This window comes from Strix uralensis, chromosome 4 (assembly GCF_047716275.1).
Source record: "Strix uralensis isolate ZFMK-TIS-50842 chromosome 4, bStrUra1, whole genome shotgun sequence".
NCBI classification, from domain to species: domain Eukaryota; kingdom Metazoa; phylum Chordata; class Aves; order Strigiformes; family Strigidae; genus Strix; species Strix uralensis.
Window position 1 is genome coordinate 64048348 of NC_133975.1, and position 576716 is coordinate 64625063.

The 576716-nt window shown below is 43.0% G+C and overlaps 5 protein-coding genes and 1 long non-coding RNA gene across 7 annotated transcripts; 2 read left to right on the forward strand and 4 right to left on the reverse strand.

Annotated features, from left to right (window-relative positions):
• The first annotated feature begins 46886 nt into the window (after window positions 1-46886).
• On the forward strand, window positions 46887-54521 carry LOC141942175 (uncharacterized). The gene is made up of 3 exons (XR_012628554.1): window positions 46887-47039; window positions 51054-51204; window positions 54275-54521. It is a non-coding gene; the product is annotated as an uncharacterized LOC141942175 (long non-coding RNA).
• Window positions 54522-80664: 26143 nt separating this feature from the next.
• On the reverse strand, window positions 80665-100204 carry BMP3 (bone morphogenetic protein 3). Of its 2 annotated transcripts, XM_074865120.1 has the most exons (4): window positions 100082-100204; window positions 99835-100021; window positions 87666-88576; window positions 80665-80875 (listed from the first exon to the last, which is right to left on the reverse strand). In XM_074865120.1, exons 1-4 carry the CDS (start codon window positions 100202-100204, stop codon window positions 80684-80686), a joined length of 1413 nt encoding a protein of 470 aa, XP_074721221.1. In that variant the 3' UTR covers window positions 80665-80683. The 2 variants fall into 2 exon arrangements, with proteins under 2 accessions (XP_074721221.1, XP_074721219.1); XM_074865118.1 differs by having other exon boundaries at window positions 99835-100204.
• Window positions 100205-113276: 13072 nt separating this feature from the next.
• On the reverse strand, window positions 113277-335260 carry CFAP299 (cilia and flagella associated protein 299). Its single transcript, XM_074865121.1, has 6 exons — window positions 335165-335260; window positions 333207-333334; window positions 258723-258813; window positions 143735-143877; window positions 117001-117130; window positions 113277-114639 (listed from the first exon to the last, which is right to left on the reverse strand). Exons 1-6 carry the CDS (start codon window positions 335258-335260, stop codon window positions 114544-114546), a joined length of 684 nt encoding a protein of 227 aa, XP_074721222.1. The 3' UTR covers window positions 113277-114543.
• Window positions 335261-340713: 5453 nt separating this feature from the next.
• On the reverse strand, window positions 340714-348293 carry FGF5 (fibroblast growth factor 5). The gene is made up of 3 exons (XM_074865122.1): window positions 347987-348293; window positions 345310-345413; window positions 340714-341058 (listed from the first exon to the last, which is right to left on the reverse strand). The coding sequence occupies exons 1-3, from the start codon at window positions 348291-348293 to the stop codon at window positions 340714-340716; spliced, it is 756 nt and encodes a 251-aa protein (XP_074721223.1).
• A 9627-nt stretch (window positions 348294-357920) lies between these two features.
• PRDM8 (PR/SET domain 8) lies at window positions 357921-362388 on the reverse strand. The gene is made up of 4 exons (XM_074866989.1): window positions 362128-362388; window positions 360312-360532; window positions 359719-359950; window positions 357921-359459 (listed from the first exon to the last, which is right to left on the reverse strand). The coding sequence occupies exons 2-4, from the start codon at window positions 360528-360530 to the stop codon at window positions 358039-358041; spliced, it is 1872 nt and encodes a 623-aa protein (XP_074723090.1). The 5' UTR covers window positions 360531-360532; window positions 362128-362388; the 3' UTR covers window positions 357921-358038.
• A 30924-nt stretch (window positions 362389-393312) lies between these two features.
• ANTXR2 (ANTXR cell adhesion molecule 2) lies at window positions 393313-514787 on the forward strand. The gene is made up of 17 exons (XM_074866991.1): window positions 393313-393581; window positions 394461-394532; window positions 397218-397289; window positions 404296-404377; window positions 405397-405504; window positions 405601-405669; window positions 406503-406583; window positions 425200-425260; window positions 426372-426467; window positions 431033-431102; window positions 450343-450421; window positions 454039-454134; window positions 460379-460420; window positions 461462-461557; window positions 465596-465763; window positions 466966-467046; window positions 512899-514787. The coding sequence occupies exons 1-17, from the start codon at window positions 393424-393426 to the stop codon at window positions 512935-512937; spliced, it is 1470 nt and encodes a 489-aa protein (XP_074723092.1). The 5' UTR covers window positions 393313-393423; the 3' UTR covers window positions 512938-514787.
• Window positions 514788-576716: the final 61929 nt, after the last annotated feature.

A 576716-nucleotide genomic window follows, 5' to 3' on the forward strand; every position in this document is an offset into this window, starting at 1 on the left:
ACGGGCTACTATGGCTCTGAGCATCAGAAGGGGCCGGTTCAAGCGTGGGACTGCTCTTCTGACCCCTCTGTGACCTATCAGAGCCAACTTGTGGGGATGTGATGGCATCTGCTGCAGCTGGCCTTGGCACTGCTCAGCATCCCTGCCTCTCCACATGGTTATGACTTCTGTGGCAGGAGCTGTCATTGTTTCAGGGAGGACTGAAACCATCTTTGGTTTCAATGGACTGTGTGACATATCCTGGAGGGAAGGCAGACAGCACCATTCCCTCAGGTCCAGGAGGCTGGACTAGGCAAGATGAAAAATGGGCTGTCAAGACCAGAGACAATTATGTTGGAGAGGATCAGCTGGAAGACCAAGTGGCAGGACTTTTACACAGTCTCCACAGAGAGAATAATATGGACCATAACTTCATCATAGACATATGTGGTGATTCAGGCTTAATATGAGCACCTGCGCCTGTGAAAGACAAGAAACCAGGCCTGTGAGAAACTAAGAAAAGCAGCCTGAGAAAGCAAAAGTTGAGGCTGATCGAAGAAATGCTTCAAACACTCGCAAGACAAAACTGTGAGTCACAGGGTGCATTCTGTGGAGGTCGAAGCTGATAAGGCTGCCCGAATAACACAAGATGCAGCTGGAGGGGGGAGCCCTGTGGAGACAGGACAGCTCTGCTCTGGTGTACCTGGACAAATTTCAAGGGCCATCTGTCCGGTGAATGACCTTTGCTTCATTATCCACAAAATGCATATTAAAGTTAACACCCCTCAATATGCTAACGAAGGCTAACATGATCATGCTAATTGCATCATCCCATGAAACACCTTATCCTTCCCCGTACATGGGATACTTAGGTATGTGGGTCGACCTAGGGGACGGACCCAAGGAAAGTGTGTATAAATCAAGGAGGGGGGAAGAAAGGGGGGGGCCCTGGAGAGTGCAGTGAAGTGAAGAAGACAGATGCAAGCAAAAAAGATGGATGCCTCCTGGAACCCTCGCTGGCGGGATCGGCACAGAAACCCAGACCGGTGATCTGTATTTCCCATTCCCTCTATCTCCCTCTTTTCCCTTTCCCATTAAGAAATGCAAGGCATATTGTACTGCTTGCCACAACTTGCTATATACTTAGCCAATTATCGTGTGTTCAATTAGTATATTGTGGGTAGTTAATAAATGTTTGGACTTGGAGACTTGTTGTCCACTCCATTGGGGATTTGCGAATCTGAGTCACTTGTCTCCCTTGTCTGAGCAGGACGTGACAACGCCAAATCCAAGAGAAGATGGGATCAGCTGTCCCATCAGTTCCAAAAGCTAATCACAGTCTCCTAATGGCACAGCCCTGCAATGCCATGGAAGATGACTAGGGTCATATTCACACCTTTTCTTCCTCTCTGGAAGATGCAAGAGCAGCGACAGCAAAGAAAGTCTCAAATGGTTACCCCTGTGGTACCAATCCAGCTTGAAAGAAGGAAAACAATGGGAGATCATGCCAGAGAAAACAAGTCTCTATGAATGTGCATGAATGCCCTATACAAGCTAAGCCTGCACCTTATGCCAACCTCCGCAGCCTAAGAGGGCATGAGAGAGTGCACCCCAAGGCAGGACTTTTCTGACTGATTCTTCATCTGTACCTATCAAGGGAAGAGCAGTTATCCCCCACATTCAACCCAGTATCACAATCTTGGACAGGTGTCTAGCCATGGAGGGTGCAATGGTGGGGCACCAGATGGCTCTGCACTGGTAGGATGTCCCTTTGCATTACTAGAGCAGTGTGCAGAGGGACATGGCTAATCAGACAGCTGTCCATCTCTCCCCAAGCACAGAGAAGGGCCATGCTCATATCCACAGAAGCAATCAGTAGGCTGGGGGAAGAGAGAAGGGGGCAGGGAGAACAGGCACAAACTCTTCCCCCAGAAGTGGCGGGAGCATGGTGGTTGTGTCAGGCAGGTTACAGAAATGACAGTCTGAACTTTTCCCCAAAGCTCCATCCAAAAAAACCCCTTTTTGTTTAGCACTGTACCTCTGAAACAGGCCAACCACAGCAAAATGAACACAGAGGAGGCAGTGAGCTGTGCTATAAACACTGGATAATGAAGCTAATCTAGAAAACTTAAGACACTCTTCCAGCCAAAGATTGCTTCGACTAGTGGGCAGGAAGTCAAATTAGTCACCTAATCATTTTTGGCTGCCCCTTGTCACTTCTGTGGCTTGTCAAAGGTACTTTACAGTGTACCAAGCCCCAGCACCATATCATGTAAGCAAGCTGTGGCTAGGCAGACAAGCCAACAGTAGCTTCTGCTAATGCACAGTGCCAGCTGCCAGACTTGCGCCTAGCTGACATCTCAAATAAAACCTGGATTACTCCTCAGTGAGGACCGAGCTTCTGCCATTCTTGGCCTCCTCAAGCACAGGATCTCCTCTGAATTTGCACTGAGCTAACGTGAATTGGGGGCCACTGGAGCCAGATACCAACTGTAGGCTTATCACTGTGGTTTAAAATCACAATTAACAGAGCAGAATGACTCCAGCTGTCAGTCCAAGCACTCCCATGACTACCAGTCTTGGCTGGTGGCCTTCCATCCAGATGGTTTTGTTGAGGAACTCACCAGGAGGAGTTGATGTTGGCACTTGGCACTGGTACAACATTCAGAGTTGGTGGGCTTCCCATCCTACCTTGGAAAGTGTGACATGCTCATTCATCAGGACCGTTGCTCCTTGCAGTGCTGACATGAAGGGTCACACCACACTCCCCTGTCACACACCTTCCCAGGAGCCAGGGAGTGAGTGAGAGAACCAGGCTTCTGCCCTCTCCTGGCTAGTAGAAACTGTGCTGTCAAAAGTAGCAGAGCCACAATCTGACTTAAATTTCAGCTTGGTTTTCCACTGTGCCTGTCTGTCTATCTGTCCTTTCATCCATCAGACTCTCAGTCCTTTATGTCCTTGATTTTTCAGCATTGTCAGAGGCTCAACAATAACAAAGACTCTACAGGTGGTGTGAAAATCAACAGCTGCATGACAGAGAGAGGTTAAAATCCACTGAGGGAAAAGCAGACGGGATTCAACCTTTTCTCCATTCAGAGCAGCAGCAGACAGATGGCTGGTCAGCAGGTAATTGCCACTCAGTTTATCAGTGCACTCACTTCCCTGCTATTCATATATCGTGCTGCTGATCCCCATCCTGAAAAGTAGGGGACACAATGCCATGTGAGAGGTGAGGGAAGCAAGGGAATAAGCAACAGGGGAAGTCTGGGGAGAAGAAATTCAAATTGGATATAAGAAGAAAGCTTTACACACTGAGAGTGGTGCAGTCCTGGGTCAAGGACCCAGAGATGTGGTGGTATCTCCACTCTCAGGAGTTCTTCAACACCTAACTGGAAAGGACTCTGGTGATCTTTGAACGTGGTTGTATGTTTTGAGCAGAGGGCTTGGACTAGAAACCTCCCACCTGTATTACTAAGAAATTTGTAAGTAGTGTGTGTGTGTGTGTGTGTGTGTGTGTGCGCTTCTTTTTTTTCTTCTCATCCTAATTTCTGGAGCAGATTCTGTGTTGAAGCAGTCTGCTTGGCACTCCAGCTTTCATGTATACTCTTAAAGCAAATTTAGCAGAAGAGTTGAAGTTCCAGGAAATGGAGTTCCTTTAAAATCATGTTGATAGCTGAATGAAGAGAGAAAAATCTGAATGAGTGCTCTAGCACTCAGGAAAGGCAGCCACATGAGTTCAACATTAATAGCAGACACAAAAGAAGGCACAGAAGAGAAATGTTATAAATACCCCAACTTAAGGAAAAACCTTACCTAGAGCTTGCACCTCCTCAGACATGGACCAGTGCATCCAGCAGACACACAGCCATATGAGATCACTCTCCATAAACCCCGTTGCACACACTACCTTCAATCGGGTGGACATAGCTCCTGCAATTCAGCTCTGCACAGCACAATACCAAGGGTTAGATCCTTTCAGCTAAGTCAAGACACCATGGTGTGAGCTGCTTCATCGCCTTAGCAGAAGTATTATTTCTAACTACAATTATTCATTTATACCTTGTGCTCAGTGGTGCCAACTGGTGACTTTTCAACAATAAAGTATTGATGGAGAAGAAAGTAAGTAAAGGCAGAGATTTCAGCTCCTAATCCCCACAGGTTTATCCAGTGGAAAAATGTTGTTTTCAATACCAGCTCAACAGCATCCTTTTAAATTAAAAAGAGACAGTACAAATAATGCTAATCAAATAGTCCTGAGTGTCTAGCTTCACTTTTTCTGGTAGATTCACATTTGCTTGCAGACCTCGAGCTTTTATTACCCAGAGATTGCAAACTGTGCTTGTCACATGAATACTAACTCTGTGGTCTAAATGTCAACCAGTGTCTGACGTCTCCTTTGTTGTTTATGCACAGAGGAATTTTAGCAATCAACAGGGAAAGGGGTGTAGATCAATATATTATCAAAGTCTGAAAGTAGTGAAATATGTTTTTTGGGTAGAGGGAAAAGGAGAAGCGGAAAAGGGAAAAGAGAAAAGGGAAAAGAAAAAAGGAAAGGAGGAATCCTATCTCTGTTTCTGATGATCATGTTATTGTTTGAAACTCATTGCAAGAATATATAAATTTGAGCTGAAATATATGTAGCAATGCTTGAACAGGATGTAGCCCACAAGATACCTCACTCTGTTCTCCATTACAGATCTTTGTCTTCCTTGAAACTCTCGCCAGAGCTATACAAGAGTCCAGCCAGCCTACACAAGAGTCCAGTCAGCCCCAGAACTGCAAGAGGTATCCAGTTTTGCACCTCTGCATCAACATTTCCAAACCTGAGTGCAGGTCCTCTGGGAATATCAAAAACCTGGTAATTGGTGTCATGCTGGTGTACATGCAAGATGTGGTAAGGCCCACACTCAGAGCAGAAATGTCTCTTGATCCCTTTTCATTGGCTAGTAAAGCAGGTTGGTGCCAGCAGAATACCTACTCCCGTGCACCCAGGACAGAGCAAAAGCAGGTGGAGTCAGCTGCCAGACAGCACAATTATATTTTTGAAGCAAAAGTGCTGACTCTGGGTTTTTTCTTTCAGTCCGTCTCCTGAGAAGTAATGCAACCTCCTTCATCTTCCCACAGCAGTAAACCTAAAACCAGGGCACATTTGGTAGAGAACAGCCAGCTACGGTAGGAGGCCAAACTAGGCAGGTTAGCTTCTGTGACTGTAATCATGTCCCCTCTTTATGGTTGCCAGTATGCATCTTGAGTGTGAACCAGAGATGCAGTGAAGGAAAAGGCCTTTCTCTGAGCACTCAAGTGGGCCAAGTCCTTGTGTATCTATCTAGTGAACATGCCACTGAAGTTTGCTTATCCTTAGGTGTTGGTGGTCTCTAGTGATGGTCTAGTCTTGGTCCCTAGCTAGGAGGCAGAGTGTAGTAGGTGGTTTCTTTGCCCTCCCAAGCATGGACTGAGAGCAGTGGATGCTAAGCTGTGGGCTGAAAAGTTTCCCTGAAGTTCCGTTTTCTATGCAGCTTGTAAGACCTGGATTCCTAGTCTTTGTTCGAGAGCCAGTGCCAGTAGTCATTACAAGCTGCCATGAAAGGGCACTGCCCTCAGCTGTGGAGGCTGGTGAGGCCATCAGTTCTCAAAAGTAGAAAACCCCCACCATGACTGCAGTTCTGGCAGTGAAGAAATGCTCCACTTGACTTTTTAATGGTGTCCATCTGTGGTAACCTTATCCAGACTGATGGCTTTGTGTGACTTGTTTGCTCAGCCATTTGGGACTGCAAGTGCTGGCAAGCACTCTGCCAGTGAGAACCATATGTTGCAAATATACTTTTCTACACCACCTGAGACCTGCTTTCCTATTGGTGTGGTGAACCAGGCCGCATTCAAGGCTTTGAAAAACCTGTGTGCAGTAAAGGCACACAGGAGAACAAGATTATAGTTATGCTTCCTGGCATCTGCATGGATCATTTCTCATTGCTGCAATAATCATTCTAATTATAACGGATTGCCAGTGCACAATTTTAGTTTCAAATGACAATCATTGCGTCAAAGTTGAATCATATTCTTGCATTTGCTTTTGTTTGCTCAGCCCCAATCCAGCCACAGTCATTTTCGAAGACACCCTTCTAACCTTTGTAATTACAGAGGAGATCATAGAAAGGCAGATGTGCATCTTGATGTCTCAGTTTCAGGAATCAGAGGAGTCCACAAGAAACTCAGCTTTTGGTTTTCATTAAAAAGGGAGACTTCAGGCTTCAGGCCATAGAGTAAAGCTTGAAAATGTGAAACAACTATTCCTTAAAGCCTGAAGAAACAAAAAAGAGATCAATCTGATGCAGATGCAGTTTGCAGATGGAGGTAAACATCAGTGTGTTAGGCCTGGACTTCTGGATGTACCAACCAAGGTGGTTAAACTCGTATTCTTTGTCTGTTTGCCCTTTTCAGGAGGAGGTCATGAACAAAGTAACGCTCCAATCACTGTGCAAGGCCATCAGAGTCCTTCATAACAATTGCAAGAACAATTTTGCAAGAGTCAGGGTTAGGATCAGAGGGCATGTCTGACCACCACAAGGAATGAAAACTGTGACTGAGCAGCAGGTCCCATACCAAGGTGTTGCAGGAAGCGTAATAGGTGCCTAATTTTGGTATATGATGACAAAGTGATGAAAAAATATATGGAGGATAAAGGAAAGGACAGGACATAGACAGGGCATTATTGGAAACATTGCCATAATGTGGCCAACAGTGTAAGTGAAAGAATAATGAAGAGAAAATAGAAGGCAAACACAAAATAACACATGTTGTCAGACAGTCTCTAGAGATATCATATCTTCCTGGAAATCACAGCAAAATAGAATTACAGATCAGTCATTGTGGTGTCTATGAAATTATAATGGCACTTTGTAGAGGAGTAATCTGGTAAAATGAGGAAGTTTTGGGATCTCATAGATAAGGGGGAAACCTGGAAAATTAAGATGTTGGATGTGTCAGAGTTTGAGAAACACTGGAAAAAAATTTTCAGTGGAAAAAAGAGGCAGAGAAAAGGACTTGAGATTACAGGATATAGACAGCAAAAGGTGTTACTCTTTAAAGTCACTACTGAAGGAGCTTTGAAAAGGAGCATCTTCAAAGTAGAAAAGTTGTAGTTTGGCTTTGAGCTTTGAACACCCCTCTTCCCAAACAAATCCTGCATTTCAACAAGTCAGGAAAGTAAAAATAAACCTATTAGAACAATCTGCTAGAGAAACAGTTACTGCTTCATTCAGTGAGCTCCAAGGCAGTTGAAGATGAAAAGTAGTGAAGAAAACCAGATTTTTTCATTTGACAAGAGAAATAATTATCACTGTACATGACAGGAAGGATTCATTAACCAGCAAGCATGTTGCAGGAAATGATGAAGCAACAGATGTCATAGGCCCCTGGTCAAGCCATTCACATTGCTTTTCTTTTGAATGACAAATACCTAAAGATAATCCAATTATCCTATTCTCTTATTATAATCCAATTATCCTATCATTTCTTTCAAGTAAGCACTATTTCTCTAAGGGATTCTGAGCACAATTACTTTGTCTCCAGCAGTATCTAACATCTTAAGAGTCACATCTCAGGGAATTTATGCATCTAGAGAACACATTTTCAGGACTAATATATGAGTGGATTCATATTCAAACACCTAATAATGCTGGAAGTCACCAGTTAGACTCATCAGTTCAGTAAATAGGTGGTGAATGTGTCAGGAATAAACAGCTGAACTGCCTTTGTCTCCAGTTCAGGGATGGACTGGATGACCCTTCAAGATTCCTTACAGCCCTGTTTTCTCTTGAGCATCTTGGTGTCAGAAGCAAAGCTAAAAAAAAAAAAAAAAACAAAACAAAACCAAAAACCCACAAAACCAAAAAACACAAAAGGAAGCTACAATGGAACAGCAATGGAAAGGGAAGGAAACAGGTAGCACTGAGAGGACTAGCTCATTCCACTCATAGAAAACCCATGCTTTTCTTCTCAGAATCATCTGCAAAAACTCCAGCTAAGACCCAGCAGAGTCACAGTTTAAGTCAAAGTCTGCCTCATGTCTGACTGAATCCAAGTCCTGAGGAGTTTCTAAGAAAAAATGCTGAGTCAGGGTCACTGTGGAAAAGGATGATTTTAGGAAATGGTAATATTTTTTTAATGAAAAAGTTTTGGTGAATTTCTGATGAAACATAGGCTTGGCTTAACCATATCCACCTAGTTTCTTATCTAACTACAATAGGCTTGTGAGCCCAGGTGCATGCTCTGAACTTTGTGCCAAAGTTTGGGCTGTAGAAGTCCTGTTTCCTCAACAAAAGTCTAGCTCACATCCCTGCTACTAGAGCTTCCCTCTTCCTTTCTACAAAGATCATGATCTCCCAGGGCTCCCACTGCTTCTTCAGCCTGTGAGGGCTGGCAAATACATGATACTGTGCTCCCAAGCTCAGTTTCACTTACAAACTAACCAAAATGTTCCCACTTCTCTGAATGTTGCCCCCTCCCAACCACCATTCTCTCCTGCTAAAAATCCATAAAACAAAGCAAAACAAACAAAAAAAAATCTAAAGTTTGTTCTGAAAGGGAACAGAGTTTGTCAGGATTTCAGAATTTCTTGCACAAGAATTTTAGTTTTCAGCGAGTGCTATTTTTTCTGCTCTTTCCCTTCTCCAGCAGCAGCTGTGAAATCTCAGCCTGCAGAAGTGGTCCGTGTGTTGGAGAGCCATAAAACATGTCTGCTTTTACAGTGATCAGAATTGAGCATTTATTCTTGAAACTAGCCATCCCATATTTTGTATGCACTGGCTGCACATGCAGCAAGATGTACTCGTGGGATAAATACCAACCCAGTACTGCCTGACATCCACCTGGTGTCACCCATGGTAACAGATCTGTGCCTGATTATTTGATTCCAATTGTTCTTTCTGTTTCGGTTGGCTCTTACAGCCTTCAGTAATCCCTACCTCCTCTACCTTAACTAGTAATTTCTCCATGGCACCATGTTTAATGCTTTACCAAAGTGCCAGTCTACCTCAGTTCTCATGTCATAAACATCAGTGACTTCATCAAAGAAAATTACCAGCTCAGTCTGAGCCATCTGCTCCAGTACAAGCATGTTCTGTCACATGCTATTAGACTTGCACTTCTAGGTCTCTGGTTACATGTTCCTTCAAAAGTTGTTCTAAAGCCTTAAATACCATAAAGGTCATACTTCAAGGTCTGCAGCTCTCAAGGGTGTTCTTCTCCCTCCTTCTTTTTAAAATTAAGTAGCACTTCTGCTATTCTCCAGGTCAAGTTGAGAAACCTCTGCTTCTGAGTTGGCAGTTTCATGCACCAGATGTTCAGTATTTGCAGAGTTTATCCACTCACCCTTCACCTTCAGTTAGTGCACATCAAACTCCCAAAGTTGAATTCCCTTCTCCAAGAGGAGCATTTCATTTCTGTCCATTCATTGCCATTTAAAATCTTTGCCTTAGTTCAACGTCATCATTAAAAAAAGTGAGACAAAATACCAGTCCATCCCAAATTTACATCCTACCTGTATTCAGAATCACTCTGTTTTCCGTTGTTCTCTTTTTATTTCAAAAGACAAAGTTTTGACTACTGGCATCAATCTTTTCTCAAGGTCTAACCCAGCATGACTCTTGGCAATCCTCATTTTACCCCTGTACTTCCTGATGTTTCAGCCATGACCTTGCCAATCAGTTTTCTTTTTCTTGTAGTCTCTGTGCTTATTCCTAGTATCTATCTCAAGACAGCCAGTGACGTTCATCCATACACTGCTTTCCGTTTGCCTGGGGCATGAATTTCTGCTCACAAACTTTGGCCTCCTTGAGCTTGTTCTTCCTTTTAAATTAAACCACATTAGCCCAAGTTTATATGTTTCAGGGTTATTTATTTCTTCTGATCAATATAATTTTTTTTTAAAACATATTCGCTCCCTCCACATACAACAATGAAATGGCTTCAGTTCTCATTCTTTCATTGTGGAATTGACAAAGGAATTGATAAGCTGTCACATCCAAGATTATTTGTGTTCTTCCACTGTTGGTAGCAGTTGTTCTCCAGACTATTGCCAACCTCTTAAAATTTCTTCTCCTGACACAATTCCCCAGGAGAATTTTTGTGCCTTGCTAGTGCTAACAAAAAGTCTGCTGCTAATGTAAAACCTTACTCAACCACCTTTCCCTGACAGTGCATGCCACTAAGAACTGAGTTTTCTCCTTGGCTTGTCCCAGTAGGTTTTGGATTTGCATCCAGCATCAGTTACTCTAGTTCATCTTTTTAGCTGCCTGTATGTGGTCAGACAAGAAAGAGCAGGTCTGTGCAAGGACGGTGGTGTTCAAGACCAGCACTTGGCTGTAATTAAGTTCCTATTCAGGACCAAGAAAATGCAGAAGAAATGGTGTGATATCCAGGACAATGTTGTCACCTGCTACCCACCATGGCTCATCTCACCATGACACTAGTTGCCTTAGTGCCCTGCCAGCTTATGATACAGTGATTTTACAACCTTAGACAACACTCTGCCCTCTAGGGCACTGTAGCAATTTTGCAGTTGGGCAGGGTTCATATTGCCACTGTATTACAGGGCTAGGATTAGGGCAGAGCCAGGTAGTTATTATCCTGACTTTCCAGACAGTCCTGATGACACATCTGATGTGTTTTGCAGAACCACTCTGAAGGGTCTGTCCAGATCCCTCAGCACTGTTCTAAACTGCAGGGGTACATATTTCACTTTAATTCTAAAAGTTACTACATAGTGCTTAGTTTCAGTCTCCTGATTACATCGTAGTATGCAAAGCAATAATCAATTAAGCAATAAAGACTTATGAAAGGACACATTAACAATTTTCCACTCAATTCTATCCCACTAATTAAAGATTTTTCACTATTAAGCTCTGTCCCTTAACATCCAATATAAGGTAATATTTTTGCTTTAATTTTTACATTCACTTAAATATCAATTTTCATTTCTTTTCAGTTGAAAATATTTTTTTTTGGTCTTTCCTTTTAAACTAGAAACACCCTAAGAACACTTGTTTATTTTTTCTCTAAAAATATCACTCATGTTAATTTGATAAACGTTTTTAAATATGTTGAGTTGCAGAATAATTACAAGAATGGTAAGTTAATTACTTCAAAATTCTAAGGGACATTTCTTTCAAAATTCCTAATTGAATACACTGCCCTGAATAGCAGTTTTATTTATTTTCAGCACAAGAATAATTTTCTTTTAATTTCCCAGATCATATACATTATAGTTTGCAAGAACTTCCACATAAACTAACAGTTACCAAAGAGGGAAACTTCAGTGTTTCAGCATGAATATTCCTGTACCATCAGAAATAATAGTAAATCGTAATGTCAGTTTGCACCTCTTAGAAGTGATGTGATTTAGAAGTGATGAGGCTTCAGTGATGTGATTTTTGGCAAACAGAAGTTGATGCTGAAACAGGAATTCAAGCATGCTTTTCAGAGAACCACCTTAAAATGTACAGGGTCTCCCTTCTCCTAACAGGTCTGGCCCAGAGAGATGAATGTAACCTCAAGAGGAACTTCACATTCACATCTTCTTTCTTGAGCTGGTCACACCTGGGGTAGATGTACCTACCTGAAAGTGCCTGCTAATTTCGGGCCAATGTAAAATGTCTAGGAACAAAGTAACTTTTTTCTCTGCCTTTTTTCTGGTTTTTCTTGAGAAACAGAAAACAATAAAAATCCTCAACATTAAAACAATTAGCATAACAAAATCAGAGCTCTGTTAATAAGCTAAGCACAATTTGGCTGCTATGTTAGATGCATGCTATCATCATAACCTTATTAAAGCTGTCTTCATAATCTCACTAATGTTGCTAGCAGCACCTTGCAACTCTAACTGAAATTTCAGTAAGCCCACTAAATTTGAAAGTTTTCCTTGCCATACATAGTTTTATAAGGCTGACGTTGCTTGTCATTATTACAAAAATAAACACCAGATTCAGCGTGAGAAAAGTCTTAAACAAGAGACTCACTGGTGAATGGAGCTTCAGAATGTAAACACAACATGGGTATTTTTCCAGACCATGGGTTTACCCAGGAACAGTGGTGAGACAGTGTGAGCCAACACAGGCAGGATGCAGGAACAACCATAAAACCATGGATGAAATGCAAAGAGTAAATTTATTCGCATTACCTCATGACACAGGGGAGCTCCACAGCAGCACCTGGGCAGAGGCACGCAAGCAGAGATGCAGGCACTCTGCAGAGCTTGGTCCTTGCTAGCCAGAAAGTGGTGAAGAAAGAAAAGATCTGGAACCTGCTGTTTTCACCTGTATATATATCAGGGATTTTCACAGGCTTAGTTTTCCACTGTGCTTTGATCTTCCCCTAGCAGGGCAGGAATCTCAAGGATGTTCAATAAAGTGCCTCTGAGTCTATCACAGGCCTATGTTATGTAAATGCAGACGTTCTACCCGTCAAGCACACAAAACTAAACAACAATTAGTATGATATATGTGGTTTTTGACACCCCAGCTGCAAGGCACTTGAGCATGTTTACAATCCTCCTCACCAATCTTCAGTTGTATTCCCACAAGCTTTTTAGCTTAGAAGTATAAGTGGATTCTGCATCATGCAAGTCAGTGCCCCATAATTTATTTCGCCATAAGCCAAACATGACTTAGGGTTACAATTTAGCAAAGTACCTACACATTTATGTTTAAACACATGGACAAAGTCAACAGTATTAGCACTACTATATATTTCCACATAACAGCACAGCCATAGTCTCATTTATGTCAAACACATCACAACTCTGGAATAGGAAACTGCATGGCTGTCTCACACTCTCACTAACTTCTAGTCAAAGCAATCAGAGTGATCCCAAACCTGACATTTTCCCTTCCTCCTCACTTTTCATTGACCTAATAATTCAAGCTAAAGCACAGGTTAGACAGAAGATAGTAGTCTTCTCAAGGGAAATGTTGAATGAGAAAAAATAGACTGACAGAACAAATAATATATTTTTTTAATGAATTCCCATAAAGGAGGACGTATCAAATGTTCGTCACAGATACTCGCATCCAGTGCCAAACCTCCCTAATGTGAGTGCAGGAGAATGGAGTCCATGTTGAGTTTGCACCTTCCCAGAGCACCAAGTACTAAGTCCCTCTACCCTCATTCCTATCCAAACTACCTTTGTCTTCAACTGTCCTTCAGCCTGACATGAGGAAAAACCTACACTCAGACTGAGCAGTCAGGGAAGCCTTGTGGACAGGAGGAAGCTCTTGGCATGCAGGCACCCTCATTCAAACCTCAGCTTCAACGTTCTGCTAGTCAGCTAGGACAAAATGCTGCCACAAACTTACACCCACTCTCTGTAAAGCAGCAATAATGGCACATGCCAAACCACCAAATTGGCTGGAGATAAGGGCCTGAGAGCACTGCAGAACAGGAGACTGCATCTTCTGAGTTAGCCATTGTGGCTAAGGGCACTGTAGAAAGGAATGAAGAAGGGTCAGTATGTACTTCTCTGTGGTGTTAAGAAGTTCTAAGTCCCTATTGAAACAGTTAAAGCTATTTAGTGGCTGAAATTACTTTCTGGGTTCTCCTTGAATGTTTGAAGATTTGCTTAACAGACCCTTTATGGTTTTGATGTGATGCAGGTGTCAAGTAATGAGGCTTCTTCTCTCCATTCCTCCTTTTTTTTTTTTAAAACACTTTCATTGATTTACAGCATCAGTGTAGAAATCAATGTAGACCCACTGTTTGACCTAAGAATTAGGGAAAGCTGAAAGGAAAGATTTATGTTTCCTTCTCATGGAAATTTAAAACTCATTTTAAAAGTTATGATGGTACATAATTCCCCAGATAAACTGAAGCATTATAAAATATTTTTTCCAGTTAAAACAGATTTCCAGAGTGTAAAAAGTATGATTTCTGGTTAGGTTTCAATTTAATTTTATCTAGCTGCAGGGCCTCAATGTAAAGGCTATGGCAATTCTCCATGTTTAGGACAGCATAATTAAAAGTGTAATAAATCAAAAAGAGTACATTATTTCAAGACAGTTATGTTCTCCAGAAATTCTGTAGTACTGTCAATGAACCAGTACTATAACTCTGCCCCAATCATCTGCTCTGTTATCCATTGTTATCATTATTTGCTCTAACATGCCCTCCCCTAAGGACAGAGCAGTAACCCTGTGTCACAGATAGAGTGACACACTTCACTCATAAGAGAGTAGTAGTAATATGCTTACTGATATAAAACAGCAATTTAACAAAGTTTGATAATAAATGCTACAGTGCTTTAACAAGATTCAATGACAAGGAACACTTGAATATTTACTGAATAAGGGACAGGGTCAGACAAAACTGTCAGGGAGACCCTCCCATTGTGTCACGAGCTTCAGAAAGGAGCCTCTTGCTTTCTAAACTCATTCTCAGAGAGGAGTCTAGGTGCAGCTGGATCCAATCCTAGTCCCAGACTTGGTCAATGGTTTATGTCTAAAGGATTATATGTGCACAATCAATCCTTCATATCTCTTAATTATGATTTCAAAGTTTAGCATGCTATTAATCACCTACCAAGAATTTGTTGCCACAAGGATTCCCTCAATCTCGAGGAGTAACTTTGAGAGGCATCCCTAATCAAGGGGAGATCCTGGTGTGCAACCCACTGCCATGCAGGAGAGCTCGATGGGCCCTGGGCTGTCCACTATTTATGGACTTACAGTCATATTTGCATACCGACTACAGGTGTTAGCTCCAAATTTGGCTTGTGTCAGACATTGACCAGCACTGTGGTTAGGTGGGCGCATTGCTCAGATTAGCCCTTGTCTATTGTGTTGTTATCTGTCTCTCCTGAATCCACTTTGAGCCACGTGCAGCCATCATGATCAGACACATCCATTACACAGGTAGGTTGCAGGGGACAGGGGGGAACACACTGGCCACCCTGCCCAAGGGGTTGAGAAGCTGCAGCGGGGGGTCCCACTCAGGGTTCCAGATGCATATCTATCAAGAAGCCAAGCAAGGCGTGAAGGTGTCAGAGAAAACCCTACAGCAGGGTGCCTAGAGGTGCCCAGCTGCCCCATGTGGCTTGCGTGAGTTTCCTTGCTCACCATTGTGCTGCTGACTGGAGGTGCTCTATGTGCAAGTCGTCTTCAAACAGTCCTGCCCCAAGCTGTCACACATGCCATTCTGCAACACAAAGATGGGCAATAAAAGCTAAAAGCAGATGGCAAAGTTTGGGAGTGTTCCTGAAATAAGAGGATGGGGCAAATAACTTAAGAGTAAGCACAGCATTTGTCCCAAATGGAAACCATCTAGCCATGAAGAGTATGCACACCCATAGACTTTTGGCTGTATTTTTGGTACATTCCTTCACCTTGAAAAAAGGTAAGACCCAAGCCGAAATAACTTCTGAAAACTGTTTCCTGCTTCAGCTTTCACAGAAAGGCCAAGAGACTTAAGAGTACATTTTTGGGTATTTCCAAGATTTCCAGGTCAAGAGGGTTATTACAGTCACCTAACCTGATGTTGTGGGCTGGATAGATTTGCCCTGCAATTTCTGCCACAAACCCTTACTGTCTGTCTTTGCAATGTGTGTCTTACAAGGTCATCAGACACTTAAAACCAGGGAAGGAGTACTCTCAGCACAAGTATGACCAACTTCTATTCTACCAAATTTTCCCTCTTAGAATTACAGTTCCTGTTTAACACTAGATTTTCTCTTGTTCAATGTTTTCTTTATCCATCACCTCTCTTTTCCATTCAGTTTTTCTCATGCTCCATTCCATTTGGGGGTTTCCATGGAAACAAAAGATGCTTTCTTCACAAATGCCCAATACTGAAAATTGCCTGTATGCATTAATTAGCCAGTTGTAATTAAAATTAGGGCAACAATGGATTAGTTGCTCTGCACTTTCCCTACTGCATCCCGTCTCTATAGCAACCATGCTGGCCTTCCTGCAATGTTCTCACAGTGCTCCCTTCTATGTTCAGCAACCTCAGATGCATGTTTGCTCCATGTAGAGGGACTGCGAGACAGTGGTGGATATTATACCATATTTTACCTCTTTCCCCTTTTCTCTTTGTTTCCAATTTCTTTTGTGCTCTGGTATGGAGTGGGGACTACTTTTTTATCTCTATGTCATGGACTCATGGGGCCTTGTCATAATAAAATATTGCTAGTGCTATATACTCATCAAGCCTGAATGTCCCTTTCCCACACAGGACCATACAGACAGACGTCTCTAGTAGCAGAATTGCCCATGAGCTCCAGCAATCTTTGGGATCTCAAGAAGAGTAATTTCTATGCTGAAGAAATCTCAGCAAGATTTTGACCCTTCCTCAGCCCTCTTCCATTCACTTGCTTACCTCACACCTCTTCAGGCACAGCTGGACACAGCTAACACAGCCTGACTTGCTCCGCAATAGTACATAAAAGCAAATATTCTCCAGGGCCCTGTGTGACTGTTCACTCAACTCCTGCTTAGATTACGGTTAACCCAGCTCACGCTAAGGCCTGATATATGCTGGGAGAAGCACCATTAGGTCAAAGCAAGAGCACCACTAGGCAAGACAGGTGGCCAGGAAGAGCTGAAGGGACGTTATGGAGCCATGATTACCAGCAAATTGCTGTCTCTAGCAGCCATTATCTTTTGTCTGGCAGTTTCCTCAGAAACCACTTGTCCCTGATGAAAACATTAACACGGTAATGATTTAGCAGCAAATCAAGATTTATTAATGACTAGCAACACTTAGTCATTAGTCATTAATTTAAAGATACACAAAATAATTCCGTAAAATATGTTATAATTAAAATAGCAATTTAACTACAGATTCAAAGATGACAAGATTCACACTAACTTACTATACAGTATCTTAAATCAATACATATATACATGCACATTTACAAACACAGGACATACAAACACACAGACAAAAGTATTTGGATCCAGTGGAATAAATATGTACCCACACTCATGAAAACAACTGTGTATACCCAAACACAGTGGTAAGCAGAGAGAGAGTGGGTGAAAGAGAAGCTACCTCAAAGTTAAAATTTCCCTCTTCTAGAGTTTAGGGTAAATACTCACAATGCATCGACATTCCTCAACAGGTGATAATTGAGACTCAAGCGGGTGGACTTTGCCCTGGCTTCCTGTTGGCTCTATGGACAGATGGTACCTCAAGGAGTTGATAGCGGAGAAACATCCCAACTCAGGGGAGATGCTGGTCACAGGCCCACTGTGATCCAGGAGAGTTCAAAGGGTCTCACTTGGGGTCACTGTTTATAGGGTCCAAGATAATTGACTTTTGTCAGGTACTTTTCACTCCAGCCCAGCTCAAACAATGAAGTATTCTGGTGTCTTCAACCACTTTCACAAGAACCTGATGGATATGCAATTCTGCTATTATTCTCAACTGATAGGGAGAGTGGGAGTCAGTCTCGTCAAAGGGGCACCTTCACACTCTTGTTTACTGCCATTAGCAGTCCTTAACTCCCCAGGTTGTATGTGGCCCAGGAGCAGGTTAGAATCACACCAAGCACTGAAAGGCCCAGCAAGGAGGGGGAGGGAGGGAATTGCACCACCACACCACTAACTTATGGAAATGTTATAGATCAAACCTCCAAGCTGAAGGGTATAAAACAACAGTTTACCTAAAAAGCTTTTGAAGCAGATCCAACAGCAGCCGGACTTTTGAGGTTGCGTGATACAGGGGACACCTGAACCATGACGGAGAAAGAAAGATGAGCACTCTCACCATCAGCTAGATAACTAATTATTTTCTTTTGCTCATAGGTCCATGATATTAAAAGTTTTGGGTTATAAATTATGAAATCTTATTTGAATAGTGAATAAATGAATTAATGTGATAGACTAGTCTGGGCAAGATGGGATGGAGCCCCAGTTTGTCATATTTGTTTATTATATATCTTAATGAGCTCATGAAATAAAGTTCAAATCACAGAGTACATTGTCCTGTAAATCTGAGAGATCCAAATGGACCTTGACACCCTGTCCTGAGGAAACCAGGGAAATTTGCCATTGGCTTCAGCAGGAACAAGACTGGCTCATCCTGCTGTTGTTGTCCCTCAAACAGGGTTCATTACCAGAAATCCACTCTTCCTTTGGAGCTTCCTTCACTCAGGTGTAATGTATCCAAGAGTCTATCCCTTTTACTTTAACAGCGGTATAGGTAACCACCAGTACCAGATAAGGCCCTTTCCACCATTCCTTTAAGGGCTCATCCTTCCAGGTCCAGATAAAGACTCTATTGCCTGTCTGGAAGTCATGTACTGGAGTATCTAAAGGTATAGGTGATCTCTGGTTTAGGTACCTGTGAAGGGAGGAGAGAATATGCCCCAAAGATAACATATATTCATCTAGTGAATGATCTCCTGCTATGTGCATTTGACTACCTTTGCCAGTTAAGTCATTTACGGGGTATGATTTACCATACAGTGTTTCAAAAGGACTTACACCTTGTCTGACCCTGGGGGTAATCCGAATTCTCATCAATGTTATTGGCAGCACATCTATCCATTTCATCTGAGTTTCCTGACACAATTTTGAAATTTGTATTTTTAATATCTGATTCATTCTTTCTACTTTTCCACTTGACTGAGGCTGCCAGGGAGCATGCAAATCCCGTTTAATTTGTAGGAATTTAGCAACTCCTGGTACTATTTCAGCTATAAAATGAGGCCTGTTATCTGATGATATCCCTTCCAGGACACCAAATCTAGGAATTGCTTCTTCTAATAGTGTTCTAATTACCTCTCTGGCTTTGTTGGTGTGACACGGAAAAGCTTCTGGTCATCCCGAAAAGGTATCTACAAGTACTAAGAGATACTTAAATTGATTACATTTTGGTAACTCAGAAAAACCTATTTGCCAGTATTCCCCAGGGGTTCCACTTCGTTTAACTACTCCCAGTGGAGGTCTCTTTTGGATCTTTGGATTATTTTTACAGCATTGCTGACACTGCCACACAATTATATTATCTATTTTTTGTAATTTTGGTCCTATAGCATATTGTTTGACACTTGCAACTAATTCATCTGATCCCATGTGAGATTCACTGTGAGTTTTCTTCAATACTTCTCTAACCATAGGGGTTATGATTAACACTTGCCCATCTTTGATTATCCACCACCCTTCTTCTGATTTGGTACACTTGAGGCCAGTTCTCCTTTTCAGAATAAGTCAGGGGTTCCCAAATGGACCTTTCCTGTTGGTACCAATGTCCCAACCAATGATTCCTCCTTTACAACTCTTTTAGCTGTTTAATCTGCTTTTTGATTTCATCGGATTATTTCAGTGTGTCCTTTCTGATGCACTTTGCAGTGTACAATTGCAACTTCATTTGGCTCTAAAACAGCTTATAGAAGCTTTAGAATCTCTGATCCATATTTAATAGGAGCTCCTTGGGAAGACAATAGTCTACACTCCTTCCAGATGGCTCCATGTGCGTGGACCACTCCAAATGCATACTTGGAGTCTGTATAGATGTTTACTCTTTTACCTTTAGAGAGCTCCAAAGCTTGGGTTAGCGCTATAATTTCTGCCTGTTAAGCAGAAGTGTTGGGCAGCAATGCTTCAACTTCCTCTTGTAGGGTTATGACGACATATCCAGCCTTCCATTCTCCTTTCATCATGAAGCTACTTCCATCTGTAAAAAGTTCAACTTCAGGATCAGTTAGTGGTTCAAGTCATGTTGGCTAGACTATACTTGCTCCATGACATGCAGACAGTCATGTTCCAGCTCTTCCTTCTCATATACTGGCATTAAAGTGGCAGGATTCAAAGTCGAAGACATCCTTAAAGTGACATCATCTTGTTCAGTCAGCGTTGCCTGATATTGAGCTAGTCTGCTAGGAGAGATTCAGTGACACCCATTTTGTTCAAACATGACTATCAGTGCATGTATTACAAAAACTGTAATAGGTTGTTCCAAAGTTAGTTTTTGGGCTTCTTTAATTAACACCACCACTGCAGCTACTGCCCTCAAACATGCAGGCCATCCTTTACTTACTTCATCCAGTTGCTTAGAGAAGTAAGGTACCGGCCTTTTCCAGTCTCCTAGTCTGGGTCAGGACCCCCAGTGCTACATGTTGCCTCTCATGGACATATAACATAAAGGGTTTACTCAAATCTGGCAGACCCAAAACAGGATCTCTCATTAATTCAGTCTTAATGGAATCAAATCTTTTCCGACACTCTGGTGTCCATTCCAAAGTTTCTCCAGGCCCTTTGATATCTGCATATAATATTCTAAAATTTGGTATCCAGAGTCTGCACCATCTAGCCATCCCCAAGAACCCTCGCAGTTCTTTCTTAGATCAGGGAGGAACTATTCAACAAAGAGCTTCTTTATGTTCTGCACTCAATTCTCTTTTTCCTTGAGATATTTCAAATTCCAGGTAAGTCATTATAGTCTGAGATATCTGGGCCTTTTTCTGAGAGACACAATATCCAGCTAGCCCCCAGAAATTGAGTAAGTCAACTGTGGCAATTTTACATTCCTGTTCAGTTCTAGTTCCCAGAAGTTGTACTTTCCTACCAGTAGTGAGACTCTCCCATTCAAAGGCAAAGATCTTCTGGCTTTCTTCCTCCAGAGGGATGCAAAAGAAAGCATCTTTTAAGTCTAGCACTGTAAAATACACACTATTTTCAGATATCATAGACAGTAGGGTGTAGGGGTTAGACACTACAGGATGGACACCTACAGTGATTTTGTTAATTTTCCTTAAATCTTGCCACCAGTCTATATTCTTGAGTTCAAGGTTTCCTCACTGGTAGAATAGGGGTGTTATATTCAGACTGACATTCCCATAATAAGCCATACTCCACAAAGGTATTAATTAGTGGTTCCAACCCCACTCTAGCTTCTAATTTCATTGGGTAACTGCTTTTTCCTTACCTGTTGTGAACCCGATTTTAATTCTACCTTTACCGGAGTAGTGTTCTTTGCTTGTTCAGGTTTCTCAGAGGCCCATACCAGGGGTATTACAGCATCCAGAATTTCTTCCGAGATCCTGGTCTCCTCCTGTTTCTTTTCAGTCAATAGGCACAATTGAGCTTTCCACACTGGAAATGTGGAAAGGCACGTGTAGGTTTTAAAAATGGCCTTAAAGCTTGCTTTCCTATGACCCCAACAACTGGCATATGTATTTTACTTAAAGGTCCCTTACAACTAGTTACTACTGAATGGGTTGTCCCACTATCTACTAGAAAATCAATAGTTTCATTCCCCAGCTTGACTGGAACTGGGGGTCAGCTGAGGAAACATTAATATTTTCCCCCAGTCCCTGTCAATCTGAATCTGGGGCTCTTAGCATGAACAGATCTGCCTCAGGTGCCAGCCCCACTTGGACCATTGTCCTTTTTTGCAAAGTTTACCTCTTTGAACACTCTTTTTTCCAGTGCCCTTCTTCTTTACAGTAAGCACACTGATTTTTCGCTAACAGTTTGCAGATGACAGGATTATTCACATGGCGTCCTCCCCTTCCATTACTGCCACCCCTTCTGAACCCTCTACCCCTTCCTCTTCCTCTCATTGAACTCTCAGTAATTGCTGCTGCCAACAAGTTAGCCTGTAATTTTCTATCCTTCTGCTTCTCCTTTTTCCTTTCCCTTTTCTCGACTTCATCTCGAGTATTATAAACCTTATAAGCTATTTCAATTAGTTGTGAAATCGACATTCCTCCAGCGCCATCTACCTTCTGTAGTTTTCGCCTAATATCTGGAGTAGATCATCCAGTGAATAACATATTAAATATTCTCCTATTCACCTCATCTTCTGTATTCAAATCTGTCCACTGCCTAGCAACATTACACAACCTTTCATAAAATTCTGATGCATATTCTTCCCTTCCTTGCCTTACTTCATATAACTTTCACACATTTTTCAGTTTCAGAACTCCATGTTGGATCCCATACAAAATTAATTGCTGATATTGTTTAAGCACCTTTATTTGGATCTCACTCCGGATTGATCTTAGGCATGTGTCTGGCAGGGTCACCATCAGCATTATGGTGTTCATTTTCCTCCCTAGTCTTTCCTAACACCAAACGCTTCTCTTCCATCATAAAGAAAGTATTAAACATTGCCTGAAGATCTCCTCAATTAGAGTTATGAGTTAATATTATAGTCTCTAGCAACTGATACATTTTTGATGGATTTTCATGGTATGGTCCTATTGAATGTTTCCAGTTAAACAAATCTGAGGTAGTAAAAGGTACATGTACAAACAAAAGTACCCCTTCTACCTTGATAGCTTGTTGGAGGGGTGCTTGTATAACTGGAAGCTGTCCTCTAGTTCTTGTGGAGACTGAACTAAAAGTCTCTTTCTCTTCTTTCTGGGGAGATCCCTTTTCATCACTGCTGCTTTCACTCACTGGTTTCTCTTTTCTCATTCCTAATCCCGACACCAACAATTGCATGTTCTCTGGCTCCTCTGGTCCTTTAAATCCTTTGACACACCCTTTCCCTATATCACATGCCAAACAACACTGCTGCTTTTTCTTTCCTTGCCCACTTTCAGTTAACACATATATTACCACTAGGATCATTATCTAGCAATTTACTTTTTTTCCTTATTTCATGATTATTCTGCAACATGAAAAAAAAATCAACATATGGTACTTCATCCCACTTATCCAGCCTTCTACAGAACAACATCAATAGTAAAATAGTATTATAATTCAAGGTCCCATATTTCAGACACCTTTCATCATCATCAAGCTCATACATCGGCCACCATTGTCCACAGTATCTTAATAATTTTTCTTTTGTCAGATGATCCCCTCCAAATTTATTCCAATATTTAAGGATGCATACTGAAGCGGTACAAGGGGGTGTCTCAGTGGAGGAAGTTGAACCCATACTGAAATTATTTCCTAGGAAAAAATTTTTTAACACAGCTTCATACATTCCGCTTTGTGGGAAACGAGCCCCCTGCTGCTCATACCCCTCTTCTATGTGTAGAAGAAAATTAAGTTCCTGCTGTGGTACTTTAATGGAACGACTTATGCAGAGCAACCAGAGCCTGAAATAAAACTCCTACATGCCGATCCTCCCTTGTGTCCCTTTACTGATATCTCATAGAGTCGTTGCACCATTGTGTAACTTACTGCCTGACTGTGGGAGCGGAGCCAGTGGAGGCCCCAGTCAACAGGTCAGTGCTCACTGGAGTCCAGGTGGACCGGTGCTCTGTGTCAGATACAGCAAGACAATTGGGGCAAGGCTGTCAGCGCTGTTCCTTCATGGTCACCAGAAACTGTTGTCCCTCAAACAGGGTTCGTAACCCAGTGTGCAAAAGCCAGTCTCACACACAGAGCCAAGATATAGCCATTTATTCCACAGTTGCGCAAAGATGGGTGCTAGGTGGTAATTCCAGAAAGCCAGCATGCTACACAAAGGAACTACAGCCTATTTATCCTATTACATGATTAGTAAAAACCCATCTAAGTTTACACTCATTGGTCTGTAATTACAATTCCATCTGCTATTGGTTAAATTAGCATCACTTGCTGTGTAGATTAGCACGCATGCTCCTTACAGATGGGAGGACAAGATTCTTCGGTCTTGAATTGAGTCAGTGGTTGCAATCTCCCCCTGCCGCCTTTACCTCTCCCCCAGTCACCACATGTTTTTGCTGACTTCATGCTTCTTGGGCAATCATGCGCCCTCTGGCACCTTCAGGATGTTCCTCTCTTATCAATTTCTTAGCTTCTTTTTAATGGTAAAGTTGTTAGCAAGGCCCGGATGATATCAGGCTTACACAATAGAGCTAGTGATTAGTGGTAAACATTTGTACGGGCTACGCTGTGACTCCCATTCACTGTCATGTGGGCTGAGACTTCCTGCAGAATAAAATCCCAGCTCCTCTCAGTGCTCACACAACACTAGACATCTTTTCAAAGCATATCTCTTCCTTCACTCACAGCTAGTATTTCCAAGTGGCAGGTGAGAAGCATACACAAGCATACACAAAGGCCAACAGACCCGGGAGAATTGTCTTTAGGAGCCCTGGTCCACCAGGCTTTGGTTGTGCTCTTGCTACTGGTTATTGTGAGCTGTTGTTGGCACAGAAATTCCCAACATCATGGTTATGTTTGTCAGAGCAGTATTTTGGGGTTCTTCTCACGACATGATCCTGATGCGTCAAGTGCTGTACGTAACAAAGACCAGTGAGACTAGCAAAGGGAGCAGAGTGTTCCACTTACGGAATTTTCTCAGATAGAACCTTCTTTTTGATCAAAATGCATATGCAGATTGTGGTGAGATATGCAATAGTTCGTACCTGAAGTGTGCAAGCTTCAGACCAAATCCTGCCCTGAATGCATAGTGGGATTCTTACATCTTCTGGGGTAAATGGTGGGAGTAAGGGCCCTTCCTAGACATAGCAACTTTGTTTTGGCATAAACAGAGTTAATGTTCATCAGACAGGAATGATACAGCACCTTGAGAATGATTTTAATATCAATAGTTCATGTCATGTCCTGCATAACAATGTATGCAAATGAACGCTACTAGAGAGGATAAGAGACAAGGCAAACTAATTCCCAGAAAATGTCAACACTTCACGTGATGAGGTTTGGTAGCCGTTGCCATGTTGACAGTACATCTGAGGAGCTCAGTACGTAAATCAGTCTGGCTGTTTTTACCAGAGCTGGGAGCTCTCAGTGGTCCTTTCTGAGTCATATGTCCATAGCATCAAGGCACGTTTACAGGAATGGTGTCAGCTGCAACTATCTCGGCCATCTCAGAAAACTCCTGTCAAATGCCATCCAGAAATTTCAGTAATTGGTTGCTAACTATGATCAGCAGATGCTGGGAGGGCAGGAAAAGTGCTCCACTGCCTGTTATGAACATGGTGGTGACAGTGTTTCTGTTAGGATATTAAGCAGTTTGTTCCCATTGCAAAAGTTTACTTATGCTACAGATGGCTTGAGTATTTTTGCCTGATTCAGGCAAATTGCTAAAAGCTTCTTGTTACCTCTGGATTACCAGAATAAAGGTGGAAGTCAAGATTTTAAAAATGTTTCACCAGGTTGCACCCCCCAGAAAAAAATCCTTCTGCACGTTCCAAAAAACCATGAAATTGGTGTTCTGGTTGCGTACAGAGCTGGGCAAACACGTGATACCCACCTTCACTTTCCCTCCCACTTGTCTGAGATCAGGGACTTTATGAAACAGATGTGGGTGTTATGTCTTCAGTAACTCAAGTCTCACACGTACACACAAGCATCTGGTGTGGAGCTGAGGTCTTCTGAAAGCCAACCTCTATTTAGTCAAAAAGGAAATTGCACTTTGAATTCTGTGTTCCTAACTTGATAGCCAGTAGATATACACAAACACAATTTCAAATGATGACACCAGTGTGCTTAAAAACTATTAGCATAAGCAAGTGGCAACACCCAAGAGTGGGCATTGCTTATTGTCATGACTCCCAACCATTTCCTCTGCCATAATCCAAAAAGGGATTTTTGGCATATTGAAATCAGCATCAAAGGATCCTGTCTCCCTGTCCAATCAATCCCTTGGCACCAGATGGTGCTTCCTGCTTCGAATAAGTGTTTTTTCTTTATGTATTTGACCTGCATTCCTATACAAGGAGTAAACAGCTCCTGTGCTGTAGCCCTGTGTAAACCAGGTGGCTGTAAAAGTTTCTACATGTTAACCCAACCTGCACAGAAGTTCCTCTGTCTGTGCTCATCACTTTCTGAGCAACACAGAGGCAATTTGGCTTCTTGCTGCTTCAGTATAGGATCAACAGTTCTTCAACAAGTGTAAGTACTATGTAACAAGATGTTGAACCTGTAAAACTTTGCTCACCTGAAGAATTGCATTGAAGAGCACTCCTCGCCCTGCCTGTATTTGTGCTGGGATTGCCTCGACCCATGTGCAGGACCTTGCACTTGGCCTTGTTGAACTTCATGAGGTTCACACAGGCCCACCTCTCAAGTGTGTCAAGGTCCCTCTGGATGGCACATCCCTTCCCTTCAGCGTATCAATGTCATCTTCACATCATGCTTCTGTGTGGAAAGAAAGTTTTGCTGGAGAAGCCGTTAGTAGTCACACTGATCCTGAATAAAGCATTTTCTCACCAGGTATTAAAATTACTCACTAAAATCCCTATTTTACATCTATCTGTGACCCTGGGAGGCTGATTTTGTCCAGAGTCCTCAACTTGAAGAGCTTTTAATGCTACCTGGGGTCTACATTCATTAAACTTCAGCACTGAAATTACTCTGAAAATAATTTCTAGGCAAAGTGGGAAAATGCAGGTTTTGTGCTAGAAATGACAGCAGTCCAAATGCCACCACCAGTTGGCAAGAATTGGCAAGAATTACAGCACTATTTTGGGGCTGTCATAGAATCATAGAATGGTTTGAGTTGGAAGGGACCTTAAAGATCCAGTTCCAACCCCCCTGCCATGGGCAGGGACACCTTCCACTAGACCAGGTTGCTCAAAGCCCCGTCCAACCTGGCCTTGAACACTTCCAGGGAGGGGGCAGCCACAGCTTCTCTGGGCAACCTGTGCCAGTGCCTTACCACCCTCACAGTGAAAAATTTCTTCCTTATATCTAATCTAATCTAATAATACCCTCTTTCAGTTTAAAACCATTACTCCTCATCCTATCACTACACGCCCTGATAAGGAGTCCCTCCCCATCTTTCCTGCAGGCCCCCTTTAAGTACTGAAAGGCTGCTATGAGGTCTCCCTGGAGCCTTCTCTTCTCCAGGCTCCTTCTTCAGGGAGGTGCTCCAGCCCCCTGATCATCTTCGCAGCTTCCTCTGGACCTGCTCAAGCAGGTCCATGTGTTTCTTATGTTGGGGACCCCAGAGCCGGACATAGTACAGCAGGTGGGGTCTCACCAGAGCAGAGTAGATGGGGAGAATCACCTCCCTCAACCTGCTGGTCATGCTTCTTTTGATGCAGCCCAGGATATGGTTGGCTTTCTGGACTGCAAGCGCACATTGCTGGCTCATAGTCAGTTTTTCATACAACACCCCCAAGTCCTTCTCTGCAGGGCTGCTCTCAATCCACTCCTCGCCCAGCCTATATTTGTGCTGGGATTGGCTCGACCCATGTGCAGGACCTTGCACGTGGCCTTGTTGAACTTCATGAGGTTCACACAGGCCCACCTCTCAAGTGTGTCAAGGTCCCTCTGGATGGCACATCCCTTCCCTTCAGCGTATCAACCGCACCACACAGCTTGGCGTCATCAGCAAACTTGCTGAGGGTTCAGTCAATCCCACTGTCAGCGTCACCATCAAAGATGTTAAACAGCGCTGGCCCCAACACTGACCCCTGAGGAACACCACTCATCACTGCTTTCCACTTGGACATCGAGCTGTTCACCACAACTCTTTGAGTGCGACCATACAGCCAATTCCTTATCCACTTAGTCGTCCATCCATGAAATCCATGTCTCTCCATTTTAGAGACAAGGATGTCATGCGGGACACTGTCAAATGCTTTGCACAAGTCCAGGTAGGTGACCTCAGTTGCTCTTCCTTTATCCACCAACACTGTAACCCCATTGTAGAAGGCCACCAAATTTGTCAGGCATGATTTGCCCTTAGTGAAGCCATGTTGGCTGGCACCAATCACCTCCTTCTTTTCCATGTGCCCTAGCATGGTTTCCAGGAGGATCTGCTCCATGATCTTGCCAGGCACAGGGGCAAGACTGACCAGCCTGTAGTTCCCTGGGTCTTACCTCTCAGAAGTGAGTCACCTACTACTATCACATGTTGCCTTTTCTTAGTTGTGCTGGTTGTTACATGAGGAGCAGACCGGGCTGCCTTACTCAGCTCCAGCATCTCTCCTGATGTGATGGGTCTTTCCTCTTCAGTCTGCAGAGCAGTGAAGCAGTTCTGCAAGGGCACCCTAGGCTTCAGGCGAAGCCTCTTCTTCCTGTATGTCCTCGCCATTGCAATCTCCCATTCCTGTGCATTATCGGTCCCCCTCTCTTCTGTGTGTGCTGGTGGGGGAGTTTTTGGCTGTTTGGCCATGGGCAGTGGGTCCACTGCAAACTGCACTTGGAACCAGCTATCTAACTTCTTCTCAGACTCTCTGATGCTATGCAGCCTTCTCACCACCTTCTGCAGTTCAGCCACCTGCTGTAGGAGGTCCTCCACCTCGGCACACCTTCTGCAGGCAGGTCTGCCACCTGTCCCTGCCCCAAGAGAAAGGTCTAGGCACTTCCTGCAGCCTAAGGTCTGCACTGCAGCCTCTCCCTTCAGCAGCTCCATCTGGGTGAAATCTAGGACTGCTTGTGATCATCCATTCTCCCATTTGCTCCAAAGAGCTCAGCTCAGTGTTTTGATGGGGGCGACTGTACCCTATCAGTAGATCTACACTAAGCAATACAGACAAGCTCTAAATCCCTTTGGTCAAGACTAGGCAATTCAGGAGAGCAAGCCTTGCTAACAGATGCATATCTTGCTTCAGGCAGCCTTACTGCTCATTCACACATTGCAAGAGGAGGGTTTTCTGAATCATCCTAGTGGTACAAGTCCTCAAATCCCAGTGTTAGAGAGGAAAGCAGCTTCTAAACAAATTCATTCCTTTCCTGTGAGGGTGAAAGGACCCTCCTTATTGCTTTAAACTTTTACTGAATTAAGGTCTTGTGTAATACATAAACCAAGTATTGCAGCATGAAACAGATGAATATTGTTTTCCCTTCTCAAGCCTCTTACATAAGTTGTTCCTTATTTTTAGACAACTGAAGTTAGCAGAGATCATTTCCAGAGGTAACCACACACTCTGGCTTTCTGCAAAAACCCAGTGCATCATCTTCTTTGAAAGCCCAATCCATTATCATCCTTTCAAAACTGTGGCAAGAGAAAGCTCTTTCAAAAAACACTTCCAACCCAGCCAAGTCAATGTATTTTGTCTCCTGGAGATCATCAGAATAACAGCCAATAAATAAGTATATCTAAATTTTACCAGTTCTTTGTAAATGGGGAATTTCAAAGGTGAAGAAGGGGACCTATTCAGACTGGTGTACCCCAAATCCTATCTCTAAATGGGTTCTTCTTGGAGTTATTGAAGGGAGGGGAGGGAACTGCAGGTCTCAAATTCAGCAGATGTTTTATCAAGTAAACTGTGAAATACAAACCACTTGAAATTTCTCAGACAAAACTTCATTATGATAATTTAAGACAGTATAGGCCCTTACTGCCTTTCAGATACATCCATGCAACCCCTTTTGAAGGTAACACGATCTCAGTATTCATATCGGTGGCAGAAATCTGCCCTCAGAACTACTATTCAGATGTAGCTAGAAGTATAGCTAACAGATGGAAGTTCATATTGAACAAGGCACTTTCAGTCCTCACAGCCTTACCTGTCCTCCCCAAGCACCATGAACTCCTTGGGAGATGCTTTCCCTTCATCACAGAGCTGCAAGTGCTGAAGGTACAAGTCAAGTAGGCTCTTTATAAGTTGGTATAAAATGAGGCAGCAGCCCTTAAGTTCAGCAGAGCTCTGCCAACAAACACCAGCTCGGAAGAGCACAGTTGTGTAATGTTAAGACAACAGATAGAATGCACAGAAACTTTATTAAAATGCCACTGAAAATAAGATCTCTAGAATATTAATAGATATAAACAAAGGAGTGCTTTTGCATTTAACTTGAAAGCAGATCAAAAGCATTTTTTCATCCTATTCTCTCCCAGTTAGATAAACCAACTTTTCAAACTTCCCTCATTCTCTCCTGTAGGAAATCTGGGACAAAGACTTTGCTTTGTTTTACTGTGGGACATTATAAGATGTTATTTCACTTTGGCTCTACAGTCCCCAGAAAAAGAGAACAAACAATCAAACCAACTGACAAAACCCCAGATGCTTGAAGTCAAAAGGAAACCTGTAATTTCTTGTGGAAAGTTAATATAAAATGACACTTTCTTTCAGGTTTTGAAATCTAAAAATCTGAAGTGGAGTGATATTTAAAGTTTAGTTATGACAGAATGAAAGTACCCATGAAACACCAGTCTATCTTGGGGGCTAAGAACTGATGCTTTCCTGTGGGACAGCAGAAGCACAGTTTGATGAAATCCTCATTCCAGTTCAGGACAGCTCAGTATAGCCTTCCCTGCGAAGTTTCTGATGCAGGGCTTGTATCAGCTACAGCAGTGCTCAACAAAGAACTCTCTCTCAACACAGAAACATTGCTGTGGTAACAGTGCTCAGGATCTTTTTTCAGAGAGCTTACATGGCTTTTAAGTTTGACAGAGCTGAGAAATGTTTCTCTAAATATTTCATATTTGTAGTATAATGCCAGGGTAAAGGAAGAGCAAAGGATGCATGCAACATGCTCTTCTTCAATCACCTCTTAGTCACAGCTCCTGAAATGCAAATCTCATATGATGTTCCCATTACGTGCTGTGTCCCATTCAGAACCAGAAGTGAGGGTAAAAACTCCTCTCAGCCCAGCTCCCAAGTGCCTGCTGAAGGCAGGGCTAGCTGTCATGTAATAAGAGCAACAAATTATTTTCTATTCTCTAACCTCATTTGTGAGTACTTTGTTTTATCTCTCCTGCTTTTCATTCTCCCTCACAAAGACAACAAAATTTACCAGTAGTATTTTCTCACTTACAAAATTGTTTCTCTCTTGCTTGATGCTGCAGAACTCTCATACCCTAATGAGAGGAAAATGCCCTCAGAACATGGGAGAAACAGTAATATTAGCAACATGCAAGTAAACAATTTTATCCAGAAATTCAGACATGCCTACTCACAGGCAATCTCCTAGTGGGATTTTTCAAATCTTCACAGATGCCTTCTGATGTATTTAAACATCTAAAGGCCTTTGGAAATTCAGGCTGTGTTTCCTTTAGTGCCAGTGTGAGTACAAACGTGAAATAACAGAACAGTTTTAAATCTAGTTTCACTTTTCAAATCTAATTTCCCTTATATGTGGAACAGGTAGTTGGAGGACTGTCACTTAAAGTTGACCATGGTCCTTTAATGGATTGGGCAAACTCTAAGCGTTTGCTGTGTTGTTTAGAAAAAGCCAGTGCATTTCCTATTACCCCTCTCTCTCTCCAGTGGTTAATGTATTTTCTGCATAGTCCTTCAAACCGGAAGCACATTAATATTATGCTCTCTGATTCACATGGCTGGTGTGTTTTGTTATATTGCTTCTCTGTACTAGAGCCTAGTGACCTATTACACTGTGTATCAGACAGATAGGTAGAGACAGCCCTTTCTCAAAAATTGTATGACCTCAGCAAGAAAGAAAGAAGGAAAGGAACATTACAAGAGTCCTATTAATTTTCCTAATAGGCCAGTAAATGGTAAATAGATGCTTAATCTATGATTACTCAACATATAGGATAGCTATAGGGATTAAAAGAGCAAAGACTTGATCAATGGTTTATCTTCTGTAAGACACCCTCTACTATATTTACGGTATTTGTTCAGCATTTATTACATACAAGGCTCATAGACATTTTATGTCTGCAGACTACCAATTGTATACTGAAGCACAGGGGAATTACGTACGGATCCAGAAAGATGCTTAAACTCCCTGTCTCTGTTAAAGTGAATGGCAACATGACGTTGAATAGTGTCACCATGGCAGATCTAAATGATCTTATTTAGTTATGAGGAGCAACACAGCTAGTGCCCCACTTCTCAGTCAGAGCTTGAATAATTAAAGACTGGTGCCTGAAACAATGCCATGCCAACATACCTACTAGAAGCCTATAAAAGAACAAGGAGTCCTCATCTTGTGTTTTAGGGCATCCTTGTTCTGCAGTTTGACCATCCTGCATGTGTTGATGTGTAAGAGCAGAGGTGCAGACTATTGGCACTAGGATGTTTCATGCAGAATGCAAAATTTTCCAAATGCAACAGCTGAACAGGACTGCTGAGCTCCTGCTACCCCAGGGGATGGTAAGGTGAGAAGCACTCAGCACCACAAAGGGTTTAGCCCAGACTCTCAGATGTTTTCAGCTTTAGAGTAAAGTAGTCCATGATGGAAGTCTGAGATTTATTTTCAGCTCTTCACCTTTCCCTTGACATAACTGGGATTGGAGGTTTCACACTGCAGCTTTCATGCTCATCGGGCCAATCCATCTCAACAGTAATGACATTGCTAAGAATTGGAAACGCATCGTCTGGGTGTCTTACATGCTGATCATACCCAAGTCACTGCAGTGAAAGAAAGTACAACATACTGAGATCACCTTAGCAAAGAGGAAGAACAGTCATTTGAGACAGTCATTTGACATTTCAGTCTCTCACACCACGCTGTAGCTCAAAGATTGCTTCAGGACCCATGGTGGCTTTAAGAAAGGATAGTTATTTAGAAAAGGCCAGAAAAGAGCATTTTATAATCCATCCAATGAAATAGTAATCAATTGTATAAAATATGAAACAATATATGGCAAAAAGAAGAAGCATTAACATGACAAAATCACATAGCAAAATAAAACAGGGAAAAAACATCTGTCCATACAACTTTCACAACTGAAGGTTTTGGCTGATACACCGCATGGACATATTTAATAGCCACCGCATCACCAGACGATATGAATTGCATATTGGTCACAATGCGTTGAATTAATTGAATAAAGCAGAGAATAATACATGGCAAAACCAATAATAAGGCCAAACCATGCAACAAATAAAACAATATTCTCACCAAACATATAATAAAGGTAACAATAACAATATTAATTAACAATATTTTAACCAAACAGTTTAACCAAAATGTGTCCCAGGCTGATCCTAAGAACGTGCTCCTGGCCCTTGGGGACTGGGGGAAGAAGGTGGTTGTCTACATAAACAAGTACAACTATGAAATGGTTTACATGGACACTTACAAGACCAACACATACATATCACAAGGGAAAGCATAACAAGAGCTAACAGAGTAACCACGACAGAATTAAGTATCAAAAAGGTATACATTCTGGTTGTTGTTGTCGACTGTGGAGCTGAAGATGGTGGTCTGACTCGCTGGAGTTGGGGTCTGTCTACGCAGCAGGAAAATGTATTTCCACACCCCCAGCCCAGAACACATGTGTGGTTTAGGCCTAGGTACTTCCATTTCACCTTCATGGGTAGCTCACTGTTATGCTTATTCCCAATAAGGCAGTGGGCTGTTATACCACCCTGTGACTAAAAGGGTGGCCATTTATTAGTAAAAGAGGTCAAAGGTAAGTGAGAAAAGAACACATGCATTTATACAACCTGTGTGATAGATGGTGCCTTTTTACGTATGGCACAAATTTGTTTGACACCATTGGGTGAAGCGGTAGAGACAAATTGCATGTTTGACACAACACTTTGAATCAATTTTATAAAACATGGAATCAAACAAGGTAAAAACACTACCATAGCCAAGCCACATAACATATAAAACGAGATACGCTTAACCCATGGAGCACCCGGAAGCCATGAGAAGGGTTCAAATTCCCAACCTTTCCAGGTTTGAACAGGGACATGGGCTAGCTTCCTAATCCCAGAAGTTATTTGTTTGATGACCTGACCATTGTCATCAATTTTTAAACAAGAGTTTGAATCATTTAATTTACCACAAACATGCCCTTCTTCGGCTAACAGGTAATCAAGAACCATATGATGTTGGAATATTGCAGTAAATAGGTTCTCGAGCATATCTAATCACTAATCTCTATCTAATTCTCGAGCATATCTAATCACTCACTAATCACTTCATTGGGGTTCCAGGTGGCAGGCCCACTAATACACCCACACTATATCATTTTTATCTGTACTATTGGCTTGTAGACAATTTCCAAACAGCTCGTCAAAGAACCAGTCTCACATTACCACTTTACAACCTTCCCCTGTAGGTTCTTGGCATGAACATTTTACCCAACTATTGTTAGTGAGTTTTACATGTGTTCAGTTCCATCTCCCTTGGTATTTAGAAGCAAGCTTTGAGGCAGTCATTTGACATTTCTCACAGGAGGCTCTATGGCAGCCCCGGAAAAAGTGTCAAATATAATAGGCCATTACAAGAAGTTACTATCAAAACTGAGATGGTGGATGCACAAGACAACTGGTTTCAATACCTAAGAACACAAGGATGCAGGGAAGAAGTCCCAGTCCATGAAAATGGATGCCTAGAGAGCAGAGCTGATGACACAGCCTGGAATGATGCTGCAAAAGCAGGCTGACCAGAAGCTTCTGAGAACTATCCACGCTTTAGGCTTGTAAACAAGAGAAAAAGTACCCAACTGGCACTATGCTGATGAGTACAGGCATTTGAGACCCTAGGGATGGCACCCAAGGCACATGCCATGCTTCTTGAGCACAAAGAGCAATGAGGACATTGAGACACGAGCAAGGTCTAAGACACAAAAGACAGATTACACAAATTACACAATGACACACACAGAGGCTGGAACTGCCCTGCCTGGCACATGCCAGTGTTGGGCTGATAAGTAACTCACTCCCTTTACCAGCCCAGAGGGGACTGTTCCTGAACAGCCCTCTCACGTACACCAACTTTTAAAACACCCTCTGCAATTCCCAACCTTGTCACCTCCCCCCAGAGCCCTCTCCCAAACACTAGTCCCTCAGTGTAGCTTTCAGGGGTCTGAATCCATCCTCAACAAAAAACAAAACAGCTAACTAGGATACTCCTGCAGACACCAGGTTCCTCTTCATTATCTGCACAAAAGCAGTGCAAGCAGTAAAAAACACGTTGGTCGACACAGACCTCTTCCACAACAACCTCCTCAAAAAAAACATGGTTTTCCACTCGCTTGTTCCCCACCAATTCTAGTGTGGCACCTAAGATATCAATAGACAGAAAGTTATGGTTGCACTTGTGAGAAATCACCAGTCCCATGCTCCTCCTCTGCTACCCCATCTCACCTCAAATGCTCATCCAATTTCAAAGGCTGCCTGCATGGCACCTGCAAAACCAATGAGAAATGCTTAACCAAGCTGCCACATGATTCTCTGCACTTAGATCTCAACCCAGCCGACAGCTACATCACCTTCTCAGACCACTCATTGGCATGTGGCTTCACCCCTCCGAGCCCGCTTGCGGTACCTGCAAAAACCAAAGCAAAAGACACATGCTGAGATACTGCCCAAAACTGCAGCCTGCCCACACCAATTGTTACACAGCTCATCCCTCTGCATCTGCAAAAACGGTATCAAACAAGTCATCTGGATGCTGATCAATAGTTTAACAATTCTAGAGGTCTTGATTCCAGTTAGGAATACCACCTAGATTCCAACTACAGCCTGTCATTAAAAAAAAACCAAAACAACATTAAGCCATACACATATAGGCCCTAATACCTTTGAGATTCAATCTGTTCAACTACCACTCAAGCACCCTCTCCTAGATAGTTCCAGTCATCTCCTTCACTGCTCCTGAGGGCTACTTGCTTTGAGGTGGACTGTAGTCTGTAATTAAATAGTCTAGGCATATCAACATTAACCATAAACTCTTATTGTTATTCTTCCCATGATTAACATTGCTATGCCCCTAGGCAGAGCAGCTCTAACCCAGACACATACGTGGACTGACACTGCACACAAACAAGACAAATGACTTGACCCAAAGCCATAAAAAGACTACAACAAGAATTACTCCCAGAGGGAAGATGCCTTGAGGTGAAAAGACCTAGGGGGCCACGAGGAGCAATCTACAGCTGTCCCAGAAGTCAAAAGCCAAAGCCTGTGGCAAAAAGATATGTGGCCACAACTGCAACGACAGATGTGCAAGAATCCAGGATCTAAGACCCAAGACAGACAGAAGTCATCCCAGAAAAGGGCTCCATGAAAACAGACCACTCAACAGCAGATATGCTGATGCATCCTGGATCACTGCTGTGAGAGATGACCATCCGTAAACTTCTCAGATGTGACCCACACAAGACAGATCTGTGCACTGAGCTTCTAACGCAAGAATGGAAGCGCTTAGTAAGCATTATGCTGATGAGTTGAGGCACACAAGACCCTCGGTATGGTTACCAATATACCTGCCTAGCACAAAAACCCAATGGGAACATCAACACCTGAGTACATATGGTAGAATACACAGAAGCGACACCAACTACCTCCCTACCTATGAAGCCCCTTAGGGAATTACAGTGGCAGTTGGCCGATGGAAAAACCACGATGGTGTGACATGGTGACTCAAAGATCTAAAATGCAAACCTTATGACTACAGAAACTCATGTTAAAAACAATAGATAAACAAGAACAAGAGAGCATAACTACCATGACTGATACTAGAGCAAACCTCATTGGACACTTAAGGAAAAAGGCAAATCTGGAATAATAGAAAAAGCTTGCGTGCCCAGGACTGTGACAAAAGAAAGCCCCCCTGGCTGCAGATTGGTGATTGCAACAATAATACACATCCTTTTCTCCAAGAAATTCCAGGGAAGACAGTGATACAAGCCTGCACTGGAAATAAGTGCCTAGTTAATGCCTCTAAGTAACAGTGACTGTGCTATCCAGATAGACAGTGAAGGGATGGATACAAAAATTAAGTCAGGGAATGCAATAAGGAAAAGGCACAGAGAAGCAGAGACCTCAGGGTTCCAGAGGGTATATTTTAATGTACCTAATGCTTTACAAGATGAGACTCGTCTGACTTTCAGCCCTGCATATTGAGATGTGGAGGCCCAGATGGTTTATGCTGTGGCTCTTGTGACTTTGTCATACTTCCCAACAGCTGCAGAGAGCCTTAAAATAACCAGACCTCATTGACACACAAATCCAACTGCAAAACTGATCCGAGAAAGGGTGATGAACCCTTCCTCCATTTCCCGACCATCACCTATTCTCAAAACTTTAGAAACCCCTTCTCTTTTCCTGAACTGTCAGGGAAGGAACCCCACTGCTTCCTGACAGCTTCTGCCCCTGAACCCCCTACATTGGTCGATCCTCAGCAGCTGTTCTTCTGTTCTAAGCCACACCCAGCATTCTGCAGGCACCTCCTATCTTACACCTTCTCACAGACTCTGGGCTCTGCTACTGGCCCATAAAATAAGTGAAGTCCTGACACTTACAATCTATGAGGAGCCTGCCCCAAGCTGCAAAGGTTCTAGGGACAACATGGTACTCTGCAGGCAATGTGGAAAGGCAGTGAGCCGTTCCATACCCTGAAAGACACTATGCATTATGTCCCTGCTGCTTTCTTGAGAAATGCTAAAACTCCATATACTGATACATACAAGATGCTCACAGTAACCCCTGCCAGATAATCTCACTATGAATCCTATTAAGAGATATTATATCTGAAATTTACGCAGTGTATGGCAAAACTGGTTTAAAAGACAAGATTCCATCTTCAATAAAGTCCAGAACTCCAGGAAAATGCAATGCACCTAGAATAAAAAACCCACATCTATTCAAACCATGCTGCCACCAGTGAACACTCAATAAAAAATTACTGACCTGAAAAAAGAGCTGCATATAAGTGCAGTTTTTGCTATATGTACTGCTGAATTTTGCTCCTAAATTTCTTTCCTCAGACACATCTGCTTCTCTAAATATCAAAACACATCTACCCAAAGAGCTTGAACAGCTCAAAAGCTGCCAACACATGAAGAAACAGAAAACCACTGACACCAGAAAAGCCCAAGAGCAGAATGAGTTTCCTATGGAGAGGTTGGGGCTCATATACCCTGGGCCCTGCCCACTACCCTGCCCACAGTCCCCTGTGAAAGGGGAGGGATGAACCACCAGAAGGCATAAAGGTGACCAGAAGAGCACTGGGGAGTTTTATCATCTGCCTTAAGTTTTCGGCATGCAAAGCGCTGAACAGAGAAAGTGACTGTTACTGGAAATGACAATACCTGTTTTTTTGCTACAACTACATCTATTGCATCAGCAATGTGACCAGGTAGGTAATTAAACTTAATTTTTCTGGGACATTGATAGAAAAATTGAGATGTACTGCTAAGCTATGTAAGAAAATAATTCATTAAATGCAATAACAATATTATTATCAATGATTACATGCTTTAGTTCCCTATACAAAAAAAATGCTATGGGGTTACATTTCTTTTCTAGCAAGACTACGCATACTACCTATCTTCTACCAAAACTATCTTCTGGGTAGGATTGAATGACAAAGAACTAGATCCCATAAGAATCCCTTCTCAAAAATATCTCCAGTTGCAAAGTAAATTATTTACTGTAAATCACCAGCAATACAGAGTCACCTTGACAGTATCTCAAACTGACTCCCTAAGAGAACTAGGTGAGTCCCAAAGAACAGAGAACACCAAAAAAAACCCCATGGAAATATAAGGAATATATCAGAAACTGTATGAAGCAGCCTAACTAACACCTAAGTAGCTAGAACAAAAATTAATTTCAAAACACAACAAAAATACCATGGGAGATGTGTTAATAAAAAATAGATGAAGGCTATCACCTTCTCTGAAACACTCAAGAGGAGATTTGAGCTGACGATAGACATCTTTGGGGTACCAGATTCCAAATAGAAACATACTATACGACAGAAAACAAAAAGACTTCTCTGGAGCACAAAAATCGCTTCTGAAAAGTTTCTGATAGAACAAGACACATTGCCACAGGAATTAGAGAAATCCTGAAGAAGCCAGAGAGACCAAAGAAATATTGGGGATACAATGAGCTCAGAAGGGAATTAAACAAAGTACAGATGTCCTCAGGAGAGGCACACCAAACAGATGAGAGGACAGAAAGGCCAACCATAGTAACAGATGCAAACTCGGGAAGAGTTCTGAGGGGAAATGAGGGTGCAAATTGCCCTGCTAAGCTAAAATGAGGCTCTAGGGCATAGGGCATGTCTTGCAGGGGCTCGGCAAAGGGAGTGGAGGAGTCGTGAGGGTGTCTAACAGACCAAAGAAGTCTCAGAGATAACAATGAGGAACTGTGAAGGGGATTTCAACAAAGTACAGATATCATCAGGGGTCCAGGGGCTGAACAAAGGCATCCTGAATGGCAAAGAGTAAGATAAGAATGCTCTGAAGAACACCAAAAAAAAAAAAAAAAAAAAAATCGAAAGGGACCTAAAGTGTTACAGGAGTACTGCAGAGTACAAGAAAGGACTCAGAAGATGTTGTTATACAGAGTAGAAGAAGTGGGAGGGGCAGTGTAAGAAAAGACTTGGAGACACAGTGAGGGTCTTGGAGTCTCAGGAGGCCATCTAGGCAAACTAGCAATGACTGAGAGAGGAACTGAATGGAGACACACTCAGTGGCAAAGATAAAGGAGCACTGCATCGCAAAGAAAGAAGGGAGGCTCTGCCAGAACAAGAGAGAGAGAAAGGGAGATGAAGTGCTACAAGGTGCCACAGAGATTGAGGAAGGTCTCAGGAGTCATCGTGATTGTGAGGGGTATTGAGGGGGACTGACAGACAAAAGAAGGCTTAGGGGCAACAAAGAGGAAACTTGGGTGATCATCTGAGCAGAGTACAGATGGTCTCAGGCAGCCTGGGACTGAACATGGGAATCCTAGATAGTGTAGACAAACAAATGAGTGTTACAAGATGGATGTGGAGGACAAGGAAGGTCTCGGGAGGCATTGTGACTGGGGGGAGAAGAAATGTCCTGAGGGAGCCAGAGAGACAGAAAAAGGACTGGGGACATGACAATTAAATCCAGAGGGGATCTGAACCATGTAAACATGTCGTCAGAGGGCAGGAAAGGAATAGAGGCACAGCTAGAGAGAAGAGAGGACAGAATGACTGGGCTGGGTCACAGATACGGACTCAGGGAATCTTCTGAGGGAACGAGAGGGATCTGAGGTCCACTACAATGGTGAAAGTGTGCTAAGGGCAACCTCAAAGGCATCGATAAGCATCATGACACTGTTAGAGGGGTTCCGATGGGACCAAAGACACCAAATAAGTCTCAGGGATGCAAGGAGAAAGTCTGGGGGGATTTGAACAGAATACAGATGTCCTTGGGAGGCCAGGGATGAAATGGAGGCACCCTAGATGGCAGAGAGGATGATAAGAGCACTCTGAGGTGCAAATAAACCTGAGGGCAGGTTTCCGAGGGAACAAGAGGATGAAAGTCCATTACAGAGCTAAAACAGGGCTCTGGTACACAAAGAAGGTCTCAGGAGGCATGGTGACTGGGAGTAGAGGGATCATGAAAGGCTCAGAGGGATTAAAGAGATTGCAGCTGAGGCAAACTGCTACCAAAATGCTGTGGAGCACAAGGAAGATCTTGGGAGGCATCTTAGAACTAAAAGAATGCTCTTTGTGGGAACAAAGATCTTAGGAGTGGTGTGATTGTGACAAAACAAATCCAGAGGGGCCTTCCAGAGCTAAAAGCGTGCTGCAGGGAACATCCAAGACCTCAGGAGGCATTGTGACAGTAGCAGAGAGGTTCTGAGGAGGAGGACAGCTAAAAGAACGCTTGAGGACATGATGAAGTCCAGAGGGGATTTGAACAGACATCCTCAGTTGGACCAGGGACTGAACAGAGGTATCCTAGCTAGCACAGAGGACAACCTGAGTGTTCTGAAGATGAAAGATAGCATCAGAAAATGTTCTCTGGAAGTGAAAAGTGTGCAAAGTGTGCTACAGAGCCAAATGAGGGCTGCTAGATGCAAGGATGGCCTCAGGAGGCATGATGACAGCAGAAGGGTGCTCATAGTGAAAGAGAGACAGAAGGCAGCTCTGGGACACAATGCAAAACTCAAGCATGTATCCCAGCAATATACAGATGTCCTCAAGGGATGAGTGACTGAATGGAGACATCTGAGATGGCAGTGAATACAGAAAGAGACCTCTGGGGCACAGAGAAAGCCTGAGGTAGGATTCTGTCTGAGAGATACATAGAGGGCTGCAGAGCTCAAAGGGTGCTGTGGGGCATGAGGAGGGTCTCGGGAGGTGTCATGACAGAACAAGAAGGGCTCCAGGGTGTGGGGGGAACATGGACATAGAGACTAAGAAAGGATTGCTGACACAATGAGGTACTTGGAAGGGGATCTGAACAGAGTACAGATGTCCTCAGGGGACCAGGGACTGACTGCAGGGAAGGTAAGAGTGCTCTGGGGCTCAACGAAAGCCTGAGGAAGAGTTGTCTCTGAATAAGATAGATACAACGCCTGCTGCAAAACTAAAGGATGGCCATGGAACACAAAGATGCTTGCAGTAAGCATCGTGACAGAAATAGAGGGGTTCTGATGGGGGCAGACACACAGAAGGCAGTTCAAGGACACAGAGGTACTCAGGAGGGGATTTGAACAGAGTACAGATGTTGTGAGGGAGACACTGACCCACAGGAGGAAAGTGAGATTGACAAGAGGACAAAAAGACTGCTCTGAGGAAGAGGAGATGTTCTGACAAACCAGGAAAGGTACAAATTACATTCCAGTGATAGAAGCGTGTTGAGGAGACCCTCTAAAGCCTCAGGATGAACTGAGAGAAAAGAACAAAAAAAACCAACCAAACAAACAAAAAGACACAAAACTAAAAAAACAAGAGGGTATGTGACAAACAAGAAAGAATGAAGAAATAGGGATAAACAGCTTGAGAAAAGTGACATAGAAAGAAAATTTATTAACCAAAGGGTACAAGACAGGGGAGAAAAAAGTAAAAAATAGGCACAAAAAGCTAGATAAAAGTAGACATAGGAAAAAAACATGGAAAAATGAAGGCATTAAAGGTGAAAAAAAAAATAGGGACAACAAACTAAATAAATGGAGACAAAGAAAGAAAATTGAAAAGTTGGGAGAGCACCCACCGGACAATAAAGAATTAAAAAATAGGGACAGGAACTAGATAAAAGTAGTCATAGAAAAAAACTTTAAAAAACAACAAGATTAAGGAAATAAAGTAAGAAATTAAAGAACAGGAACATCAACTCAATAAACAAAGACATAGAAACAAAATTTTAAAAGTGACAGGGTACAGCACAGACTAGAATGAAATAAAGACCGCAAACTGGATAAAAGTAGATATAGAAAAAAATATTAAAAGCAACATGACACAGGACAGACAGGAAATAAAAAAATAGGTATCTTGACAAAAGTAGACATGGAAATAAAATTTTAAAAGTGACAATAGGAAAAAAGTAAATAATAAAGACACAAAAATACACAAAAAGGAACACAAACAAATTCAAAAGTGAAGACATTAAGAGAGGCAAAAAATTTAAAACAGAAAAAAATAGAGACATAGAAAGAAAATTTTTAAAGTGACTGGGTACAGGACAGACTAAATTGAATTAAAAAATGAAGATGGCAACCTGGGTAAAAATAGACATGGAAATAAAATTTAAAAGCTATGGGGTACAGGACAGACAGGAAACAATTAAAATACAGGGAAAGACATCTTGATAAAAGTAGGCATAGAACAGAAATTTTAAATGTGACAGGATACAGGAAACAGGGAAAAAATAACAAATAGGGACAGAAAATGACATAAAAGTACACCTAGAAAGAAAATTTTGAAACACAAAGAATTACGAGAGTAAGAAATTGAAAAAGAGGGACAGGTAACTAGATAAAAGTAGACATAGAAAGAAAAATTTAAAAGCTATGTGGTTCATGACAGACACGAAAGAATTAGAAAATAGGAACAGGAACTGCATAAAAGTAGACACAGAACACTTCAGCAACAGCATTAAAGAAATAAAGGAAAAAATTTAAAAATAGGAACAGCAAACTAAACCGGAGAAAGATAAAGCAAATTTAAAAACCAATAGGGTACCCAACAGACAAGAAAATTAAAATATAGGGATGGGAGCTTGATAAAAGTAGACAGAAAATTTTAAAAGCAACAGCACTAAGGAAAGACAAGAAACAATTAAAAAATAAAGTGAACAGGGTAAAAGTAGACATAGAAAGGGCATTTTTAAAAAAAGATAAAGAAAATAAAGGAAAAATTGAAAAATAAGGACAGTGAAGTAAAACAGAAACATAGAAAGTAAATTTTAAAAAGCGATGGGGATTAAGAAAGGCGAAGAATAAAAAACAGAGACAGAAAACTAAATAACACCAAACATTAAAAAAAATTAAAAGCCATGAGGTTGAGAGGAAAAAAATTAAAAATATGAGCATCATACTAAATGCAGACATAGCAAGTACATTTTTAAAAGCAATGGGGTACATGACAGACAGAAAGGAAATAAAACATAGAAATAGGGAGCTTGATAAAGTAGGCAAAATCTGAAAATCCAAGGGATTTAGAGACAAAAGCATATAAAAATAGAGAGAGCAAGCTAAATAAACAAAGATATAAAGATAAAATTTAATAAGTGAGGACACTAATGCAATAAAGACATTGGGGCATTAAGAGAACTAATTAAAAATAAAGACATTGAAGGGAAATAGATAGGCATAGAAGGAACATTTTCAAAGTGTAGGCATTGGGGAAAAAAGGGTAAAATTATGACAGAGCCAGGGAACTAGAACAGAGATGTAGAAAGAAAATTTAAAAAGCAAGGGCACTTAGGAAAGACAAGAAATTTTTTAAAACTGCAAAGGGAATAAAAGCAGCATGGAAAGAAACTTTGACAAGCAAGGGGGATTAGGGAAATAAAGGGGGAAATTAAAACACAGAGACAGCAACTAAAACAGACGTAGAAAGAAAATCTAAAAAGCAAGGGCACTAAGGAAAAACAAGAAATCATTAAAAAATAAAGACATCGAAGGGAAAAAAGTAGGCATAGAAGGAACTAAAAAGCAAGTGCTCTTAGGAAAATAAAGGGAGAAACTAAAAAATAGACACAGCAAACTAGAAGAGATGTAGGAAGAAAATTTAAAAAGTGAGGGCACTAAGGAAAGAAATAATAAACTGCAAAGGGAATAAAAGTATTCATAGGAAGAATATTTTAAAAGCAATAGGCATTAGGGAAATAAAGGGAAAAATTATAAAACACAGACAGCCAACTAGAATAGAGATGTAGACAGAAAATTTAAAATGTGATGCCATTGAGGAAGAACTAGAAATTAAAAGGAAAGGACAGCAAAATAAATATGGTGAATGGGATAAAAGTAGACAGAAAATCTTAGTAACAATAGCAAATAAGGAAATAAGGAAAAAATTAAATACCAACAGCTAACTAAAAAGGAGACATAAAAAGAAAATCTAAAAAGTGAGGGCAAAGAAGCAAGACAAGGAATAATATTTTTAAAGCCAGCAAAGGGAAAAAAAGTAGGCATAGAAAGAACTTTTTAGAAGTGAGGGTGATTAAGGAAATAAAGGGCAGTAATAAAAAATAGGGTCAGTGAACTAAAACTGAGACATAGAAAAAATAACTAGCAAGAGAGGGCACTAAGGAAAGACAAGAAATAATTAAAAAATAAAGGCAGACATATACAGACCACAAACAGGATAAAAGTAGACAGAACATTTTAAAAGCAATGGTGATTAAGGAGATAAAGAAATTAAAAATAGCAATGGCAAACTAAAATGAAAACATAGAAAGAAAAGTTAAGTGATGCTACTAAAATAAGAACAAAAAAAATTAATTTAAAAATAAAGACAGTGAACAAGATAAAAGTAGAAAATATCAAGTGCCAAGTGATTAAGGCAGGAAAGAACTGAAAAACAGAGCCAGCAAAATAAAAGACAAAATAGAAAATTTTAAAAGGGCACTAACGAAAAACAGAAAAAATAATGAAAATATAAAGACAGCAAAGGGAATAAAAGTAGGCATAGAAAGAACATTTAAAAAGCAAGAGCAATTAGGAAAATAAAGGGGAAAATTAAAATATAGAGACAGCAAACTGAAAGAGACATAGAAAGAAAATATAAAAAGTGAGTGTGCTAAGGAAAGACAGGAATCAAACAGGATAAAAGTAGAAAATCTTGAAAGCAATGGGGATTAAGGAAATAAGGCAAAAATTTAAAAATAGCAACTGTCAACTAAAATGGAGACATAGGAAGAAAATTTAAAAAGCGAGGGCACTAAGGAAAGACAATAATAAATCTAAAAACCAGCAAAAAAAAATAGGGACAGTGAACTAAAAAGACATAGAAAAAACATTTAAAAAGTGACAGCACTATGGAAAGACAACAAATAAAAGACAGTGAAATAAAACCTGCGAATGGGATCGAGGTAGAAAATTTTTAAAACGATGGGGATTAGGGAAATAAAGGAAAGAATAAAAATACAGGGATGGACAACTAAAATGCAGATGTAGGTAGAAAATCTAAAAAACTGGCAACTAAACAAGAAAATAAATCATTTTTAAAAGCCAGCGAAGGGGAAAAAAGTAGGCATAGAAAGAACTTTTTAAAAGCAAAGGGGATTAAGGAAATAAAGGACAGAAATAAAGAACAAGGACAGCGAACCAAAACGGAGACATAGAAAGAAAATCTAAAAAGCAAGGGTGCTAAGAAAAGAGAAGAAATAATCTAAAAATAATCACAGCCAATGGAATAAAAGTAGACAGGAAATTTTAGAATAAAATAGGACCAAGGAAATAAGGAAAAAATTAAATCATAGCAACACTGAACTAAGAGAAGTAGAAAAAAATTTAAAAAGCAATAGCACTAAGGAAAACCCAAGATTTTAAGAGACAGCAAAGAGTAAAAGTAGACAGAAAACTTTAAAAGCAGTGGCAATTAAGGAAAGAAATGACAAAATAGCAATGGCAAACTAAAATGGAGACAGAAAATTTTAAAAGTGATGGCACTGAAGAAAAAACAAGACAAAACTATTAAAAAACCTGAAGACAGTGCATAAGATAAAAGTAGACAATTTTAAAAGCCAAGGGATTAAGAGAGGAAAGAACTAAAAAATAGCAGCAGTGAACTAAAATGCAGACATAGCCAGATTAAAAAGTGATGTCACTAAGGAAAGAGAATAAATTAAAAAATACAGACAGTGAACAGGAAAGAGGTACACCAAAAGAGGATTTTAAAAGCGACAGGGATTAGGGAAATAAAGGAGAAAAAAAAAAAAATAAAAATAGGGACTGTGAACTAGAACAAAGACCTTGAAATAAAATTTTAAAAGTGACAGCAGTAATGAAAGAAGAAACAATTAACAAATAAACACAGCAACTGGGATAAAAATAGACGGAAAGAACATTTTAAAAGCAACAGCGATTAGGGAAATAAAGGGAAAATAAATAGGGGCAGGGAATTAGTAAAAATTCTAAAAGCAAGGGGGACATGACTGACAAAGAACAACTAAATGTAAGGGTTGGCAGCTTCATAAAAGTAGACACAGAATTTTAAAATCAACGGGGTAAGGGAGAGGCAGGAAAAAAACTCAAAAACAGGGACAGCGAACTCGATAAAAGTTGACACAGTAAGAAAAATGTAAAAACCGACGGGATTAAAAACAAGGAGAAAAAAAAATAGGCTCCGCAAACTAAATAAATGAAAACATTCAAAGAAAATTTAAAAAGCGATGAGGTAGAGGACCAGCAGGAAGTAAAAAAACCACAGACTGCGACCTGGGTAAATACGGACACAGAAACTTTAGCAAGCAGCGGGGCACCGGCCGTGGGGGTAAGAAGTGCAGCGCTGGGCGAGCGGCCGGCAGGCGGCGCCCGGGCGGGCGGCGGGCGCAGGGCAGAGGGTGTCACCGGGCACAGCCCGCGCCGGGCAGCGGGAGGCCTGGACATGCCATTGCCACAGCAACGGAGAAGAGGCCAGCGTGCGAAGGATGAAAGAGTGGCGGGTGGGGGGACAGAGTGGGAGAGGCATAGAGAAGTAACGCAGAAGGCGGCCGGCTCAGGGCAGCGCTAGCAGAAGGGCAGAAAGGCCAAACTGGCGGCTCCAGGGGGCGGCGCAGGGAGGAGGCGGGCGGGGAGCGGCGGAGCGCTGCCCGGGGCGGCCCGCGCGGTCGCAAGGGGACGCCCCACTGCCCGCGCCTTCTGCGCCGCCGCCCGGGCAGGGGCGGGGCCGCTGCTGGGGCGGGCGGGGAGCCGCCGCGCATGCGCGCTGGGGGCACGGTCGCGGCGCTTCTCCGGGAAGGGGCTGGAAGCCCGCAGGAAGCCTCCTAAAACCGGCCACGGAACGACCCCTCGGGGCGCCCGCGGGGCCGCCGCGGTAGCGAAGCCGTTGCCGCGCCGCAGGCTCCCGAAAGCAATGCGGTGTCCGGCAGCCAGGGCGCGCAACTACATGTCCCGGCACGCACTGGTAAGCGCAGCATGGCCGCCCGGAAGCTGAGTGCAGGAAGACTACATCTCCCGGCATGCCCCGGGGATGAAACATGGCCGCCCGCAGGCTCCCTGCAGGGGGGCTACAGCTCCCTCCTTGCTGACCCTGCGGGGACACAGGGGCCGCCCTTTATAGGGCAGGGCCGCTGCCATCAGCCCCCCTGCCCGCCCTGGGGCTCCTCTAGCCCCGGCCCGCAGGTGGAGCCCAGCAGGAACAGGGTGCCACCACCCGACCTGCACAGTGTGTCACCTCCCCCCCGGGGTCCTTCCAGCCCCCGCCCAGTGCAAAGGAAGCACAAAACACAGCAAAAGAGAGGGCAAGTGTTTATTCAGTCGCGTACATAAGTCCCAGAAGCAAGTCTGCTCCAGGGCTCAGGGGCACCCAACACTCCCCCTGCCCCTCATGTTACCGTAAATCCGGTCTCAAAAGAACCCTCGTAAGACTTAGTTTGTAGTTTTAGAGGACAGACATTCTTTATTGCAGCACTGGATGCAGGAGACATCATTCCACCTAACGTGCATGCCAAAAGACAAAGGCACGCATATTACATACAATCAAAGAGGTGAATATTCATGTAATTTCTGGGAAGTACGCACCTATTTCCAGGTGCATATGTCAATACATTGCACAAGCATACTAAAATTTGGGGAAGGGTCTTTGAGGGGCTTCCATGGGGGTTTTTGGTGGTCTGTGGTGGTCCCTAGTGGTTGCTGGAGAGGTGTCTCTTAGTGTCCTTTCCTTGAACTCTTGAGTCTTTTTTCATATAAGGTCTTGGCTTGGCTTATGGCTCTGTCTGTAAAGTTTCGCAGCTTTCTTATTTTTGGCTTCCACAGGTGTCTGGTCAGTTATCTGCCCTCCGCAGGATGCACCCATCACAGTTGCAAAAATTATGTCTTTGGATGCATTCTTGTCTGAGGTCCCTTACGGCAATTAGCATCAACTGCTTACAAGCACCAGCTAGCAGGCATCACTCCACACCTCGGCCATGTTCCTGGAGCCACACTCATTGGTCCAGTGAAGAATAGTCAGTCAGCTCCTGGAGTGATGGGCTGCTGGGCAAAGGGTGGAGGCCACCAAAAACAGGTAGGGTGCAGGACACTAGAAGAAAGCAGAAAAGTGTCAGCTGGCTGGACAGCCGGGGTGTAGCAAGAAAGCATGATGCAGGTAACAGGATGGCAAGAGAAAGATAAGAACAGGGAGCCCAATGGAGATGGAGAAAGAAGCAGCAGGGAGAGAGGAAGAGAGGCAGCAGAAAGAGGGAGGGGGAACAGGACAGAGACCAATAAAGGAGGACAGGGAGCAGCATGGAGATGCAGAAAAAACCTGGGACAGGCAGCACAACAAAGAGGCAGGAAAAAAGAATGGGGGCCAAGAGCTGGAGCAAGAGAAAGATAAAAAGGCTACAAAGAACGGAGCAGTGAGAGAGGATGGGTGAGGGTGGATGAAACAACGGGGAGCCAGGATAGCGAACGATGGAGGGAAGGAGTGGGACAGGAAACAACACAAAACAAACCACATAGCTACATGCTACAGGGCAGAGGGAAGAATTAAGAAATAGAGACAGGGAACTGGAAAAAAAGAGAGCTGGAGAGCAAAAAGAATAGCAATGCATTCAGAAAGAAAGTGGGAATTCTAAAATAGGGTCATTTGGGAGCCAGAGACAGTGAGATGGAAAAAGGACAAAAGCAACAGGCTACAGGGTGGAGAGGGAGGAGTTCATGAATAGGGACAGACAGCCGGCCAGACAGACATAGACAAAGGCAAAAGATTGCATGGACTACAAGGCAGAGAAGGAAGAATTCAAAAACTAGGGACAGGGAACTATACAGAGAGAGGCAGAAATAAAATCCAAAAAAGTGACGAGCCACAGGGCAGAGAAGGAGGAATTGATAAATAAGGACAGGGGACCAGACAGAGCATGATGGAGAATGGAAAAAAATATAGCAGCAGGCTACAGGGAAGAGGGAGGAATTGAAGAACAGGGAGTGGGAGCCGGACAGAGACATGAAAAAATATAATTTTAAAAAAGTGATAGGCTACAAGACACATAGGAAGGAAATAAAAAATAGCAGCAGGGAGCTGGACAGAGACACATGGAGACAGACAGACAAATAGCATGGGACTATGGGACTGAAAATGTGGAATTAAAACACAGAGAGAGGGAGCTGGCCAGAGAGAGTGAGGTGGGGGACAGACAGGCTACAGGGCGCAAAGGGAGGATTTAAGAACTGAGGACAGGGAGCTGGACAGAGAGAGATGGAGATTGCAGGAAGAAGAGGGAGGAATAAATAGGGACAGGGATCTGGACAGAGAGGGACAGAGAAGGGCAAAAATAGCGACAGAGTACAGGGCAGAGAGGAAGACTTTAAAAATGGGGGCAGTGACACATAGAGAGATGGAGCAAAGAAAGAAAGAAACGGGCCAATTTCTGCCAAGGGAGGCAGCGAGCTCCTAGCACCACTCTGTCAGGGACGGCTTTGAGGGATCCTTCCTCACTGCGGGCTCTGAGTGCAAAGGAGACAGAAAATGTTCATTCATTAATGTGTGTCAGTCCCAGGAGTGAGCCTGCTATGGAGCTCGGTGCCTGTACATTCACCCTTCCCCTGGAACAAGTTGGCAGTTATTACTGGAGCAGCAAATATAGGGAACAAAAATACAGTGGTGGGGAGCAGGACAGAGGAACAGAAGGGGAAAAATAAGATGAGGGAGAAGAACTGAGGAGCAGAGAAAGAAAGGTACATGGAAAAGGACAGTGAGATGGAGAAATCAATAAAAAAGGGATGAGGAGCCCTGCGGGGACATGGCAGAAGAAAAACAGGGTCAGGGACCAGGATGGAGTGGCAGATAACAAAGCCTAAGAGAGAACAGGACAGAGAGTTGGGGAAAAGACAAGGAGAGAGAAACAGAGTGAGCACAAGAGGGATAGGGAGCAGGACAGGGAGATGGAGCAAGAAAGGAAAAAGACAGGAGGAAGAACAAAGGGAAAGAGAGACAAGGGCAGGGAGCAGGACAAAGGGATGGAAGAGGAAAAAAATAATGATGGGCTGAAGGACAGAGATGGAGAAATTAAAAAATAGACACAGGGAGCATGACAATGACAGAGAGAGAAAAATGGGACAGAGCGCGGGACAGAGAGCAGCACCGGCTAGAAAAAAACAACTGACGGACGATCTATGGTAGCAACAGGCGCCCGAGGTGCAGTACCGGCGCTGGGTCGCCGGGCGGCAGCAACACCTTAACGATCCTTCTGTGAGCATGGGGTAGGATGAGAAATGAATGACAGCTCAGACCAGTTTATAGCAGCCAAAGACGGCAACTACTTACTGGGAGTACAGGGCTCACATTTCTTTGCCCTGGGAGTAGCAGCAGCGAGTCAACAGATACTAGAGAGAAATTTTTAAAAAACACGACAACACAGTCCCCACCCTGAAGGCAGGAGGGAACAGAGACTTAAAGCTGCTTTTCCAAGAGGGGCAACTATGTTTAGAAGGAAACAGCATGTCCGAGGAGACCAGATGCAAACGGCTGATCTGGAAATGGGCAATATGCTGCAGACCCTTGGGCTTTGTTGTGCCATCTGCACCTTTCCTCACCTCTGTGCTATCAGTACTCTGCTCCCCTCATCCTACATCCACACAAGGGTTCCTGTGCAGTGCTTGTCACGTCAGTAAGAGACACCGCACCCTGCCCTCCAGAGTGCAAAGTAATAAGACATAAAGCAGGGAAGGCAGAGGCATGTCGGTATATTAGATGTCCTCAGCAGATGACGACAGAGCCCTGGAGGTTCCATCTTGGCTCTGTACACAATGATCTCGGCAGTTCGTACACAGGGCGAAGTTAACCTGAGAATGAGTGACAGGGTGTAGCAGTTTCTGCAACAATCATACTGTCCACACAGAGTAAGAGGTGAGAGAAGGGGGCCTGCTGGGTCCCTTGAAAGGCAGAATTGCTGTAGATTCCACCAGAGCTGTTTCACTCTTCTGTCTTTGGCAGTTACTTCCCAGAAGTTGGGAGACGGGTATATTTTCAAGGCCCATACTGCTGCTTACAGGACAAAAGGCGCTATGAAGCAGTAATGAAGAACAAGGATGGCCTGTCGAGATGGCAGCAATAACATGGGAGCCTAAAGCATTAGCCAGGCAAGGTTTGCAACTGAGCTTGTTTGTGGTTTAACCCCAACAGACAACGAAGCCCACAACTGCTCACTCACACCCCCCGCCCCCATGAGGATGAGGGAGAGAATCAGAAGGGTAAAAGCGAGGAAACCCATGGGTTGAAATAAAAACAGTTCAACAACCAGAACCTCTTCTAAGGAAAAGAGGAGAAAAAAAATACCAAAGAGGAAAACAAAACCCAGAAAAGTGATACAAACGAAGACAACTGCTCACCACCCCCTGCCCAGGCAGTCCCCGAGCAGCAGCCGCCCCACCAACCTCCCCCCTAGTTTTATTACTGAACATGACATCACAGAGTCTGGAATACCCTTTGATCAGTTGAGGTCGGCCGTCCCAACTGTCTGTGCACCCCCAGCCTGCTCACTGGCAGGGCCGGGCGAGGAGAACAGCCCCGGACACTGTGCGAGCACTGCTCAGCGGTAACTGAAACACCCCTTTGTCATCAGCACTTTCCAGCACAAATCTGCAAGGTAGCAGGAGGGAGAGTGCGATTTGAGCGGGGTGCAGGGAAGTGGGAAGGTGGGTGTGTCAGAGCTGGGGGCGGGGGTGAAGAATGGGCAGATGAGGGCCTGCAGGCAGCACCTTGGGTGTTCAGAAGGGTTATGCAGGGGACAGGGCCAAATATGGGGAGGGGAACAGGGGTGGAGGGGGGATGTGAGATTGGAGGGCATGGGATGTGGGGGAAAACCTCACGCAGCGGAGCTTTTGGTGTAAAGCATTTGGGAGGGTGGAGAGACACACAGAGAGGGACAGAGGGGAGGAGAGGGACATGAATAAGGGGGAGATGGACACGGATTTTGGGTAGGTGTGGGTAAAAAGGTGCTTGGGGGGACATGCATGGGGATGACCTACACCAGGGGGTCCACCTGGGATAACCTACAGCAGATAACTCACCTGGCATAACCAGCAAGAGAGAATCCACTCCAGTAACTGACCCACACCAGCTAACCAATCCACACTGGGTAACCCGCAGCAATGCCCCTCAAACAGCCAGTGTTTCACCCCTAACGGATTTGGTGGGCTCCTTTTGGCTTTTCCATAACATAAAAATTGGGTATTTTTGCTTTTCCAAAATAATCAATTTTGGTTTTTTCAGCTTTTTTCCACAACATAAAAATTAGTGATTTTTGCTTTTGTGCATGAAAATGGGGTGGGTTTTTGGGTTTGGTTTTTTTTTTGCTTTCCAGACACACAAATCCAGGCACATTTGCCTTTCCTAGCAGTCCCAGAACCAGCTTTTGGGAATATTTTTGGGCTGTGGCAGTGGCTCCACTCTGCATGTGCCACCCTGCAGGCAAAGTCCCTGTTTGGGGGAATCTTCCCCAAAGCGGGATGGAAAAAGGGGGAAATGGAACAGGGGCAGCTTTTGAAAGCACCTTTATATCTTCACTAGAGAGGTATTTATAGGATGGGTCAAGTTTTTAAAACCTTTCTATAAAAAGGGTTTTCTGGCACTGTAAAGTATAAAGGTCTGCTATATAAGGCTTTAGGTATCTATTTACACACATATATAAATATATATGGTTTATATATATTATCTATTTATACTTATCTATATGTTTAGATTTATATAGTTTTACATATTTACACTTACATAGATTATTTCTTCACATTTGTGTGAAAATATCTACACATATTTACTTACATATTAACACTTACATAGAACATCTATTTAGACTTACAAATTTTTACAGTTCAATATCTATTTAGACCTATATATCTACTTACAATTTTATTTACTTTGACTATTTACACTTAGTATAATCACTACTTAGATTACATATAATATCTATTTAGACTTACTAAGTGTAGACAGACTTACACAGGAAGTGTAGACTGCTGTATTCAGCCTTTTTTCTACTTCAGATTTCTTCATGTATATAACTTTTTTTGCATTTTGAAGTCATTTATGTTTTAATTTATATATAGATGAGTTATTTCTGTATTTTAAAACCCTATATATCTCTCTAGAATTTGTTTATATTCTAAAATCCTTTATATAATATAGTAGATATAGGGGTTTAAATCCTTTTTTATATATAAAAGACTATTATTTTTCTATATATATAAAAATGAGTTTTTTCTCTATTTCAATGTCTCACACCTATATTCACAGTTTTTATTATTTATTAATCCTTCTCTCTTCATTTTCAGGCATTTTGGGGCTATGACCCTCCTTTTTGAGGGGGACCCCCTCATGATCCCCCATCCCCCGTTCACCTGCCCCTCCACCACATCATCACCCCCACTTGGTGAGATTGTGGTGCCCCAAATGACATCATCACCTCCCAGACCCCTCTTTATATTCACCCCCAAAAAAGGCACAAAACAAGGGAAACAGCCCCGACCTGCAGCTCATTAGTTTAATAATGCCATTTACGTATGTACACACACACACAGAAAAAGGGGAGCTCCATTAGAAAAATAAGGGGGCAGCCCCCCAAACAGTTGCAGCCCCCACAGTCCCTGTCCTGCAGGCTGGTGGCTGCCCCACAGAGTGCAAGTGTGCCAGAGGACGGTGCCACGTCTCTTGCTCAGGCTCTGCTCCGCCAGGTTCCCCCTCGATTCCCACGCTGGGACGGGCTCCTCAGGGCAACAAACGTCCCCGGTCCCTGTTGGCCCTGGCCTCTCCCCACCAGACAGCCCTCACTGACGCTCCTGCGGGGCTCCTGCGGGAAACAGAGCCGGGAGCCTCCCGACATAGGGCTGGAGGCAAACCCAGCCTAGGGGGTATCTATCAACGCCTACAACAACACATCTGAAAAACAAAAATCCCAAATTACCTTTCAGCATATTAAAAAAATAACACAGAAGAAAGGAGAGGAATTCAGTCAGAATTGGGGATAGGGTAGCAGTTGAGCTAGAGGAGGATTCTAGGTAAACAGATCAGCTCGAAATACAACACATCCTTTAAAAGCTACAGTGGTTTGAACACTGAGAATCAGTATTAAGACTAATTGATATGATTTTGAACACATTCTTAGCATAAAAGTAAACACTCTTGGTGGAGCTGGAAAACATCTCATCCCTTCCTTACAGCACTGCTGCAGGGAGCGTGAGGTTGCAGAATAAGGTCGCACCATAATCAGAATGTACAGCTTATGGATCTACCACGACAGCTACAGCCCTTGCACTGCTGCTGCACATCTTGCTTGGTCAATAAAATCAGAAGTGAAGTGTGAAACTTTAAAGAGTAAAATAAAAAATAAAGAATAAATCTCAGTAATTCACTTTATACTAAGATGTGCATATGTTTAGACACATCCAATAAAAATACTTATACAGGTATTTGATTTTCCTTTCGCATTATTTTAACTTGCATAGCTGTGAATTGATACCATTCAATTATCTCCAAAATACACAGTTATAAATTGACTAAGGCTTTTTTGTGTGTTACATAATTAGGAGGGACATCTGGCCAGCTGTACTGCTCAAGAGTGATGCTACTGAGCTGCCAGGGAAACACGCCATTGCAAGCAAGACAGAAATAAAGTACTTCAAAGCGCTCCATCAAAATACCAGGAAAACCCACCTGTAACATTCAGTTGCCTCTCTTTTTAGACATTTAGAACAAATACCTAACTGCTTAAATACACCTAACACATTTTATGCTACAGCTGTTTGGCAGTTACAGTTTAAACAATGCAAGTCAGTTTGTAAATTATACAATTTTAACTTCTTTTTAAAGTTTCATTTATTATAGAAAAAATCAGTGAGATAAGAGATCCCCCATACGTTTTTAGTTTTGAAAAGAAAAATACATTCAAACCCCCAATGCCACAATAAGGCTACCTAGAAGGACTGACAGATTTGCTAATGCTTCTGGCCATAGTGAAGCATGCAGAAGAACATGTTTTTATGATATCTCAACTGTTACAACGGAGTACCCAAAGACCAGCGATGACATTAACTTTTGGAAGATATGCTGTGCTTGGGTCTTGGAAAGGAAATCGACTTTTTCTTATTTTTATAGAGAGTGAAAACTCTTGTTGATGACTTCTATTGCCACGTACATAATCTCTGAAGATCCTCTCTGATGGGAAGATCTTTGAATGTGAACGATTTGCATTCTGGAAAATCTTTTTCAACTGAAGTCAAAATTACACACTGTAGGTTAAGGAAAAAGGACATGATTGAAGCCATAACTCACCATAAACATATCGGGACTCACCGCTGCTAGCTACAAGGCTGCAAATGCTTCTTGGTAAAGCCTGGAAAACATATGGAATCGTCACCAATTTGTCCCAATTTGTCCATGTCTCTTCTTTGACCTTGATTGCTTTTAGTACACATGCTAGTAGCTCAGTAAGGTTTTTAAGTACTACTCTAAGATACTTTAAAAACTTACTGACTGCAAAAGCATTCATGTTTTATCATGAAAACAAAGTCTGTTTCTTCTGAATATCCAAACTCTTACGAACAGTTTCCTTCCTCTTTTAGTACAAAATTATTTTCACAGTATCATTTAATAGTAAGCACACAAACCAGAATATTATGCTTTCAGGAAGAAAAAAATAACAAGAGGGAAGTATGTTTTGCATAGGTGTAACATGCTCCAGAACAGACCTTATTTCATTTTTACTATTTGTGTTAAAATATTTCATAGAAAAACTACAGAGAGTTGGCACATTCTTAAAGACCCTCCTACAACTACCTTAGGAAAAATACAGACACACATCATAGATGTACCTTGTACTTGCAGAACATTATGGATTCTTTCCATCAGTCTTGTACTTTCACAGCAGAACAAAGGGCAACAACGGTGACATGGTAGCAGTTGACAATCTGCTGAGAGGAAGGAAAAAACCCTTTAGCATAAAGCTACGTAGAAATCTAAAGCTTCCCTTTTTTGTGAAGGTTTGTGAAGACTACAACCAAGTGGAGGAAAAAGTATTTTACATCACCTTTGGTACAGCTGTTGATGCAGGCCACTAGAGCTTTTGAGTTTTTTACACCATCGTGCTTTTTTTTTACTCATTGGCAGCTTTAGTTTCAGTACAACCACTTTCATAGACACACGCTGGTAAGGGACACAGATACCTACACATATTTTCTCAAGCCTGTGTATAGCCAAGATTTCCTTACCCTCTATGTCCCAAGTTGAATATTTTTCTTAAAGAGTACAGCAACCCATCTGTCCTTGTTAAGTACCTCCTTGCAAAAAAGGAGTGATTTTTTTCAGGCTGTTTCTCCAAACCATCAAGATCTTTTAAAAACTGCAGTTGTGCCACCAAATCTGCTTAGGGTCCCTCACAGCTTTAGCATGTCATTAGATTTAACAGGCATACGCTCTATTACATCTTCCAACAGCAAATATACCCAATGCTCTCAGACCAGAGCACCACCCCAGATGTCTGCACACACCTTGCTGTTTTGATGAGGAGCCACAGAACATCCCTGTGAGCACAGCTGCACGTGCCAGATCAGTTTCACCTACACTGATTTCAGTGAATGTAGTTTCTGAAGCTTTGAACTGAAAAACGTCTCTTGACACTTTGCCACAGTAGAAGTGATCCATAACGAGGACTCTACAAGAACCTAGTAACAAATTGCAAACCCACATCAGGAACAGCTTCAGAACTATTTAGACCAGAAACAAAGGATAAAAAAAACCAATCAGCTTCATCACATGCACAGGAAAGCAGCAGACATAGAAAAGGGTCAGCATTCCTAGCCCTTACAGAAAACAGGCATTCTCCTTCCATTCCTAAACTAATCTGTTAGGGCTAAATATCACCACACTACTGTGGCAATATCGAGAGTAGGGAACAACAGCCCTGCCACTGGACGTGTTATTAACTGATGCCATTTATGTAGCAGGACACACAAACAGAGGGACATGTTTTGTCACAGACAACCCTGAATTTCTGAAAATCTCTGTTTACCAAAAATAGCCATTTGGAACATAGTGCCAAACAACATTTGGCAATAAAACCTCAATGTGTTTGACACACACAACTTTTTGCTTCCTGTTATTGTTCTTCCTTCAGTAATTCTACTTATAGCCAAGTTATTCACTACTGGTTCAAGCATTTACCTTCTTGGTATTACCAGCACATTTACACAGGCAAGTAACTAAACTGGTCTTCTAAAATTGTCCAGATGACAATCACAGCCATGAAAGAGTGAAAGAAAAGGAACGGGCAGGCAGCAAGAGTTCTTTAGGCTTGCACCATTCAACACAAAGTTTTTTCTTTTTTTTTTTTTTTTCCTTTTTTTTTTTTTAGAAAACACCCACCCACACCCACCATACCACCACCCCCCATCAAAAGAAAAAAAAACAAACACACCACACCAAAAAAACGCATGACCTTGTATCTTTTTTTTCCTTTTGGAGGTCATCCCCATTTCAGCATATTGTCTTGTCAGAGCATCAAGTGCAGTTGATCGGTATCCCAATGGCATTTGCATGTGACAAATACATGTTCAGAAATAGTCCAGATCTGTAAGACTGGTGTAATTTTTTGTGTTTTAATAATCATAACTCAATTTTATTGACTGACACATCTGTGAGGAAACTAATTAACTCTGAAATGTAGCATCTCTTGGGGGGAAAAAAGGTGTTAGAGACTGGAAAAAAGTGATTCAGAGCTCCCAACCATGATGGAGCAGTGGGGAAATTAATTAATGAGAAGAAAAACAGCAGTGACATTAAGTGAAATTTGGCTGTAATGCTGACCATGTACTTAAAAGACTCTCCAAGTCTATACCTCAATCCTATGAATGACTAGTCTTTTTTTGGAAGGACAAACTTTTTTATCTAAAAGTCCCAGATTGAAGGCTCCACCGAACAGAATGTGGATTGAGCCACAGAACAACATGGCATCAACACTCTTACAAAATTCGAATATAAATCAACTTTGAACATCACTTTCCATCATGTTTCATTCATTACATTTCTACTGGTGTCTAGGTGTGCAAAAATTAACTCTACTGACACCACATACTACTAAAAATTTAGTTATGCTTATGAAAATAAAAGGCTAATTCCAATTTGCTCATAAAATTAGTATGAACAAACAGAAGAAAAACGACCTTAAAGAAGGTAACAGGCAGGTCTTAATTTATCACAGATGAAAGTTTATTCTTTTACGTGAAAGAAAAATGTTCATAACTAGCAAGGGACCAATTTAGGATAACAGCAATTTTTCATCAGCTTTTCTGCACTGGCAGCAAATTTGCCTATTCTGTGGGTTCGATGTGGAGTATCGGTAGTGCCCTTGAACTTGGAAATGTTTCTCCCTGCTCCCCAAGCCCCATAAATATGATTACCTGAGCAGCAAGTGAAATAATCCATGCAGGATTTCCTTCACATGAAGCAGAAGATGACACTGGGAAAAGGCAAAAAATGAACCTGTTTTTCATACCCAGCCAATGGTGAAAAGCCAGGGGATGATTCTGCCAGAAGGGCCGCGTGAGGCCAGGCCGGGCACCCCCGGGAGCTCTGATCGGCCGGTTTCTCACCCCTTTGCCAGGTACCAAGGAGATGATGACACCTTGCCCACACCCCCTTGCAGCAGGGCTGCCCCAGGAGAGCCAGGAGACCCCCACCTCTCATGCCCTTGGACGCAGGGTGGGGAAGGACCCTCCACGAGACATGTGGCATGGATTTAACCCCCGAGGCCAGGCTCCCAGCTGTCTGAAAGATGACTTGCCTCCCTGCTGCTGGGAGCTTCTGGCTGGTGCCAGCCCTGCCTGCGCCTGGCCGCTCTTCAGCCACACCGGGGGTACACTCCCGCCGATGGATGTCCAGCAGACACCCCAGCTAAATTCAGCTCCTGCTCATTACAGCTGCAGGTAATTTGGGTCTGGCTAATGCATGCTCCAGACAAGGGATACCCCCTCTCGTTCCAGCTCCTGCTTGCTACAGCTCTGGCTAATTGAAATCCCAGCTCTGCACTGAAGCTCCAGTGTTTTTCAGCTCCTTCTTCCAAGCCTCATCTATTTGCAAGAGTCTGGGCTTTTGCAAAGTTGTAAATCAATTACTGTCATAACAAGTATTACTATTAAACGTCATAGATGCACACTGTATTAATTAGCTTGTTATGATTAATTACTTAATAACTATGCTAAGCAGTGTACAAAGAAGAGCTGGACTGAAAAGCAGAAGGGTCTGAAAAGCACCCTTCCCCCCAGAGAGCACCTCAGATGTGGAGTTCAGCTTGGTGCATGCCGGCCTCCCGAACTTTGGGGTCCCACACAACCAGACCCCCACTTCCAGGGAGGCTCCACACACCCTGCTTAGCCCCTGCTTTCCCCTGCAGCCCCCAACGCCCCCTGTACAAACAGCCAAACTGGCTTCTGCTTTTGGCCCCCAAGCCAGCTCCCTTAGTGCCCATTTCCAAGCCCAAAAACCCAGCTGCTGAGCCTGCTCTCAAGTCCCAAAAATGCAGCGCTTGAAATCTGTTCCCAAGACCAAAACCACATGACTTAGTCCCATCTGTCGGGTCCTGAAAACGCACCAGTCCAGGTGTTTCTGAGCCACAAAATCAGCCCCATGAGCCTGTTCTCGAGCCCCAGGAACAGAGGACCCGGTCTCCATTCTGGGCCCCAAACCAGCTCACCCTGTATACTTCGTGACCCCCTCTGCAGTCCCTATGTGCAATGTGGAGGGGTGGGGGGACTGTAGCCACCCCACAGCCCTGCACCCCCAGGGCCCCACATACAGTTTTGGGGAGAGCTTGGGAACTGCACAGGGCCTGGCCCCACACCTCTGCAAGGCAGCACCAGACTGGCAAGGCATCACTTTATGATTGCTGTTTCAGGCTTTATTTCTCCGGCATCAGCAGCACCGCCAGGCCCACACCCCAAACCCCCAGGCCGAAGCACCGCCACGAGGAGCAGGGCCCAGCCTGCCCCCAGGAACCCCCGGGCGGCAGCAGCCGGGGCCCTTCCCCGCCCGTGCGGGCACCGGGACCCGTCCGGCCGCGCAGGAGCCCCGCGGGCGGCCGCTGCCCGACCCGCGTCGGGAGCGGCAGAGGCTGCCCGGCCCCAGCGAGGAGCAGCCGGCGGCGGGATGGGGCTGCCCCTGCTCCCCGCGGCCGGACACGGGCTCGGTCCCACACCCACCCCCGACGAACCCCCGGACGGCGTTCGGCCCGGGGCCGCCCCAGGAGAGCAGAGCCGGGACCTGCTCACGGAGGCTCCCACCGGGGGGTCCCACAACCCAAGACCTGCCGAGCCCGCAGCCCCTCACCCGCCCCGGCGCAGCTCCCCCGCCAACGGCCCGGAGCCGAACGGGACTCGGCGACCCGGCCCGGCCACTACCGCCCAGGGTCGCAGCTGCTTCCAGCCCCCTGGAGCCAGAGGGCTTTCCCAGCTCAGGTCAGGTTCACTCTTCTCCAGGCACAGCACATCACCGTGAGACCAGAGCCACCAGGGAGCATCTCAGCATTGCTCCTGGAACCTGTAGTGCTGGGGACTGAATAATAGGCCCTGTAACAAAGCTGACCTCTAGATGAACCTCACAGCCAACTGTTACCCATTATTAGTATCTGCTAATTAGTAAAATCCATATTACCATTAGCATCTATTAATTAGTATCTGATCATTCATGTAATACTTATGCTCACTAGTGAAAGCTGTAGCTTAGACAAAATGTAATCAGTAGTGAGGATGAAACAGCGTGAGAATGTATCCAACTTCCCTTGTTTAGCCTTGTTCAAGGCTAGAACCCACGTATTTGGCCTTGTTAGAAACTCCCTTGGTTCTCCCCGCCGAGCCCTGGCCAGGCTTTGGATGAAACCAGATGTTTCTGCTCAAAGAAAAGTGCACGTCATTCTGACTTGCTGATTTTTGGTGTATAAGGCTGGACCCTCTTGCCGCGCTTTGGATGCCTCACCTACGGATGGACGCACCGCGTAGGATTTCCCACTTGCTGGGACAGGCTCTCCAAATCCTCGCTGCAACCGGGGCTCCCCAGCAACTGCAGATCTGGACGTTGGTAACGTATCCAAGCGGTGATGTATCTTTCTTAATCACTATTCTCTCTCTCAAGTAGTAATAATTAGGTGCATTACCTTGTTTATTCTTTTTTTCTATAATTAACTGTATGTAGTAATAATTAAGGGTACTGTTCTGTATTTTCCTTATTGCTGATTTTCTATATTACTTGGTTATATCCTTTAATTATTAACAGTAAATTAAGCCTACCCTTCTCACTCTGGTGTCTGCATTTAATTGGCATTCTCGATCAGCAAAACAGCACCCCAACACAGAAATCGTCCCAGTGATTGACCCCATTAATTCTTTATATTGTCTAATATAGCAGTAGTACATCATGCTCACTGCTTTCACGAGGAGTGTCTGTAAGAACAGGCACCACCTTCTCTGCCAGAGGAAAAGGCAAATGGCACTTCTCTCATGAGGCAGAAATACCTCAGATCTTGTGTTCATCACCTTGGTTGATCAACATTTTCTTTTGTCTTTAAGATGGGCTCACAGCTGTGGCACCTCATTTGTAAAAAAAAAAAAAAAAAAAGTGTTACACTTCTCCCTTTTCATGTTTCAGATCCCATTCATTCCCTTCCCTGTTTTACACAGCATGAGACAACCAGAGTGGCTGAAGCGAAGCTGAGCATCACAGGCTCTGCAGGGCTAGCACAGACAACGACCTCTGTGTGACAGAAGGCAGATGGGAGCAGCTAAGGCAGTGACTGACAGTGATTTACGTTACCTCTCTGCAGATGTCCTGGGTTGCGATGGGGCCTATGAATGGCATCTTCATTCCTGTACTTCAGTCTGCTGCCTAGCTCATATTTTTCAACAAGTTTTCTCCAGTCCCCTGTCCTGGATCTTATCCACATTGTTCTGTTTCTTTTGAAACACATAAACCTGATACTTTAACTGAAGTTAGCAGTTCTTGTATTTATCCAACATTTCTCAACATTCTCTTATTTTTCATAGAATCATAGGACCATTTGGGTTGGAAGGGACCTTAAAGATCACCTAGTTCCAACCCCCCTGCCATGGGCAGGGACACCTTCCACTAGACCAGGTTTCTCAAAGCCTCGTCCAACCTGGCCTTGAACACTTCCAGGGAGGGGGCAGCCACAGCTTCTCTGGGCAACCTGTGCCAGTGCTTCACCACCCTCACAGTGAAAAATTTCTTTCTTATATCTAATATAAATGTACACTATTTTAGTTTAAAGCCATTACCCCTCATCCTATCACTACACGCCCTTGTAAAAAGCCCCTCCCCATCTTTCCTGTAGCCCCCTTTAGGTAATGGAAGGCTGTTATAAGGTGTCCCTGGAGCCTTCTCCTCTCCAGGCTGAACAACCCCAACTCTCTCAGCCTGTCTTCATAAGGGAGGTGCTCCAGCCCCCTGATCATCTTCGTGGCCTCCTCTGGACCCACTCAAGCAGGTCCATGTCCTTCTGTTGGGGGCCCCAGAGCTGGACACAGTACTCCAGGTAGGGTCTCATGAGAGCAGAGGGGGACAACCACCTCCCTTGACCCGATGGTCATGCTTCTTTTGATGCAGCCCAGGATATGGTTGGCTTTCTGGGCTGAAAATGCACATTGCTGGGTAGTGTTGACCTTATCAACCACCACCCCCAAGTCTTTCTCCACAGGGCTGCTCTCAATCCACTCATGGCCCAGCCTGTATTTGCATTTGGGATTGCCTCAATCCATGTGCAGGACCTTGCACTTAGCCTCATTGAACTTCATGGGGTTCACACAGGCCCACCTCTCAAGCCTGCCCAGGTCCCTCTGAATGTCATCCCTTCCCTCCAACGTGTCGACCGCAGCACACAGCTTGGTGTTGTTGGCAAACTTGCTGAGGGTGCACTCAATCCCACTGTCCATGTCTCCAACAAAGATGTTAAACAGCACTGGCCCCAACACTGACCCCTGAGGAACACCACTCGTCACTGCTCTCCCCTTGGACATCAAGCTGTTATCTGCAACTCTTGAGTGCGACCATCCAGCCAATTCCTTATCCATGTAAGGAAATGTCTGGTGAGTGCTCTGAAGCAGGGGGGCGGACATGTTGTGCTCTGGGGGCATCTGGAGCTGCTCTATCATCTTTCTAAATCCTCCTGCCAGCCCAGGACCACTGAGAATGGAAGAAAGCACCTCCTGTCTGTCAGTGCTCAAACAAGGGAAAGAATTTAATTTTCCAGTTTCCCTCTGCACATCTGCTCCCTCACAGCAGTATCAAATAAAGCACAGGAAAAAAACTAACCATCTTGCCAAAGTACAGAAATGCACACCTGACAAGCACAGATTTAGAAGCATCACCTTGGGAAATCAAGATGAAAGAACTTGGTCCTTTCCTTTCAACCCGTGTTTCTGCAGCTGGCTGCCACCCCCACCAACCCAGCTTGCCTTTGCTCAGTGGCATTTCCCCCGCCTCATCTTATGCCAGGCATGGCATCTCCTTATTATATATTCTTATGGCATCCCCTGCTGACCCTTGCTCAGGCTTGTGACAAAGTCTGTTCCACTCCTCCCTGCTCCTCCTGCAGGTGCAGAACGCCACAGCACAGGACGTACCTGCCCTTTCTGTTACATCTGTTAAGGAATCCCCTGGAGTCTGCTTTTTGCCTTATCCATGTCCTATTTTAAGGCACGTTATGAAGATACTGATACCTGAGGCAGTTGGGCTGCTAGAGCTACCCCACAGCAGCGTCAGTCTGCTTCATAAATGGAGGAAAATATGTTCTAGTTGAACCTCAAGTGACATGGCTTAAACTAATCCCTTTTACCGTGCCACTGGAAGTTGCCTCAATCACGTACAATGATCTGACAATAGTAAACAAAGGAGGAAGCTTTAGTACTTTGCTGTCATTGGCCAGTATACCTCCTTCTAATAAAGCCACAATTCTGTTCCAGTTTGCTGCCTTCAACAGTTAAAAATGGAAATGCTGGACAACATAGTCCAGATCGCAAATCTAGCCTTCTCTTCTCTGAACTTTTTCTTCCTCGCTTTACCTCTTTATAACGTTTGTCTTTTGCTTCAACTTCCTGGATGCATCTTGGCATTTGGTAGCTAGAGCACAGGGCAGTGTGCTCTTAATGAAGTTCATCGCAGATACATCTGTACGGCAAAGGACAACTTAACCCACACATCAATGTGCCAAATGCATTTAATTCACACAAAAGAGGGACTACTGTGTCACTGTGTACAGCTCTACCAAAGGCCTATGATGACATCTGAAATTCAGAGATCAGGTAGACAGCATGTATGTTACCTGGCCAAGTCCAAAGAACATGAAATAAGCCAGAATTGTGTCTCAAACTTGGGCATCTCAGAATCACAGAATCGTCTAGGTTGGAAAGGACCTTGAAGATCATCTAGTCCAACCATTAACCTAGCATTGGCAGTTTCCAACTACACCATATCGCTCAGCTCTATGTTGACCTGACTCTTAAACACCTCCAGGGATGGGGACTCCACCACCTCCCTGGGCAGCCCATTCCAACACCTAACAACCCATTCTGTAAAGAAATGCTTCCTAATATCTAGTCTAAACCTTCCCTGGCGCAACTTGAGGCCATTCCCTCTTGTCTTATCACTTGTTACTTGGTTAAAGAGACTCATCCCCAGCTCTCTGCAACCTCCTTTCAGGTAGTTGTAGAGGGCGATGAGGTCTCCCCTCAGCCTCCTCTTCTCCAGACTCAACAACCCCAGTTCCCTCAGCCGCTCCTCGTACGACATGTGCTCCAGACCCTTCACCAGCTTCGTTGCTCTTCTCTGGACACGCTCGAGTAATTCAATGTCCTTTTTGTAGTGAGGGGCCCAAAACTGAACACAGGAATCAAGGTGCGGCCTCACCAGTGCTGAGTACAGGGGTAAGATCCCTTCCCTGTCCCTGCTGGCCACGCTATTTCTGATACAGGCCTGGATGCCATTGGCCTTCTTGGCCACCTGGGCACACTGCTGGCTCATGTTCAGCCGGCTGTTAATCAACACCCCCAGGTCCCTCTCTGACTGGCAGCTCTCCAGCCACTCCTCCCCAAGCCTGTAGCGCTGCTGGGGGTTGTTGTGACCCAAGTGCAGCACCTGGCATTTGGCCTTATTGAAACTCCTACAGTTGGCCTTAGCCCATCGCTCCAGCCTGTCCAGATCTCTCTGCAGAGCCTCCCTACCCTCGAGCAGATCAACACTCCCACCCAGATTGGTGTCATCTGCAAACTTACTGAGTGTGCACTCGATCCCCTCATCTAGATCATCAATAAAGATGTTAAACAAGAGTGGCCCCAAAACCGAGCCCTGGGGGACACCATTTGTGACCGGCTTCCAACTGGATTTAACTCCGTTCACCACAACTCTTTGGGCCCGGCCATCCAGCCAGTTTTTTACCCAGCAAAGCGTGCGATCATCCAAGCCTCAAGCAGCCAGTTTCGCCAGGAGAATGCTGTGGGAAACGGTGTCAAAGGCCTTGCTAAAGTCAAGGTAGACAACATCCACAGCTTTTCCCTCATCCAATAAGCAGGTCACTCTGTCGTAGAAGGAGATCAGGTTTGTCAAGCAGGACCTGCCTTTCATAAACCCATGCTGACTGGGCCTGATCCCCTGGTTGTCCTGCATGTGTTGTAAGATGGTACTCTGGATGAGCTGCTCCATCAGCTTCCTGGGTACCGAAGTCAAGCTGACAGGCCTGTAATTTCCTGGATCATCCTTCTTATAGATGGGCGTCACATTGGCCAATTTCCAATCTGTCGGGACCTCCCTGGTCAGCCAGGACTGCTGGTAAATGATGGAAAGCGGCTTGGTGAGCACCCCAGCCAGCTCCTTCAGCACCCTCGGGTGTATCCCATCCGGTCCCATAGACTTGTGTGTGTCTATGTGATGTAGCAGGTCACTGACTCTCTCCTGGATTGGGGGGGGATCGTTCTCCTAGTCTCTGTCATCTGACTGAGGGGGCTGGATTCCCTCAATACAACTAGTCTTGTTATTAAAGACTGAGGCAAAGAAGGCATTAAGTACCTCAGCCTTCCCCTCATCACTTGCTACCAAGCTTCCTTCAGTATCTAGCAGGGGATGGAGACTCTCCCTGGTCTTTCTTTTGCTATTGACATACTTATAGAAACATTTCTTGTTATTTTTGATTGCTGAAGCCAGATTAATTTCCAGCTGGGCTTTGGACCTCCTGATTTCTGCCCTGCATAGCCTCACAGCCTCTTTGTAATCACTGTGAGTGGCTAGCCCCTTCCTCCAAAGGCTGTAAACTCTCCTTTTCTCCTTGAGTTGCAGCCAAAGCTCCCTGTTCAGCCAGGGTGGTCTTCTCTGCCACCTGCTCCTCTTAGAGCACCTGGGGACTGCCTGCTCCTGAGCCATTAAGACTTCCTTCTTAAAGAGCGCCCAGCCTTCCTGGACCCCTATACCCTTCAGGACCATCTCCCAAGGGATCCTGTCAAGCTGGTGCCTAAACAAGACAAAGTCAGCCCTTTGGAAGTCCAGAATGTCAGTCCTGCTTAGCCCTTTCCTGGCCTCTCCAAGAATAGAGAACTCTATTATTTCATGATGGCTGTGCCCTAGTCGGCCTCCAACTGCCACATCATCCACCAGTCCTTCTCTGTTCACAAAGAGGAGATCCAGCAGGGCACCTTCTCTGGTTGGTTCTCTCACCAGCTGCGTTAGGAAGTTGTCCCCCACACATTCCAGGAATCTTCGGGACTGGTCACGCTCTGCTGTGTTGTATTTCCAGCAGATGTCTGGGAAGTTGAAGTCCTCCACAAGAACAAGGGCAAGTGATCGTGAGATTTCTCCTAAGTGCCTATAGAATATTTCATCCACCTCTCTGTCCTGGGTGGGTGGCCTATAGTAGACTCCTACTACAACATCTGCCCTGTTGGCCTTCCCCCTGATTCTAACACAAAGACACTCCACCGTGTCTTCACTGCACTTGTATTCAAGGCAATCATAACACTCCCTAACATACAGTGCTACCCCACCGCCTCTCCTACCTTGTCTATCCCTTCTAAAGAGCTTGTAGCCATCAACTGGCGCACTCCAGTCATGGGAGGCATCCCACCATGTTTCTGTGATAGCCACAACATCATAATTTTCCTGTTTCATCATGGCTTCAAGCTCCTCCTCTTTGTCACCCATGCTGTGTGCATTGGTATACATGCACTTCAGATGGGCTGGTGTTTTGCCCCCTTCCCCCTTCAAATTTAGTTTACAGCTCTGTCAATGAGCCCAGCTAACTCCTGCCCCAAGATCCTCTTCCCCTTCTGGGACAAGTGCATCCCATCTAACGCCCAGAGGTCTGGTGCCTTGTATACCAACCCATGATCAAAAAAACCAAAGCCCTGACGGTGACACCAGTCTTGAAGCCACGAATTCATCTGCTGTGTTCTTCGGTGTTCATCCTCATCCATCCCCCCAACTGGAGGGATGGAGGAGAACACAACCTCTGCCCCCGACCCCTTGATCAGTTTCCCCAAGGCCCTGAAATCTCTCTTCATTGATTTAGTACTTCTCCTGCTAATGTCGTCGCTACCTACCTGAAAAACCAGAAGAGGGTAATAGTCCTTGGGTTTGACTAGAGAGGGGAGTCTTCTTGTGAGGTCCTTGACGCAGGCCCCAGGGAGGCAGCACTCATCTCACTCCTGTCTCCACACCTCAGCACCAGGCATGGCTCTCAGGAGCACTGGCACTTGTCAAAGCCTGTGACTGGCAGTTCCAGAAGAATTTGATTCATTTCTCAGTACTGCAAATACCAAAATATATTCTGAAGTGTCCCAGCCTAAGGACAGAAGGCCTACCTCACATTGCCAAGTCTCAGGCAAAGAAGTTTCCATTTATAAAGAGCTATTTTCATTACACACACTTGTTAGGTACCATTTCTGCCACCCTGCCCTTGTTCCTACAAGGCCATTAACTCTCTCCTGGCTCCCTGACAGCTGCCTGCCTGTGCACATGTTCAACCAAAGGGCTGGGCAGGTCCTGCCTTGCCAACTGCTGGCGCACATGCTTTTAACTCAGCACTGCCATCCCTTCCTACCCCCTACTAGCTCTCAGTAGGTGCACGCAGCAGAACTATCGTGCAATTACAATACCCTCATATGTTTACAACTCCCTGAGCCTGTAATACCTCCTCTGTCTGGTACAAGACAGGGCTGTGAACAGCCAACAAACCTCTCGTGTTGGGCAGTTTCCCTGCAGCTGGGCTGGGAATTCACACACTGCAAACTCTGTGGTGGAGCTGGGCAGGTCTGTTCAGCCTGCTCTGCAGGCACTGCTGCCTTCATTCACCTCCAGAAGCCACCTGGTACTTCCTCCTCTCACAGGAGGTCCCTTTTGCCTCTTCCTTGTTATTACCCCTCATCTCTCTAGCCAGGTGCCTGTCCAACTAGCCAAGGCCTTCACCTCAGTTACCATCTCCTTCAGGTCCTTCCCACAGCCCTTGCACAGTGGTTCACTGTGTAGGCTATTTCCAACACCAATTTTTGGCAGTGGCTGCTGAACTGAATGAAGGCATTTTAACTCCCGGAATGGATCAGAGATATCCTAACCAGCAATGCCTTCAGCACTTCAAAATGTTCACATGAAAAGTGCTCCAGGATTCCAAGTTTTTATCACTATTGTCATCACATAGTTACAGTCCACCTGAGACAGAGCAGACATCTTCCTGTGTCAGTCCCTGGACATGGCATACATGGGTGCCATGACTGCTTGAAAAAACAGCCTTTCTCCAGGGTTGCACTGGCTGTCAGGCTGTTTACTCCAGTCTGAGCTGTACAGGACTTGTCTGCAGATCCACACTGTACCTACAACAGGGTGCACAGGCTGCTGCCATGCTTTCCTTGTGCTCTTGGCCACAACCCTCTCTGTAGAGTCACTCAAGAGCAAATTGCAAGCAGCTAACAAGTGCTGGGGCAGTTAACAGCTCTCTGCCAAGGAGACACAGTCTTTGCTAACAAAGTCACACCAACATTTACACCAACGGGGCACAGTTCTGCACAGGCGAGGCAAGTGGTCCAAGGAAATGAACGGGTTTGATGTTCATCATATTGACTAAGTACAGGGTCTTAACCCGGGCCAGGATCTGTGAAAACTGAAGAAGAGTTGTGTCACTTAGATGGCTACTGGCACAAACACTCATTGAAACCAGCTGTATTTGAGCCCGTGTGCTTTCAGCAGGAGCCAGGCATTCACTTCATGCTAGGCTAACTCTTGCCCTGCCTGAAGGCTTCCTGCCCTACCTGCTCCCAGAGGGGAGCTGGCCTGGGACCCCGCAGGCTGGTCCTTAACAGACAGAAAGGCCCCACCAACTTGCTACCAAGGCATAAGCCTGGGGAGACACACACTGCTCTGCCACTGTCTCAGCAGTGGAGAAACTCTGCCAGCTCCTGAGCATCCACCCACATCCCTGGAGCCGAGAGACCACCCATAACCCCATGGGACAAGCTACCTCAGCTGCTTGACTGCAGAGAGTGGCTTCCTCCCATGCCAGGGAGCACATACCCCTCTTTCCTCATGCCTGTAATTCCCACAGGCGAAGCAGCTCCTTCCAGGCCACCTGCTTCAGCCCCTGTGCTCTTCTAGCAGACCCCTCCTCTGCCTCCCCACCCAGCTGCCTGAAAACACCCTGTTCCCAGTCCCCTTTGAAACACAACACATGGGGCTTGAGGAACCACAACTCTTTCTGAGAGCAAAGATTAACAGCTTTTCAGTAAGACAGGAGTGAGTGATACCCTCTAACACACCTTGATTGAGAGAAACCAGGCTAAAGGGTTTCTGAGGGCAGCCTAAGAAACTCAGCACACAAAGCAGTAAGATGTACTGTCCAAGGAGAGAATTTATTCCCATAACCCTTTGAGAAATACACTACACCACTGACCCCCAGGCACACACTATGTAACAATGAAAACAGAGATCACTTGTTTCCAAGGAGCTGCAACAGGTAGATCACCTTTCTTTATTGTTTTCTTTCTTGTTCAAGCTGTTCAGCTTCACCACTGTGCAGAAAGTATCTGCCTAGATTTACATGGACAACCAGAAACAGTCATACCACCTAGCGAGAAGTTCACAGTACACATATATCACATTAGGAGCTAAAGCATTTGTTACATAGTCACAACCACACACTAAACAAGGGCTTTCCAACACAAAAGGCCTAGAACATTTATACGTTAACACAAAAGCACAAGGGTCTCTGTAACCCTGCACAAACCTCCCCATACCAACATACACACACTTTCAGAAATTATCTGCCAAAAAATGCTGAAGTGAGCCGTTTGCCAGAGTCACGAGAGACACACCACATAACACAACAAGGCACATGAGGTGTGCTGAGCGTCCTAAAGCAGAGAACACCTTCCCTCTCCTCCGCCAAGATTTTTCAGATTATATATCTGCCATCTCTCCACACAAAATCTACCTGCCCAAAAGGTTTTCAAATGGCCTGAAGCACCGCACACCAAAGCGATCAGGGAGAGACCCGGATTTGTCAGGTGCTTAGGTCGAAACCAGCCTATTCTCCCAACCGTGGCACAGGAACAAACCGGCGCCCTCGCACTCGCTGCTACCCTTTAAGCAAAGTAAGGTCAGCTCCTGCCAGCGGATGCCGAAACTGCGCCTGGGACCCGTCGCCCCAGGGCCCGGGCTCACTGTAGGCAGCCTCCGGCCCGTGGCCACAGCGGCGCTGCTCCCCAGGGAGGCTGCCACAGGCGAGGGTCGGGCACCGCGAGCCCTCCAGGCGTCCCCAGGGGCTGACGCCCAGCGCCGCCCTAGCTGCTGAGGGGGCGGCCGCCTCCCGCCGCCGCCGCCTCGGCGCTTCCAGCCCAGCCCTGAGGAAGCTCCGTCAGCCACAGCAGCGAGGGGCGGACACCCGAGACGGGACCGCAGAGACGGGACCGCAGAGACGCCTCACGACCAGGCGCCCTCACGCAGCGGCGCTTCAAGCGGCGCCGGCGCCCCCCACGCGCGGGGCGGCAGTTAAACGGCGGCGCGAAGGCCGCCCCCGCCCCCAGCCGCGCGGGAACGCCCGCGCCAGCCGCGGAACGGCGGCGCCCCCTGCTGGCCCCTTCTGGACACGGGGCTCGCGCGCCCCCTGCTGGCCCAGACCGACGCGTTTTCCACCTCCAAGTACCAGCGGAGTTTTTTAAACCGCAGGAATGAGATGGATTCCCCACAGCCAGCGATTAGACGTGTGCATCTTTTAGAGCACTGGCTGTTTGCGAAGCAACTGTACGTCTTCTTTAGCTCACATTTTAGACAAATAAACTTCCAGTGCATCACAGGCGCTTTGTACTGTCACGTTCCCTACAGCAGTCCAGATTCTTCGCCCTGCACTGTATTTGTTGTCCCCATGATGCCGATGTGACTGAGACAGAAGAAGTCATCGTGAGGACAGAGCCACTGTCTTGCAGGTGAGTTGCTTCCCTGGATGCTCCACTGACAAATGATGCTTTCCCCACTGAATATTTTCTCAAATATTTTCCTGTTTCTGCAGGCCCCACACACTTTGGTTCATTTCATTTCCAGGCTGTATGCACAGGACTGAAAATAGAAATAGAAAGATTTTCCAGAAATAGAAGCAGAAGCAGATTCAGTCCAGTCTAAACATTCTCTGAACTAAAGCAAACTGTCTTGAATAGATAGCTGTACTTTAAACAGCACCTCAGAAACAGAAGTTCCCTTAAAAAAAGGGAAAACAAGGCATTCGGGCTAAGGGGGTGAAGTGTGCTGGAGGTGGTGGGAGGTTGCAAAGAAACAGGTAAGATGATTAGACTGTGCTCAGTATTGTAAAGCATGCTATTATTTTTAATTTTGAGGTCAGTAGAAAATAGATTCTGACATTAATTTCTTGTGTGCTGTGTGAGTTCTCAGCATTCCTATGCAACATCTTACCTTTGTGTCATGTCGGCTTTGCTTTTCTTTCGTAGCTGAGAAATCCCGTTCTAACTGCACTCCCCCCAACGTCATTGCTCTCTAGCAAACCCAGTTCTAATAGTGCCTTTTTTTTTTTTTTCCCTTTTCTTTTTCTCTTTTTTTTCTTTTTGGTGTGTGCATGTGCAGGGGAAAGCCGGTACATCTGCCACTAGAGAACACACCTCGGGAGGAAAGAGAGATGGCGAAGGTTCCTGAGAGAGGACTGAGCTGAGTAGCCATCCGCCTGGGCTGCATAGACCACAGTGCCTTTCCTCAACTCCCACATCAGAGCAGAGATGCGGGTGAGGGCAAGAGCAGCAGCAGAGTGAGAGAGAAAATTCCCAGGTACATGCTTCTTACATCTAGTTTTTAGTGCAAGAGATGAATTTTCACCACATCCTTGCAGCTGTCCCTTTGGGACTCATGGAAAAGCAGGAGGTTGGCCACCCAGTGCAGCCTGCCTCTGGTCCCCTAAATTGTACTGGCCAGTTGCTGCCCTGATCTGGCTGGTATCCCTGCAAAGAGCTCGGGATTTCTGTTGTCTCTCCCTGCCAGCCATAGACCCTGACTGCATTCATCAGAGCAGTTCTTGAATAACATCCCACATCCTTCCCCGCAGAACTGATGACCCTTTTTCAGACTGCACCCTCATTTCTCAGCTTGTTGGCCATTCATTTATCAGTGCCAGCACTGATCCTGACTCCACCTCACCTCCTCTCCCCCTGTGAGCACCCAACAGTAGCTAAATGTCTCCTCAAGTATGTCTGGAAGAAACACACAAGTAACCCAGCACAGGCTCTCTGGAAGCATCTTATTTCCATTGTTTTCCTTTCCTGACATGAATAGATGGCTTAGGAAAAAGCTTCTCTTCCTACGGCCCCTCTGTATTTGATATGAAGCTTATCATTCTTTAGGAATTGCTGACTATGGAAACACCTGGACTGTCTTTGAAAGAGGTAAGGGTATCTTTGCACAGCAAGTTTCTCTTCTATGGGGCTCGCTGAGGACTGAGTAATCAGAAAGAAAGTAGCTGAATTGTTTCAGCTAATAATATTTATTTGAAAAATTGCATGCAAACTAGTGACAATCAGCATGGTATAAAGTTGCCTGAATCACCTGTTAATCAGAATCATCTGCCAATAAAAAGGGGAAGTAGTATCCTCAGTGCCCCAAAGGTTTGAATTCCTACATAAAGGGGTATGGGTGTTATAACACATAAGCCTGTAAGTTTTTTCTATTGAATGAGAGGAAACAGCTGCCCTGACACATAAAGACACTCTGTGATTGCAGGCAGGTTGGATTCAGTCAGATGCAGATGGTGTGTTTCTCTGTGCAACAGGGTCAGTCTCTCCTCCCAGGCTAATAGCTGCTCTCCCACTGGAGAGGCCAGCAGGGTCCTGGCAATTTGCTCTTGACTGGGGGAAGCAGCACCAAGCAGATGGGCAGCTGTGCTCGGCAGCAGCTGAAATGGGGATGGGTTGGGTTTCAGGTACACCTCTCCTCCATGATTTTTGCCTAGATTTTGGGGTACTATGAGGAAATCTTGCCTCCCTTATTCCCAGATTAGTCCCCGGCTTTCAAGACTAAGGTCAGGTCTTCATCCTGGAAAGGAAATGGACGGGCTTCTCTGTTCATAAACTGCCAACAACATCTAAAGGTAGCTCAGGATTTGACAGGTCTCATTTGCAATGAAAAGCAGCTGAGGTCCCCTTCTCCTTCCACTACACAACAACCTCTCTCCAAACAGACACAGCTTTCCCCTGCTGTGGTCCTCAAGGACCTTGCAGTGGAGTGAAGAATTTTTCTTGTTATGTGACAAAGTGGGAGCTGAGGTCCAAGAGATTTAAGCTTCTTAGTACTTTTTGAAGGCCCTCTGGAAAGCTGTGCATAGCTTTGGGTTTAGACATCTCTGACAGTTCGACAATTTGACTTCCTCAAGATTATGCAGAAAGTGTGGGAAAGAAGAGACAATTAAAGGCAGCCTTCTCAGCTGTAGCGTAGCGTGCTGCCCTAAATTCACCCTCCCTTCCCCTTTTTTGCAAGGCAGTACAAGACTGGTGGTGTGTATCTCGAGTTCCCTGTGCTTGAATGTTGTAGCACAGTTATTTTGCTTCCTGGCATGGGTTTGAGCATTTCTGATGGACTTCTTTACTTCTTGATCTAGGGCTGAAAAAGCAGGAGTAAATCGAGAGATGCAGACAGACGCTCACACCTCAATATGCCCATTACCAAACACTGTTTCCCAGTTCCATTTCTCACTGCTGAAGCGTATGCACGTCTGTGCTCAGATTGATGGTTCCTATCAATGTGGTGTTCCTTAAGTGTGTGAGATCTGTTGAAGTGAAAGACCAAGGAAAATAGATTTGCACCACATTAGGATTAACATAATTTGCATGTGGTGCAGTTTCAGGGAGAGAGGGGAGGCAGTGCTAAAGAGGTACAATGCAGCGTGCGTAAAACGAGGTAATTCCTCCCAAAGGCGGAAAGCAAGAAGGTTGTGCAGAGAGCAGATGTGAAAATGTGAAATTAATGACAGAAATTCGACATTGTGGAAAGCTTAAAAAAAAAAATTCTAAATTAGATCCAGCGCTCTGCTTACTATGATGTTTCAAAATCCCTTGGAAATCAGGATAACCTGGGGCTTGCTAAAAAGGCTCATTTATGAGAACGGGATTCTCTGGTCTGTGTTGCAGAAAGGGAACCTCAAAGTGAAATAAGCTGAAAAGAAGGAAGCATCTTTCCATAAAGAACTCAATGAAAATTCCATGTGGCAAGGAAATATGTGGAGTTTTTTTGTGTGTGCAAGCTTTGTACATCAAAGTCCTATTTCTCCGCATCCTTTAAAACACATGTGACCTCCTCACATGAGGTAAGATCTAAATTCAAGCTTTCTGGGAAAAGATTGTTTCTCTTGAAAATGAGCATATAAAATCCTGAGCTTTGCCCAAAAGGAGGGAGTTAGTGGTTTTGTATGGAAAGTTTGATTTGTGAATGATTAGCAGTAAGCAACCCCTACTCGGGTGCTCTCACATGCAACTGTGTTTTGTTGTTCTGTGTAGCAGTGGAGTTCAGGTTTACCAGGGGCTGTAAGCCTCTCTTTGTTAATAGCTAACTAACATCCCTCTAAGAGGCAGTGATCAAAACACAGGGTAAGCCTGGAACAGCTCCCCGAGCTGCAGAAGAGCAAAGTGCATGTGTAAAGCTCAGGCAAGTGCTAATCCTCAAGGCCCTGAGCACCTCTTTAAGTGCAGCTCAGAGGTTGGGAAAGCGAGGAAAGATGTGCAGGACCGCCGTGCCCAAGACAGGCTCTCCTCTGGGCTGATGTTGCAAGCCCCTGTATCCGTAATTGTGCACAGCCACGACCTGCCTTCCTCGATTTGTTATGTCCCTGTGGCTTGGGAACCTGGGTCACCTCCAGGCGAGAGGGCAGGGTGTTACTCCAAGACCCAATGCAAAGTTACTCGCTGGGTTGGGCCGGCAGGGAACGATCAAGCAGTCAAAAGCATCCAAAAAGCCCTCCGGAGTCAGAATCCACTCTTGTAATCAAGAGGCAAGAGATTATTTCAAGCAGGAGTGCTCCTGCTGTGGTAAGTAATGCCATACCTGGAGGGCAGATACCTGCCCACTGGTACGTCTGGGCCTCGCATCAGGTCCAGTAACCTTGGTAGCTTCTTACTGTCATATTAGCTAACCTTTAACTGACTCCATAGCACCCACTCCCCAGCCACTCTGTACTTTGCTCTATGAAGACAATCTCTGTTTGAATGGCCTTTGCAAACAAGCACTTGAGATGGATGCATTTCCAGAGTGCTGACCACAGAAAGCAGTGAAAAGTTTAATGTTCTGGGAAAGACCTGAATACCCCACAGAAAAAGCGGATTTTCATGTAAAAAGTTATTTTATTTTATATTTTTTCCAGAGTTCCTAGTGAAATTCTCCCATTATTGTAGGGAAAAAAATACAAATCAGGCAAGCTTATACATCAGTAGTGAAACATGCCCTTCACAGTGTGGCTGCGACCTGTCCTCATGAACTTGACTACAGTCCTAGCATTTCATCTTTGCAACAACAGAGAAAATTGTATTGTTTAAAGAGCACTGTGATAAAGAAGAAAACATTAAGAGGACAAGATGGCCACAGATATTAAATAAATTAAAAGCATCTGTTAAAGTTTCTTTCCATATACAAAATATCTTTTCTTTTTTTGGGGTGATTTTAATTTTTTTAAATTGACATCATCTGTACAAAGTTTAACCTTTCAACAGAAATCATCTAAAAAGGCTGTTTTCACAAGAATTGGGTTGCTAAAGAAAACATCCTGCAAACTGCTGAGCCTCTCCTCAGAGATGAGCATGCAAAGCTTTTGGGCCAGCCCTGCAGTGGAGCACAGTGATTTGCAATGCCAGGGCTGCTCGGCACCTTATGAAAGGCGCCCGCCCTGCTCCTTGCAAGTTCAGGGCCCCCAGACAAAGCAAAAAACCAGCTTGCCTTGTGACCCTGTTCAGGGAACAGCACCATTGGTTCTAGCAGGCAATTCTCCTGGGTCAAGGTACGGCACTGCAGGATAAGCAAGTTTTATTTTGTACTCTGTATTTTGCACACTTACCGTGAGATTCCCTATTCAGTCTCCAAGAGTGAGATTTTCAAGAGCTTTCTGCAGCAGCCTCCTCACAGTCTGCTCCTCACTGGGGACTTTGCTCCCAGAAGAGCCTACCTGAAGAGAGAGCTTGCGTAGCTCGAGGCATTCTCCTGCCCATCTTTTGAGCCAGCCATAAAATAATGCACGGGCATCAGATACCACATAATTAGATGGAAAGCAGAGCCACTTATCAATTAATAGTATTACAAAAACCAGAACAGGTAGGTAAAGCTCCCTGTGCTGATCTGAGATTAAAATGGTGATTAATAATGAGTTGGAAATTATTTTGAGGTCCCTACTAATACAAAGTTATATACAGAAATCATTGCCTTGGTGATTAATACATTACTGATGCCAGACATGGCTTTATACAGAAAGTTTTGCTTACAGATTCAAATGTAAAACAAGTCGTGGGCATAAAATGTCTCACTTCTATACAGTTAACTGAAAAGAACACTCTCAGCACAGAGTTGGAAGAGCCAGATCACATTTTGCCTGGAAGACTGCACCTATTCTACATGATACGGTTCATAACAATGTCCGGTTGTAGCCCACTGAAAACCAAGCTTAACATATTCACGTTCATTTTCAGGTGATGGTTTTAAGGTCATTTCCAGGCTGTCTCATCACAGCACTGGAAAGCATTGCCTATAGCCTTGAACTCGGCTTCAGTCCCAAAGAGTGACTCAGAGCACGGCTGCCCCAGATGGCTGTACTGGGAAAACACCTATATTTTGTTAGTGCCTCTGCTCTGCAGCGCAAAAGTTGGGAAGCTTGGCTGCCAACACCCTATTCTGATCTCACTAACTCTCCTACCACCCAAGGAGAGGGCCAGGGCACATCTGACATCTGCATTTTCCTCTGAGGAGCCCTGTTCCCGGTACTGCCTGTGCCAGACACCAGTCACACACTGAGCTGGGCTCAGCTCAGTCCTGACCTTCTGCTCAAGAACCAGCTGCTCCAATTCATCCCGAGCAAGCAGGGGGCTGGGGTTCAGCAACTCCTCACCTTGTGGGGTCCCCATTCCCCCAGCATTTTCCTGGGGGACTGACTGCCCTTCTCCAAGGCGGCAGTCTCATTTGCAGTAGGGGGGAGTTAGAAAGCTGTAAGGTACTTTCTCCTCCGTGCTGTTTGAGGTGGTGTAGTCTGGTGCTATTCTAAGGGAGGTACATGCTGTAATCCTAGCACAGGGCGATGCGGTGAGAAATCCAGCCCTCAGGGGCTACTGAGCAGCTCCCACCTTTCTACTCAGGACAAGAGATGTGCACCTCGAGTCCCAAAAACACTGTGAAGGAAATTATTTTGGCGGTAAGAGTGGTACTCATCACCAGCCAGTTCACCTTGAACAAAGAAATGGGACGTACTGGCACAAAGCCGTGGTTGCCTTGCCAAGCTCTATGAAATCTATTTTGCCACAAGTTCTCTACAAATTGGAGATTAGATTTAGCTAGGTTTATTGTTTGAGGTTCTGTGTTTTTTAATAGTAGCCATTGTCACACTGAATTGTATAAATGATGGACTTACCTGTGCAGCTCTTACAAAAGACAACTATCGGAAACCACTGCATCTGTTTTTGCTTGTAGGGCCTGATGTCTACTGAAAATCCGAGCCAGCTCCCAGTTTAGCCAGTGGCATCCCCCATGTGTCCTAATGACACCAGGCCCTGTAGCGGACCAGGGGATGAAAAGCTGAGCCCTACAGTACGGGTAGCCTGTGCACATCACTACTTCTGCCTGTCCTTAAAGTCAAGCTGGGAGCCCACACAGCTCTGCACCAGAAAGACAGGCTCTTTTTTGTTACCAAGACACATCTGTGAAAAAAGCTCTTGGTTGTCTTGGCTTGTCTTTTCAGCCAAGAGAAAAGCACAGCCTTTTTTCTCCTGTTTTTAAGTCCATCCGATTTGCACTCAGAATGTCTGACTTTTCTTCTGCATACGGAAGTGGATCAGATGAACCGTGATCTAAATGTACACAGCTTCACACTTGGTTCTGTGCTTGGGTTTGATGGAGTTCTGCTCCTATATGCTGAAGATGGCACTTGTTCTCTAGAAATGGAGACTTTTCTCTTCCAGTTCCAGGGAACAGATCCTTCAAGGCAATAGGCTGCTACAGAGCTCTTGGAATCCTAACGTACAGCAATCAGGTTGGATAGCTATGCTAATCAGCATTGCTTAATTGGAGCCAATAAACATGTATCCAGTGGCACTCCAGGAATCTGACAGCAGGAGTATGCTGTTCAAGCAGGGTAAGGGAAGGGCCGCAAGCATAACTTGCATCTGGGACTAATCGGTGTTCTTTTTTCCTTTTTTTTTTTTTTTTATTTAAAGTTAAACTCCTGTCAGCTTCCACTGGGACTTTGTGAAGGTAAAGAGTGATTGCTGAAAGGATCCCTAGGCTACCTATTGTACCTCCACACCTCTCACACCCTCGCACATGCACGTTTCTCAGGTTGGTAAACACAACGGCACCAGTGACCAAATACAAAGATCAATGATCAAGTGTTTAAACCAGCCTCAAATAGCTATGAAGCAGCCAAAAGGCATGTACATAGGAAAACTGTTTTCACCTTCAACATGCTGCAGAACTGCTGACTCCATAGTAGAGAACTTTCATGATGGTGGGGAATTAATTTATTCCCTATGAATATCTACCCTATTTCAGAGAGTCAGTTATGGAGGTAACTCACAGAAAAGGTTGTTTGATGTTTACTCTTAGCGCAAACTAAAACATCCCTCCCACTATTCAGAAGTGCTTTAAAAAGCATCATCCTCTACAGATCCTGCTGCTGGAAATGGAACCAGGGTTCTGTCTAAAGTACTTCTGCGAACATTTACTCTGTAACAGAACAAACTTTTTGGCAGCTCTGCCTGAGATTCATTAGATGTTTTCTTTCCTGCTTGTAGTTCTCAAATGAATTTTTAAAAGAAATCTTAAATTGACAGCATAGGTACCACAAATTTCATTTTCAGAGTAGAAGTGAACTTGAGATAGGAAAAAAAAAATCTACTATCTGATTAATGTAACAATCAAAACTCACCAACCAGAGGCAGTTTTGATCAAATAATCGTAGTGAAGGCCTACAGATAAGAATTGTGCACCAAAGAATTTCACTTCAGGAATCAACTACCATGATTTAATCATAGATTATTTGCAACTATGTTCTAGAATATGTGTTGTGAACAAGTCACTCAGACACTTCACTGAGCGTGATACCTTCATACCCTTGGCCTGCTGAGTTTCCATAGTGGCATGAAAGAAAAGTCTTTGCTTTTGAGATACCACAATTATGCACACAGCAGTAGTGTGTTTTGTGTTCTTCCGACCGAAGGCACTGACATCTAAATAAGCTGAATTACGAAGAGTATGTCAATGAAAATGAATACACACATGCAGTTGGTGACATGTCATACCAAGGAGATATATGTCTAAATTGGATTATTTAAGGCTCTTAGGATGTCGGATTTGTTCTTCTTCCTTGCTGCACTACTCAACAATCTAAGGCAGAAAGCTTACCTTTAAAATGGAGAACAGTATATTTCTAATCTCCCTACCCATTAGTCACCCTAAGAACGGAGACGAAAATTAATAGCTACTGCTGCTTCCAAAATCTGGTACAAAAATAGATCAGTATGTCCTTCTGGCAGTCTCAACAACCTTGAAGAGTCTTCTGCAGATTCCTCTTTCACCTCTTGATTTCAACAGAAACAGTCAGTCCCCATTGCCAAGACTTGTCTCTGGGTCAAATTCAGAGATGAATGAAGTTTGTATTCTCTTTACTTGGAACTGCTATTTGGAATCCATTCCATTTCCATCCTCACTGTTTGGATTTGTTTATGTTTTTTCTTTTTTTGTCCAAAGGAAATGCGTTGGCAGTGCAAACAAAAAGTAAGTATCATGAAACACCCCTCTGCCCTGCCCCCCTCCCCCCAAAATAGCAAGTGATCACCTCAGCATTTCAAAAGGGGTCTCCCAAGTTGTTATCTGCATGCACAGGATTCCACTGTCATGTTGGGGTACACCTTAAGAACCACATTTTTGTTTTCGTCGAAGAATAAGATACTAAGAGAAGACATTTTGTCAGGAACACAGCAAGGCTCGGGAATGCCCGGGACGACCCCAACAGCTCTCACTATGCTCTGGATGGTGGCATGGTTGGATGGCTTCAGGGCCTGCAAGAGAAAGATACAGCAGAAGATATAACTGCACCAATGTTACAATAGACCCACATACTCTAGAACAAAACTGGTTTCTTGACAAAGGGCCCTGTAGAGACTCCACAGCTGGCTAGCTCTAAAACCTGTCTTCTAGTCGACCATTTCCAGTTGTCACTGTAGCTGCCCTGAGCCAGCAGCAAGGAACGGGAATCCAATCTGGTTCTTTGGGCCACTGGCTGTGAGTGTCGCTCCACCGCTTTCAGCTCGAGCATCCTGCTGGAGACAGGGCCTCGGGCTCTCTGTGGGACGTGCCTTCCCAGGAAAATACCCAGGCAGCAGACCTTGCAGCAAGGTGTACCTATAGGTCAAAGTAGTCTCTTCTGAGTGAATTAAGTCACATGTGGGGTACAATTTAGTCATAAAACTTGTTCAGCTGGGAGGGAGGCAGTCAATGTGTTAGCAAGCTAAGTCATTAGGAGAACAAAAGAAACATAATTTGTAGGTTGGGAAGTTTGACTGGTGGCATGCAAGAGCGTCAGGAAAAACAGAAGTGGATAAAATGCATCTAGATGAGAGAACGGAAGTACTTTACACCACGATGCTAATTGTTCCACTTTACTCTCATGCAAGATTAGGTTGTTTTGTTCATTCTTCCATGCCAAATCACTTCTCATCTGTAGTATACATCATCAGTGACACTGCTGAGTAATTGAGCCCCCCAATCCCATGTCAGTTATACCTCATATTAAGGTGACATTTTTCTCCAAAGGACAAATTTTTCTGGATTTATACTCGTGTAAAGAGGAATACACTTTGTTTTGATATGAACAAAAAGCAAATCTGACCAGTGAGATAACTGTATTTGTTCACAAAACCAGAATACATTACTACACTCATAAAAGTAAAAATGAACATATTCATAGAAATGAAAAAGACTAAGTTTTACCTCTGAACCCCCAAACCCTTCCCAATCCAAGTATCTGTATGAAAGATAGGTGAGCATGAAAAATGCGCAAGATGCAGTTTTTAGCCCAAGACTTGTTTTTTCAAGAGTAAAATGTTAACAATGCTTATTAGAGCTCTTCTTACACGTAGAACCTGTGAATCACACAGTTCAATATGCTCAGTCAGATGCCACTGAGAAATATATGGAACTAGATCATTCAGGCCAAATGTGCAATTGGCAGTTTTGCTGCGACGACAGATGATTTGCTTTCAGAAAAATCAGTCTTAAGGGTTAGATATCTACCTACCTGAGGTGCAAGTCTTAATGATCTTGCATGCAAAAAGCACAGGAGTAACTGTGAGATTCTGGCTCATTGTATTATTCATGTAGCATGTTAGTACATTAGTAAATGCTTCCAATTCTGCTGGCAATACACACGGATGTTTAACCTGTCCCTACTTAACAGCAACATTGCTTACAACTAATGCCAGCTGCATTTTCTTTCTTTCTCATGGAGACAGTTGTCCCTTGAATTCCAACAGAAATGGATCAGAATGGACATTTTCCATATCATGTTGTTAAAACTAGTCTCAAGAGAGAACTGGAACCATTTGACACAGAATTGAAAATGATTCACTGGGGAGCATTCAGCTATTCTTAATGTACGTTACACATAATTTGAATGTTTTTTTCTGCTTCTTCTCATGAGGAACCTATTTCGCCTGCAGGAAGGCTGAGCAACAAACAGTGCCAATCCTGCACATCCCTTGCTTCTGTTTATCCTCTGAGATACAGAATTTCCTCAAGTATACTTAGGATTCAAGTCCCTTTTAAACACAGACACTATACAGAGCCTGGTCTTTTTCCCCTGTTGCTGTTTAAGTTTACTGTCATAGCTTATCAGATGAATAAGATGCAGGGGTGTGGTGATATTCTGTTTAAAATACAAATGCAAAGCTTGTTGCACTATCCTCATAATGGGTGTAGGTTTCCCAGCATGGTTACAAAGACATTACTCTTCATCTAGGTAGCTGATCTCTAGAAAGACATTTCTGCTTGTTTGTTTGTTTTGAATTCAAGAGTACCTATGCTCCTCAGCAGTAGCTGATAGGGATTTCAAAAATGTCTTAGATTAGTATATAATTTGGATTTCTGTATCAGTTCTGCCTGCAAAAGGAAGTGAAAGCTCTGGTAGCATCCAGGCTTGTTTCCTTACTCAGCTGCAGTGCAGCATTCTCTACAAAAATTACTGGGAGCAAACAGATCTCCTGAGTCTGCTGATCAGACATCAAAAGGTAAAACATCTATAGAGACCCTATTTCCCATTGCCAGTAGTACTGGAATTAAAAACAGGTCTCCAAATATGTCATGTTAAGGTCTCATCAGAAACCCTTCCCTTCAGATATAGAATCCATACCACTAAAATGCTGAATTGTACAGAACTGATTTTAAGTATTGCTTCAGCTATTAGTGGGAATAGCCTGGATACATTCTGTCATTGTATGATAAAAGAAGTATCTCTATTTGATATGGGTATCGTACAACACAGAACGTCCTCCATACTGACTTGCAGTCCATCTTGAATACACGGCCCCTGGAAGGTGCACTCTTGAGGTTAATCAGCTTCAGCATAACTCTGCTTCTGCCAGTGAGAATTTAACTGCGACTGGAGTAAAATCCAAAGGCGTGTGCTTCTCAGAAAACCAAAATCCCCCTCAGAGTACTGAACTGGCATAATGCCCTGCACAAGGGGGGTGAGTTAGGCCATTGCCTGCAGGCTGCCTACACTCTGTCCACACATGGTCATGAAAAGCAGGCAGAGATTTTATGTTAGGAGGGGAGAAGCAGGGGAGGCTGAGAAGAGCAGCGGGAGGAAAAAATGCCGAGCTGACTCCAAACTGCCAGATCTGTGAATGAGTCCAGCTGTGGCTCAGGCTGCACCTGCTAAACTGCACGCATCCTTGGGAGACTTGCTGCCCTGTTGAATTTCATTAGAGATGTATTATGAGCAGGGCAAATGATGTCAGTTACGAGCTTTCATTCCTGACCTGGGAGAGGGTCCTCCTGGCCTGTATGCTCTGCGGCATTACACAAGCCCAACACATGTGGGTTTGACAGCAGTCAAACCAGCTAATTGAAATCAGGGAAAGGTTAAGGCCAGAAAATTTGGAGGTGGGAAGGGGTGGAGGGGCCGGGGGCGGGGAGAGGCACATCTGTTCTTAATTACCCAACAGGTTGTCAACTTTAGGAGCTCGCCCTCAGCAAAGGAACAGTATATACTCATAGGCACAGATTAGTTTGTTATTGCCTGATGGTTATAGTATCATTTTGCAAACACAGTCTTATTAGTAGCACCAGATACTATGCATGGCTCAAGAATAACACATGGCTCTACAGGACGCTCGCTTCACCTCTTCATATAATTTGGCTTTTCATTCTCTTTGAAAAACAAGGTAGTTTTGGTTTTTGTGATTAACAAAGCACACAAAAGGAACAATTTGAATTCCAACATGGACAGAAATCTACCAATTGCTTTCAGGGAACCAGACTCACAATGGATTTCAGTAACCTGCTCTCTTAATGAACTAGTTCTCTCTGCAGTACATGGCAGCAAATATTCAGCTGCACAGTGTCTAAATAACTATAATGCTCTGCTGCTATAACTCTTCACCCAGCTGCGTCTAGAGAGTTTCACACACAAAGGCTGGATTAGGCCTTTTAGTAGGAATTTGTAGAAGAAAACTAGTGTCCTGCTTATGGCCCTGCAGGCCTGCGCTACACGCTTAGTTCACGGCAATCAGACTTCCTGCTTCATGACAGCAAAGTCATTTAAACTCTGTGCGTTGCCTACCCATTTCTCCTGTTTATTTCTCACCTTTTTTCTATTATAAGCTTTTTCCAGGTGAGAGACCACTTCTGATAGTGTGTCCGTGACTACCCCAGGCAGATCAGAGGGGTGAAGAGGAGGAGGAAGAACACTCCTTTGAGTCTGCTAGACTTAGTTACCATGATAATAGTAGCCAATACCACAAGTCTACTTATTTGAGAAGATGGAGCTAAACTATGACATCTCAGAGGCGGATGCTAGTATCTCCAGGAAAGCAAAACCTGAATTTGGCAGAAAAAAATTTGGCTCTGTATGTTAGAAAATCTTTTGATGCTCAGTGTAATACTTCAGTGGAATTACCCAAAGACGGACAACTTGCAGACAAAGCTGGAACTCCTCTTTCACCCAAGCAATACCTGTTAACTACCCTTCAGCTGTGTGCACTGTTTGTACCTCCCTCTCATGCCTCAGTGTCAAACATAAGCTTAAATAAACATCAATTAAACTTCATTTTGCCTCTTCAGAACCACCAGTACTAAACTCATCTTGGGATGTTTTACTTGCAGGAGCATTTGTATGGCTCATTGTGTTTCTTTCCAGAGGTTTGAAGTTGCTCTGGGAATTAAGCCCTGAGGTTATGGCACGCATTAAGGATTTTCCGGTTGTAGGTGCTAACAAAGGCTTTGTGTAAGGAATAGGAACTTTTTTATTACAGTGCTTCTTTACCACTACTCGACTTTTGGTATCTCAGAATTTCTTTATCTCCATGAAGATACATTATGCTTTTTGCTGCTGGAGAATCTGTTCTCAAAGTCTCACCTTGACTCTCAAAGAGAGACTTGCTTTCTGACTTAGATCTGTTATTCCCATCAGCTCTCGGCAGGAATAGATTTCAGTTGGAGCAAGGAGAGACCAGTAACAAGGGCTTCTAAAACCACTACATCCAAAACTGGTTTTGAGAAAGCCTTGTTTGCTCTTGAGCGTGCACATTATTGAGCAATCTGAGGTTTGATCCAAGCTCTCCTACAGGCAAAGTGGGGTTCTTCCCAGTCTCTGCATGAGGCATCAGCTAACCCAGAAATAAATGCTATGTACTGACTATTAAGAGAGAGCTCTGCTGTGTCAGAAGGTGGAAACCTATTTTGCATGTCTGACTAACGTTTAAAAAAAAAAAAAAGATTTCTAGTGACAGGGTTGAAATGGTTATTCTCTAGCAAGTGCTAGATCTTGGGAGTTCATCAGCACCTCAACTATCATTTACTTCTTTGACAGTTGAAAGATCCAGACCTGCTAACCTTAGGAAATCGGAACTTAAACACTTTTGGACTTTATGATGAGACAGCTTCAAGCCTTTCTAAGAAGTTGCTATACAAGTTATGTTTCCTATCATCAGAAATACAGAGTAACTTGACTGAAATTGTCCTCCAGTAAAAACACTGATGTTTCGATGCGTGGTTGAGTATTTGCTTTGTTTCTTTTGCAATACTGATGGTAGCCCATAGCAGGCATCTCATTTTAAGTGAAGAATATTTTAGGGGTCAGGATTAGCTGAACTGGAGACACTTTTTTTTTTTTAAATTCCTTTGAACTGAAGTACTCTAACTCTTCTGGTTTAAGTATCACGTACCATTTTCTCCTAAACTAAAATCAGAGCAACACTTTTTTATGTCTGGGATGGAGTATTCATAACTAAAGCTGCAACTGGAAATGCTAACCCAGTCTTAAGCAGAGGGACACAGAAGGCATTTTTATAATTTATGTGTCCTTGAAATTAGAATGGAAGAAGTCCAGGTCTGGCATTTTTAGAATTTCTAACCTGTACACTGAGTTACTCGTTTGACAGAGCGCAGTTCCCATCAACAATAAAGTAAAAGGCCCGATGCAATGTATTAAAAGGTCCTTACCTTTTATCTTATCTCTTCTTGTTCCCTTTCATTTTTTTGTTTGACCTGAAACCTGAAAGCCTACCATTGCAGTTGGAAGTAGTCAGGTAAGTAATCTCCTCCTTCAAAGAGAGACTCCTGCTTTCCTCAGCTTGCTTTCTCTGGGCTCCATCCCCTTTGGTACATTTCTCCACCTGTCATTTTCAAAGGGTGACTCCCTTTGGTCCTTAAGCCACTGAAATGCCACATAAATTTCAGAACTAATTGCTAAGGCTTCATGGTGGCAGGAATAAAGACTCCTGAAGGTGAGGTTACAGTGAGACCAAAAACCCTACCTTTACTGACATTTCCCGTAGGCATTATTTGTGCGTACCCCTCATTTTAGGCCAGCCTCAAATACCGCATCCTACTTTTAGGTTTTGGTACTCTTGGGAGGGTCCATGCTGCTAATAATGACATTAGGCATTTGATTTTAAGGAGCTGAATTCATCCACCTAAGTCACAGGGCTAGGAGCATATCACCCTTTCTTGCTACTCACATGCAATAATCTCATAAAAACCAGAGGATATTTCAAGAGTCAGTTGGCCAGGATCCATTGCTTTGGGTCCCCTCGGTCTGTCATAGAAGTGATTCATTTGACTCTTTCACTTACACTTAAGGGTGTCCCAACTGCTCCTATAGCCACAGAGCCTCTCTGTCACTGTGACAGTCATGCCTCACGAGGCACACATATTTCCTAGAGCGTGCTATGCTGACTGACCGCAGTGTGGCTCTGGCAGCAGGGACTCCTTCGAGGCATAACGACTACTGTCTAATAAGCAATTTTCTGGATCTGGCTTGTATTATGTTTATTAAACAGGTTAATAACAAGTTCACACATCATAAGCACTATTCAGGAAATGTTTTATGACAATTTGGGTTCTGGACAAAAAACTAATACCATGAAATATTTTTTTAATTACCTTTACAAGCCTGTCATTTTACTAGCTGTTCTAACCATTACTCCTTGCAGCACAAGACAAAGATATCACTTATTTATTAGATCCGAACACGTAACAGGTGACCAGCTGCCTTCTTTCACTGACGCGGGAACGAAAATGCAAAGTTCACAGTAACAGACAGTGCAAAAGAATCAATAAAGACTGTACCTTTGGAATTGGGAATTGGCACTCCCCTGAGCAGTAATAGGCGTCGAAGGATTTAGGGGAAATAATCCACTCACTCCAGCCAATGTCTGCAAAATCCACCTTGAGATAGCGCCGGGTGCAATACCTTGGCTCATTCCACTGCTTCCTCCTCGCCTTCTTCAGCGTTTGCTCATCGAACTGGAGGGTCTGGCTCTTCTGGTGATGATTCTTCCTCTGCTTTTTCTTACTCTTTGCCCGCTCTGCTAACCGTGGCTGCAAGGTTTTGTAGGGTTTTCTGTCTTCCCATCTCTCATCCTCATTGTACTGGTACTCAGCTCCTGGAAGCTCATTATTCTGTAATGGCAACAGAATGTTTGCGGAGCGTTTTCGCCGACGCTTCCCAAGGCTGCTCCTCACATGGTTTTCTGGCCTGGGAAAGACCCTTGTCAGAGGACGACGGTGTCCTTGCAAACTAGAGACAACGCTCTCTGGCTCTGAAATAGCAGAATCATTGGCATAAATCAGAATGTAGGGTTCATAGCGAGAAGGTGCCCTTTTCCAGGGGTGATGGCTGGTCAGATCCATTTTGACACTGATCAGGAGATCATTGTTTTGTTTCGCTTCATGCAGGAGCTCAGTGATATCCTTCCACTGCCAGGAAAGGACATCCTGGTAAGCAGTGGAGACATTTATTAGGAAATGTCCCAGGCTCCGAGTCTGGTTCCCAGCAGAAGGAAAGGTCCAAACCGAAAGATGTATCTGAATTTCAGGTTTCCTGTGCCCATGACGAGAACAGCCTCTGGATTGGGAGCAGTTCGGCCTAGCATGCAGCAGATCACCAATATAATAATACACCAAAGCTGACAAGACGTTTTCAGACTCGGTGAGTGACGTTAGGTTAAAAACATACATCTCCTGGCTTTCAGGGCTCCCTAGAAGAAGAAATACTTAGATAAGAATATGGGCATTTCAAAATGTTATAGAGAAAGGACCGAGCACATTGCTTTCTACATTATACATTAAGTTCACAGAAAATTTTCAAGAAGTGCTATGGGAACAGGTTTAGGCCACTGTTCAGAAAAATAACCAAGCTGGTAAACTGGTGATCGTAAATCACACACTTTCAATCTGGTTTCCTTGTAATACCTATCTCCATCCAGAAATACTCACACATTTCCTACTGCTCCTCTGACTTCAGGAAGCAAACTAGGTCACAGGAACACAAATTGATAACTAAAGACTTTATCTATCACCCAGTAATTTGAATGTCGCCGAAGTAACGTTTTGCTCTTTTGTTTTCCTCTTTCTGTAACATTTCCAACCCCCTCCCCCTCAAAATGCACTTAGGTGACTACGGCTGCCCTGTCATGACTAAAGAATTGTCGTCTTTCTGTGTCCAAGAAAACTGAGACACTAATGGGACAATAGCACTGAACCATGCCTTGGCCCAGACCTAGCTGAAGCTGGAGAAAGGCTCCCACTGGCTTCACTAGGCACTGGATTGTCTGTAAACATCCATTATCCTGTTGAGCCACAGCCTCAGTTGGAAAGAAAATATTTGCTTCCCTACTAGTAGAGGCTCAATGTGGCAGAGGCGAAGAGGAAAAGCCTGGATGCAAACGGGGCATGATTTTTAGTGTTGCCAGAGGCTTTCAAGTGTACTGCCAGGTAAGTCACTTAAACTCCGATTGCCAAGATGTTCAATGCAAAAAAAGCCTAGCTGGTTCCTTTAAACCCTCCAACTTCTGCTGTAATCCAGGCCTCACCTACAAGACAGGGACCTTTGGGGCCTGGGTGACATTTACTCTTAGCCTCTAAAGATGTCAAAGAGACTATTAGGGACCCAAAACCACGTAACATTTGGTACAGCTACGTATGTATGTCAGGATGCAAAACAGGTAAACGAATATAGAAAGTACTACATATTTCAAAAGCTAAACGGAAAGACAAATTGAAATCCTGTGTTACAAAGGATGTTTCCTCTCAGTATTAACCACTTCTCCATTACAATAAGACCAATTTATTGGTCCCTCAAGCAGTCAGTGACCCCTCCATGCACAACTGGGGCTTCATGACCCAGAGCCATTCACAAGAGCAAGGTTAGAGTTGGGTACAGAAGGAAGTATATAAAGTTATTGACAACAACCTTGCACACAAAGAAGCAATGTGGCTCACCTCTAAAGATGTGGAGAGAAGAAATACCAGCATAGAATCACTGTTTAATCATTTTTAAGGCTTGGATGTCAGCTCTGGAGAAAAGAGACAACTCACCATTTATAATGAGCTAAAGACACACAGGCTGGTCCAACAGCCTTTTGGCTAAGTCAGACACTCATCACAACCAAAGTTTCCCTGTAGAATAACCAGGCCCAGGACTGCTTCAATTACACTGGGTAAATTTAGTCATTCCACTGAGGACATTTCATGCCAGTCAGGGTTAGAAAGTATTTATTAGTATAGCTGAAGGTAGGTGGACAGTACTGGAGCAACCCCAATAACCAAAAGAAAGCCAATCCAAAATGTCTCGGTTTTGGGCAGGGGGGCAGGGGGTGGGGGTGTTGGTGACAAAATGCACCCACTTGCATCTGTGCAGAGGGAAACAAGCCAAGGACAATCCTTCTTCATGGTTGGGATGTTACTGTATTGATTAGGAGGGATGCAGGGGACAGTGGGGTTTCCACAGCTGTGAAATTAAAGAAGTCAACCTAACCACAGGTATCTTGCACAAACCCAAAGATAAACTCCTAACACAGGCTGATCTGCAAAAACAGATGGCTGACTACTTTAATCCCCTGTAGGGTGCAATAGAAAGGCTTGGGGGTAAGATTTAATTTTTAGTTTAAAATTTCCTGCTTGGACTGCAGTTATGTCTGTCCTTCAGAGTGAGAGAAATATAGATCCAAATGTTAAGGTGCTATTGAGAGCTATAAAACCAGGCTGTATGGAAAAGTCAAATATAGTAAAGCAAAGGTATGGTCTGCAGCCCCCCAAAGGGCTGGAAACAACCCAACACATTAGGAAAACAAGGGAACATGGAATTAAATGCTTCTTTGACATCATGGCATGTCAAAACCCTCTCCAGAGGCTGAAGAGAAGTAATAGTTTACAGAATTTTGCAAGAGTTTTGCTCTTTTTAAAAATTTTATGCCAAGCAATGACAAGCATAGAGATGACGTGGACTAGGGAAGAACAGCCTCCCCACTTCCACCCTCAAAACACTGTAATAAGTCCCCTGCCCAATACAGTGAAAACATCATTTCCAGTACTGATCTTTCAAAGATACTGACAGCTTTATGTTCTGGGTGACATTCTGTGCCTCCAGCCTGCCATATCCCAACTGCTAACACCATTCAGATTAAGTCCAGCAAAAGACTGTATTGTCCCTCTGCCTCCCGATCCCCAGCCCAACAATCTAAGTGGTCGCCTTTTCTAAACACTTTTTTCTCATCAATATTCTAAATGATACATTAAAAAAGCAGGAATCGATCTCTCTTCTTCTCCCCAATATATCATTGCTTCATGAAATTAGGGAAAAAACAACATACACTTTTCTCAGTGAAATGGGGAAAAAAAGGCCAAATCATTTATGGAAGATACCCCTGTTTAGACATTCAGCCCAGCCCGATGGTGGATCACACATAGGTAAGTTCCTATATATATATATATATACACATAAAATAGGTGAAAACCAACATACCAAATCCATCCAATGTCTAGCTATTACTTATGCCTGGGGAACTAGATTTTCTTTGAATTTGACCCTACCTTTAGTTCCTCAAGCCCAAACCAGCTGTCTATTACATCTGTACTAAGCACACATGAGGACCTGACCTCTGCTTGGTTTGTAATCTCTAATATAATAAGGTTAATATGTAATTTGGCAGAGCACTACGAACATCAGTTTTAGGAACCAGAATTTACAACATCTCACGAGCGCCTGTTAAAGAAGTTATTGAATCACTGTTGTATGTTGAATGACAAGTTTTGATTTTAATTTTAATAAGAATTCCACTTAACAAATACTGCCTGTTCTAAATTGGCATATTGTAGTGGAACACAAAACAAGCTGCTTTTGTTTATAAAGAAACCCTAGATGGTGTGAAACAGACACAGGAGGAATATATAGTTTTGATTAAAAGCAAAACTCAAAACCCACTCTTAGTATTTAGCTCTACACCCAAGACTAAGTACTTGCAGTAGGTGGTGCTGTTTTCTTACTTAATGACCTCCAAGCTCAAACGGCTCTGAAGGGTTTTCAGCTCATTCAGTCTACAGAATCATTTTGAAATCGGTTACTAGTGGCCAACACAGATGTCTATGGATTTTCTGTCTTCTGGCTCAGAAAAACCCAGCTGTGTGACCTGGGTGTCTGTCACAATGAACACTGTGTCAAATACATCCGTTTTGCGACAGCAATACCTGACTGAGATGTCAGCAATGCACTGAAATAAGCATTCCCCCCAAGCTAGTCATTACACTTAAAAATTACAGACAAATCAAGGAAGATTCAGCTTTAAAATATCTACAAAATGCACCTTTTCCTCAGGAAAATTTCATTTCACTTAAATGAAACTTCATCCTTAAACCCAGAGGACAGAAACTGCTGAAAATGTGTCCCCACAGTGACATAGTTTAAACGATTAGTCAAGGTCAGGAGCATAGTTTAAACTTTTCACCAATGTCAGGCGGTATCAAGTAGCATCTAACCAAATTTTATTGTGATGTGGGAAGCTTTCCATGAGCCTCATCCAGCTTACTCTACTGACACCAGTGAGGTTTTACAGCCTGATGTAAGCTGAGGCTTTAGTCTTTACAATGACTTAACAACTGATAACTCCTCTCATAAGAACACTTTGATTGACTGATTTCTGCCCTCGCTAATCCCAAAGAACCCCAAACAAAACCCAAAGCCAAATCTAAGTAGGCCTTTAATTCTAATACCTTGTCAGTGTTCAGTAAATGGTATTTCCTAGGGTGCTGCCATCAATAGCTCCATGTTAAATGGAGAGGAGGAAGAGGCCAGACTGCTGCAGGGTGAAGTCCATCAAAAATTGCTCAGCAGCCAGTGGAAAGAGGCAGACTGACTAAGCCCAGCTAAGTCCTCTGGCCTGTTTGCCCTCTATAACAAGGCCTTTAAGGTCTCAAAGACAACAAGATCTCCTTGCAACAAAGCCCTCTATTGGTCTAGAAGGATAAAGTCAGCTTTGTAGGTGAAATAAAGTAAACCACAGGCCCAAAAATCTATGCCCTATAAGATCATGGCATCACAATAGCTTTTTCTTATGTTTTCAATACCAAACAAAACCAGTGAAAACAGCAGCCTTGCAGCAGCTTTCTTTGTGCTAGTTGCCCAGACAAGAAGTGGTCTGATGCAGAGATAGACAAGAATCTGATGCTGAAACATGATCCTTCAGAGGGATGCTGGGCAGAAGGTCCCACTCTGCCTAGGCTGGCTCTTAGGATACAGCAGCGGTGGGAAGACCTGACGGACCCCGAGTGTCCCTGCACTGCAGGCAGCTGCTGGAGCAAATTTGCAGTTGGGTCCAGCACCTTACTGCCTGGTAAGATAGCAGAGTCTGCTATCTCTGAGCAGCTGTGTCTCACACTCATTTACAGCAGTATACAATGCAATTCAGTGGCAACTCTATTATTTGAGCAGCAGTAAACTTCCCTGGCTCACTTGAGACACTTCCCAACAAGCATCAGATTTCTATCTGAGCACCACTACTTGAGCTAAGTCTTCTAAGTTCTTTCTTACTCAAAGTGAGCTCTGCTAACTCAGCTTTGCTCTTTTGTAGTACAAAATTGGAAGTGCAGACTTTTCAGCAACAAAGCATGTAAGGAGGAGAAGGTTTAAGAGGAAACAAGCAAAGGAAAAACACGTGCAACAGAGCTGTATGCAAGGAATACACTGCTACCTTCCAGATACTCTGAGGCTAGATTTTAATGGCAATCTCTGCTGGCCTTCAAGGGATCACCATATGTTGCTGCCAGCCCAATGAGGAATTTTCAAGACCAAGCCCTGCATGACAGAGCTCTTTTGAATTGCAGTAGGTAAGACACAGCATCACTTCACTGTTAGTATTGCTTGCTTCTACAGTGTAGAGCTTAGGAGCGGCAGCCACAAGTTGGGCAGACAGTTACTTCACAAGGAGAACATCTCATTGTTTGCATTCATGGAGAATATAATTTGGATGGTATATGCAGTTAAATGGATAGGCTACAGATTTATTGGCCTCCCCAGCCCATATGCAAGTTATTATTCACCTCTGCACTCTCTCCTTGCTCGAGTGAAACTCAGACCCCTGTAGCAGCATGGCAAAGCTTGTACTGGGACAGTGTCACTTCCCCAGTCTCCTGCACAAGTGACAACAGAGCTCTCCGGGGGGGGGAGGGGGGAGGGAGAGGGGAGGTACAGTCTCTCTGGGCCTTGGCTGTCACCCAGATGTCAAGTCAGGGTGTGCCGTGCCTCACCGTTTGGGGTATCAGAGATGCCAGCTTATTTACTGATAGCTCAGACCTGAAGGCAACCCAGCACTACAGCTGAAGTACCTGTATCCACCAAATCTTCAGAGGCATGGCCCGTGCTTCCTCACCTTCCTGCAACAACCCACAGCTGTATGGATTGCCTGTTTCTAACATTAAAAAGGTATTTTAAGAAAAAGCAGTAGGTCTGTGGAGACTGACATCACCAGCATGAACATATTCATGTTACAAGGGGCACTTCCAGGCATCAATAAAGCTGGAATGAGTCCGCTAACATGTGGTGTGTTTACCTTTATAGAGGATGCACTGACACTTTTATGGACTGCCAAATCTATCCCACGGGTGAAAAAGGATGCAATAACGAGGACTATTTAGTTATACAGTCATCATTAGCCATCATTTAAATGAGATATTAAAGTGGTGCCCTTGTGCCAGTGCACAGTTAAGAATGCATCAGTATTTCCATTGTAAAACTTTGTTTCCATGGGTTCACAGCCCAGCTACAAAAGTTCACTCAGAGCTGGAAATGGGAACAAGTTCCAGAACAGGAACACAGATTTGGAAGCCAGATTTCTTCTTTTCTCCCACCTTTGCTCTTACTTGATTGCTGCTTCCCCCTTACCAATTTGAGTATTTTGCAAAAGAAAAAACATAGGATCCAGTTCTCTGTTTTTAAAGAGCATGGGAATTGGTGCCAAACTGGTTTTGTTAATTCTTTTAGCAAAGCAGATAAGGTCATAGCATCTAGTAATGATATAAAAAAAGTAAAAAGTCCACCACTCTGATTAAAGCTATCAGCTACTTAAATAAGGAACTTCAAGAAGCAGCCACAGTGCATGCTCAGGATCTAACTTACATGTGGACTTTATGATATGAAAACCACAAATATGCACATTGCACATCATAAATGAGCTGCACAGCAGGCAAATGATCTCTCTTCTATATATATTAAGCAGAAAGACCACAGCAGGTCTGAAAACAAAACACAATATTGAACTCAAAGCTAGCATAAGCTAATCATGTAAGGAGGTTGCATCAATAAAGTACACAAATCTGGGAAGGGGAACACGAATAGCTGATTCTACTCCTTCTCACAGTCATGATCAATTCCACTTCAGCTAGGGGCAGTGAGTTGGCTGTAATGAAAACCAAATTGTGCACAGTCTGTCCCCTTGAGGCCAGAACTCTTCAATGTGGAGTGACATGCTCTAGAAACTGATCATCTGGGGACTGTGAGCACAGGTCATCCATGTGCACAGCGTGAGACAGGTGGTAACAGAAGCCAGAAAACTCAAATTCTAGGTCTGGTCCTGAGAGGCCACACCTACAGATCCTGCCCATTTGCCTTGGAGAAGGTTTGCAGATTTGGGCCCAGCCTGCCCAAATCCTAGCTTAATGGTTTTGAAATTCATTCTGCCTAAAAACTACCAGGATGCTGCTGCTTGCATTTTATTTATAGGGGTACAGCAAAAAAATGCCCCCCAAAAAACCCCCAAACCCCACACTCTCACCATCTCCTGCCTGAATGTTTTTAAAGCTCTTGTTACAAAATAGCCTTAATGTTACCAGAGCTCAAAGAGGCTAGAACTTGGCCCCTACTGTTTTTTTGCAGGCTGATGGTGGCCAGTGAGCGAGTAGCTGGTTTCCCTGTGCAGTACTTGGTTTCCCCTGTTTGCGTGGGCATTTCAGACCACAACAAAGGAAAGAAAGGCGTTCTGAAAAGGAGGAGAACATAGTTCTTAAACCACAAGAATTGGCCTGAGGGCAAGTGTAATACCTAAAATTACTTGAAATTCAGTCAATAAAAAAGAGTTTAAAGTAATTTCTGACTGTATAGCTTTACTATAACATTATTAGAGGGACCCTCCAATTAAAGTCGAGTTTTTTAAATGACTCATTTGCAAGACATGTTCCTTTAGCGATGCTATGATTAAAAGTGCTTTCAAAAGCAAACTGAAAGTCTTGCATTTGAGGCTTTTATCTTTCCGCTCTCTTTTATTTATTCTGTGCTCTATCTTTCCTCCAGATTCTGAGCCTCAGAAGTTGCAGATCAGCACACCTCTACGGGAAGCACTGAAGGCAAGCAGATTTATATCAGCTGGAGGTCTGGTCATTCAGCGGTTTCGCTGTCAGGAGAAAAGAACGGTCGTGTGCAGAAACTGATGCACAGACTCATCCATAGTTTAAGAGTACGCTTGCCAGATCTGCCAAAGTGTTCGGCTCTAACTCACATATCATCTGACCTTCTTCCTAGCTGTCTTTTTAGAGTCACAGTGGATGGAAAACCACTCGCTGTTGTGGTACCCACAGGTAAAGAACCGGAAAAGGCTCTGTCTTAGGATTTTTACTGAAGCAGAGCTCTCTGTGAGGCCTGACCTAAGCAAGACAAGGGCTGCTAGTGTCATCCCAGAAACAACCCACAACAATGACACAACTGCCACAGAAGTCACGGGCTGAACATCCTTTGACTTGAATACATAGAAATAAATTAGAGCAATTAAGTCAATGAGAGAGAACAGTGCTGGCACATAACTAGATATACTGTGAATGATGTACATCCTTACTTTACTTGTAGTGGATCTGGGGCCTGGGGTTTCTTTTAGCTTTGTCACGGGCATCAAAGGTTCCTTGTTTTGAGTGACTCAAACCAAACAATTATGTTTTGAGATAATTTAGCAAGATTAACAGAAAACAAATTTGCCTGAATAGAAGATCACATGAACATTCATCAAAATCAAAGGCCAAAACCCCCATCCCAAACAACAAACCACTAACAATCCAGTCTAGTCATGAAATCTGGTGCGCAAGAGATTTCATGGCAGAAAGAGAAACTTGCGTTTAACAGTTGTTAGGATGCTTCTTTTGATTATCATGTCTTAGTTTTTTTCTCGTTAGCTGTCCATTGCAAGACCACAGCTGCCATATACAATACCACTTTTCTTGGACTAGAAGCAGGAGATGACCTTCAACAAATCATACCAGTTCTTGGTCTCATCACACAACACTCTGTCTTACAGGGTCTCAAAAATTTGTCTGGTGGGTTACCTGGGAGACCTGGGAAAGGCCTTTGTCATGTGCTGATGAAGAGCCAGAAGCCCTCCAGGGGAAAAGCGAGGACAGAAAAGTTTCACAGCCACATCTGAGAGTTGTGTTTCAGAAAATAAACAGTTTCTCTCCTGAAAATACATGACTAAATTTGCAAAATGTATGGTTAAACTGCAAATGAATTCACTAAAGATTGCCTTCAAGGCTTCTTGCTGTAGATACAGGAGAAATGGGCAGATTCCTAGGGAAGTTCTGCACATCACAGACAAAAAGCTGTCTTCTGTAGAGACTGGTAGTGGGGATGGTAAAATGTGCTGAAGGAGTAACGGCAACATAATTTATTAATTTAACTGATGCAGCCACATTAAAAACAAGGGGAAGACTGTGGGAGACTGAAATCTGCAGCCGAGAACTGCAACACTCAGAGCAGGGGATCTGGAAACAAACTACCTAGAAAGGGAAATACTGTGGATGTGCCATTTCTATTGCAGGGTTGGCCAGGCAGTTGGACACAAGAAAGAAGTCAGAAACCAGAAAAGGCCTTTCCAGTCCCCTCACCACCCTGAAGAACATTTGATCTAAGGGTTTTCTGGAAATGCACTTTTCTGCCACCAATAACCATAGGAAATAGTGCCTATAGCAAGAGAAAGACAACAGTTAACTGGTTAAATATTTTGCATAAATACTTATAAAAGTGTCAAAAAAACTTATAACCACTTCCAATTTATTGCTTTGGCACTTGAACTGCGAAAGTATTGGAGGAGGAGGAGGAAAGGGATTAGTGAATAGTGTGTTTATAGGACTGCTGCCACCCAATGTCAAGCGAGAGTATAAATATAATCAGAAAGACCACAGAGATGGGACTTCAACCAAAGGCCTTCTAGGTTTAGAACAATAAATATCTTTAATCGGATATGTTTAAAGGAGCAAATATCTCTCTGCTGGGATTATACTCTCCCCCCTCCTTTTTTTTTTTTTTTTTTTTTTTTTTTAATTATACCTGACCTTCTTTGTGGTGAGGAAACTGCTTTTTTCAGAACAAAGCAATTTACATTAGCCTTTGTATCACAAAAAATGGTCATGTTAGAAAAATAAGAGTAGGAGCAGCAACTGTCCAGCTCACCATCCTCCAAAACCAGGGTATTTACATCTCTAGCCTCTGAAGCCTCTCTTGTGGACAGAAATACTTGCAGTAACATATGATGGAGAGCATTTGTAAGGTTGAATCCTAAAACACCAAAGTCATTCAATTATTCATGGTATTTGATCTCTGCGCAGGGCTATCCTATAATAGACATTGTTGCCTTTGAAGAATCAAAAGTAATGACTTGCAAAGAAACCTAAGGAAAGTCTGGCGCCCAGCTCTCAGTTTTCTGGGGGAGGAAGGAATCAGTGCAGGTCACTGAAACTCCCATGTGACATTCAGTTTTACCGATAGATCCATGTCTGTGAAAAAGCTGCTGGGTCAATCCACTAGTGTGATGAAAAATAAGAGACTGACAAATCGGGCTGCTCTGTATGGCATGCAAGTATGACTAGCAAGTTTCTGGGATGCAGTGGATTTGGGAAGCATATCTCAGCAAAGGACATGTTTGGGTTCTGGCAATTCCATTTAGCCCTTGCAGAGGTTGGATGCACAAAAAGCAGAACGGTGGAGTCAGGGGATGCAGCACCAAGACAGTGCCATCTTCCCTTTCTACTCGGACACAGTTCTTTTGGGATGTTGAAGTGTTAAATATGCGTGTCCCCCCCCTTATGAAAAATGACTTTACTTTTTTGTAAATCTACCTGTGCATGCCAGTCTGTCATCACAGAGAGATCTAAGTGCTACTGACAAAGATGCTGAGATGCAGTATTTACCATGCACAGCTTATGCACCAACTAAAATCATTTGCCACTGCCTCTAATTGCCAGTACCGTCACCAACGGTCTCAAAAGGAGTACTCGGTAGATAATCTAAAGGATCGCCAAGCCATGTCATTGCTCTGTCAGGTGCAAATCAGCCTTTGGTTTCAACAGAAGCTACATATGCAAAACACCGATAAAAGGAGACTCCAGAGAGGATGTGTTAATTACCCCACTTCCCTCATATAGCCCTCAGATACCGTACGGCAGAGATACTGCGTAGGGAGTTGAAGAGGTAAACCGGTAATGAAAAAATGGGAGACAATGTAAACACGATATCCCAAAAGACAGGACTGTTGCTGCAGGAAGCATTACTTTTCTAGTCCTTTTCTCCTCTTCTTCCCTACATCAAGTTCCCTGGGCACTAAACCCGATCTACTACGGGACGGCTTGCCGCGCAGCACTAGCACCATCCACAGCGGCACGAAGGGCCCGTTACCTTCATCTGTGCAGAACCGAAGCCGATTTGCCCGCACAGCCTCTCCCTCCAGCGAGCTGCCTCGGCAGCCAGGTGAGTCCGCGCAGCGGCCGGGCTCTCCCAGCCGAGAGCCCTTTTCCCTCCCCTCCCCTTGGCGGCTGCTGGCCCGCAGCCGGCTCCGCGCCCCCCGAGCCGCCTCGGCCCCGCCGCGCCTCCCTCGCCTCGGGCGGGCTCGCACGGCCCCGGCGAGGCGGGCGGTTCCGCGGGCTCCCCGAGGGACCGGGGGCCCGCGGCCAGCCCCTGGCAGCCCGGCCCCGCCGCGCCCCCGGGACTCACCTGCTGCCAGCGGGCGGAACCCGCGCACCGTGTTGCCCTGGCGGAGGGGCAGCCCGGGCAGCCCCGGCGGGGCCGGCAGCCGCTGCGCCGCCGCCCGCCCCCCGCTGTACTGGTCGTAGAGCCGCAGCATGTGCTCCGAGACCTTGTCCCCCGGGCGCGGCGGCTCCGGCCGCCGCCGCTCCTCCGGCTCCTGCCGCTGCCCCGGGCCGTAGTCACCTGCCGCGGCCCCGGCCCGGCCGCCCCGCACTCCTCCCGGGGCAGCTCGCCGCCGCAGCCCGACCCAGCGAGCCTTCGGCACGTCTGCCGGCGCCAGGCACAGGCAGCCCCAGCCCAGGCACAGGCACAGCACCCAGCGGGTCGACGTCGCCATCCTGCCCCTCCGACTCGGCTGGGCGGGCTCCGGCGTCCCCCTCGGCCGGACCGCCCCGGCCGCAGCCCCCCGGGCGAAGTTTGTTTCAGCCAGATGCCACCCCCGGCGGCGACGGGTGCGGATGGGGCTGCGCTACAAATCGCAGACGGGGTTTCCTCTTTTTGGAAGCAAACAAAAAGAAAACAAGAAAAAAGAAGAAAAGGGGGGAAAAAGCGCCACGGTGTAAACCGCCCGTCCTCCCCAGCGCTGGCAGCGAAGGTGTCTATTCCCCTTGCTGTGCAGGTTGTTTTTTGGCGAGAGGTGGAGGTGTTGCTCTCCGCGCAGCTGGATGCTCGCTCCCTTCTTTGCCTGGTGCCGGCGCAGCCCGGGTGAGCTTTTGTGGGGTGTGTGCGCGTATGTGCGTGTGCGAGGGAGCGGGAGTGGGAGCCCCGGCGCTCGGGGCCGATCCGTGTAATCAGCAGCCAATGGCACCGCCTTCTCCTTCGGCTCCGGCTGCGAGCGAGAGGCAAAGCGAAGGGGAAACCACCCCCCGAAGGAAAGCGCGCCCACACGAGCCGAGACAGAGGGAGACTTGGCTCTGGAAATTCAATCACCGGCAATACTGCGGCCCTGAGGGCAGCCGGGACACGGCGTGGTGGGATGGTCCCCTTCCCACCTCCACCCAGCCTCTTCCAGAGGCAGGAAAGTAACATGACTGCAATAAACCAAAAGTCAAACTGCACTCAGCCTTCTCCCCTTGGAGATCTCAAGGCCTGGCTGGACTCAGAGCGCAGCCCGTGGCAGGCAGGTGGAAGAAGGGCTGCTGCCGGCTGTGCTGGGGTTCAGCCCACCCCTCCCGAGGGCCAGCCACGCTCAGAGGTGCTCTGCTTCCTCCCGTCACCCTCCAACCCGGCCGGGCAGTGCTGGCAGAGGGGTCCCCTCCTGCAGCCCATGGGAAGGGACACACACCATGCCCAGGTGAAAGAAGGACAAGCCCTTTCGGGCCCATAACCCTGCTGTGAGGTGCATGGGATCAGAGAGGGAAATCCTGCACGTCAGGGCTCCGCCACTATAGCAGGGCACAGCAAGGCGTTCCTTGCTCGGCTGAGAGGATTTCACGTGCCTCCTGCCTTTGCTGCCTTTCACCACCAAAGAACAGAAATGTCTCACTCCCCTTGCCCGTGCCACATCAGACAACACCTGATCGGATATGTAACATCGTCCCTTCCAAAATATGCTCTGCACCACAAAGGGTGCCTCTTAGCTCGTACATCTGGTGGGGGAAAACACAGGAGGTGGAAGAGAAGCCTCGTTGCATTTTCACAGTTTATAAATATGTTGGTACACAAGAATGACTTTGTTTCTAAACTGAAGAAGGGAAACAAGGAAACTGTCTTGCAGATCAGAATATGGAGCTTAGCACACATTATTTCCAGCGCAGGGCGTTCGCATTTTCAGCGGGCTACAGAAAGCGTGTCATTATCAAGCACAAGATACAACACTGAAATACATCATGTATTGGAGGGTGAACTTGCCTTTCAAATTCCACTGAATTTTGAATCAGTAACCAATATTGCTATGCAGTTTTAATAAGCCCACCCGTAGCTATGAGAGGCAAGTGCCTCTGGCAGGTAGGAAGGAAAGAGAAGGTTTTCAAAAGCAGAGTAATGATTTTCATAAGCTTCTGTATTTGAGTGCTCAAATACAACCCATAGCAGTGTCTCATTTTCAGTTTTGAGGCATCAAATTTGCCATATGCATCTAAAAATATTATCCATATATGTACAAACACATACAATTTCAATATTAAGTTTGACTATACTTTTCACTTCTCCATATAAGAAACTTACATTAGTGCAACATAAAAACTGGACAAGTGAAATGTATATAATTAAAATATTAAGGTGTGATCAAGTTTTGGGACACAAATAATAAAACCAATGCAGATCTCTGCAGGGAGAAAACAAAACTATTTGAACCGATAGCTAAAAAATTCAGCACAGGCAGCAATCTCTGGCTTATATCTATGGCAGAACTGTCAATCCCAAAGAAGAATCTTTAGGCAACTGAAATAGTGGAATTGCTATTTCAACTTCAGTCATGTTATTTTCTACTGGTGAGAGATGCGATTAAAAAAAAAAAAACAAAAAACCAAACAACAAACAACACCACACCTCACAACTCTTTAAATAAAACAAGCATAACCAAGTCCTCTTTTAAACTTAACAGTGCCAAATAACTGGCCATAAGAAAGGGATGTTTTGCATATCCAACACATCTTCCAAACTGCGGCCTGACTCTTGAGATGGGACCACTGTAAATCAAGACCAACTTCAGTAAAAAAAAAACCCACAAACTCAGAGACCGCATATATCTAACACCATACTCAAGCAAAGGAGGATTAGACAAGAACTGACTTAAGTTCGCCATAGAAGCTCAAGCACCCTATTGCTGAGCTTTTATTTAAAAATCTTTTAAGTGTTAGCAGAAAGCCGTGTTTATGCAAAATTAATTCACAATTTGGCTCCCAGAGCCTTTCCCTACCACTTGACTGCAGTTGTTTAAGTTAAATCTCTAAAATAGAAAGCTAGCCCTATACAATCCTATTACAGCCAGTAAAAAGAGAAAAAGAGGACACTTGGTGTGAGGCAGAAAGGAAAAAGTGACTTCTCAGGGGATTAGGTGCCTTCTCTGAATCCCCTTTTTAGATGGCTATTGCAGTTTTTTAAGCGTGCTGCAGAAGAACGTGTTGGGTTTCAAGTACCCCTTCCTTTATGGATTGTCCCTGTGACATGGTGGGACACTCCTTACATGCAGTTCTGTGGCTCCCAAAGTTAAAAAACATTCCTAGCTCAAACTGGACATGAGATTTTTAAACACCAGAGCACTGTGACTGCACAAACCAAACCAGTACATCTAAGGAGTTACTCCACATTAGTAAATAATGGCTGGCAAACGCTCAGAGCTGACTTCTGAGATAGTGCTTTTGCACTTTTCTATTATTTATCTTACATTTCTTCCATGGAAGTGCTGCAAATCACTAGCATGCTTAGCATTGTTCAGAGACCCAAACTGGCCGTGTCCCAGAGAGCTTATAGTTTAACCCCAAATGTTGTGCTGATTTCTAAGAGAAGAGTGAGCCCCCCTGAAGCTGCCCATGTAAATACATTGGTACCACGTGCAGTGGCGAAGCTGCATTCCTAGACTTGACAGAGGGGCATGATGCTTCTGTTATAAATATCATGGAGGTTGAGGCACCCACAGGCTCACCCTCAAAACAACCGTTCTGACAGTGAACCTTTTTAACTGTAAGCATCAGTGAATGCCACTGAAACCACCCCTTACACATGCATTATTTCCAACCAGGAGGCACACTCTGATTTTTGGCTTTGGTAAAAGAATCTGAAATATCAAATTCAATGGGTTATTTAGATAATGGTCAGGTTCCAGCTGCTTCTGCAACCCTATAATAATGTGTTTGCATATAGCATTTATGGGACAGGACGGGAAGTGGAAAGAAGTAATTCGCAAGTGGACTGGGACAGCGATGTAACAGGAAAAGGACATGCTGTGATGAATGTCCAGGCTGCCTAGCTCACCCGCACACTTCCACTGAACACCCAGGTGAAAAGACTGTGCAACCACTATTGGCAAACATGAGTGCGTTACACTGTTGCCTTATCCAACCTCAGTAAGAAAGAGAGGGAAGAGAACTCAGAACCAGTTAAAATAGATCAAGAATATTAAGCATGAGACACTGGCTTCCATTTAATCTTTCTCTAAATTCTCCATTAATGAGTAATAGCTCAATGACTTGTTATGTCTGCACTTTTTTGGGCAGGGATACTAATACACGTGACCTCACTTCGCATCTTTCAGTGATGTACCACTCCTAACTTGCAGCGACAGAGGCCCTGAGTCAGTGCTAGCTTGCGGGGGGCTCTAGTGGGAGGGAAGGGGGCTATAAGCTTTACAGCTTCCCACAGCCATCCCAGAGCACAATGCAGACAGCAAGGAAGCTCCTTTAGGTACCCTGCCAAACAGGAGGAACTGCTCCCCGAAGCTTTGCAGCAGAGAGCTCCCCTCCTTGCAGTTAATCCCCCATTTTTACGTTGCTCTCGCGGGGCACTGAGAGGCAGATGACACTGAAGAATCTGCCCTTGTTCCAGTCTTCAGTGACGGTTTTCACAGCAGATGAGATATTCCCTTATGCAATATTCCTGTCCCCACGAAACCCAGCACGATGGTTTAACACTCATATCAGTATAAGCAGAATCCAAGCTTGTAATTCCATCCTGCTCCCTCATGCATGCTAAAATGACTCCATAATTCTACTAATAATAAATATCAGGCTTACCATGCAGCACTTCAGCAATGCACTACACAAAACCAGAGCTTACCCTGAATTGAAAGGACTATCTATCTTTTTGGGATGGTTTAATCTTCATGACCCCTCTTTTCTGTAAGCTTTCTGTGGTGGCTGACCAACAAGAAACCAGCTAATCTCAGCTGTCATGGTCATTTTCCTGGTATGACTGCCTCAGAACTGGGAACTGTCCCAATATTACTGAGACAGCATTATTGTTTCTGTCAGGACAACACGCACCCAGCAAGTGTGCTACAGATGTAGGCTTGGACAGCAACGCTGCACTGAAATGACCCAGTCTACTTCAACACCTTCAGCTCTCACCATTCTGTGTAAGAGACTGCGAAACACGCAGTCTACCAGTCCTGATCTAGCAAGCGAACCAAGTTTTGGCAGGAAAAAGCTGTGCTTAATTGAAACTAATCAGCTCAAAATCCAGGAGGGTGATTTTCCATCCACCTTCTTATTGCACATATTAAATGTGCACTCAGCACTGTGCAGCAAATATTCCTGGCTACAGGCTTGCATTGCAGCTCTTAGTTCACATAGCCAGTGCATGGCAAATACGCAGGGAAGCACCAGTTTTCAGCGCAAGTCAAGGCATTATTAAAGTGGAGTAAGATTTTTTTCCAAAGCTCCTCTGAACTACTACAGCAGAAACGCAGGGCAACATGCCAAAATGGGAGTCAGTGGACCTGCTATTCCCAAACACTTCGGGTACTTCTGGAATTCTAACAGAGGACCACCACAAGCACTCACTATTATGAATGGTGCATATTTGTGGAGATTAAGACACCTACCTTTAGATGCCTGTTTTCTAGCTGGGTGTCCATGACGCCCTTCATGTCAATGAAGGGAGAAGGATCTGAAGAGCTATTCACCTCACTCGACAGTAGGCTTTTAGTCAGTCAGCTTGCTGTCCATGCAACTGCAAAGACACTCGAGTTGTACCGCTGTGACTTTCAACTTCAAAGGTTGGAACAATATTCCTGAGTTAGATCACAAGCACCCAAGATGATTCCACAGCCTTCCTCTTCAGGGGCAGCCAGGTGAATATGTGGAAAAGCACCTCTCCAGACTAGTGCCCACTTTTGAAAATACACATCTTGGCACGCAAACAGCAGTCTCTGCATCTGAAAGCAGTATCTGAATTTGATGATTGTGAGGAGAAAAATCTTCTTTCACCAATTGATGAATATTCATCACTACTGGTTTGCACACTTAATGGCCTTTGATGAGTTGGCAGAAGCAACTCTGCTATCCTTGTCAGCCATGGTTTGTTTTCTTTCTGTCAATGTTTATTGCTAAGATATGGATGCATTAAAACATTGAGAGGTAGGCAAGGGGATCTGGCAAAGTAAGAAAATAGTTTCATTTAAAATGAAATATTTTGGTTGAAATAAATTGTGGTTGGTTAGTTTGGATTCTGACTATGCCCCCATCTGAAATTCTCCATGGGCATCTTTTCAGCTCAGTTTCTTAAATAACATTTTACAAACAGCAATGAGGGCTATGGAAAGAACCTGTGGTTTGGTTTTCAGTAGATATTTTGACACTGGCGCTACTTCCAGAATGGAAATGTAGTTCTGCAGTTTTTCTTAATATATTTTGTGGCCTGAGTCCTGCTCCAAGTGAAGCAGATGGGTGCTCTAGCCTGGTTGCACTAATTGGCCAAGTTTCATAGGGCAAATATACTTAATAACACAATGAAGTCAGCATTTACTGATACATTTTACTACTGCACTTCATTCTCTGACAAAATCAATATTACTTTTAATTGAGGCAACAATTTCATGTGCTTCCAGTTTAGTTCTCAGTTAAAAAAGGAACAAGTTAAGCATCTATCTTTCAAAAAGCAAATGGCGAGCTCCTTGAAAGAGACTCTACTAGCTCTGTTTTGGAAAAGGAAGATATAGGATGGCCATGGTGCTGCTCTGACATTTTGATCTTTCCTACCAAAATGTCCAAATGAAAAGGTCAGATTTGAATCTCTTCCCAGAATAACAGCAAGTCCAGACTCAGTTTCACCCAATGTGACTTCAGTCTATGCAACAGATCACCAAGTATCAGAAACTAATCGCCATCGCTTATCAGCATAAAGCAGCTCCCTAACAGCTGAAGTGTGCCCTTATAGAGGAAAGACAAGGGATTGTGGGGACACAGAAGAAAAGAAGTCTCCTCCAGATCTGTCAGAGTTACACAGTCAAGAAGAGGCATACCAATGTTAAGCATCAGACAGTCCCCCTTCAGTGTCTGGAAAAATCATGGAGCGTGTCCTCTCAGGACACATTTCTGGGCATGTGAGGGAGAAGAAAGTGCCTGGGAACAATCCACATGGATTTCCCAAGGGCAAATCATGGCTGACCCACCTGATTGCTTTTTGTGATAAATTGATTGGACTTGCAAATGAGGGAGACCAGTGGATGACATTTACAACTTTAGCCAGGGTTTTGCCACCATCTCTAACAAAATCACCATATCCAAGTTAGGACATTACCATCTGGATGGCTGAAAAACTATTTAAATGATCAGGCTCAGAGGGTCGACGTTAATAGGAGATATTCCACTTGGAGGCCAGTAGTAAGTGGACAGCTGCAGGAGTCTGACATACCTCTCGGCCACTGACCAATATGAGCCAAAAGCTTGCGTTTGTGCTTTGTATCAATATGCAGTCAAATCCTGAGGTTTTTCTTTAGGTCAAATTCTTGGCAGATGCAAACTACAGGGCTTGACCTATTTCAGTGTTACATGCATAGCTGAGATTCACCATATCACAGTAGTCATGCTTAAAAGATTGGCAGTGTTTTTTTCTGAGACTCTTAAGAAGATACTTACTCACTAAGTAAACTAGTATTATTTCACTGATTTAAGCTGTAATGATTTTCCTCATGTAAGCTCTTGGCCTAGGAAGTGCAAAAATTGTTAATAACAGTTCTTAAATTTTACATCTCAGCTTTTCAGCCATCAGCAGAACTGATCCCAAGTATGTCTGAAGAAAAACTCAGGGGAATGAAACACCTTAACTCTCCCCTGAACGTGGGTCCATCTGATGAAAGCTGATGTGCACCCTGATGGGCTTTTTGAGTCTTCTATTGATAAAGGCAAAACAAGTCATTTAGAAGGCTAAGAACAGTTAAAGAATATGTTGAGCCCTAATGTTGATGCAACAGCAATAAAAATGATTTGTGCAGAAGGAGATCTAGTCTGAACTTGGTGCAGAGACACTCTACATATTTTGCATTTTTAACGGAGATGACCAAATGTGATGTTAATTTCTTATTTTTCTCCCTCCCCCTTTTTTCTGTCTTGGTTTGCCAAACGTAGCAGCTCAATGGCATAATCATCAAAGCAAACGTGGAATAAAAGCTTACCTACCTCTCCTGTGTTTATAAAAACAAGGCAAACATTTCAGTATGATATACTGACAGACCCTACATCTCAAAACACTGTCAACTTCCTAAGTCACTTCTTCGGAATATCCATACAAACTCTTCTGCCTTTCTGCACAGCACACAAATCATTTTGGTATAAATGTACAAATCAGGTTTTAGTCAGTCTGGAGGACAGGTCTCTACACAAAACAGCTGCAGGGGCACAAAAAGCTACAAAACATGCAGACAAAAAGAATAACCATCACCACATGGGACAAATTCTGCATACACACCGGTGTGATTACAGAGTGACTCCATCCTATCCAGTACACTCACTCTAGATTTCCATCTGTAGAGCTGAGATAACGATTTGGACTGTTACAGATAATCTGTATTTTTTTTTTTTTTCCTTCCTGGCTCCCCCCTTCTATGAAGAAACAGGAAAAGTGCAGACATCAAATAACACTGCACTAGAAGTAGGTATCAAACTCCAGCAGGTGCATGCATGTGCACGTGTGTGTCTACAGATCCACTTGCAGGCAGATATTTGAGGAAAAATCAAACTGAAATGATCTGAAATTCTGGCTATGTGTAAGCCCAACTGTCTTTCTCACCTTTAGTAATACAAAAGTTAATTGCCTTACAATTGGGCGGGACTGAATTTTCCAAGCTATCACCCACCTATAGTTACTCTACCATGGTACTACAGAAAGAGAGGGTCACAGTGGATACTTCTCATTTGTTTTCGCCTGCATCAGTGAGGATACGTTATCTACAAACATCACCCTTCCAAGCTACAGCCAGTGCAGCTCCAGTCAGGTCTGTAGATCCTGGTCCCTCCCTGCTGGGTCCTAGCGGCTCCTTGCTAGCACAGCTCCATCCAGATCTACCACAGAGTCTCTGGTTTGTCAGGCAACCTAGCCTTTTTATTCCTTAGCCCCAGGCACACAGTAGGCTTCAATCTTAATTAAGTTTATTTAAATGATGAGCAAGTCCTGTGCCATTGTCAGGGGCAGCCTCACCACCCTCCATCAGCCCCTTTCAAAAGTGCTATTTAAAACCTCCACCAAAAACTTCCAGATTTCCACTTTTTCAGGGCTTGCCATGTAATGCACATACCTGGTAACTTCACAGTTATTTGTTCCCTGCACACAAGCATTCGGAAGTCCCGGGGAAGAGGAAACCACAAATACTCCCTCTGGGGGAAATGAAATAATTACATATTTGCATAACAAAGTGATATTAGCAAAATCTGTTCAGCATGTGAAGGCCAATCCCACACTTGCGCTTATTAGTTGCCTGGCTTTCAGGCTTTCCAGAATTACAAAAGCAATCTCTGCTGCTGCGGCTCCTACATCCAGCTCTCCTCGCTGTCATCTGGTGAATAACCCCCTGCAGCTTCACCTCGGCTGGCTTGCACCAGCCCTCTGCACCATCTGTTTGCCTGTCTCAGATGGGCTTCTGTGTATTCTGCTCTGGCAGGTCTCCTGCCACAAAGTTTTTGGGTCAATGACACCAGCTTTGCTCCCAGCAGCATGTCACCAACCCCACAAAATCACCCCCACTCTTACTAGACCCATAATCTCTGGCTAAAGTGTGTTGTTCTGTGCCTCAAGAAGCCATCACTCCAGGGAAACCTTGTCTCTTCTCACTGGATTCAGTCTTGTGACCCAGTCAGCAGAATCCTCCTCAGTCAGGATCCTCAGCTGTATCATTTCCCTACATTCCTTATAAACACACATTCCCGTGTACAACACCGTGAAGTTCATAACCGGCACAGGAGAACACTAAACAGCACATCAGCCAGCAGTGCTTAGAATTGCACTACACAAACTGCAACGTGCAGAGCCGGCTCTCCCCTTTTATTGGGGAACAAAGTGGCGCTCACTCTCTTTGAATCTCCTTGCTCTTCGTCTTAGAGATGTGTACAGAAAAATAGCCTTCCCACTAAGCAGGGTCATGGTGAGAAACTTGTACCAAACCGCTCCTGTGTACAGCCATTACATATATCCATTATGCTTGCTTTTTTACGCTCCTTAGACTGGGTGTTTGCTCAGGTGGCCAGCATCAGCCTTCCTGCTGGAGGTGCCTTCCCAGCATAATTTCTTCTCTAGGGCCCGGAGATCACATGTTTCTCTCATCACAGAGAACTTCTGCTGTGGGATCTGTAATAACTCTGCTTAGAGTTGAGCTGAAATAAAACATGCCTCAAGCGAACAATAGCCAAGTAACAAGAGTGATGTTTTTTCTTCTTGTAAAGAGCGTGTACTGCACACAGGGCTAATCTGCATGGCTTCAGTACATTCAGCACCTGTGTTTTTGTTTTCTTTGCAGTGGGAACAGTGGCTTGGCCTGCACTGCTTGTCCCTGCCTGCCTTGCAGAGAATCGCCCAAAGGTTTTAGTCATTTTTAATCTGATTTCTTTTCTGTATGTGGGGAGTTGGAGTTAATGGAGGATTTTCCCCTGCAACCTCTTTTGCTGATGGCCAAAACAAGAACCAACTAATGACCAAGTTGTACGCTGCTTGGAGATCTTCTTGTTTGTTACATGAGATAGGGGTCAGCTATTAAGGTGGCGCTGCTGTGCCCCTTTTCCTTCTTTCGGCTTTGAAGATGCAGCTAGATTGACAAGGCTGCTGCTGGAATCATGAACTTAGAGTTCATGAAGTGCTGTTGTACCTTACTGTACAGCTAACAAATTCAAAAGTGGGACTAAATTACTGCCTCTGCTTGGGTTCCTCAGACAGCTGGCCTTCCACAAAACTACTGTTGGTCAGAGAATGCAAAGCTGCTGATGCCTCTCCATAAAATCACACAGAATTCACCAGAATTTCATTTCACATAATATGAAAAGTTTCCAACTATATCAAAGTGTCCTGTTGTGACAGTTAAAGAACAAAGAACTTCATATTTTGGTGTAAAATGACTTTTCTTTTCAAAGCATTGTATTTTGTACTAAATAATAACTCTTCCTGTGATTCTGCTTGTGGCTCAGGATGGAGCTGTTCACCACCAATCTCATGCTACTTTTCAGCTTCACTCTATTAGCCAAAATAACAAGAACAGTTCCAAACATTGTTGCAAGACCAAAGATCCAGACCTCATATAAAAAGAACAAAACTATGATTTTTGGTGGGAAGGTGAAGAAATATAAAAGAATCCAAAATATATACAGGCTAATAAAATCTGTAGACCCTAACTCATGTACTCAGTTTAGACATGGTTGAAAAAAAAACACACAACCCTCCCCCCACCAGTACAAAATCTAGAGTTCTGGGCATCCTTTGCAAGGATGCACCTTCCCATCAATGCCTAAAATCAGTTATCTTACAGCAGCACGGAAACTCTGTACCTGCAGTAAATGTCATGACCAGTGACGACACCAGAGTTTCTTTTCAGAACAGAATGGAGAAATTCCTATTCACCTTACATTTATAGCAGGCAATAATTTCAGGCTGGACAGTTTGCATTTGTTTCTGGTAAAAAGTCACAGAGCATAAGAACATATACAGGAAGCTTTCATGTGGTTATCAGTCCTTGGAAAGCTTCTCTCTTGATTACCATATGTTTTGCATGTCCACTTCACTGTGTGTCTATCCAGGGCTTAACAGTGACAAGATGTTGGGAAAAACCACCATTGACATTTTAGGGAAATGGAGTGTAACAGCACTTAGCTGCTTTTAGGCACTATCCTGTTTGTCTAAGAAAATAAATGTTTTCTTTAAAATGCAAGCCAGATAGAAGTGTTTGGGGTACAGATTTTCACTTACAGCAGAGACTAAAGTTTCTTCCAGTTCAGATTGGCAAAAGACTGTAACATCAAACTCAGGAGCTTTCATTTATGGTAACACTCCGGGATCCTAGGTTTTGAACGTCAGAAGAGACAAAACACCAGGAGATTAGCTCATAGGCAAGGATGGGTGGGAAGGAATCAAATGAGTTTACTGAGCAGCCATTAATTCTGTGAATTACTCAGTGAATAGCATTTCTTCATTACAGTTATTACAGTTCACTTTTTCTCTCAAATGAGGTTTATCACCCAGGTCAGAAATAGTATGAAATTACAATTCCATAGGAGGTCAGCAAGAGCTGCAAAAGATGAGGCTTCCTACATCTTTACGGCCTTTCAGTTACCTGCCTTTAGAGATAGACAGTGCACTGGTGCACTCGCTGACCTGAAAACACGTAAAGCCCACTTAAATCCAAACTTCCTTCCATTTTCCTGCAGATGTAGACATCGGATTCTGCTAGACTTCCTGCTGTTCTTTTGAATCAAGAGCGTTGATTAGTAAGATGAGAACAAAGGGAGCTGAATTTGTGGAAACAACCTCTAAAGTTGAAAATCTACTTCTGTTAAGTTCTATTTCATGTTATTTATTATGATTCTGAGAAAGTGTTCTCCAAACTCCAGGGACCACTTTCCAACTTCGTTTTTTAACATTACTTTAAAATCCAATTAAATTGAGAAAGAAAAATGACAATTCATTTGTCGAGAGGAATGAAAAATATAATTCATACCCTTTCCACCAATTGTCCCTTCTACCAGCCTTCATAATGAGGACTTCTCCCTCTCCAGTGTTCAAGAGAGGCAAAACCTAGTGTCTTCCAAATGGCTCGGGAGTTCTGATTTCTTTCTTGAAAAAAATATATCCCAAATGCTAAGTTGTACTATAAAGGCAATTCTGCTTTAATGGTACAAAAGTATTTGAGTCAGTATCTAGCCATTCCCTTGAGCTGCCTCCAAGACACAGGGGCAGTAAAGCAAAGCTGAGCCAACAACAGAAGCCTAGTTTTCAGGTGAGATCGAAGGAACGATGGAAGTCTTTCTGTCTGGTACTGCTAAATGACAGAAACACCTAGAATTCTGCACCAAGGTCAGGAGAAGCCTGCCCTAACAGTGCGAGGTCTTTGCCCTGGAGACGTACGTTTCCAGCGCAGGGCCCTCTACAAAATCAAGGAGTTATCGCAGTCTTGGGCTCTTTTGTTCTTTCCGTTAATATCCCTGCGAAGAGGCATCATTTGCCTTTGCCTGTTTGTTCTCGGGCCTTTAGCTCGGTATTTCCACTCGCTTTGATGCGCGGGGTTGCCGGGAAGCTGCTCCGGCCGGCATTTGCTCGGCCTGCACTAGGGGGCTCTGCTGGCCCGGCGATGGAGGCACCGGCGGGGGCTCGGCGGGGAGACGAGGCCTGAAACCCCGAGCGGCCTTGCCAGGCCCCGGGGGCTTCCTCCGCGGCCTGCCTGCCCTTCAGGGACCAGGGATCTAACCTCCAAGTCTGCCTATCTGCTGCAAAAATTTTAGGGTGCTATGGGATGAAGTGCTCTATATAAAAGCAAGATGTTGCAGTGAAAGATTTTATTATATTTTGGAAATGGTAGACCTTCATAACATTGAAAATTTTATGGGAAAGAAAAGAAGGCTTGTAAGTCTCTCCCAAATTACTGCAGCTTTGAAGTAACAACTTTCACTTTGTAATTGTTGGAACACTCCCTCTCCTTGCAGTAAAGGGATCTTTAATGCGCCAACTGCTAAGACCGAGGCTCTCAGCCTTTTCCAAAGTGAACATGCTTGTGATGAGGCTGGCAGATAAACCCCACCCTATGGTAAGCCTAGCAGCGCTGCTACCATCTTTTTTCTTGTCCGAGTTGCCTCACTTGTCCTTTTTACAAATTCACAGTACCAAAGCCAGAAAGGATCATTAAAATCATCCAGTCCCCAAAAGAATAAGGTCCAGGGAATTTTACCCAGCCACTTTCTACCTTTGTTTCCTTTGCTTTCACCTCCACATCCTTTTACTTTTCTTTGTAATTATTGCTCTTGTTCCTGCTAGTTCTTTCTTTCTGCTGCTTAGCTTTGTGCCGTTTTCCAGTTCTCCAGCAAGCAGACAGCTACGTTGGTGGTTATACCAGCTGGGTCATGTAAGTACGGGCAACTTCCCCAAGTGCCCCGGGATTGGAATAGAGTTCCTTGGGCCATTGCGTTGCTGCCTGAACTTCTGGCAAGTTGGTACTAGAACAGCAACAAGAGCTGGAATGGATGAAAAGTGGCCTTCAAGGAACCACTAATACCATGAAAATGCTGCAGATTTCTTTACATTTACCAGTCTATTTGGTACAACTTCCCCCTGCTACCCTGTGAATGGCTCGGTCCACACTACATGGTGCTAGCTGCTCAACAGAGGTCCAGGCCTACCTGAAAAAGAGTCTCCCAGGAAGAATTTAAAACATCCTGTTGCTGCGGAACTGTGGGACAGTAGTTTCTTCTCTTAACTCCAAGAAAGAATACAGCACCTCTGACCCAGCTGCCCTACTACCTTAGGAGAAGTGGGAAAAGCTGGGTCCAAACCTTCTGTCTTCCTTTTAGGTGCTTTTGCAATTCATATACCCCATGGACTTCACAAAGGTCAAACAAGGGGCCCAGATACATGGACTCTACAGCCAGTATGGGGTCTCACTTCCACTTTACTTCCCTCAAGGAGTGAGGCACAAACGCTAAACCAGTATAAAAATCCCCCCTTTCCTACTCCTGAACACAAGGTAAAGGTCTTCCAACTGTTCATTGTTCTTCCAGATGACTTTAAAAGAGCTAAACAAATCATTGGGAGAAGAGTCACACAGATGGACCTTTATGTCCCTCTTCTGATGATATGGTCATAGATAACAACATGGAGATAGAGATCTGTTTCAACAGGCGTCCGTGTTGTGCCGTCTCCTGGGTAGGCCTGAAACACAGAATATTACAGATACCCAGTCAGGAGAGAGAAAAGACATGGTTTTTAATGTCACAAATTCTCTTCTTCTTCCCTTGGAACATAAAGTTTGATAAATGCAACTAGCTCTGAGGGTGGGGATTTCTCAGTGAAGACTAATGGCCTGGCACAGGGCAGTTTGTTTCTCCTGCAATGCTTTTAGTAGATGCAAAGACAGTGATAGAGTTCTTTTAGCTAAATATAACTAGGAACAAGTGGACCATAGACTGGTCAAAGAGGAGGCCTGCTTGCAAAGATCAGGCAGCTGGTACTAAGTCTGTTCAAGCTGAACCCCATGAGAGAGAACTTGTGCTGATTTCAGTTTGGTCCATAGCAAGCACTTCTCAAAAGCTAGTTCCCCATCAGTCAGCATTACAGAAAAGCCAAAGCCAGATGGATCTCACAGTGACTCACAAGCTGGTGCCCTGAAACCTGTGTGGGGACACAATGTACACGTACAAATGCCTCTTAGTGTGGCTCTTGGCATGCAAGGATCTTTCACATAGACACTAAAGAGCTGGTTATTTGTTACAGATGTTCTGCAGCTGCAGGAAGTTGGATTGGTGGCCCACTTTCAATGCAACCAAACACATTTTTAGGTATGCATTTTTGAATTTCTAACAAACCAATACACTTATTTTGAAATGCATATAATTTGATATTTTGTACTGTTACTATTCATATGTGACCATCTTTCATGGGAAGCACATCAAAGAAACCATCATCCTAGATCAGTTCTGTAGAAACCCAAACAAATTATTGCCCAGCTTAGTTCATGTTGGTTTTGAGAGTAACCAAAGCCTGGGTGTGTTTGTCACATCCAATCTATAGTCCAAGGACTTCAGCTGTAAAGTTTAAAAAAGTGCAGCTGGCACCAGAGGAACATGGTTTCTTACAGGGGGAAGCTGTCTATAATATTATTACCAATTCAGCTCCCAATATGAAAGATAAAATACCCGTGGCAATTTAATCAGCTTTTAACTATGTCGAAAATGGCATGTCCGGGTATGACTTGAGTATCTGCATTGTTCAGATTCAACTGCTATGTAAATAAATGGTAAAGACCAATCAACGTCAACAATAATAGGATCAGATCCATTTTTATGAAAGCAAAGCATATGTTTGTGCTGTCAGTCATATCTAAGAGACACAGAGTCCACAATGTTCCTCCAGTTTATAGCACTAGTGAGGCACAAGTATTTTCCTTTCTTTTATTAATTTGTAAATCTTTCTGAACCATTTACTGTGTGCTGGAGAAACACAGCTCTCCACAGAAGATGCATCTAGTGTCAAATTTCTCTTTTATGAGGGACAGGGTTTAAAATACAGGTTTGACCCTTATGCCAGTGACAATCTGCTACAAGAACTGAATGACCTTAATGGGGCTGCTTTCCTTAGGATTTCTTAAATCTTTTGTATTAATGAGGAAGAATAAGGATTGTACGCGGTTGGGAAAGGAATTCTGCCAGTTTCAGTTCACCACGGTGAAAGTGCTGGGGTAGAAGATGGCCCATGCTTCGAATGCAGGAACCAATTCTGCTTTCTGGATTTGCTGGTGTTTAGCAGACCCTGCCAGGATTTGGGATATTATGGTTCCTACAAGTTGCAGCTTTTGTTTCAAAGTAGCCTAATATTTACTTATTTTTATCCACCTGCAGGCATGTTTCATAATAGAGATTTGATTTTTCAGAGGAGATGAATACAGGGACCACCAGCTCCAGGATGTGTCACCAACATTTTAGCAATTTTTCCTTTTAGCTAGAGGAACATGTGTCATTCTCTGAGCAAAACACAGCATCTTTCCACACCAGATGTACCTGCTTATACACTCCCATGCTTCAGTTCTCACATCTTCCAGTCAGTCCTGCTTTCCTCCTCACCCTGTTCCCTGTCCCATACTTCCCCTTCCTTAGCACTTCTTGGCATTTCCATTAATAGGACATAGTGACAGCATGCAGCCTATCCTGGCAGTAATGGCAACAATTTCTCATCTGGTTGGAAGGAAAAAGGGCAGAGAAAGGGACAGGGTATAAGAGAAACCCTGCTCCTGAAAGATTTCAGTTTTATCGGTCAGTTCAACTTCTCATTTTTGTCATCACAAGGGAAAGGCCTAGACGCGCTCAATCATAAACAAGGTAGGCTAAGTTTATCCTGATGGGGACCACAGCAGCTATGTTAACATGGGGAACAGCATGTCTGAGTAAGCCTGAAATATTAGGTGTGTATTGATAAAAGACACTATTTGCAATCAGACTCAACAGTTTAGCAGTCAAGCTCCATTGCATAAAGGCAAATTAGAATATTGGGGAAAAAAAAAAAAAAAAAGACATTTACCTTGGGATCCACATTTATTAGTTTCCTATCACTTTTGTTCTTGAAGAGTAGTCCACAGGCATTTTCTGCAATCACTTGGTAATTTGGGCTGGAATTTGAAGTGCTGACATTTCTATCCCAGTTGTAAAAGCTGTGAAAATGTGAAACAGAAATGCTGTTCTTTTAATGGATGTCATTCTTCCAGCTTAAAGGGCAGATTCTGACCTCCTTATTCATGCTGAGTAGTTCCTGATTCCACAGCAGCCCCTCTGAAAGCCAGACAGATTCACTGAGGAGCAGAAGTCTACTAAATATTAGAAAACCTGTCCAAATGTGGTCCTACATATCTGATCTCTAGCAAACCAAAACTGAGGCCCCTAGCTGTCTCCTCATTCATTCTGTACTAGTGTTACTAAAAGACTCAGAGCCCGGGTTATAACCAGCAGGAAGTGGTAGTGCTTGAGAACTACTACTGTGACGGAAACAGCTCTGGAGACCACCTGAAAGTGCTTCCCGGACCACCACAGATCTGCAAACCAGATGTGGGAGCCAACATTTCCCCTTAGGATCTCACTGGAACTCTCTTGCTGCCTTACTGTTTTCCTTTTTCTTGTTTTTAATAGAATTCTGGTAGTAAGGACATTTTGGAAGCCTCCTCGTGGGCCAGATACAGCAGGAGGGGCTGAACTCCAGCTCCCAGAGGAAAATCCCAGCTCCCTGGAGAGCTGTAGGTGTCAGCCTGGGATTAATTCTGGAACAAGCCCTTCGATCAGGCTGACTGTGCTTGCTAGTTTTCAAAATGTCCGGCGCTAAACAAAAGTCAGAAAGAATAAGCCTGCTATGTCAAATACCGAGTGGACACAGGAGGGTTTCAGCAGTTTATCAGCCTTTCTCTTAGGTCAGAGGTGCTGGAATTCTCAGAGCCTTCTCACACTTTTGTTTCTTGACTTCTCAAACCTTTTATCACCTGACCTCAGCCTTTGTGGGCTTTGTACTTGCCACATAGCCAACTAATAGGCTGTCATTTGCATGCTCATTGTTGGTATGTGCTTAGAAAACTTTTCAGGTCAGACGTACCTACAAATTGCACAATGTGATGGTACTGTTAGGCCTACCTCACTCATTTGATCAAGTAGCACACTGCATTTCTGTTGCTGATTGAGGGTATCTTTTGCAAAAGACAGAGGAGATGGGAGGAAGTCAAGAGGAAATCGTTCTGCTTGTAAGGAGGATTCAAGATATGTAGAAAATACTTTTTAATTTTCCTGCCTTCAGCAAGGATACTTCATTCCAACTAGATACATGGTTCTGTTTTTTTAAGCACCTTGATTTCTTCCTGACTTTGAAAGAGTGCAAAACAGTAGGCCTCACTGTTAGGTATGCTAAACCTTTTCGCATCCTTAACACCTCTGGTAGGAATGCAGCAACATATGATGACTTGGACATAAATTTACAACGCCCTTACTGAAGTCAGTAGGTGATTTGCCACTGAAGTCGATAGCCTTGAATTACAGTCAGGTGATGTAAAATGGTGTGCTCAGCACAAAGTTATGTCCTTAAGCAAGCGAGTTAGCACAAGTAGAAGCTACCCTCTGGAACTCTGTGCAGCCTAACGCTTAGATGCCTGCAGAAAATGAGTGAAAGGTGGGTGGACACTATCATTCAGCTTAGTAGTAATAATTGCTTTGCTTTGATATGCTAATTGGTCACATTGATTTGTCATCTATGGAATTGTTTAATGCTCTTGAGTACTCGCTTTCAGTGGTAGACAGAAGATTTTTTCATTCACTCCTTACATCTAAGAATAAGACTATGCACTAACTTATATACAAATTGAATACACAGATTCTTTTAACTTTCTACTCAGTTACCTTATTTCATCCCTACAGCTTTTCCCTGTCCCCCAGGACACAACTTGGTTAACAAGTCCAGTTCCACAGAGATTGTTTCTGCTGGAAAACCACTACCAGATTAGGAAGGAATTGCTCTACATTATCGAGGGGTGGGGGAAATGCCTCTCTGCAAAGACTTCCCCACATTCATTAAAAATAAATTAGACATCTGAAGGTGGAAATAGTCCATTAGCTGTCAGATAATAGCTTCCTGCATTTTGACAAGCCTGCAACCCCACTCCTACCGTACTTCCCCGGATCAGAGCTCAGATAGCCTTCCTGCTGGGAAATCAATGTCTAGTGCAAACAGTTTTGTTATGGACTCTCACTTTCCATGACCAATTAGCTTCCATCATGTGCTTAGATGTGAGACATAAACCCCAAGTCCACCAGCAAAACAAAGTAAATCTCTCTGTACCCTGTTACTGAGGGCTAAGAGAAGTGGGCAGTGCCCCATGCAACTCTCTCTCTGCCTTTCCCACATATAAGCCCTGAGCTTCTGAACATTCCCATGTCCTCTAAAACAAACACCAGCAGACAGCGAGATGGTGGCTGCTTTGAGGGAGCCTAGATGTCTGGCCACAGAAGGAAATTTCCCCTGCATACCTTTATTCATGTTCTTCACTGAAAACTGATGACATCAAGAGATTCAAGTAAGTCTCACATCCACCTTCAGCAAGTAGGATGAGAAAGGCTGCTTCAGCTAGAGAACAGTGTTACTGGGAGCACAAAGTAATACATGCTAGCAGGAAATAGTCCTAATACTGCCTAAATAGGCAGGAGGTAAGAACATTTTGACCAGAGGAGCAAGGGGTTGAAGAAGGCTTCTCTGGAGCAGCCTCTCCCCTGCCAGTTACTGTTAAGGTGAAACTTGCTCACTGTAATCAATGCATTCTACCACGAGGCTGCTGTAAGAAGGTGGGGCTGGAAATCAGGACCTAGGGAATCCCATCTCATATGTGTTTCTTTCTCTAGAATAAATAATAAACTAAATTTCAGCAGTAAGTGCTATTTAGGAGTTACTATAATCCCAATGTAATCAAACTAATTTTTGTTAGCAGAATTCCATGTGCCTTCAAATACTTAAATTATCCTGAGATGAAAACATGCAGTCAGATGAACATGATCAAATGCCAGAAAGAAAAAAAAAAAATCAATGTACATTTTTTCTATTATTATTTTGTTTGATTACCCTGTGTTTTGGAACAAATGTAACATTTTTTAGCACAGCACTTAAGTATGTGGAGTATGAAAGACTTATCAGTGCCCATAGTCCAGCTGCAAGAAGAATGCATCTTGTGGCTGGGTTTTTTTAAAATTTTGGGGGGCTTTTTGTTTTGTTTTTTTAAACAATGACTTGTTGGTGCAGTGGTATATAACAAGTAGCACACTGTGTTTGGGAATACAGACTAAAATATGTGAGGCGGGTTTTTTCATTCATCAGCTAACTCTGGTCTGAGCAGATTTTCATTCTGCAGGCAGACAGATGCCCTCCCAGAATACAAGGAGTCTGAATACAGGTTTTTGTATCCTTAAAAGTTATCCTTTGGGTACCAAGATGGCAGCACATCAAACCACATGGTGCTTATAGAATGTCTTTCATCCAAAAATCTCTGGGTCCTTTTGTAAACATGCATTAAACCACTTGACATTCTTGTGAGATGTAAGGCAGGCTTTATTACAGCTCATCAGTGGCTGGGGGAGCCAGGGCACAAAAAACGGGGGGAGATTTTTCATAGGATATGGCAGAGCAGCGAAGAGTCCTAATTGCCAGCTCCAGCCAAGAGATGGGGGGCTTTGGTTGGAGTCCTGTGGCTGCTCACACTCAGGAAACTGGACAACAGTTATCCTAGAGGCAAATCCTTGGCAAGGTTACAGACTGGATTTTGATGCTTCAGTGTGTGATTGTCCCCTTTTTTTCCCTTACTCTGCAGTGGGAAATGAGCTGTGATGAAAGAACTTCTTACACAGCTTATTCAAGGGGTTAAAATGCCACAATGCATCAGGCCTGGACAGACTGGAGAGCGCTTCAGACACTGAACAAATTGAGGGTTGCCAATCACCATCCAACCAAAAGAAAAGAAGGTGTGCATCTGCAGGGTAAGAGCTTTGTTGTCCCAACTTACTATTTACTATTTAAATCAGCAAAATCAGGGAGAGAGAACATAGTGTAAAGGTGTTTATGTCTGTGTTGGCCCCACCTTTGATCCCATGGGGTTAGATTATACTACCCTATTCTTTCTTCGCCTCAGGATAAGGATTGGTTCCTTGATTCAGTTTTCTACTTTTCTCTTCCCACCCACACATACACAAAGATAAAACCATTCCCTATAGCAGACTGGGACTTCAGTCAAAAACTAATTATAAACAATGATGGCTCAACAGCTTTTTTCAGTTTGTGGTTCTATGAATTTGCGATGCAAACTATCTGGCTTCAGACCCCCTCCTGGTAATTTGCAGACCAGCTTGCTTTAGTTGGGCAGCAGCAGAAGGGTGCAGACTAGGGAGGCAGGGGCATGAAGGACAACAAAGGAGACTAGAACCAGGAATAAAAAGCAGCAGCTCCTTTATCCTGGCGTTCTCCTTCTTTCTACCCTCCGGTAGGAGTGCACCGGTAAATCATTCTAATGGGGGGAAACTGGCATTCTGCATGTGCTTGCCAAATATGACAGAGTAGCAACATACTTGGATGGGATTTGGCCTCTCAGTCCTTCCACAGCTTTCTGGTGCAAACAAGGTCAATGCCTTGGTGGGACATGACACGATGTAATACAGCACATACGCCTGACTCCACGCCAACCGCTGTTTCATAATAAGATGCATGTCACAGACCTCTGGTTAAACAAGAACAAGCTACTTTTCCACCTAAGAAATTTAAAGATGCTGAGTTTTGCTTTTCTTTTTCATCTTGAAGCAGCTTTGACCGAAATAATTGTATTTATCAAATGATTGCCAGGGTAGGGTGAAGTATGTTACAGTACTTCGGAAAACCGAGGCAGTTTGATATGTCCACAGCTACTGTGCACAGTAGCTATTTTGGTGATTTTTTTCCTGCTTACCTGTGCTATATTGTCACTACTGAATTAAAACCCTGTGGCATTTAGCTAAACTCACATGGCTGATTATCTTGCAAACTGGTTGTAAATCAGGAGTTACTCCAATGAATTCTCGTGTAAAATTGGTAGAAATGAGCATCTGACCCACAGGAACAATTCATGCCTTAGTTTCCTAGAGGGAGTGAAAGAGCACAGCACTGCCTGCTGCCTATGCCGTTACAAAGCAGGAGTCACCACAGCAGATAGTGAGTGTCTGACACGTCCTCTTTATACTACTGGCGCTGGGAGTAATGGGGATCTCTGCCTTTAATCTGTGGCCAAGCTTCCCTGCTCAGAACTGGCATGGTGAGAGGATGTTTAGCACTACAGCCAGAAATAATCTTTAAGACTGTTTTGGCCTTGCCTTTGACATTTAGCTAGTGTGTAGTTCACTGCATCTCATTACTGAACTTGGGAAACAGCCCCATGAGCACCGGGGTCAGCAATGCCATTTCATCACTGCAAGGCAGTTTTATGGATGAACACTGCACCAGCTAGCACTGGATGCCTCTCAACCTGGCAGAGATGCAGCTTCTCCCTCTTGCTCGAACCTGGACAGCTCCTGCAGCAAGTGCTCTGCAGCCACCACCCTCTCTCTGCAGTTCCTGAGCACAGACTTTACTTTGCATCTCTCCCAAGCAATAGTAGAAACCCTGAAATTCGGCTCAACAGAGAACAGCAGCAAAGCTGCCACTGGTTGCAGGAGGGCTGATGCTCGCGCAGTACGTTTAACAAGCACAGGACAAGAACTGACACATCACTTCTAGTCATTGGGACTACAAGCACTCCATAGCAGTGAAGCTTATGAATAGCAAGAGTTTGAAAATACCTCCCAGACCTGTTGACTCCCCACTTCTTGTATTGCTTTAAAAACAAGTAATTTTTTCCTTCTCCCTTAACTTTACTTTTTTTTTTTTTTTAAACATAGGTGACACTAGGCATGAAGAGCTCCGAAAGGAGCACATCCATGCTGATGCCTGTTTGCTTGTAATTCCATAGCAAAAGGGTGATGAACTCAACACTCCATGGGAGGGCAGAGATTCTGGCCCAACACCACAAAACCAGTGCTGTGAGGCTGTGCAGACAGCCAAACCCTCTACACAGGAGACCCTGCCACAAAGAACGATGAATCCTATGCACACTGAATGCAGGGAAGTGTCCAGTGCGGCACGGAGATTGGCTTTAGGCTTGCTTTCATTTAAAATATTCAGTGGTGTGCTGGATCAACTCTGAGATCAAAGGGCTTGCAGAGCTTCTCTTGGCACTGTAACCCTTTGATCTTATCCTCTCCTCCTGATAACCACCCAAGCCACATGGCTGCTCCACCTCCTGCCTGGGATCTGCCTCTAAGATTGCCCATTTTTCCTTTCATTAAGGAGGAAAAAAGTGTGATATGCAAAAGTGATGAGCACCTGCAGCTTCCATTGACCTGATGTGAAACTGTATGCCTGCTCAGCAAGCCTCTAAGTCAGCTCTCACGCGTTTGCAGGCATACCACGAAGAGCAATGCACTGAAAGGAGGTGAAGATAAATGCAAGGTGGCTAATGGAAGCGGTACACTAGCAACAAGCTTCACTGAACTATAAACCCACATAGCCTGGGAAATGTACATTTAGACAGGACAAGAGCATAACACAAGTCTCAGTCCTATGATGTAGGCTAGCAGTGCCTCAAGGATGCTGTATGTCTGAAGCTTTCCTACTGTACGCGGCTCTTATCAAAGCATTAACTAAATGGTGCATTTCGAGTTTATCGTGGCTTGGCATATTTCTCAGTCAGAACAGCAGCAACACAAAGAGGACTTGGAAAGCAATTCTTTTACACAAGAGAGTTGGAATTCCCACAGCCAAAAGATGCTATCATCCTGTGATTCTGTTTTTCAGCCTTTTTCTTGACAGAATAAGAAGAACCTCTAATCTTAATACAAAATAGTCATTTTTATATTTATATTTATATTGAAATATAGTAATTTTATATTTATATTTTATATTGAAAATATTTTATATTGAAAAACACGTGTTCTCAGCTACTGCCAATGCACACCTCTCCTGCCTGTTCCCATTAACAGTTGCTGTTCATCTTCTTGATCTGTCTACCAGATTCTAAAACGGTTAGATTTTTCTCTGTTTCCCACACACATACAGCTGTTGAACAATTTGTTGCACAGAGCTTACTCATATGATAAGTTTTCTTCTGGTCATGAATTATCTATGAATCAAAGATTTCAAATATGCATAACACAACAAGCACATGATACAGCCATTCTATCTACATACACACTCCCACATGGGTATTTCTACATGCAGCAATGGGATCCAGATGATCATCCTATGCATCTCTCTGCTGTCTCACCAACTGCCAACTCTTCTGTTTCATCATCCTGTTATGGCACAAGCCATTGCACTTCCATCAAAGCCCAAGGACTTCAATTGAGCAGGCTGCATATTTCAGTCCTCATAATCTAGGTGTGCACCTCAAGTTTGCTGCCTCAGAAGGATGTCATTAAAATCACCAAACCCTTAACTGCTACATTAAATTTTCCTTTTTATTTCCAAAGTTTAGGATTCTTCTTCCCAAACTCTCTGCACCTCAGGGCAGAACAGTTCTCTATGGGACCCTAACAAGTGCAAATAAATGTTTCAAAAATCAGCAGGGAAAGAAAGGACACCATTGCTTCCAGGACAGGAAGGTACAGATTTTAACAACGTGTCCTCACTGATAGGACATCGCATAGCATTGACTGAATGTACCTTTGAGTGCAAAACGTTTCCTTTCCTTTACTGAGTTTGGACTGAGAACTACAAATGGGAAATTAAACAAGAGAATTGCTACCTGTTTTTTTAAAAATACTTAAAAGAACCCACAAAATCCTTCTGCAAAATACCATCATGGAGAGATCATGTTACTGCCTGTCTGGGATGACCCATGTAATTCAGATGGTTTCAGAATTCGGAAACTGTGCAGTTTCCTCAAACTCTGGCAGAATTTTCTATAACTGTTGCTGCATGTATTTATACTCTATCTCCAGACACTGGACTGCTGCCATACACTGGAGTCTACAGTACTGATTTGACCCTGCTGTATACTGCTATGTGTTTCTGTGCAAATAGATATGCAACAAAATGAGTCTTTTATCAGACAGAAAACACGAGGAAAAAGTGAAACCATTAGCTGTGCCACTCCATCTCTTAAACTCACTCCCTCTTCTGAGAGTTGTGTATCATGGAAGTCCAGGCACTGGACACCAGAGGATTGCAACTGGTGTCACATGAACTGACTGACATCCTTTTCTTAACCGCTGACAAGGGGGCTTTTAGGCACTCCGTATCGCCGTGTGTAACACCCCATCTCTACCCAGCAGCCTGTGGGCTGTGCCCAGGACACGCTGTGGGCTGCAGTGCCAGCAGGAAGGTACAGGTGGCTGCAAGGCTGGGCAGCAGAATTGTCACAACCGAACCCCCTCTGCCACCCGAGCTGAGCTCAGGCTACCCTTTCTGCAATTCACCCTGGCTCTCCACTGTTGGCAGAGCAGGCCATAGCCTAAGAGTTCCAACTTGCAGGTCCATCTGCATTTGCTTTCAGTGGGTGTTAGCAGACACCCTCAGCATTGGAGCGCTTAGAAATGTTTCTTGTAGCCAAGGTGTTTTTTGTGTAATATGCTCAGTATTCTCAGCATTGTTTCAACTTCGGCTGGGTACACCTTTTGCATTTCAGGATGAAGGCTAAGATTAATAAGAAAAATAGAAGAAATAAAAGCAATAAAAGGAAAATAAATTAAAGTCCTCAGGGTTATAGGCCCGATCCCAAGAAATTATGAAACTACTGTCAGGCTCCAGAAGTTGTGCAGTAATCACTCAGAATGTATTATCTTATTAGTTCTCTCCATCTTTAAAGAATAAAACCACCCAACACATTAGGATTTATGGCCAACGAAAAGAAAGTTTTATCTTGAAGCTACAACAAAGAAGATAAAAGAGAGGCATGTAATTGTTGAAGGAACAACAGGATGAATAGCTTATACATATTGTGCAATTAATAATCACTGAAGGCCTGTTGGAAGTTGCATATAGCTGATAGATCAACGTACAAAACCAGAGCCCCTGTTCTTTTGTATACTGGCACATGGTGATTGCAATAGCAGTCACCTGAGTAATTTCTTTTTTTTCCCTAATGTGCCTTTTCAAAGTGTCTTCAGATGGGAGCCAAAAAAACCCACCCTATAAAAATAGAAATCTCAGTCATAAAAGTTTCCCTCCTAGCCAGGCCTTGGGTATTAAAACCAAACCAAACAAAGTAAGCATCATTTACAAGACCATGTATGCAGTGGTCACTCTGTCCCTGTTCCACACCAAGTGGTGGCCAGCTAAGGTCCTGAACAACGGTCTGTGGAGAACCGGGGACCTCAAGTTCATTCACTACAGATTTACTGAAACTAGTTCCTCACCACGGCAGACAAAGGAGTATATCATGATCAACAGAGAGACGGGAGAAGAGATCACTGAATCTTCCTCAGAAGAAAATGAAGTCTTAGGGAAAGATTTATTATCTGATTATCTGAGAGGAATTTCTAGCAAAGGCCAACCTAGAAATGAAGAAAGGCATCACAGTAGAGCATTTGTCTGTGTGTCACATAGGTTCACTTACTGGTTTTACTCTTCCATTAACAAAAAGCCAGAGTATCATGAACAACTGCAGCCCTGCGCTATCGTTCAACTAATTGCTTCAGGTGCCAAAGATGCAGGTAAGTGCCAAGACAGATTTCCAAAGCCTGATGGTTTCTTGTAGTAGGCGGGGTGCATTGCTGGGAGCTTCCACAGGTTTTTCAACATCCCCCTGGGCACCTGCCTACACCTTTAACATTTTTAAAAACATGACCTTCAGATGTGTGCTGAAGTTGCACTGAAAACAATGCTTAGGTGCTTTGCTGGATAAGAGTCATAGTAAGACATGATGAGCAGGAAGACCTGGAGGAACTAAATGGCAACTAGACAATTAGGTGAACTAGTAAAGGAAATGTCAAAGTATTGTTGCATATTGATTTGGATATGCATATTTATGGAGCTGGGCCAGCTTCTCCAACGTCTTTCCTTCTGAAGGAAGTGGGGTTAACATCCATGAATAAATCAGCCTCTTGATCAAAGTTTGATTAAGCATCTGAGATGAAATGATGGATTTTTCTGAAGGCATGTATTCAAAGCATGCTTAATGTATGCATGTGTATCTCTGTCTTTCTTCCTGTGGTTTCTTTCAAAGGGTCCTCTTCCTTTCCAACTGTAATCTCCTTAGGCAAAGAGTTGAGTCCAGAAAGAATTCATCTATAAAACCATCTGCTAAAACTTCTAATTATCAGCTGAACTGATGAAAAATAATACTTTTATGAAAAATGAACACTTCTTTTTCCTAGTATTTTACTTCAGTTGTGTGAGGTAAAGCAAGGGGAGACAGCCAACCTTCAAGGCTTGGAAAGGAGTCTTTTCTTCTTCCCAGACCTCAAACCTCACTAATGCAACCTTTGAAATCCTGATGGCTTGGGCACTGAGGGAACACCCAGAGCAACCAGGTTGCTGAATGATTAATGCTGCAATTTCCAAGCAACCTGGGGACATTTAGATTCATCTTTCCCACCAGAAGTGAAAAATGGCACATGGAAAATCTCAGCCCCTGAGAAGAGCTCAGTTCTCCTCGCACCTTAGTCTAGAAGACTGTGAAATTGCTGGGCGCTACCTCAGACACCGTGGAGGTGGGGCACTGGCCCCACATTGCTGTTTTCTGCAAGCTATTGCATAACAAGTCTCATATCCTCCAAACTTTGCCAACTATACAAACATTTAGAAGACAAATCTTAAATATTTAGGCACATTTTCAAAATATTGCTGTACAACTCCCTTCTTCCCCCCCCCGCTCCCCCCCCCCCCCCTTCTGCAACACGCTCAGAATTTTATCTATATGACAGTGACCTCAAGCTTGTAAATACACTGCAATAGGAGAGATGAGAATCAGGAGTTTCCATTCTGAGCAACTTAATTCCCCTTCAAGTGTCAAAAATGCCAGGTTTTCAGGAAAGTACTATCCTGTCTTAAGGAAAAAGGTCTTTAGCAGAGTCACTCCTAAGCTTATTAGATTCAAAGGGCCCTTGTAAAACACATCCTCAGAAAACCTCTAGATTACAAACTGGCTTCAGGACATAAAAACTGCTGCAAACTGGGCTGTGCAGTTTCCAGCTTGCCAATACTAGTTAAGAAAAAGATGTGTTTTGCTAGGATTTGGTGGGACCAGAGCACCCAGGAGACTGCTAAGTCTGGGGAGAATTACTAACAACTATTAGTGTAAAAACAAAGTCTTAAAAAGTAACTCAGTTACTTCAAAAATAGTAGGTTTAACTTCATAACCACATCTTGCAAACACCAGCTTTGGCATGATCCATTAGTTTCTTACGGTTGAATGTTTGGTCCAGGAAAAGGCAGTGACTATTGTCTTTGTTGCTAAAAAACTTATCACTACACACATTTCAACTACTGGTTTGATGCACAGTGACATATAGCTTGAATGGCTCAAATCAGCAGAACTATTGAAAATAGATTGATTTTTAATGTTTTCAAATGACAAACATACTATCGATCTGGGAGGCTGACATAGCTAATTTAAATGTACGTTTAGCAACAGAGCAAAGAGATGACAGGGCATCAGGCATGCAACTTTTCCATTTCAATGCAAACAAGCTGGCGGAGCTGTGATATTAATGAAGCACAATGTTATACAGAGTATTCACATCCCTTACCTTCTCTACAATACATTCACAGCTTGTAATTTGACTGCAAAGCTTACACACATGAGACACACACATTACAACTAGATAGTCAAACTCTAGTTGCACATTAAAATGAGAAACAGTCTATAACCAGAACCTCTTTGAAATCTGGGGGGATAAAAAGGATGGAGGCCCCAGTTCCTCAAACTACATGAAACACACTGAATACAACAGGACCTACGCAGTGCACTGAAAGCTCTGCACATGCTTGGGTCAGAAAAAACATGCCAGGAAGAGGCTGCATGAACACAAAGAGGTTGTACGTGTTAACAGCAGACAGTAGGAAATGTAGGAAAAAGAGACTGAAGTTGAAGGAGAACTTCATGTGGTTGAAGGGGCGCTGCGTATGTCAGGACACAGGGCAAGTGGTTTGAAAGCATTTGCTGGGTGTTGCAGGCGAAGACACAGATCATGGATCTGATGTGACGGAGACAGTATGCTGATAAAGTGTCGTGAAGCGAGTGAGTTGGCCATGGTAACTGTTACATAACCTGCAAACCACCTGAGGTTATTTGAATCACAGGAAGCAAATGAAGAAAGTACGTGTCCTTATGCAGAATGGCAGAATCTGTTCAAAGCAGCATAAACTGATATGTAGGACTACTGGGGCTATAGTTACTACAACTGTTCCAAAAAAGACTGTTTAGATAATGTGACAGTGTGAACGCTACACCTTTCTGTAAGGTTTGAAGAATCAGACATCCGGAAGGTGTACACTTAAATGGCAGTTTCAATGACTGCATAATCTGTAGCCCTATGAAGAACAAACCTATTGAACAAACCAAATCAGCAATAGTTTTTAAGAAAATCACTCTCCCTGTTTGTCTTCAATATGCAGATGTAAAGAGGATATTACTGCATACTAAAGATAAAGAACAACTGCAACAGCCTCCTCAGCAAGCTACAACTTAGAGCCAATTTTTTGCTTTTTACAGGGAAAGATTTAAATTGATCAACCTTTTCTGCTTACTACTTGCAGACCGCAACAGGGGTGTGCCTTACTCTTTCTGCATGTATCCCTACCAAAATGTATGAATATGTAGTGTCAAGGGTATCATGACACTGAAAATGCGAACCTACTTAAAACATCCCATCCAAAAAAAGGAACAGTGGCACTATGGCTGAGATAACCCAGTCCTGCAGTTTAAATTGGACTTTGTGATGTTGCTGACTATCAGAATTTTACACTGCCTAATTTCACTAACTTTCTGATGGAGTATCAGTTTGGAAGCTTGAAAATTCCCATCTTTTCCATGAGATATTCACCGTAGGACATGAGAAGATTATCACAAAAATTAGATTTTGTGATCTGCTTCAAAACCTGCCAAGTCTGATACCACCAGTGTGGCTACTATTGAAGCTGTAAATTTAGTCCCACTGGAATCAAGGGGGAGATCTCCCAAGGCTGCTGCGCTCTTCATTAAGGTCTGACATGGTTTCAAAAGATGATGAAAAGTTCTTTTCCTATAGTCTTTCACATACTGCTGGGATGTCTACAGCTACTTGAAACAGAAAAGTTTAATAGTGTTTGTTAAAAAATAAATTGGCAATCATTGGCATAGATGGTAACGAATGCTCAGGAAAATAGCCAAAGCAGTTAAACTGGTGGGTATGGAAAATAAAACCCAAGAATTTCATTAACGCTATGATGATGGCAAACTGGGTCTGAGGCATCTGGCTGAGACACTGCTCAGTGTCAAACATCAGTGCTGTTAGGAAAATGTATTTGACAGAATTTAGATGCAAGTGCAATGATCAAAAGCCAGAGATGGAAAAAAATACACAAATAATAATTCCAGTTCTTCACTAACATATAGATGACTTTCAGGGTCAAAAGATCATTTTTAGCATTAGTTCCAAATGAAAGCATTTTAAGTGAGGAGTTACCAGGGCAATGATTTGAACTTGTCCAAATCACAGCAAGAAAAAAAAAAACAAAACCAGAATAATTATTAGGGAAAACATTAGCACAGTAATAAGGAGAAGTAAATGTCCTGTAAAGCCTGAAGTGTAGATGAAGGCTTCCTGGAAACTGGTTCAGTGCCCTCATCAGTTTCATAGTAGGAAAAAAAACTGTTTTGTCCCACATTTATCGCTTGTACATGTTTTAAGAAATATTCTAAAGAACAAAGCGGATTTTGCAGTATTCAGAGAATGGGAGTGGATCCCACCTCCTGTGCATCCTCCAAGACCAAGATTCTCTGGTGTCTGAAAAAGACTGATTCTAAGAGAAAGAAAAGAAACAAACAAATAGCCTTGATCTCAGTCACGTCCAGGACAAAGCTCCAGTGAGAGCAGCCTCACATGCCTTTTACGTATCTGCAACTACACATGAATAAAACCTGCTCCAGAGAGATGATTGCAAAAACTCCCTTTTAGGCCAAAGCTGCTGCTTCTTTTTGAAAGAATGATATTCAGAGTCATCATTTGCAAATCCTGGAAAGTTATCTCTCATTTAGGAGCAATGTAAGAACAACCCTCATTTAAGTATGTGTTTCATAGTATAAAAACAGAGACAGCAAAGTCTTTTACATACCTTGCAAAAGAACATATACATAAAGTTCCTTGACAGCTACGGTAAGGTTATTCTGATTTTAACAGGTAGGTAACAACAGTCCTAAGCCTGCAAGAAAACGCGACAATTGTCATCTAACATACAAAGGGATCAGGTGACAGGGGGAAAAGCAAAAATGTGACGGTGATGGGGAACATCCGTTTACCGGGCAGCATGGACAGCAACGTCACAAACTGCGATGGACAAAAGATACACACCAGAACTTAGCAAAACAACTACAAAAAAAGTTTTCAAGAAAGATCTTTCTCTGAAGACAGTGTATGTGGGGCGTACATGAGAAAAAATGATTAATTGCTTCTCAAAACACTGGAACAGCACAATGGTTTAACAGAGGGAAAATCTGACTTACAGCAGATTAATAACTTTTTAGCAATTTTACATTAAAAATCATACATAAGTTGTTACCCTCCCTAATGTTTTGAGCTGGATTCTCAAATATTATGATTTATAACTGATGTAATCATTGTTGGTTTTCCACATCTGCTTAATGTAGTTGAATGGCTTAGAGTACTGAAAATATGATGTATGTGTCATATGTAGAACAGAATACTGCCATGTCCAACAGTAAGAAAAGGGATATTCTTAAACAAAAATTGAGAAAATTTACCAGTTCTTGTGCATCCAACCAGAGCTATACGGTACCACAACTCCTGCCTGCTAGACATTTAACATCTGTCATCTGTCTTCTTCAGGACAGAATTTCACAAGTACAGAACACAACATAATTCATGTTATACTTCAGTGTTTTATGTAAAGTTATAATCTTACAAGAAACCCATACATCAAAAGGTATTTGCAGGCATGTATCAGCATTTCAGTGGAAACAGCAAACATAGTGGAAAATTATCGCAGAATTAAAGAAAGCAGCCTATCAACACCCATCTATTAAACACATGCAAATATGCTCTGGGAAGACTGCAGACACCCTGGCAAATCATGGCCCGTAACAGCTACAAGCTTTTACTGTGCCCCTGCTGCCGGCACGCTTGGAAGCCAAGGGCTGTCACTGTTCCTCTGCCCCACAGGCAAGGAAAGGGGCTTCCCCAGCAAACAGCCTCCAGCAAAATGACTTTTCCATCCTTCCCTGTCCATGCATGCAGGTTCATCCGATGCAATGCCAGCAAGACAAATATCACCCTCTCACATGGAGACTGTGTCTCTTCCTCTCAGGTCTGAAGCCACACAGGAATTTATAGATCAGAACTAGCACTCCCATTCGTTATCCCTGCTTTGGTGTCCAGTGTAGCACTATTCAAATAAATAACAGGGCTTCCATTATCAAAACATTTTTTATTTCCTTGTTTATTTTAGTAAATGTGAAAGGTCTGATTAATCAGTTGTGGGGTTTTTAGTAAAAGTGGCAAATGTTGTGAAAATTCTGACTTCTGTATCAGTTTTGGGCTGAAAAGTTCAGGATTATATGCTGTAACATTATATATGTGGGATTATATGATGTTAGAAATAATTTGAATGTTCCATTTCAAAAAAAAAAAAAAAGCATCTCTCTTTACCTCACTAATTCTAGTAAGTGCTTTAAAATGGTACCATTAGCTCCAAAGAGCATTAAGAACAGAAGAATTACCTTTCCTTCCCCACCTTAAATGCTAGCCCATGCCTCTCCCACCCCTCCTCCTGCTGTTCCTCAGGAAATATTTTCAGTGTGGTTACAACATGTGTGATCTGCCTGTGCATAGGCGGCCATAAATCCATATTACCAAATGTTTATCTGAGCTTTTGAACATCTTGGAGAGCGTGGTATCAGTATCCCACAAACCTCAGGGTATACCAGTGCAGGAGAGGGAGCTAGCCAGATACCATGTTGTTACAAAGAACATTTTGATCTGGGAATGTAATGAGAAGCAGGATTGCAGGAAGGTTTCCTCGGTGGCAGCTCCAGCGCGTAGGTGCAGGTGCACTGCCCAGACAGAGTGCTGAAACAACGCATTTCTGGCATAGCGAGGACTCCAGCTTGGCTCAACACGCGCAGCTTTCACATCCAAACCTTGTTACTAGATCAGCCTGGAATGTCATTCTAAATCCATAGTCTCCAGGCATTAATCAAGAAAGGGGGCCGGCAGGAGGGGGGATAGCCTATTTAAAACTCATAGCAGAGTTAAAACATACCCTCCAAAAGTGCCCTATCAGTGAAAGGAATTAAGTCACTTTCCTAGCTTGTGGTCATTTTCAGAGACATAATAAAAATAACCTGTGGGACCCATACAGTACCTGCAGTTAAGTTGTCATCACATGCAGATGTATGGTATCTTTACTATTGCAGTGCATTACATTATTTCCTTAAATTGGTCTCATACTTCAGCCCCTGGAAAAGCACCAGAAGAATTTACTGGGGCTGCGAGACTCGGATTGCACGGAACAAGCCCCACTGGGCTCACTTGGAAAAGCATGGGAACTCCCTGCCACTCAACCACTAAGCCTGGGATAAAAGGGAAAATGAAAAGCTCCAAGAGTCACGCTGAGCAGTCACCACAACCCAAGCTACAAGCTCTGCAAGCAGGGAGGGCTGCTCCTACACTGCCAAAATGACACCGTGGCACCTCTGGGCGAGAGCTGTGTCACTGCCACTGTCACAGCACAGCCCGGCATCAGAGAGCATGCAATGGGGCTTTGACCACGAGACATTCTTGTTTCCATGAAAAACACAGACACAAAGAACTGTTATGAGGCTTCCCAGAGGAATGTCCAATTTGTGAGCTCTCCATAAGCATCTGTGAGCAAGAGGGGAAAAGGAGGCAGGGGGAATTAAGGAAATTCAGAGACCAAGAAAACAGAAAAGATTTAAAACAAAACTAAGGACAGGGAAAACAAAGTCATACTTATTTCATGGAGGAAGAGAAGGGAGGTGTATGTTGGATGACAGAAAAAAAAGATGTCAAAAAGGACACGACACACTTTCTAACATTTACAGTATTTTACATCTGAGACACATTACTCCTACTTGGCATACCCCCTGTTGGCATTAAGCAAGCTGCCCTGTCTTGAAGTAGATGAGGCTGAAACACAACCCTCAGGGCTTTCTCCTGCAGGCTTACTGACTCACGAACCAGACCTCCATCTGCTCTCCATAAGCATGGGTGCCTTCAGGATATTTTGAAAATAAAATAACTATTGTGTATCATATAAAGATTTTCACAAACATAAATATGAACTCTCTAGTGCAAACAAAAAAAGATTGTCTCACAGCCCGCCTTTTTTAAGTAATCAAGAGAAGTACAGAGAAATATATTCTTTATCCACACAGATCTCTGCTAGAGGACAGGACTTTGTTTTTTTTTACCTTCCTAATACCCCCTAAGCAATGCAGATTTAAAGCTTGTAAGTACTGCGATACAATGGCATGAAGAGGTGATACAGTCAGTGTACACTGCTTATAAAGCATGTGTTCCTTTTCAAGAATACTTGTAGAAGCAAACTGAAAATTACTGCAATTACACTAACTTGGTTTTGATGAAGTATCTTTGACATGACCATTGCCGCCAGAAAAGAAGATCCTAGTAAGATGCTGTTTAGATTTTTATGTACTTACTTCTCACCGATGCGATTTAAGGATAAGCAGTGAAATGATTAGAAGCAGAAGACATTTCCATACAAAGAAAGTTTAACTGGCATCACACAGGAGAAAAGACAAGTACCTGGCATTACAATAATCCAAAAATGAGGGAAAACAAAGTGATACTGAACAAGAACTTTTAACTGGAAATACTTCTTTGTACACAATCAAATTACTTGCAGACCTCTGCTGCAGCACAGGAGATAAGTAGATTCAGTTTGGGGTACTGAGGAATTTTTCAACCAAATGTTTATTTCAAGACCCTGATTGCTCAGACCTCACCGAGGATGTGGGAAATCCAGTTGCATATCCATCCTTCATTGGATCTTTAATTATTGACATAGTTCAGACAGGAAAGCTTGAAAAATGCAGCCACAAAAGCCAGCAATTGCTGAGTTATTCTGAGCTCATTAGGGGTTGTTCCTCTGTCTCTCCCTGCTCCTTTCCCTCTCTCTTCTCCCACCGCCCCCTGAACATTTTAAAGATACTAGGTCTTTTCCATATAATAGCTTTAGAAGTTTTAGGGACAGTTTTTCTAAGGAGTTAAAACAGATCCCTCAACAGGTCCCTCCCTCAGCATTAATTCTGGTTCCTGGAAGTTAATCGCCAAGAAACCACCTCTGGTCTCTTAGGCCAGGCACAGATAGGGGCTATCTATCACCCTGCAAAGCATTAGGGAGAAATTCTGTTTATGGCAAGACGTAGTGATTCTCCAGTTAAACCTTAACATTGTCTGCCACAAATGCACAGCTTTACCTACAGCAGCTGGCAACCAAAGCAATACCATTACTTATCAATGCAGTGAAGGAGAATTTTGTCATCATTTTCACTAGGATATAGCTGGCAAGTAAAGAAAGTGCTAGTTATTCCATACAACCATCCATTAAAAAATCTGGACATACCGACTTCAGCCACAGTTATTTCCTGGTCTAACTAGAAGGAAAAAGCGGTTTCTCAGACACCCATGTGTGGCAGAAATCACATGCTGCCTCAGGATCACCACACAGTGCTCTGGCTGATGTTTACATGTCCGGACAACAAACCAAAAGCACAAAGTTTCCAGAAAAGTACTCACAAAACTATGGGACACTGAGCTTTGTTATAAACATCCCTTTGATGTCCATTACTAATGGACAACACTGAGATCAGCCACCACAACACAAACCAAAGCTACGCTTGCAGAGTCAGGGCAGATGCATTCAGGCTATACTGTGCTGACCAGGCCTGCTGCCCCAGATGGGTGACATAACGCGCTTGGCTCTGTAGTGCCTTAACAACTCTACCTCCACACTTGACACGCTCATTCTTTCTGACACAGACTTTAAGTAAACAGTGCAACTAATCATGGTGCACTGCATTTTAACTTATGTGCTTCTTAACATTTGAAGTGCAAACACGTTCAGTAATTAAAGCCCCGATCTGGGGTCCTTATTGAGTTTTCTTGCTTAGAGAGGTATGTAAATACATGCTTTAAGGGTTTCTCTAAATACAAAAGCAGTTAAGTGAATGTCTACTTAGGTCTCTTGTTTGGGACCTCACTCATTAGCTGTTTCTGTTTCTAATATCATTAGTTACACTGCAGCCACACCAGGAAGCCCATTCTGGTGGGCACCTTAAAGGGGCCTTTAAAATTGCTGCTTGAGAGGGTTAGGCACATTTTCCACACATGAGACATGACTGGGTTTGTGGCACACTGACTGGCAGATCTTATGCAAACAATAGGATGATTTAGAGGAGCTTGATAAAAAACAGCCTGACAGCAGCAGCACATATCTATTGTCAGCACTGCAAAGATTAATTCAGTATCATTTCTGGTCCACATTAAGAGAGAACTGGGGCTGGTGGGAAGATATGCAGCTATCTGGTGAGGCAAGATATATAAGATTTGAAGTACTGCAAAATCATTCCCTTTACTTTCAGTGAATTGGTAAGAGGAGAAACAGCTATCATGTTTAGGTCCGATTGCCTTATGCATCTGTCTGTGCATCATAACGCTGTCTTCACGTGTAAACAGCCATGAATCAATTCTGATTCTCAAATTGCACACAGAAGCTTCAACCCAAATGACATTCCAGAGAAGCGCTTGGCCAATTTCTATTTTCTGAGAGGTTTTTCCTACTGTTCTGTTCTTTCTGGTGATTGTACAACTGCACTGACAAGGAGAGTAAGATAGCCTTGCCCCTACGTTACAATTTTTTCTCTCCTAAGATTTTAGCGATTTGTAGTTTCCATTTCCCTATTTCAAATGTATACAGTAAGTTTGTTCAAAGCTGTAAAAAGCCAATCCTTCCTCTTAAAGAGACTTTCTCTTTCTTACGAGATTGAAGTTTGAATTGAAAAAAGGAGAGAAATTGAAAGTGAAAAGTAGTATTTGCTGTATTTAAATATGAGCCAGATGTGGAAGCATACCATCTCCAAATTAAACATTTACTGAGTTGGCAGCAATGGAATTTTCTTCTCACACATGCAAACACCAAGTCTGAATGTACTCTCCTTTCCCCTACACGTCTATCTGCCACTTGCTCTCAATTGCCATGCATACCTAAGCGTGGTTAAGAACTACCCCCCTGGACTTCTGCACTGCCACTCCTCCGGTCAGCACAATGGCATCACTTCACCTCCAAAAGATTTGAAGACTATGATGAAAAATCTTGGATGCCGAACGTGACACAGAAACATGCATAAATAGGAACCTAATGGATGACAGACTAAGCCGTTACTACTGCATATGCTACTATATAATACTACTGAAAGCAACAATAGTGTAGGTACTGAAAATCTTCAAAAATCAGGCCATGCTATCTGTGAGTTAGGACACTAATGATGAATACCATTATACAAGGAAAGGACTCCGGAGTCACAGTTAAACAGTAAGAACAACATTTTTTCCCCCATTATGGCTAGAGAGGGCTCCAGCCAAAATGCCTGGAGTGACACCGGCCTTCACTGGCTTCGTTCTCATCCAGGCTCCCTAGTTTCACATCCTTTGCCACCCATTTCCCCAAAGTCTCAAAAGCAACTGGCTTATTATTATTGGGATATTGGTCAACAAACACTGAACACAGTTGTAACCAAAGACCAAGATGGTTTTGTAAACATTAAGTATGATGACAACCAACTCAAAAAACACGTATCTACTTTTTGTGAACTATAAACCAAAGTATTGCCCATGTCAAACTGTTTGAAACCAGTATCTCTTTTCAAAAGATACAATGAAATTTACCTTTCATGGCAAAGTCCTTACAAAATTGGGATGTTGAAGGGATGTTTTTTTTTTCTCAACCCTAAATTCTTTGAACTGTAATATTACTAGCAGTATGGTAATTAGGGGGTGGAGTCTGTCCAATCCTCTCCAAGATTGGAGATTGCACATTTTGGAAACTCAGGATGTTTCTACCTTTTTCCTGAAATTAAGTTTGGACTTAACTCATGGTCTATATCCGTAGCATCCGATCGTTCAGATCAGCTTCTGATTTGTAGGCATTCAACGCTACTGAGAAGCTGACTTGCCTTGTGTCAGCTGGGGTAGCTGGAGGCTGACATGCAAAACAGATGATGAATAGGGTCCGCAGATGTACACCAAGAGTGAGTTTCCAAAGGGTTTCCCTTTCAGAGCCAACTGAAGTAAACACACCGCCAGGGCAGCTGGAGAAATGGCTAACTGTGGATCTTTCGACACAAGGACAACCTCCTGTTATATATGCAAAAAGACCCCTCCTGATCAACAAAACAGAACACCAAAACAAACACAGCCTGTTTTCCTCTAACTCTCATTCAACATCCTGCTCTCTGAAGGCTGGAAGGAAATCCACAGTAACACACATCACCAAGTACACGCTCATGCTGCCTGTTATAGGTGACTTGCTCCTACCTCTAGCTGCTGTAATCAATTTACAGGCAGCCACAGAGCATGCCCTGGCTGGGGAGAAATGATTTCCAGAGGCTTCAGACTGCATTCTGGGATTACCACAACCCCTGCATGTGGGTCACTGCTGCCTCACAGCTCCCAGGGCGCAGCTGGGGCGCAGCTGGAGTTTGGTTCAGCTCCCACTGCCTGCTCCTTGAGGGAGGAGGAGTTCTCTGCACATCTTCTGCCTGGCACAGTGGGACTGCCTGTGCCACAGAGCATGAAAATGCAACCGCTTCTTTCTCAGCTCTCCGGTGGATAAATGGGGTAGAGAAGCTCTCTTCTGTAAATTGCTCTCAAATCTGCAGGGTACAGGGTACAGCAGGGAAGGGAGAAGTTGCCTCATGCCCCACACTTAGGAACATATTGCTGGCCATGATTTGGCCTACAGGTCTTTACAGATTAACAGATGGTATCTTCGAATATACCTGACAATAAAACGGCAGGGAATTCCAACCCCAGTTAATGAATGACTGCCAAATGCTGCGCCCACTTGCAGCCAAAACAGATCACAGCTGAACTATAAGAGGAGAAGGGCAGAAGCTGATAGGATTGTTCTTGCCAACAGCAAAGAACAACATGCCATATCTGAAAGTACCCATGTGTCATGATGCACTTCTATCACAGATGAGGTGCATCACCACAAAGCCCTGAATGCTGGACCTCCCATGCTCAAACTGACACGTGCGGGGGCCAAAACCAAACGAGTTTCACTGCTGATGAGATAAGTAAATGATTTCAGACCATTAGTTCAGGGGAAAATCTGGGACCTGTGTTCTACAGTAAATGTCTCCTTTTCCTTAGAAAAGAATGCACACACTAGTAAGCAGAAATGAAAACACTGCAACCACAAGCCAAGCGTGAGGATAAAACACTACAGTGTACAGTATCAAAAATACCATATCTAGCAGGCTGCCGCAGAAAACTAATGAAAAATCAGGGCAGGAATTCACACAAAATTGAAACAGTACAATTATACTGCAAAACGTTCACTTCATCTTCCTTCGCTAGGAGGTGAGGAGCTCAAAGTATGGCTGATCAGACAGAAGGCAGCTCAAACTTTGTCTTTTGCTATGCAGAGAACTTTTTTGGTATGGTTCCATAGAGTGAACATTCTCCATTTTCTTTGAACAAATTGTATTACACTTGTTTCTCATCAGATTACATAAATTAGCTGAGAGGGAATGGATTCAATTACAGTCCAGATTCCAGACCTCTTTAAGAACTGACTGCCTAACACATTCCTTTCATTTAATAAACTGGAACCAAATGAGGATTATATCATATAAATAATACTCCCTCGATAGGGCAATGCAATAAAATGGCAAAAATACTCAGAGGAACCACGTAGATCAAATACAAGAGCCTCTGATACTACCCACCGGATTTAAAGTATGAATATCACATAAACTTCATTGTTCAATATTTTTACTTTGTATTGTGAACAAGAATCTGATTCAGAGAGTACTTCAGACCAAAATTAATATCTTCTGACAGCCTCAGACAGCTAAGGAAAAAATGTGTTGCAGTAAAGTATGGATTTCCATATTTAAAAGATAATTTCATAGCTCTGCACAAGATACTAACCTCTCCTACAAAATCCAAGATTTACAATCTCCCAAGTGACTAAGAGTATGACCAAGAGCAAGGGCTTCGCAAAGCTCTGAGTGAAGCAGTTTCCCAAACTGACTTGCTCATTAAGGTAGGAGCATTTTGGAACAATTTAGACTGAAACAATGACTTCTAGGAACAACCACTTTTGACAGAAATACTCACCCAGTCTTTCAGCCTGAAAAGTAGACATGCTGTCTATAGTTGGACATTTTTATACCTGCTTAAATGCATCAGTATCCAGGGAAGAAAAAAGTGTTGAAAAGACTTAGGTTCAGAGCTTGACAAGGGATTCAAAGCTGAAGTCACAAAATTATCCATACAGTTAAATTATCCCCATTCACAAACAGCATTCTTAACACATTTTGAAGAAGCTGCACAGAAAGCAAAGAGGCAGAGGAGTAAGACTACCAAGATGAGAGATAACTATTAAATGCACACTTACCTGTAAGATAATTCTTTTTAAATTACTGAAGAATGGATGAAGACAGTTTTGATGACAGACTATGTAATTACAACTTGTCTAATCCTAAAGCTGTATTTAACCTGGCATGCAACTACAGATACAGGATACACCAGGTGAAGTTCAAATTTAAAACTCAACAGGATGTTTTTAACTACTCAATAAAAAAGTTTTCAGGGGACATGGGAAGCTCTCTGCCAACAAGAACCTTTAGATCAGTACAGTACTAGCCAAGTCTTTCTTCCGAGGCTTCTTCATACCTGTCCTCCATCTGTCCAATAACATTCACTATGTTAACCATGAGAGGCATAGTGGGAATGAAACGTGCTGCTCTGAAGACACCTGATACAAAATGGGGCACTCGACAACTCCAGTGGACCACGTGCCATGGTTCCAGGCAGCAACTAAGCCCCACACAGCCACTTGCTCATTCCCCGCACTGCGGTGGGATGGGGGAGAGAATCAGAAGAGTAAAAGTAAGAAAACTCATCCATTGACATAAAGACAGTTTAACAGGTAAAGCAAAAGCCATGCACCCAAGTGAAGCAAAACAAGGAATCCATTCACCACTTCCCATGGGCAGGCAGGTGTTCAGCCATCTCCAGGAAAGCAGGGCTCCATCATGCGTAACAGTTACTTGGGAAGACAAACGCCATCACTCCTAACGTCCCCCCCTTCCTCCTCCTTCCCCCAGCTTTATATGCTGACCGTGATGTCGTATAGTATGGGATATCCCTTGGGTCAGTTGGGGTCAGCTGTCCCAGCTGTGTGTCCCCTCCCAACTTCCTGTGCACCCCCAACCTACTTGCTGGTGGGGCGGGGTGAGGAGCAGAAAAGGCCTTGACGCTGTGCAAGCACTCTTCAGTGATAACAATAGCATCTCTCCATTATCAGCACTGTTTTCAGCACAAAATCCAACACACTGCACCATATTAGCTACTATGAAGAAAATTAACTCTATCCCAGACAAAACCAGCACACCACGGGATACATAAATGTGGCTAGAGATTTTCTGTGGCATGATGGGGCTTTTACAAACAGCCAGTTTGTACAAGTGATGCATCAAGAACCACATCATTAAACCATAAAATGAAGGTTTTTTTCTTTAGCCAGTGTAGAATGTACTAAGACTTCATTATATGTAGGTATAGTTATATATATTTATATGTCTGTATATGAACCTCATTAACTACAGCACACACATTCATACCTATATTATAAATAAAACAAACTAGCCTTCCTGGCATTGCATATGCTTTATCTTAACTCCCCTTTATGTTCAGCTGGAAAGTTCAAATGCACTTCTGCATATTTTACATTCTAGTTATAAAAACCCATATATATGCTCTATCCCCACCACAATTTTTCTTTTTTTTTTTTTTAACAAAGAGGTTAAATGAAATATCACCTGAAGCTATATTCAACCACTAGAAGGAATGAACACACTGAGCTATCCATGAAGTTTGCAGTGTACCCTGGTTTTGACACAAGGGAAGGATAAAGAGGTTGAAGTATACATTAAATGAGACTTTTTCAACTCAGAATAACCAGGACTAAGCATACCTACTGGATACATCAGTGACACTTCTTACTGAATATGACAACAATTATTTAAAAAGACTTATTTATGAGTTACTAATAAATCCTAATTGTAGCAAGGACATCATATGCAAAGCAGACACAATTTTATATTCACTCTTGTTCTTAATTCAGTCATAAACAGCAACTGCCTGTTCATCCCTGTGATTTAAAAGCATAAAATCAAGATTTTTGCTTCGTATCACAGGTAGAGCTAAGAGATTTCAGTATCTCTGCCTCATTACTGACATCTGCTGTCCTGTGAACGAAGAACACAAAACCTTCACTAGCCCACTTGTCGCCTCCAACACTCATTCCTGCTTTCTCCCTCTGTAACACATACCAGAGTTTGAACTGTATTTGCAGCGATTTGCATTACAGAAAACCACTCTCAGAGAATGGAGAAAATGCATTAACTCATTTGTACTGGACACCTTTTCACCAGGACACAGTAACTGCGCGCATGACATTGCAGCTAGTTGTTAACAGTTCTTACCTTCTAACATGTGGGAAGAGAAGACTTCCATAACGATTCACAACACCAGCCCACTGACATTTTTACCATCTCTTCCCCTGTATCCAACAGCACCTGCCTGTCATATCACACACTGTTTCAGTTCTAGGCACAGTCCCAGGCCCCAGCCCCAGGTCCCAAGCTTTGCTGCACCAAGTCTCTTCAACTTGGCTGTCACCAAGAGAAGTGCACAAACATCTCTCACACGTATATCTCCGGGCTCTCAGGCACAGGACGTATTTTAAGGAAAACACATTCTTCGGTGAAAAAGCTCACTGATGATACTGCTTGTTAGCCACAGATAACATACCATCTTACTTGCCACCAGAAGACCTCTGCAGGCAGCCCACTTTCAAAGCAAAACATCCTCCAATGGACTCTGTGGAGAGCGGACAAAGCTAGAGATGTTCTGGCAATTGCTGACTGCAGCTACGTGGCCTGTGGCATCTCCAGAAGTGTGCTCTTACTGATCAAAGCATGTTGCTCTTTACAGACTCCTCATGGTAATGAGCAATGCAGAGACAGGTGAAGGTTGTAACATTCTGGTTAAGTTTTATGCTCTGGACTAAATAAATCTGACAGAGACCCTTCTTAAAGCTGTTCTCCACAACTAATTCTGATCCATGATGTTTGCCTTTCAGTGAAAAACACTGTCTTAAGCTATCTTTCTGATCAAAAACATTAAAATCTTTCTCTATATATTGCCTAAATGCAAATAAATGAAAACAAAGTCAAGATAAATACCTCAGATCAGTGTTCCGAGGGAGAAGTCTTTTCTTCCCACTGAAGTAGACTTCAAAATCATCTGTTGTCAGTCTGTGTGCATAGTCGATATATGCAGATACCTCCTGGTGATGAGAATTTAGGTCACGAATGAAGATTATGGACTGGAAAACAAAAAGGCAGCCACAAATGAAGAATAGAAGCATATATATGTGCACAGATTTCCATTTAAAGACATATTTAGAGACTGTATAAACATTTTCAACTTCACCTGGGCCAGGCTTCTGTTAGGAGTTAAGACACTGAGGGATAGAAGTTTAGCACTGAGGGATATGGTGTAGTTGGAAACTGCCAATGCTAGGTTAAATGTTGGACTAGATGATCTTCAAGGTCCTTTCCAACCTAGATGATTCTGTGACACTTAAAGTACTTCATATTATAGCATATTCTTAACACAAGCATGGCAGCAGTGCAGTTAAGTATAAATGCAGTGTCATGCAACATGACCTCATGTATTCCCCATGTCTCCTGCTGACACTTCGGAAGGGTTTTCCCACAGCTCCTGGGCCATATCTGCCAGCCTCATACACATAATCCTGAAGTAGTTTAATGCCATTGGACACCTATTTTTAAGCAAGGGTGGTTTTGTTTGGCAATTCTACATTGCTACTGTCCATGTACTAATTACCGGACCAAAGTAAGAAGGGTGAGAATGTTATTTTATTTGGGATGCACCTCTACAACCAAAGTAAAACTTGTTCAACTTAATATTCACAGACTTTTAGCTTTTCAGAAAGATGACAGACTGGAAACTGGTTGCCACACACCTCTCTATTCTGTGCTATGACCAGAGAACAGAGCAGACTTCACCAGCCCTCTCTCTTTCAAGACAAGACAACCCCTGTACTGTTTCATTCCTAACAGCTAATGAGTTCCAGAGCAAAAAATCTGAAATTTAAATACAAGCAAACAAACAGCAAAACAAAATCTGTGCCTAGAAATAAAGTTGACTAAAGCAGGGTGGCTACAAGTAGGAGAACAAATCACCCATTTAGCTGTCACACCTCCACGCATCAGACCTGAATTGAAGGTGGCATCAAGGCATCTGGAGGACAGTGACACATTCAGCATCAGTTCCGGCTGCAAGAGATTACTTTCTGCCTTAGGGTTGTAACACTTGAAAGAACATCTCTTCTGCTGCCAAGATGCACGTCACAAAGGCACTGATGGGATAGCTTTCTACATCACTTGTTGCTGGGAAACCCTGTTTCCCATTTACTCTCTAGTCCTTCTCTGTTCCTTTACCTTTTATTTTCTAACTGAACAGAGAATAGGTTGGTCGAAGGCAATTCTTTTTCACACACTACCACAAGACAAAAAGTAAAAAGAACTAGTAGGATGAGTGTGGACTTGCAAGACAGAAGGGTTTTTGCATCCTGGGATCCACATAAGAAAAACTAAATGCTGAGTGTAGAGATTATTAGGTAGGTGAGGTATAACAGTATTGTTAGCTGTACACATGTTTGTTTTTACTCAACAGAAATCAAGTGATATTTCTTTTTTGAATGTGGGGAAATGGAAACAATACTACATGGAACTCTTTCAAAAAACATTTCTTATTTTAACAGCAGCAGATTTCTAGAGGGTAATAGTTTATCTGGCAAGCCTTTGTTATACTTGAAATACATTACCTCTTCCAATTTCACATTTAATTCCATCAAAACATGTGTTACTCATTTTGCAATTTTGTACCATCAACATCATTGATAGGATGAGCCAGAAGAATCTCCTGCAATACATCTGACTATCTTGAAATAAGTCTTCTCCGTATCCCCAGCACCCTGCCGTTTTGAACAACTGATTTATGTGTCTGGAGAGCCAGGTAAGGGCAGATACAAGGCAATGAGAAAAATAAGACTGTCCCCAGCACAAAGGAAGGCAACTGTATGCTGCATCCACACTTAGATACAAGACCAGGTGTATGTCATGCATCTGAAAAAGGGATTCATCGTCCTTCAGAAAAGCTAGTTTTAAATTAACGCCTTGCACAGTATGATCTGATCGTTCAAAAAAACCTGGCAGATACTACAGTATTATCCATGATTCATTTCTAACCACCTATAAGCATTCATTCATTAAACTATCAATCAGCTTGAATTTTCTTAAGTTATTCTAAACTTCTTGTGTCACACCTTTTTGCCCCTCAGAAGCCCTGCACAAATCTGCACTCTTTCCTCCCAAAACGATAAAGCTCTTGACTGAGAAGTAACTGAGAGAATAAAAATACCATAAAACCCATGAACAGGAAAATCTTCTCCTAAAAGCCTCTTTATTACTCTTCTGATTTGTCTCCAACACAACAAATTCTATTAAGCATGGAGTTTGTGCTTTACATCCACCTGTGAGTTTACAGGAACTTACATGGCAAAAGCTGAAAAAAACTTTAAGATGGGGTTTGAAAGGTATGCTTACATATAGCTTTTGGGCCTAACAACTGAACCTATTTAGAACTGGGGTAAATTGACTTATAGTTACTACAATTTAGAGCAAAATAGAATAGAACAGAACAGTTGGAAGGGACCTACAATGACCATCTAGCAACATGGAGTTCCTTTTCTTGCTTTTCTGGTCAGACACTAGAGGCACGCAGAATTGGGGTTTTCATGAAGGACCAAGGAGTTCTTGTAGTTTCAATGCAGTAAACACAAGAAGCAATGCCACCTTCAGCACTAGCACACAGAAGTATGAGTTTGCTAAAAGCCATGGAGTTGTGCCTAATTGCTTCAGCCATAAATTTGGCTCATAAAAGCCTGCAGATCCCCACAGCAAACAACCAGTGGTACTGATGCTTTTGAGAGTCCCACAGGAAACTCATCTCTCTTGCTGGAGATGAACCTCATATTTTGCCAGTCAGGAAACGCATACAAGGACATGTTCCCTAGCTATGTGCAACAGGGACACAAACCAATGGATTCAGAAAGCCTTGGCTGTATACAAGGCCTGGGACTCACCCAAGAGAACAAGCAATACATATTGTCTTCTGAAGTTTAGATACATTTCAAAAACGCGGCCAGTGCGCTTGGAGTGAGGTCAGATGTCATGCTCCTTCCAGTACTGATGTTAGAGGAGGCAGCAGGAGAGGCTTGTCTAAGGCCAGTGGTCTGAGGAGTGTTAGCAGGTAAGAAGACAGCTACTGAAAATGGTTTGAGAGCTGCCTCTTACCAGCTAGGGTTTTACCCAATTCACGTCCAAGTTTAAGGAAGTTCTATGTAAAAAGCTCTAACTCTTCATTGGTGGCACAAAGGGAGGTTTAAACCCACAGAGAAAGGAGATGTAGAATCTATAGGGGATAAAAATAAATATATATATATACACAATTATTTATTTATTATATATTTATATAAATATAAATCTCTCCATGGGGCAGAGGCTGAGACAGTGGATAAAACCATCATTTGGAACAGAATAGGATTCTACATTGCCCTGCCTATCTTTCTCACTTTCATCTCCAATTATATGTTTTTAGAGTAGACAAATATTGTGGGATGTCAATGCTCTGATTATTCCAAAACTATTTGCATCTGCTGCTTCCTATAGACAAAAGCAGAACATTTATAAGGAGCTGCACTTGGCTACGCTAAATACAGGGACACTTTCTTCAGGACTGTATGTATGCCATCCTTGGAAAAAGCTAATACCAACCTGTCATACTTCAAAGCAGATTAAAGAAACCCAAAAACCACTGTGAATAACCAATTCATCCAGACATTTATTGATTTTCTTTACTGCATGGAATATTTGTACAATTCTATTGCCATCATTGTTTGCCTTTTAATGAGCAGCCCTACCAGAGCATTCCAGCAAGTCTGTTTCTCTCACCCAGCGATCATAAAAATCAACTGAAAATTGTCACTGGCTTCACCTAGCCCAAAATCAGGTCCTATGCTATCAGTTAGAAACATTGGAAGTAGCACAGTTAGATACGGACAAACACAGAAAGAAAATCAACTTCTGAGTACTTCCAGCACAGGTAGAAACTTGAAGCACCGAGGCATTTGATTCTGAGTTCAATGCTTGCATTTTACTTTTTTTCCCCAAACACTAGCAGTTCAGCTAATTTGGATAATATTTGGGGAATTTTTCTGTGCCAAACCTAAACTACAAAACTTTTGCAAGTTGTACACCATGGTACACACTGCTTCCTATAAATCCATATATTGACAAATATTCTACGTACTATGTGGGCATTTTTGTTCATGGCACACACGCAATCAATCATGAAGATCCACTCCAGCCTCCTGCACACAATTCTAATTTGAATAGCAACCTTAGGGCTGTTTCATCGAACTCATTCAAAAGAATGAAACAAAAGTGTGTGACCTTTGTGTCATGCTCCAAATCCACGAAAGAAAAAAAGCAAAACCAGAAAAGCTGTTCAGGCAGGAAAATTACAAACACAGCTTTCCTTTGGCCATCATTTGCAAATACTGCGGATTCGATTTGCACACATATTAATGCTATTATAGACAGTTGAAGGAGTATAAAAGGATTTTAGAAGAGACACAAATTACATTTACCTGCTGCTTACAGTTTGCTTATACATCACTAGTGTTAGGTGGAGTAACAGTCCGACCCACAACCGGACTGCTTTGGGTATTGGGTTTTCCCGGGTTTTGAAGCATATTCTTCAAGCTGTGCTTCAAAAGCTGCTAAAATAATCTCCTTAAAAGCTGGGATTGTGAAACCACAAAGACCTTCCACATTTATCTTTAAAGGAAACAAACTATTCTGTGCACAATTTCCACACGATATCTGAGAAAACATTGTCTATGTTGGAGTCTAGTTCCATTTGTGAACTTTTAAGTTGCAAGAAAAAAAACCAAATACCACCTGCCCATGATTCACTCCTGCATATGTTACCTCATGCATGGAAACATGTTTCCTAAAATTGGTTTTGATTCCCAACAAGCCTTACCACAGACAGAAATGCCAGGACTTGCCCATCATTTGGGGTATATTTGTATGCATCATGAGACAGGTTCAGCATTTATCAAAGACAGAAGACCTGCTTCCACTGACACTGGCAAGTGCTGATCAGACTTGCTGGGTTGGAGAAAAATTTGTTTGCATTTTTTCTTATTTTGTTAACATTACCAGAAAGAATCCCATTCCTCACATTAAGCTAAATCTGGCTCTTTGAAATATTCGGCACCTGAAGGATCATTTCTCTCTGGTTTGAGCACTAGGGTGGAACCAAGGGACCTGCCAAACCTCCTCTGTGACCCACTCTTCTGGAGGAATTGGTACAAGTACCTGACCTGCATTGCTGTAGGGTGGGGTTAGTCCAACCTGTGGTCCTAGTCTGCTGCTGAGTAATGCTGCTTATGAAAGAAAAGCTACTGATACAGATAAGCCTTCCAAGAAAGACATCAAATTTGTGATAACTCCCATGTACCAGAAGGCTGTGTTGTTTTTTTCATAAAGGGATGCTGCAGACAAGTTCTCCACAACTCAGACCTTTCTTCTATGCTAGCAAAGTGTACAGCAAGGGCTAGCATTGTTTGTAAGACCAATTAATATCCCTAGGAGGGGGAAAAAGGGCAGGCATTTTTTAGAGATTAAAAGGTATGGGTGTCAGTTATCTTACAAAAACTTCTAGCTCTCCTGAAACTCTTGCCTCTCCTCTATCTTTAGAGCTGAACATTCCTACTCTGAAAGAAAACATTTTAATACGGGCTTTACTTTCAGCACCTCCTGAGCACAGTTTGTGGGCACATCCTACACACTAATTATAGCTGGTTTTTAACTGCATCCAAGAGCTTTGCTGGACTAGGAGCCACGAAATGGCAAATAAACTGGAGTGTGCCATGATTCAGCTTTCTTTGAAATTATACAATACAGACGTGTTCAAGCGCGGTGTAGCTGAGGAGAGAGAATATATGGGAGTATAAAGAGACCAGTCCTGCTGCCTGGTGAGACAGTCTTGTAATGCGAGTCCTTTACTAGCATGCCAAACTGCAGGGAGATGACAGGAAAGTAAAGACAGACAATATTTAGGAGTCCATTACTAATTCACTAAGTTCTTTTCATGTGGACAATATCACAGGTGGGGACCCAGGGGAACACACACAATTAGGCTGTAAGGGACAGGCGTAAAATACATTAGCAGTTGAAATATATTTTTAATGAGTAGCAATTTATTTTTGTTGTGCAGTGTTTGGCCTTATTTGCCACCTGCAGATCATGTTACATCTAATAGAAATACCAGTGGGCAACAGTAGTCAGAGAAAGGACCTCACCTCTCTATCCTTAAACCAGATGCTATTACCATTTCTGCTTTACAAGTAGGAATAAATTGCTGACCTGTTCTTTTGGCTAGCTGGGAGTAAAAATAGCATAAAATATAGGCTTACAGGTTGCGATTTACCTTCTGAACAATTTGATTTTGGGTGAAGGGGATGGGGTACAGCAGAAATATGTTGTCCTTTTAGCAGAGAGATTGAACCACCAGTAAAGCAAGCCTAGAATCCTGTATTTTCATCTGGAAATACCATTCTCTTACTTATGCTAACTTTGAAATGAAACTTGTAAAAAGTCTGAAATTACTACAGTTTCCTTCTCCTATGCTCAAAAATGCCAAGCGGGCTTTTGGAAAACACACATCTTTTACCTGTCCATTACTGTACAAAAGAACCACCACCAAGGACTTTGAGAGTAAGCACAGGATCACACCAGTCTTTAGTCTGCTTTCTTCTCATCTATCCAAAATAAGTAGGATGTGGTCTAAAGGTCAATGCAAATTAAAAAAAAAAAAAAAAAAAAAAAAGGAAAAAAGAAAAGAAAATAAGAGATCCTTACACACGCTCACACAAATATAAAATACATTTGCCTTGGGTTTTTTCTGTTATTTAAAGTATCTTCAGGCTCTGACCATAGGAGTTAGATAGCCTCTCTATACCCTTTCCCTCTTCAGCACCTAAATGCTGGATTCCAGCCCCAGAGAACACCGCCTAGTGCTAACCTGGGACACCAGAGCACGCAGAAGTACTCTCAGATATTTTATTTGGTTAGCAGAAACACAGAGACAAAAAACCTGTGCCGTAATATAAAGCAATATGTGCTGTACCTTGTACCAAACGTTCAGAGGTTCACAGAGACCTAGCTCATGCTGGTGTTGGAGGAATAACACTGAGAGCAGACCACACAGCTGCTAAAATTATTACTCAAGGCCCAACACCTCAGCTGTCAGATAAGGTGTAACTTTCACTGGGATAAGCAGATGACTGCTGTGCTGAAGGACTTAAGGCTTTTGTTAGCAACTGTCTGTATTCTGTGCATTTACATGCCAGGCAAAGGGCATCATATGCAGCATTCAGGGAATGTTTTCAAGGCAGAGGCACCTCAGAAAGATCCTGAAAGCAGGGCTGCTCTCACCTGCCAGATACTCAAGTCTAGATTCAATCCTAGCCCTGCTGCGCGCAGCCTCTACCTTTATTTTTTTTTTGTTTTCCCGAAGACCTCTACAATTTGAGAATTTCAGAAAAGCATCCCGCTTATTACGGTAATTGAAATAAGCAATTACGCTATGCAAAATGTGTTTGTTTGGGGCCAAATTCTTCAAGAAGTCAACTGCGAATGCCCACTATTTTCATCTGTCCATCCAGGCACCTTCACATTTATGCCCTGAGAGCAGCCCTTGACTATTCAAACTGCAGGACCCTTGCACAAATGGGTAGGTACCCTGTCTCACTGAACGCCAGCCTCTGGCCAGCACAGCAGCACCGCAGAACGGGCAGAGGAAGCGCAGCCCAACTTCTGCACTGCCAGCAGCGATGGTCCTTGGGGATGGCCACGCGGTGCCATCCCGCAGCAGCGGCTGGGGTGTGAGTCACAGCTCCACAACAGAGTTTGCCTTGTGTAACACTTCCCTGTGTTCCCCTGTTGTGGTTCTGGGCATATTTCAGAAACACAGGCATAGAGACGCATATACACAGAGTAACCTAACCAAGCTTTTTTGAACCTGGGAACCAGCATTTGTGGGAAAGAATGGATGGCCAAGAAGCAGATGTTCTAGCTTTCAACTCTTCAGGAAAAAAAAAAAAAAAAAGAAAAATCTGGTTACCCTTCAGAGGAAGAAATGTTTGCTATGTATGTGAAACATGCGCTTCCCAGTCCCTTACTGTTAAGTGTGCGGCAGCTGCTCCAACTGGAAGAAGCTCTGTGGACTGTGAATTTGCTTATCTATGTAAACAGGGTGTTGCCCCAGTTTGAAAACAATATTCTGGCTGAGAACAGCATGCTGAGAGTGTGAGTTTAGATTAATTCTCTTAGCATTAAAATAAAGGAGCTTATTAAAACCAGAAAAGCACACAGAACCTCAAATTTGCTCAGACATAAAACATCAGTGTTCGCAGCAAGAAGGTAGTCACAACCCTTGAGTTGAGCTAACATGGAACAAGGCATGTTTTCCTGGCAGAGGAGCATTCACTCTCCAGGTCAGTGAGGGATAGTTACTGCGGATAATGCTTTGAGCAGAATTAAGAGACCTAAGGAGGAAAGAAGCAGAAGTATAAAGTCAATTGCCTGTATGTAGGGGGTGGGGAGAAGAAAAAGCAAACAACAACAAGACAGAAAAGAAAAACAAAACCAAAAGCCAGTGCAGGACCCCCCACCCCACCTGAATTTAAGTGTAGGATTGGGGAGAGGGGGTTTGCTTCTTAACTGAGACCTATCAAAAAAGACAACTGCAGATACTTCCCTGAAACCTTTTTGGGAAGCAAGTTTTTGTTTAAAGCTAGTGAAGAACTACAAGCTTTTAGTAAATTCAGAAACACAAAACCAAAAACCAACTCAGTACATGAAGAGAGAAAGCTGAGGGAAGAACACCCAAGAACGCCCAGAAGAGCTGCCATCTCAGCCTTTTAACGCTCTCTCAAATGAGTAAAATCTTTTTTGAACCACAATCCCCACTAAGGTACTGGCTGAGAGAATGACTTCGCCACGCCTTGCTGTACACCACAGTAGGACATCACCACATCACGACTACCATGATGCCATAATAGGCAAAATGAAAAACAGAGATTTTCTAGCTGCTCAGGATGACACTGTAGGCCTGCTACAGAAACTGAGTTACCCTGTGCTTCTTCCAAATCCCTCTGCCAGGCCCCAGCATACAATTTTTCCATGGCATCCAACCGAGAGGCAGGATGAAGGATTTAGGGGATGTATGGCCACTACAGCTCCGTGTTGTTGGGAGACTAGGGAAAAAGCACAGGCTGAGCACCTGCTCCAATGCTACAGCCACGGATGGCCTTGCATGAAAAAAGTCTGGAAAAAGAGACTTTAAAGAATGGAAGAACTTCACAAAAAGGGTCCTTTGTTGATCAAAACCTTCAATGACATTTCATTCTTTTAAAATAGCATCCTTGAAAGTTTTGGTAAAATAAAGTGCCTTGCAGGTAAGTCTGTAGTAAAATCTACCAAAATTCCTGGATGGTTTTACCATTTTGTCAGTATTTGCTCCATTGCTGAGCTCTGCTTTAGCTCTACTTTCACCAGTGCCTTTTTTTTTCTTCACATTTCAGTGCCAATGTTAGTTTAGCACTGAAAGAAACCAGAAGGAAAAAAGCACCACTAGCTTCTCCTCTCATTTTACTTCAAATACATCAGCTCAGAGTGTGTTTGATAGCCACATATTTTATTGTCAGTAGCGCGTCAGTGGTTCTTACACATCAACAAATATATATGTACATATATTCCAAATCATTACAGATGATGCTCTATCATAATAATAACTTTGATATGAAACCTCAAGCATCCCCAACAGAAAGAGTCTCAACTCAAGAATCACTGGAAGGAAAGCTGACTTATATCTCCCAACTTTTCTTGAAGACATCTGAGAAAAACTGTCTTTATTCCTGGTGCCTGAAAGAAGCCCAGACAGAAATCTTCCTGAGCACAGAGTGACAGCAGCCAGTAAAACCAACTAGCCTGGACTGCTCCAGCCCTGACTGTGATGCAGGGGCCCCAGAGGCAAGAAGAGATGTTATTATGACACAAGGCTGTGCAGGAGCCCATCAAAAGCCACAACAAGGGCTAGAGAGGCTGAGATAACCCCATTATACACAAGCAACAGGTTTGGCAAAGGCCTCCGGGCTAGTTGCTTTTAACACCAACACCAATTTCTGTAGCTTCTAAGTGAACAGCAATAGCCCAGTCTGGCTGAATGAGGCAGGAAAGACATCTTCCCTGGATCAAGACTACCGTGGCTACACGACATGTCCATTACACCAAAGAAATTATCTTATTCTGTACCCTGTCTATATAAAAACCCAGAGAACTGTACACTAAATGCACCCTACCAAGTCTTTACAAGCTCCACTTCTACAATCCATCCATAACAAGGACACACGAAGGCTTCCCACTTGTTAAAGGGGATTTGCTGGCTGATGGTAAAGGCAGTGGTCTGATCCTGGGAAAGCTCTGTCCTTGGGTCACAAAAACAGAAAACCACCAGACTAAAGTCCACCAAAATCTGTTCTTGTCCCTGAAGTGACTAGCAATATGTGTCTGGGAAAATACAGAACAGGGCAGGTGTGTAATGCTGCTTGCTCAACGCAGAATCCTGAACCCCATCAACCTGCAGGTCAAGCATTTTCTAAACCAGACGTTTTTTAAACTAGGGTGTTGGTTTTTTTGATTAACTCTTCCCTGTGAGCTAAAGGTGTTGTGGGTCAGACAGCAGAAGCTGTTGCAAGTGTAGCTGAACATACAGTCAGTTCCAAGTTTGCAAAAGTAATCATGGGTTTGCCACTCACCCATGGTACCATAGGAAATGAATGTTCAGAAATAAATGTAGAAATTCAAGGCATTTTCCTATCCAATTCCCTGAAAACATAAATTTCTATTTATCCTGCTAAAACGTATAAAAGCTGTGTAATTATTAAGACAGGTAAACCGTTAGATAAACTAGCAAAAAGATTTCAGCCTGGAAAGTATGTGAGAAGAAATACAGGCTTTTTTTCCAAAAATCTCAATGTTCAAACGTCCATAAATATTGCTTAAGGGTTTTGGGGTGGGGGTTTTTTTTCAGCTTGCTCTCTTGTACCTGCACCATCAGAAGGGCATCAAAGTATTTTCCCTGGCAAACACCTAATTTATGAATAAGTAAGTAGGTAGGCATGAGAAACTACAATAATAAGGGTATGCCTTAAAGTCAGTGAAAGAAACTGCTCAAAGCCTGCCCAAATATTGTACCAACTGGATTTCCATGGACGAGACTGCCCCCGAGACAACAGCAACGCCGCACAGAGAGCTCCTGTATTCACATCTTCGTCATCCTTGTTCTTCCTCTGATGGAAAGAAAAAAAAAATCATGTATTTTCTACTAATTGGCCAAGAAACCTTTCGGGGCCCCAGACCTGTCCTGCTTGACTTTCTCTCTGACCGCATGTGTCTGGACGGACACCCAGCCAGAAGAAGCCTCCCCACGGCACCCAGCCCCGCGAGTCCTGCGGGATGAACAATCCCGCAGTGTTCGTCATGCCGCAGGTGTCTCGGGGTGTCAGCTGCCTGCTATTTATTATTGGTTTGCTGCATACAGGGAGGCAGGCCAGGCCATCACTAACAACTCTGTGCAAATGGGTCAGGGAAAGGAAAATAAAGCCTGTGCAGCGGGAACCTTTAGGGGCTGGCGTTTTGCTGGCAAGGCCTGGCCTTGTTCCTCTTTAGGTGCTACTTAAAAATTGCTACTTGTTTGATTTGGAAGTGACTTCACATAGCTGGGGCTGTGTGAGACATGCATCGCAGGGAAACCAGCTGGAGGCAGGTGTGCTGCTTTTTTATTTCAAGTCGTACTGGAGGAACACTTCCTCTGCCCAGTTCTGAGGGGTTTTCTTTTTAGAAGTCTGTTTAAATAATCTGTTTTCCAGTAGAGAAAAATTACTGTAAAAATAGTAAAGGATTCATTTACATGTCTTTGAACTTGGGGGGTTTGTTTTGGTTTGGTTTTTTTTGTTTTCGTTTTCTTTTAACAGGAAAAAACAAAGTACCTCTTACAATTACATGGAAAAACATAAGCAAATAATTTTCCAAATTCCAAATATTTTCCTATTTTTCACTGACCTAAGAGTAAAACGCAATCCATGCCGCCCGTTTGGTGCTGATAACGGTTGCAGAACTTCTTGCGGTTACATTTTTTTCTTGGGGGGATTATAAAACGGGGCTCACATGTAGCTTTGGGATTAGATGAATAGCTCAGCTTCAGCAAACCAGATGTCTCCAAAGGCTCTGTTTAAGACATGGCCGAGGGAGCGTGCTGGCAGTGCGAACAGAGTGCAGGCATCTGGTCGCAGGCCTGGGGACTGCAGCTGAGGGAAGGTCACATAGACAGGCTGTCAAAAACATCCTGGGAAATTAAATGAGGAAAGCAGATCTCCCTGCTTGCACCACTGGATAAGCAGAGGCAGCCTGGCCTGGGCACCACACAGGGCTCTGGCTGTGTGTGCACAACCAGTGGAGTGACCTGAGCATCCTCCCCTGGATTAGGGCTTTGTCTCACAAGATGTGGAGTCCGTCTTGGCCAGCAAATCTACAAAACTCAGCATTATTTTGTTCTCAACAGACGCAACCTGTGTTCACCCCAGGATGTCCCACTGCCTTGGCAAACACGATGTTTTGACAACCTACAGCTCCAGTCACTGAGGCGAACCACAAGGCCAGGACTACGCTGGACTATTCTGCTCTTGGGCTCAACCCCCCAGAGTGATTTATATTAAGAGACACTGTTATTTAGATAAGTCCTCCCCTAAGAAGATACATATACACATTCACTATGATACCAGAATGTCCTTGTTCTGTATCAGGCTACCTAGCTGCATGGGAATCAACAAACACCTTAAATTCTATGCAACTTGTTGCTTTTTTAACAGCTTTGCTCTTGAATAGCAAGGACTGAAATGAATATATCAGCCCCTGTGCTCTGGGGTCATCTTCACTTCCATAATAACAACTTCAAGGCAGTGAGGCTGCTGACACAAGCAAGCATTAGCTTTTCTGAAGCCTCCCCTTACTACTCCTTGGCCTTTTGGACAGCTGGAAAACAAGCTGTGTTTGGCAGGTGCAGAGGGGCTGACTGGTGCTAACATCTACAGACACTTTCTTCTCCAAAAGGAGCAGAATGAGCTCTTTCCTGAATCTATTCACACCAAGGTGCAAGTGGTCATGGTTTACTAAAATTGATAAAATGTCACTTCTCTTGATGCCAGTTCTGATGAAACCTAAGAGAGACGAGAAAGGCAAAGGAGAGAGCAAGCAGAAATCAAAAACTACAGGAGGAACATACTCTAATACAAAACCCAAGAGGGCTGAACTCCAGGTATGATGACAGCAGATTCTAGTAGCTGCTGTGGGGTTCACGAACATTTGCGATGCAATCACATACATGCTTCAATTCTCCTTAAGTTATGAGACCTGAAGGACCACTGCAAAAATTCCTGCCAGATAGAATAAGCATTCACTGATGGCTCAAGGTTTATATAACATGGTTAAAAAACAGCTTTACTGAGGTCAGTTAAAACAAAACTAAGATCCCTGGCCCTAGAGAACTGCACAAAACTTGAAAAGCAGCTCAAACGTCCACCAAAGTCCTCAAGCCTCCACAAAGGGAAAAAACCCAACAAAATGAACTAAAAGGAGAAAGACAGGAAAGGAAGTAAAATCAAAACAAAGTGAAAGTGTCTTGCTTTTAATGTATGAAAGTTTAGATGCTTTTGATCATATAAAAGCCTACTCATTTTTTCCTGTCACCAGGCACAGAAGTCAATTGGGCTGTTGATTTTGAAATCCTGATTAAAAATAGGATTTGATGTACATCTGCCTAACTACATGATCTGCTCAGGGTATAAGACTTCTCAAAAGGCACCACTCTGACTCCACAGAGTTTTCTCCAACTCGAGGACAGATCAAGCCCAACCTGTGCTGCTGGGTCCCAATCCTCTGTCCTGCACACCCACCTGCAGTGCCTTCCTTCTAACTAGGCTTCTCCGAGAGAAGGATTTGCAATCCTAACAGCTTTTTTTTTTTTTTTTGGTAAGGAGTGACCTTTTTAAAAAACCCACCCGTCTAAAGAACACTTTTTCCTGGTATTTGTCAAGGGTATTTGAACAGATTTGACTGTAATGCATGTCATGCCTCCAACCATTGAACTGAACTAGTCATTTCAGACTCCCTATTTTTTTTCTTTTTTAAAATGCCATTTACTGAAACATTCATAAAATCCTCTTGGCAGCCTCAGGACTTAAACTTCAGCTGTATACCCTGTGTGTACTTAACACTGGCACTGCTGGAAGAGACCAAGGAGAATTTTTCAGTTTTGCATTAGATCGGTTATAAATTCATTACTCAACTTCAAGGGAGGGGGACAGGCAAAGGGTTCATGAGCTTGTGGTTCTGCACAGGTGTGGGGCAGTGATAAGCTCTGAAAGGACTCAGAAGTTTGCAAACTCTTCAGGGTAGGAAGCGTTTACTAACATGTATTGGTAAGTTGCAGAAGTTGCTCATGGATTTTTATTAATAAATACAGAATCTAATGCCCATAGAAATGGTATACTGAGCATCTGACACATTTTTCCTGACACTTCCCCTGGGTAGAGCACCCCAATTCACCTCTGCTCTCAGCAATTGCTGACATATTCTGAGGAAGGCATCTGCAAGCAAAACTGGCTTTCAGCAAAGCTAATTTCTCTCTTAGCATTTCTGCTAATAAGATTTTTAGTTATATAAAGCCTATATTTAAAAAATATATACTTCAGTTACTTTCAACACCACTGAAATTCACCTGCTTCTGTCACAGGGGAGAGAAACCAACCTATCAGTCCAAACAAGCACTGGGTGCGATCACAGTATGAATAATCAACAAAAAGAGAAGACAGAACTGCGATTGAAAACAAAGCAGCCTAAACTGACCAAACACCCCAAGAGCTCATGTTTAAAACAAAAACCAAGGAAAAAAACTGAACAGAACCTGATTACTGACTTTCAAAGATGATGGCCTGACTTCTTAATTGAGCCTGCCTGAGTTGAACTCGGTGGATGACCTTTACCACATAGATAGGACAGCACATGGCACTAACTACTTCAGAACTGGCATTAAAACTGCACCACACAAGTAAAAGTCTCTCAGCATGCTTAGCACTTAGGTTAAGTCATCATTTTGAGGTTGAACTGTTCCTTATCCACTCACCTGTAGTATCTGTAAATACTACATACCATGAAAAATACATCACAAGCAAAACTTCATACCCCAATCATCTCTGGGTTTGACCTGAGGCTTGTGAAAATCACCAGAAAGATTCCTCTCTGCTGCAGAAGTCAGGCCAAACTCACATCTTTCTAGTCAAGTGCAGAAATGGCACCTCAGGAACTTCATTTTACCCACACTTGTGTTTTACACTTGTGGGTTTTTTGACAGAGGACTTAATTACTCTAGGAACAACTCCTCATATGGTGAAAGCAAACCAGGCTTCTTCACTGAGTACTTTCTGACTGGCACAGGGCAATTACTCCCAGTTTGAACACACATTTTACTCCAGCCAGCGCGATGCCAGTGTAGCAAATCCATGTGCCCATTTAACAACGCAAGCTGAGACATGGCACAGTCCTGCAAAGCAGACAGGGTCCATAAAGGTGATAAATCCTTGGGAAGTGTAAAGCATCAAATAGCAGCAGAGACTGGATCAATACCTACCCACCAAAAACATGTTGCCAAGAGCTAGGTTAATTTAGGGCAAGAGTGAAGTGGGTGCCATTTGTAACAGCAATGGTTAATTTAAAAAATGTCTCTGTGGCAAAAAATCTGAAGGGGCTGGCTAGCATAGCCTAACTTACAGAGACTTCAGGGGCCAGGGAAAGTTCTCATTTGAGAGCCTTTCCCCATACCGCTGCAGCAAGCATCCTCCCATTTCTCAGTTTGAAGGTTTGTTTCACTAAACTCCCACTCCAGCCTGGGCTGGCGCAAATGCCGCGTCCCTCCCGCCACGCTCAGAAGAACTCCCAGCAAGTACATCTACCAGCAAAATCACAAGACAGAGATTCCTTCCCATGTAATTACAGGGTGGTGCCACCATGCAGATAGCTTCATGCAAAGCTTCAGCAGCCCACAATTAACCAGAAGAATCCTGCAGCAAATGCGGTTGGAAGGGAAAAAAAAAAAAAAGACAATTTTACTCTAAATTTGACAGAACTGCCTATAAATAGCTATAGGGCCTTGTCAAGCACATCTTTGCTGTAATTTCTCCTAAAATATCATGTCAGTGGGATTTAGTCCCATGTGTACATTTTCTATTGGAGAATAGCTTTGCTAATACATCTTAAAGATGTCTCATTGCTCTCTGCCTAGCATCTGGAAGGTATGCACGTGGATTTATAAGGCTTATGTGAAGCATAAGTCAGCGGTTAATCCATTTGATTGTAAATCATGTGACTATGTACTGTGACCACATAAAAACTCTGCCATCAATAAAAAAAGGGAAAACTACAGCTAACCTATAATTCTGGTTGACTGAATCAAGCCTATTCCATGGACTCACACGCATTTGGTCCCAGATCTGTCATACAAAGGAGATGCTTGACAGTAACATCTTTAATGACTTACATATGCAGCTCATAGGGCTGACAGGATGGAGGCTTTTCTCCCCTCAATAGCTAGTTACTTGACAAAAGAAAAATAGAGAAACCTGAACACTGGCATAATGAAGGGTACCAAAGTTGGAGAGGTGACTTTTAACAGAGTTGCAGCTTTAGACTAAAGAGGGAGCATTGTAAATAAGGGGTAGACTTAAACATCTTCGGCAAGACTTACAGTGACTTCATGCCCTGAAGGAGGACCAGTGTTATACTGAAGGCAAATCTGAAACAAGCACTTTGGCCCACTACTACTGTATGCCAATACCTTCTTGCCTGTCAAACCTGAAGACCTAAAAGACGATCTGCATTCCATTTTTTCTAGCATTACAAGCATCTATTCAGTCAATCTGCCAACTGACCAAGTGGTGCAAGGTCTCCCTTTAAACACAGCCCTCATGTGCATGATTGCAGCTCCCTGACAACCCACGGGAGAAGAGTGCTGCTGGGATTATTTCCCACGCACCAGTCAGTAAGCCTGACAGGCATAACCCACAGCTGGCATGCTGCGGCCTGTGCGATACACTACTGGCTTTCCAGACACCACAGATCATCTGGGACTTGTGCGGGGCTCTGGAGATCAAAGTCCGGGCTTTCCATCCAAAGGCCCCAGCTGGACTTCCTCTCCTGTGGCAGACCAGCTCCTTCCCAAGCCCTGCTGCCTGACCCTTCCTGCCACTGGGCCGGGAATGCCTGGGGAGGCAACGCAGAGCCAAAACTGCTGACAGCAGAATCGCACCTTGCTGCCCTTGGAAAGGAAAATTAGTTTTTCCTAGAAAACACGTGCACCACAACTTGCCCCTGGCTTCATGCTACGGCTCAGCTAAGGCTGTGTGACTGGCACTGCTGAATTGTCCCCTTGCTCATTCCGACTGAGTAGCCTGAACTGAAGCGTGCCAGAAACAAAAACTGTCGTATCTATCTCACAGTGTCGTAAGTTACTTACTTTCAGCTATCTTCGACAAATATTTCCTGCCCCTGTCCAAATTTCAGTGCTCCACCTCCCCAGAACATGTACTTCTAGGCAACCTACTATCAAAAACTGCAGTGTGTGTTGTGCTGCCAACTGGTTTCACTGAAGAAATGGAAAGCGAATTCCTCTCTGGAAGGGGAGTGGGGAAAGCAGTGGGAAGTCCTCTCTGGAGGACTTGGTTCTGAGGGTTTCCCTTTCACATCTTGATGATTTCCTCAGAGATTCTTCCAAAGACGGCAGTACTCCAACATCAAAGCTGGAGGAAACTGCACTGCTGTGCTTCTGTTTGGCTCCCTTATCAGAGCAGCAGAGTGCCACAGAATACTCAAAGCCTCACATTAATTAAACATCAGTGTCACTAAGACAGCAATCATTATGTAAGACTCTATTTATGGAAACATTGTTGCTTTTCCGTGGAAAAGACAGATGACTGGAGAGGGAAGAAAGAAGGGAAGGAGAAGAGATAGACATTACCCTATATCAGTCCCTTAAATACATGGAAACAAATCTTAAACTGATTAAGTCTCCCCATCAAGCCTCTATTTGCTGGGAAGCATCAGGTTTCTTAGGGGGAAACAGGCTTTCAAACACACAAAGAAACAGACCTACACCCCCCCTTCTCACAAATTACACCACAGCCTTCCTTTCTAATCACTTTTATGATTCAGTCAAATATGGCCTGATTTTTCAGACTTGGTTAATAGTCATCATACATACGGTTGCACTGCCTCGGTGAAAACCAAGGATGGGTCTGTGTATGTATGTGCACAGTAGCAGAGAAGCGTTGCCCTCCTGTGATTTCTTTCGAGCTAATTCACAGATCTGGCCCTCTCTTCCATGTCTTTGCCTCATTTGAAAATCCCTTGCTCTCCCCTTGCTTCTCTGTTGCGCTGTGGTTCCCTTTCTCTGTTGGTAGCTTTTATTTGCATTTCCTAGTTATCCACTTAATCTAAAGTACAGGAAATTTGGATCCTGGCCCAGTAGTTGTATTTGCATAACACTGTTTCCATTTTCTGACTTCTTTAATTTTATTAATTTTCCAGGCCCTTTTGACAGTCCAGTGGAGACCTGGAAGGAGTTACCATGACGCCAGATTTCACAGTTTTGTGGTGAGGTCTGTGGTACTTTGGTTGCTCCAGCACCTACAACACTGATTAATAAAACTCTCACATTTCATACAAAGAAGACAATAACCTTCAGCCTTGGAAAGGACAGCTTGGAAACTTGAACTAATGTTAGGGGTTCAGCAGTCAACAGCTAAATTATGATTACAAACCTGTCCTGATCATCAACGTGCCTCATCCCTGTACTGTTCGCACATATTCAGCCTGCATGAACACCACACATTTGACATCTTCCTAGGTTGTCTTGTGTGGTCTATCCCTTATATGGAAAAAAAAAGCATAAGTAGACCAGAAATCTTCTTGATAAAATAATATATCTACATGTCTAATGAAATCCAACTGGTAACTCCACTTAAGTATCCCTGTCAGCAGGATTGCCAAGGCACACCCTGCTTGCTTATATTGGTAAAACTCCTCAGTCAATCACTTCAGCATGAAATACAGCTTAAAATAAAAACTATACATTTGAAAAGACAAGCAGACAAAAGATATCCTAAGCAACCTAAGGTCCAGTTTAAAAAGTAGCTGATTTAATCAGGAATGTTTCCAAATGTTCAATAGCTTATAGAAACACATCTGAAACCATATAGTTCACTTTGCATGTGTCCCTTTGCCCTTATGTCACTAACACCATTTGTTCCTGATGGATTATTTTGAATTTGCTTTTATTTCTCATCTGAAATCATAATCCACTTGTTGATTGGTGCAGGCTATTATTTCATGTGAGAAACAGAGTGTTTGAAGTCTCATCTGAAGAATCACAGCAGTAGCATACAAAACACTGAAAATTTTAGGAGTTGCTTTTTATGTCAGGAGCCCCAGAGAGCAAGCTAAGAGACGTGAGAGATTATAAATTAATAAAGTAGAACAAAGAGGAAATTGGGCATATATTGCCTGATATTTTTCAGAAGGGCAGTTATTCTGTTAAAAAATAATAAGACTTTTTTTGTGGTCTGACTTGCCTGATACTTAAGTATAAATATTCACAAGAAATGCTGAAATAGCCAGATGGGTCAGAAATCTGTTTGGTTTGAATGGGTTGGCGCCACTCTGCTGCAGGTGCCCCACCAGTCCCCCAAACACTGCTGGCTGCTGCGGAAGGCACTGGTGTTTCGTGGGGTTGTGTTTCCTGAGGGAAGCTGGGCAGCATGGCGAATCCCTCCAACAGTCCTCTAAGCCCTGGGAGGACATGTCTGTGCACAGATAGGACACAGACAAATTCCCACTCCTCACATAACTACCTTGCACTGAAAGCTTGATGGAGGCAGATGCAGTAATGGGGACGATAAGATATCTCTGGAGGCTAAATGAGCAAGGGAGGCAGGGTGTGAGTGTCCAGGGTGGGAACTGCAGTGAATGGGAGGTACCTCGATCTTCATGGAAGCGGAGCGAGTTTCTCAGATTTCAATAAAGGAGAAGAGTCCACCCGGATAGCTGCTGCAGAGTTGTAATTCGACTACAAACACCCAAGTAAGCTTCCTTTCTGATGTTTTTTTCATGCACTCATAACTGTACTTTTAGACCTTTAGGGTGCTTCATGCCAGGCATGAGCACACATTCAAGTACTGAAGCAGCTTGGTTCCAGTGTAAAGGGCAGTTTTTGAAAACTGAGCAGTCATCACAACACAAGTACTGTAAGGAGGGCAGGAAGCATCAAAATAAATGGCTGGACTGAAATTGAATATATCAAAACAGTGCTATCAGATCCTGAGCACTTCTCAAAAACTGTCTTATTTAGGGAAAAGTTAAATTTTCTTAGGCACCACTTCTAACTGAAAATTTGCCCCACGTTGATCCTAACAGAGCTAGCTCAGAACAACTTACCTGATCCTAGTTTCCTTCCTTGTAAGAACCTCTTTAGCTCTTTGAAAAGTTCATTAATGGCTGTACCTCGACAGGCATTCCCAGTAGTACAACAGACAAGGTGGTAATCTCATAGAGTAACAGCAGGAAATACCTACTGTGGAATTACACATCAGGATGTTCTTGATGATGTTCTCTGATAGTTGTTCCCTGGCACCTTCTGAATAGATTTTCACATCAAAGAATCACTAATATAAACATACTTTGTTTACACTGCTCCTCAAAAATCATTGTTCAACATCTTCTAAACATCTATAAATCACTGATCAGGCCAACTTCTAACCCATCCAGATTCCAAGTTCAGAGTTCAAAGCACATTCTCTGATTCTAGTTAAATCGCTAACTCTTAAATCAATGTAGTGCTCCACCTGACACACTGTTGAAGTTTTTTAAAAATATGATAGTTTTAAAAGGATTTCAGTGAGGAAAATGCCCAGCAGTTCACTGGTCCTAGAAGTCCTGTAGAGTAGAACTACATTAAACAGCCCTTCAACTTGGAACAAGAGCCTCAATCTAGTGCATTTGATTTAAAAATACTGATGTTTAATTAAATCACATATAAATAAGAAAAAAGCATTACAATGCAGCTAGGGTAGGAAAACAAAACTTTCTGAAACACAACCACAAAAACAAGGAAATCAAGTTAATACTTGTGCTTCCACCTCTTGTGACAACTACTACACATTATAGCCCAAATATTTTGACCCAACATTGCCTTTTACTTATAGCTCTTGAAGACATGATTTTCCTTCTCAACTATTATTCTGATAGCTTTTGATGTTGCAGTTGTTTGCATTGACAGAAGGTAGTTTGCTGGGAGGTTGTGAGCAGAGTAGTAACTGTAGGGGACAGAAGAACATCACCTCTGGAAGAAGAACTGAATGTATCAGAGTCATGATATAGTCTGGGTCACAACCACTTAATAGATGGTCAGCAACATGTAGTACATATAGTACAGACACACACATGAAGAAGATGGGGGAACAGAAGGCCTACCACCATTAAACGATATACTCAGTGACTGCTTTTGTGCATGAGTGCTCCTCATTGCTTCAGAGCAATGTATTAATATCGCATACTTTTAAATAGTTAGTTGACTGAAGCGAGGGTGTACCAGAGCAAAAGCACATTTGTTGATGGAAAGCATTATATCTCAATATATTGCTGTCCCTGACGATGTTGCTGTAGTAAGGTACAGCATGGCTACAGAGAGAGAAGCCACTACATACACTTCTTCCTTAGTCAGGTATCTCAGTATGGTGTGCCCAGCCCGTCATATAAATGTGTGCACCCTCAGCCTGTTTTGCACCCTCAGTGTTCTGATTCTGGAAATCAGGCTATTATCTATAGAAGTTACAATTAGAACATGAACTGTGGTTAAAAAGGGCTCCTTGTCCAAAAGCAAGAGCCCATCACATACTGGAAGAGTTCTTGTTAAACTCCCCCTTCAGACAAGGCAAACACACACAGAAGATAAAGAAAAAGCAAAAAGGCCTCACCAGCAGGTCAGTTGCCCTCTTGCTTTCTTACCTACCAGCCACCTGGTTTTAAACAAATATACAAATGAATTTTGAACTCATTCTTAATCCAAATCTAAATATGGCATCTTCATCAGACCCATCCATAGTATAAATTCCATATTCCTGCTGTAACAAATCATGTATTATTTTTCATATAAGTAGCATAATAGGTAAGCAAAATACTATATATAATTGAGTTATTGCCCTCAAATTTATAAAAGTATAAACACTGACAGATTACTTTTTTCCTCTCATCATTTCACTTTAAAGTGAAGTCAAGTGTGGCTCTTGATCGAGAAGGCACCTGTATACCTGAGCATACATGTGCACAGGCCCACAGGAAATGTTAAACACAGTTCAAATAGAAGCATGGGGGTTTCCTCTCAGCTATTAGCCATGCTCACTTTTTTCAAGATTAATTTTCCAGAGGAACCAAAATGATTAGGTTGTCACTGAGCATCAAAGCCACTGGTCATGCAGCAAATACAAAGCAACCCTGTCTACAAAAAATTATACTTCAAATTACAGCCAAAGCACATCTTAAAAATAAACGCAAAGTAAAAAAGAGACAGAATAAGCAAAGAGAACTGTAGAAATGTCTGATGGTGCCGACATGCTTTCTGAGCACTGCTCACACAGTAAACCTACAGGAAAATCTGTTGGAAAAAGAAGGGTCATTTCTGCTGTCTTTCCCTACATGGAACTGACAGAGGAGGGCAGACTGACTACTCATGAACGTCAGGTGCAGTATGCAGAGAAAACTATTTTGTTGGGTAGAAAAAGATCTGCAAAACATTTCCTGCAGCTACAGTGACAAAGCTAAGGCCATAATGCAGGCAAGTGCCATGCCTCAGACTGATCCACAGGAGTTGCATGAAGTGAAAGGCAAACACTGGTCAAAAGAAAAAGACAAGTTGTACCATTAAAGTGGAGTTTTCTTGCATATTGACAGAGTCCATAAACTACAGGTAAGGACATTCCCTAAACTCTGACACAAGAATCATCAGTTTGAACTGAAAGTTTTCCAATTAAAAAACCAGAGCTGGTGTTTGCTGGTTTTGTTTATTTTGTGTTAGTTTTTTCCAGCAAAAAGACTGATCATGGATATCAATGGCATGACATAAAAGAAGTGATCTGTTATTTTCACTAGCATGGATATTATCTGATTTCTTTCTTTGCACTTGCCGCAGCAGTATTAGGAAACCTGCTAGAAGCAGATGCATACCCACCCACTGGCTCACAGTCCAGCTCTGAGGGTCCTTCACTCTATGCTGACAGCATCCTGGCCACATCATGTTGAAGTTCTCATCTCATTCATGTCCCGCAGGAGCCTTCCAGTAACCCCTGTGCTTGTCTAAGACTCTAGCAGTGAGCAATGCACAGCCCAAATAATAGAGCTATGGGCCATCTCAATGGAAATTTCGACATTTTCCACTTCTTTACCTGACTGCTCTTAGCTGAACCATCCCATGCTTCTTAAGGTCAAAATAGAAATAAATGCATCATTTCTATATGAAGCCGGCAAAGGGGAATCAAACCGAAGTGCGCACAGGCTAAATTGAGAGCACATGTCTAAGTATCTGATGACTAACTGAAGCCTGGTTTCTAATAGACCAAAACAAAACTGTAAAACCAGTGCTGAAATACTTCTCTTCAAATTTCATTTCATCTCTGAGATTGATTTCAATCAGCTGAAATCAAACTGGTAACCTAAGCGAGCAACTGTATGTGCTATTTATATGTTCATTATTTGAATACAAAGCGAAGCTTTAAATATAACCTGAGCTGGCTCATTCTTCTAAGTACTGGTTAGATGTTTCACACGCAAGTCTGTCAAAAAAAAATCTGTAAGAATTTTCTGTAACGTACAAAAGACTTTGAAATGTCAGTTAAAGGTCCTTTCGTAAAATGGATTTCTTCCATGAAACCCACAAATATTAATGCACAGTCACCAAAAATTCTGTCAAACATCCATCCTCAAACAATTAAGGAGTGAAAAAAAAAAACCAAAACCCCCTAAACCAGCATGATCTCTGGTTCTGGCAGTAGTTTCTGTGCTGACCATGCTTTGCACAGTTACGCTGCTCAGGGAGGGGAACACATGCAGCTCCTTTCCCCCTCCACGCTCCTGCTCACATCGTGCCCAATTAATCATGGTTTCCACAACACCCAAGGGAATTAAGGAGCCTCATGGATGGCTATGTGGAAAAAAGACGGCGAATGCATTTCCCACCCCTAGGCACGCAAGCTGCTTCTTTGGGTGGACTTTGCTGGCATGAAGTCCATTTTCACAGTGCAGTCCTACCCTCCAGGTATTGCTACTGCCTTTACCAGGAACAGTTTGGAAGGTCAGTGCAGATACACAAGTGTCATCTACATTCATAGGTTTGTTCAGCATCAACTGAAACTTTCCTTAGCTCTTTTAAAGTTCATTAGCTGCTCTACTCACTAATTCACACCAATATGACAGAGAGGTGTAATCTCTTAAAATACCATCAGGAAGTGCCTATTGTCAAATTAGACACGATTATTTACTTTGATGATACCCTGCCATGGGATAGAATGCATTTTCACATCAAAGACTTCACACTCATTTCTCACATACTAACTCCTCCAGCAAACAAGCCCTAAGCCCCATTTGCAAAACACAAATCTCGACCTTGAAACCAAGGACTCATTGTAAGGATGGACATGACCAAACTACTTCTTCAAAACAAGAAGTGGGTTCATCAGTCCCTAAACAATGTGGTAATCCTTATTAGCAGTATTTTCCAAGTAATTATACTCTTGGAATAATTATGTTAATAAAAATTTTAAAATAGGAGGGCACCTGGGATAGTTCTATTGTGTCTGTTGAAATTCTAGTAAAAGCTTCTGGAATTCATACCAGGTCACTGTTTTTAAAAAAAAAAAAAAAAAGTTATCTTGAACATACTTCACAATTCAGCCAAATCAAAGCAAATCTTATTCCCCTGAAGTCTGATTCAATGTCAGTTGATGCAAATGAGCATTAGTTGAATGAGTGAATACCTAAGTGCATTCAGCCTTGGTGCCAAAATCACATGTGGTATAACTTGTTGATGAATTTGCCTATATGGGTCATCAAGAAAATATTTTCTGCTTCTTTATAAGAATAACATAGGTTGTTAATCTCCAAGGAAAAGTTATCTATTAAAAAACAATAGTTACTATACAGAATTTAATTGATTCCAATTTTCCTTACCCAGACACATGCCACCGTTAGACAAAAGATCTGGCACCAAAGATTTTCTGGGAAAGGCTGCACCTTATTAAGGGGAAAATCATATCCACCATTCACAGTTGCATCATCAGGAACATCTTTCACTCCTTTTGAAATGAAGTCCTCAGCTGGCTCAACCTTTTGTTTTAGCAGCCCTCTAAAGAAAGGTGATTTAACCCATACTTCAGGGAAGTTTGTTTCTTTTCAGTATTCTCTCAAACTGTTGAATAAGCAAATGTTCCAATATGCCCCAAGTATGGACTGCCATCTCCCATGTGATGAACAGAACTTGCAATTTCTTTCTTTTCCTTTCCCTTCCTTTCTGTTTTATTTTTTTCTTCAAAAACATGCCTCTCCAGTGTGGACATCAAGCACTATTTGCCCCGTGATTCCCCACAAAGCCAAAGCCACGTGCTTTTTTCCTCACTGGGAACAATTACAGAGCTTCATTCACCAAATGTATACAGGGTTCTTTAATACTCCAGAAATTCACCTTATCTTTTGACTAGTCTAAAACCACACCTAGGATTATAACAAGATGCCTTGATAAGAATCTTTAAAGCTGGTGCTGCCTGTGTACACGTAATCCTGCACAAAGGCACTTGTGTGCACAGGGGGAAGGCAACTGAAGGGCCCAGCAACCAGATGCTCGTTCTCTCTTCCCCCCCAGAGGCAGCTGTGTGCACACTGTTCCTCAGGTCGTTCACTCCAGAGATAAAGCGATAGTGGTCCTGACAGTTTCTGCTGCCTCGACAGCGCCGTGATTCATCGGCTGACCCAGCTGCAGATGCGCTACCTGCCACAGCCCTCCATTCCCACCACTTACCCAAAGAAAACATACAAGAACTGGCAAGTCAGAGGCCTCCATCATGCGGTGCCCTACCCAAAAGATAAGGCGAGGAGACTGAGGCATCCCTTTGGTATGCTTTGACTTGGTATGCTGCTGCTGGAGAAGGAGGGAGCCCGTGCCCAGCTTTGCTTGGAGCCAGCCAGCTTCCCTCAGGGTCCACAGCCAGAACAGCCCTCTTAGGTGAGGAGCAGCAGCGTGGCTGTTCCCGGCTATGTGGCTGATGGAGTGAGAGGCAGCAGCTATTGGACACCACGTCAGTATTGGATGAGAGCAAAGAAGGGAGAACTGGTGCAAAATGGCAGGGCTGAGGGAGAGATGGACTAGATTTTCCTCCACATGCACAGCATCTACACAGACAACCAGTTACTGCAGAGCCAAAACAGTCAGCATTTACATCTAGCTGCAGCAACCACCTGTGCCCGTTTTTGACTTTATGCCTAAAAATCCAGTGCAGAGAGATCTCTCCCTCTTGTCCCTCCCGTCCTTTTGTTCTTTCACATGTCCTCTCAGCTTAGCATGTTTTTGTATTTAGGGTGGTCATTCAGCCCACATACCTAGAACTTCATTCCTTAGCCTCTTCAGTAAAGTTTGGGGATTATGCATATACATGGCAATAGGTATGGAAGGAAGGATGGGGTTAAGGTTTGATTTTGTTCACAGTTCTAATTGCCCCATCTGCCATTGGCCTATTGACCATAAGTATAACAATGAATAACCATGCCAAATCTTTAAAACTAGAAACATCTGAAATGCCTCTCACCCACTGAATGTTTTTTGGAGAGTTTTTCTATGTGCCAAATAATGGTGCAGTTTCATCCTTTACAACTCCAGCAAAGCTTCTGAGAATAGCTTAGAAGCCCAGCTAAGATGAGAATATGCTATTAACCATTGCTATAACCCTGACCCAACCAAATGCACAAGTCCTTTTGTCTTTGCCAGCTACAGGACCGCTACTGATTTTGTATTCATCCATTTTAAGCACTTGAAAACATTTTTATGAGGGTCTTGACATTCTTCCAGTAAAATGCAGCTGTCAAAATGTATCGTACAATATACTAGCAGACCTCCTCCACGCTGCTGCTATAATTAGGTGGAGTTTTTTTTTATTTTGGCTTTAAAGCAGCTTGCCGAGAATATAATTTTCAGTTTGACTAAATAAAATGTTCAGAACATATCAGGTCCATAATTATATTTCAATTTGAGAAGAATGTGTTCAGCTTAAAGGAAAGCAAGTAGCAGAGTTGGTGGTAATTTATTTTACCTTTCACAGCTTCTGAAAGCCAAACCCTCAGAGTAACTACAGTTCATGAAGTATGCAGGGATTTGGGACATCCTTCCCAAGCGAGCTCAGCATCCACATGTCTCTTTCAGGGCAGCACTTTATAGGCAGAAGCTCTGAAGCTTTTACCATCCAACTCTCTTCTGACATTGTCTTGACTTCAGTGAAAAACAGAATTCTACTCCCCACCTCAACGGCCACGACAGATTACAGAGAACAGGGCACATGTCTTATTAGGGTCTGGCTGTTTGTAGAGCTCTCGTAGCACATAATACTAACCTCTGTGTCGATGCAACTATGCGAAAGAGCCAGAGGTTACTGAGGAGCCTGGCTCCAAAAACACAAGAGCACATTTCTAACAGCTCTATTTAATAGGGCTTCTTTTTCAGAAGCCTTGGCCAAATGTGCCCCTGCACAAGCACACTGAAGCCAAGGGTCATACAAGAGCGACTCTTAGGCCAAACTTAGGCCCACTAGTATCCCATGAAGTTTTACCTAAGGCACAAAAAGAGTTTCAAAATGCAATTGGTTTTTCAGTAATTCTTTAGGTGCAATGTACAACTGAGCCTTGTCAGGATCAGGACAAGAATTATGCTCTGACTCTGAGTTATAATTTCTCCCACCTTGCCTCAGAAGAAAAAGCTGTGGGTTTTTGTTACTCATGTTTTTCTTAATATTTCACCTGTTTCTCAATAATTTCCCCAGTCTCCAACCCTGAAGGGTCCCTGCTTTTACTTCCTCCAGCCCTATACCACCTCCTCATCTCCCACTCTCTCTTTTCTCCTGCTGTGTTCTCTCATGTTTCTCTCATCTTCAGCCTGTTGCTATCTTTACATTGCTGAAAACACACTAGGTTCCTTTCTACTTTCTGTTCACATTTTCATGCTTTGAAAAATAAAGTGAAAATCATTCATTTTTTAAAATTCCAAAATTATCTTCCCCCCACTCCCCATGGGGGATTTTTGGTTGCTTGGTTGGTTTGCTTTTTTTTAATCCCTCTGCTTTCCTTTTTGGTGCTTTTCAGCCCAAGCCTCTGAAGCACTGTATTTGCAAAGTGAAGGAGACACTATTTTGCACTCATTTATCAGACACAGGAGTAGTATGATGAACCATAAGGACCAGCAACACTACCTTTTTCTCCATACAGGTTCTCCTTTTTGTTGTCTCTTCCTCCAGTTCAGTCCACCAGATCATTGTTTCTTGAACGCCAACTTTTATACCCTTATGGTCTGTTTTTTGCTAGGTTTATTTCTCCAACATTATTGCTGTTCAAGTCATCAGTTTGTTCCTCAGTACCAAGTCCCTGTGCAACTTCAACTGGCTCCTCCACCCATTGATTCCTCCTCATGTGGGGAATAGCAAAGTTTGTGTGAAAGTTCAACCCCAAACAGCAACACTCATCCCACAGCATCAGTGTAGGTCTTCACTTACTTTGGACAGAGCCTGCTATTTGCTGAAGGATCCCAGCCACCACTGCAGCCATCCCAGAATATTTACTTTGATTACTCAGACTTCTAAACAAAGAGTTCATGATTTACATTTGCTTAACAGCATTTATCTTATGTGCTCAGTGGGACCCCCATACACTTTGAGTGTACATTTCCAGACCAGAGGGAGGGAAGAAAACCTTATACTGTAGAAAAGCACAAGAAAGGCCAGGTGCCAGGTCATGAAGACTGTGAAGACAGCACTGAACAGTTTTACCAAAACTTCAGAATAGCAAAAGCAGAGAGAGATTTGAATATGTAATTGCAGTACCTCCGATAACCGACCTCTTATTTCATTGCTATAGGGAACATGCAGATGTTAAATTCTGCAGAAAGCCTTGAACTGGGTGTGGCAACAGGCTCTGTGATCAACTACCTTCCTCCCTCTTTTTTACAAGCTAAGAATGGTCAACCTCAATGGCAGCACTTATGCAGAGACTGATTATATCTGTTTTTTCTGTTAAAAGAAGACAAGCAGATGAACAATGCTTCCACCCTCCCACTTTTCAAGAACACATTCTCTTAGGGAGCTGCACCAAAGCAGTGATGTCTGCTGTCTGCATTAGTTCTTCTAGCAACAAAAGAGCGCAAGACAAAGGAGTCAGAAACAAGAAGGAAACCTGGTCCTTGACAGGGAGTGCTGGGTAATGTTACTGTTGTAGGTGTTGGCTTTTTATCCAGAAAAGTATGGCTGTTTGGTTAGGATAGAAGAAACAGGGCAAAAATAAATGGTTCTTGTAATAGAGGAAAGTTTGGGAGTTTTGCAGGGCTCGTGCTAGGATCTTTGGGGGTAAGTAAACAAGCACATAGATGCCCTGGAAGAAGGGGTAATATGAAGCAGTGATAAAGCCTCCTGACGAGACCAAATTGTTGAGGTTAATAGGGGCCCTGGTAATAGTCACTCCACCTCTCCCCAGCCAATCATCAGGAGATAAATCACAGATACGAAATGGCTTCTGTACAAGGAATATATGAGTAGACTTAAGATGATGTGGAACATTACGATAGAATGACCTAGAAAGGGATTTACATTTCACTACTCCAAGGAAGAACTAGTGACCACGAAACGAGACTAAGGAGTTCAGAGCTAGAAAATGGAAAGACTCCTCATGCAAGGGATAATGAATCTGTAGCACTCCCTGTCACCACACATGGACAGCAGAAGTTTACATATGTTCAAGAGCTGTCTGGACAAAGACAGGGAATAAAGTCACAGTAAGTTACTGACTCCCCTCTGTCTCCCATAAGCCTCTACTTTACCATTCAGATAAAACAATAATAAAGAATTTAATTCCCTGCATATCATCTCCTAACTGTTTTAGCTGGGCAAGAAGCTAAACGCAGAAAGAAAAAGAAGTGGTCAGTGAACATCCATCTACAACTTAAAGCCAGCACCAAGTGACTTGTACTGCTTAACTTCTTTTCCTAGCTAATTTATTTAAACAAGTTGTCTGAAACAATGAGTAACCTTGAAAATATACACAAGAATCTACCCCAAATGGGCTATATAAACATCTTAAAGCAGCCCACAGTCACCCTGAACCTCAGCCTGATCCTACATAATACATCAGCACTGTATATTGCACAACTCACCAATCTCACCAGTTCCAGGGTTGTATTTTTATGTTGACAAATTGCCCTCTAATAATCATTCCTTCATATTTAAAAGAGATCATTTTCTCCTCCATTTCTTCAGTTTATTTTTTATTTTGTATTAAAAAATCCCCTATATTCATGCTTCAGCTCCTCTGAACTATTCTTACTCTTTCACTAGGCAAACCAGAAAATCAGTAACGCATCAAGTAAAAGCTTGTTACACACCACTGCTTTTTTCTTGAGAGTGAGCGCGAATCCCTCCTAAGCCAAGATTCCTAATACCTCTGCTACCTGCTCAAAAATGCAGGCCTATTTATCAAGGCTATATTGTGAAATAAACATGGCTTTGACCTTTATTTGGGTTCATCACATGCTCAGTAATTTCTTTCTGTCAATAGTATTCCATGTCCTCAATATCTTTATTTAGAAATCTGATAGTTTTCAGTTAGATGGCTTCAAAAGTAATGCAAAAGTCCTCAACAATAAGGAGACTCAGGAACCTACAAAATAAATATAATAAAGTATTTCAGTAGAAAGATAGGGAATTTTCAGGTGATTACAAAAGGCAGACAGCCTGTCACTTCAGGGGGAATGTGGGGACCTTAAGTCTTTTTTGGTGGGGTTATTTTGGGTTTGGGATTTTTTCTGTTTGCTTTTTAAATGAGAGCCTAAGTCTCTAGGTTGTATATCTTGAGAGATGGTCTTGTGGCAAAAAGTCACAGAAACACAGTAAATAGACCCCTGCATTCCAAACCCATCTAAAACATGCCCAGGCTTATCTCATAAGATACAATTCAACTCTCCTTTTTCATAGCAGATACATGCCAGCAATAGTAGATTCCTTACAGAAGGCCTTGTACTTCTCTGATGTGCTGTCTCATTACTTGGATAGTTTGTAGAAGCTTAAGACTGTAACATTATGAGCTGCTCTGAGGCTTTAGGAAGACCACATACACCTGCAGCCAGAGGCATCCTGCTCATTGCTGCCAGAAGGTGTTCTAGTTCAAAATTGCCATGATTATTTCCTGTGCATGAAGTTGCAGGCAAACACAATCACATCAACTCTGAGCCACCACTGATCATTCTGACGCTGCTGCTGCCTCAAAGGCAACGCACAACTTTTTACCAGTTGAGTTACTTCTGCACCTCTTCTCCAAGTTACCATTCACATTGGGTAATTCTGGAAATCCAAAATCAAGATAAAATTGACAGGATGTATTCAGTCTAGTAAGGATCTGCATAGCGTACAACAGTGCAGAACCATCAGACTCGCTAATAAAATGTGTAAGGTACAAACTGCTATACTTGGGATAAAATACATGCCTGTGCCTGTTAGTCATGTATACTGTTAATCATCTGTATTGCTGCATGTCACTCACCCACCACCCTTCGACACACAAGCCCATCCCCATGGTTGGTGTACACTGACACAATGCTGTCCAGATCAGTGGAGATTGGCCAGGGGACAGCAACCGTGCCTGGTCTGCGCCTGCTCAGCTGCAGCAGCAGGGTACCAGCACAGTCAATGCTGTTTGTCACCAGGCTGAAAAAGCCCTTCCAGGTTCCCAAACGCTTCTACGGCATACGCCTTTTGGAATAGGATCTATTTACCATCATGTACCGGTGGACACGCTGGGCATTTCTGACATTTGAATTCCACACAGAATGTGTTCAGACAACTCACTGTGGCTAGTAACTTTCTTGTCTTTACTTTTAAAATATAGATATACACATTACTGCAGAACACTCAAAATGACAAAATACAGTTTCACAGCTTTCCCATGAACTGGCTTAATTCAACCATTTATCCATAAGAACCAGAAACAGCAAGAAATTACATCATTTTTATAATGGAGACTTTTAACTAGAGCCCTGTAATCAACTAGTCTGTGTTCTGTCTGTAGCCTGATAATTATGCTACATTTCTATTACTGCTTACGTATTTTTCTTTTCAATTAGAAGCTTTCTTTTGGGGGTGAGAAGACAAGAAATACTAGAAAAATGGTGCTGGCTTCCCATTTATTATTAACCCAAAACAATATTGAGTGGACTGTCAAACAGTAATTGAGCTGGATTTATACCTCTCATATGCTCCTGAAAGGTATGATAAACAGAGCGGGGGGCCTTGCAGCACAGTAGCACTAACAGAAACATCCACTTGATAATTAACTGCTGTTTTACTAGACCAGTTCAAACATTTAACATGTTTTTCTTCAGCTCCCTCAATTAGTCCTCTCCAAAATCCCAGCCAGGTGGCCCCACAACAGCGAGGGAAACCAGAGTGGTGTTTGGTTGTGGATCCATCGTGGTGTCTGCAGTCCTGGCACTCAGGTGCCCTGCAGGGAGGGAGGGAGGGGAGAAGGCAGAAGGCACCCATTTCCCAGGATCAGCCCTGGAGCTCTCTGTACATCAGGTAAGGGGAAATTCCTGGGGTCTCTGAATGAGGAAGATACGAATACAAAATCTTGGGTTTTTACTAGCATAGCTCTAAACCTACAGGCATTTTATGCCTATGGAAACCGAACCACACACAAAGTCTACAGCACTCGATGGATTTTGACCTTTTCTGGGAACGCTACTGAGAAACCAGCACCTGATCCAAGCCAAGACCTCAGGACTCTTTCCACAGGGGAATATGGCAGATGAGAAGAGCATTAAAATAAAAGGATTCACATCATTCAGTACCCCATCCCTACAACTGACGGTATGAAGGCTGCATCCCCTGGGGAAACAGAGCATCCGCAGCACAGCCAGGATGTCCCAAATCAGAGAAATAGAGCACTGTACTGTAGAATCCAGTCAGACATTTCCTATCCTGTTTTCAGGGTGAACAGAATCAGGAACCCTTGTCCACATTTTTCACTGGACTGAACCCTGCTTTCTTTTCTGCCACTAAAAAATATTCATTAACTTCAGTAATTTGAAGCTGGTTTTTATATATGTCTGTAAATATTCCTGCTACAGATTAGTTTGCAAAATAATTAAGGATTGAGTACTAAAGTTTTAATCAAGGTCCACTGAACCTAATGAGAAATTTACTCAAATAAGAACGAAACCCAATTGATTTAATGTGTGGATTTCACCATGAAAAGCTCAAACTGATGTCCCCCACCTCACTGTACATATGTATTGTGGCCAGTCCTTTGTCTTCATGGCCTGACTCAGCACAATGCCCAACACGGGTGCACCGTACAGAACAGGCGTCTGGAGGAGCAGACGCGAGTCTCCTTGGGGTTAGGAGAGCCCTGTCACACCAGGATCAGCTGTTGTTTTCAAAGATGCTTACGATTTAAATGACTTGAGAATTTGCAATTACTAAGCATGAAATCGCATCTTCACACTTGGGCTATTACAAGGATTCCAGTCAGGTTCCAGGAAGCAAATGCTGGAAAGGCAGGAGCAGTTATGATGAGCTTCACATGCCATTTGCAGGGCCAAATTCACCCTTGTTATCATTCCGGTGACTTTACTGTAGCTACACCACAGATGACTTATCTTCAATGAATTTCACAAATGCATGAAATAAAAAGGGGTTTTATGCAAATGACGGCAATTGTGCCCTGTGTCTACCTATGAGCATTTTCCAAGACCAGGAGGTCAGGAAGACATAGCAAATACCGCAAGGAGCGTTGCTAATCACGCAAGTGGCAGAGAACACCTCGCCAGCTCTCATCTGCTCAGAGCGAGAGCAGAAAATGGAGCCTGGGAAGCTGAAAACAGGGAGGCAACAGAGGCTACTGGGCTGATGGTTTCCCTGCTGGCTGCCATTTCAGCTTGTTAAACGGGAGATGAGGTGTCATCTATAGCAACACCACCTCGTCATTTCAGCTCCCCTGCCAACTCACTTGTTGTACCACAAGCAGGGGCAGAGAGATCCATCTACCCTGTCAATTCCCCTCCAGGGAGCATGGAGAGCTGCTGCCCCTTCTGCACCCACCCACCCTTCCGACAGATATGGTGACCAACTAGGTCCCTACCACTGCAACGTAAATAGGACGTGTGCCTTGTGGGGAGGAAACAAGGTAGCTGTCGGTAACTCACTTGGCATCATCCTAAATGCAGATGAATGCAAATCTCTGACTTGTAAGCGACGCGCAAAGATGGGAAAAGGCAGATTGCATGGATAGAGCTCTTTGGCGCAGAAGTCACGGTGCTGTGTAGCACACCAGAAGGCTTTAATTATGCAGATCTCTTTCAAGGTCTGGTTTGAAAGCGGACAAAAGCTTATAGGCAGTTGGGAGATATTCTCTTTCTGCAAAATATCTTGATAGTATCTGAAGCAAGAAAAACATTTGAAATATAAATTAAACCAAAACTGCTAGCCCCACAAGTCGAATCTTTTCTTGCCTATTTGTTTTTTAACCCCTTTTTTCCTCTTTCGCATTTGCCTCTGACTCACCATTACCCCTTTGCTTCCCTAACACTTTCTTGGTTTTTGCTGGAGCTTCTTTCTCCACTGTTTTGTTTGATCTATTTTATTCCCTTTTGTTCCTTGAAAAACAGCATCTCTTTACCCTGAACTATTTGTTCTCATTAATGTAACTCAATGTCTTTCCAGATCTGCAGATCTCTGAGTTCTCTCTCCTGCTTTCCTAAGCACGTGCTCATCCAAGCTTCCTCTACTCTGCACCCTAATGAGGAGACAGGCCCAGCAGAGCACACAGGAGCTAGCAGGCAGCTCAGCAAATGCCATGGAAAAGGCACGCTCATTCTATGGAGGAAACACCTTCGCCAACTTGCAGAAGACCCTCAACATCACCTCTGTCCAGCTGAGAAGCACTAGTACAGCTCAGCTTGGGTGGCTACAGGGAATAAGTGCAACGTGTTGTCAGAGCAGAAAGAGAAGAAAAGTACACTGTCTTTCTCTCCTCTGCAATATACCTGTCCTTACCGTTGCTGTGACAGTGCCTGCCAAGGCATCGTGGTGGGAGTTTTTGACACAATGACTACAGGATAAAAACTGCCCTTTCTCCATTAGTCTCAATAACAGGAATAAAACGAACTCTCTCCATAACATCCTACAAATGCACACATCAGAGGATTTTCTTATTTGAACCCAAGCCATGCAACACCTGATGAGTTATAGATGTACAACACTATGGCAGTCTTTTATTTACATTAACTCTACAAGTTGAACACACCCTTCTCATTTTAAAGAACTTTCAGTAAGATTTGGAAATGCTCAGGCCTCAGCTCCAGCTATGTTGCAGCACGTCTTGTTAATTTGAATTTCTAATATATTGTCATGGAGTATTATGGTTGGCAAAAGTAACTTGGGGCTGGCAGAAATGGTTTCGACTACAACACTAAAAAATAAAGAAAAGCATCCCCAGCCAGAACCATCATGCACGTCTACAAGACACAAATTCTTTCATTGAGGGCCAATGTGCTCAAATAGCATAAATTGTAGTATTTATTCTGTTGAGTCAGGGTGTTCGTAAACTCCCAGGCAACTCACTCACTAGAATATTTTGGTGTGTTCCAATAATAAAACTGCACATTCAAACCTCCTCTCGCTCTCCCACATTTATTTATAAAGAAGTTACTCACACAAGTGTGCTTAATTATTAGGAGCAGATACTAGAATTTGCCATAGCTTCTATCCCTGCTTATGGGCAAGCCAAAAATCTCTCTTGCAGAATGCAGTGCCAAAGCATTAAGTGGCTGGAGAAAAAGGGGAAACAAGGCAGAGTCTTTCCCCACTAGCCAGCTGAGCAGAGCTCTTGAGTCCTGATCCAGAACAACTTGCTTACAAGTTTCACACTGATTTCAAAAGTCTTCTTAACCTGAATGGAGTGCAGCTACTTAACCTTACAGGAACTGCTTCTCCACTCTCCAGCCTGTATAAATACAGATATATTATCATGGCACATCTGTTCTCAGAGACCAGAAAGCTGTATTCAAAATGTCATCAGACTTGGTGGTAACCTTTTTCAATGAGTTGTGTGAAAACATACAAGATAACTTTTAAACTCAAGTCCATCCTGGAGGAGATAGCATGGGCAGCAGCTGCTTTGAAATGTCTTGAGAGAGAGAGAGACAAATGAGCAGTGATTTCCTCCAGGCAGAAGAGGAAAACTCACAGCTTACTAATGTGATTCTGTCCTGATGATCATGACCAGCATCAAGTTTTCAAGAGAACAGTCTAAATAAATACTTAGTTTAGATCTGGTTTCAAAATACCCTGATACTGAGACCCTAAGGAATATCATAGACCAGGAATAAAATGCAGGTGCTTGTTGGGCTTGCAGACTGGCATGTACACTTGAAAGATAGGGATGGCAAGAATGGAAATGGCAGAAGGCTGGATGCTCTTTATGGAAGGAGTACCTCTTATCTGGCTGCATGGAAACAGAATAGGAAAAAGATGGCTTGAATAGTATGTTCTTGGCTGCCCTCTTTACCAGCAAAACAAAAATGGTCCATCTCAAACCTTCTCTGTTCAAAATTTCTGGATCTCATGTACTTTTCAAATAGGTTGGTACTCCAGGTTTGTTTCAAAAACCAGACTCCTAACACTCAAGAAAATCAAACATGTTGTAAAAAGACTGGTTAGTGGGTAGCCTGTCTCCAAAAATCACAAAGCTAACTAAACTTACAAGCTACAAAATAAAAGTATCAGTGTGTGAATGACACTCAGTTTTCCACCCATACAGAAGAAACAGAAGATGGATTTAATGTTTCAGGGTGCAGTTTTGTTCATTTTCTCCCAGAACAGATCACTACCGGTATGTCAGATAATACCATCTTTCAGTTGTACTACAGTATCACCAGGAATGAACTTCACAAATTTAATTCATTGCTATTCATCATAAGCGTAAAGAATGGGTGAATAAGCAAAAGTGCTCTATTGTTCTTTTTTAAAAAACCACATAGATCAAGTCTTAGTGTAAATCAGATTGCCAAAGTCAATGGAAAATCACCTTACACAAGCTGAGCCTGTGAAACTGTTCTCAAAAAGAAGGAAAGAACCATACCTGTTATTACTACAAAAGTGCTTGTTTTGAAAGGCATTAAACTTGCTTACAAACAGACAGTTGGTTCTCCCTGCTCCCGCTAGAAACAATCACATAAACACACGAAAAGGCACAAGTACCAGACTTCAAAAAGGAAATCCCACAGGAGGTTATTCCTTTCTGTCATGGAAGAGGGCAATGGAGATGAACACAGTTGTCCCTTCTTGACTCACAAAAAAGCTCCTGTTTTCTCATAAAAACTCTCCTTTTTCCACCACATTCACATTGTGCATATTCAAGGTAAAGCAGAGGTAAAAAGTCATGCCTAAACCACACCAATCCATCCTGAATGAAGTTGACTTGCATGAGTTAGGCAGAAATAGGTCCACACAGCTGGGCTAAAAGCAAGCAAGATGTCTAACTTTATTGCTATATGCAGAATTTAAATCAAATCTTGAGATAGACATCCTTCTGCATTAGGGCAGACTTGCCTTTCAAGGTATTATATGTTTATTCACAAAATCACCCATTACCAAACATATCCTTTATATTCTTCAAAGTTATAAAAACTACCTATCTGAAACTGAATCTCACTTCCTTTTTTTTTTAATAAGCCACCATTTTCCCATGAAGCTAGGACATTTTTCTCCGAAAACACCTTCCCACTTTCACTTACTATGTATAATCAGCTTCCCACTTTTTTTAATTACTGAACAAGTAATTTTTCTACAGAGTGGCATCACATAGCAGGCATGAAGACAGGATATGCAACTCAATGGCAAAACTCCTGAATGATGTGCAAATCACAGAAGTGTCTCCAAAGTATATAATGAGACAACTGTACTGACCTCGGTGCTGGGCCTTATACTGGTCCATCCCTCCCCAGCATTCATTTGTCACTTCAGTCCATTTCTGATTCAAACGTAGGCTGCACACAAGCAGAGCAAAACTACCTTGCTTTTAAACTTTTTCAAGTAGACGTGGTATTTACTGCATGTCTTTTGATTAATCTTAAGAGAAGTTAACAAGTCCACAGGTTTAAGTTAGCGTTTGTGCCAACCTCTGAGATGCTATACCTACAGCTCATAGCACAGCTGCTCAGCAGGAGCAGCTGCCATGAGGAACTGTGAAACACCTTCTATTACTGGTGAGAGGGTTGGTGTTCAACATATGAGTAGCGACGCTCCATAGTAATTTAATGTTTCTAAATGCTTAACTATATGGCATACAGTTAAATATTGTGAACGCCTGTACTTACTGTATGTGCACAGGACATTACAGTCATCTACTTTGGAGGAGATGAATAACTGTTGAAAGATCACATCAAAAGAAAACAATTTTCAACCTTCCCAACAAGAGCAGATGGAGTGAAGTGCTTCAGCAGATCTTTTTCATAAGCAACTTGGTGCTGAGCAAGAGCTCAGATCACGAACACACATCAAAAGTGGTAACGCACATCCTCTGTCAAGGACAGAGGTTTAATCCTAACCCATTGTTTTCTCAACTTCCCCAGCCTGAACTCATTCAGGATGGAGTGTTATGTCAGCTGCAGTCCAGTCTTCATTCCTCACAGACTTTGCGTCATTCAGTCTATGGCAGCAGCAGAGATAAAGAAATGTGGTATAAAAATAGAGTTGGTTAATATCTGCAATTAGTTAAAGCCTTAACCTTTGAAGACATGAAAGAAATCAACTAAAATTGTGCCCTGAAATTAGATGATCGTAACTTATTAGCTATATTGCATGCTACAAACTAGGCGTAAGACCAAACTGATCTCAATCTCTCAAACCCAGAAGTTTGCAACACCAATATCCCCCACAACCATCCCTCTATCCCAGTACGTTACCAGGACCAACAGCATCTCAAAGCAGAGTAGCATCTCCAAAAATGGATTTGATCTTGCCGGGTCCAGCTCTGAGATTCAGAACACCTAAATCAAAATGGGGACAAGGAGGGTTCACGCTATGGCACTCATGGAGGCTAGTAAGAGCAGATCTGGAAGGACTCATCAACGCTTCTGCTATTTCAAACCCAAACAGTAAATGCCATTATGCAACGTGGTTTGGCAAACTTCAAGTACCAATATTTAGGCAGGTTGGGTTTTTATTAGAACCATTCACATGGCACTGACCCAAACCAGTGTCTGAGTTTGGGGGCACTGTCACAGTAGATTCCCTCTTAAAAAGGCCAAGATTTTTTTAAGAACTACCTCCAAAGAAGCAGCCGGTACCTGTCCGTCAACTTCCACCTGTTTTGAACGCAACAGTTTTCTTCACATTAAAATTTGTACTGCAGCATCTCTCCATTCATGGGGATGCTTGAGGTGGAGCAAGCACAGAGGGATGTGGCAGCAGCATCCCTGCTGACAGGACAAGGAACAGCCTTGGCTGTTTTACCCTGAAACAAAGTTCAACTCTGCCTATCTTGACAGAAATAAAGTAAGATGGGTAGAGACTGATAAGAAGTAAAAGGCATAATGCCGTTTTTTTATGGATTTCACAGAATCACAGATTTCCTTTCAGTATTAAAGGATTTAATAGATCGTATTTGCCATCCGTGCTCAAACTCAGAGTCCTTAGCCCTCACAAGATGAATGTTTCCCCCCTTCCTCAAAGTAAATTTTTTTTTGCTCTTTTGAAACATATTCCAAATTGTCACTGTAATAACAGACCAACTTTCTTGTGCTGACCACAGGAAGAGACGGACAACTGCAGTAAGACAGTTAAAATGTCTTAATTGTAAACAGGATTCCCCTGTATTCTCATTTATATAAGACAGCTCCCACTATATACCCCACTGTATAAAAACACCCAATAAGCATAGTGACCACCCAGAAGTGAAGGACTGAATTCCAAGAGGTTGCGGGGAGGAACACTGCTTAGTTACACACGTGTTCTTGTTTATATCATTCTTTAGCAAAATTAAATTGAGCTTTAAGAAAATAAAATTAAATATTGATGTCAACAAAATGCAAATTTCTAGAACATCTGTGTTAGAGAAATATAATCATGCTAATCAGAACACTGGATAAAGCTACAATTAGTCAGATTTAAACAGAAAGGAAAATATTTCTTGGGCTTTTTTTTTTTTTTCCAAGGGGGAAAGTCCTATAAGATATGTTACAGAAGTAAAAAGTACAGCTTTTAAGTGAACCAAAACTACAGATTAGCTTAGTCTGATATTACACCAATCTGCATGTGCATTACTGTTACTCCATTAAAGACAATAGATTTCCTCTTGTCTGAGTGGGGAACAGTTATTCTCTATTTGTAATATGTTGGTGTATTGAAAAGACCTCTTACACACAAATGTTTTTAAAATCTCATAGGCACAACTGGAAAGACAACATATAGGTCACCCGATTTCAGATAAAATCAGCTATACATTAATATCTATTAAATTGTAAAAGCTATAAACTGATAGAAATCCACTGGCTTAAGTGCAGTGCTTTCAAATCACATCACCTGAGAAAATCACCTTCATCAACCAGCCATGAGAGCAGTAGAAAACTGGGATCTGCTGTTAGGAACTAACGGATGAACCCAGCTATCCTGTAGTGAGAGGATTGAAGCAGACGTCAAACCCATACTTTTGTTTCTGATTTGATCCAGTATGTGTTCCAATTGCATAAAATAAGAAGATGCCCACGCTTTTATCTATCAATCAGTCAGTCAAACAACAAAAGAAAAAAACCCCGTATCTGAATTTCATCTGTCCTTGAACTCCTTGAACTTGTCTAGAAATAAGCTATCACAGATACCTTTGTTTATCCTGTCATCAGAGAAGCTGAGAACTTCTTATTCGTTAACTGCTTTATTGTCAAAATTGCCCTGGTAAAAAGTCACTTAAGGCAGAGACAGGTTATTAATGTCTCATTTTACAGATTGGGAGAAGAGAATATAGCCCAGATTAACACTCCTAATCCTTTTACCCAGTTTGTCATTATCTGACACAAAATACTGAAGAGCGAGCTCAGTGCTTTTACAAACTAGGAGATTAAGAAAAAAATGACCTGACAACATACTGCTATGTTCAGAAGGAACATACGCAAGTCTTCATGAAATGTTCCTTTGGTAAATGCTACATTCTCTTTTCAGTACTACCCAAGATTACGGTGATGGAGTCATCAACAGCATAGTGGGTCAGCAGTTCCCAGAGCACCAGAAGACTGGTAATGAAAGCAGGTTTCATTCACTCTTCAGGTGTTTATCTGGAATTACCTGTGGATGCTCACCTTGGCCTCAGCATCCTTCCTCTTCCACTCAGCTCCTCTCCCCTCATCAACCCCTCAGATATTTCTATCCTGCTTGTCTTAAAAAAGTAAGCCTATCAACTACTCAATCCAGCCTACTGTGTTAACAGCTCTGTTCCGTTTCAGCATGCTTTCTTCCTGTTGGTCACACAAACCCGTGTTTCTACAATATACAGCTCTTAAGAGCCCCGGCCCTTGACGGGGTGCCACAGTAATACAAACAAGAAATAAGACACCAGCATTACTGACCCTAAACAGAAACCCAACCCGTGACGCGGTCCTAACCTTCATGCACTTGTCCCATGTCAGCAACAATGGCCTTTACCTTAAAAATGGCACTGTCATGACAGCACATGGGAAGCACTTTGTTTTGCAGCAGAGTTTATCAAATGTTGCTCTAATGGCAATACTGCAGCCATGGCATCAGGCCTGCGTGAGACCACAGAGGTTCGACGGGTGTGTACACAACTTCTACTGACGCTCGGAGCAGAAAACAGCACGGTGGTTCTAATCCCACATTCAGGCAACATTCCCATTGACGTCAAACATAAATATTGGAGAGTTCAGCTGTGTAAGCCTTCTGCAGCGTTGAAAACAAGTATATTTTCAGTACTTAAATGCTTGGCATGTTCTTAAAGAGAGTTCAGATGAAGCCTGAAAGGCAGGGCCTTCCAAACAAGAACTCACTGCTGTACCAACCTTTCAGCTGAACAATGCTCCTGCCTATATCAAGACACCGGAGCATCGGGCCAAGGCACAGTACAACAAGCTTCTCACCAGTCGTGTAATCCTCCCTAGTCAGCTGTGCTATCTCAGCTGTTAGCTCTGGGGCACGCAGAGCAGTAACAACTACATGCGAAGGCACTGCAGGGATGGTATCAGAAGACTTTGGGCACTACCTAATGGGTTATCCCTATGTGCTCTACAGAAGGCATGACCACCTGCTTCTCTTCTGTTGATTGCATTAGCTGTTACATATTCTTACATGTCAGAGAATAGAACAGAATCATAAACAAAATACACTTCTGTCATGTTTCTGCTTAAGTCACAGAACATGGCAGAATTTTAACCCAGGGCAAATGCATTCTGCATGAGCCTGCACCTCTGCTACGTCCCAAGCTCTTCATGTGTGTGGACATGCCTGTAACAGCAGCCAGCTAGAAAAAAATACTTCCAGGCTCCTTTAGGAGAAGTTGGTATAGACTGTCAACAGTGTCCAATTATGAGAGCTCATTTTTTATTTTTTTCCCTCTGCTTATTTCTATTTTCATGGGCTAAAATCAATAGCAGAGAAGGAACTCTTCCAGTACAGCAGGAATCACCACTGCTGAGCATATGCGCTGATCCGGGCAGCAGTGTAGCTCAACTTCTGTCTCTGGTGCAATGTAAGTGGTGGTAGGCCTGCACATGTCTGTTCCAGCCAGGGTAGTTTATATTTATTACTGCAGAAGTGTAAAAATATTTGGTGGTAAAATGAACCCAGCGGATGTTTTTGCTGGCAGGAGACTGGGAGTGACAACTGTACTACTCATTGTGAAAGAGTAACAGCTGAGCATGTGTTGGAGTTGCTTTCACACTGACAAAGAGGCATCCAGTACCCTGTGATTAATTGGATTATAGTGGCTTTCCACTTCCCACCCAGATCAATTGGCATTTTAAGTTATTCACTTATCACCCTGGAGGGTGAAAGGTTGAAATGAATAACTTCAGTAACGGGCCTTCTGAAAGAGTTTAAAAGACTTCTCTGCCTCCAGCTCATTTCTTTGCTGCTTTGCTACATTGCTTAACTACAGCATTTTCCTTCTTTAGTGAAACAATCAATTAACATGACACAAAATAAAACATTAGGACATTAATATAATTCCCCCCTCCCCAAAGATAAAGCAAAGAAAACATTTTAAACTTTGTTTCATGTGAAATTAGAAGGAACATGCCCATGAAACCAATTTCCATTCTAACTTGAAGTAGGATTTCAACTTTAGCGTGAAAAGTAAGTCCATCCTACAAGATATGTCTAAAAAGCAGCTTTCCTTGAGGGATGTTATTCTGCCACTGCAGAGGTGTTTCTTATACAGTTTGAAATCAATAGTCAGTAAATGCTTTGATATTTCTTTTTACTTTTTGTAAGAACTGTGTGATGATTTTTCAATAAATTCATTTCCTTGTAACTCCCTGGTCTCGAACATTACAGTTTGGTACATTTGTTAGCATTTGAGAGGGCATAGCCATAAAGGGAGAGATCACAGACAGATATTCCTAGAGTCGAGACAATTTTTCAAAGGGCACATAAGAGGTACAGGGCAAGAATATACAACCTGCTCTCACATTTCCCTATGAAGAAAATCAGAACTTGGCCTGCAGCATATGCAGACTTCTGATGTAAAGACAGTGCAGGTTCAGCATTTCTTAGAAGCACGGAGCTGATTTGCCACACAGAATCACAAGTCGTTTGCAAGCCAGAAGGGGAATGGGCACTTCCTTGAATGGGTTGATAAAACAGATATTGGCTCTTCAGCACGAGGAAACATGACTGAAGTAAATAAGAAGTTAGCACATTTTTTCTTTTAAATACAAAGGAAGTATAAAAATAACACAAAGTCACTTTTTTTTTTTTTTTTCCACCCCTTGTAAAGAGGAAGGTAACAGAAAAGTAAGTGAAAATAAAGTAGCAGTAGATCATCCCAGGAAATGAAGTGCCTAGTACCAAGATCTTCATCAAGAAAGCAAATTATATTCTGTATATTTTACAGCACAAAGCTTTCTACCTCAGAAAACACATGGAGTCACCAAGGCACCAATGATAAAAACTGCAATGAAACTAGGCTAAGTGCATATTAGTTGCTTTGTGGAGATGTCATGAAACTTCATAGGTTAATTGTGCGCGTTCTCTGTAGGTATAGAGTGCTAATGACCGTTTTCACAAAACGTGATGTTTAGGATAAGCCAATCTTGACAAACACTGTCATTCTGGCATGGCTAAGTCTTTGTTTTTCAAATGGTGGTGTTGACAGTCTTCTATGTCTTTTATACTGCCAGCATGATCAAAGCCGCATTTTATTAGCTTGATCAATGTTTAGCATTTCTTACATAGCTGATGCACAACCCTGTGCTGTCAGCACACCAAAGGCAGCTATCGTCAGGCTATCTGAAGAATTAGCCTTAGCAGAGCTATTGTTTAGACATCCTCTGGTGTTTTCTCTAACCCACTGGTAACCGTGCTAGCACCACTTGGCTCCAGTGAGTGATGAAACCGCAACCTCTTGCCAATGTCATTCACAGAGGAGCCTCAGCTATTTAACATGACCAAACAAATCACAGGCAAAGAAGCAAGTCAGCTGTATTAGGCTTAACAGTTCCAAACCCACAGAAGGCAGAAAACAAAGGATATAATTAATGTTTACTAGGATTTTTTTTTAGTCTTACAAGACAGGTGCTCCCTTTCTAACTCCTACTAATTGTGGCTGGATGCCAAATGCACAAAGCCACAGGTGGAATCCAACTAATTCACAATTTTAATGCAATTGCACTGGCAATGCCAATAATTATCAGTCTGCAGCTGAATATGGTACCAGTAACTAAACGAAGCTAAATGATACAAAGGGCAAGTTCAGAGGGTAGGCACCCAAGCTCTGAGTGAGCTGGGTACATCTATTCCCATGTACAGTTTAACTCAGAGACAGCACCTTAAACCAGCCAGGGCCCAAGAGGACATCAGTGGAAATTCAGAATATGGCTACCCGTCCTCAACAAAAAATAATGCCTGGCTCTTCAGACAGCTATCTCCACAAAAGAACCTATCATAGAGTTAATGAAAAAGCAAGAGATTTTGTTACCTCCACAAACTGTAATTAATTTGTTCTGTTTTGATGCTCAGACGAACTCTGTCTTGCATCCTGGTTTGATTGCCCACCACGTGACAAAGTTCTCTAGCAAGGTATTTTTTTTCCCCAGGAATTAAGTCCTTACACCAGATGCTGAATGAGCAATTTCATGTTTATTCTTCTCTCTGCAGCAAGCAGATTTCTGCCCAAGAAAAAGCAACGTACCTTCACTTTCACAGCTCAAGAAACCCCAAGCAATGTACTCCCCAATAAATTACTCTGACTCTTACTGCCAGAGGCTGCCAAAGTTTAAGGAATCTCAAACGCACCTCTAAGAAACAAGACAATCCATGCCTGTTCATTGCTTTGTGAAACACCTGCTTCACAAAAATCAAGTAATTGCTTCGAAATCCTGAGATGCTACGCAGAAAACATTGAACTATTTCAGTACTCTTCCATACAAAAAAAGACAGCCCACAAAGTTGAAGAACAAAAGAAATAGTCAAGAATTAATTCCTCATTTGAAAGGCTGGGATTGACTGACTTCCCCTCAGCTCCCCTCAGCTCAGTTGCAAGGAGATGAAGAAGACTTCGAAGGCCATACTGCTTCTCCCCATTCCAGCACAGCACATGGCTACCCACTCTCAAGTTACTGATTAACCTCTCAATTACTTTGGTATCATTCAGGAGAAATGTCTGGCAGACTAACTCCCTCCTTTTCACAACCTCAGAGAACACAGGGAGGTTTCTAAGTGCAGCACCATCCATGGTTCCTTGAAAAACACCAAACACACAGACTTGAAGTCTTGTTCTCATTTCAGTGCAAGTGAACCTAAGAAAAAGGAGCAAAGAGCACTACTGATGTTTGACATCGAGTTGGCTCATCCTCTTATGGACAACAGCTCTGAAAAATCAACCTTCTTCCTAAGAGGAATAATCAGTTCTCTGGATTTGAAAATGTCATGCTACAGTTCATGTGACTCCCATAAGGATCGCATGCCCTTCTCCTTGCTCTGTAACCAGCTGTACACTTGCTTCATTTTTAATAAAAATTCTTGGCTTCTGATCATATGCCTATTTTCTGAAAAAAAGTTCTGAAAAATCAAAATAAATTACTCATTCTGAGTCAACTTTATCTACAGTTCTATTAACTGAAAGGTTTATGAGGCATGATTTTCCCTAGGAGAAGCCATCCGAGTCTGATCCACCTGGAAATACTTAAACAAATGTTATTCTACACTATTCTACACTTGGTTAGAATTTTGTTTATTTCTTCCATGCAGCTGAATGGTGTGTAACTCCCAGAATTTTTCTGTCTCACAGTTCAAATAAGCCTTGAATAAGCCTTGGAGTGAATGTATGCAAGTTTCTTCATCACTTGTTTTTCTGTTTATGGACTTTCTAACACTCTTGTATTTGAATTGATCTACATGATCCTGAAATAGTTCTACCTTCCAGCATTGTATTTAAAAAAAAAAAAAAAAAATTGATTAATTGTAAAGAAACATGATAGTTCTAGTACAGGACTGATTGCAACTGTTTAATCAGGCAAATTCCCATTGACTTACTGGAAGCTTTAGTTTCATATGAGGATAGGTGCATTATTTCATTTACTGAACTGGCTGACATCCTTGAATCATAATTGAGCAAGGTAGGACTTTAATTAACTGAAGCTTTTCTCCACTGCAAGTTTATACAGGTTGTGAGTGAGCTGCCAAGCACTGGAAGTCTAATTCTGGAAATCTGTTCTAGCTTCTTGAGCACCCCAATATCCTTGAATGTTCCCAAATGACCATTACATCAGCCAGGAACCATGACATACAACTCAGAAATGCCAAACATGCACAATATTATGGAAAGATTCATCATGCCATGTCACACATTAGTATTTCAAATCCACCCTCTCAGAAACACGGGTGATAGCTCCTTGATATGGTATTGTTATTTTACGCTGCAAGATGGTATTTAATTGAAAAGAAGTTATCTACCCGGTGCAAAAGCAAACAACAGAGTAAATTAATTATGACAGCATGCGTATTATGATCATTCAGATTTTTTCCATGGAAGAAAAGCAATACAGTTTAGGCATGCCTTCAGCATTTGCCATCACCGCAAAGTAAGCTCATTAATGTTATATAAACTTTTTTTTGCCTTAGGGATTTCAAACACAAATCCCAACCTTATAAATATTTATTTATTTAGAAATTATTTTTTGAGTTAACTTTAAGTTTTAATTGGTTTTAATTTTTTTTAAAATCATTATTATTGGCTTCTTTATTTATTCATTACATCAAGTGAAATAATTAAACTTAATTTTCTGGTATAAATTATACACATGGAACATATGCAATACCTGTATTAAAAGCTGTAATTATTAATAGGTTTTCTATGTATATAAACACATATTACACATTCACCATTTGTTAGAGATGTATTTCTGTAATGCTTCCAATAATGAAAACCTGGCCTCTAGGTTTCAGTGTAATTGCACCTAACAATACACAGGCTGCCATACCAGACTAGCCTGCAATTTTTCTAACAGAGTGTTGGTTTTTTTTCTGAAGACACTGATTCATAACCTTTGACCTGTAAATTAACATCTCAAAATACTGATTGCTTTTCCTTCACAAATATGAAATCTTGCTGCACCTATGGTGCATATTTGCCTCTTAACACACATGCAGAGAGGCAGCAGTAAGATCTGAATGCTTAAATGCAAAATAACTATACCACAGAGTAAGAAAAAATTAAGGATGTGTCAGTAAATTATTCCATCAGCGCTTTCCAGACAAAGTAGCTGCTGCTAAAGGAGAAAAGGACAGGACTATGCAGAAGGGAGAACATTACAGATGCAACTGCTGAATGGGAACCTGACAGAAAACATGTTTTCTGCATCTAAAGCTGCTTTGAAAAGCACAAAAGCACTTTCTGAAGGCAGACACGTGAAAGCCCAGCCCCATGGTGAGTTAGAGCAGGCAGCTCCTGGTTCCCCTCAAGTCCATTCCCTTCATGTATATAGTCAACAAGATTGTGAACGAAGCAGTCTCCTTCTAAAAGGTGTTCTGAGCTTCCCCGGTTGTTTCTTCTACGGCACTGCAAGGTGATGGAGAGACCTTTGGACACTTTGAAAGTGCCACTACATGACAGTAACGACAGTACATGGGACAGGGGGAAGACTGCAAACAGACAGGTCGGAGTTGATTGTCCCTTAGTTTATAACTCCAAATCTGAAATGCAAGGAAGTCCCGAGGCTACGGCAGCTCTGGTTACCACCAGGGCTGGACTGGTAGAAAACTTTGACTCTGCTGGTGATCCTACCTGGGGCTGAGGGGCTCTGCCATCTTCCTGGTTTGAGTATCTTGCAGCAAAACTGATGTGCTTCTGTAAAACAGTTTGGCTCCAACAAATAGCATTTATTCACGGAAAAAAGTGTTGTCAAAACTTTTTTAAGAGCCTGTAGTGATCAAGGAGACTGTGGTCTTTCATGGACAAAGAGATCTATATCAAGAAAGCAGTTGTGATGATGTTTTCAAGAAACCATAGTCTCAGAGCTTTGTTTTGCAGAAGTTGATCCCAATTATGGCAACCTTCTGCAGATATATTTGAAAAGGTGTTTAATACAGCCGAGGTTGCCTCTCATTCTCAAAGCAAATCACTGTGAAAACATGCCATATCATGCCACAGATGGAGTTCAGCCTTCTGAGACGAGCTGTACTCTGAGATGGCATTTAAAATAATCATTCAAGTAGCAATGCTTCTGTCACTCAAAGTAATGGTAAAAGCAAGGTTAAATGCTTTTCTTTGTGTGATACAAAGAACAACTTGCTTACTGTCCTATTATGCTATTACAAGCTATTATCTGCTACACTGTTCAAGACAAGCAATAATCTTGTATAGGAAGGACCTGATAATTTACAGGGAAGTCCACAGCTTGCAGCTAAGTAAATATTTCACCACTTCACTCAGTAGCTCTATCATTTATACAAAATACTCCTTCGTTATATCATCAAAAGCCATCAGACAGCCATAAAACAGACCCTGCAGGTCATTACCTATCCTTGTACCTTATCCATTGGTAAGAAATGACTGAGGTTATGGTAGCACATGGTCTGGCACTTCTCTTCCATGGTTTCACTGTATCCTGCTCAGCTGCATTCAATGAGCAGCCTCCATTCTCTGGTGTAATTGTTGAGAATTTAATTAAACATCCATGAGAGTCAAGGAAGTCAAGTTTTGTGCTGAGTCCTTCATGAGATCCTGGTACTGGTGAAGAAGGAAACTTTCCTCCTGACACTTTCCCCACATCGACAAGGGTCCTCACTTTGGGAAACATTGCCATCATCAGATTTTCATGAGGATACAACTTCCAGTTAAAGCAATTTCTTTACAAAGAAAAACCTTGGCAACCTCCATCCAAAAATACCAAGACTGTTCTGGAAAAGAAATTAGACAAACTCTCCCAGAAACACTTTTCAATGATTTTGAAGTGCAGTATCTAATACAAACATTCATATCAAACCATAAACTTTATGGGACGCAAAGTCCTTCTTAGTATCATTACAGTAGGCAAATCAGTTGCTACAATACAACACATAAGATGATAAACACTTTTCTCCAAGCACTTTCTTGTTTGCTATTACAGAATTTAATATAGTACTGATAATATGTAATAATATGTCTGTATCGACACAGACGATAAAAACTTGATTACAAAGTGTCTGCTTTGCTACCTTTCCAACAGGAAGGCTTATGTCCTATTCCCACTCGGCAAGCTTGTGTCACGAGTGGTAGTCCAGAGTCAGATCCCACCCGAGCATACACCCTGGGCAGCAAGGACCACTCCCTGGGTGGATGGAGACTGGAAGTCAGAGGAAGTTATCTTCCTCACACTGATTGTGTGGGGACCATCACCTTTCACTGGCTGAAGCAGTCAGCTCAGGCAGAGATACTGACCAGGCAAGGACAGGAAGATGAGCAGCCCAAAGCTGGGCCAGGCCTTGGCTGGTAAAGCCCCTGCCTTGCTTGCCACTGCATCCCCCCCTTGCTGCCTGCCTCCCCAGCCATCAGTGAGTATCAGCCCTTACTTGTGCCCTGACAAGTGCTGTCTGTGAAGATGTACGGTATCATCCAACAGCTGATAAATGAAAGCAAAAAAAAGAGGGAAATGCCAAGAAGAGCCACTCAGACACTGAATAACAATAATTGTAATCACCTTTTTTCCCTCCTGATCGCCTGCAGAGAATTCAAGAGTCTCAAAGTCTCTTTCACATGTGGTCCTGTCTATTTACCCAAGACAGACTGATAGACGTTATCTCACCTTTCTATTATCTGAGTGTGTCATAATCTTCCTTTTATATGATGTTTGTGAGACAAGGGTGTGAGGCTGGTGATATTTTACAGGAAGCTCATGGATGCTTAGAGCCATGGAAGACTCTACCTAGGCACTGCTGAAGGTCTACAGAAACAGAGAATTTGCCTTTCAAGTCTCACCACTGACACACCTCCCTTCCTGTCTTCCCTTCTGACATCTTTATAGTTGTGTATTTCCCAGCAAGGATTTGAACTTTAAAAATCATAAAAACAAGTCAACAAAAAATGCCACAAAAGAAACCAAAACCAAAACTTTCCTTATCAAGAATTAGAACACAGCTACACAAATAAAGCTGCTCATGACAACTGCAATACTAAGTCCTTTTAAAACATCAACAAAACATACCAGGGACCAAGTGGTCAACCATTTCAGCTCTGGACACTGCCATTTAAGTGCTAACCATTTAACTGCCAGCAAAAGGCCTGACAATCATCATCTACTTGAATTTCTGAAGAAGAACTGCTTGGTTTGTGGCTCCAAGGGAATAAATGGCAGGAGACACCCTGCATCTCTTAAAGGGCATATATAACGGTACAGCTGATGTGTCTTGTTCTTTAACCAAGTGCTCTGAGTGTCTATGGCAGATCTCCAAATCAGCATGAAGATTTATAAGGAAAAATCCTGAAACTGAATAATTTCCTTAAAGTCTTCTGCCTTTTTTGGCCCTTTTCCAATCAGATGAGCCTCCTTCACGACTTCCTGCTCTGGGTGTCTGTGCACCACGCACATGGCGCTCTAACGGGCTGACACACGGACATTCCTGGATAATCAAAGCATTTTTAATGAGTATGTTACAAGAAGGAAACACAATGTGGAGACTCTTTATGATAAATATAGCAAGATGTTTGTAAATGGGAGATTTAGAAGTATAATAATCAAGTTAAATCAATCAGATGTTATCAATTGCACTAGCACACACGTCACCCAAAAGGATGTTGGCTCACATACAAAAATATGGTTGACAGCACTAAAAAAACCCAACAAACCAAACAAAAAAAACCCAAACCAGAAATGCTACATGGAGAATATAAAAACTTACGCTTAGTAGTGTCTTTTGAATCACCAGGCACAGGAACCTAAAAATATAGTGTAACAACCTATTACTGTTTCCTTATTGCGGATCCACTGACTATCACAGCAGCTATAAAAAGAATGGGAAGATGAGGTAGAGCAGATGAAGGGCACTGGCATCTGAAAAAGCCAGTACTGAATGTTTTGAGTCAGATAAAAAAACCACTAGTCAGAAAAAAACCTAAGCCTAAAGGCCTTCATGTTTAGGGATGGTACATGGGTTCCTGAACTGGGATCACTGGAGTTTGAAAACCATTTTTTATAAGCCACCACTGTGTAAGTCTTATACACACGTCTTTATGCCCCAGGACATATTCAAGTGCCAGTGAACATTCAGTTTATGTTTACCTTTTTCTTGTTTACATTTTAAAGAATTTATATTAGTCATGTTCATTTAATCAGTTGCCTTAACTGCATTTCACTGTGTGACATGGGTTTTAACAACCAGAGCTATTAAATATTACTCAAAGTACTGAACAGTAAACAGAGTTTAATTATTAAACCCAGAGCGACAACAAACATTGATTTTCATGAGGAAAGTAATTCAGGTATTTTTCCACACATATAAAAATGGGTGCATCTCTTTAAAGAGCAAACAGTTGTGAGGAAAGGCTGGCAGATTGTAAAGTCAAAATTAGACCCAAACTAAGATAAAAAGAGAAAGAAATTGCGAAACCGAAAAACTGTTCTGCAGGCTGCAATGAATATTTTACAGTTAACCTCACACAGGTTACTTTATGTAAGGGAATGCATTTTTCATGTTGAGAATGATTAATCATATTATTACTGCCAATGTTGTAAAACACATTACCTATAACATGGCCTGGCTTTATACAGAAAACCATAACGTGTAGTTTCCAGGGAACTGACTATCTGTCAGTGATCACCAGTACAAGCTCCACAGGCAAAGGCCAAAGAGGACCTAGCCAAAGCACTGGGTCAGGATCATGTTTCCAAAAGTTCTCAGCACCGACTCGCTCTGTTCTTGCTGGAGTTAACAGGACCTTGGTGGCAAGGTCTGCAGGCTGATCAGTGTTGCACAGGCCTTTGGTGTTGGTAACACCCCAGCAGTGAAAAGACAAATAAATAAAGTATGACTTAAATGCTGAGAGTAAATATTCAAAGACAGAGAGGGGAAGGAACCCTCAAAAAGATGATAGAAAATTAATCTCCAGAGACTCCTCAAAACAATGCCAATATTGTTACTTCATGGACATCCACACAATCTTCAAGGAGAATGAAAGCTTGAGGAAAGCTCTGAAAGAGTCACAGATAAAGGTAGCAAGTGCAGTACATCTTTGCAATTGAAGACCATGGCAAGGCACTGACTTAACAACAGTCTCAAAAGCATGTATATCAGATCCTATAGTATTCTCAAGTAGCAAGTAAACACAGAAGAAGCAAGGTTATTATCCAAGTGAGCTGGGTGACCCTTACTGGAGCTTTAAAAAAGTTCTTTTGACCTCCACAAGGGAAAAATTCTCATCACCATAAAGCTAAAACCAGAGATGACTAAAAGCAGAGGTAAACAATACTCCATTATGTTCAGTTTCCAGCAGCAATGCACAGATTTCTCTGAAGAGAAAGGCTGATTTTTTTTTTTTTTCCTTAATAGTCAGCATTGAAGCAAAGTTGTTCATTAACAGGCAATAATTTGTGCTTCCTTGTACTGGACTGTCTAACCAGTTAACATAGTCAAGTTTCAAGGATGCCATATCTATACAATAAAGTTTAAAATGCTCATGTGTCCTAATCTCAGCTGATCAGGACATCTTCAAAACATCTGCAAATTTTGGTGCAGTGCCCAGGAATCATAATTATTTCTGAGGAGGAGAAATTGAGATTTATTGAGTAAGACAGGGCTATACCTGGAAAATTATGAATCTTAGGAAAGATATGCTATTGCTAATAGCATTTCAAAACTTGATGAGAGTCAGCACTGTGGAATGGTGAACTCCAGGCATATTTTTAATGATGTTTTTGATTACACTCTATTTAAAAGAATCAGCTGTCAACACTGATCATTTCCTTTTGTATAATTCATAAAGTGGTTAATTTCAGAAGCAAAAATATTATGGGTTTGAGTAATTGGCTGCTGAAGCACAGTAGGTACTAGATCTCCACATCTGGTGACTGGGAGCACGTGCTTAGCCTGCTACATACTCACTCAAAAACGTACTGTGTGAAGGAATGTGCTTCTACACGCAGGCTTTCTGCCTGAAGCAGGGGGAAAGAAAACCTCCCCAGTGAGCACAGAGGCCTCGCAATAAATATATTGCTCCATGTGATGGCTCTGTCCTTCTCCACAGGCAACATCTCTCTTGCGGCTTGGAGCAGAGCATGCAAGGAGGTCGTGTTACAGTGAACAAAACTGTACCTGTTGATGGGTTGCATTGCTCAGGGTTGTTATTTACAGTGGTCCTGCACCATGCCACCCAAATGCAATAATGCTCCGTCAAGAGTGTCAATCAGCCCTATATTATCACAATTTTATGCCGTTACACAATTCAGAAACTTAGTCCCATAGTCTCCAAGGTACTAAGTTTCAACTTTTTCTGTTTCTGAGCGAAAGCTGAAGACCATGGTGACTGATGTGATCAGTATTGTACCAGCATGAGACCTCACATCTGAAGGCTATTATCCCCGGTGTCATTGCGGGCGCAGAGCCATGACAAACATGCATCCCAAAGATGAGCTGAGAGCAGTTGGCAACCAGTCTCTCAACCTGCTCGCCTTAGAGCCAGGGCCTTATTTTTGCCAATGACATGTAGGGGTACCGTAACAATGAACCTCCTATTAACTATGTCCCATTTATGCTATTATTACTTAAATACTGATTCTTTGTATTTAAAAAATGTTTGATAAAAGCTTTGACTGCTATGGTGGTGGCACTTATTATTCCATGTGCAACATGCAGTTAAGTATTTAAGAGTCATTTTCAAATACACTTCATGATCATGTGCTTGGAAACTGCTTTTTGTAATCACAGTAATTTGATAAAGTTTTAATGTGATTATTTGTGCATTTTCTTTGTGTTTGTTTCTATTTATTCCACCATAAAGAGAAACACATGACTGAATTCTAAACACAAAGAATCACTAGAGTTTACTAAGGATAACATCCCCTATATATATAAATAAAATCAAGAATGCAATCTTTCAAATAGCTATCTGTTTATATAAGTATTACAGAAAGGATCGTATTGGTCTTCTGATAAATCGTTATCTGCTAATAATTTATTCAAGGAAAAAACTTAATAATAAAAGCACATCTTTTCTCGTGCAGCAATGGATCTTGCAACTTTGAAATGAATTCTTCCTCTCCCATCCAATGTTTTCCATTTTTTGGCGGGCACTTGTAAAACAAACACATTTCCTAATTGCCAACCCTGTGTGTGTCAGGTAGGATCTGAAAAATCTAACTGGGCTCATTTCATTGATCAACAGTAGTAAAAATAAAGAAACCAAACTTTGCTCTGTGCAATTTCAACTGTTTTGAATGAATGGCTCAGATTAAGAGCAGAAGTTTGCCTTCCAAATGTAATGTAGTTAACAGTTCAGCTGGAGATCCAAGATACAGAATATTTTCCAAATCATTTTCTTCACAGAATGCCTTTGGAGGATTACAAATAAAAGCTATTTAAAACTTACTTTAGTTATGACATGAAACAGATGGAACCCGAGTTTCTTCTTCTGAACTATAAAAAGATGTTTTGCTCTTTTTAGAGTGCTTCAGGAACTCAAGCTTCATATTTGACTTGACTCAGGCTCCTTGCACACCTTACTTTCCATGGTAGCACTTCCACACTGCCCTTAAGTTCCTACCTGAAGCCTAGTTTTTGAACTCCCCAAATATAAATGCAGCTAGGAAACCTGCAGTAACTCTTCATGGGTGGGAGGTAGTCACTTCTGTCACATGACTTAATGTCAATACATATACATCTTTTTCAACTTAAAACGGTGTCATATAAACTCAGTGGGGAAACTATCTCAAATTTTCAGTGAGAGAGATTATGTTTTAAAACTCATCTGCTTTCAGGCAATTTTCTAACACGTACCTATTTCAGTCTCTTTATGCATCACACTGTAACCTTTATACTTAAAGGTACAGGCGGCAGTGTACGCTTTTTAGTAGATAAAAGTCGCAGTGATATTATTTGGAAGTCACTGCATTTCCTAGTGCTGCTGCTCTATAACCACAGCATTACACTGTCACTGTGCAGGGAGTCGTACTTCACTTCGTGCCCTAAAGGGAGCAATTCTACTCATTTTAATGGAGCACAACATCAAATTGTATGTATTTTAACCAACAGGACCCTCTAATCATCCATTCCTTCCTTCGTTTTTTGTTACTGAGTAGGTCAAAATTGATCCCAATTACGCACAAATATCTCAACAGTCCCTATACCTGTCTACCCAGTTTTTGGTGCCTCTCAGCCAGGGTGTGTCAACTACCACTCTCACAGGCCAGTCCTTTTCCAATCTGTCACAACTGAAATTCTTCCTTTCCTATTGTCACAAAAATAAGCAGATTTACTGATGCCAAGTGACAAAGTGGGATGCCAAGATGTGGAATTTTCTCCACAGAAACACTTTTTTTTAAAGATTGGTCCTCCCACTGGAAGGAGATTCAAGACAATTTGGCTACATACTCATCTCTTCATATACCACCATTTTGTGTCACCTGTTTCCTAAAAATACAACCTCTGACTCCAAGGCTGCCTCATAAAAACTGCATCCACCACTAGCATTTTCCCTGTTATTTCCTACACAAAGTACTCTTCCCAGAATGCCATCCATTATCAGAGTGAAGCAGACAATGCCGCAGGACCTCCACCTGCCATGTTCATGGAGTGACAGAGAGAGTGGAGCGCTGAGCAGAGAAGAGCAAAGCAACATGTCCAAGAGCTGAAAGGAACCACACAGTTTAATCTACAATGCTTTTCCTAGAACTGGAAAAAGAGATAGCGTTACTACCCTCCTAATACTGAATGTAAAATGCTGTCCTATTGAGATTGCTCATAAAGCCAGTCAGGATCTAATATTTTCCTGTTCTCAGTCTCTGAACTTAAGCAATTAGAAAATGGTAATTAGTTAATTATATAGAGAAGTCTAACATTTACTGCCTGCAAGTAGCTGTCACCACTGGTTAGTGCAAAGCAATTATTCTGAAGAGAAAATCATCAACCACGATTTCCACGGGTATATGACAGCAAACATCATCATAACAGCATTAGCCAAGTTAAGCTGAAGTCTCCAGCAAGGTTCAGTGCCTTTGGAAAATACTGCATAAAATACCAAGAGTTAGCAATCCACTATAATGTTTTAGTAACCGACAATTATTTTTCCCTGATAATTAGAGGCTTGGGAAGAAGCATGCTGCTTTCACCATTTCAGGAATGTTTGATCCATATCCAGCCATAGCACTGAGTTACATAACTCTTCTCATTAGCAGCTACATCAGTCCTGAATGCCATTGTACATGGGAGGCGAGACAACTCTTTAGAAATAAACAATTAGAAGGAAATAAGTTACAGACAGGACTGGAGAGAGGTACAGATGCTGCCCCCAAATCATGCTTTTCTTGTGAAGTTTGAAAATTCTTTCACAAACATTAATGCTGTCATCCAACAATGCTCTCCTGGCGGGGGGGGGGGGGGGCGGGAAACAACATAAACCAAAACCTCGAAGCTCTTTCAGAGAAGGAGCAACTTCTGGAGAACCAAGAATATCCTTTTGGAAGCATTGCCTATTTGGAACACAGTTTGACTGACTTTCAAGTGCCAAGAACACACACGGCTGCTCTGAGTCAGAGCGAGCTGCAGAAACAGGCACTGCTGAGCTGCAAACTCTGAAGGGGCCACCTCAAAACAAGGCATCCCTAAAGAGCTGGCACTGCTTAAAATGCAGCTCTAAGTACCTCCCCAAAGCAATACAGATCCCCAGTTCTTTGCTCTGATAACACACTGGTGAGGGAGGGACTGTTGTTGCTCAATTCAAACTGGTGCCAAAAATTGTGTGACAGCCCAAAGTCTGGAAACACATGAGACAGGGACACAGTAGGAGCAAGTCCCAGAGCACCCTTCTGAGATGATCCCCTCCCCTCAGGTAGCTTTCTAAGTGCTATTTCTGTTGAAGAGCCTTTGCTCTCCTTCGGCACCTTTGCGGAGCAGGAATCAACGTCATCTCCCAAGCCAAGGGGACATTTCCAAAAGGAACAGCAGAGAAGCAAATGTGCATTTTTGGAAATCATTTTGAAACTGCATGTTTCCAAGTGATGGAAGCCTGCATGAAAATATTAAGTGAAAAAATCTTTGAGCATTTCATTTCTCTAAGTGAACAGAGTGATTCACAGGAAATTTTTGGGGTGGGAGGTGAGGATGCAAAGAAAATCTGAGATTTTTAGCCATACAAATCAGCAAACAAACAGGATGAAACTGGAGGAAGAGCAAGCAAAAGTTAGGGCCCACACTGCCTCAGCCATAAATTATACTATATCAGCTGCCAGGAAAACTTTTTAAGTTGTCAGCCAGAGTGAGAGCAGAGGAAACCACCCCCCAAAAAATGTATCACAGCACAAACAACATTTACTCCACAATACCTCTCAGTGGAGAGGGGAGGTAAAAAATTTAAGAGCTCTGAATGAGTACTGTTTCCACAATAGAGCCCCCGCAACTTTTCAAAGACCTGTCACTCATTTTGTTAAACTCCTAAAGCTGGCAGCACAGTGGGTCAGGGGAGAACTGGATTCCCCTTCTGCAGGTGCAATTTTGCATATAGAAAATTAATTCCAGATGCAAAACAGAGTACTTGTCCATCTCTATAATATAAACCTGTAGTTTGACTGACATTTGCTTGCTGAAATTCCCACCTGCAGTTCAACTGTGAGTTAAAAATGGGGGAGCCCTCTCTTGAAAATCTGTGCCAATCTATCTTTGTTCTGTCCCATTGCCACATATACAGTGATACACTGGGGTGTGAAGAAATAAACCTACATCTTGATCTTACGCAGAGCATTTTAGGCATAGAATTCACGTATGCCAATTATTTGTGGTAGATGAAAATATTTTTTCAATTACAAATTAAACTTAAAGGGAAGAAAAACATCTGGAAAGGTCTTTTGTCTACTTGCAAATATGGAATTTTTAAAAAGTATGAAGTCTTAGGGGAAGTCAGACTGTTTTAAATTCTTGATAAATCACATTTCCAACTGCATTTTTTTTTCCTGCGGTATGCACAGCATTGGAATCTGAGGAAAGCTCAAGACACAAAACTTCCGTAGAAGTAATCAAATGTCACAGTTGGCTCTAAAATGGTGTAGCAAGCTATTGAGGTTTTCTGCCTGGGATCACTTCAATCAGTTTACATTGTTACTAAACATCTAACAGTTTCTGAATTGACACCTGGCATGAGGAGCAGGATCCCAACACAGTGACACACCAAACACGCTGTCTTGGGCATGTATATCACCTAAGGCTGGATTTTTCAAGGAGCCACAAGTGCCCTGATCCCAGCGGTCACAGCCCTGGGCAGGTTCCTGGAAAAGCTCCACTCTCAGCCACAGAAGCTTGGACATTCTAACAGGCTAAACTTTTCTATTTAATTTTTCCCAAGATGAAGCTGAAAGAAGTGGTAAGAAAAAGTCGTTACTAGCACTTGTAACTGCAACAGAGTAAATACAACCGATCTTTTATGTATGGAACACTACCAGAAAGACAGGTAAATCACTATAAAAAGGGTTTTCATTTGCCGCTATCTGAAAATGAATGTCACTTGGCAGCAGTAACAACTCCCTGCAGTTTCTTAAGCCTCACTGGCCGTACTCTCTGGTGCTTCAGTCCAGTTGTTCTGATGAGCAAGGGGATGCTCCACAGGGAGTCACGGGCATCTGTTCTGCAAAGAAGGAACACTTCAGTCTCAGTCACCAAACCTCCACTTCACATTTGCTATGTAAACATGCCAAGAACCATAGCAAGTCAAAAGAGCAGCTAAAGCAACTCCAGCTCTGCTGCACTGCTCAGGCTGTGCTCTACTGCAGGCTCTCAGCTTCCACAGACTCACTGCTGGTGGTCAGTAACACATCCAAACCCCAAATGAACTCAGGGCTACCTTGCAGGGGCTATGTGAAGCAACTAAGGAGATGGCAGTCAATACAGGAAAAAAGGATTTCTGATGTTGGAGGGAGGATTCGTGATTGCAGACGCTTGAGACAAGCCCAAGGAAGCACAATTTCCCCTTGTGAAAAGGGTCGACTCTGACTGGCAACCCAGAGCACTTTAGTGAAGAGGACAAGGACTGCTGTTCAGAAAGCCTCTCTAGAAGAGTGATAAGAGAATTGATTTCTTAGACTGAAAAAGCTAAAAAAGATTAAAAGGGCTAGCAAGCTAGAATAAGACTCAGGCTAAGAAAATGATAGATGTAATACAAAGAAACAGATCATGAGTTACCCACGATAGTGCTTCTCCTGCAGGCAAGCTCTGTTTGTTCTGAGCATGATAAGGGGTAAGGAAGACAGTCAGACAACCATTTGTCTGTATCTCCTTTTCCCACCTGTTTAGATGTGCTTCTGTCACAGCACATCTCACTCCAGCTATGTCTGACTATGTTCCAGCTGCAGAACAGTACATCTTTAGGGAAACAGTCTGGTTATACACAAAGAAGGGTTTTCTTCCCCACAGCAGCAGGTATCAAGCACACTAACTGACAGTCTGGTTTAAACACACTGATTAGAGAAGTATCGTACAGACGAGTACACTGTTTATTGTCATTATATATCAGGGACTTGAAAAAGCTGCAGCCCAGGCTTGGTGCACTGGGAACTCAGCAGGATTTAATGTGTACTTCCCACCAAAACACAGCCTAGCCAAAAAGAAGGTGGGAGAGAGGAGGCGTATATTGGAATTACAGAGGCTTTTGAGCCCACCAACATGGCTACAAGTAAGAGGTTTCTGCTAACAATTATTCACTCCATTAACCATATTGTTTTTTGTGGACAAAAGGAAGCCGTATCAGCAAATCTCATGTTTCCTGGCTTAACTCTGTGCTGATCAAACAGGCCCACAAGTAATAGCATCCCACTTGGCATTTTATGAGCAGCAGCAACGTTCCTTCTCCTGAAGCTGACAAAAGACCCAGTTAGCTCACACAGCTTCAAGACTTAAGTACCTCTTTTTATTCCTCTGAATGAATTAGAAATCCCCCAGTGCAGTGACAGGGAGTACATTTAAATGACAGCTTCAAGGTTGGCTGCAGCAGTGATGTGATGCTGGAGGGAATGCGGAGAGAGGGAGGAGGAGATGGCCGCACTCATCGGTAGATGCTCTCCCACATGAACAGGTAAATCACTACTGAGCAATGTTAATGGGTGTAATGGGGAGCTACAGTGTGCATCCCCACACTCCCAGTGAAGCTGCTCAGGGGTCCAGGGCTTTTAGGAGTACAGTTTAAATAAAAGAGATTAATTCCAAAATTAAAATTTTCTACAGCCATTGTGGTTATTAGGCAAGAATATCCACAAGCTATCCTGGGAGTCATTGTGCAATAGCTTTTGGCAAGTGGCAACTTTTTAAAAACAAAACTATTCTAAATAGAGGGTATTGAAAGCAGCATCCATATTATTTGAGGCATATTGTGTGAGGGGAATGTATAAATACATCACAAGAGATGTTTTTTACTCAAGTGAGCTTGCTGTCTTGATAAGACAGGCAAAGGGTGGAGGGGGAGCAGAAGCACAAACCTGTGAAGTGACTTCCCCAAAAATCACAGAGCAGCTCAGCAAAGAAGTCAATAATAAAAGCTTGGTCTCCCGATTCCTTGCCAAATACCCTATCTGCTAGACCATACTGCTTCCACTTGTTTGGAAACACTATTTGCATCCATGGACCAATGAGCTTATTTACCATTAGAAATGTTCACAAGGTCTGACAGGCTGTATAATTTTTATGTTTAATAAAAAGAGAAAAAGCATTTTTTTAGAGGACTGACTTTGAAACTACTTTTCCACTGAACAGTACTCCTGTTGAACTACACTGTTATCTAACAGGCAGCAGACTGTTTATATTCTCATCTTTTTCATCAACTTCAGGCTGTGAAATCACTTGAGCTCTCTGTGCATCACTGTGCCCAGGGATGATAAAACCAGGAGAATAGTATTTGCCTGTCAATTTTAAGCAGCGGTATGCCCATAAATCCAAAGCTATTTTTATGTCCTTTGAAATTCTTAAGCATTAAGATTCTTCTTGAGCCTGAGAATGACTGAAAAACTGAGAAAAGAACTAGCGGGAGTCACCTTGGCCACCAGGTCCAGCCCCTGGGGATCAGAAACAAACACTTGGTGGGTGGATAAGACAGGTTGACCCATGGCTGAGTCAAACTCAGTCCAGGAGGACTTCCAGGGCAGCTGCCTTGCTGAAGCTGGGACACATGGCTGCCCACTAAATCTCTTGGCTTCTGCAGGGAAATTTCCATCTCCAGCTGGAATTAGGCCGGCAAAAGCTGCCGAGTTTGACCTCCCAGGCTGCCTGGGGATTGAGCTCCATGACCGCCTTTCCTCTGTGGAGTCGTGTCCTTGCCAGCAAAACCATCACATACTCGCTCTTCCACCAGCTCTGAGCAGTGCTGAGGTTCATGACTCCAGACTCTGTAAAGACCTTGTCCTGCACCTGGCAGATGCAGGAGGGCTAACAACTCCTGCAACATGTGTGCACAAATGCACTGAGAACTATAGTCCTGTTCCCTATGCTGCTGCCACCACCTCCTGCACCACCTCACCAACTCCAGCCACATCCAGCCTGACTGACAGAGCAGAGGGGCTGATGCTGGGAATCTTACTGTTGTGTCCCCAAACACTGCAGCTCAGGGCCCGGGGCTGAGCGCAGTGTGCCTGCTCTCCAACCCACACAACCACTGCTGCCTCCCCATAACACAGGGTGGAGATGGGCTGGGGAATGCTGCGGTCACACCCCAGAGCTGAGGCTACGCATACCTGGGAACTGACCCAGATTGGGACTTCAGATGCAACCCTGGGTCTTCCCGTTTTGATGCAGCCATTAAAATGCCTAGTTCAAAAGATCGGTGCCTCATAATACCCACAGCGTACCACCCAAGGAGACCAGGGGAGACCAAGGGTATTTCCAGCGTGTTCAGAGCATGTGCTGGCTGCACAGAGACTTGTAAAGACCAGGTAGCGTTTCCTCCACAGTATGCGATCATCAACCGAGAAGCCACAATCATAACACAATGCATATTTATACACAGGAGACTAATGCTGAAATCTCCCTGACCCAAACACTCGGGTCTGTAATGACTAAGGCTAAAGGGAAAGCTCTGCTTCTCCAAAGCGCAGCTACGTTCTTTCCAAAGCACATCCAGCCAATTAAAAGCAATTTTCAAAAATTTCCTAGCCCTATTTCTGGTTAAAAAGGAAAAGATCAACATGGAAACCCAATCTTCAATTGACATTAATAGGATCAAGATGGATCCCTGAATTTTTGGTAATCAGTGACAGAAGAGGTGAAGCCCACATATACACAAGAAGTAAATCAGCAACTCTCACCAATTACAGTAAGTTCTTCTTAAAACATACAGCAGATTTGCAAGCTTTTAAGCATGTGAATTCAGAATAACAAGCCCTTGTCTTTAGATAAGGCAAGACAAAGTAGCATTATATCAAAGCCAGTGTTTGAAGGTTGGGTGATTAGTTTTAATAATCTGTAACTCTAAAACAACACGAGCATTTTAAGACACATAATTCCCTTTAAGTGTAGCAATTTTCAAGCCAAATCAATTTTCAAGCAGAAGTTCTAGAAATGTTGATCAGGGCACACCTTCAGTCTGAAGAAACTAGTGCTTTTCATGATATGCACATCTGATTTCAGTGACAGCAGTCACTTTTTGCTCGTGGTCTTTGGTTCCAAAAGAGAACGTGACACAGCTGTCCCTATTTTCTGTTCAACTGCCCTTGCTGCTTTTGGAAAGTGCACATTTTCTGGCAATGCTTGACATGCATTTAAATCAACACTGGCAGATGTCTCAAACAAAATCTGCTAACAAAACATCTCCCATATAGTGGATTTTAACAGGATACTCTCTTCACTCAGTAGCGTTGATACTAAAACTGATTTTCAAAGCATGTCATGTCACTGACTGTCAGACCTGGCCTCTCATTCCCTCTCTGCCCTCAGCTCAGGACATCTCCTTGAAGGTCAGAGTTTTGCAGCCTTTTTGTCCACTGGCAGTTCAGAGATAAAAATACAGCTACACCAGGACTCACTCAAAATAAAAGCACATTTTTTATAAAGACAGTTTAGTGGTATCAATTGCTTTCATATTAATTCAAATGAAAACAAGGTATCTCAGCAGGAGAAAAGAGTATCTGCTGTGCCAGGGAAGCTTCTCAGCAGGGATGCTTCTCAGCAGTAGGTCAATTAACATTATTGCCTTTTATTCTAAGTGAGTTTAGATTAATAAAGATGCAAAACAGAAATTCACACAGCTGTCAGCTGGGAATGGCAATGCCAGACATACTCTGAGGGCATCTCAAGGGGGAGTTCAACATGGCCTGCTGGATCACAGAAAGGCTTTCTGCGAAAAGCGAGAGCAACTCGGGAGCTGCAGCTCCTTCAGCAAGTACCTGTGTACTTTAAACCATCTTCTCTGTGGGCTGCAATATTTACATTGATCTTTCTAGTCAGAGACTGGGCATTTCTGCTGGCTCAAGAGACAGGTTGCTTTTCATATTCATATGGAGTGGGGATCAAAAGCCAATGTTAAAGCCTAGAAAACACATGGGTAAGGTGCACATTTAGGTTACTACAGAAGCCACTGATGGTCAGTCAAAGAAATGCAGACTAGTTGCTCGTGAGTACAGGCAATGTTCATGTGGAAACATAGCATGTTTGTGTGTATTTGCCCCATTTTAGGGCCAATGTTTTAAGTTTTTATACATCTGTTATTAAATACATCGGAAAATAAAAATTTGCCAGGTCAAAGCTTCCCACTATGGGTTTGTGTTGTGATAGCGTCTATGGAGAGATCCTAACCAACAGAAGCCATTGCACTTCATAAGGAGCAAAGAGATATCAGAAAGGTGGTGCCTGTCAGAAAACTGACAAAGTTAATTTGACACGACTGGGGGTGTGATGATCCTGAAAGTCAAAATAATTATTACCAGTATCAACTACCAGAGGAAGGCAGGATATAGGGGCACATGCAAGCTGACAGGCTCTCGCATACATCTTTCTCTGAACACAGGTGCAGGGGAAAGGATGCTGGAGTGACCAAAGTATGATACATGAGTCAGAGGGAGAATTTTACCTCTGTGGATGCACAGGGAAAGCCACAGCTCAAGGATCTCAGGTGAAAAGAATCTGTAGAGCATGCTGACTGCCAAGACATGAAAACAGGGCCAGAGTCCAAGACAAAGCCTAGGCCACCTATGTACACAGGCCACTGTATATAAACGTGCTTCCATTGTAACCAAGGGGAAGGAGAATTTATCTTGGCAAACCTCTGGGGGATTTTTATGTACAGGACAGACACATACATGCACACAGAAATAGGTAATAAATCACATATCTAGTAACAGTTCTAAATATTGGTTCCCTCTCAAGAACAGGGGTAAAATACCAATTTTTCCTATAAGTATGCCATTGTCTGAAGTCACCTAAACAACTGGCCAATTGTTCCCTGACTTGCTGTAGCTCTTATGAATCAGGAGCACTTGCCCTGGGCACAGGAATACAGCTGGCATTCAGTCTGCACCAGCTCCAGCGCAGCTTTCCCAGCACATGCTGCCAGCAGAAACCAGCATGCAGAACCTGAGGTCTTGTGCTGCCTTGATCAAAAGGTGAATTTTACATTTATGCCTACAAAAGTCACCTCCTTTGGTAAGGATGGAATATTGTCGAGTTTCACAGCTCCGTGATACAGAGTTAAGTGCTTGAACATGCTCAGCAGGTACCAGTGGCCCATCTCAGCACGGCATCTCTCTCCTGCCTACACAGCCCTGGCAGTGTGTTCCTCCTTTGGAAGCCCCCTTCTTTGCACCCCTCCCTGAGAACCCAAATGATGAGGAATTGTTTTTCCTTGTTATTTCACTCATGTTGCTGAACCTACTCACCTGCTGGGAGACTAAGCACCAATAGAGTTCAAAATAAATAATTCTACACCGATCTCTGACCAAAAAAATTTTAGTAAAAACAAAAAAAACACTAAAATAGATAATCCCTAGAACACAGCCATCTTTGTGAGCCAAGAGCCCGGTGTCAGGATACCCACAGACCCTCATCACCCTGAACAGAGATACCTGGCCCTCCTCCATGCACCCTCTGCCTAAAGGCCCCAGAAGCTCAGCCCATGCCCTGGCCCAGGCTATGTTGTATTTGCATGGTGCTTGCCCTCATCTCGTACCCTACTGACCTTCTGACATGAACCTCTGACCTGCCTCATCCCTGCGAGCTGCTCTGGTGACCACAGGGTTGTGCCTGAACGCAGTCATTGTCACCAGATCTGCTCTGTTGGTTTTGCTTGGTTATTGTGGGAGTGCCCAGACAGTAAGGTCCCTGTCCTGCCTGTCCTGCTGCCACTCTCACCTCTGGGCTCCCTGCCTTGGCAGAGATCCTCCCAGCTCCTAGTGCTCCCTGACACCTATGGGAAATCATAAAGAGGAATTTACTAAGCTTGGAAGTAACCCAATTTTAAAGATTCCTTAACATCTTTAAGTGATTCACCCAAGAGAACAAGTGATACCTGTGGCCAAACAAGAAAACCAAATCTGAGCTTTTACATCTTGAGCTCTAACACATCCCTGCTGTCCTCCCAGCCTCACCTCCCTGCATTGCAACTCTCTGCTCTCCCTGCTGTCACCCCGAAGCCTGCAGAACTGCCAGATGTTCAAAACCACAGCAGGCTTCACCGCTGCAAACTTGCTAAGGATAATTACTCAATTACAAAACAGAGTTTCATTTGATTTGAAATTGTGGATTGGAACATGATCTGTGTATTTTATTGTGCTTTTTTTCTTTTTTTGGTATGAGTTCTCTATGCACAATGTGTAAACACAGTATAGTTTGCAAATTCCTTAAACAATTGTGTAAATTGCATTTTTCCAACAGTAAACATCATTCAGTCTCATCCCACCTGTTTCTCTCAGCAACAGTTTATATACTACTTTGAGAAAAAGAGATTTCAACACAAAACTTTTCAGTAATTGAAGGTAACTATAAGCTTCTACCTGCACCTATGAATCCCGCCACTTAAACCTCTCAAAACTAAATAAAGCTTTAAAATAGGCAGCCAGCAGAAGCACACTGCATATTTAGATGAGCGTGCTAAAAGCAACAAGTCTAGTTCTCAATCCGCACCCAAATTCACACCAAGAAAAGTTTCCTCCAAGTATACAGACCTGTTATCCACTATACAGCAAATTTTCTCCATTCCCCTCTGGGTTGTAATGAGAAAAATCTGCAAGAACTCTTCGGAGATGATGCAAAGTGTGACACATCATCCCTTTGAGTAAACTTCACATTATCTGACATAAGGCTGCTTACTATAAAACCCTGATTGCTCTTGCTGAGGTGAGCCAACAATACAGTGCATGTGTGTCCAGTATTGTCAAAAGGGGGTGGACAGAGGAAAGGGGAGCTCAGCAAAACACCACATAATACTCAGGGCTCTAGATTCCATGCTCCTTTTGCTTCCAGGGCAACTTAGTGTTGCTAGTGCTAGATGAGCCTTTTCTCCTTTCCCTTCACACCAGACATGACATGAAGCGATAACCTGATGGATGAGAAATCCCAAAGGCTACAAAAGAGGGATACAGAATGGACAATGGAGTGCTGGACCTCACGCAGCTCACAGCATGGTGTCCCCTCAGCAAGGCTGCAAACCAGCCCTGCCTTGCAGATGGAGAGCATGTGAGACTTGAGAAGAACTCACTGCCTCACTGGGTTCCTAAGCGAGTGACGAGACCACACAGTCCAAACCCTTCTTAATTTACAGCTGATGGCAGCCATCTTGCTGGAAATTCAGTTTTTACTTATTTAATTTTAAAGAATTTAGCATTTGATGAAATACTATGCTATGTAAACTAAAGAATTATCCCTAGCTATTAAACGTAAAGTCCCTTGTTTTGTTAAAGAAACACCAAAGCCAAGTACAAAGTCCCTAGATATGCCTGCAGGATATTCAAAGCAATTAACCCCTTTGTCAGACTTCCCTGACCTCCAAGATGGATCAGCCGTGCTTTCTGCAAGCATTTCTTCAGATGTTCTGACAATACTAATGGTCTGTTCTCACCTGCAGAAGTGGAGCTATGTGTCTGTTCTGGGACATGCACAGATTAGAAGTCAGAATTATAAAATGCCATTTAGCCTTAGAAAAGTCATATCACTCAATGCTACCCACCTGCTGGAGACCACATCTATTTTACAAGCATCTTTTTAAGACCATTTAGAAGCAAACCCTGGCTGCAGTTCCCAGTCTCGCTCCCAACACAGTTGTTCTGAAATGTTGCATACAAAAGGGATTATTCAGGAAACTTGAAAGGTCCCTCAGAAACTGAGCATAAAGACCCCAAATCCTTCCCCAAATACAAACACTGCAGAGCATGTAAGAGAGAAATCCTGGACTGTCCCTCCGGAGAAAGAATTGCTGAAAACTGTGTAAACTGCATTTTTGATCAAGGAAACGCTTATGTTGATACTGCTCCAAAGCATAAGACAGCAGCGCGTTCAGGCTAAAAAAATGGAATCTAAAACGTGAACCTTGGCAGATAGCCGGATTAGGGGACCACACTCTCGGACAATATAAATCAGCATAGCTTCTGGGCAACAGCTCCCAGTTTTAAATACATCTGCAGATTTTAAACCAATTTCCTGATATGTGGCCGAGAGAAATGTGTGCAAAACCTGAACTCCAAAACTGCGCATGCAGTAATCCTGCCTGGAAATTGTTCTTAGAAGCCATCGATAACATCCAGCTGGACAGCAGCACTGCCCAACGGCTACATCCATCACCAACAGTGAATGGCACAGATCAGATGGTCAGCTACACTTGTGCCAAGGGGTTTAACCTGTGCTAATAGTCAGGTAACATGTAACTTTCATCTAGACTATGCGGCAGCTTAAGAGAGCTGCTGATTAAAAGGGATTGCGAAGATCAATTCTACTTCTGGCGTGTAGCAAAAGGAGATGACCTAAAGCATTCCAGAAAGAAACAGGCTTCAAAGATAATTCTCAGAAAGAAACACAGGACCAAAATGAATTCTTCCATCCAGCAAAAGCTGCAGTAACTTCAGTCAGAGCTCAGCCTGGGCTTAGGAATTCAGAATCTGTCTCACAGGGTGGAAACAGTCTCCCGTACCTTGCAGTATAACAACTTCATCTGGTACTATAAAAGGTCTTCATTGTGTATCAGTCATGATTGCTAGTCCAGATTTGGAGGCTACGTTGCTCTCCTTAAGAGGTTCCACATCAGTGAGATCATCACTGAAAACAACGCGGCTGCACGTACCAAGTCTTGCCATTGACAATCAATGTGGGAAGATAAATCATTCTGCTGCTGGGCTGCAGAAATCTGTTTGCCAGAATTCTGAGCTCTGCTGAACAAATTTTTTCATGTTAACGAGCTCTCTGCTTTTTACTTGGCTACCATGAAACCCTCTGGGACTTTGCTTATGCCCGTGAAACTTGTGATATTCAAGTCTTAAATCAATAAATAAACCCAACTTGTGATATTCAACAAGTCTTACATAATTAATTAATTAATTAAATAGAACCAAAACCTACATCACAAGAGTGAGGCAGAACCAGGAAGACATGAAGACGGTAAGGGAAAGTACTAACACATAAGCCCTGTGATCACTCTGTAAGAAGTGGTCAGAGTTTGAGTTTATGTTCTCTGGGGCTGGACTTCATGCAGTCATTTAAAAGGTCAAAACAAACTGATATAGTCACTTAGTTACGGGCTTGTTAACATGCAGGAGGCCATTTCCAGCCCTTGGCAGTGTGCAGCAGGTGCCTAAGGAAACTCATACTGTTCCTTTGAAGGAACGTTACCAAGAATGTTTTTATCCCACAGAGACATTGAAAGAAATTTGTTTGTCTCCAAGGAACTAAGATAGACCTGAGGTGAGGGATGACACCTCCCCTTCTCCTTCTGCTTGTAATTATTGTATCCTCTTCTGCTAGACTGAACCTATAGACAATAACGTATAGCTCTGAGAACATGTTTACAATACTGTCTTGCTGTCTATGCACAAGCATTTGACCTGGCTGAAGACAGTAATTTTAAGATTTCTTCCATAATACTAGCGTGCAGGAGGTGCAATTTCATATTTTGGCAATACATCCTGCCTAGTACAAATGTCTGGTCTCCATGAGAACAATGTCGGAAAAAAAAGTTTGGCTCCTAAATCAGACTTCAGCTCAGCAGTAGTCAAATCATGTAAGCCCCAAAAGGCTCTGCAGCCAAGACCATGGAAATCTGGCTTTTGTGTCTGCTCAGACTTCTAAATTAAAGAATGTATTTGCACAGCAGCCATGCTGGAACTACACAAGGAGTGTTTTTTCACCCAAATAGTAACAGTTACTCAAGAAGAGAGAAAAAAACCTTTTAAAAAATAAAAGGGAGAGACTTGTAGACAAGATACTAGGAATAATATGGAAAACCTATTTCTGAAATAACACTTTTCTTGTCATTCTAGGTAGCTGAGAATAACTTCTAAGGAAGGCATTTTCCTCTATCTAGCGGCCACACAGAAAGGACAGCAACCAAACTATAACTGTTAAGAGCTGAAGCTTGTGCATTTGCTATTAGCCATTTTCTATCTTAAAATATCAATTAAATACCATTCTCATTTTGCAAAGAATAACTTACTCTCCCAGCCAGCAAGCAGAAACTGGCAACTACACTGTACACCTGTTATTATGCATTACAATGAAATTAAAATATTTAGAGAATTTGGCAAGTCTATGCTGCTAAAACTATGCTGGTAGTTGTAACTGTGAACTGCGTAGATGAATGCTGTTCCTGCTTGCTAGAAAAATATTGCTGCATAAAAAACTACTGGTGGCCAGCAGCTGGCCTTTCAAGATAAGTATCAAAAACATGCACTTTGTGACATTTGGTCAGATGGCACGGGTGCTGAGGCTCTTGTTATTCAGCAGGAGCAGCAGGGAAAGAGCCGAAGAATGCCCCCCTTGCAAGCCACGTGCACTGACCTCAATGGGTGAAGTGCAGAGCACTATTTATTCAGGTGCAATAATACAAATCTTTGTGGGTTGTTCTGCAATGATAAAACAAAGAGGATTCCAAAGAATGCACTCCATGTGCGACTTCCCGAGCTCCACTGTAAGCACACCGTATTTGCAATATCAAGTGACAGCCAGAAGCAAAATTATGGTCGTTTGGGGCCGCTGAGTGCAGAACTTGAGCAGTTTTTCAAAATGGAAAAGTTTTATAGTGCTGCAGAGTATAACTGGGATGTGGGGAATAATGCAGGGACCCGATGGAGATAGGCTTTTTCTCCCCCAAGCACTTACTTCAGCTGTCCTAACCTTTTCATGTGAAAATAAACAGGACAAGCTGGTAATAAAAGGCAATTTACGTGTACTACTTCTGTCTCCATGAGCTAGCTGCCCTATTAGAGTACAGGCAACTGCGTGCATCCAAGCACAGTCAGTGACCACAGCCTGTGTCATTAATTACTATTTTTGTTTAAAATCAGAGAATTTATGCTCAATATGAAACACCATGGTGGGAGTTAGAATTCCAGTAATTTACAGAAATGTATTTCTCATCATGAGCAACAGAAACCAGTGCAGACACCTAAGCATCAATAACACCTTGCATCTGAAAATTAGTCTAAACATAAACTTAGTGCACAGAGGCTTCACCACATACACATACCTGATGCTGCCTTTATGTAATGGATCATTCTTGCATTTCTGACATGACCAAATGACTGCAGTTTACAGAGTTACTCGGTTATTTTAACCTCATCCACATGTTGAATAACATCCTTGTCCCAAGGTTTTGAAAAGAAAACACCTAAAGGACCCGTGGTTTCCAAACAACACAGTGGCTGAATCAGCACTGCTAATTTTCAGAGAAAATTATATTCAGTAATCTTAGACAGTTTTTCTATAAGTAGATCAGCTATATATACTGGATGCAGGTAAGCTGTTGCACTCCACCTGGCCTGTTTCAAGAGCACAGAGAGGGATGAGGTGAACTCAAGCCAACTCCAGGTATCCTCCCCCATGCCCACCCAGGGGGTGGGAGAGGGCGACTCTCTGGGTGTTTTCACTTTGATTGCCAGTCTTGGAAACCGACCGTCACCAAGTTTCCACATGGGTGGCATTTCTGTTCTTTTTGCCTATGTCATGACCTTCACGTACCCCTTGCACCAGACCCATCACAGAATCAAGGAGGTAACAGATCGCTCAGAGAAACAGCCCAAGCCAGGTATTGAACAGAACCTGTGTAACTCACAGAAAAAGGAGGTATGAACTGAATAAACAAGGTATGTTAAAGGTATACAGTAAAGGACCCCTAATCAGAGCACACCAGCATTTCTACAATGCCTGGATTCTTCTACTTTCACAGCTATGCATTTAAAACGATCCAAGATTGATACTGACAGTAAATACTATCACTGCTCTTTCCCAACCCTGATAGTTCTGGATGCCATCTGATAGATTAGGACTTTTCTTAAGCATTCAGTTAATCATAACTCTGATACGCTGCTGGCAACACCTGGCTCCTTCAGGACACAGCTTTTCCCACAGGAGCCAGGTACTTCTGTATACATTCTACTCTCCTTCTGACTCTTTCTCTGCAGGACACTTGTCCCCCACCAACACTGGCACATCTCTGCCTCAGTGCATATCTTGGACTTCCTCATCAATACTTGTCACCTGCTTTTAACATCTCAACACACAAGACCCTACAAAAGATTCTCAGCCCTAGTAAAAAGACTCATTATCAACCCAAGACATTCATTACTTGCGGAGACACTCACTATCTACAGAGAGAAAAGGGGGAATTGCATGTTTCATGCTCCATTTGTCTTCTGGGCACGCACACACGTCCTAACCTCTAGTTACTTCTTCAGTCCAACCACACAAAGCAAAAGAAATATCTAAATCTCAACTATGAGTATCCAATTCCTTCCAATCCTGCTAAGAATAGGATGGAGAGACATCCTCAGGTGAAGAAAAGATCAGAAGAGCATTTCTTCCAAGTCAAAAGGGAAAGTTGAACTGGGAGTCTTTTTTGGTTCATTTAAAGTGTTAGAAGCAAATGCCTGTGATCCTCAAAAATCTGAGGATCAAAGGAGGAACAACAGATGAACTATTTACTGCCATCAACTTCTCTCTCAGCAGAAGGAGAAATTCAGGCCAAAAGCACCCCAAGCTAGCTTTTAGTCAGAGCAGATTCCTTAAGACTACACAAGTAAGTATCTACCCATTTTCAACTGTAATGAATACCAGTTAACTATCCACCCTCGTTCTGCCCTCCAAGAACAGAAAACAGTCTCATCCTTAATACCATATCTTTGCCAGCTGTGTGCCTGAAGTATGGTGGAGAAAGACCCAGCTCAAAGAGGCATCTCCTTTTTCTTCTCTTCAGGAAAAGAAGTCTTTCCACATCTGACTTTACTTCCTACAACTGAAGGCACACAGGAAGCAAAAGAAGAGCTGATCCTGCAATTCCCTGTGTATCCTCCTCAACTAAGCACTGTGTCAAACTCAGCTCTTGAGCGAGTAAGCACACTTCCTCGGAAAGCAACGTGAAGGCAAGGAAGGATGCTATCACTATTTGGATAATGGAACAGTATTTTGGAAGTGAACAAGTAGTTCTGAAGAGGAAAAAAAAGGACATTTTTAAAGTTTTTTTTGTTGTGGTTTTATAGGAATCACATTTTTAAACACGCAGGAAATCTGCAAAATGGAGAACTGCTTCTCAAGACTGTAGAGTCATTTTGCCCATTTGAGTTTAACAATAACGCCAGTAGGCAGCTGAAAGCACAGATACACCAACCAGCTCTGGTGGAATGCAGAAGCAAAGCATCAACACCCTGACCTGAGATCTTTTAGACAAAGTGCTGCTTGGGCAACATCTGTTTTTCTAGAAACGCTACAGAGTAAGCTACTAAGTTATGCATACCTTCGTTCTGCTATATATTTACCCCAGACATTTCAACTCACTTTTGCAGATCTCCTTTTTTTTAAAAGAGGTCCGTTTTTTTAGTTTTTCCTTTCCAAACTCTGGTTGAGTTGCCTCCACAGAAAGCACAACAGAAAGCAATTTTGGTTTAAGTTTGAGCTGTGAGGACATAAATAGATACAATCCCTTAATGCTGTTTTTTTCATTAGCCCTTTGGCATAAGCTTCAGAAAAAATAAAAATTAACGTCAATTGAAGTATGGTAGGGTTTAGGGGTTTTTTTCTCCTCAAAAATTGCCAAGGACATGACAGAGACAGCAATTACTGTAAACTCTCAGAGTCGAATGCTTTTTCTTGGGTAACTTGTCAACTAGGCATCAGATAGATCACTATATTTAATTTGAAAATGACGACTGCATCAGACATATAATTTTATTAAAATTGTAATTCTTTTGAGTAGCTATCTGAAGAGATAGCTATAAGCCCACCATATATACATGCTTGCAAATTTGAATGGCTTTTGATGTCAGTACCTGGAAAGATGGGATTGGTGTCATTTATGTGTGGAGACAAACTGCTGATCTACCAGTTAATGAAGCTATCCGAGTAACTCAGGTGGAAAAGGACTGGGTTGCTTCATATTGCTGTACTCATTGCACTTAATTGTGGAGAGCTGTAAAAGATTTTTGCATAATGGGGCTGCCCTTTCCTTAGATTTAAAAACAAATGCCAGACACAAAATATGTGCCATGTTTTCATAACATGTACTCATATTTTGACAATAGTTTGGAATTCTCTTATAAACAATTTGCACATATTAAGGCATCTTGGTAAACTGTACATTTGAGGATAGCTGTTGTTAGAGAAGAGCAAGTGTTGGTCCCTGGCTCTCCCAGTCTCCTGCTGCTAGGGAGAGGGGTTTGCAGTCAGAGGGTATGACTGCCACACTCCCCAAAGGTCAGGCAGGGACTCCAGGAGCTTTCTTAGGACTAAGGTAAAGCCCAACAGATTTCAAGGTAAGGTTAGACTACCTTAACTAAAAGCAGCACAACTAGCTACAGGATTTTTGAACACAGCTATTTCTTGAACAGGGTCCTGAACATACAGTCCTAAACTACAGTGAAATCAAGTCAACTTGCCATCCTGAAGAAAAAAAAGAAACACTAGTATAAAATCTATGTAAAAATACCCATTAAAAACATTTTCCTGTTTGTCTGTGTGAATCTGTCTTTTGCCTCTCAGCAACAGAGAGTAACAGTGGAGTTCAGGTCCATCCATCTAGGCTAATGAGAAAGAAAACTGCAGAGACATCAAACACAGCAGGACACTGTGATCCTGTTTTTGAGATGGAGTTTGTAGAAAAGCTGTCAGATGAACTGGGTGTTCCTTTGTCAAAGCCAAGAGGCCTCAGTACTAGGAACAGATGTTCCCAGCTGGAAGCTTTTAAGAAAACTTAAGCCTTCTCCTGCCTCATCTTCTTGATGGCTGTCAGAAGGGCATTTGAAGAAAAGCCCAGAGGATCTCTCTGCTCATATACAGTATAAGGAATTTGTCAAGGAATCAATGTCTCTCTTCCATCAGGAAGTTTTCTAATTTTACTTACTGCACTATCAGTCTAGATCATGAACATCAGCATGCATAGGTAACATCAGCATGGGTCTTGAGAGGTAGCATTCTGTGACAAATGTTCCTGAGGTGTTCCTCAGACACAATGAAGGTTTGGAAAATTTTATCTGTGCTGTTCCTGCTGGAGTCTGAATTAAGTCATCAAATTAATATGTCCTTGTCCAAAAGATTAAAATAAAAAACCAGAGGTAACAGGAAACTGATACAGGAAGTTTCAAAATACACTTGCATTTTAACTGATTTCAATTAATTCCTTCTAATAAAACAAGATGTTTCCTGAAAAACAAATCACTGTTTTTCATTGCTTTTTTTCATTGGGAAAGAAGAAAGAGAGGCCCAAACTCCAATTCTACAGTGGTCAAAAATCCAAGAGAAACAAGACAAACATAACCCTCTCTTTCATTTAGACTGACTGGTCAACGGAATGTGAAATATGTTCATTATCAAATCACTGTTCAGACACCAAATGTGTAAACACACCTGAGAGCATTCATCAAGATAAACTCTGCTAAATAAGGCCACAACAAAGTAGGTTTTGAAAGAGAAGAAACTGTGACCATCTCCCTGTGTAAATCATATTGACACTGGGAAAAGATGTCTAGAATTATTTGATACGAATCCAAGATACAGACATTTTAGTAATGCTGTTTGGTAAAAGTTTACCTGACCCCACTACATAGGTACTTAGACTTTCTTTCAACTCTAGTATGTTTAGGAGGATAATTATATAGATCAAGAAAGCAATAGAGCTGGCAGAATTCAAAGACTGGATGTTACAGCTTCACAGCACTATTAGCCCACGTGGAAGGTGCTTTCTCTACATCTGGATACACGAGGAGAGGTAAATCACAAAGCTAAAATACCTTCCCATTGATGGTTTGAATAAGTGCAACTGATGTCGAGCTGAACACATATTCTATCTTCATTAAGTTCATTGGTCTATGTATAAGTTACCAATTACAGTAAATTAAAAGCACTTGCATTGCCAGGTCTCACCTCATCATTCAGCTCTTAGTTCTTTCAATAATCACACTGAGCACGTATGACGGAAACAAAACTAGAGATTCCACCCTATTAAAAATAATTCCTTTTGCCTATGGTACTGACAGCTTCTACAAAGTGGATCTTCTTCACTGGAAGAAAGCAGAAAGAGCAAACTATTCTTAGCAGAATAATCTTTACTACTGTCCTTAGCCTCCTCGTTGCAATTTTAGGTAACTTGGCATAAAGTCTGATTCCAAGGAACCACAGAAGAATACAACTTACATTTCAAGCTCATTGTTTCACACTTACCTGCTGGTGACTGACAGTCCTGTGAAGTGATTATAAACCACCTCTTGGATAATATATTAACTGGGATTTCAATGCCGGTTTTACTCATTCTTATGCAAAATAATATACTCAGCACCAATTCTGCAGGAATGAGAGTTTCTGGTCCTGACAAATCACCAAACTGAGCCTCTGCAGAGAAACTGGAGTACAACCTGGTGCCCACTGAGACGGCAATTTTGTAGTTATTAGGGGAGAGCTGGTAGAAGTGTAGCCAGCAAGGCAAGCAAAGAACTAACAGGCAGGAAAACAGAATGGTTTCTCACTCAATAGATAGCTACAATATCACCAGAACCACAGCAGCTGCTTCTGCCTTTAATATATTTATTAAAAAGAGGAGATCACTGTGGGACACGACACATCCAGCTCACAGCCTAAGTGGGACAACCAGGAAATTAAAGGCTTGAACACAGGTGTGCTGTTGGATCAGCCACAAATTATCGTCTGTGATCCCAACCTCAGAAAGGAGGCTGAAACACTGACGAGTGACTCAGAGCTCAAACAGACAATAAAACAACCTCTAGAAGGTAAAAAGGAGCTTGAACCAGAGACAGGTAAAGTGCATTCAGGCAAGTGAAACTCATGTCAAAAAATGGCATATGAATACAGTAGCAACTTAATTTTTAAAAAAGAAATGCAGAAAGGTTTTCCCATCCTCACAACCAATGTGGTAATTCATACTGCTGCATTAAGTTTATATTAGAAGTAACTATTTAAGACAAAATACCAATGTGGCTCTTTTTTTTTTTTCCAACTACTAGGTTCATTAATTTTGGATATAATCACAGAATGGTTTGGGTTGGAAGAGACCTTAAAGATCATTTAGTTCCAACCTGCCTGCACAGGCAGGGTCACTTTTCACTAGACCAGTGTCTTCAGTAATACAGTGCCTTCAGATCGGCTCACATACATTTTATTTTAAATTCCCCCAGTGCAAATTTTTAAGGATATAATTTAATCTGGCTACCCATTTCTGCAAGCCTATTTTACATCTCAACATTTTAGCTTTAAGTTGATGATTTTTATATTATCACAGCAAGGCTACTGCTATCTCCTGGTGAAACCAATTTTCATACCACACAGTAAAATCGCAACTATTTTAAACAAGTCCTTTACGTATGTCTATGATTTTTCTAAATGCACTAACAACAGCTCAGTTCCAAACTTTATTAAGTGTTGTAACTCTGCTGATTTGGTCAATTCGGACCCATTTTGGAAAGCAAGCTTGCTATTTCTAATGATTCCAAGCCCCATAACAGACTCCCAAATAAGCACTGAAAAGCATTAGTGTAGTTCTTGCTATTATGCTACACAGCAAAAGCAAAAGAACATCCCTAGAATGCACAAATACTATGAAGTAGGAGAAGAAGAAAATATGAGCAGAAACCCAAGAGAAGCAAAGCACACTATTGATTTTGAAAGGTTAACATTCATTAAGAGCACAAAAACCTCTTAATGAGGTTCAAATTCATGAGTATGAAAAACCTCTTAACCTGTCATTAAGCCAAACCATAGCACTGTTCACCCAGACTCCACGTGTGAAATCACTGTTCAGAACAGTCATGTTGAAGTCTTGCTCCAGAATTTCTGTCAATAAGCAATCTGCAGGTTGAACATTTTAATTCTCCCACTGCACCAAGGAAGGATGGAATTGGTCAATCACAACAAACAGTAAACTTGATTCAAAACAAAAATGCCAATCTGCATAAGGCCTCACAGGCCACCAAGAAGCATTTTCATTGCGAAGCCTCCAACCTCTTCTGCTCCTCTGGCACAATTGTTATCTTGATGCCAGGCCTCACACCTTTAAAGCTCTGATGTCTACGTTGCCCAAGTTCACCAGAGGTAACGGATCACTCAATGTCATCTTATGTCACAGCACTGATAGATCCAATTACGATACAGAAAATATAACCGTGAGCATGGCAGAGCCTGAATGTGTCAAAGTTGGTCCTCTCCCTTCTCCCCATTATCTCAGTGAACCTGGAATACACTCCTGGACTGGCCACACTTGCACGCCAAAAGCAGTGTGCCGTTTTCTGATGCAGCCTTCTGTCTCTTGCATGCATTACCTTGAAATACAGCAAATCATGCAAATAGTCAAGATTTATTTCCTGCTCTATGAAAAAAAGAATAAGGGAGGCAAGAGAAAACTCTTGATATATATAAATTCTCTAATCAGGCACTATGATAGTGCTATTTATAAAGCAGCTACATTTCAGATGGGGTAGCGCTCTCCACATAAAATTAAGTTAAAAGTACACAAAAGGTATGCAGCACCACCTACTTTGCACTGGCTTCCCAGCTCATGCCTGTACCACATCACAGTTCAGCACTTCGTGGAGCTGCTCCTCTGTCACAGGAGGGACAAAGAGCAGCAGAGCCAGGACTATTTCAGTCCACACGTGGGCACTCTATGCGAGAGCCTCTTTACATCATAAACCCCGCTTCAGTGAAGAGACACATGAGGCAAATGCCATTGACTCGAGGGGGAGCAGGGTCTGGTTCAGCCAAACAACTTGCTGCTGCCTCAGTACCAATTCAAGCTCTCCAGAAATTTTTTCTCAAAGTCTTATCTAAAGAGCTTCTGATTGATGGAGGAAATAGACAAAGATAATTTTCTTGAGCATAACAGAAATAAAGAATTCAAGCAATATAATTCATGACTGCCTAAAAATATTTCAGTAAATGAAGATTAATCTAAAACTAGCCTCCTTCCAGCCCCCCAGAAATGCAAGACCATCATTTCACTGTGGTGTAACAAACTTTGGCTTTGGCCTTACGTACATATGGTTCAAATTAGCACCTGCATACCTCTGTTATTAAATAAAAAACAGCTCTCTCTACATGACCTGTAGAGTTCTTGTATACAAGAACTTATCCAACAGCATTATGTCTTCCCTTATCAGATGTGTGTGGTATGACATAATGAATGTAGCGCTGCAGCGCAACTGGCACTAGTTCAATTCCCAAGCATTGGGTCACATTTCCCATCACATTGTTTTAAAGCAGATGATATGGGCTTGGTGGCTAATGGATGGAGCCCTGGAATTTTACCTCAGATCCTTCAAATTTTAACCTAAGTCTGATGAACTAAATTCAATCTCTAGGGAAAAATGCATCTGTCAAAACCACTGCTTACAGCATATGGCTGAATCAAGAAGTATGCACCAGCAATTTTTATCTTGATTTGTTGCACATAAGTTAAGGTGTCTGCTATGCAAGCAGGATTTCAAATGAAAAGTTGCTGTTCTAGATATTTTTCCAAAAGAGCACTTGGGGACTCAGATGGTGGAAAACAAATTGTTTTATTGTTAAAGCACATATCTTGGTCTTACGGAGACCTAGTTTCTATATCTGACTCTCCTAAGCATACCACATGAGCCAACACAATTGCTTTACTGCTGCCTCTGGATATCATCCTTAACCTAGAGTACCAGTGCTCATGAACAGTGGACTTGCACCAACTGAGGATAAAACTGTTGATTTCTCATTGCTCTTGTATACAAACAAGACTTGTCTCAATAACATGCTACCATATTCACTCACAACTGCCAGCAGATTAAAGAACTTGGGAACTTCTTCAGGTGATGCACCTGTCACCAGTGTCCTGAGACTCCCAGTGCTGCCTCTGGGCACTGCACAGGTCAAGCCTTCTGCAGTCCTCTAAATATCAGTCAAAACCTAACTGCCCCACAGGAAAAAGACCTTCACTGAAAACAGGCTTTATGAAAGGAGAAAAAAAAAAAGGGGGGGGGGGGGGGGGCGCAGGGGGAAGGAAATTATATGTATCTGGCTGGTTTTTGTTCAGTCTCACAGAAACCGTTGGGGCAATAATGTACAGGATCACAGCATAATGTATATTTATGCATTTAGTTGCCTACTGAAGCATTCTTACTTAGTCCTGTCAATAATTTCTCCAATCTTTCAACGGGCTGCTGTAGGTTACTGCCTGACAGATTTCCCTAAAGACCAACTCTGTTTCTCAAAAAGAGAGCTGGGAATCTACTTTTCTAGCACAGACCTCCTCGCATTCTGAAGACCTTGCAGTGAGTGCCCCAAGCAGAAAGTAATTGAGCAGATTAAAAGGAACTATGTCATAACAACTTTCAGGAACCCAAAGGATTATCTGTTGGTTGGGTCATGCCTCAAAGCTGACACAAGCTAGACTTGGGCCCCCATGCTGAGTTGTGAACTCACTTCCACTCAGATCTGAACATCCTTCATGCCTCAAATGCAGGCTTGAGTTATCAAAATTGACCTAACAAAAACTTTGGATCTAGTTTTCATGTATTTCATGAGGCTGATGCTCTGGTCTAAACCACTGTTTAGCAACAAGTTCAAGCAGCTCAGCACTTAATTCACAGGGGTGAATTTCCTCAGCTACTGCTCAGATTGATACTTAAATGCAATTCTGAATAATGATACATTTTGTTCTACTTACTGCAGTCTACGGCAAACAGCTCTTTATGTCTCAAGAGTTCGCTAGCAGTAATCATTCTCAAAAGGTCAGTCAGTGTCAAACTGTAACACTGATTTGTTCTGCACTTGCTCAAAGACTGCATAAAAGAAAACTTTCAAGTGCAAACACCGAGACATCCAAGAAGATTAGATTAAGTGTCTCCCTTTTCATCTCAGCTGAACGCTGGCCAGTAAATAATCTAAATGGTGTTGGACAACTTTGTGCAGCTGTTCGTTAGAGCGGACGAGAGGAAATCATTAAAGATAGAAACTTCCAGCCACTTGACTTCCACACCAAAATAGAAGAAGCAAGTGGACATGTCCATGACCCAATCTGCACGCTCACAAGCAAATTGCCAAGCATGGCCTTGCCTTATAACACAAATGAGTATTTTTCTCCAATGTAATTGAGCGCTTTCCAGTTCTGTTCTCCAGGGCTCCCATGCTTACAAATCCAGTAGCTGAAATTTACATAATTGCAATTTCACTTTGCAAATATTGTTGGGTTCTTTTTATGCCTGATTTTCTCAACAGCTGCTTCTTGGCACCAAAGTCTTTACTAATTATTTCAAACATCTAACAGAAAAATGCAAACCACACTTGATACAATTATTACACAAAAAAGAGGAAAAATTCTCATGGTTTGGAAGATGAGGGGACTAAATGATTTTGTGTTGGGTTTTTTCCCCCTTTCGTTCTCCTTTGCTCTTTAAGAACAGCACATGCAAAACATTTGTGAAGCCAACACAGCTGCAGGGCCCACTCACCAGACCAGTACTGTCTACTCAGTATCCTTTCTAGCTTTTTATAGATACAACTTAAAAACACCATGAAATTTATTTCCTGTAATAATGATCCCCAAATATTTTCTTTAAAAGTCAGTGTTTCAGCAAAACTCTCCCAAGAATGTGGAGTTATGCATTTACATTGTGCTAATGTAGTCCTTCCCTCCTTGCTTCCTTCATTGTTCCCTCTTCAGACACTCTTCAGTGCTTTATTTTACCTGCCTGTCTTCACTGTCTACGAGTCCAGGCTGGCATGAACACCTCTCACATAACTTACCAAGAACTGGCACGCCCCACGCTGGAGAGAGGGCACAATCCAATATATAGAACACACATATGGGCCCAGAGGCTCTTTTCCTAAATTTCTCTCTCTCCTACCATAAATTCCTGGGCAGATAACTTTATAGATCATTTTCCTCTTCTTTATTTGCTTCAGGCTACTCCTGGTCTCCATCTCTGCATTTTCAGTGCCTAGTCTAGCCTCGGGAAGGACCTCTAGAAGCTGTTGTAAAGTAAATATTATTATTTTAAGCTAATAAATATAAGATCTCCTGGCCTGCATACACAATCCACTGCAACACACTGATATCATTTCCTCTATACAGCACTTGTTCTTTTAACAATTATACAGACTTCCTTCCATAACAGCAACACTCCTCACAGTGGAAAAGATACAAGTAATATATGCCTATACACACACCAGACTCTAGACTCTGCCATTCACGAGACCCTCTGATGTTACTTGCAGCCACTGGAAGGCTGACCTGGAGAAACAGCCTAGCATGTTGCTCAGAGTATGTCAGTGTTTGGTTCCAGAGGCTGGAGGACGCTTGGGAGCACTGCTGTGTGCTGCTCAGCCAGCGTCAAACAGCATGGACTGCTCCTATCCCACCTTCACTTGGTCATACCAGCAAAGCAGCTTTGGAATTTGTTTCAGGGCAAACTGGATAATGAATATCCCACAAAACAGTAGAAGGAAAAAGAACAGTCTGCATGCCTGAAAGCTTACTTATGCTAAATACATCATTCACTTTAATAAATGACACTGCATCTCACCACATTTAGATCCTTACCCCACTGTGGTTTAACAACATGAGAAAACAATATAAAAATACGCCCAATTAATAATGGTTGATCCTGGACTCTTCTTTACAACCTCAGAGTTAGACAGTGAAAGCACTGAAAGCACATGCAAGAACCCAACATGGATGGAAAGGAGCTCCAAATCCTGAGACTGGAGTGCATGTCCAGGTAAGGATATAAGGAAGAAAGAGATGATGGAATGTCATAACTAGAAGCTTAAGAAATGCATAAACTAATGTTAATTCTGGCATTTTGTCCTCCTTGGAGGACTTTGCTTTACAATATTAGAAGTACCCTTCTAAAATAAAGTTTCTCTATTGCTTTTATAAATAGAGAAATCTATGGTTCAATAGCTGTTGTATAATATGGTTCTACATAGAAAAAATGCCCAAGTCCTTGGGGCTGCATCCTACAGGAACCTACACAAGCAACTGGCACATCAGGCCTAAGAAACACAGATTTTGAGCTGTTCAGAGGGTTTTGGTTTTGCATCAGAGGCAGATCATTACTTGTATTTCGCTGATACCCAAGGGCACCCAGTTGGCTACTATACGAATAGAAAGAAAAAAACATGAAATCACAAAGCATTCATAGCATATCCTTAACAACACAGAAGTAAGGAAACCCAACCTCAAAATAACAGCTAGGCATTATTCCGAGAACTGATGCAGGTTCGGTTGCAAGACAAAGTCTGTCTTCTTTATTCTGTGCCCAAGAAACAATTCAGACAATTGAGACTGATCTAGATCATTTAATTGCTTTAGTTTTATATAGTCACAGCGTTACTCTAAAATCTTTCCCTACAAAAGACACTTTGTGGCTTTACAGCATTGCTCATATATCTTTGCAATCCCAGGTAAGCCTAGGCCAGGGTTTGGGGTCTACTTAATAAAAAAATGAAAGGGTGTCTAAGGTTTCGTGTTACTTTCTCTTCACGTTTGACCAAAATACTTGGATTTGTTTTCCTAAAAAAGCAAGTGGTCATCATTTGCCCACATACTCGCCACTGAAGTTTGAGGCTATAGACCCTTCCAGGGAGAGACTATGATGTCAGGGCAGCGCAGCGTCCTGGTGTAGCACACTATCTGCCTTCTCAAATTAATTCTCAACTGTGGCCATTTGGGATCTCTGCTGTGAAGGAGGAGGAGGTCATCATCTTCAACTATGATTTACTTTACCCGCTGATTTTTAGGATCTGCAGTGAAAGGCAATTTGTCATTTTGCTGCCTGCTTTTCTATTCTTACCCCATTTAGTTCCCACCTTAGACAATGGTTGCTATAAATTTAACTCTGTAAGTTTTGGTGTGACAGTAATGCCTATGCCTGTGATATGTGAAAAAAAAATCTGCCAATTTGTACAAACTATTTCAGAACTGGAATTTCAAAGCATTTGTCTAAGTATGTCAGCTTATTCTTCCCCCTTCTATTGGCAGCTTCCAAGGAAACTCCTGGGAAAAGCCAGTCACTAAGCCTAATATGTCATAAATATTTGCTAAATGGAACAAGCAAATCTTAGCACCCAAGACCACATTTTGATCCCTAATGTTTATGCTCCTGGCCTGTGTTTTGATCCATGTGACATCCAGCTCTGACTTGCTTTTCTTGTGCAACAGAAGGGGCTGATCTGCCTGGAACCTCAGGTTGTGTTTATAGTTGCTGTTAACTGAGGTACTGAGCTATTGAGATGAATGGTCTTCAATGTTCTGTAACATGGGAGACCTGAACTAGGTGGTAATTCCCATGGGCAATACTCCTGAAGTATGTTCACCTGACAGAAGCGCTAATTATTTGACCCAGCAGTGTTTCAGTGAATTACCTGACTTCAGTCTGTGCTGGATGCTAGATTTATACACACTGGATAGAAAAGAAGGGAACAGAGCAACAAGGTCAAGGAATAAGCATAATCTAATTCAAGGGACACAGCTTGATAGCCTTTGCTTAACACCCAAGTCAATAGAATTTACAATTTACTTTGGCAATATCTACTATTCATATTCATAACGGATAGGTTTCAGCTATGTTCAGAGCCAAGAGAAAGGGAATCAGCCATTATGATGAAAAATGAGTGACCCAAGAAATATTATAAACAGATCTAACTAATTTCATGTGTCAAGTAAAAGATAAAATTAGGTTTATTTTATCCCACCTTATTTTGACAGCTCTATTTGTCAACACTAGTTTAGAGTCATATGATAAACAATATTCTTATATTGATTGCCTGCAAGTGCCAGTTGAAGAAAAAAAAACATCCTACAACTGCTAACAGTTCTGCATGGAAAACAGAAGTTGCTTTGTTTGCAGTCATATCATTTCACTACTGCTGACTGCTAAAAGCAAGAGTCAGTTCCCAACATATTTACAATGTTTAGTGATTTCTGTTGTTAAACAAAAAGGGACTAGTTACCAGGAAGCACAGAATATGTTATGGAAATCCCCTTTGAGCAAACTCAAGAGGAAAGCACTCAGAGGGAGGCACCTGAAGGCATGAACTGATTATGAATGTCAGTCCTGTGACTGGACTAAGTGCAGTGCTTTTCAAAGTAAAGGATAAAAGGCTGCAAGGTTAGTTCTATTATGTTTTCTAATACCTTCTCCCTCCATCTTGTTCTCCACAGTACACCTAGAGTAATTAACTGATGTGAGAGTAGAATAAGTCACAACAAGTTATCAATTTAAATTGAACACAGGTGGTCAGGAATAGTTACTGAGCACTGCAACCATGGTGGAAAGCATTTCCAAGCTGACTAAATACCCCATCTGTATGAAGCATATCCAATCCTCTCTTTTTTCTTTTATTTCACAAATATTGCATGGGATGAAGGAATGTCAGGGCTGAACTCTCCAGTACAGATGTAGAACACATGTATTTGCATCAGTTTAAAGCAAGATTACAGACACTAGAAAGCAGTTGTGGTTTGGCACTAGAAATCTTCCATTTTAATTAACTTAACAGTCCAAATGATTTCTAGAAAGCCTTCCTCACATTGCAGGAGTAGGATTACTTCTATCAGGACAGGTTTACCAAACAGATTTTCACGGGGGAAAACTATGAGAAATAATTACTTCAACTCAACAAACTCAGTATAAGACAATTAATCAACTTGTACATAAGCAAGTTCAGCAAGTTCCACAAGTTATGCCAGCAATAATCTCAAAACTATGTGTGACTGAAGCCCACAGAATATTACCCACCACATGCAGACCACCATCAGGTGTGCTTCGAGGGGATCTTTCCATACCTTCCATTTTTCCTGATTTGTCTCTTATTTATCCTGTGCATTTCTCCCTAGCTCAGCTCAAAAGGAATTGAGGCAAGGTGGGATCAACTCAGTTAATGAGCAATGGTTCCATTAAACCTCTCATCAGGATAATCAGCATCAATAGGAATGGATTTTACTCCCATACTTGGACATTGAACACAGCTACTTAAGCACTGAAAGGAGAATTCCACTAACTTAATTTTTAAGAGTCTTGAGGTTGAATCCTTAAAGACTGTAGATGATTCATGCTTAAGATCAAATCCATGGCTATGCTGCTGGAACTGAGACCACACAAAGTCCAGTTTATGTTTCCTTACTAACAGGAACAGACTGTTGGTTGCATTAAAATTAAAACTGGGTTAAGTCTGAGCCTGAAATTTGTATTGATTAAGTTTTGAGTATTAAGAATGCAGAATAATTTCCATCTCCTAAATATTGTATTTTTAGTAAATCCCTATTCCAAAAAAATTTTCCTGCATATTAACACTCCCACAGCACAATGATTAAACACAGGGTTAACAAGCTGAGTTTCTAGATAGGTGATATTTCACTCCATCTTGAATTAGAACAGGAGTGGGAAGACTCAAGTAAGAAATACAGAACTACCCAAAACATTAAAGCTAATTGTCCTGGTTTGAGTGAGTGGCAGGGGTGTTTTGGTATCAGGGGAGGAGGCTACAGGGATAACCTCCCGTGAGAAGCTTCTCAAAGCTCCCCTGGCTCCAAGTCGGACCCACTTTCGCACCAAGGCCAGGCCAATTAGCAGTGATGGTGGCTGCACCTCTGCGATTAACATATTTAAGAAGGGGAACCTGGGAGGAGAGGTGGGAGCTGTGAGAACATCTGTGCAAACACCTAAGTCAGTGGAAGAACGGAGGAGAAGTGGGGGAGGTGTGCTGGAGCAGAGACTCCCCTGTATCCCATGGTCAGATGGCAGGGCCACTCCCCGCTGCCACCCATGGGGGTCTTCGGTGGAGCAGATACCGATTTGTGGCCTGTGGGGGGCCCCATGCCGGGACAGGTGACTGCACCTGAAGGAGTCCAGGATCCTCTGGGAAGAAGGCCCTGCTGTTGTAGTTCAGTGCTGGGAGGATTGCAACATGCAGGGGTGACCCACATGCCCGTGGGAGTTGGTTTGTGGAGGACTGTCTCCTGTGAGAGGGGGACTGTGCTGGGACAGGGGAGGAATGTCAGAAGTTGCCCCACCCAAGGTGGAAGAAGCAGAGAACTGACGGCACCCCCCGTTCCCTTACCCCTGCGTCGCTAGGGGAAAGGAGGTAGAGATATTGGGAGCAAAGCTGAGCCCAGGAAGAAAGGAGGGGTGGGGGAAGGTGTTTTCAGGATGTGGTAATGCTTCTCACAGTCCTACTCTGTCTGTTAAGTGGTGGTGGTGTTAATGTCTGTATTCAGTTTTATGTTTTTTCTTTTTCTTCCCCTAAAAAGCCTGCCTCTTGCCTATGCCAACGATGGATGAGATTATCTCTCTCTACCTTTATCTCAATTTCCTGGGCCTCTTCCTTTTCTCCTTCCCAGCGCTGTGGGGGAAGGCAGGAGTGACCAGCTTCTTTGCTTATCTTCCCCTTCTCAGAACTAGGGGGGAAGGGGGTGTGAGCGGCTGTGTGGTACTCAGTTGCCCTCTGAGCTCAAACCATGACACTATTGTATTGTACTTAAAACACTGTTTCTCTTGTTGATGGTAAAACTCGTGCTAATTTACTGCTAAAATGTGATTTGATTGATGGATTTTAGAATCAGTCATTTCAGGGTTGTTTGAGGTTTTTTTGCAAACAACAAACCTAAGAATGGAAAGAAAACAAAGTGCTTTATTCAATGTTATGCTGTGATTTTAGTTTTGAGAAAATCACCTTTAGCTTTGAAACTTTTTAAGAAAACATTAACTTTTGTCATGATAACACAGAGAAGTAACCACTTGAGATTTCAAAGTCTAACATGCCCACTCAGATTTCATGTTTCAGCATAAACAAGTAACTGTTTTAAAAATATTATATACTTAAAATACTGGTATCTTTTTTCCTAAGTGTATTTATACATTCTGTGCTATATCAGAATTTTCTTTATTGCAGCTACAGCTAATACATTTCTTTCTTCAAAGCACATGGAACTCTTCATAACTTAATGTATTAGGATGAGCAATACATGCAAGAAACATACTGATGGGGAAGAAGGCTAAAAAAAGACCACTAAAGCCACTGAGAATTAAAGGCCTGGGTTTGGAAACACAAGATACTGCTTACAGACAAGCTTTGGAAAGCCATCAGAAATGCAACTTCCTCTGGAACTATGCATGATGTGTTTAAGCCAGTGGGGTTAAGTTACCTGCCCCTTTTTCAGTAATGGAATGAGAAAAGAAGCAAAGACTGAAGATGATCTCATAATTACCATGGCCAGATTATAGGTATGCAAGCAATTACTGTCTGAAACAAAGTAAATGTACCTGAGTGAAAAGTACCCCTAAGAAAGTCAAAGCAATTGTTGCAGCCATGGTGAACCCTATATGCATGGCAGTGCAACTGCTCACCTGTAAGCTAACAGGACTCTACAGGAGTTACACCAACTAAGGGTCTTATTTTCTTCACGTTATTCAAAACATTAATAAGGTCAGTTTTATCTGATAGGAAGTACTGCTTCATCTGCTCCTCTTTAAAATTATTTCTTCATGAAATTTAAAGACAGCAAGTCTTTCACTGGGAAGGTATGAATGAATCTTGAGGCCAGGGTTAGCTCAGGACAAGATACCTTGTCCAAACAATTCATGTGAAACACTGATGACATTTACAAGTGCCTGAAACCATCCTCAGGCTCTGCACAGACACATTGCAGGAACAACCCCAGCTACACGCTGGAGCAAGCCTACAAAGCTACCATGCCAACAGACACCCAAGAGAAGCTGTCCGTGGCACCCTGAAGGTTGGTGTAGTAGCCCACAAACGCACCAGAAAGCACTCCTCCAGAATAACCCAGACATGGGCAGTGAGTTCACAAGGCTGGGATGAGTATAGCTCTTGAAAAGACATAAACAGAACAGGAGTAAGAAAAAAAAGAAGAGTTTTGTATGCATTTTAATTGCACATAAACAATCACTGTTAAGCATTCCTAAAAGCTTCAGTGAGAATACTGCACTCCCAATACCTGTTAGGTCACACTCAATACAATGAAACATACATAAAATGCAGGCTAAAATAATACTGTGGCCTGCTATTTTGCTACTATGACATTTTCCATTCCATTAATTCCACTCAGTTATGCAAACTTCATATGAATAAACTCTCAAAGCCTGGCAAAATCTGTACTATGAATCTCTAGAAAAAATTATCTTAATGCAGACACATTCAATGACACATAACAGTGGGCTAAATAATAGTGTCATCACTTTTAAAATTCTATATTCCCCTCCCTTTTTTTAATAAGTAGACTAAGCTACAAGGTCACTCTGACAGGGTACAGTAATATTCAAAATACAACATGCAGTGCTGTCAGAGGATGCCTGACAACCTTTGAAAAAAAAAAAAAAAAAAAAAAACCACCACATTTTTTTAAACATCAGCTGCTACTGATGTTAGCAGCTCTTCCATAATCCACAGAAGAGCAGAGAATACACTGAAAATATACAGTTCTGAACTTCTGAAAAATTTGTCTCCAGCCACAGAAAGATGCAGTTGCAAGAGGCAAGGATACTTAGGGCTGTTACAAACCTGATGGAAAGAATGTAACGCATTTAAAAATCACATTCACTATACAAATATCCCAAGGTAATGTCAGCGCAAGTCTTGTAACTGTTTTTCATGCACTGAACTGTCTCCTCTTCTCTCTGGCTGATGGTTTTACCACTCCCCTGCATTAAGTGAACCTCAGTGCAACCTTCAACACTGTGGAGTGTTCCTGCCCCCTCTTGTCACAGCACCATTACTACTACCACACTACGTTTCTATTTCCAAAGGTAATTTTACCTCTGATAGCCTGTCTGGTTTCACCCTAGAAATTTTTAATGCTTGGCCCTCTCATCTTTCTTAGGGATTCTTCACTTCCTAGACATCCTGTTTTTAATGTAGATTTGCCTCCTTTAGTTTTCAACTCATAATATTTCATGCAGCCCTTCCATCCGCTGTTGCTGTGTTCTCTCAATCAATGCATAATTCCCAAGACAGAGAAGATGACATTTTTATAATCACTGTTTATACCATTGATAATTCAGGTATCTTTTCTCCTTCTAATAGCAGGAACTTCTCAAACTTGCATGACAACTCAGCAAACCTGTATCCTTCAGTTCAAAGCCATTCAAACACTCCCCAGTTAGTATGACCTTCTAACTGGGTTCCTCACCCCAGCGGGGCATCGGCACTGTGATGTGCTCTGTTCCCAGCACCAGCGCTTGCAGCTCTGCCTGATGCAGCAGCACACCAAGCTGCTCCAGGCATGCCATGCCACCTTGCTCAGAGACAGCCCAGTGTGCTACGTGGCGCTGCCCAGAGCCAACTGTGGGGAAAGAGAGAAGGTGACAGAAGGGATTCAGCTCTGATAACATATGTGAACATGTCTAAACCTCAGCAGGCTCCGCTGGAAATAAACTGTCCAAAAAGAGCACAAACTTGGCAGGGAAAAAGGCTTACATAGAGGAAGGTGGCTGTAACTATCCAAGCCAAGGCAGAATAAGAAGTGAGAAGTGTGAAAGGCTTCTGTTTCCCAGAGACAAGTATGGGCTGCACATTCCCTTTTGTTTAGAAATTTTTTATTAGAATTAACATCATTACAACTCAGAAGAAAGACCTGGATACAATAACTTTATTTCTACCCAGTGCACATACTTTTCATGTTTCCACTGCGTTGTACCTGTTACACTTTGCATGTGAAGACTTAACAATTTTTAGTACATTTCCCTTTGCAATGGGAAGTTCCCTATCTCTATCTTATCAACAGGAAAACAGACGATGTGATTTTTCACAAGCATCTGATTGCAACACTGCTTGCCAAAAAGATGTAAGACAAGGCTGTGGCAGAGGAACTCGGACCACCTAAGATCAGAAGACAATAATCACTTTTCAGTGCCCTTCCCCTTCTGTGCCTCTCCTGCGCATCAGTCTCTCCATCCCTTCTCAGGCCCACCCCTCCGTGCACAACTCTGCTGAAAGGCTTCTTTGCCTCCCTCTCTGTTTTTCACATGCATAAGGTCCAGCGAGTGTGCAGGCTACTAACTTTCAAGTGCAACCTAGTCAACCAAGGCTCCAAAATTCCTGGTGGCTTCCCATACCCTTCAGGAATAACGAAATATATGGACATCTTCCCAAACCATATCTTTCCTGCTGTTGCCTATGCCAGTTTTCTCATTTTGTTTCAGGTTCTTTTCCCTCTTTTTTTTTTTTTTTTTTTTTGACAGTTTCTTTACTTTCTAGTTCAAAAAGCTTTTCTGTGCAGGTCTTTGGGGTTGGAAAAATTTCTTGTCACTACCCATAAAACACTATCTTCCTTTAAACCTCAAGTCTACTCCCTGCTCTGATGCCACCTTTTCAAGGAATGTTACTCAGAAAAGTTCTTCTGAAAAAGATGTCTGCTCAGAATCTAGCTATTTCTGCACAAGAACTTTACTGATAGCAGGGCAATTCCCAGACACAAAGATGCTTGCATTTCTCCTCCCAACACACTATATGTGTTCTAAAGCCCAGGGCACCTCTAGTGTAATTTAGCTAATCCCAGCTTCACCTCAAAACCAGAACCCCAAGACCTTGATTTCAACATGATGGTTCAAATACATTCTAAGGATCCATTAAAATAAAGAAAAATATTCCAATTGACTTACTGACTTTAAAGGCCCCTGATTCAAGACGCAAAAGCTGCTACATCCCCTTGTTTCACCCGAGACATTATAACAAAATCCACTATCCTGGCAGTGGACCAAGAAAAGCCTTCACACTCAGCCAGCAACAAAACCAGGAACATTCCCAAGGTTCCATGAGGAGTCACCAGGCAGGTGTCACTGCAGGCTCCCAGCATGGTGTTGTGTGGGAAGTCCCTGCCCTCCAGCCTCTGTCTGCCTGGTGCAGCCACGTCTACTGGGTGGCACAGCTCCGAAAGCCCGTCTGTCAAGGCAGACAAGGCTCCACTGCAATGCAAATACTCAGGGCAACAAAGATATTACGTGCATTGCATTTAGGTCTAGCACTGTAAAGCTTCCTTTGCAGAGGGACTTCACTCTCAGAAGTCAGTTACAAAACTCCCGTCTCCCAAAATAATAGTGGGTCTGACCTAAAGTGAGGCTTTTCTTCATACTTTTAAGAATAAAAACGCAAATTTTGGAAAGCGATAAGGTGAAAAATGTATCTCAAGAAAAAACAGCAGTGCCCAAGATGCTTTATTGAATCTATTTTCCAAGGACATCATTGCAGTTTGTAGCAATGAGAACTGAAGATAAATCGCAAGTTCACAACAGACCTCAGATTTAGGATTAACCTTTGAAAAGGAAAAGGGGGTGATGAAATTAAGTTCATTAATTATGTGATATTTGGTTTTAGGTCACCTGAAAGGCGAATCTGCACTCTCTGTCTTCAAAGCTACCTTACAAGATGTAAGAAATGCACATCAACCTCCCCTCCTGCCTTTGTCAAGGGCAAAGAGCTCATGTCAAGGGCAAATGGTTGGGCAGTGGAAGTCTTCACATGAGACTGAAATACAATAGCACTGGGAATTCTTCTTAATTTTTACTTTAAACTTGATCTCTCAGCTGCATGACTGACCAGGTTATTACCTCTGCTGAGCAAGGTCTGTTCAGTGCTGAACCTTCTGGGTCTATAAAACCAGAAACAAACACAGCCATTGTGTGGTGCGTCAAGAAAATGGAGAGGCATTGACAACCATTGCTTTCCAAAGCTGAGGAAAGAAAATACTTGTCTATCAATTCCACTTGTTACTGTATATTACACTGTATCTATTACCAACTGCTGACAATAACTTTTTAACATTTCCAGTTTGATTAGATGAAATAAAAAGCAGGTAAGAGTCCATTTCTATTCTCCTGATGTCTACTGTGGTATTTCTATCTTGGAGAGCATGATACCACTTTCATCCATCATTATTTATGTAAGACTATGGGTTTTTTCACTCTTACAATCCATCTACTTTGACATCTCCTAACGCTATACAGAACCTGTGGCACCACAACTAACAATATCAAAACCATCACTTTCAACTCAGAACAGCAGCTTCATCACAGAAGCAACCTAGAAGAGAAGCCAAACTCCCCTACCAGAAATTACCTGCAAATCTTCAAACAGGCATTTTACCTTTCTGCTGCATGTCTCACGCAAACATAGCTTCATTCCGCTACATCTACCTGCCTTCTCCCTCAACTACAGTCCAATCTGATTTCTCTCAGCTGACTTCTGCTAACATTCAACTATCCTGCAGAAACTCTGTCCTCTTTATCCATACCGCTGACCAACCTAGTACGTCCTTTCCACTGCAACTGCCGTTCCCATGCAGCATGTGCTGCTGTGCCAGCTCAGAAGCCCAGGCAAGAGTCAGCCCTCTTCTAGCCCTCTGGAAGAGACAGGAGAAGTAGCACGAAGCCACATCCTACACTCTTATTCCACATGCTACATTTAATCTGAGTAACCCACACAAGTTATGTTCCCCCTTTACTCCTCCGGGCAAGTTCGTGAGCTAGGCCAAAACCCCAGCCTACACTTCTGTAACTGATGGATATACAATTTCCTATTTACTAAGGAAAGTATTAACATCATCCAAAATAAAATCTTTGTTCCCTGTTACAATTAATTCCCTCTTTAGTTTACTTAGCATTCAGGTTTTGAATAAGTGATTGTTCTAAGGAACACACGGAATTATTCCACACGCAGAAACTTGCTCTTAATTACAGAGAAAGGAAATACAGGAAGGAAAGAATGGATATGCCTGATTATATCTCCTCATATATTAAACTCAAAAGCCTGTGATATTGTTCAGCTGTTATGTCCTCAGCATCAATCTTCAGGAGTAGCAAATTAGTCAGAATAAGCATCAATCAATGACATCTCCACAAAAAAAGCAAAAAAGGGAGATAAACCTAATCTTTTAAAGGGAGGATAAGACACAACTAGTGACACAGAAAGATGAAATGTTTCCATTTCTTTTAAGACTGTACTTAAGACTATAGAAGAAAAGGGAGAAATTACATGAAATGAAGTTGGATCAACTCAAGTGCCCATGGAAACAGCAGTTAATACGTTACAGAAGTTACTCATACTCCATAATCCTCACTAAAAAACATGCTTACTCTAATTCTCAATTGCAATCCCACCAAATGGGGAGGAACCCACCCTGGACTTGACTTCGTCCAACTAGGACAAATCCTTTCCTTTCCCAATTAAGTAACTATCAGTAAACGTAGCAGAGCACTTTTTATACTCCATTCCCTTTCTTATTCACGATGTTTCAGCTGTTGGGTACTAGAAGGCAGTGAGTTACTGTACCACTTTCTGGGTCCTCTTTGTTCAAAGGGATAGCAGGAATTTTCCTGAAGATAAGGACTACTGGCAGCCAGAGAACAGGACAGAATAACTTTCATAATATGCATCACCTGTCTACAGATCAGCACGATGCTTATGCACATGCTTATCTTCAAGCACACATATAGAGCTGGCTGCATACAAAGATCTGTGTGTGCTTATAATCAGGCATGCTTCTAGGTGCTCTGTCGAATTTGTGCTTAAAGTTAAATATGCCAAAACTTTGCTCAAATGAAACCAGAGACATTCAGCATGCATTGATAAATATTATTATTTATAGAATTTTCAGTATTCTTTTGGTGTTCTCTTGTGTTAATCGATATTTTCCATAAAAAGCAAACTTCACTGCTCTGAAATTAATGGATAGATTCTGAGGGGGAAAATGTAAGAAAAAACTAATATCTTTCAGAGTTAAATCAAAGGAAGGGGAAGTTTTTTCTTACTGTGTTCTGTTCAATGGAAGACAGGCCATCATTCTGAAGAAGTCAGAAAATGTCTTTTACATACATGAGAAGCCTCAGTAAACCTACCCCTAACTCTGAGCTGCAAGGCTTATTTTATAAAAGTTTAAATCTTACCTTATATTTCATCATCTTCTGCTAATAACAAAAGCTTACACAACAGCTACTGGTTAAAAAGCAACAAGAAGTTCATTGGTTTTTGCCTAAGCATGATGTGCAGTCATAAAAACAAAGCAGACCTGATGTTTTTTAGTAGTAGTAGTAAGTAATACTAAGTTTGAAAACTATCACTCAAAGTGACCAGTGTTCTTTAAGGGCAACTCTCGTAAGAAAACAAGAAGGGATTGTAGAACATTTTCTTAATGTAAATTTCACCCGTTTCATTCTGACACCTTAGCTAATGTAGCAAATCAAATACTGTAAATGCATCCCAGGGATCAGTTTCTTGCATTTGAGACAAAAAAACAGAAGACAAAAACACAGGGTAAGAACTTGCAACTGATATAAAGCAGCTGAATATAGTGCTGCTCTTTGCTGGAAAGACTTTAAGAAATGTGGTTTACCCTACAGTGATCTGAAATTTTGCATGCTCTGCTTGAACTGCATTTGCCCCTACCTGCCAATGTATTCTGCACATTGTGCAGGAGATGTTTGGACAGCTCTTGAAAAATCTCCCTCTACTACACATAATTCTTAGGTACTTCAGAGTCATCACTTTATGAGCTCTTGCTGACAACAGCTATCTAATACTCAATCAATGATTTTAAACAGGAGTGGAGTCCCACAGACTAGGGAACAGAAAGCCTGAGCATTTTCTTGAGCTTACTTTTGGCAGACAACCTGAAATTAGTGGATCTAATGGTTATATAAGTTCACAGGAGGCACTCATGCTCATTTTCCTCTACTTACAGAACCCATTTCTGTGCAATCAGTGCATTTTAAGACAACTCTTCAGTAACATAAAAACACAGCCAAAAGCAAGCCGACATAAGGCAGGTCAGGACTGGTATGTTCTTATTCCTCTAAGTCACACCTCCCAAGGCTGCCGATGCAGTGTTTAACCTCCTACTGAGGATTCAAGAGAACTAGTCCTTGTTTTTTAACTCTGTAATTGCTGCATCTGCAGCTGATGCACCGTCAGGAGCTCTAAGCCTGCCAGAAACAGCATCCTCAGTTGAGCCTGCTTGGATTGGAGATGCCTTAGGGTGTGCTGACTCAGCACAAGCTCACTGGCAAAGCAACAGCAGCCATGATGGATGCTCTTGGCTTCAGCAATTTAAAAAAAAAAAAAAAAACAAACCTTAAATATTTACAAAAGGGACAAAGAAGATTGGAGAAAAAGCAGGCAGTAAAAAAATGAGAGAGATAAGATTTCTAAACAATGGAAATCTTCAGAAAAACTTCAGTTCAGCCAAACCTTTATTCAGCTCATTCTTTCTACCAGCATCACCACTGAAAAAGTGTCTTGGGTAAATATCAACCACATAAAAGGCTGTCTATCCAAAGAAATCTCTTCAGTGACCTGAATTTCACTTGCTCTGTTACCAACAGCATGATGGTTCTCCTTTCAGCTGCAGCAGAGAGAAGCATGACAAAGACCATTTTGATCTCAATTTCCTTTTTCACCTTTTTTGTAATTAGTCTGAACAATAATTCACATTACTGAAATTTAGCCAAGACATGCACAAGCTACTTAAGTTCTTCTGGCAAACTTCAAAATCCCCTTCACTAACCTAATTACAGAAAGATTCAACAGCTTTTTTCCTGCACAAAATTAAGGAGAAGCTATGGGTTAAAATCCTAACATCAATAAAAGCCAAGTGTTCTAACACACTATTTGAGAACAGGTGTTATGCACAGTACTACTAATACTTTAAAAATTCTTTGAAAGAAAATAGATGAGCTTTCAGAAAGAGAATCAGCCTCTTGAAGCACACTGAAATGCTATGGATATGGCTGAGAGATAAATGAAGAAAGTGAAATGCAAAAAATAAAGTAGGTATCAGCCTGTAAACCACAAGACTGGCGATTGCTGAGGCAAGTCAGAGCCATCACGGAGAAATGTAACACAGGAGGAATTGAGAACCATTAAAATAACATGGCGAGAGGTAAGACTTCTGAAAGTTTCCAAGCCCATCAGTGAATTTAAAATTTGGCTCACTGTTTCTCCGCCACTGTCCTTTTATAAGGAATCATGCTGACAACAGTAAAATGTAGCTAAATACAAACTATTTGTGGAGCATCCCCAGCCTTCTATGAGAAACTGTTTTGTGCATGTACAAGCAGAGCAAGAGACACTCCTTGTCCCAAACAACTTTCACACTCTGCAGGTAAATAAAGAGAGGGTAAAATAAGACACATGGAAGAAAGCGTCCCTGAGGTGCTTGCTCAGGACGCGACTGTCTCCACCAGAAATAATTTTTAACACAGCTTTATGTCCACTCATGAGGAGACTAAGGCCTGAGCCCTATACAGATGTAACATGAAAAGGGCAGAGGAAAATCAAGGGCAGGGGACAAGAAGAAAGAGATTCTCCTGATCAAGAAGCAGGGGCCTTCTATCTTTCAGTATGTTTCTTTCCTGGACCCCAACAGAAAGGGCATCAAGACTATGCCTTGCTCTGGCTGAAAGGATGACAAACAATGGTTTACTCTGGATGATAACACTGCCCAACTCCCAGACCTGCACAAGGTCACAAACAGAGTTTGTCTGTGTAAATGTTACAATAAGTTTTTTACAAGTTCCCCAGCACCTATGGGTTAGCAATGTCTATTCTTTACTTAACACTTCTTTCCCAGCCTTTCCGTTTTTTCTCATTAGATCCCTGCTTCACTGAATACTTCCTTCAGTGTGTGGTGTATCAACACTTTATCACAGACTAACATATATACATGTACATACTCCATTAACTGTTTTCTCTATTCTGTCACCCTCTTCCCTATGAAAATCAGTGTATGTCACATGGACTACACATTATCCCAACACAGACTTCACAAACAGAAAAACAGGAGTCCTCTGCAGTCCTTGCAAGTCAGCTACTATGAGCACTCAACTAGAAAAAAAGAAGTGAAATGAACCCACAAAATTATAGTTATGCACGCATGAAAAAAATCTGTCAGCCAGTCCTTCAGGTGAGCATGACTGCAGACCCAACTGACACCAGCACAGACCTTAAGTTAAAAAGCAATGTGTCTATTTATGTGTACTTCGCTAGGTTTGAAGTGCAGCTTCTCTGCAGGTTTCAGAGGGAAATGAGTATTTTCACAAGGTATTTTCTTCTGCTTTATTTTGCTAATAAATTGAAAAGAGTATTGAAAAAACTCTGCTAATGTTGCTCTCTTTTGGTCAACCACATACAAAAATGTTTATTAAAAGAGCAAAATAACGTAAATTATCAGTACTAATTTATGGAGAATGGAACAAATACATTCCCACATGATAACTGAAGTGGTGATTATCAACCCAGGCATTTAGGCTACTTCAGAGCTACTGGATATGTGTCTCCTTTTTAATTAGGAGTGTCAGTGATCAATCTCCCACCTGGTTTGCTTTCCATGTACAACAACCACATAGCAGTTGACATTTACTTCTATTCTAAGTACAGATGCTACATATTCTTTCAGAAAACACCTTGCAAGTACATGTTTCCAGGAACTTCTCAAAATGGTGATTAGAAAATACATTTGCCAGGTCTGCAGATTTAGTGAAATTCTCCTCATGCATGCCTGGTTTGTAAACCAACCTAAAAGCAATATAGCATGACTCTGTTAAACAATGATACACTTGGATATCTGATAGGTAAGTCTATAAACACCTGTAAATTTAGATCAGGTTTCCTGTGTTCTCCTTTCTCCCTTGGCAGCTCAGTTTATTAAAGCAAACATTTCACAACAGGACAAATACTCTGGATGCATCAGTGCCAACTGAGACATTTTGCACCTTTCCAGCAACACGGGCTTGACTTGATCAGTCCTTGTACAGCTGAGTGGTATATTTCAGACTTACAGTGGGGCTACACAAGACCCTGAATTCTCCAGACACCTGTGCTCCCACAGGCTGGCAGGTGACAGAGAGGGGAGACAAGGAGATGGCCCAAAGCCAGCCCTGCAGGGCTTCTGGCCAGAGCCTGGCACTCAGGCTTCTGCCCTCCCACTGCTCTCTTCTGAACCTTGACCATCTTCCTGACTCCCAGCACAGGTGTGAACTGCACCTGGTAAAGCATTAACTTTGTTCTCTGTGTTAACAAAACAGGAGCTGCTCAGGTGCACCTGTTTGTGCAAGGTTACCAGCACCACAAGGCTATTGGAGTATACCTAAGACAACAACCAACTATGCTAAGGGGCAAATTCTCAGCTGGTATTGCAGTTGAGTGAAATAATACAGAGTCGAATGGTCTCATGTCAATTAGCCTTTGTTGTGGTAGATTTCTCCTTGCAACACCTGAGATCTCTTGCTCAGTTCAATTGGCAGTCTCTGATGTAATATGTTATCTAGTAGACTTGTAAAATTAATTTTTCTAATGCTTTAGAAGCTTAAATTTTTCTGGGTCTTGTCTTAGGTCCTCTTAAACACAAACTGTGGCCCCATCTTCCACGCATTCTCAAGTCCTCAGAAATCAATCTGTTTCAGTGCACTACCTAAGAAATCAGCGTAATATCTGCTGACTCCTCTTGGAAAGCTAGGACTCACTTTATGGCTACCTGCACGTTCTTTGTGAAGCAAAACCTGCATATATTTCGGCTCAAGTTGAAACAAATCTGAACAAACACTGTAACAAGAGACCTCAGTCAAAAAAAGGTGATTGTTCCTCCTGGTGCTTCCTATGGCCTCTGCATTGTGACCTGTGGGTGGGATTCTGACCCAACTAGCACACGGCTGAACAGCACAATGCAACACGTAGGTATTGCCAACCCATGTAGTTCTGCTACATAACCACACAGACAACATACACATCCAGTTCAGAAGCACATTGAGTACTGCAAAGAGTTAAACAAATTAAATATTCTTGCAAACCCAATCTGAAAGAGGAATTAACAACCCCCATCTCAAGCACTGGGATTTATGTATCTTGTTAACATGCACAGGAAGAAATAGTTCAGAAAGACTGTAGGAAGTGCTATAGGAGATGTTCCTGCTCATTGCAGGGGGTCTGGACTAGATAACCTTTAAAGGTCCCCTCCAACCAAAACTATTCTGTGATTCTATTCTATGATTCCATAGACTTAACTTGTATTTCCCAGATTAAAAATAATTCCATTACTGAAAATACATATTTTAATAGACCGAACTATGAATCTTCAACTAAAATGTTGTTTACACCTTAAATGATAGAGAGGTACAACACAGAAATCTGTCAAAAGATGCAAATGCTTCCAAAAAATCTAACTTTTTCTATTAAACAGATGCATGTTAAAAATTCAATAGAGTACAACAGCTACTGTCTCTCAAGTCATCCAAGAAAAAAGCTGTAAATATTCCCAGCCTGCATTAAGAACAAAGCCAAATCCTAGGCAGGAATGCTCCTAGGCAATCAGTGCAATATATGAAAAAGAAAGACTAAACATCTAAGTGTCTCCATCACACACTCTTCTACAGGAGAACACTTAAAGAGTTTTACAGATGCAAAGAACAGTCTGGGACTCACAGGAATAGTGTAGCCTTGTTTGTGCCTAAAATCACATCTGATAGCATGGGAGAGATTCAGATGCAAAATTTAGTCTTTATGTTCAAGCACTGGCAGAGGGATTAGATATTACTGTACAGCTGATTACACAGGATGCATGCATCACTGCTACCTGGTCTTTCAATATGGGTGACATGTCTCCTGTTTACCACAGATAACAAAAAAGAAGATATTGAACTTACCTCAAATGAAAGTGAGAGTGTTGGCTGGTTTGTATGGCAGGGCATTCCACCATGTAATTCTTTTTGTAGAAATGACAGAATGATGGACTAACAAGAACACGCATTACTGACATATGTAATTTCACCCCTGCTTGAAAGGCCATTGCTTAAAACGGAGATGAAAGCCTCAAACTGCTGAATGAGGATGGAAAAAAATTGGACAAAAATAACATCCATGGTCTCAGGGATGCTGTCATGTGGTTCATGCGGTTTTCCATTTGGCTAAGGAGTCATACTGATTTATAACATACTCTGAAAGGATCTGATCGAAATCCTTTTCATCTGCCTTTGTATGGCTCCTAGAACACATTGGGGCATTTATAAACACTACGAGGTGCATGTCCACAGGACTCCACAGCAACAGCATGCCCCCCTCACAGCAGCAGCAATAACTACTATTAAACAATTCTTTTTAACTCATCTGATGCTAACAAGCATAACCCAGCTCCCACTGTGGTCAGCAACAGTTTCCAACCAACTTCTATAGCACCAAAATTAAACTGTCCACGAATACAGACTTTTAAATGTTATTAACTATTGTTAGTATAGTAATGACAGTCACCTCCTGCCAAGGTTCTGCCACGCTAGATATTATACAGCTACCTCACAGCAAAGTCAATGCCCAATTTGAAGGGAAGGGCAGAAATCAAGGGTAGGTGGGCAGGTTTCCACTCTGGAACTGAAGGCAGCCTGGGTCAGCAGAAGGACAGGAGAAAAGGACCTGGAGGGAGGAAGAAACAGTGTATCGGGTAATAGTAAGGTGTGAGAGCAGGAGAGGGAAAGCAGAAAGGCTACCCAATACAGACCATGTGTTCGTCCTTCCCTATCAGACAAAGCACAGGAGCTGGAGCATCTCATGATCATCATTGAGAGCACCCAGGACTGATCAGGAAAAAAAAAAAAAGGCAGGGGGAAGGCAGTTTTCTAGAGGAAAGGCAAAAGGCTCACAGCATCAGGCTCATACTCCCTGGACATGGGATATAAGCAAGAAGTACTCCTTAGAGCTCTACTTACTGTTAAACAACAAAACCACTGTGACCTATGGAACATAAATGACTATTTTTTTCTATTCCTGAATAACAGAACAATTACCTCCATTAGTTTAGATTATATTCTTTCATTGGAGTTGTTTATTTGATCATCCACTGCTGTAAGCTTACATCGCAGATAGCACCTCACTGCTGTAGGTTACCACAGCAAGAAGCTTTGCTGGAGACATTTGCGCATATCAGCTTCTAGGTTGTTTTTTCAATCTTCTGGAGAAAGCCCATTAGACATGAGACTCATCAGAACATGAGTTAACAGCATTTGCACAGTGCAAATTGTGACCATTCCGGTTGCAGCGATATGAAAAATAGGTAACTTAAACATCAAGGAATGTACAAACACTATGCAAGAAAAACAGCCAACTCTGATATCTGGTTCTCTCTGTCTTATTTTCAAGCCAAAGAGGAGGGATAAGGACTGTTTTACCTTTAGTATTTTAGTGTATTCTAGGTTAACAATCTAATTTCGCTTGTATTGTTTTATTTGGCATTTATGGGATACCTACATGGTTGTTAGGAGTACATATGTCAACACATATGCTTAGAAGAATTTCAGTAAGGCAGATCTGACTCTCAAGCGTTTGTTTTTGTACACTGCAGTTTATGATCCAGGATGGCCAAACTGAAAAAGGTTATTAGAACAACAATGCTGACTGAACATCATAAAAATAGACAATAATAAAGCAGTTAAGCATGAGAGGGCTACATCTATTGAAGAAATAGCCTACAGGGTCTGTGAAAGCAAAGTAGGGTAGAGTTTCTTGTATGCTGTCAAGAGCCATTAGTCGAGCACTGCAGAAACATAGTGATCCCATGATCAACATGTCTGAAGAGAAGTTCATTCCCAGCACTGCTCCAAAGTGTTTTTGGCATGATGTGAAATAATTTTCTCTGTCTCTTAAAGGGAAAAATGCATCCTTTCGCCTTACTTGCAGGATGCTGGTCAAAAGTCATTATGATCTCTAACTGTGCAATACCTAGTAAAAAGGGCTTTCTGTTTGGGTTCTGCAATGCTGTTTTAAGTACAAATAGACAGATATTTACAAGTGCTATCTGTTGAAATTTAGATCAGCTTCCCTTAGAAGTTGATCTGTAAATGATTACGTTTCTCATCGTTCTCTCCCAGATAGCTCATTACATTATGTAGTTCTATGATTCTGCTGTTCACAGTGAAAATTGTTTCTCAGATAAAGACACCAGATTGGAGACGAGAAAAGTATACTCTTCTCCCTCTGCCCTTTTTTCCCTCCAGGGGAGCTGTTCAAAACTTACATAGTGGTGAACAGGCTCTGCTGTCTAGCAAGAACTGCACTTTAAGTAAGTTTCAAACAGTTGGAATGAAACTTATTACTTAACCACTTTTAAGATGCTTACATCTAACACACCAGTATAGCACTATTTATCTACAAGCAACACAAATTTTGCTTCAAAACAAACATGGATTAAAATAAACTTCTGAAATATCCACAAATGCTGATCTCCCTCTCACCCTTGCTTTTTCACTCTTATTGAAATACATACTTGGTACTCTCCCAAATTATTGATGGGAAAGCATTTCATTTGCACACAATAGCATCTGCATGCTGGAGAGAATTTTCTGGACTGCCCGCCTTAATATGAGTTTTCAGTTTCAAGAAAAACACACAGAGAATGTAGACTTCACAGAACAGCTATCTACACTTTCCCACCCTCATCAAAGACAGCACATGCCGTGGCCCCACTCTGACTGGCTTTTGTCCTAATGAACGTTCCATGATCTTGTGAGTCGACCCTCAGAACAGCGCCGGGGCAAGAGCCTCCTTTAAAGAAAAGAGCAGTGGAACCAAACAGGCACAATGACAGGCCAAAGCTCTTTGAAGATAGCCAGCTAGCTAGAAAACGCTCCTTACAAATTATTCAGGGGTTGCAAAACCTTCAGAGTTAGCAAATCAGCTAGAAAAGCATCTCTGCCACACTGGAATACCCTCTGCCAGGAATCTTCTCTGTACTGAGATTTTGGCTAAGTGGGAAAGTCGGCTACTGTGTAACAGAGTGCTCTCATATTCCAATTGAGTTCTCAAATAAGTGCAGCATATTATTTATAATGCATTCTACTTCAACTTCATCAGTGTGATTTCCATGTGAAATGGAACATCTCCCACATATTGCAGTGTTACCACATTTCAAGTTCCTGTGAGATAAAACCAATGTAGGTTGTCTTTATCATTCATTGAGGGTTTCAACTGATGCACGTGGTTGACCTCAATTGTTTTCTAGATCTACAAGACATTACCTATAGGCATACTTTATGCATGTGATAGGGTCATTTATTACACTACAATTCAAAAAGTATATATCATAATGAAAGCATATGCTGTACTGACTAGTTCTGTAATGGTTTGAATTAGGAGGTCACTGGGTACTTGGCAAGAATCTGTATGATAATCTGATGACTTGTCGATTCAATGTCGTGGTACCAGGTGGCGCTCTCAGTAAACATTCAATCACAGTGAATCGCTTCCTCGAAAAGCAGTAATTTCCCCTCGTAACAAACTCTGCTGTCAGTGATGTCCAACAGTCCACAAGCATGTACAAAGCACAGCTATAAAGTTGTTCACATTAACAGGCAAGGTGGCCTAGAACATCACTCAAACTCTAAGAAGAGAAATATTTAGGAATATTGCACATAACATACAGAACCCCCTTAAAGCCCGTTAGTTCTCATTCCAGCTGTCTTATTATGCTTCTTTCAGTAACGCTTTGAATGTCATGTCTTACAGCTGGTTTTCACCAAGTGTCACTTATCAGACCATTAGTTGATTTGAGCAAATTAAATGATCTGTTGACAGAATAGCTGTTTATTTCATTCATTTCCACTAAAAGCTTTCATGCAACAGCTCTTTCCGCCTTTCTCCATTGCTTCCTTTAGAGGTAGTAATTTATAACGTGAAAGTCATTGTGTTCGGTAACATTAGGCAGCCAGATGGTTGGGTTTTTGTTTTCTATAGCTAGGAAAAGAGAAATGCTACTATTATAAAGGTTCAAGAACTGAAAATACTAATAAACACATGTGGGCAAATGATTTTTAAAAGTCAGTGACCAAAAAAAAAAGAAAAAATAAATTGTTTTTGAAAATACTACCATTTTTCTATCAGTACCATCATATTTCACTGAGCTTACCCAGATATCTTTTTACCACACTGCTTACTTGGTTTTAAACTAATGCATAAACTAAACACATAAAACCTGAAATATGATCACAGAATCACAGCATGGTTTGGGTTGGAAGGGACCTTAAAGATCATTGAGTTCCAACCCCCACAATGCCTAAGAACAAACACTGAAAGGCTCTTAAAATGTGCACACTACTTAAGAAAATTCCAGTTAAATCTTACTTACATTATTACTTTTTTACTGAGAACTGACAACATGTTTCACAAAGGCATTCACAAAGATTCATTTCATGCATGCCCAGGAGTGATAAAGAAGTATCTCTGGAATTATATGTACCAACTTTCAGTTGGGATCTTGTGTGTAACTGGTTTTAACTTCTGTTGTAACACCCACTGGGCTTACATTTACACCTGTAAAAAGCTACTGCTGAGAACATGAAGCAAACTGAAGATCAAATTCAGCTTCCAGTTCAGTACAGGAGGAACCCAGCTGACAGCAGTAGAGAAATACCAAAATCAATACGGAACCCAAGGTCCTTACGCACACTGAAGAATTTTTTTCTTTTTTTTGATAAAATAGCGCTGTGTCAAGGAAGGCTATAACTTAATACTACACGTGCAAGGAGATGAGGTTCTGGCTGCATTTAGCTCAATGGTGTCAAAACAGTCACTGACTTCTGCAGAGGCATGACTTCAACCTCCATTTCCAAGTAGACAAAACACTATATCAACAGATATGATGAGCAGCCAGCTAGCACATGTTCTCTGCTTTGTACAATGATCCTACAGAAAAATATCGCAGAAAACAAACACAAATCTTTAACGTAAACTTGCCATTTTACGATCTGAATTAAAAGTTTTCAAACTGATATTTTCTGACTTTAAATGTAGCATTTTTCTCAGAATACTTAAGCAAAGTGCCTCTGCAGAGAGCAAATTCAGCTTGCAGAAACAAATTTGTGAGCAAGTCAGAGACCAAGAAATTTAGCTTTAAAAACAACATAGACTAGCCACTTAAAGAACATTTAAGTATAGGAGACAGAAAACTGCAGTGGTTCATCCTGTGGCAGCCATGCTGCCATTCCTCACTGTGGGAAGAAGTTAGAGTTGTCCTGCTGTCAAATCAGGGTTTTCACTCCACAGTTATCACATGCTCGCCAAAATCCCTCCAACCCCCAAGTACGGGTAAACCCTGGGATCAATATGGAGTGCGAATCACGCGTTTGAACCACTAAACAGCCACTTGAGCTTTCAGTAGACAAAATAAACTCCAGGGAATAAAATGAGAAAGTCAAGACACCCAGTCAGTTGGAGGAGGGAGACCCTAAAGGCATCCCTCAGGAAGGTGCTACCTCCAAGCTCTGCTGCTTTTCCTAGAAAGAGTAAGACAGCAGCTCAACTGCCTTTCCCATGGAAAGAGGAATTTATGGACAGCCACTCCCCATCTGGAGACAGCCAACACAATACATGACACACTTGGGCTTATTTTCTACATGCCTAGAGAACATCTAACAACAAACTCCAGTAACACTACTTGAACCCTCCAATTCTTGATGTTTTTGCTAGAGGGAAGGCCCTGTCCTGAAATTCATCAATACCTCTTTTCAATCACTTAAAAAAGTTCGAGTCCCACAAGAGTCTGCTTCAAGACCAAAAAACAAACAGAGTGCTTCTGTTAGGTAGGAAAGACATTTAGCTCTTTTCTTCTTCCCCCACGTGTATTTTAGTCAGTGATTTAACCCGAGTATGTGGAGTCTAAAAACATGTATTTTCTAGCTAAAGCATTTATATAGTCACTTATATTTACATTCTTATCCCTCTTTTTTTTTAACTCACAATTTAAGAATGTGAATGAAAGCATGACAAATTCCTCCCCACCAACAACTTATGCACACAACTCCGACATTCCTGGAAAACCAAAGAAAGTCTTTAGAAATATTTCTTATATGAGTTGTTAAATTACATGCATGCAAGTACCCTGACGTTGAGAATCAATCTTCTGAATTGGCTAAATATGGGTACTTTAGGAAAACAAAATAGTAGGTTTGGTTTTATTTATAGTCTGTAATAGCCCTTTTGTCTGTGTTTTAGTGATGTTCTTTGGTGATTCAGCAAAGCATTATGCACGTCGAGGTGAGAATTTTACTTCTTCAAGCTGACAAGCTACAATGGACGTTCTCCATTGCATGTGCTAGCGTTTAACACATCCTACTGTCGCAAATACAGTAAGCTGAACTGCAACGTATATTTGCTCTATATATCTATAATTGCACTTGTAACACCACCTATTTCCCCACGAAGATTAGTATTCTTTACTGGGTTGGCTGTATTTAAGAGATCTACTAAAAAGCAAAAATTTGACACTCATCTAGGTACTATTCAGGAAAGACCTCAGGCTACATTTGCACTGGACAATCATGCAACATGAAGAGCAGGACTTCAGGAATGAAACATTTAGAGCCAGAGACCCTGTGTCCCCACAATGTACACATTTTGGGATCTTTACGTCACAGTAGCACTAGTCCGATCCCAAGAACTGGCTATCTGTAAGAAGATACTGCCCCTGGAGCTGAGCTTCTCATTTAACGTCTCTTTTTTTTTTTTTTTTTTTTTTTTTTTTCCAATTTAAGCCAATAAGTGGATTCCAAGATTGCTCTGTGATGCAAGACCAATGTGTGGTAAGTGGGGCCCACTGAGAGAATTGTTTCAAAAATCACTCTCCTCCTCCCAACGCAAATACTAATGTAGACACAGTGTCTACCGATGACAGCCAAAACTATCCAAATAATATGCCCCCACCTTGCTGTCAGCTGATCTGAAACGTGACCATTTACCACAGCACAAGTAGTTTGTAGTTACTCACAGCTGTTATGTCACTAAAATGATACAATTTATGTATTCTATAAAATGCACTCAACCCTCCTGACTTTTGCTTCACTTTCAGTAAATTACAGAAAAGAATGAAGAAATAAAAGATGCTCTATATTTCTCCTCTTTTTCCACGTGCTGTTCTACATGAAGTATTAGTTTTTCTGACAGAAAACGCACACTGTATCTAATCATGCAATTTTTAGGCACTTGAAATAATCTACATCTTACACATTACAATTAAACTAGAATGATTTTTCCATGATACTTCCAGAACAGATTTGATAAACACTCAAAAAACATCATACTGAACTTAAGAGTTGCCTTAACGTGCTGTATAACATTTTAAGTAACATTCTTTGCTTGCTTTATCTCCTTTCTATTGCCAGTACTTCATGATCCTACAAGGGAAATAATAGAAATAAAACTGTACGTTTTACACTCTAACATTTACACTGTAAACATACAGTCATCTGTTTTTGAGGTTCAGAGGACTCTGGATCTGACGGCCCCATTTCCAAGCATTCCAAGGGCTTTTATACTCAATTACACCTGTTGCCAAACATGCATCAACGTATAGTACAGGAACAGTAGCAATCATTCTGGAGATAAAATATAAGGAAAAAAGGTTCTGCTTGTCATCTACACAAGAAGTCTCAACAAGTAACATGATTTCCACATATCCCTACCCCTTTAACTGGAAAGAAATGCATACTAAGCCCTCAAGAGATGAAATAAAAAGATTACATCTACATTCAGGAAACATGGTTTCATTTCTTTCATACTACACTCTATCCAATGACATCAAGTCTGATGTATATTTTGTATTTCAACATCAGAAGTGATTTGTTTGAAATTAAGTTATGATTACCTGCATGACTCATGCAATTTCCATAGTGATTTATTGAACAGACAAACAGGTTCGATTGAAAGAGGAATAAACATTTCTAGAATACCCTCTTTTTCTTGAGAGGGAACCCATCATAGATGTTGGGAAACAGTAAAGGGGAAAAAAAGATCATGTCAGCACAATATTGTTGGTCATATACAACACAATCTCATGCTTCTGTGAGTTTTCAACACAGGAAAGAGGGATATTATAAAGCGCCTAATTCACAAGTTTTTCAAGTCAGCTACAGTGGTTACTTTGAATGTCTCTAAAGGAACAACTGTAACCAGTGCTTTTATACGGCTTCAATAATACACATTTCAAAGCCAAAAAGGCCCAGCCATCTAACTGCTATATACAGCCAATACTAAGTGCAGAAAAATCTAAACAAGTTCCGTTCTACTAGGCATGAATTTCATCTGATGTGCTGGTTGTAGCTCTCACACAACTGAGAACAGGAACATCAGCTGTTTTGTTCTTTTTGTGTTGTGTTTGTGGAAGCCCTTTTTTTCCCCCCTCAATCAGTGGAGCAATGATGAATCCTTAGCTTATTCATGTCCCTAATTTCCATCAAAGAATTAGGTGGAATCTGTTGAAGTGTCTAAACACTTTTGATGCTGGCACTGGTGCCCACAAGAACATAACTATAACTTGTTCCATTCATCACAAAATCCAAACCCAAGCTTACAGGGTACCTATGTCTTCAGATACATCAGTGCAGCTGTAACCTTCTCTGCCCCATCACCCCAAGCCTCTCCCAAAAGATCAGCCTCAAGGTATTCACACAGTAACCGAGACTTGCTCTGGGACACAAAAAGGAGTTCCCGAGTATGGCATAATTTCCTAAGGCTTTTGTAAATACAAATTATTATATCCACAGAGCCCTTTATCACCTTGAATAAACAAGTAATATTTAATGCATACCAGAGTATAGGTGAAGGCTAGATAGGGTAAACATACACCTGTGTAAAGAAGTTGAGACCTGTCTGCCCGCTGAGTTCATCTGATCATAAGACTTGCATTGGATTACAGGTGAATTCTTATTTATGAGAGCATAAAAAACTCACCAGTACTGCCAAAATCCATCAGTAGCCTGCTGTTACCTTACCCTAAAGCCCCCGCTTATTTTTTAAGACTATCTTACACCTCAAACACCTTATTTCTCACATAAATGTTTCTGGATCAAGTTTTTGAATGGAACTGGTTAATAAGCAAATATATGCAACACTTCTGTCATGACAGGCTCATTTTAGAAAACTAACCTCCCAGATCAACTTGACATATGGATGACCTGCAAAAGCCTATATGAAACGGAGAGAAAATAGCAATCGCAGCTAATAAAGCCACACAGAGTGACCAAGCACAGCTGAGACAGATTTATTTTTTTCTCCAGGTATAGTAAAGTGCAGGTTCTGAGACTGGATGTTTTTTAATCCTCCTCGTCCCACTCTACATGACAAAAGGAGGAGACATTTTACCTTGCTTTTTTGCGGCTTTTCTTGTTGGTTTTGTTGGGTTAGGTTTTTTTGTTGTTTTTTATTTGATTGGTTTTGCTCTGGTTTTCTGGTTTTTGGTGTTGGGTGGTGGTTTTTTGTTTGGCATTTTTCAGGTTTTTAGTTCTTGTTGTTGGGGTTTTTTTGTACAAATAGGATAGGCTGGCTGTATATCCAGAAAGGACAAACAGAAAATCATCTTTGTGGCAGAAGTTGATTTCTAAGGGTCCAGACATACCAGCAGAGCTTCCACTGGCAACATCAGGTGAGAGCACTGACACTGTTCACTACATCTCCTAGATGTAATATCCCTGTCACTGTGACATGCAGAAGTGCTACTAACTCTTAAATAAAGGGCCAAGCCTTGCTGTGAATGATGCTAGAGCAAAGTAAGCATTACAAAAAGCATTGTCAAGATCACACTCATTCAGCTTCTGTAAAGTTTTTTAGATCCTTTTCTTTTTCATCTCCCATTTCTGCAATAACCCTGAAGACTAGTTCTAAAACAGGCAACCCCATCAAGTAGCATTAATTCCTGATGCGCTGAGGATCACCATGGCAGATAATCTCATCCTGACAGTGATGTCACATGTGTGCAGTGATTTTTGAGGTGGACCACAAAGCCTTATATAGCCTTATCTGGATGGACTGAGAGAAGTTAGCCTTCCTTTTGTAAGGAATCCCAAGGACTTAATTAAATTGCTTATTGGCTCAGAGAGACCTAAGTTGCTATTGTCACGTGGTGCCATTCCAGGGAGGATGGGAAGTCATATGATGACTCCCTGCTGCATCTCTCATTAGTCCAACTTGTGTGACTTGGAAGCAAGTCCACAGCTTGCACTGCCTTCATCAGAAAAGGAGGATCAGGTTCTAGATATCACAGACTGAACAGAGAAGCACAGAAACCATGCAAGTGTCTCTCTCACTAAGCACAGACAGGATCCTGCAATGTAAGCATTGTTTGGCAGCAGTTCCAGCTTTCCAGAGAGGCAGTGTTTTCTTTGGGTAGGCTGCTCTTCTCAGCAACCAGCATACATGGTCTCAGAGCCCAAGTGCAACCCCTAAAAACATACAGAATTTTCTACAGCCCTACTAATAATACAGGTGGCACTGTCAAGATTTAAAAAAAAAAAAAAAAAAAAAAAAAAAAAGGCAAACGTGATTTCATAAGGGAATACTTTCTCTCTGTTGGTTCATTAGGTACACAATAGTAAAAAACAAAAATGTCTTTTGTGTGCATTTATGATTGCAGCCAACAGGTTTATGTTCTGAATCACTATTTGAAATGCATTCCCACATTGAAGTGTATTAAGAAAACATTATGGGGTCTCCTGTAAACCAAACTGCAGAGTTGAGGCTGAAATTGCACACTTGATATACTTCATTATATCTAGGTATGTACTGAATAGCTTGTAATAATACTCACTGTTCCAAAAACTTTTGATACATAACCAGAGGCTGTTTTGGGGGCCTAGAAAATGTGTCACTGCAGGAGGCATGGGAACTTGGAAACTGAGACCAGCTGTCTTCATTTGGACGGGATGCTTACTATTTATTTTTCATTTTAATTTTAAAGGCTAGCCCATAATTTATCTGCCTTGATTTTTCAGAACCCCACATGTAACCTGCTAAGCAGAGCGCTAAAACCTTACTAGTGCTTTCTGAATCCAAGCTCTGTTTAACACAGCTGTGGTGGCTCCTGCCTGTTGTTTCAACATCCCCTGTGACAGCAGAATAAGAATACACAGCACAAGAGCAAAGAGGGGGATCAAACTAGTTCCAGCATAGAAAGACACGCCTCAGAGCATCAGAAAAAGGAAACAACAAAAAAAAATCACCCCCAAAACTCTTTTGGTTTAGTAAACCCAAGGAGTTGGAAAAAAAAAAAAATCATTTTAAGCCTATGAACATATTCTACCTTTTTCTGTCCAGGTTTCTCAGGGTTGAGTTTCACCCAAGGAGGGGAATCCCTAGCAGAAGCTTCCAGGAGTTCCCCAGACTGCACTGGATCCAATTTCAGGTGCTCAATGAATGCTACTGCACTGTGTTCACAAGACTGAGAAGCCTACTACTGACCTCAACTCTATCCAGTGCCCTCCTTAGGCCCTCAATGGTAACAGAGAAGCACATTTCATTTCCCACCCACAGATCTACACAGCACCAGTCAGCACCGTGAGGGGACTGGAATCAATCCACAGAGAGGTCTCAGCCAGTCCAAAGTGCTGGGCTCAGCCCTGCTGCCTTTACATAAAGCCAGAAATATCTGTCAGTGTAAACTGACAGCCCTTTTCTGCGCTGAAAGGGTTCTGTGTAACTCAGTAGTGCCCCCATCTAAAATGAAGACATTACATTTCCTTTACAGAATGCTCTGAAAACTAAAGCCAGAAAGAGAACTACAATAAGAAGTTACAATTAGGAACTGCGCCTTTTTTTTTTTTTTTTTAACATTATGGTAAATATATGGAATCAATTGCAGAGTGCTTCCGTTTTCAAGGCTAAACCACCACAGCACTGGTTCCACCCTATCTCATTTCTGCCATACATTTAACCCTTTGTGTGCTATATCTCCCGTAGAAATCCCTAAATATCCCAGGAAGCACAGTTCCCAGGATATTTGTCAGGCAGCTGAAACCACAAGGTGTTTGAAGCTTCATGAGGAGGCTTGCTCACATATGTTGGGGAACCACATTTCAGGCAGCATTTCCTCTGCAAAGTCTAGAGATTAATTAGCTGGCCATAAAAGAATAAATATCGACCCTAGAATTATGGGAGGGAGGGGAGTTATGCTTCTACTTCAATTAGGAGAGTTGAAGGAAAGCAAAAAAATCACTACTGTATGCCTGATGAACTTCCTAAGCAAGCAGAACCAGGAAATAAGATCACTATCACTTTTGACTTCCAGAATGCCCATGAACTGCCTTTGCAGTCACTTTTATTATTTTTCTTTAACATGAGAGGCAATCTAACAGACAGAAATCCAGGCTCCTGCTGCCCCATAAAGAAGTCAAGAAACAGCACTATTCTATCTAAACACAGCACTAAGACCAGGGTGACCATTCTGGGCGCATTTTCAGTAGTGTTACAAAGTTTAAATGGAAGCAGATTGAACTTAAATCATAAAACACAAAGTCTCCCTCCTTGGACAGCATGTGGGCACAAACTCTTCTTTCTGCAAAACTAAAGCTATTAAAAAGCCAAGGACATATTACCATTCTCCCTTTAAACTGAAGGATATTAATCTAGCTATATTTACAAGTGACAAATTAAACTTCCACAACACTATCCCCTGAGCATACCTACATGAGTGTGGGGGACTAACAAAGCAGGAGAGATTCCCAAGTAGCCTCTGCCATCATCATTCTAGTCAAGTAAAGCACCCAGACAGCTTTGCTACCATGTATGAGCCGGCGGACTCAGGAGGCATGTGGCCATATTCATAACACTATGTTAGACCCAACATAAGAAGCAACCCACCAAAACTCAGCAGGAAAACTCCAATAGTGCCAATGTTCATGAGCAGCAAATATATTCTCCCAACAATCAGGCTGCATCTTCCTGTACTTAAAGCACGCATGGGAATGCATTTTGCAAGGCAGGAATCTCCAACTTCTTATGAAATCAAAATACACTTCACTAAATGTTTTTCCTCTTGTATCCTTCAGCTCATCACTTGCCTTTGTAGAATTCTGGGCAGAGTTTTCATATGCTTTACTTATTTAAAAAAAGAAAAAAAAAAATCAACAAATTTCTGGGTTTCAAGAAATCTCTCCTAAATCAAATACTCTTTTTCAAATGTTCCACCTGAAGTTTTCCTGTAAAATACCTCATTTTCCTATTCAGACTAATTTTTAAGCTGATAAAATGATTGTGATCTCACGGGTACTCACAGAAATTTTTCCAGTACGATTGGCTTCCTCTCTTTCTGCCAGGGCCTGCAAAAAGTTATTTTTCAGTTCTTTTCCTACACTTGCTAGTGACCTAGGAAAAAAAAAAAAAGAGGTATACTTATTACTATTAATTATTGCCACAGACTTTGGATTCACTGTTGGATTAAGTTTTCTGTAAATATAAGGAGACAGTCCTCACCCTATTGTAGCTAATTTGTCTACTGCCTGTTCTGCTTTTGCAAACCCTTAAACCAGTCTTCAAAATTGATCACTAATGCAGACGTACAATATAATAGTAGTTTATCAAAAGCTGACTTCTACTAACACACATTTTCAATTATATATCCAGAGTAATCTAAGCGCTTATTTTATATCTCCAGAATTATGGCCAAAGTCATGTTTACATAAGAACACCAAATTTTCACAGTGTACCAATATAAACTTACACAGATTTAATACCTTATTCTTCAGCCAACAACTAATCAAATGAACTACTACACAGACTGCTTGGTGTGGTAGGGTCAATGTAGCTTCTCTATCCTTAAGTACAAAGCATGAAAAGAAGAACCAATTTTGCTCCACAAAAACTTGCAAAAAAAAAAAAAACCAAACAAAAAAAAACCCACAAGAAAGGATACCATACACAAAAAATTACTTCTTAGCCTTTGAATATAGTGCGCTGGAACTCAAACAGTCATTAAAAACAGAAAACACACATCAGATGGACAAAAGCACTGAATATGGGACAAACCCTTCAACAAAAACGTGATTCTTCAAAACGGTTTCTACAAGCCTCTTAGCCTAATCTAAAGCCCTTCTCCATCTGCAGGGGTCATTGCACTCACTCCAGTGTACATTGCAAGCACAAAAAGGAATCACAGAGACTTCCTAAATCCTGCACTGAAGTGGCTTCACAGGGAACTTTTCATCTTTTAATGTCTAAAGTAACAAATGGTGACTGGAAAGAGCTCTCTCGGGCAACCCAAGGCAAACGGGTGCCTCTGAGTGGAGCACAGATCTACGCAAAAGGGGAAGGATTATTATGTCCCCCCCCCATCTCAGTGGGATTATTTCAATAAAAAGCAGTAGCATTTGTCCATCTAAGTAGACAGAATACAGCATCAATAAAAATCTTTCTATCAAGTGTATAATGTATCAAGTCTCAAATAAAAGAGTGCCACAAAACCTGAAAAAATCCTTTGGGTAAGTTTTTAAATATAAACATGCATGGCAATGTCCTGAAACTGAGTGAAAAGCCTGCATCTGAGCTTCAAAACTCTGCTGTAGACCTATCAGGTCAATCTCTGGCCACTTTACCAGCTGTTATCCAGAAGTACATTAGTTTGATGCTGTTTCAGAAGTGCATCTGCTGCACTGTAAAAATAAAAAAATGAAAGACTAACATATGGATTAAAAAACACCTCAATTATTTAGATGTAAAAGACAGATAAGAAATGGAGTATCAAATTTTCCTTTTCCTGTCCAGTTAAGAATTCTAGATTCTGAAAGTCTTCCTTTCTCTGACAGAGGTTAATACTAAATCAACAGAAAATCCATGTTTAACAACTATTCTATCCAACCTCACTTGAAGTTTGTGGCTCCTATTTTGAACCAGATGAAGGGTGTGGGTGTCTGAAAGATGATGTGTTTTTATCCACTTAAATCTCATGTTCCAGTAAGAGACTTCACCTTTCCTTAAAAACACTTGTCTTCCTCCCATCCTTCAATCACCAGCAAAATAATCACTGACCCACTTGCAGAATGCTAAGATGTATAAAACTTCTTTTTTAGTGAATTTCATTACTTCTGCATTAGAACATGCTAAGCCATGTCTGAAATGAAGCTGCACTGTTTCTGAAAAATATGAAGTATCACTGGGTGGCCCTGTCTAGAACAAAAGGGTCACACAGTGTTAAAACACAAAGCTAAAATATCACAGGTACATCACAGGTGTAAGGCAGCAGCTTTTTACAATCCTCAAGATAATTCCAAATGGGATTATTGTGTCTTACTTGATGTGTTGACTACTTGGGGTCTACTTCAGCAAGTCTAACTTCTGAAAGATGCAAAATAAGAAAAGACATCATCTGATATGTATGTATTATCTATACACCATTCTCAGTAACAAAGGCCCCCTTGCTCTGTAGGAAGATGCTTAAACATCTACAAAATGAAAAAAAAAAGTTGGGATTTGACTAAAATAAATTCATTCTCCTATGGCCTGCACAAAAAGCCATCAACAACAACATTACGGCTGAATTAGGAATGCAACACATCACTGTTGAAGTGACACAAAAGCAAGATCACTTGGAGCAGAGCTTAGCATTAACTGGCTGCTTTTTTGTAATAAAGAGGGGGGTGGGACAGAAGACCCCTAAAAAACAATCACACAAAATTATTATTGAGTCATATCTGAGAAATGTATGAAACATTTCTTCTTTTAGAGAAACATTTTTAGAAATACAGCAACATCATTTTACCCTCACAGCAATGTCCCTAATGGCCTAAAAGTATTAAAAAAAGTTCATGGGACCAGTGAGAGCAGAAAAAAACAAAGAAAAAGAGATGTGTCCTCTGTGTCAGACTCTTAACATCTTTGAAATCCCCTGTTTTAAATATATACTATTACTGGATAAAGAATAACACACAGAAGGTATCTCTGTTAAATTTGAATCACAAAGGAAACGGAAATAGGCTCAAGCTATTCTGAGGTAAACCTTTGTAAACTTAGAAAACAAGAGTGTTACAGAAAGAACAAGGAGCTTAACACTTAAAGCCTGAATTCTAAAACTCCAGGATCTGGAAGCATACCCCAGCATCTAAGCAAGTATTTCCTGAGGCAGGGACAAAGAGCTACTTGGTAGACCTTCCACTTTTTTTAACTGGAAAGGATTTACTCCTTTATTTCCTGCATGAACGTGTATGTTATTTGACTCCTGGTCTTTTTCACTTCTTTGCCCCTTGGGATGTGCATTCTCCACCTCACTATCCCAGCTCAGAAATACGTCTTTCCTCTCAGGCCTTGCCCACACCGGAAAAGTGCGCCCGTTTACCTTAAGGGAGATTTTCAACTAATGTAGTTAAAATCGTACAAAAGGTCACACTAATATTCTTAAGATTGGCTTAAACCAGGCTCATTTCAGTATCAAACATAATCAATTACTAATTGACCTGACTTAAACTGTACATAAAGAATTTCAAGCTTCTGCAGACATAAGTGTGCACCGAACTGTTTTTTAAAAGTTCCAGTTATACATGGTTCTCATCTGAATAAGGCCACATATTCACTAGAAAGATGCAGCATTTACAGGAACATTGTATGAGCATTTGTTACTAGCCAGTCTTTGAGAAAGAAATGAGATTTTTCTCTCCCTGCCACAGCAGCACGTACATTCTCCACACTCTAGTTCACCATCGCAGCAGAAGACTGAGAAGAAAAGATCAAGGCATTCCACTCTGCAGAAGTTCCACCCGACATAAACAGGCTGAAATTTTGGGGTGTGACTAGTTAGGAATTCATGAAGGCCATGTAAATGTTTGTTTCAGCTTCCTGCCAGGTGAGATGAGGGAGTTCTTTGACCAGGGAGGAACAGCAAGGAATTCTCTAGCACCCACTGAACACTACTGCTGTCTAACAAGGGTTACGTAACTTGCCATGACCTAAAAATTGCTGTTTAAATTAATTTTTAAAAAAAAAGTTACTTCCTAAAAATCTGTATTAGGTCTTGCACAAAGCTAGAGGATTACAAATTATATGCTAGTATAGAAAACATGCTTGCAGGTTACAACAGTCCTTGAAAGGGAGAGCACTGAATATTTCATTATTAGCATAAATTTATGCATCTCCAGCATCACACATGCAACCATAACATTCATGCACTGCCCAGAATTACTCCTAGCATTCAGTTCATGCCTCAGCATACTTTCTGATGGATGCTTTACAGTGAAAACCCAATTTACAAGGCAGCATTATCTCTTTACAAGGCACTCTGATGCTAACTGTAGTCACTTTTAATCATCACTGTACATTTCTGAGTGATATTTTTTCCTACACTACACTACAGAAGAGAAAGCGTTAACAGTGAGTAACACCCCTCACTACAGCATCCTTCAACAGAAGCAATACTGAAAAGAAGTATTACAGTTTAGCAAAAAATAGAAGGGATACTTTTCTAAAGGAACTTGTCCCAGTACAGAAACTCCTAGTGATGTTAACAATATTAACTGTTGTTTGCTTGTTTTAACTCCATAAATACAATTCTTACTTTATGATGCTCAAAGTTTCACTTACGAAACTGTACATTTCCACACTATCTTGTTCCTTCTAAGCTGCTCTCCTCCTTCCAAGAGCTCCTAGTATCTTCCACCATCCCACACACCCTTCTCACATTCCCAGTTCAGACACCTTTTGCTTGCAGCATGCTTTTTTAGTCTTCACTGATAGGTGTTAGTGAAGTAGAAAGAAGGAAAGCTCGTTTTGAACTTCAGTTAAGGCTCCTTGATTCTTATTTTGACAGGCTACAGTGCTTTATTTTCCATTTTGTTATGGCTCCCTAGGGCTTCGTTTACTTTATTTTCCTACATCTTCTACCATATGGGCTTTTCCCAGGAGCACTGGAGTCACAGTTGGAAACAGAACAATGTAACTTTTAGAGAGCCCTGTTGACCTGAAGAATGCTTTTTATCAAAGTGAGATAATGGGAAGAACATCTAACAGTGACACTGTTATTCTTTCAAAAGTACGCTCCATGTTCCAGTTGAGCAAAAAGCCAGACTGGAATGCACATTCTCATCTAACTTCTGCAAAGCAGCTGTGTTTTGCAAACACCTGCCCCAGGATTAGTGGGGAGACAGGCATAAGAACTCAGTCCCAAGGTTTCTCCCTCATCTTGAGACACGTAATTTTTATTTGAAAACATTTGAAGTTTCAACCTCCCAGTGCAGTGCACTTACAGCATTGTGTCCTGAGGCAGGACTATTACTTGAGCACTGTTCTAAGACATCAGATGTGTATTTGTTTTCTCTACGCAAGGTATGCACGCTTTAAAAGGAAGGGAGAGACCACGGTACAAGATTATACCTTAGAGACCAGGGTGTAAGGCTGGGACTGGAAGGATCCAAGTTCATCAAATCACTCTGTCACAAACATGCACCGCAAGCTTGGCAATTTGCTCAGTTTTCTTGCACCTTAGTTTCCAGTCTGAAAAGCTGAGCTGACTCTACTACTCCAAACACACTAAGGCTGCCTGTGACTCTGCAAGAGGCACAGCACTTAAAAAGGCATTGGGAGGCATTCAGATGCTGTAGTGATGTGGACAAATACTTGCTCGTTTATGTTCAGTCATGTGAACTGGAAGCTTGGTCAACACACTTTTCATTAGCAAGTCTTCTCTGAAAGGATGAGAAAACACACTGCCTCCACAGTAAAATACTACTTTCATCAAACGTCAGTGTGGTTCTGCAGGCTGCCTTGTGGGAGTATCAGACTGGCTCAAGACCTATTTGTTCACATCCTCAGGCCTTCCTCCCTTCCCTACAGACCTAACACTGCAAGCGTACTTGCCCCTTTCGGCTAACTCACCTCAAACAAGATGCGATGTTAAAAAAAAAAAAAAAACCACAACCTCAAGCAAGGGTAGCCAACATCCATCAAAATCCTAGTAAAGATTAGCAAGGCAAGAAAGCTGTCTTCGGATGACCTACCACATGCAGCCAGGGTAAGATAAAGGAATAATGAAGGCAGTATATCAGCATTGCCAAGACCATATGTAAGGCTGATTTTTACTGCATGGTGCCATCTTTTCTTACTTTTAATGAAACAATACACAGAGTGTCTTCAAACTGCAATGACACCAGATAGTGAGGACCATAATCCTTTAAACCATGATTACCTGAATACATCTACAAGTTTACCTCCATTTTAAAAAGGAAAAATGAAACAGGAAAAAAAGCCAAAAAAAAAAATCATCACCGATGTACAATGAGCTGTCCAAGTCTGACCCTCAGGGTCCAGTCCTCTACTCTCTAGCAGTGCTTCCACTGTATTCAAGTGATAAGGGAAAAACAGGCACCCAAACCAACAACTCAAACCACAAGATGGATTTGAACTACAACACACAAAGATGTCTCTACCAAGAGATAAAGGGAAAGCACTTTATTTCTAAACAAACATTGTAAGGGGCTGCTTAAAGGGTAGGTCTAGTATTTTGAAAAAAACACTTCTTTTGGTTCAGCTTTGTAAAACAAATCCTTATGATCCTACTATCCAATCTGACATATTGTGTTAACTTGCACTTCCCTGGAGCTGCTATAAGCAACACCAAAAGACAAAACCATCACGTGATCTTTCTTATATTTTACAAAGGCAACAATGCAAGAAGACAATTATTTAACTTTCTTTGAACCTAAAATAATGGCTTCAAAAGGCACTAAGCAACAGCAACTGTATAAAGAGCCTCTGTCTGTCAGTTTGCAATTTTATTACATAAGGTGTGTAGCATCACAGAGGACCTAAGGAGGAAGGCATGGCTAAGAGTAAAATACAAATGAACTTAAAATCTGTTATATCTCTGTTCATGACCTTGTATACTGTAAAAGTGTCACATCTCTAAAACAGTGTCAAAACTTCTCAATTACAGCGTGAGCAAGCTCTGGCTGTAAGGGCCCAGGAAGCGAGAAGCTTAATGCTGACCTCAAGAAAAGGGAGTGTATACTTGGGCAGAACTGGGTCCAGTGTAACAGTACCCCATTTCACAAAGTCCTTTTTACAGTTTTGGAGGTCTCTGCAGCCTAAATGTACTCCCATAAAAGCTCTCACTGAGCTTCCTAACCCCAAGATCTTGATATGAACAGTTTAGGGCATATTAACATTCAAGTGCACAGTATGTACTTGTTTTGTTATTTAGTTATATATTTTGTTACTTGTGCAACTTAATTTTAAAAATATTTTTATTGCATGTGTTTCTGCATTAAAAAAGAACCATTCCTGACATCAAGGAATTACATTAGGAATTATGTAGAAAGGGAAGATTAAACTTTCAGCTATTTGAACATTTTGAAACATATAAACATTTGTAAAATCTGCTATAAAATTTTTGATTGCTGGTTACATAATTGAACATACAGGAAATACCTTTCTAAGGACCTTAATACCATACATTTCATTGTTTAATAAAGTGAACAAGGAACTGTAACAACTATACTTACTATATGATATTTGAAACTCCACGGAATAAATGATTTTTCTTTTTTTTTTTTTTTAAATATTTGAGTTGCTTATGTACTTCTCTGGAACACTTTTCAGAGCTATTGCAGATATGGCCTGTGTTGAGGAGCCCACACCTGACAAAACACTGGCACCAATATTTCAAATGGTCCAAGCTGCAAGTTACATGGTCCTGTTACTTATCCAACATTCACAAACTTTTTTCTTCTAAAAAAAAAAAAAAACCAAACAGTTCCTTTAGCAGCTCTGGTTAAGGCCCTAGAATACATACGTGCTGCCTGTTTAAAACAGGGAAGGGAAAAAATTCAGAGATTTTTCCTAGTGCCACTGTCATAGCTCACCATCTATAAGAAAAGATAACTGTATGTCCTGTATGCTGTGCATTTTGCATGAAAGAATTGGACTTGCAGTATTTAACTCGAGACAAAAGCTCAGCTGACTTTGGTAGGCATACTGAATGCAGGGGCCACAGCTCATGACATGGAGATGTATTTCAGTTGGGCTGTGGGATACCTTTTTGCTCATTCAAAGCTGGACCAGCAGCAGGCCAAGCCCATCTCCTCATGCAGATCAGAGCAGCCGTGAGGCCTTGATTCATATTTCAGCAACTGCAAGGCCATGCGAAAGAGCCATCTGGAGAAATATGATCACTTATTCAGGTATCATGTGGTGAGCAATCAAGCCCATATTATTGTCAGTTTGTATTACACAAAGGCATCAAAAAGCTAGGAAAGAAACACAGCCCCTCCTGTTTTCAGCAGCAAGAAGAAAAACTAGCATCTAGAAAACTTCTTAATATCACACCTCAATCATGAGTGTGTTGAGGAATGAAACTATTTCCCCCCCCCCCCCCCCCTTACAGGCTCAGTTATCTCCGTGACCAATAGCTCCTCCAAAACTCACATCAAACGGTTAGGCTCACAAGACAGAATAAGATACAACACCCAGATGTAAAAATGGGAGAAAAAAAATACCTCTAAAAGTCTTTGTGAAAATGACAAGACCTTCAGGAACTATGTCAGAGACACAACAAAAGTAATCTTGCTCTCCTCTAATTGTTACTTTTACTTACTACTGAGAAACTGACCTGAAAATATAGAATTTACAAGTAACACAGGAACAGGGTAACATTTTCTAAGGAGCAAAATGGGAATTTGCTCAGCATCTTACAGATGTCAAACATCCTGTCAAGCAGGAAAATTATACTTGTAGGTAAGAAAAAGAATCTCTTTTTTCCAAAGAAACCCAAAATTTACACAGCATTGCAGGGCTGCAGAACTTTTCAACAACACCTACATCAAAAGCAGACTCAGACTGCAGATGCTACTGTACAGCTGTTACACCCTATCCTTGTACTGTACAGATGCTACAGCTGCTACTACAGGAAAAAGTAGTGCTTAAGGATCCAAGTCCTCTGCTTATTAAAGTTACAAGGAAGAGACTCAGCTTCTTCAAAAATGCACAGAAATAATTACATTCCCCATAAGAAAAATGTTTCTTTCTGATTTTGTGTTTAATGAGTAAGATAAAAGTGAGGGAGATTGTCCACATACACTATTACATCACACGTACAAAACACCAGAAAAATGGTTTTGCTTAAGATATGCCTGATTTGGGGTTTGTGTTTGTGGGTTTTTTTAATAGAGTCAAGATCATGACAGCAAGGATTCTGCAATACATAGATAAGCCTCCAGACCAAGTAAAGACCTTCAAAGGATATAAATTTCTAATTTACACTATAAAGATAAAAGCAGCTGATGATTTCTCAGCAAAAAATCTCACACCTAAGCTTCGAGCCCCATCTGTAGCAAACTAGTACTTGTATACCCATATAAGTTTTCACTACCTTTTCCATCTGAAGGACCCTCCAAGCACCAAGTGAGCCCAGAGGGTGCACAGATTAGCTGGGCAATGGCTCCAGCCATGACAGGAGATGCCCAAGGGCTTCTCAGGAGCTGGGGACAGTTGGGGCACACTGACGTGCCATTTGTACACCGTTCTACTGAGATGTTTCCAGTGCTCCCAGCATTGCTGCATGTGAAGTTCCCTTTCCTGTGCTACAGGGAAGACTGGGAACAGAACAGTATAACACCTAGCTCAGAGATGCCCAACACTCAATGATTCCCCCTATGCCATGAGAATTTTTCAGAAGCCAACAAAAGTACCAAAGTCATGGCACTGTTGGGAGTGTCCTGGCTAACAATTAATTGCCTAAATGGCAGAATGACCTCTCCAAGCCATCGGTGACCCCTGGAAGCACCTTCTAAAGACATGGGGCTAAGGGAATCACCTACCAAATTTATGCCTGTAGTTTTGGAGTCACATGCAGAATTAAAGATTTCCTGTTTAATAAAAACATGTCTGGAGGTGGTTGTGAGATTCCTAATCTCACAAAAATTTTTTTTTTCACAAGAAAAGGAATTGAGATGCAGAACTAAGCAATTACAGTACCAGATGTACAAATGTACAGCAGAAACAACTGACCAGCTGTGTAAGACATATATTACAATATTTACCTTTTCTGGTCACAAAATAACTTTATAAAGTATAAAGAAAATAAAGCAGCTGTAATTGTTAAGCATTTTATTGTATGCAACTACATTTCTGGAAAATGGCAGAACTTGGAATTGGGATGTTATTAGTGATGGAGAAACTCATAAACAACAATAAAGATACTTATCAAGAGTCCATTCACTGGACAGGCCAAGAAAGGAGATTTAACAAGATACCCCAATGCATTTACAACCTTTCTCCTAAGAAGCCAAATGATTTAACTATCTTAAACTAGGAAAACTGTGCCCCAAAGTTGCAGTTCTTAGACAAAATGATTACTTCCAACTCTGAGGAACAACATTCACCTCTTAATCCTTTTTAAGCTCTTTGTATCACAGTCCAATCCTTCATTTCTAACTGGGGAAAGTGAACTATAAAGAGTTACTGCCACTTAGCAGGAGCCACACAGCATCAAAGTGACAGTCACTGAATCCCTTGCCTCCTGGCTCATGCATACTGCTTTCCTTATTTGACAGCAATGCCTTCCATGGAGAAGGGGAGCTCCCAGGACACTTCCAGGCATTGAAAAAATGGTTACTTAAGTGCACAGATGGATCAGGGTCATAGCAGCCAAGATTTGCTAGCCATTTGCCAAGAAAAGATGGCTTTTAAAATGGATTTCATGAGAATATATTAACATTTTACTAACACGTGCAACAGCACAGGCAAAAGTCAGATAATCTCTGTTTCCAGTACAACACAGAATTTGCTATAACAACTAAATGAAAAATCTGCTTTTGGAAGAAGCAACAACAGAGAAATAATCTTTAAAGAAACTGCTTCCACTCCACACCTGGCCCCACAGCCTGTCCAACTTTTGCTGCTGACTACCATCACATTACAATTATCCAGACATTAGGCACAACTCTCACTGATTTACGCTCTTTCACCGGACCCATTCTCCATGCCTACTCTAGTAACTGAGAACAAAAGTATCAGTACCTATCTCCTGTAGACTAAAATATGGTCCTCCATATTTGCCACTTTTAAATAAATGTTAATGGCCTTGCAGGTTGAATTGGTTCCCATCAGACCCAGCCAGAGGTTTAATATAATACAAGCTGAAGACTCCTTGTTGCTCCCCTTCTTCCTTCACTTTCTTACCAAAAAATAGCTGCTTTAGATAAAGAGATGTCACACTGGGGAGGAGAATGCAGGAGGGAGAAGGGACTGAGAAACATGAGCAACAGCCAGAGGCTGCTCCCAATTTCCTCAAAATAACTGACAAAAACAGAGTCTACTGCTGGGAATAAGGCTGGAGCAACGGCTGATGGACACAAATACTTGGCAAATGCAGGTTCAAGTGGAACAGGGAGAGCCAGCACACACCTGCTCGCTTCACCTCACAAGTGCTCCATTTTCAATGTCCAATTTTTCTGAGGGGAAAAAAAATACACTTCCAAAGCAAAAAGATTTAAGGCAGCACACTTAAATGAGGTGCTCTTATCTATTTTGTGCTTGGCTGCCTGACCATTCTCCACTTCAATTACTTGGCTGCTATTATGCAAATGAGAAGGAAGCCAGAAGTTATGCACCTGTGTTTGTCCCTGTATTCAATATTCCTATTAAGTCCTAAAGCCCTATTATGTGGTAGACAGGCCTGCGGGATTGCTCAACTCAGGTTACAGTAGGGCAGGTGAAGGGCTTTTCAAGCTCAAACAATGGTTACAAAGAATTCAAGACAACACAGTGGTTGGACTTGGTTTTACAGCTGAGAAGAAAAACATTGAATATTACTGAAAACATAGCATTTATTACAGCTGCTACTATGCACCCAGATACTTTGTGTGAGAAAGGAATAAGCAAGGTCTGAACTCAGCAGGCCTACTGTCAAACACAACAAACAAGTCCAACTCAGACATTAAACTAATGTACAGTATGGTTTGCAGTATCAAGGCTTTACACATTTTCTAGTATGGTTCATAGCACCAAGAGGAACTTTCTTCTTGCATTTTGGGAGATCTGCTTCACTGTAAAAGTTGTCACAAGGCTTGGTCTTAGCTGTAGTGATATACTAATATATATTAAAAAAAGCAGCTGCCACTGCATCAGAACCTGTCTTTTCAACAAGTTTGTGATAAACAGTGATTTTACCCTGTGCATACAAGTTATTCTGTATAGAGCTGAAAGTCTGCAGTAATAACTTCCCAGACTGGAGGAAACAGTGAGTTACACATATTTGAAAGTTTAGTTTCTGAAGCAGTGATTAACAGCTGTATGTCTACAGATTAACCTTAAAAGTTAACATCTTAAATAAAAGCAAAAAAAAAAAAAAATAGAGCTGGAGTTCTAAAGGAACCTGACCCTCCAATTTGGTGAAAACAAAAACTTTGCAAGAAACACCTTACAGATTATCTGTGTCAAGACACCAATAGAAAGGCTTTTGGGAAAGACAGAAGTCAGAAACCCCTGAGATAATATAATGTGTTATCAAACAGCACTTTAACCGTAAATAAGGGAGTATAAAACAGTTCACTGAAGACTGGAATTGAACAAGCAGGAAAATAAACAAAACATCAGGCACACCAGAGCTGTAACATATAATATATATCAAGGAGAAATTGAGACAGTATCAGAGAAATTTAAAAAAAAAAAAGTGGCTATGCTGCTGGAAGGCTAGTGAGTATGGACAGAAAGTCATGGGGAGTGCAGCAATGCCCTAGCAACCAAGGAAAATCGCAGGCTCAGATCTTACAAGAGGCTCACAGCCCACAAGGAAAGAGCCTAAATGGTAGATGCAACTGGCAGGCACTTCTATTGGGTCCGAGTGGTATATGCCCAGCAAATGCATACCCCATCAGCTGTTTCTCTAGGCTACTCTCAGGATTGGGGTTTCTGGGGACAGGAGAGGGGACAGTCTGGTTTGCCTGGATCCACCTGAAAACTTCCTAGCAAAAAAAAAAACCCAGAAGCATGACCACCAACACGCAGCATCTCAGCTTTTCCAGGCACTCAAGAGGTTAGGCAGTTCTGCTTGGCTACAGAGCTGTAGAGTGTTTTCCTGAGCGCTGGTACCAGGGCAGAGTTTAGATGGACATGTATTCCTTTTTCTACTAGCTGACATTCCTTTAGCTGCTGGTTTTCCTCTGAGCTTTATTAAATAAACATTTTGTTTCTGGAGGAATTCTTACCTCTAAATTACTAATACGCTGCCTCAACTTTCACCTATGTGCAACTGTTTGGCTGTGAATCTGATGATTAGGAGATTTCTTGAAGTCTAGTGATGGAGAAGCAGATGAAGAGATCTCCAGAGGGAGCAAAAAATGGGCTTTAGCCCAAACTCAGGTAAACTTTCATTAACATCGGCAAGCATCTCCTAAGCAAGATGAGGCTGATTATCAACCAGTGTGAACATTTCACAGGATCTTATTTACTTGCAGATTTCAACTTCCATTGCTCTGAACAAGTTTATTTCTCAGGAGCTCACTGATGCTTGTTATCAAGATGACCTACTTTCATAACCATTTCAGTGGAGAAAATTTAAGCTGTCGATGCTAACTAATATACATACCATTGTACTGATTTACTGGTGAGTTGATATTTTGTTATTGGTACTATTAAGAAAAAAAAAAAACTAACGTGGGATAAAAAAATAAACACAGTAGTGAAACATGGCTGTGTACTGAAAAAAACAAAAAACCTGACCTTTTAAAGAAAGTTCCCCCCTCCTCCTTACTTCCAATTTGCCAAGAAAAGCAAACAGCTCCTAGATTCAGGAAAGTCACTGGTTGAAGTCCAACTAAGGTCCTTGATGCACAGAAACTACCTCACCAGCACCTAGGGATTTATAAATTTGGTATTAAATGTAACCAGCAAAGTTGTTATGAAGTTTATTCTCCGGAGGGCTGGAAGCCCTTCCTTTCTCTAGTCTTCTGTTCTTTTTCATATAATAGAACAGAATTTTTCAATGTTTCTGACAAAAAAATACTCGACGAAACTGCAATTACTATATATTTTAGGTGTGGGAATTGGGAGGGAATATTACATCATCCTGTTTACAGCAGGAAAAACGAAATGAAAAATTCTAATTGGTAACAATAACAGATCTTGATTCCCTCCTTTTCCTCCTCACTTCCGACAGGAATACTTTTAGAGCTATTTTAACTCTCAACATGAGGAACTAATGGAGCTGGCTTAAGCCAAATCCTTTGTAGACAGGTGCTACACAAAATTTCCTGGTGACCTCTGTTCCATACTTCATAGGTAATACCCAAACACCTTTGCTGTCTCACTCTTTGGCCTTTCTTACAGAAACAATTGCCAATACTGGCAAAACAGGTAAAGCTGAAGGATATCACCATGCTGAGGGGTTTGCAATCACAGCTTCCTTGCAATACTTTTCAAAAAACGGTTGCACATTAGCTGCAACAACATGCCCGTTGCCCTCTCCTCTGGGACATCAAGGCTCTGTGACCTCCGCTGCAGGCAGGCTGGTGGCTGGTGCCAGGGCTGCAGTGTGTGGCTATGGTAGTGATGATCAGGATGCTGGCCCGGCCACAGCTGCCCACATGTGCTCACAGCCTCCAGCCAGCCACCTGCCCTCAGCACCCCACAACCCCCATGGTGGGGTGCCCGGCTGCTCCACAGCAGGCAGTGGGTCACAGCCTGGGCATGGCCAGCAAAGCCTGGGTGGCTCCAACTAATGAGCTGGTCTCCGCTGTCGTATAACCTTGGCATACTCTCTATGCTGCAAATTGCATATACCACTGGTTATTCCTGTGTTCTACAGGCCACACAATCAGCAGGAAATGACAGGAAATTTCTTGGAATCCACCATGGTAAGCCAAAATGAGGTTACCAGACAATAGCAAAGCCTCTCTTGTCCTAACATATCCATAGGATCACAGCCCAAGCATGAGGATGGGAGTGTGACTAACACCAAGTGACAGCAAGGTACAGAACATACAGCGGTATTTAACCACAGATTTTTAACATGCAAAGAAATTATCACTAATGGAACTCATGTTAGCAGTGGGATAAATGCAAGTGCCTAAGTACCAAGTCAAGCCCAGACCACAGTGATGCTGAGGTAAGAAAGTAACTGTTCCCTAAAGAACTGTGTGTTTGTTTGCAAGCATTCATCTAGTTGTTCATCTGAAAAATACCCAATGGGCTGACTTGAAGCTGAGTAGAGAAAGGCACAGGTGTGTTTCTTGACAGATAAACAAATTTCATTATGAGTAGTGTAGAACAAAATAATTTTTAAAGGACTTACTAGATTATGAAAAAGACAGACCTTCCTAAGGCTATAAAAAAATCCCACGGGAACTGCTCAGGAGAGGAGAAAATAGACAAGGATGAAATCATTCAGACTTTGACTCCTGACTTTAAGCAATGCAGTCACCTGCACTGCAAGTGTCATAGATTTGAGGCCAGACAGGACCAGCAATATCTGCGCTGCGCCTAACATTCCTTCTGTGTAACACAGATTACTCACCGATTCCTGCATTTCTCATAGCGCCTCACTCAACCTTAAGTAGATAGAAACGCTCTTCCTTTAGAAAGCATTCTCTATTTCTTGTATGGATCACAATGAATGAACAAGGGCAATGCTGGAACCAGCTGACTGAAGGCTCTCTCTGCTATTGCAACACCAAGTTTTCAAGTGACAGTCTTGTGGAAAAAAATGCTTTTAAGGTAGTGTTATGCTTACATTTTTATTAGCACTCTTACACCAGTAATGGAGAAAACCAAACATCTTCTGCATGTGTCTGACTAAAATTAATGCAGTTTGGGGATCTCCCCTAGCTATAACTCACCCCTCTGAGTGCCCCCAAGAGCTTGCCTCCAACCTGACCCCAAAGCCACCACCCTGTCCTTTCATGGCTGCTGCAAGATCTCAAACTGAGATGCCTGAAGCAGTAACAAACCTTGACAGAATTTGTTTTCAGCTGTCTGCAAACTCTGATAGAGCTCTGTTATAACCATTGAAACCATAAGCACTTAGAAAGGACAACTGGGATGTTTATCTAGAACCCTAAAAGAAAATGTAGGGAAGCCACCCATGCCTCAAGCATGCCTGGTCCTTATCCAACTCCCGAGTTCTGAGGCACCCCTCTGCATTAGCACAGAGACACAGCAAAGCACTCTGGAAAGGCAGGTCAGCGGGCACCTTGTCTGCAGCAGCGTGGCCCCTTCCCCATGAGCACTGGCAGCACTCGCTAACCCTCTGGTGGAGGAGGATACTGCCCCTATGGTGAACTTCACATGCTTGGACCTTGCACAGGAATTCATAGTTTGAAACTGTGTTCTGCAGCGCTTGATGTATGTACACATACATGCTCTTCCCCTCCCCAAACCACATCCCCAGGATAATGGACAAAAGTGGAAATAATAATCAATCAAATAAATTTCCCCTATGTTACAGACTTACATCATGTTTTGCTCAGGATTTTCAAATATTATGTGTTTATATGAATTGGCCTGTGTTTTTCTTGGGAGTAAAATCATCTTGACAGAGATAAAGGGGGGGGTGTCCATTTTGGAGTGGAGTTAGCAGCCGGGTTAGAATTTACCCTTGAGTAAAACAAAGATAGAGTTTCATTTTGAAATGCTGATACTGATGTTAATTAAACAAAAAGAAGTTCTATAAAAATATTCATACTTAGTACCTCACTGCAGGTATCCCCCCCTCTAGCAAATAGAATTTACAGAATCAAAAATAAACAGTAACAGTGATACCACCTTTATATGGACGTGGAGAAAGTGAGGTAAGTAAACACAAGCAAACCACAAACATTCTGGGGACAGAAGGCGCTATAGCATACTTTTATTGGATTACACTGACATAGTCAATTATTCATAAAGTCTTAGCAAGTATACAATTAAAAAGAGATTGAAATAAAAATCTAAAAGCAAGATACTCCATGCATGTAATTTTCTAAAACGATAACTGATACAACTATGCCTCACTTGGGCTAAAGTTCCATTTATTTAAATCCAGTAGGATTTGCAATGAGACTACAGGTTCTTATCTAATTGATAATACTTTTGCTATTTTTACTACGTTGCTTCATAACCATTAGCAGATGCCATTTTTTTCCAGTATTACATTGTACTATTATTTTTATTATGACATATCTCAGTAATCTTTTCATGCAGCTCTAAATTGGATTTTGTGATACTTTCAGAGACTTACTGCCTCCAAGAAAAATGACCACAGAAACTGTCACAATTAATAAGCCTATTTTGCACATTGTCTCCAAACCTCCAAGCTATTCCTTAAACAAAGGTTAAAAATAAACACTCTCAGAGGCTACAGGAAGGAGGCAGCACTTTTAGCAGCCTTCATTTCTGACATACTAATAGGAAATAAGACAAAAGCGAAAGGAGAAATCTCACTTTAAGACACCGGCCATCAGCAGCCTACATGCCTGAAGCAAAGCACATTATTTCGCTTTGGATAATCTAACCTTCGTTTCAGCCCCATGCAACTCACCTATGACTGAAAGACCCAACTACAGGAAGTCCCTCTGGACCAGCACAGAGACATTTCTGATAGCACTTGAGAAAACAGAAAGCACTATGCAGAAGAAGATATGTTCATATAACTAGCCAGTTACACAGCAGGCTTGTGAGCTGTGAACAAATGTTACTGGTAACGTTACATAAGCTGACTTCAAAAACCTAAATAACATTACACTTAAAAACAACAAATCCAGTTATCTTTTGGCAACATGCTTGGATTTAAAGCTACAACAGACAACACAGCAGCATGTATTTCTTGAAGTGACTACAGGTTGTTAACTCAAGTTGTTTCTTTTCAAGCAACCCTGATTTTCAACAAGTGCTGAGCATCCACCGTGCAAAAATCAAAACCCATGGCCCAAGCTCTAAAAAGTTTTTGGTCATTTTTAGAAGAATTCAGGTTGCCAAGCCTGTTCACAAAATTGCATTCAACACATCCATCTCCACAGCTTCTCAAGGCCAAGTTCCACTCAAACTAGCTAGCATAGCCAAAAAGATACAGCTGCTAATTTTTTCCAACCAGCACCAGGCATGTCAATCCACATTATTTCACAAAATGGGCATTTAGGATGGGGTTTGTGCAAATTACTAAGTTATCTCTGGACTTGAGCACTGAAACCCTGTGCTTCTGCTGTCTTCTTTCTCTAATCCATCGACACTGCAAGAAATCTGTGTTACATACTGCAAATGGTCAGAAGACATCAAATCTCCTTTGTACCACATGGAAATAATTTGCTATTTGGAAACTGGTTCTCCACCAAAGTGACAGAAAAAAATCTCATCTTTTATTATTTGGATCAGTAACTAACATATTTGCTAACAGCTTAGCAATAAAATACAGCTCTAGGGACTGCCTCTTCCACCTACAATGGAGAAGTGTTCAGTGAGTCTGCTTCCTGATATCAGTAGTCTCATCCATATAAGGAAAATACGAGACAGTTGACAATATACAAAAGGGCTGGAGCCACTCTTATCTTCTCCCCCTTCCTCCCAGCATGTGGGTTTTTTTTTTCCCCTCTTGGAAAAGACAAGCTTTCAGATTCAAAAAGAAGTCACGTTTTCATTCCAAGCCCCTACAGCAGATGGAAAGTGCAATGGCCTAGTCACCAAGAGGCTTAAATACAAAAGCTGAGACCCAAGAAGACACAGAGTTGAAATAGGCTTGAGCACTGCAACAAGCTATGAAGCAAGCTGCTCAGAGCAGCGAGCCAAAAATGCAACATGAAGAGCTGGATAGCAGCGTGCTGAGGCACCCGCAGGAAACAGCCCCCAGGACCTTGTCCAGAGTTCTCACCAGGGGCAGGAGGGGGAAGATCAAAAGGTGGTATCTGTAGTCAACTGGATCAACTTAACTCCAGAACTGCAACTGATAGGCCAAGGACCAAAGTACCAGTACCAAGGACCAGTCTCATATTTTCACTATAGGATGACCAAATTTCTCTGCCAGCATGCAGGCTTAGGCACTGTTTGATTGATTAGCACAGAGATAACCAGAGACCGGGCCAAATATAATAGCACAAGGATGCTAACACAAGTTTGGGCTGCCAAAATGCAGCAGAGCTAGACCAAAGGAGAAGGATCCATTCCCCTTGCCAAGAGGTCCCAGGTCCCCAAAACACACTGTATGTAACCCATCTAATGAGCTAGCATCATCTCAAAATGCCAAGGCTGCTTGGAGAGTCACAAAGCTGCCCGACAGCCTTGGCTCCCTGTTTGGATACTTTGAAGGACAACAGTTTATTTGATGAATTCTGACCTACCCAAACTTCTTCTAAGGCCAGTGGACACACTGACATATATAAGTTATGGCAGTCAGGTAGTAGCAAGTAGAAGCATCTGGAGCTTGTCTAGAAATGCTCAGGACCACTATGAAGGGTGGGATACGTGCCTGAGACTTTTGTGAGAAAACGCTGTATCTATTTGCAATCTGCCAAGTTGGAAAAGCACAGATACCCTCAGCACATGGACTTAAATAATCTATTTTGCTAGTATGGTGTTATTTCAGATAGTGGGCTGAATCCTGACTCCAAGTGATTCCACAAAAAATTCACATTTTAGGGCTATGAGCAACAAGAGAATTTTTTCAAGTAGTGCATCAATTAACAGCTAAAGAATAAAAAAAAGGAAAGGAAAAAAAGAGAGAAGAAACAGTTGAGACCTTTTCTGCTAGAAGAGTGGACTGAGAAGGAATTGAAAATTGCGAGCTACAACTTGATATAATTACCACTGCTACTCGAGGCTCACAGCTGCTGCCCAAAATGTTCCAGAAATTTCTGAAAGCTTTGAGACTGCTGCCAAAGCAAATGCCATACACTGCAAGGCTCGAGAGCGGATTTCTAGGCAGGATACCTATCATTACAAGGGAATTCAGAGCAGCTTGAGGTTTTTTTGTTAATCTCTTTGTTTAGATCTGAATTCCAAGGTACAAAAGAAAAAGCTTTTGGCACAATTTGACTGAAGAAAATATTTCTGTGCATGTATTTGAGAAAGTTTTTGCCCAGTTATAGTTACTTAGCTATTGCAGAAAAAGTTTTCTTCTGATTGCCAGAGGATGCTTTGCTTACAGTAAAATAAGCCTTTTTTTCTCTTCTGCTGAGCTATCAAATCACCTCTTTCAGTTGATTCCCCTATGTTCCCAAGAGATAAAAATCTCATTACCTGAAAAGCATACTGAAGTTAGACCAAGTCAGAATCATTGCACTAAAGTTTTGTACAACCAGCTGACTTGTCAAAGCTAATGAATGAGTGGGTATCTTACCCAAATGAGAGCCTATGGAAGTTATCTTTCTTGAGATACAAAAGCCACGGAATTCTTTTTTGAATTCAAGTTTTCAGGGTGAAGAAAGACTGATTTTTTTTTTTTTTTTTTTTTTTACTCCATGGAAATATGGATTTAAAGCTAAGAAAATAAATATATATTAGCTGAACTGACAAAGTATGAAGACAAGGTAAACATTGCTATGGCTGTGTTTGAGGAAATACAGATGAACAGTTTTTGAAAACATGTCCACACATACTGAAGATGATTTTTTAGTAGGTAACAGAGGAAAATCAAGAGCATGAGCATAATCTTTTAAATAAACTACCAGTGTTCTCTTAAATATGTTAATCTCTTTATCCTGGGATGATCAACTCCTTAACCTTTAGCACTTGAGTTTATTTAACTCAAGATACAATAATTATTTCATTAACAGAAAACACTCATGTTGCAACTTACAATTATTAAAATGCTTTTAGTCCTAAGCACACACACAAGGAAGAATGTGAGCTGCAGTCATGGGAGGGGGAGGGAGAAGAAAAAAGTGAACCACATTTCCAGCTCTCACACACACATCCATAGAGATGTCATGCATCTCAATAAAGCTTCATTAACTTCAGTAGAGCTACACAGATGACAACAGTTGTGGGTCTGGCCCAACATCTTAAATATATAACAATAAAAAAAGAAGACATTAAACTAAAATTCTATTATTAGGAGTTTACATGCTGCTACATGCATGCTTGCAAGTATAAAATAGTAGTTTTATTACATTTGATGAAAGGTAGCACAGTACTCGGCTTCCATACATATCCCCAAACAAGTTCACTGGCAATTGGCTAATCTAAGGAACTGAAATTTTGCCAAGAAGTAAATTTTGCCCTAATACAATACCTCATACCTCATCCATCTTACTATGACCATAGTTCTGAATTGCTAAATAGTAGTGAGAAGTGCTCTCTAATTTAGAAAACCTGCAGCATTTTTAAAAAGGAAAATAAAAGTTTTAAGTTAAGCTTTTGTAGCATATGGTTCCTGTTTACAGTTCTTCAGCCTTCCTGGACCCATTTACAAGAACCATAATGAGGTTAAAATGTTTAAGCAGAAAACAAACAAATAAGCATTGCCCAGACAGGCACTGTTCTGCTTTGTTTTACTCTTAGGTTACTCCTTCATTCGAAACCTAACCTGATATTGGGAACTGCACAATTTTATGATGAAATTAGGGAAATGCATGCTCTGGGAGCCATACAAATCCAAACATAGCCACTGTCTGTTAGTTCATGTAATTTCTATGAGCTTCTCAAAGGGTTGATTGAAAAGGAAAGACAGGTTTCCACTGTGACAGAACTAAAGGAGGAACCAAGGAGACAGTTTTACTTCTACAGCCTTGCTGATTGCTGCGAAGGACAAGAGAAGTTCTCCTAGCACAATGCAACTCCTGCGCTCATGGGAGTTCTGCAGCGCGAGTTGTACACCAACATGTCCTCGTGGTATGCGGGCACTACGCAGGGATTTTTAAAAAGAGAGTTTTAAATGTCTTAGCCCAAAAAACAGTAGCTGGAAATAAGACTCAGGGTAAGGAACTGCAGCTTTACCTGGGTGTGTGAGAGGAGAGGTTGAACAACTAATTTATGCCTTCATATGTTTGTCTTTAAGAGTTAGCTAAAAAATAAGTTATATATGCCAGATACTCATAACAGTCTGTTTAATTAGACCTTCAAAGCAGGTTACTGATGTGTGCATTGGAGCTTGATTATTGACAAATAAATAATTACTGGATTACCTGTTGAAAACAGGTTGGAATCCTGCCCATTACTTTATCAAATACCTGAAAACTGACAGTCCTATACACTGTTACACCTGAAGCAGGAAACAATGTCTGCCCTGCAACTTCCAGAGATGAGAACAGCATTAGATTATTTTTTTCTCTAAGAAAAATAAAGTGAAAATATAGACACAAGCTTCTTATTTCACAGGTGGTTTGAGCTAGAAAGTTTCACACTAGGTCTCAATGTATCTTAGAAACTCTCATTCCCTTTTAAGTTGAAACTATCCATAAAAACCACCTAAATAAAAAATGTAATTTGAAGACAAAAGAGTAATTTCTTACATCTTGCTGATATAAGTGAGTGCAGTTTGTACTTCCTAAACTACTTTTGAAAATTACTTCAAAATCAATTCAATTATTTTACTTTCATTATGTCATTAATTATGAGAAAAAGATTAACGATTTTTGAAGCTTCCAAGTAATTCAGTTAAGATTTTCCTTTGAAGAGCTATTGAAATAAGCCTCTTATTTGCTTTTCACAAGTGCTTAAGTGTTTTTGTAATGTGCTGCTTTTTTTCTGTGCATTTTAAAGTAAGTTTGAGTTTAAAGTGAGAAGTAAATATGAAGACATTGAAAAATCTGGAAAATATAGAGAGAAGAGAGAAAAGATTTATTTGATGGTGAAATAATTTTTTTAAACAAGCAATACCACAACTGATATCGCAAAGTCATATCCATAAATGCATTTAGTTACATGAGAGTTAAGGGTACAGAGATTTGCAAGCATTTTATTTATAAAACGTGCTATGCAGCTACAAGTGCATGACTACAAAGAGTATGCATTGCAATTGGAGTTGCTAACATAATTCACGTTGTGAACCTTGACCCTTGAGTGTGAGTATTGGTTCAGAAAACAGTTCATCAGGTCATAAATAATTGGAGGGACATTTAATTCTATGTGGAATAATATTAATTACATTCCTTAGAGAAGTACTGTTGCAGATGTTAATATCAGCAAATCAGCTACAGAGCACTCTAAATATTTTGAAGGAAATGAAAAAAAAATCTGCCAGTTCTAGCATGTACAGTTTGTTTATTTTATGACAGAAGATGGCTTTAAATCAGAACTAGAATGAAACCCCCCACAAATTCCAGAACCTTCCAAAGTTTTGCTAATTTGCCTAAGAAATCATGAGCTAAGTGTAAATTTGGATTTTAATACTGCCTTGATGCCGAATGTCAAGGAGTTAGAATATTCGAGTTTATGTTTCTGTAGCCCATCTCTAGCTTTCACACTCAGTCCTGTAAGTGCTTACACTGCAGAAAGGACTGGTTCAAAAAATTAGTTTTAACAGTTTCGTGTTTCAGTACAAGGCTTTTTGTGCATGTAATTCCCCCTCCCCTTTTTTTTAAATCATGTGGGTTATACCTTCCACAATTAAAAAAGCATTATAGAGTAAGATCTCTCAAACTATACAGCATCATTAGATCCATAAATCAAATTTCACAAATCTAAATAAACAAAAAAAATAACAATATTTCCAATCACTCCTAATAATTTTATACATCCAGATATTTACTTCTTAGAGTATTTAGTTAGGCATAACATTTTCTAATGTGTGCCTTCTTTTCAGCAGCATGTTTCATAAACATTGATAGCTGTATATGTTTTCTCTCTCAAGATTAATTTTTGAGCATGTCTGATTTGGAGAGATACAGTTGTTTTCAAAAGAGCAGGTAGTGAAAAAGACAAAAGCTCCTCTTGGTTGGGGTTTTGCTTATTTAGAACAAACAAAAGCAAAGGGGGTTCCAGGGAGGGGGAAATGCTGTTAGAATAATTGCTTTGTACAGTATTCGGTATTCAGACAATTATTAGTTTGAGATATATTGCACTTACAAAAGTATGAGATGTCCTACAGTAAGCTTCTGAATGAGAATTTCAGGCCTAAACCCTTTAAACGCTGCCATTTAAGACAAATTGACAAATGCGCAAATATTAAAAAGCTGCACCGAAAAAGGGGGAGAGAGAGAGATCACTGCTATGAAATGCACATGCACACAGCCCTTATGTATCTTGAGTGGAAAGAGTTTGAAACATACCTAGATTATGCAGACCCATGTATTTGGTCAGAGAGAGGACTCCCTCTCCTAACTGTTGCTATGGTTTTCAGAAGCTCTGTCTTATAATTGAATAAGCAAAGAAGAGGCACTTGATATTAATATAGCCACTGAATGCCTGACCTGACAATTTCTCACCATTACTGAGAAACTGTTTTCCTCCTACGGACTGGCAAATGGGAATTTTTGGATTGGCCTCAATGACTAAAGGCACTAGATATGTGCAGATGAGCAATATCAGGTTTGAATTATCTTCTTGCTTCTCCTGCTGGTTACTTTCCCTCATAGCACATGCACTGACTTGCAACATTAGGCTGCATTTTACAATAATCTCAAACCTCACATCAGTAAAGGAGCAGGGCACAGTAGCAAACCCTCCCCACCTCTCCCCGCTGAGGAAAACAGAGCTCCATAAGAATGTGTTTGCATTATCCATTCCCTCCAGTTACGCAACTGTTCAGGTTACTCCCAGTGTGAAGTTTTAAATGAGGAAGTGTGAAACCAATACAAGGAAATTTTTAACCTGACCTGTAATATGCAGCAACTCCAGCACAGACAGGTACAACGTAAACGGGTCCACTAGTGGCCTCCGCCCTAACTTGCAAAAATGGCACCACATCTCGAGGTGAAAAACAGTTCATCTCACACAACAGCTCCATTAACTGACTTCATTGAATAGAGATTGCCAATTGTCTTAAACTGTGCCAAGCCACACATGATGGCTTTGGGACAACTTCTAGATATGGTAAAGACCAAGTTCTGGCCAAACTATATTTACAGCAAAATTGCAGCAATTTTGTTCTGCATCACATTCTGAAATTTCATGTAATGAGACATATAAAATAGAAAGCCTGAAAACCATGAACAAACTACCCAGATTTTTATCCTCAACTACTATCAGCAACCCAGCTCAGGAAAGTATTTAGATTGAAGTGCATACTTAATTAACTGTTTTCCTAAAATGAAACCACACTGCTGAAAATGCCATAATGGAACACATGGCAGCACACAGATTTGGTGGGGAAGAGCATAATTCAGTTTCTACTTTGCTCACTTGACCAAAAAGCAGTGTTCCTGAGGCACATTCACTCACCTTGTCTGAACAACCTGAATTCCCCTGCAAGCATTCCCTATTCACTGCTCTTTACACAATGTAACAGTGACCATGCAAGTGAAAACCTTCTCTAAAAAAGAAGATAAAAATACAGTTTTCAGCTAAATAGGCACTGGATCTAAAATCTCTTATGTTTCCAGTATCAAAACATTTTTAAATTCTCAGCAGGAATTAAAACAACAGAAGAAAGCACAAACAAGGCAGAAATCCTCTTCCCCCCAATATCCTCTTTCAGTAAACAGAACTCAACAGTTCTATCTGAGGACAAAAATCCATGTATAGTTCTAGCTAGTGCATAGGAATAGCTTTTTCTTCCCACTTTTTGGAAAACACTATATAAACAGGAGATACGCTACATCAACCGAATCACCTTAATTTACACAGTTGCAGTTTTCTTCAAATAACTCTGACAAACGCCTGTGGCAGGATTTCCCCACACAAACACCATGCTTGTTGTTCCCCAGCACACCACACTTATTCATACCCTCCAATTCCATTCTTCATTACCATTTCCATCAATTTGCCTTCCACAGTTGTCACAGCCTTACTAGTGAATAGCTTACTGACCCTCCTCTAGAATATGTTTTTAAAGCTGTTGTGATATTTAACACCTTTGAGTCCTCAGCTACTAATGTAGTTTAACAAAAACATTCCAAGCAACATAAGCAAGATAATGGTTTTGTTAAGGATTTCCTTAAAAAATTCTGGGAAAAAAGTTTTCAGCTGTGTATCACACAAAAACAAAATTAAACAAACCAGCTCTGGGAAATTCAACAACACCTATCACTAAAACTACATTGGAAATCTCACTTAGGCTGAGCCTAAATCATTTGTGCCCCATTTATTAAAAAGAAAAAACAAAATGAGAAAATCCCTACCTCTAATAATAAAACAAGAACAAAAAAAGACAAAACAGCACTGACTACAAATATTTGTGGTAAAGTTACCACATTCCAAACCAATTTTACTGTAAGATTAAAGTGTAAACCCAGAAGCCTAAATTTTATCTGAAACTTACAGAAGTAGTGACCACAGTAGCCTTGAACTCACCATAAAGAAAAACAGCCCACTTCCTGAAACAGGGCAAACAGAGGAAAGTTTATCTGATCCCTGAATTTATCTAATCTTTTAGCAGCAGGTGAGATTCATCTCTAAATCATGAGGCCTGTTAAGGGGCAAACCTCTTAGCCAGTACCCAACTGATGACCAGAGCTAGGGTACAGGCTTAATAAACCCATTTATTACATTCAGAGGTTTTTAAATAAGACCCCCCGTTTTAATAACAAATCTAGTATCCTACTTTGCATGGGTAATAAATTACTTCTAAATATAATATGTTGGTGGTTTACTGAAAGTTCATATATCAGTAAGCCAGCCAGGATTGATTTAAATTACAAAAGTTAACATCACATCCATTATTAAGCCACTAAAAAGTCAGTTATCCTTGTTAAAAACTTGTCCAGATTAAAATAGATTCCTTCCATAATCTAGTCACTGAGATACAATGCTCAAAAGCATAGTGGTAACAGTCATATATAATATACTTTACATAAGCATATTGTCATCTACTATTTAGACTGAACTTTTATTAAACTTTCTTCAATCTGTCTCATACAGTATCAAATTCACAGAGACTGTCCCATTTCTCAGCAACTGAAGAAGCAACAAACTCCAAGGGGCATTTTCCACTGTTTCTGTTCATCCTCTTGCCCTTTTCCCAGCGGTCTTACCATCACATACAGCTATATGCCTTATGTGTAGTCACGGGGCTAAAAGGTCAAGGCTGACAAGCCCAGTAAAGCTGTCATAGAGAAGCTAAAAATAAAAGCAGACCCCAGACATGAGAGGAAAGACTGTGAAGCTTCTGTATTACATTAGCTACAGACACAATCATTGCTTTTATCAGCTGAGTTGCATCCCTTCCTATCACAAAAGGAACTAATTATGATCACTACTGCAACATCATTAGTCAGGCTGTGACTGCAGGGATCTGTGAATCCCAGGCATATAAAAAGAGAAAGTCAACTAGGATCCAGTGCCTATAAGTTACAGAGGGGGGGAAAAAAGCAAACACAAGGAAACTTTAGCACTTGACACACCCTGAGGATATCAACATATGTATCTTTTCACCAACACTTCTCCAAGCAGAAACTTAGAAGAAAATTCCAGGGCAGGAATCTTAAAATTAAGAGCCATGTGTTAAGAAATACCATCTTACTCAACTGGCTAAAGAGACCAAAACAAGTTGCAGTTGCGGTCATACACCAAGCAGCTGTTATTTGCATGAAGAACACTCCCTAGCACTCTTCCATCAGGAAGCAGTTGCTCTCTGTGCAAGAAGCTCTTCTCACCTTTGAACAGCACATGGGAGACAACTAAACTGTCCCTCCAGTTCCGTACTGCTAAAAAGGGTCAGGGATTAGATAATAAAAACCATCAGCAATCCCCGACAGCCAGCAGCATGGGACCAAAAAATTCCTTTCTTATAGAGCTGTATCATTGCCATTTCCAAAAGTGGGCAATTACAGTAAAATCTGCAAAAATAGGGGTGGTAGCTTCAAGGAAGTTAGCTACTGAAAGTTATAGTGAATCACCTCCACAGAGCAAACATAAGGAATCAAGGGAGAAAAAAACAAACTGAATAAGGACTGGCAAAGGCCCCTCTTCAAGAAATGCTTCCTCCAAATTTAACAACCAAGTCACTGCCTCGGAGGAAGGAGAATAGGACTACCTTTCTAACATCAGGACTGTCACCAAGAGACTCAGTACTGCTGAAGAATGATACTTACAAACCATGCAAAAACAATGTGGCAGCCTTGCAAGTAATGCTATAGTGAAATCCAGCACCCCTAAAATGGTTTTGGGACTTGGGACTGAACACGATACTGAACTGCCTTTTGTCTCCTCTCACTCCTTCAAACACAGGCTGAGAATCAGGTTCAGCCTTCACAGTGGATAAACTACTACACACCGCTCACTCACAAGCAGTCCACGCTTGCTTATTAACATGTTGCCCTATCTAAGCCAGGCTCAAGCACGAGTCAGATGCACATGAATGGACACGGCTGGTACAACTGAAGGAGTACCTGTAGTACTTAACTGCATTAATGATCAAGAATTACAAGAGCAGAAGGAAATCATTTTAAATCAGTATCTAAAAAAACATTAAGGGACTTAACAAAACAAACACCCTCCCAGAGAGTGAGCGACTTTTATTATACTGCACAAAACTTCTGTAAAGGCCCAGAGCAGTTAGGGGTTACAGTGCTAAATAGGTAACCCAAGTCCTAATAATTCATAAAAAATTACCATCCTCTCTTGAAAATGAGGACTGAGTAAGTAAACCTCATCTTACAGGTAATTCTGTCAGATGTGATTACATTATCCAATGTTACATTTAACAGAAGCTTTACTTCATCATTTAAAAAGGGAATGATGTTGACAATGACAAAATACTAGTTCACATTTTTCACCACACATTATGAAACCAATTTTGTCGGCTTATTTTTCCAAAAATATAGTGAAAATTTACACTATGTTTTCTCAGTTCTCCACAGACAGCAATGAAGGAACAAAGTGTATCAGCTTCCTTGTATTTCAGTCTACTTCAGTCAAAGGAATTCCCAACAAACCTTTAAATCAGGGAACTCTGTTTTCTCTAGAGGACCATCTAGCAGAAAGATGCTGATCGTCCAAACACATATAAAACACGTAGCCAGTGACTGCCTGAATGCCTTAAGATTATGAATGTTTCAGTCTGATAAAATAATTCACAATTCCCAAAAGCTGCCTCTACTTCCCCTTAACTACTCTTAAGGACTTGATTTGGACTTTCATGGAAATTTTACCATTGAACTTGTTGCATGAATCAGCCAAGAAGATAAACTCAATATTGGGGGGGTTTTCTGCTATTTTTTCAAGTTAAAGGTTAATGAATAGCTTCAGCATAAAGCACAGGCCAGCTGCTTTGTGATATCATTCACCCAACTCCTTGGCACAATGAAATACATGTTTCTGATCCAACTTAATCTGCAATTGCTGACAGCTAAAAATTTACTATCTAAATATTTTTACTCATAAAAGAATTTATTAGTACCTCTATCAGAGTATTTGTGCGTATATACTTTAGCCCATATGGTTATAATGTGAAATTCCTTTTGAGTACATGGAATAATTACTGAAAGAGATCTAATTTTATCATAAATAAATGAAATTAATCCTTCTAGATTCTGCCCAGCTGACAGTCAGTTTCATGTTTTGACTAGTAAAGCTCCAAGGCTTTGCAAGGCTTAGTTTCTTTGGTAAGGAAGGACTCCACAGCTGATCTTGCATCGTTTAACTATAGACTCCAAGATCCTAATGCTGAATATCCACACACACAACATGCACTAACCCATTTTACTAAATAAAGGGTAACACTTGCTAAAATGCTACAAATCAAAATCAAGCTTTAGAAATTATTTTACAATGAGAACTATGTCACAGAAGAAAACAAATATTTTCAAAGTGTGTATTCTGGGTTTAACAACATCTCTGTTCTTACCTGGAAGTACAAACTACCCATCTTTCACCTAGGTGTTTCTATACTTACCCCGATAGTCACCACTGCAACATGTGAATATGTCGCACATGAGACTTTTCGTAACCACATAAGCTCTGGCAGACTCCATGGTCTTGGACAGCCTTGCTGCACTAGACTGTCTTATTCTTTCACAGTTGTAAATTTCATTACATGTAAGCGTAGGCATATAGTGCCATTTTAGATATCCTGGAACATTTAAGAGACATGAGGCTGTGAGATGCAACACAAACCTCCCAGAAACTTGAACCTGTCTGGAGCAGCAGCACGAATCCACAATCCAGACAGGGACTACTCTGTTAGCAGACACAGTCATGCGAACTTGCTATATTACAGGACACTACCTATCACCCAACTTCAAAACACTGGGCAAAATACTGCCTCTCTGCTTCACAGAGCAATCCAAATATTTTTAGGATAAGAAGAAATTACTATTTCTTTAACAGGTGTGAATTATGCAAAACTGCTGGAGCCCTGGGAAGTTTTGAGCATCCCTTTGACACTGAGGAGCTCTCAGGTAAAGCAGCACTTTGTTTTTCACAAACTGAGAGCAGGCCCAGTTTACCTTGTAAAAAACAAGCTTCTCTACTGGCTTCACATTAGAAGCATTTTCCTAGAATTATTATTATTACACAGTAGCTAACACAGCAAATCAATTACGGAAAACAACTGAAAACCATTGTGGAAGTTAATGCCTGTTATTTCTATACCAGTAACAAACTTGATTTCTGTCTACCCGACCAACTTGATTACAGAGGCCATTCCAAGCCCAGTAAAGAAAGGCGCTGAATAAAAAAGGGGCTGATCTTAGGAAACAAGCCATTATTTATTTAAGCTTTGGTGATGATCACTATATGGGGTGCTAACATTTTTGTAGAACTGCTGTGAACCACTTCATGCTTTTTGAACTCTTGGGAGCCTATACTTGAAACATACACTACAGATTCTTGATGTTGGAGAGACGGTCAGATTTTCCTCAAGACTGGGGGTTTTCTACGAAGCGGGCAGTTTGAGGAGAGTAGAGGACCCAGCAAAACCTGTGAGTGGGGGAGGAATACAATTTTCCAGTGCAGAGCCACAGCAAGGCAGTTGGCATGCTACCTGAGGGCATGGAGATGAGCAGGAGCACACCAGGAGATCCTGGAGGCCAGGTTTCTCTAAAGCCACTGCTGCACATTCAAGCTGCATTCTCTTGATGGGCAAAATTTGCTAGTGCTCTAGTTAACTCTGCTGCTTCTCCAAGCCTTTTATCTCTGCTTTCCATATTTGTGGGCTAAACATCTACATTTCTTTGGCAGACCATTTTCAATACTCCCATGTGTACTGTAAACAGAACTGGACAGCTGCAGTATCATTAGCAATTTTCCTGTTTTCTTTAAAGTCACCATGATCCATTTTCATTTGGTTTTTCAGGAAAATAAAGAAGGCTTTAAAAAGGAGCTCCAAAACCTAATGCACCACAATGAGCATGTGGGTGGGTTGGCGGGAAAAATAAAGGGGGGTAAGGAGGGGACTCAATTGCTTCCTGTGGTTAAGATGTTAAAATCCATTCCAGAAGAGTCTGGCTTAATACTGTGGGTTTCGCTGGTATCTTATTTATGAACATCGGAAATAAACTTGCATGTGTGTCCCACTTTCAGTAGAAAGCACGTGTTAAACAGATGGAACTTGGTCATATTTCCATCAAGTACAATTGAAGACTCATATTGAAGATGCTGCCAGATGCCACAAAAACTAAACAGTTTCCAGAAGAACAGAATTTGCTGTTGCAGTGACAGCACTTTCCAACAAAATAACAGGCTATGCTAACAAAGTGAAGGAATTTGACATCCACAGAGATATTTCTCTTACTCAAGTCATTTATAACTTCTTTTTATAATCAAACGTCCATTTATTCCAACTAATTTACGGCAGATATATTAATAACTGGGTATACACTAAGCCAGATTTAAGGCTTCTTTAAACAATTCCACAAATTCTTTCTTTCAGGAACAGTGAGAAATAGAATATACTCAAACTCGGATGGTCTGACATTCACAATGACTACACTGTATTGTATACCTGTTATCTGGGCGCATCAGCCAGCGTTACTGTCAAGAGTCAGATATTTCTCGTCTGGCCTTATGATGCAACAAACACCTTAATCTTGGCTTTTTTCATTTCTCATTCTTGATTGGATATTGTCTCATGGTTTTGTATGTTGTTCATATCTTTCCTCATTCATACTACCCAACACCAATGAAAACAGTCAAATGTAATGCACTTTGCATGGAAAAGGAAGAATGTAACTATTTCTTATAAATACCAACAGAATAAAATCAACCCCCACTGAAAGGCGCTGGAGAAAACCAAGGTTATTTCTTAATTCTAAATGCTTCATGTGATAAAATGCAATGGGATATTAATGAGAGCTGTAAAAAAACAACAGTGGAAGGAACATTTTGTAGCACAAATATAAGTCCATGATAGCAAATCATATTACTGAAGAGAAAAAAAAGCAGCCTACTGCTTATGAAAGGGAAAAAAGCACATTCTTCCATGTTCCTGCATAACCATACATAGGTATGTTGTCAGGTCACCATTGTCCTCACTAAGGTGCTTGGGCAGGGGATAAGCCTGACTTAAAGCACCTGGCTTGCAGCAAGGCAGACTTTGCTTGCATCATCTTCTGAGTAAAAGCATCCTTCTCTGCTAGAATCCAACTTTCTAAAAGTACTGTAAATACCACTTCATTAAGGTTTTTGACAGAGACGAAAATGGATGGAGGATACAACTGGAGGCAAGAATATAACACCATGATACGAGGAGGAGTCATTTACCATTACAATTGGCAGATATTATTATATATATATCGGCATTAGCCTTTTATTCCACATCTTGTAAATTTTATATTCTACTACTATTTAAGATTGTAAAACCATCTGGAGTGAGGGAGGTAAGTGGATCTTTATAAGCATGTGAAACAGCACAGTAACCCTATTAATTAACATGACCCTAGTGAGTACTGGATGAGTGTTGAAGGACCCTGATAGCCTCCACGCTTCCTCTCTCCATATAAAACCCACTGACAAGTTAGCAATGGTCAAGAATATTTCAGTGCACTGCCAAACTAGGAAGCATATGCCTCGAAGATGTACTTCAAAGCCTGGTACATGGGTATGGTTGGAATTGCTTATCAAAAAGATGAAGAGGTGACGGAGTTATAAATATCTTCATGTGGAGAAAATACCGGATATTAGCAAGCTCTTTAATTTAGCAGGGAAGAACCTAGCCAAAACCAATGGCTAGCAGCTGAAGCCAGACAAAGCCAAGAGCGTTTCAACAGTACAGCATAACATCTCACCAAAGCTATTCACATCGCTTCCATTTATGAATTTAGACACAGAGCCCAGTTGTTGTAAGGCAGTGTATTTATCTATGTTTTTAAAAGGTAAATAGAAGTTTTCCCATCAAAAAAACTCAAAATTTCTTCTATGAAGGATAAGGTTCAAATGCACCAAGACAGCAGATGCCTGATTCTCAGAAGACTCCGAGTATTTTTCACCAACAGAGAAAAGAATTCCTGAATTTATCAAGTGGAAAGAGATTCAACTTCTCCTGGCTTAATGAAAATGTCATTCCATTACAGTCATCAGTATGGAGTTCATACGACATTTGGTACAACAACCACCGACACTCTTTCTGATAAAAACAATTATCACATAACAGCATTGATATTAAATGACAAATTATTCAGGCTAATGAGTGAATAAGAATTATTATTTTTACTAAAGCAGGTGTGAATCCAAATTTATGTTTGTCAGCCTTTACAATACTAGTACCCTCCAGGCTGTGAATGCAACTAAAAACTTTAAAAAGCAACTTGTTGAATCACTGAAAAAGCAAAATGCATTCCTAATACAACAAGAGGTAAATGTTAAAAACACATATGTCCAAACATCCCTCAGTCTTACAGCTTATCTATAAGTCAGCTCTCCCTTATTCTGCTAGAGTCACATACTGAGTTTTCTGTAGAACCAAACAGAAGGAAATCATGTATCAAGTCTAATTACCAAAACAACAACTTTATGAAAAGGAGGTCTACATGAAAATAAACCTGTTTATTTTGTCATCGTTTTGTTTACAATTCTAGCTGAAATGTTTCAGGAAAAAAGAAAAAGCCTTTTTAATATATTTTCTATGGGACTCTTCCATGCAGAAAGAGTGGCAAAAGGCCCTATTTCCTTCATGATTTTTTTTTTTTTTTTTTTTACTTAATTATTTCCTCCTAGTAAAAGAATGGGAAAAAGTTAAAAAGGCGAAGTAACACTTTATGGTGTGTTATTTTTCACTTTTTAAAAGTAACTTTTCACCTTTAAGTGCTAACTGAACACTTGAAAGCTAAATGAATACATCCACCTCATGGCACTTACAGCACAACAAAGTGGACTGCTATTAAAAAAGTAAGACTCCTGTGGCAGTCATGAAGGAAAAGCAGTCATCTTGAGTAACCTGAATTGTATGTTGGGAAATCCTCACAAATAGGGCACAAATAGTTGAGCGAGGACTTTTCCTAAGTGTGTAAGGGTAAACATTGAAATCCAAACCACTGTCACTTGGAAACAATCAAAGATTTCTTGAAAATTTAAAATGATGTTTATGTAGATTCAGAATCAGGGAGAGATTTTATCGCAACCTGAAAGCAGGTGATCCAGTCATCTGCTCCTATCAGATTAAAATGGGGGGGGGGGGGCGCGCAGGGCAGGGCAGGGCAGGGCAGAGCAACACTAGACTCTAATGTTTATGTGGCTTGTTTGGTGCTTTCTCCCCTCATTTCATTGCAAGATATCTCTGCTTCCATCTTACTTCCATCTCATGGACATACCTCCCAAAACAATGAATTCAGGAGGAGCACTCAGAGGAACACCCAGGTCTGGCCCACAAAGGAGGAGTTTGCCAAAAGTGCTTGATTTCGGAACGGCCTGTGCACAAGGACGCTGACTGGCATCCTGGGCACCTAAGACTGAGTTATTACGTACTGGTGCCTTCTCCAACAGACTGAACATCATGCTCCATGTACACGAGTAGTGCATGGATGGAATTTTATACCAGTCACACCAGGAAACCAGTGTGAAAGTGCATAGAGCACCTAGATGGTCCAAGCCCTGAGATGATGTCTATAATTAAAATAACCTCATCATCATGTTGATTTTTCCTAGATTTAACAGTCCCTCTTGTTCTGGAAGATCAAGTTATTTCCTAAGAGTGCAAGTATAGCAGAACACATACCATTGAAGGTATCATTCTGCCATTAAAACTGAACTTGGAAAAAGCACATAGAACATCTTAATTTAGCTTTATATAAAAATTGTCTTATATGTTATGCTATAGCCTGCTTAGAAAAACCAGGCCAAACCCACTAACACAAATGCTTTAAACAAGGTATCAAGTGTTAGGTGTTCTGGTCATAAAATAAGACTTCTTGGTAGAGAGGAACTGTGGCTTTTGATCAGAGCTGAAATCTATTAAAAGCAAATGTTAGAATGGGAATAAAAATTTAATACTTTTACATTGCCTTTAAGCTTCTATGAAGGAAAGAGTGAAATCTCTGATTAAGTGAAGCCATTTGGGGGATTACACTGCAACACTGAGTGGCTATAGTTACACACAGTATACTGTATCTATCTAGCTTTGGAGATCTGCCACCACAAGAATTCAAATCCAAGCCACCTGGCTATAAAGTGCAAGAGCAAACCTCTTGAAATTCAAATATTTAATCTTTGTTTCCTAATAAATACAACATAAATGCTTAAGGAATGTGCAACCATCATTTTGTCTCTGTGAAATCTTTGGATAAGATTTGATTTTCTGATGTTTCCAGGTAGTGCGATCGCCTTCCAAGGATTCCAGATGACCATACCATCAATTTCTACTGCATTGTAGTATCATCTATATTATTTTCTTTCAACAGGCATGCGAATCAGGAGGCAAGAGCTGCAGACCAATGACCCATTTGATCTTAAGTCCTAGCAGTTGCATTTCATGCTACACCCTATCCTCTAAAACCCTGCCAAAGTTTGAGTATAATCCACTTACTGTGCCTCACACCCACTTACTGGTTTGCAGCTTAGCCTGGTTTTATAGTACTTCTTCATTGTGGCTGAAAGGCTTTAAAGATAATGACTTCCAATTGCATATTGGTCAATTTTTCAAAAGAGAAAAGAAGGTGATGTCATCTTTAAAGATGCAATGATAGGATTTTTTGTGGTTTGCTTAATATTAATATATGGATTTCTGCCACAGAAACCAAGGCAATCATAAAAGCAAACAGTCCCAGGTAATACTGGGAATACAGAGGGGGAAAAAAAGATATATACATATATTAAAAAATTATCATATAGGAAATGTTGAAACACTCTTCAAACCATATGCAACGGCTTCCATTTCACTAATACAGTTAATTTGTAATAGTACTTAATCCTTATAGATGCTGGAGATAAAATCCTTGACTCATGTCTCTTCGCAGATATTGTTGCTTATAAAACCTATACATATTTTTCCATCCATATGCAAGACTCAAAATGGCAACATTTCTGATACTACAGTTGCTGTGTGATTAGTCATAGTCTTCTGATGATTTTAAAACAAACAGCTATAGTGTCAGAGTTGTCACTATTTTATTTATATTAATATACAGCAGGAAGCATGTTGGACTGTTTTCCAACTGATGGCCTGCAACAAGCTCCAGAACGCAGCCTGAAATGTTCCTTTGGTGCCATCCATTAGATTTTAAGTGAAATTTAAGTTTAGGCTTTTGCAACACCCCAAGCAAACTGCCCAATCCTGGGCTTTTTTGCATAAGCTTCTCAGGAAGCTGATGTTCCTGGGGTTTCTGTAGAGCTTTTGACTGCAAATGAAATTCATAAAAGCTCCAGTTGAACACCAGCTCCTTCCTCCTCTTCACAGGATTCAGTCTCAGAGGAGAACACCTCATGCCTGCATTTATAATTTCATCCTTCTTTGACTAGCTTTGCTTTCTCACTACATCACTTCTCCAAGACTGTTCCTGATACTCACCTTAGCAGGATCACTTCACTACGCTGGGAGGTTTTAATATACATTGTCACTGAACTTGCACACTTTTAATATTATCGTGTGTCAATAAAACAATTCTGGACTAGTCTTACTCCAAAAGAAGCCTGCTCAGTGCAGCACAGGCATACAGATTTTATGCCTCTCAACCAGAGCTGTGATTCCAATTACCAGCACAAGCCAGGAAAAAAAATCTACAGAGGATCTAAGTGAAATCTGTAAATCACACCTCAGCTGAGGTACCTGGCGTAGTCAACTTCAGCGCAAGTCCAGCTACCCACACTTAAGACCCTAAAATGTTCCAAAACTTAGTTGCGCCAAAACCTCTGCAGGATTGTCTGTGAACAATGATGGCCATAGCTCCAGAAATGACAGACTCAGATGAGAGAAGAAAAATAAGTACCAAAAAACCCCACACACAGACACAGAACATGGGACAAACTTCACATAGTATACTTGCTTTGCCTCACCTGCTCAACTCAAGAGCTCTTCAAAGCAGCTACCAACTCATGCTAAATTTTTATTCAGCCTCTAGCCCAACTGTGATACTAACAGGACATAAACATTCACTTAGCAGGAACTTGGAGTTACCAGGCTTAACCAGTTGGTCACGATAAGCTGACCACCATTTTTAGGGTGACTGCTATAACAAAGCATTGCAGGTATGCAGTCACTTATTACTGCCCCTAGGACACCAAAAGCTGCAGAAACCACACTTGCCCAAATTCACCAAATGCATCTGATGAAAACTGCCATCAGAAACAACTGTGACAGGCCAGAGAGTATCACCTCTGTCCAAGAAGCAGAGGTAAGAACCAGTTACACAGCAGGAAAACAGTGAAACCACAGTTCAGAAAAGGGGTTAATGAAGTGAACAAGGTATTTGAACAAACAGAAGCTACTAGATATTTATATTTTTTTCAGTTGTTCACTGTACTGTATCAGTTACTTGAGCTTCAAACAGAACAATTAAAACACATCTGAGAAGCATTACAGAATGCTGGTGCCCCACACAATTATCTCCACAGCAAAACTTGGGGCTAATGTGTTGCAATATGCTATTCAAACACCAAACACTTCCTTTCCTATGATAGAAGATAATCCAGGAATTTAATTTGTGAACTCCCAGGTGGCTGTCTTCCACATTACACACGCCTGAGGGCAATGAATCCTTTAATACTTTTTGCACCCTCGGGTGAATGTTCCAGACATGTTCCAAGAGGAGCTCCCCTTCATGTAACCACATCACACAATAACAAGCAAGAATTCTTCCCGAAGCCAAACTAGACGATATTAAGAGTTACCTAAATACATTATTGTTTCAATATTCTACATGCATTTGGTACTCTTTCAATTTCTTCTGAGTATGTTTGAAAAAATAAAATGGGTAAATTCTGCAATCTGCTTCTACGAAAAGGATGCTACTGCAAACAGCAAAGCAGCACTTCAAAAACGCAACAGGAGCCAATACTTGGTGCTGGAAAGGAAATCGTTCAGGGGAACAAAATGTCTTGATCCACAGAAGGGATTTCATGCCTGTCAGGTTAGCATCATTTGCAGTACTGTAATGAGCCAGGTCTCATCTAACACCACATTGCAAAGGATGCTCTTAAACTTATCACACAGCTTTTAAGAAAATCATCAAGTCCAGTCTGGACAAAAGGTTTTGATATTGGTACAAAAAGAAGCAAACAACGAAACAGCAGCTTCAGCAATGAAATATACTAAAGTGCAGGGTAATGTTTTCACAAGAGATCAAAAGTTTCCTTAAATCATTAAGGCACACTCAAAGAATCATCAAATGTATGAGGCCTTTGGTTAAAGAAAGGTGGTGGAAGTAAAAAAGTCAAAATTTTTAAAATAAAAATTTATAACTGATTGACAGAACTCCAGGTATATTTCTTGTTCTTTTGGTTTTGGGGGTTTTTTTTATATTATTCAGAGTGCAGCCCTTATTTTTTTCCAGTAACACTGGCGTATCTAAGCTTCAGAATCTTTTTAAACACACACAAACATTCAGACTCTAAAAACAGATACCAAAGAAGAAAGCTACTCTGCGGTTCATATTTAATGCACCTACCTTCCATACATATACAATTACTCATTGCTGCAAAACTAAGCCTAGCACAGACAGGCACAGTATCAGTACTCCACAGAGTTAAATCGGTACGTTGAGCTCTGTGCTGGAAATTTCATTTGGGGGCAGCTGTTGACCTCCCAAAAGAGCAAAGACCAAAGTTTCATTTTTCACGTGAACATCCTGGCAAACCTAAGTAAAATACATTCCACAAGTCCGACTGCTGCTATGCATGCACTGCACCTAACCACGCTGTGCAGAGCTCACACAGCTCGCCCGGGGCTTCCTGGGTGCCTTGGACGCATTGCCCACCTTGAAGATTGACCTGCACTTACAGAGCTGCCAAGAAGGAAGTTACACAATACTCCCTCTACCCAGACAAAACGTCCTGCAAGAATGAAAAGGGGTATGTGGGACAGCACACTCTACAGTGCTCGCACCTAGAGAGCATCCAAAACCACAGCTGTGCTAAAGCAGCAATGCTGGCAGAGCTCACTGGTGCAGAGAAAGAGCTGCTGCCCTAACACTAAAAGCTTGTTTCTGTCCCCACACAGGAGTATCTACAAAAGAAATCTCCCAAACATTGCTATGTTCTGAGACTTCTAGCCTGTACTCTCAAGCTATATCACCAAATTACCTAGGTTACTGCAAGTCTCTGTCATTTCAAAACAGCTTTTAAAAGCCCACCCTTAACATTCTTGCAGCCCCAGAAAGGGAAGTTGTGTTACACTGTGTTCAGCCCGAGTAACACACACGTTACAATTTCACAGGAGTGGCAAAAATAGCGCACAACACGCAGTCTATGTCAAATGCCCTGAGATGAACCTTTGACTGTAAGCTAGAGGAAGATGAGACTTACCAAGTCTGTCGTATCTGCAGTTCTCAAAGTACAAACAGCCAGTGAAGACTGGAAAAAAACCCAGGAGTGTGGTAACACAACGTGCATTTAGCACCTTAGCACTCTTCTTTCTTTCAAGGAAATACCATTCATAGCAAAGTTTAATTCACAGTTCATGCAATGGCAAGAGCCTCATTAGATGCCAATCTCAACTGGAGACATAATACTGGATCCACTTCAGCCTGCCTTTCATTGAAGTGCTGTGGCAAGAACTTCATTTTTAGATATTCTGAATTTTTCTATCTTGTGAAGATGTCACTGAAACAGCAAAAAACTCCATAACAACATCTTGAATTTCATTTCTCACAATGGTTTCATAAAAAATGAATTGACAGAAAAGCTCTTATCTGATCGATAGTAACTATCAAATTTTCCTTATTTATTCATTGTTGCCCTTACACATTAGCTCTAAAGTAATATGGGACCTGTTCTTCAGCCATAACGTCTTATTATTTCACATGTACATTCCCAGATGATCATATATACAGAGAGATTATAGAAGAAGATTCAGAGCTCTACAAAACCTCCCATACACAAGAGGAAGTTTCCCAAGCTGGGGGTAAGGAAACCTAAAGTAATTTCTTAGATTCAGATACTTCTTTAATTTCCATGGCCTTCACTACCCTTCTTGTCTATGGCCTAACACACACAGAAATTGCACAAACAGGCCTGTACTCTGGGCTGTTGCTCCACTCATTGCCACAGATGTTACAATTTTGCACCAGTTCCCTAGTTTCCCCCAACAGCAGCTGGAACCAGCTTTCTTCTAGTCAGCTCCTCTAAAGGTTACTGGAAGATCTCTCTAGCATAGGATCCCACAAAACCACTCCACCTTGGTCACTTCTGGATTAGTCTGCCTTAGAGAATTTTTCAACAGTCTACTGAGCTGGCTTGACTCACAGCCATGCGTATAAGGAATAAACAAAAACCGGATTCATCTGAAGTGAATGTGAAGTTCGTATCATCAAGTGAAATCCAACCCCAGTGAAAATCAACAAGGCCATCATTTCACTCCAGAAACTTACAACTGGTTCCAAGATTAATTCCTGAAGACTGTGTCAGGGTCACGCAAGGAGAAAGTTAGTGAGGACCACAACAAAAATATACAAGACAGACCTAAAAAAAAAAAAAAAAAATGTGGACGCTTAAAAATAACAAAAAAGCTCACTTACTGCAGAAAAAAGGACTGCCTTACTGACCTGTCACATCTGCTATTCTCAGGAACTTACTGTACAGCTATGAAAAAAGCCAAAAAAACCAAGTAATAGTAATTTTGAATCATTTCTTTAAAGAAGATGGAGGTAATTTATAAGCTTAAAGAATCTGTATAGTGTTGACTTTACATGTGACAAAGGCTCATACCTATACATTGTTTCCTAAAAAGGTGTTTAAGGCCTTTTAAAAAAATCATTTTCCTATTTCAAATTTTATGTGAATACTATGCAAGAAACTTAACGTTACTGTCCTGAAAAGATCTTGAACAATGACATCCATAAGGATGAACCTCACTCTTTGAATTAGACTAAGCACCAAGTGCTTTAACAACCAGTGAATTAGTAAAATGAGAAGAAACAGGTCAATTCTAACAAATGATAAACAAGTCATATACAGAACTCAGGTTTCTCATGGATGCAAACTGAAATACAACTTTTTCCATGAAGTTCAGTGGAGCAAACAGACACAGCTTTCAAGTCCTTCAGGTGAGAACTACTATGCTCTGTTAAGGTTCTGGGATGAATCATATCTTTAGATTGTAAAAGGGAAAATAACCAGACTTGCAAGGAGTTTTGCAAATATCAAAAACCCTTTCCAGGAGATGCGTGACTAAAATCAAGCAGCAGAAAGAGGCTTCTCCCTCCATTTTCCTTATTTAGAGCAATATATCAACAATACCACTCTTCTGTAATTCATACAGTACAACAGTGCATAAAGCCACAATACTACCATCTGTGCCCTCAGAAAGGATGCTTGCACTATTTTTGGAAACCACTCAAGGGCCAAGAACTGGATCTGGAATAGCTCATTCCATATAGCCATAGGACAGCTGGGACAATGGGTTTGTATTCCTGTCTGGACTTTCTGTTCCCACAGGAGCTACATTTGGTGGACACAACAGAATGTGATTATGCCTTTGGCTGACTGTATTCACACACAAGCATTCGCCTGGCAGCATTCAGCTGTAACAAGATAAGTAGTTGCTGCTTCGGTTTGCTGCAGGCTGGTACAGACTCACCACCTGCTTAGCAGCTCAGCACATGTGTTTCTGGGGAAAAAAAAAAAAAAAAGAAAAAAACCAAAACCACTCATTCTCAGTATTACAAGTCCACCAGAGCCCTTCCTGATACCACAGCAGGACCCAGCTAAGGTTAAGCAAGGATGCCGACATGCAAGTTCATCTAAAGACTAATTAAATGGCAAGGTTGGTAAAAGAAATAGTTTGCTTCTCTCAAGAGTAAGAGAAACCTAGGCATCTGTAACACAGAACAAGAAAAAGTAACCCACAACCATCCTCTGTGTGTTCGTTTTGCCTGCAGCTTGTCCCTGAGTGGCAATAGTTAGAAGAAATCAACTGGTTTCCATCTGCGGGTAGACCATAAATACAAATAGACTGGCACAGCTGGCTGGACCTGCAATAGGAAAGAACATGGAAATGACCACTGACAGATGGTTGGCAAGGACCCACAGCCCACACAGGCTTCTGCTTACAGGCTGCCACCACTGCCCATGGCCCTTCCCAGTTTCTCATGTCAATGGTGTGCATACTGCTGACAGTCCAACATCTATGTTCAGAGCGGGCCAATTGAGGGGCTAGTTGTAGTGAAACCACAGCTAGGTTCTGCGATGATGAGCTGTGCACTTCAATTCTGATCCATTCTGCCAGAACATCTGTAGAGATCCAGGCTCCTGAACATCTGCCTGACTGCCCACTCACACAATACCCTGCAGCAACAGCAAACCAGTCCCATGCAAAGATCTTCCAAGCTCATTCGTGGCACTGTATTTGGGAGGGAAGGGTGCAGATAGATTGTTAAATTCTTAAGTCCTTACTCTGTTGGAGACCAAGTGAAAGGAAAAAGCTATGCAGCTCACAGAATAGCTATATATCAAAGTAATTTCTGTATGGTTTGTCTTATCTATCAAGCTCAATGTGGCAGCAAGACAAAAACAGGAACTAAGAACACGAAAACCTTTGGAGCCAAACAGCCAAGTCAAAAAGTCCTGTCCAAAGACCTTGGAATGCCAAAGTAAAGAGACCCTGAAATAGTACAAATGGTAAAGTAAAAATATTTATTATGGAAGATGAGGATGGATATGGCCACTAGCTGTTTTACCTAAAAGTGGGTGGGTCTCACTCTAAATCTGTCAGGTAGCCATGCTTCATTCATGCTGGAGAAACAGGGACTTTTAACCCATGCCTTCCAACTCCCCTTTCTGTGGAGTAAATGAGCCTGTGGAGTGGCAGGACCCAAGGGTAGCTGCATTCTTCAGAGCAAGTCCCCAAGTGAGGAAGTGCAACTTCCCTTCTTACAGAGCCTTCACAGCCTACTGGGTCTGAAAACCCTAACCTATCCTACTCCCATGATGAAGCCTATACCTGCCCCCAACACACAAAAGCAAGGAAAGCAGCAACTCAGGGGAGCCTGGCCACAGGAGTCTCCTGTTTCAATTATCTGTTCTTTGTTATCTTTATTTCCCCCTTTTTCTTTTCCTTTTTTTCTTTTTTGACTAATAATGAGGACACTTTGATCCCTCTGTATTTCTTTTACTGCCTTTTTATAACAGTTTTCAAATTTTATCTTTCTCTCCACATCAACCTGACAAATGTTGAGGGAAAAAACCAAAAACAAACAACACAAAAGCTGTCCAAAGGAATTAACAGACAAGTCGCATTTGCAAAGAAGGAAAGAAGTTTAATACTAGTCCTAGCACATTATTGATTCCAGGCCATGATTTCAAGAGACAGCCATACCACACTTCCAGTATAACTGAGTATTCAGCAAGTTAATTTACGCTACCTTCCAAACCGAAAACTCCTAAATCACTAGTGTAACTGTGTTTACAAGTGAAAATGTGGGAAGAGCATTTCTTGCAATGGCTGAAAGCAAACCAAGAAGTCTGTGTGAAGGATGGCTGCAAGGTCATGTTCTGCCAAAGGTTCCAGGTAAACACAGGTAGGGTAGCACAGGAAGGGGCGCACCACACTCTGCTCCCTTGCAGCTAACTTAAGACAGTCAGCTATGCTTTTTACGTTCAGCTAGAAGGGAGACCAAAGGAGAAGGGGGAAACGCTGGTAAAGTATCATGTTTTCATATACATTCAACACAAATCATTTAATGATCTTTTATTTTAGTAGCACTTTGTTCATGTTCTCTACCCTACTTTTTGAGTGTTCATGAATAGAAGGAGGCAGCAAGAGGTACAGTCAGGAAAGAAGAAATTAAGTTAAAGACTCCTCTTCCACTGACTGCTTTTCATGCAGCTACTACCTGTCAATCAGTGGAATTTAATAAGGACTCTCATGTCCTCTGGGAGGGCAAAACTAATACCTGTGTCTCCTTAATGTTTAGCAATGAATTTTCCTATATATTGGAAATCTATGAATTGGACTTGAAAGTGCAATTAATCCTTAATGGAACTAGCATTTGAAAACCCATTTGTCTTTTATGTAGGCCTGAGACAGAGAGGTAAGTTAAAGGATAGATGAATGTTCCCATCTCCCTTGTAGACTATAACAAGCCTAGAAATTTTTTTTATAAATTAGACCTTCTGTGTAGGGACTAGCGGGTCGATCCTGCCTCTTTTAAGCAATCCTCAGGTGTCTTTTTTCTTTTTTTTTTTTTTTTTTTACATTTTGATGAAGGGTGCAATTATTTAAAGAAAACCCAACATGATTTCAGATGTCAATAAATTGCTTTTAATACCTGTTAACAAATTAACTTGCTGTGGCAACTGCAGAATATTCTGTACAACATGCTACTCCTCTACAGTGGAAAGGACTGGGTCTTGCTGCTGGGTTCAGCTCTGGTATAATGGTCTTTCATCCTTTATAGCAAAATTGCTCAAAGACATTTCTAGGAACACTTATCTCTAAGTCAGTCTTGAAGAAATCATGCTGGTATCTGCCGGTTGTGTCCCTGACCCAGTATTTCATACCATTTTAAACTGAAGAACATAAAACTGTCAGATGCAGATTATACAGCCTGCTACAGGAAAGAGGGCATAAAAGGTTATTGACAAAGAGGCCTCTAAAAGTAAGATCTCTATCTTTCTTCACCCCCTAATAAGACCTTTTCAACTTTATTTTACACATGAACAGAATCTTCATAGAAGTTTCTATCCCAGTCATCACACCAGCTTTATTCAGACACAAATTTATAGCCTATTCTAATCACAAAGAGATTGTATTATCAAGGTATAAAGCTACAAGAAGTCACGAAGAGTGGCTGAGGCTTCAGCATTAGGTATGTAACACACAAAAAGAACATCCTTGCCTAAGGGAAGACACATTTCAGTAGTCTTAAATACAAAATCCCTCAAAGTGCTCTTGGAAGTTTTTTCAGTATCAGCAACATTGGTGTGTACAGTATGCGTGGGGAAGTGTTGCCCAACACCTGCCTACATTACGCTCCTTGGTAGCCAGTGCTATTTATCTTTCAAGTACACTGAAATTCCCCACACAGAGCTATGACGAAATCCAAACCAACCTGACCAAAAGGCCCATTTGCTCATGCTTTCTGCCACAGATGGTTCATTTTTCACTTTTCTCTCACAGTTTAGGTCAACTGCTTCCCCCTGCTCCCCACCATGAAAAGGAACCAGTGGAATAATGACTTTCCTTTACTTGGCACATAGATGTCATCAGACTGTCTTCAGATGGGAAGACAGCATCTGTCAGAGTAGAACTTTTATCAGTGGATGGAGGAACTTCACATGTCAGTCGCTCATAACAGTATTTTGCATCCTCAATGACTTTTATCAACCAACAGCAACAATTTTTTGCCAACTTCAGCCCTCTGCTCAGTCAGTACACAACCTTTTTTGTTCTTACACTCTTTCAGAGAATGGCGTTAACTCTTCCTTTTCTCCTTGGTGTGCCACTCATTACCATCCTCTGCAACATACTTTTCCAGGCTAAATTCTGCAGTCTCCTCCCCAGCGCTCAAGAATGGCTGTTCTGAAACTCTGCTTTCCAGTCCAGTGGGGTTTTTTGCTTGTTTCTTCTTTTCTCTATTCTAAAGGAAGTGTCCCTCATCTCCACATTGCTCCTAAAATGCTGGGGTTGTTTGGTTGGGTTTTTTTTCCTCTCACTTGTTTTAGTGGCTGGAACATAATTTATTTTTCAATCCTTGTGGTATCCTCATGCTATGTTTTTTTACCCTGTGGAAAAACACTCCTGAAAGTGTTGCTTGCTTCTGAGGCTTCCTTGGTTTTCCATGCTCCTTCTTGCTAAGCTAATTTTTTCCCCACTCTATTTTTGTCTGTGAATAAACTTTTTCCTTTTAATTTTTCTCTTCCTGACTCATGACTGGAATCTTCATATTCCTGCATGCTTGCTGCTGCAAATTAATATCAAGACCGATCACATCTAAGCTGTCTTCCCTATTTTTTTTTTTCTTCTGTCAAAACTCTTCTCTGCAATCTCTTCCAGAGTAGCTTTGTCTGTCCATCTGCATGGCTCACAGTGCTTGAGAGATGGCAGGATTGGGAAGCTGATTCTGCCACCCAGTAACCCCAACTGATCCACACTTTCTGTACTCTCCAGTACCAGCACACGCAGCTCCCACTGAAGATGATGATTCTGACAGATTAACATAAACAATCTTACCACTCAACAAGGAACAGTTCTCTTCAAAACTACACTTCAGAGTCCCACTCCACCTCAACCAATTGTTATTTAATTTTCACAACTGCCATATTCTGGCCTTGGATAACGTACACAGAGCCTTCGTCTCAAATCCAAACCAATTTTGCCCAATCACTCCAAAAATAAGACTTGAAGTCATACATTGCATGGGCATAGCTGACAGCACCTTTTAACCTTGGTCAGATTTGATTTATGGATACAAGGGTCAAATCTGTTTGGTTTTTTTGTTTTTGCAAAATTTTTAACAGAAAAAAATCCTGCTTCTTTCCATTACAAGCTCTCAAATTTAAAGATGAAAAATATGTAGGTATTGTCCAATTGTTCTCCAGTTATGTTTCTCAAGATGACATTTCTCAGCTCACACATTATGCTAATGCAATTGTGAAATAAATATAAAAACTAAACCACACAGAAACCTGAAGACCTGGGTGTTTTCATCAAGTATTATTGCATTTCTTGCCACAAAATTAACTGGCACCTTTCTGCTATAAGGAAGCATATGCTTGGTCCTACTTTACTGTTTTACATTTTTGCTTTTAACCCACAGATTCATTTGTAAACCTGAGAAAATTATCATCTTGTCCATATATGTGAATTTCTTTTACTGTTCAAATATTAACTCATCACTACAGAAATTCTGCACATACTTCCTTTCCCTGTGTCCCCCTGAAGACTCCCATTTCTCAAGGTAGCATATACTTATTTTATACATCCTCTGTCTAATTTTGTGCCAAGATTATTTATTCAGATATCTTCCCTAGGATGTTCTCAAGCAGATGTAAAGAAGGTATTAGATCCATGGACTTCCACCAAAATTCATTTTAAACAACAGAAAAGATGCAGAAAGTTTGCCACTTTTTTATTAACTTCCACCTAGATACACAGTCAGAAATGCAGCCTCTTAAATTGTACAGCACATTTAAAAAGGCTTTGAAAACAACAGTATTGAAGATATTATCATAACCTATCCAGAGGCTATGGATCAACAACACACTCTCATTCCACACATCATAATGCAAAAATTATGTTTCTTTAAAGGTAACTATAGTACTGAGGAGTATTTACACTGGAGAGGCAGGGGGAGATAATTCATTTAGGTTACTGTTCTATAGTGACAGGAGTCAGAAACACACTTCCAACTTTTGCTGGTTTCTAAGGAAACTATTCCCTTAGGAACCAAATTTAATCCTGTATTTTCAAACATCAAGTCCTCGAGCCTGATGATGATATCCAGTCTCTGAACACATCTCTTGTGAGAAGTCACACACAGGTATAAAGGCAGAAAGTCAGTTCCAAACACTAACACCTCATGGATGCGTTACCAATACTTAGTAATTGAAGAAAATTTGTCTTCTTGGTCTTACAGACTCCTACACAATCTCATGTGCTTTGGTGTCTACATCATACATCTGAACCTTTCACAGATTCTTCCACAAGTTTCTAATCTTAGAAGCTAGTAAACCTTCTCCTTTTACCCTTACTTTTGAAAAATAGAGAAAAAAAAGAAAAAAGAAAAAAAAGGCAACCGCTGCAGTCTCATATTTTGCCTACAATCCTTTTGCATCTTCAGTGATCACCTCCAGCGAAAACTTCCTAAGGGACAACTGTCTCCTGCAGTCTTTTTTTGCTATTGCACATGTGAACTGTCTTCCTATTATGAAAAGCTTTACATGTCCAGTTCCCATCTTTTTGATTGCTTTCACGCTACTCACAACAATAAGCAATACATATTTCACACACAATTGCACTGAAGCTTCCTGTTGTCATAGAATGGTTTGGGTTGGAAGGGACCTTAAAGATCATCTAGTTCCAACCCCCCTGCCATCAGCAGGGACACCTTCTACTAGACCAGGTTGCTCAAAGCCTCGTCCAACCAGGCCTTGAACCCTTCCAGGGAGGGGGCAGACACAACTTCTCTGGGAAACCTGTTCCAGTGTCTCACCACCCTCACAGTGAGGAATTTCTCCCTTACATCTAATCTAAATCTACCTTCTTTCAGTTTAAAACTGTTACCCCTCGTCCTATCCCTACACTCCCTGATAAAGAGTCCCTCCCCATCTTTCCTGTAGCCCCCTTTAAGTACTGGAAGGCCACTACAAGGTCTCCCTGGAGCCTTCTCTTCTCTGGGCTGAACAACCCCAACTCTCTCAGCCTGTCCTCATAAAAGAGTTATTAAACAACTCAACCACTTCTAGGTGTAGTGGCCTGTAATTCAGGGGCCAAGAGTCCTTACATGTGTCTCCAGCAATTTCGGAGATCATTTTCCATAACAGCACAGGACTGCAGATATCACACACTTGATTCATTGTGCTCAATTAAAAAATAAAACAAAAGCCCATACTGTTGCTAAAGACTCCAAGTTTTACCCGCAGCTGCATATGTCATTGTTAGCAAATACCAATTTCACATGTAAGAGCAATTTTTCCATAGCTGTATTCTCTAATGATATTTCTGGACAGAAGACACAACCACCCCAAATCAACATACAGGTCTTTTCAGCATATCTGGAAAAGATCCATGTCAACTTCTAAGAATGATCTAAAGTTTCTATAACTTGTCTGACAACAAGTAACTTGTCAAGTTTCACAATACTGGGTTATTTTCCACTTGTATCTATGTTCTTTCAAGACCAACATAAATCAGCTGTAGGTCACTTTCTGCATATTCCATTTCCTAGGGATCTTCATGGAAATAGTTTCACACCACTTGCTTCAAAAGTTACAGGAATAACAGATTTTGCTGCTTGTTTCAATTCAGTTCTAGAAAAGCCATCTACTACTCTCTTTTCAAAGCATTAATGTGGAGACCAGATGACCCCATGGTCCTGCAGTTTGCTAGCCAAGTTGTCTACAACATTGTCTTGTTTCTCCACCAGCATTTGTGATCTGCTCCAATTTATCCTACAGCTTGGCTAGTTCTCATTTTTCCCCTTCTTTAGTTAAAAAAAAAAAAAAAAAAGTAGCGTCTACCAATGGTCTTTCCTAATTTCCAACTTCAAAGTTTCATTCCTACTGAAAGTCTGCTCTTTCATTAAGAATCCAGAGGCCTAGGTAAACATTGTGTTTGACACAGCTGGACAGATTTCTTTCTGTAGAATTTGTTCAACAAATGAGCTTCTCATGCTCCCCATTCTTATCCAAGTTGGTTTTTCAAAAGCTTTGTACCTCTTCAGGATGCAAAACTCTTTACATTCATTACCATTTCTGGTAATCAACTTGGTCTTTCACACTTAATTCCATACTTTAAAGAAGTAGAGTGTTTCTACTTCTGCAGTAATCAAAATAGCTGCTTCGTGTTCGTGTTCTACCTTGCTTCCCATCATGAAGAGATAAAGTTCATATTTCAGCTTCCTCCAGGTATCCCTAGCTGGACTTGTTAGTTTCTTCAGGATATTATTCCTTTACCACTTCCTCCTTACTCTGCATCTGCGGTATTGCTGTACAGTGTTCACTGAAATTCCTTAGAGAAGAGCAACATACCAGATTTTTCTACCTGGAAATTATAATGTTGCCAATGAAAATCCTGGAACACAAGTGAGATACTCTTAGAGAGATGACCCGCTTCACTCATTTCAGTCTTTATTCATGTCCCATGCAGATCAAAGGCTTTGTTTCTCAGTTCAGGTGCAATACCTACTTTAGAAAATTTAAAAAAAAAAAAATCTCCCTGTGGAGTTTGATACTATTGTTCCTGTTCAACCTTCAACCAAGTATCTGGCCAAGTAAGCATCCAAGTGGTATTCTCAATGTTAAAAATCAAAGTTTTTAAAGATGATTTCTACTAGCTCTTTCTTTTGAGTCCTATCTGTAACATTCAACTCTTTCATGTGTTTACTTAAATCAGAATCTTTACATTACGGGACAGATACTTTCTTTCTATCCAACAGAAGCAGCTGTCTTCCTCAAAGGAGGAAAACAATGGAAAACACTAGCATGGCATACCCTGAAAAGTAATTAAAAATATAATTCCATTAATACTTTGTTAGGACATGAAGTTTAAATTCTGTGATTTAGAAAAATATACCTCCAAGGACGTATGACAAAATTTGCCCTCACTAATTTTGTGTTCTTATAAATTCAGGCATAGGCCTTTTTATATTGAAAAAGGTTTTAGGAAAGATAAGCATTTACCAGCATCACACCAGGCTTTTCTAATTGCAAACCCATCTGAGAACAAGTCACTTACAGTACAAGGAAATAGTCCTGTCTACAAACTTTGTCTGAAGTCACTGAATCACAAAAATCCCAGAGCTACCACACTGGAGGAGATGTGAAACATACTTGGCAGAAATTTACTACAAGTGTTTTCTTCTACAATAAAATTCTTAGTACATCTGGCTACATGATTAAAATAAATACATGTATTGACAATGCTCAGGGGAAAGCTTTTTAGGGGAGAAAATAGCAATTTCGGTGGCTCAGCTTGATACACCTTCAGAAAAAGCAAAATTATCACAAACTCCTAAGAAGATCCCTTGTGAAGAATCAGATCCTTCTAGTGATACCTAACACAGGAGTCATTTGAAAAAGAAGAAAAGAAAAAAAACCAAGCTTGTAGTGGATCAAAAAGAACAACATAAATACATAAGCATTTAAAAATCCATCACACTCCAAAGGCAGGAAACAGTGTAATTTATTGTTTTACTCAATATTTTTGTAATCATAAAAAACAAATGCTGACTAAACAGAATCCAGTGAAGATAGAGCTAAGATTTTACAGGTCTTAGTTTTGGAAGTTTTAACGAAAAATATTTGTTCTTGCATTGACACCCATTACAGTTTAAATCTGTATTTATCCTTACTCTTACTCACCTCCTACCTCCCATTTTCAACAACTCTTTTCAGGACTTTGCACCTAACGCTATTTTCATATTGCGGTGGTATCGTATCATAACACATCAAGATTTTGGCTTGAACTCATGGTCTCAAGGCAGATTTTATAAGAAACTTTTTCTGCTTTTCAGTGCATTAGCCATGACAACATTTTCTCACTAAAATAAATATTTTCTACAGTGAAATGCAGGTGCAAGGGGAAAAGTCAAGTACAGCACAGAAATATTTTTCAAGCTAAGGACAAATATAAATCTTTTAGGGTTTAGGTCACATTCCAGCGCATCAGAAATGGTTTTGGGCTGTGCAACTGAAAATGCTTTATCCCTCTGACAAACCCATCTTTGTCATAGTAAGTCAGGGCTATAAACCTGCAAACCTAATCTGTCTTGTTTTGGCTCTGAACTAGAACATCAGCAACATACAAACCAAGATGACAGTGTGAAACAATCTCGCTGTTTGTACACCCTTCTGAACCAGAAGACAAGGTCCTTTCAACAATGCTGCGTTATACCTGCACAGACGAGGTGCAGCATGTCCTGACTTTGCACAAACACCCATACTTCAGATAGCTTGGTCACGTGCCACCATCACAGGATGTCAGCCTTCTCTCTCAGAAGCTCTAGAGCCATCCTGCACTAACATACAGTCTTGGGCTTCCTTTTAAAACTAATTTCTCTGCCTCATCGGTACAGCGATAAGCAAGGACGATGCACGTGGAGATAAGACGGTTAAAACTCTAAGCTTGTAGGTCCACAAGCGATTTCACCAAAAGATAGATGAAGAGGGAGTTCTCAAAAGTACACAGCTGATAAACTCCCCTTGATATACATCAGTTCACTGTCTGTGGGATTTTCAAAGCCTTTTGTCAGAAGTCCCACAAAGGTTCTGCTTCATTAGGCATTAAACTGCTTTTAAATCTTAGAGCTCCCACACCATACAAAGAAATTTCAATTTGTACTCTCAACTCAGATCCAAGATAAACATAAACTCTTCTCCCAGTGCACCACTCCAGAAGCAAGGACCACCACAGAAAGGATCCTTCTGCAGCCACTGTGCGGTAAGTTAAGGCAGCAAAGACTGGAACAAAAAATAGTTTTGTGCCACTAGAAGTAGGCAGCAGCCCTGAGCAACACAGGTATAATCTAGTTATACAGCCCTCTTCGGCTAGAAGTACTCCAAATTAAATCAGTCACTGTTCCTCGGATACTGCTTTATTATGTCCCACACTGCAGTACTACAGATTTATGTGCACATCAAGATTCATCCATATGAACTGTCACACCAATATCCTTGAATATTCCAACTTTAATGCAAATATTGTATTAACCTTCTTGATTTCTTTCTGTAGTGCAATGACAAAACAAATTGCTTTACCACCCTGTATATTTATAAAATAGAGTGAAAAGTTTCAAACAAGCCTCCTGGTGTGAGGTGCATTGTCTGTCCAAAAACAGTAACTTTGTGCGCAGGAATGAAATACAGATGCATAGACTGTTGTCAGCTTGTACCTGCAATTAACTTAATTTCTGGTGCTATATTCAAAACATTTGGCCAGAAGATCTCATTAAAAGAGTGTAAAATCTATTTAATACTGTTTCTAGAAGGCTTTAATATTGTTATTTCAAGGTGTATCTGAAATATGTTTCTGTAATTCAGATGAGTTCAATCTGCCAGTTTCTCTGGAAAATGAGTCAAGCAAGTCTGTGTTCTATGATATGAAGAGCAATATATTAAGGAGGTGGGACACAGAATATCATTTTCAGGATAGGTTTCAGGCAGAAGATCAGCAAAATTTTAAAAGAAAACCAAGTAGTCAATTCCAAATGTTGCTTAAAAATAATAGTTGACCAGAACCTTCAATCACACACACGAAGTACTACTACAATAATAGATAGCTTAGCTAGCTTAAATTTTCCACACATAGCTCCACTTTTGTTCTGGACTCTAGAGCATTGAATTGAAGTACTTGAAGCTGCAGTGTGAAACATATCTAAGTACAGGCCAATATCCAGGCCTCCCTGCAGTGCTATGACCTGACACGATTCAGCTCTGTGTTGCTGTGCTTCTTGTAGCTAAACAAAAAATGCAGTTTTAAATCCAAAATACTTGAATTGTTTCCAGATGGCAGATTTGTAAAAATAAATTTGATATAAGATCTATTTTGTCTTTCAGAAGTATTTAATTAATCTTTAAGAATTATAAAGGGTCCAATCAAAACCAAACCTTATTTAATCCATTTGCAAATAATAATCCCACACCTTGCCTTCATTCTTCTATGCAGACAACATACAGCTTTGATGCCCTGATTGCAAAACGAGGCAACTCTCTCCAACTTTTGTTATTAAAAAAAACCCAAAAGTGGGTAAATCCACTGTGTTTTTCATTTAACTTACAAAAAAAAAAAAAAAACCACCAACCCACTCACAACACAGGTCAAAAGTTATGAAAGATACTCAAAGCCATATGAGGAAACATAACGAACGTTTGAAGTTTTAAGTAAATGCCAAGTATCCACATGGTCAGTCACACTGTTTTCCTCCTTTGCACAGAAGTTAGTAGTGAACTCCTCGTGGCGGATCTTGTAAACAGCAAAGACCTGCTCATGTCACCTGTGCTGCTTCCTAGATCTAACCCACTTACAGACACATGGCCCAACAGTGGATACCACCATATCATCACTGCTCTCTCAGATAAAAGCATCTTCTCTCTAAGAACAGTGACTCAGCATGCAATACTACTACTTCTCAGACACATGGTTAATTTAAGCGCTTAATTACCTCTTAAGCACCTGCTTAAGTCTGTGGGAATACTTAGAGGGCCTGAAGTTGAATGTTATGATGTGGCACACATGCAGTATTGTGACTATAGAAACCATTACGCTACTATGGAATGTTTTCTAGAAAACCCACCCATTACCCTAGTTACACATCTGACAAAAATGCAACAAGTTACCTCAAATCCCATTAATTATTCACTTTCCCTCACCACATCCTTAACCTTTCCAGGAAAAAAAAAAAAAAACACAACCCCTCTACAGCTGTTGGAGCAGTTCTTGGAAATACAATAAAACACCCTTTCCTTGGATCGCACGAGGTAGGTACTGAGGGCACAATACAGCTCCTGCCCAAACCCACACATCACAGCCCTAAAAAGAGCACAGGGTAAACAAAGCTAATGCCACCTCCGCGAACAACTGCACATAGCAGAGGGCTCATGCTACTTGCTCCTGACAAACAGCAAAGTGTGACTCACCACGTGTTTCCCTCTAACACACCCCAGGAAGGTCTGGCCAGGCAAGCAACCTTCAGCAATTTCAGTGCCTCAGCATCAACATGACTTCCAACCACGGTTGCTATATGGAGGACTGCTCTCTTCTGCACACAGGGTATTGCTGTCGCTCTAGCGCATCTCCACAGCAGATCTGACAGGAGAACTTCCACAGGCCAGTCAGCAAGGCCCTTGTAAAATAATCAACATTAGTGCCACATGCCACACATCTGCTCTTCCTTCATTAAGGAGAATCACCTGACCACCACAATCAAAACAGCCCCATGAGTTCAGCAAAACCTCAATCAACCTCTGCTGTTGTGAAAGTTTTTCTGTAAACATCCTTTAAATACGTTCAACACCTGCAGCCTTGGGGTAACAATCAAGTTGTTTTAAAAATTGCTTGTACCCTTCTGCAGTATTTCCCCTAAGCAAGCGATTAATTTACAACTATGTCAGCTCAGTCAGAGCCTTTTCCTTGATTCTTCTCTATGGAATCCTCTATTTACATGCAGGATGTTTTGTAAGTGCAGGTGTATAAATAGAATAGCTTCAGTTAATTGCAATGTTGCCCATAGCATGTCTCTGATCAGTGGCTGTTGTGCACCTGCAGTAATAAAATGCCAAGAGAGATAATGTACTGAATTTTAATCACATGTTGCCATGTTACATATTACGCTGTTTAAAAACATTTCCTTTACTCCTGAGCTGTTTGTAAAAGGGTGTTACCAATTAAGCATGAATAGCCTGGGGAGTGATATTACAGTTCACGCAATTTGGTTATAGTGACTAAGTGGAGAAAAGCAGCTTGATAGCAGCTGGTATTTTTCTTAAATGGCTAACATAATAACAGGACTTTTTTTCATGAGCCCTTGCAAGGGGAAGGGAGCTGGGGTGGTTTAAAAACTCTTACCGCATTGTAATGTGATATGATTGTGTAGCCCAAAATGATTCACAGTTCAATATCGAAGCTAAAATAAAAACAATCAGTGTGCAGGGAAAACAAAATTAAGAGGCATGTTAGTGGCAAGATGTTCCCAGAAAAACAATGAGAAATTTCAGTCCTGCTTCTTTGTATATTCAGGGAGTCAGCCTGTGCCACTGCACGCAGACATGTAACCTGAAAGAACGTGTCAAGGGGAAAACTACATGCTGGCTTTAAAGGCATTTCTTCTAAAATACTGCCCTATTTCTGCCAAACACTTTTTTCTTATCAACACCAAGTACATGGACTGAATTTAAGGAAATCTGAGTGTGCACTAAAGGCCTTTAGTGAAAATAAGGTACAGAAGGAAAAAAGAAGAACACGATTTAGCATCTGGCCATATATAACAGAGATCCCAAGCTCCACACATCCCGTCAGCTTCTTGGTTCACTTACAAAATCTCAGTGCACCCCTGAGGAACAGTACAACTGATTTTGTCATGCTTTGGCAACTTTGCTGACTGGGATAGGAGCTTGGGATCACAGCAGATCCAGCCCTAGCTCCCCAATAGCAGGAGAAAATGCTAATGCCAACAGCCTGTGCAGGAAGGTAGTTGAGAGTAAACTCCTAGCATCCCATTTTACTCCTTCAGAGCCACAAAATGAGGACCTTTACGTATTGCTCTTCTGTCTGGTTAACCTGCAACCAGAGTGTAAAATTAAACACACTGTGCTTCTCTTGCTTTCCTGCAGGTATATGGTGAGCAAGTACAGGTTGTTCATCCACAAATGGATCCACACAGAACACTGTATATGCACTGAAGACAAATCAAGACATAATAATACAAATGAGAGATACTCTAATGCTTGTGAGACTAGAATGACTATTACAGTGCCAAATGGAACACAATTCCAGTAAGGTCCCTGTGTCTCACATCTCTCTCCACTGTAATATAATTGGTAAAAGTAGTGTCATTTTTAAACCTACAACAGCCCTTGAAAGGGCTTTCCCTTCAATAACTTGGGTCCTAAATGCAAAAATAAAACAGTTTGATCAGAACTATCTATTGGAAAGCAATTCTTGAATCACGTATGCCACTCATTACAAAGTACAGTAAGCAAAGAGGCATGCTTCTATCCCCATGCACGAGGACAGGTGTGAAAACCACCTATCACCATCCACTCCCTTACACTGTTGCCAAAATACAGTCAGCAGGAAAAAATTAGTAAGAAGAATGCTGTTTGATTTATAGTGTACCTTATTTCCTCTACTGAGAGCTTCAGAAGAGGCAAATCCAAAGTAACAACTAGGAAAGCATGTTAAAAATGAACACGTAAGTGAAAAAGGACCATGAATACTGACAGCAATGAAAGCAAATACTTCAGGAAACAGCAGATGAAATAGGGAGAGGTTACAAAAACAAATTAGCATTGAGAAAACCAGATAATCCAGGTGTAAAGTCAAAGCAAATACATTCATTCCCAACTCAATTACTCAGACAGTAATGACGTAAGACACTCAAGGACACATTTCTCAGAAGCAACTTTCTTAACTACTTCCACAGCGTGATGGCAACTTGGGGGGGGCAGGGGAGCGAAGGGAAAAAAAAAAAAAGTACTTTCACACTAGCAGCATGCTTTATTAACACTGATTTGGGTAAGATTGGAGCTACCAATAGAAATTTCCTGATAGGTCTAATGGTGCTGTAGAAATAGCTGTTAACAATAAATTACAACCTTGCATTCATCAGAAAATGGGAAACTTCACCCATTGTAAGGTTTCAGTAGATACATGTGATGTGTGATACTTTGTCACAACAAAGGCAGACCTGTTCTTCCCTCAGTTCAGTTCGCTCTGGATATGATGCAAGGCCATGTAATAGTGAGGACCTTCATCAGAAACAGTGACGAGTGATCAGCCCAACATGCTAAGAGGGATCATGAAATATAATATCAAACATGTCCAAACAAGTTCTTCATTTTCACAATCATTCTTGCCCTTAAGGTTACTGAGCTTCTCTTCTTATTTCCTGCACCAGTGTGCACTTGACTGTTGTTTACTTAATTCCAAATGTGATCCAACCTTTTTATATACAGCTACTACAACAACAACTCTAAGTTAGCTGCTACAGACAGTTAACCTTACCTTCATACAAAAGACTTAATGCTGTTCAGCACACACTTTTTAGACCAAGCTACAGTCTAGAAGCTTCAAGGTTAACTTTGACATGGAGTAGCAAAACTAACTCACTTTACCAAAAAAGGCAGTAACTTTTTATTATTATCATCATTAATTTTAATCAACAACCTAGAACTTACTCCTTTTAAGGCTCATCATGTTACTCCATAATATGGAAAATCATTGTCCTGGTTTCAGCTGGGATAGAGCTATTTTTTTCTTTTTCCTTCCTAGTAGCTAGAATAGTGCTGTGGTTTGGATTTGGTGTGGGATTTGGTATGAGAAGAATGTTGATAATGCACTGATGTTTTTACTTGTCGCTAAGAAATCAAGGACTTATCAACTTCCCATGTCCTGCTAGTGCGCAGGTGCACAAGAAGCTGTGAGGGAGCACTGGACCCAAATTAGCCAATGAAATATTCCATATCATATAGCATCATGCTCAGTATATATATGAGGGTTGACCAGGAAGCTCACTTCTGTGATTGTGGTTTCAGGATTCTCTCTTCTCTGGGCTAGCCAAGAATGGGCTGGGCCTTGGTTGGCAGGTGGTGAGCAAGTCTATTACTCATTTGTATTTTCTACTATTATTATAATAATTTTTCTTTTTATTTTATTTCAATTATTACATTGTTTTTATCTCAACCTACAAGTCTCCTTACTTTTACCCCTCCAATTCTCTCCCCCATTCCCCAGTGTGGGGGAAGGTGAGCAAGCAGCTGTGTGGTGTTCAGCTGCCGGCCAGAGTTGAACCATGACAATCATCACCTTAAGAGTACGAATACTCTCCAAATGATGTCTTTTTATGCCTGTCATTTGTGCGGCAACATCACATCATTCATTGATTTCAGTCAGTGCCTGGATGGCATATTGAGGAACTTAAATCTATAAATAATACCTGTACCTCACACAATACAGTTGATTGCACCATCTAGTAGATCTAGCAACAATTCGTTCCTTCATCAAGGGCTAATGGATATATTTAGGAATTAAAGGTATCTTTAACATTTCCAGCCTTCTCCTTTTCTTTTTCTTTGAGGACTTCAGAAATATTCCTGCTGCTGCCCACAACTCAGCATTTTTCAGCACTGAATTTCACCAGTCAAATCCCTATAGTCTAGTTAAATTCCTCAGAAGTATTTTAACCTTCACAGGACTTAACAGATGTAAATAACACTGATCTGAGGAGGGAGGACTGAGCCACTATGCTGTTTACCTTTTGCCAAGATGAAAGATTTTTACACCTTGAGGGTTTTTTTAAGCTGGTTTAATGCATACCAAGACAGTCACTTCCTTTACTAATGCCAGGGAGAATTGTCAAAGGCATTCAGAAAGTTTAAGTGCATTATGTCAGACCATTTCTCTTCTTTCCCTCTTAGTAGTATGTTTAAAGAGTGGCAAGAGATTAAGGAAACACAGCTTGTCCTTTGCCAAAACCATATTAACATGATTTTCCAGGTGGTTTATTATTTATCCTGTGACCAATTAAACACATTCCTATGTAAACACTCACTAATCTGCAATTCTCTGCCTCTCCCTTTAAGTATTTCTAAAAAAATGCGGTATTTACTATTCCACCATGGAGGCAGGATAGAAGCAGCTTTTAATGATGGGTGCCATAAGATCCATCACCTCATTACCAAACTACTCTTGGACTCCAGGGAGTACATGGATTGGACTTTGTGATACTGCTTGGTAACACTTGTCACTTGTTTCCAGCACACTTTTCAATACCATTGCCCATCTTCACTGCCAGAAAAAGAACACATCTTTCCCACTGTATTTTGTAGTGGAACATCAGTGGAAAAACATCACCCGGCACCTGAAAATTACAAGTTTTACATCATTATTCAAGGCATACTCTTCTGTAGGCTTATTATTTTTTTCCCATTGTTTTCATCTCTGACTTCAGCTATTCTCTTTTAAGCTGTATCAGCCTTCCTCTGACATACCAACTACTACAATTAAAGCTTCTGGTCACCAGCTTCACATGTCCAAATTTGGATTATTGTCCCTATACTGAAAAAGCTTTCAGATAACAAAATAAGCCAATTCTGCACACACTTCACATCAGAACACTGCAAGAGGCTTCAACTAAGTCCAGAGTCCTCTTTAGCTGCTAGTTGTACTACTGACAATTCCCTGGATCCCAAAGTGAAAGAGCAGAGTGTTTCCAAATATTCGCCTGGCTTCTGTAACTTCTCTTCACTTTCAGGCACATTCCAAAGGTAGGTTACTGCAGGTAACTGGAGCAGTAGATTTCTCCTTGGCAAAAAGGCCAATTACAAAGCAGATTTTTCTGATGCCTGCAGCAGAGTAAAGACATGTAAATGCTCATTTCTAAGTCCAAGGTTACCATACAAATTAACTGTACTTGTAAAAACACTCAAAAGCCTTCTCATACCATTTAATGTGAAGACACATACCCAGGAAGCTCCTGAAATACTTGACTACATGGCATAAAATGAGCTTGCTACACTGTGAATATACATGTATAATCTATATTAACTAACATTGGCATAACAATACTCCTGCTGGTTAAAAGTAATTATTTCATTATTAATACCAGTGTGTCAATTATTAGCTCCCAGACCACTGGGAAAGACAGCCAGCACTACATGTGGTCTCTTCATATTGTAGTTTTTGGGACTCAAAACTAGATTTCAGGTCTTTGGGGAAAAATTAAAAAAAGAAGGGGGGGGGGGGGGGGGAGATAAAAAAAAAATTTAAAAAAATAGAAAAAAAATAGAAAAAAAAATAAGAGAAAGGGGAAAAGAAAAAAAAGGGGGGAGCTACTCCAGCTAGCTAGTCACTGACTAGTTCCCTCAGGCAATCATTTCCAACTCAGTTGTTCAAATCACAGCAGAAGATGAGCAACATTAGAGAATTGCAAGTAGTATGTAAAATTCACATGACTTCTCATGGACGGCAGACAGCATTTAGTGATACATACACAGACTGACATATTTCTCAACAAGTAGAATCTTAAATGAAAATAGATGGCTTTTCCCAACACTGAAAAATGAGATGCACAAACAGGCTTTCATGGAAGTTAGTCACAAGAAGACTATCTCGCCCTGACTTTTTTATAGGACCTTCCTTAGTCATTACATGTAGCTCATGAGATTATTTAGCACTTCCAATGAAATACCATCAAGACCTAAAAGAGAGAAGGAAAAATGTTTGAAGATACATACATACAACAGAATTCAGCACATGAAAACACTGAGCTCAGAACAGACTTCTTGCTAGTGTCCCTGATTCCACATCACAGTGGAAAGCATACGGAAATTCAGGTGTGACTGGTAAGTAACAGGGATGCAAGAGAGCATACACATTTGCACATGAATCAGGGGGGAACAAAGCAGCGTGTGTCAGAATGATGCTGCACATAAAGCCATCCAGCAACAAGCGTGGAGTCAAGCCATGTGTCCAATCACACCAACTCGGCTCCCAAACTCCTCACAAAACCCAGCATCCTTTCAAAGCTAACCTCTGGTATCTCCATCGTCTTGTTTGTACCTTCTCACACTGACGTGTAAATAAGTTCCCATACAGTCCTTATCTTGTTCAGGGTTCCCAAAGTGCTGTCAATCTTGTCACTAAACAGCCAAAGCATTAAGAAGCTCCTGGAGTTTATGGACTTCCAGACCTCAGAACATCATTATCTAAGCTACAGCCAAAAGCTGTTCAGCTCATTTCCTGTAATCAAACATATTCCCCAAGGAAGTACTCATACAGAATTTAGGGCATCCTGATAATTCCTTAGCAATCCTAGATACTGGCCAAGTACTAGAGTTGTGACCTAAAGAGATGCAGAAATCACCAGGCCTGCGAGTTTACAGATTAGAGGCAGGAAGATACAACAGCATCTAAGTTCAATTACTTCTCGTATACTGCTCTGCACTGAGAAGTATCAACTAAAAATGAAAACCAACAAACACACACACACATTGTTTGTATTAAAAATTCTCTTAATCTCATCAGGTGATTATTTAACAGATGAGTGCTATCTGTAAAAGCTACCTCTAGGAAGATGCTTAGCAAAAAGCCTGAAGAAGAATGCCTCTTGCTCCATAGTTAATAAACCTCTCTCACCAAATATCAAAAAGAAAAAATGAAATATAAAGAGACATGTCCTCTAGGTTAAGTAGTGCTAGAAGTTTCAGGCTAACAAGTACTCCCTCAGGGTTTGACAACCTATACAAACAGAAGTAAAGCATGTGACAAGTGCTTTTAGAAATTGTACTATTTTAAAGCCAGGATTGAGTGGACATAGCAATAAGGGTGACAAAAAGCAAGCATTTACAGTCAAGTGCCACATCTCAGAGAAGCAGGCAAAGGTCTCTAGCTACGAGTCAGATCGGTACAGACTCAAGTAAAGAATTTGTGAACAAACACATGAATACGATCTATTTGAAAAAAACCAACACAGCTTCTGTGAGGGGAATCCTGCCTTACAAACTCCAGAGTCCTCTGAAGCAGCGACAAGCATATGCATAAAGATGATCTGGTTGACACAGTCTACTTGGATTTTTGAAAGCTCATCAGTGAAGGCTTCTAAGGAAACAAACTAGCAGTGGAGTACAATGAAAAGCACTTTCTAGGATAAATGTTGCAAAAATTGGTAATTTACTTCTACCCTCTATTTTCTATCTTTTAAACAAAGGGACAACTGTAGACTGCTGGCTGGAGGTGTGCTGTTAAACCTAGGGAAAAGGGAAAGAGCAATTAGGAGAGAGAGCTTGATGATGATCGGAAATTATTCAGTGTAAGGATGAGTCCAACACCCTAACAACAAGGTATAGAACGATCTCATGAAACTTTGTGACTGGATAATAAAAGGCCAAAGGACAATCAGTGTTGAAGAATACTAACAGATGTCTATGGTTAAAAAAAAAATTTTCTACCTTCACAGATGAAATTATAAGCTTCAAACTGACTATCATCCTTCAGGAGAGAGATCTCTACATTATGATACACAGTCTGGGCTGTTGCAACTACTTCCAAGTCAGTCCCATTTGTTTGTTTTAATTATTTTGATACAAGTTTTAGATTGTTATTTCAAAGCCAACCTAAACCAAAGAACTCACTGGCCACTGCATACCACATCTTTAAGAGTCCAAAGAATGTGCAACTCAGCTATTTACAAATTTATTATCCTGATGTAACATGGGCATTCATGCCTCATTGCTTTCCAGTCACTAAACTGAATTGTAACTCAAAAAAATATACAATTTTAGCCTGCAAATACCATAACTAAAAAAATATTCTGAACAGAGATGAAATAAGCTAAAATTGTTTTGGAATTTCAGTTTTCTTGCTAGAAGAGAACCATAGCATTAATGCTACAGGCAGCTTCCTATCTATATTTAGAAAAAAAAGGTAGCAGGGAACGTGGCTTTTCTATAGCAATCTTTTGTGACGTGATTCAAAGAAAAATTTAAAGTGTTTGGAAATGACGGATTTACTCCCTAAACCCCAAAGACTTAAACGCCTCAATTACCTTCTGTCTTCATTGAAAAGGGCACATTGACATCCCGGGCTTTTAACACAACCCGAGACAAAAACTATCTTCAAACACAATCCTTGCCTGGATTCAAAGAGAAGAACAGTAGTGACAAGACAATTGAAAACAACATGACTCAGCAGAATTCAGCCGGGGCATGGGAACCTGTGAGGAGGAAGAATCCAGCTGTAACAAACACCCTGCTGCTGAGCCCTCTCCCTCTACTCGGAAGTCAACAGCTGTTACCTCTGTCCAGCATGAAACGATACTTGTGCTAGCACTCAAACAGCAGCAAGTGCCCTGCAAGAGTATTACAGAGAATCTCTGTACAGCACAATTTAAAAAGCAAGCAAAAATCTAACCACTGAAGCACTACAGGAAAATTCTCCTCACACAGTTCTGTGTGGAAAACCACACAAAACTTAAGATCACGAGGTCTCCTAAATCACCTACCACCAGCTCTTGTCTATTACAGTTCAATGGTTGCACACCCATACTCTAGCTGCTCTGCACTAGTTTGCTTTTATTCCAAACAGCTTTATTGGCAAGTTTTGGGTTTCTTTCTTAAACTGTTCATTATAGTACCCTTGTTCTTTTACTAAGTTTAAAGGTATGAATGCACAAGCTGGTGCCAAATCTGATGCTTGCTTAAGAGAAGCTTACACACAGCTAAATCTTGGATATGCAATTATTAGACTTTGCCTTTTAGAAACTAACATACTGAATTCTGTGACAATTCAAGTACTTCAGATGGAGTGTAAATAATGATACTATGTAAAAATAGGGTGTATTTGTGGAGCACCAAGCTCCTACAGAGACTAATACAAATAGTCTCCATTTTAATGTTACTGTATAATTTGGTACACATATCTTCTACACACGAGCCAGTCCAAGCTGACAGCTCATGCTGTTCCCACCAATTTCAGAATCCCCTACAGGGGTGTAAGCTAGAGAAAAATTTGGCCTTGTTAGCACGCCACTCACACACATACAGAATGTCTTAGAGCAGAATCAGATTCCAGAAGAGAAACTAGACAAACACGTTGCAGATGTTCCTAAAGCATGCATAGCTGCATTAAGGGATGTTTCCTATGTCTGGAAGACACATGAAAATATGATGAAATTCCTCTTCCAATAGGCAGCACTAACCAACAGGCTGAGTCCTCAGGTGAGGAAGCACTGTTGGGCCCAAGTGCTCCATCTGTTCAGTAGGAACTGAGTAACTCTGGCTACTATAACTTTACAAGGATGTGCTCCAAGTGTGTGCCAGCTCCCATACAAGAAGAATGCAAACATATCATCAAGCTTCATGCATCAAAACCTCTCAACATGAAATGCTGAGGTTCCTGCTATCTTTAAGCAGATTTGCACTCCAAAGAAATTCGGGGTTTGTACAGCCAAGACAGCCATTGAAACATTTAAGCAAGTAGCTTTGGCAGATCTTTAGCGTCTGTACGTGTATTTGTAAAAGCTGCTTCCTTACCACAGAGCTCCTGACAAGACCTTTTTCACAACGTGCCATTCACTGTGTTGGAGGAGGCCAGGCAGAAAATTCTGTCTAGTCCTTAGTGTGGGCCTGTGGTTCTCACTTTACTTTGGTGCAGAGAAATATTTCAGCTCAGAACTACTGTTTTGCAGAAGATGGCAATCCTTGATGTACTTCAGAGGAGGAAAGCTGCTTTGTTTGTCACTTAATATAGAACACCCGAAATTCAGCACTTTGAAGATGTGTGTTCACATGGCCCATTAGTGCGAAGAAGCTGGAAGAAGGTGCAGACATTAGAGCATCCGTGCCTTAGGCAAAGTTATACCAAAAGGAAATAGATAACAAATTATTTTTTAAATCATTTCTCTTTTCTAGGTATTTACCTCATCTTAGCCAGAGTTTGTACTTTTTTAATATCTATCTTGTCCAGAAGAAATCTGAACCAGCAGATTATGAACTGCAGGCATCCACAGGCAAATCCATTTCCCGGACTCCGGTTTCATTTGCTTGAAGATTACTAGCAAAATAACAAACCATCTCTCCAGAAAGGAAATACTTTTCAGCACCTAATTAAACACATTTCATTTGTTTATTCCAAATATTTACCCTAAACTATTCACAATTTATAAAGAAAAAAAAAGTAAAAAAGATGAGGACCAATTTATTCTTAAGAAGAGAACATTGATTATTGCAACACACTTCCAGGTGAAAAAACATTTCTGCTAGTGTAACAAATTCACTGCCTAGAGTAGAAAGCTACCCAAACACACCTGGACCTCTTCAAAACACATTTAATATTCTGTCAAGAACATTAAGGACGTAACACTTGGAATTACCAAAAACTGCTCAGGTTTGTATGCTACTTGGGGGACGACTTTCACGCACAGTGAATTGAATGGTCCCCAGATATAAATACATATCACTCAAAAGATCTATTAGGTATTTGTTCAGCTACTTAGCTTTTTCAGAAGCCTACGTCATAGCCTGTAAAGTTAAGGCTGCAAATCCTTACTTATTCTTTCCACATCACACTTTGATTTGCTGGAAAGCATGTACATGCGCTTATTGATGTAACATGTCCGTCAGAAAACATGCAACCCATCAACTTGCTCCTCAGCATACCACTTAAAATAAATTTAAAAAAAAAAAAAAAAAACAAAAACAAAAAACCACAAAATAAAGAGTTTATTGCAGTTCCATCTTAAAATTCTGCCCAGTGATGGACACAAAGATGGAGGAATCTTGTTCTTAGTTTTCCCAGTTCTGGATTAGACAATTTAAAACAGACAACATATTGTCCTTGCCTGCAGCCATCGAGGCTTCTCTCCTTCCTTCAGCCTTGCCGCCTGACTTCTGAAGGACCAAAGGCTCTAAAAGCAACCCAAAACTTTCAGTATTTACATACCCGGTATTAGTATGTACACCTTAAAGTTCTATCTTCAGCCAGATATATCAGTGTAGATGTTTTTGTTTCCCTGTCAGGTTTAGGAAATTTCATTTATGTTTCTCAAGGCATCCAAGTTTATATATGGTATACAACCAGAAGTCTGTTGAGGGAAACAAAAATTCATCATTTGCTTGCTCATGATGACCCAAACGTCTCCCCTAGGCCCATTCTCAAGAAAGGAAGTCATTGCTTTATCTGTTCAAGAGGCTTTTGCTGAAGACACCACTTGGCACCAATTTCCTCTGATGTTAGACACACAAGGGGAAGCAGAAAGAAACTGGTCACTAAAGTGATCTCTACAGTCTCACATTGCCTTCTATGTCTTTTTCATTTGAGTATGTAGCCATCATAATTTTGCGGAAAGCCCAGAAAGAACAACTGGAGTGAATATAAATGTCTGCTTATGTCTGTGGAATCCCTAAGATTACAGATGCCTACCCTATCCCACTCAACTTGAGGCTAATTAAACCAAAACAAGGACAGTCAATAAAGTGTCAGCAATTATTTCTTTCCTTACCAGAACATATAAGAAAAGAAAAAATTGGCATTATCGTTACATGACCATTTACAAGTTCAGAGTTGCTATTTGCACAAAAGGAAAGACTGGAGGTAGGTGAAAGAAGATTTATTTTCCTAAGGAGAGGCTGAGTTGCTAAGAGTGTGGAAAAACACTAACCAAGAGACAGATGTAGGCGGCAAGACATAACAGGGAATGCAGAGAAGGTTTAAGTATCAGAAGCCAGAGTCCAGGATTATCAGCACCCAGTGTTGACGCTACCAACTAGTACAATTCTAAAACTTAACGCAGTAAATCATCTCCTAGCATTTTCTGCAAAATACTGCTTTGTGGGCAAGAAGCAATTCTCAAGCCCACTCCTTTCTATGGCTGGATCTCAGGAGCTTCAAATCATGACAGAAGCAAGAACAACTACCAGATCTCTCTATCACCAGCAAATGACTGCCAAAGAGTCAGTCTTCCAACAAGAGTGGGAGTTACATTTGTCTTCTTCCTTCATTAGTCTGAGAAAACGCCACTTCACACTGAATTGTTGAGAAAAACATGCTGCTATTTTAACAGTAGAACGAGCAATAAAAATTCAGAGAAGGGAAAAAGCTGGTCTCAATCCTGCTATTAGGTTTAGGGTCAGGAATGGGTCATCCTCCCCTTTCCACTAAGGTACTGGTTTAAAAGACTCCAAGGGAGGGTGTGGAGAAGGAGAAGAGTAACACAGAGTACAGGAAGATGTCCAAAAAAGCTATTTTGATGGGCCAGAAGGGCCACCATGAAGCTGTTCCAGTTTGCTCTGTTTATCCAATCTTGAATTATCAAGACATGTGCAAGCTTCAAAAAATTCAGCTCAGTGAAGCCTTCCAACATTGATATCAATCTAAATGTTATCTATACATTATGGGCTTATAAAAAAGGGGAAGAAAAGAAAAGCTCTAAGATACTCCTGCCATGGATTTTCTTGCACATTCTCCAATTCTTACTCATTCTGCTTGAGCCAAAAAGCAGACTGTCAGCCACATGACTCAATCTGTTCAGCCTCTAGTCCCAGCAAGTGCTAAGAGCACAGAGGCACGTTGATATGAAGTATAATTAACCATACTTTTTCCATAATGTCACAGAAAAAAAAAAAAAATAATTCTATCGGAGCTTAGTAATAGCTCTGGGATAGATTTGGCAGGGGACAAAACCAGGAGTGGCTATACTGCATCCGCAGGGACTTGACTCTTCAAAGGCCCAGAGGAAGTTAGCTGGTTAATTCTCTGGAAACTGGGCACCCAGCTGCCTTCAGTGCCTTTCAGCATTGCAGCCTAGAAATGAGTAGGTTCACTCCATATTTTTCATGCTACCTAAAAAGCCACAAGTGTTTAAAACAGCTATCCCTTGATCTAACCTTGGCTGTAAGACACTGGCCCACCCAGAAAACTGAGAGCATCACACACTCCTCACATCCTTCTACTGAAGCAACTTGATGCACGTGTAGTACAGACTGTACCTTTCCCCCTTCTCTCCTTGGTGAAGGTATAGTCCATGCCAAAGTCAAAACTAATTTATGAGCTAAAATGGGAAAGGCAGGGACTAAAATCATGCCACTTTCCTCCAAGATCCTTAGGTGTATTAAGAGAAGGTCACTTCCTACACTTTGTCAAGAATAAACAGCTTCATACCTTCCCACATCCTCCCTCTAAAAGACCATCCATGTAATACTCAGCCAAACTTGATTCATACAGAGAAAATACTCTCAAATAAATTTCAACCCACAGGTTGAAAACTGCTGAGAGTCTTCCCTGGAGTCACAGCAGAGTCCATGAGGCCTGCACTGGGTACAGAGCCACTCTAGCATAAGAACCAGAGAGAAGATTTGAAGGAAGAATCAAACTACAGATTCACATCCTAGATACTGAATGAAGGTCTGCTTTTGATGGATTTCTTTTTTCTTCCTGTACACAAAAAAAGCCTTCAGACTGTATGTACACACATGTGAAAACCCCAAACCAAAGATTTTGTTTTGAAGATGTTGCACTTAACATTATAGACTTATAATTACTTTGGGATTTGGCACTTCCTGCATCTCCAATCACTGAAATGCATTAAAAGAATTAGGCTACCATGAAGTGCAGTGTCCTGAAGTTTAATTCTTTCCATTATACTTCAGTGGGATCACTTGCAATACAGAAATCCAAAGCAATACTTAAAAAAAAAAAAAAAAAAAAAAGGCAACATTCTCTTCCTCACTTTTAATGTTTCGTTTTAGTGGCCTGCTTAAGAGCACATTAAAGAAAGAAAGGACAGCCAGCAACCTGCTATTACGTACCAAAATACCTGTTCTCCATATGGTTTGTAAAAGCAATACATTTTAACTAGACCTGATGGCTTTTCTAAGAGAAACATTTGTACACACAAAAACAGGTCCACTTTTTATAAACAGAGGTGTTTGAGCCCACACCTCCAGGGTAAAGGATCAGAGGAGGAGTAGCACAAGAAGATCAGGTGCCAAAGAGACACAGGTTCAAGTTAACTGCGTTTGGCAGGCCGGTCACAGAACATTTGAAAGCAAATTGCTCGCAACTGTCTCAAGCCTGGAGTCTGCAGAAATGAAAGGAGCTCCCCCTTCTGCTTCATTTTCCACTTTTCTGATAAAGGGGCAGTCTGTAAGGTACCTCCTGAATCACATAACGCAAAAGATAATAGAGAAGATGGTAACATCTGACAATGGCTTACACATGTTCCAAGGCTTCATTCCCTGCTATGACTGATGAAACTTAAATCCAAGTTTTCTACTACCCAGGAGCAAAGTCCAGCTTTGCCATTTGCTGTTCCACTCCCACCTGCTTCTGCACAGGAGAAATATTTCTGGGTTCCTGTCCCTGCTCCAATGGTCAGTGCTGGTGTCTCAAGCCACAGAAAAGCAGAGCGGGGAGTGATGCTGTACACCCTGCCCTTCTCAGGCACACATCCTGACTGATCAGCTAACTAGTCACCCTCATGCTCCTCCTAGGCCAAAAAAAAATTTACACATGAAATGGCCCAATTTCAGATGACAAAGATCCAGCACCCCTTTCCAGAGCAGTTTGTAGCTGGACATTATTCTTGCATTTCCCGGGACACAGCTGTAAATATTCCTGCATAAAGGTACGCAGCATTTCTACCACCTGCCCACGTGATACAGCCCTGATACTCTGAATGGAAGTAGCAGCCTTTCCTCCAGAGGAAAGCCTTAATAAGGACGGTCCCAGTTCTTTTGTTTGGGTTTGTTTTTTTTTCCCTTATCATAGTCTACTCATACCGCTAAGCAGTCAGACAAGAACGCAAGGACCGTGAATCTTAAGTAGAGGGAGGCCTCTCCTGGTTACATCAGGTAAGGCACCAACACTCAGCAGAGAGAGATACAAGATCCCTATCCTAAACATCCTCCCCATTTCAGCCACTGCTCCTTCGACTGCAGGCTTTAGCAACTCCCTGCACAGGGGCAGAGACAACTCATAGCTACAGAAACCATGCCAATGACCGGGGCAGTACCAGACACCTGTTCAACATCAACGTCAGTAGAGCAGGAGTTGAAATAGAAGTGATTTACAGTTGTATTGGTGTGGCTTAGCACTAAATCTTGTGGGTAAGGAACACTCCTGTGCCATTCAGAAGCCACTTGAAATTCATGTGAAAGTTCCCTGGTGAGCAGAGGCCACAGTAATCCCACACTAAAACACAGGTATAGGTGCTGTAGAGATGTCAGCCAGTCCACGCAGCCCGGATCCAGGCTTTGAAATACAAAAGCAGTTACAAACTGCTGCTGCCTCAGATTGTTCAGTCAGAAGAGGAGCTTAAAGCATCATAAGGCAATACTGTATTTCTAGTTGAGACAACTAAGTTGTTTCCTGTCCTGATAACAACCAAAGTTTTATTTATTCTGTGCACACTCATCTGAAAAAACACAGCTCTTCTTAAACATCAATTCTAATGCAAGTTTTAGGACTTTTGAGGAACATGAGATTTTTCCACCTCTGTCACTCTGGACAACAGAAAGAATAAACAATCTTGCACTCATCTAGAGATGACCTAATTAAAAAAAAATAATAAAAAAAATTATTTCCAATTTGCTTCTGTTAAATAAAATAACAAACAACCCTGGCCTCAAGCCCCTTCATTTCAGATCCCAAAGAAACACACATACATCCTTGTCACAAAAAACTGATGGCATGTTGTACTTCTATCTGGCTCTCAAAGTCTGCAGTTCACTGTTTTTTACTATCCTGTTTCTTTGTTCTAATCAAAAAAAGCCCAAACCCAACTCTCTCATGGTGTCCCTTTTCTACGTAAAAACATGAAGTATTTTAAAGGAACTAGTAGTACTTCCATTTACTTTCCCCTATCAAATTTCAGTTGACTTTAGATGTGATGCTAAGACCAGAAAACTTAGAAAACTAAGACCAGTCTTACTAGACTGCTTCACAAAGAGTCCCAAAGAGGAAATAAATGTACAGCCTCCAGCCCACCCAAATGCATTCTCTGCAACATGTACTCAACTTATTTTTACCATTTGTAAAGGAAGTCCTACCAATCCTAACAAGTACATGCCTTAACTGATAATGCTATTTAACAAACCAAGGCACATTCAGAAGACAGAGGTAAGGATTCAGAGGAAAACCACACTCCTGTTCTAGACATCTGAGGGAAAGTATGGGCCCTTCTGATCAGAAGAAGCTTTGCAATATGGTGTAACACATACCTACTCTGAAGCTAATTTTTCAATTATTAGTCCAGATGAGCCTTCCTACACATGAAGAAAACTTAGTTCTTGAGCAAACCCTGACCATTACATTTAAGCAACAACTACAGAAACAGAGAAGCAGCCTAAGAGTGACCACCTTCTTTGTGCTCACCTTTACTACTGCTCTAAATAATCTACTGAATTCTGTCTTGATCCTTTGTTGCTACTCCACAGGAACTATGCTTGCAAGTATTTTGTTGCAGCTAAGAGGACACTTCCCAGTTATTAATCTTTGTGTAAGGCTTTACATTTCCAATAAACTACAAGTTTCTGCAATTGTTCTGTGATACAGTTGCAGCAGTAAAAGGTTGCCAACTAATACAGCCTGTGTTTCTGACCACTGACAGACAAACCCTAAAAACAGAATGGGAATTATGGAAGCCTACAGCAAACACAGCAGCTATGCATAACACCCAGTGGCACACCAGGGAGATGAAATGCAGCAGAGGCAATATGTATTATGGCTGTTGGCTTATTTGAGCACTTTTTAGCAACTGGAGCTTGAAGCTGTTGTCGTACAACGCCAATGGTGTACACCATTCCTTACAGCTTAGTAAGGCACACAGGAAGCACTCTGGCTGTGGGAACCCCATTGCTATGAATATCAGCCAGTTGCAGATATTTCCAAAACCATTAAACACAAGTTTGTTTTCCGAAGAGAACACAAAGAGTCACTTACCAGCTAACTCCTCTGTGTTTTCATCCAAATAACCCCTCACTCTATGAAAGTCCTGAGTCATATATCCCATCTTTGACTTAAGATTCACATTTGTTTTTCTTTGATGGAGGAGATTATCATGGATGGGAAATAGACCTGTCAATCCTTTTGTATGGGACAGCAATGTCAAGGCAGTAGATGGGGGATGGAGAGAGCATCAAAGCAGAAATCCTGAAGGCACCTGCCTAAGGAGTTTGTTATCATATGCAAAAATAATCTGGGCAGTCAGAATGAACAGTGACAGTTTCTGAGACCTGTGCAGCCAAGTCCAACCCAAGGAAATTTTTCTCTGCTCAGAGAAAACCACAGATACATTTTCGCAAGCAGACAATTCAGAAGCCCTGACATCAGCAACTCCTGGCGCAGATGTTTGGACAATCTGCTCAACCAAACGCAATTAAAATAGGACACTTAACCCTGTGCGTCAGCCCTGATAACTCCACCTACAAACTAATGGGAAACTAAACAAAGAATAAACAAACAACAGGACAGAATACCCACTCAAGACAGCAAGGAGAGAGACAACTGCACTGAGAGCTCTGGCTTTAGTTCATTTTCACTCATCTCTGCACACAGAATCACTAAAAGAGTAATTAATAACAATCAGCGGTTTAGAAACATACTTTACAAGAACAATACAAGGCCAACGAGTCAGCCATTTGGGTTGAGTTCTTACTCTCTCGATGTCATCAGCACTGCCACCATCAGCTTCATGTGGCTGCAAAGTATATCTGAGAATGAGCCACAGAATGTTACAAGTCTAAACATGTATGAAAAAAATCAATCCTTTTCACCTTTAGCCAAATAATTAAGCCTTTGGTTTTGCGAGATTAATTTCTCCATATAGTGACATGAACAGTTATTTATTTAAATAAAAACACAGTCATCTTATGCCTGGAATATAAGTTTAATAAGGCATTGTACATCAAGTATGGCAATAGCTTAACTACACAGCACACGTTCTCAGCCTACAAATGCTAGGAAAGGCATTTGATACATGCTGTTAAATTATTAAATGATTATTTCACTATATCACAAAAAGGGAAAATCACCACAGGAGAATAAGACTGCTCAGTGGCTCTACTATTCACCAACCACACTGACAAAATAAGTGTTGTGTTAATAATAATGTTATTTAGCTTCTTGTAGCAAGGTACCAAAGAAAAAGTCCACTGTATATGGGGTTTGTTCATTTATTTTTCTCAAGAAGCAAAGAAAAGAAAAAACCAGAAAAGTAAACAGCTCAATGTTTTAAGATTTGCAGGCTGGTTTAAACGAAGTGGAGAAGGTGAAAAATAAAAAGGTAGGGGGAACCAGCCACAAGATACGATAAAGCTTTATTGCCAAGCCCTGAATTCGCAGTGCAGTATGAGTTTTCATGGAAAGCGCATGCTGTAGCTATACTCGCTGTAACAAGTATGAGACTGCAGAAGTCAAAACAAAACAAAACAGAAGCCTAAAAATAAATTGCATATGCACTGCCTGAACCTCCTTTGTCAGAGACTTTTGGAGAGTAGATCGGCTCTTCCCTCAAAGGCTTTTGGAAATGAAAGTAAAACAGCCCACATAAAAGAGCAGACACTTTGTAACAATAACCAAAGACCCTCATCCAGTCTGAGCCATTTAAATCTCTTCCTAAGTGCTAGTTCTGGTAGACATTTGCATGATTTACTTCAGCTACCCTGTGTAAGGAGAGCACTCCCACAGCAATCCCAGCCTCCCTGACACAGGGAAACACTCACAAGGAACCAAGACGGGCCTACTCACTGCTGTTGACAGGAAAGGAACTCTAGACTATGTAACTCAATAAACTTGGTCCTCAAAGCCTAACAACCGATCAGCAATGAAAGGGTATTTTCCCTTCTCATATGCCACCCCTGTTCCATCAGTATGTACCCTGTCTTGTAACCATCAATCCCAGAAGTCTGAAGTGCTAGAAAACACACACTTCTCGGCTACAACTTTGAAAGGATGATCCAGGTATTCGAGTGCATTATTTTGTAACCAAGTAGCAGTATTTAGGTGTCTCAAACACATCTACCACCTAAGAAACATCATTGCCTCATTTCCCATACACTGGTATTTGAGCATAGGGGAAGTGTGACAAGAACGAACAGCACACACATACACACCCCCAAGTCACAAAGCAGCCCCGACAGCCAGGACTCAGCTTTTGGGGTTGGGTAGCTGATGTTACAGCACCTGTTTTATGGGGGAAAGCAAATCAGCGGAGGCTGCAAGGTCGTGGTGCAGACACCGTCCGCGTTCCAGAAAGCTGCAGGGCAGGTGCCTAGCGAGGTGCGCCCGAGGGCGCGAAAGGCCCCGGGCAGGCAGGCAGGCAGGCACTTACTTCTGGGGGACCGCCGCCGTCAGCCCCGCGGCCCCCGCCGCCGCCCGGGCCTCGAACTCCTCCCGCTGCAGCACGTCCCTGGAGCCGCAGAAGCCCAGCTCCACCAGCTGCCGCCCCACCGCCTCGCTCTGTGGGAAGGAGAAGACGGGCAGGGAGCTCGGTTAGCGCCGGGACACGGTGGACGCGCCCCCCGGCCCCCCGCGACTCCCGCCGTCCCCGGGCACCAGTAGCCGCCGCGGGCGGAGGGCGCCACCTGGCGGCGCGGCGGGCGGGCGCGGCCGCCCCGGCGGGGTGGGGGGCGCCCCTTCGCCCCCGGAGCGCCCCGGGCCGGGCTCGGCCGCTCTCCCGCCGCGACACACCGCCGCTCCCAGCCGCGGCTACCCGCCTCTCCGCAGGGGCCAGCGCAGGTGCTCCCGGCTGCGGTGGCAGCGGGACCCGGCGGGGCTCAGCGACCGGAGAAGGGAGTTCGGGAAAGGGGAGGCGGTCTGCCTAACTACACCGGCCTGACACCGGCTGGGCGGGGCAGCCGGGAGCTGCAGACACCGGCGGGCCCTGTCCTGCTCCGGTCTAACAAAACTCACAAGTAACGGCGATGAGGAAGGAGCTCCGAGTGCCGCCTCACCGGAGGGGCCGGGGTACTCGGGGTGGTTCGTGCCACCACAGCCTCGGGCATCCCCAGGCAGCAGCAAACAAATCTCATCAGCTGAAGCCCTGCAGTTTCTTGCCCACCTTCTTCTGCCTGTACCACACCTAGGCCCCAGGAAAGGGCATACGCACCTCTCTTTATACCTTCAGTTGGGAACCAGTTCCCGAGTTTAAACTAACATCCCCACAGCAGAGTAACACGGACAAGCCGAGCTCTGGGGTAAAAGGCAGCAGAGCTGGGGGTGAGGTATTTCCTCCAGCCTAAGCCGCGGTACCTGATAAGCCCTGACAGAGAAAGCACCCTAGGAAACACCCCCTGCTGCTTCCACCCCTGCCAGGTGCCCAGGCCAGCTCTTCCCAGGCTGCCAGACCCGGTCCCGATTTCTTAAAGCCAAACAGAGATAGGTAGCTGCTTTCTGAGAACAACTCTGTAAGCAGGGGCAAGCATTTTCCATACCACCTGCCTCCTAAGTAGGAGACAGAAAACTTTTGCAACTTTCCCCAAAGTATTTTCCACCAAGCAAGGTACAATATCATTTTTAGAGGTCAAAAGTTCAGCAGTCAGCCACATCCTTTGGAATGATTCAGCCTAAAAATTGGGCTTCATAAGCACCGGACCCGTGCAAGATCTTGTTCCCAGTTTTGGTTAAGAACCAAGCCAGCACTAGCTGGAAGCTGCCTTCGCACATCAAAGCCAGCCCCACTGTCTTCATCTCATCTTATACCTAGACAGATGAGGTGTTTGTTACCACATTTTGTTTCTTGGGGTGGGTATTTACAGCAAACACCACAAAACACATGGCTGCTCACATGAAAGGCTTTCTGGTTCAGACCTGCACTTGTGCGCACGCTACTGTTCCCCACTTCTCAGGCCAACCGAGACGCAAACACTGGTGATGTGACCCTTCCCCTGTTTTGCAGCCATCCCGCTGCTGACTGACTTCACCCCAGCCCAGGGGGGTTCATCTGTACACAAGACCTGTGCCACCTCCTTCCTGTGGGGAAAGTTTGCACGGGGAGAAGCAGGAGAGTTTATTCCCTGAGGATGGGGGTTTTACTAACGAGACCCTTGTGCCTCATGGACACCAAAAGCTTCCCAAGCTAACAACGTGCCCGACTCCCCTCGGGAGCCAAGTATTGCCCTGTCACCGCGGCTGGCACCTGCCGGAGCACAGGCCCGAGGCCCGCAGAGGGAGCTCCCCCCACCGCGGGCGCACCGGGGCGGGGTGGGGCGGCCTAACCCCGCCAGCCCTCACCGAGGGAGGCCAGGGCCGGGCGCGGCTCCCCGGGGCAGTGTCCCGCCTCCCACTGACCTCCAGGTACCGCAGGTCCCGCGCCGTCACCTGCGACTCCAGGTACTCCTCGTAGCTGCGGAACGGCAGCAGCGGGGGCGGGGCGGCCGCCGCCATCCCGCCCGCCCACGTCTGTGGCAACGGCGAAGCGGCGGTGCGAGCGGCACGTGCCGGCCCGCCCCCGCCCAATCAGCGCGCGCGGGGCCCGAGGGCTCGCGGCGGCGGCGGGGCCGCGGGGAGCGGGGCGGGGGACGGGGGACACCCCAACGCCCCCCCGGGTCAGGGCAGTGCGCGGCAGCCCCGTGCCTCCGAGAGCGGGAGCTGCCTGGTTCTTGGCTTTTGGGGTTTTTTGGTTGCTTTGGGGATTATTTGGGGCGGGGCGGGGCGGGGCGGGGCGGGGGGGGGGGGCGTGCTGCTCGTGCAAAAGCAAACCTCGGTGGGAAACTTACCCTGCACCCCCATTTTCCACCCGCCCCGTTATTGCAACCACCTGCAGCGTCTGCTGACCACATCCGCAGGCGCAGCACGCTGTGCCTCATACGCTGATTTTTTAAGACGTTTAGTTGCCTGATTTTTGGCCGCTGTCCCAATGCAGGGTTTTTTGGCCATCCCACTTAGAAGTGGAAAGGGAGCTGTAACGGAGCTCTGTGGGGAGGCAGTGGCCAGCAAGGCACGTCGGCAGCCCCCCACCCGACAGCTCCTGCGCCCACATCAGTGGGCTCTGCTGAAGGGCCCTGAGCTGCCACATGCTGCAATCCAGGACTGTAGGACCTAAGCAAACATTTCTGGGGATTTGGAAAATGATGGACCTCTGCAGGGATGTCTGTGGATGTTAAAAACAAGAGGTGATGGGGAGAGGGGGAATGTGGGAGCTTTTTTTCATTTCAGAATTTTAATAAATGCACCCAACAACACAGAGCTGGGGCATGGCTGGCAGCTCAGTGCACTCCACTGTGCTCCCTGCAGCCCCTTTCTCAGCTCCACATGGATTTGCACCTCCTTTGAAGGTGGCAGTTGTGTGGAAAGGAATTTGGGAATCCCCTTCGTTTGTTCAGTTTCCAGCTTTTTCTCCCCAGCACCACAGAGGTAAGTCAGAGATAGTAGAATAGAAAGAAAAAACCCACAAACTAGAAAATGACGCACCATGACAACCCCCAGCTTCTCAAAATATGTGGGATTTAAGCCAATGTTTTCCCCATCAGGTGATAAATTCAGTTTGGAGTTACTCCCTTGGGGGCGAACACGCCAACAGTACAGCTCATGGCAAAGTGAGGCTGGCTGGGGTAAAACACCAGCTTTGCAAAGCCAAAACGAAGTGAGATGCTCCCGGGAGACTTCACGTTTGTCCCAACACTTGCTAACATCATGCTTTGAGCTGAGTTTCCAGAGGCACTGTGTCTCTCCCCATGCGGTACTTTGCCTAATCAACATCTGAGACTTTTTACTGCAAAGCCTGTAGGAAAAGATGACTCAGAAAGCAAATGGGAGAGATGAAAAGGCTGAGTTTTAGGTATTGGACCACATTGTGCAATCATGCCATTTTTAGCCTTCTGACAAAGAGCTCAGAGGCATTGTGCTGGTGTCCCAGGTCAGTTAACTTCATACATATCTTCTATCTTCATATGTCCTGGCTCCCTGGATGCCACCCACTGCCAGGCTCGTACCAGCCCTGCTCTCAGCCTGCTCTGTGATTAAAATTGCCTGAGAGGCCACTGGTCCCTCACCAAAGGCCACCCAGCTAGCTGATGCATAACCCTCCTCCCTGCTGGCTTCCAGCAGCCATATCCCCCCATGGTCCTTAAATGCAGAACCCCTTCCCCAGCATGCCCCACTGCCCTCAGCACCCCAAAAAGAGGGGTAGGAAAGCCCCCCCACCCTTTATTTTCCCAAAAGGTTTTTCCTCCATGTGCAACAAGATTTAAAGGCAATATGAAGAGCTTTACGTAAAATAAGCATAAAAATCTGTTTAAGAGTCCAATTAGTGTTGTTGCTGTTGAAGCCAAGACGATAAATCTACTTGGATGAAAAAGGAGCAGCTGACAGGATAGTTTATGTCAGAGTCAGAGCTGCAAAGCCGGAGCCAGAGCTTTTCTTCTTCTCCTGGACTGTCACAACAATTTTCCCTCCTCAAGTCACAATACCGAACGTAAGCTTGCTCCCACTGATTCTGCAGGAGCAATACCTCCACCAGCATGGAAGACTAAGTGCTGCCAACAAGCAGGAAAGAGGATGAGAAGCATTTTGGTCTCATGTCCTTTCCCCCAGTAAATCCCCGCTGCTGAAGAGCAGGGAGGCTCCCCCTTGCCTTGGGAGCAGGACCGCAGGAGGCGCTAGGCTTCTGTTGCAGGCTTTGGGCTTCTTGTCCTGCTCAGAGAGTTGGCCAGTGCAACATGGCCTCCGCTTCACTTGCAAAAGCAGTAGCCAGAAAGGTTTAAGTGCCATCAACAGCTGTAAATAAAAGTAAGCCAACAACAAAACCATTTTTGAAAGGCAAGAAACGTTAACACACTGAAAAAGTTACCTTTATTCCTTAAAAGTCTCTCAAGTTGTCGATAGGCTATTTTTAAATTTAACAGAGATGTTTACCCATTTTTTAAATGCCTTCAGTCTCCTCCTGATAAGCAAACCTATTTAATTTCCTTACAGAAGAGTGGTCAGAAAGGAACAGGAAGGGTTTGTCAGTCCTTGCCACTTAGATTAACTTGCATTAGGCTCTCTGCTGAGGTTGCTAGCAGGCTCCTGTCTGCTGTGGCACAGACCTCCTCATTCCAATAGCATAACTGAATTTTAATAACTATTGTAATATTAAAGCACCAGCCTCCCCCCGCAGCTTCCCGTGCCTGTTAGCACCCATTAGCTGTGTGCTGTGGGGCTGCTCCTGGCTGCCAGAAACCCCAAATAAAACATCAGTGTTTCAGCGGCAGCCCTCGGCATGCAGCATGGCAGCTACCATGTCCCTTGGGAAATGAGGTGCAAGGGAGGAAAGCACCCTCAGCCCACCCTAGTCCTCACCCACCCCAGGTAGGAGAGTGCAGGTTTCACCAGCCCCTGGAGGGAGAAGATGCCCGGGCTGCTTCCTCAGCCAGATTTCACCTGACAGCTCTGAAACACAATAAACGCTCCTCTTCTCCTCGGTAGGAACAGTGAGGAGTGTCAGGAGAAACAGGGTTCAACCAGACCCACAAGCACCAGGTGATGGTGGTGCTCATCCTCTGCAGGCACAGGGGCTGCAGGAGGGCTGGCTCGAGGGGGAACCTGACTGCCGGCAGCACCCCTTCTTCCTCAGGTGAGTCCCAAGGGAGACATGCTCAGACCGTGGCCCCCCGTGCTCCCATCCCTCCCAGCAACCGCAACAGAGCAAGCAGCATTTCCCAGTAGTTGCTATGGCAAACACTGGATGCTGCCATCACAGCTCAGTTCGAGATCAGTTTTTGCACAGAAACGTACAGATCAAAGCATTTTTTTGTCATACAGGCTAGTTATGACCAATATTTTTCCTTAAAATAAGATTAAAAAAATATCTTTTCCCTCTGAGGGAAAGCAGTGGCAGCAAGGGACCACCACATTCATTCCTCTCTTACCTGCATGGGGAGCTCCAGGCACCCACCCTGGACTGAGGCTGGCACCCCCAAATGTTTTCCTTCAATTAGTTCATTTAGGTGGCCCCATGCTTCACTGAGCATTAATTACACCTGATTGTTCCTGGCTGCTGAACAGCAGATAAGCAGCGTTATTTGAATTTTGTAAATTCGCGGTCAGGCTGTCTCGCTGGAAGTGGCCAAGGTACACAACGTGCCCACGTTTGGCTTGCACTCCCCTGCTGTGACGCAGGTCCAAACAACTGCCCCAGAGGAGCCACAGGGAGGTTTGTCTCGGCGCACAGTATGCAGAGCATGGCATACAAAGGAAGCACAGGCACAGAGTTTGCTCCACTCCGCCCTGTCACTGATACCACGCTGGCCAAACCCTCTAACAAAAACACACACAGTGGCTAATTTAGCAACACTCATTTTTCTCTTTCAGGGGAAGAAAATGAAAAAATGCACAGACAGCAGACAGGCAATAGATTACACAACGAGGTTTTAAAATGAAGCATGATTTTATTTTATTCCAGCTTCCCCATCCATCCCCACACATGGAGCTTGTGCCCTTGTGCAAAAGCATTTCCAGCTGCGTGGAGTGGATGCATCTGGCCAGGGGCTGCCCCGAAGAATAACGGGCAAAGAACCACGATTTCAATGAAAGTAGCCATTTGTACCATGATCAGATTTGGAGAAAAGGATCGGCAGTGCTGCCTGCCCTCGTTATTGCTGCTGGACACTAGCAGGGCTAGGTTGGGAGGGGTTTTGCTAATGCGAGTCCACATGGGCTCATATTAAGGCTTAACTGGTGAGGTTCAATGCTACCATTTTCTGTATGTATGCAACACAGCTAAATGCCAATTAAAAACTCCATATGCACAATTACTCCACAGATAACACCACAACAGAGAAACAATTTGAGAGTTAGGGCCATAGGGCAACGTAGGTGGGAAAAAATACTTCCAAAGGTAGAAGTAGCTCTAACAGCTTTTATTGCCATGTTGCCACACTCACTATAAAATAAAACCCTTTCCCCCCCTCTGTAAGTGTACTGTGAACGATAATATAAATCAGCAGCACAAACTGTTGGAAGAAACCGGTGGGCACTCAGGGGCCAAAGGCATCCCCATCCCCTGGGAGCAGAGGTGCAGAGGGGCTCCCCCCAGTCACCCCCCAGGGAGGGGTCTCAGCCCAGCTCCCTCCCCATGCAAGCAGGAATGCCATGGGGCCAGGGCAGAGGTATTTTAAACACAGACATCGAAGCCATACTTTGATGGACAGGAAGAGACTTGCTCCTCCAGCTGTCCAGTGAAGAACGGGAGAGACCACCAGGAGCGGGGCTGCAAACAGCCACCCTCCCCAAGCCTGCAACCCTCAAAAAAAAAAAAAAAGTATCTATTATTGCCAACAAAGAGTTTTAAGACACCCTTGCACCACAGATAAGGTGAATTAATTGGTTGAACTTGGTCTTGTTTTGTTGTGGAAGGGAGGAGCTGGTTTGTAAGAGAAGGGAAAGGGGCAGATATGGATATATGGTGTCTGAGGTATGGTCAGAGGAGAAAAGTGCAGCAAAAAGGAGAGGCAAAAAACAGAAAGAAAAAAACCACACTTAATAGGTTGGCTCTGAACTTATCTCTTGTATGAAAATGATTGTCAAAAGAGTCACTAGTGAAAATAAGGTAGGAAAATATGTTCACCGTAGAGGTACTTTCTGCTTCATTCAACAACAGAAAATTAACCCAAGGTCCATCAAGTGTTTTCTGTTCACCACAGGAATAGTCTTTGGAAAGCCCAGGTTATGTCATCCCAGCGACGCCTTCGAGGATGCTGTCTGGTCTGTGGGGTGAAGATAACACCCCAAGCCCAATACGGCTACAGACCCTCCCTGCATCTGTCCAGAGAGGGTGAACTCAGGTGTCCCACAGGGTCACCCCCAAAAGCTGCCCAGGTGCCCCATCTCTCCTGCACCAGCATCCTCGTCATAGCACACTACCCGAAGCGAAACTTCAGCCGGTACTTGACGGGGCCGGGGTTTTTCCGAGGCGGGGATGGGGCGACCTTCAATTTCGGTGGTGGCGGGGGCTTCTTTTCGGGAAGGGTGACAGTGAAGGCGAGCTCGGGGGGCTGGGGCTGCCAAAAGCGTGGGAGGAAGTGCGTGGAGACATGCTGGGGCCGGGCACGGGGGCTGCAGCCCCGCTTGGCTTTGCCCCTCTTGTTGAGTGCCACGTACCACTGGCGGCCCGAGCGCGGGCTGCGGTGGACAGCTGAAGCATAGGTGTTGTAGCTGTTCTCCTGGAAGCGCTCCCGAAACTGGCAGTCTGCTGTGAACCGGGCCTGTGGGGACAGAGCCGGGGGAATCGTTAGCAAAAGGCTGGTTTTACCCATCCCCTGCCCCACAACACTTGCTGGGTTTTTAAGTCTCCCCAAAGCAGGTCCAAAGGGGTGAGCAGCAACACAGGGCACCTGGGAAACCCACTCTGAGGCTGCTGGACACCCAGCAATTTGGAAAACTCCCAACACGGATACTTCCAAGTAGCTGCTTGCCACCCAATTTTGGACTTGCTTGGAAAAAACAGTCTGCCTGCCCCAGCAGCACCCTTCCCCATTCTCTGCCCTTCCCACTGACAGGAGGGAGAACGTGGCTCTGTACCCCCCATGCTGCAGCTCTGCTGAGGACACTGGGGTTGAGACCCTGCTCCATCTCTGTTCCCACCCTCACACCCCTTGTTTGGGCACTGAATCATCACTTAATAATCTGGAAAGGCAATTTGCATGCAGATTTTCATTGCTTCACTGAACATGGATTTGATTGTATTGGATTTTTTTTCTTCTTCTTTGTCTTAAATGAACTGGGGGCATTTTGTCCCTTGATATCCTGAAGAAATTACTAGCAGACCAAGAGCATCGCCTCTTATAAACAAGGTGGCCGCACTGGCTCCTGGATGACCAGGGGGGAAAGGCTTCCCATTGCCCAAGAGGACAGGCTGAATGATGCCCATAATAGCTCCTTGTCAAGCAGAGGGAGGAAAAAAAAAAGCATGCAGAAATACAAAAATAGAGCCATAACGCCCCAGCTATGTACCCACAGCCCTGGGACACCTGGCTGCAGCCTCCAGCAGCCCCTCTGAAATTCTTTGCCATGCTTTAGTCTGATCATGGGCATGGTACCTGGTGCCCTGATGGCTTCTCCAGCCATGCCTGGGGCACTGCAGCCTAACTGCAAAGCAACACTTCAAAACTATTGATGTGAAAGGGATCCAGAGCACTTGCGCTTCAAAACCCCCAACAACGGAGAACAAGACAAACCCCCCAAGCAGTGCTTTATAACCACACAGAAAGCCCAGCTGGCTGGGATGATTTTTAAACTCCTAGTTTAACCAGAGAAGTTGAGTCCTACAAGTGACAGACTCTCCAGCATTTTTTCCTAATAGCACTTTGAATTAAGTCTCCTTTTGCTCTGTGCTTGAAAGAAATGTCACCTCGATGACTGATTTTTGCTTTCCCTGTCTTATACATCCTGGATGTTGTTTCGCCCATGCACGAGTATTCACCTTCCCAAGGCAAGGCTTTGCTGACCCCTCATTGTTCTCTGAAGCCTCAACACATGCAGCTGTGCTTGGGCAAAGCACCCCCGCATCTACCTTTGCATAGGAAGGTTTTAGGATTGACCGAGGCACCAATGCATGCCTGAAAGGGTGCTCAGTGCAAAAGGCACTGAAAGAGGCCCTGTGTTTCCCAGTGGGATCTGGGTAAGTGGCAAGATCTCGCCTTTTTGGTGTAAGAGATATAGTTGGCTGCCCTGCTCTGGGCATCGAGGCTGGCCACGGCCGAAGATCCGATACTGAAATCATATCCAGTGGGCTTTGCTGTGAATAGAAGATGCTCGTGCCCCTGCTCATACATATCCCGGTACAGACGGGTAAGCTCACCACTGCTTTGCTTTTGGGTAAGCCGAATCAGCGTTTCCAATCTGGCCCAGCATTTTTGGGGCAGTGCCACCTCGCAAAGGGAGGCGGCAGTAAGAGGGCTGCCCAGCTCCCCATCTGGAGCATTACAGAAAAAGTTCCTGCTTAAAGTGGTTTTGGGGAAACTGCTCCCTAAGAGTTGGAGTAGCATCCCCTCCAAAGCGGGATTTGGGAAAGTGTGAGGGGTCACCAGCCCAGGATGCAGAGGGATGCTGTGGGCTGCTCCTGCCGGCAGAACAGGGAAGGAGAAGACCCACAGCCAGCATGCATGGAGGGAAGCCCTCACGGCTGGATGGCAAACCATGCTGGAAAGCACTTCAGCTGCTGCTTTGCCATCACTCTGACAGGGTTCCCCACATCCCAGCCTCTCAGCTCAGCAACCACACTGTTTCAGCTGGGGAAAAGGCATTTTTCCCAGCACAGAGCAGGCAGCATGGCCACGACACACTGGCTGGCCAGCAGATTTGCTTTGCAGCAGCTTCAGAGACAATCATGAAGAGCAATCCTGAAGTCAATTAAATTTCAAAATCCAATTCAACAAAGATTTTTCCCAGCGAGGACCCCAGCGCTCGGTCAACTTGGAACAACTCCTGAGAAAGGAGAATTACCTGAGACCCCTCTCTCCTCTGGGGTTCATGCTGGCCCCTGCTGAGACCGAGACCAAACCCCCTCCTGCCTGTTCCATGCTAAAAGTGTACAAACAGGGGACTGAGGATTTATCAACGAGGAAAAAGCCATCTGTGCACGCAACTGATAATTGCTGGTATTACTGTCATTTTCTGAAGCTGATGCCTCTAAAAATGAACCACTTGGTAATTTAATTAAGTTGCCATCAAAAAAAAAAAAAAAGAAGGAGGGCTGCTGTAAAGCACCGAGCTAGGATAAAGCCAGGTCCTGTGAGCTGGTTTCGAAGGAGCCTGAATCCCTGCAGGAATGACTTTTATCTGCGGTTCAGCACAAAGTCACCGGCGTGACTCCCATATCAAAGCGCTGCCCTGAGTGACGGGCGCAGGACGCGCTTTGTACTGCTCAAAACTCATTAGGCCATGAAATAACTTTATCCTGCCAAGGCAGGAAAGAACAACAGATGCTGGGTTTGCATTATCGGCGTTTTTTAGCCCAGCAATCTTTAGACATTTGGGTCAAGTTTCTACAAATTCATGGCTTTCATCCGAGCGGGGCATCGTGTGTCCTCACCCCCACTCTGACCCACCTAATTGAGGTCCCTCTCTGGCACTGCCCTTTGTGTGCTGACAATTAACCATACACCGACAAGGTTTGATTTAATTTCTGCCTGCGCCAGGGCATAAATCAAGGCTTCAGCTCAAATAAGGGGCCCATTGTGTGCCATGAGGGAGGGTAGGCTCTGGAGGGTCCGGGGATCACGCTCCGCCTGTTTCCCTCTCCTCTCCATCATTTACGTTGCAACTGCTCTCCTCCTGCTCTGCCCGTTTTCTGCCCCGTCTCCTTCCCTTGTGTTTTCCTCCATGTAGCCATTCCCTCTTTCCCCTAGACACCATTCCTGCTCCTACTTTGTTTCCTAAAATAAGCAACCATGTGCTCACCTTTTAAGCATCATTAGGTTTCAGGAGCAACACTCCAATAAGACTCAAGGGAGAGAGAGGCGAGTTCATAAATATCACTTGAAGGCAATCTGCAGGCTCGGGCAGTGTAAGCACATCAGTATCATCCACTTTGCAACCATGAGGTTTGGCTCATAACCGTGGGGCAGGCAATTGTCTTTTCCCTCTTCCAAGCTAATCAGCCTTGAACAGGCTCTCTGGAACAAACTTGGGTGACAGGTCATCCAAGATGTTGCCTTAAAAATGCCCTTCTTTGCGTGTTGCTTTTATACACACCTTTAAAAGATGACGACTTTCATGTAAGCACAGTTCTTATTTCATTTGTTTAAATGATCTCTAGAACTAACGAAAAAATTAGGAAGCAGCATCTTGAAGTTGAAAAAAACAGTGAAATCAACTTATAGGATTCATTCAATTCAAAAATCCTGGAAAAAAGCACCATTCGTCCTGCAGAACCCAAACCTTCAGGAAAACAGCCAGCAGAAACATGAGTTACTGGGATTTTTCCACTCAAGCTGCAACACTCCAGCACGGGCTGGACCTCACCTGCCTGAAACCCTGCTCTCACCTGGGAACATCTCTCCACCATGGGCGAACCCAGCCAAAACTCTGGGGCCACAGCCCCTTCCCTGTGTGCGCATGGGTGCAGGCAGGCTCCCGGCGCCATGCATGCCGCTCTCCGGGAGACATTTGGCTAAAACCGTCTGCGCGATCTGCTGCAGAAGTTGCTAAAAATAAACCGGCAATGCTCAAAGAACAAGTCCTTTTGATGCAAATACCCAACTGCAAAAAGAAAAAAAAAAAGCACTTTTCTTGGTTAAATGCAGTAAGTAGGGATATGGGCTTCAGGGTTTTTGGCTCCACCTGTCCCCTATCTGTCTGTGCGGTGCCAATGCCACCCAGCGTGGAGCCCTCCTGGCAGCCAAAGGGCTTGGCATGCCAGGGCCCTGCCCGGGAGCATCGCTGCTGCGTGCACGTGAAGGTGTCACAAGGCCTTTAATAAACAATACATTCTGATAAGCAGGGGGTTTACTTACACTTGCATGGAGTTTTCCTTTTTTTGACATCGCTAAAAATTTGTTGCTGAAAACTCCTCGTATTCCTACAATCCCCTGAGACACAGCAAATATTTCCAAAATACCTAGGATGACAGAAATCCCAAAATAAATCACAGTTCTTTTCACATCAGTGTGACCAAAAAAAAAAAAAAAAAAAAAATCAGTCTCATAGGTTTGCAGTTCCTCTCCACACAACACTGCTCCTCAGCTGCCTGGCTCCACACAATGCTCCTGCTCTGTCCCTCCACCCTGCAGAGGGACCTGCATCAACTCCAGAATGGCTACAGGGTGGTGGTTTTGGTTTGTTTGTCTTTTTAAAAGCTGTGATTTAGAGGATAGTTTCTGACTAGGCTGTGAGAGAGCAAGTTCACCCCTGGGGAAATCCCTCAACAAGGGTGGGAAAAGCCCCTTGTGCCTACAGCCAGCCTGCTGAGATCAGCCTTCCCTGTCCTCCTCCCCTACACGCCAGACTCTGGAAATAAAGGTGTCACATGCACCATTCGAGGCTAGAAGCACCGATAATAGTTTCTTAGGCCCCTCCCCGCAGCAGGACTCGGGGAGTGGGGCACTACGCAGCCCAGCCACAAGAAAACAAGCTGTTTTCCCCTCAGATAGGTATTTTCTGAGCAGAATTGGGCTCTGACCCCCAGCAGGACATGCATGACCTATAACTCATCTTACAGAAGAGCTTCAAACTTTGAGTGTCATTCAGCAACAGCACCAAAATGTTTCACTTCCCCACACAGCACGGTGTCCCCCCGGGCAGAGGAAGGGTGGCAGCAGGGGTCATGCAACGCCCAACACCCTCACCAGTCAGGGGAGCTGGAGCAAGCACCATGTCCCCAGCATGCCCTTCCCACCCTGGGAAAAAAGCATTGCTACCCCCGGCTGAAGCCCTGGGGTGGCCCCAGAGGGTCTCAGCGGCCCCAGCCCCGGAGGAAGGAGCCCGCAAGAGCATCTCGCCTGGCCCCAGCGAAGGGCCAGTGTGGATTAACGTGCCAAGAGCAAACATGAAGCCACCATTAAATCCCTGAGGCCAGGGGATCAGATCACCACTTCCCATGTTTATTTTAAGGAGGAAGCGCGGCTCCCAGAGGCACCCAGGTCCTAACACCCAGGGCTTGAGGGGCACTTTGGGGGGCTGGTGGGCCTCCTCACCCCACACGCCCCAGTGGTAGCAACTGCCAAGAGGCATGGGGTTGTGCAGCCCCACTGCAACACAGCATGTTCCCTTCCAGCACGCTCCCTGTCCTCGAGGGCACCCCAAAACCTGCTGGCCTTTGGGGTGGTGGTCATGCTGGCTGGGAGACATACCCCCAGTTATTGGGGTGCCCTGGGTCAAGCCCAGCTTCCCAGGGGCCAAAGTTGGAGTTTCTCTGCCAAAAGACTTCTTCCCCACAGGGGACAGCTCCTTGGGGCAACACTGCAGCATGTTCCCCCCTGCCCCAGGCACATGCCCCCAGACAGGGCTGGCTCTGCTCCGAAGTGCAGAGCTAGTGCCACTGTCGTGTTTCCGGGGAGAAAAATCTCAGATTAAAGAGGAAGGAACTTCACTTAATCCAAGTCCCTCCAAGACATCCATGGCATCAAAGGCTGCACATGTCTCAGGGGGGAATGCCCCTGTGCCATGCCACTGCAGGACAGGGTCCGGGGGGGCACAGCACAGGCAGCCCCTCCAAACTCACATCTCCCAAAACAGCCCCAGCATGGGTGCCCCGTTTTCTCATCCATGCCCTTTGCAGCCCCTAACCCCCTACCGGCCATGCACCCACAGTGCTCCTTGAAACCCCAAGCAGGGTGTCTGGCCTCCCAGCATCCCTGCCTGTGGGCTGCCCTCCTTCACAGGGCCACAGCACACACCAGGGCCCAAATTATTCGACCCAGGCCAGATGTGGTTGTTGCTCTGTGAGCACGCCTGACAGCTGAAGCCTCGCGTGCTGCCAGGGTCACCTCAGGCCCAAGCCCTGAGGCTCTTTAAGTGATTTTTCATCCCTGCCTGACATTTCATTCCCTCTAACAGGGTATCACAGCAACTCCGACCCGAAGGATAAGCCATGAGTTAGCACAGCTTTCTCTCAGGGGAACGTCAGCCTCAGTCCTATTTTTAAACTGAATATATCCTATCGCTGTGCTGGAAGAATGAGAATGCAGAGGGAAGGATGGAAAAGTTACACGAGGAAAGGGCGGAAAAGGGGCACGAGGGAGAGTCTGGTGCAGCATCCTTTGCCTCAGTATTCCAGCAAGGTGCTGTGCACAAACCTCATGCCTGCACATCGATCCCCACGGACTCACTTCCTCAAAGCAAGTGAACCCCTCAAGGCACTTGCCCAAGTGAGCAGGGCAGAGCTTGCTCCGCTCTCCGGGGTAGCGCCCCACCCGAGCCCGCAGGGCACAGCACCCCCAGCACCCCCGGCCCCAGCCTCCCGGGGCAGGCAGCACCCCAAATTCACCTTTCCCGAGGCTGCGTTGGCTGCAGCTCAGCCCAGGTGACGGCAGCAGGGAGCAAGGGGCTTCGTCACCCCAGAGGAGACACCCCCAGGGATGGGGATGCCGCAGCCCCGGGGCCGCACCGGGGGGAGCACCCCGCTGCCCCCCCCCGCGCTGGGGCACAGCCAGACGCCCTCCGGTCCCCCCGACCACCCCCCTGGGCACTCACTGAGCGGGCTCGCGTCGTGGGCGCCGTCCACCCGGCCGTCGGGGTGCAGCTGGAGATGGAAGCCGATGCCCACCCGGCAGTACAGCCGGCCCCGCCGCCGCCCCGGGCGGCTCCGCGGGAAGCGGCTCGGCCCCGCCGCCCAGGAGGAGGAGGAGGAGGAAGAGAAGGAGGAGGAGGAGGAGGAGGAAGGCGCGGGGGCGTTGCAGCCCGCCGGCCCCGACTGCGCCCCGCCGGGTACCTGCTCCTGCCGGGCGCGGGCGGGCAGGGCGAGGAGGAGGAGGAGGAGGAAGAGGAAGGACGGGCTCATGCTGCCGGCGGGAGGGAGGGCGCCGCGGCGCATCCCGCTCCGCCGCGGAGCCCCGGCGGGGGGGACCGGGCACGGGGGGGACCGGGACGCCCCTCCCCGCCGCCGGGGTATTTATAAGCGGGCGGCGGCCCCGCACCTGTGCCCGGCCCCGGCAGCGCCGAGCACCCCCCGCACCGCCCAGGCTGCGCCGCCCTCCGCCCCCCGCAGCAGATGCTGGGGCTCGGGGGGCGCATAAATCTGGGGAATTAACTTGTCCGCCCCGCCGAGACGGAGGCGCTGGGGCTGCGCCTCGGGTTACCGCCGAGAAATACCTTGTCAGCGGCTTCACCCATGGCCGGGCAACGGGGCTCGGCGGGGCCGGCGGAACCCTGGGGAAGGGGAAGGGATTGGGTTGCAGCCCCCCAGGCCGGGGGCGCGGGGGGATGACAGCCGGCAGCTGCACAGCCAGCCCGGCCTCAGCCCCGGGCAAGGGGCACGGGAGAAGATTTGGGGCTGGAGGCAGCACCCCGAGCGGGTAAGCTGCTTTCTCTCCTGCGCGGGGTGGCCATGCCATGCTCGGCCCCAGCGAGCAGCCTCTGGGAGTTCAGCGGGGGGCTCCCAGCGCTGCCACCACCATAAATCCCCTGACGGCATCTCGAGGCGTGCAGGGAAGTGCTGGCCCTTGTCTGTGCACAATATCCCCTGCGGTTCACGGTCAGGGGGATTGTGGCCCCACGGCCTCCTGCTGCCAGCACAGTAACCCTGACACGTGCCCGGTGCCCTGCCAGCACCGGCAGCCGTATTTCTTCCCAATTACAAAGACAACTGCCACGCAGCACCACGGCACAGGAGGAGACCTTGCAGCAACAGCCCATCCATCACTCCAGCACAAGCACCAAGCATATTCTGCTTTTTTCAGCTCCTGGGGCTGCTCAAGGCTCCCTGCATATCTCCCGAAGCCACCGGGAACACCTCACTTCTACAAAAGTCAACATCGGACAAACACACCCTGCCCAGCACACGGCCCCAACTCTGCACCTACGTGCCCTTATTGCTCTTGTAAATCTCTGTTTTCTCTCTAAACCCTACCCATAAAATGCTCTGTGGCTGTCACCAGGGTCAGCTCTGGCCGGCAGGCTCGGCCAGGCTGCACGCCCAAGGGATCAGTTTCGGCAGGAAGGAGGCAGAGCGGGTGGCACGCCGGAGGGTGACCTTCGCCTTCAGAGGAAGCTGAAGGTCGGGGGCGCAGGGAGGCATACGCACTTAAGGGGCCATATCCAGCTTGACTGACACCTGACACGGTCTGCTGTGAACAGAAATGATCTCACAACAACATTACTGCAATTTCAAGCTATTTATCAGCACATATATATACACACGCATACACAGATATATGCACACACATGTTTATATATAAATGTGTAAATATAGACAGCCCTATATATAGATACACACATCTGAAGGAGGGTCAGTGCACTCAAAAGCTTGTTTACTTCTTCCAGCTGTAGTGGTTGGCCTGGTAAAATCCATGACTTCCACTTATGCAGCTCATCTTGTTTGTTTAATTACACGCACACACTGACTCTAAATCCAGATCCATGAGCAAGACAAGGACTTAAAGGGGTTATAAACCTCTCCCATGAAGTTTGGACCAGACCTTATGTATCAGCACAGCTGAGGCACACACAGAGGCACAGCCATGTCACTTCAGGAAGATTTCACCTTTTGCTGCTTGCTGTGAAGGCTGGAGCTGCCAAAGGATCAGCCCCTGGGAAAGCTCTGCTCTCTGTCCAGGTCAAGGAGACCATAGACCTTTTCTGCCACTGTAAGTTAAGGTGAATGTAAAAATGTTTCAAGTCTTCATCAGGGGGGTGACTGGGCACAGCAGCAGCCCACGAGTGGAATGGAGGCACATGCAAGTCCCCGGGGGAGATGCCCACCCAAAGCTGCTGTGCCCAGAGCTTCACCAGCAAGCTGGGCCTCTCAGATTGTGACCCTAGTGTCCATCTCCATAGTTTCCACCAGCTTTTCTGGTGTCACCCTGGCTGCCAGGCATCCTCTTCTCACACACACTTCTGGACCAATTTTTGCCCCACGGTGAAGAAATCCCTGAAAACTCAAATTCCCATGGGGCGAGGCCATTGTAAAGGCTATCAGGAAGGTGACACCTGTCAGGTGGCCTTGCCCAAGATGGTCCTCTAGACCTGTGGTCAGTGGCAAGCCCATGGCACTGTATGTTTACAACCCTTTCTGGAGGGCACTGTGAGACAGCCAAGCCCTTTCAGATCTCATCTGCTGTGCTCTCCTCTTTTCCCTGCTGTGGGGTAAGACACAGATGCCCTGCCTGAAAAGTGGGATCCTGCCTGAGACGGGCACTCCTGCTCATCTGCAGGATGCCATCGCCCTCCTCAGGGGACTGCCGTGCCCCCATCAGGGCCATAGCCCAGGTGGCCACATACATTGGGCAAGATATTGTCCTTATGGCACATTTTCATCTTCATGATATAACCCTAAAAAGAAAACTCCCAAGTGGTCCTTTGGGCATGAACTGCATCAAATTACATCACTTTCATTTGAATCTATTCATTAGCACAAGGCATTAACTTTAATTTCAAATAGTCCAAGTGCCTATGTAGCATAACTTAGTGGGGAAAAAAAAAAAAAGATCAGGCTTAAATCTAAATAAGTAAGTAGATATGATAGTCAATTTCCTGGAATAATCCAGTGTAATTGCCTTTGGCAGTAGCAGCCCTTACATACACACCAGCAGCTTCTGAAGCCTAATACTGATGTTATGTTACCTAAATTATTCAAGGCTTGGTTACAGAGAAAACTTTTAGCAAATGGAGAGGATAAGTTGGGTTTCAAGTGTAAAATTTCATGTTTGAAGAAGAGAAAGGCTCTTCTGAGCCTCTACTTGATCTGCTGCATAACACAGGGCAGTGCTCTGCCATGGCAGGAACAGTCAACCCACTAAAAGCCAGCCCAGCACTGTTTTAATTGCCCCTTAAAAATATGCAAGGCAAAATGTGACAAGACATGAAACAAGCCAGCAAAGCTCTGTTCAGCGAGCTTGTGTGTGAAGCTGTAGCCCTGGCCGTACCCGAGCTGCCGTGTGCTCCGCCAGCCCTGTGTTTATAGGAACCAACCCTGTTCCCACAGGATGTACGTGTATGGATATGACAGCCCCAAGCCAAGCTGTGCCAGGGTACCTCAGCGCCCTAACAGATGGCCTCATGGGGAAGCATGCTAGGCTTTCAACACCACTTGTTTTTTCACTCACAAGAAGGTTTATTTCACAGTATTAGCAAAGTAATTGCATGCTGGATTCAACTTCTCAGGGGACTGCGGAGCAACACCATGGTCTGTGCTCGTGCAGGCACAGGGTGCCCTGGGGCCACCTGCTCCCCAGGAAAACACACCCCACACCACACCGGGACCTTGCAAAAAAGCCTTTGCAATAAGGTTTTGTGGCCTGAGACTCACCTGCAGCAGGAGGAGGGGGTGGCTGCACCCCAGGTTGCCCTGCAAGGACAGACCCACACGTGTCTCTGGGAGGTATCTCTGGGGAAGCTGTGAGCCTTGGCCACCAGAGCAGCTCTGCGCAGAGCTGAAAGCAGAATACTAGGAGTACATGGAATAAATGAATTTAGTTAAGGTAACCCAGGTGCTGTGGGGAACCCAGATGCTGCCGGGTGACATGCACCCATTCCCCATGGACACGAAAGCCACCGGGGTCACTTGGAAGCCACCTCACCAGCCTTGCCATTGGAAAACACCAGCCTGGCACACTGCTGCTCCTGAGAGGCCACAGCTGCAAGTAGCTCTAGGAAACAGCAAGGCTGAGCCAGGGCCCCAGGATGCTTCATTTAAGAGGAGCCTGAGCACAGCTTCCCCTGCAGCCCCCTGGCACAGTAGCACATCCCCACAAACGGGGCTGCCGCCCCACTGCATTTCTGCAGGCAGGGGCTGGCAGCAGGCTTGCGGAACAATGACAGACAGCTACTGCCCTAATGGATTAGTTTGGTCTATTAAGACAAAATATAGTGTAAATGGTGTGGCTGGAAGATGGACATTACACTGAAGGCAAGGGCTGGCGGGCACAGGCTGGTCCCAGGTATGCCACAGCCTTTGCACAGCACCTTAAGCAACTCTCCAGCACTTAACCCAGTCTTACCATCAACACAGGGCATGCTAGTGCATCCCCAGGCATGTGCAGTCACCCCTGACACCAGTGGAGTCCCCCTTAAAAGACAACAAACCTACAACCCTCCCCAAAGCAATGCAGAGGGATTTCTGACAGGCAGCTGGTACTGACGGGGAACTGCACCAGTAGCATAGGTGTATTTGCATGTCAATGTATGTCCATACACACCCAGCATCTCTTTTTCACAGCAAGGCCTGTAAGGACACTGCAGGCTGTCCATGCCCAGGGCTGCAGCACATCCCTGGCATAAGAAAAGCTCTAAAGTCATCACTGCAGACAAGGGATGTGCTAAGGCAAGGCACCTGCAGTGCCATACTCCTGGATGGCTGCACTCACACCGGCTGTGCTCTCTTCCTACCTGTGGGACATGGCAGAGAAAACCACTTGTTAACACTTAAACCTTGATGTGCACAATGTCCAGCTGTTGCAATGAAAGATAAGTAAGGAAATAAAAGATGTGGAAAAGAAGGTCTCAAAAAATTCAAAGCAACCCAGGTATTTTCCAGCATTTTGTAGAACGGCAGCATATTTGACAGAAACTTCCTTCGTGTATATTTGTTTTAAACCCACCATCAATACCTTTTGTACGAGTAAAATCTTTCCCCCCCTCCAACTAAAACCTTAGTAGCAGGGTTTGGTTTTGACTCCGAAGTAGAGGACAAATACTGTATAGCTTGTATTACTTTCAAAACGAGTAAACTATCTTTTCTCAGATACCCATGGCCAAATAACATTTTTAAGAGCAGGGTATTAAAATGAAATCTTACTAGTGCCTTTTTCAGTTTTAACATCTTCTCCAATTACAGGTTAACTAGTGATACACACCTTGCAAAGAGGAGACTAGCCTACTCAAGAGCAACCACAGCAAATGGTGTCACCGACTGGGCAGCAGACTTTCATCCCTCCATCATGCCAGCACACTGCTTTGCATCTTCATGCACAGCAGAAAACCCAGCAGAGAAATTTTTGGGCAACCCCTGCAGGCTGTGATGCAGTGTGCAGGTACCACACCAAGGGCTCATCATGAGCTGGGGGGATGCTCTGGGGGAGCTGGGGAGGGGGGCTGACCCCGTGAAAGCCTCATTCAGACACCTCTGTCTGCACCTAAAGAAAAAATCTGGGTGAAAGCCGCTCTGCTCAGCCTGCATCCGTGCAGTCGGGGAGTTCAGCTGCCCACTTCCGATCACACTGGTGCTAATCCACAGCTGAACCTGCTGCTCTGTGCCATTGGTGGAGGCAGGATCAGGCCCCAAGGCAGGCAGCTGCTCTTGGCTTCAGCCCGGAGACTTGCAAGCTGCAGGGCTGCTGCGCGTGACCGCCTGACTGCTGCTTGTTGTATTGAAGACAGACAACACCACCACCACCCTCCTCAAACCATAGTTTTGCCCATGCATATCACCAACACATGCAAGAATAAACGCAATTCAGAACTGCTTTCAAATAGTAACTACTTCAGGTGCAAGCCTCCTGCTACACCCCGGTAACAGCACTCATATTGGCATTTGTTGGAACTATTATTATTATTTGCAGTTTGGCCCAGCCACAGAGCAGCCTTACATGAGAGCTGCAGAAAGCAGGCAAGGAGCTCCCGTGGCAGCACGAGGCCTGGGGCAGGCCAAAGCTGAAGGCTGCCCTTCCTCACTCTGAAAGTGCCCCGCTCCTCTGTGGTGCACTGAAGATGCACCTCACAGGGTAGTTTTCAGAGGCAGATGCAACTGTGTGCTCCTGCACGGGCTCGCAGGGGCAGCTCTCTCCCAAAGAAACGCCCAAGCCGTGCCTCAGCGCTGCCTTTTCTGTGCTGCGATGTTTGGAGAGGATCCCACACCAGGGAAAGATGGCTGGTCCTGCAGCCTGGCACAGAGATGCAGCACAGCATCAGTCTGCAAAGACATCTGGAAAAAAAAAAGAAAATCGGCAATTCCTTTCCTTCCTATTTTACACGCAACAGTACTGTTAATAGACAAAAGAGCAGTGTTTGGGCAACGGCACTCACTCTGACCCCGAGGAAAGCCAGCATAGCTCTGGGGAGTGAAGGACCTGCTGTGGCCAAGTCCTGAACCCCAATGGCCCAAGGGAAACTCTCGTCACCCTCCTTCATACGATACCCAACTGTACAGAACCAAGGGCACTGCCTGCCCTTATTAAGTCTTGCTTGTGCAGATAACATCAGTTGGGTTTTATTAATTCGTTCTGAACCTGATACCAGATTTTGCCAAAATGAAGTCCAACATCTTTGATTAAATTTTCTGCCCTCAAGTCCTGTACATTTTTGGTACTTACATAGAGGAACAGTGTGAACTTTGTGTACCAGTAATAGCACAGGGTGCCTGCTGCACCATCAGTTCATTGTGCAACAATATTTTTTAGGGGCTGACTGTGGAGCTAGGAGCCCCTTAGCTCAGACAGGCACCACAGGCAAAGCCCTGGGACTTAGCACTATGCCTGCAGACAGAGTCAAAATGAAAGTGTGGGAGAGCAGGGTGCTGCAGGGTGCTGTCAGGGCAGGACAGAGCTCCAGCCCTCTGCAGAAGCACATGCAGCCACTTGGCTGTGAGAGACCATATTTAGACTTAATTTGAGAGGTGCTGAGACCCCTCAGCTCTGAGCCAGCTCCTGCTATACTCACCCGTGGGCAAGGCCAAGAGGAGGTGAGGCAGCAGCTCTTCAGCAACACCAGGACCCGAAAACCAGAGCAAGTGCACAAAGCCGCGGAAAGCATCATTCGTACCTGCCTCATCAACCTCCCCAGGCACCAGGGAGGCCCTGGGCCCCGAAAGCGGTCCCGGGGCTGCTGGAGAAGTGGAGCAGCCCCGAGAGAGGAGCCCGGAGCCCTGCGCACCCCCGAGGCCGAGCCCAGCGGGGCCGCCGAGCGTCCCCCGCTCGCCCTCCCCCCGCCCAGCCCGGCCCGGCGGCGGCCCCACTAGATGGCGATGCCCGCCCGCCCGCCCCCGGCAGCCCCGCATCCCGCCTCCCCCGGCCACGGGCGCTGGTACCCCCGCATGGCCACGCGAGGAATCCCCAAACGCCCTCCCTAAAGCGGGAAGCCGCAGCGATTTTAGCGCCTTTAAGGAAAACTCCTGGGGAGTAATTAGGGCCTCACCCCTGCAATTAATTGCAAACAGGTGAGGCCACGCGTGTTCCTGACCACTATGAATGACAGTCAAGGGGGTGCTGTTTTAGCACCTCGCGTGGTTTGGGGGTTATTCGTACAGACCCAGGGGTCAGGCAGATTTTGGCTTTCAACGGCAAGTGCGCCAATGGAGCAAATAGCATCAGAGGGAAGCTGGGGGGAAGTGATTCCAGCACAGCCTACAAGCGTCAGGGGAGAGTAATCAGAACAGAAAATGTATTGTATGGGGGAAAAACCTCGAGACTCTGACACCAGATCATATCAGGGACTCACCTGTGCTCTTCTGATGTACGGCAGGGCCAGTGCTGGTTATCCACTGCAGCTCTCTCACAAAGACTAGAAGGCTCAAAGTACGCAGAGTTTTCAGGCGAGTCCTACCTGAAGCTTCAGCCAACTTCCCCCGGAGCTGTAAAAGCTTTGCGGCAGGTCTTGGTACTTCGTGACAAACTCCAAAACACACAGCAGCAGGCACTGGTGGTACCCTGAGACCCATTTGCACAAAGCTGTGGGACTCCTGAGCTCTAGCTCAGGCTCCTGCCTTGCACACCTCCTCCTTTGGGATATTTTCCCTGCCAGGGACCCGTTGAGTCACACACAGCCTCGTCCCTGCGACACTCAGCCCTCAACTGAGTTATGCCAGCCTGTGTGTGGAAATGGGTTTTCAGCACATCACCAAGCTGCTGCGTCAGCTCATGCTCTCTCTTGCACCCAAAAATATATGGGTCTGACATGAAATATGCCCGCTACAGGTGGTGCCCGTAGGACCAGGCTGTCCCCTCGTGCTCAGAGAGGATCCCCCTTTCCTGAGCCCTCCTGTGTGTCCCTGGCTGTGGTCCCATCACCCCAATATGCACCAGGGCAGAGGGGACCCACTCCCGGCGCCCCCAAGCACTCCTGCCTCGGGACACCCTGGGCTGGGGGCTCCTCAGGGCCCTGTTACCCCAGGCCCTGCACAACCCCCGGGGGCTCTTCTGCCCACAGTCAGGGCCTGGGCTCTCCCAACCCTGCAAGACGGGGACCACGCAGAGCCCTAATAAGGGTGGGGCGCAATAAAGGCTCCTGGCAGGGGTGAGGTGGGTGGGTGGGTGGCATGGAGCAAAGGGGAGGCCCGAGAGGGGCTGTGAAGGAAAAGGAAAAGGAGAACTATAGAGCAGAAAGAGAGGAAGACACATAAAGAAAAGACAGAAAGAAAGAAAAACAGAAAGGCAAGAAGAAAGGAGACAAAACTGAAAACACAAAAGGAAGACTAAAGGAAGGAAAGGACAGGATGAAAGAAAGAAAAAATAAAGGGTGAATAAAATGCGGGGTGAAACCAAGGATGAACGGAAGGAAGGAAGGAAGGAAGGAAGGAAGGAAGGAAGGAAGGAAGGAAGGAAGGGAGGGAGGAAGGAAGGAAGGAAGGAAGGAAGGAAGGAAGGAAGGAAGGAAGGAAGGAAGGAAGGAAGGAAGGAAGGAAGGAAGGGAGGGAGGGAGGGAGGGAGGAAGGAAGGAAGGAAGGAAGGAAGGAAGGAAGGAAGGAAGGAAGGAAGGAAGGAAGGAAGGAAGGAAGGAAGGAAGGAAGGAAGGAAGGGAGGGAGGGAGGGCGGGCAGAGAGCAGACGCAGCGGGGTACCCCTCTTTCCCCACTCCGGCCCGGCAGCCCCGGCCCGCCCGGGGGCACAGCTCCTGTCCCGCAGCCGTGGGGCCGCCCCGCTCCCCAGCGCCCAGCCCCCCGGCATCGATTAACGTCCAGGTGCTTTGAAGAAAATAAAGTCATTTATTGTCAAAGCATCCAACATACCCAGATAAACTATAAAGTTTAATAAATCTTTTAGCGAGGGAGGAGGAAAAAAAAACCAAACCAAAACAAAACAAAAAACAAAAAAACGAAAAGGAAAGGTAACACGGAACTATCGAGACTTCATTTCACGGGCACCAAGTGACACTCTGTAGTAAAAGGGACGCGGGCGGCGGGGGCCGGGCGGGCGGGAGGCGCCCGGTGCATGCAGGACCCCGGCCCGCCGCCCCCGCCGGCCCCGCCGCGCTCCTCCCCGCCTTTAGCTTTATATCTAAAATAAAAATTTACCCTGACATATAATTATTATTACATCTAAACCATAAGTGCTTAATAATTTAAGTAGAAACGTATGACAAATGCATCAATATGTTGCAATATATGACATTTTAAAAAATGTATTTTTTAAGTCATTTGCTTTTTTTTTTCCTTCTTTTTTTCCGGTGCTTTTTTTTTTTTTTCTTTCTTCCTTCTTCTTTTTACTTCTTCTTCTTTCCTCCTCTTCTCCCCTGCTGCCCTCCCCGCCCCTCCCCGGAAAGTGAAAATGCGTGCATCGAAAGGAAAGGAACGAAAGCGGCGGGCAGCCGCTGCCCTCCGCGGGGGGGTCGGGCGGGGGGTCCCCGCGGTGTGTGGGGTGGCAGGGGGGGGCGTCCCCGCTAGTTGTGCGAGGTCATGTGGCGGGAGAGGTGGTGGCGCTCGCGGAAGGACTCGTTGCAGATGGGGCACTTGAGCTTCTCCTCGCGGCGCCGCTTGACGAGGGGCTCCAGCGCGTACTCCTTCTTGTGGTGGGAGCGCATGTGGTAGACCAGGTCCGAGGTCATGCGGAAAGAGGCGTTGCACTTGGCGCACCAGTTCTGGGCCGGCAGGCACAGCGAGGTGAACGACGGCGGCAGCAGCGTCAGCGCCGACGGCAGCTGCAGCTGCAGCGGCCCCGCCGCCGCCGCCGCCACCGCCGCCGCCGCCGAGCTCTTGGGCCAGAAGGCGGTGGCGTAGAGGAAGGGGCTCTGCTTGGGCAGCCCCCCGCCGCCGCCGCCCCCCCCGCCCCCGCCGCCGCCGCCGCCGCCCGCCGCCTCCCCGCCGCCCGGCAGCTTGACGGCCAGCGCCTCGGCGGCGTAGAGGCGGGCGGGGGCGGAGGCGCCGTCGGGGCAGGGCTCGCCCAGCCCCCCCAGCTTCTGGCCCAGCACCAGCGGCGGGACGTGGGGGAAGGAGCGGGCGGGCTGGGAGAAGGCGCTCTTCCGCTCCTCCGCCCCGCCGCCGGGGCCGCCGCCCCCCAGCTGCGGCACGGTGGTGAAGGCGCTGCCCCGCGCCGGGCTGCCCCCCTCCAGGCGGGCGGCCAGCGGGCCCCCGGGGCCGCCGCGGGGGCACAGCCCCGGCTCCCCGCCGCCCGCCCCCGGGGCGGCGGGGGAGGCGCGCTCCTGGCCCTCCTCGGGGCCGCCGCCGCCGCTGCCGTCGGGCTCGGGACCGCGGGCCGCCTTCTTCACCTCCACGAAGGCGCTGCGCTTGGCCTCCCCCGTCTCCGGGCTGGGCGGCGCGAAGAGGCGGCCGCCCTCCTCCAAGCCGCAATAGGAGCCGGCCGCCCGGTACTGCTGCTGCGGGGCGCACACCGGCTCCTCCTTGGGCGCCGAGGGCAGCCCCGGCCGCTCCGCCGGGAAGCGGCCCCGCGCCGCCGCCCCGGGGCCCCGCTCCTCCTCCTCGGGGTACCGCCGCTTGGCTTTCCCGGCCGCCGCCTCGGGGCCGCCCTCGGGGGCCGCTGGCCGCCCCGGGGACCCGCCGTGGCCGCCGCGGGAGTTCTCCAGCTCCCGCGCCAGGTTGTGGAAGTCCGTGGAGGGCTTGGTGCTGGCGGCGGCGCTGCCGCCGTCGGCCCCGGGGAAGGGGTGGTGGAGCGGCCCGCCGGGCTTGCAGTACTTGCCGGCCTCTTGCTCCTTGCCGGCGCCGTCCTTGCCGCCGGGGGCCTCGGCGGCGGGGCCGGTGTCGGGGCCGTGCAGCCTCTTGGGGCAGCGGAACCGGAGGTGGGCGGCGAAGGGCAGCTCGAACTGGAAGCGCTGGCTGCACTCGGGGCAGGCGAAGGGCGGCGAGCCTGCGGCCGGGCACACGCACAGCGGGACGGGACACACAGAGACGGGGGCACCGTCAGCCGGGGCCGGCGGCGGGGCCTCCCCGGGGCGCTAAGGGAAAGGGGGCGGGGGGTCCCGACGCCGGCCGCCTTCCTCCCTCCATCACTCCGGGTCGGGATCCCCGCCCAGCTCCCCCCCCACCCCCTTCCCCCCCGCCACGGCCGTCCCTGGTCACCCGGGGCCGTGGGAAGGGGGCGCCGGGCGGCCGCGCGGGGCACCCACCGTTGCTGCGGGCGGGGGCCCGGGCGGGGCTGAGCAGCAGCAGCTCCGTGAGCTCCTTGCCGTACCACACCAACAGCTCCTCGTCCTTGGCGATGCGGCGCAGGGAGCGGTAGAAGAGCTGCCCGCTCTTGATGTAGGCCTCCAGGTTCTGCTCCTCCCGCTCCCGCGCCGACTGCACCAGCCGCAGCCACATCAGCCCCTCCGACGAGCCGTTGGCCGCCGACGTGTCCACCTGCAAACCCCGCTTTAATAAACGCACACGGACTGACCGACCGACCGACCGACTGACGGGATGGGACCGGGCAGCCGGCAGGAGCGGCGGGGGAGCGGCTCAGCCCTCGCCGGCGGCGCGGGAAAGCATCCCGGCAGCGGGGAGAGCATCCCGGCAGCGGGGCAAAGCATCCCGGCGGCATCTCGGCCCGGCGGACGGTCCCGCCCGGCCCAGCGGGGACGTGGCAAGCAGCGGGCGGCCCGGCGGGGCCGCGCTCCGCGGCGGGGACGCGCTCGGGCACCGGCCGTCGGGGCGAGCGGCGGTGGGCCGGCTCCCCGGCTGCGGGGCGAGCGGCTTTGCCCGGCAGACGAGCGGTTCTTACCCGGAATATGTAGGGGACGGTGCGCTTGTCGGTGGACTTGAGGGCGATGAAGGCAATGCTGTCGTACAGGGACGTGTGGCTCAGGACGCAGGGGCCGAAAATGGCATTTTCCGGAATGTCGCAGGTGGTGTAAACGCTGGTGAAAATGTCAGTCAAGCACTGCTGGACCGTCTTGGCGTCCCCGTCCCATATTCCCCTCTGGACGCCGGCGTCCTCCATGCCTGCGGGCGGAGAGAGGGGCAGAGCGGAGACGTTACAGCGCGGCGGGGCCCCGCCGCAGCGCTGAGCGGAGATGCGGCCGCGACCCGCCGGGGAAAACAAAATAAATTTTTTTTAAAAAAAAGGATTAACAAAAAAGAAAAAATAAATAAAAATAAGAGGCAGGCGAACACTTTCACCGGTCTGGAAAAAAAATAAAGAAGGCGAGGAGCTCCGCGAGCGGGAGGCGAGGTGCGGGGAAGCTGCCGCGATGATTTATTTATCGGCGAGCCCGGCTGCGAGCGCGGCGGGAGCCGGCTCCGGGCAGCGACCGGGCAGGCGCGGGGGGGGAACCAGCGGCCGGATCCGGTCACGGGCAGGAGCCGGAGAAAAAGGGGCAGCCGTCTGCAGGCCTCCGCCCGAGGCGGGGAGCGGGGCTCCCGGCCGGTGCCCCCCCGGGCTCCGGGGCCCCTGCAAGAGAAGACCCGGGTCGGTCTCCGGGCTGTGACGGAGGAGCAGAGCGAATGGGTTTCAAGTGGCTTGTCATTGTCGCTGATTGCATGTCAGCTCACCTCCCGCTCCGCTCGACAAGAGGGAACGTATGTCTGCTCATTACCATAATCCAGCACTTTCCCTCCGAGACTTTAATTAAAAGCAGCAAGCAGAGGTAATTATTTTTACCTCGACACGCTTATTTATGGAGAAGGGTGAGCCCCGGCTCCCGTGCCTGTACGAGGGGACGTATGCGGGCGGAGCCGAGGCGGGCAGGGTGCCGGCAGCGGGCAGCGGGACGGCGGCGGCCGGGTTGCCCGCGCCTGCCGCCGTGCCGGGGCCGGGGAAGGGGCTGCCCGCCGGGCTGCGGGTGCCCTCGCCCTTTCCGACCCGGTTAGTGTAAGGCTGCCTTCCCCCCACCCCATCTGACATCGAAATCATTCATTTGGGGTTCGCTGGAGAATAAATCTCTGCTTCTCTCGCTGCGCCTCTTTACACCCGAAGTCGCTCGCACCGGGCACGGCCCCGCCGAGCCGCCTCTCCCCCCACCCCCCCCGCTTTCGGGAGACCACCGGGTTCCCGGCGCCCCCGGGAACTTCGCCCCCCGGAGCGGCGGCGTGGGCGGCGGGGGGTCCCGGCCCCCCCCCCGGGATCGGGAGCCGCGGGGAGGGCGCTTTCACTGCCTCTCCGCCGCCCTCCTCGTTACAGTGCTGCCCGGCGCATCCCTCCCCCGAAGGGATTATTTCGCCAAACGAAACAAACGGCAGCGAGCGGCCCCCGCCAAACTTTCCACCCGCCCTCGCCGGGCCCCGCACGGCTCCCCACGGCTCCGCATCTCCCCGGCTTCTCCCCGGGCCCCGCGGCGCTGCCTCCCCCGCCGGCCGCCCTTTGTCCGGGCCGGGTGGCGCCGGGGCCGCTCCCGGAGCCGGAACCGCCGGGCACCGCATCCCGGGCAGGGCCGCCGCGCCCCGGCCCCCGGCACGGCCATCTCCCGGCATTGTTCCCTCCTCCGGGGCTACCCCCGCGGCGAGGAGCGGCGAGGCGCGGCGCGGCTCCCCCCCTGCCGGGCGCCGGGCCCGGCGGCGGAGGCACCGGGGGCTGGCGGGGCCCCTCCGCGGGTACTCACCAGGGAGAGTGGGAATAGAATCCTCGCCCCGACAAGTGGCACAAAGGCGGGCTCCTGCCTCCGCTGCCCCCGGCGCTATTGTATCAGTGCCGCTCCATGGCCAGGGAGGCGGCGGGCCGGGGGCCGGGGCGCGGGCGGCGGCGGGGAGCGGGCGGGCGAGGCGGGGAGGCGGCCGGGGAGGCGAGCGGTGCAGATGGACCCGATGCAGTGAGTGACTGGCACACAGACACACACTTTTTGTTTGCTGCACATAATCTGCCCAATGACGCGTGACAGCCCACGTCCCCTCCCTTTAACCCCTTCGGGGGCTGCCCGCTCGTTGCCTGCCCGCCCGCCCGCCCGCCCCTCACCTGGCCCCGCCGCCACCGGGCACCTGCCGGGCGGCGGGGGGGCGGGGAGCGGAGAGGCCGGGGTGGGACGGGGCGCATCCCCTCCCCCCGCGCCTTTCCGTGGCAGCGGGCGGGTTTGGGGGTCGCCTCTCCGTCCCGGCCTGGCAGGGTGTGCGGGGCGGGGAGCCGGGGGGGCCCGACGACCGCTCCGCCCGGTGCCGGGATCCCGGCGGCCGCCTTCCCGCTCTGCCCTCTCACCGGCCGGGCAGGGGGGAGCCCTCAGACACACGACCAAAATCCCTCCTCGCCGGGATAAAGGCAGGCAGGGATGCCCGTGCGGAGAGCGGCGGGGGGGCGGATTAAACGCCCGCCTTGCTCCGCAGATCCGGCCTTTCTGGGCTGCCGGCGGCCGAGGCGGGGAAGGCACCCGGCCGAGGCCCGACGTGCGGCCGGAGGGCGGGAGCGGGCAGCCCCGGGGCTCTCCGCCGGAGCCTTCCCCGGGCCGGTGTCCCCGCGCGGTGCGGACCGGATTGCGGAGCCGACGGGGCGGCCCCGGCCGGGCTGCCCCCGCCCGCCGCGAAGCTCGCCTTTCCCGGTGCGCGGGGGCAGCGCCGGGGCTCGCACCCCCGCACACGCGGGGCTCGGGTATTTACGGACACGCGCGCAGATTTGGTAAGCAAAAGCATCCGCAGATGCTCTGTGCCAAAATAAGGTTTTTACCGCACGGAAAAGTGTTTACCGGTTCCTCCTTTATCGCCGTCATTTCAGACACAAAACAGATTAAAAAAAAAATTAAAATAGAATTTAAAGCCCCCTAAACTAAACAAAAGAAGAGAAGAGACAAAGCGTTTTCCAGAGGCGAACGGAGCGTTGTTTGCAATCAGAGAGTGGGCTGATGTTTGGCTTTCAAATTCACTTATCCTCTACATAATTACGATTTTCCTTGCATTAGGATTAAAGGCTGCATATAATATGCTTTCAACATTTATCTTATTAATTCGACAAAACAGAACGTCTCTTAAAAGAGATTGTCATAACATTAAAAATATGGGAGTCTGTAAAAATTTGGATCTCAATTCCTGCTTCAAAGGTTTGGGGTTTTTTTCCCCTTTTCCTGTTGTGGGTCTTTTTTTCTTTCTCTCTCTTTTTTTTTTTTTTTTTTTTTTTTTTTTTTTAATGCTGCAGCTCTCCTTGTGTGATATAAATTGTCCGAATGACTGTCATTAGTAGGGGGGAAAGAAAACCTACGCGTTATTTTTATTCGCGAGAATTTTAAGGGACACCACGGTACATAAACTATCTCGAAATTGCTTCGACATTATCTCAGCTACCGAAATTCCCCGATACTAAAAAGGACCGTAGCGGCATTTATGAGCGTTTATTCAGCCTCGGATGCTACCGTAAAAGTGAATCCCAGGCAACAGCGTCGCCTCAGCCCCGCAGAACAACACTTTTATGTACGCGGAAGTTTATGCTTCCAAGTGCCACGACCGGGGAGCGCCCATGGCAAACCCCGAGCGACCCCGGCTCCCGGGCAGAGCCCGGTGCCGGTGTCCGCGGCGCTGGGAAGCCCGCCATGCCAAGAGGGCGGCATCCAAGTCCGCGGATTTGGGAAGCACCCGCTCCCCCGGGCTCCCCGAAAAGCCGCACCGGGAATTTGTGGAGGGGAGAAACGGTGAAGCTGCTCCCGGGCCCGATCCGGCTCCAGCCCCGCTGCGGGCCCCGGGCGGGGCGAGGGAGGGCCGGCCCGGCCCTAACCGGGGGGAGAGCGGCTCCCCAGCCTCCAGCCCGGGCCGCAGCCCGCCGAGGCCTCCGGGCGCCCCGCAGGTGCTCTGCCAGCCCTGCCCGGCCCCACGAACGCTGCCTGCCGCCTCCTATAAACCACACACAAGCCACCTCATTACATATCGGCGTGTTATATACGTTTATTCTTCCAGAAAACCTCCCGCAGAGAGCCAAGGGCGACCCGGGCTGAGGAGCTCCAGCCGCCTTTCCACGGAGCTCCCATGAACCAGCTGCCCACGCGGCCTCCCCGCTGCTTCCAGCCCCCCAAAAGCTCAGCCCTGACCTCGCAGCGCCCGGCGCCGCCGACGCCCCCCCGACGGCAGCGGCCCGGTACGGAGGCGCCCGCTGACAACCGGCTCCCGGGGAAGAGGAGTCCCCGGCAGCGGCCGGGTCAGGACCGAGACTTGGGGTCGGAGGGCGCCGAGCAGGCGAGCCGGAGTCCCACGGACACGCGGGGGCCGGCGGCCATCCAGCCCCGGGGGGCGGCCCGGGTTCTGCCGCTCGCCGGCCGGGACCCCGGTGGGTGGACAGGGCGGCTACGGGGGTCACGGGGCCGGCGGGGTGGTGATGCTCGGCCACCGATGTCGCTTAACCTCTTGGAGGGAAGTGCCAGTTTTCTGCCCGTGATGAGTTACCATGGGGATGGCTGCGAAGGACGGAGGATCTGTCTCTCTGAGGATGTCAGGGCACCCGCCCGGCCGCACTGGAGGAGCCTTCTCTTTCCTCCCCGGATTTCACTCGGGAAGGCGAGGGGGGAAGGGGCCAGGTGAGGCTGCACAACCTGTGCTCAGAAACACACCTGTATCCCTTGGGAAACGTTGCCCCAAAGTTGTGACACCCGCCAAGCCTACGGATATAGGCTTACTCCTCTGAGGAGACACATACACAGCCGAGAGTCAGCTCACAGGTGACTACTATAAAGTCACCCGCGAAATAAAATCGCTGAGAAAGACGCAAGTTCCCAGAAGCGCACAAGCCCAGCCATGATCGTTTGGGCGGTGCCGGGGGATGGCGGGGAGGAGGGAGGAAGGGATGCCCAAAGCTGCCTTGCTGCCCTCTCTGCCTGCTGCTGCCAGAGGCAGGGCCGGCCCGCGGTCCTCGGGAGGGAGCACACGAGGTGGAACGGAAAAGCGACTCAAAACGAGATGTGGAGCCACAAGCGTTCCTGGTGCCTGAAGAAATGCAGGCAGAACAGTTCCCTTCCCCTGAGACAAACACGGCAGCTAGGCCTCTGTAGTGGAAATAAATTGGGGCCTCGGCTGAATGACCCATCATCCTTCCTGCATTTAACTGTTACCAGGCTTGTGGCCGGTGCCTTTCCTTGGGAGGTCCTGCACCGGGGCGGCAGCAGCAGCATCCCTGCCACGCTGCAGACCAGCAAATGGCAGCACAGAGGAACAGTATTTCTTCCACCAGTAATCCTTCTGAGTGGGCACAGGGATCCTTCTGGGACTCCTCAGCCCCACAATCAGCCAGACATCTCCCCACCACCAGGCCCTCGCCAGGGCCAAGGCACATCGGCAATGCCTGTCCTATGTCACTTCCAGCTCAGCTCTCAAGCAAGCCCACAGACCTCATCCCCTCCTATTTCCGTCGACCCTTCAGCTGCTTCTCACTGATGTTTGCAGCAGCGCCTGGGACTCCCAGGTCAAGTTGCCACCGTGCTACAAAACTGTAAAGCCCTTCTTGCCAGATTTGGCTGTGGTTCACCCCAAGGAGGAGCAAACACTCCTGCTCCCCCAGGAGCCTCAAGCAGCCACAGAAGGACTCGTCATCCCTTCCCCACCCGTTTTCTCACAACTCAGAGATGTCATAAGCACCTCAGCTATGTCTTCAGTCTCTGATGGTGCTTGATGCTGTACTTCTTTCCGAGCAAATGCAGAAACTAGTTAGAAATATTCATTTGCGTATTCATCAAAGGGTCACAGAATTTTTTTTTTATAACTGACCAGAAAACAGACCACCGAATGCAATATAGGGTGGCTGGTTAAATGGTTAATATATAGCCTCAAATCAATTCTGACTTTCTATCTTTAAATTATTTTCTCAACCACAGCTTTCTGTTTCTCTTCCTTACTTGACCTGATGGTAGCACCAAGGTTTAAAACCTGGAAAGCTTTCACCTAGCTTTAGCTTCCTTAAAATGTTTAACAGCCTGTTAGAGAATGTTATATGGGACAGGAAAGGGAGAAAAAGGGAAGGTGGGAACCCCTGTAGGACTGAAATCTACTTCTGCCTCCTGTACACCCTTGGGCCTTTCTTCCCCTGTGTGCCCCTGCCACTGAGGCCGGAGCACACCCCACTGCACGGTCCTTGATCATCCTCCAGCTTTGGCGTGAGACCATGCAGAAACCAAGACTTGGTGGCCAACATGCTGCAGCTGGCAGCGAGGGCTGAGCCTCCACGGGGATGGCGGGGGGTGTCCGGGGGGCTCTCTGGGGGCTCTGGTTCCACAGGCCCTGGCCCAGGTGCTGCCCAATGTGGGGTGCAGTGGTGTCGGGCAGTGCTGGGCTCCCGATCCTTCAGGATCTCTGGGCTCTGCAGTGAGTGGTGAGCAGCCTGACCCAGGCGGCTTGGTGGTGCCCACACGGCCTCAGTGTTGTTGGGTTTATGAGGATGTCACTCAAAACTCCCCACTGGGACCCTTTCTGGGTTACATGCGGACAAGGCTTGGCAGGAGCTGACTGCCCAGTGTATTCCTGTCTGGCAGATGATCTGCATCTGGGGATGGTCTTTTCCTTCCCCGTGCAGCCTGTGGGACTGTGAAGGCCTCCACTGCTCCAGTGAGTGACAGTCCCTAAAGTTTGCAGAGGTTTGCTAAACCCTGGCAGAGAGGGGGTGGGGAGAGCAGTGAAAGGACAGACAGACGGGGGGGTGGGGGGGGGGGGGTGGGGTGCGGGGAGGAAGGCAGGAAAAAAAGAAATGCAGAGGATTTCAGCTCCGGCTCTGCTACAGTGACTTGACATGGGGTGTGTGAAGGAGCCTGAAACTTAAAAAGATTTATTTTCTCTAGTCATAAATCTCATCCCGTTGTTCCTCTGACCAACCAAGCATGATAAAGTCCTTTTCCATAAAGTATTCAGTATTAAAGCCACAAAGCTCACCCAATCAGTAGCCATCTGCTTCTCCCATAACTGCTGCTCCAGAAGCAGGGAAAAGCAGCCAGAAGAGAAAGGGCACCACTGTTACGGCTCCGGGACAAATGAGGAGGCACTGAATAGCAGTCGAAACCTTTAGTTTGCCTTGTATATCTGTATCTATAGAGACAGAGAAAGAAAGGAAGCATTATATTGATACAACAATTGTAAAACAAAAAAAGGAAGAGGCATCTAAAGGGCAATACAGCGGGCATCAGAGGGCCCCACGTAAAAGGGATGCTAACAGATTTATAGAAACCTTTAATTGGTTTTCAATTGAAAGATAAAGAGCCCGAGGAAAAAACCGCGAAGAGCGGCAAAGTGATCTGCGTTACACTCGTGCATCGGTGCCCGATCTCGTGCAACCAGAGCATTTCTTATTTTGGTACGATATCCCTCCCTGAAAGCATCCCAACCGGCCCAGCCCAGCAACGCTGCGCTGAACTTGACTTCCAGCCGGCTGGGAGGGAGCAACATCCGACCCCCGCCACTCGGAGCTAAACGTATGGGAACGATCCGCTCCGAAAGTCTCCCGGTGCGGGCAGCAGCCCCGGGACAGCGGGCCCCGCCGGCGGCAAGCGTCCACAAAGGGCGGAGGGGCAGGGCTGCCTCCTGGCAGGGTGTTTTGGGGATACCTCTGCTCCGGGGCGGGGAACCCACTCCCCGCTCCCCACCGCTCCCTTGGCTACAGAAATAAACCAGCACCGGTGCGGGTTATAGTTACGAGGGGGGTGGAAGACGGTCCTGAATGAAGCCGCAGAAGCGGGGAGGGGGCGGCAGGCGGGCGGGTGACTTGAGCGGAGGGGGTGCACAAGCCCTGGCGGGGCGTGACATCCCCCACCCCTTCCTGCGCCCCTCTCCTGCCTCCCCCCCGCTACGCACCGCCGGGTAATTAGAGGGTTAATGACCGAGTTATCTGGTGTCGTGAAAGCAAAGTGTTTGCCCGAAAATCCTCACGGCATCACGCCGATGGGCTCGCCCCCCGCGGGGACACCTCCCCCGAGACGGAGGGGACCCTCACCGGCGTGGGGATCCACGCACACCCGGTGAGGCCGCGGGCCTGGGTCAGCGGCCGCCCGCTCTAATGCCGCTTGCCGGGATCACGCCCGGGATCCGGCGGCGGGGAGCCGGTCCCGTCCCCCGCCCGGCTCGGTGGCCGCTCCCCGGGCGCCGCCGTGGCTGGGAGTTGGGGGGGGCGGCGTTGGGAAGGGGGAGAGCCCCGAGAGGTTCGGAGGAGTTTCGGGGAGGTGCGGGGGGCCCCCCCGGCGGTCCCCCGCCAAGGTAGCCGCTCCGTAGGGTAAATGCCGCCTTCCCTCCGATGGAGGGCAGGAGAGGAAAGACGAAGCCGGAGATGTTGCCGGCGGCGAGATTCACGTCCTAGGCACCTTCCCGCAGCAGACCCGGCTCCCGTGGGGTGTGTAGGGGGGTGTTTGTGGGGGGGAGCTGCGCCTCCCGTGCTCGGCCCCCCCATCCCCGCCGACAGCCGCGCCTGGTCCAGCCCCGGACACGGCGGGGAGGGCGAGACGCGGAGCCGGGGGGGCTGAGGGACCAGCTGGAGCCGCGGCTGAAAGCATAAGAAAAAAGGGTTGGGTTTTTTTTGTTTTTAAGGTCCCTTGGTACTTGAGGGAAACCAGCACAAATATGATTTATGCACCGATTAAAAACACGGGCGAGGAGCGGGAGATACTGATGCACTACCCTCTCTTGCCCAGATTTTGTTTCTCTCTCAGAACTGTGAGTGAGATTGAACGCCGCGTTGAAGGCGCAAGTTACACCGTGGCTTTTCCCGAGCGCTATCATGTCCAGCAGCACTGTATTATGTCAAAAATCTGGCATGGCAGCCAGTGGCACATCTGCTAGGTGTGGATGACATTCATTAGCCAAGGTTCTCTGCTAAACGGCCTGCCAGAGTCTCAGCAGTAATGCCCGATGCCAATCACTCGTCTGCTGCCAGCTCAAAGGCAATCCTGCTTCAAGGATGGCTTCCTTCCATGCTGGCAGGAGAAACAGAGGAAACAATGCATTTAGATGTTTGGGATGTGAGAGAGGTTGCACAGGGGAGCAGCAAGCAGATGCAGAAGAGGAGATGAAGTTGTGAAGTGTCATTTAATAATTGCAGCACACGGGAGATGTACTGGCAAGTCAAGGTTTAGGAAGGGAAAGCTTTAACCCCTTTCCAAACCACAGGGCAGACAGTGGTGGATGCTTTTTGAAAGGAAAGGTAATGAGACTAATTCAGCAAATTGCTTGTTTCTGCCCATAAAGGATACACCACATCTTCAGCATGGGGAGACTGCATGTCAAGACAGTCTGGAAAGCAAATCAGGCCCGTGAATGTGTCAGTGTCACAACTCTTGGCATCCACACGCGTAGGTTTGAAATCAATGAAGGGTTTTGAGATGCCATTCTAACATAGCTGTGCAGAGGTTTTCTTCCTTCTTTTACGGGGATTTTTTGGGGGGAAATTAACCCAAGCAACTTTGGAGCAGATTTCCTGTGTGTGAGCTCTTCTAAACCCCATGAAAGGGGAGGCAGGGCAGGTCTGCAGCATGCACCTCTCCACTTTCTGGGTGCACCAAGCCCAGGACTGTCCTCCTGCCCAGTCACTTCAGGCACGACCCGCTTGTCTGTTCAGGACAGTGAGCTGCACTGACCTGGTCAATAATCAACCTGTCTCAGGTTGTCCTTCCTCTCAGAAGGTCTACCTGCTGCAGTCTGAGCAACCTCCCTGCTCATGACTTAGTGGGATCAGTGCTGGTTTTGACATCTTGGTTCACAGCCTAAAAAGGGCAGCTGCATAATCAGGGCAGGCTGGGCACTCACCACGCTCTCCTTTGGGTGATGTGGAGGCCAGAGATGAAGGGAAGGAGCACCTGCTTGGCACTGTTACTACCATCTTTCTCTGGGAAGAGAGGCTCCATTTCCCTCTGCTAATAGGTCCTGTAAAGGTCCTTGTTCCTACAAAGGAATTAAAACACCTTGGGATGAGATGGATGTAAAGATGTTAATCTTCCCCCCTTACTGCTTTCACAAAATTACAACCACCTAATGAGGTTTGAAATTGAGCCGGTATTTGGTTTTCAGTGAACTCAGGAAACAACCTCAAATAGGTGCTCAATGAAAGCTTCTCTCATCCCTCTGCCTTCCTTCCTCCAGCTTCCACTCCTACTTCTATTTCTGTTTACATCCATTCATTTAAGTAGTGGTTCATAAAATGTGTAAAATGCTACCTACACACAAGAGCATACAGTCCTTGCCTCACAGATGAATTTCTATGACAGTCTCAGTATCTTAAATCTTCCACCACTTTTGCTCACGATGTGAAAGTCCACTAGTAGCTCGCAGCACCTTTTCTACTTCTTTCAGCCAGCCAAGGATTAACAGGTTTTTCCCCCCAGTGTTGGCGTCTCTGCAATTACCTCTGCTATTAAATCTCCACATACACCCTCCTGTAGTCCTCCAACAGCCCCGCATGCATGTTTCCCTCACTGGGCTAGCCTACTGCACCATGGTGGTGCCCATCTCTAATGTCATGTGTGCTCTGTCCAAGGCTTATTGGACAACTCTTCCCATAGCTGGTGGTTGTGGCTCCCCTGATTTCCCTTGCCCGGCCATCTGTGGTGCAGGCTCAGTGATAAGCCCTTGTCCTTTTAGCCTTCTGCTCCCACCTCCCTGAGAAGTTGCTCTGCTCTGGCTGTATTCAGGATTGAGCCTTACCCACCTTCTGTTTCTGCACTGGGTTTGTCTCTGTTCTGGTTAGTTGGTTGGCCTCAACCAACTAAGTGTCTGCAAATTATAAGATATATCTCTGAATTCCTACTTCTCGTGGTTTAACACTTGCTGTACCACACCAACATACTTTTGGAACAGGCTGTGTGAATCCTGTAATGTACCAAACTCAGGCACTGGAACTAGGTGTGTTTTAAGAACAGGAACCAACAGAGGTAGAGATGTGATACTTCTCCCCCCATCTTCAAACATTATACCTTTGCTTAAATATGTGAGTAATCCCATTTGATCTACTGTGGTGTTTAAGGTTAAGCCTATTAAGTGTTCACAGAGCAGTAGTCTCCATGCAGAGGAGTCAGAAAAGAGGGGAAGGGGAGAGTGGGGCACTGCTCCGGATGGCAGCAGTGGTGGTGGGAAACATTGCCTTGCTCTCCTTTCCCTCAGGGCCATCTTCTTCAACTGCTCCTGGTGCTCTACAGCCCCGGCACCAGGCTCCCCTCAGTGCTTGGTGTTTCCACTGACATCAGCTATGCAAGTGGTAATCATTAGGCCTGTCAAGTTGGAGGGACAAAAAAAATGTATTTCAAAAACTCTTGTCAAAACTAAAGCCTGATTTTATTTTTTAATTTCAGGTTGGACTTGGTGGTCATTGTGTTTGAAACCATATTCAATTTTATTTTTAAGGTGTTTCTCACATGACTCATTGAAATTGTGTTCATTGTCACTATTTTCAGACAACTATGTGGGAGAGAACAGGGTTATTGCTTCTCCTACAATGAAGGCTCTGTGCATAGAAGCACTCATGCACATGTTTCCTTCACTCTCAAAGGATTTTAAGCATGTACTTAAATTTAAGCCTAAGTACTTTTTGGAACAGGGAACGTCTCTTAGAACTGGGACTTGATTCAAAATCTGTACGTCCACGGAGCTCTCTTAACTCTTTGCTTTAAGCACTAGAAAATCTCCTGCCTCAGCCGTACAAAACTGTCACACCGTTTGATACATTTCTTGGCACGTGCACATTCTAATTCACAATACTACCCTTTCCTTCCCCTTTTTTTAGTTTGCTTTTCTTTGGGTGCAATGTATTATGTTTTACTGTATGTACTACTACATACTGCTTGCACAATGTTTTGCATGATCTAATATTCTTTGTTCAAAACTGCAAAAAAATCTAAATAAAGACTATAGTGTGTCGCATCAGTATAGGCATCAGCTAACGTTTTCTACGGCATATGGTACTTCAGAAGCCATATGTACCACTGTTTAGTGATTCTGGCAAAGAGGCACAGAATGGTGAAATCCAACTGCCAGGATTTCTGAAAACAAATATGTAAATGCTCCAGTGCTTTTGTTATTCATAACATACCTCTAACACAGCACATACAATATGCTGTTCATTCTGTAACTAGTATACTCCTAAACTATATTTGCTTCAGTTCTCATTTAAAAAGATTTTTTTCTTCTATGTATGATTCCTCCACCCTTTCTATCAAAATAAATCCAAATTGCAATTCAGAAAAGGCATTTTATCTATTTTAAAGGATGCACTTTTGGGGGGGAGATTGTGTATCTACGCAAGGGTCTCATACCAGAACAAAGACAGACATTATTTCAGCAGGACGAGAATGCCGGTTATAACTAGTGGAATGAAAGCAAGGAAGGAAACCGCATTTAACAAGATCGGTTGTGCAGAGTGAAGTCTGTTCAGCCAGGAATAACCTCCCAGGGAAAACTGGTTGGTTGGCCTCGCTCACAGGCTAATGCAAAGCGAGTAGGCTGACAAATCCTTTGGGAATATGCTCTAGGAAACAATAGTTGTTAAGGAAACAGATGATTTCAGACACGTGGTTGAAGGTAGACGGCAGCTGCCAAACTCTGACCTGGGCTGGGATCGGTCCCAGCAAGCTGGGGCTCCATCACCAGCCAAGGAACAAAGGAGATGCTCTGCGGCTGTGGGTTTCTTCCCAGAAGGGCCAGCAGCACTGATGCTGGCATCTTTTGTGCGGCATCCTGAGAAGTCAGAGCAGCGGCATTAGGGCAATGCACTGAGCTGCACGGTCTCTAACTCATTTGGGTGAGCATAACTTGCCTAGAGTCCGTCCCAACTCTCATGTAGAGCATTTGTGCATCGGTGAAGGTGCTTCAGACCCCGCCAGTGAAGGCAGGAGCACCCCTTCCAGAGCCAGCATGGGCAGGTAAACAGGAATCAACACCTGATTCCCATTAACCATCTCTGGCAGCACTACTTCATAGTGCTCCTCTCATCTGCAGAGAGCCTGTCATCTTTGCCTGAGATTTTGCTATGATGAAGTATTTCAAAATGTTGCTATTTAACATTCAGCTTCACCATTCACAACAAACATTTTAAAATTCCCTGTCGCCACGATTGCCTCTGTCTTTCGGTTTATCAGTGTACACGGAGACTGAAATTATGGGAGTGATCAAACATGTTAGCAAGTTGTTCTATGGCTCACTCCTGCCTCGTCTGAAGCAAGGCTGTTGTAAATCACTGTCAGAGCCAGCCCTCAGTACCCCTGCAGCTCTGGGCAACACCAGCGAACCAGGCAAACCTCAAGCTCCCTGGGAAATTCGAGGAGGGAAAAAAATAGTAATGCCTCTGAGAAACACTTGCCTTTTCAGTCAATGCTTTTGTTATTTACATTGTTAAAAACAAACAAAACCATGACTCCCCTGAACACCTTTTCACCAAAATACTGTCACACTACAAGTTCTTGAAAAATGTCAGCCATCTCCAGACATGACAACATTATTGAGACACATGGAAGCCTTTCTCCCAAGAGATCAAGGACTGCTTTTCCTTTCTTTGCCAGTCTAGAACTATAGCATCCCATTTCAGCAAGCACAACCTCACTCACTGGGGTTTCACACCCACCACAGTCGATGCTTAACTTTCTTCCTATGCGCATAACAGACCCGCTCATTATCTAAAATCTCCTGTCAAGTCCCCACTATATTATCCTGAACTGCAGATAGTCTGGGTGCCCAAGCAATTCCTTTTCCGTGGTTTTTTTTTCCACTGCAATGTTAACCAAGATCCTGCTTTCCTCCTCTGAAGTTAAAAGAAACACTCTGTTAAAAAGCTTAAGTTAGAGTGCTGTGTGCGGCCAGGTCTTTCACCTCTGAACACTCACTTGTTTTCTATCCTATCACAAAAGAAAACTTTAAAATTAGCTTTTATGTTTTCCTACTTTCACAGATCCTTCAGCCAGAACCTGTTTTTTCTATTCTGTTCTAGCCAGCAGGTGATAAAAAGTTGCCATAAGAAATGTTGGCTTTGAGCATAAGAATTGCCTGGATTAGAAAAAGAGACAATTAGAAAGTGAAAAGTGGCAAAAAGCTCGTAAGAAGCCAAAAATAAAAGAACAAACAAACATACAATCTGGCTATTAAAAAAAGCCACGTTTTTCCCTTACTGCAGTAAAAATCGACGATGCAGCAATCACAGAGTATTTTGAAAGATAAGAAGTCTATGAGGAGAGGAAAAAACCAACAGTCCAACACAGTCAAAAAGCTAAAGCTATGGACAACCCTGAGAAAACCATCTGAATAAGCAAAAGGGGCTACGCTGCGATCCGGGGGCATGCCAAGCTGCCACACAAAAGGAAGTAACAAGAAAAGCCAAGCGGCTCACACCGTGCTGCCACCTGATAAGACGTTGCACTAATCACGTAGCCACATGGTAAGACAAACTATACAAAGGGAAGGGAGCCAGAAAAAGAGCACGTTGATTGAACTGGTTCGTGTACACTGGCATTTATGGCAGAGCAAAGGTCAGTCTTGTATTACCTCTCATGAATCCCTCTTGAATGAGCAGGCTGGTGATTTAATGGGCTAAGAATGAAGATTTATCAACATACCATGGGTTGCTGGCCCTAACTCTTAACCCGCTGGCAGAGGGTTTATTTTTTATTAAGGGGGGCTACACATGTATTAGTTGCTCGCTTATGTTAAGACTAAATGTGATCTCGTCCCACAGAGCTTGCTGCTGCGTATCAGACAGACTATTTTTTAATTTAAGCACAAAAGTTAGCAGAAAGCTTCCTCACTTGAAACCGTCTAAACAGTTGAGGGCATGGAGGGGAGGGTGAGGGGAAAGCTGGAAGGTGTATCATTTAGTTGCTGGGACATCTGCATTATTTACTTTACCACATTTATGAGCTCAAGACCAGCAGAGAAAACTCAAAACACCACTAATGAAGAACATGACAGTAGCTCCATAGGCACCCTATTTCTTGAGCCAGGTGAACACTCCACAGCCGATGCCAAGACAGACACCTCCAGAGGGAAATTCAAAGCTCACATCTGCCCTCTTCCTATCACCACCACAAAAGCTGGCCTGTTTTTAAGGAAGAAGAGTCCTTATGTGGGATACAACCCCCTCAACAGACCTGCTCCCTCTCCTAAATCACCATCCTTGATTGCATAACCACAGTGGCTTAAAACAGGAAGAGCCATCTGAAACAATTCTGTATTTACAAAACCCACATCCTTGCAACTCTTCTACCAAGAATTTTCAGAAGTCCTCATCTCTACACTTCTAGTCCCTCCATCTGGTGCATTGCCTCTGGCTATCTGTACATGAACTACTGGGTTATTTTTTTTCCCTGTTATTCCTAAGAGATTCCTATGAACCTTGTGGTATCCAGCTTACTTCTGTTTTACAAGATCCAGCTCAATTTTTAAACCCTCTTAGACCCCTGAGCTTTCACTGGCAGCTAAAAAAAGAAAAAAATGGACTCTGCATACTGTTTTTACACTTAAGGTTCTTATGTGCTTCACACTTGTTTCTGCCTTTTTATTTTCCTGTTGCAAACCAAGTTCCCCATGACGCTGGATAGGAGCACGGGGGAACTAAGTTCACTCCCTCCTTTTCTTCCTGCTGTCTCAGGCAAACCACTCAGCTGTCGTCTGCTTCCTCCTCCTTTTGTAAAGAAAGGCAAAGCTTTCTTACCTCATAGAGGTGCTGTCAGAACAAGCTTCCCCACTGTTTGGGGCACTTAGACACCCAAACCCCTTTGGGCACCTGGGCTGCAGCAAGCACAGATGCGAGAGCCGTGTAAAGACTGGGAGAGGGATTCCCAATATGTGCTCCTGCAGAATGAATGAATAATTTCTCTTCTGCAGCTAGTGCCAGCACTTGCTCTTTGCCAGTTGGCAGAGGGTATGGCTTCCTTTTCTGAGGAATGCTTAACATCCACCTTTCTCCCCACCAAGGAGTGCCACAGAGGCTGGTGCGAGTCTTTCCGAGCAGCCAGGTGTCTGCAGGAGCTGCAGGCTTGGGAAAGGAGGAGGAATCCAGCAAGGAGGAGATGGATCCTGCTTCAGGTGCTTCTTCTAGCTGAAGGGGAGCAGCTGGCACATCTCTCTCCCTTACCTGAGAGTTCCCATGGGAACACAGAAGGGCTCTATAACAGCAAATTTTGGAACAGGCATGCATGTGAAAAACTTCTGATATAATATTTGAGTCCTCAGATGTTCAACCATTTGCACATACTGTGTGAATGCCTTATTTGCATAGAATTTGTATTTGTTGGTATTCACATTTGTAGGAGAACGCATACATTAGATTAATGTCATCACAGTTTATGGAGATCATCTGTGCCACAGTATCGGCTCGAGGCTCTGACTGCATTCAGCCCCCCATGGCACATTGCAATCCCTCCTGGCCTCCCAGAAGGGCAAGGCAGGGCCACCAAGAGCCAGGACAGCTGGCACAAGGTTGCAGACCTGGAAACGGCCACACTGAGCCCCAAGTCTGGTCCTGCTAGACTATTCTGTTTATGAGGCTGTGCTACGTTTTCAGAGAAGCTTAAAGATCACTAGGAGCAACTAGCCAAAATTGCTTAGCCCCCATTTCCAAAGGTGAAGTTAATCGAACTATTTGGATTTATTCCCTTATATTTGCTTATATGATCTTTTATCACACTCCCTGCTCGCATCTTCAGTGCATATGTAGGGACGTTCAGCTGTGAAACAGTCCAACTAGGTGGTCCCTTTCCATCTTGCAATAGCATCCCTCCCTCCATAAAATGGGAATGGTTATTATTCACTCCCTGGTTTACCATGGCACCTGGGTGCTCTCGTCTGCTAGACAGCTGGAAACTGTCACTTGAGATGCTGTTCTCACAGAAGCGTTGCTAGGCTCAGTCAGATATTGTTTGTAAAGCAGATGGAAAACCTCAGAAGAACAGCACTGCAGCAACAGAAAGCTCATTTTCTGCTAGGAAATTTTTGTTATTGGGCAATGTTTTCATCAGGTGACTTCACATCCCAGTGAGCCCACATGCCAGGACAGTCTAATAATGATTTCGTTAACCTACTTCCATTACTGAAACCCTACAGCTTTTGCTTCCCAAGGCTGGCCAACAGCCCCAGGTCATTTTGCATCTCTGCACTCCCAAATTGCATGGCACAGAGAGCACCTAAGAGCAAAGATCAGGGCTCACACCCCCAGTGACAGGGAAAGCACTCTCAGTTCTGTCACCTCGAAAGCCTTCCTACAGACGACTGCTCCGTCCCTGAGCAGCTGTTCACACACGAGCCTCTCATCTTGGCTTTCAAATCTGAGTCACTCTTCACATGCAGGATCAGTTGGATTTCTGTTGGAGGCCACCCACAATCTGAGCAGCAGCAGCTGGCAGAGCTGCCTGGGAAAGTGGGATGCAGCGCTTCCTGGTGTGCAAGGACATGGTGGGATCAGTCTCCGGAGGATGCTCAAACAGTCTGAGCAAAACCAGATCTCTTCAGCGGCCATTTTGAAGAAACTTGTAGAGGTCAGCTGGCAGAAGAGTTAGATTCTTGGTGAAAGCTGATGCGCTTACTCAGTATGCTCAGTCACAGCCACCACTGTGCATGGCATGACAGTGGACTGAAGGGCTTCACGGTGGTTTTGAGACTCCCATATAGCTGTTCATACTACAATACTGCTGCACTTCCTTCTCCCTCAAACTGTGTGTGACATACTCCACTTCAAGATACCTCACCTCCTGCCCCCCCGCCCCCCTGGCCCGGAACACGGTCATTGTTGTAGTAACCAACCAAGAACCAAATCCTTCATGGGCAATGATGTGTCACTGCAAAATGTGTCTCAATCTTGATGATGCAACCAAAAAGAAGTGGATAACACAAAGGAAGTGTGTACATCTCCAAATCTGTTTTTTAATGATTTCACGCTTACTTGGGTAACTGGCCAAGTAACATCATTTTGGCAGTCATTAATAGTTCTGCTGTTAACAATGTGTGCCACCAATCTACGCTCAAGATAAGTGCGCAATCAAGTTGCTCTAATTTCTCCCTTACACAGGCGCAGCTCTCCCACCATGCAGCAAAAGTCCCATTCCCACTGCATTCAGTGCACAAAGTTATTATGTTATGAATAACTTGTTTAAGACAGGCATGACTAACTTTAACATGTTTTAGCAGACATGATCTGAAGTTATGCCTGTTACAAGCAAGAATAATTTCTTGAAAAGTCCTTTCAAAATTTGAGTGCTTCAGTCTTATTTTCCAAGTGATTTATGCACTAAGAAACCTAGATAGAAACTTCCAAATCATAATCAGAATCCTTAGATATTTCAGAAATCTTTGTCCCCACATTTTTTTGTAACTAACATCCTTGTGACAAATAGCTCCCTATTTTGCTTTTTGTTGGTTTCTACTTCTCACCAACATCTGTCACTATGATTATCATCTCTAATGAGCTTCTAAATTATATCACAGCATTCTGCATTGATGAGCTACATTTAGTAACTGTTTCATCCTGCAAGACATGAAACACTTCCTACAAGATGCTGAATGCTCTCAGTTCCCACAGCATAAAAGGTGAGAAGCTGGGGTTTTTTTGTTTGTTTGTCTGTTTATTTTAATAAAACCCACATCTTCTTCAAGGAAACCCAGAAACTTTAAGAATGAGAGTCAGGGAGAGATTTGAGACTGCCTGTTTCACACATTGAAAATTTTACATAAAGATGGGGGGCTTTCTCTTGATGCATAGCTGCAAAGAGATGACATGTGTTTCTGTAAGGTGGTAGGACAGTGGAAAAAAGTGTAAGACAAGGGCCCAGAGAAATTCACCATTATTTTTATGTGGATTTCAATTAAAAATGAAGGTTAGTTTGGGTAATTTACCTAAGTACTTGGGATGCTCTACTGACTCATTTCCCTCATGCTGCTAGGATGCAGCACCTCCACCTATACATCTACACACACACACACACACACTCTGTCTTCCCTAATGACCACACTGGGAGACTTCAGTATTAGCAAAACTGGAAAAGTTAATATTAACAAGCAAGCTTTGCTACCTTGGCTATAAGGAACCAGTTTCACAGCTGTGATTGCACAGCCCTGCAAATGTATGCCTACCCTGGCTGGCACTCTCTAGATGACTTGGATCTCTCAGATCCATGTTCTTGTTAATTCATGAAACAACCTGTAGTACAAGAGCAGCCCCGCTCAGCTTCCTTACTAAAACTTGCTCATAACATGGACATCCAGAGTCACATGTTGCATTACTGTCACTTGCCCTGTCTGGAAAAAAGGTTACTGTGTGCTCAGCCAGCCCTGTCTCAGGAAAATGAGGACGGAAGAAGGCTGATTTTTTTGACAGGGCGTACAAATAATTTTCCATGAGGTAGGTAGCAAGGTGATGACTCCCTGCTGATGGCTCAGCTGTGTCTTTCACGGCTGTTCATCGAGGTTCCTGTGACATGGCTTATGAGAGTAGAGATTGGTAGGGTTTGATTTATAGGACATGATTTCTGGGGTTACTCCTTACTGCAGATAAGGATGTGCAGCATTGACAAGCAGTTGCCACATTTCAAGCTCAGAGTAGCTGTGGTTTCCTTGCAACTCCTGTCTATGGCCAGCCTTCCACTTTGTCTCTGCAAAGTAACATCAAATCTATTGGGATGAAATGTCTGTGCACAGTAAACATGGGAATAACTATTGCCATGGCTGTGCCCCTCCTGGTACAGCTGGGCTCCTAGACACTGCAGTGGAGTGGTTTTGCAGACAAGAATACTGCAGCAGGACACAAAGTCTGAATTTGTGGCCATCTGGACCAACGGCAAGCTGTATGATCTCTGCAGGTGGCAGTCACCCCACTGAACACAGACATCTCTTTTGCTGATGTCTGAACACAAGCTCTGCATCCTAGGCACTATTGTCTGCAGAAGTAATTCAACCCATGAGGTGAACCGTCTGTCCATCTTCTCTATCACTCAGAAGGACTAACTCACTGTGGATGTTTACTATCTAGAACAAGTCAAGTTCAACAATATGATGTCATAAGCCACACTTCAGCCCCCTCTGCATTCACAGGAGTGCACATGATTCAGCTCTCCTAGCTGAACTCCAGAAAACTGACCATCTTTTAACACAGCTTTGGCCTTATCAAGTGCTTGAGTGCTAGGCAGATAACAAGGAGGGTGCTGAAAACACATGCAGAGGTTGCAATGCATTCCTGGAAGGGAGAAACATTGCTGGCATGCATCTAATTGGTAATGAGTTCCCATGCAAACTGTATTTCTAAGGGCACAATGGGAAAAAAGCAAGGGGGTGACTCTAATTGCAGAGCAGTAGACTGGTCCAAATGAACCCTGTTCAACTGAAACCTTTGCCTGCTCTTGCCCCAGCTGACATCACCTCCCATTTCTACTGCTCTGCACACACCAAGTACTTTTCCAAGCCAACAATGACTCTGACCCACTCCCTGAGGTGCAGCTGTTTCCAGTGGTTGTTGTGAGGTTGGGAGCATGAAAGCATAAATAAACCAACAGAACAACAAGTAAATGCTACTGAGCAGAGGGAGATGGGACAGCACAGTACCAGCAGGGAACTGCTAAGGGACGTATGCACCATAGCTTCTCTGTGCTGCAAAGCATCTTTGCTTAGGTCTAGGTGAGGTGCCTGTGAGTTGCCCAGATGAACTCGCACTGACTCACCATCGTCTCTGACTCAGGATATGAGTTAGCCAGTGAATTAAACCCTATCTTATTTGCACAGTCTCAGCAGGGACTGAAGCACCTCCCACTCTGTGCTTCACTACGCGTATCGTTTGCTATGACGGTTTTGTAATGAAGAAAAAAACTGCTTCCATGCAGAAACTGAGGAGCACTTCTCAAAGTAGCCAGGGGAAATGCAGATAGGCACAATAAGCACAAGCTTCCACTTGTGCTGGCTGACTGCAAGCAAGCCTGCTTTCTCTGCTGCCAGAGGGACATATGGGCAGGTGCTCACTGGAGTCTGTACGAGAAGAGATGCTTGTGCTGAGATGCTGCAGAGCCACCACAGCAGGAGTTCTGCAGAAGACACAAATCCACAAGGGAATTGTGTGCAGGACATCACCAAGGAAATAAATGTATAACAACACAGATAAAGGTATCCATCCCCTAGCACTACACAAAAACCTAGAGAGATCAGGCTTCACTGGAAACTGTTTTCTAAACATCCCAGGCAACAAAGTAATAGCAGAAACCAAGTTACCGTCTCACAGATGGAAAGCTGAAAATCAAGTGATAGGATACCTTCTGGGTATCATACAGGAAATAGTGGTGGGTTTCACATTATCAAGTCTTCCTCTGCAATCAGCTTTCAAGCCTTAAGCACAAGGTCTGCCTCACTTTTCCAAAAACACTGGAGAAGCATGCTGAGAGGGCCTTTGGTACCATAAGCTATTTTGCTTCTTGTTCAGGTTTGCTGGACAAAACATTTACTTTATAATACGGGGGTTTTTTTTCAGCCAAGAGACCACAAGAATTCAACATTAGTACTAAAACACTGCCACATCAGGATGACAGTTTAGTACCCTAGCTCTTTTCCTGTGAATATTACTGTATGGCAACTATAAACGTTCCCCAAAACCATTGCTAAGTATGCCACCTTCTACATCCTGATAAGCTGATCCATGGAGGTACATTCAGCGCTAGCCTTTGTTAACACTGTTATGATTTCCAAGGCACCAAAACCATGAAGCCCTTGTAAAACTGCTTCATCTGCTCATCTCTGGGTGAAGAGACACTACCCTTCCTCTCTGTGGTAGATAATTGTATTCACTGTTCTGCCAACACCACTGCTTGAAATGAAATCTGCAGTACCAGACAACACTGCTCCACCTCTATCTATCATAACTACCCAAACATAGGAAGAAAAAAAGGATAATCTTCTCAATTACAGAAAACAGGATGTGAGTACTGATCGCTATATAGTACAAGTTTCACTTCTTTTCAAGTGTTGAGAAACTGAGGAAACGGTAATACAGAGTCATGCAAATTTAAATACCAGTCAGTTAAGATACATCACAAGTATCTCATTCCTGTCTAAAGGCCAGTACAGTCACACCAATACACAAAAAAAATGCTTATCATCCAGGCACCTGAGGGAATTGCTCACGCGAATAAGGCAACTAAGACTGACGTATGCCATAATTACTAGCATGGCTTGGCTGGTAAATAACCTGGCATGGCCATGACTCAGCTGGCAAACACTCCCACAAGCACTCTTCCTGCCCAGCAGTCTCTGACAGCAGACAGAACAAGAAGACTGACTGTGGTAGAAATCCCAAGCTCTTTGTAAATTTGTGTTTTCACCAAGCACATCCTCTAGAAGGTTTGACTGGAGTTTGCATTTTGATTGAAAAGTTTTCGGTAACATGAAACTATGCAAGGCAGCTGAAAACAGTACCACAACCAAGTTTAAGATCTGCATGTTCAAAGCACATCATATCTTTAAGTCGAAGAAGGAAAATCCCCCCATCAATGATGTTAGAATGTACCTCAAACGGGCCAACCTCCTGCTCAAAGCCTGGTAGAAAGCAAGTCCTGACCAAAGCTCAGACCTTTGACTAGTCAGGCCTTAAAACTCTTCAAGGGTGCAGATTGTACCTCTCTAGGTTGCCCTGCATCAGTGCTCCGCTGGCTTTGTGGTGACATGGTTTCCCTCTATCCTGCTACTGCTGCCCAGCACAGTGCTGCCCTCCCACCCTGACCTCAGGCACACAGTGAGGCATTCACCCAGTCCCCTGAGTAACTCCACACCTCACAAGCACTCCTGCGTGTGGAGGGCAATTCCTCTTCCCTTCCTCCCCATCTCTCTCCTCAGAGCCCCTATCCATCCATCGCAGAGCTCCCTCCACCTCTCAGGTGCCCACAAGGCATCCTGGACCAGCAGGGACATGCAGAGACTGCTCCTCCCACGCTTGCCACGCCACAAGGATCAGCTCATAGGCTTTAAGGTGAGCATCCATCTGAGCTGTTTTACTCCTCCTGAGGACTCTCCAGCAGACACCACCCTGCCCTGTGTGCTCACCACCCAGAGCCTCACTCCGCAGTAATTCTTCCCTCCCTTGCTATGAGGGTAGTGGACATTAAGACCAGATAGCAGAGAAGGAGCCCTTACTCAGCTGCCAGGTGGCACAAGCTGCCAACCCACCCCACACTGGAACCTCCGTTCACCTCTCCTGGCAGCACCACTTCCAGCCATCCCTCTCCCATGTGCCCTGGCTCTTACCTGCTTGCAGGTCTCCACAAAAGGTCTGGCATCTCCTCATCTATCCCTTCTGGTGCTACACAGCCCTATGCCCATTTTCTCCAGCTCTTTCCTCCACGGGGCTCCTACAGTTCCCAGCCACCCCTGTGCCAGCACTGTGTCTTCCTCAGGGCAGCCAGGCCCACTCTAGCAACAAGGACAGCTAGGTGCCAGCCACCCACCAACCCCCCACAAAGCCCCACTGCACAGCCATGATCATCTGAAAGCCGTATTTCTACCTCTCCCTGCTCTGCAAATCTCCAGATTCTCTCTGTGCTGAGCTCAAGGAGCATGACTCCATCTCACCAGCAGCAGTATGTCCCACAGGTGATACCCAGTAAAAGAGAAGGGGCCCTCAGGGTTCAGCCTTTATAATCACAGACCCACATCCAGGGGACACCAAACAGCTGCTGTTGGCTGCAGATGGCCTCAGAAGCAACCCAGAGCAGTGACCCTGACCTACGAAAAGCAGAAACTGCATGAAAAGACAAATGACCAAATCCCACAAAGAGCTGATGGGGAGAAGAAGGGAAGAGAAAACTAAAAAAAAAATAATGTCAAAAGCCCAAGATGCTTCCTCAAAATGTCATGCAAGAAAAAAGCTGCGAAAAACCCCCAACTCACCCCCAAAGCCTCTCCCAAACTTATAAAAACCCCTATCTAAACAAATAAGCTAAATAAATGCTCCAATGGCAAATTCCAAATTTGGGGAACACCTCAAATTATGTACAGAAAAAAAAAGAGGAAAAAAGGAGAAAGAAAAAAATCCAAATAAACTGGCAAAAAACATGGAAAGGAATGAGACTGCCCTCCAAGAAAGACAGGGGAACCATGAAAATTGTTGAAGAAATGACCAGCAACAATGCCACCAAGGAAATCTCCCCTGGTAAAAAAACAGTGGAAAATTCCGCCCCCACCCCTCCCAAACTTACAGCCTCTCTAAGCATTAATCTTTGCTGAGCTCCCTGCTGAATTGCCCCCCCAACAGATGCTTCCCCTTGTTAGTGGGCACGATAACCTACAAGAGGTAAAGAAAGCTAAGGAACAGACCCAAATCCCAGTGGGCTTTTGGTTGGACCGTAAATGAGTTACGTTTGGTCAAAGCATGGGCAAGGTGTTTTGACATGCTGTATTCCAACACGGAGCTCTAGGTAACTGGCTGCAAGTGTGATGTATCCCTGGCTACAGGTCTGGCAAAAGCTTACACTCCTCTGAATCATATTTTTAAGGAGATACAGGCGACTTTGGCAGCATATACAGCTCGCATGGGAATGAATTTCACACTCTACCACGGCTATGATGCCAATGCCAAATGGGAGCTGTGTGTGGTCTGCATGCTGTTCGGCGGTGCCCAAACCCCCTGGTGCAAACAAGGCTCACAGGTTTCAGGCGCTGCCTGCTGCTGTTGCTAAGCACAAAGCTCTTCGTGACTGTCACTCGACCATGATTGCATGCCGGAAGAACGTTGCACAGATGACTTTATGAAACAAAATTAAGAGTAATACATAAGAAAGGACATTGCCACAGCTCTGGTGTAATTAGGACCCATCATCATCAAATACAGGAAATTGGCACATCTGCTTTTCAGGCTGTTGATCCAACAGTGGCTCGTGCACGCTGTCAGGGGGAGTCCTGCTGCAGCTCGCTGGCCCTGCAAAGCTGTCTTTGCATAAATATTTACATAATTTCCCCCAAACAGCGGTATAAGCAGTTGTTCTATCATTTATCCTCCCAATTTTTCTTTTCTCTTTCTCTCCTAGGCCTAGGAAGGCAAAACTGACTGCACAGAATAATGTTCTCTTTCACCTTTCCAGCCCCAAAGAGGTCAGGCTACATGGTAGGTAAACATTAGCCACTTTTCAACCAGCATAACCCAAAATAGAACAAAAGTTACATTTCTGTTTGGATATACCCTTGAAAGGGTTTGATCCTTTTCCCCTGGAGTCAATGATAAAACTGTTGCAAACTGGGTGTCTGTTAGGATTGTGACCTGTTTTGTACCTGCTTATGCTTTTTTTTCCCCCCTTCATATACTACTCAGAAATGTGTTGTCGCTTTTATGGGATGCCTTGTTCTTCAGCCTGAATTCCTGCCTACTTTATTCCTCTGTTTCCTCTAGCTGGGCCGTTGTTTCCTGAGAAGACCAAAAAGGGTCACTACAACTCTAGAGTTGTGCTAAAATCCCAGCCTAAGTTATCCTTCGGTGCTGCTCTGAGCCAGCTGTGGCTCCCAGGGCAGAGTGCAAATTCAATGTTTTCTATCGTGCTTTTTTTGGTCTCCCAGGCCAAGATGGATTTATTTTTATTCTGTGATGGCTTGCACCAGCCCACCTTTCCTTCTTTGTTTTCATTCCTTCTGCTCATCTGAGCACAGTGGAAACAAACAACTCTGTAAAAGTGGAAACAAACAACTCTATGCTCTGTGCAGAGAATCAACCAGCAAATAATCATGCTAAAGAATAATGGAGCCTTCTGCACCTTTGCTGAGACCAGGAGTAAGTACCAATTTTCACCCCTGTCTCATCTGGGCAACTAAAGGTTCAGTGTGCACATATTAGTGACATCACTCAGTATTCTCACATTTACTGTTTCTCTCATCCAACATATTGCTAATATTTAGGTTTCCTAGTTTTCAGAGTTGAGAGTTGGGATTTTTTCCTGTGGTTTTGTGTGTATTTTCAGTGGGTACTGCAAACTGTTTAATGATGTTGGAAAGGAATGGTTATTCAGGAATTCTGAGCTTGCATAATTCCCAGATTTGTCTAGACAGATACTTTCCATCTGGATGATACATGCAACACCACGCTAACATGAGAGTTCCTGTGTTACTTAATGCTATCCTTTTTATTTATTCATTTAAACACTAATTTACAGAATGAACACAGACCACAAGGCTACATCTGCAAAGGGGAAAAAAGATTTGTATCTCTAATCCTCCAGGAAGCAGCTCCTGAATAACTACTGCATATTGTGTAACTCCTGGAGTCGCTCTGGTTTCTCTTTCCTTTTGCAAAGCATGAGACTTCCATGTCTTGTTTATATTCTGTGATAGGAGAAGAAAAATATTTTCCTGCGAGCTGCATTGAGTCAAATTCTGTTTTAAGCTGGAATGGCTCAAGGGTTCACATCAGCATCATCCATGTTCTTCAGTTCATACAGCTCTGCGTCTCAAAGTGCTGGCTGGTACCTGCCACCACGTTGCCTGCAGCCATTGCTGGCGGCATGCTGGAGCTGTGAAATGGACTAGGATACCTTTAGCTCTCCCTTCTCACTCTGCTCCTGTAGCATGTGGCAGAAGGACAAATCTGGACCTTAATCAGAAAGTAGATTTCATTAATCAGAACTGCAGCTGCACGCACACACACACACACACACACACAAGTTTAATTTTTCCCGGACAAAATTTTGGCAATCATTGAGTATCCTGTAGAAAGCAGTCTGTCTCACAGTTGTTGTACAGAGTTATCCTGTACCAGAATTGAATTTAATGAGCAACAAAGACCTCCTGACCCTTTGTAGTCTATAGAAAAGGCCTCCTGTGCAGTCACCAACCCACTGTTTGACTTTGGTTAAGCCTGAAGGTCCTTTCTTCTCCTGCTGAGGTCACCTCACCACAGCAATGAACTATTTCCCACCACCAAGCACCACCTTCCTGCTTCAGTATTAAAAAGTATACAAGGGCAGGGTCAGGCTTACAGCCAGGTTACATTGAAGTCGCAGGTCGACTTTTTTGCTCCAACTACTTACTTCTGAAATACACTGAGTTTGATTTGGCACAAATGCAGTTCGCCTAAGGTCTTCCCAACTGGTCTGGGCCAAAAAGAAGGTGGGAGTGGGTGGATCTTATGGGACAACATGTGGGGAAATCATCTGCTGATGAAAAAGAAAGGAGCTGTATAAGCCCATACTGCACTGTTTACTACTTTCCCTGCAGTAATCTTGGCAGTAAACTTATGTTCACCTGCGCATTGGCCTTCTACGTGAAAACTTCTGCTTCTGTTGCTGGGTTATTTTTAAGCTGTATTTAAGAGTTCTGTTTTAAATGACCATGACTTTCCCTGCTCTAGAATAGCTCACACCTTCCTTTCATTATCTGTATTTGCTGCGTGCGGAAGAAAATGATCTTTGAAAGAAGTACAAATACACTTTTTCTGCCTTGTGAATCTGTCATAGCCAAAATATGACTCCTCAGTATCGGGTGAGAAATGCTAAAATCAAAAGACCACCTCCTGAGTTGTAGTTCTCTGTTCATTTATCCAAACACATAAATACAGCATAGTCTCACACCTTACAATGGATATTGTAATCCACCTGGTTTGATGTGGCCACATCCCGATGCTGAGAAATGCTGTGCATATATGAGATGGGTGGTGATATAAAGCACAAACTTGTTTGCTTGAGTAGATTGGTCATCCAAAGCCATGTGTGACCTGAGGGTCCTGCAATGGCAGGAGCATGGAGTCATAGCTGCAGTCTCTTCCTGCTGTGTGGAGGTCTGTCTGGGTTATGTGCCCACAGAACAAACAGCACCAGATCCACCTTTCTTTCCCCAGATTGAACAGTAGACAGAAACGAAACAAAAGTCTATCATTTCTGAGTGGTAGGAAAAGTCTGAAAGGGACCAATTGTCATTAGGCACTTCAAGAAGTTTTAGATACCCCCATATTTTGGGAGATGCTTCTTTTACATGGCCCCTCCAAATGCAGCCTTCTACGTACCAAATGCACCTGATGAGGATTTCTCCCCAGTTCCTCTGTTTCCCCTGCTGTCCCAGCTGCTGGTGAATACCGTGGCCTAAGAAACCAGTGTAAAGGAGTTCCTTGTGTGAGTGAGCTCTACTTGAGACCGATGGGACCGTGAGTTAGGGGAAGCTGTTGCTACTCCAGATGTGGAACCAAGACCCAGAGCCAGTAGGAGACTCGACCGGTGTTGGGGCAGAGGTCTGCAGCTGGCCTTGGTCCCTCAACACAGGCAAGAGCGTGAGGAGTCCCCTCCTTCCTTTGCAACATGATCTTTTTCTCTGCATTAGCAAGATACTGACACCCCATCTAGCTCCTTGGATATAAGCAAGTATCTCCATGGGCACTGGAGGGAGCAGCGTGAGGGTCCAATTTAAGGAACATCTTGCAGCATTTCTCCGTTCAGCTCCACGAGGCTGTTTTTCTGATGGTTTGTACACAAACAGTTGTCAGGGCAGTCATATTTCTCTGCGCTGTGCTTCCTGCGTTGCTGTACATATAGTGAAAAACGCCCGTCCTGCTGGGGCTGGGCACTGCAGTCCAAGTTTTACTCAGCACTGTGGCGGTGGAGGAGGAAGGGAAAGAGGCGAGCATCGCCTAATGAGTTCTGAGAACTGGGAAAGGAGGCCCCCAGGTCCTTGTGCAAATGAAGCCAAACACGTGTAAACAGCCATGAGCTGCTGCCCGGTACCTCCTCCATGCCTATCTCCCTCTCATCCAACCATTCCAGCAAAACAGGCGTGATTTATCTGCTACTTCAGCAGAAACCACAGGCTAAAAGAGGAATTCACACACTTGGAAACAAGAAAAGAGCAAACCTGGCTACCAGAGATCCCCAACTGGCAGGGGTAGCTCGTTCCAAACATAGTCGGTCACATGTGCTTGAAGTAAAATTTCCAACAGCTGGATAAAATGACACGTACTCCCAGGCAAGGCAAGTGCTCCTAGGGCTTGGGGCTGACTCATGCAGCTCTGAAAGCTGAAGTGCAGCTTGTTTTGGAAACCCTCTGAAAGCCTACTCTGCCGTATTGTATTGCCTCTGCAGAGAGAGGGAGAGGCAGCACTGCACAGCATTTCTGATACGTAACGGATTATCAGCCTTCGCTTTTGTTGGGTCTTTGGCAAAGCACAGGCTGCTTGGTCCTTAATCTTCCATGTTTTGTGCATCCACGGGGACTGTAAAATACCGCTTACTTACCCTTTAGCCTTGGTAGCTCAAAGACATTAAGAACTTCATGAGCCAGATCTTTGGCTGACATAAATCACTGTTGGTCCACAGACTTTTGTGAAGTTTCCAACTTGCATCATACCGAAGCTTGGCTTTGCATTCGGGTCAGCACGGAGAAAGTATTCTGACATAGATGTGTCAGGTCAGAGCACTGTGCCTGCAGGAAACCTTCCAAAGATGGCAGAAAATGGGATGAAATGAAAGATCTCTGGCAGGCCGCCTTTGACTATGACTTTCCCAGCTCCTCTTGCAAATGGAAGAGGATTAAGATCGTTTTTGGAGCAGTCGATGTGTCTGATTCACCTACACAGCCTGTGAGAGCCACATGATCCTTGTTAGGTCATTGTCTCAGTTAAAAAACAATTCTGTCATGTTTGTGCAGATGAAACTTTCAATCACTGGTAGGCTAAGATGTGCAGATATGGTATAGGTTAGGACTGAATTCTAACTGCATGTAATTTGGTGTATTTATTTCACATACTTTATTTTGTAAAGCTCTTTTCAGTCCTCCCATTCTAACTTCGTGACAGCCACTTCATCTGACTGTTTTATTTGCACTGAGAGCAACATGAAATGATATAGAATGGAAAAGAATATACTGTAACACCAGTACATATTCAACATTAAATTTGTTCAGGGCTTAATCTATGACACATGACTGCACACGGGGAATGCTGACAGCAATCTGCAATCCTCAAGTTATTCTTTCTATAAGAAATAGTACTTGTGTAAAGACTAAGGCTGTTCAAAAGTCTGCAGCAGGGAAAACAGAAATAATTTGTTTGATCTCACAGTGGTGGGACTGCGTTGTGACCCAATTTAACAAGAAAATACTTGGTAATTCTGCATGGAGTCCTGTCATTCCAACGAGCAATTCAGCATCGGAAACCTGTCTGTTAGAAGAGACAAGGAGAAGATAGATGTTAAAGATATCAACTTGCCAGCTTACTGCTGCCGTGATGGACACAGGATTCTTCTTGTATTTTATCATGCACGAACAAGAAAGACGTTGACTGAGAGATGGAGGCTCAGTGATGATAACAAAGATCAGCCCCCCCATACTGTGCATTTTTCTCTCCTATCAATGATGCTCAAGCTGCCTGGACTCTCCTGAGCAGTATGCCAGCCTTTATATCTGCAGTAAAACAGAGATCCTGTTATGGAAGCTTGCAGTAAGCTGTGCTTTTCCAATAGCTACATCACTTCAGTTCTTGACAGAGAGAATACAAACGTTGTCTCTCTCCTTTAAATTTTCTTCAGTAACCCCTCTTCAATCAAAGATGCACTTTGTTTCACCTCCTGGTACAAAGGACTACCTGCTGTAAGACATGGCATTGTGGTTTGGTGGCTGGAGCGCCAGCTGCACTGCTGGGAAATGTACATACTTACTGTGTAAATCCTGAGAGGATCATTGCCCCACTTCTCACCTGTATTCCCCGTGCATTGGGCCTGCTACCGCACTCGGGGGCTGTGCCCTGCGATTCCTACATTGAGAGCATTTCCCGCAGGGAGGTTCCTGAAGCACCCATACGCCTGTAGAATGCCAGCAGGATGCCTATCAGCATGAGGAACTCTCATCAAATTAAAAACAGACAACGGAGCAGAGGCTGTTGAAAGGGAAATGTAAATAAGATGGTCAACCTAAGAAATGAGATAGTTACTATGAGGAAAAAAAAAAGCATCTTGGGAACAAACGGTAGGGTTCCAGGTAATATCCTCTATGCAGCCCCATAAAACATTGATTTAATAAAAGCCAGAAGGCCATGACAGCTTACTGCCAGTCACAAATGCATATTGACTCATGAATAATTTATTTGGCAGGTGATGGGGGAAATCAGTAATTTCTGGGGGATTTTTGTCTTGATAAATTGCTCACCCTCTGACCACTTCCACCAGAAGCCAAAACTGTCAGATTCTGAAGGAAGCATGTTTTTTTGTCATAAGGCACAGGGCACCTCTGAACTGTGTTTTATCTTTCCACAGTTGGACAGCCTTATTGACTCATTGCTCCTGTGATTGATGTTATGATGGGAGACAGGCTTTTGAGAGCTCTAGCACATTACTTGGCTAGCAAAATGTAACTTAACACGTTATGAGAGAGAATCCTGAGTCTGGTCCTAATTTGAAGTCTCTTGAGGTCTCTGGTGCTCGAGAGCCCTGTCTTGAGCTTCCATGCATTGTAGCAGTGAATGCAGTCCACTGTAAATTAAAGCTGCTCAAAGTAGATGCTATTAAAACAAAACACTGGGCACACAAGTGAAAAAAAGAATAACGAATCTTATGTCAAGTCCTCTTAATTGCTTGTGGAGAAAACTCCAGAAAGGAAACAAAGAAATAGAGGCCAGACATTTATTTTTAACTTACGAGATAATTTTGGTTTATGCAGCTTGTCACATGACTAGCATTTTTCTTCACAGAAAATTCACGCATCTTTTTAGCCTGCAGATAATATTTTAAGATTATTAAGCATGTTTGAACTTCCTGTGAAAATCTGAAACCACAGATGGAAAAATCTGAAAGATAATATTCTTGCAGCATAAAGTGACGCTTTCTACAGTGCCTCATGTTCACTGTGAAGGATCCAGCTTATGCCTCAAACCAAATGTCTGCTCTATATTTAGTTTTGCAAAGTCTATTGTAAATCAGTACATTTCGGTGGTTACCACGTGCGCAGTCCCAGAGCAACAGTTTGGATCCATTGTAGCCAGTTTCCAACACAGAGAAAATGGCTAACGTGGTTGCAACACGGATCGCAACAGCTTTTAGCTGGCTGCCGATTTAGAAAAACGTTCAACATTCGGCACCCCTGGCAAAGAACCCTAAAACTTATTAAAAATAAATAAATAAAAAGGATCCCAGAAGGTTCCTGGTTAAATATCCTCAGAGGGGTAGCTGACACACACAGGTCGCGTACCAAATCCCAGTTACGAAGCGGTTTAGAGGAACGCAGAAGAGAAGCCGCCTGCCCTCCCGAAGTACGAAAAGCTTAGAGAGCCCCGGGTTTTGTTACAATTACGCGTTTTTATTGTTAGCGTGGAATAACATATTCCTGGCATGTCGCGATCAGGTCTGCAGCTCTCGGGGGCTTTTAAACTTTGCACAAACCGAGCTGAGCCCGGGCAGGGCAGGGGACGTTTCTGCTCCCCCGGGGACCGTTCCGCGGGTTGGCTCCATCCAGCCGCGGGGTCCGCGGCGCGGGGGGCGGCACGGCGACCCTTCGCGCCTCAGAAACCGCCACCCCTCCCCGCCCGGTTCCCGGCCGCTGCTCTCCGGAACGGGGCTGGCCCCGCGGGAGCGGAGAGCACCGAGTCACACACGCAGAGCAGCCGCGGCCGCGCCCCGCGCCGCCGGCAGCCGGCCCCGGCGCCGGACCGGAGCCCCCCGCACCTTCGCCCGGCGCGGAGGGAGGGTCCCGCCGGGCCCGGCCGCCGGGGACGCGAACCCGGGGTCAGCCGCGGGCCGCCGCCTGTCGGGGAGGCGCCTAGGGCGGCGGGGGAGCTGGGAGGGGGGGGAGCGGCACGGGGCCGCCATTGCCGAAGTTGCGGGTGGCCGCCGAAGCCGGGCGGGTGAGGGAGGCGGGCCGCGCCACACAGGCGCAGAGGGGCGCGCCGAGCCCGCCCGGCCCCGGCCCCCGCCTCAGGCGCCGCCGCCGCCGCTGACGGGCGGAGAGGGCCGGGCCGGGCCGGGCGAGCCGCGGCGGCGGGCGAGGGGCGGCCACTTCAGCACCGCCCGCGCCCACTGAGCGGCAGGACGGCAGCGCCGGGCCCCCGCGTCCCCTCACCGCCGCCGCCCCGAGGCCCCATGGCGGGACCCGCGCCCCGGGGCCGCCTGGCCCCCCGCGGCCCGGCGATGCTGCTGCTGCTGCTGCTGCCGCCGCTGCTGCCCCCCGCCGCCGCCGCCCCAGCCCCGGAGGGGCCGTCGTGCCACGGCGCCTTCGACATGTACTTCGTGCTGGACAAGTAAGCGGGGAGGGGTGGGGGGGACGGGACGGGGGACACGGACACGGCGCCGCCGCCTCGCTCCGGGAGCGGCTTTTGTCCCGGCCGCCGGCGGGGCGTGAGGGGCCCGCGCGCGCCGGGGCGGCCGGGCTGTGGAGGCCCCGCGCCTGCCGTGACGGGCTGACGGTCGCCGCGGGCTAACGGCCGCGGTGCCTGGGGAGCCGAGGCGGGGGGGATGTGGGGGGCTCTGCGGGCGGGGGTCGGGGTAACGGCCGTGTGGCCACGGGGAGCACCGGCTTGACGCGCAGAAAGTTTTCGGCTCTCGCTGTGGCCTTGGTGCGGGTGGGGGGTGTCGAGGTGGGTTTGACACCCGTCTGCCCCCCCCCTCTCCGGTGTCCGTGGAAATTGTGAAGTTCTGGGGAAAGAGGATTTTAGCGAAGGTACATTTTCTGACCGAAAGTACACGGGTGGACATTTTCGAGGCAGCCCGAGCGACCGGCAGCATCTGCCACCCCTCCCCCTCAACAGCTGTTGATTATCATGTTTTTGTCGTGAAGTTTTGTACATAACAGATCGCCATCAGCACGCCCTGCGTTTGCGGGGGGAGCAAGGGCTTCGCTTGGGTAGAGTAACCGGTGCTGCTGGGCCTCACGGCGAGATTGTTTATGTATTTTTTCACTACGGGGTGCTGTTTAATCTATACATTTTGCCATGCCTTAGGTCGGCAAATTGTGAGAAAAATCACATGCAAGTAGCACCGTGAGCCGGGGTTGGTGGTAACTTGAAATAGTCAGAAAAGCAAATAGTCCTTTATTGTCTAATTTCTCACTGAAATTGTCACCTTTCCTTGTCTGGTTTCCTTAAATAAGGCCTACTAATGTGCTTTTGTTTTCTTTTCAGATCTGGGAGTGTAGCACAGAACTGGCATGAAATATTTGATTTTGTAAATCAGCTGACGGAAAGATTTGTGAGGTGTGTTTTGCTCCTTCTGACATCTATAATACTGGGATATGTTGAAAAAAACCCTATGCTTTTATAAGCTGGGTAGATATGTTTCACAAACATGTTAAGAGTTTGGCTTTCAGTTTCCAAATTGCTGGAAAGTATTGAAAACTGTAACTTCATTTTGTCATGTTTGGAGCTCAGTAAAAAGGTGGTAATATGCATCTTTAAATACTTAATCTCTAAAATTACTCTCAGATGTAGTTTGATGATTTTTTTAAACTTTTTTTTCCATAAGCCACATGCCTCATTTCTGATGGAGTACTTCTTGTGTATTGCTTTTAGAGATCTGTATGAAGAAGGCAATCTGATGCTTGTCTATATCCATGTAAATATACGGTGCAAGCCAGAAAGAAGGGTGTATCTTTCAAGCTCAAATGTACAGGACGTTTGTGCCATGTTAACAGTGTATTTGTTGTCCATGTATGTAATCAACTTTGTAACTGGCTAGTAGTATTGTCTGGCAAGTATTGCTGCCACAGAAACAGCAGTTGTAAATACTGGCTAACTGTACTCTGTACAGACAGCTGAGGATTGCTGTGATGCATCGTTTTGCTTTAAAAAAGACCCAAACCAAAACCAGAATAAACCAAAGGAAGCCCCCCAAAGACACAGACATAGGTGTTATGGTAGTTTTTGCTAAAGAAAATGAAATGCAGTGGGCAATTATATGTTGGCTTGCTAATAAAGGGATACAGTTAGGCTTGCATAATTAAATATTGCTCACATTCGTTTTGTAAAAGCAAATCTTCCGTAAACCAAGTGCTGACACAAGCTTTTGAAAGTTACTTTGTAAGCTCCAGAATAGTAAAAAAGAGTCCAAGGATTCCAAAGCAGCACTTCTTTTCAGTGAGTGGTAAAAAAATGCGTTTGCCCTCACTGAATGGGAGGTGCTCATTCAGTGTAAATCTTTCAGTTCATCATCTTTTACAGCCAAATGACGCTCCCTTTTGCAACAGTTGTTGTGTAGTGGTCTGGCTGCATTATCTGAAATAAAGCTATTGAGTTGGCAAGCTACTCTGCTGATCTTTCACACCCAAGGAGGATCAATTATGGTGCAGAGCCAGACGGTCCAACCTACGACGCTCGGTGTCTGGGTGCTGATCACTCAGCCTTATGTGGCACAAACCCTTCACGGCGTGATGGTGGTTGGGCTCTTGTGGGAGCCTGGACGGTACCTCTGCCCGCGTGTTTCCCTGATGGGGCTGGAGTGCCTCTGAAGGAGGATGAGGCTTTGTCCTGCCTTCAGCCCTCAGTATGCTTTCAGAAGAGTAGTTGTGGGAAGAAGGCAAAGACCCAAGTGGTAGCCGTTTCCTTCAGTCCTCACCTGAAGAATTAGTTCATGATGGTGCATCTGCTCTCCAGTTTGTCTGTGACGTGCATGTTTGCAGTAGTAGCGCTGCATGCTGATTATCTCAGTTCTGAAATGCCTGTGCCTGGCAGGGATACCAGGTCTAATGGGTGTGCTCACTCCTTCATTGTCACACTGTCTGAGTGCTCGGAGAGTGGAACAGAAACAGGATGTCTTGTGAAGAGCGCAGTTTTGTGGTTGTCCTACAGACAAGTTAGCTAAATCATAGCTTTGAAGTTATGACACACAGAGAGTTGCATCTCAAATAGGGAAGCCTCACGTTACTTGGACTAGGCGGTGACGTAATTACCAGGGATGGGGATTGCTAGTACTTGTTTTTTGTTTGGCAACTACCTGTGGCAACTAAGAAGATTGATAATCCCATGGTTTAGGTTATAATTTAGTATCATCTCAGATTTTTGTATTCAGAGCCTTAACAGATAGACTGCAAGACTGGGTCTTAAATCAAAGATCCCTGCAGTTCTGTGCAAAGACTTGCCCAGTACTTGTATTTCCATGATGTCAATAATTTTAAGTTGCATCATTGACAGAAGTGAACTGAAAACGTATGGACATTCATCTTTACAAGTGTTACGTCTTTACTAACATTAACCTGATTAATTAAAGCTGATACACATATACAGTGAATTATAAAATTACTGAATATATTGAAGTTGTCATGAATAAAAATTAAAAGCAGGTAGGAGAGAAGTTATTACAACTTACCTTAGGAAATTTACTGTCTTGGGCTTCCAGAGCATCAGCTCTTATGCATTTTCCACTGATAGTTGGATACCAGTTTGAACTTTATATTGTATCAGGATCAACCTTTAAAAACGGAAAACTGACTTTTGAATGTGTCCATGTTTAATACCCTGCAGCAAGAGTGCACCCTGAATCTATGTCCCTGACTTATTTTTACACCAGGGATCATGAAAATACAAAAGGATGTGTTATCTTCTGTATGCTGGTAGGTCACAACCTATGAAGTTCACTTTCACTTGGGTAGCATGAGATCTTCACTGTTAAGCTTATCACGTCTAGATCTGAAGTCTAGTCAGGCAAGAAACAATAATAATTCTGCTACTTCGTTCTCAAAGCATCTGGGTAAGGAGTGGATGGGCAGAAATCCTTTCAATTCCTCTTTCATTCTGGGTTTGTAGTTCAAAAGTATGTTCTTTGGAAGTTGGAAGATAAAGATGATACCAATGAAGCATGAATAAGTGAATGAAATGCTGCACATCTGTACATTTCTCTTCATTTGTCTAAAATGTATTTTTTTTCCTCTTTCCCTTTTTTAAAAGCCCCAAGATGAGATTATCGTTTATCGTGTTTTCCACCCAGGCACACATCATTATGCCATTAACTGGAGACAGGTTAGTGCACTGCCTTTTTCATTCTCTCTCTCCCTCCTCCCTGCCGAGGGCTCTTATTAAATCAGGGGAACAGTAACAGATACTGAACAATAACTGATACCTTTAAGTGGTGGCCAGTCATGAAGCCTCTGTGCAGAGCTGGATTTAATTTTGTGAACATATCAATGGATAGCCTAGTAAAAAAGGAAGGAGAAGAAGAATGGGAAATAAATTCTTGATGTGAGCTCTGCCACTGCTTTGCAGCATAACTACAAGTAATGTTTTCATTCTGCATGACTCTGCATCTTCCTTGGCACAGCAGGAGGAATTATTCTTGCTTTTACTTTTGTAAAGCAATGTCTGTAGATAAGTCTTCAGTATTTTTTTCTGTCTAGGTAAAGCATATAATGGTAAACTAATGTTTCCCATAATCTCATACAAGGTAGGTATTTGATTTTGTATTTTCAAGTCACGACTTCAAAATCGGGTTTAGACAGTGGAGTTGGTGCCACTTGAAAGGTGTGAGGTCTTTCTGTCTCTGTGATGATGTATGGATGTGCCTGAACTCTTCCTTTCAGTTGATGTTTTCAAAGGCAGTGGAATTCAAAGCTGCTCACTGATTTCTCAAGCAAATAAGGATTAGCAGCTAGGATAGGACAAGGATAGGTGGGGGGAAACAGAAGGAGAAAGCCAGGTAGAGAAGAGACTGTTGCAAAATTAACTACTAAAATCACAACAAAAGGAAAATGATATTGTGGAATCAGTGCTTTCAGCAGAGGACAGTTGCACTGTTGCCAGAGTCCTTCAGTATCCTTTCAGCCTTGTCAAAAACATGACCTTCTCTCTCTCTCCCTTCTGTCCAGAAGCTAACCACAGTGCACAGCTTCTTGGATTTTGAACATGTGGATAAACCATTTAGGAATCACTTTAATGAACCATGGCAGGGTGGAAGTGAGGTAGTCCTTCCTTTCTGCTCCCTTTAGTAGAGTCAGTACAAAATGTGGTCTGCCATAGTCAGTTAGTTTACTCTGTGGGGTTTTTTTTGGTTTTTTAAATAACATAACAGCAAGTGCAAGACTTACTGAACAGGCCTGGCATTGGCAACAGACAAATCACGCTACAGAAGTGTATGCTGACATCCTAGAAACAGGGTGTCCAAAGACCCAATTCTAAGCCCCTCCTGTTTTAGCATTTAAGAAAAGTGGTCTGGCTTGAGAACAGCCAAGTTTTCACTTCCCCCCACCCGGACTTGGATACTGGATCTGCTCTCTGCAGGGTGAGATGAGGTTATAAGCCATTTTTCCAGATGGCTTGAGAGAGGTCAGGAGAGGACACTGAAGTTCTGAGGACTACTGAAGTCAATGAGATCCTTTCTCTTGATTTCAATAGGCTCTTAATCCCTGTCAGTGGCCTATTCCTTATCAAGCACAGAGAGGCAGCACTGATAGCATACAGACCACTTGGAAGGCTTGGGCAGAACTCTGGAACCCCGCCACAGAAACACAAGCGCTTTTTTCACTGCTTGTGGGTGGCACTTTAAGCCATGGAAAGAACTCTGTTTTTCTCGGAATCCTCGTTTAAAGCATGGGAAGAACCTTCTTGAGTTCTAGCAAGTTCCTTTGTGTGACTTCTCTTTAATGCAAGGTTTGCTGATGCTTTTGTGAATGTGGTAGGGGAAAGGAAATTGCTACCCATATTGTTTTAGGAGGAATTATAAGGAGAATGAAGAAGCAGACATTAGTAACTGTGACCATATGTGCATAGGTAAGAATGGATAGATACAGTTGGAACAGCTGTCTTTTTAAATATTAAAGAAGTCAACAGAGGAAAACAACATAGAATGTCTTAACTCCCATCATTCCAAACAGAAGATGAGGATGCTAAGTACAGTGCAGTTTTGGGGATGTGTGTGTGATTATGGGATATTATGGCCTTGGGTTTTTTTTTTATGTGCATTTTGGACTTGCAGGGATGTTTTTCCCCTCACTTACTTGCTAATTCGCAAACATCAGGAAACCACAATTCATTCTCAGCAGTTAGTTCAAAGTAGGGAAGTCTTTTTTGTTTTGAAAGCCTTAGGCTTCTGATTGTTTGCACAAAGTTCTTACTGGTTTTTACTGCATAATAAAGCTGTGGATATAAAGAAACCCACACCGTAGTGCCAAAGCCCTCAGATTACTAAATATTTTGTGACTATGAACAGTGCTATGTGACTAACTCTGGAAACAGAAGTCACTGTTTACCACAGTACACACAATGCTATAATAAATACATAGGATAAAAATAACACTGAGATGGAAAAGACTTCTCACAATAGTTATATCTCATTTTAGAAATACGTGTTTCCCCTGTGTGATTTAGCTGGAAACTTTACGCTAGGTGGTAAACAAAGATTTGTGTATTCACGTTTGGGGCTCAGTTTTGCTACTAGTTTTGAAATACGAGTAGTTTGGAAAAGTGGATACACTTACAAATATCATCCATATGGCACAGTGTCACCTGTGTTTTCTTTTGGCCAACGTATGCTGGCCAGCAGAATTTCAGGTTTCTGTAAACCTGCTTCTGCAGGATTTGACCAATGTCCACGGCCAGGACTAGCTCTGCTGACTCTGGTTAGGTTAAATCCTGTTGAAGCTAAAGGAAGATTATATATATTAAAAATAGGACACTGAAGTACCTGTGACATGTACCTTACAGTGCTTGTCCATAGTCTGGTGGAGCATTGACTATTCCTTTCTTGCACAGAGACATGTAATCTAGCAAGACATTTATGTGTTTTGAGCCTTGGTCACACAATCTAACCCTACGTTTTGGTTCAAGAAGCGTGCCAAAATAGAGCCATCTGCAGAGAGCATGTTCTGCTGAGTGTATAAAGTACAGCAAAGTCAGCCACTTACATGTTTTCCATCTGGAGCGCATGCAGGAGGCCTAAAGTTTTAAGCAGAATAATTATTATAATTGTAGCAAGCCTTCTGTAGTATTTGAGAGCTGTAGAAAGCAAGAACCTCCTCCAAATGATGCATCTGAGGAGACTGATGTGCAGGATTTACTTTCACCAGTGCGACACTCTGTTAATCAGGGATGTAACCATCCCTGTTTTTGTTAAAGGACAGTTTTTTTCCCTCCTTTGTTTTGTTAACAAGTTTGTGTGTTTTCCTATTACTATACTTCCTTCTTAGCAGCAAAACCAAAGTACCCATTTTGTTTGCCTTTATTTGTTAGAGGTGAAGTATGTTGCTTCGCAGGCACATAGCCTCATTCCTGACAACAAATACATGCTCACTGGAAATCACAATTTCCCTGCCAGCACTCATACTCTCAACACACTGAAAAATGATTCAAGAGTCCAGCACTTCAGTAGGTAGAATGCAACATGGAAAAGGAATATAAGATACTGTCCCCCATCCAGAAGAACTAAGAACACCACTACTTGAAAGTGCATAGATATTAATGGTTCATACAAGGCTAGCCCCTTGTCCAACTGAATCAGCACAGCCTGAAGCTTAGGTGACAATTCCAGCTGGTTCTAACCTCCACAGCACTAATGTACAAGCACAAAATTTGCTCCCTAAACTAAAGCAGGGATTTGAATAGTTTTTAAGATTCAGTCGTCAAGCATGCTTTGCTTTCTAGCAAGTATAAGCCTTTCTTTGTACATGTTGAAGATACATCTGTTTCCTTTAAGGCAAATGATTGTCCCTTTCTGTTAAGTGATCTTACTCTCAAAGACAGTGTTGTGTCTCTGATAAACTAAGGTGGCTTGTAACTGATCTGTAGCTTTACTGTTGGTCCTCTCAAAGGCAGGGTGTGATCTACATCCTGCTGCAGTAGAAGGAAGGATTACCTGTCTTCCACTGCCAGCAAGTGCTGGCTGTGGCCCTGTCTATGCGAGGAAACAAGGCAATGTCTTAACATCAATAGCCTGACTACTTGGCTACTGACAACACTGTTTTTAGCATTGTGTCAATTAAGCTTACTTAAAGCAAGAGATAATACTTAACAGTGATGAAAACAGTATCTGTTGAGTTGCCTAAATAAAAGCTCGGTGCAACAGAGTTTATGCAGAGAAGCCTCTCCGGTGAACTGGTGATAGTTGCCTCAGCCTAATTCTAACTAGAAAAGGCAACCTTACATTTAGACCTCTAAGTAAATCTGAATTGTGGAGCATGCTCAGGGAAGGAGAGGTTGCTACATTTTGATTTATGTTAAATTGATTTTTTTAGTTGTTTGCAAAGCTGGACTGCTTTGTAATATCTCTTTACTAAATGGTCTCTTTTCAATTCTAAATTTAGTTTTGCAGCGCTCTGCTTTGGGGAGCCACTGAAGGTGCAAGACAAGCTCAGTGTAGACTTTGGCCTGTGCAGGGATAGATGGGCCCGTATGCCTCACAGCAGAGTTGGCACAGCCTCCCTCACAGCAAACAAGCCCTCTGCAGCTGAGGTGTTTAATGCTGGTGCAAGCTCTTGCTCTCCGAGGCAGAGCACAGCAGAGTTCCCCAGAGAGGGAAAAGCAGTGGGCGCTGCTGAAGCTGCCACCGGAACCTCTGCTGACCTCAGCCAGGCTGGGATTACACCTGCAGCCCGTGTTCACGGACTAGCTAAAAAGAACCCACAGAGCAAAATGATGGAGAGCTTGCAGCCATAGTTGTGTTTGTTTGGCTGCTGCTGGAAGAATTAATCTGAAGTAGTTATAAAGCTTAAAAGAGAGAACAGACAGGGTAGCTATTAAAGATTAGATGTGTCTTTTCTAAAAAACCAGAGATGCGATGCAGCACATATGCTGAATGGGGAAGAGATATTAAATTTGTACTCATTCAGCCCAAACACAGACAGGCTGTAAGTTGCTGATTTTGTTTTCCTTTTTCCACCTTCCTCCCTTGTCTGGCTTAAACCATGAAGCCTATGCCCTTCAGCCTTTATCACTGTTACTGAAATGTACAGTGGTAGTGTCCAGACACCCGGACTGAGGTCACAGCTCTGTTATTTCAGTACTGATGAGTTTTAAAACCAGACCTTCTCTGTGAATTTTTGCGGCTACAAAAAATTGTTGCAGAAACTAGAGATAGGAGAGTTCTGAGAGCACTGAAGGGTGGGAATGAGGGCTTCAGAGTGTAAGGGCTGGTTGACTGAAGAGTGTCCTATTGTCAGAATGATTCGTGCAGACACGAGCTCCTGTGCCCATCCTCCAAACTGGCTGGGTGCGAGTTTTAGCATGATTGAACTTACCTCTCCTGTTATCTGGTGGGACTCGTTTGCTGTGTCCCCAAGTCCTGCGTGCACATTGGCCTTGTGACATCCAGACCAGGACTCACCCGTACCTGACCAAGTCGGAGCACGGGTGGAGCTTTTTCACATCTGGCTGGGCCTGTCTAGTACAGATGTGCCCCGAGGGAAAGAGATGGTGACTGATTAAATGCAGCTAAAAAAGCTCCTGCTGCCAAAGATTTTCCTGGAACCCCTTGTAATCAGGCCTGGAAACACCAGAGATTTCTTTGTGACCGGGTCACAAGACATTTTAGATAAATAAAACTGAACCGATTGTACAAAAGCTATTTTTGCAAAATGAAATCTGTTTCAGAAAACTGGGACTTCAGTTGCTGCTTGTTTCTTGGCAGCAGAACACTAACGCCTGTGATGTGCTGCCACTCATTTCTGGCAAGCACTAAGTATGTGGTTTATAATCTGCGTTCATACATAATCAGTTTCAAGTTGTTTCTATAGATGCTGAATGTAAAATATTTGGATCAAACAGATTGAATTATCTTACATAACTTGTTCTCTTCCATATATTCAATGCCACATTTCTCTCTCGCCCCCCTCCCCCCGCCCCAATTGTATCAGTTGATCCTGTGATTGGGAGTTTATTACAGCTATGGATTGTACTTTGGAACAGAGCTTCTAAACATAGAGGAAGCCCATCAGTGGAACAAATGACTAGTGGGTGGCATTCAGGCAGAGTGGCATATGCATTCTTTCTCATTTTGTTTGCCCTAAGGAAAGCTTTCAAGCATCCTGCAATGTATTTTCCCTCCATCTCCTCACCCCTGCTGGTTTCCTCTTTTGTCACCTATGTTTATTGTAGTGTTCTATATATTCTGGCTCAAATTTTGTCCCTACTTAGTTTTCACTTGTCCTTTCCTAACACAACTTTCTGTGGCCTTCACTGGAACTTTGCGTGCATAGGAATTAAAAACTTCCAGATTTGATTCTTTCAGTAAAGTCTCTCTGCCTTTTTTTCCCCCGCTCATACTGATTTCACTGGAAATAATTTCTTTTGTGCTACCTACCAGCTTCTCCAGTCTTATCATCATAGTTTAGTGAGCATCTCACGGTCAAAGATGGATGTATTTAAAGGCCCATGAGAAATCACAGCTCAACCTTATCATCCTGTTAAATGTAAGTGAACTGTGACCTGTGTAAGTGTGATGACTTGTCAGAGGTCACACAGAAAGGTAGTGTGTTTTAATACTAGTCCCTTTCCTTGGATGCAAGAGGTGTCTTGCAAATGCTGTTTGCATATTGATACTTATTTTTTAAGGGAGAAGATTTTAATGATTGTAGTTGTGTCCTACCCCATTAAATACCTGCATATTGACCTGGAAAATTTCTCTAGAGATAGAACTGCTGTTTTAGGGAATTTCTTTTTTAATTGCAGTGGGGTTGGAAGTGAAGTTGGTTTAATTGACCAAAGTAGACTTAATGTAACAGAATTTCCACTGGGCTGTTTAATGCTGAGGCTTTGCCACTTCTTTGCAATATCTGCTCTGTCTGAAACATTTTACTTGATTCTAGCTCTTGTGGCACACTGAAGCATACTGTGTTATTTAGGTCTAAAATATCTGTTACCACAGTGCCGCTTCCGTTGTGAATACAAAATCTGCCTCCACATGGTACCTCAGCTAAATGTTATATTTTACAGATTTTAATTTGAGATCTCCTTTATGACAAATACTAATTTTTCCATCAATAAACTAACCCTTTTCCCCATTTCAAGTCATGCTAACAGTCTTTTACCTTTTTCTTTTCAGAGAGAAAATCAAGAAAGGTCTTAAAGATTTGGAGGAGGTAAAACCAGCAGGTGACACATACATACATGAAGGATTAAAACAGGTAGGTTTTACTCATCTTCTTGCAATCAAAATATTCTCTGTTCTCACCCTCTGGATAACAGCAGCAACAACCTGTAACATAAATGGATTGATTGTATGCCTCAGTCTGTTGCACTCGAATCTTTCTGGTTTCCTAAGTGGTCCCAAGATTGTCCAGATACTATGCAAATCCCATGCAGAAGATTAGCCATCACAGAAAATTGCCATATGGAATTTCTTTGACTTGATCCTTCACAGTAGAGTGTGGTTCTTTGTCGTGAATTTAACAGCTAACACAGCATACCAATTACATGGTAAATAGTCACACACAGCTTTGTAGGACTGTGAGTCTAACAGTGCCTTCTAGAGCACATGCTTATGGAGAGTTTACAGCAGAGATCAGTATTTTCATGGTCTTAATTTTAGACTATCTTAATTATGGTGTTCCCAACTGGTTATATTTTTTGAGACATATAGTTAAAGCATACTTTGGAATTTTGTTGAAAGACTCAGGCCCTGAAGGTGAGGATCTTGCTATTGCTCTTATGGATAGAAACTCTAGAAGTTTCTTCCTTTATGCCTATGGAGCCAAGTTTGTAATTGTGATCTGCAGGCTGAAAAGCTGGGTAAGCAGAGGTTTGTTGCCGTTTAAAAGAAGAATTTAGTTTTGAGCCATTCTTTTTATATCTTGGGACTGACTGGCATTTGAAATCTTGGGGGGTAGCAAAGGAAACCTTGTGGTGGGTCTAAAGAGAAGTGAACTTCACAATGCAGAGTATCTGTCCTGAAAAAATCAAGTGTTTCCAAGGGTTGATCAGTTAGTAACCCCAGCACTTTGGAAATGGGCTCACTGGTGACTGGAAAATACTGATGAATGATTTCCTTGTTAGTAGTGACTTAAAGGGATGCAGAGGATTGTCATAAGAGATGGTTTGAAGATGAGGTTGAGCATTGTTTCAGATGCTATATTCACTTAGAAGATGCATCTTGGTTGAAAGTTCAGGTGTAATTTTAAGCTAGATAAATATTTTTTGTTTTCAGGCCAACGTGCAAATTGCGGAGCAAAGAGCCTCAAGGTTTTCTAGTATCATCATTGCATTGACAGATGGCAAGCTTGATGGTCAGATTCCCTTGTATGCAGAGAAGGAGGTGAGCACTAGGTGAAAACGCATGTTATATTCTGAAGAGTTTGGGTGTTGCCCGTTGAATAAAAAAATGCTTATTCATCTGTTCTATTCTGGTCAGGCAAAGAAATCCAGAGAGCTGGGAGCTAGAGTTTACTGTGTTGGCGTCCTTGATTTTGTACAAGAACAGGTAAGGATGTTATTATTTTAGATTACTAGGCAGTACCTTGTCACGGGGTTTTATACAGTTAACGTTAAGTAATATAGAAATTAATTTTACTTACATGAAGCAGTATAATGTCTTCTCTAGCTCAAGAAGCAGATACCCAGATGTGTACATAGACATAAATAGAACGTGTGGGCATGACTTTCATTGCCGAGAAGACCTGTCAGAAATACCCATGCTAACTGGTAGCTGCCAGCAGGAAAGGGTGCAGGCAAAACCCCTTTCATTAAGATGGCCACCAGATTAGGCTACAGGTCACATGAACAGGGTAGCTATAGACAATCTTCAAACAATGTGTATAACAGCCTTGGGATAAGAAAAAGAAAGAAGGATCCATGTCCTTCATTGACTGAAAGCTCTTCCAGAGTTTCTACGCCCTAATGAATGCCGCAGCTACTCTTGTACATGACTTTACTGGAGAAGTATACAAAAGATGCTTTACTATAGAAGGTGCATAGAAAGGTGTTTTAATGGAAGGCACAGCAAACAGGGAAGGTAATTCTGGAAAGAGTTACAAAATCACTGCCAAGATACAGGCCCTCAAAGGCTTCTTTAGTCTGGTGGTTTGACGTGATGGCGAGCCATTATACCATTTTGTTAGCTGCAGTGGGTTGTAATAAGTCCTCCCATTTAGAAAAGTCATAGTTAGCTGTGAGGAAACTCAAAATTTTCCTTCTCTTTGCAGAGTTGATGGGAATAGTTTTTAGACATCCATTTACATTTTAAGGGTGAAAAGCAGTGCGATGAATTTAGTTTGCCAAATGATTCATGTGTTTGCATGCGTTTTCTCTCCAAAGCTTGAAAAAATTGCTGACACAAAAGAGCAAGTCTTCCCTGTCACTGGAGGATTCCAAGCACTTAAGGGGATAATCAATTCTGTGAGTATCAGGCAATAAGCTTAACATTTCCTCAAGACTACAGCATACTCTCCAGTCCCACTTGCTTTTCCAGGCAGAACTGGTTCCTAAATCAGTAGTTGCAATATATTAAGTTCTCTCCGCCTTATCTTAGAGATGCAGTTCTGTAAATTAACACTGCCTGCCACTCCTGCAATTATTCATGCTCAGACGTTGTATGGAGTTTTAGGGCTGCATATAAGTGTGGTGAGTTTGAGGGGGATGTATTGAGGAATGGCTGCTATAGGTTTAGTCTGAAAAAAATTGAGACTGTTACTCGAGGAGAGTTGAGAAAAACTGGTTAAAATCATTAGGAATGAGTGCAATTTAGGAATTGCCCAAATCTTCGCATACAGAGAAGCATTCTAAATACATACTTTAGCCTTGACTTTAACCACTTGTTTTCCCAGTAAGTGATAAGACTTTCAGTTCCTTGAGAAACTCCCATCAGTGAGATGAGGCCATTCAACTGATGACTCTGATTTGCAAGAAGGGATCAAAACAAGAGGAACATTTTGGTTGTGATCAGTGGCTTGACAGTATTTCAGCTGTGTGTCAAGAAGACACTTTGGTTGTGGGGACCCAATTTATTTGCCTCATCTTAAACTGAAGGCTGTGTGTTTTATGCAAGGTTAACAGTGCTGCTGCTGCATGTAGGCAGCACAATGGAAAAAAGCTTACGGTCAAAAGTCAAGTCAAAACAATAATTAAATCCTTTTTCTGAGAGAGATCCCACTATAATTCATTTCCCTTTCCTTTTTTTTTTTTTTTTAGTAAAGATGATACTACTCACACACAGGATATTATGCAGTCATGAATTTATCACTTCCCTTGAATAGCGTGTTTTTTGTGGAAGTTAATGTCATAATGAAACAACTTATTTTCCTTCCTGTTGCTTAAAATAAATGTAATTTCAGAATCTTCCTTGCACATTCTAAAGAGATATAATCAACCGTTTCATGCAGTGACATTTATTTTTCTGAAAAGACAGTACACCCCATGTGGTACTGCTTTTTAAAAAATCTCATTCTATGCCATTTTAAAGACTTTCAAGAATCAGTTATTCTGCTAGTGTGAAGTGATGTGACATTGAAGCCACTAGTGATAGACTTATTTGTAAGAGCTGAATGTTTAACCCCAGTTGATTATGTTAAGTTTCCAAGGATACTGCATTTCAAAATGTGTATGTCAAGACAGAACTAGATAAAGGACTAAAGACATTTGTGTTTGGAGTTTCCCCTCCAACAAGGGTCACTGACCTGCATGTTGGACCCTTCCAAGGAGTCAGGTTTCTCTGCTCTTCTTGATCTTTGAGGAAACAGCAGGAGTACGATCACTTGAGATTCCTGAAGAGCTCAGCTTGAGTATGTAATTCAAACAGACGAAAGATTGGCATAACCTGTAGGTTGTCTCATTATCCCCCATTCCCAGCCAAGGTATTTTTGGGCAGTCTCTGTCTGTTAGCAGTGCCAGTCTGCCTGTTTTATACCTCCCAGAAGCTTTCAAGCACCTTCACTTCTTCATGGACAGTGTGATGGAGGCTTTTCTGATAAGATTTGGCAGATGGTGTTTGCACAAACCTCAGTCCAGCTTCTTCTGGCACTTGTGAAAAACCTGAGTGTGAAAATTCCAGATTTGTGCATATCACAGCTGTAGAGCAAGAAGAGACACACGTAATGGCAGCACCTTGTTTTAAGGTAATAGCACCGACAGGGACTGTACAGAAAAAGCAAACTTCAAGTACACTGTTCTGCAGCTTATATGTGTTGTCTGTTCCTTTAAACTGTGACTGAACTCCTGAATTGTTCAGGGTTTTATTTAACAGACTGCAGCTGGAACAGACATTTCAAAATTTGGCTTACTGCATATTTCTGTCCATAAAAAGAGTCTTATAATGTGGCTGTCCGGGTGGTGGAAAATGTTTTTGTTGACAAATAAAGGAGCATGAGAAGGCCTTTCTGATAGGAAACGTATCAACTGACTCCGTCTTAACCTGTGTCAGTCTCATTTGTTGGGATGAAGGGTCAAACAAAAACAGTGCTAGTGATTTGATAGCTCCTGATAGCTTTTAGAGTATTGTTTACAGCTTTCTGAAAAGCACTGAATCTAACTGGAGTTTCATTTAGCTGTCAAATCATGTGACAGTCTCCTTTTCTGTAGTAAGCACATTAAATGTATTTGTTGGAAGCAGAGGGAGAATGATACTATACCAGTGTCCCTGTTTTACCACAGCACATGGATGGAAGTAGATAGCATTTTTGGTTTGGTTTGGGTTTTTTGTTTTGGTTTGGTTTTTTGTTTGGTTTGGTTTTTAAATGCATGTGTGGTAGCTGTATTATGATTTTTTTGGTATGCTGCAGTTATAACTTAGTTTTCTTTGAAGGGCTTTTGACTGATTGTGACCATTCTCATTCTATTATAAAATTGATAAGATCTAATTGAATATGAAATAGTCACAGGTTTCCTTTTTATTCGCAATTATATACCCATTTCAGTTTGCAAGTTAGCTAGAGAATACAGTCTCAAAGAGACACTCTCATAAAAGGGAAAGCTAATTTCAAAACAGACGAAAATTAAATACCCACATCACAAACATGCAGAAGTATTGATCAAAGTGTGGTGTTGAAGGTGCAGTTGTGCACCATGAACATTGTTGAACACTTCTTGTTTAGAAAAAATACACTGTTTACAGAAACGGCAGTGACCCAGCAATTAAAACCCTCAAGCAAAAACTACAACACAAAACTGTTCAGTAGGAATGATCAGCAGAGCTGTTTAAAGCGTCTACTACTTTCGTCTCTATGGAACTCACCTGTGAAATTTTTTGGCTGCTAACTTGTTATACTTGTAGCAAATTCCCGGAGAGCTGAACAGTTAATTTGTTGATGGAAAAAAGTTTTATCATAGACTATCACTTAGTACCTGCTCTGCAGTTGTTTGAAGTCTGAGTTATTCTAATTTATTTTCTTTGGACAAATACACAAAATACATGTAATCATGGCCAGGGATTAACATTCAAGACAGTTGAGAATAGCATTTAGAGAAAACCTAGCTCAGATGTTGAAAAGCTTGCATTGCCTTTTGACCTCCTTCTTAGTTCAGATAAAATGCCAGTGAAGTGAGTAAGGATTTAAGCACCACCATGCTGTGTTGTGTTTCTGTTGAATAATATCAACTAACAATTCAAAACTGTGCAGACTTCTGTGAAGAGGTGACTCTTTTGTGAAGTTTCCAGCTCTTCTGCTATTGCCGATATCTAACTTTACAAAGTAGTAACTAAACAGCATTGTCAGGGTCAATAAATGTAAGCAAAAGTCTAGAGATTAAAAGAAAAATGCTGAAAGCAAGTTATTATGCTATCAGGAACAGTTTACTGATGTAGTTTGGGTGATAATTACATGGAGCGTGGCCTCATGAGCAAGCCATAGCATTGTGAAGTGAAAGGGTTTGAGACAGTTTATATCACCATGTGACAGTTCAGCTATATAAGAAAATGAAACCTATTCTTCTTTCCCTTTCTTACCTATATACGATTTATGTTTCCTTTTTTAAAACCCATTTGATAAAGAACCATTTGGGAATTTATCATTTACGTTGTTAGATCTGAGTCCATCTGTCATAACCAAAATAGCACCTTCCTACCTGGCTTTGGGGGAGTGTTGGTGAGAGCACATCTCTTGATACAAGGGTGCTGAGCTGTAAGCAAGCAGTCTGTAAGCAAGCTAACTCAAGTGTGCCTCACTTGCATCTAACCAGACGTGGGCCTGAACCAGCACTTTCATCAGGAGAAACTGTGGAGACTTTTTGCTTATTAACTAGCTCAGTCAGACTCAATTTCCCTAAGGGACCAGTTTCTTCAAGGTGACTATAGTCTGCGGTGCTGACAGCCTTGAGAGAGTGTTGATAATATCTCAGACATCAGGTAAACTCTTCTCCATAATGCAAAAACCAGTGTTGGACTCCCTGATGAGGAGGGGAGCAGAAGATGTTTATATTCATAGAAGCAGGAAACATTGCCATTCTGAACACTGCTCATATTAACTATTTGATCACTTATGAGATGATGAATGGAGGAATAATGAGAAGAAGCAATTAAATTAAAGAGCTGGGAGCCAAGGTGCTGCTACCACTTAAATCAAACGTTTAGAGTCTTTAGACGAGACAGTATCTTTCATAAGGCTGAAGTTTCTTAATGTTCCCATAACACTCCACTGTAAATCAGTATGAGGTTTTATTTCCAATTTTTCCTGCAATTTTTTGATGTTTTGCCCACTTCTGTGGCACATTTCTGTGCATGTGGTTTGCACAGCTCAGCAAATCTGAATCGCTTTTATGTGCCACGTTCTGAAGAACAAAACCAGTGGAAGATCCCTGCATCCCCTTTTGCTTAAGCAAACACAAGTCCTGCTGATTTGTGAGTGAAAGTTGTCTGGTTGTCTCTGCAGGCAGAATTGGACAAGACTTGTGCCTTTAAAAGTTACATTAATGGAGCTCACTTTAGTAATATTATTAGAGTGTATGACAGTTCTAAGTAGGCTTAAACACGTTTTTATACTGAAGTGAGTTGGCAGCACTTAATACAGGAAGTTAAAATATATTTTGTACTTAAGAAACCCCACAGAAACTTATCAGATAAGACTACAGGAACTGATAGATGCAGAAGTTAAGAGGAAGTAGTCAGTTTAAAAGAAGTTCAGTCTAGAATGGTTTTAAGTGTTACAAAATTTCTTAAGAATTCTACCTGAAAAGGATTAGAAAAATAGAATTGTTAAGCTCTCATTTTGCTTGTTCATTTGGAAGGTGCTTAGTTTTGAATGGTTCATTTCATGTGGGAAAACCACCCTTAAACATACTGGACAAAAAAAATTGATCAAGACACGCAAGCTGAGCAGTTGCATCACATAGAACATTTTAAATCGTAGCTAAATTGTCTTCAAGTTGGCTGAGCCCCTCAGGAAAAAACCCTAACCCTTAGCATAAAGTTGTAAGTTTGTCCAAGAAAAGTTGCAAATTCATAGATAATATTGTAATAATGTAAGAGACTCGCTAAGTCTTGAACATCAGTGCAGGTACGGAGAGACAGGACACAGTAGAGCAAACTACTGATCGCCTGCGGACAGCCCCCTGCAGCTCTACCTGGACTACTGCGTTCAGCTCTACAGATCTCATGGCACAAATTGCATTAACAAAAACTGGAAGAAGGTTACCTAACAGTATAACTGTGAGGGGAAAGGGACAGTACAACAGGAAGAAGTGATTCTTGGAAGAATAGAGTAATACATACATCACTAGTTCTTTTTCTGTGAAAATGCCTGCACTGAAAGGAGTAGCACCGCTTGCTACGTGGTACCTTACCCTACATGATGAGATTTCTCAGTAGCTACTCAAGTCATCCACCTCTTGGTGAAAGGGTAACCTGGGGGAGAGGAGACCTCACTGTTTGTAGGATGTAAACTCCAAAGCTGGAGTTACTTAGAAGCAGCAAAATGAATGTACCTAGGAACAGTAAAATTGAACACAGGATTAAATGCATCCAGGGTTTTTTAAAAAAATATATTCATAATGTACCCAGTGGCAGACTCTTGCTAAAGCAGAATAAGCAGGTAGTGCTATAAAAATCTTACTCCCTAATGGTAAAAATTCTTTCCAGTAAAACTCTTGTTGATGATAGAGGGAAGTCTGCTCTGGTTGTAAAGAACAGTAGCAAAATCCCTCTAGCATTCAGATTCATTTGAGCAACAGCGAAGGATATCTATTGAACATCCAAGGGATTTCCGTGTCAGTTAGCTAGTTGGTGTATCAAAAACTGTGCACAGCAGTGCATTACTACATTTAAGTTACATGGATTGGCAACAGCCAGATCAATGGGGCCCAATGGGAGCCACTGCATAAAGTGTACGTGGCAGTGGCACACTCAACAGCTGTCAATACCTGACTAGTTACTTCTCATCTTGAATGTGGTGACAGTCATTGTCACTACACTTGTACCCCACTGTCTCAGGAGAGAGAGGGGCCACACAGGCTGTTGACAAGACTTGGTGAAAAGCAGACCTGTACCTGTATGCCTTACAGTCTAACAAAAAAGTCAGCAGGGCTGAGGTAAACGCAGCAGCACAGCGGTAAGCGACCCATGTTGGACAGTGAGTTGGTGTCAGAAGTGGGAAAAGAACAAAGTCCATCAAGTGGCAGTGTTGAGGTGGGCAAGAGCTGTTTTATGTGAAGAACAGTTTTAGCCCTTAGGTTTGTAAAACTTACTGCAGTGACTTCAGAAAAATGTGCTCCAGCCTCTCTCTGTAAATCTGACACCTGCACTAGGTATGCTATCAGCAGCACTTCCTTGGTCTGACCTGGCTTTTGCAGTGAAATGGTAATAAGTTATTAAACTCATACCAGTCAGTCAACATCTCCCACTGTTACCTGCTATAAGGCAACAAGACAGGTCTGCAGAGTTTCTATTTACGGAGAGCAGGAAACTTAACTGCAACAGTTAGTGCTCCAAGGTTAGACATTCTGGTAAATGCACAGTATCTCTAATGTGAATGTTTACTGAGCCTACTCTGTCTAAGCTGCTTCTGTCTCAGTGACCAAGTTGCAAGCAACTTGGTTTTTGAGTAATAATCAGGGACTATGTTATTTTGAAGTAGTTGATACTTCTGCCCTGAGCCAGCTCGGCTCACTAGAACTGAAATTCCTCCCTAGTCTATCTTACTTTGAGTATGATTAGTCTGCTCCCTCCTTTCTCCTTAAATGATGTCCCTCAGCTGCAGATGAGGGGAGGAGGGTCAGCCAACTGACTGTATGATGTTAAGATTTTCCAAGAGCAAAATCAGCTTAAACAGTTCATTATCAATTATACATCAACTTAATTGGATCATTTCCTGTAGGAAGAAAATATGCTCAGTTTATGCACTGGGAATCCAGGAAGCGAACTATTAAACATTTAAGGAGGTGGGGGGAGGAGAAATGCAACAAGTTATCATTAAAAGAATTATTCTGATTAAATCAGCCCTCTTCTTTAATCCCCTTGGATGGTCTAATATTCAAGCTGCACAAGGTGCAAGGTTTAGAACTAATATTGTGCTATGTTTTCCATGTGATTGAGACTGAGTAGATAGTTTTGGGAATTACTGCATGTAGTTGTTAAAAGGAATCAACGGCCTGGAATAGAATGCTTTCTGCTCTACCCTTCACTGCTGTGCAGCCCTTAATTTGACATTCTCTGACATATTACAAACCATATAATGTTCTTCTGGAGAACAGAGAGCTTGATAAGCCAGCAGTGTAACTGACATGGTTCCAGTTTGCGTGAGCATGGATGTGCCTTGTGATTTGGATTTGACTTGTCAGCTATCCCTGCACAGCTATCAGTTCTGTTACATAAGGGATGCTGTAAAACTTGCTTAAAATTAAGCACTAACAAGTCCAAATGAAATCTAGTGTTTCCTTCGTGATAAGTTTCTTTGAGCCACATTTTCCTTACTAATTAAAAAAAAAAAAATAAATAGCCAAACCAACTTTTTTTCCTGTTACGGAAAGTAACAGTTTGTCTTGATTCTTGTCTACATTACTTGATAAGTAATGGGTTTAGGGTTGTTTTTAGTAATTTGGGAGTAAAGGTTCTGATGCTGTTAAAATACGCATCTCTTATGCCCCACAGTTTTGTCGTCTACATTTGGTTTACTCAATGACTGCAAATGAGGGACTGCTTAGACATTATGTAATTAGAATATTCTCACTAACCTGACACTGCACCAGGCTTCTCTCTGATGGTTATTTTATGCAAGACCATATGTCTCAGGGATTTTTTTCATTTAGATAGGGGACAGGATAGCAACCTTCCCCACACCCCCTTTACCCTTGCTCTTTGTCTAAGGCACTGCTGAGCAGCTCAGGAACTAGGCTGAAATTGGCAGCTGAGTCTTAGTTAAGAGCACAGATGTTTGGCAGCAGACAGAGGTAGATCCCATTGGGTGTTAAGTGCTGTAGTTCCTTTGCTGTGACTTCCTTGGAGAGAAGCTCAAAATGGTGTTTCCTATGAAAGCATGTGTTTCATTCCAAGTTATTTTGAATTGATTGTCTTCCATCTAGTGCGAGATGGTCCTGTTGCCTCATTGCTTTCCATACAGGTTATCACCGGGAAAAAAATGGGAAATGATAGGGCTTGCTTTAACACGGTAGAGACACATGATGTGGGACTGCCCCATTGGCACAGTATGGAATTTTGTTTTACATATGGATCCCATGTTTTGGGGTTGGTTTTTTTTAATACTATTTTTTTCATTAAATTCAGATTATAACAACACTGACCTTGTGACACTATCTGAAAGAATGAAAGATTTTACTTTGGAAACAAGCAATTAATTTCAGGGAGTTTAAACATTAGTTGCTGTATGAAGAAGCTGGCCTGTCTAGAGCCTAAGGTGTGCTGTGAAGGTGACTTAAAGATCCTAACTATAATTAAAGTTACTGAGGTGTAATCACAGAAATCAAGAGCTCTACTTACATTCATTTTCTCTTGCAACCTACTCCAGGTCTTTATCTTTAAAACCTAACTCTACCACAGTGTAAGGGGGCACAGCCCTATTCAGGTAAAAAAAACCCAAAAACTTGTGAATGAGAGAAACCTGTAATGATACCAGCATAAGTACAGCCCAAGTTTTTCACCACCTGATTTCACATGTTCACTTTTACATGCTGTAAGGTTCAATGAATTCAGTATGAAAAGTACTGATCTATGGACAGGCAGCATTTCATTCTCCAGGGCAAAACCCCAAAATAGCAAATGTGTCCATTGCACCAATTAAACGCCTCCCGCTTTACTTTCATTTCCTTTTTACTGCCTCAGCAAGAGTGCAAAAAAAAAGTTACAGAAAAAAAAACAAAATCAGGAATAAAGCTGCCAGTAGTACTTCTAAATGACTCATAGAAAAAATAAAAATACATGGAAACGTGGGTTAAGCCCACTCCTAATTCAGCCAATCAGCACAAATGAATCATAGTAATTTTAGGAACTAAACTAAGCACTTGTATGAACTCAGTTTTGATAGGTTCTGCTTGACTCACTCTAGCTAGACAGGCTGCTAGCCCAACCTACCTCGAAATTACTAAACCAAACAATAGTACCACACTGTTTTTGTTATGCATTCTTCTGAAGAGTTTTACAGCTTCAAGCCGGGATGAAGTTTAAGAAGGTATTAACTTACCAGAGAAGGGACTAACTGAAGAACTTTATTCCACAGGCTATTCGGACAGCTTCTGCAGCTCTGACCCGCGGTTTCTAACCTCACCTGCACACTCAAGCAGATCTGTTCCTGCCCAGCACTTAACTAGCTGCTCCTCAAACCCCAGTTGTACAGCTCTGTGGCATTCCCTGAACAACACTTAGTGGGAGCCAAAAGGTGTAGGCAATCCCTACTCAGGAAACAGCTGACCAAACTTGAGTGTTACAGCTGACCATCAAAAGAGGCTTTGCCTAGGTGCACAGATCCAACTGAGACTAGTAACACTAAAGGTAGTTTTAAATGCTCTTCTGTTATCAGGGCCCTCTCAGACAGTTTTGTGAGTTAGTGGTAGCATGTGCCATCTTCCCTTCCTGCCCTCCTTCTTTCAGTACATTTTATTGAATTAAGTATCTGTGTTTTGCAGTAACAATTACAAGGTTGTAGGTGGGTAACGTAAGCATGCTTACCACTATATCTTGATTGAGGGCGGAACTAGAGGAGATGCAGCTCTTCACGATGCAGGTTTCATGGTTAACTGAGAAAGGCGCTTGGCACAGTATGTGAGGAAAAGCACATCCTCTTTGCGTGTCACACTATGAACATAGCTTCTCCAGTTTTAAATTATGTTTGCTGTTTACCATAGTTCCTAGATTGCTTTCCTCATGGTTGGTTATATTTTGCTCACTAGGTGTTGTGTTTATAGCATCACTAGAGAAAATGATGAACCCCGCATTTGGGAGGGAAAGAGGAAAGAAAAGGGGGTGGAAATCTCCACAGGAAAGCCACTGTCTTGAGTTTGCTGTTAGACTAGCATTAAAGTTTTTTTTTAGTACTGTTTTGCCATCTTTCAGAATTGTGCAGCACACATTTTTCAGTGAGTGTACACATGACTGGCTGGCAGTGTATCAATAGGCAGTGCTCCAGGCGCAAGCTCAGAGTGCAATGAGCAGGAGTTAATACTGTTGTAAATATATTTTTGCACATGGACTGTGGAAGCGATTAAATTGCACTGTCAGCATGTTTGCACGTGTCTTGCCATACGTGAGTATAGCAAATAAGATTATTTTTTAAAGGTGAACATTTTTTTCTCTTTAGAACTTGGTTCTGGAAATAGTAAATTAGATGCATTTATTACAGTACATACTCTTTTGTTCATGGAATGATTTTGCCTTCGCCTGTAAAGAGTCAGGCCAGCCTGATTTGGGATCAGCTTCCAGTGAGCAAAGATGTAAACAAGGAGGTGCATGCTTGAAATTGAACCACAGGGAGTAAAGACCACTGGTGAGTCTGGAAGTCCTTAGTTGTTCAAAATTAGGAGCATGCTAAGTCTGATCAAAATGTGTCAAAGAGCTCTCTTCCTCCAGCAGTTCATGGCTATACTAATCTTTTTACCAGGAAGCAAACACCTAACACATCCATGTGTAATTTTCTAGTTTCAGAACAGTAGACTTAAAAATTGTCGTGGTGGTTCAATAAAGATCAGTCCAGCTGTGCTGACGACCTGCCCGAGATCCTGCACTCAGCTTACAGTTCCGGGGAGGAACAGATGCCATGAGAGTTATGATTTATGGTGCTGACTGCTGCCAAAAACTTTTGAACTGCATACTGGGGCTAAGCAAAATTGAATGGTGCTGTGAAATAAATTGACACTTAGCGTATTTTGTTAATTGTCGATGTACAGTTGGGTTGCTCGTGCCTCGTTACTACTGCATTGTTCTCACAATTTCTTGGAACATGAAATTCATTAAAGTGCTGGAAGGGAAAGTTGTTGTTTTAGCCTGCATGTAACACTGTACCGCATGGTACAGCTCTGTTCCACAGTATGTTCTGAGTGTATGGTAGTCAAAATACTTAAAAAGCTGCAGGAGCCGTACTGCATTACCGTTGAAATTCTGAGAACTTCTACGAGGCAGTAGCAAGGGTGAAAACTGAGTCAAAGCAGAGCTGGACCCAGTCTGTGACAAGTTAAAGAGGTACTGGAAGATGCAGAAAGCATGTTTTCTATGGGAAGAAATGTTTGTATAAAGCATGGGCAAGATCTATGACAAGGCAAAATTTATAAACAGGGGTGAAGTTTGCAAAGACTATAAGCACTAGTGAGCCTTATGTCATCTTGTTAATTGGCTGCCTTTTTGCAATTTATTGCGGGTACATCTGCCTTTTCTATGCTAATGTAATTATTTGTGTAGGTGTATTGTTTCTGCAGCTTAAATCTAACAATACATGATTCTTTTTTTCAATTCAGACACCTACAGATCAGAAACTTGACAGTGTTTCTGTAAAACATCTCTAATTGAATTAAATGTTTTATTAATGAGAAAAATGATAAATCGCTTATTTAGGAAGTGGGCTGTGAAGTTTATGCGAGCATTCAGGAACCTTCTCATGGGAAGTGCATTGAAATCCATGCCTACTGATGAGGATTGATATGGATTTTAAGTACTGATTAACAATCAGGTTGTTCAAAATGAAATTTGCTAGGTGAAAAGTGGTCCCAAACTGAAAAGTTGATAAAGTGGATGGACTTTCTAAACTGTTTTAAGAATAATGTACATGTGTACTTGTTTGTGCCTGAGGAAGATTAAACTTACATTGAACATAAAACTGTGGCTTGTAAGCCTCTAAAACAGCTCAAGAGATAGAGACAGGTGACAATCAGACAATATAGGACTCAAAGAGAAAATCTGAACGCCAATTAGCTGGTTCAGGAGCTAAACAGTTTTGGTTCTGATTGCTGCATGCTTTGCTGTTGTTAGTGAGCTGATAGAAAGTATTTGACAGTAAGAGTTGAGTACATAGAGACTCCTCTAAAGCACAGAGCCTCTGAGAGCTGGGTGTGTGCCAGATTCTACAGGACCGTTGTGGAAGAAAGCTGAGTCTAATTTTCTGTACGGGACATCAAAGCCTTCATCCAGCAAGGGACATCTTTAACTGTAAGCCAGGATCTCATCCCACTGTAATGAACAGAATATTCATATGCTTAAAGTTACACATGCAGTTAAGGAATGCAATAGCTGGCTCGCAGACAGAATTGGGCAGTCCACCAGCTGATTTATGAGTAACCCTTTTAGAAAAGAAAAGCTCGTTTGGCCAAATAGAATCCCAGCGTATGTCAGTGAGTTCACATAAAGGGTGAATTTGCTTTTGAGTGCCCATGGGATATCTCGGATGCTTTTATTCCCCTGGAAGTATTCTGAAATTAACAATTTGCATTACTGAGAAATGCTGTGGAAACTGTACAGTATCCATTCATGTAATAGTCATATAAGATGTGATTTCACTAAAAGCCTTAGAGGCTCCTCTGCCTTCAGCCAACCCTAAGAAGCTGTGCTGGCCAGTGTTCTCAGTGCTGAGCATAAGCTGTGTTCATGCTGGTTGTTACTGAGGTAGCTGCTGTAATAACTGTTTGTAGAAAACAGCAAAACAACATTTTTTTAAAATCTTAGATGCTGAGCTGCTGCTGCTGCAATATGGCAGTGATGTAACAAGTTCTCTATATGGAGGAACTACAGAATAGGGTTTCCTCACCAGTCTGTTGTTTTGTTGTTGAACAAGAGGATGTTTGGGGCCTGAATTTCATGTCTCATTTTCTTTAAGTACAAGAGACCCAACTACCTTGAAGAGCAGAACTCTACTGCCTTCTCTTTTTCCACCAGCCACACGTGCTTCCTAATGAGTGTTAAAATAAGCCCACAACTATGATTTCGGTGTGATCCTCTACACTTGGATTAGCCTCTCTGTGTTTTCAGCTGTAACCAGTTCTGCATAGCACAGTTCTGTCTCAGACTTGGAGGAACCACTTGGTAGTTCCTCCACAGTTCCCCACTTCTGAAGCTGTAAGACGACAGGACACAGACTGACAGGTTTCAACTCTGGTTTGCACTTTCATTTGTGGGGAAATGTTTCTGAGACAGCTAGCATTCGGGGAGGTGACTAGAAGGGAAAGCCTTTGCAAGCCCGGAGAAGAGAGCCCTATATTTGGTGTGGAGCTCTGGAAATGAAATGGATGACATCAACTCTCTGAATCTTTCCCTGCATGCTGTTAAACCAAGGCAATTTATAGTCTTATTGGAATTTATTTTATGTTAGAGGAGTGTTTAACTATCTTATCCAAGGATGGCCTTATATAGTGATTATTTCAACTTTTCTTGTGGGCAATAGGTTTCTAAATAATGAATTTGCAGTGCCAGATCATTCTCTTTGATTATTCTGAACTGGCAAGGAGGGAGCATAGTACAGGTTTCTGTAGAATTTATTTTGATCTCGCTGACTTTGCAGACCGAGTTTCCACAGCAAGACAGTTTAAAATTTTTAAAAGGGGTGGGGGTGGGGAGAAGAGAGGTGAAATGATACGCATACTTTGGTTTGTATGTTGCCATTAAATGTGCTTCTATAACACACAAGTGAGATAGCCCCTTTAAAAGCTATCACTGTTGAAACTGGTCAGATCTCTCCTCTTGTGCTGCAGAAGAAGTGACAAGAATACTAGATTTTAGCTGTGCATGAGAGCTCCCACACATACTGTGCATGAGCCCAGAGCTGACCCCTTTCAGCTGTGTGGTAAAGCACCAACATTGTGAAAAGGGGAACTTTGACAATTAACATGCACCTTGGAAAATTCCTCATCAGCTGTTGTTGAAGGATCATTCCACAGGAGTACTAGAAAGGATGAAACAGGAACAGCCCTGATCTAGAGATATGAAAGTGTATTAAATAACGTGGATCATAATGTAAAATGGCTAAGATGCCTTCACATCATTCCTCCTAAAGAAGAGATGAGCTTTTTATTGGAGTGCACTGTGCTAGCTTGGAAGGAACAGCTTGCATGGAAAGAGTGAGAAAAAAGATTAAAACAGATAGAAAAGAGTGTGAGCCAGAGCAAGAAAAGATTAAAGAAAGGCCACAAGTTTCTATCCATCCTTTTAAGATGCGAAAATATGTTCTTCTCTCCTACATGTGAAAGAACAAGTGGTGAATCCGGTCCTTGAAAATATTTTCAGGTTTTCCATTGTTACAGCTAAATGCTAGGTACCATATCCTTGTGAGCCAAACCATTCAAACTGATTGTGCTTGGTACAGTTAATGGGATTTGACCCTTTGCAAGAATGCCCTGATGAGATGCATCCACGGGTCCTGAGGGAACTGTTAGATGAAGCGGCTAAGCCACTATCCATCATATTTGAGAAGTCGTGACAGTCCACTGAAGTTCCCACTTACTGGAAAAGAGGAAACATAACCCCCATTTTTAAAAAGGGCAAAAAGGAAGACCCAGCAAACTACAGGCCAGTGAGTGTCACCTCTGTGCCCAGCAAGATCATGGAGCAGATCCTCCTGGAAACCATGCTAGGGCACATGGAAAAGAAAGAGTTGATTGGTGCCAGCCAACATGGCTTCACTAAGGACAAATCATGCCTGACAAATTTGGTGGCCTTCTTCGATGGGATTACAGCATTGGTGGATAAGGGAAGAGCAACTGACGTCATCTACCTGGACTTGTGCAAAGCATTTGACACCAAGCTGTGTGTGCATTTGACAAGCTGAAGGGAAGGGATGTCATCCAGAGGGACCTTGACAGGCTTGAGAGGTGGCCCGTGCAAACCTCATGAAGTTCAGCAAGGCCAAGTGCAAGGTCCTGCACATGGGTCAGGGCAGTTCCAAGTGCAAATACAGGCTGGGCAATGACTGGATTGAGAGCAGCCCTGTGGAGAAGGACTTAGGGGTGTTGGTAGATGGAAAACTGACTATGAGCCAGCAATGTGTGCTCACAGCCCAGAAAGCCAACTGTATCCTGGGCTGTATAAAGAGAAGTGTGGCAGCAGGTTGAGGGAGGAGATTCTCCCCTTCTACACCACTCTTGTGAGACCCTGGAGTCCTGTGTCCAGCTCTGGGGCCCCCAACATAAGAAAAACATAGACCTGCTCAAGTGGATCCAGAGAAGGGCCACTAATATGATCGAGGGCTGAAGCACCTCCCTTATGAGGACAGGCTGAGAGAGTTGGGCTTGTTCAGCATAGGGAAGAGAAGGCTCCAGGGAGACCTTATAGAGGCCTTCCAGTACCTAAAGGGGGCTACAGGAAAGATGGGGAGGGACTCTTTATCAGGGAGTGTAGTGATAGGATGAGGAGTAATGGTTTTAAACTGAATGAGGGTAGATTTAGATTAGATGTAAGGAAGAAATTGTTTACTGTGAGGGTGGTGAGACACTGGAACAGGTTTCCCAGAGAAGCTGTGGCTGCCCCCTCCCTGGAAGTGTTCAAAGCCAGGTTGGACAGGGCTTTGAGCAACCTGGTCTAGTGGAAGGTGTCCCTGCCCAAGGCAGGGGTTTGGAACTAGATGATCTTTAAGGTCCCTTCCAACCCAAACCATTCTATGATGTTTAATTGATGGAAAATTTGCTTCTGCATATTGTTTCAGTGTTGCTTAGAGGGAAGGTTGAGAAGAACCCAGAATGCAAAAGGTTGAGCAGAGAGCTAGCTGTATGGTTTTAGGTTGGTTCCACCTGATTTCAGTTGGTTCTTTACAAGGTTTATTTTATTTCTGCTTCTTAAGCTTACTCGATGATTGAAGGGAAGGATGTTCAGGGACAAGGCAGATTTCTACACCATTATCTTTTTTCTTTTGAAGCATGGACTATCAAGAAGCTTTGTGAAAGATGGAGAAGTACTAGTTAAACTTAGAAAAAAAAATTTAGTATTTTCACAAGTTTTTTTTAGTAATGTAAGCTTTGTTTCGGTGAAAATGACAGTCTTAAGCCACTAACCTTGCAAAGAGACTGAGGATCTCTGAAGAGTACAGCTTTCTCAAGCCAAGTGGAGAACAGCAATAATTAAAATGATGAAAAATGAGTGTCAAAGCAATTGTTTATTTCTAGGAACAGTATTAAAACCCAGTATTTTCCTGCTTTAAGTCAAGAGCAGCACATCTACATTTATAAATATGAATTCCATGCTGCCATGTTGGAAAGCAGTGTATCCTGAACCCTATATTGAAATTTGCTTTTGTTCATGAATTGTGATCATTTAATCTAGGCCATATTTTATCTCAGTGGGGTTGTTCCCTACTCCCCAGTTTAATCTTAAATCCAAAGGGAGTTAAGCATGTCCAAGTAGCTTTTTTCCCATTTTATATTGCATGTGAAAATACAGTGTTAGAAAAATCACTATCAGATACAGTGCAATTACAGAAATAGTACCTTCTAAGACAAGACAGATTATGTCCATCATTGTCTTCCCCTCTCCCTGCTCCCTCCCCAATTCATAATCTACTTCATCAGACAGTGGGCAAATGAGGATGGGGTAAGAGTTGGAAAGTTTCTCCCTGTCTATATAGTGCTGCTCTAAAAAAAAATTAATTCAGTGAGCTTTGATACTGCCAACTGCTAGATCTGTACTTCATATTAAAGCAAGTCTGTAGTCTCATTAACTTAAACTGAACTATTCGTCTGCCTTAGTCTCTTTAGAGGAGAAAAAAAAAGCAGAACATGTTTTTACAGTAAAGGAATAAAATGCTTTATTCTTTCTGTATTTTATTTTGTACAAAATATTTCAGGTCCCTAAAATAAACTACGTAACACTTCCTCTCGCTACACTGAAATAGGAATCAAAAAAGCAAAGTCCTTTTTTGGAAGTGAGATGAGATCCTCAGCTAATATAAACTGGTTTACTTGCACTGAACTTCAAGTTACATTCTTTCCAAAGATCTCTGTTGCTGTGTCTCATCCAAATGTATGTGCCTGCAAGGTCTCAATTTTTTAAACACTACTTAATGTTTATAAATGGATTTTGAAGCATTAAAAATATCATTTGTCCACAACAGTTTGTGGGGAGACAGGTGATGTGGAAAGTGTTAAAAAAGGCGGGCTATTCTTTTTCTTGGAGCTTGGCATGCTTTTTATCATAACCATGACAAATATGTTATTGTTTTTACTGGGCCTGGATATGTAGCAACAGAAATCACTAGCAAATAGAGTAGACAGAGTTAAAAAAAAAAAGGGAAGGAAAAAGGAGTTAAGAGAAAGACAGAGTTACATTTACTGACAGGCCAGCTCAGGAGCAGGCACAGTTTTTGGCAAATGAAGGTAGAGAGGAGACAGTAACAGGACTTTCTACTATGCCTGTGATTACAAGGAACTGAATTGATTTTAGGTAGTAGTATATATGAATGCCTGCTAAAGAGATACCACTTATTACAGGAAAGCTATATAAAGACATTGCGAAAGTTTTCTGAGAGGAAAATTAAAATTGGGGAAAATCACAGATCCTGTGAAGGTAGAAGGATGTGAAATTGTGGATTGTTTGTGTGTTTAACTCTACAAGCCTCAAGAGACTCATTCCCCCCAAGTTAGCAGAAATCCCGTTACCCACTTCGAGAGGGGGGTTACCATTTCAGTAGTAGGTATCTCACACCTCCTCCTTGTACAACAATAACAAGGAAGAGATGGGGCCCTGCTGTGGGACTGAGATCCTAGCAGTGGGAAGAGAGTATAGTCTCACAGTTAAATTCCAGCAACAGTTGTAGTCAGACAAGCTTGACCCATTCCTTCTGAGCTGCACCATTTTTGAACAGAAAATGAGGTGGTCTGCTGTCATCAACACCTGGGTGCTATTTATGCCTCTGCTTAAGTGACCATGGATAACTTGATCCTTTGATGTATTTGCAAATGGTAAAATATAACTTGACTGAAACTAAGGGTAGTGTCTGAGACCTTTATGAGTACAAATTGGTCAAACATGTCTAGTTCCTCCTTTCGTTTACGTTCCATCCCTTGTATTTCTAAGTCACCCGTAGGAGTATTGTTTTGTCCCAGCCTTTTGGAAGAACATTCCCTGACTGGTTGAGGAATCAAAGCAGGCTGACTAGTACAGCATTGAAAAAACCCCATCCGATGGAAGGCAGCATAGTCGAGAACACTGCATATTCTTGCTCTGCTTTACATAGGGCAGGATGCCAGCACTTGGAATAACATGCATTTGGCTTGACCCACAGATTGTTGGAAGACTGCTTTTGACTGGATTAGGTTTTGGATCAGGCTCCTTGTGACTAATTTTTGGCTTAAACGTTAGGATTGGGGTTCATGGAAAATTAGGTTAGGGGTCTGCATCGAAATTTAAAGACCAAATCAGCCATCATTATGTTTTGAAGACTGTCCCAGATTTCACAAACTAATCCAAATGTTATGAACTCTTAGGACACTTGACTGTGCAGGCGTGCAGAAGTCTTACATGGTCAAGGCAATATCCTGGGAAGTCAGACTTAACGCAGATAAAACCTGTAGCTGTGCATGTGTTTCTAGGGACAAGTGTTTGCTTTAAAATAATGTTTCTCACTGAACTAGCACTCTGAAACCTATTTATGACTATTTTCCTCCTTTGCAATAGGTTTTGAAGCAATCATGCACTGAGATTTTATATTTGGAGCCATCCAGTGTCTGTGTAGGAGGTAAGTTTTCATGATTTTAACATAATATTCAATTATTACAGGACTGTGATTTCCCTATTTTACCCAAAGGAAAACCCCACAAGTCTCTAGAATAAAACATCTCTATCTAAAAAAATCCTCAAGGAGTTTAAAAATGATCAGATCCTTCTCTGTTGGCTCATTTTTTTCCTCAGAGGAGCTGTCTTCCAGAGCCTACTTTCATAGTTTAGGTGATGCATGTAAAAGTTTGACACACATTTATCTGCCCCTCTCCCCTTAGTCATGCTCTGCACTTACTCTGGTATTCAAAGCAGTGATGCTTACTCTGTGACACTCGCATACTGTTTTACCTGTGGTCACGGAGTTAAGGTCTGGGAATCCTGATAATCTATGTTCAGATAAATTCATGACAAGATTTCTAGTGCCCTGCCCCAAATCTGTTCAGTGTAAGCAGTAAAGCGTTTGACTGCATTTTGTGCAGCAAGTGGTAATACATTTATTAAATAGAAGAGTTGCACAAAATTTTAAGGGCTTGTCTTCTTTCTGGGTTTCACAATCCACACAGTTTGAGACCAATCAAAATAAGGTAGTTGCAAAACCTCCTTATTTTGATGTTTTTGTAAAAACATGGATCATCTCAATGAAATCAGTGGCCTTGGTAAACAAACTGTTTTCACTCCTCCTCTGCACAATTCACAAATAGTATGGCCCTTATGCAACTTCCAGAGAAATAGTACTAAGGAGAAATGTTTTCTTCATCTGGCACTTTAAGTGGGCCTAATCCAAGTTTGGGGAGTCTTCTTGTTATGAAACCCAGATTTCTCATTTACCAGAGTATTCACTAACAAACTGTTTCTTACTGTACAGCTGAGCCCAAGATCCTGCTGACAGTCAGAATCAACTTTCATTTTAATAGGGTTGCCTCAGTGATAAAGATTTGTTCCCACATCTTTATTTTTCCTATTGTGACCTAACTGAAGAATGCAGTGCCAGGGGTCAATTAAAAAGGAGACCTGAGCAAGTTTGAAGCATTACTATCTTGTGCTTCATTTATTGCAGGCGATATTGAAATTCTCCTTGTCTAGCATTGCACTAAAGATTGGTGATTTTGGGTTTTTGCTTTTCTCTTCAGAGGAGTTTCAAGTTGTTCTTAGAGGAAGTGGCTTAACCCTTGGTGGGAAAACTGATGGTATTACTTGTACATATCAAGTGAATGGAACTACAATTCGTAAGTATTGAAGTTTGGTACGATCTGCCTTTATATTTCCTAATAAGTGATTTATTTTGCTTCTCATTACCTCATTTAAAATCAAAAGACAAAAATATCAAAGAGGAGGAAAACAGGAAACCTCTGAGGATTAGTAAGAGGGTGCAAGTTATTTCACATCTTGCTAAGTGGTTTGAATTTGCTACCAATTGCCGTTAGCTGTAAACTGTGAAGTGGTGTTTGTCAGTCCCACTGGCTGTGCGAGTTAACATGGTGATAACTGATGTTCAAGTAAGCAGATGTTTACCAATGAAAAAAACATCCAAGCAAGTGCCCCTTCTTGTAAAAAGACCCAGGCCCAGACACAGGCTCTCATCATCATTTCAAAAGGAGCTATTTTCCAAGGTGCACCTACCATGTTATCTTGGAGCACGTCTGCCCATTCTGACTGGTGTACCAGATGTATAGCCATTGTGCTGTTTGTCTCAGGGGCTTGGCAGGGCATGGGTGCCCTTCCATGACATGAAGTCAGTGATCTGCTTTTCCTGGAGCTCCTGCAGTAGCATAGAATAAGGCTGAGTCAGAACAGTTGGTACTGTTTTGTCCTTGTATTTTGACATGGTTCATCAGCTCAGTGTCCCAAGCAGCAGTCTCCTCCAGGGGTGGGTCTCAGATCCAGGGTCCAGATCCCTAGGTGGACTTGAGTTACCTGACCTGTGGAAAGGAATTCTGTTTCAGACAGAGTGACCATGGCATCTTCTACAGGCATTTTCCCTGTAGCTTTATCTGGGTTTTTTTGGGGGGGTAGGTGTACAGATGGGTGGTGTTTTTAGTTTTGGGGTTTTTTTTGGTTGTTGTTTTGTTTGGTTTTTTTAAAAAAATATGAGTACTCACCATGGGCCAGATGTTACATTCCTTAGTTATTCTTTTGTCAAACTACAAGTGTCACTGGGGAAATTCTTCTGAGTGAAATGCTGCAGAAGTTAGAAAAGCTGTAAAAGTAATTGAGAGGTAGCGTAGACTATTTTCTTCTTGCTATCTGCTTAAGTAAGAATGCTCATGGGGAATTTAATTTTCAGCAAAATATTCAGGACTTGGTCTTCTCTTGCTCAGTGCATTAACTTGCAGCAGGGCAGGTGAAAAGTCATGCCAGAATTTGGATTAGTCTCCTTGTGCTGCTCTATTCCCTGAACTGGCACAAGGTAGATGATGGTGGAAAAAATGCCATTAATGGAAACCTCTGGCGTTTTTTGTATCCAGAAACTAAAGCGGATGGCTAGTATAAGTACATCCAACTTCTTTCTCTAAGCAGTATCCCTTAGAAGCAAGCCAGGCTGGAAAATGACCAAAAATGGACCTTTAGAAAAAAACCCAGCTACTTTTTCCCTACCTACTGTCTGATTTTTATATTAGCCTGTCTTAAATTCCTACCCAATTGAACATGTGTTTCCAGTACATTTTCTTCCTTACTTTGGATAGCATATATACTTGAATGGGCTGCCAATCTCTCCTGACTGTTAAATACCTAAAATAATTTTGAAGAATAACAGAATAGCACAGTAGTTCTGGATAAAGGCAACCTATGTAAATAAATTCTGCTTGTATAAATTTCCCTTCAGCTTCAATTAAAATTGTCACCTTTGTTTCCTGTGTTAAACTACAGCTTGCTTACTTAAACTTGTTGCATAAATTAGCTTCATAGAGCTAGAATCTGGAATGTGGCAAAATTATTGCTGTAGTTGTGTATTTATTATCATGGTGTACTTTCTTACTTGGAGAAATGGGGAAACAGACTAGTTTAGTTCCAGGTGAATAAAATTAATTTCACACTATCTAGGGTAAATAGTTGAGACATTAGTTACATGACCTGAAGATAATTAGAACTTCAATTTCAATTTAAGTGGGTGGTTTGCAAGTCATCAGGGCACCTTAGTTCTATTCCTGCTTTGCTCCTGAGTTATTTACCATGAGCAGTCACTTCTCTACACCCCAGTCTGTCCATCTGGAAAATTACAATCGCATGTGCCTTCTTCACATGAGTGTTTTGAGGCTTGCATCAATACAGTTATGTTCGTAGTGGCATTCATACCATTCAAGACCTTCTGATGGAGTGCGTTAAGGTACTGGTGGGGATAAGGACCTATAGAACACAAGAGTTAAGGAGGGATTTAGCCATTTTCCATAAGCATCACAAAGGTAAACCTCTTCTGTCCTGCTGGTGGGTGGCTACTATCATACTATAAGTTTTGGCATTATTTAGTAGCAATGCTAGCAGCATACACCAAATAGGCTTACGGTACTTAATGACTGGTAGGTTGCAGTGCTGTTCAAATTTGGGGTTGTGCTGTGCTGCCAACAGCAGCCCCTAGGAACTTGGATCTTGATGTGCTCCATGTGGGGGATGAATCCACAGTGGATGGTGTCCAGATGAAGCTGGCAAAGATGGGCAGAAGTTCAGAACACAAGCTGTAAGGAAGGACAGAAAGCTTCAGTTTGTTAACATCTACAGGAAAAGAAGAATAGCCAAGTAATTATTAAGTATGGGCTGCTGCAGGGCTGAAGATAACGAGCCGGGCTCTCCCAGTCCACTGAGAAGAGAACAAGAGGCAACAGGCTTCAAATTCTGCAGCAGATCTAGGGGAGGTATTAGGAAAATGGTTCTCACTGTAAACATTTCTCAGGCCTGGAATAGGTTACCTAGAAAGCCTTTTAACAGCTTAGATGAGTATCACTGAAGAATGTCTGAAGCATGCTGCCTTCTTTAAATGACTTTTTGAAATGTTGCCTGACACTGGTTTCTCCGATTCTCTGATTGTTTAGTCTTTTATAGCTGTACGATGTGTATGCCTGCTTTGCCATGGTAGAAATAACTATACTTGAACAGGAGGAAGCCCCCAGATACTTGCTAGCATCTGATGTGAGAATGTCCAACTAGATCTCTGGGCTGGTTTTTTTTTGTTTTTTCTTGCCTTCAGGAAAGGGTGTGCTAAAGCACACAAAGGGAGAAGAATGGCATAGTGATGTATTTATCATATGTTGCAGTGTAAAAACCCAATCTGCTGCATGGGGTCTTGCCAGAGGCCTGCTATAACCGACCAAGGTTCTCATCTTCAGCAATGGACAATAGCAAATGTTTAGGGAGTAGTATAGGAAGGAAATAGGGAAATTTTATGTGATCCTTCCCCCAATATGCAAGCTCATTCTCTGCAGCTCTGTGCTGGGCTCCAAGCGCTTTTGTCTCAGAGGAAACCCAAAAGAGAACAGTGGAGCTAGGATGGCCAAAAAGGTAGGAAGCGTGCTTTGAGTAATAGCAGTAGGAAGGAGACAGTCCCAAAGAAAGGAAAGTTGTTCCCATGTCATTGCGTTCTCCTCTATGAAAAACTGTCAGTTTCTCAGCAGAACCCTCACCATTTGAGGGCATAACAGAGGGCACTTGCATTAGGATGTACTTTAATGTTAAGAGTTCCCCTTACTGATAGACTGGGCTCTGCTTTGGGACCAGCCTCAGAGCAAACCGTTACTTTGTCAGTTCTTCTGGTTTTAAAAGATGCATTTGGCATGTTTCTCTTTTTGCATTTATAAAGAACCATTACCAAATGCTAAAAAGGAAACCTGCCAAATGTAGCTGTGGGATAGAAAAATAATCTATGAAACATACCATTAAGACAAAAACATATGGCAATGTGCTAATCCCTCTTCCCCACCTCACAACTAGCCCCAAATCTAGGCCAAGCAGTCAGTGCAGATTATAGCACATAAGAAAAGCTCATTTATGCTAACAGCTCCTCCTTCAGCTGCCCCTGAACTACTTGTATGTCTGCCTGTTCCCTAAATGCAGGACAGAGTAATCTCCAGGTTTATCTGGCAGATCATTTATCTGCTCTCACCCCTAAATCAGGAAATAGTCCATGCTTGCAGGAGCAGCTCCAGTACAGAAATTAACAGTCCTACTGTGGGGAAGTTTGGGAGGATGGTTCTGCATACAAGAGCAGAATTTTTCTCAGTGTACCAAACGCATGAAGTAAAAGAGCTCCCTTTTCTCTTTTTCACAACTGCAGAAAAAGAGTGTTCTGCTGGACATGGTGCTGTAAGTTTTAAGAGATTTGCAAACAGCTGGAGACTCAAAAGCATGAGAAACAGTGGGGAAATAGATACTCCAATAGCAACTGATAAAATAGTCCTTGAATGCAATGCATGTGGTTGGAGCTAATTGGAAACAAACCTTCACCTTCCAAATATTAGGAAACCCCCAATAACACTCTCACTCTTTGCAAAAATGGTCTCTATTCTAGAAAATTATCTCTTTGGAATAGCATGAGCTGACTTGAGTAAAATAAAGTAAGCAATGTAATGTAGGCTCACACTCATATTTAAAGCCAGCTCTGGGTTTGCATGTTCAAGGTGCAGCTTTAAGAAAGCAGCAGCTTTATTCCCTAACTTGGGCCTGCCTTGGTTGCAAGTTCCAGACATTACCAAACCAGTAACCAGCATACTGTGAGAAGGGAAGGGACTTCATAGCATGTTCACACATCAGCTTCTCATTGAAGCAGTAAAGTATATTAAGCTCATGTGATTTGTTTTTTCAGATGAAAAACCAAAAACGGTGGAATCTGATTTTTTGCTCTGCCCTGCACCAATCCTATACAAAAGCGGCCAGTAAGTACTTGAAACAAATGTCATGCTATGTTTTGCTAGAATTGGACCCATTATTGCTGATGTTAATCATGAGGGGTTTTGGCTAGAGGCAGTCTTTTGTTGTTTTTACTGGGGGTGGTCTGTTGTTGCTTTTTTTCCCCCCCATTCTTGTGTTATTTCCCTGGTGTATTTGCCAGCTTTGGAATGGGCTTTAAATAGTCATCTGTGACCAAACCAATTTGGACAGTGCCTTAAAAATGAATATTCAGCCAGTTTATTAAACACTGAAAAGGTCTGGCTTGTCATAAGTTTTATGCAGATTAGCTGTTTTAACAGGGCATAATATGCTCTCTTCTGGATAATCTTTAGGCTCACTGTTAAATAGATTACATTATCACTGACACTTACAAGCTATTATTAAAATTATGTGTCAAGATGCGTACCACTGCTCAACATGTAATGATAAAATGAGGCACTAATTTAACAACGGCAGCTATCTCATAACAGCACTGTGGCTAAACTGGAGTTCTAGCCTTATTCTACGTGTCACTGGCCATGGCTGCACATTACTTCTGGCCCTCTGCGGACTAATCCTTCCCTCCTCCTCTCAAATTCAGACATGCCCTAGGCTTTTAAGATCACTTCAACTTCATTATTGAGATTTGTGAAATTCTAAGCTAATCAGAAGTCAGAAAACTGCATGTCAGATCTTAGCCCTGTAGGAGGGCAAAAGCTTTCAGGCTGTTGACTTTCTCCCTGTTTTGCAAGTAGTTCTTAGAGAGTTATTTGGGATGAGGTTAATATTAATCCAGTAGGAAGCACAGCAGCTCGTTACAGTTCTGCATTGTCATTTTTGTGTGGCAATTCTTTGCAGTGTAAGAACTTAAGCATATTGCACAGATGATTTTCAGTAGTTACTTTTCTGAGTTAAGCAACAATCAACCACCTCAGTTGTGCTGTAAGACTGATAACAAAACTCCAAATACACATCTGTTTTGTGCATTAAATGGCAACCAGGAGGAGAAAAGTTGGAAAGTAGTAGAAGAAAAAAACTTAAGTGATTAACCCCAGTGGAAGCGAGTGGGGTGAATCACTGCAGAGGAGCTGCATCATAACCTCAGTGCAGCAGCCAGAGGTCCCCTCTGAGGAGCAAGCGCTGGTTTATGTCAGTGCAGGGAAAACAAGCATGGAGAAGAGTGACATGGAGAGCAGAGGAAGGGGATGCATTTTTAATGCTGTTATGTTTTCCTGATACTCAAGTTGCCTTTTTCATAGCTATGCGAAATGTTGATCTTGTCCTGTGTGCAGCAGGAGTTTGTTAGACCTATGTGCCTTTATTACACAGTGCAGTTGCACCAGTTTTGGTTGAGCTAGGCTGCATGTGGTTGTGTGCCAATTGTACAACAAAACAGCTGTAACAAACTGCTGTCTTAGCTAAAACAAATCAGCAACATATGCACCTGTAAAAGAACTAATTTTGTCATCAGAACAATGTAAATCAGTCAGGTTAAGAACCCCTCCTCTTCCTGCCAAGTATTTCAGTGGAGTTACCTTACAACAGAAGACCAGTAGCAAATTAGGCCCCCAGTATTAAGCACCCAAAGACCTGAAGCTGTAAATGCTTTTCCACACACTGTCTGAGAGTATGTAAACAGCCTATCCTGCCAAATCGATGTGAAATGCATGGAATATTTATATAGACTAAAGCATAGTGGAAGTTATTTGAACAAGCTGCATTTTTTCTAACTCTGTGAAGAGCTTGTTTGGCCTGTGAAGCATTACTGAAAAAGACAACTCACCATACTGTAGTGGCAGTGTAGATCAAGCACCTGATACAGCACGGTTCTTCTCAGCAGTGTTTGTAAGAAAGAATGCATGAACAATACACATGAAGTTGTGTAGGTTTGCAGGAAAAAAAAATTTTTTTCAAAAGTTACTATGTGAAATATACTTCCATAACCTGATATTGAAGTAGTTACAGCTTTGGCCCAGAGATAAACAGTTTACTATGCAGAAGACTGACAGCTATGAAAGATATGTACATACTTGAACTCTTGACTTTCCATTGGCACAGCTCAGCCTATTGCTGGATAACGCCCAGTAATTCCTCATGTAGTGGATCTAATATTAGTCCCTAATGTAGCAACAATCCGTCTGCTCTTTTTCTAGTGCTCTTTTCAGTGGAATTAAGAGCAACACAAGCAGACAAAGTTAGCTTTGTGACTTTTAAACATGCAGCTTTGTTTCTGGGTAAACAGTAAAGACTCAACAGGTTTCATTATATTTTTCTAATTGGAGACACTTCTTGACTGATAAATTTGCAGTTTTCACATGCAGAAAAATAGAAACCCATGTGGAATAGATAAAACGCCAAAGTACCCAAGATGTTGGATTGGTAAACCCCTGGTCTCCTGGACTTATGCCACTGTATATTTCTACTTTCTTTCCAGCTGCTGGCTGCATTTAGTTAGGAGCCTCCAAAATGCCAGCTGTAGATTTAACCAAGCATTCTTTTCAAAGCCTGTTTTTTCACAGTACTATGTAGCAGATGGATGTGGTATCCTTAGGTTATGTGACAACATGCCTATGCTGCTTGTGCCATTTAAAATACCTTCTTGTCATGCCACTTCTGAAGTGCAAAATTACATGGTCTGCTTACAAAACCAGCTCATTTTAAAAGACCCTTGATTAGCTAATAGATGAGAATTAGTTGAGATTTCTACATAAGCAACCTATGCATTATAAAAAAATGTTAGAAAGTATTGAAGTAATTCAGAAAGGAAAAGTACTATGTATACTCTGCAGGAAGAATATGAGGAGACAAACCCAACTTGAATTGTTTTGCTTCATATACTTTGAGAGATCACTTACATGCTGTGAGGGTGAGTGTAATATTATAACTAAGCTAGTTTAGTAAAAAGGACTCAGGTTCTACTGCATTGACCATTTAAAAGCCATATATTTTTAGTGTCTCAAAATATTTGAAAAAAGTTGGCTCCCCTTTTTAGCTCAGACTTGAATTTGCTGTGTTGCCACAGCTCAAGGGAATCAAACCAAATCAGAGATTTCTTTGACCTCTTTGTTACTTCAGATGTTTCTGTAGTCATTGTACTTTGGAAAGAAAACAGGGCCCTTGTCTGTTTGGAAGACCAGTACAGGAAACAACTGCTATATTTTTATATTTCTACCTTGTTGTGCTACCTTCTCTTTTGTTCTCCTCATTTTGCTTAAATTTCTTTGGGTACGCATTCAGAAAACGTACGTGTAGGCTTGACTTCACAAACAGATGGCTTCTGTTCCTTGAAGCCAGTGGTAAAATCCCCTCTGCCTTCAATGGAAAGACTATCAGAAGAATATCAATTTCTCTTACTTCCTGAACATTTATAAATTTTCTTTTATTTGATGACTGGATGACAATAGTAAGAGTTTAAACTATCACAACAATACAATATTTTACTGAAATATTTGTAGTGCATATTTACTTATCTACTACTTAACTACCTCAGTTTGAACTCTACTTTCTCACTGGCGTATTAGAGATTTTGGATTTGCTGGTGCCTACTGAAAAAATCCAATTTGATCTTGTGCAGATACTCATCTAAGCAAAGCAAGAAAGGTTAGGTCTAGGCTAGGTGGTGAATTATTCAAAATGAACCAACAGGCTGAGAAGTACAGAAGTTTATTTTTTAATGCAGTGTCAGTGTTGCTGGCCAGCTTCCACCTTTATGCGTCCTGCATTTGAATTCATACAGTGTTTACTTCAAGATTAACTCATAAAATGAAGTGAGCATTTACCCCTCAGTCGAAGAAGATAAATAAGTTTCTCATAACTTGAAACATGTTGACTAAGTTGATCTGAGCACATGTACAAAAAGTTGGTTATGTGTTTCAAAACACCAACAGAAGGGCAAACGTCGGGTTAAGTGGGATCACTGCTTTCATTTAAGTATCACATAGTTTGCATCTCTCAGTTGAGTGACATTTTGACACTATTGTGGTAAATGGCATTTGACCCTACCTATCTGAGGGATGCCCTAGGACCAAAGTGGGCAGTATCTTTCTCTTTGGGCTTGTAAGCTTAAGGAATAACAAAGCCAAAAAGGACAAATCCAGACATGAACTTGAATGCAAGTGAAACCTTGCTGGCAGTTACCTCAAATTCATGAGCAGATCTCATGCAGAGATGGTGCAGTCTACACTACTGTTTTTTTAATGACCTTATTTGCCCTCTATTCACATCATGTTGGCTTCAGCTTGCATAGATCCCTTCCTACATCCTGCCCAATATGAACAGTTGGTGGCACTTAAAGAGCAAAGATTAAATAGGAATTATTTTTGTGTGGTAGGAAGGAAAATTACCACACTTATATTCCCAAATTCTTGGTTGCCTCCAGTTCCAAAGTAGCTGACTTAAGTTCACTCTCCAGTATGCAGTTCACTTGAAACAAAGCACCCAACAATGCATAAGATAATCTGTCAGCGATCATCAATTTATTTTTTTTTTTTTGTAGTGTATTGCTAGTAGTAAGAGCTCTTGGCAACAGCACAAGTCCCCAAGTTTAGCGGTAACTTTAAATGTATTTCCTATCCAGGCATTCCAATAGGGAGTTACTGAGGGAAAAATTAACCTTACTGAGCAAGTCTTACAAGAGTCTGAACGTAATTGGAGAATAAATAGCTCAGACTCTTAAAACTGTAAGAAAAAGTAGGAACTTTTGTCCTAGAAGGAAAACAGTGGGAAATGATCGCTAGGACTAAGCACATTGCTTTATGTTTCTGAGCTGCAAATGCTACCTTGAGACATGCTTTTATTTGGCTATTAACCAGACTTCTCACAGGAGGAGCTTGTGTCATTCAAGCCTTTCTTCTTCTTGTTGACAGCAGCTGCTTTGCTTATTTTACTCTCATTTATGAATGGGATGGCAGCTCAGGGGGAATTCAGAAACACAAACAGCATTGTGTAGTTTCAGCACTGACACTTCTCAGGTCTTTAGATTTTAATATTCTTTTATTTCTGGTTTATTACTGGTTTCCTTTTGATCCTGTCTTTACAACTCTGATATTGTCCCTTATCCCTTTGGAATGAAAAGATGAGGGAAGAAAGAAGTAACCATCTCCTTACTTTATGTAGCACCTTCAGCCTTTAAGTAACCTATTTCAGAAACTAGCTTAAGCACCCCTGTGTCGTCTTCTTAAGAAGTTTCTCGACTTCTGTACAGATGAAAACTGATTTTTGGGTTCTGTTTCACTTTTAGGAAAGAAACGTTTTTTTTTTCCACAGCAGGAAGTAAGTCCTATAATGTTTAGTAATGCTATCTGGCTCTTTGTGTCTGACAGTTTGCATTACCTACCCTCTATTTTTGTTTGAGCTAGTGCTAAAACAAGCTTCATTTCTTTTCTTTTTTAAAACCATTTTTGTAGCCTGTGATAGCCTGAATGCAGGAAAGAGTTTTCTCTCTTCATCTCTGAGGTATAGATTTCGGACCGAATTAGGAGCTCTGCTTTTTGCTGTGGATCATATTCAGGGCTGAGGACAATGGGAATTAACCACAAGCCTCACATTAAACATGACTTTGAGAGATCTCTCAATAGAGGCTTTAAGGAAAGCCAAGGTTCTGTTTTCTGGAAGAGCTTGTAGCTCTGTGCAGTTGGAGAAGTACAAATTAATGTAAAAACGGTTTCACATAGAACAGTGCTGTGGGGGTCCATTTAAAACGTATTGTTGCAGTTTACAGGATGTACCAGGAAGCTCCTGCTCTCTACTTTGGGGGCCTTGAACATTCTTTACAGCAGCGATGCAGGCAAAAACTAGAACTAGCTAGGAATTCACACCCAAGTTGTCACTGGCACTCTTGCCTGTCACTGGCACTCTTGCCCTCAGTTTCTGCCTCCCTGAGAAACAATCTCAATACAAAGAGGAAGCACATGCTTCATATTTAATTCTAGGTGCTTTGAGTGAAAGATGTTTCCATGACAGTGGAACAGTGGTACTTCTGAGTCTTGCTTTCTGGTTTCAAAGTGTCATTTTTATTAATACCAGCACCAGATTTAAGAGGAAGAGCATGGACACATGAAAGCAAACAGACACAGTGAAGATGAATGGGCTGTGGGCTTCATCCTGCAAATACCTCATTTGGTTTCTAGACAGCTGCTCTGATTCAAGAGCAGCTGAAAGGTGTTCTACAAAATGGTTGTCATGGCAGGCTTCTAACAAAGGATCCTAACTATTCCCTCCCTGCCCTGACTAGCCCAAAGATAGAGCATATTATGCCTTTACTCCATCCACTGCTTCTTGTCACATGAACCTGGGAGCCAGAATCTTAAAAATTACTTTTGAATTTCATCTCTTGGGGAACAAGAGCATGCTACATTGGCCAGCAATATTTCCAAGTTCATTATGCAGGCAGAATGCCATGCAAGTGCTTGCATCTTCAGGGATATGTGCAATATATGCAGAAGTAGTGAAGCCATCCTGTTTCAAGTTTGACTTGACTATACTAAGAAAAAACTTTCTCCACTGTTAATTCCCTTTTCTCCAACACCTGTAGGTCCTTAAACAACCCTCCCCGCTTCCTCCTATATGATAGTATACTTGCAGTATTAAGAGACACATAGTTAAGGCACTTGGAGCACTGCAGTTTTCATAAGTACACTGTGATCAGATTTCATATATGTTTTTTACTGCAGCTCCTTTATGGGATTCTTACTTTTTCCCCCCCCTTTTTCCTGTGGTTGATAATGGGTCTAAAGAAGTAAAAGCAGTGTTTAAGAAGTGATGTTTTGTAAAGTGACTAATGTTTAATCTGTTTGCCTAATCAACTTCTGGCTAATAATTCTAACCCATTAAGTAGCTAGTTAGTACATGTTTTGAATAAACACATCTGGTCCTGCAATGAGTGAAGGTTCTGCCTGCGTGTGGGTGACAGATGTGATGGTAGTTTCCCCAGTGCTCTCTTTTAAATAATTAACAGCACACTGGTGAAGTAGCCTTAGACAGGCAGCCTCAAAGCCAGCTGTATAGTCTCAGAGCTGTGTCTGTGGACATGTGCCTTATCTCCTTAGTCTGCTCCAGCTATTACATTCCCTCTTCTTTGGTATTTCAAAAGCTACATGAGCTCTAAGAAACACCTTTTTAAATAACACTGGACTCCTGGCTTCTGGTCTGAAAGGCAGCAGGAGAACAAGAAATGATATGTCAGGCCACCCAAGGGGCAAATAGTTTTGAATTCACAAGCCTTGCAGATTGATCTCTCTTACCAAACAAAAGGCATTTGAAACAGTCCTGCCCTGCTGTTTCATTACGTGGAGTTGCTGGACTAGGTTTGGGAACAACCTTCTTTTGAAGGAAATGTCATCTTGTGGTAGCCTACTTCTTTATGTGGTCAATAGCTTCCTAGGCTGGAACAGCTGGTAATTCTTATTGATCTCAAAAGTGAGAAAAGCTAAGATTAGTTACATGCAGAAGAGATCATTTCTTCCAACTCAGCTGTCATTTTGTTTTTCAGATTTTGGCTTTTTTGTGATAGGGCTGTTTAAAGTTGTTTTTTTTTTCCAGAGGGAGGAATTATGTCAGTAAATTAAATAAACAGCAGGATATTTTGCAAGAGGCTAATTTGCACAAAAATTACTTCTTAAAAATGAGACTTGAGTTCTTGCTTACCAAGGGGCAAGGTAAGATTTATTCCTACTTCTGAGGGTCTGTGAACCCTGATCATTCTGTGCCTATACCATAATGGTTAACATGCAGCTGTCATTAGTTCTAGTGATACAGGCTCAGTCTGTGACCTTTGTTTTGTAAGGCATCAACAATAGCACAGCTGCCCCCGCATAGTTGAGATCTCAAACCTGCAATTTGGCAAGAGGAACAGAACAAATTGGATAAATACACATAAACACATTGTGAAGGAAGGGAAAACAGAACAGAATGAACCAGAGCATCATCCTACAACTTGTTTGATAGGGATGATTTAAGTAGGCATATGGTATAGTTAAATGTGCTTTCAAAAACATTGGCCTGATTCTTCAAGCAAATATGAAATAAATATCTAAATAGAAAGAGAGCTGATACAGTATCATTAGTTCTCTCAAAGGAGGCATATGAATGCCTTGGAAATGTGTGCGAGTGGGGGCTGGGCGTGAATGATAAGCAGATTTACATTCCCACACAAAAAGTGTCATTAACTTATTGTTAAGATTACACAGTTGTACTTCCTTCTAACACCGCAAGCATTAACAAAAGCAAGCAGGCAATAAGCTAATATTTAGACCTAACCCAGCACCAATTTTCACATCTTATTAGCTCAGTGTTGGCATAACAGACCACCACAGCCACTGTAATACCTCTCACACACACAGTTTCCATCCAACAGTCACGCTGCCTACAACGCACATATTTAAGAACTGAAAATCACTGCTGTGCTCATCCTACGATGCGACCTTTCAGTGCTATGTTATTTAGTAACTCGATAACAATTTTAAGTTAAAATTAGGCTTTGTCTTTCTGCATTCCTTTTACCAGATGGAAAGAAAATACAAAGTAGATAAGCTAAGAAATTCTGAATATGTTATTACAAAGTAAGTCTAAACATATATTTAAATGATGCTCGTCACAAGTCACACCAGGTATATCTCCCACATAAACTGCATGCAAATACTCGAATACACAAAACCATGTGATTTCCAGAGTATGTAGGTAAACATGTGAGATGACCTGTTTATTCAGGCAAGCCCATAACTTCATCAAGTTCATTAATTTGAGTGGAATGTTCATTTGTCTGCCTTAAGGAATATTGAGAAAAGTGTATAACTTCATGGAGTTTTCTTGTGACATGGAAGTCAGTAGCTGAAAACTGGATGAAGGAGATAATTGCTGTTGTTTTCTATGGCTATTGCTGGAATTAGTATTATTATTTTTATTTTGTCACTTTTTCCTCCTTGGCTGAGAAAGGTAAAATTTTGGGAAGTGTGTTGCAAGTGCAGAGAAGTGCCAAAGTTGTATGCAAGCTGCAGATTTGACTTGTGTGTCTTTCAGAGTCGTTTAAGAAAAGATTAATATTTCACAGGGCATGTTGAGCATTTTCTGTTCTGTTTCCAACTAACAAGTTACCTTCTTTTTGTGGTGCTGTTAATTAAATTGCCTTATCATAACCTTTGTGACAACTAAAGCAAGAGATTAATTTGGCCACAGAACTAAGTTATTTGTTAATGTAAGGGGCAATGCATGGGATGAGTTCTTAGCCACCTGAGAGTTAAGCAACTTGTTTCAGTGTTCAAGCATGGGTTTAAGGACCCATTTACAAAGTCTCAATCTTAGTTTATAAACTATACTGTGACTACATATTGCTTGAAGAATACCTTATCCAGAGAAAAGGGAAGCAATTAAAATGGGAATTCAATGGGATTTCTCAGTTAAGAGGTAGCTTGTTGACCAAGATACTTCACATTCCAGATAGTACCAGTCATTACTCTAAAAAGGCAAAAGCACAATAAATCCACATGACTAGTTGCCTCCCAGTAACCAGTTGTATAGCTGTACCTTAGGAAGTGCTTGATGAAGGAGAACAGGTAGTCTGCTGTTGCAAAAGGAGATACCAGTCATCAGGAAAAACACTGGACTTCCTTTGGGTTGTCAGCCTTCCTAAAGCCTATCTTCCCTATACACAGAGTAGCTGAGCTTTTTTTTTTTTTTTTTTTTTTTTTTTTTAAAATGCAGGAGGTATAGCCATAGCCAACACCCCCTCCCCCCAAAAAGAAGTGAGAAATGCTTGCCCCCTTTTAACTTCCTGCTGCCCTTGTCAGTCATGTGAGTTCCTTGTGCTCACAGATTGGTAAGATGCCATGGCCAAATCTGGTCGTTTTCACCTGTTCTCATTCCTGAGCCTCAGTGATTGGAATACTTCTCCATCACTGATGTACTCATGGCTAATTAGGCCCATTGATTTGATATTAACATTATCCTTCAGTGTAAACAGCTGTTCTTCCCCAGTAGCACTGGGTAAGGAGAGTTGACGTAAATCAGATCCTCTCCCACCTGGGCTAATTCCTTTCTTTGCAAAGTCACTGAGACTCGGCATTTATTTTCAGCACTAGCACTTCGGCGTTTTTTTTTTCCCCTATGCAAGCATTTAGTTCCAACAAAAATAAAAATAGGGTACGGTTACCAATCACTGGTTACTCATATGGTACAACCTTCCCTCTCTAAAATAGCTAGAGAAATAAAGTCAGGTAGGGGGAAACCAGAAATATGGCTGTATTAGGCTTAATGTCTGTTATAAATATTAACTTCTGAAAATATTTTAGAAATACATTTAGTTTGACGCAATTAGTTTATAATGGGAACTATTCACAGATGGAAACATCCTCAATGGATTGTATAGGCTAACTGGCTTCTAAGACATATGGATCTGATGTTAAGATCAGTAGTAATTTCTAATGCAGTCCTTCACATTCCTCAATAGGGCACACAGTGTTCCCAGAGCATTAAGAAAGAGTGCGTGAGCAGAACTAAGTGCTTAATATTATGCAGTGGACATAGTATCCTGAGCTGAATTAATAGACTAATTTAACATAATAATGACATTTCATACCCTGTTAGTGCAGGTTCCCATGATTCCATGAGATCAGAGCTAATTCATTGCTGGCTTCCAGTTCTTTCAAATTCACTAGCACTTCCCAGCAGTGAAATACTTCTGTATGTCTGCACTTCTGTCCCATTTCCTGTGGAAAGCCAAACCCAAATAGACTATATATTGAGCAGTCTGCTGAGAAAGCTAGATAGTTCTGGGGTAGCAAGAGGGGATCCTAAGAGAACTGTAATTTGAATTTATATGTCAGCAATAAGATACATCAAGAAAAGGGGGGGAAGGGGGAAGTTTGTACTAATTCTTTACCAAAACCCCAAAACACCATAATGATTTGCACAGAATGCAGGTCTTGCTAGTCTCAGGAAAATAATTAAATATTCCTTTTTATGCCTGTGTGGTTGGTGGGAGGAAAACAACTCTGACCATTTATCATAACTGTAGATTATTCACTGTCCCCAGTACAATTCCCATCAACTTGCGTAAACTGTTTCCTATGCTTCCAACCCTTGGCACAGTGGAACTGCACTGAACATTTGGCAGACAAGGTCTGTAACCCTGCTCAAAGGGAATTTGCTGTGTCCTTATGCAGCTCGGGCTTCTGATCTAGGAAAAGCAACAAAACTACAAGCATAGACTTGAAATACCTTTCTCTGTGGCTTTGTGTGGCCTCCTGCTGCAGGGCTGTGTCCCTAGACGCAGAGAGTCAGATTTGTGGTCTTAGAGTGTTTGTTAACCGAGAACAGGGGAAAGGATACTCTGTGCTTTGGTTGATGAGAATGTGTGGGGTAAATATTAGTTGTTTCCCCAGCAAATAATGGCCAATGATTTCAAACTCAAGTTGATCAAATGAAACTGCTGTGTCCATACATTGAGATTGGAGCTGACCCCACTGAGACACGATCACCTATCACTCAGAGTCCTATGGCTGTCTCCCCTACCGTACAGCTGAGCATTAGTTCTCTCCCTGCATATGCCACTACCCCTGCTCTTCAACCTTCAGACAGAAGATAGGGGGTGGTACAACAGAGGCCGCCTCACCTGGTACTAAAAACTTCAGTCTACCTCCTGAGGTGAGGTCAGTAGTGTTTGGCAATGGAGCTTTTCCTTCAAACTCTAAAACATGAAATACTTGCACTGAATGACACCTTGTATTTGCTCCAGCTGTGAACAGTGGGCAATACTTCTGTGTTAAAAACCTGAACATGCCATTGTCAGTCACAGTGTGTTCCAGTTTCCCCATCCTTCAGGAGACCATCAAAATAAAGTATGGTCATGGTGGCACCCCTTTGTGCTGCCAGACGGTTGTGTAGGGATAGTAAATTATATGGGGGTAAAGTGATAAGCATGCAAAAAAATTATACTTAAATTGGTAGTTCCACCAGACCCTTCTCCCACCACTGTTACGGATTTTCCAGTGTGTGATTTCTGTATACATACAAATTTATACAAACACACACAACAGGTGCATATGTATGTATGGATATATTTAGAACACATACACACACACTTACTACTGGCTTACCAATATTAACTGTGTAATAAAGCTATATATTAATTCATGGAGGTAGGTTTTTTAAGGGGAAGCATCCTTTTAAATACATAGATCTATTTTTTTCCTTCCTACTATGTTCAGCATTTTAGCTATTTTAATGCTGGCACTTGATTCTAAAATACCTTTGTCACCATAATTTTAGTAACTTTTTGAGCAGTTGCCAGTTTAATTTTCAGTGCGTGAAAATTGGAGGTAAATTATTTATTACTTCCAGCAAATGTCTTTCACAATTTTATTTAATTTTTTCATCTTTTTTAATGGGTCATAAAATGGCAATCTTTTATTGGATACTCATAAAATAAGGAGCAAATGAATACTTTGCAAATAGGTTACTGTGGATTGAAATGTCAGCTGTATTTCACAGGGTATGAAATTCTTTAGACCAGAGCTGTAGTGACATATGGCAGTGGGCCACGTTCCTCTTCTGTAACAATAAAGCAGCAGTGGACATAAAGGAAAGAAAGAATTGCAATTGTTGGGTCTTCTCAAGTTACATTTTTTTGTAAATTACTTATTAGAACAGCCAGTGGGCCATGACTGATGCAGTTTTAAAGTTGCAAGAGTCTTGTGGTTATCTTTGGTCATAAATAAGAACATTTTTTAAAAGCTGTTCACAGACTAAAAGTTTGCCAGGTTTGATTCCCATCCAAAAAGTGATACTTCGCAGACGAAATATAGGAAAATCCCTTCCACATTGATCAAAGGCTATGAACTGTAAATAGAACCCCCATGTTTTCCTATTACAATGAAATAGCTTTAAAAGTATGGACCACCGGAAAATTGCACATTAGACCTGTGGTACATAAAAAGCAATAGGGTTTGTGAGTATCTGCACAGTATGTTAATTGCACGTGCTTATTAGCTCAACTTTGCCATCTCTTTGATTCCACTTTACTCAAGTGCTGTGTCAGAAGTGATCAGAAAATAGGAATAAGCATCCTGGCTAAAAGCCTTAAAAAGATGCCGGATTTGGGCACCCCTGCATTTTTGAGGAACAGTGTGAAAAGCTGCACTTGCCTTTCCCTTGAGGCTTCTTCCCGCAGCTGTGTTTTTCAAGCTAGACATAGAGAAGCTGGTCGACTCCTTGTGTTCTTGGGTATAACTGCAAGAAGGCCTGGGTGCCTTTGTGCACGGCGTCCGTGGGCCTTTGTTATTAGAACCTCTGATTGTTACCCTTGGGGTCTGCTTCCCCTTCCTGTGTGCACAGATGTAAAATACACACTGTGACCCACGCAGAATGTGTCATGCAGCAGAGGTGAGGTTTTAGCAGGGCACTGGAGGGTGACTTCCTGGGTTGCTACAGCAACATCAACATTTACACTTCCTGATTCTTTGTGGGTTTTATTGTGGGTTGACCTGAGGAGATACTCTGTTCTGCAGCAGCTTTCAAAAGCTCAGCACTTGGTTTTGTTCTGTGCTGGTATGAAACTATTACCAATCTAATCTTTCCTTGCAAAAATAGGGTTGTGGTAGAAGGTCTGTTTTACTTCAGGGACAGTCTGCCCTTGCATGCATAGCTGTGCTGTTTGGGTGTGACCAGGTTCACAGTGAATGGAGCACAGGGACAGTTCAAGACATGGGCCTTGCACGCCAGCACCGTCTGTCTTTGGATGCTAGGGTGGGACAATGACAACTTCTCTTCTCTAGTCTCCCTCTCTCCACATACCTCAGCAGAAGGAGAGGCAATTTTCCTTGAGTCTTTGGGAAGCAATTAAGATATTATGGGTGTGGTCATGTAAATCACATAAATTATTGCTGGGAGATCTGGCCTTATGGATTTACAAAGCCAGGCATTTAGTGCCTGTGGGGACATTTTTTGAGGCATTTCTGATCACCTCCATCAGGGAGACTGAAGGTATGGTCTTACAACCAGCTGACCAAGATCTGTGCTGCTTCTTCCCTTGTGAGCTAAGCCTGTCATGAAAACTCACTGCAGTCTCATAACCCTTTAAATTTTATTCCTCCAGTCTACCAAAAAAAAGTATCAGCAGAGGCCCAAAGATTTAGAAATTTATCTGGTGGCATAGGCTTGTTCAGCTCTTAGCTGATTTGAGCTTTACTGAAGGAACCCACAAAATACTGACAATCACCAGTGGGAAATGAAGGTGCCCAAGAAATAGAATCACTGCTAAATGTAATTTTATTTTCAAAATATTTGCAGTTTATGCAGAATGCTGAGCTAAAAGCCTCATGCATGTGGACAGTTACTAGTAAACACTAGAGATACTCATGTAATACTTCTTTCTCTTGGATGTTTGTGAATGAATGAGTAGAAGAAATAGGGCACCTAGTTTTTGGAACTCCACATTTGAAGGGGTAGTGTTTATATGAATCAGAAATCCACATAGCCCATCAAACAAGTGGATGCTAAAGAAATGAAAAAACGTGTTTATTATACCATACAGACAAGACAATTTCAGGAAGGAAGTGATTTTGTATGTTGACAGGTTCATCCTTTTGAAGATGAGACGATTATCTGTATGAATTCACTCTGTGGCTTCTAGAACTGAGGAAGTGTAATCAACTCCTATGAAAATCTCAAATGGCTCATCCCTGCAGGCTGTGTATCAGAATGGAAGTTGATAGGGAAACTGGTTGTTCCTACTGCATCGTATCTGCGCTGATAGCTGATGTGTTCAGTGAGCCTGTTGCTTGGGATGACTGTCTGACAGCTAAAGGTTGGGGGAATGCAAAGCTCGACAGTAGCAAGGTGGCACATGGCACCAGGGACTCAAAACCCGCTCCTACCGCAGTCCGTGGGATTTGGGGAGCTGTGGGCCCAGCTCTCATTTAGACACATGTGTTATCGGCGCTCTTTTATGGGGCCTTCTGTATTGCCAGAACAGTGTACAGAGGCGTTGCTGTGAATGAGGATCAGATCTGTAGATCTCACCAGCAGCAGAGTTCCCGTTTTAGTAACTGTCTGTAATAACTGGCCTTCAGTAACTGGCCTGAGCAGACTGCAGTACGCTTCTGTTCAGTTGATGGCAGGTTTCTTCCTGGGCATTTTTGTTGGGCTAAGATTTTTGTGCCGCTTTTGAGGATCTGTTTCCACCATCTCACGCACCCTAACAGGAATTGTTTATTTGACATTTACATGATCCCAGAGCGTGACTGTGTTCTAAAGCTAAGAAAAAGAGCTTAAAATGTCAGTGACCCTGCCTGCTCAGCACACCACCCCTCTGGGACTCAGGCAAGTTGCATAAGAGAATAGGTTACAGACATCCCTACTCACTGTTTTTTTCCTAAATCTCGGGTAAAATATTTAGATAAGTGAATGGAGCCAGAACACAGCTCTCAGGTCTGTACAGCATATCAGCCGAGCAAATGTTTTTTTGTGGGGCTGGGATTTAAAGCTGCCTTTTCTAGTAGAAGACAGTAATGGTAACATTAGCACTTCTCAATCCGTTGGGAAATCCCTGTTTGAGTGGAGCTTGTCAGCGGACATAAACAGAGGCCAGCTCTATGTTGCAAACAGTAAGGTGTAAACATGGGCACTAGTCCACTTAAAAATCTTAGCTATTATACAAAATTTTTCATACAACCTAGTCAGTTCAAGGAAGTGTCGAGATCCACAAGATACCTGGGCAACAACGCTTTTCTTTAGTATGGGTTAAGATGTTCTTCTGGAGTGTTTTAGCCAAATGTCTTTCAGGTTTTGCTCAATTTGCTATCAAAGACCATCTAAAAAACCAGCTTAATTTCTTAATAGCTAAATTAGACAAAGCTTGCGTGTTTCAGCCAAGACTCATCAAGCTCACAGTGCCAAATAGCATAAGTGTGGTAGCTACAGGACACTGCTAGAAAAAGACTAATGCAGATGTTCCACATGAAGGCAATAGAGAACTGTCCCTACAAATTTAAGAAAAAAAAGCATATTGCAGTAGGAGTATGTAGTTTGCTGCATGACACAGGGAAGGCAGAAGAAAAAAAGGTGATGCTTACTTTAAGTTTTAATGCATAAGAGAGAAACAGAGTGAGAAGTTTAACAGGATCGACTGTTAAATTTTGAAAGCTGTGCTTTTTCTAGGGAAGCCAAGAAAGCCCAACACCTAAGTCACAGGTCCAGGAATTCCTAAGATAGGCTGTCTCTCTCACACCCTGAAACAGTGTGAAACGCAGTATTTTAGTGAGTTAGAATATCCACCTTCAGGATAAGCCACGATGTGCACCTAGATTTTTGCTGACAAACCTGTTGGGGGGGGGGGGGCAGCCTGGAGGTTGTGAGTATAGGAAGCATTGCTGCAAAAGAAGTAATCTGTTCCCTAAAGATCTAAGGGATATATGGAAGGCTACTTTTATGAAGAGCTGTATGAAATAATTTATGTTATCACTTTAGTGGACTTAGGTTTTTTTGTGTAAGCCTTCTTACACAGGAGAATTAAATTAAACATGAGTAGCAGTGAGAGGTACTGCTAGCATAGTGAAAATGTGCCTCAACACTACTTTACTTCTCTTTTGAAGTTTCAGATGTGTTTTCTTTCCTAGTTGCAGAGCTGAAAAACATGTGAGCCTGAGTACATGACATTTCAGATAGAGCCTGCTAGTGCTGGCAACAGTAGTCAAGCACTGATGCATCTTCCTTTTCAACCACGCAGGTTTGGGACCGGTAATAGCACGTCACAAAAATCAACAAACTGCCGGAGGATAGAAAACATTGTGAATTGATGTTAGAAAATATTCTTGACTGAATAGAACACACACAAGTCAGGAGGAAGGATGGTATTGCCAGGAAGCAAAGGGAATTGATTGGATAGCAGAAAAAAGTCCATATGAAATTGAGGATTTGCATTCACTTTTTTCTTAAAAAAATGAAATGGGGGAAAAACCGAGCATCTGAAAGCGTTTTGGAAATTCGACCCCAGTAGCTGGCAGCAACTGTCGTCAGATGTTACTGGCCAAATCCAGAAGTTCTTCACTGGTGCATAGGCAGAATTATTTTTGATCTCAGTGGGAGTTTTGCCCAACAAGAGACTACAGAAATGGTTCCAGCCAAAGATAAAACAGCTGAGGAAAACCTACAATGTATTTAGAAACAGTTAAAATATGATTGGAAATAAAGTCAATGCAGGAGGTATATAAGGATCTAGGTTCTTAAAGAACATGATATGTTAATTTAAAAATCAAAACTACTTGCTGTACTACATTTGGATTTAGAGCAGTTGGAAGGGTTCTTACTGTGTGACCAGGCTTTGAACCAAGCAGTATAATCCCAATTATGGCATCAGTCAGTGGGAAGGCACCCACTATTACTTAGGGAAGTTCAGAAATAGTAGAAAGGCTGAATAGCTTTTATGTTCAGGAAACATGACTGCAATGAATGCCCTTTCTTGGCCATAACCAAGTTCAAAACTTAGTGCGGAGCCTGCGGCGTGTTTCTCTAAATCATGCTTTAAAAAGACAAGGCCCATGGGGGAAAATGAAACATTTAAGAGATTAATCTTTCCTTCTTGAATGTGTGCTTAACTGAAAAGTTGCCATCCAAAAATACTTCTGTGTGCTGTGGATTCTTCAGTATTTATGGGCTGAATTCAGTTATTCCCTTCCAACTTGAGATACTCTATGATTCAGTTACATCTGTACAGTCATAGTTAATGCAGTGGTATGACCAGGGTGCAAAAGGATGCGACCCCGTGACACCAGAAAGAGTCACATTAATGTAACTGGGCTGTCGGTTAGTGACTTGGACAGAAAAATGCTTCGTGTAATGTGTTTATGATGTGCAAATCTCCACAAGGTTTAAGAGTTCAAACACACAAATTTCTTCAGGAACACCTGTCAGGATTTGGGCTGTGTCTCAACAGCACAGTGTGTGTACTTAAGCCCTTTTCTGCTGAAGAAAAGGCATGGCATGAACCTCTCACACTGCAGTCAATAGGATTGTTTTGCCAGTCAAACTTGAACGGAATTGTCATGCTGAAATTTCCTACAGCATTTCTCATTAAAGTGTCAAAGCAAAACATCGAAAATAAAAAAAATAATAAAAAGCATCACATTTAAAAAATTCATCACTAACAAAAGTTTTGGTATAGTTTGCTTTATTTAGTGCATTAGAAGGGAATTGAATTAATTTTTTATTTTTTCTGTTCTGATTCACTTATTCCAGTAATAATTAGAAGTAAATTAGAGTTATTCTTTCTGTTAGATCAATTATTCATTACACAGATCATTTAAAAATGAGTTTAGTGGAAGCAACTTACTTCATTTTTACTAAAACTGAAAAAGAAATTAGCCAAATTAGTTAAAAAAGCTTTGAACTCCATATTGACTAAAGCATTTGTGCCAGAATAAAAATTCATGACATAGAAGAATGGTATAAATGATTAATCATTTTAGTTCATGGGTATCTATATTTTTATTTAATTACATCTATGCATAATATAAACTGTCTGAATCTTGGGAATCCAAGCCAGAGAAGCTGAAGAGTCTTCTTATGTTTAACATTCACCATGTGTTGTTTTCTTCTAGGGTTAATTTGTAAAATGTAAACCACATACTATTTGTATGCAGTGTTTATGTACTATTTATAGAAAGTCTTGACCATTTATAATTATCCGACATTTTTATCCATAATGTCTGCATATGAGTAAAGAGATGTTTATGGAACAGACAAAACAATGTTATTTTTACAGTTGAACTTCAATTTATTTTATGTAAAACTTTTTGGAGTATTTATGCTACATGGAATAGAGAAGGGATATTCTTTACTCAGATAGCTCTCTATCCAGAAGACTAAAATGATTTCCAAACAGTAATAAACACAGTACCTGTGGGAGACTCTGTTGTTCATTTAAGCAGCATAAATTGAGGAAAAGCAAGCTCAGTCTGAAATGGCCAAAAATTGGTTTCTGAAAGCCACAAGGTGCAACCTTGTAGCAGCTAAGTATCTTGATCACTGAATGTCATCAGTTTCTAGAAATCATAACACAAAGTAATCATGTTGGTTTTGTGATTTCTGTAAGTCACTCCTGACGTCTAGTCCAGCTCAGAGGTCACGACTTCCACTGTCCTCTCTTGGAACACATTCTCTGTTGAACTGTCTGTGTGTACAAGTGCCTCCGTAGTGTGTATGCTCTTCTATTGACTGTTTTATGGCTGCTGATTTTTGTTTTCTCTTTCATTCCAGAACTCTGGAAGTTTTGGTGAGTTTGAATGAAGGGCAATCTTTCATGTCCAGCTCTCTAACAATCACCGCTTCAGAGTGTGTAAGTAGATGGCTAACATCATTCAATGTAAAATCCTGAAATCCAGTTTCTCTTTTGGTTTTACCATTGTGTGACCTCTCAGTGCAGACAACCTCAATGCATGGCAAGACCCATTAGATGTTTAGAATGCAAAAATCAACCTAACTAAAAAATGTACCTGTGCAGACACATACAGAATATACGTAATTTAACAATACACGATTTCTTAATATATATATATCTTAAGTTGCTTTCTGTGTATTTTGAGACACGCTTAGAATCTGTTTTATAACACCACTACATGCAACAAAGTGTTTTCAGCTGTTTTGAATTCCCTGATGAATTGTGTGTGTAGGGTTACAGACAAGATTTTTTTCTGCAGTTATAGAAGACAATTCCCTTAATTCTTCCCATTTAGGTGGCAAACAGCTTTATTTTAGGACGATCTTTTTTTGCAGGATTCCATATAGGTGAAGTATTGCTCTATGTATCACCTGAGACTTCCTAATAACACAGGAAAGCCATCTCTTATGTGGCAGACTTGGAGACTTTGCTTTCTGACACAGGCTTTAAGGGTTTCTCCTTTCCTTGCTGCTGCATCTGTTTTGATAACTGCTTTAGAGGCTGCTGATGTAGACCGTATGCAGAACGATATGTAGATGGAAGGCCCTGGAATGCTCCTCCTCTCCCAGACTACCTCAGCTGGCTCTGCCCTGAGACGCAAGCAGTGTCTGTGCATTCCTTGTCTGTGTGGGGCTCATATTTTTCTATAGCTTGTGAATTATATTTTGCTAAATATATTGAAACAAATTACTTTAACATGGTGTGCAGCTGTGGCGTTCAAAATATTGTGAAGCTTCTATGCCATCAGCGACTTGCTCACTATAAATATAATCAAGTCATAAGAGCCAGGTATGACACAAGTCACCTGGGGTCCCATTCCAGCACAGTTCCACTGAGTAGGATTGGTGGGAGCGGGCTGAAGCTGAGTAGGCAGAACCTTAGCACTTCAGCTTGGGTATGGAAGGTGATTGGTTATAATCCTGCAGGCGGCTACTAATGCTACATAGCTTTGGATACCTAACTTTAGTGCCTGCGTAAGGAGTGCAGGCTCTCAATTCTGTTAATTAGGGGAGACAGTTCATCAAAGCACAGGCTGGAGTATCTAAGTTAAGCCTAGGGTTACAATAGTGTGTTTTAATCATGGGCTTATAGAAAAGAGTTAAAAACAGCTTCTAGGATAAACCCTATACTTATGCAGTCAGTGACTTTTCTAACTTAATATATAAAATTTCTAATCTCACATTTCTGCTCTCTATTAATTTCTTCTGTCTTCTGTATTACATAGGCAGGATAGTTAGAATTTTTGCAGTTAGACACAAGACCACTATGCAGGGATGGAGGTTTTGAAAACGTGCCGAGCATGAATACTGTATTGCTTTAAATTTGTCTCATTTAAAGTGTGACTTTGGTGCAGCTTTCCTGTCAGGCATAGAAGCACACAGAACAGTACCTTCTGCTCATCAGCATGTATTTTTCCAACAGTATTTTTATCGCTCGTAGGTAATTAACCTAAAAGAGAAAGAATGACATTTTTCTTCTATTCATTTAAATACTTGGGTAACTGTAGAAATCAGAGTCATCTCAGGTCAGTACTTCAGTTTCAGGAAGAAAGCCTGAATGAATTGAGAGCTGAAGAAACACACACTACCCAAATCACGTTTCTGTTTAAGGGCCTCTTTATCATACGGAAGCATTTCAGTCTTACACCAAAGCATGCTGAAGCAGCCTCTCAGCATGATAACGTAAGGACAGTACAGTCACAGGGGGATGCTGGAGACTAACAGTAGACTGCTTTTCTCTTTATCTTAGTCCTTTCAGAGAAAGCAGCACATGTTAAGTCTGCCCCATGCCCCATTCAAAATAGCTAAGATTGCAGAGATAGGTTAAAACAAAGCATTGATGCAGAGCAGATCATGCGAAATTGCTGGGTATGGCTGTCTTCCTTCTGCTCTACTCCAACAGTACTTCTCTGTGGTCAAAAGTTTTCACTAACAGAATGAGTGCAGATGTGCATTGACAGGAAAAACTGTCTGATCATCCTTTTTTTTTTTTTTTTTTTCCACTTTTCATACATGTTGCAGCAAAGACAGCTCCATACAAGGAGAACTGCTGTTTCCATAGTAGCAGATGGGCAACTGCAAGAAATGGGTCACTGCTAGAATTGTTCCACTAATTCTGATAGCTGAGCAGCTGATGGCTAGTTGGTATATAAGAGTTACAAGTTACAGCCTCTCCTAGCAAACACACATTCCTGCAGTGAAAAACAAAAAATATGTTGCATCTGGGCACCAAGGCATGCATCTTACCTGTCTGTCATAAATGCGTATGCCTCACTACACCTACATGTACTTGGAATAAAGCTCTGTTTCACCTTCCATTTGCAATGGTGTATCTCCAGTACAGCTCTTCTCACTTTGACAGAATTACTCACACTGTACTCCAGCCTTAGTGATTCCCTGGGTGTCCCTCCTTTCCTTTTTCCCCAGCTGAAGTCTGAGTAACTTCTATTTTTGTAAGGTCACTGTTGCATTTTTCTCAGTGTTCTAAACCAGCACAGCAGCACAGAACACCAAGCATGAAAGTACCTGCAGGATGTGGGTTTGAGGTGGTAGGAGATGGGCTGCTCATTTCTTCATTAAAAGCAGTATTGCTGGAAGCAGTAACACTCATTCAGAATTTCTTAGGATGGTGGCTTCAGGTTCAAGTTACACTATTGCAGGGATTTCATGTGCTATAGTCTGTACAGTGCAATTGCCCTGGATGTGCGGGCGATAAGCATAAAAACTTTATATATGTATCATCAGTAGAGATTCCTTAAAATTGCACCCACCCTCCAATCCATACAGACCCATGTCCTCATGGGAGAAGGGCACCTCTCATCAACACACTTAGAAGGAGACTTTACCAGTTTGTGTCAAACAGCTCACTTCTTAGCAGTCAACGTACCCTTCTTCAAGTTGGGCGTCATTCTTATCTCAAGGATATCAGTTTTACATCAAAGTGAATCCGCTGACTTCAGCAGAAATAATCCTGGCTTGCACTAGTACAAGTTGGTCCTGTTACCCATGACTGAATTACTTAATTTGAACTTAGGTTTACAGGTAGGCAGAAAAAAGTAGTTTTCAAAGTTTTGTCATCTTCAATTTAGTATGTTCTGCACACTGTGTTCAGCCCCTTAGAATGTCTGAGACTTGCAGGTCCTAGAATATGTAAGGAATGAGAAACATGAATATCAGTCTTACCACTTCCTCCCTCTCTTTAGTGTTGATTCATCATTCATTGTGATACGCAGCTCCTGTTGAAGCATCCTAGCTTACCTTCTGCATAACTTGTGGAACTGAGGAGACTTACAGCGAAGGCTGTTGCTGAACTTGTGCCAAATACAAATTTGGCTAAGACCCCCTTCTTGATCCTTTGTGAGGAATTTCTCCCTTGGCGAGAATAGGATCCGACGAGTGGGAACAATTTGTTTGGGATTTGTATCAGTCAGTAGGAAGCTGTTTTGGGGTGAGTGGGAAACCAGGCAGCAGTTATTTGCAACATCCACTGACACTGTCTTTCTGCTTTCTTCACAGTCTAGCGGAGTAGCAGCACTTATTGCTGTTCTTGTGCTGTTACTGTTAGTGGCACTCGGTCTGCTCTGGTGGTTCTGGCCCCTCTGCTGCAAAGTGGTGAGTAAAGACTATTAGAAAAAGTCACTGGATGTGTGAGTCATGATTATAACTCATACCGTGTTGGGAAATGCAGATACCATAGGAAATAGGTTAAGTAACAGGAGAGCTACATGTGACATAATCCATCTGTTGAGGGAGTTTTCTTTCATTGGCGGTACACAATAAGTGGAAGAAGACACCACCTTCAGCACTGTGGACTGCCCTCCTAGCAATGCTTCTGGCTTTCTGAGACCTGCACACATGTGAACCAGCATCATCATACTGGTGTGCTGCTCACTGCCTTTCTACTGAGCGAATACATGTGTTATATTTCTGTGAAATCTTTGATAAAAGCCTTTTCTCTACTATTTGAAAGTTGTTGGCCATAATGGTATGCAGATGTTATCCTGAAATCTGAGTACTACCACTAAAATTGGTATTTGTGGTCCATTATGGGCTCTCAAGTTAGAAATCCCTTATCGTCTTAATAATCCCTTGCACACACTGCATCTCATTTCATCTGAGTGCACTCTTTATCCTTCTAGCAGCAGTCAGCAATGCTGTTCACTAACTCTCCTTCCATCTCCTTGTGTGTCAGGGTTTTCAAACTGGTGAAGTTTATTATTCATCCAGTTAAATGACAGCACCGATGACTTGGGAAGTGGAGGTTGCTTCTAGGCTGTTACTGTGTTCCTTGTCTTGTCTCGGGCTTGTGGAACCTGGGGCAGCAGAGGAACTGGCCTTCTTGCCTTGATCATGCTGAAGCCCACATAGGGACAATCTTTGGTGTAGTCTGTCAGGCCCCAGGCTATCCTAGGGCAAGAAGTCCTCAGCCCCATCTGCATCCTCACAGTCTGGGGTTTCTGAGGCAAGAGCTACAAGCTCTTCTCTAACAAAAAGATTCTCTTCTATCTCATTCTCCACAGTACAGTCCCATCAGAAATCTAGGAAGGTTGTCCGTTTGTTTTATTTCAACTTTGTTTTATATCATGAGCCTTCGTGTGGAACAGGAAAATTCTAAACCAGTAAGAAGAAAGTTTCCTGTTTTCTTATTTTAAAATAACTGGCTAACCTTGATTCATAGACCATCTTCACACTTCTTAGCTTCTACACTTTCTGTCTGTAGAAAGAGGCTACAATTAGGCATTTCACGTAGTTCTGTCATCTGGGGCAGGGTGCGAGGGAGATGGAGGACATGGACCAGATGATCCTTGAGGTCCCTTCCAACCTGGTATTCCGTGATTCTATGATTCTGTGCCGTGAAGGAGATAATACTGCAGCAGACTTGTGCTGGTAAAAAGGCAAACATTCTGTGTTTCTAAGTCTAGTTATTTTAAAAATATGCATGTAAAATACAATTTAAATCCCTAAGTGAAGCCAGGTAACTTTTTTTTCAGTGTCTCCTGTCAGCTACTTACAGACACACTTTGAAGTGAGCTGTTTCAGTACTCATTCATAGTTGTTGAGAGGGTTCATCATATCCTTTCTCAAGAGCTGCTTTTCTGGAAGCAGCTGCTTTCCTTTTGTTCTTTTCCTCCTGACTTCTCAAGTTTTTCTTTTTTTTTTTCCCCAAGACAAACACTTCCTTTTGAGTTGACTGATATCAGGAAACCTAATGTTCCTTTAGTTTGTCAGAGCTCCCAGAACGAGTTACCTCGCTAAAACTCTGTTTTTTGTCACTAGCTGAATATGACTTCTAGAACATAATCCATGTGTCTCTAATTTATGTTAGCTTAGAATCAGTCTTTTACAGTTTGAAGTGCAGTCGATCACATCATACTCAGCTGCGCGTGCAGTTTTAATCCTTTGCTGCAGGGATGGGTTTTTTTCAGCATTGGGTTTACACATGTACAACCTAGTGAAAAAAATCAAAATACTTTTCACATGGATCAGTGTTCAGAAGTCAGTGCTCATCAGTGGTCAGTTCCTGTCGTATAGTAAAACTTCATATAGTATGCGTTTTCCTTTCATTACAGTAAAGAGCGACTGCAGTGTCTCAGTCCCTTGAGAGCAGGAACTCTTCCTGATGACTCTAATGACAATCAGTAAGGTGCTTTCTGGATTTTTTAATGTCAAAGTCCTACAGTTAAAAAAGTCAAATGTATAGCTCTATAGTATTAATTTCCAGCCTGTTTGGTAGCGATGCCAGTATAATATATTAAAATATTAGCTGCACCAGCCTATGGCTGTTATAAGTGAAAGGAGTTCAGTTTACGTTACAGGGGTACATCAACACATCATGCAGAGCTGTAGAGGGATACCTAAACTAGGACCCAGTTAACTAAGGCAGATGCCCTTTATAATGAACTGCAGAGCAAAGATGCACCTTGGGTGCCCAAGATGCACCATGGCATTAAGGCAGAGTTCTGTCTGGGCTAATCTGCTGTGTGGAGCTACATCTGCACAAATTGCTGCATTGAGCTGTGAGAAGATGTCCCTCGGTTCTGATTCACCTTGTGCTTAAGTCTGTTCCTCCCTGATGTTTACTTTAAGGGATAGTAACTTACCCTGAGCATCTTTTCTGGATATAGCGTTTGCTACAGGAGTAATTAGCTATTGCTAGGGAAGTCTTGAGCTGTAGATTGATAAGTTATTACTGAGAAGCAGCCTGACTTCTTTTGGAGCAATAAAACCACGGCACTTTAAATGTTAGTGTCCTCTGTTGTTTCCTCCCACCTCTCATGGGCATTATTTGTTTCTTTAAAAAGAAAAGGTAAATTTAGGACTCATTGCTACAATACCAAGTTCCAAACCCACATATTGTTATGCTGAATTTATTACCAAATACTGACTCTTCCTTTCTTTTTGTTTTGATGTCTGTTTCTTCAGACCATTACACTGTGCCTCCATTCTTTTCCCTCTCTCCTGCACCTGAGGTTCTCACATTACATATTATTACCACTTCTGGCTACATAGTTTTGGGCTTTGGTGCCAAGTGTCCTTGACAAGAGAGGCAGCATATTAGGGCCAGGCACGACCTCCTCTTCCCTTCCTCTGAGTCCGCTTCCCTGGCAGAGCAGAGCATCGGGTTTCTTGGGACAAAGAACAGCAGCAATGAAGAAAGCAGCAGCCCTCAAACCGTGTAAGCCTCCCATCCTTCAGAATCAATGGAAGAGAGAGACAAAAGGTGTTGCAGACAGAACAGAAGGAGCATCTGGAGCCACACGAGCGCGTAATCCCAACCGCTGCAGGCAGAGCAGGGAGCTGCCGGTGGCTCGGGCACTCCATCCTCGCTAGGACTCAGTCTTGACAGCGTTCCTTGCTAGGAGGTCCGTGTACACTTACAGGCTGGGATAGGGGGACTCCTTTTTCTTTTTCTTCCTCCCCTCCACCCCTTTTTTTTAAAGGCAGTTCACTGTTGACAGTTCTTTCACTCTTCCCTCAATATCAGAACATATGATCGCATCAAGCTGGCTTCAGGCTCTGGTGCTGACATTTCCTAATGCCCACATCACGAGAACATTTGAAAAGTGTTAATGAGCAGATCAAAGGGACTGTTGCCTGAAGCAACTAACTTTTTTTCGGGTTTTTTTTTTTTTTTTTAAGAAATCGGCTCTCCTCCAAACTCAAGTCTTTATTCTTTGCAACTTAAATAAATGAGATGCAGCCTTGCCTGGTGATGATGATAATAAACCAAAACAAAACAAAATTAGGACTTAGTCCATCTCTACATGGGATTAATAAAACAGCAGCATTATTCAGAGTCTTCTGTATTTAAACAATCTGAATCAAGTTCAGGAAGAGTTAATTTGCAAGATTATGATCTTCAGTATGTGCAGTTTCATGCTACATTTGCATTGTTTTCTGCCAAAGCTGCATGGATTCCTTGGATTTATCTTTTTAAAAAATGGCTTTCTACTGATTTCACTTGAAATATCACACAAGACTGAAAATAATATTTGTGTGTGTGTGCGTGTGAGAGAGAGTGTGTGAGGAGCCTGTGGAAACATAAGGATGCAGGCATTTACATTCCACTTCTGTCAGCACGGGTGAGTATCTGCTACTCAAAGCAGATTATTTTCTCACACCACTGTCACATTTAAAACAAGTTTAATTTTCTGAAGCTATTAGAAATAGCAGCTAATTAATGTATTGGTTAGCTTCAAATCAAGTTTAGCCTGTAACTTCAGGGAGTTTAGCAGCTGGCATAGGATTAAATCTTTTGCTCAGGAAGTCAAACGAAAACTGCCATTGACTCGTGATTTTTGAAGCCCAGTGAGGTCCAACAAGTATTTCGATTCTGTAAATACCAAGAGACGTAGGGCCCAAGTGAACTTTAGCATGCATCACAGAAGAAGTCTACTATGCAAAGTTGTCTTTGCTCAGGACAGATTTCAAGACTTAAGAACTGCAGAACTATAGAAAGTGGAGTGATAATACCATTTAATATGTATTTATATAAATCCGCAACCTAGCTAGGCCTTTCCTCCCTGTACAGCTTGCAGTCTTGGCAGCAAAGTACATTTTTTTGAGATAATTGTTAGAGACAGGCAAAAGGGAATTAAGAATGGGAATTAAATAAGATAAGGTGACCCTTAATATATTGAAAGTACTGTTTTACTGTTTCCAGTCTTTTAATTGCTTTCAGTGAGAATTAGGTATCTTCATGCTTTGGAAAATCTTGCTCAGCATCCACGTATCTCTCAGAATCTGTCCCACGATCCCTCTGTGTTGTTGTTTCTTGTAAAGTTAGGGCAGTAATTCCAATCTGGCTCTCAGGTACGTTTCACTAATTAAGTAATTGATTTCTGTTAAGTATTCTGAAAAATTTATGATGGGTGTGAAGAAAAAGTATTCCGAAATATTTAAAGAAAAGTAATTTCTGGCATGTTTTTGCAACATCATAGCAGCAAAGAGATATCTGGTTAAAATCCATATTTGACTTTTCAATCCACTCGATGAACAATTCAGTATCTTAAACCTGAAGCACTGTGGAAAAATGTTTCCAAGGGTGCCATAATGTATTTATCTTATTTTGTAGAATTCCTGTATATAGTGCTAAAAGTCCATAGCTTGTTTAGGCAGTAACTAGTAACTATCTTGGTGGCACTGTGACTTGAAATGTAAATCAAGAAGGAAAACTCTCAATTATTGGTCAAGAAAAATAAGTTTCTTTTATGTATGCTGCTATACATCTGTGCAGTGACATTATTTATAGGCAGTAGTAGAGTAAGTGAAAATACTATAATTAATAGCATGCAGTGAATAAAATAAGACATATTTCAATTAAGATACTTAATCCTGTATTAGGAGATTTAGATGTTTGTCATCGTGGACTGTTTTGGTTATGCTTAATACAAAGGCATAGCGGAAACAGACCTCTTTATATTCATGGGGCACTTTTTAGTCATTTCTACACAATATTCAAGCACAAAAAATGACTTGATATCACCGAAGTACTTCTTTTTAGCTTTAATTTGTAATCTTTTTAGCTTACAAACCTGCTTTTCTTGTGGAAGAACAGCTGTGTCTTCAGTTTTCATCTTAATCATTTAAGAGGGTCACTGCCTTCCTCTTCCTCCCCTGTACTCTTCAGTGGATTCCTGTCAGTACTGGGGAGCTCCCTGAGATTTACATTACGTATGTGAGAAAGGGAATGGGAAGAAACTGTAGGTAGAGGTTTACATATAGGTGTAAGTGAATTATCCTAAGAGCAGGCCTATCCAGAAACAGTTTAAAGAAGCCTTGTGACTGTAACTTCCACTTGCAGGCACTCCACACTGAACAGTCAAGGAGCTACATACTTAAATTATTAGATCTGAAATGTGAGATCTGCGGAAACAATCTGGACGTCTAGAGGTGAAGCCTGAGCTACCAGAAGGCATTTCACACTTGTCATTGGGCCAGAAATTATCCAGCAGCATGGCACAAGGAAGCAGGCATCTTGGCCCAAGATTATGCAAGACCTCACATAGACCTTGGGATGCTTTTCCTCCCAGGCTTGCTAATTAACTCCATAGGGTTTCATCACTGGCTATTACTTAGAATGACTGAGTCTTATCCGGTCAGGAAGCAAAGTGGCAGACACGTCTGCCCAAAGAGTGTCTGCCAGTCAATTGATGTTATTTTCTATTAGACGGATGGTGTTAATTTCCAGAAGGCCTTGATAATCGATACCCAAGGGACTTGGCAGCAGCAGTTGCCAGTTTGCAAGCAGATGTGGGGGATTCAGATGAAAACAGTTCACTCTTAAAGATTTTCTGTTGGCTTTTGGATGCTGCCAGTGCAATTCCTTATGCTTTTATGTATTTGGCTCTTTCAGGTCATCAAAGATCCCCCTCCGCCTCCACCAGCTCCGAAAGAGGTACGGTACGGTGGTTCTTCGCTCATCACACTGGTTACACAATACCACTCCTCTGTGCTTTCCTGTGTTCTGCAAATCCAGCTCTTTGTCCTAACTGCTGAAGAAGAAAGAACTGCCCCATGGGAAGCCTTAAGCTGAGAGTGGGATGGACGAAGTCCAAATCTCTGTTTGACCTCAGTCATCTCAGTGTGGCATGAATTAAGCCCAAATCCACAGAAATATGTAGGGGCTTTATCCCAAGATAGTTGAACATTATTTCTCCCTTTCTGCAGTGAAAGCAGAAAGACTGAGTAGCTCTTGTATAACAGTCTAAAGATTCATGTATGACTTAAACAGCATTTCCCCACAGCTTTGGCATTCCAGATACTGAAGAACCCTTATAAGAGAATTTCTCTCCCTCTTACAGGTGATAATGCACTAGAGGATCTTTTGGTGTCTTCAGTATTTTTGCCCCTTGGTCTTGATTTAGCCAGTTGCTTGAGTGTACTCAAGTGTACTCTGACAGTTAAGTCCATGATAAGGCACACTTCATTGAGCTGAGGCAGCCAAGAGTGAGTTTGACAAAGGTTGGCTTAGGAAACTGTAATCGGCTGCGTAACCTTTATCTGCAGATCTGCCGAACATCATCTGCTGAATCCAAATGAGTGAGGCTGGTGATGTGGCTCTTTGAAGGCATTCTATTTTCTGTAGAAGAAGCCACTGCAAATCCTTTTCTTTGTGTGTGTTTTGCTTATTTTTATTGGTGGAAAGGAAAAGGATGAGGCAAACAAATGGCTGTCAGTAGAATACGCAGTTAGATTCCCCATTTGGACTTTCCTAATGGTTGCTACCAATGCTTTTCCCATGCAAAACATTAAAAATATTTCCAAACGTGACCAGATTTTGTTTGGAAATTGGTAAACACTTGGAGAACCTAAATATCTTTCATACCTAACACAGGAAGACATATCCTCTGTCAACTCTAATGAAATATACTAAAAAGACACTTAGTGGGAGGGAAAAAGGTATTTTAAAGTAAATATTACTTGAATTTATTGACAGGAGGAAGAACAAGAGCCCTTGCCTACCAAGAAATGGCCCACAGTGGATGCTTCCTACTATGGTGGACGAGGAGTTGGAGGAATTAAAAGGATGGAGGTTAGTACGACATGGAGATGTCAGTTCACTAAAACACAGCTCTCTGAGGCCGCAAATGGTGGAAACAAAGATTTTTAAAGTATACTGAAAACACAAGGGCATAATGTGTGCTTCCTTTCCAGTGACATAAGCCTTGTAAAATTTTTTACCGTATCAAACAATTTTGACCTTGCCTATGAAAGAACAGCTTTCAGTAGTTCCATTTGACTGGAACTTTAAATAGCTGCCTGAAGACATGCTCTTTCCATCAAGCTAATGAGAAAGAGAGAGTGAGAGCCTTTTCTGAATGTTTTGGAAGAAATTACAGTGAAACATAAGTCCTCCAAGTGTGGGCCAGCCAAATGCACTGACAATGGTGACGCTAAGGAGAGGCTTGATCCCAAAGGAACTCACAGCGACAACAGTGCCTGTCTTTGAAGAGACATGATAGCATCATGTTAATTAAAACAGAATGAAAAATGTGCATCCTTATGGGCACGTCCTTATGTCAGATTTTATAGTCAAGTCAGCCTTTATGGAATTTGCAAAGCAGTTTTCTGCAGTTTTTAACTTCAATCTAGGAAACTGTTTCTGTCTGAAATACCCACCTAGGCCATATTGATGTATCTTGATGAAACTTTAAAGGTATTGGCCTAAGAATCAGCTTTGCTTGAGTTGTTTTTAAATTCAGCAGAAGACCATGCAAGTTTAAAGCTGTGTTGCTTATATGCGTTTCCTTCAGCAGTTCAGAATTGCTAATTTAGAAGAGCTTCAGATTTTAGAAAAAGAAAACATTTTGTGCAGTGCTTTTCAGAGGCAAACTCGAAAATACTTTCCAACATAAAGAATTACAAGCCTGGATTTCTAATGGGAGCCATGATGAGCCTCCAGGAGGAGTTCCAGAGTTTAAATCATCACAGTTTGTAAACGGGATCATGTGCAATGAAACAGAAACCTGACAGATAGCTCATGAACACAAGTAACATCAGTACCATAAAGAAATGTGTGTTCATCACATGCCAAAATACAGTATTTCCTCTTCAAAGAAGAGAGCAGAAAGTAATGATTAGGTTAGAAAACTTTTTCATCTGTGCTAGGAATTTTATGCAGGACTAAGGGCTAAAGATGCAAACCAACTGAAATTGCTGACAACACAATCATGGGCTCTTGGAAGGCGCCTCGTTCTGTGTCTCTGACCTTCTCTGGGACCCGAGAGTACTAACAAATTTCGGGGTTGGGTGCTGCATCATAAGTGCCTCAGCATTTGAATATGGAGCTTAACCTCTGTCCTGTAGTAGCTGGAGCAGTGGGGTGGAGGGAAACGCTGGCTTAGCAGCCCATTCCCAGCTGTTCAAACAGAGTGGTATCAGACCTCATACCTTTTACTGGCTCAAGAGAGCACGTTGCTCGTTGGGAGAATCAGGGCAGAGCAAGTGTGGAAATGAGAGAGAAAACAAAAACAATCTAACAAGATGATGGAAGTGAGCAGGTCAAAGGGAGGTTATTCCATACCTGACAGTTAAATGTGGTTTCTGTGCTGTGGCCAATGAAAACTTGCTGAACTAGTCATTACATTTCTTCCCTGTTTTCAGTTCATGTGGTAATGCAGTTGTCTATTTTTTATTGCTTCTCTGTGCTTTAATCTTCTGCCATTCTTCTGGTAGCTTGAATCTTCTGGCAGCTTCCTTGCATAGAGAAAAGGAGAGAATGAACCAGTAAACTTCTGCTTACCACTCCTGTCCTACTTCTCTTCGTTTACTATGTTCCCTTCCAGGACAGTTACACATGCACTCCTCCCTTCCCCACTAGCTTCACCCCTCTGCGACAGTCCAGAATAATGTAGCCAGTGTCGTTCACTCTTCCTAGATCTGTCTTCTGGCATTGTTTTAAAGTTTTATGATGTCATTTCTAGACCCCACCCATTACAGGCAGTAAGCTTTTATGTCAAAGTTGTGTTGTCGGATTCCACAAATTCAGGTTTCGTCTGGGTGAAGTCACTTTAATCTGAAGGAGAAGGTCATTTTATAAGTAAGGAATCCACCATCTAGCTCTAAATGGTTTTAACAGTGTTTAAAATACATTTTAACAACCTCGTAAAAAACACTGTAAAAGTACCATTGATCACAGTGAAAGATACAGATGCATTTTAATGACTCAGCAGGGCCTACTTGGACATGAAAGCCCATTCTAATATCACAGAGAGAGGATTCCCCAGTGAAAAAAAAAAAGTCACTAAGCAAGCCGAACAGTAAAGTTCAAAACAACAGAAAGGTTCAAAACAAACCCTCTCCTAAGAAATGATGGTCTGTATTTTATCAAGGTGAGTTATAGTATTACAGACCAAATTAAGCTCTGTGGTACTTTTGCTCTCATTCTCTACATTGTGATTACAGTGGTAAAAACCACTTGGTGGTGGTGATAAAATGATACGTTTTTCCTCCAAGGTATTTCATTTTTCTGAAAGGGACTAGACTCTGGCTTGCCTATATATTTTCCTCACTTTCCTTATCAGCACATTCCGCAGATGGCGTGGCGCTGATGAGGATGAAAAAATCAGGCTGCTTCCTTCTCCCATCCTATGGCATAGTTATCCCAGCACATTATAGTGTCCCTGTAGCAAGCCCTGGAGCAGTCTTCTCCCTCCCTCCAGGTAGCAGAAGGAAGAGCAGGGGCATGTCTTTTTCCTGGTGAGCAAAACAATTTTGTGCCCCTTTGGAGTGGGAAAGTTGTTGCATCCCACTGTTTTTCTGCCTACTTTTCAAGTGCTTGAATTGGCAGGTAGCAAGACAGAACTGACATATACCTACCAAGCAGTGTGCAGTGATGCTCTTAGTTCTTTCCTTCACAGTGGAAGGTCAGTCTTCTCTGATTTTTCTTACTTGGATCCTTCTCTTTTCATGCCTGGCATCTCCAGTCAGGAGGTCCCTGAAAAAACAAATATATTGGTGGAATCCTGCAGTAACGGTTAGCTATTTTCCAGTAACAGTTTCATGACTCATCAGCGTGTCACATTTACCCAAGATGCAATGTCAGAATTTAATTTCCTGGGTTTAGGTCTTCCTTACAGGCAAGATTGTAGCAGATGGCAGGATTTAGAAAGTCTTTCACTGAAGGTAATCCAGGCCAGTTTTACTAAGAACTTTCAAACTCCAGCCATAGCTTTTAGATGCTCTTTTTGGATGATAAAGTAACAGTCTTATCTACGTTTGCTTCTTTGTACAATACAGCAAACATCCTTGCTCAAACTGCTGCACAGAGTTTCCAATTACAAGATGAAATAAGATTACTACAGGAAGACAAATCATCTCTCTTAGAGGGAAGGTTTTTTCCTGTATTTCCTCTTTACAGCATAGTAAGTACAACCTTTTATGGAAGTGGAAGTACGTGCTTGTCTCACCACCAACAATAATCCAGGTTTCTTTTCTCTTTGAACCCTTTGCATATATTTTATATACTTGTGGCAGTGATAAAATATACATTGCTACATGTTTTTACATTTACTTATTATGCAGGTTAGACTGCTTCATCTGTGTTTTCTTCAGTATGTATCTTCTTGCAGAACTACTTGAAAACCTGAGCAGTTTCAAGGAGCTTCTGCTAAAACTTGCTCAAGTATCACCTTCTATCTAAATTGGAGTTCCCAACAAACATGCTGTGTTAGGAAATCTGGGGTGACAAAAATCTAGGCTTTCATCGGTGCCAGATTAGGGTCTGGTATTTTAGGATAAATCAGAACTAGAAATGATATTTTTACATCATTAATTAGAGAAGATTTCCCAGATTTCCTGTCTTCTGTACAGCCTGTGTTATGCATGGTAGAATTTTCTTTCGTTATTTCTCTTGACTTTTTGCTACTGAGAGTCTCACATTTACAACTGAATTTAACTAAGAATGCTTGTCATGAAAAATGAAGAAGGAACATTTTCCTCAGTACTTCCCCTCTTTGTTTATTTAGAACTTCTTCCAAATTTAAACCTTTTCAGCTACTTCTGTTATTTGCAACAGTTTCCTTGTCCTTTGCATACAGTGCATTTATATCTGAACTCTGGCTTTACTTAGGTTCGCTGGGGTGATAAAGGATCCACTGAAGAAGGAGCTAGATTAGAAAAAGCAAAAAATGCTGTGGTGAAACTCCCAGAAGAACCAGAAGAACCTTTTCACCCTAAACCACCTAAACCAAAGCCTACCTCACCAGCCATTCAGGAGAAGTGGTATACGCCAATCAAGGTAATCTTTTTAGTCTTTGTCACAATATAATTTTGTACTAAAGGCTGAATTTTGTCTGCCTTACTAGTCTTACACAGGCTGAACTGTACATTATTTTTCAAGTATTCCCATTCGAGTGTAACGTACTATTCTCAAAGTGAACACCTACTCAGGATGAATAGCAGGAGCAGTTTTTAGCCCCAAATGCAGCACTTCATCATTACTGCCACATTCTGTTTTCCTTCCCTAAAAAAGGGACATATTGTACAGTAAAAGTACTAAAATCTATGGGGGCTTTATTGGCATTTGGTCTATCTCAATCTATATCTAATTAAGCCTAAAACTACACAGTTTGTAGCTGTTATACTAAGTTTTAAACATACATACTCATTACCAACGAAGAAAAGCAAAAAATTATATAAAACAATATAATGCAAAAAGTCTGGCAAACAAGTGAAACATAATAAACGGCATAAAATAAAGACATTTTCCTCTGTGGATGCCATGAGTCATTTGCAAACCCGTAACAAACTCTTCTTTAAAACTGAAGATGGGTCCTTAAATACCTTGCTTTAAATGTGTAAGAGCAGAGAACACACAGGTTTAGCTGTGAGTACGGATACATCTATTCTTTCTTCACAACTGCTTATAAGTCCTTTCTGAGCACCAGGAAGTCCTGAAGACATGTTGTCCACACAGACACACAAACTCTGCAGCCCGTCCGTGTGGAGCAGGATGCTTCTGTCAAGCATCAGAGCTGCTACACAGGTTCTGCAGAGGCAGCTTGAGCTTTCGCAGTGAATCTGCCGCATTCGCTGTATGTGGGACTTGCAGCGCAGCACAGATCAGCTGTATACCATGTGCCTCACAGGTCCGAGGCTTCCCGAGAGCAATGAACTTGCTGTATACGTGCTGTAAAACAAATACATTTATGTAAGAGAAATCCCAGATGGACACACGCCAATTCAGTCCTAAATACTGTCAAATAAACATGTTACTTTTAGATCGCTCACAAGTAAACATGGGTTAGGTCACAGCCACTCTGCTGTTAGTGGAGGGGAGGGTGCAGTACCTGGCATTCACTGGTAGGAAAGAGCAGCACCGCAGCTGTGGGGTGTGGGTGACACAGCCCTGGCTCCCCTTGGACAGTAACTTAGCAGGTATGGTGTGCTCTCTGTTGACTGGTTTTATTGTACTGAAGTCCTGTTGCTCTGTTGCCGCAGGGTCGACTCGATGCACTGTGGGCGCTGTTAAGAAGACAGTATGACAGAGTCTCTTTGATGCGACCACAGCAAGGAGATGAGGTTTGTGTGTGGCGCGTGTATCCACTATGGTTGGCAAAAGAGGGGCATGTTACAGCCAGGCTTTAGCAGCTGCTGAACACTGGTAATTCTGTGACCTTAACTAAAGAAAGCACTGCAGCCAAAAGAGTGGCACAACAGGAAAAATGATGTGTTGGGGAAACAAAGTGCATTGAAAGATGCATCACACCAACCCAGAAATGTTGCAGAAACATGGATCTCCTGAAAGGAGAGTGAAGGATTCTGTATTTCATGTGTGTTCAGCTGGAAAACAAAAACACTGCACACACTTCATTCAGTGTAAACTCTCTGTAACAGATACCCAAATCTTTCTTACAACCAGCTGTTTGTAGGAGTAGAGTCTGGCAATCAGAATACTAAAACCACATCAAAATTAAGTGACCACCAAAAACTTTCATGCAAGTTGCTTCATGGAGCTTTGCACTTCCATGCCAAAGGCAACTTTCACAGAAAAAAAAAGGTGAGGAAACTTGTTTCTCAGACAATCCTTTCTTCTAGTACACTCATGACCCATGAAAAAGTGGCCTCCACTACAAAGACTGCTCTGATGGTGAAGTACAGTTATTATTTGGACCCTTTAGAGTGAAGCTAGATTGTGTATTTCCAATTGTTATTCATTAAGAAAATATTACTTTAAATCTTAGCATTTATCTCAGGAACTGATTTATCATCAAGGTATTTCAAATCTACTGGGCCCATTCAGCTTCCTGTTTGTGGCACATCAGAAGAGACACAGGAGCAACCAATTTCCTCTAAATGAGATGGCAACTTTTTCTCTACAAGCTGGCCCCAGATGGGCGTGACAGATCAGATTCTCTCATACCACAAAGCAGTAGTGTGTGAGAACACTAGTTTTGCAACATATGCTATAAAGATGACTTAAAAGAATTAGAGGGATTAAAGGGAGGGAGTTACCTTTGAGAGAATGAGAGGTAATCGGTATTTAGATTATTTTCCTGTGATGAAGTTTGGTTACTGTTCTAAAGGAAGAAAAAGTGAGATTTAATTAAGGCAAGGAAAAGTGTTGGAAGAAGCAAAATGACAAAGTGCAATGCTGGAAATAGGGAGCATAGTCAAATACTGGTGTTATCATTGTAGTTGTTACGCTGGCAGGTTATTTACTGTTTGCATGAATGATGCATGTTACATGTAGCAGAATTAACAATAACAAATCTACATACAAAATATACAGTACAATACAGTCTAACAGGTAAATGAAATGTAAATAGGAACATAGAATAAATGGTGCCTGAAGAGGCTAAAAAATTGCCAGTCAGGCCCTGTGTTGAGGATTTCTGACCATAAAAACAGGTAGTTAATCTAAAAATTGCTTTCCAGGGAAGGCTTTGCTGAGCCACTGTGAGATCAGGCATCTGCTTTCTCTGAACTTGACAGGAAGACATTGACCAACATCTTGGTTTATGAAAAACAGAGAAGTAGCTCACTGATCTTCAGTATCCCCACTGAAAAAAAGGAGTAGAAGTGGTACTGATGAATAAAATCTAAACCAGTGGTCGTTAAGGTGTGACCTGTGACACTGTAGGAGTGCAATTTCTGTCTGGCACAGTATTTTACATCTCAGGTGGAAAAAGATGAAATCTTTTTACTTGTTCATAACTTGCTAGATAGAGATCCCATACTGTACCTCTGTTGGGTTTAAGTCCACGACCAGATGAGCAGTCATGTGTATGTACAGCGAGACACGCATACACATACTTACTTTGGAAGCACTGTTATGGTAAACAGCAGCCACATAGTTGTTTTGTTTTGTCTTCTTTCTTTCATTGTTTAAGAACTTGGTAGCTCCCATTTGTAGAAGAATTCACTGCTGAATTCAAGTCCTTGATCAAGTAATTGAAATTTAGGCATGAAGTATCAAAGCAGAGTGAGTTTCTTCTTCCTTCTCTCTTGCCTCTCCCACCTCTGCCATGTTGCCAGATAATGCCGAGGGTGGCCCAGTTTGAGGGCTGCATGAGGTTGAGCCAAGAAGCTTTGATTGTGGATGGAAGTCCTTTGAGTCATAAATTTTTCAGCTAGCAATCCGTGAGGTTAGGGAAGCTTGTACAGGTGTGAGCTAGCAGGTTGTCGCCGACATCTGTTTAGAGCGGAGGCACAGGTCCTCAGCAGCCTGCAGCGAGGCTGCAGGATTGTCAGCAGATATAGTTAAGAGTGGCAGAACAGTTTTGGTCTCACATTTGCTGCCTGGGGGCTGAAACACTAAAGGTAGAGTGGGGGTGGACACAGCTGCGCTCCCAAACATGCCTCAGGCACAAATAAAGAGATCTAATATAGTTTGACTCTGTTGTGGTGGGGAGATGAGGACAGAAAGCCACTTCAGAGACAACTTAACGCTGCAACATCTGCCGCCAAGTTTCCAGGGAGTGACAGGGGACAGCAGGTACAGATCGAAGTCCCCACATAAACAGCCTCCATTAAGCCATGAACTCTTTTGAAGGGCTCCCATCAAACATAGTGGAGTCCACAGCAGGAGATTTTGTTTTCAAAGCCATGTTTTGTTTTCTGCACTAACAAGATAATTTATAAATGATGCATTACCCTGTGTTCATACTCCTATTTATACTTGCTTTCCTTTTTTTATTAAAGGGGCAAAGAAGAACGAACCCCAGTAGTTTTGGGGTACTTTGATAAACCAGTTAATTGTTCGAGGGTTTTAACTGAGATTATGGTAACCTTCAGTCCACAGCTGAAGTCCTGAAGGTTCAGTCCTGAACCTTCAGTTCAGCTAGGAAGCAGAGCAGAATGTGTGCACCATTGCAGTGGCACTGCGGAGGAACGTCTGCCATTGTTTCCGTACTGGAACTTCTCTTCCAGGGAGTTTGTTACTGCATGACAACAGAACTTGGCACAGGTTCGCAATGCGAGCATTAGGGTCCTGTTCTTTTCTCTAAATCCTTGTGTTTATTTTCTGATCCGTAGTTTAGTGCCTAAAGGTAATCATCAGGGGTTTTCAAATTCTTTGTCTGACCTTGTTGCTTTGTGCAATTTGATACTGGATGAGATTCTGATCCTCTGCACTTTTATGCACACAAATGTCTTTTAAGTCCACAAATAGCCTATGGCACTCATATTTAAGATTTTGCTCTATCAGGATCCAAATATGTGTGACTGGTAAAAGGAAAAAAAATCTATAGCTAATTCTAGAAGAATTTCTATAGTCGAACAATAAAATACTTTCATCTTTCTTAATGTTACAAAACAGCCTAATAAAAAGGAAGACACTTCTACTTGTTTTTAAGCCTATTAGCATTCACCTGCTTTAAAGATTCTTTTATAATAATGGCTGCAGAATTAATACAAACATCTGTTTAAACTAATGTTACTTTGCGAACATCTCTGTGTTGTACAAAAGAATTATATTCTGCATTGTAATCTGCTAGCATCACACAGTTTACAGTTAGAAACACGTTGACAACGTTATATTCTCTGAGATGAGGCCCACGGTACCGTTCCCTTTGTGTTTCTTCACTAATTCCTACGCTGGGCAGAAAATAGTAAATCATTAGCTCGGTCTGTCAATTGTGGAGTGGAATAGTAATTGTTAGGAGGCTGAGGCTTTAAGTGCCTTACAACTGAGAGAAAACTCCCTATTTTGAAACAAAGGACTAACTGCAGTGCCTAGGAGTACCCTAGATGTCAGTTCCCACTGTGCTTTCACAGGGTTCGACGGGCAGTTCGTCACCTATCTTTGCAGCGAAGCTGCCCGACTGCCAGCACTGGTAGTAGCCTAGTGCTTTAGAACTTGCTGAGCAGTATTTGCTTGCCTACAGGGTAATGGGAACAGGAATGAGACTGGGGATAGCAGGATTTTTTGGATTACTCCTATATTCTCTAAAAACAGAACTGTTTGTCCATCTTCTAACCAAGGAGAACCTCATTCAAGAAGATGAAGGTGATTTGGCTTTTTTCAATCACTGCAAATTGTTGAAATATGTAGAGAAATACCAAGTTACAGTTAGAGAAAGATTACTGTGGCTACTTAGAAATACTGCACTTTTTGGTTTACAACCTTAAAAAATGAAACTGCACCTAACAGTAATTCATATTACAATGCAAGCAAGACTCAGTCCACTGGAGCTCCTTGTTCAATGCTAGTATGGTATAGCATGTTTTAGTGGAACATGGAAATTTTTATGCTCAGGAAATTGTTGACTGAGAGTTTTAAAAAGAAACTTCAGTATTACTCATATAACAAAGTTTATATTTATGTTGGATCTTCTAAATTGCTGCAGTGGTAAGAAGATGCAAAACTAGTTACGAAATGTATGAGATCAGAAGGGAGTTAGAGCACCTCTTTTTCTTAAATGTTTTCTGACAAAATATCCTTCTGCCATTTATTCAAGTGGGAGTATGTTTGTATAGACCTGAGAGCTAAACTGGAGCCAAAGTTTTTCTTAAAATTCCAGAACAGACCCATATTACTGTTAAAACTATTAAGTTCACTGTTACAGAAAGTGGAAGAGAACATTTTAAGAGTATTCATGTCAAACTGCACTATTCAGACTGAATTCAGAGGTCAGTCTCCAACATAAAGCATGCCACTGAGCGAAGCACTGAACTAAATTTCAGAAAAACAATTGTGCCTTGGCCTACCTAAAAGAAAAAGTCTTTTTTTGGAGAGGACACGTGCCCCTTTTGTTAAAATGGGGAGTGATAGCCAAGAGATAAACATGATTATGAGTTATGAACTTACTAGAATTTTCTTGTGCTGAAGACCCAGAAGAATATTCTGCAATTAAAACATCTAGATAATAGTACTTCCTCCAAAAGGATACTCATCATAAATGGGTATCACAGCTCTACTTTGTTAAAACTGGATCGCAGGCTACCATCCAGGAGGGTCCAGCCTGTTTGCCTCTCAGATGCCCCATCCTAGCTAGAGTGGTTTTCTTAACAGTTGGATTTGCTAGCTGTCAATCAATGAAAGCAGTAATAATCATCTTTATTAAAAGATGACGTTGTTCTGGTGTTAGGAGAAACAACGGTCTTTTCCCATCTATGTAGGCAGTCACTTTTGGCACTCCCTCCCTTTGTGCAGATGAGTGCTGTTGCTCTTTTTAAAATGAGCCTTCAGAATTCATTAGTGTGAGTATGAACACTTGTATGAATGAAATAGTAGAAAGAAATAAATCTACTTGTCAATTTTAAGGTCATGACATTTTTACCGATTTGACTAGTATTCCCACAGAGCAAAATGGGGAAAGCGGCTCTGACGGACCCTGTGTGGGTCCTTGGAGGCAGTACTGTGCTGATGAGCACGCTGCTCCTCCTGTGTTGTTACCACTGCTGTTAGACAACAGCAGGCTGTATGGTTGGGTGGTGGTCCTGAAGGAAGTACTGTCATGCCAGCATAGGAGGTACTTTTTGTGAAGCCATGATATACTTTAATAGAGAATTTTTAAAAGCTGAGCTGCCACCAGAGTGTGCAGCCAGAAGAATTCCTGCTGTCTTTATTAGTGTACAAACAGCTAGCTGAAAGATGAGTGCTTTAGGCCTCCTAAAATGCAACAAATACACCATACCGGGCAGTGTGGTAACTTAAGCTGTGCTGGCAGCACGGATAATGCCTATTAAGAAAGGAAAAGTCCATCTTTTCTGGGAGGAGTATCAATTTGCTACAGCTGTCAAACACCTTCTCTGCCACTCTAAAGAGCATTACAATTCTTTCCCCCCTCCAAGCTGTACTAAAAAGAAAACATTTCATTTGGCAGTGCAGTTTTTGTTAATAACGGTTTGTTTCACTGGGCATGATTCAAATGGGAAAACACAAATTTGTTTTCTTAATTCCTCAAAACATCTTTTTAATGGAGTGGATTGCAGTAAAACCAGTTATATTTAGTCACTACCTGGCTTCCAGTGAAGAGAGGGCAGTATGTATCTAACCCAGCCCAGTCATAACACACAGCTCCCAGCTTGGGCATGGCCCTTCTGTAGTTTATGTTAATGCCGAGTATCTCATTAGTCCGGCTTACAGAGCGGCGGGCTAACTTCAAGAAGCAGCAAGAAGAAAGCTGGCAGGTTCATTTGGTCGCTACTCCCCAGAAGAGACGTGACAGCTTTAACTGTCTTGGGTGTCCAGATTTATGAACTAGTCCTACGCTCCTAACCAGATTAGTTCCTTTTCCATTAACTGCTGAAAGTAGGGCAGCTGTCCGAGCGGCTGGTTGTAAATTCGATAATGTCTGCTGTGTTAATCTGTAGTCTTTTCAGATGAAGAAGGCAGCAGATAACAGGATTAAAGTTTCACGACCCAGGGTTTTCACAGCCTGAGACGCAGGCGTAGAGGGATAGAGAATGACTTCTGTCATTAATCTTAATTGATTGCCAAGAGGTTCTAATCTGGGTTATTAATTAGGAAGGTCCTTAACACACTGTCTACATATCAACATCAGATGCTCTTTTGGGACTTTTGGGACATATGGCCTATCTTATATTTACATTCACACAATTTACACATACATACATTTCTGTATAAAGAAATTCTTATATGTATATATGCATACAAATAGCTGTAGAAGCATTTGCACAGAGGCATCACACTGGCAAAATGTGATGAAAATGAAAAAAACACTTTGCACAAAGGCTCAATTTCTACACACTAAACATGTATACCTCTATGTTGATATGTATATTAATCCATTTTGATTATATATGCCATTTATCTAGATTCTCTTTCAAATGGAAATCTTTGATTTGCAGATTTAAGTCATGTTTAACTAAAGTGCAGCACATGTCTCTGTGTGCCTCTGGCCATTCAGACACATACATATTGCAAACAAACATTACCATTTTTATCTTTTACAGTTCTGATGAGTTAATGTTTAGGCCTTCACTTTTCCCTGTTCTTATTTTTAAACAAGTTACAGTTGGACAGCCAGAATGGAGAGTTACAACTATCCATAGCTGCAGCTACGTAACTACGTGATAAATCTCAGTAACACTGCTTCAGCATTTACCAAAACACTGTTTGCAGGAGAAAATATTAAATTATGATTTGAGCGTATAAACTAGGCAAGGAAAGAAAACACCGTGACAGAGTCCTGGCATTTGAATTTTGTGCAGATTTGAACTGCGCTACAAATTTCTCCAGTCTTTCCTTTCTTTACAGAAGTTTATTTACATGATTAATCCCATGTATGGAAATGGCTGGGGCTGAGGAGGCCTTTTGTTTCAAGTCCTCTGTGAGTAACAGTGGAAGATTCCTGTTTCTTGCGAAGCGTGCTACACTGTGCCGTGTCCTGCTTTCCAAAGCAAAATGTAAACATTATAAGGCAGCAACCATTTAAATTACTTGGGGGCTGAAAAGTCTGCGCTTAAAGTGATCACAACAAGTAAGAATGGTTTGAGATACTTCAGACTAGAGAAGAAGAGTGTAGCTGCTGTTTTTTAGGAAGAGAAAAAAATGGCCTATAATCAGAGAGGACTTACTGACAAACGAGTCCAAGAATTTCCCATTTTTTCCTGGGAGATGGAGATCAATCACTTGGCTCACCTAAAACTAGACTGCAAAGCAGCTGTAGTGCTGTAGGGATCTCTATCAGTGGAGAAGCACAAGAAACAATCTGAAAGCTCTTTTATCATGTCCTGCTTGGGTGTTGTGTTGCCTCTTGAAATTGTTATGCACAACTCTTGCTCATTTCCTGCAGTAAATTGCATTCAGTCTTTCCTAAGTAGTGATGTGTCAACTATTGCACCACCACACAGGGGCATCCCACAAAAGCACCCACCTACCAAAGGCTGGCTGTGGTTTTCTGCTTCAACTTGGATTTCATAGGAATTAACTGCTGGCCAATTTCAGAGTACTTTGGCTCTTAAAAAGGAATTCATTTTAGGTCATTGCTAAGGTATTTCTCTATCAGAGTCCCATCTGTGGATGACTTACAGCTTATGTCCTACATCGTCTTACTCTTGCAGCATGTTCACCTCTAGCAGCCTGTATAGCTTCACTTGGACTACTGGGCTATGTGGCTATTAGTAAAGTCCTGCCTTGTATCAGTCATTCAGCAGCCACTTGAATCAGTCGGTAATTTTTTACTTTGCATCCGAGATGCTTCTGCTGAGAAGGAACAGCGTAGACATCTCAAGAAGGTGTCTTACTGATTTCGCAGATAATCCATTGTTGTAATGTCTCAGGAGTTCTATCACTGAGTCGGGAATGCCTCCATGTTGGCACATTCAAGAAGAGGTCAGAACTTGATTTCAGACAATGGCATCGTTTCTTCCACCTCATCACAAATTTGAAGTCCAAGGACAAAATGACTTTAATGACCATGTTTCCTTGACATAGCATGTGCCTGCCTTTTCCCTATGAGTCACAGATAAAGAAGAGGAACTAAAATAATTTGAAGTCACGTTATAGGCCACAAACACCAGGAGTGGATGAGAAGTGCTCAGACTGTTCACGCAGAATCAGCAAAGAATTTCCTTTAGCTGTGTATCCATAACCCTGTGAGTTTGCTTTTTGACAACATTTAAATGAAAAGATTTTATTTGGAGCAAAAATAATGCAATAGTCATTTAAGTTCCCAAAGTTTGTTAGGAATGGTATGGTTTATCAGAGATGGGATCCTCCATAGCTATGGAAGTGAAAGGTCCCAGCATTCTTCAGCAGTGATCTGGCATGTTTTAAACTGTGATTTCACTGCCATTTGGAGGAGATCGTACTTTATATAAACAGAAATGAGTGATGATGGAAATCAGCTGACCAGGAACTAGAGAGGCTCTGGGATGGGAAACTTGGTGACAGAATGAGGTGAAAAGAAATAGGCCAGTTTTCCTTCGACTTTACTGGGGTCTTATTCTCTAACCAACAGGAAAGGCTTGTGAAAGCATCTTGAAAAGACTATTTTTAGAAAGTGAGAGTTTATGTATCACCTAGAAGGTGTTAGTGTCACTTACAGGTAGCTCTGGCAGCCCAGACCTCAGGAAGGCTTACTCACTTAATATGAGTTTATTATAAGCTTGACTGAGTTCAGAGTATGCTCAAATATGCCCACCCAGATAGTCATTGTACCGATACAAGAGTCTCTAAAGTCTGAAAGCAGTTGCACGTGTTAATAATTTCATGCATGCAAATTTTCTCATTAGCTTTAATACATTATCAAAAAGAAGGTGGGGTGAGGGAGCTGTTCCATTAGCTTGACATTGATTGCATAGCTCTTGTGGAATCAAGGAATGAACAAGAAGATAAAAAGTTGGGACGGACTACAGGACACATGCTGCTGAATGTGACAACTGTATGTTAGAGGCGGACAGTGGGGAGAAAAAGAAGAAAAATGATAAAAAATTATATTTATTCCTTCTGATCTTTTTACTGTATTCCCATAATTCAAGATTATTTTTGTTCTGAAATCAATTTTTGCATGTCTAAGTCCATTATGAACTACAGATCCATAAAGAATTAACAAAAAGACCTATATCACTAAGCCATTTCTGAACAACTCAGCTGCAATATCTTTATGGAGTGCCTTCAAGTAACATACGCGTCTCATCTTCATCTGTTTGTATGCTTTGTGTAAAGGGGAAATTGCTACCTAGTAAAAGAAGTGACTGTGCCATACATTGCCAAAGCCCATTATACTTTAAGGTTCAGGCTGACATCCATCCATAAATTAGAATGTCTCAATACATTTGAGTTTTGTCCCTCAACAGTGTGACATAATGGCACGCCCTCAGCCTTAACATTTAATTTTAATATTGAATGTGCTGCTTTTTGATGGCTTGTGTCACAGCCTTCATGTAATTTAAATATAGTCTTAAAAAAGTTAATTCAATTACAAGTAATGGAGTTATTAATGCTGCTTCATGTCACTAAGTATATATGGATGCATATGATTCTGCTCCTTTCAAGTCACTCTGAAATGAATTTTGCAACTTCTGATAACTGTGGTAGACAAATGATAAATGAAAATCAATCACTTCAGTTTCAGTGGGCTAAGCTCACTGCCTTCCTTCAGCAGCCTCTGTCGGACGGTTACCAGATGATAAGTAACAGTTTCACTGACCTATAGCCTTTGAATGTTTAACATAACCCTCTAAGGACAGCCCTTCAACTGTCATTGCATTGCTTGTACTCTAGGGCTCAGGATTTCTCATTCATAGATAAAGATTACTTTCTTTTCAATACACATTTCTACCTGTAGTTTTATCCCACAGTGTTGCTCTGTCTTTATTACTTAGTTTAGCAATCCAAACCCTGCAACTTAAATCAGTTTGATCACATTGAAAAGGATTAGATTTTCTTGGAATTCATTATCACTTTTTTCCACTGGAAACAACAGAAATTCTTTAATGGTCTGAAATATAAATTTCCTTGCTGGATACAAAATATTACTGTCTGATCAGAGAGGGTAAATGCAGGTAGAAAGTGCACAGTAGCTAGTACCGCATTTTATATCTTTCTGTGCTGCAGTAGATGGATGATATTTTATTTTACATCGTAGTACAACATAAAACCTGCTAAAATTTGGAATGGTTGTAAAATGATGGACAGGTATCTTTAGGAAGTAGAGTATGATCCCAGAAGAAAGTTGCTTATTTAAGTCTGAAAATTTTCAGAAGAGCCTGAGGGCTCTTAGGATGTTACTCAGTGCTGTGGAAGGACTTTTCCAGCAAACCCAAGCACACCCCAGTGTTACAAACTGTAACAGGTCTCTAAATCATATAGAAATCCTGTGTATTGCCACTAGAGAACAACTGCTCACCCCAAGAGAGAGATGTTGTGTTTTCGGGCGCATCCTTATGGCAGGGCTGCTTCCTTCTCTCTTGCAGTGCTGCCCTGTTGCCCTGTTCATTGCTGTGTTCCTCAGCTAGCATGGACTGTCCTGGTTTAGCCAGGATAGGGTTAAGTTTCCCCAGCAGTGGGGGGAAAGCTCTAGCCGGGTTATTCATATATCATGCTGATGTCACATCCTGGCGTGAGCGCGGGAAGAATTGGTGATCGCGTGGGTTGGCGCAGCCGGTTCTCTCACTGCTGTATCGGGATATACTTTGCTCTGTTCATTGTTATCACTGTTATCACTGTTATTCTTATTGTTATTGTTTGTTGTGTTGCTGTTGCTCTGTTGTATTAAACCTGTCCTTATCTCAGTCTTGGGGCTTTGTATTTCACTCCCTTTGTGGGGGAGGGGCAGCGGCCGTGTGGTCTCAGACCCCGGCAGGGGCTAAACCACCACAGGACTGTTCCATTGGCCCTCACCGCTGGAGAGCTCTGAGTGGCTATCTTAAACCTAGAGTATCTTATCACAGTTGAGCCACAACTTGTTGCAGGTCATTTATTTCATTTAATTAATAAAATAATAACATCTACAGACAAATGCTTCTCCCCGCTAATAGTCAGTTTGAGTCTCAGGCAGTTGATGGGAATGACCTTTTGTTTGTGCAGTCATTTTCATAATGATATTCGGGGTCAGGCCTGACAACCAATCTGCCATGCATTAGTAGTAGACATCGGTTCCCTTTGGTAATACGACATAGATGTACCCTGAGCAGATGGTCAGAGATCATAGGTGGCTAATGAACTTGACGGGGTATTTTATTAAGATTATGATGGCAACTAAGAAAGATTTTTCCCTCTGGTAGCAACACTGATAACAGAAAGAAAAGAAAGCCGTGTAAAGGAATAGGAGAATATAATGGACTACGTTTCCGTTGGATCTAGGATTCTGTGGATTCTAGACCTAGTTTCTCAAATCTCATTGCTTTAAAAGTGCGGTGGTATACACTGTCTTGCGGTCAGCAGAGTAAAAGAAATGGTTAATGGATGTAGGTACTAACTGGAGAGAAAGTGGCATGATATTGCCTCCTTCGTGGTATTTTTGCTCTTGACTTTGCCCCTTTGAATGAATTAGCCAGGCGAGGTATTTTAAAGGTAGTTACCATCCTTCCCGCTCCGGTGATGAGAAACAGAGAGAGAAAAAAATTTAAAAAAGAGCAAATTTCAGTAAGTTTAGCCTTGCAAACACATATCAAGGACTTGTGTATATAGGTGGCTCTTCATACCTACCTGCCTGTTGTGGATTTGCATCCCTTGAATCTTAGCGAGCAGAGCTCAGAGTCATACGTTTTTTTCCTTGGAAGTCCTTCCTGATTGTAGCATTTGCTTTTTTGGTGCACAGGCATTTAAAAGTTTTGAGACCTACCAAACTGAAATCCAATTTATCCTCTCTTTTCTCCCTCCAAATTGATCGTATGCCTTCATGTCCAACTTTCCCCATAAAGTTTTGGGCTGGTCTCTGTGTCCTAACCCTGGGGGTATCAAGGCCAATTGCATCTGCTTAGCACTGCTCCTAGTCAGAGCCAAATCAATAAACAGCACAAAGCCATCGAGCCTGGAATAGCGCTTTATACCACTGTATGTTTTAAATTCCTGCCAAGTATAACATATTCTTACTGAATGAGAGCCGGTTTCTCTGTGCTAGGTAAACATTACAGCTGTGGCTCAAATTGCAAATGAAATTCTATGTTGTGACTTTTAAAGGTTTGAGTGGTCTGGGTCACAAGTATTTTAGAAGCCCCTTCATTTCACAGAATCACAGAATCATCTAGGTTGGAAAAGACCTTGAAGATCATCCAGTCCAACCATTAACCTAACATTGACAGCTCCCAACTACACCATATCCCTCAGTGCTAAGTCGACCTGACTCTTAAACACCTCCAGGGATGGGGACTCCACCACCTCCCTGGGCAGCCCATTCCAATGCCTAACAACCTGTTCTGTAAAAAAATGCTTCCTAATATCTAATCATTTCCTGGCATATGACTCTAGCTGAGCTTATCCAGCCCGTTCACACTCAGCCTGCGTGGAGTGATGCTATCTGGGGATTAACTTGCACAGCCGATCCCGAGCTATGCATTTGCCTCCCATTTCAGATCACTAGAACATACATCTAATGGTTTTCAGTAGGGACTGCAAAATTTCTTCCAAGGGCTTGTCTGAGGAGTAGTAGATATAACTGGTCTTCAGCTGAAATAATTATTCATTATACCTGATTTATAAGGAGGTTCCATGTTAATACTCAACCTTCTGGCTAACTGTGCCTGCTGCTGACTTAGATGTGTGATTGCCAATGCTGTGCTTATGCTCAATGGTGACAAGGGTTTGGTAGCAACTTGTGAATGTAGCACTGAAAAATACCTTTGATTTAGGCCATCCAGAAATTTGCTTTTAATATATTTCGGTAGTCCAAAAGAATGTAAATTGAAAGAACTCTTCCTGTTCCTTTAAATTTATATTTCCTATGTTGATGGTAATTAAAGCCCTTTTCTTAAAAGTCAGCCACATGCTCAGTTGGCACTCTGTGAATACTCTCTTAGGCAGGTTCGGTACATGTTTTATGTCAGTCTTTCCTGATTTATAAACCTATAAATGCTCTGCCTAGAGAAAGAAAAGTAATATTAGGCTTTGGTTCAAGAAGAAATCAGGAGAAAACCAGTATACCTTATCAGTACAGCAGGGAAGTTTTGTTGATGAGAGTATGCTTTACCATCACATGTTTTCATGAAGGTGAGAAGTACAGAAATTTGCCCCAAATGTGTATCTCTGGTCTGGTCACAGTCAGGTGCTCCTTACTGGAGTTTCAGGCAGGAAATGAAAACTGCCTCCCTGGAGCGAGGGCTGCAGGACCAGGCCTCTCAACAGCCTCTGTAAACTCTGCTGCCATACCTGAGATGGTGACTACCATACCGCCGAGATGGTTACAATGCATAGAACGCCTGTGAGCTCTTTTCTCTAGAGTACTACAGTACTTGAGTTTTTAAAAATGTTACACCTATTTACATTGTACATCTGAATTTTTAAGAAGAAATGCTAAGGAAGGCCGTTATTATTAAGCAGGAACATGAGGATGTGAACTGTTAGCACACACCATAAAGCATACGACAGCAGCACTGATCACCCTCTAACCTGCTCCATTCATTGAACTTGCTGTCACTTGATGCTGCCGCCGCCTCTGGCACCATCTCCACTGTTCCAGATGAAGACCAGCATGCAAGGGCCCTGGTGCCTCCTCAGAAGCAACTGCAGTGGCTCTCTCCAGGAGATGCTCCTAGCTGGGCTGAATCCCCATTGCTACTGAGAGCACAAGGACAACTCAGAGCAGCAAAGGGACTGCCCACTCTCCTCTCCTTTCCTACCAAGGACAGTGGGGGCTTTTACTGACTGACACACAAATGTTTTCCATCTGACACCTCTCAGAGTCTGCTTCCCAGGCTACTGTCTCCTCCAAGATCAGAACAGAGATATAAATGCTGCTGACTGGAGTGGAGGTAGAAAAGACACTTCAATAAAAATAGGAGGAAGATACAAGAGAAACAAAGCATGACTTTCAGCTGGCTCATTTTTGATTTCCACTCAGCACTTCCCAGCAACTGGGCCACTACCACACATACAAGTTGCAGGTTCACTAAATGCAACATGTCTCCTCTGGGTAAAGCAGCAGGGCTTTCCCCAAGTGGCAGTAGTGGTAATTAAGACACAAGAGCTAGGGCAGCAGGTTTCTAAGGTTTACAGTGTCTGAGGAGGACGATGCAATAACAAATGAAGCCAGTAATAGCATCTGACGTTTCTGTAGAGGTGATGTGAGCACCAAGTAATGAAGGCAAAGCCACCTGCGGGATGGGGGAAGAAGAGATGCCTCTAGTGAGCTCTGAAAAAGAGCTAGGAACAGAAGGCTACTGTACAGGTAAAAGAGTTCATATTCCATTTTTAGTGGATTAAAATGAGAGTGTTAAACTGTAAAAGAAGAGACAAGGACATTTGGTGCAAAAGAAGTGCAACATAAATCAGTCTGCTCCCATAGCTCTGTCGAGTGCAGGTAAATGTCACTCTAAGTAAAACCCCACTGGTATTATTCTCCATTCCTAGGGATCTTACTGCAATACCAGGGTCAACTAGTCACTAGAAAACAGAAGCAGGTATCATTTTTAAATGTTGAGATTTCTTCTACGTGATAACAACACACATGTGCAATAGCACACTGGTAAGTCTTGTGGAAGTGCTTAATCAATACATTCTTGTATGTCATGGAGCTTAAAGCACAGAGATTTTACCTTGTATACAACACAAAAATCAAGAAAATAAGATCTTATGCCAGACTTGACTGACCTATATAAAATCACATGTATTTATCAAAGATGTGCACTGCTTAGTGTTAGAATAGCATGCCATGAAAGGCTTTATTCTTAAGATGGCTCTGGTTTTATTAGTATCAGCTTTACCTATTATATTAGACCTAAGCCACGTATCTTCAAGCCTCCTTGGAGACAAGAGGGTGGCAATATCGGTCAGCCCACTTGGGAGAGGGGCAGCTGCTGGGGCTGACCACAGCCCTTGTCAGCACTAACGACCTGCAGTTGACACTTCATCCCAGCTGCCCTCCTTCAGCGTACAAGTATTGCATTGGAATAATTACCGCACGTCATCCCTGTTTCACGCACATTCTCCTCTTGGTCAGCCCAGACACACAAGTAACTCGTGACTGGATGCTAAACTAATGCTGACTGTCTCTCTTTGTGTCTGGGCAGCTGTGCATGTGTGTGATAGACGTGCACACATTTCGTCTTTGCACGCACACCTTCAGTGCTCGGGTAGTGTCAGTGGTAAGGTCCGTCAGTGGTAAAGTCCATCAGTGGGAGTCAGACTGCCCCTCTGTCCTTCCTGAACCCTGTCAGATGTAAATCAACAACGTGTGGCATGTCTAGCCTCCCGCAGAGCCTCAGTAGCAGGGTGGGCTGCTTTTATCAGCTGTACCATGCTTCACAGCTCTACTCCCCTCCTGACTGTGGGTCTCAAGAACACAGAGAAACTTCTTAATATCTCTGTACCCAGTTCTCTCTGTCTCTTTGGATTTGTGGGTCCTATGCCCAGGACATCTTGATTCTGAGAGCTCCGCGGGTGCTACGTGATCTGTCACTGGTTGCCTCCCTGCCACAGCTCACTCTTTCCTAAGCAGTGGATGTTCTTAGCATGCACATACTCTTCACTGAATTGTGAGATAACTTTCAACATCATTTCAATGGAGGACTGTTTTGCAGTTTGGAATAGATGGCATGTATCTTCACAGTTCAGTTTCTCCATCCCTCCTTTTACTCTTTTGGTGTTAAGACTCTGGGACCAGGCACATCTTTGTGTGGATTACATCCTGTGGTACTGACAGGTCACCCATATGGGCAGGAGGACACTCAAGGTAGGACAGGTGTGGCCAGTGTTCCTCCTTCATCTTTGCAATGTTATACGAAGCAACCCAACAGCTATGAATGAAATTTTTTCTTTGGTTGCTGGACCAGCTGCAAGACCTGTATTGAAGAGGTGAACAGATAGGAAAAAATCAAGTCCAATAAAAAGTGCTGTCCTGGCTGGCCCCTGCAGAGACTTGAGCTTAGACTGGCTTGGCTGATGAATCCCTAGGGAGATAGTGTGCTTCCTCTTTGCCCCTCCAAAAGGGCAGCCTGGGGCAGGGACACAGGCCAACTACCTCAGTTCTGTGGTCCAAACCCTGCCTCTGCCGAACAAACTTCACTCTCCCACTGGCTGTGTTAAATGCAGACCCCTTCCAAATGATTGTAAAGTCACCAGAAAACCAAGAAAAATGTTGAGAGAAATTACTGATAACCTGTGTTTTTCAGTACACACTTGTATACAGTATTTTCTGTGCTTTCGTCAAATGTTGCTTTCACTGGAGATCACCTGAAAAAGCTAGTTTGGCAGTAATGAAATGACTGGTAACAGCGACAGGAAATAGCGCTCTGTGTTCACTACAACTTTTGGTTTAGGATGTCTCTCCCCAGTTGTGGTTCACCATCTGTTCTGCAGAGCCTGCAGTAAGAGACACCTCCCTGAGTAACCTAACGCTAGTGACACTATTACTACAGAACCTGTATATGCAGTAGTGAAAGCAGCAGGAGAAATTTCTATTTTTCTATTCACAGCAGATTATATTATATGCATTAGGATGACTTAACCTTCTCAGACTTGTAGTAAAATAATGCTGGCTGCTGAGAGAGGAATTGCTGAATTTCCTTTTGGCACAAACGGATACAGATCTGTTTATATCAGTGGTAAGTTTAGTCATATGCGTTTTAAGTTTTTGAGGCTGATATTTTCAGACGTGCTACTCCAATCTATTTTAAGGGTTCTTCATGCTGTAAGTTTGTGAAGAGCCTGCATTAGAGTTTTAAAGCACTGCTTTGGGAAGCTATTATCAGTAGGTATTAATTATTGAACACTATACCTTCTGGAAAAGTTGTTTCATCACTGGAAAGTGACCTTGTTAGAAGAGGCAGAGGGAAAGAGAGACGTATAGTGCCTCCTGAGATCAAGTGGAATGATGCGTATCAAGAGAAGACACTAAAGATTTATTGTCTGTGGCAAAAGAAACACAGATCTCTGCTTGTGCAGTAAGTGTTTTTGACATCGTACACTGTAAAGAATGATTGGATACTGTAGGTTAAAAAGTGTCTCACTGAAGGAAAATAATAGACATTTTCACAGTGCTGTTTATATTAAGAGGTCTGACTGCGTGGCTGTGTAGCCTAGGTGGTCCTGAGAATTTGATGGTATCTGAGTTAAGCCAGTTTTGTGTTAAAAGGCAGCTGAATAATCCTAAGAGAAGATACTGAGAATTTATCAAAGTAAAAGGAAATGTAATTTAAGAGAAAAATCTGTCGGGGTTTTTTGTTTTGCCTTTTTCAGTGAGGTTTATAGTTAGTGAACAAAAAAACATTACTGTAGCCTTTCACAGCTGCTGTTAGAAAAGACACTAGGAAAGTTTAAGTGACTGCATTGCTCACATAGCACAAACTGTACTGCTGTGATGCTCTGAGGTATTGCATTTGTGACATTCTCTGGTTCACAACAAACTGCTGCTATCTTTGCAGCTACTGTTTAACATTTATTGAAAGAAGATTCCTTTTGACCTTGGTGATTGCTGGTATAAGTTCTTACTGCATGACATCCACACCGCTGGAGAGGTTCAACATCAGCATTGTTTGGAAGCCTTGCATGGAAATTTCATTTATTAACCTCACCCTGGCCTTTCCCCTGGAATTCTCTTTTTCACAGCTGTTTGTGCAGCACTATGCTTGTCTTCCAGTAATACTGCTGTTTAGATTTTCCCATTGCTCAGTCAGCTTGAATTGTTTAAAAGAACCAAGATAAATAGGAATTCAGTTTAAAATAAAAGCTAGGGAAAAGCAATGACTCAAACTCATCTCTCACTTTTATAAATGCCTCTGTTAGATTGGAGAGCAAGGCATTGTGGCCAGAGAGCTTTTAGATAAATCATAATTAGATACACGTGCAAATACATCAGCTAGGCCTAGGCGCACAATTAGGCACCTAATTATGTTGAAAATGCAATTGCACACTTAGCTAAAATGACCACGCTTCCTCTGAAGCTGCTGTCCGGTTGTTTCTGTCCCGTCATCCAGCGAGGCTCTGGGACGGCACCTGCTGAAAATGCCCCCGTGAGCGGAGGTGTTGTAAGCAGGCTGAGCGCTTGCCGTCCCACTCTTTGTTCAACACCAGGCATTTTGCAGCAGGACCGGCTGCTGGGGCAAGGTTTCCAAGACAGGTTTCTGCTGCAGTCTGCCCAAGCACATCCCGCACTTCGGCCTGGTTTTGCTGCCGAGATGGAGGTGACGGTGCTGTGCAGTGATGGAGGGGACAGGCTGCAGCACGGATGTGCTGACCATCAGTCAGTTGGGAACGAGCCTGGAACATTTTACAGCAAAGTAGAGGTTTCACAGATGTCACATTGCCTGTAAGTGTCGTGGAAGAAGTGGCCAGGGAGAAAAAGAAGATGTTGTGGTGTTTCCTTGGGAGGACAAGCTGTAGCACAGGCAGCTCCCTGAGGACACACTCGGTATCCATGCTGATGTGCTCTCAAGGTATCAGTCCGTAGGGAACCAGGCTGCACTGAGTTGAGTTCTTGTGGAACTGCTCGTTTTTGAGGAAATGAATGTGGAGTCATCAGAGGGTACGGTAAGAGACGAGGAACTGGTAGTTCCCAGCATCTCTGGCATCGGGCCATCCTTGGCTTTTATTTAGCTTTTTTTTTTTTCCCTCTTTCTGCTGCGGCTTCCTTTTCTTTCTTTCAACAAGGAAAAGAGGGGGAAAAACCCAGCCAACTGTGATTTGTGATTCAGCTGACAGACAGTGTGTGATTGAAACTGCAGCTAGGTTGATTCCAAAGAAAAAAAATGCAGTTTAAAATAACATTGTCACTCTTCAGGGACAGCATTTTCTTTATGGAAATGTCTTATCTGAGAATGATGTCAATGTCATGATCCACTCAACGCCTAATTGTTCAAGCCCCTACTTTGTCTGAAATGACTTCTCACTGGAAAAGATCAGGGGCAAGAATTAGCATTTTCAAAGTAACAATGTATGAACTGGAAGGTGAAGCTGAAAAGTTGGGGGAACAGCTTTAGCCTTTTCCGTTAATATCGCATAGCTGATATGCAATTGTTTGACTTCATTTCTATTAAAAGTTTTCAACCTGGATTTTAAAACCTGAGCCGAGGGCAACTGAGTGAGGTGCCTGACTCTCAGATCAGGAAAACTGAATTGCATTTTTCATGTGCCTGTTCAACTTCAACATGCTATGGCCCATTTTCTTTATTCTTAGCCTTTTCATGACTTTAATAAAAACATCATGGCTTCACAGTAAGTGCTTCAGAAGTCCCTCACAAGTACAGCATTACAGCAGTGTATTAATGCCATGATCTCCAGAGGTGTGTGCAGAATGGCAAGAGCCCCTTCTGCATGGTATGAAAGGGATAACTAAGGCATAGTTTTAAGAACCAGGAAAGCAGGAAACATAGCATGTCTACCTGGCAGCTGAGAGCGATAGCCAGCCAAGCACTAGTTTACAACCCTGCTGGAGACAAAGATCACCATGGAAGAGCAGGAGCTTTAAAATAGCTTTTGAGCCAATAATGCAAAAAGCCCTAGATAAGCGACAGCAATTAATTTCGCCTGGTAAAAGGACAGCAAGATGACCAGAATTGCAAAGTCACGCATTCACTGAATGATCTTAAAAGTTCAGAAGGGAAAAAGCTAGATACTTATAAAGCTGAATATTTATATGTACATACGTGTGCACACACAAACCCATGCTTGCCTTTAAGGAAAGGAAAAGAGCGACTGCATGCGCAGAGCTTGGAGGTCTGTCCCCAGCGGGGCCCCAGAGCCGGGCCAGGAGCAGGGAACACTGAAGTGGCAGAGTCAAAGACATGAAAGATTTTGCCAGCAGTGGTGGATATGCTTAATGTGTTTAAGAGCTTAACGGCCTATTGAAATTAAACTGCAAATATATGGTGCCAAAGTCTTCTGTCTGCCAACAGTCCTGTGAACTGCCTTTCCAAGCTACCAGTTTGCTTGCCTTCCCTGGTATTCACCAAAGTACAAACCTGCCCTGTAGTTCCCTGACCAAAAAATGTTAACCTTGCCATTTACCAGGGACCATATGTTGAGGGAGATGGGTGCGTGTGAGGATGGTTTTGCCTGTGTTTAGATATATATCTTTCCCCCCCCCCCTTTCTAATCCTTGAAATGCAATACTGTAAAATTCAGAACTTTTTTCTCCTACTGCAGCATTTTTTTTAATGTTCAGGTGATATTTTTTAATGATTGTAATATGAGTAGTTATTCTTGCATAGTGCTCAATTTATTAAGCATCCTGAATAAGAAAGAACTAGCCCTTAAAATTAAGCAGTCGCTTCTCCTTTTTAACACTATGTTAATTTCTCTGAAGCAGTATCTGGAATTGAAAACTTCATGTTAAAAAAGTCTGAGAATAAGACTTATTTCAGAGAACTTACTAGCCAAGGAGGGAAGATATGTTCTCCCCCCGTCCTTTTTTTTAAAAAACACTATAAAATCATAGAACTACTTTATAAAATTACTGTGGTTTTTACTTTAAAAATTCATATAATTTGTACAAGCTGAGGTTCTACTCAGAAAAACTTTGTCTCCTTCAGGGTATCTTAATAAGGTTGATTCGAACATGGAAAAAAAGGATTTCTGCATAGATTCTGGAAAAGAGGTTGCCTTGGCCTCATTTTTATTCATTACCACCACACTTGCAATGATTGGGCCATCCATCTGATAAGAGTTTGCATTTCATTCTTGTGTTTGCCATTATTCTGCTTGGGAAAAAATCCAGTGTTTGACATTTTCCCAATTTCTTGCCTACATTTCCAAAGAATGCGTCCATGTTCCAAGACCGCACCAAAAATCGTAACAGTTCTTCTGGTTCTCATTAGCACTAGAGTTAGGAATTATAACTGTGTTTGAGAAAGTCAGTTTTTCTGCACTTTGATCCAGATTTTGTAGGTGTAAGCACAGGGTTAACTGAATTAGAGAAGCACCTGGACCTTTAAGTGCTGGTCAGAAATAAATACTTAAACTTTTGTTGGCTTGAGAGAAAAATGGTAGGACTTGCAGTAAAATACTTGTCCTGCATTTGATCCCACAACTAGCTAAGTAGTGCTCTTCGGTATGTGCACCACAGTACCTGTGCCTCCTGACACTGGTGGCTGGCTGCAGGGGAGTAGGCATCTAGGAGACTTGCTGATGCTCAGCAGAGCTGGAATTCGTCCCATCAGTGGTCTGCCAGCACTGTGGCATGCCCTGCCCCAGAAGGCTTGAGGGAGAGCAGCACTGTGTGGTCCAACAAGTTTGGGATTCCTTTGGCATGTGTCTGTAGCTTGGCACCCAGTTGCCAATCTAGGTGCAAATGGGGTGTCACTTTGCGCTTCCCTGCTGGTGGGCTGAGCGAGCCAGAGGATTAAAAACATCCCGCTTGAACGTCTGAGCTAACAAGCATGTAAGTTCTCAGTAGCAGCTCTGAAGTTCTGCTTGCACGCAGCTGCTTAACACACTGCATCTCTTCAAGCCTCTCCAAGGCTATTTTGGTTAGGTGCTTGTTGACAGTCCCACATGCTGCCATGCTGTGTGAGCTCCTGCTGTGGTTAGAACACCAAAACGACAAGCTCATGTCCATTTTTGAGGTAATGTGCCAATACAGCTGGCTGCTTAATCCCTTACAGAATTCATGCATATAGTACAGGACCTATTACCTGCTCTTCTTTTCGTATTTCTCTCAAACAAAAGCTGGCCTCTTCCTCCTCCTGCCCTTTTACATGTTCCCAGCCTCAGAGCAGCCAGTTCCCAGGAGGCAGAAGTGCATGAGAAAGGAGGAGCAGCTTTTTGCAGACCTTACCTTTGTGTGCCTCAGGAGGGGACACAGGACCCCTGCCTTGGAAGCACAGTTACCACAGGTGGTGACACCCCACTGTGACTGCATTGTGCCAAAGGGGGCTAAAAATGGGACAGAAGTTCTTGCACCCCTTTCTCTTCTTCAGGGTTCCTCACCATTTGTTATTATCTCTATTATAGAGGAAGAATAGGCACTGTATTTTCTTATTGTCACTATCAAGTCTGCAGTGATTTATTCCTAAAGTCTGTAATGGAATTAAAATCTTAATTAAGTTTACGCCACTTTTTTCTTCTTTTTAATTAGGTATAGCCAAATCACTTGTCTGTGGGAAGAAGTAAGAAAAAGATAAAGAGCAGAAACATTTTTTCTGATCTGTACTTGTAGTAGTGAAGTCTTGCTGACAATATCCTCTCAAAGAGATAGCAAATGGGTTTTTTTTCTTTTTTATTAATGTTAAGAATTTATTCCTCCCGAAAACTTTAAGCCTGCTATGCAGTTATATCCTGTGTCTTCTACCTGGGGAATCCCTGATAAAGATTCAGTCTTGTTCCACTGAGCCTGACAGTGCCAGCTGGTGACCTGTACCTTAGGTGGAGAACACGCACAAACAGAAGCATCACGGCGAAGGCTTTCCCTTTAACAAATACAATGTCTGTCTAGCAGCAGAGTATCTGACTGAAAAGAAGCTATACTTAAGAGAGACTGATCAAAAAGTCCCATACAGGTGGGGAGTGGCTATGTTAGGCCAGAGGAATAACACAGTACCAGGGCCCATTCTTCACACCCAGATAGATACCTCTTTCCTTGCCTGCCCTCAGAAGCTGCCAAGACCCCACAGCATATTTCTGGTGAGAAAACAATCGCCAGTGCTCCTCTGCAACACCAAGTGCAGCTACTTCATCCCCTCTCCCTGTTCTGCAGACAGAGTAAGAAAAATTCTTTGCACACTTTCATTCACCAGAAGTTTAAGCAAGGGAGCCCCTGGACAAGCACAGCTACAACTGGATTTTGCATTTAGGTCCCGATAAGAACGAGAAGTCATGCACAAAGTAACATCCCTGGCTATTCTGATTGTAAAAGCTTCCAGCCACCGTGGTATGGTACTTGGGGAAGGGGCTCAGCAGCCAGCTGAAAAGCCAACAGCCACCCTTCCAGCTGAGTGCATCATCCATGCTTAGCAGTGTGCCATGACTTGATCATCAGCACCGTCAGCTTTCTAATCGATCTTCTTATCTGGGCTCTTACCAGAGTAAAGATAACACATTGAAGAGTGCTGTTCTACAGGAAACCTCAAGAACTCACCTATTTTTCTTGAGTGTTCCCTGGTTTCACACCCGGCTTCTACAGTTCTTATTTACTTTAATAAGACATCAGGAGATGACACATTGCAGCAATAAGCTTTTGATGCCTATAATAAACACTGCTTTTATCTAAAACAACAGATCATAGTAAAATGGAGAATTAGTGGCAGATTTGGCCTGTGGTACATTACAGATGTCTGTCTTGGCTTTACAGATGCAACTACAGTCTTTAGCTGGCTGGGTGGAAAGGGTGAGCTCAGCTGCACCTCCCTGTGCTTCCCCCGAATGCATTGCTTCTTCCTGCTCATGTTTCACCCACAGCAAACGTTAAACAGATTACAGGGTTTTCCCCAAGCAAATTAGAAGTTTCTACTAAGCTCTCCTAAAATATCAAATGCTGCCATCAGTGAAGCATAAATCTGTAACTTTTAGCAGTGAAGGGATTTTTTTTTTGGTCTTCTTTCAATGTTACCCATTCATTTTACTCTTGCCTCAGCCAGCCACTTCAAAGGCTACAAATCTGTGGAAAAAGTGTAAGATGGCTCTTTTCGGGGAGACTATAGCTGAGTTAATGTACTCATCTGAAGGGTGGAATTTTCCTAGCTTTCAGCCTTTGAAGGTCTGGATTCAGCCAAAGCTCTTCATCTGGTCTGTGTCGTGTGGGGGTAGGATTTCAATCCAAATTAAATTCCGATGTTTCCTCTGTAATGCAGCTTCATAATTCCTATTTGTTACAAAAGCCCACTTCTACAGTTTCCTTAGTGTTTATAAAGTACGTTATTAATGAAGCCTTTATTAATGAATCTTAGGAAGAAACTCTCAAACCTTGTAAATACATGTTGCATGCCTTGCCCTATGGAAACATGAGGCACTCCTTTTGCTTGAATCAGCTGTTTACTGAGCAGCTTTTTTTAAAAAAGCCTGTCTCTTGTAGTCATAACTAAAACCACTTCTTTCCACATTAACCTCATCATTTGAGTTTAATCTGTGCTATCCTTCGGGAGAGAAGGAGCTCTGGCATGTGGCTGTGTTAATGTCCAAGTGGCAGACTTTCAAACATGTGAGCCCATCTCTGGTCTGACAGCTTACTCCAATTAAGGCTGACACTCTGTCCTTAACTCATCCTCTTGTGCATAGGTATTGCAGCACATATGGTATGTACCACCGCGTGCTGATCTGAGACCTCTGCTGTACCTTCACATGAAGGGAAAGGGAGGTGAGAGGGGTGAGAGTGATTCCAGTCCAGCTCCAACCTGGTTTTATATCGGAGTGTGTGCGCCAAGCTCCATGGACACACTCTGTCCCACAGGCACATGTGGAAGAGAAGCGGCTGTCCCTATAAATTCAGTCTAGTCTGAAGGAGAATGTTCTTCCACTAGCGAATCTGGCTATTTCAGTGCAATAGGACTGAGATTTTCAATGGGGTTTACGGGATGTGAAGCATTTCAGAGGGACTAAGTTCTGTAAATCTCTTGCTTAACATTTGCATGTTGACATTTCCTACTTAAGGGACCTTTTGGCATCTTTAGCATTAATTTATAATGGCTGTGATAGTTGGGTTGCAAGCACTGCAGAAAGACTGTTAATTTTAAAAAGACTTCACTTTGAAATCAGATTTGATTCAATACAGAGATTGACCACATCCCAACTTCTCATGTCAGTTTTTGGTTTGGGTTTTTTGGTGGGTATTTTTTTTTTGATTGTTTGGATAGATTTTATGGATGTATTTCCTAACAAAATTTTCCTGTATCTTTACATTTCACATGTTTTAATGAAGTGTTCTATGACACTGACAATATTTTATACACCTTCCTATGTTAATAGTGTCTTAATGTAGCCCTGTTGATTTTAACAGGATCAGTCAAGGAAAAAACCCACCTCATAGATGGCAGCTTCTATTCAGTTTAGCTGAAGTACTTTGTTCATACCGTTCTCAGAGTTTACAGCTTTAAAGATTACAGGAGCAAAAATCTGGGCTGTTAATTTGTCTCTTACAGCAAGTAAGATTATATACTAGTATTCAGCTGTAGACCAAGATGTATAGTTCTCATCCAGTAAGGAATAATGCTAACAGTGTGTTTTCTTAATCTGGCCTTAAGTGACAATAGCAGATCTTAAATTTTTTGTACTTGTATGCTACATGTAATTCACAAACTGAAACCTCGGATGGTTTGCCATGGTATAATTATAAGCAAAGATTTTTAGACAAGCAAAGTGGGCTTGATAGGGCTATTTCTTTCAGTAAGGCGTTACATATGGAAGTGATAGACTGTCTTGATTAAATTCTATTACAACTGGTACAAGATCCCTTATCAACATGCCTGGGTCATTTTAAAATTTTAAAAATCATTTAGTTTAAATTAGCCCTTTACTAACTGCAGCTAAATACATGTAAGCCATTTTAAGATGGTTCACAAAGCTATCTTTAGTAATTTAACTACACTTGTTTGAAAATATAATTTGAAATATGCAACTAATTGCAATAATTAAACCTATTATTTTATTTTGCAAGAAAATTTTTATTTGTAAGTTTGTAATTTAACAGTGTAGGCTTTTATTATGGTTTCAACTAGAAATAGCTGTCATCCTCATCAATGATACGATTTAAAAAAGGCACCAATCTACCCGTATTATAATTAAATTCATGCTTAAGTATGTGTGTGTCTCCAGCTTTAGAAGGTAATTGTGCACACCTCATTGCTTTTTACTTCTAAATGTTGCTGTGGTCATTTACCAGGTAATTTCAGAGACAAGTTCTAAATTACCAGTGATTTCATAAAGTTTAAAATATTCATACCTAGCTAGAGGATGACTGGGCATTTCCTCCTCCCCTTCCAAACAGCAAATTAAACATTCATGAAAAAGACCTAAAACAATGGGGGGAAAAAAGCACGTACTTTGAAGTACTCGCAGGCAGCAAATTTTCACAGTTTACTCTGCTGTATAATAAACAAGGTGTCACCATAGCAACAACCACATAACTTTATTTTTATATAACAAATGACAAACCCCATTTCCTTTCCTAAATTCACCAATTAGATTTATCACAGGCTTTTTAAATCTTAGCTCGATTTAAACATACTGTACCATTTCCCTAGTTTTAAACAAGGATCTTTTTGTGGTGATTGTTAATTTTCTTTTTACCCATTAAAAAAATGTAATATCGTAGGCAGCAATCTTGAAATAGACTATGAGGATGATTATAATTTCTTTCAAAATCCCTTAAAACTTTTTTCTGCTTCTATTGTTGACATTTCTAAGTGTCTCTTAATGCGGGGAGAAAGGAGTGAGCTCAGAGTAGAGAACTACCTTGAGACCTGTCACAGCTGCAGCAGCGCAGGGGCCTGCAGCAGCACAGGGCTTGCAGCACACCTCCACCTGCACACGCTGAACACGTTTGCGAGCGTCTGGCAGAGCTCACCCTTCATGTGCTGTGGAGGAACTCTGCAAAGCTCAAAGATGCAGAGCTTGTTTGTGGAAGGGAGAGGATTTGGCAATGCAATTCTTCACGGTGCAGTGTAGTCAGTGGCTCAGTGGTTGTTCTGATGAGAAGCTTCCCAGCTCTACCCCTGCTCTATAAATCCCCCAGAGCGCCACTGTCCCCATGCCAGCAGGAGCCGGCCCCTGGGTAACCCTTCTTCTCCTCCCAGACCAGTGAAGCTGCACAGCCACGGGGACAGAGGTGGCTGGCTCAGAATACAGGCATGGCTGGATACAGATGCTGATCTGGCTCGTGATTAAGTAGTTATTGTCCCCTGTCCTGCACCCAACCCAAAACCACAGGCTGAGCTTATATAAAACAATTGGTAGCACATTGCTTGACATTTCAGTACTGCAAGATGGATCACCCATCTTGCTGTCACTGTGATCTGGCTATGCTGCACACAGACCTGGCATTCAGCTATGCCCAGTTCTGTGATGCATTTTGCTCACTGCCCGTACTAGGTAAGCCGTAGGTACTTCTATATGCATAAGCAGAAGATCAGCAGGAAAACCCTGTGTAATTCCAGACAGGGAAGTAAGAGAGAAAGTCTTTTTAGTCAGAAGGTAGGAACCCACACAGGTATCAGATGCTGGTCATTTTTCCTTTGGATCAGTGTGGTTTTTCAGTAGAGGCCAGTTTAAGTATTATCCAAATAGTCAAAGGCCAATTGCTAAATTAAGTGGAGGGGCTTCCTTCCTTAATTACAAAGCTGACAACTCAGTCACCACCTCTACATGGCAATGTATAACTCTAAGCTCTGACGAGCCTTATATATGCTGCAAATGAAGAACCAGATGTTCACTCTCTCCACATCTCTTAAAAGTTAGTTTCACATTCTGAAATTGTCCTCAAGGGTGTTTCCCCCCCTTCATGTGTTAAAAAAAACCAACAAAAACCCCAGAAGCTTTTGATAATGAAGCAAACATATTTTTGTGGTGTGGGCTATTTTTTCCAGTCTGCTGCTAGTTTTTAAATATAAAGTATAGCATATGTTTAACACAGAACATATGGAAAGAAAGAAAAAGCAAATCTTGAATTCCAGATATCATATTCTTAGTAGAAAAGATTCCGCAGTGTGAAAGTGGTCATTTAGAACAAAACCAAAAAAAGGTATTTATTATATGTAAATATTTATAAAATGAGCTCTAGTTCTTCTCATATTTCCTGGTGTAAATCTGAAGTAAGAGTGTTCAAGGCAGCACAAAGCATACAGAAGAGAATGCCAACAAGTATTTTTGAGGAACAGATCAGTTCAGTATGTCTGTAAGAGCATGTCTGAAAAACTGACCTTTATGCAACAGACCAAGAGCAGCCACTGTTGCTTTTATAACTCCTCTGTTATCGGTGGGCTGTGCTCCCCACGCTATGCCCTCCAGGGAAGGGCTCCACGAGCACAGAGTGGACCTTCGTCTCGTGTTTGAGGCTGGCCTAGGTGGGCAGGGGCCAGTGCCCCACAGGGTGGGCGAGAGGCCTGAGCCCAGCCACGTGCCTCCCTCCTGTACCACTGCCTACAGAACCTGCCACCAGTGCTGCTGAAGGTTGATCCTGTCTTGGTGGAGCTGCTGGCAAGAGCCTGTTTTTGCAGACCAAGAGTCCTTGTGCTTCGTGCTACAGAAATACCACAGCAAAAGGCAGTCCATACAAATTACGATTATGCCATTAGTTTAGCTATAAACTGCCTTTACCAAAGAGCATCTTTGGTGAAAAGATGCAACTTGTATTCCCACACTAGGACACCTGCCCCATGAATGCGAAACAGCTAAGCAGCAAGGACTGGCATTGGACCTAAGTCCCTGAAGGAGACATGCTGTATACATATAAATCACAAGCTCTACTCTGCAATATCAGGTCTCAGTAAAAATACACTCTGAATGGACTGTGCATCAAACAGTGCGCAAGTAAAACTGTCGATACTCCAACATCTGTTCGTGCTGAGAGGGTCTACTGTAAGGTCATCCTAATTTCAGGGAATGCTCACATTACAAGTAGGAGAGAGTTCCATCAGTTTTGGCACTGTCCAGACAAACACAAAGATGAATCCTTCTTTGGAGTAGAACGTTTGATTCATCAGCCTCAGTAGGAACTGTGTTCAGCTCAGAGGTGGCTTCTTAGCCCTTCTGCCAGAAGCTTGTGTGCTCTTTCTCTAATGTAGGTTAGGCTGGGTAAGGAATGTTATTCTTCTTGACAGACTGACATTGCACTGATTAATTAAAGTAATTTTTAAGCCAGATAATTCTCTTTTAAATTCTTAGCAGACAGTTATGTTCAGTTTAAGAACTCTTTCATTTGTATTTATATCTGCTCTTCGTATTCTGTACCTACCTATTTAGGACAAATTGATCCGAACTGCTGTTAACTAAGAGTATGAACAAAAGTTCTTTTCTTGAGTTCAATGAAACTGGTCTTAAACCACAAATATAGTAGAATGAGGAAATCTTTGCTTTTAGTTCACAATCTCTTAAATGACCAGGCTCTATTCATGTGGACGAGGGAGCTGCAGAGCTAGGAGCAATTTACCACATGATGCAGATGTAGCTGCACTGGGGAAGAAGAGACTCTAAATAATTGGGAGGGTGCTCTTCATGCTGCCTGTTGGTCTGTGTCCAGAGGCAGGTGCAGACAGACCTGGACCATGATGCTTTCATTGGCTTTGCCAGAAATCCCTTCCCTGTGTTAGCATTAAAACTTTCCTAGTCTCACAGATACACAGAGATGTACAGTTCAGAGGCCCTTCTCTTGAAGCTACCTCAGCCTAGGCAGGCAGTGGGGAGAAGGAAGTCAAGGCAGGATGAGGTGGGAGGGGGAGACTGGCTCTGGTCTTTGACTGACTATGAAAGCACGGCAGTGGCGTATTGCTTGCTGGCATAAGATGGGTAGTAGTAAAGCTGCAGCCTCTGAAAAAAGCTTTGATTTCTCAGGAATCCTCAAAGAAGGCTATTAGGCTGCTGTTTACCAGTACTCTCTGACTTTCAACAGGGAGCACTTTTGTTTATTATGACAAACAAGACGACAGACATTTAAAAACCAGTAACGGAAGAAAATGCTCACCTCTCCCTTTATTTATAGGAAAGAATCCATAAGAAGCTATTTCACATCTAAGTTTTTTTGACCAGCAGATGACTCTGAATAGAAAACAAAATGATAAACCCAGCATGGTGACATCTGCATTCCCTTATAGAATCAATATCGAAATAACTTTCAATATTAGGTGACAGATTAAAGGCATCACTCGGTCCAAACTCCCTCTGATCAAACTAAAACAAAGATGCCATGGAAAAAGACCATCACCAATCCAAAACTGTCCCTCAGACTGCAGTAGTTACTTCTCTTAAGTCTTGCCAGTTTGTCTTTCCTTTAGAACACAAGGAGAGGGAGAATTTATTTGAATACCATGACAGGATGAAGCAGCTCTTATTTAGAGAGAAAGACTCAGAAAGGACATGGCAGATTTCATCAGCAGTTGAAACGAGGGACATCACTGCAGGTGTTTGTGCTCACTAGCGTGTCTTCCTCCCTGAGACCCATTAGATCCAGCAGCAAGCACAAAGCTCTAGGTACCATCCTTACTCTCTTCCTCCTTCCCCCCCTTTCTTTTTCTTTCTTTCTTTCTTTCTTTTTTTTTTTTTTTCACTGCACTTCCAGATAAATGCCAGTCATTTGGCCAGGGCTAACTCACAGAAGGTACAGCAGGCACAGATGGTACTAATGCATAAATGTAATCTAGCAAAAGGATGCCAACACCAACCCAGAAAAGGTTCCAAGTAACTGCAGTGCACTTACAGGAATACAGTGATTGGCAAGGTGAAAGCTGAGATTTGCAAGAGCTTACTGTTCCCAAATCAACAATAGAAATTCTACAACAAATGAGCATATTTATTTATTAATTTATAAAATGCACTTAATACCAAGATCTCTGGGCATGTGTAATAATAAAGCCTCATCAAAACCCAAACTCATTATACAAATTACACTGATCAAAGTAAAAGAAGGGAGAAAGGGAAAGGTGGAAACTGAAAAACTGAACAAAATCCAGCACTGAGTACCCTTTCCCCCATGTTTCTTGGGAGAGCTTCTGAGAGGAAAGGTGGGCAGTGCAGAGGTGTTTATAAGATCTAAACAGTGTCTGGGCAGCAACAGAAGCAAATCCCATGTGGGTAGCTCTGTAGACCATAAACACCCTATCCTTCCTCAGGATTCAGAGCATAAAAAGACCCATACCAAATCCTTTTCCCAGTAGTAGCTGGTAATGTACACTTAGAAAAAATGTGCAGGGAAGAGAATAAATGCAGTTTGACTGTGTCCCCACGGGACGCCTCTCCTAGCTTCTAGAGAATATTAGCATCTCCACTAAGCACATCTGTAGTAGTGGTTTCCAATGAGGAAAAATTATTTCAGAGAATACAGACTTCAGCCCACATACTCCAGTCCACAAGGAAGGAAAAGAGTGCAACTGCTGCAGGACTTGAGCAGTCTTTGCAGTGCACACATCCTAGAGGCTGCCAGCACCACTTGTGACGGGCCAACTGCTTGGTAGTCCTGAAAGGGAGCCCGTGATAGACACCACACTGTCATAATACAATCTGAGGACCAGCTTCTGATCTTATTTCCATGAGCTTTACACTGCTGACTTTAAAGGAACTATTCCTGATTTTCAGCAAGACATGAGATCAGAAGTAGTGCCTAAAAATTAACAGAAGCTGGTAACTGTGACACAAGTACATCCAAGTGAATTGTTAGCAAATGCCTTGCTAGTAGGAAATAAGGAGAGTACTGCTAGCTGTCAAGATAATGCAGGACAAAAATCTTCCTAAATTACAGACCTCTTGGCAAAGAATTACTGCAGAAACCTGCTGCATGTGCTGCCCACCCTGCCTTGCTTGCTGGAGTAACTTGTCCAAGAAGAATCTTACACTCCTCTCTTCCTCTGCTGGCTACTGATGGATCCTCATCTTCCATCACACGAGAGCTATGTTACTCGAAGTCTGCTCTGATCTGTGCCTGCTACGAGTAGCTACAGTTCACCAGAGCACTGCGACTCCTAGCAGCATGTCTCTGTGGGAAAGAAACATGTTGACATGTCTCTTCTGTGGTCTATAAAGCCCAAATGAGAGTTTAAACTTTAATTTTGTATGCAAGGGGGCCAGACACGCAGCCCTCACAACAGTTTGTGTTCCTGGACAGAGGCACCAACTTCTAATTCAAATGCTAGACAGATACGGAAATGGCTACTGGCATTTCATCTTTGTCCCCATTTATTAGCATCAGAAATCAGCACCTGTTATTCTAACGGACCAGTTGCAGCAATCCCTTCTTCTGTGTTCTCCGAGTACAGTGAATTGTGGGTCAATGGCTAGGGCTTTGACCAGTGCTAATGCTAGCAACAATAGCAATAAATTAGCACCATTTGAAATATGCCTGACATACAATTAATAGACATCTTTGCAAGCTGAGAGGAAGGCAGACTGACAGAGATGTGTATGAACATAAATCAGACAGCTTCATAGATTCTCTTCTCTCATAATCCAGAAGGTCTAAATCAGATGTGGAGCAGGCCACAGGAGAAAATATATTCCGCGGTCATTTTAATTAGGGTGTCACGTGAGGGTTTGGCTTTCAGGAAGGATTTAGGCCATGGTCCAAGGTAGAGGAAAAAGCTGCCACTTCTAACACTGCTATGAACAGAGAAGGTTTTTTTTGTGGGGGGAGGAAAGGGATGTCCAAATATCTGTGAAGTTTATGATTACTAATCCATTTGAATTAAAACAAAAGCCTAATGATGTGCTGCAGGGTTTTGTCTGTAGGAAGGAGAGTTGACTCGTTGACGTGTACTTATTGTACCGGGAAAGCCGAGATGGGCTGAAGGGTGGGGAAACAGCTTGGCATCCACATTCTCTACTGGGCCCAGTGGTCAGTGTCATTAATGCTGAATTCATTACCGCTGTGAAGGATCCAGCTATCAGATACTGCTGGAAAGGCTTTGGCTGGTGCAGTGACAGCTGCATCACAGTGGCATCTAGAGGGCTGCTGCATGCAGTGTGTGCAGGCATTCGTGTGGCAGAGCGAGGTTCCTACTGTGGCTCTGTCTTGCCATCTCCAGAGCCCTCTCCAAGCAGCGGTCAGAGCTGTGGTGGAGCTGCACCCTCCTGCCATGCTGGGGTTGTTCTAGTTTTTCTCCTAAGAAAATCCACTTAAACACTATCTACATCTTCAAAGAGAGTCACATTTTCCCACAGAATTTCTTAAGTGGAATTTTTTCCTCATAATAATTGCGTGATAATTATTTTAAAATAATTTACATCGCATTCTAAATGCTATATAATTGGGGTGACTTCTCTTTTTACAAGTGATTATCATATGACAGCCAAGATAGTGTAAAATCAAATGGACCAGGCTTTAGGCTGGGGTATGAATGCCATATTCTTGCTGTGTTACAAGCTGAGAACATGACCTCTGGATGACTTAGGGACTTTACAGCTGTAGAGCATGAGCCATTTGAAGATGACAACATCTCTTCAGAAAAGCCTGGGTTGGAGAAGCTGATTGGCAAAAGGAGGCTGGGAAGTATTCCTAAAGGAAGGAGATTTTAGGAGAGGCTTGAGGGGGAATTTCCTGAGTTGAGATCATGATGGAGGAGAAAAGGAGTTTGAAGAGAAAGGTTCTTCTGACAGTTATGGTTTATCTGTTGTTACCTCTGATTTCAGAGAAAGATAAATAGCATTCTTCTTACTCTGAGTAGTTGCACAGAGGGGAGGAAGGAAGAATAATGGAGATGTTTGACTTCTGCTTTAGAGATGCCATCTCTAGGAACTGTAAATTTCTGATACCCTTTGCCTTTTTAGATGAAAAAGACCCCAAAGTGCCAGGTTTTGTTGGTTGTAGCGGGCTTAAAATTGGGCTCTGCTTCTGATTTTACAAGGCTTGAAATGTGATGCATCTAGTAGCATATTCTCTTTCTTTTCTTCCTAAAAAAGATGTAGAGGACTCGAGGAGTCATTTAGGATGCTAACATGAGGAAACCATTTGGCACTAAAGATCAGGCCTGCTGTCAGTTTGGCTGAAGTCCTCCCATAACATAAATGGGATCCCCAGTAATACTTACTCCTGACAAGGATTCTTCCCAGAAAGTTTTAGAAGAGTTCAAAGAGCCAAGACACTTCTCATAGAAAACATCTCTCCTGTTCTTCAGCACCCCCACCCTGCCGCAGTGATGCATATGTACTGTGGAAATTAAGGAAGAGCTCTCAAAGCTTCACCTGGAAATGAGTGTTAAAAACCCACCCCTCTGGTTTCTCACTCGAGGAGGGGGAGCTCTCCCAGTGACAGCTCAGCGTATCACTCTGGGAATGACGGGAGAAGAAACGTCCTGCTTATCGCATCCACGTGAGCGAGTGTCAGCTCTGGGTTAGGTGTGTGCTGGGATGGCCGCCAGCGCAGAGATCACTTTCCCTCTGGCACTGAGAACAAGTTTGATCTGCCTTCCAAGGCATAATTAGATCTGAAGGAGAAGAGCCCTCCATTGGCAGGCGTTTGCAATGGGAAAACAAGAATGTGTCCTTCAGGAAAGAAGGGTCAAACCTTGCCAGGCCATGGTGTATTTTCACAGAGGCAGAAGCGCTGCAAGTGAGGGAGGCTTACTGCCAAGGGGTCAGATGGAGAGCGCGCTGGGGCCCTCGCTCCAAAGAATCTGTGGTAGAAAAACAGGGACTCTCCAGGCCATTTCCACATCCTTTCCTCTTGCATAAGCAATGCTTGCCTTGTATGAGGAAAACAACAAACTCCTGCCCTCTAGAGACAGGAGACCTCCAGCTCTGCTGAATAAAATATTTGCCACAACCTCCTTTTGAAGCAGATGCTACAAATGCATACAGTTTTATTCTCCCCTAAGGCCCACACAACTGGCTCAGCAGCTCGTCGCGCTCTCTTCTCCTAGACCTGGAAGGCCAACTCACAGGAGAGGCAGCTTGTCAAAACCACTCTTTTTCAAGGCAGTAGTTTATTTGGAGAACTGCTGAATAAAGCAGTCACAGAAAACTTGGCAAGGGAAGATAAATCCCTCCCTTCTTCATTACCAAAACCTGTCTAGGCAGGACAGCAAATGCTCACGCTTGTTGAGCACTTGTTTCCTTTCCCTTCCATGGCTGCCTGCATACCTCTGCAATCCTCTCACCCTCTTGCCCTTCTCTGAAAAACAGTCAGGGCAAGAGCTGCCTCCCTGGTATATAAATGACAGAGTGAGTGGCACTGAGACACAAGGGGAGTACAGATGATAAGAATAACTGTAGCTCTTGCGCTCCCTCCATTTCTGAGCAGCCCCACAGACCGCAGGTCTGCGCACATGCAGGCGAGGAGCTGTACGGTGCCCATGCGCTTGTGTTTGACTGCATTAGCAGGAGTTCGGTGTGGATAGAGCTTTTCAAATTACTCTTCAGAAGTTACTTGGAATTTCAAAGGTGGGAAAACAGTGTTGAAAGTCTAGCCCCCCACATCTGTGCTCTCAAGTACCGGGAGTCTTGGCAGAAGTACTGCTTTCAGTGCCACATAGCATATTGAGCTACAAAATCCCTTCAGTCCTGGGTTTCACAAGGTTACACCACTGGTAAACATGTACTTGAAGATTTTGTTCGCTGTAGCAACTGTGCCGAAATGTCCATATGTCCAGTTACAAAATAAGCGTTATTAGTAGGGTGAAAAGCTGTTCTTAATAGCATTTTCTCAAAGCCGCCAGTGTACTAAAAATACTACAGATAATACCCCTCAACTCCTCACTGCAATGTACCAAGTATTTTCATTTACATCTAAGCAAAGTCTGTACGAAGTGGATACCAAGCCCTGCCAGATGACAACAGCAGCATTTTATACATGCACGCTTGCTCTGCATCAGTGAATGTTTGCTCCAAACATTTAGCAAACCATTTCAACACAAGATTTACCAAAATGCACACCTAAATCACAGGCACTTGAAAAAACAACAAGCCAGAATTTAGCAACTTTCTTCAACAGTAGTGAACTGATGAATCAGGGCTATGTCGGATATAACACATAAATAAATGGGTTTAAGATACCCACATGGTTTCTCTTCACAAAATAATACTTACTGCATAATATTTACATTAAGGTAAAAGTTTGAGGCAGGTAGCTACAACTGAGCTGAATATTTTCCTGGAAGAAATACTTGTCTGACACAGCAGCCACAGACTCTTGGCCATCCATTACACATTTTATCTATTTAGACAGCATCTTTAAAATACCTGTTTTGACTCTATTACTGGCAGTTTTGTTTTGTTGGCCTATACTCTAAAATACAGTATTTATTTGGTGCAGAAAGACAGGAACTATCTTTTAAAAGAAATTAGTTCTGTCCTCCTTTTCTGCACTTTACGCCACGTTCACTTTACTTGCCTACAACTAAAGCAGGACCAAGGGATGAAAGTGGCTGTGAAGTCAGACTCAGCTACTGAGGTACCTGTAATTGTGCTGGCACATTCTCCTCAAAGCAGCCTTTTTGAGGTAGATGATGCCAGTTTTCATTGTGAAACTACTGTTCTTGAAATTCAGATTATGTGACTTGTGAAGGTTGACCTACAGGACCACTAGATTGTCTGGAAAGATCATGAGGTTTATGCGCACATGCTAAAGAGGCTATATTGCATAAATATGAGGATAATAAACAAGTTATATGCCTTTCCACTTAAATTACTGGCAAAAATTGCTAGAGTGAAAAAAAAATCCTTCTTGGCTAAATATATATAGCACCATTCATCTGTAATTTGTTTCTTTTTATTATGTTGTTGTTACTTTAGGAGGGTTTTGAGCCCATCCAGTGTTGTTCTTGGGGTTCAGAGCTTACCTCATCTCTGTCAGTGATGTTTCAGCCATCAATTTACATAATTTGGGGGAAAAAGCCTCCTTTGGAGGAAATGATCCTGATCATTGGAGGAAATGATCCTGATGTCTGCATCAGTAGTGATGGGTTCTGGAGCAACAACGCCAGTTCAGGATTGTTCCTCTAAAGAGATTCATTGCTGGTTTATTCTGTGAAAAATGATACTTCCAGCAGTGTATAGCACTGCAAGTCATCTTTTCCCAGGTGCTTCTTCACTCGCAACTTGTGTGGCTGCCTAATGGCACTGTGTTAGGATGGCAGTTGGTGAGCACGCAGCCACTGAAACCTGTTGTGCATGGTCTTCTGTGGGCAATAGTGTGACATATACAAGGACAGGAAACTTAAAATGGTTTTGCTTTATATAAAATAAACATGCTGGTAACAACGCACATCTGCAGAGATGAGGTTTGAATGCTAAGAGCTTGGCAACGGAGCACGCAGGTTTCTGTTAGCACAAGTGTAAAGCCAGTTCCAAATTCTTGTAATGTTCTGAGCTTCTCGGGTCTCTGAGACAAGGGATTACCTGATTGTCAGGGACAAAGAGCAAGTGTGAGAGAGATGCCAGTTTAAATCTCTGAATGCTGCTTAGAGCTGCAGAGGACACGGGTGGGTTAGCAACCCCTCTCCAAAGTAAACATATAAATCAGCTATCTTTAAAAAAATATTTAAACTTAACTTCAGTTATATGCTCCAGCTTGTCAACGGATATTTATGAGGCAAGTGTAATATTATAACGGTTATAGCAGTGAAGTACATCCCAAGCGGGGGAGCTAGTAAAGAAGCACACGGGTGTTAATGCCAGTAGAATTTTAATGCCCAGGAGATGGGGGCAAGGTGACACTAGCTCTAGTTAATGTTGCTTTTGCCAGCTACAGTGAGGGAAGACCACCGATAGCCCTTTCCAAAGGCTGTAAGACAGCAGGGTTTGGCTCCTGAGCCCGACATAGGCCTGTGGGTGCAAGCTGCTGTCCTCTTGCACTCTTGTATGAGGCTCTGCTGAGGGAAGTAGTGGGATTTTTCAGTAAGGAAACACCCACTGCTGTTCAGCTCTTACAGGACTTTGAGGAAGGTGCTGCCAGTGCTGGCATCTCAGCATGAATCGCTGACCATTTTATTTAAAAGGTCCTTTTATTGTTACAACTGCAGATGAGTGTGCAGGTCAGGAGCATTTGTAGGAGTCCTTATCCCCAGTAAGCTCTGTACGGGGAGATAATGATTCTAAAGAGGTTTGGAAAGCAGGAAATTGCCTGTTCCTTTGCATTAGCAAAGAAGAAAAGGTTTACACAGTCCTGTCCTTTACTGAAAGCGCTACAGGGAAGAACCCTATGGTCTTAACTGTGATTCCTTATAGAGAGGCAAACTGCAGGCTGGGCCACAGGGAAAATGAGTGTAAGAAGAAATAGAATCAGGTAAACCAGATTCTCATCTGCTGATTCAAACTGCACCAGCAGTCTCGGCAGACTGTTGTGGAAAGCTGTCGTGAGAATACAGCTCCTTGGGGAGTGACAAAGCTGGGCTAAGAGGGATGCACCGATCACAGAGGTGAAAGATGCTCTGATAATGCTGTGAAGACAGGGCCAACATGAATGACATCGCTAAATACATGTCTCAGGAGTGACATTATTCTAAAGTCCTCACCTTCCTCACGGTTATGTGGGCACTGATCAACTGGGCTGGAGGGCAGAGAGCTCACGCGTGCCATATAAATGACAAATCCCAAAAGGGTACGTTCTCTTTATGGGGACACTGCAGCGGGGGGTAGATTCTCAGCTTCTGTTGGTATGTCAGCGACAGACAGTGGAGGTTCCAGATCCTCCAAGGCCAAAATGAGCCAATCTTTTATGACATTGTATATTATGGGGAGTAACACAACTGTTCTGGACAAAACAGAGCTGTAAGTGCTCCTCTGGAAAAATGCAGTTGTTCTTATCAGTCCTAAGTTGGATGCTGAACAATTCAGCAGTGTACAGGGAACCTTTTCCTACATATACAATTAGTCAGCATGTTAAAGAAATAAAATCACATGCAAGGAACAAGGTATGGTTGAGTGACAAAGAACTTGAGAACAGACAGTGCATCATAGGCTGGGTGGCTGGATACTGTCCCATGACATCTCCGCCCTCCTTGATTTCACAGGCTGTTTCACCTGCCCTTTCTGAATTACTGAAGAATACTACAAGAGAGGCCAAACATACCAAAGGAAACAGTAGCCAGAGGCAGTGGGGTGAAGGCAGTATGTTAAAAGCTACCTCATGAGACCAGTGACTACCCAGCAGCAGCCAGCTACTTAAATGCCAAGTGAATGATTTGAAGTCCTGTTCCAAGTTGAGGATATTCTGTCCCTTCAAACTTTCCATGTCATACTGGTTACAGTTCATAGGTAGCCTGAGCCTGTCAGCTCAGTAGCATTTGGAGGAAGGCTGTGATGAAGGATTCACAGCCTCAAAGGAGATCACATCTCACCAGGACCCTTGTGATGGCATCCAGAAGTTGATGCTGGGTTCACGGTTTTATATAGTGAACCTGACTTCCTTTAATTGCATCCTTTTAGGCGATTACACGACACAATAAAGGAGAGCAAACCAGAAAACTTAAAGCATTTGTTATCCAACCCATGATTAAATACTCATTTTGGAAAAGTCCTTTCCATGCAGCAAGGCCCTTAGGTTCAGAAGGTATTGATTAGTATAGTATTTGACATGTGAGTACAAAAAGTCTATATGCAGGAAAAGAAAGAGGAACATTTCTACTGCCAAATTTCAGCTTCAGAGGTAGTACTGTGAGGACTGCTGTCACTGTTTTGGCAACCCAGTCCACATCTGAGATACCAAGTACAGAGCCCATATATCCGTATCTGTGTATTTGTCTCTCCTGTGCATATATGTCATATACTAAAAAAGATGCTTCTCAGAAAGCTCTAGGCACTCCAGATGGTACTTAATAACAGAAAAAGTTACACTCTGACACGTTGCAAGGCAATAAAACTCTCCCCAGCCAAGCAGGCAGCTATGGAACTAGCACCCAGCTCCCACCCAGCCCGTGCCCACCCTGCAGTGCCGTGCCACCTAATACCGTGGTGTGGGGGAAAGGGAGGGGGAGGAGCTTTCCCAGCCTGCAACCTCAGTAAGGGACTCGTGCATTCATCTCAACAAACACAATACACACCACTTCTGTGATGGCCAGTTATCTTGCTACTCATTTTAAATCTACTATTAGACCTTTGTTGTCTTTCATTTATTTCAGTTTGGAAAGATCTAGCAAAATTTATTAGTCATCTCCAGCACAGTGCTGCCTCTCGTTCTCACCCCTGCACATTTTGAAACTTTTTGCTGAGGACTGTGTCCTCTAACTGTGGTACTTGAGGGGAGGGGAAAAAACCCATCTCAATAGACAGTTTTAAATGGGTGACCAGGACATAAAGTTTTATGACAGTACATGTTTGCAGCTTGTAACTGAAAGAGCAGAAAGTCTGTAGTTCAGTTTGAAAAAAACACCTAATTTACTCTCTAGATCACACAGGAGCTACATGGTGAATATTTGTACAACACTTTGAACAGGGAAGGCCAGCTCTGGCTGTGCAGGAAGCAGGCTTGGCTCTAGAGGAGCCTGTGTAGTTTCCCCCACCAAAGAGCCCAGTATTACATTACAGATCTACATTACAGATTGCAGGAAGGCGGCGCACGTTTGCTCACACATGCACACATACAAATAAAGTGCTTTTCACACCAACAGCCAACATCAACAGCTGAGTTCCAGGCTTCTATCAGAGCGCAGTCCAAAAGGTATCCTCCTCCACACGCCCGGTGCACTGTTCCAGCAGAGCTGTACAGGCTCCAGGAGGTCACACTGGAGGAGGAAACAAAGTTGTTTCTGCAGGCACTTCTTGGTGCCTTTTTTCGGTGGGGGCGGGGGGGGGGTGCATTGCCATGTGAGGCTCTAATCTGCAGTTCAGTGGGAGCATCCACTTCCCTTAAGATTTTGTGCCCTGCAAGAACTTTATCTTGGTTGTCCTGTAGCTTAAATTCAGTAAGACATTCAACAATTTAAGAAAGGGCTTTTGATCTAATATAAAAATATTTCTTAGGTAAAAACCCTTGCCATCGATCTCTTTCCTCTTTTTTTTTTTTTTTTTTTTGTTAAATACCTGCCATATTCTTCTCCTGCAGTACCTGTGGTGCATTGTTGAGAGTTAAGAGTGGGGTTTTTTTCTATTGAATCTAGTGCATGGAGACAACTCCCATATTCCACATGAAGATCACAGAATGCTTGCATAACTAATTTTTTAATTACTCTAGTCCTAAACCACTAATTCAGTTCAATTTTATACTGACTACATGTTGGTATTGTTAAGGTTTATGATCCAGTGATTTACAAGGCATGATAAATCTGATTTCAAATTGGTTGTATTGATGGTTTAATTGCATATGGGGACAGGAGCGTAACATTAACTCACCAAACTAGTGTATCATGGCAGTGCTGCTAGGATGGTAATTCACCGATGTAATTAGTTACATAGAACAAGCCTGTTTTAATGGTGAAGACCAAAAACAGGCTGATGAGTCCAGTGTTTTGTAAATAGTGTTTCTATCTAAGTACATAGTCCTTTTCGTAAAGTTCAGATCAATCTGAAGAAAAATTTAATACTCTGTTTCTAAAAGCTTGTTCTAATAATGAAATAGATACCACTATGATCTATGAAATAATGAAATAGATATCACTACATAGGAAGTTTTGAATTAATTTGGAGGAACAACTTACACAAATATGCATCTTTTTCTCAAAACCAACTTGCACGAAGACAGTGATATTGGTTATATCACATACAACCTGGTTTTCTAGTTGATGAAAACCTACAGTTCATATTGGTTTGATCTGGAGTGATAAATCCTTAATAACTGAAAATTAGTCTTTCATCTGCCTACTTCAGTTTGTCCATCTACAATGTGAATGGTTTAAAATCTCACTTAAACTATGTACAGTGCATTTGTTATTATCTATTATTGTCAGATATTGACAGTGTTTTGACAGCTGGTATTTCTTTGGTGCTTTTTGTCTGCCTGTTGGATGGGTTACATGATCAGGTGTTTGGCTGACCAAACAGTTCCTTCTTTTTCTTCTTACTCCCCTACGAGTCCTCGAGTAAGGAGGTTGGGAGCAGAGACCATGGGAGATGAGTGGGGAACCATAATGGTAATTGCTCATTTAAGGCTCTCCTCTGTCCCTGCTGTGTCTGGAACCACTTGTCCTGGAAGGAAGACCCCTCTAAGCCAGCATTTAGGGGAGAGAGTTGTGTACATGAAAAAAACTGTGGCAAGCAGACCAAGAGAGAGGCTCACTGATATACATGTATGTATTTTTGCTAAGAAATAGTAGTATGAAAGATATATATGGCAAATGTGCAAGTTAGACTTAAATTGTAAGCATGGTGGGAGCTCAAAGCCCTTTATGTTGCCTTGAAAGCTACTGCTCAATGCATTTCATGTGTAGGTATCGTGAAACCAGGCACCTTGTCACATCCCATTACCTAAATATAAAAGCTATTCCTTACTATGCCGGCGTGCAGTATTTGCTGTTCTGTTAATGACACTACCGTGTTCCTGACCTTCTCATTAATTAGCACTTCCAATGTATTTTCCAACATCCTGATTTCAGCTCTGTCCTGTGAGCATCACATTGTACATAAAAAATGGCTTCTTATATGGAAAGCTTTGTTTTCATTTGAAATCTCTTATCCTCCAGTTTTCTTAAATAGGAAAAAGTAGTCAAAGTTGCCAGTACAGAAATTCGCAGAAATTACAGCACTATCTGATCATATATCAATTATACTCACTAAACTATGGGTAGGTTCAGAGTGGAAGTGACTCTACCTCAGGTAGAAAGGAAAAAAATGAGTATCACAGGAGCTTCTACAAAGAAGGTATGTTTGGAACCAAACAGAATGTCTTTTTCTTAATTCTAGTGAAAGCTATGTCTTGTGACTCTTCAGATATCATTTCTAAACTTTATTTTAAGGCTTTACAATTTCCAGATTTATTTTGGAATAGGTTTATGTTCCCTTTCCTCCTCAGTTCCCCCCTTATATTGTTCAAAAATCATCTACCACTCATGGTCATCCTTTAGAAGACAGTGGACACTCCAAAATTGCAGGGCACTTAGAAGAAGGCACCTGGCCAGCAGAGCAGGGCCCAGTGCTACAGAGCTGCCACGTCCCTGCCTTGCCCCTGAGTGGCCAGGATGGAGCAGAGGGAGCAGCTTTAACTGCAGAGCAGTTCAGCCCTCACAACTGGGGCAGCTCACAGTGGATTTGTCGTGACAGTTACATTTGTGCTACCTGGTAGGATCCCAGCAAAGGCAGAGGTGGAAACCCATGCTGTCTTTGGTAACAAAATTTCAAGGTGGAAGTTCTTCCTAATTTTCTGTACACGGCTCTTCAACTGGAAACCCTTCCTAGGGCCAAAGAACACCATCTTCCTTAGAACTAAGGGTCTAGTTTGCCCCTTTAATGACATTTGTTATATAGTTCAGTAATGCCATTCTTGAGCTAAAAACACACTGAGCCCCTCTTAACGCACTGCACTTACTGCCTTCATGCAGTCAGACCTCGAAGAACTTATTTTTGATTCCAGTGATTATTTCAGAACTCAGGTAAAGTGTTGGGCCACTAAATCACCTTCTAAATGCAAACTGAATGCAAACACAAAAATTAATAATAGTCAAATCACTTGCCCAAAATTCATACAAATTCATGCGCTGGTAACTATCTTTAAAGAATGGAGAGAAGGCTACAAACAAATGCAGAAAACCTGTGTTGATGGGTAAATTGTAATATTAATCACATCAGCTAGGAACTACTGCAATTCCTGCATTACCTCTTTTCTGCTAATGTTTTGCAGAGTCTTGTTTTTCCATTGTGGCATTAACTTGGATGTAAACATCCTTGCTGTCAGTGTTTATTTAACATTAGCTCTGTCGTCAGAAGTGCTTGAGTTGCACGACATTTCTAGATTTTATGCTCCAGAAATACTTTGCTTCCACCACAGAATTCTTTTTGATATGCTTAAAAAAAAAAAACAAACCAACACAACAACGAACAAAACAAGCAAAAGGAAGGGTGCATAATGTTGTCCAGGCCTATTATACTTTCCCCTTAAAGGAATCTCTTTGCACTCCCAGTTGAGCATTCTGCATCTTTTCTGCATTTATAATACAGACGGTAGCAGCTAGAAGTTACTATGATTACTGTACCCACCTATTCACCAGTTTTATATTTATTATATAGTTGACAGAAGTAGAATAATTATAAGAGCATTAGGAAAAAAATCCCTTGATCAGAAAGCCACCCCTTTCGTGCTAGTCAGGGGCAGGTGCCAGCTGAGACTTGCTTGAGTAATGCCAAAATAACACTGTGTGCAATCACCCTCCCTGCTAACCGGTAAAACATTTAGATCAAAATAAATAAACAAAAGAAATATGAAATTCAGTCCTAATTTCATCTGATAATTCCATAATCTCCTAGGTTTAAGAAGAAAACAGTAATTTTCCCCCAACCATGCATCTTTAAAAAGAAATCAGGATTCAAAGCGTAAGCACAGCTGCCTGTTCCAAAACTAGCGCAGTTAACTTGGCATCATCTTTTACAGTTCTCCTACAAACTGCTTCATAGACACAGCAATTTCAAAGTCCTCAAGTAGGAATTGAAGGGGACAGAGAAAAGAAAACATGCTCATCTTTTTTCCTTTTGAGGAGACTTTTTACGCAACTCTCGTGAAACCTGCACCCCTATGTACCTTTGAAGACCACCCCCCACCACTGCCTGGAGATGGCTGCTAAGACCAGACTACTGCAGACCCAGATGCGGTCCCTGGCTGAGGGAGGCACCTTACAGGCTCCTTGCGGGCCATCTGGGGCGGGGTTTTGTGTTACAGGGCCCGCTCGAACGGAGACTTTGTAATTAATGAAGAACCTCACGCCAAAACATGTAATACCAGCTGGCATTCCAATTGTACCACAGGCATTTTCATACTCAGTACTTCCATATCATACGTTGGGGAATTACTTTCTCTGAGTGGAGAAGTCCTGAACAAAGGCACAGTGTAAGCTGGCTTTTTCCATCACAGAAAGGAAAGGTATCGCTGCTGTGCCCAGAAGAGCTGTTTAAAGAGAGGAGCTGCTCTGTTGAGAGTACACCCTGCTTCAAGATCCGATGCTCAATTTGGAGTTTGGGCATTTAAATAAGCTCTGAGAAGCCACCATCAATTTTTAGTGCTTATCCTAAATTAATAAAAAGGGGTCATCATTTTTGCTAGTGGATTTGTTTTGTTCAGCCACACCAAAAGCTGTCAAGATTAACCTGGGCCCATTTATGGGAAAATGGTATTTACTTAAGTATGACACCAAGAGAAACTGCTTTTCCTTTTGGTGCACAGTAATTTTAAAGCACATAAGAACAGAGTTTATAGATGCAGAGCTTGGGTTATTGCTGATAAAATACAGTTTCTAATCATCAGCAGCTCTGCTAACTAACAGTCACATTTATCTGCGCTGCACTGTGTGAGGATTTGGCTTGCGGGAGATCTGTGGGAAGTATCTGTCTTTGCTCTGATCTTCCTTTACCATGTTTAGGTAGGTTTGAGTTTGCTCACTACAGTTACCAAGAATTTGTAAATTATCCTCACAAAAGACCTGAGTGTTCAAAATGTGTCTTCTGTGTCATCACTGCTTTCCTAACATAAATTTGTAAGTCAAATGTAGTGCCTCACTCTGGGTAATTTCCATTAATTCTTAAAAGGTTTTTCATGGGTATGTTATTTTCACAAACATCTGAATTTAAATTACAGCTGCCTTCTAGCATCTAATATTCAGCATTTGAAAGTCTTGGTTGCATGTATTACTCCACCAATAAGAGTTTCTCTTTCTTCCCCCCCTCAGGGCCGATGTATCAACTTCACCCGAGTTCAATCTCAGTAGAGAAGGAGAAGAGGATACCAGGAGGAAAGACAGCCACATTGCCACTTTTCAACCAAGCAGAGAGAACCAAGCACTTCCTCGCATTTCTTGGATCACCTTCAAGCTCGAGCTCAGAAGGTTTCTGCATTCTCCGCTCCCAGGAGCCAGCATTGCTGTACCAAGCTCCTGCGTTTCACCCCAGTGTGTTGATACTCTGTGAGATTTGCAACAGTGACAAGAGGAGAAGCATTGACTTGCATGCCTGTGCTTTTATAGAACACAAAAGGGAGAATACAGACACCAAAGATGATAACATTTTTCTATTTTTATTATTTTATGTTTTTTTAAGGACTACAAATTCTCAGGACATAATGTGCTCTTAGCGGAGATGCAAAGTTTCTCAGATGCAGAGATGGCACGTGTTATTTAAACAGGGACTACTAGCCAAAGGCGGAGGATAAAAATTCCCACCAGGCTAAGCAAGCGCAAGAGTTGAGTGCCTTACAGCGATGTCAGATCACAAAACCCTTGCGAGTCTCCCATCGCATCGTGCCTTACGGGAACCTTCTGACTGGAAATCTTGTCATTCTAACACTGAAAAGTGCACACGCATGACAAAATGTAGACAGGATGCCTCAAGGTACTGGTAGCAAAGCAAGACTTTGCCCTTTAGTTTTTGAAGACACCTTTCTTTCATTATGCACCCAGGACGGGAAGAAAATTAATAGAGCGTTATTCCACGGGAAGACAGCCTGTAACTAGAGATCTTGAGCAGAGTTTGAGGGACTGATGCTTCAAGACCTTGACACTGTGGCTGGTGGTTTTTTCCCCTTTCCTGCATTCAGAGTTCAGTAGCGCATAAAACATCATCATCTATAAACATACCTAGCAGTCGTAGGCTTATGTATTTTTTTTTTTTTTTTAGATTAAAAAAAGCAGTAGCCACTAAGCTGGTATCTCAGGGTTTTTTTTCCCCCCCAAATCTCCAAGGGCTCTTCAGCGTCACAAGCCAGCAACTCTCTTTGCATGAGAATTTCAAAGTTTAATTAATATAATTAAAGGCAACAGCAAGCAGCAGCCTGTGAAGATTTTGCTCATCTTTTTTATGCCTTTTGACATTGAATGACCTATTACTGTATGTGCATTACTCGGTTTTCGAGGGGGCACCGAGCATTGGTTAAGATTCAGCAGTGGAAAAAGACCTCCTTCCATCAATTTAGAAATTAAATTTACAGGAGCGTCGGCCATCACAAAACATTGACAATGTATGTATTATAATTTTTTAGAAAAACCAGTGTCGTGTCACGTCGACGATGCCAAATTATGTTAGCGTGAGCGGAAACACTGTGGGGGAGGAAGGAGGGAGCAGCTGAAGAAAAAGGCTCAAATGATCCAGTCACTTTCGATACTGTACTTCAGATGCAAAATGGATATTCGAGTCGAAACCTGACAAAGCGCGCCCGCTTTGATGGGAACTGGTATAGACAATGACCAGTGGCTGGGTCAGTGGGATGTCTCTCTGCGAGCAGGGAGGCTTATCAAATGACACTAAAAATAAGTTCAACAACCATCACGTTGGAGGGGAAAAGGCGAACATTTCACATTTGGTGGGCATGAATGTGTGCAAGATGGAAAGAGCAATGCGAAGCATCCTGGTCTAATTATCTCCTTTGTGCTCTTCATTGAAATTGCAAAGGACATAAATAATTCTCTTGGTTGATGTCCAAATTCGTGGCACTGCCCAAAGAAGCCTTTACATATATCCACTCGCTTACATCTTTTGCTTGAGTTTATTTATGCCACTGGTAGCCTCATCATCAACAGCCATGTGTGCACAGCAGACTATAAATAAAATTATTATCTAAGTTTCAGTGATTATTTCCTTCTTCTTCTCCTCCCCCCTAGCCTCCCATCCTCTTCTCACAACTTACCCTTCATTTTGCCAGCTACACGGTCACCCTCGATACTGGCTTCCAAAGATAGCCCATCTTCCTGTGGCCCCGCGTGGCGTGCCGACAAAGCCTGCCAGAGCCTAACTCAGGGGCTCCCAACTGTTCCACACCTATTGAGAACCTGTCACCAGCTCGTACAGTACGTAGCATCAGTCACGTAAACAGAACAACCAAGTGTCCACAGAGACAGCTTGTCGCTCCCGTACCTCGCAAAATTGCAGCTTTGATACCACTGGCTGTTGGTTGGGGACGTTTTAGCCTAGTTGCATACACAAGGCTGATTCTGTCCATGAAGCCCAACCATCAACAAGTCTTTGGCTTATTTCAAGCCACTGATTAAACCTCTGTGTACTCTCCATCTTAACTTGAGATGAAGAACCAAAACTAGGTAGGTTTGCTAGGACATGGATGAGGTTCAGTACCACTCCTTAAGATACTTGAGGCAGTACAGGCAGAAACACTGATCTCATCAGACACCAAGTAAAAATAAACTCTGCTCTTGTTTTACTTACTTTTCCTTGATTTTTAATGTGAACGCGACACTTCTTTTGAGATATCACTGGAATTGTCAGCTTGCATTTTGAGCAGCGTGTTGCATAACAGGAAAACATGCAGATGAAGAGGATTTTTTCCCCTCACATGTATCTGCTGTCTCTCAAAGAATATTTGCAACAAATAGACCCACAGAAATAGAAATCCACTAATAATCTTTTGTCCTCTCTAGCTGTCTATCCATATTCATTAAAAACTGTAGAACGCACAATTTTTCACAGAGTGGCTGATACCAAGCAAAAACGTATTTCAGGTATCTACATTGATTTTTCCCTTCTAATTGGCATGATATTACAGTACGTTACACTTTTCATTTAGCTGAAGATAATACCCTAAGAGTTTCATTATTATACAGTGTGGAATATCTGTCACAAATAATTTGGGGGGAAAGAGGCATAGGGTAATAATACTTTAAAATCCACTGATTCAAATTGACACAAAGTAAGACTTCCTTGGCACGAGAGCTCAAAATGCTTGAGAAAACCATGATCGGGAGGGTTAATAGAGTACGTTCCTTGCACAGTTTCAAACCTTGGGTATCTCCTTACAAAAAGACCATGTCTTAATAACATTGTTGGTATCTATTCTGGCCTGCATAGGAGAAGTAACAGTCTCTTGAAAAATTAAATGAGCATAGGAGTGATCCAGAAAACATTCTACTGAGAAGTATGTATAAACCCCACAGTCTGAAAGGGTTCTTTAACAAGATGCCTGCACTTCAGTGTCTTATTTCCATGTCAAAAAGATGCTTAAAATACAGGTGACACAGCAACAACAGGCATTGGGTGATGTGACCCTTCACACGTTAAACTAGTTTAGGAAACCTCTGATCTCTCCAGAAATGATGGGAGAAAGAGCCTCTAATCAGACAAGTTTCCCTTCTCCAGAAGGCGCAGGTTTTTCCAGGAATGCGTGCTGCAGGGTTCAGTCTGTATGAAGTGAGGGGTTACCACCATGGCCCCAATGAGTGGAGCCTAAGACCGCCATTCCCAGGGAGCCTCGGGTGTACCCACGCATCCCTGTGCACTGCGCTGCGGTCTGCAGCCTGCAGCCTGTACCTGGGACACTGGTTCCGTCTCTAGAGACCTTCCCCTCAAAAACAGGACACGCTTGGGGTTTTCATGTTGTAAGCATGAAGATTAACATAGATCAAAGAAAATAATCTAAAAAATCCTGCTCTGTGACAATGTACAAATGCTCCAAGGGGTGACAATAAGAGCCATTTTTCTCCTGAGTGGTGTGTTATTTCACTTACCTGCAAATGCCTCGTATTGCACGGACACTGAGCATTCGTTTGCTTTCATTATAGTTGAACTACAAGTTCTGCCCCAATACCGGCTTTGTAAATAGTACACACCTTGCTCACAAAGACGGTGTCCTGACAACACACTGTTCATGTACAACATGAGGCGAAGTAATTACGGGGAAGCAAGTATCAATTTCAGGGGACAAGAAATCTAAATGGATTCTCACCCAGATGCCACCAACTACATTGAAACCTGTTTTCAGATGCAGCAGAACCAAGCAGAAAAAAACCCTGAAGTGTTAGGAAAATGGAAAGTTGGTTTCACTGCCTTTATGCTTGATTCCCTGGTAATCCTAGATGTCTGCGAATGCTGTTCACAGGCAAGCTGTTTGAACAAAACTGGGTCTGCATGAGACATAAACAGCACTCTATAATAATCTCTCAATTTTTAAGAGATTTATTGATGCTCCTTTTACTTGATCATGCTGAGAAACAGAATGCATACCTCATCACACATGAGAGTATCACCAGCAAGAAAAGCACATTGGTGAAAATGTTTTTTTCCTAAAGAGCAAGGTACAAAATGCATAGAAATACCACCAGCCAGTCATTGAGGAGCTCCTGTTACGACTGAGACAAAGCAGGATGTACAGGAACAGGAAACATTATTGTGGACAATAGGATATCTTAAATACAATAAGGCTCTTTTTATTTTATACATTTTGATAAAGCAGCAGAAATTAATTGGCTGGACTAAATATGAAATAAAAATGAAAATGAATTTTTCAGTGTTCCCTTGCAGTTGTTTTTTAATTTAACAAGAACTACAGCTTTCATCAAGCATTAATCCACTGGGCTTAAACCAAAGGAGACGGGTCAGGCTTATCTGTTTAAGGTGAAAGGTAAGGGAATTTTCTTGAGTGCCATGATGCCGGTTCAGTCCGAGTCACAAGCACTGCATGAAAGCCCAGGCTAGCTGGTATAAATTCATGCTGGTATTTTTCCTGCAGGAAATTACCGTGCCGCATCTCTTCTCTTCTAATCGTCCTTAATGCGACATCAGAACTCTGCATTTTACATACTGATGTTTACTTAACGTCATCATATTAAAATGTTCTAACACGCCCGCATTGTGTGTGCAATCCTAACGCCTGTGTGGTGGTTTTTTTTTTTTTAAAAGGCAAAAGATAATGTTCTTTTTTAACCGTCTAGGGAAGCGATACCTCATAAAAGTCATGTTTACATCCCTTCCCTGTGATTTTGATAGACTCCGAATACACAGTTATCCAGCCTCTTCAAAATTCATGGTGACATAAGACTGCACTGTTCATTGTTTTCACTTTTAAGCATGTCCTTACAATTCAAATCATGTTGACATACTCAAGGAAAAAAAAAAAAGGTGAAAGCTTCAAGTAGGGTAGGTTTTACCTTTTGCTTTTCCTCTCTGCACATGGAAAGGGACTAGGGAAATTTGTGTACTGCCATTTTAGACAAAACATCCCTTTCCAGCTGTGGGAGAATTGTCTCTTTTATTTGTCACAATTTAGGCTGCAGGGAAGGGTGAAGAAACTGAGTGCTATCAAGTAGGTTTTTTTCCAGGTGGGAAAAATACATATTTTATCCTGTGGTTATTGGCTGCTACCTCGTGACTAAAATAACACTGGTCTGCTGCAGAACAGTTTTCTTTTTTCTAGCTCATTGGGAAGCAGCGAAGGTGCCGTCACCATCTGTCTTTCAATTTTAGCTCACTGGAACTTCTCACTCGCAAGAGGAGCCTTTGAGGAGGATTTTGGAAACTAAAATCTGCAGTACTGGGAGGCAGGGCCTGACTGACCGCTCCCACTCGTGCCTCTTGTGCACTGCTGAATGTTTCCCATCTCTCAAAAGTTGTAAGGTGCCCCAGGATGATCTCTGGTAAGCACATGCCTCCCTCTCAATAGCTAATCCAGACATACTAGTCTTGCAGAAGCACTACTCCATCCTACGGCTGCTGTGGCTTGGGAAGCACCCTGCAGCCCAGAGGATCTCCCAAGAGATAACACAAAGAGTTGGGAGAAGGAAGGCAACATAACAATAACTTGACCTAGATACACAGGAGCTGTTCTTCAGATGGGAGCGCACGAGTCAGGGGTGCATCTTGTTAGAGCCACCTTCTCTGCACGTATAGACTGCCAGGCAGAAAAACGCACAGATTTTTCAGCTTTGTTCTTCCCCACACACAGAGCTCTGCTCACCTGGGCTGAGACTGGGCAGGAATGAGGATGACCAGCAACAGACCCTGTCCTCCACAGCAGCCTGCAGTGAGCACAGAGGTTTCCTTTTTCAAGAGTAGGTTTACTCGGTGGTGGTGACATAGAAAGGTTAAATGTTCCTTCCATGTCAAAAATTTCAGCCTGACACTATCACTAGAATGGGCATAAATAACAAGGTCAGCTGCTGATGAAGCCAAGCTCAAGTGTTACAAGAGAGAAACGTTCCCTTTCAGACTGCTAAAGGGGATGGGGAGGTTTTGCCATTGTCTTCAGCAAAGAGGAAAGGATCCAGCCCAAGGAGCTGAATTCGAAAATGATACCATTAAAATAGCAAGCCTCAAATGTCAAAAGAAGGCAGACAAACTGTACCAAAGAAAAATTAAAGCAGGTACAAACGTACTGATCAGGAATTTAAGAGATTACAGTAAGCAAGTGAAGTAAATGATACATTTGCTAATGAGCATCTTCTAAATACCTCTTGTGCCATTACAAAATTACTTAATGTCAAAATTTCTAGTAAGAGCCTTATTAGACCTGGCATGTACTATTTTATTTCACAAATCTGTTTTGCATTGGCTCAATTAAAATTGTTATATATTTTTGGGTCTTGTGTAGGTGCCATCTGTTTAACAGTACAAGTGGGTCCTGTGATGCACTTGTAAATTTTCTGCTGCAATAATTTTTTTAATATAATGAGGGACTTTGGATACAAGAAACTGCTTATACTCAATGATTTTTTTATTTTTTGGCAGTAAACTTACAATTCTTACCGTGTTACAAGGATGGCTCTGCATCCTATGGAAAAGCAAACAGTTGATCTACATGTTTGCACCAAAGTCATATTATTTAATTCACACTTAGTTTTTTCATTTGCTTGTTCTGCCTTATTTTGTAAATGAGCTTATTTTCCCAAACTGGAATCCATAGGATTGCTCTTGGTTTCTTATGGCTATAGCTGCTGCCTTTTGTGGAGCTTCTTGGACCACATGCTGAAGTCAAGTCTTTACCCAAGCAACAGTGAAGTGCAAGTGTTTGTAGGAGCAGGACCATCTGCCTGATCAGATCTCCAATAGCTGTTTCAGCACAAATTTGCCTCTTATTCAAGTCCTGTGTAATGGACGAAGAAAATGTTATCTTACAACAAAGAACCACAACAGCCACTTCCAGACCCTGGGAGCTAAGCAGTTCCTCACCCTGCCAATATTTCTGCAGGAACTGACTTGATGGGATGCTGTTGTGGGGCACAGGGACCCCACAGGAGACTTCCCATATGGACAAACTGGTGCTTCCTGCTCAGCAGTGTTACAGAGAAAAAAAAGAAATGTTCACCAACATCAGATTTGCTGGCAAGTTGCTGATCTGTCTTTGAAAGCCAGTGTGCCAGCACCAAGCTGAAGCAGAAAAAGCAGCCAGGCCCAGGACCTCTGTTACCGACATGCTTTGGAGAACTTGGCCCCAGGTGTCCCGGGGAAAGAGGACATTAGCTAAAGCACAGACACACGATGAAGTATGCAGGCCAGGATGGCACAAAGGGCTGCCACAGACCAACTTGGGCCCAAGGGGACACCTGAACTCCTCAGCAAGAAGTTCTCTGTGCCCAGAGCTGCACAAGCTCAAGCACACCTACCACACACAGCTTTCCCACAAACCCGGTGTACCTGGCATGCACTGCCACTGGCACTGCTGCCGAAGCCAATTAAAACAAACTGCACGAACATCTCATGAATGTGATGGGGAACAAATGCACCTTTCTGAGGCAAAAATCCCATCTGCACAGAAACAGTTTGATGTGCTCTACAGCAGAGCGAAACCTGGGGACAAATCTGCCAGGAAACAGAACTAAAACATTTTTTTATACTTTCAGGGTTTTTTATTATGATTTTTAGCTCTTACTATTATGTCACAAGCACTGAAATGCTGTTCCTAAATCGCAATGAATTACAACAAAGCCCCAAACCCAACCCATTAGTTGGTTTTCCTTTAAAAAATGTAGCCTCAAATTCTTCTGCTAAATTCTCCAGTATGTTGTAAAAGTATTTGCAATGGCAACAATACTGCAGCTTATTTTGAGTTTTGCTCTACATTCAAGAGAGGGATGCCAGATTTAAGCACACAATTTATATATGTAGAATTGCTTTTTTCTGTATAATGAGTCAAGCAGTACACAAAGAAGTGTTCAGCTACCTGCAGTGCTGCTTGGGGTGCTCAGTAGGACAGTCCCCTCAGTGGGTATCAGAGATTGGAAAGAGAACCGGCTCGTTACAAACTCTTCAGGTGGGCTGTAGTACCTTGGCCACCTTGGATGAAGCTCATTTTTTCTCTTACATTCCCTGCGTATTCACTGAGGCTTGACTTGCTTAAATGTAGCAAACACGTTTGTTTATCCCCAGCTGAGGACTTGCTCAGGGCACCACTCATGGCACTCCCAAAGAAGAGTCTTCTGTGGTAACTGGAGGGAAAAATGGAAACTTCTTCCTAACATCTCACTGCTTCTAAGATATCTTTAGAGAAATGGATGTACCCAAAGTACACTTCTTGTCTATTTCTGGATTTTACTTATAAGCCTAGAATCAGTCATGGAGAGATTTCTCCTTGAACAAATGACTTGCTTTAGGATTTACTCAAGACCTCTGAAGCCAAGTACCACACTGGCCCTGACCATCTGGCTGAGCACCAGTGACGTCCCTTACCTCCCTGGACAATCTACTGACAGCCCAGGGAAACCCGTCTGCTCTGACTACAGTGCTAGAGCAAAGCGTTTTGTTTACCAGGCAGCTGAATGCTGAAGCACAGAACCTATTTCTATGACATACCAATGTGATAGCATCTAACGCAGCAGCCCAAGATGCCTTTACTCCTTCCAAAAACCTCTCCTCGTTATCCACACACTCAGCAATTCCTCAGTACTCAGGACAGCTGCTCAGGGTATTGTCAACACCCGGAATATATTGTGTCTATTGACAGAACTGCAAAATGCTGATTAAATTATGTGCTTTAGCCAACCTGTGTAGGGAAAATTAATTGAACTGCAAAACTGATGGGTTCAGTGTTACCTTGTTGGAATGGGGAGGCTGGGCTATGTAATGCTTGATCTCCTTTTATTTGATTAGGCAAATTAGGAAACAACAGTGTGAAATGCATTATTGTACTAATATGATGTCCAAAATGTGAATCTCATTAGAGCTCTGGCCTTGATGCTTTTTATTTGGTTTCTCTGTAAGCTGAGGAAGAATAAGCAGGCCAGAAATATATATTTTTCAAATTATGCTGGAATTGCCCAGTAATAAACATCATATTCTGTACAGGCTCTAGTCACTGGAACATTTTCTCATAAAAAGCATTTCTAAGCTTCTGGAGAAATTTAGTGCAAAACATACTAGAAATGGAGGAGAGACAGTAGGTAGACGAGGTTGGAGCCAGAGAGCATTATCATTGACATAAGTTCACTTAGAGCTGAAAGCTGTCTTGGAGAAAAGAAGCTTTATGGGATGAGACCCCTGGGGAAGTGGGGACACCATAGCTCTGCAAAAGGATGGCTGAACAGTCAAACCCCATGCTTGGCAAAACCTACCTTGGTGAAGGCACATGTTATGGTTATCTGGGGAGAAGGAAAGAAGAAAGAAGCAAGGATAATGGACTACCACTGAGATGAGCTCAGAGGACAGCCAGCTGCCATGCTGCAAGACCAGGGGAAACTCGAGTGGGCTCTGGAGAGAGCTTTGCTGCAGCAAAGCCCGTGCCGGTGCTCTTGGGGGTTGCTGTAGTACCCCCTTGTGACATCAGTCTCCTCTAGGAAATGTTTGAATTCAAGGTCACTCCAGAATACTAGGGGAGAACAAACATATGGTATAAAAGTAAAACAACACTACATTTCATCTGTAAAAGGGTTTTATGAGAAGAGCCAGTTCAGATATAAGTTGGTAAAGGGTCACTTCACAATATAGCCCTTTCAAATTGCAGTTCAAACTCAGAATTAATTATCCTTTCACTGTCTTGGGTTTTCTTTTCTTCTTTGCTTCACATTAACTGCAGCTGAAATTATTTTAAAGCAATGATCTTGAACATCATGTCCTTCAGCTGGCCCTGAAAATCCATTTTCTATGGAAAGCCTCCTTTCTTTTCCAAGATTTCTGTGAGTGTATAAAGCTCATCAAGGCTCTGGTTCTCTAGGGGTGTCAGATGCTCGAATAATACCCAGGTGTCTGCCTGCTGGACCAGCTCCAAGGTACTTTATTAGCATGAATAGGCCAATTTAAAAGAGGTTTAACTCCTTCAGCTTTCAGGGATCCAGCATGCGCGTCCTGCAGCAGCAGCAGGACACTTTGCGCATGTGCACAGCTACAAATACCAATTCTGAGTCATCAGGTTGAGATAGAAACAAAACATTAAGGGCACAGACACAGGCTGAGACACACCAGTCTGACAGAAGAAATTTTTTTCTGTGCAACGGTACCTATAAAAAAGTATCTTTAAGGCCAGAACTACTCAGAAGCTCCCACACTCTCTTGGAAACACCACTTTTCCTCCTTCCTGTGTTAACTCTGGGCACAGCAGAGAAACAAGGTGGCCTTCCCATGTGAAGCCACCACAGCTGCATTTCAGGGAGCTATTTACATACTTCAGCAGCTCTCGGCTCACAATTAGATCACGATTAGGAGAGGCTCTTGGGGCTGCATTTCTGGCTCCCACCACTCTACCAGTGGGATTACATGGCTGTATGCTCCAGAGTGCAGCTACAGGGTTTGTGAGTCTATGCGTGGCAGGCTGCCGTGATACCACAAGGTAAGTCACTTGGCTAAGCACACAAGGGGCATGTTGACTCCCTATTTTACCTTCCTATTCTGCATGGGTTTCCAAGGGAAGGGGGAACACATCCCATTTTAAACATATTGCATAGGGATGGTCCCAGTCCAAACCAAGCTCTCCAGAGAGCAAGGAACAGCAGATTCCTGAGTTTACTTCAGGCTGGAAAAACCTTCCTCTCTCCCTGTACCAAAGGGAATACTATTCTTCCACTTCCTCTCGTGGAAAGCTTTTCAACTTTTGCCCCATGCCAGGGTTTCCCATGGCACTGCATGAGGCTCAAGCATGAACAGCAGGCCTGTAGGTATCGATATAAGCTGCAGGGAGATAACGCTCCAACCCTCTCTGGCCCTTGAGCTTCCAGAGTTGCTTTCATTCTGTTCCTGAGACTCCCAAAATGCCCACGCTAGAAGGACAGCAAGAGCAAAGCTGAAGACAGAGCTGAAGAGGTAACAGGCTGCACCTTCCTCCTTTCCACCAGCCCAACTTGCTAAACGTACACACAGAGTCCATGCTATGTCCTACCCAAAGCAAGCTGAAGGATGGGTTGGACAGGCGGTGGCTCCTGGGAGTCACACAGTGCAGAGATTTCCCCCTTTCCCTCCTCCACCCCAACAATCTGTTAGTGGGTGTTGATGAAAAACTGCTTCAGACAGGATTTTCAGAAGCTTTTCACCAAAGCTTAATGCTGCAGCTTGGAAATAAATGGGACTTTATCACTGACATCAGCCCACAGTCAAACCAGTGCCAAGAGCTCTTGAAAATTACTCCCATGAGCTCAACAGTTTTTAGGAGTGGAAACGATCCTGTTGCACAAAGACTGGCTGAAATTTGGTGCAAGGAGCCTGTTTCTTATGAGAGTCACTGCAGGCCCTGGCCAAGGGGCTTGCCAAAGGAGTGGCTATGAGGGACAGGGGGGCCACAGCCCACCGAGGCGTCATGGGAACAATCTGACTTTTGGCTGAAGCGATGCAGCCCCGATGGCCAGCAGGCTGGGAGGGGTTTCCTAAGTGACTCACAAATCTCCACTGTCTTAGGGCTGATCTTGCCAAGGAGAAAAGTCGCTGGCATTGACCGTCACTGCAATGCATTAGCTGGTGAGGAGTGCCACACTTTCCTGAGATTTGGGCACACTCTGAGTGTTGGCATAACCTGTGGTCCTCTGATGAAATATGCAGGAGAAAGCAGCACCAAACAGAAGAAACTGAGACAAGGCTTAGCTGCGAGTTCCTGTGATTGTGCAATATATGGCTGACACTAGAGCTGGCTAAGACCGGTATCTCGGTGTCCTGGTTTCGGCAGGGTGTGACCTGCCATATGTTAACCCAAAAACGCAAGAAAGAGGCTCTCATCGCTATCACAGGAGCAGTCAGCTTGCATCAGGACCCTCTGAGCAGTTAAAAGTGAGGGTAAGACCAGGGAGATGCCCCAGTTGCAGGGGTGAGCAGAGAAACCCCTTGTTAACTGTACCTTCTGCAGACTTGCTGCCTGACGGAGGTTGTCTGCATATAAACTGCAACTGCTGCTGCTCTCCCTTATTCTAAAATTTCCACATGCCACTTTGGCATTTATTCCCTGAGGACACAAAGCCCTGTGTATGGGCTCCAGCATGCTGAGGTGGCACATCCTACCACAACATGGGAACACAGCTTTCCAGCAAGACCCAGCTGGAAGGCTGTACAACAGGTGCTGCCCGGGAATACTGTTGCAGCAGGAGGAATGACACCACATGGGACTATTTTTACTAGCTCTGTTTATGTGCAAAATGGAGACAACGGTAAATAACACTTCCCCCCCCCCCTTCTTCTCCATATCCATTTTTCTTCCTGATGATCTAATTTCTCATTATCGTGACTTGGCTTCACTGATGGAAACTTTGCCTAGAGTTTTCCCTAAAACTGTGTGTGATATTGCCAACATCTCTGGGCAATTTTAAACTCCATCTCCTCCAATAAGTGCCCAAGGGAACAACTGAGTTGCCACAATTTCCTCAGGAATAAATGGAGGACTGACCACAGTATCTCACATACCGCTGCATGGCAACTCAAGTAAATGTTGACCTCTTGTGATGATCGGTTTCCTTACCTCAAGAGAGCCAACAGTTTCATTCTATCTACAGTTTTAATTGGCAAAAAACTGTCTTGGTAATTTTGTTATCAGCGACAGCAAGTCTTGAGTATTAACAGTTAAAAATCACCAAAGGATGCAAAGATCCATTGTGTATGAAATTTGTTAAGGGTAGTGAAAAGTAAATGCATGAACAATGGAGAAAGTTAAATACCTGGAAAATACAGGTTAGATATCAAGAGAGGCTTCTAGGAGATCTGGGCGGCACAGATCGCACCTTTTATTCACTCTTTGGGTTGTGCTGCTTCACCCCACTAGGCATTCACTGTTTCGCACCGCCACTGAAACATCTCAGGGAATAAATACCATCTTGTCATCATACGTGGGAAGATCACCCAGAGAAGTCCCACGGACATAAAGAAAGGAGGGTTGCCTCTAATGGCCACAGAACACAGTTCCGCTGAGTACCTGCTGCTCCAGGCCTTCCCCCAGCTCAGACACAAGCTGCTTTAGAAAATACTGGCAAAATCATCTGCGTGATGCTGTTTCCTTCTTCACACCAATGGCAGTAAGAGAGGAAAGAAGATGTTGGCTGTTTTTCAGGTGAAGTCATCCCCCCCACGATGCCCAAGGTGAATCAGCGTTCCCCCTTTGCTGCAGGGCCGGTTCCTGCATGCAGAGGAGGCATGCGGCAGCGACTATCCCAACCGAGTGGGAAGCCAGCTGTAACGCTGGGACCTCACAAGATGTCCGTGCCCCTGTCAGCAAGCAGGGCACGGGCAAGAAGGGCCTTTGCTGTGTCCACAGCAACCCGGCAGGGCGAGGCAGGGCCATGTCCTTGATCAATCCAAGCAAACATGAAATCAGCAGCAAAGCAACAGAGCATGTGAAGATCCTGTCAACACACACTTAAAATAAGAACTGTGAGCAGATGCCCTTGGCTTTCTAGGGACTACAGAAAACTTAAGATCCTTGCTCGGAGCTCCAGCAATTTGCTTCAGAAACGGAAGAACCAGAAGGGTCTGCCAGTCCCGGAGTGGAGAGCATGTCCACTGGGACGCTGCACCCCCTACTCTAAGGTTGGCTCTTCAGCCCACTCACCACAAACCAGCTGAATTGGAATGAGGTCTCTTGTTCAGCTGGAAAATGCCATTAATGAACTAGTAGCGTTGCACAAAAAGGCACGCACCCATCTATTCCTTGCTGCCAGCACAGCTAATAGGGAACTAGTCCCTCCTCTTTATAAACCAAATATCAGCAAGGACATATCAGAGCATCCTCCCCATGCCACCTGACCCTTCTGCAAAGGTGCCCCTGCCAGCCCTGTTACAGCTACCTACTGCTGATCACTGTTTATGCTCGATGGAGAGATCCCCATTACATTTTAACCAAAAAGCCCTACTATAGCAAGACATGGCTAACCTACTTCCTCTGAACGCTATATAAAAATAACTGTCTCATTGCTGTCTACTGAGTCAAAGAAGGTGGAGAGAGATGATGACAAGTGCTCTGGCAGGAGGAGAATGAGCTCAGGGACTGCTCCATCACCTCTCATCTTCTAAGTTATACAGACTGGTTATTATTAAGACCCCCAAAAATACCACTACAGCAGTAACAGTTCAGACCAAACCTCCATCTAGTCCAGCTTCCTGTCACAGTGACACATGGCAGGAGCAGCATAAAAATACAAGGTTATGACAACAGTGCCAGCATATATATTTTCTCTGCATACTCTCCCAGGCCACAATTAGCAGGTCGGGGATGCCCTGACCCAGAGACAGGAATTTTTATATCTTGCTGCTGCAATCACATGGTCTCGATCCCACCCTTTAACACAAGACATTTTCTTTAATTTACAGCATGCAGAATTAGACTCTGCAAAACAAAAAAATAAAACCCACAATCCCCAGCCTTAAAAAATATCACTCTCCACGTAAAAAGCAAAGCTTCTTTTAAACTGCCCAAAGATTGAAGCAAAGAGCTAAAAATCTGAGCCACCAATACATAAGATTTGAACAAATACAATCCCAAAGGCACTGTTTAAAGTTTTAAAAACCCAAGGTTTAAGGTATTTATAAGCTGCTTGAGGACCTTGTACCAGGGTTTGAAAGCAAGAGGCTGACAGCATCTAGGCTTTCCTAGGAAAAAATGGAATTTCTTCACAAACAACAGAGCAAGCAGGGGCAGAGATAGCTCAGGGTCAGCGTTTCGCACCCAAGTCCCCCAGCTGACACTCAAATTCTTCTTCCCTTCTGCAGCGCTGGTGTCTTCCACACCCTTTCCGCAAGGCTCAGCAGCTCTGCACACAGAGCCCCAGCAGTGTCGCTAGCAATGCACTGCTGCTTATTTAAATAGATTTATCAAAGTGTTTTCACTTTGTGGTTAGAAACTCTGTAAAACAGATTCCTCAGGATTTGGGTACACTATTCTCTGCGTCCCTTGGTACTTCCTCTCGTAGTACATGGAAAAGTGAGTGTGGGGACTGATGGCAGCTGGGGGTCATTGCACTTACTGGGAAATATTTTCAATTGCCATAATCAGTTTTTAAGGAGGATGCATGGCCACAGCACATCATAAATCCCAACCAAGCTCTGTAACTATTTTTCCTGCCTGCAAAAAATAGGTCAGACAATCCAGTGCTTTGTTTCAGCTTCTCCCTGGTATTTCCCAGAGACTCATGCAGCCATCTCCCTGCAGCACCATCACACAGGGCACGGAGCATGGGAACAAGCTGCACAATGCTTCCCAGTCCACACAAAGTTTGGTTTCTTTCCTGACATGCAAGGTTTGATTATGCCCACGTTACCATGTAAAGTACTACCGTGCATGAAATAACCCAGTCACTAAAATGCTGCTACAGTTTTGATCCTTGTGGCTACCAGCTGGCTAGCCACGGTGCTAAAGGACTGAATTTGGCTGTCCCGTGCATCCTCACTGGGTATGTGCAATGCCCAGCAAAACCTTCAATTCAAGACCTCATAGCGCTACCTCTTCTCCCTGTCCCAACCTGCCCGATGCACAGATCAGGTCCCTGTTTTCTGAAAGAAAACCAAAGGAGATGCATGTACTAGGCCAAGACCTCCTGGCCTCAGCCCTTTGAGGTGAAACATGTACATACATGTTTCCATACCAGTATATTCTGCAGTAACTGTAGAAACAGCAAGCTTCCCAGGTTCCTCTAAACTAAGTCTTATGGTAATTGTCTCTAAAGCTACAAACATATGGACTGCAGGACTTCTCTGAAATTAGCCACTAACATTTCTGTATCTGTAACTAAATCAAACCAGCTGATGGAGTGGCTTTGCTATTTCAAATAATTTCCTCTGAACAGGCCATCTGATAATCTCCAAAAGTTCCTTTTTTTTCATTTTACGGGGTGGTGTTATTTGACACAATGTTTGTGTCCAATCCAGCCTGTGTAAATCAGCAGAAAAACTTTTAATTATTTCTTTGGTTGCCGGACTTTGCTTTCAAAGCTTTAGAGTGCTGAGGTTAAAGGCTCTTTCCACAAAGGAAAACATGCCATTTCTGCTTCTTCTGATGCATAAAAATGGTATAAAACCTGTTTTCTCAAGCCATTTTGTTTTCTTTACATGAAGAATTCCTTTTTTTCTTAAATACAGCTGGAGAAATAGGTGAAGTTCTGATATTACATATAACAGGAGCACCCAAGAAAAAAAACTGAGCACCCGAGAAAGTAAATGCACTTTGGCCTGACCATTTAATAATGATTTTAGTCTTTGAGATCTAATTTCTTTGTTCTATAAGAACTGCAAACTCTCTGGTGCAAACTCATTGCTTTAAACCCATGAGAAAAAGCTCATCCCTTTCTTTGGTTTGATTAGAGAGGTGAAAGTTTCCTTGAAGTTTTGGGTGCTTCCAGTTGAAAGTCAGCAGTAGCAGAAGACAGTGGACCCCACAGCTCAGAACTGTTCCTTGCCATCACTACACCCTGCACAGCCCCTGCTCTTCACAACAACACTTGCCACTGACAATCTCTTTAATCACCCTTTGTGATGAGAAGCAGCCACAAACACACTGAAAGCAACCAGTGGTGGGCAATTCTGTTTCTGGCAGAGCCGACTGAACACAGCATCTTATCCTGCTCCTGCAGCAGCCCCACTCCTGACTCAGCACTTGGGGGATGCGGTGGGCTGGAAGCACTTTGCAGTCTGTTTGCTCTGCAAAGGTGACGTCTAACCTGTGCCCAATGCAGGAGAAGAGCGACAGCTCAAAGCCAGCCATGTTCGCTTCTCCATTCCACACGCTGCAGACGAGGTCACAGGAAAGAACCCTCGCCTTGGAGATTACTTACTTCTTTGATGTTGCAGCTACGGGCCACTTGTATGCAACCAAAGAAAACATTTTATGCTGCCAAAGTATTACATAGCGCGGGGAGGCTAGTAATACAGAATTAGGGAAGAGCTGGCAAGTGTGAGGTTTCCTGTAGCTGGGCTCTCAAACATATTGAGGCAAGATGAATCTTGGGAAGAGGGAAAGGAAGTTCAAGTCCTCTGCAGAACAGGAATCCAGAGGCCATGGTAGTTGAAAGGGGAGGAGAGAAGCTATTAGCTCTGCATCCCAGCTGAAGGGAAAAGCAGTGTCACTGGTAAGACCCAGAGAGATAAATTAAGTGTCAAGCAAAAGCTCTCACAATGTTGTTGCAGCGTTTTACCTAACAAAGCCACTTTCTGAGGCAGAGCCAAGAGTGGGGGGCAGATGTCTCCTGGGGTGTGTTGGCTGAGCCCACAGATGCCTCCAGCCCTGCTGGTGCCTTCCAGAACTGCTGTCATGCTGGCTAACAGCAGCTGAAACCTCTCGCAGTGTGTTCATCTTCCTGCTAGGATGGGACTGTAGCAAAGAGGCTTACTTGACCAGGACCTGGAAATCTTTAAGATGAGTGGCCAGATAAAGCCAACAGTGAGTAAATTCACACTGGGTGGTGTCTTTCAATACCCTTGCAGAACAGCTGGAAACTGAATCAGCTAACTGCCATCACCTAACAAGGTCGGGCCCACTGAGCTGTTCAAGATCAGGCCTTTTTCTCCCAAAGCAGCCCAAACTGCATTTCACTTCTTTCTTTTCTACGAATGAGGCTGTACCCTCCAGCATACGCCACATCTAGAGCAACTTCTTCGCCTGTATGGAGGTGATGAGGACTTTTTAAAGTGGCCGATGTGACACTGGGTACCTGCCTCACCCAGATGTTGTGTTCAGGGTGACTGGTGGCACTGGCTGGCCACCTTCTCCTCTAGCTCCAAATGCACCCATGGGGTCAGTATTAAGCAACAAGACATCTGCAGGACAATAGGACTCCCATTTTATTTATGTTTGTTTCCCCTTATGTAGCTGCTTCAACCAGCAGCTGAAGTTTAAATAGGACTGGCTTAAAAGGTAAACATTTCTCACAGCTTTTTCATCAACTATATTAAATACAGTCATAAAAAAAAAAAAAAGCCCCACAATATTTTCTGTATTTGCTGAAGGATGACGTCCTCCTTGCCTTAAGCGTGTGCCAGATTACTCATAAACCTGGACCATATGCCACTGCAATTTACTGATGGGCCCAAGCTGTTTTGGTAGATACAAAATCCGAGGGGATTAAGGAGGCTCGATCCATGCTGAAAACAGAGCAACAGTGGTGGGGCAGCTGCTTGCTCTCTTTGCTCAGTCTCAATTTAGGTCAGTAGCCAACAGACCGCCCAAATGCGATGCTCAAGAGCTGGGCTGTGCTGCGCTCAGGCACATGCAGAGGCCAGCCCCAGCCATGGGCACCTGCTGCCTTCAGGGTGCTCGCCCTTCGTTGGGATTCAGTGTCCAGCCCGGGCTGTGCAGCGAGAAGTGCACACAGGAGTAAATGAAACGGCCCTGGTTTCTCATATTTAGCGTTAGGCTGCCAGACCTAGCTGAAGAACCCTCAGTGTAAAGCAAAAATGGGGTTGCTTCTCTCCCCATCCTGTTTGCCTTTCCGTGCGGATACACAAATCACAGCTGTGTGGTTAAATACCCTTGGGGTGGTGTGGGTGGGAAAAGTCCAAGTGTGGGGCCAGTGGAGCAGGATGACACCCAGCAATAGCTCTAGCCAAGCTCCCTTGTGCAGACCCTGCTGGTGACCTGTCTGGAAGGTAGCTGGTGACTGGCAGGTCACCACAGCTCTATTTTTGTATTCCCTGGCCTAGAGAGTGGTCTACTTTTCAAGAAAAGAAGGCGAGAGCTCACCTGAAAGTACTACCTGAAATGGGGGCCTCTCCTGGGTGGTAGTTACTCAAAACAGAGGTGCTTGCAGTCAGCCAGACTCTGGCTCTCAGCTGGTGCCTTGGCTTCTTTCTAAAGAGGCTGATACTCACATGAAATATCAAATGACATAAATGATCTGCTGTTTCAAGAAAAGCCTACTTAATACCTAGTAGTACACATAATTCAATTGGAGCAAACAGCTACATATTAGACAACTTCAGTAGATCACTGGAATCTCTTTCCCCTCCACATTACCTTAAATTTCTCCTTTCCCAAGTAAAAAGACAAGCACCTCCATCACCTTTAAGAAAGGCACTGCATGTCATCAGAGAATTACAAAGTATTGCAGAGAGTACAATAGGAAATGAGGATCCGATAGGCCAAGTATGAACATCCTACATTTCTCCATGCAGATGAGAAGTACTCCAGATCACAGCTGCTGCACATGAAATATCAAACCTAAATCACGTGAACATTCTTTTCAGAATATTCCTCCACTTGGTGTAATTTGGGATTGTAATTTCTTATCACTTAGAAGGTGCTCATGATCAACACCGTCTGACTGCATTTTCCAGCTGTCAGAGCTGGCAGACTGCTTTATTCAACACAGTGGCTTTGTACCTTTGCAAGGAAGAGTCACACCCAAAGATTTCACTGATTGGCACAATTAAGTAGATTAGAGTCTGGTCATTATTACTTTTAAGTAAGACTTTGCAATTTTAACCTTGCATGTCTCATCTTGACAGCTGAAACACACCAAAAAGCTAGAGTTGTGTCTGCTAGGCTTCAGAGGTAGGTGCGAGAGAGTCTGATAGCAAAAGCTTGGCTAAAGAAACCAACGATCAAAGTACTTGTGAAGGGTGAAGCAGCGGCAGGCTTTCAGCTGAATCACTTGGCTGCTCCCTCTCCTTCAAGACATGAACCCATCCGGCACCCCTGTGACTTTACTCTCAGACCCGGGTGTGGAGGGAGGAACCAGCACACTGACCACTCATCAGATGTGGTCATCTTCCTTCACCTCTTGCTTATGCCAGTGAAACTTCATTCATTTCAGACTTCTTACTCCTCCCCTCGCCAGGACACTTGGGCCCCGCTATACTGCGTCCCATCTGCTGTGATAAACATTGGCCCGAAGTCTTCACTGATGTTGAAATCCTTTTGTATCAGTCTGGCAAAGTGGAGAGTCTACAATGGCTTTGTGGAAATGAGCCCCAAGCATCCAGCGATGGGTTGCCAGGCAGCGAGGACACTAACGTCTGATTGGAAGGGTATTTATTAGGTTTTTTGCTTATTTTACAGATTTGTCCTCCTCAAGTTTGCTTGTCATTGCTGCGTCCCAGATCGACCCCAAAACACGCATGCCTTCTCTTCTGGGCCAGGGTAGCCGAGATTGAATACTGTCACTCCCTGCTTTGTGTGCCCAGATGTGCAATGCAGATGGGGTTTGTGGAAAGGGACAAGGTCTGGCTGATGATAATTGTTTACAACTTTTATTAAACCCATTTTCCTTTTCTAATTATTATAATAGTTCCCGAAAACATCGTCCGTGGACTTTAAATGTTTGATGATTGTGTATTTTAATGAAAGCTGTGGAATTATCCTGTGCTCGGTGCCACATGGCCCCACAAAGCAATGGAGATGCTGAACAATTTTTAAAAATTTATAGTTTACAAGATATATTTCCCATCTGTGGCAATGCAGTAGCTCCCAAATGCATTAAATTTCACTACATTAACAACACCTCTTACAAACAATTGGCTTAACTCCACAGGATGGTTTTATAATGACCCGAGAAGTGCGTTATAATGTATACACATGTTGAAGATTAACATCATTGAAGATTGAATGCTACCAAAACAAATAAACTCCACATCCAAACCAAGTGCTTTTATACTTCGAAGTAATGCGTTGCTGTTCAAAGTATTAATTCCATTAATACAGAGAGAAAGAAGTTCCTTTTGGCACTTTGCAAAAGCTCAGCCCAACAACCGAAGCTATGACAACAACAAAAACCTGTAAAGTGTAGTATCTATAAAATGATTAATCCCTGGGGTGAGATTAGTATCGACTTTTCCTTCCCTTCTCTCCCCAGAGACATTTTCTGTTACAAGGCAAAAATACATGAACTGTGCCCAACTTAAAAATTGATTTTGGGATGTAAGCCAGACCAGATGGTTAGAAAAGCTAAATACCGTTGATTTATTTCTTACCCTTTACGAAGCAATATTAGAGACAATGGACCTTATCAGAACAAATGAGAATAAACACGGGGATGCAGACTCAATAGAGAATTAACAACCAAAGCTACCAGATTCTATTATGCTATGATTAATTCTGAATTTGTGGAAGTATTATCAGCAGCAAACGTCTAGCTTTATCTAATGAAACCAGTGCCAAACTAGACAACCTTTTAGTTAGGGCTCTTCAGTTTGCAAGATACTTCAGCACGAAAAAAGTGCAGAAGATGCCAGGCTTTGTGCCATAAAGTCAGCTAGAAAATTTGCTTAAACATCGCCCCTCACCCAAATCCCAAGAAACCAACAAAATGTCCAGATGGACACCACCATGAGCTGAAAGTCTCTACGTAAAGGAGGCCTGAGGGATCTCACCAGGCAAACCTCGGAGGTGCAGCCAGAAGGCACTCACCCTTCCTTGCCTATTCCTTCAGAAACAAGCAAGCAGCCTTCAGCCCCCTGCCTCCTACTAACCATCCCATGAGACCAAGAGGGTAACATCACCACCAGACTATCCATCCTTCCTCTTCACCTGCTACGGCTTCCCATGGCTCTGAGTTCTGTCCCAGATGATGCCATGGCTTTGGTCACAGGGCAAAGAACTTTGACTCGCAGTTACAAAGTCAGGAAGGCATTCCTGCATGGGGAAGCAGTGGGTACTGAAATGCTTCTGCAGCTCTGGCCTTCGCCCCATGCGCCTCAGTTTCCTCACAGTCCACCACAACCTCCCCGCTGGGTGCTGCAGCATGACCAACATCTCCACTGCAGAGCTCCCCCTCCCTCTGGCAGAGGCAAAAGGTGCAAGACACTATTTATTGCCTTGTGACTGCCAGGTACTCCTTGTAAACAGGTTATATTAATTACTTAACAAATGTTTACCGCTGTCCTATATCACCCTCAGGTTCAACCATCTCTGCAGAGAGAATATTCAGCGCTGGTTAACTGCTGCTGGCAACAAGAGGAAATGGACTTTCTGATGAAAATGTTTAAGGCCCATTATTTGTGAGATGCAGCTGAGATGGGACGTAATGAATTTAGCCCTGTTTCGCTTCATTTACCATAGATAACGCATACAATAAAAGTTTAGTTTATACTCTGGTGCTGCCATGCATGAATATCTCATTATAACTGCAAAGACTTTTTATTTTTATTGGGACCTGTAACAGCATTGTGCTATGTTAATTACCAACCATGTAACAAAAGTGCAGCAAGGTTTCTTTCCTTCCTTCCTTCCTTCTCCTTATATGGACATAATGAAAACCAAGGGGGCCTGTAGGCAGGCCAGTATTTAAGCTGGCATGTTTTATTAGTTTATGGCTGCAGTTAATAGGGACTAGATGCAGAGCACGGGGCAAATGGCGAGGAAGTCACTCCCACCTTGGCGTGCAGCCACTCTGTGCCACCTGCAAAGAGCCTTCCCAGAGTTCAGACTGCTCCTCCCGTCCACCCCCAAGGCACCTCTCACTGCAAGGGCCAGAGCCCCGCTCGGAATCTCCCACAGACCCGTGTTCAGGGTTTGCTGTTCCCCGCTCCTTCCTGTCCTTGTCCCAGCATGCAGGTCCAGACCAGCACTTCTGCCACGTGCGGTGGGGGAGACCCACCGCTTCATGAAGAGGCACTGCTGGGCTGGAGCCAGGGGCACCACACAGGCTCAGCTGCCCTTGCATCTTTTCACTCCCTTTCCACTGCCTGGAGTGTGATGTCTGTTATGCAGGAAACATGTATTAGAGTCCGTTTGTTTTATTGAAGAACAGGCTGCTGCTGCCCCATTTGCCTTGGGCAGGGTCTCACTACCCTCCCACAGCTCACCACGTGCCAGGAGATGTATGCAAAATGCACTTGATGAGGATATGGCCTTTTGGAGAAAAGGGAAGGAGGACAGGGATAGCAGGTCAGCAACTGAGCAACGACAGGCACCAGAAGTTAGAAAGTGGGATTAGATCTATTTTAGGACATCCTGGTCTGCTGAATATCCTGGCTATCAGGAAAGCCAGGCTGCTGCAGTCCTGTATGTCAGACTCATCAGTGGTGAGACCACAAAGGTGATGTCATGTCCTAAAATGTGGCTAGCAGAAAAAATCCCAGCACGTTATCATATCCTGCCTTTTAAAGAAGTGGGTTTTTGTAACACTTGACTGTTGTGAGGAATAGTCACCATTGGTGGTGCTAGAAAAGCCACATGTTACTTGCAGTTTCTCAGGGAGGCCGGGATTTTTCTTAGGACCTTGCAGAAAGCTGGGACTTCGTTTCACCTTCATCTCCAGGCAGGGAGAGCAGCTATGTTCTACTTCCGTGCAAAAGGACTTCTTTGAACACAGCTTATCTGCTTGTAGCTTCAACAAGGTTGTATTTCCCAGCTCCTCCATAACATCCCTAAAGCAGAGCCAAAAGAGAAAGAAGCAGCTAGGAGGAGGTGGAGGACATTTAAAGAGTCCTTGCAAAGGGTACAAACTTTACTTCTGAAAAGCTGAAGGCTCACTAAAAAAGGGACAAGAGTGAAGACACGCGGGAAGGAAATCCAAATGTAGGAAAAGACAGAGCTAGCATATGTAGTGAAATACCAGCACACGAAAGATCTAGATACTTATTAGGTAACATAATCCTCCAACCCAGATGTCTTTTACAAAACTAAATCCTTAAAAACAGTCGGTGTCTTTTTTTCCTTTCACAAACATTCATATTTTGGAAAACTCCACGCTGGAAGTTGCTCAAACTGTTAATGCTCCCAGGGCTGTGGATACAGTGAGTCATTCTGCTACATACAGTGACCTTTTGAAAACCCTCTGCAGAACTGAGCAATTGGCTGCAATCACAACAGTAAAAAAGATGTAAAATGTCCTTTTCTAGGGGCTCCTAAGACTGAGCTCAGATCTGACCCAAGCAGGTGCAATGCTACTAGCAGCAGCAAATTTTAGCCCAAAAAGTCAGTTTTCCACATTTTTGCCCAAAAGTGAAACAGATGAGCAGTGGCCTGTCCTGTGCCCTCCTCACCCATCTGAAAGGATTCTGCTTCTCTATGTATATAAAATTAATCCCTTTTACCCTGAGAAGTTCATGCAAAGGTTTGCTCAGTGTCAGGATTGCCTTTTCCTTCCCTGCTGAGTTTTGCGTTCAGCTTAAGAGTCCACTGAATGAGGGAAATACCTCAAAACGCTTTAAATCAGGCAGCTCCACCTTGGTCAGTGGCTTCAGACTCCAACATCTGTAACTACTAGATGTAGGAATTGGCCAGGGAAAGCAACTGCTACGCTCATTTTTTTTTCCACCTCAAGACAACAGTGAGCAAGGGGACAACTTCACTCCATCGCTGCATCCACAGACTTGTAAGCACTTAACTACCTCTTGATTTTTGTAGAGGTGAACTTTTGGTGATTGGCGTTGACATGGCTTTGCAGTACCCAGCTGGTTACTTGCAGACAGCAATGAAACCTTCCCCGTGTCCACTGTCAAGGTCCCGGGTTAAGTCTGCTCATGTGCCACAGTTATTTAGAGCTCAGATATTGAGGACCAGAGAGCCTTGACATTCTGACTTTCTATAGATTTTTACAGAACTACTCAATTTAGTGATCTGCTGCTGAAGCTCATCTATATGCTCACCCAGTCAAAAATAAACTAAAATAATGTGGAGGGAGTGATAGCTTGGTGGCAATGGAGTAAGCAGGCTGCCAGCTGGATGCGGAAGGGTTAGAAATCTTTCTTCTCTCTCCCTCTGAAGAGACACCAACTGCCTGGCCAGAGCGGGATGTCTGTCAGGTCACAGGTTGTTATGAGGCAGCAGCGGAGCAAGTGCTCCTCTGGGGACAAGAAAGGACTTGCGCGCAGCTCATTGTTTCAGCATTTAGGGAATCAGCCTCTCTGTTGAAGAGGGAACTGTGATTTAGGTCACCATGGCAAGAGGGAGCCTCCCAGCCTCCAGGCATGTGTTGTTTGCTCCTCTCCGTGCCAGGTTCGAGAGCTGGGGCTTTTCTCCAGCACGTGGGGCCTGACTCTTCGCGTCTTGGAGCAACAGGGAGGACACAAGCCCACATCCCAAGCCAGGAAACAGTGAAAGGTGTTTGCCAAGAGTGCTGGGGTGGGAGCCTTGATAAAACTCAGCTCTGCACAGCAAAATAGGAATGTACTTTACTGCTTCGCAAACTCTTTCAGCCTTTTTATTGCTCTCCTGTCTGTTACTGCTTTTGCGACTTGTGACTAAGTTGCATTGATATTCACACTTAATTTTCTCCAGTTTAGCTCTCTTTTAATAGGTCTCTCCCAGAAATTGAGCAAGGTCTGAGCTGTCTGACCTCTTCTTTCCTTCTTCACTTTCAGCTCTTTTCATCAGAAGGGCTTTCTGATCTTCTCAGCTCCTGCATGGTCTTGAACCCAGTCTCGGGCTACACATCTGGTGGTGGGGTGGTACAGCCAAAATGCCCTTCCTGGATTTCATGGGGTAGGCTGCTAACCAGAGCAGCACCTGGTAGAATTGGGTCACCCAGGGGCATCCAAGAGATTGTCATGGTCTGATCATCTGAGGACTGCATTAGCTGTGGCAAACCAAAAGCTTTGGCAAACCCTGTTTGCACCAGAGAGGAAACACAATCCCTCACAGTCTTCTTGAGTTTAGACTGCTCAGTAGAAGTGCATTACTTCTAAGTACTGCACTTAGTCAACTATAAGGTCCAGGCTGCAACAGCTTGGTCCTGGCAGCACCTGATGCATTGTAGTTTAGTGTAACTTTACATTTCCAGTGCTTCCAGTTCAGCCTTGGCTGGCTAGCAAGCCTAAACAACTTCATTATTGCTTATCCAGGCCAACCAGGGAACTTTCCTGAAATTTCTCCAGTTTTGCTGGACTTGTAGTTTGGCTTTAAGGGCATATTGACCTGTGGCTACAGCAACAAGTTTGAAGCCAGATCTTTGATCTACCAGAAAGCCAGGCAGACCCCTATACATACATTCTGTACACAGTTTTATGCAGCAGTTACTTCATCTAGGGTCAGCTCTAATTTACACTCAGAAACTTGTCTCCAGACCCACATTTTGCAGCTTGTAGCATTCAGATAACTTGACATGAGACATAAACACCTGCTTTTGCGATCTGTAGTCACAAAAGCTCAGGAGATACAGACCTGGCAATATGTAGATATGCTTTTGGCATGACTACAGAAAACTGGTGGTTCAAAACTTCAGGTTTTTTTACTCTTCAAAGGGAACAGTTAGCACAGCTCTTAAAATTGTACATGTATAGATGGGAGGGAATAGAATCTCTCCCTACAGCCTTTAGCAAAACCAAATCTAATTCATAGCATATGAAAGTTGCCGCTCTTACAATAAAGTTGGTGCCGAAACGGTGATGGGAGATGCACTCTGAGCATGGCAATGAAGATGTTTTGAACAGGAAGCCAACAGTACTTCTAGAAAGGGAACTATCAATACAACAGAAGGTATGTGTAGTTCTTGGCCTTCCAGAAGGTCTGATTCCATAGTAATTGTTGCAGAATAACACATTGCCCCACTGGTGCGCTCCTGGCTGCATTCATAGCCTTCAGCTCACCTTACTTCTAGCAATGTGCAAAACACCTTCCTCCTAAACTGCTGACATGACAGGGGCTGCCCTATGGCTGCTCCTTTTAACTGTTACAGCTCATCTTCCATTCAGTCCTGAGCCATCTTGCGCTGAATATGCTCAGTGACTCAATGTAGACATGGTCTTCCCCTCTCTGCTGCTCAAATTCCCTGTAGCTGCTCCATAGGAGGGCAATATTCTGCTGTCTGTATCACCTACGAAGTGCAAAGGCTTTGTGTAACAGCTGAGGCTTGTTCTGCACGCCTCGCAGGCCAGAGATCATGAGATGCAGCAGGCTGAGAGCTAGAGACATTTCTTTCCCCCAGCTTGCAAAACCAAACAAAAGCAACCTCTTCTCGAGAGACAGCAATGGCAGTGGAAAATGGGAAACAAGAGCTTCTCACTGCAACTCCTGTTCAGTGTTGAGTGATGATACGGAAGTGGTGCAACATACTGGCCACACCTAAAACACTTGTCTTAAGTGCACAGGCAGGTCTCCTGGGGAAGGGCTTCATACCCTATTACTCCCAAATACCATCTCCTTCTGTTCCAGAGAGCACTCTCCCCTCTGCCCCACTGCAGAGGAAGTGGGATGGATGTGACACATGCTGGGAGAGGAGACCGTTACACATGTCTGACTTTGGCAGCTGGCTCTGGTAATTTTGTTTGGCTGTGACAAGACACTGATGTTGAGGCGCTCTCGTTTCCAAGAGTTTGTGTAATGAGAGCTGCCCTTTGAAAACCGACAGCATGATTACAAATGAAAGGAGAGCACGGAACTCAACCTTGAGCTCTAGCTCAACAAGAAAAAAAAAACAACTTCAGCTAAAAACACAGAGGTCATATTTTAGTGCCCATTGGGCAAACCAAGGGCTTCCTGTATGGGCTCAAAGTCACCTAGTCATGACACACGAATCAGAAAAACAGTAGTAGCAATGGTAGTGCCTTACCCATGGATTAAAAGCTGCTCTAGTTTGTGATACTCACCAACTTATAATAAAGCCCTGCCTCGACTTACAAAAGAGTTCAAGAGGCACTCAGAACAAAGAACAAATGAAAATAATGCTGCTTATGTCCTGGAGTCAGAGATCTCCTGGCTGGGATGCTGTGTTACACATGCATCTTGCTTTGAAGAGGTGTTCAAACTCAGGGACAAGGTGCTTTTGGGCAAGTCCCACACACTAGCAACTATGGCTCTACTCCTCCCCAGCAGCACTTCAAGAACCCAGGAGGCTGCAGGTCTGCTTGCCTGGGGCTGTCTGCCCACTGGGAGCACTCACCGCTGTGCTGTGGCAGGGCACTGCTGCTGCTGCATTCTGAGCGTCAGCCAGCCCTACCACCACGGATCTGCAGCACCAGCACCACCCCTACTGCTGGTGCCAAGGATGGACACCACAACCAGGTCTGCCAGCAAACCTAAGACAGCTGCAGAGGACAGAGACACCTCCTGCTGTTAAGTATAGACTGTGGTACGCATAACGTCAGCTGATACTTGTGCTAGACACTGTTCACTGGGATTCCCTGCATTGCCAATACTGTACAGGGGTCCTCTCTATTTCTCCAAAGGGACTGGTGGCATTTCTATTTTGCCACCCTGCTGACATACACATAGAAGAAATTTCTTCTGCATAGAACAGGAATGAGTCAGGGGACTAAAACATGAAATACTACAGGAACTCTGGGTACATCCAATGCTATATCTTTCAGGTGGGGAACTTTCAAGTCTTTTCTCCAGCTTTCTTGTCATAAACATTTTATCTAACAAGTTTCTTTCCCTAAGTATATTTGGATATCAAAATAAATAAACAGCTTTGCTGTAGGTTTTGAAAAATTCCCTGATAACTGTGGCAACTGATGTAGAGTCGGTATTCCTCTTAAAAAAAGATCATTTTTAATTTCTGCTTACATGATTAGGTCCTGAAGCACAGATACACTCAATCACCATCTTGGAGTACATCATAAATCTCTGCTCAGTATTACAGTAATAACAACAGAAAAGAACCTAAAATGCTTTAGGCAGAATATTCCCATTTGTTGCACTTTGAATAAAGTTTGTCTTCCCACAGAGAGTCTGTTGGTATGCTTGAGGGTGCACAAACAGCACTAAGCTCCTCTCAGGCTAACTGGGCTGTGACTTAGTATCCATCAGCTATGTTGGACTGGGTGCCCAGGTACCCTGCAACAACCCCCTTCACAGGCTGTCACCTCTGGACTCCTCAAGCACCACAGGTCTCTCCTCTTCCCCATTTCCCTCAGCTTTGTTCAAGATCCCACGCCCTAAAATCACTTTCAAAATCAAGCTAGTTAAATTGCTGGAAATTTCTGTGTGGGTGAATGGAAATCAATTTCACTCCAGTTTATGTCAAATATAGCTTAAATCACCAAGGGATCATATTAAGTTACATCAGTAGAAGACAGGTTTAAAATAAGTGTCCAGAAGAGTTTCTCTACCAGTGCAGTGGAATAGATTGAAACAAGTTTATATCACTAGTACTTCATCTGAATCACATGTTTCTGCCACCAATACTCGTACTCCATCTGCAAGCTTATGACCGAGAACAAGAACTGGGGGGGATGCTCAGGATTTGTCTCCATTAACTCCACGGAGAGGTAACTGTTACAGGAGCATCGCCCTGTACCAGAGATCTGTGTCACACAGGTCTCTTTTCTCAACCCCTTATCCCAGTTGCAAGTGTAGGGCGCAATTCCCACTTCAGCTACTACTCTGCCCTGCCACCCCACACAGCCTGTGTTTCTAGATCTGTGCAGACAACAGCTTGAAAAGGTGACCCAAGCCGTATGCAAGCCATATCTGGATTGAATTGTTGACTTCTTGGTCTTTATGGCTCCAGGTTATTCATTACAGGACACAAAACCTCCTTCTCTGGGGCTGAGAAGCTCAAAATTTATTCAAAATAGGAAACTGCTAAGCAAATACAACCGATGCTTAGGTGAAGTGCTGGAGGCCTACCACATGTGAAGGACATTTGTGCACCACGTGTTCAGCTTTCGGGCAAAGAAGCCAAATGTGGTAGGTGGTGAGTTAGTGAAATACCCTTCTCTCACTTCTTTAAAAATTGAATTATGATTGTAGCGGGCCTGTTGTGATAGGACAAGGAGTAATGGTTTTAAACTAAAAGAGGGTCGATTTAGACTAGATATAAGGAAGAAACTTTTTACAATGAAGGTGGTGAAACACTGAAACAGGTTCCCCATAGAGGTGGTAGATGCCCGATCCCTGGAAACATTCAAAGGCAGGTTGAACGGGACTCTGAGAAACCTAATCTAAAATCACAGAAATAGAATCATCTAAGTTGGAAAAGACCTTGAAGATCATCCAGTCCAACCATTAACCTAGCACTGACAGTTCCCAACTACACCATATCCCTAAGCGCTATGTCAACCCGACTCTTAAACACCTCCAGGGATGGGGACTCCACCACCTCCCTGGGCAGCCCATTCCAACGCCTAACAACCCGTTCTGTAAAGAAATGCTTCCTAATAGCCAGTCTAAACCTTCCCTGGCGCAACTTGAGGCCATTCCCTCTTGTCCTATCACTTGTTACTTCGTTAAAGAGGCTCATCCCCAGCTCTCTGCAACCTCCTTTCAGGTAGCTGTAGAGGGCGATGAGGTCTCCCCTCAGCCTCCTCTTCTCCAGACTAAACAACCCCAGTTCCCTCAGCCGCTCCTCGTACGACATGTGCTCCAGACCCTTCACCAGCTTCGTTGCCCTTCTCTGGACACGCTCGAGTAATTCAATGTCCTTTTTGTAGTGAGGGGCCCAAAACTGAACACAGGAATCGAGGTGCGGCCTCACCAGTGCCGAGTACAGGGGTAAGATCCCTTCCCTGTCCCTGCTGGCCACGCTATTTCTGACACAAGCCTGGATGCCATTGGCCGCCTTGGCCACCTGGGCACACTGCTGGCTCATGTTCAGCCAGCTGTCAATCAACACCCCCAGGTCCCTCTCTGACTGGCAGCTCTCCAGCCACTCCTCCCCAGGCCTGTAGCGCTGCTGGGGGTTGTTGTGGCCCAAGTGCAGCACCTGGCATTTGGCCTTATTGAAACTCCTACAGTTGGCCTTAGCCCATCGCTCCAGCCTGTCCAGGTCTCTCTGCAGAGCCTCCCTACCCTCGAGCAGATCAACACTCCCACCCAACTTGGTGTCGTCTGCAAACTTACTGAGGGTGCACTCGATGCCCTTGTCTAGATCATCAATAAAGATGTTAAACAGGAGTGGCCCCAAAACCAAGCCCTGGGGGACACCACTCATGACTGGCCGCCAACTGGATTTAACTCCGTTCACCACAACTCTTTGGGCCCGGACAACATCTAGTTGAAGATGTCCCTGCTCACTGCAGGGGGGGATGGACTAGATGGCCTTTAAAGGTCCCTTCCAACACAAACTATTCTACGATTCTATGGTTCTATGATCACCTGGCGAAAGTACAAAGCCAAATTATATATAGCATTATATTGCACTGACTAAATAATATGGTGATTACTCCTTAAGCTCACCTTAACCCTGTGGTCAGGCAAAGAAATTACACAGCTCTGAAACTGCTCTACAAGTGCAAATGACAACTATAGCTTACATGGGCCAATGCTGTATGAAAAGGAGCTACATGCAATAACTTACTCCAACCAGAAACTACAAGGCAAACTTACCAATGCAAGTGCAAGCTTTAAAGAAAAGGACTGAAGTATAAAATCTTCTTATGTTGAGAGGAGCATAAGGCATTAATCTGACAGTTTTGCAGGTAAGGAAAAGGTAAGTGGTTTGAAAGGGCTCTGGGGACTGCAGCACTTGGATGGTGGTTTTGAATAGATGCTGTTGGGTAAGGATGCCTGGTGGCCCATGAGAAATTGGTTGATTTGACAGAGGGACTCTCCTGAAAAGCTTGGGAGGTGTTAAGCGAAGCAGAAGAAACATGTGGGCAAAAATGCACTGCATATTGGTTTGACTCTGAATGTAATTTGCAGTTTGGCCATATTAAAAGATCTTGCATGTTTGCTCATTGTGAAAATGTAGATGTGCAGACTTGCTTAGAGAAAATACTGAATGCTAGCCTTAAGCATTCACCAAAATCAAACTTGCACAATAAATGAACATTTAACACTCATAAATTAAGTCAGCATTGGAACCAAGGGATTCATCAAGAACAACAGAAACAAACCTTGCTTCAAATAATCATCAACCTGTACATAACTATTGAAAAACTTCTTTATACGATTTGTTGCACTATGATTAAGCACTGTGCTGGAAGCAACCTTTCCTAGCTAGAGCCCATTCTTCTCTCTTCTTGTCTACACACTGTTTCTTCCACAACATCTGCCTTGAATATTCTCAGTTGGGAAAATGTACATTTCAAACAAATTTCATAACACTGCTGCACACTGTGTTCTCACATGATACAGAGAGCAGTGAGTTGCAGCTTTTATGAGGGCAATATAGTGCTGGATGCATTCCTGGCTGGCTTGTTTTTAAATTAATTTCCTTTTCTTTCAGCTGACAAGAAGGTGTTTAGAACAGCGCGAACAAAATGCTTTTTCTCCAAAAAAACACTCATCTGTTCTCAGCCTCATTTCTATTCCTATGCCTGTGTTATCAAGAAAATACATATTTAAAGTATTGTTATAGCAGAGTTCACCAGGGGATGGCATTACCCCAATGCTAAAAAATTACTTTTTTCTTAGCTCACAACCAAGGTTTTTACTGTTGCAAGATGAACTTTGACTCTGTATTTTCTAACACAGTGCCTTTGGGGGAGCTGTGGCAGGAGCAGCAAGTCCCATTTCTGCTCAGCCAGTCTACCTAGACTCCCTTTTTGAAACTGTGTTGCTCATGGAGAAGCAGGCCTCAACCTCTGAGACTAAGAGCAGCACCAGCTGTGAACAGCTCTGATGCAACTCCCTTGCCAAGTGTAAATGGCACACGAGTGCACTAAAAAATATCCACGCAAAGAAGCTGGTCCCAGCAAGCTCAGCACCTTTTCACACCATGCTCCGCACCACTGATTCTTCTCTTGTGTTTTGATGCAGATGCAAGTGTGCCTCTTCACAACTCAGGCTCAGCAAATACTGAGACACATGGGACTGTGTGACTGACGGTGGGTGAACATGGATGTGGTATTTCACTTTGGTGGGGTTAGAAGCTGAGCCCACTAAGGGAAACAAGATGTCACTGGAGTTTGTGTGAGGCCTCTGCATGAATGAAGTCAAGAAAGCAGTAGCACCGTAACGTGAAGCTAATGAAAACAGAGGAACTGGGGAAAGTGATCATCTGTACAATGTTCAGTCACAGATGACTGCCTGGAAAACACAGCTCCACTAGGCTAGGTGATGCTATAAGCAGCCTTATCTGCAAGAGAAGGGCCTAACCCCCTGCCAAACTTCCTTTCATGAACCAAACTGGTTTCCAGTTTCACACTAGCTATGTTTTTATAATAAGGTATCTCATCATTATGTTTCTCTCTAATCCATTATTGACTAGGCAACTCAGTTTCACACTAGTTGCTCTACAATCATTTAACAATGACAGTATCCTCAAAGACAAGAGTAGAAACACTCCTCAAAAAACTCTGCAGCATGGGAAAGAGCCATTGAGTAAACAGTGAGGAAAGCTCCTCTTTTATTCTCTTGGAAGATTCACTAAGATAAGCTGCTGCAAAGATTGTATTTTTCCCTATTAATTTGACACTGAAGTGGAACACCGCATTTTCAAGATTGCTTTTACACTACACTACTAATAAGCTCACACATATTACAAGATGTGCATAACAGTACAAAAAAGGTAGGTTAAAGGTGGAGGAAGAAGATGACAATAGAGAGTTACCTAAATATTTGATTCTTCTCTACTTTAAGTTCAGACACACAACCAGATGAAAGAACACTCCAAAACCTCCAGCCAGAAAATCAGTGCTGACCTCTTCTCTATCACAATCCCAGATCACAGCACTTAGCATCCTGCAAAACCCAGTTTTGTGCCTATGAAGGATGATGCTCAATTACTTGCAGTTACTGGTAAGGTGAGAATGAAGGAATACGTGAAAGAGGAAAGGACCGGACAATAAAAATTGTGCACTGTGCTTCGAAGCTAGTAAGACCTGGGTTTAAATTGATCCCCTACAGCAGAGAATTGGGTGGCTGAGAGCTTTCTGGTTGAACAATCCTGCCCCATTTGGGTTGCTGCTCAACAAGAGGGTTAAGCTTTATCCTTTCAAGACAAGAAACAGCATTTCCTAAGGTAGCCATGCCTGACCATCACTATTCTACATGTCTTAAGCCTTGTGCCTAACCACAAAAATCAGCATATGCTTAAAATTAGGTACCTGCCTTTGCTGAACTTGCCTTAAAAGCAGGGGGACCCGGCTTCATAAGGGCTGCAGTCTCAGACCAGGACTAGAGCAGTGTCAGCGACAAGGCTACTGAAGCCACGCCACAGGGATCTGGCTCCCTCTGTGCAACAGCTGAGCTCTGCCGGCCCGTGCCCATCACAAGAGTATCTGCAAAGCACAAGCACCCCTCACAGCGCCATTGGTCACATCTGAGGTGTCATGAGCAGAAGCAAGAGTCCTGCAGAGAATCACAGGTTTTTCAAATGGTACTTCACACCCCAACAAATGCAAATGCTCACAGCTTTGGGGCTCAGGAGGCGTACATGTAGGAAATGGAGTCAGGACACCACAACGACTACATTCATACTTGCTCCTTATGACTTCTGGAGAGCATGCTGAAGCAGACTGGTCCCCTTGTATCACCAACTGTCCTGTTACCACCCCTGAATGATAAATATATCAGGACTGTGACATTGATGGCTCTCCTTTGGCTGCAAGTCCCCTTCAAGGAGGAAGCCGTGCGAAACGGTGGGAGATGCTGACAGCATGATGTTTGAGCCAGCCAAGACGCCTGGGCTGCGGGAGATGGAGTTGGAAGGAGGGCAGACGAAGGTCCAGGCGCCGCGCACGCATGACCGGTGATCTGTGTGGTTCAGGCTGTCAGTTCCTGAAGGTCCACGGACTTGGCAGGCACTGCTCCCTGCCCCTTCTGTGCAGACAGAAAGGTAGGTGCCAAAAATGCTCCCCATGCTGGATGCATTTCAAATGGAGAAGGGAAGGTAAAGAGCTGGACTGCACCACAGCTTGTGAGCCACCATGATTTTCTTCTGAGAATTCAATCTGGTATCAGCTTACACCATACAAAGGCACTTGCTTATTAAGGTAGCATCAATTTTATCACCTCTTTTCAGTCATTTGACACTGATTTTTTTTTAACTAGGAGTTGGTAACAGCATAAAATGAGGGGTTTCTTCAGTGCCCTCCTCATCACTCATTCTCCAGGTAATTCAGAGCTGATGCAAAAATCTGTCTTTTGCTTTGTCCGTGTGCCATGGGAAGGGGACCACAGCAAGGTGTGTGTGGATATTGCAGAAACAGCACTATTACATTAGGCTAGTCACAGTTACAGACTTTTTCTTCTTTCAAACTTTTCAAATTTTCAATGTAAAAAAAAAAAAAAGCCAAAAAACCCTCCAAGTACCTTAACCAAAATCCATATTTTCCCGCAATCCAGTGTTTTAGTAATGAGAGAGATAGCTGAGCTTTTCTGCCCCCCAAAATTGCGATTTCCAATTTAGAAGTGATGATGCTTACAGTCTTTTAATGATTTTACTTTAATGGGATAGCTCTGAATACAAACAAAAGCTATCAACAAGCTATGCTTTCGTTTATAAATATTATTCCAATACACTTAGGCTTTCGTAGTCTGAGAAGTCATTTGAAGGTCATCCATAATTCTTAAATATAAACAAAAATATTTACATATAGTTGCACTTTTTAATGTGTCATTCAAAAGATAAATATCAACCATATACTGATGAAATATACATCCATCCATTAATTATATATCATCCATCTCATAAGCTTTGGGGTACGGTGGCTGTTTACAGGCTCACAAGTTTGTGTCTTTGGCATTTTTTCACTCACCTCATTTGATCTAATAAAAGGTTTTATCTTCACATCCAGCTTCTCATGGATTGCGTTTGGCTCTACCCTAACAGTAAGACACATTTTCATATTTCTGACATATGTCTCATAAAAACTATTCCATGTATTTTCCGAAGGGGGCAAAACTATTACCTATGTCTGACAAAAAACAGCTGCAGGGTTCCTCAGTGACTAACTCTAGAATTCAAAAGTGTGACCTACAAGGTACATCACTGCATTTCACACCGCCTTCCCCTGCTCTGACCAAGGAAAGGAAAAAAGCCCTGGGGGTGCACAACCAGCCCGCAGGCTGGTGCCCTCCCTGCTTGTGAGGACAAGCCAGTGCTCAGGGGACAGGGCCAGAAATGGCTGGTATTGGGCCACTATCATCCACTGTGTGCATCTGTCACCCACAGGACTACGTGGTTTCAATTTTTAATATCCGCAATTATTTCAACACAGAACGAAAGCCAGCGTTTTTTGTGAAGCTGAAACCTCTGTCCACTGCTAGGCAATTCCTGGTAGAGAAAGAGTGCAAAGTTCAGCTACTAGCTAAAAAGCTCGTGAAGAAAACAACTGAAATTTTATATAGACTTGTCCTACATGCTGGACAGAAGCTAGCAGTGCAGAACTAGAAAGGTTTTAGCAGTTTTCTGACTGCCTAAGTGAGACTTAGAGGAAAGGGCAAGAAGGGAGATGTCCAGAATCACAGACTATGATAAAGTCAAAAAGTAAATAACAAAGAACTATGCAGCCAAACACAGATAGATATACATAGAGGTAGCTAGGCTAAAACATGGCAAACGCTAGAAATCAAGGCAGATAAATGGAGAATGCTGAATCTGGAGCAAAGAATAAGAAGAATTAATATCTGCTAGAGTGAATAAATGCAGCAAGACATGGACAAGGAAGAGGTTTGGGAGGCTTGAAGAAAATTTCCCCAAGCTATGGACACAAAGAGCATCTCTGCAGTGATGGAAACAAACAAGTGAAGTGCTATTATGAGCTGTTAGTCTAAACCAAAAGACAAGGGGAATTACATACAGCTCAACTCCCCCTTACCACTCTTCAGCAATATTAACCATACTATGAAACGCTGGCTAACAGACATATCTGAGAACAGAAAGGCAATGGAACTATTACAAGTGCGATTTATTAAAACTATAGGGCACCTCCATCAAATAAGCATAACTATCTTCCTCATCACCCAAAAGCACAGGCATTTACTTTCTGTGCCGTACAGTGTCTTTCACTTTTAATTGTATTTTTTCTTGGCTTTAGCATCACCAACTGCTACTCCATTTGACAGCTTTGCCTAACAATAGGCTGTACAAAAATGTGCTAATTTCACAGGGTTTTTAAAAAGAAAAAAAAAATAATCAAATCCACACTTACTGTAGCATGGTTCTCAGCTGAAAAGGACCTGAATCTAGCATTCTTTCCCCCACAGCCTTCACAAAATCACTTTTACATTACAGCAGTAACCAACCAGTCATATATTTCAGCAATCCTCCTCTCAGAAATTGCAGGAGACACGTTGTTCTCTGGAGGGGAACGTAAGGCTCTTAAGGATCCTATATCCTAATTAAGCGGATTGTTAGTATAACGCCCAAGAGGAGACAAGGCACTCTTGTCGCTTGTTTCAAGTTTAAGCAACACGCTTCATGACAAAGGATATTTTTCATTGCAAACATCAAGATCAGGGAATCTGTCTCCATCACTAGAAACTCTGTTTTAAACCCCATCACATGCAGGATGAGGGTCGCTGGCACCAGGAAGCAAGCTGGGCTCCTTAAAACAACATGGATCGCTCAGTGAATGTTATTGCCAATGTTATTGCCATCCAGATATAAATATGTACATGGACTATCATTTTCTTGTAACAAATGGTAAAAGCTATCCTGGTGACAGTGAGGCAGTGATGGAGAAAGGATGACTTTATCACCTACCTATGACTATGTTTCCCAAGCAACCTTCTCACCAATCCGGAGCCCTGTGCGATCATTAGTTCCTGCACATGGCAGCAATGAAATTGTCCCTTAAAGTAAATCATTCAAGGATTTTTATAATCTGAAATAAAATTTTCTAATATTTTTTTCCTAAGTTTTCCAGGTTTAAGGTTTTAATCTTTTATTATTTATTGTGCGGCAGTTGTGAAGGGCATGATGAGAAGCCCTGTGTAAATAGTTGTCGTTGGAGGATTGGTGCGTGACAACGCTGCATTTAAGAAATTAATGATTTCTTTTCTTTTTCTTATTACTGCCATGTTCTCTCTGAGGGTGTTCAAATACAACAACAACAACAAAAAAGTAAGAGTAAAACAAAACAAACTAAAGCTGCACTTTGGCTTCTCTGTGTTTTCCTACCTTGTGGCTGAAGTTGCTGATAAATATTCTTTAGAAACGGTATTGAAGGAGGAGAACAGCATATATATTTTCTTTTCTTCCTTCACACTCAGAGCATCAAATTCAAAAGATGACAATTTTCTACTGTTTGAGATGCAGAGTATTCCTCTATTTTTGTACTCTCTAGGATTTATTGCTCTTTTTAACTACTACAAACACAATTTAACCTTTGCTATCTTTACCTCTGGTAAATTTTTATCTCACTAGAGCCTGAATTACATGCTAATCATAGCAAAATACTGGACATTCTCTTAACTGTGGGCTTAAAAATAATCCTCTTTCAATAGAAAAAGACATAAAATATCTCATTAGACCAATAGTACTACCAGGCACAATCCATCCTAGAGCATAGAAAAATTTATGCTACGCATCATTTCTTTCTACCTAAATTCTCTGACACCTGGAACTCAGAGATGGAATATTTTGGTGTGAGTCCACTGCTGAATTCACAGTCACATAGCTCCAGTGCTTACTTTCATGGCTTCATCCTGCTCAAATCAACAGCAAGGCTTGGATAGGAGTAAGGTCAAAACTCCCTATGGAGGTCTTCTCCTAAGATACTGAAGCACCTGACTGTTGTATTAAGGGCATGATTAAAAGACATCGAATCAGGCCCTTTATTTCTATGTATCACATATTTATTCTTCATGTACCCCTACTTGTCCAATATTTCATATGACATGTGTAAAATCATTAAGGTATGTGCCCAGGAAGGATTTCAGCAGAGCCTCCACAAACCTCTCCTGAGTGTGCGCAACCAGCATCTATCCAGTTAGCCGAAGAGCAGAATCCATGCAGGTGAGCCCAGCACTCTGGGACTGGACACTGTGAGCAGCACCGCATCGCCCAGATGTCTCTAGGCACTACTCTTTTTCTGATCACAGACTCATTTCTCAAATTACAGAGTCATCACTTACAGTCGGTATGGTAAGAAATGCTGGTATGGAAAGCAAGTGGGAGCAGGTTGTCTGCTTTCTGTGAAAAAAAATTAAGGGAGGGAAGCCATAGAACTACACAGTCATTGATACAGTAAGCACTTAGAGACGGCAGAAAATAAATCCCAGCCCCACAGATGTTGCTTACTCACCCAACACCATAGAGGACACAGGGTCTCCTTATTAGACCTATCACTCAGCACCATATATGGCAGAGGCTCTCCCTAACAGACCTACTTGTACTTGATTTTAAAAAGCAACTATAATACATTTGTGGCTCAATCATGAAAAAAAAAATTACAGGAGTAACCTTCTTCTTAGGAGCAGCTCACATGACTAAGTGCTTGCAGGATCTGGTCCACTGTGGCTTTTAAATCCTTCTGAACAAACCCCCAACAAAGGCAGCTGAGGCTCCTCCTCATGCTTCACTGTTCTATGTCCTTCATATCTTTTTTATCTGCTTGACTCTATGTCCTACATTAGGACCAAATCCATACAGTAGTAAGGACATATAATTCATCCCAAATGATCAAGGATAATTATATGCTTAAAGAGCAATATGCAGAGGTTCTCCTACAGATAATTAAGGAGAAAACTCACAGTTCACCCATGTGGGAAGTTAGCCAGGAAGTGCAGACATACTTTGGGAATTCATCCATTATTTATAATCTGCAGTGTCTTGTCAAAAACCCTAAATGAAAAGTTAAAGCTTTAACACATTCTCTAACATACTGCTGGGCCATCACCTCCCATTAGTTTTTAAGTAACACTCCCATTGGGCCAGATTCATCAGAAGGTTTCCTGGAACCTGCTTAAACTCGCTGGACCTCAGTGCAGAGTCAGCTCAAGGAAGCTCAAAATCAGCCACCATCACTGTCCCCACACTGGGACTCTGCCAGATGTGTGTGAATGCAGCATTGCCTCCTGGTGTGAGTCAGGGGTCAGCCCTGAACTAGCACACCTCTGACATCCCATCCACAACCAGCTGTGAGGGTGGGCTCATCCAAGTGCTCCAGGTCTTGTCCTTGCAGTAAGTTTACCACTGCTGTGCATGGACCATGTCAAACGTGGGAGCAGTCCATAGCAAGACAGCTGCTGATGGGTCAGAACTAAGCCACAGTCTTACATACCCATCTGAATTGGGGACCCTCCAACCAACATATTACAGGTGACAAAATAACGCTGTGTATTGTTGGTACTGTATGCTACCATTTGTTTCCTCTTGGAAACCACCCCCCATTCGGTTTTCCCTTTGCATTAAAAATGTAAAGCAACACCAAGGTACCACTTCCCCTGTAGCAGGATCCTACAGTATTTCAATTAAAATAGCTCATCTTCAGACCCATTTTTTTCCTGGACACCCCTACACTTTTATTCACAGCTGAGGCGCAAAACCCAATTAGTTATTAATTGAGGCATGTTAAAATTCATTAACTTTGCTTGTGAAGCTTAAGCTATAATTAACTGTCTTTCCAGGCTTTTGTTCTTTATCTCCAGGTAGAAGGTCCCATTGTTAATAAGAAAGATAACGCATAATCCTACCATCTCTCTTGTGGGTAGATAGCTTAGTTCTGGTGGTGGCAATGTGACATTAACCCCAGTGGGGACTTCACATGTTAATGCTGTTCTGTCAGCTATTGACTATCCTGTGCCATGTGTGAATTGGAGCATATTTTGAAAGAATGGGAGCATAAAAAAAACTGATGAAAGTTTTTTGAAAAAGGTCATTTTCAACAAGCTCAATGTCCTGCTACAGGACATGTATAGCAGTCTCATTACTACACACCGATCTTGCCTTTCCGCTTCGCCTCTGCAAGAATTTCCATTTTCAAGAGCTACTAAAAAAGCAGCTCAAGGCAAATTCTTGTTTCACATATGGAACAGCATGAAGCCAACCTTTATTTTAAAGCAAAATGAACGCAGAAATTATCTTACATGTCAAGTTCCAAGGCTTAGCATGGCAGCGTTCACTCTGGCATTTACATACATTTCTGCTACATCTCCACTCACTATATGGATGCTCGGGCTTGTGAAGAAAGCAGCTGAAGTCTAACCTACATAAAAACTGGCTCTTCCCAAGTGGAATTTCAAGAGCAGTTCAGTGGAAGTGACTTCCTGCTTCTAGTATGAACCGCCTTTGGCAGAACAGAAATATTTTGGCTTTAAATCTGGAAATAGTGGTTTCTATATCAATAAGCAACATTAATAAGAGAAGAACATGAGGAAGTGGAATAACTGAAAAGGAACAGGGGATGCCTTGTGCTCGACTTTTTTGTTGAAGCACTAGGAATAAGTAAATAATCAAGTAAAGGCAAAGGGGAAAGCAGAAAAGATAGAAAACCAGGTGCTTTTTGGGGTGGGTATTTTTTCCAAGCTCAGCCACCACTCATTGATTCCATGCACTCTTTTTGCTGTAATAACCAAGACACCCTGTGCATCGGTAGGACAGTTCACACTGGGCGTAACAAGCATGTAGAGACAGTGCCTGTACTCACGGAGAGGTGGGAGGCTCTTCCTTGGGTTTTCGGCCTGTAGCATTTCTCCATATTTGGGAGGGCAGCTGTAAATTTATTTTATAAATGTTACAAGCTGCAGTTCAGAAAGTCCATGATTTGCACAGCATCAGGGCACTGCCCTCCCCACAATGTCTGCAGCACATGGTGTGGCAAACTGGGGTGGGGGAAAAGGTGGCAGCAAGGCTGCCCTGAATTTGCACTCCTGTTCAAAGAGCCCCACAGCTTCTCTGGGGTGAGGAAGGGAACAGCCTTAAGGTCCTCAACCTTCCTCAGAGACTCATGCTGCCCAGTGATGCCAACAGCTGATTTGCCTCACCAAAAAGAGAGGTTCCCACGGAGCCAGGGATGGCCAGGGGACGGGGCAGGTCAGAATGGGAGGCGACGGAGCCAGGACTCTGTTTCCACTCCTTCCCCCGCCCCCCCTCATTTCTGCAATGTGCCAGCCTACACATTGGAGCTGGCACAGAGGGAAGGCAGTCGGTGCCAGAAAACAAGTCTGGTGCAGATTATTTCCCTGCTGGAGCAATGAGGAAGCCATAGAGACTCTGGGAGCCGCAATATGGTTGCTAACCCCATTCCTGCTGCAACACAACCACGCACGGCTGCTTATGGGGGCTGGATTGTCTGTAGGCCCTCATCCAGCCCACGGCGCTGAGCTCAGCAAGACCAGCACCGCTGCAGAGATATAACTGATTTTCTCAGGCTTCAGCAAAGCTTTTAGAGTGGTATGAATATCTGTATGAGCTCATCCAGTGGCAAGTGCATTCCAGGTATCAATCTGGAGACATTTTGGGGAAGAAACATTTTCTGCTTCTACAGCCAGAAGTAGCAGCAGCAAAGGAAAATGAAACTGAAAGTCAGAGAACAGTCAAAACACAATCCAATTGCGTTCCTAGTACCCTGTGTGTGCACGCTATGATTTGTCATACTATTCCACTTCACAGAACACATGGACGCTTTGTGACTGTCCACACAGATATGCTTTTAAACAGGTGATCTGCAACTCTGTCTTGATATGGCATCAACCACTGCAAACCTGCATTTGAGGTCTTGCATCCATAAGTACATTAGTCCATGGAGCCAACTCCGTCAAATGTACAGGCTTGCCAGTACACTTCTCCCTTCCTTTCTCTCTCCAGGCTGTCTACCTCGTGCCATGGATCTGTGGATCCATGGGAGGACATTTTGCCCACTGGTTGTATCCAGAGGGCAAAAGCTCAAGCAACAGCCTTAGTGCCTGTGGAAGCACTGTCTGAAAGCACCGTTTGGACCGAGACTTATCTGTCAGGCAGGCAGAGCCAGCATGGTGTTGCTTACTCATCTTGCCAACTGACTTAGCAGCAGCACTGATGAATTCATTTCTCTGTGTCGAGGAGACAGGGAAGGAAACAGGGATTTTGTGAAAGCCCAGAAAAAAAATTGCAGTGACCTTGCACAATTTTTCACATGCCTCCGTATCAATCACTCATGTTCTGTCCTCATAAGCTGGAGAAGTAGGTCTAATACTAATATTGATGATGCTGTCAAGCCTTCACAATAGGTGCCTGACAGCACCATGTAAGCCAGAGATACAGATAGTTCGGGCAATCAATAGCTTGAGAAAAGTCTCATGTGGAAACCATCACTCAGTACAAGTGCACAGAAGAGACTGCGAAAAGCTTCTTCCTTCCTTATTCTAACCTTGTAAGGATTAATGCTTAAGGGAGTTACCTACCTCATACTCAGCTAGAAATATGTTTATTTTCACAAGCGAAGACCAAAACAATTAAGCCCTGTTTCTGCCAAGGAGCATCTGGGGTTGAGAATTCGCAGCACTCTGTTGTGAGAAGCAGCTGAACAGAAAGCAGAGGATGGTAACAATCGTATTAGACTTCCACCTTTGAGTCTGGGAACACTGTGGTGAATTTGCTTGCCATTGCTGGGTTCTCCTCCTATGGGTCTGTAAGCTAAACAGATCACCTCATCAAGAAGCCTGTCTCTGCTCTAATCCAGGTGGCTTCATTACTCTATCAAAATATTAATAGCCATGTTATAAGATCAACATTTGTTTTGCCAAGAGCAATGAATAATGCAAACAGCACCGCCTAAAATCATTACTATTTTATTTAGATCAGAGGCTGAGAGCCACCCTCTGATCCTGTGCCAAAACTGAAAGAAAATGAAGAGCTGGTGAAAGGTAATGGATACAAAGGCAGAGAATGAACTGCTTCATTTATCAACAAAATACAGAAATTCAACAGCAGCACCACATTTCCCAAACTACACCTGCCAAATACACCATTTTTATCTTTCATGTCACCTTTGGGGCCTGTGTACCACAGAAACTGAAGGATGCTTGTTTCTTGAAGAAAGAAGTTTTCTGGTTTGCTTCTTTCTGAAAGCAGTGACCCAAAAACTCTATCATTAGTAACAATAATTAAAAGGTGCCATAAGAGGGAGTGTATGGATGATTGCCACTAAAAGGAACATTCTCATTAATTTATTACAGAGTTTTAACTTGGCTTCATTAGGACATGCCTGTTGAAGGCCATTTAGGACTCTGGAGATACTTCTGTACTTCAGGCTCCCCTGGTGCTGTCGGGAAGAAGGAAGGCAAGAAAGATCTGTGGCTGGCATACAGTTTTGCCTGCATAGCCAGGGAAGTTATCATTTTGTCAGCCTTCTAGCCAAGAAAAAGCACCCTCTTGCAATCAGTGGCCTGACGAATTGTGCAGCCATTCCAACAATGTCCTTCTGACATTTCCAGTCTCACAAACACAGCAGCGTGGCCCCAAAGAGGAGCAACACACCAGGCTATTTCAATAGCGACCTTCTTTCCATGGCACTTGGCCACCTCACTCCTTTAAACATTTTTAGAGAAACTGGTTTCACTGAATCTTTTTCATGAACACACCCAAAAGTGCCCTCTTAAACACAGTTTTTTAAGGGACACAGAAAAGACACAGCAGCCCTGCAAATAAATGATAACTATGAGTGCTTGGGAGAAGTTAGCTTGTTAGACAATACCCATAAAGCAGAGTTAACTAATAATTAACAAACCTAGCAGATACTAAGTATGCAGCCCTCTCTAATGGAGCAGAAGACAGGGAAATATTAAAGAAGTACTAACAGCTGGCTTGTTAATACTCTGAGAGCCAATTTCTTACATAAGACACAAATGGGAAGGCAAATTGTAATTAAAGTCTATTTTAGATAAACAGGAAAACCCCGTCATGAATCATATCTTTTATTATACATGTATTTTGTAACTATAGGTCTATCCAATGTCCCCAGCTGCCCCATGCTCAGGACAGATCCAACAGCACACTGGAAAATAAAGACCCGGGCACACTGTTCAGCTCCTGTAATTGTGTTTCAGCAGAAGGGCATATTAACTTAAGAGGGAAGGGTCCTTGGAAAGCACGTGTGCACAGAGCAGCTTTTCAACAGATTTGGGCTGTGGACTCACCATGCTACGCAGAGCAGGTAACACTAGCATTCCTCTACCATCTTCACAAAGAATATTAGCTGAGACCATCAACCACTCAATTTTTCACAGCCACAGAGCGGCCGGAGTGCATGGCGGGTGCTTGGGAATGAGAAGCAAGGCCATGTCCTGCACAAGTGAGACGCAGGCTACCAGCCGAAGGCATGGTGGGTGACTTCCAGCCTCCTGCAGTCACTGGACGAATCAGCTTTAGGAAACAAAATCCTAGTACTACTGTGTTAGAAAAAAATACTTCCATTAAAGCACAATTTTAAACTAAGTTGTTCTAACTTACAATGAACTTTCAGGAATGCTTTGAGGCATGTGCCTCAAAGGAAGAAGTCTGTGATTTTCTTTTATTTCGCAAAACACATAATTTGTGAACTGCCTCTGCTTTCACTTTATGAGCAGCAGGCTTTATTCCTATGTACGCTTTTCTTCTAATTGCAGTCAGAACAAAAAGGCTCAGGTCTTTCATCAGATATCCAGACCGAGTTATCAGGGTTAAATCCACCCTGGATGGTAAAAGCAAATTAATTTAGGCTGATAAAGCATGAGCCTTTAGTTGCCAGGAATCCGCTAAAGCCCTGATCTGCAGAGATTTATTCTTGCACTTCATTTCAAGAACACAGCCAGCCTGCCTGCCTCCAACCCAGCACAACTTCACTGTATGAGTGTATATATTTATTTTCTCAACTGAAACATAAATAAAGATTTTTCTACCTGCTACTAACACTTAACATGTAACTAAGAAGCGTATACAGTACAGAATCTTTAATTAAATTAACATCTAATGCATGCATTTGTATTTCACCAAAGACTGAAAGTGCCACCAGTCCAAGTGAGTACAGTTCACCAATGTTTTAAATAGCAAAGTAAACAGAGAGAAGAATCATGTGTTCTAGATTACTGCATGTCTATAATATTCTATTTCTTCCAAAAATAAAATTTCTAGCATGATTCTTTTCATACCCAAAGATGTTTTCATTATCAGACCAAAAATGTTGAGTGAGAAAGGTGGGACAAAACTTCGGGGAAAGGCAGACGATTGCTCCAGTCATGGTTTAACTGAGTCTCCTACACTAGCAGCTGCACGTGGCAAGTCATTGCTACATTACTGAAGTGTTTGTGGAAGTGTGTTCAGATGAGCTATTTTAAAGCTCTGGGGTGCACTACCTACCTACTCACAGACCTGATGCTAACCAAACACAGAGCCCAGGACAGCTGATTTGAAGCACAGGCTAAATGTATTTGTGAAGTAAGCGGGGTCCTGATATTGCTAATTAAACCATAGAGCAAAGAAAGAAATGTCACACCTCTCCTGTAATGCTTCTCCCTCTTGTAAAAGAACAGACTTGAAGCAAGAGAGAAAAGAATTACAAGTGCCCTATACACTAACACTGAGATGACAGACATCCCAAGATACATACATCAGATTCAAGGGCACTCCCTACTCCTTAGGAAAATGAAAGCCTGGTATTTCTGCCCTAGGCAAGGGGAGGTTGTCAGCATCTGTAGGATTCCTCAGCTCATTTGTGCCTTAAAAGGCTAACCCCCAATCGATGGCACAACAGTTTTTCCTTCCACCGCCTGCTCTTTGGCATGCCAGACAGCCTTACTGACACGAGCCCTGATGCAGGTCGGGTGCTGACAGTGAGGATTCGCCAAGGCGTGTAAAAACCCACCACAGCCCGGCCCAGCCCTGCCTGTGAGAGCCACCAGCTGATGAAGCCAATGCTGCTGGCCCGGGCTTGCAGCAAACAGCTCGGGCACTTGGACACCTGTAGCTCCAGGACCAGGGAAAGAAATTCATGTTTTATGACTAGGATCTAAAGCAAATTTTATTGGAAGCTTTTATGTTTGTAGGTTTGAGTAGTTTTTATAGAGAGGAGTTCTGAAAACTGCCATAAAATTTTGCCTTGGGGGTTATGATTACATTTGTATCTTTCCCAAACTTATATAAATAAAGACGACAGTTTTTACTGTAGAAGCTTAAAAGGTTAGAGTGGTATTTGGTCTGTGATGAACCTTTTATAGATATGATGTTGTAAGAATTTATTCTTAAATATCAGTAAAAAAAATACAACTTAACATTTCTTGATAAAGCAATGGTGATTAGAAAAAGAGCTGTCAAAGAGGTGGTGGCATTGCTAGTGGCTTCCTATCTGCTAAAATAATGGTTTATTACATTTTTGTTCACTGCTAACTATTAACTAATTTGCATTTTATCAGAGGAGAAATGTTCTTTCTACAGATGACGCTTTGTGGGGTCCTAATATTTGATGTGAGATTCACCTCCCACCTGATTTTGGTGGTGAGTTGATACACCCCCCCTTTATAAGGGACTGGCACTTCATACAATTATACCTTTCTCATTATGCCTTATGCTTTTGGAAAGAGTAAATGAGAAACGATACCTGCATTTTGTGTAGCACATGCCAGGCGAAAAACATGGAAGAACTCTATGCATTTGGCCCTATTACAATTTTTTATTAAGAGATCAGTTTACCAAAATGCTCTAAATGCAACTGGTGTCCTACCACCCACCTCCTGGGGCTGCCCCCCAGCCCAGCCCACTGGCTGCTCCAGAAGCACCAGCTGAACCCCCTTTATTGTCTGACTCCCTGTTTCACACTCAACTGTTTCAGACCAGGCCTGCTGTTCAAGAACAGTGTGCCACAAGCTATGCTTTCTTCAGGACTCTGTGCTTGCCCGTTTCCAGCTCCTGTCTCACTGCTTTTGGAGTGTCACCTCCCAGCAGCAGCAGAGCCAGGTATGGGCAGGCACCCTGCAGTGACCTTGCACCAACACCAGTGCTGCCCCCAGAGTTCCCAGCAAGGCAGCCAGAACTGCAGAGCCAGCACCTTCCCCAGCTCTCTGAGAGGGGCAGCACTTTTCTTCACTGTGTGAAATCTGCACCTCTTGGCTCCTCACCTGATGGGCAGCTCTCCGTTAGAGAAAATCCCATTTACGGGCATGGCTCTTGCCTCCTTAGTGGAGGAGGAGCAGCTGAACCTAGGAACCAGACTCATGCGGAGCCTGTCCTGCCTGCAGCACCCACTCCGCTTTTCCTTTGGAGAAGACAGACAGCAGCATGCTGAGAGACTGCATCTTCTGCTGGGTGTAGCTGCCGGCGTCGCAGCCTGGCCGGCGTGCCCGGGTGACAGGCATGCCTGCCAACACCAGTGACTTTCCTGTGCTCTGCACAGCACAGCTCTAAAATCTCAGTTACAAGCACTGCTGTTGTGTGGGTGCATGTAGCCCTAGTTTCTTACTGGTGATTTTAAATGGCCTGTGGTTAGGTTGTATGTCTGCCCTACGCCTGCCTTTTGCCTAGCGTTGAGTTTAGCTGAAGTCCTTACCTGTACAATAACCATGTGTGACTCAGGAGACCATTTAAGAATTAGCACCTCTGTAACAGCAACAGGTCTTTCCAAAGAGACATTTAGAAAGATTTCATTTTCTAGACACCTTACCCACACAACATTTTCAGAACGTTTATAAAGACTTCATTTTCTAGACACTTTACCCACACAAAATTTTCAGACACTATATCAGTGGATCAGGGTGTGGGCTCAAAGTTTCTCCTGTATCACAAGGATGCTCCCTCCGTTCCTCACAGGAGAGGGTAGTCTTGTTGAAAGGGAAGAAGTCAGGAGCTGCAGAGCTCAATGTCTCCCTGGCCCCTCTGAAAAGCCACCAGTCTCCATGCTTCTGCTGGTTCCTGGCATATGTTTTCCTGCAGTCCTCCTCCCTTTCTTTTGTCCCCCTCTCTCCATACATACAAGCACACCCATAACCAATTCCTCTCCAAAGTTCAGCAGTGATAGGAACGCAAAAGCAAATACTTCCAGTTCCAGGAGCACGTTGTATTGGCTAAAACGGGCATTGCAACTCGTCTCAGGGGAGAGAGGCAAACCTCAGTGGCGGAGCTCTTTATCAGGATTAATACACTTATTTTGCAAACACGGAACAGACTGTTTGTAAAGTGAACACTTGAACACTAGAAACAAGGACTACTGAACCCACTCACTCTTCTCAGCTCAACCATATTAGGATTTTAAATTTCAACAAAAAACAGTGATAATCTTATTTGTTGCAGACAGGATGACTAATTAGTGAGGAAAACTCCCTCAAAGCATTCAGTGTCAGCAGTTCTCAGTCTGAGCGCAGTGTGTGGCACAGCGGGGCTCCGAGCACTGCATTAGCACAGGCACACCCTACTCATCCAAACACCCTGGGAAGGTGTGCCAGAGAAAGCACACAGATTAAACACTGTTTAAGGCCTTTATGAAGTCAAGTGGTCTTGACCATGTATCTGAATGAAACCTTTTGCCCACAAATATGTTAACAGAAAAGAAACCGGACACCTTCATTCAAAATTTATACATATGAAGGCAAGTATTCACAATGAATTAGTGCTCTGTGTAATTGGCAATAGACACAAATTAAAATGAAAATTAGAGTATCCAAAAGGAAACAGAACATCAAAAGCTCACAGTGGGGCAGAAAAAAACCACTTTATTTATTTATGTATTAAATCTCCCTCTCTCACACCTTAATTTCCTCAGTCAAATCCTATTCAAAACAGAATCGCATGTTCCAGCCATTGGAAAAATGTGGATTTCATAGAACGACATTTGGAATCACAATATTTGCATCCGTTTGCCATACTTTATTCAAGGTTAATGTCTTTTTTAATAATTACCCTTTCATCTGACACAAAGTTCCCTGACAAGTAAGATTTGAATATCTCTTACCTTACAGTTTTCATGTCCTATTCTGCCTCATGACTGTACACCTGGGTGGTCACTTCATATCTGTGCTGGGTCACTGAAGATACAGCTGTACTGCAGCATGCAACACATCGAAGATAGCTGGTCCACAAGGCACTGTCATAGCCCTGCAAAATAAATGTGCAAAGTTGAGCCAAGCCACAGTAAAATGCTCAAACATTTCATGATCAAAAATTTTCCATTCTATGAGAAATGTAACCGTACTTTAACCTTTTGTACCAATTAGAATAATAAATTTTTAGCCATTTCAGTCATTTCTCTTTTCACAGTTCCAGTAGTGTCCCTCCTTTTGCCACCACCTCTCCATCCCTTAAGCCATGTTTTCTCAGAACAGAAGCCCTTGAAAAGCGAGCCCATCCACCACTGTGTATTTGCAGAGTGCCGGCTCTCAGTGGGCCTCCAGGCACTATGCTAATACAACTAATAAATAACAGGACATGTTATGACCAGTGCCTGGCTTTCAAGCAATTAATTAACATTCACATTCTACAAAACACTTCAACATATGCCCAAGCCCCACTGATACCTAAGTTAAACATTTGCTGAAGCACTTGGTCAAATAATAAGGATGCCCTGAAAGCTTTATTTTAGTTGCATCCATAAGCAGGCTTAATAGAGAAAGCTAGGGGACAGGTACCCTTTAAATACTACTGCACAGCCACCAGGAAAGCCAGTTACTTTACAGTGATTAAAAATTAAGAGACTTTATACTAGCGAACTAATTTATTTTTTTTTCCTCTCTCCCTCAGGAGGAACCTGGGTCTTACTAAAGCTTCGACACTCGTATCTAGTTAAAATACTGTTGCCTGGGATAAGTAAAAGGCTACAGGCACCCATTATGGCTTTGTCCTTACAGCGGTTTCTTTCTTTCCAATGCCAGGATTTACTTCAAACAAGACGTTCTACTTATTTCTAAACCTTATGTTTATGTAATCAGCAAACAGCCATAGCAGCATGGGCATCTAGCCTGACAATCACCACACACATAGCAAGTGACGAAAAGCAAATGTTGGCATCTAAAAGGTCATGAGCATTAATACAACTGAAAATTATATGCATCAAGTATTACCTGGGGAGTTAGAGGTAGGAAAAGTTTAAAAGATTGTGTAATTGATTTGTTATGAAATGTGTCTTTAGGTCTTGCTACAGTTATTAATACCTAATTGTTTGAATATAAGGCTTAAAAATGTCACTGACAATGACACAAAGTTTCACCCCAGGCCAAAATAACATTAAAAAGAAACTTAGTCCTCATAATTAAAGAGGTTTTTTGTGGTATTTTAAACAAGAGTTGGTTGGTATAACTTCACTTGTAAGAAATCCAATTTTAATGAAATGTTTGTGGGATGTTCCTGACAAAGAAGGATTTTGTTGGGATTGCTTTTTCAGTCCACTATTTTCTAGCCATCTCTAAGCAGAGGTTGGTGGTGGAGTCCCCATCCCTGGAGGTGTTTAAGAGTTGGGTCGACATAGTGCTGAGGGATATGGTGTAGTTGGGAACTGTCAGAGTTAGGTTAATGGTTGGACTAGATGATCTTCAAGGTCTTTTCCAACCTAGATGATTCTGTGATTCTGAGGTTAGCGTGTGTAGAAGACAAGGAGAGAGAGAGAGAGTGCTAAACTGAAAACCTCAGCCTCTGGATCTGCAAACATTCCTGCCAAAAGAAAGGATGAAATGAAGCATCAGTCATAGAAAACCGAGTGGGATGTGGTTTCATTTTCCTTCCCCAACAAAGCCAAATCAAATCCCAGAAACTGATAGAACACACACTTGCTCTCCTCCCATTCAATCCAGGCCACTCCAAGACCACAGCAAACTCACGTGCTGCTGCTCTCAGTTCTCTAGGGCTCTCTGTGGAGCAGAGGCACGGAGGTGCCTGCAAATGAAGCAGTGGGATAAGCCACGCCTCATCTAGAGCTTCTGCTTGAGTGAGACCTCTAATGTGAGCAGCCTTTAGAGATGGTAAAGCAAGAGAATTTGGGTAGTGGTCCCCGGGGCTGGAAATTGCCACCTTGAACTGTGGCATTTTGCCAAGTGAGTGTCTGCGGCAGGAGAAGTCATTTCAGGTTGTCTCCACCTGAGGACATCAACTCAGTACTGCAGTCTGCATCTGTATGACTGGTGAAAATGCTGCCTTGCCCTTGACACCAAAATGCAAGACTCAAAGCTTAACTGAGGGCTCATAATCAGCTATGCCAATAAACTCCTGTAGGTACCCTGAACAGCATATTTTACATATATTGACTGGGCTCAAAGGACTATAGCAGCTAAATATTGCCCAAGGGTAAACAGAGTTTCAGAGACAGTGGAATATTGCCGGCAGCTGGAGGCTGAAGGCAATATGCACAATCAAAGGAGCTATTGTTACCTTGGGCCATTTTACTGCTGCTGTCTCCAGGGATAGCTGCTGTTTGTTTATCATCCTTAAAGTGTTCCTCTGGATCCTGAAGACTTTCTGTGCATAAGGGCTTTGTATATAAACATCACACATCTGCAAGGAAACTTTTCAAGGTGTCAGCCTTTTTGAGATGGCACAGCAATGGGCTTGAGTTGCTGCCCTGGAATTTGGTACCAGACCACATTGCAAATCTGAGCCATTTGACAGAGACCAAGCCATGTCACTGAACAAGAAAAGATGCAACAGGGTATGCAAGGTTTGTACTTGGGATCTGGATTAAATTGGTAATAAAAACACCACCACACAGTAACAGGTCTGTGGCTTTACACTGCTCTTGTGCCTTGGCCAAGGGAAGGGCTTCAGTCCCACAGCCGGACAGGAGAGGAAGGCAGTTGGCTGGCTGTTCTCGCAAGGGCAGGAGCGAGGGATCCCTGTGAACGCCGGCTGCTGTGTCCTGGCCTGCTGCAAACATGCCTCTGGGGCTCCAGTGACAGAAAGAGCTTTCCAAGGATGGGAATACTGTGGCAGTTTGGCTTATTTTTAAGCACTTGAGACATCTCCCACCCCACAATACACAACCGTCAATATGCACACCAGTGCAGTTATTTCATCGTTTTTAACTTATCAAATACAAAATTATTCCTTATCATATAGGTCAAAAGGTTTTCTAGGAAGGCTAATCAATCCTCTCAATTTGATTATGTAGGCCACATACTTCTAAAGCACCAGCCTGTTTCTCTTCCTGCAAATTATCACGCTTAGAGCAGAGGAAGCTATGGAGTTTAGAAGGGCAAATCTTAATGCCGGCAGGCAAACTTTAATACAGATGTTGTATTCTCTCAGTTTATTACACATCTTAATAGAGGCTGACCACTCAAGCAGTCAGTAACCTTCATAACTGAGCTGTATGTGAAACCCAGCAAGCATTTTCCATTGTGTTGCCTGCAAACACCAAACCTCCATATGCACTCCTAATGGCAGAAAACCAATTTGTGTTTTGTTGCAGATCCATTATAGGCACTGCATCCTCCAGCTAGCAAAAGGGCTGTTTTAGTTAACCTTTAGGTTTTCCTCATTAAACTGAGTAGCTGTCACTGTCTTTTTTTAAAATTCCTGCCTTTGAATTGATTGTGTAATAACAAAGGGCTAAAAGCAGATTTACTTTGTGGCACAGAAACCATAGTCCAAAAAGAGTCAGTTTTTACAGGTGTGCTTGTTTTTTTATTAGGTCACTCTTGATTAGTGTTGTCACTTAAAAATATCCAAAATAACCAGGATAATGACTGAAAGTCACACTCTGTCTTTATCTCAGAGGTCTTCACAAATGATACATAAGACATGAGCTCACAAAGCTGCCCTGGAAGAGGCTGATCCACCGCACAGGCTCACAGATATCTGGAGCGGCAACTGGGGAGCAACAGCAGCACATGACCTTCACCAACTGAATGCATGTTGGGGAAGATGAGGCAAAGTGAATGTCATTATCCTGCTGGGGATGTGCCCAGAAATGAGAGAATTAGGAAATGCCAAACAGGACAAAACCAGCCAAAACAGAAAGCCTTCAGAACACCTTCACTCAGTTTTGAGTTGTTTCCTTTTGCTTTAAAAATAAAAATGTGCTGTTTGACCCAGGCTTACTTAAAATATTTGTCTTGTGCTGTGTGAGCAGTATCCCAAGCCCAGACCTCAAAGAAGTCAGACAGCAGAATGGGATGAGACATACACATATTTCCAGAGCTACCCTTGGAGAGCACACACTCCGAATGAAACACTGAGGCTGCAACCTCTGCACCAGCCAACTTGAGTGGCCATTTCCAGTAGCTTCAGAGGCCCAAAACAGACATGTAGTCTCAAGGTACCAACAGAGGCATCTAGATAACATCAGCCTTGTTTCTCGCTATTCCATCAACAGTGTCCATGCTCCAAGTGGGAAGGAGAGAGAGGAATGTCCTGGAGGAGTTCAGAGGTTCAAGGAGCCCCCAAACCCCTGTGCTGCTTACCACCATCTCTGCTTTGTTTCAGAGTTATTTTCCTCCTCATAATCACACAGGAAGCACATGCTGGAGGTATAAAATGGCTACGGGTGCACAACCACATGGCAGAGACTACTCTGCACAGCAAATTGTTAGCATCACACCAGTTCTTGCAGGGCCTGTGCAGCAATGCTGGTGGCTCCAGGCAGCCTCCACCAGATCCAGCAGTTGGACTCCCCTGGTCTCGTCTGCTCACACAGGGTGTGTAGACAAGACAAGGAAAGCTTCAGGGAAGCATTTTTGCCAGCGTGTATCTTTTTACTATTGTTACAGGTTGGCATCTCCAAAGAGCAAGGAGAGAATGCCAAGTTTATTACTACCCAAGTTTTATAATTTACAACCTGCACAACTGAAGGCTGAAAACACAGCAATTTTGCAGGGTAATTCTGGGAAGCAACCATCCTGCAGCACCAATTATTAAAACCACTTGCACACATTAAAGCTATAAAGATTAAAAATATAGCACACTTGTAATTAAATATGAATGAAATCATGTAATATGTATTATATACCAGTGCAATGGCCAGCCACATGTGCTTCAGCACAACCCCACAGAAGAACTGCAAACCCCAAGTCCCAAATCAGCATGCATTTTGTCAAAGCCGAGGAACAAGTTTGTCATGCAAAATAAACACAGATGTTCCAAGCACTGACTGCAGCTTTCAGGCGATGGCTAGGAAAAGAAAGTGCTTTAGGAAAATATGCCTCTCAGTGCAAGTCTACCGGCTCTGCACATACTGTACTTCAGCATCAGCTTAGGCTGGATGAGTCATTTAAAGGACATATCCTGTTGTTGTTTTTAATTTGGTTTGCCGTTCATTGTATTTTTTCCCCTCAATACTCTGTCTTGAAACATATTCAAATGGCTCCCCATGCTGATGTGCCTGGCATGCTTTGGTGACACAGGCACTCTTTTGCATGTTGCTTACTAAATCTGCTTCATGTTTCAGAAAGGCTAGAGTTTATTAGCACCTCAGGCGTTGCTTTGCTTTTTTATTGCAATTGTTTTCCTCTTTTCCCTCATTCTGTTCCCCTGAGAAATGAATCATTTTCTATCATGCCACACACAGGAACGTCTTTCAGTTTCTATAACTACTGCATGCAATTCCCTCCAACATTGTTTAGGTACACATATACCTGTACAAACATATGCACCCATACAACATACGCGCACACACGCACAATGGCATCTCTCAACTTTAAGCCCAGTTTCAACATTTTTCTACATAAAAGTATAGTCAGTGTTTCCTGGTAGAGCTAATATTTATCTTGGCCAGGAAAAAAGATCAGCTGAAACTATGGCAAAAAAAGTTAGAATTCTGCCTTTAGATTACATTTTTTAAATAAGCCTCTGATGTTGTAATGAGCAATAAAATTAGCTGACTTAGTCTTTGAACATTAAATTACTTAGCCTGATGGAAGAAAGGTGGTCAGGCTATAAGAGACTCTAAGTGGAGATCTGGTTTCTCAGGTTGGCTACAGGCTTGTGTGGGACTGATTGGCTTTTCTTCTCTGTGTTAGTCCCTTAGCATGACAGTAACACTCAAAGATGGTGTTTCTGTAACATACTATGAAAACAGAACACGGGAAACAGGAGAGACTTTTGGACAGTCCAGTAACAAGGACCATGGCTGAATGACCCTCCTCTCAGCAGGGATTCTTTTGATCTGCTTTCTGTAATCCCACAGGAAAAGCTTTTCAGCTCAATAACCCAGTAAACTACAAATTTTTGTCTTCACAGCATGACTTTGGACCTGTTTCCCTGAGAACTTGTATATTTTATGAATTCAAACATGTGACATTGGCATCTCTGTACCTGCTCAAACACGGGTACTTAATTCTTGCGTGCCACTCTGTATTACGAACACAGTCTTCTCTTTCAGCCCACGAAGAGCACTACTCTATGTGCACTAACAGAACAAAGCCTAAACATAACTCCATACACAATCATCATGGAAACCACCATTGCTGAGGCTCAGAAGCACATTTAATTTTTTCTCAAATGCCAAATCACTCTGGATTCTGATGCACCAGAAGGTGAAAGCACAGGCACAAGTTCCATTCGCTGGCCATTTCACCTCCCCAAGTCGAGGGCAGGCTTTTTCCTCCAAAATTCAAAACAAACCAAAACCTTTGCAAGGCCAAGGGGTTGATTCTGCTCATGGATGAAGGAGATGATACCCCTTCACAATACCTTCCCTTACTGTTTACAACCCTGCTGAGATCAGTCCACTGACAAGGAGGAATCTGGTTACTGATTGGATGCCAAATGCATCTCTATACCTGTTTAAAAGCTCATCAAATACTTTGTGTAGACCAAACATAGCTGCTAAGAGGTAAAACCACAGCTGTTCCCTCCACAACAATTCACACCTGTAAGTTTTGCAGCATGCTTTGCTTGTGGCCATTCTGTCCCCTCAGCTTCTTCCCTTTGCAAAGTCAGATGAAATTGTTTCCCCTCATTACTGCGTGCAGTACAGCACTTAACTTCATGGCATATATTATCTCAGAAACTTTTTTATTTTCTGTATCAATACTTGAAATATTGAAGTCAATATTCAGGATATGCCATGCTTAACCATCTAACCCCTCCTCTCACTAAGAAATAGTGCAGATATTCATTACTACATTATTGTTTTAAACTTGGGAAAGCATCTCCTGAAGACTCGCAGTTACTCATCTCTAACAGCCTAATGCTCTTCTGACCTTTTCCTTCCCTTGACTTCAGTTTAGTATGGAGTGCTGGGAAACTCACAGACCAGAAGCTGGTGCATGTTTGTGTTCTGTGCTCCTGCCTTCAGTCAAGGAGCATGGGAAGGGATGTAACATCCTCACCTGCCCTTGCCTGACTTGACAGAAAAGGTCCATGCTACACAATCAAAACTGTTAATGAAGTTTTCATGCTCTTCTAACTCACTGTGAAACACTTGCCAACAGCTGCAGAGAAATTGGTATTTTGGTGTACCAAAAGGACGAAATCTGATCTGTACTTGTTCATCAAAACTGACTACATATTTGATTTGGAGGAAATGCATATACAAAACAGTCAATAAAACTATTCCAAAGTTAAGCTAAAACCATCCTGCACTGATAATGCTCTTCAGGGATTAGGATCGAAGTTCTCAATTCAAAAAACAATCAAGAAAACTCACAACTCTAATGAACTCCCAAGAACCTTTCAGCAGCTGCCCAGGCTCTGCTGGAATTAAAGTCTTCAGTCCTGGTTAGGGTCCTGAATTGGTAATACATCAGGCAAATGAGCTCACATATCTATTGAGCTATGCTCAACATCTTCATAAACATCCTCATGCTGAAAGGCCCAACAGCACGACTACAGCAGTGAGCCATGCTATTGTCAGCAGTGCAGTAATGCCTCTGAGAGGCCTTGTCGGGCTGCTGTGCTGGTCTCAGGCACGTTACATGAATGTAATTTAATTTAGTTCCCTGCCCTGAATAAGCTTTTCTGGCACATGCAAGGGTATGTTGGTAAAACTGTCTGTACAGGGGAGGTTTTTCTTCCTATTGTAATCATGCCATAGCTTCAGCCTCAACAAGAACCGACAGACCTGCAAGAGGGAAACAAACCCCCTACAATAGATTGTACCTGACTTACCCGAACTAAGCAACAGAGGTTGAATTTCCAGTATATTGAGTAGTGAATTTGCCTGGAAATTTGCATAAAAGCAGCCACAGATGAGCGAAGGAGAAACAAAGAAAAGTTCATTGAGTAACTTCAAAAATCTAAATGGGTGCAAGAAACCTGGGATACTTGCAAAGATTTACTATGAATAGAACAAGAGGTTAAATTTGTCAAGTAAATTACTCCCAGAACATTCTTCTCCCAGCCCTAGTTAGCAGCAGTGAGCCTGACACAATGGATAATTCATTACCCACACATCTCTGTCTGAACAGGGCAACACAAGTCATTTGGCGTCTGTAGACCTAATTAGGTGTCATTAAACGGACGGATGCTCGTTTTCCTGTTACACGACTGAGAAGGCAATTTGTTTGTGTGATGCAGTTGCAAAGGTGGAGGAAGCCTTAAAACCTGCTTCAACTTGGCATAACCTGACTGCAACTGGAACTGCAGCAAACCTGGTGTGGGAGTAAGGGGGGTACAACATGGGACAGGTTTTTGGCCCCCTACACCACTCGTGAGAAGTGTGCAAGTGTGCACAGCTGCTGATGTTCAGTTAGCTATTGAAAGCAGCAGGCCCCGCACAAAATACACTGAAGCAGTGGAAATCTGGAGGGAAGAAAGCATAAAATCCCAACATCCGGAAAAAACCCTCCTTAATGAGATATTTTACACCTTTCTGTGTTTTATGCACTGCTTCTCATTACAAGAGCAGAGCATAAGCCAGAGCCCACTGAGGTCAAGGTAACATTTCCTAGAGAATCATTCAGGTGCTTAAACATACGTGTTCAGTGCCTCAGCACAGCCTAGAGGCATCCAAATGGAACTCGATGCTCCACACCTAACTTTAAGCACATGAATCACTCCCAGGGTGGTTTCAGTGGGCTCTGGCTGTAGCTCCCCATTGCCTCTGTAGTTAATAAAAACTCTGCTGCAAGACCAGGTTAGGTGAGACACTCCCAGCACCTTCTGCTTCTGTTTGCAGATAACTACTTTTTTACTGAGCATTCCAACTGAAGCCCTAGAGCTAAAAGAACCCAGTGTTCTGAAGCTGCTCCAGTACACAGATTCTGCTCTGATAAATATATTCTGCTAAATTCAAGGCCTGTTTGTGGTTTTGGGACGTACCCTACAAAGCATACAACCAAATATTTTTGCTATATATAAATCAATATCCTGTTTGGTTTTCTTTATACTTTAAACAATATTTACCAATGCACCAGAATAACTGATATTGTTGTCTCAAGCAGGTACTAGTTTTTCTGTGCGGTGATGTAAATGTTTTAGATATCATATAAGAACATTTACCAGGCAGACCCAGTTTTGAATCTGGATGAAGGAATGTCATGTGAAGATGCTTTGATAAACTGCTAAAGTCACAGAGCAATAGAAGTCTGCAGAATTACTGATAGCTAAAGCATCATACCAGATCCACATATATACTTAGTGATCACACTGAACCTAACCAGTTATGTTTTAGAAAAACTTACGCTCCTGTGGCTAATCTTACATGCCCACACAGGGATTACAGGTTGTATCCGTACTGTTATTTCATTAAGGCAGCAGCTTCCAAACCTCTCTGGTACAGAAGTGGCTTGCGCAGTGCAATGGCAACCACATGAGGTACTCTTCTAAACAGCATCCACCACTACTCCAAAGCCATGATGGCATTACGTATGCCACATCAAGTACTGTCAGTCACACAAAACATTCTGGAACAACCACCAAGAATCACTGATGTTGAAATACTGAAAAATGTGGAAACAGCCCTATGGGCTATGCTTCAGAAAGTGGTTGTTAAGAGAGAGACTTCCTGTAACCACATATAACCAACAGTACTTGTGCTATGCTGGCCTCTCAATACTTTAACACTATTGCAAATGTTAGTGACGACCTTAAACCATCTTCTGAGACTGCCTTTGAAATTTGTGTCTTTCAATAACAGGTCTGTGGTGACAGCATTTCTGGTTGAGAAGGCAGCCACAGTTTGTTAAACTGAAGGTAGATACCAGTAAAAAAATTGGAAATTTTATCTACCTTATTGCAGAATTTGCAAATTCCACAACTAGAGAAGAGCCTCAGCCTTGCTTGGCAACTCATTGTTGAAGCCAGCCCTGGTGCATTGTGCTGCAGGACCTTGCTGTCAATCCATTAAAAATGACAAAACTTGGGTCTCTCCTTTAAACCTCCCTCCCTGTTCACAGACCAGAGCTGCACTTACTGGACCAGGACAGGAGCTAAGCAAAATCACACACATCAAGCATTTGGCCCACACCATCTAAACACAGAAATTCAGCCAGGTGATTTACATGAAAAGGAACCCAGCTCACCTCAAACTATCTGCCACTAACACAGACAGCTCACCAAGTAGCAAACTGAGTAAGCCCCAGTTTTTTCACCCGAGTTCTATGAGCTCAAAGGACACTTCAAAGGACACTTCTGTCTGGGTCTCCAAAAGAACCAAAAGACAGTTTTAAACCAACAGGGCACTGAAACTGTGTAGGGCTTGCATACTCGTGTCCTACAAGAATGCTTTTAATAAGCTACTGCAGGCAAAAGCATTTTCATCATGACTCTTCTTGTTTTGCTGCCTTCAGCTTACTCCTAAACTACTAAGAGCCTGAGAAACATGAGAGTGAGCTACAAAAGCTACTTAAGACTTGGAGGAGAAGCATAAGGAAAGATTACTTGTTATTTCTCATTTTAAGGGAATATAGCAATAATATATGATCATGTGGAAGGTTTAAAACAGCCAGAAGGACAACCTTGACAGAGCAAGCTAGGAATACCAAAAAGTAAACAGATTCAGAACGCAACTGGGCAAAACCACAGAAGAAAGGTATATGGGGTTAAAAGGACACAGGTATGTCAGCCCAAGGACACTGCAGAGGTCAAAGAAAGCCTAATCACCAACATCAGTTCAGGAAAGGAGGCCATTACACAGGGAGCAAGGTGGTATCACAGTATCAGGAGTCCCTTATATAAGTCCATAAAGCTTTAACTCAGCCAAGCTATGACAGTATTTCCTGAGGTTGCTGCCAAGTATAGTATTGCCTGTACTGTTTTGACTGAAGTCAGCAGTGAAATTGTTACTGGTATAGTTTCACTTACCAATAAAAGAAAAAGTAAATCCAAACATTTTCTTACAGAAAACCTAACTGTGTTTATGTTTATGTTTTCATCAAGATGCTATTTCAAACATGACCTTGATAGAAATAATAACCAACATATACTTAGGGCAGAATCTAAGGGGGTGGAAAGACAAGGAAAGGAATTCACTTTGCATGTCTGCAAAGGAAACAACATTAACTTCTTGCACAAAATCTTTCCTTTTTTAATTTACCTCTTTACTCAGCCATATAAAGCAAGGTGCCTTCTCTCAGTTCTCTTATCAGACCTGAAGGTAGAGAATATCTTACAGACTGCCTCACCAGTAAAGGCAGATATACTTCTACTATGCTGCAATACTTCCTCACAAGCTAAACCAATTTTCTCTTAAATCAAAACTGAACCAGGTTATCCTAGTACATGAAAAGCATATATAGTGGCTGTGGATTGCATTTGTCTTATCAACCTCCTGGTTACTTGCTTACATCATATTCCTGATGGTGGTGGCCATTACTCCTTAAATATTTAGGGGTTCAGGCGAGGCTCTGTAAATGCATTCAAAAAAAAATGGTTCTTGCCATGAAGAACCTTTGATCTGACATGAGCTACAACTACTCTGGTTACTTTATACCTGTACTATCCTCCAAACAGTATCACTGCTGCTAGCACATGCATCTTTTGCCATTTGCTACTCACACAGACACTGTTGCAGATATAAACAAGGGAACACTACACTTGTCTTAATTTGTCCATTTTCCATCACTATTGGACAGCCCTTAGCTACACAACCCCATCCTTGTATTTTCCATATGTTTCTGCCTCACCCAAGACCACAGGACAGAACTGCTCATTGCTTTCTAGTATCTTGTTTCAGAGTTTGTGCTTGGTGCATTGCTGCTTCCTTTATTTACCAAACCTTTACTGAAAACCTCTCAGGATTTACAACTTCAAGCTTTCCAAGATGCTCTTTGCAGTTGTGCCTCCCAACCAGAAACACATCTCACCTGTTTACCCCACTGGCATGGTATGGGATCCTATTAGGCCTGTTGCTCTAGAGAGGGGGATCTGAAGCAAAGAGATGTTATAATGAAAATGCCCATTACTTTTAAGTACCTAATCAGAGACACCAAAACCTCTCAATTTTTTATACAGCACACCCTAAATTCCACGCCCAGCTCCCCTTGAATTCAGACAGACTGTAAATATTCCGCATTCCTGCAGAGCACACCCAGGGAACGAAGGGTGTGCTAACAACCTCCTGGAAGGACGTGGTCAAGACAGCCCTTGTGTGAACACTGTACCATGTGCAGGAAGTGAATCCAGTTCATGGGGAACACTTTCTTCCCCATGAAGACACTTTATTCTCCATGTGACCGTCCCCTGACATATCCATTGTGCAGCTTTCACAAACCTGGGCCCTCTAAAAGATCCCTTAATGCTACTGCCCTGAACAAGCTAGTCCTGTGCACACACAAGAGGGGTCTGCAGAATAGCATCTTGCATGCATGATGTGCAAGATCCAATTCCAGCAGTTTGGGCAGCCTCCTTTCTGGTAGTTTTTACCTACTTAACTTTGCAAGTAAAACCCTTCCAATATGCAGAGTTATATAAAATGTAAAATATAGATATATTGTTAAACGATATTCAGTTATCATTGGTGTCTCTCCTTTCTTTGTTATGGTTAGCATTATTTAGCAGAGAACAAAAATCTCCCTATACAAGCATTTTCAAGGCTATTCCAAAGGCTGAAGCAACTCTCACTTTATTAATTGACTAATAATTATAAGGCACTAAGCAATACATGCATTATGAACTACTCCCTCCAGCTCATCTCAGACACTAGCATGGCTTGGGCTTACCCTTTGTTGCAAGGATGTAAGATGTTTTTTGTGAAGTTCTGGGCTTTGTGGTCATGAAAATCTTGGCTTTTGTCTTTCAGAGCAGTTTGAGCTTTTGGGATCACAGAGAATAGCTGCAAAACCTACCAGAAGTAAGGATAGTTTTTGGTTTGGTCCTGTAAATCTTCAAGTCAAACTCCTGAAGCCAAGGAGGACTAGGAACAGCTCACCATTTGGGGCTGGGGGTTAGTAGCACTCTGACACCCAGTCGCTGAAGTTAAGTACAGACCCGGAGACAACTGCATCCTCTCCTCTTATGCAATTAAGGTTCTACCATAAAAATCCTGCAGTGCTTGATTGTCCACGATTTTCTACTGAAAACATGCATTGGTGATGCTCTGCACTTGCTTGCATAGGCAATAAGCTTTATCAGGCCTGATTCTAAGCTGGGGCGTTCCTCAGTTAATAAACTGAACTCTGTCGAGCTGTTTTACACCAGCTGCTAATGTGGCTTCTTGGTCTTTGTTTTTAATTGCCAGCTAAACATAATCCTACAGATGTGCACTTTGGACTTGTTCTACTAATCCCTTTAGCTCTGAAATGGCCAATGAAAGGAGAAAAGGCAAGAGCCAGTTTACTTGTCATGTCTGTGCATGTACACCGGTCATGTCCTACCAACTTGCTCATGGTACAAGATGAGGCAAAGTGGGAGGACTTCACCTCTCCTGCTCCTTGGGAAAGCCAGCCACCAAGTCCAAACAACTGTTACTGATTTCAGGAGGCATAAGACAG

What these genes read in the sequence shown, in the direction of transcription:
- BMP3 (XM_074865118.1), bottom strand. Translation starts at nt 100,204, where the DNA reads ATGGCGACGTCGACCCGCTGGGTGCTGTGCCTGTGCCTGGGCTGGGGC. An exon ending in GTTCCGCCCGCTGGCAGCAG is followed by an intron (nt 88,577 to 99,834) that starts GTGAGTCCCGGG and finishes TTCTTCTTCTAG; the next exon opens with GGAGCCCTGAAAGCCAGGAG. An exon ending in GCCAATTCCCAATTCCAAAG is followed by an intron (nt 80,876 to 87,665) that starts GTACAGTCTTTA and finishes TTTCTCTTGCAG; the next exon opens with GCCCTGAAGCCATCCAACCA.
- CFAP299 (XM_074865121.1), bottom strand. Translation starts at nt 335,260, where the DNA reads ATGGCGGCGGCCGCCCCGCCCCCGCTGCTGCCGTTCCGCAGCTACGAG. An exon ending in GGGACCTGCGGTACCTGGAG is followed by an intron (nt 333,335 to 335,164) that starts GTCAGTGGGAGG and finishes TCCTTCCCACAG; the next exon opens with AGCGAGGCGGTGGGGCGGCA. An exon ending in CCTCGGAACACTGATCTGAG is followed by an intron (nt 117,131 to 143,734) that starts GTATTTATCTTG and finishes ACATTTTCACAG; the next exon opens with CTTTTACAACTGGGATAGAA.
- FGF5 (XM_074865122.1), bottom strand. Translation starts at nt 348,293, where the DNA reads ATGAGCCCGTCCTTCCTCTTCCTCCTCCTCCTCCTCCTCGCCCTGCCC. An exon ending in CCACGACGCGAGCCCGCTCA is followed by an intron (nt 345,414 to 347,986) that starts GTGAGTGCCCAG and finishes CTGTCATCCTAG; the next exon opens with GTATTTTGGAAATATTTGCT. An exon ending in AAGGAAAACTCCATGCAAGT is followed by an intron (nt 341,059 to 345,309) that starts GTAAGTAAACCC and finishes CTGTCCCCACAG; the next exon opens with GCCCGGTTCACAGCAGACTG.
- PRDM8 (XM_074866989.1), bottom strand. Translation starts at nt 360,530, where the DNA reads ATGGAGGACGCCGGCGTCCAGAGGGGAATATGGGACGGGGACGCCAAG. An exon ending in CCGTCCCCTACATATTCCGG is followed by an intron (nt 359,951 to 360,311) that starts GTAAGAACCGCT and finishes CGGGGTTTGCAG; the next exon opens with GTGGACACGTCGGCGGCCAA. An exon ending in GGCCCCCGCCCGCAGCAACG is followed by an intron (nt 359,460 to 359,718) that starts GTGGGTGCCCCG and finishes GCCCGGCCGCAG; the next exon opens with GCTCGCCGCCCTTCGCCTGC.
- ANTXR2 (XM_074866991.1), top strand. Translation starts at nt 393,424, where the DNA reads ATGGCGGGACCCGCGCCCCGGGGCCGCCTGGCCCCCCGCGGCCCGGCG. An exon ending in GAGGAATTAAAAGGATGGAG is followed by an intron (nt 461,558 to 465,595) that starts GTTAGTACGACA and finishes GGCTTTACTTAG; the next exon opens with GTTCGCTGGGGTGATAAAGG. An exon ending in GACCACAGCAAGGAGATGAG is followed by an intron (nt 467,047 to 512,898) that starts GTTTGTGTGTGG and finishes TCCCCCCCTCAG; the next exon opens with GGCCGATGTATCAACTTCAC.